Source organism: Atractosteus spatula, chromosome 22, assembly GCF_055471065.1.
Source record: "Atractosteus spatula isolate fAtrSpa1 chromosome 22, fAtrSpa1.hap1, whole genome shotgun sequence".
In the NCBI taxonomy this organism is placed as follows: Eukaryota; Metazoa; Chordata; class Actinopteri; order Semionotiformes; family Lepisosteidae; genus Atractosteus; species Atractosteus spatula.
In genome coordinates this window covers 11,924,755-12,501,470 of record NC_142727.1, presented here as the reverse complement: position 1 = coordinate 12,501,470, position 576,716 = coordinate 11,924,755, and the positions used below count along the sequence as shown (strand labels likewise).

General features: G+C 38.1%; 3 protein-coding genes and 1 long non-coding RNA gene across 13 annotated transcripts; 2 read left to right on the top strand and 2 right to left on the bottom strand.

Moving 5' to 3' along the window:
• Positions 1 to 113,184: 113,184 nt before the first annotated feature.
• LOC148816835 (uncharacterized) lies at positions 113,185 to 137,773 on the bottom strand. The gene is made up of 3 exons (XR_016094667.1): positions 137,662 to 137,773; positions 128,233 to 128,319; positions 113,185 to 113,270 (listed from the first exon to the last, which is right to left on the bottom strand). It is a non-coding gene; the product is annotated as an uncharacterized LOC148816835 (long non-coding RNA).
• A 10,485-nt stretch (positions 137,774 to 148,258) lies between these two features.
• LOC148816834 (neural cell adhesion molecule 1-like) lies at positions 148,259 to 394,313 on the top strand. Of its 9 annotated transcripts, XM_088939424.1 has the most exons (22): positions 148,277 to 148,513; positions 309,940 to 310,014; positions 312,655 to 312,864; positions 313,953 to 314,096; positions 315,900 to 316,037; positions 316,769 to 316,886; positions 320,796 to 320,828; positions 321,474 to 321,634; positions 322,172 to 322,314; positions 322,587 to 322,610; positions 334,355 to 334,384; positions 345,176 to 345,326; positions 347,699 to 347,883; positions 349,797 to 349,893; positions 352,084 to 352,254; positions 354,724 to 354,855; positions 371,965 to 372,089; positions 373,165 to 373,345; positions 381,478 to 381,685; positions 382,217 to 382,333; positions 384,741 to 385,418; positions 390,753 to 394,313. In XM_088939424.1, exons 1-22 carry the CDS (start codon positions 148,462 to 148,464, stop codon positions 390,871 to 390,873), a joined length of 3,294 nt encoding a protein of 1,097 aa, XP_088795550.1. In that variant the 5' UTR covers positions 148,277 to 148,461; the 3' UTR covers positions 390,874 to 394,313. The 9 variants fall into 9 exon arrangements, with proteins under 9 accessions (XP_088795555.1, XP_088795557.1, XP_088795551.1 ...); XM_088939426.1 differs by lacking the exon at positions 320,796 to 320,828; XM_088939430.1 differs by lacking the exon at positions 384,741 to 385,418.
• A 33,727-nt stretch (positions 394,314 to 428,040) lies between these two features.
• zbtb16a (zinc finger and BTB domain containing 16a) lies at positions 428,041 to 556,389 on the top strand. Of its 2 annotated transcripts, none has more exons than XM_088939541.1 (7): positions 428,041 to 428,376; positions 433,046 to 434,396; positions 483,640 to 483,737; positions 504,307 to 504,393; positions 541,846 to 542,016; positions 547,266 to 547,433; positions 551,207 to 556,389. In XM_088939541.1, the coding sequence occupies exons 2-7, from the start codon at positions 433,138 to 433,140 to the stop codon at positions 551,434 to 551,436; spliced, it is 2,013 nt and encodes a 670-aa protein (XP_088795667.1). In that variant the 5' UTR covers positions 428,041 to 428,376; positions 433,046 to 433,137; the 3' UTR covers positions 551,437 to 556,389. The 2 variants fall into 2 exon arrangements, with proteins under 2 accessions (XP_088795667.1, XP_088795668.1); XM_088939542.1 differs by lacking the exon at positions 428,041 to 428,376 and adding an exon at positions 428,988 to 429,228.
• An 11,269-nt stretch (positions 556,390 to 567,658) lies between these two features.
• htr3a (5-hydroxytryptamine (serotonin) receptor 3A) lies at positions 567,659 to 575,575 on the bottom strand. The gene is made up of 9 exons (XM_088939710.1): positions 575,150 to 575,575; positions 573,673 to 573,836; positions 572,891 to 572,935; positions 572,368 to 572,477; positions 571,982 to 572,151; positions 570,546 to 570,706; positions 569,596 to 569,806; positions 568,688 to 568,921; positions 567,659 to 568,431 (listed from the first exon to the last, which is right to left on the bottom strand). The coding sequence occupies exons 1-9, from the start codon at positions 575,265 to 575,267 to the stop codon at positions 568,148 to 568,150; spliced, it is 1,497 nt and encodes a 498-aa protein (XP_088795836.1). The 5' UTR covers positions 575,268 to 575,575; the 3' UTR covers positions 567,659 to 568,147.
• Positions 575,576 to 576,716: the final 1,141 nt, after the last annotated feature.

Below are 576,716 nucleotides of genomic sequence, written 5' to 3'. Positions count from 1 at the left end.
CTTCTACTCATTTCAGTGGAAAATATACTTCAGCGAATGAAAATAACAGTCAGAACTGACAAAGCAACCTACCCAAACCAAAGAGAAAGCATCGTCAATGCTTAAGTTCTAGTTTTTGTCAAGAATTCTGTTAATGGAAATCTCGTGTTGAATAGTGTCCGCAATGAGCATTGTTTTGAGCTTAACTAGGGCAAGAGTCAGGAATACCCATTAAATTCTCACTTTGTCTGATAAAATGCCTCTGGATTGAATGCCAAATCCAAGAGTTTCAAAGCTTTCTTCACTTTCTTTCAATCTTTTGCTTTTAGTGCAATTTGGACAACATTCCCTTGTATGGCAGGGCAGTGTATATACCAATACTGTATATGAAAGAAAAAAATGTGAAGCTAGCTGGGAAATACCACTTTTCCTACATTTCATTTCTCTCCTGAAACACAGCCATGCCATCAAGAAATGTCTACGTCTTAAGGAATCCTAACCCTAACCCTAGCTCAGGATTTTTTAGGTTAGGGTTCAGACCTCCTTCAAACAATCAATGCCACCTTCTGCTCATTTCAGTGGAAAATATACTTCAGCGAATTAAAATAACAGTCAGAACTGGCAAAGCAACCTACCCAAACCAAAGAGAAAGCATGGTCAATGCTTAAGTTCTAGTTTTTGTCAAGTATTCTGTTTATGGAAATCTCGTGTTGTATGGTGTCCTCGATGAGCATTGTTTTGAGCTTAACTAGGGCAAGAGTCAGGAATACCCATTAAATTCTCACTTTGTCTGTTAAAATGCCTCTGGATTGAATGCCAAATCCAAGAGTTTCAAAGCTTTCTTCACTTTCTTTCAAACTTTTGCTTTTAGTGCAATTTAGACAACATTCCCTTGTATGGCAGGGCAGTGTATATACCAATACTGTAGATGAAAGAAAAAAAATGTGAAGCTAGCTGGGAAATACCACTTTTCCTACATTTCATTTCTCTCCTGAAACACAGCCATGCCATCAAGAAATGTCTACGTCTTAAGGAATCCTAACCCTAACCCTAGCTCAGGATTTTTTAAGTTAGGGTTCAGACCTCCTTCAAACAGTCAATGCCACCTTCTCCTTATTTCAGTGGAAAATGTACTTCAGAAAATGAAAATAACAGTCAGAACTGACAAAGCAACCTACGCAAACCAAAGAGAAAGCATCGTCAATGCTTAAGTTCTAGTTTTTGTCAAGTATTTTGTTTATGGAAATCTCGTGTTGAATAGTGTCCGCAATGAGCATTGTTTTGAGCTTAACTAGGGCAAGAGTCAGGAATACCCATTAAATTCTCACTTTGTCTGTTAAAATGCCTCTGGATTGAATGCCAAATCCAAGAGTTTCACAGCTTTCTTCACTTTCTTTCAAACTTTTGCTTTTAGTGCAATTTGGACAACATTCCCTTGTATGGCAAGGCAGTGTATATACCAATATATGAAAGAAAAAAAATGTGAAGCTAGCTGGGAAATAGCACTTTTCCTACATTTCATTTCTCTCCTGAAACACAGCCATGCCATCAAGAAATGTCTACGTCTTGAGGGAATCCTAACCCTAACCCTAGCTCAGGATTTTTTAGGTTAGGGTTCAGACCACCTTCAAACAATCAATGCCACCTTCTGCTCATTTCAGTGGAAAATGTACTTCAGAGAATGAAAATAACAGTCAGAACTGACAAAGCAACCTACCCAAACCAAAGAGAAAGCATCATCAATGCTTCAGTTCTAGTTTTTGTCAAGAATTCTGTTAATGGAAATCTCGTGTTGTATGGTGTCCGCAATGAGCATTGTTTTGAGCTTAACTAGGGCAAGAGTCAGGAATACCCATTAAATTCTCACTTTGTCTGTTAAAATGCCTCTGGATTGAATGCCAAATCCAAGAGTTTCAAAGCTTTCTTCACTTTCTTTCAAACTTTTGCTTTTAGTGCAATTTGGACAACATTCCCTTGTATGGCAGGGCAGTGTACAGTATATACCAATACTGTATAAGAAAGAAAAAAAATGTGAAGCTAGCTGGGAAATACCACTTTTCCTACATTTCATTTCTCTCCTGAAACACAGCCATGCCATCAAGAAATGTCTATGTCTTAAGGAATCCTAACCCAAACCCTAGCTCAGGATTTTTTAGGTTAGGGTTCAGACCTCCTTCAAACAGTCAATGCCACCTTCTCCTCATTTCAGTGTAAAATGTACTTCAGAGAATAAAAATAACAGTCAGAACTGACAAAGCAACCTACCCAAACCAAAGAGAAAGCATCGTCAATGCTTAATTTCTAGTTTTTGTCAAGTATTCTGATTATGGAAATCTCGTGTTGAATAGTGTCCGCAATGAGCATTGTTTTGAGCTTAACTAGGGCAAGAGTCAGGATTACCAACTAAATTCTCACTTTGTCTGTTAATGTGCCTCTGGATTGAATGCCAAATGCAAGAGTTTCAAAGCTTTCTTCACTATCTTTCAATCTTTTGCTTTTAGTGCAATTTAGACAACATTCCCTTGTATGGCAATGCAGTGTATATACCAATACATATAAGAAAAAAAATGTGAAGCTAGCTGGGAAATACCACTTTTCCTACATTTCATTTCTCTCCTGAAACACAGCCATGCCATCAAGATATGTCTACGTCTTAAGGAATCCTAACCCTAACCCTAGCTCAAGATTTTTTAGGTTAGGGTTCAGACCTCCTTCAAACAGTCAATGCCACCTTCTGCTCATTTCAGTGGAAAATATACTTCAGAGAATGAAAATAACAGTCAGAACTGACAAACCAACCTACCCAAACCAAAGAAAAAGCATCGTCAATGCTTAAGTTCTAGTTGTTGTCAAGTATTCTGTTAATGGAAATCTCCTGTTGTATGGTGTCCGCGATGAGCATTGTTTTGAGCTTAACTAGGGCAAGAGTCAGGAATACCAATTAAATTCTCACTTTGTCTGTTAATATGCCTCTGGATAGAATGCCAACTGCAAGAGTTTCAAAGCTCTCTTCACTTTCTTTCAATCTTTTGCTTTTAGTGCAATTTAGACAACATTCCCTCTTATGGCAAGGCAGTGTATATACCAATATATGAAAGAAAAAAACTGTGAAGCTAGCTTGGAAATACCACTTTTCCTACATTTCATTTCTCTCCTGAAACACAGCCATGCCATCAAGAAATGTCTACGTCTTAAGGAATCCTAACCCTAACCCTAGCTCAGGACTTTTTAGGTTAGGGTTCAGACCACCTTCAAACAATAAATGCCACCTTCTCCTCATTTCAGTGGAAAATATACTTCAGCGAATGAAAATAACAGTCAGAACTGACAAAGCAACCTATCCAAAACAAAGAGAAAGCATCGTCAATGCTTAAGTTCTAGTTTTTGTCAAGAATTCTGTTAATGGAAATTTCGTGTTGAATAGTGTCCGCAATGAGCATTGTTTTGAGCTTAACTAGGGCAAGAGTCAGGAATACCCATTAAATTCTCAGTTTGTCTGTTAAAATGCGTCTGGATTGAATGCCAAATGCAAGAGTTTCAAAGCTTTCTTCACTATCTTTCAATCTTTTGCTTTTAGTGCAATTTAGACAACATTCCCTTGTATGGCAATGCAGTGTATATACCAATACATATAAGAAAAAAAAATGTGAAGCCAGCTGGGAAATACCACTTTTCCTACATTTCATTTCTCTCCTGAAACACAGCCATGCCATCAAGAAATGTCTACGTCTTAAGGAATCCTAACCCTAACCCTAGCTCAGGATTTTTTAGGTTAGGGTTCAGACCTCCTTCAAACAATCAATGCCACCTTCTGCTCATTTCAGTGGAAAATGTACTTCAGAAAATGAAAATAACAGTCAGAACTGACAAAGCAACCTACCCAAACCAAAGAGAAAGCATCGTCAATGCTTAAGTTCTAGTTTTTGTCAAGTATTCTGTTTATGGAAATCTCGTGTTGAATAGTGTACGCGATGAGCATTGTTTTGAGCTTAACTAGGGCAAGAGTCAGGAATACCCATTAAATTCTCACTTTGTCTGTTAAAATGCCTCTGGATTAAATGCCAAATGCAAGATTTTCAAAGCTTTCTTCACTATCTTTCAATCTTTTGCTTTTAGTGCAATTTAGACAACATTCCCTTGTATGGCAATGCAGTGTATATACCAATACATATAAGAAAAAAAATGTGAAGCTAGATGGGAAATACCACTTTTCCTACATTTCATTTCTCTCCTGAAACACAGCCATGCCATCAAGAAATGTCTACGTCTTAAGGAATCCTAACCCTAACCCTAGCTCAGGATTTTTTAGGTTAGGGTTCAGACCTCCTTCAAACAGTCAATGCCACCTTCTGCTCATTTCAGTGGAAAATATTCTTCTGCTAATAAAAATAACAGTCAGAACTGACAAAGCAACCTACCCAAACCAAAGAGAAAGCATCGTCAATGCTTAAGTTCTAGTTTTTGTCAAGAATTCTGTTAATGGAAATCTCGTGTTGTATGGTGTCCGCAATGAGCATTGTTTTGAGCTTAACTAGGGCAAGAGTCAGGAATACCCATTAAATTCTCACTTTGTCTATTAATATGCCTCTGGATTGAATGCCAAAGCCAAGAGTTTCAAAGCTTTCTTCACTTTCTTTCAAACTTTTGCTTTTAGTGCAATTTAGACAACATTCCCTTGTATGGCAGGGCAGTGTATATATCAATACTGTATAAGAAAGAAAAAAAATGTGAAGCTAGATGGGAAATACCACTTTTTCTACATTTCATTTCTCTCCTGAAACACAGCCATGCCATCAAGAAATGTCTACGTCTTAAGGAATCCTAACCCTAACCCTAGCTCAGGACTTTTTAGGTTAGGGTTCAGACCTCCTTCAAACAATCAATGCCACCTTCTGCTCATTTCAGTGGAAAATGTACTTCAGAGAATGAAAATAACAGTCAGAACTGACAAAACAACCTACCCAAACCAAAGAGAAAGCATCGTCAATGCTTAAGTTCTAGTTTTTGTCAAGAATTCTGTTAATGGAAATCTCGTGTTGTATGGTGTCCGCAATGAGCATTGTTTTGAGCTTAACTAGGGCAAGAGTCAGGAATACCCATTAAATTCTCACTTTGTCTGTTAAAATGCCTCTGGATTAAATGCCAAATCCAAGATTTTCAAAGCTTTCTTCACTATCTTTCAATCTTTTGCTTTTAGTGCAATTTAGACAACATTCCCTTGTATGGCAATGCAGTGTATATACCAATACATATAAGAAAAAAAATGTGAAGCTAGCTGGGAAATACCACTTTTCCTACATTTCATTTCTCTCCTGAAACACAGCCATGCCATCAAGAAATGTCTACGTCTTGACGGAATCCTAACCCTAACCCTAGCTCAGGATTTTTTAGGTTAGGGTTCAGACATCCTTCAAACAATCAATGCCACCTTCTACTCATTTCAGTGGAAAATATACTTCAGCGAATGAAAATAACAGTCAGAACTGACAAACCAACCTACCCAAACCAAACAGAAAGCATCGTCAATGCTTAAGTTCTAGTTTTTGTCAAATATTCTGTTAATGGAAATCTCCTTTTCTATGGTGTCCGCGATGAGCATTGTTTTGAGCTTAACTAGGGCAAGAGTCAGGAATACCCATTAAATTCTCACTTTGTCTGTTAATATGCCTCTGGATAGAATGCCAAATGCAAGAGTTTCAAAGCTCTCTTCACTTTCTTTCAATCTTTTGCTTTTAGTGCAATTTAGACAACATTCCCTCTTATGGCAAGGCAGTGTATATACCAATATATGAAAGAAAAAAAATGTGAAGCTAGCTGGGAAATACCACTTTTCCTACATTTCATTTCTCTCCTGAAACACAGCCATGCCATCAAGAAATGTCTACGTCTTGAGGGAATCCTAACCCTAACCCTAGCTCAGGATTTTTTAGGTTAGGGTTCAGACCACCTTCAAACAATCAATGCCACCTTCTACTCATTTCAGTGGAAAATATTCTTCAACGAATGAAAATAACAGTCAGAACTGACAAAGCAACCTACCCAAACCAAAGAGAAAGCATCATCAATGCTTAAGTTCTAGTTTTTGTCAAGTATTCTGTTAATGGAAATCTCGTGTTGAATGGTGTCCGCAATGAGCATTGTTTTGAGCTTAACTAGGGCAAGAGTCAGGAATACCCATTAAATTCTCAATTTGTCTGTTAAAATGCCTCTGGATTGAATGCCAAACGTAAGAGTTTCAAAGCTTTCTTCACTTTCTTTCAATCTTTTGCTTTTAGTGCAATTTAGACAACATTCCCTTGTATGGCAAGGCAGTGTATATACCAATATATGTAAGAAAAAAAATGTGAAGCTAGCTGGGAAATACCACTTTTCCTACATTTCATTTCTCTCCTGAAACACAGCCATGCCATCAAGAAATGTCTACGTCTTAAGGAATCCTAACCCTAACCCTAGCTCAGGATTTTTTAGGTTAGGGTTCAGACCTCCTTCAAACAATCAATGCCACCTTCTGCTCATTTCAGTGGAAAATATACTTCAGCGAATTAAAATAACAGTCAGAACTGGCAAAGCAACCTACCCAAACCAAAGAGAAAGCATGGTCAATGCTTAAGTTCTAGTTTTTGTCAAGTATTCTGTTTATGGAAATCTCGTGTTGTATGGTGTCCTCGATGAGCATTGTTTTGAGCTTAACTAGGGCAAGAGTCAGGAATACCCATTAAATTCTCACTTTGTCTGTTAAAATGCCTCTGGATTGAATGCCAAATCCAAGAGTTTCAAAGCTTTCTTCACTTTCTTTCAAACTTTTGCTTTTAGTGCAATTTAGACAACATTCCCTTGTATGGCAGGGCAGTGTATATACCAATACTGTAGATGAAAGAAAAAAAATGTGAAGCTAGCTGGGAAATACCACTTTTCCTACATTTCATTTCTCTCCTGAAACACAGCCATGCCATCAAGAAATGTCTACGTCTTAAGGAATCCTAACCCTAACCCTAGCTCAGGATTTTTTAGGATAGGGTTCAGACCTCCTTCAAACAGTCAATGCCACCTTCTCGTCATTTCAGTGGAAAATATACTTCAGCGAATGAAAATAACAGTCAGAACTGACAAAGCAACCTACCCAAACCAAAGAGAAAGCATCGTCAATGCTTAAGTTCTAATTTTTGTCAAGTATTCTGTTTATGGAAATGTTGTGTTGAATAGTGTCCGCAATGAGCATTGTTTTGAGATTAACTAGGGCAAGAGTCAGGAATACCCATTAAATTCTCACTTTGTCTGTTAAAATGCCTCTGGATTGAATGCCAAATGCAAGAGTTTCAAAGCTTTCTTCACTATCTTTCAATCTCTTGCTTTTAGTGCAATTTAGACAACATTCCCTTGTATGGCAATGCAGTGTATATACCAATACATATAAGAAAAAAAATGTGAAGCTAGCTGGGAAATACCACTTTTCCTACATTTCATTTCTCTCCTGAAACACAGCCATGCCATCAAGAAATGTCTACGTCTTAAGGAATCCTAACCCTAACCCTAGCTCAGGATTTTTTAGGTTAGGGTTCAGACCTCCTTCAAACAGTCAATGGCACCTTCTCCTCATTTCAGTGGAAAATGTACTTCAGAAAATGAAAATAACAGTCAGAACTGACACAGCAACCTACCCAAACCAAAGAGAAAGCATAGTCAATGCTTAACTTCTAGTTTTTGTCAAGTATTCTGTTTATGGAAATCTCGTGTAGAATAGTGTCCGCAATGAGCATTGTTTTGAGCTTAACTAGGGCAAGAGTCAGGAATACCCATTAAATTCTCAGTTTGTCTGTCAAAATGCCTCTGGATTGAATGCCAAATGCAAGAGTTTCAAAGCTTTCTTCACTATCTTTCAATCTTTTGATTTTAGTTCAATTTAGACAACATTCCCTTGTATGGCAATGCAGTGTATATACCAATATATATAAAAAAAAATGTGAAGCTAGCTGGGAAATACCACTTTTCCTACATTTCATTTCTCTCCTGAAACACAGCCATGCCATCAAGAAATGTCTACGTCTTGAGGGAATCCTAACCCTAACCCTAGCTCAGGATTTTTTAGGTTAGGGTTTAGACCTCCTTCAAACAATCAATGCCACCTTCTGCTCATTTCAGTGGAAAATATACTTCAGCGAATGAAAATAACAGTCAGAACTGACAATGCAACCTACCCAAACCAAAGAGAAAGCATCGTCAATGCTTAAGTTCTAGTTTTTGTCAAGTATTCTGTTTATGGAAATCTGCGTTGAATAGTGTCCGCAATGAGCATTGTTTTGAGATGAACTAGGGCAAGAGTCAGGAATACCCATTAAATTCTCACTTTGTCTGGTAAAATGCCTCTGGATTGAATGCCAAATCCAAGAGTTTCAAAGCTTTCTTCACTTTCTTTCAATCTTTTCCTTTTAGTGCAATTTGGACAACATTCCGTTGTATGGCAAGGCAGTGTATATACCAATACATATAAGAAAAAAAATGTGAAGCTAGCTGGGAAATACCACTTTTGCTACATTTCATTTCTCTCCTGAAACACAGCCATGCCATCAAGAAATGTCTACGTCTTAAGGAATCCTAACCCTAACCCTAGCTCAAGATTTTTTAGGTTAGGGTTCAGACCTCCTTCAAACAGTCAATGCCACCTTCTCCTCATTTCAGTGGAAAATGTACTTCAGAAAATGAAAATAACAGTCAGAACTGACAAAGCAACCTACCCAAACAAAAGAGAAAGCATCGTCAATGCTTAAGTTCTAGTTTTTGTCAAGAATTCTGTTAATGGAAATTTCGTGTTGAATAGTGTCCGCAATGAGCATTGTTTTGAGCTTAACTAGGGCAAGAGTCAGGAATACCCATTAAATTCTCAGTTTGTCTGTTAAAATGCCTCTGGATTGAATGCCAAATCCAAGAGTTTCAAAGCTTTCTTCACTTTCTTTCAAACTTTTGCTTTTAGTTCAATTTAGACAACATTCCCTTGTATGGCAGGGCAGTGTATATACCAATACTGTATATGAAAGAAAGAAAATGTGAAGCTAGCTGGGAAATACCACTTTTCCTACATTTCATTTCTCTCCTGAAACACAGCCATGCCATCAAGAAATGTCTACGTCTTAAGGAATCCTAACCCTAACCCTAGCTCAAGATTTTTTAGGTTAGGGTTCAGACCTCCTTCAAACAATCAATGCCACCTTCTACTCATTTCAGTGGAAAATATACTTCAGCGAATGAAAATAACAGTCAGAACTGACAAAGCAACCTACCCAAACCAAAGAGAAAGCATCGTCAATGCTTAAGTTCTAGTTTTTGTCAAGAATTCTGTTAATGGAAATCTCGTGTTGAATAGTGTCCGCAATGAGCATTGTTTTGAGCTTAACTAGGGCAAGAGTCAGGAATACCCATTAAATTCTCACTTTGTCTGATAAAATGCCTCTGGATTGAATGCCAAATCCAAGAGTTTCAAAGCTTTCTTCACTTTCTTTCAATCTTTTGCTTTTAGTGCAATTTGGACAACATTCCCTTGTATGGCAAGGCAGTGTATATACCAATATATGGAAGAAAAAAAAATGTGAAGCTAGCTGGGAAATAGCACTTTTCCTACATTTCAATTCTGTCCTGCAACACAGCCATGCCATCAAGAAATGTCTACGTCTTGAGGGAATCCTAACCCTAACCCTAGCTCAGGATTTTTTAGGTTAGGGTTCAGACCTCCTTTAAACAGTCAATGCCACCTTCTCCTCATTTCAGTGGAAAATATACTTCAGCGAATGAAAATAACAGTCAGAACTGACAAAGCAACCTACCCAAACCAAAGAGAAAGCATCGTCAATGCTTAAGTTCTAGTTTTTGTCAAGTATTCTGTTTATGGAAATCTCGTGTTGAATAGTGTCCGCAATGAGCATTGTTTTGAGCTTAACTAGGGCAAGAGTCAGGAATACCCATTAAATTCTCACTTTGTCTGTTAAAATGCCTCTGGATTGAATGCCAAATGCAAGAGTTTCAAAGCTTTCTTCACTTTCTTTCAAACTTTTGCTTTTAGTGCAATTTAGACAACATTCCCTTGTATGGCAGGGCAGTGTATATACCAATACTGTATATGAAAGAAAAAAATGTGAAGCTAGCTGGGAAATACCACTTTTCCTACATTTCATTTCTCTCCTGAAACACAGCCATGCCATCAGGAAATGTCTACGTCTTAAGGAATCCTAACCCTAACCCTAGTTCAGGATTTTTTAGGTTAGGGTTCAGACCTCCTTCAAACAGTCAATGCCACCTTCTCCTCATTTCAGTGGAAAATGTACTTCAGAAAATGAAAATAACAGTCAGAACTGACAAAGCAACCTACCCAAACAAAAGAGAATGCATCGTCAATGCTTAAGTTCTAGTTTTTGTCAAGAATTCTGTTAATGGAAATTTCGTGTTGAATAGTGTCCGCAATGAGCATTGTTTTGAGCTTAACTAGGGCAAGAGTCAGGAATACCCATTAAATTCTCACTTTGTCTGTTAAAATGCCTCTGGATTGAATGCCAAATCCAAGAGTTTCAAAGCTTTCTTCACTTTCTTTCAAACTTTTGCTTTTAGTTCAATTTAGACAACATTCCCTTGTATGGCAGGGCAGTGTATATACCAATACTGTATATGAAAGAAAGAAAATGTGAAGCTAGCTGGGAAATACCACTATTCCTACATTTCATTTCTCTCCTGAAACACAGCCATGCCATCAAGAAATGTCTACGTCTTAAGGAATCCTAACCCTAACCCTAGCTCAAGATTTTTTAGGTTAGGGTTCAGACCTCCTTCAAACAATCAATGCCACCTTCTACTCATTTCAGTGGAAAATATACTTCAGCGAATGAAAATAACAGTCAGAACTGACAAAGCAACCTACCCAAACCAAAGAGAAAGCATCGTCAATGCTTAAGTTCTAGTTTTTGTCAAGAATTCTGTTAATGGAAATCTCGTGTTGAATAGTGTCCGCAATGAGCATTGTTTTGAGCTTAACTAGGGCAAGAGTCAGGAATACCCATTAAATTCTCACTTTGTCTGATAAAATGCCTCTGGATTGAATGCCAAATCCAAGAGTTTCAAAGCTTTCTTCACTTTCTTTCAATCTTTTGCTTTTAGTGCAATTTGGACAACATTCCCTTGTATGGCAGGGCAGTGTATATACCAATACTGTATATGAAAGAAAAAAATGTGAAGCTAGCTGGGAAATACCACTTTTCCTACATTTCATTTCTCTCCTGAAACACAGCCATGCCATCAAGAAATGTCTACGTCTTAAGGAATCCTAACCCTAACCCTAGTTCAGGATTTTTTAGGTTAGGGTTCAGACCTCCTTCAAACAGTCAATGCCACCTTCTCCTCATTTCAGTGGAAAATGTACTTCAGAAAATGAAAATAACAGTCAGAACTGACAAAGCAACCTACCCAAACAAAAGAGAAAGCATCGTCAATGCTTAAGTTCTAGTTTTTGTCAAGAATTCTGTTAATGGAAATTTCGTGTTGAATAGTGTCCGCAATGAGCATTGTTTTGAGCTTAACTAGGGCAAGAGTCAGGAATACCCATTAAATTCTCACTTTGTCTGTTAAAATGCCTCTGGATTGAATGCCAAATCCAAGAGTTTCAAAGCTTTCTTCACTTTCTTTCAAACTTTTGCTTTTAGTTCAATTTAGACAACATTCCCTTGTATGGCAGGGCAGTGTATATACCAATACTGTATATGAAAGAAAGAAAATGTGAAGCTAGCTGGGAAATACCACTTTTCCTACATTTCATTTCTCTCCTGAAACACAGCCATGCCATCAAGAAATGTCTACGTCTTAAGGAATCCTAACCCTAACCCTAGCTCAAGATTTTTTAGGTTAGGGTTCAGACCTCCTTCAAACAATCAATGCCACCTTCTACTCATTTCAGTGGAAAATATACTTCAGCGAATGAAAATAACAGTCAGAACTGACAAAGCAACCTACCCAAACCAAAGAGAAAGCATCGTCAATGCTTAAGTTCTAGTTTTTGTCAAGTATTCTGTTTATGGAAATCTGCGTTGAATAGTGTCCGCAATGAGCATTGTTTTGAGATGAACTAGGGCAAGAGTCAGGAATACCCATTAAATTCTCACTTTGTCTGGTAAAATGCCTCTGGATTGAATGCCAAATCCAAGAGTTTCAAAGCTTTCTTCACTTTCTTTCAATCTTTTCCTTTTAGTGCAATTTGGACAACATTCCGTTGTATGGCAAGGCAGTGTATATACCAATACATATAAGAAAAAAAATGTGAAGCTAGCTGGGAAATACCACTTTTGCTACATTTCATTTCTCTCCTGAAACACAGCCATGCCATCAAGAAATGTCTACGTCTTAAGGAATCCTAACCCTAACCCTAGCTCAAGATTTTTTAGGTTAGGGTTCAGACCTCCTTCAAACAGTCAATGCCACCTTCTCCTCATTTCAGTGGAAAATGTACTTCAGAAAATGAAAATAACAGTCAGAACTGACAAAGCAACCTACCCAAACAAAAGAGAAAGCATCGTCAATGCTTAAGTTCTAGTTTTTGTCAAGAATTCTGTTAATGGAAATTTCGTGTTGAATAGTGTCCGCAATGAGCATTGTTTTGAGCTTAACTAGGGCAAGAGTCAGGAATACCCATTAAATTCTCAGTTTGTCTGTTAAAATGCCTCTGGATTGAATGCCAAATCCAAGAGTTTCAAAGCTTTCTTCACTTTCTTTCAAACTTTTGCTTTTAGTTCAATTTAGACAACATTCCCTTGTATGGCAGGGCAGTGTATATACCAATACTGTATATGAAAGAAAGAAAATGTGAAGCTAGCTGGGAAATACCACTTTTCCTACATTTCATTTCTCTCCTGAAACACAGCCATGCCATCAAGAAATGTCTACGTCTTAAGGAATCCTAACCCTAACCCTAGCTCAAGATTTTTTAGGTTAGGGTTCAGACCTCCTTCAAACAATCAATGCCACCTTCTACTCATTTCAGTGGAAAATATACTTCAGCGAATGAAAATAACAGTCAGAACTGACAAAGCAACCTACCCAAACCAAAGAGAAAGCATCGTCAATGCTTAAGTTCTAGTTTTTGTCAAGAATTCTGTTAATGGAAATCTCGTGTTGAATACTGTCCGCAATGAGCATTGTTTTGAGCTTAACTAGGGCAAGAGTCAGGAATACCCATTAAATTCTCACTTTGTCTGATAAAATTCCTCTGGATTGAATGCCAAATCCAAGAGTTTCAAAGCTTTCTTCACTTTCTTTCAATCTTTTGCTTTTAGTGCAATTTGGACAACATTCCCTTGTATGGCAAGGCAGTGTATATACCAATATATGTAAGAAAAAAAAATGTGAAGCTAGCTGGGAAATAGCACTTTTCCTACATTTCAATTCTGTCCTGCAACACAGCCATGCCATCAAGAAATGTCTACGTCTTGAGGGAATCCTAACCCTAACCCTAGCTCAGGATTTTTTAGGTTAGGGTTCAGACCTCCTTTAAACAGTCAATGCCACCTTCTCCTCATTTCAGTGGAAAATATACTTCAGCGAATGAAAATAACAGTCAGAACTGACAAAGCAACCTACCCAAACCAAAGAGAAAGCATCGTCAATGCTTAAGTTCTAGTTTTTGTCAAGTATTCTGTTTATGGAAATCTCGTGTTGAATAGTGTCCGCAATGAGCATTGTTTTGAGCTTAACTAGGGCAAGAGTCAGGAATACCCATTAAATTCTCACTTTGTCTGTTAAAATGCCTCTGGATTGAATGCCAAATGCAAGAGTTTCAAAGCTTTCTTCACTTTCTTTCAAACTTTTGCTTTTAGTGCAATTTAGACAACATTCCCTTGTATGGCAGGGCAGTGTATATACCAATACTGTATATGAAAGAAAAAAATGTGAAGCTAGCTGGGAAATACCACTTTTCCTACATTTCATTTCTCTCCTGAAACACAGCCATGCCATCAAGAAATGTCTACGTCTTAAGGAATCCTAACCCTAGTTCAGGATTTTTTAGGTTAGGGTTCAGACCTCCTTCAAACAGTCAATGCCACCTTCTCCTCATTTCAGTGGAAAATGTACTTCAGAAAATGAAAATAACAGTCAGAACTGACAAAGCAACCTACCCAAACAAAAGAGAAAGCATCGTCAATGCTTAAGTTCTAGTTTTTGTCAAGAATTCTGTTAATGGAAATTTCGTGTTGAATAGTGTCCGCAATGAGCATTGTTTTGAGCTTAACTAGGGCAAGAGTCAGGAATACCCATTAAATTCTCACTTTGTCTGTTAAAATGCCTCTGGATTGAATGCCAAATCCAAGAGTTTCAAAGCTTTCTTCACTTTCTTTCAAACTTTTGCTTTTAGTGCAATTTAGACAACATTCCCTTGTATGGCAGGGCAGTGTATATACCAATACTGTATATGAAAGAAAAAAATGTGAAGCTAGCTGGGAAATACCACTTTTCCTACATTTCATTTCTCTCCTGAAACACAGCCATGCCATCAAGAAATGTCTACGTCTTAAGGAATCCTAACCCTAACCCTAGCTCAGGATTTTTTAGGTTAGGGTTCAGACCTCCTTCAAACAGTCAATGCCACCTTCTCCTCATTTCAGTGGAAAATGTACTTCAGAGAATGAAAATAACAGTCAGAACTGACAAAGCAACCTACCCAAACCAAAGAGAAAGCATCGTCAATGCTTAAGTTCTAGTTTTTGTCAAGTATTCTGTTAATTGAAATCTCGTGTTGTATGGTGTCTACAGTGAGCATTGTTTTGAGCTTAACTAGGGCAAGGGTCAGGATTACCAACTAAATTCTCACTTTTTCTGTTAAAATGCCTCTGGATTGAGTTACAAATGCAAGAGTTTCAAAGCTTTCTTCACTATCTTTCAATCTTTTGCTTTTAGTGTAATTTTGGCAATATTCCCTTGTATGGCAATGCAGTGGGACTAGAAATGTGGGACTTTCTTTTTCCTCCATTTGATGGTCTCTCAGTTTCCATAGTTCCTGCACCTGTGCATTAGCCTTTTCAAAAAAGGACCAGATCTTATTGCAGTTTTCACGAATATTAAATAAAATGCTTTTAAAATAGATCTTTTCAATGTTTCAATATTATTGTCATTTCTCTGTATTAATCTCAAGTACATCAAAAATGCATGAAATCTAATAAATTAAATGCCTCTGCACCATACTGAGGAGGTTTAGCCAGCCACAGTAAGGCATTGCATTATTTCTTACTAAATAAGCCCCCTGCTATTCACCAGATGCAAACCAGTTCATCAAGGACAGTTTCTTGTATTTGAAAAGCTATTGAAATTTAAAGCTGTTGTGGGCTACTGTGCATAGATTAGATAGATAACCATAGATTACTATCTAATGTGGGGGTCATTAATCTTTGTTAATCTTCATGTGGCCATTGTTTTTTCAGAAAGTTTGAACAGTGCCAATTAATTGTGCATAAAAAAGGTGTTGTGGCTCTTTAAAATATTAGACAAACATCTTCATCTTTCATGTATTTTTACTACCTATTCTAAAAGTAAACATACAGCAGTATAGATCCATTATATATCTCTTTATGGTAACATCTGGATAATGGTAATTGTACAGACTAAGTGTCTGAAATAGTAATGAAATCTGGCCTGCTACGGATCCCAAAGAACTTTGCAGTACATTAAAAAAATTTTTTTTTCCATTTTTTACCTTAAATATTAATTTATCTTGTGAGATTACTTTTTACCACATCCATTACTTCTGGAGTTCAGACAGATTTTGTGCTAGAAACATGTACCCTATGATCCTAATATCCTGGTGCTGTTTTCAAAGAGAAACTTACAGTATAATCAAATTACCTGACCACAGTGGGAATTAAGGAAGTACCACCTAGCAAACAATAACAAGTTGCCATAATCGTTGCTGCTTTAAGTGCAGCCATCACGACCAGGGTAAGGATCTAGTCTTTCCTGAGCACTGACATCAAGCACAGAGGGAATTATATTACCAGAGATGACCGAATGGGGTTTTGGCTCTTAAAATGTCTTTAAAGATTCACTTTTCTCCAATGTGCCTTTAGTCTCTCATAAATGTACAGTGGGAATACGGAATGTAAACGAAGCTTGCAAGTATACCTGCTTGTAAATGTTACAGTATTAAATTCCATTTAAGAGAATAATCTTATTAAAATAACACCACAAGCTACCCACAAGCTACCGATGTCGGTGCTATGAGTACTTCATACCCTTTCTCTATTTTTTTTTTTACAGATTTGGCTGTTAAATTAAAGTGGGATATTAAACGAGATCACCTTCGTGCTTCAGAAGCACTCCAGCGGAAATAATACATTAGCTGGCGCTATACTATTCAAAGATTAACCTATTTTAAATGTATGGAAACCTGGGCTGGGATTTAATCATGTTGATAGCTCTAATGGAAGAGCAAAATATTTTATTAATGGTGATGTTTTAATAAGTTGGTTTTTTTTTCCTTCACTGTGTGACATGAAGGATTATTGGCATAGCCTAATGGACATTATTTTCCCCTTTTGCATTATTAAAATAGTGTCAGATAGTGGGAGAACTTTAATGTTGCCGAAGGCAGTCGTACAAATTGGCTCTGCTCATTTTTTAAGCTTTCTGTAAAACTGTCAATGAGCCGTCTACATCCACAATTTAATATAATCTATTCAGTGAAGAAGTAAGGAAGTCTGTATAATAAATGCTTTGTTTTTCTCTTATCATGGTCTTCCCTGTGGCATCTATCTCTTTCCGAACAAAAGGTGGAAAAGGAGAGTGACACAGAACTTGCGACGAGTTCACAATAACACAACTATTTTGTTTCATCAGAAAAAAAAATAATGCGTTTAATCTCTACCATTGAATTGTTTGTCTTATAGTACTTATACATATCGTTAATTACAAAAACAGGTACATCCCTGCATTTTATACCTGACATTCTTTTGTATTTACAGGAGACAGACCTTATGGTAAACAAAGTCATCAACATCTGATTAATAGAGACATTTGACATTATGTGCAAAGTACCCAGTTCTGGAAGAATCAACACAACAGACGTTTATTTATCCAGAGTATACTCACGATTTATAGCATCATTCATTAAACTCTGGAACTTTGTAAGTAGCCACTGGTAATGAAATTCTGTCCCTCTCCCACATCAGATGTGATAAACTCTGTATTTTTCATTAGGAAGTTTGTTTTATAACTGCAGAATGTGCTGTTTCCTGTCCCTTTGGTGACTGATTCACATTTGCCTGTCTTATATTTATGACGTGGATTTGGATGTGTTCAGGGGATGTAAACTACAAAATGCATTTTTGACTTGACTTCCCTTCTTCACAGCTGCAAAACCTATCAGGTTTTCTTGCAAATCCAAAATCACCTTTGTTTATGATTTGGGAGTTACAGTAAAAAGTCTGCTTGATCAGATTGTTATTAGTTATATATAAATTTTTTTATGTTAATATTATCTAATTCTTGAAATATACTAAGAAGAAGCTAGCAAACACAGCTTTGGGTCTAGCGCTTTAACAGCAGCTGGATTGGACTCTATGGTGTATCGTATTCTTATCTTTAAAATACCCACATCAGTGTCTGATGTTGAAAGGGAGAAACAAGAAGAGTGCAATTTAAAAAAATGTATTTCTATTGCAGAATTACATCTTCATTCTGTATCCTCTCTGATTTGAGGATCAGTATGCACTTCCACTGTTCACATAATAAGTGTGGTACTGTAGGCTGTCAAGCTCAGACCTACATGCTTGACTCTGTTAAAGTGATAGATGGATGTTAAAATGTGTTGAATTCAGAGGGCATATGTATACCGCTGAGATAATATTTGTTTCACTTGTGCCTTTGTTTGACTTCATGGTACATTCTTAGAGACTAAATACTTATTTTTTCAGATATCATAGCTGGTCTTTATACTTTAGGTTTAAGACCACAAACGTGCAATGTAAAGCTAAACCACTTATATGGGGGTTTTTTTCCCCCATTTTTTTAAATACTGTAAAATATTATTTTAAGTGCGATTACAGCCCAGAATAATGCCAACTTCTCCTATGCAACTTAATCAGCACATCATCCTCACCTGTTTCTACAAAAACCTGCCTCATTTATGAATTTCATTGTTTCACTTTTTAAATTAGAATGGCTTCAAATTGTTCCGTAAAACAATGTGTGTGGGGATATTTTACATATTTTTACCTAAAACATCAGCTATGTATGTGCGGGTGAACATATAAGTTGTCTAACCCGCCACCTGCACTGTCACTAACACTGTGCTTGCTATTCATTGTAGGAAGGTTTGCATTGATATTTTGAGATACAGTCCGTGTCAATTATGATGAGCACTCACTACCTACAGTGTGAGAGAATATACTGATCTGAGCTGAAAAGGTCATCAAGACATATGTGCAATAAAATTGTGGGTTCCTCAAAAAGTGAAACAAGGTCTATCTTAACGAAGTACCATATATTACTGATCCTACGTACAAGGCATTCTGTTATACTTTAGCAGGTTTACAAGACAGGTTTTAAAAGGTTACTTTTTTGCTCTAAGCCACTGAAAATATCATTGGTAAATGCAACGCGTTTTATGAAAACCTGATCTAAACCATGTGCTCTATTTGCTTTGGGCTTTGCGAATCTTCAGAGGCTATAAACAGGTGATGCAAGCCAAATATTGATTTAACTGTAAATCAGTGAAAGAATGTTCCTTAATTCATAACTTTGCATTAAGGCATTACCAAAAAATGTTAACAACAAGTATTAGCATTTTATTTCTATATTAATCTCTTTCTGAAAGTTTAAGTGTACTTTTAGCAATGAATGTTCTTTTCCAATGGAGTGAAAACCCAGACAATTTCTCACCACTCTTCTATTCTTAGTATTAAGATAGACTTATTTGCACATCTAGATTGTATTCTGAAAGGATGAAAATTAGCCTAGATTTACAGTATTTGCACCCTGGTGATTTATGCTGAGAGGGTGAATATTAGCTTACGAGAATTATATCCCTGGTATTCTATATTTAGATGTGAATATAAGCCTAGTCTCTTTATAGCATTGGTACAAATGTAATAAAAAATGCCATTTGTACAACTTGTTGAGCATCTCTCAGATGGATTAAAAAATAGTTTCTTAGTCTTTCCTCCTAGTACAAAAATATGGGCAATTTTCGTTCTTTTCAGCTTTTCCGAAATGTGACAGCAAACATACTGTATAAACACTTGTCCAGGAGACCAAGATAACTAATCGTGCAAAACTAATTTGGCTATTTTGAAGCACAGAAAACGTAGCCTGTGCAAATTTTATTTGCATGCCAATTGGGCAATTGAAGTGCCTGAATTGCTGAGGTTGTCACTATTAGTTGAAATGTAGTGTGACATTTGATTCTTTTTAGTCTGTCTGTGTAACCATGGAGACTGCCTTTGAGATCCCACTTGTCTGTGTAGTTTCCTACTTATTTTAGTCTGCCTACAGTGTGATTCTTTTTCCTTCATTTATTAATTTTCATCTAACAGTTGGCATAATCCTGTGAAAATGAGCTTGTGTGTTGAAGAGACAGACGTTGTAACATTCTCTGTTGCGTGAGGTCCCATGTACAGTATCTTAACATAAGGCTTTCTCATTTAATTTAGTATATATTAAAGGCTGTAATCCGACTCTTTGCAGAAACTCCTAAAGTATTTGTTTTCAGTGTCTTACAAAATGTAATTCCGGTTTCTTAACTCTTTTAATTCGTTTATCAATTTTGAAATTTTTATTAGGATTATTTTCATTTGAGAAAAATCCTTTTCACTCATATCTTAATTAGTTTTACTAATAATTGTCTCTTCATTATTATTACATTTGTTAATATTAAGTTCATTTATTAATTAGGGGCTTAAAATACAACTTCTGTAACAATTTAGTGGTTAAATACTTTTGCTGCTTTCAGAATCCATATTATTCATACAGTTATGTTTAGCTTAATTTTAAAGTAGAATGTGTAAACATAAAGTCCTCTTTAAAGGTGTTTTGATTGTAAGCTGATATAGCAACAAAATATGGGAAATGTGTAAGGCACGCTAAATAGCACCAGAGGTGATGGTAAGTGTTGTGATTCAGGATGAATTTGTACTGCCTGACATTTCTCCAGATTTTTGTTTTGACATTTAAAATGTTAGGTTTCCCAATAATTATTCTTAAACACACCAAATTCAGAGTAGACAGCACATCTCATTTCTATGAATTCCATAACCACACACATTCAAGCCATTTGTCTTTAAACATGTCACAGGCTGCAAGTGTTATCAAATGTGATATACTGTACAGTACAGTCTCTGAAAAGTAAAAAAACAGGCAACTTTCAGTTTCAGTGTTCAGCAACAGAATAGCAAAGTATGTTGTATCCAAAGTGCAGCCATGACATAACCTATAAACTTTCTTCCATTGCAGGATGAATTATTTACAGATGACTGGTGTTTTTGACATAATGTACAGTACATTGAAATTTTATGTTAATATTGCATACTAAAATACTAAAACTAGGTGTAGTAATAAAGATGACTCTAGTCAGTCTTTGTCTTCTTACATGTATTTCTACATATGAACTCTTCAAATGGACTGAGCTAATTTAATAGGTACCTTTTCTTCAAAAAACAACTCTACCATGGTATTAGACTCGGAATTTTCTAATTCAAACAAATGTTCTTCCAACAGTAATTCTACTTGGTGAGAACGGTGAGAGGATTAATTATCACGGCAGGCTTTAAATTAAACCGCTTTGACTTACAGTGCACAAATTCCAGTTTGACTTAGGAGGAATCTTATCACATTTCCAATGAAAAAGCAGCATGAAAGAGGGAATCAATCGTTATTTTGTTCTAGATGTTAAGTTGCTAATTGTAATTGGGAGGAATTGGTGAAGGAACAAACATCAGTCCAACCAATGCATCATGACCCAAGCTATGCTGTTTAAATCTCATAGAAGAAGAAGCATTTTGTTTTCATCTCGATGATGTATGGGCCACTAAACTGCTGGTAGCAACTGTCATGGTATGTTACTTGCATGCACCTCCAAAACCAAGGACCAATCTTCTGTAAGTTGGAAAAATGTGGTGTAGGATAATAAATAGCTGACTGCAAATCCAGTGCAGGGATTAAAAACAAAGAGAAGCAGTAAGAGTAAAGCAGAAATGATGGAGAGTACTGTGCATGTCCACACTCCAGGACTTTTCTCTCTGCTTCTGCTCTGTGCGTTCATCTTCATTCAGAATTTAAGGTTTGTGGACCTTTAAAAAACCTCAAAGTATTCCAGCACGTCAAAAGATTGAAAAAGACCTGTTTTTAGACCCATTAAATTGATTGTTTCATGTATGTACAATGTATGTGCATGTCTAGATTAGCCAGACAGAGTGGGGATAGGAGTAGTTAGAGCATGGGAGGTTACAGCCTCATACTCTTGGTTTTGTATATTTATACAGTACTTGCAGGTACAGTACAAACAAGTACAAACGGATCAAATGTAAAAGGTTAGCCTTAAATAATAAGCAATGTCTCTGTTACGTTTTATTGCGTATTGCGTATTATTGAGACAAGAAACCATAGAATATAGAACTTTAGATTTTCTTCATTAATGTTCTGTGAGGAGGGCATTTGTGATTTTTTTAAAGTTACTCTGCTGAAGGGAAGACTCGATGATCATTCTTTATACAGAAAACAAAGTTCAAACAAACTTCATTTGCTAATTTATCGAACTGCATTGCAATCGAAAAACCCACAGTAGCATGTTCCCTTAAGAAAGATGAAATTGTCCTGAATATTGTAAATATCAAGAAATATTTCAGGCTTACAGCCAAAGACGGCTGTATGTTTTATTTCATTTCATGTTTCAGTCACCTTTTTATGACTCTGCATGAATAAAATGTGTATTTTCATTTCATTCTCTAGTTAGAAGCAATTTAGTTTTCTCATTGGAGAAGACTTCAGCAGCATATAAAACAGTTTTGTGTTCTCTTTGCATTCTGCACTTTATTCTTTCATTTATTTAACCATTAAATTGACATAATCACATTACATTCAAGAAGGGGCACATCAATCTCTCAGCCATCTGTCATGAAGGCTTTGAAAATTTAGGGAAATTACCACTATAGATGTACTCACAGTGTATGAAGTCTGATTGCTGCTTTAGATATTGAGACAAATTATGCTGTTTTAGCAAAAAGCAAATGATTTCCAGAAAGAGCAATGAAAAAGAAGTAATTCAGCATTAAATAAATTTAATTTAAAAATTAAAGACACAGGTGGTTGTGCCCGCTCAGCTACAGCTTGCTCCTAAAATCCAAAAAGCAAATGTACAGACGGTAATTGAACATGTTTACATGAACTATATTTGCATGTATTTGCATGGATTATGGATAAGAAGTAACATTTCTGAAAATATAACCATTTTTGGTACATTATTCATATTTGTATGATCGTAAAGAATCAGTTCTGAAATTAGGACAGCATGCTGGTGCAATGGTTAGCATTGCTACAGTACCTTACTGGGTTCAATTCCTGAAGCGCTACGGTAGCTCTCTCTTCCTGAGAGACGTGGAGCCCATTTATGGAGTTATTTTGTGGACACTCATGGCAGCATAAGTGGCTCGGGTTTGATAAGCTTTAGTACCTGTACAAGAAAAAACTTGGCATGTATTCATGTGAGATCTGTTGGCAAACTGTTCTTTTACATTCATTATCATAAACGATAGCAGGAAATGAGCAGGAAAGTACGTATCAAAATTCAGAATCCTCGCATAGAATCAGTTGGAAGGGATGCTAAAAATTCACATTTCAGTATTTGAATGAGTTGTTCTTTTTCTGTAGGTTGATGTGGTATGGCCAGTTCAATAGAAAGAACAAAAACAGGTGTCTATGCAGGGCATTGTCCATGATGATGGAGAGAAAGAAATGTAAAAAAAGACCTAAAAAAAGAGCATACTGTAGACAACATAGGCGAAAATCTACAGTGAGTGGTGAGTGGCTGAATCATACAGGTATGTACTGCAGGATGACATAGAGTACTACTCAACAGCCTGGGGGCGATTTTAAGGCAGTATTTAATTGCTGAAAATGATGATAATGACAATTCCTTCATTATGATGTACAGTATATATGTATAGCATGAAAAATGTCTTTATTAAAAAGGTTTAATAGAAATGGCATCACTTTTGAAAAGCAAAAACGTATGGACCTTTTTGTTGATGGCTTTCTGCAGGACTGCCTGCTGTCTTGACATTGTTTCCCCTCGTTAGATGGCTGGATTTCTGCACAAGATTTGTGGAGCCTGTGCCTGTGGAGAACCATACTTAGATCTTTTTTTTTTCTATTTCAACCACAGCAGCAGCAGCAGCAAATAGTGATACGGGAATCTGGGGTTGAGTTCTTGAGCAAGCATTCAGTTTTAACTGCACTCCTAATCTTATGGTGTAAACAGTAGAAACTGCATAACCAAAAAAGGGGGGAAAAAGGATTAAAAGGATTCTCCCTGTAACCCAGGTAAATCATAGGTTTTTGTATCCCGAGACCTGTACAGTCTGGTTCAAAAGTGCACCCCTTAAGATTTTATGGTTTATAGAGCCATGTTTCCTCTTCAACCAGTTTGACAACCATTGTCAAAGTCCTTATAGTAGATAAAACTAACCCCATTAGACAAACAATACTTTTTTCTTTTTTTTTTTGCCTGATTTTGTCTTTTTTTTTATTCAAAACACATCAGCCAGCATTCAATATCTTTGTGCATAGCTTTAGCTCCACAATCTCGTCGGTGGTTTTATCTAATATTAAGTCTGAAGACTAGGTAAAGGTCAAATATTGTGAAGGAAAAAGTTAAACCATAAAAGTTTACTTTTTCACCGCACAGTATATAGAATCTCTGTGGCATAAGACCTATTGTTTTAACGTGTAATTCATCGTACACAACCATATGGATAAATATTTCATACAATTTAGTCCTTGTTTTTCCGGTGTGCAAACTCTGGGCATATTGCCCATCTTAATCACTTTATGTGCAATGGGCAGTTTGCCCACAGAGAAAATAACTAGCTTTTATTTTGTTTGTATTTGCCATTAAGAAAAGTATTGTCTGTTTTTCTTGCTGCTAACTGCACTGAAATACAGAATATAAAAACATTTCTTCACAACATTTACTTCAAAATAATATTTAAAGTTTGCTATAGACATAGTAAAATTTATTTGTCTCAAATGTTTTTTTTCTAGAAGATTGCATCATCATCTATTCTTAACGTACTGGACTGTTCATAAAGAGTCTTATTTCATTCTTTATTTTTTGTGCAAAAAATATACATCTATCAGTTTTAAATGAGCTTTTGTTGAAATGCTATTAAATTTCTGGAAATAGTTTTTATTTTATTTTTTTTAGTTCAGAAGATTAAAACGAATAATCAGGATTCTAAGCACAAAAATAATGAGAAACTATAATGCTTGTGATTCAGCAAATTAAAATTATTTATTTACAATGAAATTTTAATTTAATTTATGCTCCAAAGAAACATATGAGATATGAAGCTTTTTTCTGTCCAGAATTCATCCAAGGGTGATTGGGTTATATTACATTTGCTGCTTTTAAGTATTAGTTTCTGTGGCTACAATCAAAACCATTTTTGAAGCTGAAACAAACTTAAAAATCAAAGAACAAAACAGTGCCGATTATAACAGAGCTTTCATAAATGGTACAGAGGTGGTAATGCTACAGAGATGCAGTGCTTGTAATGACAGGATTCAAAGCCTTAAATCCAGTGAAAACTGCAAGAAATTAGAAGCCAGAAGCTATGGCAGGCCAATAGGTAACAAAATGATTGAACCAGGATTGTGGTTATTCACCCTCCAATTTCTAGCATGATTTCAGAAATAACAAGAAAAAATGGCCTTTCATTTTGTATACCTGGAAAAAAGAGACTAAACTATAGTGTGGAGGACTTTCTCTGGCCTGTAGATAATGTCTTTTTATGGCATTTAATGATAAGCAAAATGTCGTTAAAGCTAAATCGTTAAAGATTTCTGATCGAGGACTAAAGCTTTGCGTTGTCATGTGGAAGGTTGTTTTAAACCTTTTAAAAGCTTTTTGAAAGATTATTTTTTTAGTGGAGTGCTGTTATTTACTGGCATACCTTGCTATTTTGATGTACAAAAGCACACCTACAGTAAGTTTCCAGTTAATGTGGCATTTATCTCTAAACTTATTCTAAACTAATGTCTGACTTTCATCTCCTCTCCAGGACAAACATAATGACATTCACTTTTTATCCTTGCCTTGGATTGTTGGCTTTCCGTTATCTATGGATTACATTTCCACTTCTTATTTGAATATTTAATCTTTTACCGCCACCATACAGAATTGTCCATGTAGAATTCTTTATGTATAGAATATCGATGTTCCATCAATTTTATAAAAACAAATTCTGTTAAATTGCACTGATGATTATTAATACATTTTACAAATTATGAATCATTTGATTCTCAACCTGCTTGATCGGTGGCAAATGCTGTTTTAAAACTACGGCGCAAGAGATACTATGTACTGTACTGTATGTATATTTACATTCCCAGAAATCTGATCAAACTTACTGTACATCTCCAGCGTACTACATGCAAGTGTATTACATCCTAATCTGTATTGATTGAATATGCTTAATGATTTCTGATGGCAGTGAAATCCAATTGAGCACTGTTCTGGGATAAGACATGCAGATATTGTCTTCAAGATGATGTTCCGAGTATAATAAGACTTGGACAAAAACAAAAGGGATTTGATGTGAGAAATGTGCGCTGTCTGACATGTCCCGGCCAAGAAGAAGTGTTACTGTTGTGCTGTTCTCCCAGAATCCCTTAAAGTCTTTTCTGCTCCACTCAATTGCAGCAGTACTCGGGCACTTTTCTGACACAGCTGAGCACAAACAGTCTGCCAAACCACTGGTCATTATGCAGGATATTGCACCGGATTCCTAAATCTTTTTTTTTTTCTGTCTGGTGAGAATCATGACAAAGGGATTTAAAGTATTGGGAAAATGAAGGTCAGAATGCCTGTAAAGCAAAAGAAAAAAACATTATTGTACAGTACATAAAGTTAGAAACAGTTGATTTTAAAGTTGCTTAGTGTAATCACTTTCAGTAGAAAGTAGAGTACTTAGTTTTAATTGCCCGTCTTTCCATGAAAATCAAATGAAAGATATTCTTGTGGCACACACTTAAGTTCATTTTTACATTTTGGGCTTTTTAAATATTTTATAGTCATGTTCAACAATTTATTTGGCCTAAATTCTTTCCTTTTTGCATTTTCATGCACTGGCCGTACTGAGACGGAACTCACATTTGCTAAATGAAGGACCTATTTTGAGATTTGGTGGAAAGCACTTCATGCACTTTACACACATTTCCTATTGAGAAAAGACAGACTTTAGTGTCTTAGATTTCCAGTTAATCTCCACATTGTATGGGACAGAAAGAGTTGTGTGATAGCTACAGCATATAAAGTGCATGCAATAGTCTTTACATTTAATTAGGACTTTACTTTTTCAGCAACTGTGGAAATGGATTTGTGGCTCAGATGCATACACCAAAACATGCTGTAGCAATTTGAAAATGAGTGTGAAGAAATTATTTTGTTTTGTTGGCTCCAAAAAATGGAAGACAGATTTGGGACATTTCGATCTTTTGAAGCATCCCTTGGGTTTGGATACTTCACCAGGACTTCGAAATATGGAAATATGGTACTTTTATGGTCAGTGGAACGTCAGTGTGCGATGTCTTTGGTGCTGGAGCTTCAGTATATTTTGAACCATACTTTCAACATACAGTACATATATTTTATATACACTGTCTATGGAAAGAGGTACTGCCAAATATATTGTGCTAATGTACAAATTGTTTATAAAATATTCTCATTCATGAAATTTACATGATTGTCCCAATTTCCATTTTTTTGCCATTTGTATGAGTTCTTATGTGATTGTTTAATTTTCATTAATGCCTTGTTTCTTTAGTACTCTTTCCATTATTCTTTTGAATTTGTATGCATTTGTGTGCCCCCCAAAAGCCAGAGGTATAAGAAAAGTGTTTAATTCTGACCTTAATTCATTTAGAATTTGCAGCAAACAAAGACTGTCACACCTCACATAATCTTTGCCAAACGTACAGTATTAAACCTTTTTGGTTTTGTATTGTGTGCCTTGTTCTCTAATACCACAAAGCAGCTAAGCGATTAGGACTAATTGAAGGGCAAGCTTTTTCATTTAGACACAGCTCTACTTAATTAGACATGCCCTTGATACAGAAAGCTTAGGTGTAAATGATTAAGATCTTAATAAAATCTAATGTGGATTAAATTGCCATTCCATGGAAGCTGTAGTTAACACTGTATTACAGATTCCATATTTCAAGAAATATAAAAATGTTTATAATGAATAGAGAGCAATTTAAGCTCATATTTCCATTTTTTAGGCTTGCACAAGATTTTACAATCCACATTTAAATAGTTTAGTGGAGAATTTGACATAAATAAATTGATACTCATTTATCAAGATTCAGTAAGTGAAGAAAATGCAAACAACTTCCAAAAGTAATGAATTTCCAAAAACAGATAGTTGAAACTGTTTTTGCAAGATTATAAAGCCCCATTTCTGACCATTTGCAGCCTGCATATTCTTGAGAAGATGATACTGTCTGAGAATTTGATTAACATAATTGCATTTTTTTTAAATACATAGGAAAAATGCTAGAGTCATTTATTCTTTGTCTATCTAAAGAAGTTTTAATCCCATTTAACAAAAATGACTGGAGAACAGGTATTGCTCTCACTTCTTTTGTGTTTGAAATTTGTATTAAAACGCCAATCTGTAGGAAACATCCTGTAAAAAAGATGAATGAGGCCTTGCTATTTTGATGCACTTTAGATTTAAGTGGACCATTTCCCAAAGGTGAAAGGACTCTACGTTAAGGTCAAATGTATTAATCACATTCGCTGTAGTGTCAGAAGTTACACAGAGGCCACAGAAAAATCATTGTGCATTAAAAGACAGATTTGTACGAAAGATGTTGTGCTTGATAAAGTGCTACTGTTTGACAGATGATCTATTTACACTTTTCTTACTTATTAGAAGAACATGGGTTTCATATGAGTTTGTACAATTTGAAAAAAGGCTTTTATACTGTAACTGGATCATCGCTTTCAGTGTCTAGCCTGTGGTGGTCTGAAGTCATATATTTTTGTTAATAAGTATGATATTGCCTTTGAGAGAGATTGCAGTGCTCCCTCAGAATGCACATTAATGTTCATTGAGTTGAATTCCAGTTGAAGGTATTCATTGATTGTGGTGGTTGAGTATTCAGAGAATTAGAAAAGATGTTGAAATCTAAGGACAGAAAAGTAATCTTTGATCATGCCATCTGAGGACATTTTCAATTTGCAAGAAGAAATTGCGAATGAAAATCAGGGGGAATAAAATTAAGCAAAAAGCGTTTTTGGTACAGTACTGTATGTCCGCAAGCAGACTTAATGCCCAGGTTCTGGTCATCATTAACCATCCATCCATTCGAAGGTAATCTCTGCTCCATCATCCTATTGTATCAGTTTGTAATATGTGAAACGTATTTACCTGACAAAGATTTCTTAAACTAGGGCTACATCTGCTTTTTAACTTTTTTGGAATAGTTCTGATCTGAGCCATTAGCAACAATATTTCCAAGCACAGAATTAAAAGGAATTTAACCTCAATGTAACACTTTACCACCATGACTAATGTAAATGTTAATTTATTGGTATCTTTTTCTTGCAACTAACAATAGAACTACAGTATAGAAAGCAGCCTTACCACCTTGTTGTCTGATTTCATTGGATCTCAAAAGCTGAACAAGGCAGGATGTGATCACTACAGAGATGGGAGACTTCTAAGGAAAAAGCTGTAATTGGGGTTAGCAGTCTTCCAAATAGACTTGTAGGTGAAGGTTTTCAACTTAATTTTCTGTGTCCTGGATCTGCGGTGACAAAATGGCTGCCATGCATCACCCAGTTGGGTAGTGCACTTTAGTTGTGGATGAAAGTGAGGTACAAATATGAGGAAATAAATTCAGCAGCTAATAAGTAATCTCATGTACTGTATACAGTGCCTTGCAATAATATTCACACCCTACAAATTCTCTCTTATAGAAATTTTAAATGATTCCTACACATTTTCAAAATGAAAATGTTTTAATCAAAACTTGGTTAAATGTCAACAAAAACTGCAAAGAAAAAATAAGACCTGACATGTTAAGTGCTATGATGACTGTTGCCATGGTACAACGTGTTCAGCATAGATTTCAATAAGCCTTTCCAGTTTTCTGCTTTCAATTCAAATAAATTCAAATTGGCTTCTTACACTCCTTTATCACCTGTTCTGAAGCTGCTTTGCTCTTTCTAAAGTCTTTACACTAACTTCTTAGGTGGTTTCTTACAGGAAAAGAAAGCTGTTCCTTCAACATTTTGCAAGATGTAAAAGCTCTGGGCTTGACATTGCCAGTTTATGAAGATTCCCTTTTCCACAGTGCAACCCAAGCAGAATTTGACTGTTTTCATGTTTTCTAAATTGCATTTGTCTCCCTTAGCACAAATAAGTTTTACAAAACCTGAAACTTCAAACCTAACCACATATTTCTGCAATGGAACTTAAAAAATGGCTACTCCATTATCCTGTTATTTTGCTAGTCTCGGGATTTCCAATTCATTAAGCAAAAATGAAAACGTAAATGTTCTTAGATGGCTTTTTATTAACATCAAGTCAATATTATCTTTGTATCTATATGTATATTATTTAAGTAGGATGTTCATGTTATAGTTCACGTAGGTAGGTGCCTCAGCATGCGTAGGCTGCAAAGGAACAAGTTAGGTATATTCCATGCTGAAAAGAGAAGAAAGGAAACACAATGTTTCGGCTGTGGAGCCTTCTTTGGGTGACAAGACACCCGAAGAAGGCTCCACTGCCAAAACGTTGTGCCTTGATACCCAAAGAAGGCTCCACAGCCGAAACATTGTGTTTCCTTTCTTCTTTTTTTCAGCATGGAATAAACCTAACTTGTTCCTTTTCATGTTATATACTGTATGTTTTTATATAATTTCTGTATGCAGGACTTCAGTGTCCTAAATTTCATATTAGAGGGCTATGCAATACTGCTTGAAGCAGCTCATATATTTTTATATAGTGGGAACCATCTTCTTCGGCAATCCACTAACAACAATTAAAATATTTTCCAAAAGCAGACCTAATGGCTGTTATTTTTCATATAAAAACTGATAAAATAATTGCTATATAATAAAGTAACATCCAATATATTAATGACTTTAATACCAATATATTAAGGACAAGGTTTTTGTGTACTTACTATATACTATATTTTATGAACTAGCACAAAACCGTCAATGGAAAAAGCTTCATTTGCTTTGACAAGTAACACATTAGAAGTATTTGATTCTTCCTAAATTAGGAATGAAGTAAAATGGCACAATGTTGAGGTATTTATGCATACCTTTAAGCATATAATTATGTCCTTTGTTATTGATGTTGTGATCTTTCAACATAGCCAATTTTACTTTGAAACTCTACATTTAGTTTCTAAAATGTCTTGTATGTTTTCACACAAATTCAGATGAACACTTATTGACATATAGGAATTTACAGAAGAAGCAAGGAAAGGGTAAACCTTCTTTTCCAAGAAGTATCCATCCTGTAATCTTCGTATTATGGAAGTGGGTCGCAAAACGTCAGTCACATATGGAACACATTCTTGCATGACTGTGTATCTAACAATTTATTTTATCAGTGTAGCACTTCATCTGTAGCCAAGGCAGTGGTCAAAGATAAGGAAGGATGTGTAGTATTTTTTAGCTGTGTCATCTGCAGAATATATGTCTTACAGTGCAGTCAATGTAAGATTGAATTACTGCAGCCTGACATTACTGCTTGTCTGACAAAAGCAGGAAGACATTACACAAGACATTCTGTTCCATTTGCCAAAACCGAAGGGGTAGAAAAAGGTGTATTGTATTCTTCGCTATACAACAATTACTCAGATACTGCATATTCCAGCTTCTTCTATTCCTTCCTTTTCTATAAGTTTTTTAGTGCCATTCAGTGACAGCACAAGAAGAATTTGTTTTTCTTCAAAGGGTGATGTCTTAATATAACACACTACATTAAAAAATGCTGATTACACATAAATAAGCAGCTAGTCAACCAGCAAGTTAATCATTTTTCATTATGTTGCCCTGAACAAATACTTTCTCATGGCATTATTTTCATCTCACAGAGTCATGGGGCTCAAGCACTAATAAATGTCGTTTCGTCTACTCTTTACAAACCATTAACTCATTAAAAGAATTGTGTTAATGAGATACTTTGAATGATTAATGTCCCGCATGCAAAAGGAAATTAATATTGCCCAGCATAATCAGAACTGCAGTTGTATTTCTTCTCTGGCCCTTTTTCCCCTGCTCCTATTCATCAAGGAACAAAGTAGGTTTTTTTAGAAAGTTGTATTCAACTGATGCAGTGCTGATTGTTGTTTGTGAAGGATAGTAAGTACAGAGAGCCTGACATGAAGGTAAACTACAGACAAGGTACAGGGAGGCTTCTGTTAATGATTTCTCCTGTCAACTACTCTATGTATTATGCAGAATGAATCAGTGGATGTTGATCAGCGTTATGACTGGTTGACTAATCCCATGCTGTCCAGTACAAACTGCAAATTTAACCAATACTAATTTTTATCTAACAGTTGCCAAAACAATTAAATGTTCTTGAAATTTCTTGTCTTACAAAAAGCAATGATGCTGTCCTTACTCCTCCTTACTTGATACTTGCAAACTGCTCTGTACCTGCAGTAATCGACAATATCTATCTATTGACTTCATGGTTTGTTGGATTTCTGTGGACACTATCACTGAATAATTAAGATTTTAAACTCAGTAAAACAAACACCTTTCAACACAACTTAAATGATCTGCCACCTCTTTAATCCCTTTGAGAGAAATGAGCACTCTTGGCAGTAACTAAAAGTTTCAGCAATGAATTAATTTGGATGGGCTTCAATGTTCATTATCGTAGACAGAGGTTGCAAAAAGCTCTAAGTACGTTATGTCGGACTGTTGTGAAACAGGCAAACCTCAGTTCCTAATAGACTGCCACTTTTGCTTTTTGCTCAGCAGCCCAGACATTTAGTAACGGAAAAAAATGTTTCTCTTTTAAAATCCTCTCCACAATAAATAAAATGTGGCTGGTTTTGAACTTTCCTGCTCATCCTTCTGGGAAACCTGTTGACCCCTGTAAACACAAATACTGTCTTGCAGTTGTCACATTGGCAAATTCATATGGGCTCTCTAAAGTAAGCGTCACCTATTATAGACCTTTATGTTTGAAACTGTGCTCACTTGTTCCCAGCTGTCAAACACTTGAAGCAAATTATGGGAGAACTATGTCTCTGAAAATTGATTTTCAATCTTATTTTATTGTACTACATTACAGAGTGCAGACATTTGTAGTGTATTTTCACCAGATTTAACAAAAACTTTAAGGCATTCTTGACAAAAAGAAATTCACGTGTGGCTAATGTAGAAATGATCAGTTCTTTACATACTGTATTCAGAACATCAGATTCCCGAATGTACAGTGATTCAACCTTTTAAGGCCGTTATAGTCTTGTAATAGTGGTGGCGAAAAAAATGCAAAAAGACTACATTGCAGGATGCCACGATCTAATCTTTCAGGAGTCTTTCTCACACCTGAAGAAGGCTCCACGGCCAAAATGTTGTGTTTTCTTTCTTCTTTTTTCAGCATGGAATAAACCTATTACTTGTTCCCTCACATAATTATGTCAGTTTTCAATGAAAGGTTGTGCCAGACTTAAACCTGCACTATTTTCTTTCATACTGTATGTGCATGTTTGTGAAACAAAATACTATAGTCATCGGGGTGGTGCAATGCAATACCTGGTTTGATTTAAACATCAGATAGAGTTTCGATGTTCACCTCATGGTTACCTGGGTTTTCACCAGGTGTTTTAGTTTCCTTCTTAACTGCTTTCAGCTCCCTTCTTCCAAAGTCATGCTGGCTAGGTTAACTTGTGTCTTGACGTTGTCCTTGTGTGTCCAAGGTGCAGTACCTCCTTGCACTCTGTATCTGCAGGATATTTTCCAGATATCCACAACCCTTACCAGAAAAATGTGACTTTTTGATAACAGATACTAATGAAACAATTGCTAAAAACACTATTGTAACCAAAAATACTTTCCTTAGAAAATGTGTCACTGCAATCATGGTGAAACAGAGTACTAGCTAAATTAGAATTTTTGAAAGCAAGAGTCTATATTTTATAGTTAATCATTACATAAAAACTAACAGTTTAATTTTAGAGGTTTTTTTTGTTGTCTTTCACAAAAGTGCTAGGCATTTTGGAAGGAACACACTGCATTAAACTAGAATTGGATTCATTTCCCTGGATGCTGTCTGTGTGGAGTTTGTGTGTTGTTTTGCACATTCTCCCTGTGTTTGCATGGGTTTCCTCTGTGTGTTCCAGTTTCCTCCTAGGGTCCAAAGACATACTAGTAGGTTAATTGGCTTCTGTAAAATGGTACCTTCTGTGAGTGTGTATGTGTTTGTGGCTGTGTGTGCCCTGCGATGGACTGGCATCCCAGTCAGGGCGTATCCTGCCTTGTGTCCATTGCTTGCCAGGATAGGCTCCTGCTCCCCCTTGACCCTGTGTTGGACAATGGGTGGATGGATTCAAAGTCATTGACATCATCTTATCTTGTTCTGAGGGCCAACAGCTGCAGAAAAAATAAGGTGTGAAGGTTCAGTTGCAAATGTGACACGTACAAATGCGAAAATTAAAATCGTACAGCCTTCTGCTCTTGTGTTGAGAACAACAGCATGGGGCAAAGTATAAAAGGAACAGATCAAGATGGAACAAATTATATGAGCATAAAAAATAATTTCAAATTAATAAGGTTTCATACAAAACCCAAAGGCATTAGTAGAAATTAATGCTATTAGTCCTGATGGAGAAAAGTCTTTTCTTGATATGAGAAATGAACTGCAGTTGAAAGTGACTTTTCAAACTATTATGCTTCAACTCAGGTCTCCTGCTTTGTCCTCCAGTGCAGATTACTTAAATGTGGATAATTACAGTGCAGAAATGTGTAGCTGCTGTTTTATGCTTAAACAATATAGTTGATTTGGGATTTTCTTTCAAAGCAAAAACCAAACCAGGGTATCTTTTGTTATAACTAGTCCACAAAAACAAATTAAAAAGAAAACATACATCTAGGAGTTTTTCGCTGTTTTTTTTAACCAATGTTCCTTTTTTATGTCTGCATTTTTCTATCAACTATCTTCTGTCAACAGGAATTGAAAAAGGATTCCAATAGGTTTCTGTCCATGAATATCTAGCGTCTTCCTAAAAATAAACTGCTTTTCATAAAAGACTATGATTTTTTTTTATTTTAGATTTTTGATGTGGTGCTGGTTTTTAGATTTACTGACACAAAACACAAAAAAGCTGTGCCGCCGAAGTTTCTGTACTGTATGTACTGGAAAAGTGGGCCAACACTATGACTGAGGAAATTATTATTTGTCATTGTTCTATGTGATTATAAATGCTGCAAGACCCTTTAAAATCTATCTTGCAAGATATGAAGGTTTTCTGTTTAACATTTTGATCTCATTACTATAAATTAACATACTGCAGCCAGGCTTTGACAACATGCTCAAGATGGGTTTCTAACGCAGGTTCACTCAAAGACAGGAATGCCAAGGCTCCCATAGCTTGAGGTTTGCTCAGACTCTGTTGACAGCTCAGGATAGAGTTTTTTCCACAGGAAACTCAACTAAAGTGAGGTTGTATTCAACCACCCTCTGAGATTGTTTCAGGATTGTCTTTTTCCACTGCCTTTCATCAAAGTGCTACCGTCTGCATTCTGTGTTGAGAAGCACATGGCTTGATGATGCACTGTTGGATAACTTGGTTTGTTCTAATCTAAGATAATATCAATCCAAATCTACCAGAAAATCCTGACTCTACTACTGAATGAGTTTAGACAGAATTACACCTTCTTTTTTCAAAAGTCCCATTTGTTCTTTGGTGCTACTGTTTATCATTAATAAGCTAACATCCAAATACCTGCCAGCAATACCGTACCATGATGTTGATCCACTTTTTTATAAGCTGGGGTATTATCTTGAAAGGGTTAAGCTTCTTTTTGGAAGTGCCTAAAAGTCTTAGAGGTTTTGGAGTATTTAAGGGCACAGCAAGGCAAATACTGTATTATCATCTATTCCCATAAAATCGAAAAAAGTGGAGGTTATGCACTTCACTTCTGCCATCCATTAAAAGCAATCTAATTAATCTATTACAACCAACAGTTCCCCATAATTCAGAGTATCCAATGAGAATTCATAATTCTTAGTAGCCATTATGTTTAAGTGTTAAAATACTTATCCCCTCACCTCTCAATATGAGATGTAGTGCATAAGTTCTATTACAGCTCTGGAAAAGTCCCTAAATAGAAAATCAGTTTATTAAAACAAATGGTTATAGCTCCCTGTGCTTAGCTGTCCACATCCTATAGCGGTCCATTAAGCAAATGAAATAAAGGCATCGAAGTCATCTTTTTTTTCACTGCTGTTCGTGATTAAGAGCACAATAAAAATGATATTAGATGGACATAAATTGTGTAAGCTGCAAACTGAGTGCCAAAGCATTCAAACTGAAGCACCAAACAAAGGTCAGTTAATTCAATGGAACGCCTTAATATGAAATTGTTTAATATTATAAGTTGCTAAGTACAAATGATAACTTATTCTCCAGACAGTTTATTTTGATTAGTTTACATGGCAAAGATCAGATGAGCAACCCAGCCAAGGTTTTTTTTTTAATACAAATTTAATTTAAATTAAAAAAACATCCCATTATAAATGCACTCTTGTTATTAACTGTTGTAGTGTTTTGCGATCACACCACTATATGTGACAATTAATTCACAGCTCTCTGTCATGATTAGACTTGTTCAGAGCCATGAAAAAGATGATTGTGAGGTGTCAAAAAAAGAACTTTTTAAATGCAAATCAATGGTTGTCTTACACTTTTCTTTTTCTGTATTTCGATTAAATGCTAGTCCGTATAAGGATACACTGCAGTGCAAGTTGGAAGTGTTGATATAGTACGAGCAATAACACTGAAAAATGTCACAACAGTCATGTGCTCAATGAGGTGAAATATTGGAACTAGTATAAATAATACTGTTATCTCCTATGAAGGAATCCCTTACATATCTGATCTGGAAGGAATCGGTGTTCTCTTACAGTTACACAAAAAGCTGCCCTCTATACATTATGATCTCTCCACATTTGTGTTAACACTGAATATAAAATGTCCACTGCTACCTTGACTGCTAATAAACATTTAAGCTGATCACTGACCTTGTCTATTTGAATCTGAATTCACATACATTTCAGAAAAAGGGAATTTTGTCTCCTTCGAAATAATATTGCCTTTTTTTTCTTGTGTGACTGTCCAGTTCTGCTTCTAATAGGGTTATATGAGACAGCCATTTAAATGAAGCTGATCTCTTCTGCATATTCAACAAAAAAGTATTCTTAGAGATTTATAATATACTATTTAAATTATGAATCGACTCATTAAGATGGATTAATTTCACCATGCTGTGTTTATTACAGTAAAATTCTCAGCTCATGGGTGAGCTTTGTTTCCGTTCCAAAGTCTTCAGTTATTTGATTATAGTCATTTAAATTTTACAATGCCCAGATATTGAGTTTAAACACATGGCTTTGATGCTCTACTTTCCATTATGTTAAGTAGCAATGGAGCTTTGATATTCCAAAGATTTCAAGTTATGAATTAATATTTAAAATCAACACTACTTTTTCTTCTACAAGGGTAAACATTAAAGATCAATCTGGTCCATTTTGTATACGCAAATGTGTTAAATGAGAAATTGCACTTTTTTTATTATGTGAAAATAGTACTTGGCTTAACTAAAGGAATGCAATCAGTCTCTTGTTTACAGAAGTGAGTTCAGTTTCAGAAACCTGACAAGATCAGAAATCTGTATTGCTAACACTGCTGTCAGCAACCACATCATAGTAATTTTCTTGAACATATAAATGAACAGGATTTCAGCACATAGCATTACCTTAAAAAACATTTAATTGACTAGATGGTGACATTAAATTAGGGTCCTTCAAATTTAATATTTAATAGTTTAATTTACCTTTTTTTTTAAATAGCAGTTTTAAAATCATAGATGTTATTTCACTGAGGCTCACCAGAGCTGACCTAAGGATAGACCACTCTCTGGAAGGATGGTTCAACAGCTACTGATAACACCTAGTCTTGCTTGTGCACAGATAGTGATAGAATGACAGTTTGAAAATGCCGAAGGCATGTCTAAAGCATAGATACCAGATCTCCTTGACTCTTCAGAAACATCTATTCTGTGTCACTCCCGTAACATTTTTGCTCATTTTTTTCTTTCCCTGTATATCAAAACATTTAATTCTCCTAGCCATCTACTGTGTAAGATGCTTTTGCATGCATTTATTTTGAAAAGCAACTTCCACTGAGGTAAACAACTATATGCATTTCACAGACTGTACAGTAATATATATATATAGATTGCATATCATATGCTTTCAAATCATTACCACTTTCACTGATTTCAATAATCTATTTTACCTCTGTATAGTAACCCTCAAGCCACGCAGTTTGGTATCTGCAACAGGTGATAAGAAATGTATTTTCAATTATGCTTAAATAGTGTATTGAAAACAGAGTCTAAAACTGAAAGTCTAAAACACACCTTAGGGTGATGAAACAGATGCCACATTATTGCTCTTGATTCTCTTAGATGTTAAACAAATAAATCTGCTGTGGTAGTCAAATGTTATAATTGCATGCAAGCAGTGCACGGTACAGTATGTCGATGGGCGAATTCATATTAATGCTACTCAGACTCTCAATTTAATATAATGCATTCCTGGAACTGCAGTATAAATACACAAGTGGTAACACACTTTCCAATCAAGTTCATGCTGACTGCATGTTAAGAAAATGTAGAAATACGCTTCATTTGACACAAAATAACAATCAGCAGACCTTGATTTTAATCGTGGATCACTGGATCTCGGTAATATATCATTAAATTACAAGCATGAGCAAAACAGGAATTTCTTAAAATTCAATGTTACTTTTTTTATTATTACTGCCCATTTTTCCTTTCACATATCCAGGATTTCTTGCAAATAGTCACATGCCCAGGACAAACAAAATGTTGTCGTAAGGTCATATTAAATCCCAACCTTTTATTCATGCTGCAGTGACTGGAATAATTCTGAATATATGTTAGGTGTTAAAATGTTAGGACATTTTTGGGTCTTTGAGTAAACTCTTTAGGAATCTATCAGCTATGATACCAGTTAGCTGCTTGACAACACCTGATCCTATGGCCCTGGCTGCTATCCGAGAGGCAGGGGCTTTATGCCATTTTGTTAATGAGTTCACAGAGGTGAAGGTAGGTTTCAGAGTCATGATGAGCCTTGCAGTTCTCCAGTCACTACAGGTGCAATCCATCACTTTCTGCTGTCTTTCAGTACGTACAGCCCTTTTCAGGAAAAATAAAATGAAGCAGTCTTCTCCGTGATGTACTGTGATTCCAGGACAGGCTTAGTATCAAGTCGAGGTCAGCTGTCTCCCCCTTCAGTCCTCAGCTCCAGTAACCCAGGTCCTTGTTTGGCTTAGTGTAGGTCAGGAGCAAAAAGTCTCCACTTATCCCTAGTCAGACAACACAGCACAAATCATGGGCATTACACAAGTCACATAAGGTGTCATTAGACATAAAATGAAGAAAGAAAACATTACTTGACTGACAATCGCAAACGTACTATAATGTTTCATATTGTGCCATACTCAGGTGCAGGGTGCCAGAGCATTGATGCTTTAATTAGGCAGTTATCAGAAAACAAATACAGACACGGAGGATAAAAACAGTGTGTACAACGCAAGGAAGTAATGTACCAACAAAACAATCCCCTAGTTCTCTTTTAGGATCTGTATCTACACCTCTAAATGCCTTTATATAAGGAGTTGAGCAGCTGGGCAGCTTTTCAGCATCAACAAAAAAGTTTCCTCCAAACTCTGCTGCTTCAGATAAAACTCTTGCTTTACAGGCTCATCTTTGAGTTGGATCCATGCTCCATTCTCTCTCTGGTGCACCACAGAACAGAGGCTCTGCTCTCTTTAAAAAGAGCTCAGGTTGACAGTTTGCTGGAAGCCTCTGCTTCCTGGGTTTTTTAGAGCTGGCCAGGTTCTATTTCTCTCTGTGGAATGTGATACAGACAATCTTCAACTTACCCCCACAGTCTGCTACAGGACAATAATATCTGGGCTTGAATGGCTGTCTACAACTCTAGTAGTGAATTTAAATTATGGGTAAATTGAAAGAACAAAATTATACATTTTTCATTCCAAAGGGACATTTTTTTTTGTTTGTTTTTGTGAACTGTGTGTGAACAGCTTTATGTAGTGCACTCTATTTACTTGGCAACACTTTCTATCTCTTCGGAGACTTCCTACACTGCACAGGATAGCAAAACATGTTTCAAGTTATATGGTACAGTATGATGGTGCAATAACACTGGGTTCTGCTGAATTAATAGCAGGACCTGTAAGTAAATTAAAAATAATGTATTGAGTAAAAAAGTAGAAGAAGAATAGTTGACATAATCTCGAATTAAACACCTGCCTGCAGGAGTTGTCTACTGTATGTTCGTTTATTACACTGCTGATTCATTTTCAGGTCATACCTTACCTTTTCCTCCTTCCTGCTTAAACACCCAGATTCACAGTCACAGTTAAAATGTGATTTGCTTTTCCAAATAAAAAATCTGAATGTTTGAAAAATAAAATAAACCTCACTTTAATTGTAAAGCTGACTAAAGTGCTAAATCAAGGGGCTGTCATACAAGTCATAAAACTGTGCAGGAAATAAAATTGAGGTGCAAACCAGTCTCTATTTAATAAAGTGTACCATGAACAAAAATATTTGCAGTAGAAGGAGAAAAATGGAAAACACATTTTGAAAATAAAAAATCAAGCTGTGGTACAGCATTTAAACATGGTTAGATGATGAATACTGAATAACCTGTTCTAAATAAAGACTTTCTGCCACGCCATTAGTGCCAGATTAAATACCCTAGGCTCTGCCTCCAGTTTCTGTGCTGGACAAATAAGATTCTCTCTGAACCAGAGGTGAGTCAGAATCTGTAAAATGACATCAAAATTGTGGGACAAACAGGAGACCAGAAACATTAACCACATTAAAGAATTATTGAGGATCTACAGAAACATTAAATAATACATAAGAAATACTAAATAGAATAGAACAAAATAAATCATCCATTAAATAGCTTCAAGTAACAACAGTGATAATGAAGATGGGTGTACTACCAATTGTTCATTTCTTTATACTAGTTCCGGGTTGATGGATGACGATGGTGAACCTGGAGTCAATGACATGCAATGGGTGAGTAAACAATGCCCTTCAGCATTGAACCATCAAACATCCGTTATTTATTTAGGTGAAAACAGTGGAAAGGCAGATTTTAAAATAGATTTATAGCTAGCAACACAATGAGACAGCAAAAATAAATCTGTTTTATTTTTTGGATACTGAAAGACCCGGGACCCATCTTTCAAACACCAGACATTTTCATTTTTTCATTTCTATACAGAATTAGGTCGTTGAACAATAAATTTCTTCTGTATAAGAAGATGTCTTTTATGTCACAAAATAAGGATATGCAAATGCGATGTGTATTCACATATTAAGCAGCACTGATTACTGTAGGTGTTGTATTTTTTTTAGTTTAAAAGGGATATCCACTGGAGTATATCATAAAAATATTTAATTCCCATGCCAATAGGTCTGATAATTCAGAAAAAAAATTGTTACATTGTGTAAATGAAGTGTGATTATTCTGATTTGTTATGAATTTTCAGGAGTTTGGTTAATGCAGTGGGAATAAATGGCTTAAAATTCCTGTAAAATATTCCTTTTTAAAGTTAACATTTGAATTGGTCCTATTGTCAAATACTATTGTATATCATTTTTTGTTTCCAGTCCATGCTGACTCAAACAGCGATCTTATGCCATTCTCAAAACATCTATTTAAGCTTTGAACAAAAAAACAAAGTTATTTTATTGATCAGTGTCTTTCAAGTGTTACAGTAGTTTTTATTGGTTGATCTAAGTATACTTGAGGAATATTTTAATATGGATTCTGACATGGCAAAGAAAAGGTGCTCTGTATTCCTGAATTTGCAGCAGTATTGCTGCAGAATTGCTCCCAGAATGCTGCATTTCTTTGGTTGTTCTGCACTGTCTATGTGAAATATGTGTTTGAATAATATTCTTGTCAAGTATAGACTGAATCTATGCAAATGATTTGAATAGCCATGGCTTTCAAAAAACCATAAGTATCAATATGTTTCAGCAAAGGAAAAAAAATGTTTCTTCCATGTATGCAAACAGTTGAACACCACTCTCCCCTGGTTACTGGTTCTGAAATCTCTTGCAGAGTATATACAGTACATAATCACAGTGTGGAGGTAATGAAAAATACATAATGTCATGAAATATGCAATGGTTGGTTTGAACATGAACATTTGAGGGACCTTCTAAGATAGCAAATATGTTACAAGTCATTAACTGTCATGTGTTAGGAACTCTTAGGATTATGAGATATATTAATGAAATGATCGCTTTTTAAATTAAAACTGTTTCATTAAGCATATTGAACCAGTGATAATATAGGAGAATATAATGTTATTTTTTCCTCTGAAATTCCACCAGTCAGGTGTCACAAGAATGGTTAAAAACATGTCGGCCTATCTACAGTAGCTCATTTCTAAGTGCTCATTTATTCATTCTGGAAAGAATTCAGAGTATCAGCTTCAATAAAATGTCTCTACATAAAAATGTCACTTGTTCACAGTTTTAAATGCAGCTTCTAATTCTGTCCTCTGGTTTGTGGGTCACTGTTGATTCTGAAGACGTCAACTGGACTGATTTTGTCAAAACCTTTATAGGTTTTGAATAATTGAATCAGATTCCCTAACAGCTGTTTAGATCTTTTAGTCTGTTACTGTAGGAAAATGTCTTTAAGCCTGGGAATGTATCCTGTTGCTCTTCAATGGAATAATTCCAGAGAAGCAATATCCTTTTTTAAAATATGTACTGGACTACATTCCATGTTAAGTTCAGGATGCAGATAGTGCTATTAGAAAAATAAAATGGTCAGGTGTTTAACAATGATTTGCATTAATTAAAGCTAAGACATAGCCCTGCCTTTTAAATCCAATGGAAGTTACAATTCACTAGGTCTTTATAAAAGTCTTGAATTGCAAAGTGCAAAACCAGTTAGTATGTGTGTCAATAGTATATAAGAAGAATATAATTAGGAAAGTAGCCAGGCTTTTCTTATGTATCGACTTCTAGTTAAAAAAAAAGACCAATTTAGTCAGAACAGTGCAAAGATTTTAATCTCAGAGGCATTGCATGTGAACAAAATATTTAGAGTTGAGAGACATGAAGTCTGATACCTGATTTAAGCAGATCTCACTGGGGGCTGTTAAAAGCAGAGATTTACAGCTTTAACATTTATTGGCTTGTTTCAAAGGTGAGCCAAAGAATCTGGCTTTAGGCTCAATTGAAAAAGTCAGTATAATGATTTCATCTTTTTTTTTATCCTGCACAGCGCTTTTTAGATTACCTTTAGGACTCGGCTTCACTACCTTCAAACACTGTAACATAATATCGGTGGAATATTTAAAAAGAAACTTTAAAAATGTGTGTTTTACATGGATGATCAAAAAATATACAGGAGATGAATCTCATAACCAGCTCAATAACATCCTGGTCCGATGTTAAAATGAAAATATATGTAGTTCAAGTAGGGAGCTGCGTCAGCATGCGTAGGCTGCAAAGAAACAAAGTAAGGGTTTATTCCATGCTGAAAAGAGAAGAAAAGAAACACAATTTTTCGGCTGTGGAGCCTTCTTACAATATGTATGCATGTGTATTGAACACTACCATATCAAAATGAATAGTGTTGTGACAAAAAGAAAAAAAAACTGCAGCAATAAACTATGGTATCAGTTCAAAAAGTTATTTGTTTAATGGTCCTAAATGTAGATCAGGAAGAGCAGCAGTGGGCATAGAACAGATGCATGCAGTGCTTACATACATAAGATGAAGCCCCTTGAGATTCTGTTTTACTTAAACTAATACACTGTTTTCTTTTACATGTTTTTGATCCATATCATAAAAGATCTCTGATTTCAATCTGAGAATGAATGTTTTGTGGCAGACCTTATTAGAAATATACATTGCCCTCCAGATTTATTTGTACCCAGAGGAAATAGGGGCATGAATAAATCTGGAGAAGAAGGAGTTACAGACTGGATGTCTCACTTTAAAATTCTTATAATGTTATACAGTAATCATGATACACAGCCATATTTGTCAGAAATAATTGATTTACAGAACAGGACTAGATTTATTCATTCGGATAAGTATTCCTTTCCTAAAATTCGATACAAACAAGACTATAGCAACATTTGAGTCTTTGTAAGCAGAATGGAAGCCTTCAGAACTATATACTTTATATTTTTGTTAGTATATTTTAACATTACTGTACAGTATGTTAGTTTCCGTAACTTTACAATTCTATAGCTTTACTTCCATAACTTTTTTTTTCAAAAGAACTAAGACCAATGTGTCTATATTTTCTTTTTTCAACCCCCATCTTGTTATAAATTGATATAGTGAGTGCTACAATATCCGTGTCTTTGAATAGCATCTCTCATTTCTTTAAGTCTGAGTGGGAAAATGCCTTAACTCACTGGCAATTTATCAGTTTAAAGCTGACCTAGCTAAAATCACCCAATACTGACATGGCACCTTCTATAACATGAGGCATGTAAAAGATTAAGTTAATTTATCACATTAACTATTTCTTTTAATCATCCATTATTAATTCCCTATCATCTTGTAAATAATTTACATCTGGATTTACAGGTATTTACTGTTGCAGTATTGAAATAACATTTTGTTTGGCATTATTTTCAGACTTTGTTGCAATATTCTTTTCTGTCTCCCTTTGAAACTCAATTTTTTTTTCAGCTGTGCCAGTATCCCAGTTCATCACTCAGAACCTGCTCCAGAATGTCACACAGAAGGCTAATATTTACAATTTGGGTTGGGAAATTTGTCAGCTTCACCCTTTTACATGAACATTTTCAATTAAGTATGACAGGATTCTCCATAGACATACATATGAAGATAAGAAAAAAATAATTTATCACAGTAGGAAAAGTCAGAAAATGCAGATTTTGCAGGATGGATCTAAATTGTACAGCAATCTCTCACAGTGATATGAGCAAGGACAGAAACACATTTTAATAATCCAAGCAAACAACTGTTCTCTATTTTTATGCTGCTCTAATTTAAGGGTCAAGGGAAAAGTCTAATTCAGCTCTTGTCTAAGAACATTGATCAAATAAGATCACTTTATTAGCCATATACAATTTCTTGCATTAGGAATTCATCTTTTCACATACCCCAGCTTGCTTTCCATGAGACACACAGGCAGGGAGAGAAGCTTGGGGTCAGAGTGCAGGGTCAGCTATTGTACAACACCCCTGGAGCAGTTGGGGTAAAGGGCCTTGCTCAGGAGCTTAACAGAGTAGGATTCCTCTACCAGCCACAGGATTTGAACCAGCAACCTTCCAGCCACAGGCACAGATCCACAGCCACAGTGCCACCGCTCTGTTACCACTGTAACAGAATACTTACAAGCATAGAAAAACTTAACTCTGAGTAACTATGGAGTTGTTATTTAAGATTTCAAAATGTGACCAACATGGAGAAATACAGTACTTCATTCACTACATTTGCGACAATAATTGTCATTTTTTTCCATTAATCTTATTTGCAGTTTGCCAAAACTTTAATAATCCTCTATGTCAAAAGCAGCAGCAGAAAAATACACTACTTTGCAGTTTGACAGTGGAGAGTGAGGACTGAATGTTTGAATGCAGGAGAAAGAAAACTGCTTTTGAACCTGACTTTAGGGAATGTAAACACAAGACATTTTTTTTATGAAGTCTATGCACCGAAGGTTGACTTATGTAATCAGCTAACCTCTATGAATCACCTGGTAGCAGAAAAATATCAAGCAGCTTATATCATACTCTGTAAGCTTTATAAAAATACAAAAGACATATGTATAATGCAGTCAAAACCAGCTAGCTGAGAAGAAAATGGTTTACAGACCCCTTTTTGTTCAAAACTGCTGTTGAAGGAAAGCGTCACTCTGAATTGTGGCAGGCTAGTTTGAATTGTTAACTGTGTTAAAGTGCCATCTGCAATTAGAGATTGATTAAGCTTGAATATTACTGTTTTTGTTTTGGCAGTGAAAAGCGTAAAACGGCTTCAGGTATAATTGAGCCAATCGAAGTTCCCTTGTCTAATTGCATCTGAAGAAATGAACTGATTATTTAGACATACTGTACAGCTTGGTTATCAGTTTGCAGCCCTTCAGATACAGAGAGAGAAGGCAGGAATCTATTGATATAGACAGCAGTTCACTAATATAATGAATTCTCTGAAACCCTCTCAGTTTTAAGGAAGGAATGGACAATTTAAGTGATTGCACAATAATCATTGCAGTGGCAGTGACACAGACAGTGACAAACATTTTAACTGTGTGTGTCCCTGATGACTTAATTCGCTGCAAAATAAGATTGGTGAACTTGCCTTGTCAAAAACTGGATATCTAGTATCTGTATAATCTGGCATCCTGGCTAAATTTCCCATTATCCTTTACCAATAATGGCCACCTAATAAACCTCACCCTGTTCTCCTCCCCACTGATAGCTGGTGTGTGGTGAGCATACTTGCACACTATGGCTGCTGTCACATCATCCAGGTGGGGCTGCACATTGGTGGTGGAGAAGGGGAGTCCCCATTACCTGTAAAGCGCTTTGAGTGGAGTGTCCAGAAAAGTTCTATGTATATACAGATCGTGTAAGAAATAATCATCATTATCATCAAAGAACTGTTGTTTTTCTCTTGCAAAAGTCAAAACAAATAGTCTAACCTTATTGCGAGTGCTGGCGAGTTAGCTGAGATGTGGTAGTTCAAGCAGTACATTATTAGGTTTAAAGTATCTAACTTTTTTTGCGCTTTGGCATTAAAGGGTTTTCATAACCACAAGAAGAGTATGCAATATGAAGTTCAGGGAAAATCTAAATGCACCTAACAGTTTTTTACTCAAAATAATGGGTAAATAAGTACTTCTTACTGAGACCCTGCTTTGAAAAAATACATTCATTATAAAAACAGAATTGCACTGGATTCTAAGTGAGCATTCAAACTTCTATTTGTATGTATTTTGGGAGGATTTTTTGTTTTATTGATCTTTATTTTCAGGACATGCCTGAACTTAATTTGCTCTAGAACCGATTATGGAATGCTTCAATAGGAAAAGAAGAATAAATCTCTGCATATGTTTTAAATTGCCTTTTCTGAAAGTCTTTTCCTGAAAATATCAGCAGTTTTCATTACAAGCACCAATCCAGATGGATGTACATAGTTGTTTTGCACACAGCTGTGAGGAGATTATTTTAATTTAGTTCATTTTACTGTATGAGTGGGTGATTTTCTTTAATTTCTAGCACATTAGAGAACAATGCAAAGACAGATAAACATTCTGGAGTCAGGGATACTTTTACCTACAGTAGCTTCAGATTTATAAAGTTGATTTTAATTTGTTTCAGTAGTCTTATTTCGAAGTTATTCTGTAGTGAAAAAAAGAAAACAGATGGTCTACAGAACGGGTCAAAAGTATGAGTTGTATATGAAGTAAGAAACTACTAGCACAATAGCCTAAAGATTTCTTCATAATTATGGTTACATGATGGAGTAGAGCAACAGGACATCAGGGTCTTTAAATAATGATCTCTCCACCCCAGTGCTCAGATTTCCCTTTAAAATATTTGGGATGAGCTTAATAGAAATTTTGGATGATTCCAGTGCTGTGAGAATATATTATTGTGCTTAGAAATCCTTGCATTTGGAGAAGTTTGAAAATCTTATTAAAGAAATGTCTAAGTTTTAAATTTAACTGTTATCTTGTTGATCAATTGGAAGGCAACTGCATTGCATGCAGTTGTCTTGAATATGCAGATATACCGTACTTTTGCTCTAGTTTGGGATACAGTATTTACTGTATTGTTTCTCATTTCTGAATATTCTTAACCCACATTGTGAGATTGCATCTTGCTGACAGTACCACAAAATTACAAAGACCACAAAAGAATCAGCTGCAGAAAGGATACCGAAATTCACAATCTTGTTCAATAATGTTTCTTTTATACACTGCAAATGAAACAAGTATTACATCTGAAATACTCTGTAAGGAAACACAAAATTGTGTTCCCATAGAAACAAGATCTTCTTAGTGTCCATTTTTTAAATTTGTCCATGTAATTCATGCATTGCAGTACCATTATCGCAGCATATTTTCATGTCCCATCACTTATTCATGTTTCTGCAGTAAACAAGAACATTAACATTGCAAACTGGGAGGAAATTGAAATGGCATCCCTATGGCAACCATATACACCTTACAGAGCTCATTTACAAACTAAGATGTGAAGCAATGACATTAAAAATCAGTCAGAAATAAGGCAAGTTAAATAATATATTACATGTCATTGCATTTTTTTGCATTCATTGCACCCAGTCATTCACTTATAAACAGTATGAGCTGTGATAAAACGTGGGGGAGGGTGATATATTTTGGGCCAAGAGTTTTAAGAAACCTCTACTCACTATTAGCCTGCATGCTAAAGTTTGTAGTCCTACCTTTCAGGTAGGCAAAGAGAAACATAATCACCTCGTTTCCTGTGTGATGACACTCAGCTGTTTGTGATTTGTTTGCCTCTCTCAGAGTATAAAGCAGAGTGGCAAAGCCACTTGCTAGAAGTAGCTATGGAATACAGGGGGTCTTGTTTGTACAAGAGAAACCAGAGGAAGAATTTGAGAGGGAAAGAAGATTTTCTGGGGAAGAGTGAAATGTTTGAAGACACTGGCTTATCTAGCCAACCTGTTAGATACTGTAGCTTCAGATCTTGTGCTGTATGTGTAGCTAGGACTCCAAAAGTGGAGCTAGTTTTTCCCTTTTTTGTTTGGGTCTGGCAGTAGGCTGAAACCCTGCATGTTCTGGAAGTGCTTATAGAAATTAAGAAATTAAGGCTTCATTACCATTAGGCTTGGAAACAAGCTTCATTAGACAATACAGATGGAAGAACTCAGTGGTGACTTGCCACCCTCCAAATTGTCAGAGGGTTTATTTATTTAAGGACATAAAAGATTATTAATGAGAGGAAGACATCTGACCCCCTCTAGCTTGTGTGGTACAGTAGTTAATAGTTAATTGATTCAGAGACCTCGCTTCTTGAAAGAAACAAGGTGTGATTGGGCAAACTTTTCCTTGTTCAGGTTTTCCAGAGTAGAAAAGTTTCTCCTATGCTCAGTTATTCCATGCATAGATATTGGCTTATTTCTTTTTAAAATGAATTTGAACAAAAATACAAAATACAAAAAGCAGAACATTGATATAGGAATCCTTAGAGCGAAGACAAGTTATCGGTCACGAAAGTTGTTTTTCAAGTCTTTTTTTTTACACCACTATTGAGCAACTTTGTTTTTTCTTTCTGGTTTTGATTGAAGTTGGGAAATGTATGCTGAGTATTTTAAATCATAATAGCTGTGTGAATGAGCTATAAATGGAAAAGAACATTTATTTTGGATCCAGTAGTGGACAACTTGTTTGTTTTTGCACTGATGCTAAAGTAATACCATTGCAGTAACCATTTCTTATCTCTTTAGATTTGAATTTATAATTTCAGAAACCCATATTAGCTACTGGGGAAGAACACAATTTGAATACAGATGATTAGGGGAGGAATAAGCACTTCTTTTCAAGCAGATTGATCCATTATTTGAAGACTTTATCAAATGCACTGTAGCATTCTTTAACTTGCAAAAGTAGGTTCTGTTTAAATGTTGCCTTTAAAGTTTTTTATATCCATTTTGTAAATAAAGGAAGAATCTTAAGATAACCTAGGCAGTAGCATAGAGCAGTGGTTACTCCTTCAGACTCATGACTGGTACACTGTGGTTGCTCTATAAATGGATTTCCAGACTCACTGTAAGTCGGAATTTATTCTCAAGTGATATAATAAAAAATAATAACTTAGTCTGTAACCCATTTAATTAGGTTGGAAAAAGAAAGATTATCAGCGGCACATAAGCTTAATAAGTAATTTTTCAGCTGTGGATCTATGTCTGTATGCATTGCTAAATTGGCTTTTACATGTTTGCTATTCAACAGATGAAGGCGCAAGGAACAGTAGTGAAGGGAACTTGCAAATTACATAAACTGTTCCAATTTGAGAGTTTATTCCCTTTTTCTTCCCTAGTCAAAAATAAACATGTTTATTCACTTTGTAGGAGTGCACTGACATAAGTAGTCCATTGCCATTCTTCAAAGCACACAGTTTTTTTACTTAATGCGTGTATTAAATAAATTAGCAAAGTTAATTAATTTCAGAGTGGTGTTCAGTAAAAAATGAGTTAAATTAAAAATGCAAAAGCAGAATTTATTTTCCCGACTGTAACAATAACAATAGAAAGACTATACGAACATTCAAGTGCTGATGATAATCTGTGGTTCAGAAAAGTGCTAATAGTAGCCTACTAGTTTTGGACAGAACATTCTCCACAAATATACTAAAATAAAAGGCATTTCCAGTGCCAAAACACTTAATTAAGGACAGACCTTAGCATATGTGTAAACCAAAGACACAATCATTGCAGGTGTGTGTAATTTCATTATTGTAATGTGATTTTTCAATTTAAGGTTAGAAAGTGTTAACTATATTGCATTACTTATTCTTAAAATGGTGTGTAGTGTCTCTCAGCCTTCAGTAGTTTAAAGCTACTGTATAATCTTAAAGCAAACATTGCATGTGTTGATAATATTTATTGTAGTAGAATTTTCGAAGATCAAGGCTGCCTAGGCACAATGTTATTCTGGTTGGATCTTGTGGGTTAGCAAGTGAGAGACTTAAGGGGGTTAAAAAAAAATTAAAAAAAAATTAAAAAAAAAGATAGGAGAAATAATTACAGAGATGCTGTCTAAACTGCAAAGAAATGTGGGGAAGGTCAAATTGGAGACAGCATTTTGTTGTCTTCAACATGCCAGCCTAAAGGGTAGCAGTCAGTGACCACTCCTCCTAGAAGGATAAACTCTACACTTCTCAGTTTTAGGGGTTTTCACTTTTAAAACCTGAGTGTGCACACATAAAACACATTGACGTTTACGTGCATGATCTCGTGTAATCACATCACCACGCAGTGAAGTTAGGCTTTCATTTTCTGTTTTCATATGCTGTATTTTTGAGCTCCTTAAACATTTTGAATGCTCGAAAGATTGTTGTGAAGAAGGAATAATTTGTTTCAAAACGTTTACCATCAGCGTAAAAGTCAGCGTGATTTATTTGCAGATATAGAGCTGGGAATAGTTTATTATAAACTACTTACCTCGTTCAAAAGCCCTTAATTTAGCAAATTTCTCAACATGCTGTGAACAGATTATAAATAGAGGCCTATTTAGACAATATATTGTAATAAAACCACATTTGACAGATTGTAAACATGAAGTTCATACATTTCTACAGCAGTGCAACTAAATGCAACTACTGTACTCCGATTCTGAAAGACTATCTTTCAAATTATGTGGATTTGAGCCCAGTTCATCAGCATCAGCTGAATAGTACACAGTCCTTTTTTTCCAATTCAAACTATCAGACTTCCAGTAAAGGAACCCTGTGTCAAATAATGAGGTTTTTCTTCCATGTCTCTTCATGGATACAGAGCTTTGGAGGAAGCATAAAATGCAAATCATTTTCAGATTTTCAATACATTTTAATGAATTTTCTGTAGATTTGTTATTACTGGTCAGATATTTACTTTAGTTCATAGCATCTTGCAGAAATCAGGCTGTTCTGTGCTTCACACCAGCCTCCACCATTTCTTTATCAGCATTCATATCCTGTTTGCTTTATCATGTTTGGAAAGCAATTTTTAATGATAAAGAAATGTAGAATTTTCTGAAGCCTGAAAGGGCCCAATCGGATAACTGCTGGCTGCAGTTTTTAATTTATCCTCAACTTGATGCCACTCACAGGAATCTGTAAACAGTATTTTAACTTCATGCCAAAACAATTTTTCCTTTCTCTTTTTATATGATTTAGAACACTATACAAACGTTGGAGAGCTATTTCTAAAGTCATATTAATAAAAATTAGAATTGTTTTTGAGAACGAGACACTGTTTATAGGTAAATATCCTGTGATATCAGACTATACAGGTAGGATATACTACCTTTGAATACTTAAATCGGGACTCCCAGGCTTAATAATAATTCATATTTGTTAATGAAATGTTTAACTTTATTTCAAGTTTTATGTGCAAGATTGCCTTCGAGATTTACATAACATGATCTAACAGGGAGATCTGCTTCCTTTTAATTGAAGGGTCCTGGCAAGTTTGTTTTTTTGTTCTCTGTTGCCCAGGTGTTACAGTATCTGCCACATTTACTTCCAAACTTACTTGTGTTTTGTTTCACTTGAACTTTTCCAAGAATGCTGGCGTTTTTATCTGAACATATTATAAATGTTTGAGAAAACACGTTGCCTGCAGTACCTATCTGTAATTTAACTGCTATCATGCTTTCTAATACTTATCTCAAGTTATTGTTTTAACTCTTTTAAATGAGTCTGTGGTTTGAAGTATATTTATCTTCATGAGATTAAAAGTGATATCTTTTTCACTGAGCAATGTTATTTGAGTTAATACTGCCAGGAATTGAAAGTATATGGTGCTGCTTGTCATGTGAATTTGGTAGTTTAGACTATAAGGTAGCAAGAAAGTGACACAACTCAGTATGCCAACAAAGTCACAAATCTGCATGTGGTGTAATCATAATCTTTTCATTTCAATATATTTCTGTGCCTTTCATCTCATTTGTATTTTGTCATCACTCATCCCCATTTATGGTACTGAGGAAATCATAATGAGTGTTATAAGCACTTGTGTTTCATTGTTTTTAGTGTGATTTAAGACTGTTACTTTATCTTCCTGACAAGGTACAATATAAGGCTTTGAGAGTCAGCAGTAATGAGCAGTTCAATTAAAACTGCAGTCATTTAGATCGCAATTAAGACTTTACCTCTGCTGATCTTTGTCTGACTAATGACATGCCTAACCATCTCTAGGACAAACCAAATTCAGAACAGCTAAGCAAAAATAAAATCTGTTGTGTACTTGATGCCCCAAAACATGACATCATACAAACATACATTATATACTAACTGTTCGACTGACACATTCCTCTTCTGTACGGACGTTGTTTGGATGTCATTTATGTTGAAAAAGTGTAGAGGTATGTGTTTTTTTTAATGAATAGCATTTCAAAGCCATGCTAACAAACTTGAGAAGAAAAAAAAATAGACTTTCTTTATGGCCTATAGTTTTTTATGGATTGCTGTTACATGCCCATGCAAATTCTTTTCATCATACTAAATTTGGTGCACTTTTTGAAAAGCTACAATTATTTTAAAATGTCAGATTTATCATAAAATTTGCATTTGATAACTCTGGAGCCTCTTTTATAAATGGTAATTTAAATACACATTCAGCTCAAGGGCCTACTGGCAGGTAGTCATGTGTGCAAAGATTAGGATTGAATTTTACTTGTTTGAATCTCTTGTCCCTGACTGTTTGTATTACTACTCTACCACAAAACAAAGGTGACCAATCTCCTCAACATAAAGAAGTTAATTAAAATCCTGAATGCTGTGGACATTTTTATGTTTGTTTTTCTATCCAGCTCTAAAATCTAAAAAAAGTTTTAATTTCTTTAAAAAATTAACCATAGCCTATGGTTACGTTAGTAAATACTGTACTGTCAGGCCACTACAGTTCAGACATTTTATAAGATACAGTACTAAGAAAAGCAGGCTTTAATCCATTGGATTTGTTTGGTTTCCTGATTTTTTTAAAAAACAATACTGTCTACTTTTAACAATCATTGAGAAACCTGAAGAGGCATGAGACTTTAGGAGTTGTGAAACAGTATATTCCACAGTAATTCAGAATTTTTACTCACTGCCAATTGTACTTTACAAAAGGTATAGCTTTTTGTGCAGATTCTTTTGCTGAGTTTGTTGTGTACATTTCTGTGATATTATTTTTTTTAAATCTCTGTTTAACAACAACATATTCCTTTTGACTGTGTTTCAGACTGTCTAAATGCTGCGGTAAAATAGCCTTTGTTTAGTAAAAAAGCCTCAAAGTTGGGCCTGCTGATGTCACATCATTCTTTGTTTCTATGGCTACACAGGGCTCGTGCAGACAAGTCTTGTGTGATTTCCATCAGTAACATTGTATTGAACAGTGTTATTATGATTGATTTGTGACCTCTAGGGATTAAAACATTCGTCTCAGAGAACTGCAGCTTCTGTATGAGGAATTATTCAACTGCTCGTATTCTGCAGGGATTTTTTCAATGGAAGAATTTTTGCATCAGCCAAAACATTTAGAAAAATTATAGCAGGAATGTCCAGTTATACACAACTCAGTGTATGTTGTCTCTGTGCTACGTTTGGCAAACTAATTGGTATACATTTTAAGCCAGATCCTGTGCTTGTTGAATGATGATTATTCTGTTAATTTTACTTTAATCCTTCAGAAAAGTCTGCTTTTTGCTGGCTTCACAGCAGTAAAAAAAAAAACAATTCTATGCTCTGGATAAGCCCAGGCATTGGACCAGATAAATACTAGATACTCAGATTTCAGTATATTGCAGATTTAAAATATGCTGTACAACAGCTAGAATCAACAAGGCATATCCTAAAATGAATCAGTCTTGGGAAGGGATTTCCATAGTTACTAGAAATATTATTGTTTCTAATAGTAACAATCATATGAATAAGATATAGGACATATCCTATCCTAGTCCTATATCTGTAGTCATGTAATACTAGTGTAAAGCACACAGGCTTTGGATAAAAAGTACGGCTCTGTCGGTACTGCAGTCCTAAATGCAGTGTTGATGTTGGTTTTTATTTGTTTTTGTTTATTGATATGTTTAAAATCAGTAAAAATGTTGACTCAGAAGAAAAAGAAACTACAAAAGTACATGTACTCTGTACACTAAAACATGGGAGGCTCTCAGAAATGAGTAGCACTATACAGTATGCGTATATATTAATTGTTGTGTATATGCATGCATTAGTAGATATATCCGATAATGTATATTAAAAATTCATCTTCTCTTTTTATGCGTGTTTGCCAACCAAGGCACATGCTGCCAGTGAAAGTATGTCACTCTGTGGTCCTTTACTCCCCTCACTGAGCTGGTTGAAGCAATCTGAATTTCAGAGCAAAGAATTTCCCATGGCCACGACATACAGTAGGTTTGAAACATAGAGTTGAGCCCTTCAAATGCCAGTCTTACTAGAAGAGCTCAACCTAATGTTCTCTCAGATCCGGAGGGAAATGTCTGATGCACACCAGGAAAAATGAGTTTGTTTTTTTTAGATCACCGATGCCAAAAGGAAAGAACAGCAAGGAGGGAGGTGCGCATGTGTCTTTGTGAAGACTGGCTGCCTTCCCTGCTTGCTTGAATGATTAATTTTTAATTAATTCTGTTGTGTGTAATATAGAAAGAATGCCTGGTTTTCCCACAGTTGGAAATCTGGCCACAGTTTTTTTTCCTGTTGTGAATGTTAAAATTAGCAGCTGACGTTTTCCATTGGTGTAAACAACAGTTTAATATCACCAATAAGACATACAGAATATCTCCATGCATTTAACAGTCACACAACAATAAGCTTACATCACTTGGTCTAGTATATTTATAGAAAAGCGGATTAATGGATCAGTTGTTTAGATGATAAAGTAGTGTTATATAATGTATCTTTTTTCTGTATCCAATCAATAGCTTAGTGCCTTTTACCACTTATGTAAAACACTGTTTTGCTCATGTCCCAAGCTTCATTGTAAGATTTTTCTCTGAATAACATTTACAACAGTAGAAATACAGTATACATTTAGATAATCGCTGCTTGCACAATTCCCATTTTGAGTTCTAAAGATTTTTGTTCTCCTTTTGATTAATACAAATGTGTATAACCACATCTTAAGAGACATATCATCTGTCATAGGCTGCAAAGGAACAAGTAATAGGTTTATTCCATGCTGAAAAAAAGAAGAAAGAAAACACAACATTTTGGCCGTGGAGCCTTCTTCAGGTCTGTGAAAAAAAGCGATCTTACAATTAATCTACTGTAGATAAACACAAATGCACCCATCAGGTTCAAACCAGTGCTCTTCATTTTCAGAGCAGAAAAGACTCAAAACCAAATACCACAAAAGGAAAACCTAATCCTTTCTTTAAGATTCTTCAGTCCCACTTTAACACTAACCAGGCAGCTAAGCTTCTTACCAGTTTTCAGAACAATACCACCAAATTAAACTCCCATAAAATTCACACTTCAAGTCTTCAGCCTCGGTCATTGCTCAGACTGCCAGTGTCTCCATGCAGTGCAGTGGATTTGACCTCTGTCCTCAGATGGAATAATCCAAAAGCCTCCACTTCCTGTTTGTATCAATGTCAGATGATCGATTATCTCCCGACTGGTCAGGTATATAAAGATGGCAGCTCATTCCCCACTGCATTCTGGGGAATGTGGATTAGACAAGGATCTCCATCACAATTGTTCCTGACAAAAAACAACCTTTACTGTATATCAGTATTATTTCTGGTAGTAATTATTTATGGCTCCTCTTCTCTCTACTTTCAAACTTTTTCTCTAGAAAACAATGTGCAATGTAGTCTAAAGATCTGGCATTTTTGTGTTTTGAAATATAGACTGAAAAATCAAATTTTCTTAAAGTGAAAACCCAAGTGCATTATTTAAGATTAGTGCAGTGGGGTAAGACGTTGTCAGTGGAATGATACAGAAAGACCATTTATTTCATTAAAAATACAGTATATACTTTTCTCTTTGTGTGGCATGTTTAGAGAATATGCAATGTGGAGTCTTAGACAATTTTAACATGACTCTTGCCTCAGCGCCAAGTATTGTAATTTCTTTTTCTGAGAAAATAGAAGAATAAAGTTGCGTTAAAAAATAAACACATTTAGTGACAGGTTAGGGGTTGTATAGATACCCTGTCTAATCTTTGGAAATTAAAGGTCTTGCACTGCTATTTGATATATTTCATGTGCCTCATTCACAAATTCTAATATAAGCAGAGGCGTGTCAAAGTCAAAGATGACCGGAATGTAATGAAATGCTATATTCACAGTGGAGTTACAAAACAAAAACAAAAAACTCACCTTAAAGCTTTACACACCTTTACATGCACACATTTAAGTTGGGAGAAGTGCTAGATAGGCTAAAAGCATGCTAATGTATTCAAATAATGTAGAAGGAAGTAATGAAGATAATGATATTCACACAGTATTCAAAAAACCTTTTAACCTTAAGGCGCATCTAAATTAGTAGCACATCTTCACTGCTGCAGAGCAGGTGTAATGAGCTGAGATTCTTCTCAGAAAAGGATACTGTGCAACAGGAGTGGCTTATCTCAACATGCAGGCACTCCTTGCACACAGGGAAAGATGCTGTTTTCAAAGGCAAGAGAAACAAGAAAGGTCTAGAGCCCACAGGATACCGATACCCATACCCAGAAGCCAAACTTCTCAGAATGTCAGAGGTTAAAATCCTCCATACATGTGGATAAAGATTGAGCACAAGCATAGTGGACAACCACCTGGTCCACCAACAACTCCACTTTACATCTTTTCAAGTTCTGCCTTCTCTGAGTTTGCTGTATGCTGGGTTCTGACATTTCTTATAATTCAATTTTCTGATCTCCAGTTGCTTCCACATGCTGTCTCTTCAACACTTCTCCACATATTCCCAACCTCTGTCCCACCCTTGATAATCAGTGCTGCCAATGTACAAACGTCACGTACAGTAACACTGCTTATCTACAGGTGTACTGTAGAGAATGTATTTTACTTATTACTGTGTTTAAGTTACAGGTACAGTAAATGCAAATTATACACAAAGATGTGCAAATAATTTCCTTTGCACACTGAATGCAAATTGGCTTGTGGTTGTTACACCCACCTAATGGGATACCACTTACACTTGTCTTTTTTAGACATTTACTACATCTTTGTAAATGAGACCAAAGTGTGTTTAACATAGCATAAATGCATAGTAGAGGTTGATGCATCCTAGTGTGCTTAATGACCCATATCCTTGACAATTATATGAAAACGAACTCGAATGTTATTGCAATCTAGCTGCTTTTGGTACAAGGCTTTATAATGCGTGCACAGTTTTACCAATGAACTTGTTTTTTTAATTGTTCAGCTTTGTTTTTTTTATTTTCTGTCTTATTCCATTATGTTCTTGATATTGATTCATGTACAAAAAACTTCAGCCATATACTGAATATTGTTGTACAATTCAGCCTTGTACTAGAAGAGTCCAGCTTAGGAAGATTTGCTTATTATTTGGCATATCCTGTGAAACCTCAAGACCATAAAGTTGTGTTGTGTTGTTGGAAAGAATGTTATAGTAAACAGCCACACAACAGTCGTGATAGTTGGTCCTCATGCACTAGAGAATCCACATACAACTGAAACTCCCATTGAAACGGTGGTGTAACGTCTTGTTGACATAATCATAGCTGAAAGCCGACTGTCCTAATTTTAGATGTATTTTGTTCTTCTTTCTGAAGCACTTAAAAAATATAATGAAGAAGAGATCCAATCACTTGAATCTGCTGGATTTTGAAATGTGCTTAAAGATTTACCTTAGGCTGATTTAGGTCATTTTGTATTTTTCGGTCCTCCAGCAATAAGCAAGTATAGCGTGTGGAACTTCCAGAGGTCTGAGCTCGTTTTATTCATCATTTTATCTGCAGAGAACAGCCAGCTCACAATATTTAGACCATTATTCAATATGAAGAATTAATTTAGATCTGTCTTTGAACAAAGAAATCATGGGGATAAAAGTATTCTTAAGATGCGTAATGTTAGCTTGCATAAAACATACAATTTATTAGTTATATGAACAGTGAAACAATAAATATAGTGTTTATTTTTTGCTTGATGCTTTGTGAACAGCAGAGATGTGATCTCTACAACTATAATTTGCCAAATCAAATTGGCACAGAAAGGCTTGCCTTTTTGTTTCCCAAGGACCTCGACAATTTTATAATTAAGGAGTCTTTTTAAAAAAAAAACTTGCAGACAATAAAAAAATTGCAAGGCCTGGGTTTTTTTTAAAGCCTTTTATGAGACCAAAATAAATTCCCACTCTTCATCATTATACACTTCAGGGACTGTACACATACAGATAATAAATTGACCTGATTTTATGTCTTTTAATGGGTTTTAGAGAATTTTTGTGTACCAGTGTGTGTTCTAATTAAGAGTCCTTTTATCTGCTTGTACACATAAAAAGAATGCTTAAGGTGAAGATTGCTTCAAGTGAACTGCAGTGTCAGGATAACTCACAGATGTAGATGTTGATATTAAGCAGTAGTCCCAAAGCAGCCTCTGCTCCTTCTATCAAATATTTGCTATTCTGTCTTGGTTTATTATTTGTATTGTTTGTATGTATTATTTATTTGAAAGATATAGACATCAAAAGTGATACTTTTACTGTACATCTTTACACATACATTTTAATTTGATTTAGGTCTTGTGCCTGTTAAATATTATAGGATCAGACTATATGAGGCAATAAGTCATATGCTCTGTTAGCAAACAATTGTGCTAACAATTTTTTCAAGGATTGCAGAAACTACTAACAGCTGCTGTACAGTACAATGCTTAAATATAAAATAGCTACAAACAAAAGAAGAGTAAGATCTTGATACTGTAGTATGTGTTTGTTAAACTGGTTCAAAATATATATGATAAAAAATGCATGAATTCCATATACTGGAGCATAGTATCTCTGTTTCAATCTCAAAATCTCTAATCTTTAAAAACACATTAGTGTTAAACACAAAAGGTAATACTGTATATTGCAAGTGAAATGGTATCTTTCTAAAAGCAAATCATATTATGCTATAATGTGATATACCAAATTTTACAAATTATCCATTGACTTTGAACAGTGTAATTGTATTTGTTTTTGTCATCAGGAAACAGATGTTATAGCCACTCAAGCCAAATTCTCCAGCTGTTAATTTCCATTGATTTTTACTGTCACAATCCTCATAACTTTCTGGCTTCCCGATGTAATGCCTTTATTTAGTTGTGAGGTATTGGATTTTGTATTTGATACACATAATTTGAAGATAGTAAAAATCACTACTGTCCCAAAGTCCAGAAACAATATATACAGACCCCATGCAAAAAATACATTTACATGTTAAAATTAAAAGAAATTAATATTCACGAAGAGTTGGTACCTGGGTAGTTCTTTTAGTAAATGGTAGTCTTAAATGAAATCTATTTAACAAGCATTTCATGAGGCATATGGTTGGAAATGAAGGTTGAATGTTAGAATTCCTGTTATGTGAGATATGGATGTGTAAAATCTGAAAAAACATTCCATAAGTTCAAGTAGCCCATGCTATGAGACCAATCGTGAACTGATGGAGGAGACTCACTAGTATATAGTCTTGTGAAGCAGCTTGTTTCTAACATTTTTTGTACATTTTATTGAGGATAAGAGAGGCTGTGCGAGTGCTCTAGAAATGTATTGATCTTTACAATTTTCTTAAAAAAGGGGCAAAAACACTAAACACTTCTCAGGGATAAATGTGAGAAGTTCATTAAAGCTCTTTTTGGCTTAATAATTATTACACATAAAGGGAAGTAGCAGCCTGTAGAAATTGTGCTGTTGTAAACAGATATTCACTCGAGTTTAGAAAGAGAAAGATCTGCTAATTTCTTAACCATGACAGATGTTTCTAGCTAATGTTAAAGCTTCCAAGCTATATTTTAGGAGGCACTGACATACTGTCTGCTGGCAGTAATTACCAAGTGTAATAAAGTAAAAGACTTCTAGTGATTAAGGAGAAGTGCCAATAACAAATTTGTTTCAGTCCTGTTATTTTATTCTTGAATACATACTACAATTTAATTGACAAAATACATTTTATTTTCAGATTGCGGTAGAAATGATATTTTATTACTTATATGAAGAAGCCTAAAAATCCTGTTGTAGATTGAAATCCTGGGTGGCAAAGCAGTGCGGTTTGGGGAATGAACCCAGATTGCTGGCACTGCAGGTAACCTTGTTACTGCATCACTTGAAGACTGCCTGGCAAAGTGGTAATTGGCTGCTATGTGCAAGCACAGAACTGGGGCAGGAGGCATATACAGTATGTTATATTTCTTGTTAAAGCACATCCCTGCTCTGCCTCACACATTCAGGTGTTCAACCTATTTCAAACACCAGTGATATGCTGGAAGCAATTTGGGAACCCCTTTCACTAACGCTAAGACAAGCTAATAAGCCCATTACGCCATGCATGTCATGTTTTAAAAATAAAACAAATAATTCATGTATATGGACATGTAGGGAAGGATGCATGGTGTGCAATTTGCTTTTGTTTATATTATATTTAATATGATTATATTTAATTATGTATATGTAGAGTAAGCATTGTTTCCTTATTCAATACCCAATTTTTGCAAGGCTAATTCTCAGCTCATTTCAATGCTGCACTCACAGTATGACCTGAACAAACCTGGGCGTGAGCCAGCAGTTTCATCAAGTAAAGTCCGTCGAGAACTTCACAAAGAGGAATAGTACGGTCGGGTTGCAGTGTACAAACCCCTTATTACACCTAAAAGTGCACTTTTACAGGTATGTGGTGCAAAGAGCACAGGCAATGAACTGAGCAATGGAAAAAGGTCATATGGTCAGATGAGTCAAACTTCACTGTATTCTCAAAAGGCAGACGAGTACATTCGTGTGCACACCAAAAGAAGCATACAGGCTCAAGTGCTTGTTTCCCACATGAAGATGAAATGTTCTGGTGGCTCTGTTATGGTGTGTGGTGTGGTGCATTTTCCTGGCAGGCTTTAGGTCCATTCAACCCTTCAGAGGGCAAGTTAAATGGTAATAAATACAAAGCCATTCTGGTTGATCATGAAGCATGAATCATTTCTATCCTGATGGGAGTGGAATCCGATTCTGAATCTGAATGGATAATACCCCTATCTACAGGTGGGGTCGCTGAATGGTTTGTAAAGCATGAAAATGAAACAATGTAAACCATATGCCATGGCCATCCCTGTCACCAGATCTCAACTCCATTGAACACTTATGGGAGATTCTGGAGCGGTACATGAGACAGCATTTTCCTCCACCATCCCAAATGATGGGATCATTGAATGGCAGTGTTGCATCCCTCCAGTAGAGTTCCAGACACTTGTAGAATGCATTGAGGTCATTCTGTCTGCTCTTTGTGGCCCAACACCCTAAAATAACTCTTGATGTTGGTGTTTCCTTTATTTTGGCACCTATATACTGTATTTGTATATCCGTAAATATACCTATATATTTGGCACCCTTACCTGTATAATGGCTTGATGGGTTAAAATTTTTAAGTAATGTGTACACACTGTAACATTACCCAGTTTAAAAATTAAACTAATTTAAAATGTTTAGATATAATCAGTGATTTTCCTTTAAACTTCCCTGCAGCCATACATTACAGCATGCTATACTTCTCGCAAGTTTGTTTGATTCTGGGTTTTGATGCAGAATTTCTTTGTTAGGAAAAAACGTTTCCCTGTTTTCTGAACTCAGAGTCTTCAGTCAGAACTCAAGGTACACCAGGTGAAGATCTATCAATCATTCATAGAAGAAACGCACAATATCTTTATTCTGCAAGAATAACAAAGATTACAGGTTTTGTGTCAACAGTGTCAATTCCCCCCCAAAATGTGAGAATCAGATTTCTAGCTCCTGATGTGTACTGAAGACATATTTCTTCAGTACAGCATATTTCTATAATATATTGAATTCCAGTAAAGAAATTCAAAGTCTGAAAAATTTATAACTTGAAAATTTTAACAAATGAGTGTGTGGGGGTGTATTCCATTATGTAATAAATGTACAGTATGTGTACATGTATATGTTAATGATCTGTGAAGTAGTATAAAGTAACATCAAAGGTCTTCATTGAAGTGCAATTATTTTTTACTATCTTTGGTATGTTACAGAGGCATTGCTCTGTAATGGAACACTTGACTCTTAACATCTCCAAAAGGAAAGCGATTAATACTAAATCACCACATGGGTAAATAAAAAGATGTATAAATATGACAATATAAATTTTCCACTTGTTCAGCTATTTATTGGCTTTTTAAAACTGTTTTATAACCAAATATGCATTGCAATCATTTCCTTATTTTGTTCATCTTTTTTCAATTCAATTGCCCCAAAGAGCAAATTGATAAACTTGTTCTGAGTTCCGCTGGGTAACGAATTCCATGGGTGTCATCATGTGATTCTTTAAGACAAATCACAATCAGTTAATGCACAGTTAATAAGTTCACTCCCACTAATAATGGAAAAACAACCCCCTAGAATAATCTGGACCATGAGAGTGGCTATAATTGTGCTGCTGATTGCTTAGACATTACTGGACAGAGAATTTATAGATAGTTTTTACAGAAAGAAATACAGTGACGGTAATAGTTACCCATAAACATGTAGCCAGGGAAAAGAAAGACCATTAATTTTCATGATTCCTCCTACACTAAGACAGAACAGTAATAGTTGAAGCCCCGTATTATGGAATCTAATGTTGTGGCATAATTTCTCCTATCGATCTGTTCCAAACCCATTCTGTATGATTTATGGCAATAACTAGGAAGCAATGCACGCCGCAATGTAAAAAAAAGCACTCTCAAACTTTATGAAGCTTTGCTGGCCTTCAAGGTTAATAGACTTTAAATCACACCATGCAGAGGTGTTGATGCTTGCCAGTTGACAAATGACAGGGTGATATTAAACTGTCTGTCAATGGTGAAATAAGAGGATTTAGTCAACTAGCATCCAAACACAATAGGAAATAATTGCAAATTATGTTCCTTGGTCTGCTATTGGTAAACAAAACAATTTACACTGACTCTAAAGGGGTAACATTTGTTCAGTCAATAATTTATTTCTTTGTTCATTAGACATAAAATTAAACGTTTGTCTTTCACCTACTACGAATAAATGAACGGGAGTCTTTTACAGAAGATCATTGAAAACATGTTCCATTGATTTAACTTCTAAAATTCGAAAAATGTGTGCTTAAGAATCATAGTTTCAGTCCTGTTACTTGTGTCAGTCATTATGTCGTCTTTGTAAGGCTACTGTTCAGACAGTAGTTTTTTTCATAGGTCTCTGAGCATATTGTCTGTTGCCTAATAATTACATTCTTATTTGAAGGAAACTTCTCAATTATATCCAAAGTTTTACTGATCAATAAAGAAACATTTCTGTAAATCTTATTTTTTTTTAAAGAAGATAAACATCATTGAGAGGGCTACATATCAAAGTGGGCTCATTTGCATTTTTGAAATACAGGTTCTTAAATTTTTAAGCAAATTAACGATGCGCAGTACCCTAAGACGTGAAGCATCATACATGTCGAAGTATTCATTGCTGTTATACATCATCGCATTTGAGAAACGGCTATTGTTGAACTTAGCATGGAACATTGCAATATAAGCAAATTTCTTCAAGAGAGAACCAAATAAAACGTATATAATGTGACATGTCTGATTAAGAAATAGGAGGTAGAGAAAAATTAGTAGTACCTCTTAGGATATTTTGATTTCATCTGGTGTTTCTGCTTTACAAACTCCATGCAGATAATATTCCAGGTCCAAAACTGAACCCAGGTCTCTAGCACTGCAAGGCCACAATGCTAACTTCTGCACCACCATGTGCCCCCACAGTGCCTAATTACTTTTACAATTGTTCACTCAATTGTTTTGCATTATATAGTTGGGCACAACTACAGATACTGTTCTTTCCTGTGAAGACTCACTGGCCTCATATTTTCATCTTTAAACTATACTGATGGTCAGCTCATCTTTTAGATGGCCAGAAAGTTAGATGCACCACTTGATGTTGTACTTCCCAGATTATTCCTTTCTCTTAGCACAGTGCAAACAAATGTTGCCATGGTGCAGAAAAGTCTTTCCCAGCTGGCAGTCTGGATTCCCACTTTACCCAGCCAAGCCCAGATCAGACACCGGACTTGGAACTTTTTTCTCTGGCCCTTTTTTAATCTTTGTGGATAATCTTGTTATAGTGTGCTTCCATTCCTCTGCAAAAATGGATAATCTGCTTCAGTGAAACAGTGAACTGTCTGCTATTTAGGAGGTGGTGTTTAAACATTTATGTGATTCTTAGGGTGTTGTTCATATATATTATAACATGTTTTAGTGTGTCCTAGCTTAAACGTAAGCATTTTGGGCTGTGGGCAGGTGTATTACAGCTTGGCTCTAAACCATGGAAGTTGATATTTTAGTTTTTGATTTGGAAATAAGGGTAGAAGAATTATGGGATGTCATAGTGTTAATAACAGTTCTATTTTTCTTATACTGTATTACTATTTAATATTTAAAAGCTCTACAATTTATTATTGTGTGAAGTTTTAGCTTTTTTTCTTTTTCATATTTATGGTAGTTTACTAAATGCTGTTTACTTTTACTTAAAAAAGCTTGATTAATGTTTTGCAATTAAAAACTACAGTCTTACCGTTAGAAAAAGAAAACTTGTAACTTTTTGGAAAGTATGGCTAGTCTTATAATCACTGTGAAAAAATAATTTTAAAACCTTACTAGTGTAAGGAGCAACACATCTCCTTTGCAGGACAAGGAAGCTCTATTACAGACATGCTGAATACCCTAGTAGTTTGCTTGCCCTACGACTAAAGCAAAATAACCACTTTGCTTCTGCTGAGGTGGTCAAGCAGCAAAATGATGATGAACTTTTATACCCTAGAAGGTTAGTAAAGTTTTCCAAGAATTCTACTCACATCTCTATAAAGACAGTATAGACTTGACCAAGATCAAATAAATTTTAAACCGTCTGAAATTTCCTCAACTTCTGAACAAAAACAGAAATCTTCTGGCTTAAAGAGCATCCCAGCTGAGATCAGCAGTGTGAGATCAAGTCAGACATTAAATGTTAAATTCACTAAATATTTAATAGTTGTCAGTTTTCATGAGTATCAAAAATCATCTCTAATCTTGCTTCTTGTTAAAAAAGGCAAAGTCTGGAATAAGCCACTTATAGACACTTTTACACCATCATCAAACTCATACATAAAACTACTGTATTTGCAAAAGGTCCTCCTAAGCAGATGCTATCTAATTCATCAAAGTACTCTTGTGCCTTCTGGGTTTTTGATACAACTCAGATTTTAGTTAAAATTACTGAATATTAAATGCAACCACTTGCTTGATTTTAACAGTTTGAGCATTCAGGTTTCAGACGCCATGTATCTGTATTATTCCCAAGTCGTGGACCAAACACTCGAATTCTGCCTAGTCATTTACTGTAAAACAGTAATCATAAATGAGAGAAGTTCTGAATCCCATCTGGTACAGGGTTCATATGAATTGCCTACTATTTAGGAGCGAAAACGTACTTAGAAATACTTAAAATACTTAAACAATAGTCAAATTAAACATTCACTGAGCTTAGTTAAGAAAGCAATCAGTTGGAATAAGCAGTAGACACAGGTGTACTCCAGAATGAGGTCTTGGAAACATTGTAATACATCATAACCAGGCAGGTTTTTTAAAGGTTTAGTTTGCTTCTGATAATGTATGGCACCTCTTCCACATTCTAGACAAATCCTTCATCAGCTAGAAGCATTAATTGGGATAATTTGACTCCACGGTCTTTTATTTTCTGCTCCTAAGGGAATTTGAAGGCCAGAGGTAGACTTGCTTGCTTCCCTGATATATTTTATGTCACCATTCAACTTTCGTCAGGACACTGTTTTAACTTAATCTCTTATGCAGTAACTGTTCTATTTTTTTTAACACTCCCTAAAAGGGGTCTAGTCTATTCTCTAAATGACTTTCCTTTCTTGTGTAAATTAAGTTCTCTGAGCAATCTTCAATATGGGATACAGAAATAGACAAACTGGAGGATGGTCCTGATTGGGAAGTAGTCTGGGAAGATACTTTCTCTTTGTCTAAAGTACAGCAACTAATCCAATTTAAACTGTATACTGTACATTCTGGGTGTTCTAGATGAAGCTTTCAGATCCAACTGTGCCACTGAGCTGTCAGCTCCGGTCCTTGATAATTCCCAAATTACTGTCTGTCATCAAGCACCACATCTTTTGTTTGGCGATTTAACTGCAGCCAAAAATGTCCTTGAATTGCACTTTTATATGTAAAGTTCGTTGTTATGGAAAGAAGTATGGCCATATTACAATTTCCTAATGCAGGAATTGTATGAATGTGTTCAAGTGCCTTTTTGCTGTCTGAAGGGGTTGTCTAATTAATCCCCTTTTATTTGTGTTAAGTGTACCCTCCCTTTGGAAACCAGGTTTTAAAATATAAGACTTTAAAACAACTCTACTGTGATAGCCTACAAATTGGAAAATATAAAGGCTGGCACACAAAAAAAAATATTTAAAATACACTAAAACCAAAAAAAAAACCCACAAGGGGCTCTGCTGAAACGTTAATGTGCCAATAATTTGTTAATTCACTGTGCACTGCTCCGTGATATATCTGTGATGATAACACTGGCGCAAAGGGAATATGGAAGCAGGTTTCTATTATACTAATGGAAAAATTGTAGCAGCAGTTTTTTCCAGCATCATTTTCTGTGCCAATACCAACATTCAGCACTTTGTCAGCAAGATAAACCCTAGAGTGTACAGATATACACCAGCAAAAGCTTTGCCAGGCCCCTATTTCTGTTTCTGGAGCTAAGGCATATGTGATGTAAAATGAGGCTTGCACAACAGTCTGGATATTCTTACACTGTCTATAAACTGTTTTCTGCCACTCCAGACAAACCTGGCTGGTGTCTGCTTTGTCCCACCACTAATTTCATTTTTTTAGTCCTCAGATTTTTTAGTCCTCAGTCCTTTCAGATTTCCCAAACAATTTTATACCTGTTTTATAGTGCATTACAGTTATAATTTTAAACATGTCTTATCATACATTACAGTTATGTATCTTTCCTTCAAGCGATTTGTCCTACCAGAGGTTATATAGCCACTTAGCTAAAAAATTAGACATTAAATATCTCATTTTAAGTATCCGTGCCAGGTCTCCCATGATGAAATAGGAGGAAATATATTGGATAATGTGCTCTGTTGAAATTTCTTTTGAAAATATCATACCCTAACCTTAATAGTACTGCACAGAGAAAAGTTAGACATTACATTACATTCTCTATCGTGTTTTGCGTTAAGGTTCAATAAGAAAATGTATTTTTTTATGTAATCTGAAGGAGAAAATGTTTACTCACATAAAATAGCCTAAACCTGGGACAAACTATTCTGTGTTTTTTTTTTCCATTAATGGACTATGATCTTCCTTGCCGATCTACTTCTTAACACTCACATAATTGGAAAAAAAGCAGCTAATGGAAACTTGTTGAGGGCTAATCTTGCTTTCATAGAGTAGGTTGCCATGGAGATAATTACTGAGATGCTACTGACTTTTTTCATTATTGTTTGTTTTTTTAACATGTAGAGAAATATGTGACTCCTTATGCTGGCATTACCTTTTCTGTGTGAGGGCACTGTAGTTCAATTTAGAAAAAAATAATTTTGTGATCTAGAATCAAAATAGGAACTTTCCAAAGGCAATCATTTACTGTGACAACAGGGCTTTGTATGATACAAGATGGATGCTGAAGTCGTGGCTCGTTTTCACACGTCATCTCTTGTTCTTTGCCTGAAGAGAAACAAGAATGAGAACTCTTTTACAAGCATGGACTTATATATTCATATGTTGTCACATCACTCTTTTTCATGATAAACGACAAAGATATACTCCATTTTACATTTCCACAGTGTATGATGGAATCCCAACAATACTGTTTCAGATTCAGTTCTACCACACACATCATCTAGATACATTATGATGGACTACAGAACTTGTTAAAAAATGTCCTTTATATTGATGTTTCTCTACTGTACAGAATGTAGAATAATATCTATGTGGGCATTCTCATATGTCATTTTATTATTATTATTATTATTATTATTAGTTGGTGTTGGTGTTGTTGGTGTAGTTGAAGGTATTTTGATGTATTGAAAGACATAATCTCCTTCTTCTCAATCTTTTTGATTCAGTCTTAAAGATTTTGTGATTTTGTGATTCCCGAGACAAGACTTTTCAATTCCTTTTCACTCTGACAGCAGAGGAATGGTTTCATGAAAGACTGTATAGACAGCTATAGACATGAGAAGGACCAAATAAACCTGTCAGTAAAATTTCTGAAAGCTGCTATCTTCTGCCAGAGAAAGGAATTCTTAGGTTTAGCTCAGTAAATAGAAACTACCAACTATTTTGAAGGCGTCCAAACCTGTCTATTAATTTGTTGTAGTACTTTATGTATAGGACCAGTTTGTCTGACAGGCCAAAATGGTCCTATACATACTGCATATGAGGTGTGTAAGGCTCTATACATCTGAAACTGATATAAATATTGAAACCTAGCTCCAATACAGTTGGTACAGCGGTACCCAAGACATTATTCAAAATAAGCTGTCCGACAGACCCAAATCCCAAAGACCCAAATCACAACATTTAAATTGCAAATTGTAAAAAGAATACTTAGTGCCGCAGGAATTCTGTTTTGTGAAACTGCATCTGCATTAATTCATCAATTTTTTTCAAAAACAGCAGTCAGTGATAAGGGACACATTTCACAAATTTTGGGATGGAACACTGAAGCATGTTTAAGTAGTATGAAATCTGCCAAGTTGAAATTCAGTCAGTTTCAGTAGTTCTTAAGACCGCAGTAGTCTGAAGCCTGAGAACAAAATGGCCGTCAGGCAGCCATCTTACTTAAAGCAGGAACCCTATTTTTCACAATATTTGCATCCTGTTGCATGATGGGAAAAATGTATCAGAAAACAAGTTAATCATAGCAAAGGTTAAAACTGTTGCAGCAACCTTTGCAGTCCAAATTTGAGAAAACTTTGACTTGATTAGACCTACCAAGTTTCACTTCAATCAAGGAGTATCATAAAACAATAATGACATTTCCCAGTATAATAACAAGCATGGATCCTCCCAACACAAATAGATCTTTCGGAGAGTTATCATACTATCTGTGCTTTCTAGTTTGTTACCAGATATATTATGGAATAAATTGGAAAACATAATGAAAAAATACCTGATAATGATCATTAAGAAGTAAAACAGTATTGTAATAAAGGGAAAGCTTTGAATGTGTTCCTGGTTGGTAGTAGATCAGGGGAGAGTTTTATTTCACACTTAGATTTTAAATAAGGAAGTACTTTTTATCTTCATTATTAATGCTTGGCATGATGACAACTGTGGTACTTGTATGAAAACAACGTCTTGTACTCTAATCGATGGCATCCTTCTAATGCCTCCACTATAACTTTTTTCATAATTAATTCATAATTGGATTTAATAACAGAATGTTTTCTTAAAACAGCCATAATAACCAAATCATAGCCATAACCCATGCAACAACAGCACCCTTGGAGACCTGGAGTCAAATATCTACAGTAACAGTAAGAAAAAATATTGGAAAAAAGAACAAAATTTCAAAGGAGGAAAAGTTTCGCATACTTATTCCATGGAGATCTCACAGTTTTCTTTTATTTTTCTTACCTGAATTACTCTGATGAAGGTCTTCTGAGTGAAATGTATTATTTTTTGAGGGGGGCATTTCAGAAACATAATGCAGTGTGTGGGAGCACTTTTTCTGCACCTAGATTGAAGTCTCCCCATACAGATAACTTGTTTTCAGGCCTCATTTTGGCTGTAATGTGCAAGAATCACTCTGTGCTTTTTTTTCTGAACCATCTAGAAGTTATTTGTCCACTTGGTTTTGCTTGAGCATCCACAGAGGCAGGCTGAAAGACAAGACCCCCAAAGTCAGTGCTTCAAAGTGTCTTTGAGCATTTTCTCATCCTCATTAGCTTTAAGGCTTGGATGTCACATCCTGTCTAAAAAAAATCAATCCTGGTAATTGCTGGCATTGGAATCAGGTGGATTTCACACAAGAAGAATGTCTGTCAGCACTGGCTTTGATTCTTTCTTATCTCAAACAAGTAATGATCGCCTGAAAAACCTGTATTCTGAGAGACTCTTAAAAAACCTTGTTTACCAATCATGCAGTGAATTCAAGATTCCAGATTCCGTTTACATCGCTACAAAGTACAAAATAAGGCCTTCTATAATGATTTAAGTGGCAATAAATGAGTTAAAGACAAGGTGAAACAACCTTTTCATCAAAGAATTATTCATAGGCTTCCAGGAAAATGTATCAACAGCAAAATCATTGTGTATTTGCACCTATAAAGTTGTGGTGTTCATTTTTATGCCTGCAAGGGATCAGAAACGGTTTTGAGAGACAGGGTTGATCACACAAAGTACCCCTTCTCAAAAATCTTTTAGCCAATTAACCAAAGACTTCCAAGGTATAGAGTAATATTAGTTACATCTTATTAAATATATACTGTATATAAATATGAAAATGCCTATATAACCAAAGATGTCTGCCAGACCACTGTTTTATTTTTCCATGTTGTTATGAAATCCATAAACTTCCTGTTTGCAGTTTTCAAGTCTATAATTATGTTTCTAAAGAATATAGAAGCCATTTATGTGTTTTATGTTGTATTTTCAAATCTAACATTCTATAAATGTACGGTATATTTCCCTGGTACTATTTACAGTACAAAAGCACAATAAAAACCAATGGATAACTGAAAATAACAGAAACGTTTTTAAGGATCTTTATCTAGTTTTTATTCTGTTTTTCAATTTGTTACCAAAATTGATGCAGTCAAAGGTTTGGAGTTAGTGTAAATGCAATTCCTGTTTTGTTTTTTTTTGTCTGAGGAAAGGTTAAGTGTGTTCTGCAGTTGCTTTATTTGTTTCTACTTTGTGGGCAATTAACCTTTTATCTATAAAAATTTTAATTGTAAAGCACTTGATATGCAATTATGCTAATATTACTGATACAGGCACTACATTAAGCGTTGCATTAAGTAAGCTCCGTTACATTTGAAATCAAAAGCCAAATTCTGTTTTAAAAAATAAGGAAAAGGAAATACTGATATACAGTACATATGCTTACCTTCAATAGAGCTTCCTGTCTTGCAGAACACCACAATCAAATTTTAGTGACTTCTTGAACTTAAAATGTATACAAAACATGTATTAAAAATTTCTTGTGAGTTAAAAATATGCTGGAAGAAAAAAAATGCTTGTATGTACAGTAAAATACATTTTAAAAAAATAAAATTACATTAATGCACATATTTAGCAAAGTAAACATGAATAGGAAATGTTACTCTGAAATGTCCCTGAAAGGATGAGTAGCCAAAAGCAGGGCACGCTTTTTCTGGATCTTAGTGCTTAATTGCTAAATCATGAGGTATGAGAACTCAATATATACAAGAGAGAGTGGCAACAGAGCTACTGGAGCACTTAACTGTACCTTGGGTATAGTTCTTAACATCAACAGCTTGCTAGAATGTTTAGTTAAATACATTTTTAATTAGCAATTACAAATACATTAATCATATGCTATTAGGCCCACTCTTATTTTGAAAGCAGGTCCGCTCTGATGGAGCTAACTTCAAGTCCATTGGGTTTCAAAATCTTTCCGAATAGTCTACTCTATCTCGAGCCTACTGTTATCTTGATATAGCCCGTGGGTAAAGAGTTTGACACAAATATATCGTTTTATTTTCAGGGTTTTTTTTCCCAATATTTTAGTAAAGCCATGATTTTGACAGCTTTTTGGTTTAAAAAAGATACAGGCCCATGTAGGCTCATTGGTTATTAGCTAGACTTCAGGGGCACACTGTACAATCTTCTCAAACGATTTTCTCCTCATTTCTCTGGAAATGTGTAGTTGGATGTTGGAGCATGCAATATTAGAATGCAAAATCTGATCTGATTCATTTCCTGACAGTGTGGAAAGGCGTAGAATGCAGATGTTCTGTTTTTTTTTATCATCACGTTTTTAAGGTATTCACACATACTGAGAAAATAGGATTTTTTTGTGTTGTAGTAATTGAAGAGTGGGTGAGATTAAGCAGTGAGTGTCTTTAAAATATTATTTTTTTATTGCGAACATGCATGTTAAATTTTTCATGTTATAAAGAGTTGCCAGAGCTGGTTCTGGTACCAGGTCTGATCCCACAAACATCAGCACCAGGAAAGCAGCCAAGCAAACACGGAGGCACAGCAGTATACAGAGATCATGGAATTGTACAGGGAGGTGCATGGATCACCAGCTATCACCAGCTATCCAGAACACAGTTGTAACAGGGTGCAGACCTGACACAGTAAGACCCAGAGTCTCTTGTTCTATCCTCTCTCTATTCTCTCGGAGTATTGTTTTTTCTCATTTTGACCAGAACACACTCTGAAACAAACTCCTGCTCAGAGGGGTGAAAAAAGCATCTTTAAAAACAGTTGGTGGTCAGTTATTTTGCCTTCAAGAGAAACACATAAAAAGTAGTACAAATTATTCCGGGAAAGTGGCATGGGGCAGCTTCCAAGTGGATACACACACACTTGGAGAGTTATAGGTAGATGCTCAGTCACTTACCCATTGAGGAAAAGAAAGAGGAAGATAAGCTAACGTGCTAGCTCTCTAGCTCCTCCAGAGTAGTCAAACAGGGCATCAGATTCCTTAGTGACTTTTTGACAGCACGGAAGATTATGAAGATTCAACTCTCCCACCTTGTTGGCGGCAGCAATAACCCTTTGGCCAGTCTTTGAAATGAAAGAGAGCCTGCATTTTTAATATGTACAGTACATTAAAGAGAAGAAAGTGAAACCTCATAGGAAGGTGTCAATTTGGCAGTAAATCCCGGCCAGAGCGGTGTCAAAAATAGCCTCATCGTTCTGGTTCGGCCAGCAAAGGCTCTCTCTCCGAAAGCAGACTGAGGGTTGGGTTCCAGCTGTCGCAAGTTCAAGCCTGGGTCATGGCAGTCGCTTGCTGTGACTGGGATTCCCTAGGCAGCTGTGAAACATTGGCGGGGGGCAGGGTTGGGATCAGTCAGCCAAGGTTCTCTGAGCTTCCCTGCAAACAGCGGCTCATGTGGCTCCTGTGGTGCAAATAGCATGTCAAAAAGCTGATTGAATGACACCATGGACGGGGCGATTCAGAGAAAAGCATCCCTGCTTTGGAAGTAGTAATTCCAACTCTGGGGGTGCATTAGATAAAAAATCAAATAATGAGAATATGCAGAGCTTTAAAGGAAATTGCGGGTGATTTTAACGATTTAGCTTAACCCCTTTTATAACCTCAGTCTTTGCTGGTTTCAGAAACCCTGTCACTCCATTATTGATTTGCACTACTGGCATATAAAACGTTTTTATGTACTCGATGCGTAATGTTAGGTTAAATAGCTACACTGGATAATAGTTCTTGGATTTGTGCCTGGTAATTAGCTGACAGTAGGAGTAGTGCATTATCCTGGCAAGGTGGCCAGTCTCTGTCTTTTGTGAAGAGAAGTCTCAGAGGTGCATACCAGTAAAGGTAGATGAGCAGTGCAAATGTGTGAAGAAAATTAGCCTTAAAGATTTGTAGTCCTGCTCATAAGACTGAGCAAATACCTTGGGGACTTGTGTTACCTGTGTAATGAACAGGTCTCATAAATGAGTCAATGCCCCCTGTTCAATTGTACTGTGTTACAGGTTTTGTTATGAATTATTTCTCATAGGTACAAAATAATTACTGAGACAGGGGAGTTCAGGAAACTCATAGCAGTAGGTGTAAGCTTTTCCTTTTTACTAGTATTGTGTGTGGGAGGAAGGGGCACTACCTCAGGCTTTGTATCTCTTGTCAGTTTTTGGCAGGCAGGCTACAAGCAAAATTCATACATGATACATTTTGAACTCATGAGTGCCTCCTGTTAGACATTCAAGCAACTGCATGGTGGTGCCACGGTTTAACATCTGCAGGTGTTTGTCTCACATTGACTGTGGGAATTAAGCATTTTTCATGTTTTGTTCTCATAATTAATACCTAGTTAAAAACTGATTTTTGCCATTTACAATGAAGGCAGATTGCAACTTTTAGAGCCCCATTTCCAGGCAATATCGTGAAATGTTTTCCTTGATATAAGCTCATACTGGATGCTTGAGACTGGCCTCTCTTCCTTTGGATTTTATCTCCCCTTCTAAAACCTGAAAAACAATACTACAGTTTTGGGTACACAGGAGGTTCACAAGAATGTCAAGTCCTTGTTTGGCATTAGTGAGTATTCCAAAAGAGCATTCCAATAGTTGAAACATTTTGTAAACCCAGCACTAAATGTTATTGGACTTGGCCAGAACATGAGAACAGGCTCTGTAACTTCCGTATGTGGCATTGAACACTTTGAAAGTGTTGGATAGTATGCCAGATATGTACCTCAGATATATTTACTTTCACATTTATATGTACGAGAAGAAGAAAAAAGCTTGTCATCTTAAGAACTAAAATGTGGCGTGGTTTTAATATTTTATTATTGAGTAAGTAGCTACAGTATAACAACACTCTATTCCACTTCTCTGCAGATATTGGAAAGAACGAAAAAATAGCTTGAGCATTATGTTCCTTTGAGAAAGGTTCAGCTTTTCGTTACAGCTCACTTGCATCTCAGAGCTAAATAGAGGAAATGTTTGGGGTTACTGGGATAAATAGTTCATGCTGGTTAAGTGAAGTAAGTAAAACCTTATTTTTATAGCTGTTTTCTAAAACATAACAGTGTTTAATTGTATCTGCCCCAAAATAACCCCTTATTAAACCCAAATAACTCTATCTGTGCTGTGGTAATCTATAAACAATTCTTTTTAAATATTCACATATGTTGAATGAACTTCTAGCTTGTTTTGTTCCAAAACTGTATTTCACTTTTAAAGCGTGCTTAGTTATACTAACCACAGAGAGTGAGTATTATAAACACAAAGTTCACTTGCCCTGAAGAGATTTTTCTATTATTTCATTTTTTAGTTATAAACAGTTTTATTTGTTTTCTTATTGTCTTACTGTATGAATGTGTTCCTTGAGGCTGCAGTAGACTTTCACAACATTTTTCTTTATTTTTGGAGTACTTGTGAGATTTGTATTACAGGGCTCAAATAAACCTATCAATACAATGTTAAGCTAGTAAATGTATTTGTCAGAATGTTTAAATGCTTTAATTTATTTCTTTTCCAAATGTCCTTTTTGCATCGCTATTTTTAACAATATATAAATATAAATATTCACCTGTTCCCACAGTGAAAAACATTTGCTCATGCCAAAAGGATCATCACATTGTAGGATGTGACCATTGTTCAGCAGTGGAACAAATCTTAGAACAGGACTATTCAATTCCCAACCCATTCAAACCAGGAATTTCACACAATCAGCTCTTTAATTGCTGTAGTGCTCCTGCTGATTACCAGTAAAAAAAAATTAAGGAGCTGATTGTGGCAAAATTCTGGAATGGAGCAGATTGGAAGGACTGCAAGTTGAATAGCATTGCATTAGAAAATGAAGGCAAAAAAACTACATCACATTTGATCTAGCAGAAGATTGGTATAATCAGCTGAAATGCAATTGTCTGCAAAAACACCAAAACTGATTAGATCATTTAGGGATCTTGAAATATTAGTACAGATATTTTATATTGATATGTTTATATCAATACTTTTATAAAAGACAGGGTGATGTTAATACAAAGATATACAATAAATAACAAAAACATTTAATTTGCTTTTGAGATACAGTACCTGTGTTTAGCTTGAGTACATGGTGTGGCCACATTATCAATTGTACAGTATATAATACAGGACTTGTTTCCTAAGAGTGAGGTTTAGGTTCTTATTTTCTATATAATTGGAAATTATGTACTGCCTACAACACCTACAGTACAATACAATTTTTTTTTTTGCTGCATTGCAACATTTGCTTGACCATGCTACTGTTTTAAAAAAAACACTTTATATGCTTATAGTCCATTTTGTACCATGTACCATTTTAAAACCTAGTTTTAACTTAGTTTCAGACACTTACTACAGTAACTAGACCTTTGTTCTCAAACTTTAAAAAACACCCTGCAGTTATATTTTTCACAAGCAGCCAACATGAAAACAGAATCATCCCCTGCTTTCTGGCATAGCAAATATACCCTTTGTCAGGAAAACAGTTAGGTACCTATATTTGCTTAACAGATACCTTTATCCAGGGTAACACAGAGTGTATACCAAGTTTATATGAAGTATCAATACAAAGAAAAAAAAGTAAGATAACACCCAAGTACTTGTTTTTTAAGCATTCACACTCCCTATCCAATTAAAATTAGCATACAAATAAGTCATGGGAGGACATGTATGGGCACAGAGAGTAGGTTTAAAAAATAGAGAAGTGGGGAACAGCCCTGGGTGACACCCCCCCCCCTCCTCCAGGGCAGAGAAGTAAGTGGTAGGATCTGAACTGTACCAGGAGATATGATATTTGTAATCAAACACAGGAGGGGAACCAAGTTTTAACAGTGTCAGAAATTCCCATTCAGAATTCAGAAAGTCTCCAAGTGTTGACAGGAGAAAAGAGTAATCCACAGTGTTTAAGTCGGCAGAGAGATCAGAAAGGATTAAGAAGGAGAGGGAGGCACTATGCACCGAGTGAAGGGAATCTGCCACAAAGAGGAGAGCTGCTTCTGTCAAGTAAGCTGAGTGAAGGCCAGAAAAGCAGCACCTGAAAAGCAGCAGAAAAGTTACAAGCAAGAGGAAACCATCTAGACATTTTGGTAGTTAGCAACCAGGTATCTCACCCAGCCTTTTCTGGAAAGAAGCTAGACAGTTGGCTACATAGCTGGGTAGCTTCCTCCATAATCCTGCAGCCCTTAAACGCAAAGCAAAGAGATGGTGGTGTGCTGCTTGCTTAAGGGTTTGAGAGAAAAAGGAGAAGGGAGAAAAAATGACAATTGTGAAGGGATGAGGTGTATCAAGAATAGGTTTTTGGGAAAAGTGCAATGCAGGCATTTTTCAAAGCTCTAGAGCAGGGAGGTGTCAAGCAGGGAGCAGTTATTGGAAAGGAAATTGGGGAGATAGCCTGGAAGAGGTGAATAGGAAGAGACTTCTGAACGGAAGTGGTAGGTATATATTGTAGTCCTGGAAAGAGGATGACATGTCTGAGTGAGAGATAAGTGTGAAGGTTAAGAAAGTGGGAGAATCAGGGGGGTATGTAGGATAGGATCGAGAATGAGTACCCTGAGCAAGGAAAATAGTGAGTCAGGGGGCGATAAAGTGCTGACACGCTTGCAGATATTAACCCTATTCTCTATTTTCTTGATTTTTGGATATTTCCAGAGTAGTACACTTTCCAGATTTTGTGACATCATTCTACAAATTCTATTTATACAGTTACTCAGTGATTTTGCTAAGCAGTGTCTGTTTGTGCAGTTATAGAAAGGAATTTGCTCAATGCTGAATTCCGATGTTGAGTCTAATCCAGGACCAACTCAACAAAGCTGCATTAATAACATTATTACTTTTGGCAAGTTGTTGGCAGTATGTTTAGACAAAGAGTTGTGCCAAAGCACTGTATTCTTGTCCTTACAAAAATCCTTTTTCAACATTAGAAGCACTCTGAGCACCATTTGAGCTCTGCGGTCCAGAAATTACAAGTTCAGTTCTGGTTAATGTCTCATGCTGATTGTGACTAGGATTCCTAAAGTGGGGCATATATTTGGCACACTGCTGCTGAGATTAGCGTTGGGATTTGTCTGTTAAGGCTGTGTTGGCTGCTAGCTAAACATTATCTCCTACAGCTTTCTGGGTGCCTGCATGCTTCAGCAACATCAGCAAGAGATGTGCCACAGCCTCTCTTGTCAAAAGATTAATAGTTACGTGGGATGACCAGACTGGAGGAGAATGTCTGTCTGTCATTATCCTCTTTGTGCAGTTCAGGAATTGATACTGATACTTAAGACATAAAGAAACAATTGGTAGTTCCCAATAAATGGGGAAATATTGGGGATAAAAGAAAGATTGCTAAAACCATTGGCAGCAGTCACTTTCTCCCTTTTGACATCTTTCTTCTTAGAGTATCAGTGGGTGACACCATTGAAACTCTTTTTACATGCAGCTTCACTTTATCTATAGTTTATCAGCTAGTGATATTTGTGTTTACTGTTGCATTGAACTCCCATAGATGCTATCAGATGTTGATGCTCTCAGTTGTCCGCATTAGTCTCTTTGGCAGAGAAGGAAGCTTCTGCAGTATTAGTGCTGTTTGTCATTTGTTTTGAAAGAATGAGAATCCTAGTTTGTTTCTATTAGTCTTACCATGGGCACAATTGAAATCAGATGGATAAAGGGAGCATTGTTTAATATATTGGCCAATAGGGAGAGTCATTTAACATCATTTCTAAGCAGGCTGCTTATTCACTGCCTGTAGGTTCTGATTGCAATAGGAAAGATAAGAGCAAAAGTGTATTGTGTATATGCCAAAATTCCTTGTAGGACCCATAAAACCAAATATGTTCAAGACTTTAGGGACACATCTCTTGATAAATTCAAATGTTTTGTTTTGGGTATTACAAAGGGATTATGAATAAATTATTCAGGTTGTTATCTAGAAAAGCAACAACTATTCTGTATGTTTCTTCATTTGTTAATCGTAGAGATTCGTATCTCTTCTAGGCTGTTAATTATGTGCATTTGTTAATAATACACAAACTGGGCAAAATGTCATTCAAAATGTTTTGTTTTTTTAATGATGCATCGAGACTGCTAAAAACCTCTTGAGTAGGATGAATTAGGAGTCCATTCCTTGGATTCCTAATGGTCTGAGCAAGAAGAGTATATACTGTACAGAATTTTCTTCAGTAGCCTGGGATGAAAGAATGGATGTTAATAATTGTAAACAGATTTGTTGGTTTGTTTGCCATGTTGAAGCTATGGCTAAATTTCCAAGACCACAATGTAATTTTACTCAAGAATATTTTAAATGTCATGCTGCACAGTTATACAGTGAGTGGTTTTGACCCTAGAATAGCTAAAAGACTATAAACCATATTATTCGGACACAGGCGTCCACACATAATTGAACACAAAATATAATGCTATAAAAAGCATACAAAGTCACAACAGTGCATACCCCCAATATAAGAAACCTCGTACACTTCATAGTTAGCAGTCTTTGCCAAAATGTGTACTTCTTTTTTCAACTTTCCTGCTGTTCTCTTACACTAGATATTTGCAATGTTTGTTTGATCACTCTCTTCATACTTTGCTACGAAATTTACTCATAAATGCACATTCTTCTATAATTTGTGCAAATAAAGTCTAAATCTGGTTTTCCTATTTGACAAATGCATAAACACATAACTAGTTTAAGATGTTTTACCAATGTGATGATTAGTGGTTAGCAAAATGCTCTGTACTGTAATTCCTCTTTTGCCGAATTTTAATTTGTCATTTGTATAAGACATTAAATTGTGTTCATTGGGTTTTCCATTTTCTAACTGTCTGCTCTTGTGAGAAGAGCTAAAATGGAAAATTAGAATCACAATATAAATTGACATCTTCTTGACATGAATACACCTTCCGTTGATTTTTGTGGTCCCAAGAGCTTCACTGATTACAAGGTTAAAATTACAGCTACGACATCTACTCGCTGCACAACTGTGGCACATAATTAAGAAAAAACGCCTCAGCTTATGAAATCAGCTCAACCGAAGAATCCATAGAAGGTTAATGCAGTACAGCCTAAAATTAAATCAAGTTTTTAGCCTGTGACCCTTTTAGAGCCCCAGGAAATTAACCAATCACTGTGGTGATGTGATGATATCTGGACATGTGTCTAATCAATACTTGAAAGGGCCATAACTATATTAAAAACCATTAGTACTTATTGATCTTTAAATTGTGTTCTCTTCTTTGAACTTCCGACATTTTGGTCAGTAAAAACTACAGGAAAATAAGGATATGTTATTTATTCTTTTCACCATTAAATGTATCTGATCTCCCATGGCAGATTTTACACTCCTCATGTTCCCCTTTTAAAGTTTGACTTCCGTGCCATAAAGCTAATTGTTCTCTCTGGTTTTATTTTATTCCACAGACATAAATGAAGGTATTTCTGTTCTGCTTACTAAAAGAATGATTCAATAAGTTGAAATTGACCATTGTTGAGACTAATCTGTAATTATTGTTATTCTTGTCTAAATAAATGCCACTAAATGAGTTCTAGTTCATCCAATGAAAACAGTTTCCTATTCCTTAAAAAAAATCATTTTTAGAATCATGTTCCTTTATTTTTTATTAAGCAGTAAAATGCCTGCATTATATTATTATTATTATTATTATTATTATTATTATAAAAGTGTTATTATTATTATTATTATTAAGTTGTCTCACTTTAGGGATGTGATACAACTCAAGACATAGCTACTTATGTTGTAAAATCATTCAATTTATTTCAATTTAGACTCTCATGGTTTTAATTAATTTACTTTTATGAGTACAAGGCCTGTTAGTTTGATCTCATAATGAAGCTTGTCCACAAAAGTATATTTATGGGAATTAATTATTTCATTCAATTAATAGATGAGAAAAAAAAGTCTCTTAAGAAAACATTACTTAAATTTAGTCTTTTCAGTTAAATATCTAGAGGAAAAGTGCTAAATTGCAAAAGTTTAACAGTCCTTGACCAAGTATGACGGCCCTGTTTTCCAGGAATTGTCTCATCGTGTGTGGTTAAATGCAAACTGATGGACCTCCTCATTCAAAGTTTGGCAAAGTATACATACAGTACCAACAGACTATAAGCATAGCAAACCGTGTTTCTTTGCCCCCTAGTTCACTTCCAGTGATTCTAATCAGCTTGTGAAAATAACTTTAATAGGGTTTGGATTTATATCTGGCAACACCTCAGGCAACCACCTGTATCATAAATTGTTTTTTTTCTTTCTCTCGTTGGTGTTGCTCTGTCTGTAATGACCTGAAAAAGATCTCTCAGCACTGGCTAATGTGACATTTTCAGACTGTAGGTACAGCACCTGCAGTGACACACAAGTTAAATTAAACATAATGTGCAATGGATTCTATCTAATGGAAGCTCATCTACTGCATCAATCTAAAAATAGCCTTTTCTTGAATGAGAAATCCTAGGCTTAGTCCTGCTTTGTAAATATCATAAGCAGGGGTTTGCAATGGGTTTACTGGAGAATGGAATCCAGCAGTACAGTCATTTAAGTTCCATAATTTAGTGTCCCTTGTTCAATTTTGTTAAGTCCTATTTGAACATATTCATGTCAAAAATTATAATAAATCTCTAATACTGTATGTACATTTTATGTTTGTGCTCATTCCCTGAATACCAGTTGAACTGATTTTTATTATGTGTTCCGTTGATTTGAGTAGAATATATCTAGTAATAAGGTTTCATATCAATCAAAGCCTCCTTGATGATAAATTTCTCAGTCCCAAACTAAGCTGTGGAGTATTTTTTATTTTTTAAGTTTCCTTTCTTCTTAGAATCCCTGCTTTGTGTCTTGTACTGTATGTTACAGTATATGTGTGTGTGATGCGTTACTCCTCACACCAGACATTCACTTCCCAAAGATACTTTTGTTTTGTTTTTTTCGAATTGGATCAATTATGATAAGAAATAACCATGAATTTAAATCAGTTTAACCATATAAATGATAATCATTTTAATATTTCCAGTTTTGTTATCCTAAACTTTTGTTGGAGTTTAGGATAACAATAGTTTAGCATACAGTACAGCTATAGAACTAGAAGTTTATTAACCAGGTCATTGCAATATAACTTACTGTATTTTCATGAAGAAAAACAGGTGAAATTTTCAGGGCTTCTTTAAAAAGAGTATAATTGCTTGCTACTCATTTTTCTTCCCTGGAGCTATTATTTCACTAACAGACACTCAACACTTTATAATAAGCTACCTCTACCTTTAAGAGGCTGGGTTAATTAAGCTTTCAATCAAGCTGTTAATTTGTTTCACCTGCAATCTTTCCTACTGCTCAAAACAATTTAACCTGCTCTGCAGTGCTAATCTGCGTATGATTCATATGCCGCTGCTAATGGAGCAGGATTCTTCTTGATCTTGCTTCATTAGCATTAAAGCCTCTGTTACCTTCGCTCATCGCTCTGACTCTGCCTCGCTAACCCAATCAAAGTCTCAGCCACACTGGTATTGCCCCTTCTGTAGGTAAGACCTCTAGTTATTTTTTATCCAGTTTCCCTGAAACCCCAGATTTTGTCATTTTTTAATTTGTGAAAGGACCCACACAAGCTTTCAGTTCTCCACTGCCTTGTGCTCTTGCCTTGGTAAGACCACTGTGGTGCTCTACAGCCAGAGGAAAATGACTTATTTTATGGGGAAGGAATTAGCTTCTCTGGAAGCATTGCACCATTTCTATTCAAATGTACAAATTAAGAATGCTGTTCAATGGTCTTTTCAGAACATATTTTATTGAGACTAAACCTCCTGATTGGAATGCTGTGGGTTCAGGTCCTTTCTGCAGAAGCTGCTGCTGTATCATCATCTAACAAGGTACTTTACCCCAGTAGCTGGTGAAAAATCGGTACAGCATCAAGCACTAGAGTCCCATCCAGGGGGTAGTCCCTAAACTCAGAACTATAGAGTCCAGGACAAGTTCTGGTCTAATGCAAGCTTGGGGTTCACCTTAGACATTTTTGTATAAAACATCTCAAGAAATTACTTAGTACGTCAGATGTTTCTACTTGGCAAATTACTGTAAGTCTTTAGACAAACTTTCCCCCTCTCTTGGAAATGTGATGGTTTCAGTATGTGTAAGTCACATTATAGTAAATCCTATTTCTTCTCTGTCCCCACAACTTTAGTGTGAGTCAGGCACTTTCAGCTAACCTATCATATAGGCAGCTGTAAAACTGAAAAAACTCGTTAAGAGTTTTACCATTCCCGTCATGAGATTATTAGACTATTTTTGTGTTTGGACTATCTTTTTTTTCTCCAGCCAATGGAAGGACCTTGATTCATGGGCCTTTCTGCTTTTCCTAATAGACTCTACACAAAAAAATCCCATTGCCACATTGTTACAAAATGCCTCAGTGCATTTAATGTCATTATATTTTCTATCAGATTTGCATAGTCGAAATATATGCAAATTCCTCTCATTACACAATTTTAATAGGTTTAAGAGGGATGGAATAAATATCCTTTAAACTGAATATGCATTTGTTAAAGGAATAAATTCAGAATGAATGTGTCCAAAACATACTGTAAGCCAGCATTGCAGCTGATTTACATTTTGTAATGCATGAATTGAAAGTTCCACTGCTGTTTAATTTACTAGCATTTACAGTAGACACTGTGATGCAACAAATTGAATGGGGCTGTTTTCGTTTTAGTCCCAGAAAGAGCTCCCAGTCCCCAGACTAGAGCTTAAAAAATTGAAATATCCACAGAAAGTACCCAAGGGGCTTTGAAACATGGTTATATTAAGATAAACAATATATATATATATTTTTTTAAAAAGCTTTTGATTAGAAATCCCTGAAAATCCTTTTGTGTGCGTAACAAAAGGTTTTGAATTCAGAGCCATTGGAAATGGAGCTTTAAATTTGAAAATAAACCCTTTCATTTGGCAGGAGCTTGGAACATAAGCATCACTGGCAGTATACGTTCCTTTATAGGAAAACAGTATAATATAAAAACTTGCATACATTTTCTTTTATTTATGTAACCTGCTTTGGGTTTTCAAGAAAATATAGAGTACCTTTCAATAATGAGACAATGACAGAAAATCATTCTCTTTAATTGTCCATAATTTAGTCCACATAAATAAACAAATGCCTCTCACATACAATATCCACACACAGAAAGGAGCTGTAGATGAACACAAAGTGACAGACATGGGCAGTATCAAAATGACTGAGGTACAGATGTGAAATTTTTAGAAAAGTGAACCGCATTTTGCCAAGATGTTTGATAACTAGTTAATGGAAGATAAGTCCTGTAAATTAAATATTCAAACACCACTGCGAAGATTGTCAGATTTTCTACCAATGTATTCTAGCAGTAGGAAACTTACAATAAATGGAGCAAAAATAGGCATTAATTTGTTAATGTTATGGTTGTAAAAGTTAGCTTTTTTATAAGAAAGCACTTTATAAGAAAGGCATTGTACATATGCAGGCAAAGCAACACATTTTTGGAAATTGTAAACTGTTTCATCCAAGGAATTCTCTGGAGCACCAGTAAACAGATTCTCACAGTCAGCAGGTCTGTCAGTCTGCTAACAACAACATTTGGTAGCTTGATTATTATCATGGCAGCCATAAGGTTTTGTAATAATGAAAATTAAGAAGTTCTGCATCCTGTATTGCTTCAATACAGTATTCTACATCAGAATTCTTTTTATCAGAGATTTGTTATCTATAATAGTTTCTCTCCTTTGCTGTTTCCTGGAACTTTTTTTCAGTATAACAGAACTGGCAGAAGAAAACATTGGACTGTTGTTGCCCAAAAGATCATTGAGATAAATCTTAAAGTGAAAGTAAATCGCAGCTATCTGTCAAAATTGAACCACAACACTCTCAGCCTCTGAGCACTGAACTGCATTACACAGCAGTGTTGCTTGGACAGTCATTTGATCAAGAGGTCAAGGTTCAAATGTTGGTCACACCCAGCTGATGATCCTGGCCATGGTCTGACAGAAAAATAGATATTAGCACTTGTATTCCCAACCTCAGCAAACAGAATTGACTGGGTATGTTTTGCTTCACCAGATCATTGCAACTCCTGACTTAGCAAACTTTCAGGATTGTGAGATGAAAGCCAGTGAAGTTGTGCACTCTTTCCCCTTGTATAAGTTGTGCTTTGACAAAAGAAAAAAGAACCAGGCAAGGCAATTAGGTCAGGGTGACCTAATGGTGACCAGGGTCTTCAACAGTGGTGGAGTAAAGGCTAACACAAATATATTCATAGAAATGATAGTGAAAATATATTAAAATCTGAATTTGTCCCTAATTTGTAATATGTGTACACAGAAATGTCAGTTTCTGGTCTGTAAAACCTTAATTTGGTCCAGCATAAGAAGACGGCCATGGACCAAAAATAGTTTTGATGCCTGCTGCTCTCTGACTATCCTCAGAATTTTTTGGGGGCTCCCTTTCAAAAAACTCTCTAAAACCTGTTAGTAGGAGTGAAGCTCGTTTTCAGCCAGGTTCACCCAATCACAGGACAGAAGGACATTTCAGTATGTTGTGTATATGATCTACCATGCAGATCAGTTAACTGATCTGATTATGTAATAGGATGATATGATATGAGGTAGTTGACGTTGATTAAACAAATTGAAGCATCAATCTCTATTACTTATTGTTCTGCCTTTGTAATAAAAAATCGTTTATGTTATTATTATAATTATACTGATTATTATACTATATGATATTACTATGTTACTTTTTTAAAAGTGTGCTTGCCTGTGCTAGAATACAGATTTATGCATCACTTTTATAAAAAACATCTCAAGACTCTCAAAAAGAACACTTGTCACAATCCATTTTTTCACATTGGAATTCCTGAATTTTGTCAGGAATGGCTTCAATAGCAAAACTATAGTCCTGGCAAAATGTCTGTAATAGGATGGAAATGAGTCTTGATCTTAGTGTCTTTTTGTAAATGGGAAATTACAGTATTTGCTGAGGCCATATACAGAATGTTCTTTTTTTTTACCCACTGAGAAATACAAGTTAATCCATGTGGCTGTCATAAGCCTTTTTTACAGAAGCATTACCTGCCTCTCCATAACTTCCAGCGCCTAAGAATAAAATCTCTTACATAAAACCTTCTGAAGACAAGTATTACAACTGGACTTTTCATATTCTAAACGTTGCAGACTCTTTCTGTTTGAACAATGATTATGAAATGTCTTGAAACCAGTGACTTGTAACAGCTTAATATGGATTACCTGCCCAGTGATTTCTCATTTCTTCATGGTCGTACAGTGTTTTTGTCATGTTTTACAATGCTTAGAGTTTTTTAATACTGTTCAATTATTTCCAAGTGAATAGTACAGAGAAACAATACCTTTGAGAAATCCTCATCAAGATTTGAAATGCACAGTACATACATAAGTCACAAGAGATAGATATGCCACATACAAGTTGTGTCCAGGTTTGCCTAAGATAATATCTACCTATAATGAAAATAATGATACCTTCAGAATTACCTTCCAGAAAATTCCTTATGTCTTGAAAATAAATTGAGATTTTTATGATGAATTTTATGATGAAGATCTGCACGGATATTTTTCTTTAAACAAAGGATTTAAGCAGCATAAAAAAATGGTCAATTAAGCATTCTTACACCTTAAGACACAATAAAATACTAAAATCATAATTAAATGAATTGTTACCATTTTAACCATTTCTAGTGTTTATGGACATTGAAGTAAGCTGTTGGAAAAAAAAAACATTTTTACGGCCAAGAGAGAAGCACAACGTCTTCCAAAAGTTCTATGTTTTCTTGAGTAACCACTATGTACTGTATATATAAGTCCTTGTTATCCTTTCACATCTTTGAGATGCAGCTTGGTTTCATGAGTAATGCCAAATTGCAAGAAAGAAAATGTATGTTACGCAACCTAATTTTAAGGTCCAGTGGTGTTGAGGCAAAGATATTAGATTGCTTTCTACAGTATCAAGACAGCAGTACTTAGCAACCACTCTTAGTTGCACTTTTTTGTATTACAGTTGAAATACTTTTCAGTTTTTTCTTTGGGTTGAATAGACAAAAACACTTTCATTAAAACAGCAGGAATTAATTAACTTGCCATATTAAAAATCTCTTCGGATTAAATAAAAATTAATTGGGAGGTTGGCTGTTCTTCTTTCGAGTACTTTCCTCTTTCATTCTGTAGCACTAAATGTAATGGAGGTTGTCTGGTGCCTGACATGAATAGACCCACTGCTCTTTGTTCTTGTTGACAGCATGCCAGGAGATACATTTTCTAAGACACGTGCTTCAGAAAGAAAAAAAAAAGAGTTCTGGGTATTTACACTCTCAGCTGGCGTCTGCTGTTTTTTGTGTGACAGATACACAGTTCTGGCAGAAAATTTGTAGTTTTTCTCCAGGTCGACTACGAAAATCTGATAACTCGCAGCTTGGGTCTACTTAAGGAAATGGTAGAATATTGAAAACCATCCTTACCAAGCTTCTCGCGTTTCATTAAATTAATACTGGCATTTCACTGCAGTTGTGGATGGCACGGCGCGGGTGTTGGCTTTGGTGCCTTGCAGCACTGGGACCCTGAGTCAATTCAGCATCTACTGGGATTTTGGATCCTCCCCCCATGGTTTTTACACGGGTTTCCTTTGGGTGCTTTGCATAGTGGTAGATAGATTGGTTTCTGGGAAAATTGGCCCTGCTGTGAATGTGTATGAGTTTGTATCTGTGTGTGCCCTGCTATGGCCAACATCCCTTCCAGGGTGTGTCCTGTCTGTATCCTGTCACCAGTGCTTGCCAGGACAGGCCTCTGGCTGCCCTGTGACCCTGTACTGGATAAAGCACTTAGAAAATGGATGGATTCACCCCAGGAATTAAACCTAGGGCCCACAGACTACTGAAATAACCTTTTTGTTAACAATATGCTTCAGGATGTACAGTAAATGGAAATATCAGTTCAACTGAGGCTTGGATGTCCGATCAATGTAGATATTGATGGTTCTATCTATATTGTATTGAGCCAAACTGTCGTTGAGCATGTCTTTCCTAACTGTAAGGTTCATTCTCACACAATCAGTATTATACATGCCAATGTAAATACAAAGGGCTTTTGTTTATATTGTATTTATTTCTGTATTTGTTCACAGCTAGGTGAATGGTAAGACTTTTACAACAAACATTAAACAAAATAATATAATTTGATTAAAAGTTAAACCTTAAAAATCTGAAGAGAAGTATTTCCATTTACTCTTGTTGCACACAATTGTGGTAGTGAACTTAATTTTTTTTAGCAGTCCTCTTCTGTCTCCCCTGATCTTTACCCTGACATTTGTACGAATGTCTTACTGAGCATCACCAAATGCAATAAACAATGGTCTAAAATTGTAAATATGACCTTTGGCAAATTATGGGAATTTTGAATGCAGTCCGTCCATTCTTTTAATTTCTTAAGTCCATGAAAAGATCATGAATATGTCATAGGACTGGTGTCGAGAGATTTGATTTTTTATTTCTCTGAAATCACGAAAGACAGCATGATGCGAGTAACTTCACAGAATGAAAAAAAATATATAAATAAAATAACTGTGACATCTATATACAGAGGTACTGAGATTAGGACACCCCTGATCAATTATCACATCAAGAAGCTCTGTAATAATTGATATTTCAGTGGTCTCCACTGCTTTCATCCTACTTCATTATTCTCTTGCCAAAAGCTATGTCCTAACAAGGTACCAATTGTAATGAAGGTTATTTTAATAGGAATTCATTTCAGCTGGAACCATTCAAATGGCTTTATTGCAGAGAGACTGTGAGCTCAAACTGAGAGCCTCTTTCTTTAATGAGCAACAGTAAATGACACTCCCCAAAAAGCCATTAGGAGATAACCTAATTAGAGTCAAGAAGGAGCCCCACTAAGGGTCTAGCATGTAATTGATTCTCAGTCCTCAGTTGGCCTCAAAGCAGATCGTTTGTAACTCAGTGTAAAAGGTTTATATGAGGGCTCATCTGCACTCACCTTTTGTGCTCATTTTGGCTCTGACCACTCCTATGTTGACAGGTGTTACGCTCACAATCCCACACAATCACAATCACAGCAGGCTTGCAGAAATGCCCTCCATTCAGAGTATGCGCTGAACAAAAAAAAATTCTGCCCACTCGGCCATTCTTATATTGTAGGACTTCTCTAGGCTTGTCTTCCTGTGCAAATAGGAGAACAGAATCACTCTGGGCTAACTTTCAGAATAACAGGCCTACATCCATTCCTCTCTTTTTATTGTCATGAGGGTAGTCTGTGGCAAGCCATTTTTATGCAGCACAACACTGTGCACATAAAGATGCCAAGTTAGCGGGAAATAAGAAGTTGTGTGTCTTCCTAATCCTTCAAAGAAAGAAAAGAAAATGAACTGGTTATACCTGTGCTGTGTATAGCAAATGGGTAATGTGTTATAAATATGACAAAGCGGTATACAGTAAGGTGCAGGCATTAAGTATATTTCAAGCACAGTATTCGCAATTTACACATACTGAAGCTTTTTGCATTGTTGTTTTCCAATATGTGTGAAACAATTTTCTTTTTTAAATGAGTACTTACATCTGAATGATCCCCTATCCTCAGATACTGTATAGCTCTTCAGTCCTAAGTGAAAGGCATTTGCAGATACTGATTGATTGTTTCCAAACTCTCCCAGTGGTGAAACAGCATGTGGTGTGGTTAAAAATCCATCAGATCATTAAAGGACTAAAACAATCTGTATTTACAATACATATTAAGGGAAAGATAGGTATGAATATGTAATTGCCAGAGATTAATCAGAATTCCTTTTGCCTAGTATGTTCACTGAGCATATCCCGCTATTTTAATGTGAGCTAAAACTGTTTTGCTTTCATTGTACAGTAGATAGGCACAAACCGAAGAACTGTGATTTTTGGGTTTCCTCATATATTTTATTAGAAATAGCAGTAGGTTTAGGATTTTTTAATGTGATGTTATTTCTTTAAAATTGGGTGTAGGATTTTAACCTCTAAAGGATTAAAATGTAAATGTAAAGAGGTTGTAAATTCTACACCTCATATACTTTAAATATCTGCGTGAGCTTTCTGAACCTTTGTCTAGTCTTTCTTACTACATAATATTACTGTCATTAAGGATCAAGATACAATAACTTGACCATGTTAACCCCAACCAGGTTGTCTTTGTACAACTTTCTTATTATCTGTTCAGAAGAATGTGCTGGTTGTTTGGTATAATAGAAAATAATCACATTTAAAAATTAAAAATGAAGCAGCCAGTGGGCTAAAGTATGATTCCTTCTCAGGAAGAAATGTAAACTGATTAAATTTTCATAGTCGCTGTGGAAACATTTTAACATTTCAAATCTGTCCTGTTTTTGAAGAAAATAGATGTAAATAGATAACAGACAATAAATGATGGGATTTAAGCTTGCATCTGTTCAGTTGTTCCTCGAGGTTAGGAATGGAATGGACTACAATTAAATACTATTTGAAATCGCTGTTTGAAATCCTTATTGTTTTATCCCTCTAGGCTGCTGGATTCTCTGCACAGATAAAACTACATCCTTTTGGACTGATGCAAGAAAAATATACAGTAACATCTGATTATGCTGCATTTGATAGCTACTATAGTAAAGGTTAAGGCAAGATTGATCAACCTCTTTCAGAACAGAATCTTATCAATTTCCATTGACTGCAAATTTGGAAACCTTCATTTATGAATCCAACAGTGATTCAATAGTGGAAAATTCCTATTAATAAAGTCCTGAAAAGTCCCTCAGTCAACATGTTTGATACACTTTTATTAAACACCGCTTTAAAGTAAATCACTAGAATCAACTCTTTCTTTAAGCCCAAATCGTACTGTATATGAATTTAGCAAAATTCTAATACATTTGTGAAGAACAACTCCTTAAATTGTTTAAAGAAATTTGGTTGCAAAATGTATACAACACAATGACTTATGATAGAGTGTAATGTCTTTTATAACTGTAGTTATGACTCTAACCGTACAGTTATAATTTTAGTACTTTGTGATGCTTTCATCTGGTAAATCCTAATAATGTCTTTAAATCTTTGTATGCTTTTTAAAAATCTGAAACAACGTCATTTCTATCCACAATCGCTTGTCATGGTTGATGATTTTTTTGGCCTTTTGATTTCCTTATTTTTCTTTTACAATGTATTTTCACCGTGGTATAGGGGTATAGGGTTTTCTGAGGTGTTAGTAGGAAATATTTAAACAAGAGGTGCATTTAGTGTTTGAAACAATTCCTTAAAAACATAATTTTCACAGTACTGCAACATTCCTGCCAGTGTGACAGATAACATTATCCCTAGAAAGATCAATGACTTGTGATTTTATGCATGGCAAAGATACAAAACTATAATCACTTAGATCTGAATCTTTCGAATCTTTTTATCTTAGCTGTTAGATGATATACGATCTGAATAGTAAATGAAAAAGTACTGCTGAAATATTTATTGAGATTTAAAGACAAGTTAGCATATAAATACTGTATCAGTAAAGTGTTTAGACTGAATATGCTTACAAGTTTTTGCCATAAATTTTGTTTTCCTTTTTTCACTCATTGACAGCTTCACTTTTTTCTTTTCCAAAAGGTAATTTATTTATGAGATATTACATTATCTGTATATTGCACCAAGCTTCATAACCCACTTCATAAAAGTGGTGTCTCACATCAAATCGCCTCCTACTAGGAATATGACATTAATAGGCATTCTCCTTTAAATTAGCAAATATTTTTGTGTTTATGAGAATTTATTTTTAAATGCCATGGAACATTTGTCTTCTCACTTCTATAGATCTAACCTAGAAAACCTATATAGACAACAGAAACAATAGTTTTTATGTTATGTTATTATGTTCTTTGTGTCATTATATAACATATATCTAATTTGAAAGTCATTCGTGCTGTTTAGTTACTTGTATCTGTGCAGTTATATTAAAGGTCTGATTAAATAACTCTCCAGTTAAAATTTCTTTCAACATTCATTCATTCAGTACCTTGTACCATTGTTGAGATCAGTATTGTCATTGTTGGCTCAAAGAACTTAAGCTGCAAATTCCCAAGTTGAAAGGTCACAGTTTAAATTTAAATGTGAAATGTGAAAAAAATGTTTTAGTACTAGGTGTTACTTAATGATACTCCTGTTTTAAGATCTATGGAAATACACTTGTATAGAAGACTGTTTAAAAGTTCCAGAAGAGAAAATTGAAAACAGATGCTAAAAAACTCACAAAAAGACCTGATCTTGCAAATTTTGACAGCTGTTCTCTTCCAGCAAATGTTTTGCAAGCGTAAAGGAATTAAAACTAAGATCAAGAAAGCAATCCCATAACAAAAGCAATTACATATTTTTATTTAGGTGAAGAAGCCATTCGATATGTTAAGAATGCAAAATGCTGTTACTGTACGTCCAAACCCTTGTTTCCAAATTTATCAACTGTAAAATTGCTTTAACAGTTCTACTCTATTAAATCCTTAAATGTGGGTTTGTTAATTTCTTCCACTCTTTTTGCTTAGACTAAGGAAAATATCAAACAAACAGTTTATCATTTAGCATTTTTAATGCCATGTTACCACTAGGATTTTTTAATCCAGCAGCCATCTTAAATATCTAGGTTGTTTGTAATAGCCCTTGAGAACTCTTGTAATTAGATGAAGAGTTTGTTTTGTTTTATAGTGATTTGCTAACACTAACTCACCACTGGCAGACTATACTTTTATAAGCCCTTGTAGAGTCAGTGTAAACACACAGGGCTGGATCTTTTTGATTTTGCTTCTGTTTTCTGTTCTGAGGAACAAGGTAACCCAGATTCTTAGTAAAACAGTTTACAACATTTAATTAACACCAACAAATGGAACTTCAGTGCTTCAGTTGAAAGTCCTTTTTAAGGATATATTTTATTTCTTATTTTCCTGTTGCCTACTTTCTTGTAAACATAATTTGAATTGCAAGAGAATTGTCTGATATATATCACTACCAACCTGAGTCTAATCACAGTTTTTCAATTATTTATTTCATTATGTACAGTATGTGTGTACTTAATCACTTCTTTTCCTTCAGATATCTACTATATACCTTGTTGGGATGTTGATGCTTCAGAGATTTGAGAAGTTGAGCTATAACAGCACCAAAACAAAGGTTGCATAAGTGTGGTGATCAGAATTGAAAGGCAATACTATTATTTGTCCTTTAGATTAAATAAAAAACAGCTCTGGTTTTTGTTCTGGTTTTATCTCCCTATTTGGAAAACGGGTTATACATTAATTATTAATCTGTTGTTTCCCCAGCAATTATTGCTGTCAATAATATTCAACAGATTATTTCTACTGAAGAACGTGGCACATAATCCATATATTTCATCATGAAGTCCTATAAGTGGCTATCCTTTTACTATATTAATAGTTTCTGTATCAATCATGTGTCGAGCAGTGGTGGATAAATGAAATGTCATAAAAACAGACCTCGGTGTTCAGATTTCACACTGCAAAAAAATATCAACAACTAAAGACAGTTATCTGGATTTGTACGATAATGCAGAATACCCCATTGGAACTGAGTGGTCTTTTTTTTTTTCTTGCCAGTTGCACGTGAAAGTCTGAGCAGATTATGCAGTACTGAATAAGGGTGTCTTAGCAGCTGTCGTCCTCAAAATTACTCACTGGTGAAAGCAGCTAAAAGCAGTTAAATTCCCACTTTCCATGTATGAATGTATGAATAAATTCCTACTCAATAAAACAGCTGTAGCATGTTGAAGAAAATAAGATTTTGCAACATGCCCAATTCAGACACTTTAATAAGGCCTAACATCTATATAAAGAAAGAATGTCGTAACAACAGTTGCTTTCAGTTTGCTTTAGGCATGTATTATGTTGAGCATTTCTTTCCTTATGTGTCTTCAGAAACATCTGTTGTAGGTTAATACTATACATACAGTACACTACAGTGCAAATGTCTCAGATATTATACACTGCTCTTTACACTGCTGTTTCTGTTTTTAATGCAGAAATAGTTCTGACTGCTGGTGTTTTAGCTTTACTGTTTTAAGTACACGTTAGCTATCTAACTAACAATCCCAATAGGTCTGCATTTTTATGGCACTAAATGAAGCCTTTAGGTGTTATGGATATGAAGAAAAGAACAAATTAAGATTGCTTAATAGACATGTTTCTCACCCAAACCAAGCTGTATTAACAACTGTCAAAGTTTTTCATAGTAGAAAACGCTGGTGGAGATTCTGAGTAAATACTTGATGCTCATACACAGAATGTCACTGCGGATTGTGTCTAGGATGTCCAGGACTTTGGCATGTTTGTGCATGTTTCCTATATAAGGATCTCTGGAAAAGTTGGAAAGTAATTTATTCTTGGGTTTCTACGTTTTCCCTAACATTCTCATTCATGGTGGTTATCGCATCGCACACTTAAATATTCTGCTAAATACTGTACAGGGATGACTGTCTAACTTGGACCATGATGTCTGATGATGAATACTGAAACCAAGCGCTCAGAAGGGTTTAGAAGCCATCCACATTTTGTGCCCCCTCTCTGGGCTGTCGGTCTCTGCTTGACCGGTTGCTCATTTATCAGCAGGCTCTATTTCTCCCCCCCCCCCACCCCTCAGACTTTCGGCTCCAGTAGTTTTACCAATTACTGGAGAGCAGTGATTCAGATAAATGCAAATTTGACGGCAGAACTCGTGTTTTATATTTACAGATGCAGTAATCTAGAATGTGTAAAGTGTCAATCAGTATATCATGGTATTACGGACAGCAGCATGTCACTCTTTTTCTGAATAATCTGATACAGGACATCAGTACTCTATAAAACTGCCAGGTGGCGCAGTGAATCCTTAAAGTTCTGCATCTGTGTGTGGTTGCCAGACCATCAGTACATTATTAAATGGTTATTATGGTATATTATTATAGTAGGGCGGTGCGGTGGCTCTGTGGCTAAGGATCTGTGCCTGTGGCTGGAAGGTTGCTGGTTCAAATCCTGTGGCTGGCAGAGAAAGCCCCTGAGTAAGGCCCTTAACCCCAACTGCTCCAGGGGTGCTACAGGTATGTTAAATGAAGAACCATTTCAGTGAAATCTAACACAACACATGTGCACCCTATCGTTTGGTCAATGAAGGGCTGAATCCAGAATGCTGGCCAAGACTGTACCATGGTTTGCTTATTGCTACCATGAGTTTTGACACATACTCTTGATGGCTCCATCTGAAACCTATTCTTGTTCATTACAGTTGTAAGACTTTGTTGTACGGGAATTTAAAGGTCTACCAGTAGGATTAGTTTTGCCATTCTTTCTCTTTTATTTCCATAAATAGCATTTTTAGTGAAGTTCAGGAAAAAAGCTTTTCCAGTATATAATTTTAATTTCAGTATTAGACATTCTTTACAGAGAATAAACAAAGTTAATTATATAATGACTTACGCACCTAATTGCTTCTTATAATTACTTCCTTTGTGGTCACTAAGTCACAGTTATGATTGTTTAGCAATGTTATAATGGAATAATTGTTCATTCATTGTAACAAAAGAATTTCAGGCTACAGATGACTGAAGATTTGTGTTTGGCTGGTTGCTAAGGTTTTATTGATACAAGTATCTCATCCAGCTGTTTCTTGAAGTTTGCCAAAGGAATCAGCTTCAGCACGTTTTCAAGACTTGTTCCAGACACCCTTCATCCTTTGTGTAAAAAATGTTTTCTGTTCTTAATGCAAAAAAAACATGCATCTTGCAGGTGTCCCCTATGTTTTTGTTTTGCTGCTGAGAATTCCATATTCAGTTCCCAGATTTTGAATATGGATATCGAGTTGCCTTGTGATATTGTTAATGCAGGAAAGAACATTCAGTTCTTTTAAAAATATTCAAAAATCAAGAGCATCAGTATATTACAGTATATTAATAATACCCAGAATCCTCAAACTTGAAGGCTATTACCAATTTGCTTTTAATCTTAAGGTACAACTATTTACTATATAATAGCCTCTTTTCTTTTTGTTGTCCTGTTGCCAGTTTCCTTTATCTTGCCTTGATTTGTTTGTGTTATGTCTAACATTGTTACAGTACATCTTTTGATAATTGTAATTAAAAATATGTTTAAAACATAGAGAATTACTACATTCAGCTAATTGCATCTTATTCTTGTATTATGTGTTCTGCAAAATTAAAGTCAGTCATTTTTTCTTCACAACATGATGACAGCTGAATAGTTATAATGGGAGATAAAATATTACACTTAAGATTTCTGATGAGAAGAAAGCAAATAGCATGGTTAACATTTAATTACACTCTGATGGGGATCTGCAATTGTCGTTAATTTGTTCATCCTAGGATAAATGTCTTTCCCTGCTGCTTTTTGAATCAAAGAGCATGCTTTCAAATTTGATACGTCTCTTTTTTCTTTGTAGTTTTGGGACTGTCAGGTGTTTAAGGCCCAGCCTTATGGCAACAACAGTTCTACTGTTGTAGCATTCTCTCTACTGTATATCTGTACAGCCACCTGTTGCTCAAAAACTGAAAAGAGTAAGTTAGTGCCAACTGGAGAAGCAACATGCATGCCTGTCAATGTTGTCAGTGCCAGCTTGGAGTCACTGTATTTCCAAGGGCCACCCTAGTGTCATTCTGCCAGTTGTTCACTTCTGCCTCAGGGAATTCCGCCCACGTTTGCATAGAGACACAGCCTAAGCTCGATTTTATAATAAAGTGACACCTGTATCAAAAAGTTCAACCTTGTGCTAAGACGGAGTCTATTTGTGCCATCACTTATGGCACTTATTTCCTAAATCATAATGGAAGAAAAGTTAATTTCCTAGAACACAGAACATTCTCTTAACATAGTTGCAGTATGGTGAGTGTAAGTCAACATTTATTTAGTACTTCTGTTTCCTTTTGATGCCCTTGAGGGGCATTGGTAAAGCTGTAAACCTTTCTCAGCTGCTGTGGTGCTAGCTGCCGTGCCGTGTCACCACAAAATGTTGAACTGTTTGTGAAAAGCAGCTTGTGTGACAAAAATGAACTCGTCACAAAACCGGGGAAGCTGACAGCTTTCATCAAGTTCAATCAATATAATTCAGCTTGATATTTATTCCTGTGTTTTTAAAATGTGTGAGATGCCGTACAAAACTAAATGTTTTGAGCAAAGTGTTGCACCACCCGTTTGATAGATTTAGAAACTCTTAAAAAACACTCTGCTCTTCAAATGCCAGTTGCTCCTGATGCACTGTGATGCATATGTCGGCATCACAGAAGACATATAATAATTAAAGGCAGTAGCAGCATCCGTTCAAGTGAATACAAAACAAAGCATGTTAAAGTGAGACCTTGATATGAAAAGCCACTCAGGCAGTGCAAAAGGATTTGATCAAATATTTTGAGCATGGATGTAAGACAAAAATAAAGATGTAAGAATCATAAATGCTGAAAACAATAAAAAAAATTGAATTGGGTTTATCTTTTCTCCGTATTAACACACTCCTGACTCCTGATGGCTTATGTTTAGGCTTATTCAGCCTTTGAATAGACTACTGTGGAATATTCTGTCACCCTTCCTGGGCACTTGCATCTAACTGGTGAAGGCTGTCTGGTCACAGTTGTCGCATGTTGCTAATGTTGTCATAGAAGGAGAAATGGGTGACAGCAAGACTTTGTCATTATTTTAACAATACTTTGACATTATTTTGACATTATAATTTTACTTCTGTGGTCCTGCATTGTCCTACTGGAACACTATCTCTTCCAGATCAATGTATCCTCAAGCAGTAAGCTTGTCCTCAGTCTGCACCAAAGGCTATCTTGTCTTTAAGGAGATTGAAGGAAATGTATTGCCACATTTCCATAATCCCATTGCCTCTCTAGTTAACTTGAAAAAGAACACTGTCAGTGTAAAACTCACCACAGCATCTTCCATCATGTAGATCATTCATCCAGTCATTCTACTGATGTGCGGATTACTCTTTCCTGAAATTTCTTGTGCTGTAGCCTCTGTACTCTGAAAACAATTACACAGATCAATCATACCTCTGCCTAACAGAACATGGTCTATGGCTTACAGAGTTCCCTGGTTTCTCTGGCCTAATCTGCTGATTGGTGAAGCAGAATATCTCATTCTCTCACAGACAGACCACCTTCAATAATGTCAATAACAACTTGGCAATCTTCATTACTCAAGCAGGGAATGGTCATATCTTACACTGGTCTTCCATTAATTAAAATCATGTACTGTATTTTTGATGTATGGTGCTGCTCAGTATTTAAAATGTAAGTGTTATAAACTACAGTATGTACCCAAAAGGCACCATGTGCATGAGTACAGAACTCAACAAAGTAAATATTACCTAATGACATTTTAAATTTAATTAATGCAAAGTTAAAAGAAAAAGGCAAGCTGATAACTTCAGTTCCATAGAAAATTAATGCTTTTCATGCATTGAAATTGGAAAATGATTTTGGTGGCAGTGGTTAGCAGTCTCTGTTGATTTTTGAAGTGTTGATTATAGAAAAGACATCCAAAGCGTTCGGTATTTCTGATGTACGTTTATGAATCCACTGGTTGGAGCATGTCCCATGCGTGATGTTTTCAAAATGAAATTTAATATTTGTTCTAATGATTTCAGTCAAGCCTACATTTAACTAAAAATGATGATTGATGTTTTTTTAAAAGGTTTAAATTCTTTACAAATCCTTATAAGCATAATATTTGAAAATATGAAAGTTTCTTCTCGTTGCAAATCCTAAAGTCATTATAGGATTTACTGTATAGTGGGAAAAAATGTGGTTCTGTACATGTAGATACTGTTGAGAGTATTTTTATTTGGGTTTTTGAAATTGATTCTAATCCACATAAGTTATCTAAGGTATATCTGATATCGCTCCTTCACTTCTTTACTGACAGAAAGTAACATTCGGCTTTAAACTTATGAAAAGTGTGTCTACTGAATTTCTGCTAGGATGAGATAATGTTTTTTTTATACTCTAAAGCTTTTTCTGAGCAACACCCGACAATAAAAAAAAAATATTTAAGCCTTATTTTCTCTGTAAAAACTCAATTTTAACATGGTGGGTACTCTAGTATTAAAAAGGCTCAGATATCCTGAAAAATGTATTTAGTTATTGTAGTGAGTCAGAGTTTGAATAGTACTGATATCCACTGTCCTTATGTAATGAAAAAAAAATAATGATTAATTGAACAAAAATGTTTGATTGCAGCCAAGCAAAAGTTTAAATTATGTGAAATGTGTTTGTCAAAGTCGTGTTTCAACTATTAAACTAAACAAGTAGTTTAGAACCTGGAGAAATACCTGGATCTTGGGTAAGAAATTTGCCACATGCATTGTATAGATGTAGTATGCAAAATATATACTAATGGAAAAAAGAAACGCAATATTTCTGGAATGAGAATATTATAGTTATAGCTTACGTACTTTCACAAAAAGTTGTTAATTTGTTTTAAGCCCGCTGACCAGCAATACAGCCTGTGCAATGAGGCACTGCAACTTGTCAATCACACAAAAGCTGGTTAGGTGCACTTTTACCCAACAAGGTCCCGGTGGAACAATGCCTGATTAGGTCAACTGTAAAAAGGCCTTAATTCAAAGCTTAGGTCACTGCAAAAAAAGGGCCACACTTAGTCAGTTTTCTGTGCATTCCATAATGCCTCGAATGTCACCAGAAGCAAGGGAGAGGGCCAATGGCATGCTGCAGGCAGTCTTATCATTTGCCAGTGTTGCCAGACACTATGGAGTAAGCCGCTCCACTGTGTCCTGACTGCAGAGAAGGTTTCAGCAGACCGGCAGGACAGATGACCGTCCAAGATCCGGTCGCTCTCAAGTGAACACACCAGAGCAGGACTGACACATCAGACTGGTCCATCTAAGAGATCTTTTCAGATTTGCCCCCTGTACTGCTGCTGAAACTGCTGGCAGACACAATGCCCGCATCAGTGACAGGGCAGTGAGGCTCCATGCTGCTGGCCTTAGAGCATCATGATGGCAACCCATCAGAGGCCCTTCCTAGAAGTCACAACTGACTTGGGCCAGACAGAGGCTGCGATGGACTCGTCAGCAGTGGCGTCAAGTCCTCTTCACGGATGAGTCACTCTTCAGCATGTTCCATGCAGACAGGAGGGCCAGAGTGTGGAGGAGGAGGTGTTGCGTGTCTTTTTTAGTATACTAAATGCTTTTAACATTAAACATTTTAGTGTTTTTTTTTCTTTTTGCTTGTGCATTGAAAATAAAAAACACACTTTGAAGTGGTGTTCTTTTGTACTTTGCAGTATGTAAGGATAGAGTGATCATCCAAGCAAACTGCCTTTGTTGCTGTTTATTAAATCCTTTGCTTGCAGCAAGAGTAGAAGTGTTATATAGTGTTTCAGTTATGTAGATTTCCCTGAACTTTACTGCATTTTTGGGGCATGTTTACAGTTATTACGCTGAATTTTGTCACAGCCCCTCGAAACAGTTCATGTAAGTTCAGTATTGATTTGCAAGAAAGAAATAATTGTCTTCACACCATTGTGGCAGCAGGAATAGCATATACTGTATGTAAACTAGTTTAATACAGTACTCATAAGCATAGTACAAAGTACAATACAGTATATACAGTATATATTTTTACATAATAACAGTGATGAAACTGGTATCCAAAACTTTAAAGCGGTTTGCTACTTTTTAGTAAAAAATGATGTCAGAAAACAAGAAAGTTAAATAATGAGGAAATATGTGGGGCCTTGACGTGTCTGGTAAATGACTGGGAAATTCAAGATTAATGAAAAAGAAAGCATGCAGTTGGACTGTATCATGATGAACAGCAAAGTCACCCAGCCCATTTTTCACAAATGTATTACAGATATTAGCCAGCTTTATTCTGCACCTTGTCCCACTGATAGTAAGCATGTTACTTTATTTGGGTGAGTTTCAGTAGTGTTTAAAAGGTAAGGGATGCACTGTATTCTCAAAGGAGTCGCTTGGAAATTTGTTCTTCCCCACTTATTCTGTCAAGTCACAGTGCATCAGGCTGTTTCAAACTGCAGGTTACGTGTCAATTAATTAATAACTCGTTAAGTTACAAAGTGCTGAATGCAGTGAAATGAATCAAGCAACAAAACATATTTGCTGCATGACAACCTTAGATCATTTTTTTATGTTTATTAAATTATGTTGTTAATAAATTATACACGTCACCACTCTTTTGGTGCACTTTGAAAATAATTTTACCCATGCAAACTACTCACAAGAGTACCTTCTTATTTAGAGTGTTAGAGATGACTGCAGTGAATTATTTTATCTACAGTATGATTTGTCCACAATTCAGCCATAGTCAGTATATCATTATATTCATTCTGTACCTAATACTAAGATACATATTGATGAAATAGCAGATTTATTATTTTCAAACATTCTTAAGTATTGTTAAGTTTAAAATTTCTTTTGAAGTAATTTTCAAAACTATTTTTTTATTGGAAGTTAGAGACAATTGATAAAATGAAGACAGGATAGAATATGTGAAAGGAAAACGATTACAAAAGGAGGAGGCTATGCAGTTTATCTAGTTGCTATGATTGGTTTGCTGAAAGGACCTTATGTTGTATTGTACAGGGGGGTGGAATATCAGGGAGAGGGAAGTATACTCTTTGAGAACATTTTTCTTATCAGTTCAGATGAGAATTCCAGAAGATGTGGTTAAATTCTGCATCTGGGATTCTGTAAATTTTCAGATCTCTTCCCTTTCTCATGAATGTTTTGAAAAAGGAATTTTATAGAAGTCTAAACACAGTGTAAATGACAGAAATAGTCCTTCGATTGTTGCCTTAACAACTGTAACACCGAACTGCAGAAATTATACATGCAGAGGCGCGCACTTTGTAATGGGCACTTACAGTCACAGAATGTGTAGCTATTTAATCTTAATCATCTGGGATGTCAGGAAACACCTGCTGATTTTATTTCTGATGTAAAAGACGGCTAATATCTAAACATAGAAAAGGAGAAGGAAACAATTTGTATGTCACTTGATTTTAAGTGTTACTCAAATGTCTTTGAATTTTCAGTGGTGAACTAAAGAGTTATTTGCTGCCAAGGTTAGAGGCAGCACTAGCATTTCTCATAAGGCCTCAGAAGTTTTTGCTGTCGACAAATGTTATCTGAAACTCAGGTGTTTCCTGCAACCTACCTGCAAGTGTTCACTTTAGCAACCAAAAAATGGATTATGGTACATGGAAGGTCAACTTCCTTTTTTGGGAATGGGTGTTTGCTTTTACGTATTCGATGGGGCAAATTGAATCATGACAGAGTCTCACTGATGAGTAGGTAATTTTATTGTGACAAATTTAAATAATCACTTCTGACTATATCCTTTAAGGGTGTGTTAGTATATCCCTGCCAGGCAATAGTCAACCAGAAATTCCATCCTTCTTTGAAGGCACGTCAGTGCCAGTCTGCTCACCCCTGAACAAATTCATCCAGACAGTTCTCAATTGAGAACTGTCTCAACATTTAAAACCCAGTGGCCTTGATCTCCCCTCGCCTCCTGAGAACTACATCACACCGAGCAAGGGGGAGAGGTGTTGTGTCTTTAAAGCCTCTTTTTCAGAGCGAATGACCCAGAATGACTTCTGTAGCAGACCTTCAGTGATATGGCTCTTTTGGGCATCATGGACAGATGGCTTAGCTGGGGGCAGCACAGAGAAAATGAGAAGGGGAAAAAAAGTCAGTAGAGCTGTATAATGATGGCTCCCTTATTTGTAACTCATGTCATTTGGCCTGTTTCACACTCGTTCGGGCTTAGCCAAAATCAGAAACAAAGCATTGCAATTTGAATGTATTGTGTGAACCTTTAGCCTTGTGATGTTGCGTACATGTAAATTTTAAGGTACGTATAAACAATCTTTAATTGTTCTTAAAGGATTTTTTTCCCCTTCCATGAGATGCAGATGTAGGTACTGTACAATTGCTGTACTATATACTGTATATATTCTGAATCAGAGCCTGACATGGTGGTGCAGTGGTTAGCATTAGCACTGGGGCCCTGGGTTCAATTGTAGACCTGGGGTGCTATTTGCATGAAGTTTGTATGTTCTCCCCCTGTTCACTTGGGGATTTACCAGGTGCTCCAGTTTCTTCTCACAGCCAATAGACATACTGGTGGGCTAACTGGCTTCTGGGAAAACTGGTCCTGGTGTAAGTCTTTGTGTCTTTGTGACTGTGTGTGTGCCGTGCAGTGCAGTGGACTGGCCTCCTGTCCTGGGCGTATCCTGCCTTGTGCCCATTGCTTGCTAGGATAGACTCTGGCTCCCCTAGGATCCTCTACTGGATGAAGCGGCTAGAACATGGATGGATGTGGAATTTTCTGTTTAAGTTTTGAATGAAGAGAAATGCTGCTCCGGGATCGTGGTCTGCAATGCAAACCTGAAGAAGGTGTATCCGGCATCCCTAGTGCTGCTTTTTATTTCACGGGAAATTTATCCTAATGATAAATGATGTGCTATAATACAAATTGAAACTGTAGAGTACCTTATGATATGGACATATATTTAATGGGAAAATGTAATAGCTTACAGATTTAAAGTGTTCCTTTGCAGAATCCCAGAAGGGTTTAAAACAGAATGTTTTATGGGCACATAACAGGGGCACTGGTGATATTTAAACCTTCAGTTCGTTTATATATATATGTTCTCTAGACACCTTTACTATTTCTTTCCTTTCCAGTTTAGTATAAGAAGTAATATGTAAATTTCAGCTTGGAACCTCATCCTGTTAGATAATTATTTACCAGCAATTAAAATGCCGCAAAGTCCTGTGCATCTGACATGATTCAGTGGATAGTATGCTCATATTGAAGGAAGAGAGCAGTGCACTCAGGACTCTTCCTCTGAGAAACTGAATACAAATGTCTGTGGGGTTATAACTGCAGCATTTCTGTAGATGGTTTGTTCTCTGACTTCCAAGAAGCCACGACTTGAGAGACACACTATCGTCAACCCATTCAGCTCCACCCCAGCAACCTCAGGCACCACAACCAAACATACATCAAACATCCCCATCTATGAATTGGCTTCATTACTCTGCTCTCCTCCCCACTAATAGCTGATGTGTGGTGAGTGTTCTGGCGCACTATGGCTGCCGTCGCATCATCCAGGTGGATGCTGCACATTGGTGGTGGTGGAGGGGAGTCCCCATTACCTGTAAAGCACTTTGAGTGGAGTGTCCAGAAAAGCGCTATATAAGTGTAAGCAATTATTATTATTATACAGAATGCCAGTACTTGGGAGGAAGGATTCACACTGCTCTTATTGTTTGAGCCTGAAATTAATTGGTACAATATGAATGTATGGTATGGTATGCAATTGCTCTGCCAAAAACAGCTCCCCCCTAATTGTAGTATAAGGATATATGCATCGCAGAGTATACTACGTCTGGCAGTTCTACCAACATTCTGACACATAAATATGCCCAAAGCAATCAACCTTTAAAAAGGATTTTTTTGTTGTCTGTGGTTGACATTGCATCTGTAACGGTCACTCTGAAAAGCAGTGCATGAGGATCCATTAACTGAAATTCATTTCAAAATAATTTCCGCACGATAAGCTTTCCCAAATAATTCACACAGCTCAAACATCTTTTTACTTTTTGTTTTGATTGACCCCATCCCACACTGCAGGTGATATTTCACATTGTGATTTGTACATGTACTGTATGTCGAGTTATAATTCTATTTAGGTTGATTTGCCTCTTCCAAAGAGGCAAATATGCTATCAAGGCTATTTCTTCTTTTTTTTTATCCAATGAAACGTTAGCAAATTGTAAAAGCACAAAAAGGAGCAGTTAAAACTACATCCTTTTCAGAATGTAGAGATAAAGAAATCTCTTTAAAGCCTATTTCTTTTCAGCGCAAACCACTTTGTCCTTGAAAAGTAATTCCTTCTAAACTGCATCTAAACTGTTGGCAGTCGCGGTGATTAAAGTTATTTGAATCTTTAAGGATTTAGTAAAGCTGTAAACAAAATAATATAGTGTCAGTATGATTTATTATGCTTAGCTATTGTAGTGGCAGGTTTTTAAGTTAAATAAGAAAGCCACTAAAACATTTTTGGATCTGAACTGAAGTATCAATTTTTTTGTCTGCCTTTCCATCGATCTTTGGTCCTGATTTTGACCTTTTTACTGTAGCAGAGCAGCTATGATTCGCTAAGTGTCCTAAGTGAAGGGGGGGGCTGCAAGGAGATAAGAGTTTCTTGTGACACAGTGAGGAGCTGGAAGATGTCAATGCCCCAGTCAGGCTGGAATCGACAGAATCCCTCAGTCTCTTCACCTTGGCGGCAGTGTTTTGGCCCAGAGGGTAATCAGATGAAAACCCAGTGCTGTCTGCTGCCTGCTCTTAATCTGCCCTTTCACAAGCATCTGGGATATTACTCTGCCTGTCTTCTGCTATGAGACACAAATGGTAATCCCTTGTTCCACTGAACAGTTTTAAATCTGTACCACACTGCATTCCCTCTCTTTCTTTTTTTTCCTTTTTTTTGTGTTTCACCACATTCTCCTTCATACTATGTTGGTTGTTCTGCACAGCTCCACACGCTGTACATGCCACTCAGAGTGTTGGGTTAGGTTATTTGCACAATTCCAGGACATCATTGTTGGAGATACAGGTTCAAAATAATGAATATTCCTATTATTATCATCTCATAATCACCAGTGTTGGAATATGTTGAATCAATCATGTATACTGTACATATTGATTTCTTTGTACATATTGATTCCTCCTCTAGGACATATTTGGATTTGTATTCACATTTGGTGATTTATAATACAATTTTTTTTTAAAAAAATGTAATCAGCAATTTTGTTTTCTTTTGAATAAATGTATTTTTTGGTCAGAAAATGCTATAGTATAAATCTAAACAAATTACACTGGTTATTGTTAAAATCACATTTTTTTTATTTTGTATTGTATATACAAAGGAGAAGCGTTGACAAAAAATGACTTTAGATGCTCTTACACAGGAAAACCACCATTTTTTTTTCTAGCTGTCCCTTCTCCTGGTAAGGAAATACAGTAAAATTCAGAGCTATAAAAAGAAAGGTTCACACACCTCAAGAAGTAGAATTGTTGTGTTTATTGTTCTTTTATCTTATATTTTTAATGGGGAATGAACCTCTGCAAATTTTTAGCTCATATGCTGACTCATAACAGTGAGTAGCTAAATCAGCTCCAGGCTCTAATCTCTAAAACAGGTCAAATCAACCTGCAGTCCCTCAAAAGCGCTCCATTACAGAGTTAAATACTCTGCAAGACCAATATAGTCTAGCTTTGTCACATTAAAGCACAGTAGTGCTGGGAATTGGAGGGCCTGCAGGTATGCAAGCTATTATTATTATTGTTAATAAGAAGAGGAAGAAGAATCATGTGAAGGACAATTCCAAGAACAAGTAAAAGTGAAAGTGGCTCTTGACTCTATTAAAACAGAGTTGTTAGTATGTGTAATTTACGATCCAATCTATATTCTGTTTAAAAAGCAAAGTCATAATTTCAGTCTCACAGAAACAGAATATACATTTGTGGCTGTGAAACTAGCAGTTGATGCAGTTACTATATTATCTAAGAAAATCGTTCCCACCTTGTGCGTGTGATATAAAGGTTGATGGGGCTTTTTAGCTGAGATAAAGGGTTTTGTTTGGTGCTCCCTCTGGAGAAGTCTTACAGTGAAGGCTTCAGGCCATGGTGGGTACATCATAAAAATGCTGAAAGAGCACAAAAATGTTAGAAAGCTTTTATTTGTTTGGTCGCAAGTTTAAAATACATTCATATGGTAACACGCAATTCTCTGGTGAATTATCAGATTTTATGAACATATATTTTGATATTCTTATGTACTCTGCATTGTAACCTAGAATATATAGAGATGAGTAGAAACAATGTACGGTGTAGAGAAGTGTAGAGAAAAAGGAAGTACACCCCCTTAAGATTTTATGGTTGAACATTTTTAAACATTTTTGACCTTCACCTAGTCCTCACCAAGTCCTCATAGTAGATAAAATAATAAGGTTTTATTCGAATGTTTCCACATGATGCCTTCAAAATGGAATTGTGAAAATTCCTGTAGAAAGTTCCACTAGAAATCATGGTAAAACAAATGTCACGACCTTATATGGTAACAGTACTGTATGTAATTTGCACATGCTCATGTGAAGTATTATGTATGTGATTATAATGTCCAATGTAGCAGATATGAAAGTATTATGAAGCCATTATGCAGCCACATTTGATTGAAGCGTTACCGATAAAACTAACCTCATTTAACACAACACAAAAATTCTGCTGTTAATATTTTTTTAAAATTCATCCAGGATTCAATATCTTTGTGTGAAAAAGTGTACCCTTGATTGAGTAACTTGTGGCACCCCCTTCAACAGCAATAATGTGAATTAAACGTTTCCTGTAAGAGTTAATCAGTCTCTCACATTGCCTGGGAGGAATTCTGGTCCATTCTTCCTCTCAAAACCACTTTGTGATGTTTGAGGGCTTTCACTTGTATGCACAGCTCTCTTTTGGTCCCACCAGAACATTACTATGGGTTTTAGGTCTGGACTTTGTATAACTCATCATACAAATATTAATTCTTCTACCCATTTCACCAGAATAAAAAAGAACATAAAACAGAACATATAAAGAACTATTCTTTTAACCAATTATGTATCCTTCAGAAAGCCATTATGAACACATATGACAAAGAAATTTTCACTGATGCATTAAAAATTGAAGTTTTTTTCAATGTAATAGTAAAACTGCATGACAGTAATAGCTGTATGCTGTTTTTCTACATCAACCATGTGCAGACCACCAAATTATTCCACTAATAATGTTATATCCTTACATCAGCCTGCTCACTTCAATTATAATTAAGGGCCTGCATTGCAAACATGCTGTAGTAGTTCTTATCAGGAATTCCTGAAATTTCTGTGTCTTGGGTGGAACTTTTGTGCCTGGTTCGATCCACCTCACTTCAACACAAGAAAGCTCTTCCCGAGGCTGAAAAAAGATAGAATTATAAATGGTTTAAACCACACTTACTGATTGTAGCCCATAATTATTTTGGAATGGAAGTCTGACAGAAAGGGTAGGGATGTAATGAAGGTTACAAGAAGCTGCGGTAGCCAGTTTATAAATGATGTTATTTATAAGCTCTATCAGGGTGAATCTCTTCTGAATCGCACTGTTTGAAGTACCCTATCAATGGCACACAGCCCTGGGCTTGGTTGATGCACAGCAGGGTTCAAAAGTACAGAAGGAAGAATGGTATGGTGCACCATACATCTGCAATGCCTGTGCTGTGACTGGGGTTTTAATCAGTTCCTGAGACAAAGACCTTGATTAAGTGTCTTTTTCAATTTAGACTACATTATAGGAATATTTCCTTCCCCGTTAGCGCTGTACATATGGCGAATGTTCTAGCCTTCTGCCCACACATCCCTCTGTTTGATATAGCAGATGTAGGCCATCTCTGCTTTACTCACTATCTCCCCCAGCTACTGTATACTCCACTGAGCTCTGCAAAACACAAAGCCATCAGGATTTGTTCAGGCCTTGCAGCCGTGCAAGGCCATGTGTTCAAAAAAGATTTGAGGCTATTTTTGTTGAGTGACATTGTTTTGTAGGGATAACCTCATTTTCACCACAACCTAACCATTAGAAAAACATAGATAAAACTTAAAATCCTTTTTAATTACCCCTTTTTGCATGTATAGATTTCCATCATACTTTAAAGCTGGTCAGCTTATATTGTAGGGCAGCAAGTCCTGTGTTTCTAAAAGTTTTGTTTTAGGAGTTTTTTATAGAGTGAAATGGTTTGGTTTGGAAAGGATTACTTCTGAGTCAACAAGCCACAGAATAACTTATTTTCTTTTATATATTGAAGTTTTAACAAATAACTTTAACTGTCATAAAATTATAACGCGAGATTCCCATTTCAAACACAGAATTGGAGCTAGTCTACAAGTATTGTTTACTTGGAAGAAAGAAAAAAATAAATACACTGTAAAAACAAATCATTGATTGATCCCTCAGTACTTTCAAGAAAGCTGTTTTCATGTAGCACTTTCTATTTGTTGTACATTTTATCTGACTTTTGAGTGACAAAATGTAGGATAATCTAGCCATCATTTTAAAGTTTCTCACTTTATTATTTCTCACTTTTCTTGCTTTAATCATGTTTTATCAGTGTTTTCCCCTGGAAGGTATCAGGAATTTGAGAGAAGAGGTGAAACAGATATTGGGCAAAGTGTAACAGCTCAGTTGGTACTCTATGCTGCCCCAACCCTCTGGAAATAGAAATACATATGCCTGTGTACTGGCTCATATCATCACTCATGTGCCTTTCCAGATTTTTTCCCTTCCCATGTCTTTTTCATTTCCTGTGCGGCAGGGAGATGCCCAAGAAACAGTGGATCAGAAGCAGAACTACCCATGTTACACTGGTGTCATAATTCACATCAACAAAACTGACGCCTGTTATCCGCTGAGATTACTGTAGATAGAGGATATGGAACTGAGAGGGGCAATATAACAAGTCTTGCTCAGCATGGGCCTGTTATGGTGATGTACCTTTCTGTGGCATTAAAGGATCTGCACATCCTGGATCACACAACTGATCACTTGACACTTCTCTCCTAGCGGATTGTCGTACGTTGGTCAGGAGGTCTCTGAGAGACGGCAGATCAAATCCCAGTCAGGGGACAAAAGCCCTAGACCACTGTTAGATTTTATTTGAAAATGGACATAGGAAATGTAGTCCTCTTTTTTCCCTGCACTATTCTATCCTGGACAAAACTTGTACAATGCACAGTAAATTAGATAAAGCATCAACTCAGAGGTAAGGTTCTTCAGGAAAGGAGGGAAATTTATGCTTCTAAAATATCCCATTATAAGTCTGTTAGGTTAGTATAATACAGTGATTAAGATGGGTCATGCTACATTAGTAGAGTGCACTTCCTTAACTGCAGGTATGGAAAAAAAGACAGCGGAAATGTAAAAAGTAATGTTCTATGACAAGCATTTACAGACAGTGCTAAGGTAGAAGAATTAACATTTCCACAATCTTTTTTGTTCTTGAGTTTTAACTTATGAAATATGTCTAATGAATGTCCAGAACGTCAGCAATAATGATTTCAGCTGTAAAAATTAAGTTTTGGGGCTGAAGGTTAGACTATTAATAATATATTAATAATAATATAACCTGTAAATGGAAATTACATTACTTGGTTTTCTACATTTTTATTTCTGTGGACACCTTTCAGGATTTTGACACATGGTTTTTAGAATCACAGAGGGTGTGGCATTGTTTTCTTCATTTATTGTCTAATATTTTCATTCTTGCAACCAGCACTGCACAGTGTACTGTACGGTATGATTTTTTCAGAATATGAGGGGAATATGTTTCCAGTGCGGTACAACAATAACAGCTAGTGATGTTACAGTGGTAATGATAGAATGTCTCTCATGGGCATTGATGTCATTGTACTCCAAAATGGCTTGCTTTGTTTTTCATATGGAGTGCTGAGGGAATTGTAAAATGTTTATTTTAAACAACATCACATTGTCCTTGCAAATGACAGCCTGTGCTTTATTCTGATTAATTCTGTCATTTTGCGCATTTCATTATTTTGGGGAGTAGATGTCTAAATTAACACAAGGATGGTACTATTAGGAGACAAGAGTGGTGTTTTTTTTTTCAATGGGCAGAAAATGAACAGTTGCGACAGCAATGGGCATGATTCCAAACTCCATGTTGGCAGGATCTGCAAAGCCATGGGAAAAGCACGTCACATTCATACCACAATGGAAAAAAAATGATGCAAGCTATGCGGAATAACCTGAAATGAAGTTTAATATTAAATGTAAATCAGAACTTGGAAAGAAAAAAAACACAAATGAGACATTTCAGAATTAAATTTGAAATAAACTTTTAACCCTTTAAATATTACATTATCGCTGTTAAATCTTGCAGTCACTGCAAATAGTAGAAATCTTATTGTGTGACTAAAAATGGCAAATAATTATGTGCACTTTTTTTTCTTATTTGATATCACAATGTTTTTAAAGGAATCTTTTTCACCGTTTACAAAACACAGAATGTAGATGAAATATAACTGACGTCAAAGTCAATGAGCATTAGAAATGTCCTTTTGAGCAGGTTAGCATAACAGGTCTGTACTACTGACTTGTAACTATAAATTGCCCAATTGATAGTGTCAAGAGTCATCAAACACTTGAGTGTACCAAACCTCTAATAAGGCAGAGCATACTTTTTTGTATGAGAATGCTGTCTTGATTTTTAACACATTTTATTACTTCTGCTGTTCTTTACTTTTCTCTGTTTTTTTTATTCTTTATTTCAAAGGAGGCTGGTGATACTCCTATAAGTATGTAAGAATAGAAAATAAATGGTAATACTGTCTAATTATACCCAGCAATTTAAAGAAAATCAGTGTAGAGCAAGATACAGGTGGAAAAGCAGAAGCTTGTGTTTGCATGCAAAATCAACAAAGCAGAGACAATCAATACGAAAGCAGCTGTACACTGTGAGATATTAGCTGTCTAAATGTCAATACAGAAATTCAGACCTTCTATACATTTGTAATCGGAGGCAGAAAGTGCTGTTGAAATAAGATTAAGCTTGTATTTTACTGCTGTTAAAACAGCCCAGAGAATATTTGCCGCAGAAAAAATGTATAAAACATTATCTTTTCTACACTTCAGTACTTCAATCTGGATGACACAAAATGAATGTGTGTGATACTAAATTGGAGTCAAACCATGTAGTGCTGAGTTGAGAGAATTCATTTCTGTGCATTGCTTTTTTCTTCTCTGTAATATCAGAAAAAAAGACCTGATTTTAATTGCTAATGGCTAATTGAGGAGCTAGATACAGCCGTTGAGAGAAAATAAACAAACAAGTTAAAAACTAATCTGACCGCATCAGTTCAAAGAGTGTAAATACCTTATGTGGAAAAACCAAAAATACTTAAAAATACTTATAAACCAACAACCTGTGGCGTCAAGAATAATTATGTGTTATTGATCTGGAACTCCAGATGATGTAAATGTGTTGAGAAATACCTTTTAAAGTTGGCATCCATGCAATAACTTCATCCAGAGCAGGTTATAAAGAGAAATATAGAATGAGTAAGAGGTTTACATGGCTTGAATGGAGCTGGGTCCAAGAGTGAACTGCGAAAGCAACATGTAGAAGTTAGTTCCACACTGAAAAGCAGGAAGCAAAAAAAACACAATGTTCTGGCTGTGGATCCTCTTACTTGTGTGGAAACAGTGGAACAACTTGGCATATTTGACTTTTTGCTGTTCTTTGCTTTTTTATCCATTTATTATTTCTGGCTTGAATATTAAAAGTTCAGGGTTAATGAAAATTATTTCAATACATTTACATTAAAGATTATATTATCTATTACGGTGAGTGGTCTCCAAACTGGGTTCTGGAGAGCTTTAATTCATCAAGTCTTTTAGGTCACCTGTTTCTAAAGATTGGGAACACATTTAAATGAGTGATGAACTAATCAAGTAATATGCTGAATTAAGAGATCTTTGGTCCTTGTGTTCTAGGATTTTGGCCCTGAATAATTTCCACAGTATATTACTGAATTTAACAGGTAACTTGCTTAGTCACTTAATGAAACTGTTCCAAACTTAAATTATAAACTTAAAGTATAAATTGGTGATTTAATATGGACCTCCTCCAAAAACAGGCTGATTGCAGGTTGGACACCTAATTGCCTTTATTTTACTCTTTTACTTTAAGTGAAAACTACTGAGGCTAGACTACCGTTGTCATTATACATATTGTATTGCTGTCATCAACTATTGTAGCCATTAGATGTTATATAGAAAGATATCACCTGTCACATGTTGCACACCATAATCCTCATCGTTTATCTAGAAGCGATGTCATCTTTCAGGTCCATTTGTCTGAAAGTGCCAAACACTGGAAAAAGTTTCCCCTGTTGACCACAGGCTGTAAGAAATACAAGAAAAAAAGCTAATGTTGTATGCAGAGAACATCTTGTTCTTGGCCGCACAGGAAACAAATCAATTACTGAATTGATGTGTCTTGTACACTTACTCTCATAAATCTGAGGAAACCATATTAATTGGGACATAATCCAAAGTTCCTACATTCCTCTCTTAAGACAACCTTTCAACACCAATTATAAATAATGGCCCTAAGGGATTAAATAAAATTCAGAAGAACAAAGACGATGAAACGTCTTACAACTCTCATTTCTTATTTCTTAATAATTGCCATCAGGAAAGCCATCGAATTATGCAGATATTGCTTGATTCAGGACACGTTCCCACATGATTGAAAAGATATTATTGATGGAACACAAATTTTTATTGTATGTCAGATAAGCATTATGAATATTAGAATCATCTTTCGCATTTTTGATTGAGAGCAAGATTAAGGTGAATACTGGTTCAGTAGTGGTCAAGGAAGGCCAGCTAGATTATTAGACATTCGTGACATTGCAAAAGAAAAAAAAACACAAGTTACCAATGTGTTCCATATACTGTATTTGCTACAAATGACATAAATGCAGAATTTACCTCAGATTTTTCATTTCAAAACACGGGATGTCTCTAGCGTAATTTAAAAGGTGTAGTCACTGTTTCGCCAATTTCAAAAATGTGTAGAATTTCCAAAAAATGTAGAATCAACTGCTGTGTGTACCATACTGACAGTGGCCATGGTATTGAGGAGGTTAGAAAAACGCAAACGCTTTCCAGAAAGTAGTTAGCAGTTGGTGCTGTTCATAAAATATTGCCCTTTCAGCATGTGTGTTTGGTTGTGAAAGTGTATTGCTTCAGGAGAGGAAGTGATATATCTCAGGAGAGTTTCCTGACCCCAGCCAAACTCTCCCTTGATGTGGAATTTAAAGACTGGAGCTCCTTGTGACCAGCCGTTTCAAATACTGAGCTCAGCTTCTGATTGTGAAGCACGACCAGTTCATTCCTAGAAGTCAAGAGAATGATTTAGGATTTACAAGTTGTTTTAAAAATAGGATTTTTTTGTTGCATTTTACTGGTAAGCATGTCTACTACAGCACATTTCTATGTAACAAAAATGCCTAAGTAAAGAAACCTAAAGTTCCTTTAAAGCTGTAATGACCTTTCAGTATGAAAGTGTCTGTTTTAAGTGTTTTAAGAACACTTTCTTAAGAAAATGTTCTTAAGGATGTTAAAAGAGCTATACAATTAGATGAAGATCATTTTAATTGTGATTTATGGCAATAAGAGCTTTTAACATTAAATAAACAGGAGGCTTCAGCTTAAGATCTTGTTTTCAACGCTCATTAAGCTCTTATAACTTGCCCCCTTTCCATTACATGTCCTGGCAGCATTAATTAAGGCAAGTTTGGTCGTTGTAAAATCCCATCAATTTTGAGTCCGTGGCAGGAGAGTCTGTCTTCAGTGAAGAGCTGTGTTGTATCCCTGTGGGGGGACTGCAGTTCTCTCCCAATGCCAATCAAACAGGCTTTGCTGTTAACCAAAAGGAGAAGTCGGCAAACAGCAGCTGTGTGAGCAGGAGTGAGGTATTCAACAGCATTCACATTGATCATTTTCCCTTTAGAGGGTTAACCAGGGCCTCTGATGCCCCTGAATGTTCATCAAGCCTCATTAAGTAACGTTTATCTGGGAGCCTGAACTGTTGCCAGGATTGCTAAGGGTATGGTTTGTCTTCCCTGATGTTATTCTATACTATAATGAGCCTTTTAGGAGCTATCCTAATTTGATTTCTCAGGGTGGCACAGCATATGAGTGCGTAAAATGACCTGACCTTCTCCTGCGAAGAAGGGCTGCAACTCCACACAACTGGACCCTGAAACTAAAGCACCCGTAGCCATTCTGGGCTGATTCCAAGTGGTGCGGCTAATCTTTTAAAACGGCTTAACTAGGAATAAATCATTCTAGGTGTTGCACATAAATGACTATACCATCCTGAAGTGTGATGCTAAGTGCTGTAAATGTGACTTTGCTGTATATCAACATGATCACAACGGCTTTAAACATATGTTCCTGAGTACAAAGTGTAGAATCAATCCCCGAGTTTTTTAAACACCTATTAGTGCATGATTAAATGGTCATTTTCTATGTACTGTTGTTTATCTTACACAGTGGTGAACCATATACAACTGTGCCAATTACTGCAGAACTACAAAAATGCAGATATTCACTTTAATATGTGCTTAGAAAAGTATTCATATTGAACTCTTAACAGAAAGCATGGGGTAGCTGTACTTTTTGAGTCATTGATGTGCACGTCTGTAGTGGGATAAGGAGTAAACTAAGTTCACATACAGTATGACATGTTTTTTTAAAACGATTCCCAAACGCATGTGCAATATGGGTTCTGTTTTTGATGTGCAATGTAATTGAAGTAGAAATAGAACAGTGCTTAGGAAAATGCAACAATATTTGCAGATCTTCACTGGTAATGATTTAACGTAAAAGTAGTCTTTCCTCAGGAAAAAAAAATAGGGCTGTTAAAATGATTTTTTGTTGAAATGGCTATCATAAAGTACGCCACTTCCTCTGCTCTGTTATCCCAGCAGGCTTAGTCGAATGAGTCCCTGGTGTCTGTGAGACTCAACTGGACTGGTTTTGTGGTTACAGTGCACACTGATGGAGGAGACCCTGGGGGCAGGGAGATCTGGAACTTGAGACATGTGGAGGGGTTTGAGTGTCAATTCTCTTGTCTGAGCCCTGACAGTGTATTGACAGGTCCCAGCTGAGAGAAAACACAGAGGCATCTGAGATCAGTCCCTGCTGGACAGTCCCATTGCTAGACAGAGGAATGCTCCAGAATCCAAGAACTCACAGTGGTGTTGAGCATGGGAATAATTCATACATGTTTGCTGTGCTTCATTTATGAGATGAGAAGATGCTGTTGAAGATGTTGACAGCTTTTTTGGAACAGTCAGCATCTTCTCCTTTTATGTAGTGAAGATACATGTGGTTTTTACACTCTCAAATATGCTCTGAAGCTAGTATTCACTATTTTTCAAGGTTAAAATGTTTTGCTTTTAAATGTCACTTCTATGCGAATCTCAGATGTATACAACTAAGGCTCTTACAGTATGTACTAAAGGATTGCATCTGTTTTACCAGTTTAAAACCTGTCACAAATTAGTCAATAATGTAAGGTGATGTACTAAACACAAGTGATGCATATGCAAGGTTTTAAGGAACATTTTGCATAGGTAATTAGTCTTCTCAGCTAAGCCCTTGATGAATTCTTAAACAGGGTGGAGTTTGTGCAAATTAGGTTTCTTGAGTTTTAAAAGCAGCCAGCAGTTGCCATACTTAAAATCATGCCAATTTGTTAAGACCTTAAAAGCATGTCTTAAAGTGTCACAGTCAACAAATCATTAAAAAGCAAAGCAGGAAAAACGTCGCTCCCTGCATTTGCAGCAGGAAGGAGACATCATCTTTAGCAACAAGTGAACTGGAGAATGAGAAAAGAAAGGGTATTTCATATCCTCTCAACCTTCTTCCAATTACATGAAGACCAAATTAGAAACAGGTATTGGATGACCTAAATGATGACCTGGAGCCTCTCTCCCAGAGAAGACAAGCCATCCCTGCTGCAGTGAAAATATTATCCACCCTGCACATTCTTTTTCCAGCTTTTCCTTGCATTACCAATTTAACACTGTGACACAAATGAACAAATTCCTGTTTTCCCTAAAAGGAAATTTGATTATAAGATTTGAAAAGAAATGTCTTTTCCTCTCTGGTTTACCTGAAGTACTGGGAGCCACACACTGTGCGCATGTAGCCAAAAGCTCCATTTCATTCCAAGCATTTGTACACAAACAGGAAACATATCTGTTCTGTAAATGGCCATTTGGCATGTGATTCACACTAAACTACCACGATTGTTGTCAGGTATTGTGGTTTATTTCACAACTCTTTTATTCTTAAAAGCAGATGCAGTTTTTAACCGACTGAGGGTGGAGAAGCATGCTATATCCAACTTGTTGGAAAAAACATTTCCAACATTGCCATTTGCCAATAGTGCCAGATTTTAGTCCTGGTGAGACAGACTGGGACACTGATATTTTACTCATAAAGCTGTGGGAAAGATCATGCAATTCTTTATTTACAAAAGTGTTGCAACAGGTATTTCAAGCAGTATATTATGGCTTTTCTTAGTATGTCCAGCCCTAAACCTGTTTGATATAATCTGGTGACATGTCTGAATAATGAATGGAATCAAAGAAGTTTGCCTCCCTGTTTCTTGCAGAAAATAATTTAAAAGATTAAATAAATTTGATGATGTAGGGAATAAAAGACTTGTGTGAAGCTTGTACATACTGTAAGTGTAATTTTAATCCAAGTACTGTGACTTTTGTATATACTTTGATTTTGTATACTGTACATTTATTCTCTAAATGTTTACTGTAAACCACAGCCTCCACATCATTTTTAATGGAAAATAAACAGATCTGATGGGCTTATCTGGAAAAAATAAACATACACATAAGAAGCTTCATGCAAAATTTTGGATGAACACTGGATTGTATATATGATTATCACATAAACAGGTGCTTAAAGTTCACATTTTTTCATTATGTACTGCAAACATTATTGGAGTTTGCTTGCTTCAGGATGCTTCACATACAAGAAAAACAACTTTTACAACATTTCGTTTTACAGAACTGCAAAGGCTTGGCAGCCTTTTGTGATTTTTTTTCTGCATACAGCTTAAACTATCTGTCAAACTGTTCTTACTTTAATTTCCTGCACAGCTATTACTTGGGCAATGTAGACAACCCTGAACCAGTGACTCAGAGTTAATTTATGTATTATGCAAAATGTTCTTTTTCCCTTTCTTTTTAGCAGTTCCTAGTTGTCACATCTGAGTCTTTGATTCGTTCCTTTTTCAGTCATAGACCTGCAGTGTGCAATTTTTCTTATGGGGTTGACAGCCCTCTACATCCTTCTCATTTGCGGCCACATTAATCTCCTGTGTGACCACCGTAAATCAATACACTTGGTTTAAAAAATAACTAGCACCACCTTGAATTAGAAGTCTTTGGCTTATGATACGGTTCTACAGAAGCGCCTGAAACACCGCTGTGCAATGGTTTTCTACCCTTTCTTTTCTCTACTTTCAAGACATTTTTTTTAGTTATTTTCTTTGTTTAGTAGGCGGATTATCTGCACAGTATTTTCAGTCAGATGCTGGAATCTTGTCCCAGGTGCTCTTGAGACACCTGAAATGGAGAGAAACATAAATATCACTCATGACTACAATGCAGATGTTCCAATTAATGGAAATATTGGTCCTCAGAATGCAATGGGCTGTCAAAATTGAATATTTTTGTTAGAAATCTTGAATCATGATACTGTTTTAATTCCAAGCCTAATTGGGAGTCATGGTAACTCAGACGGCAGGGGTGTCTAGCTCCTGCCTGGAAGGTCCCGGGTTCAATCCCGAGTATGGGCAAGTGATGGAGCTAATTGTAATTCCTTCCAGATGGCTCTCAGGTCCACTCAGCCTGCTTTCCAAATGAGTACCGGGGGTTAATCCTTCCGGGGGTAATAGGCCAGCCGGAGTGTGATGCTGACCACAGCACCTCCACCTCCAGTGTTGGATGGTTGAGAAAAATGGTGACCCTTGCCCCCCATTCCCCTATGGGCCTTGATGGCCTGAAAAGGGACTTTGCAAGTAAATCCAAGTGTTACCAGCATAACAGGCAAAATCATGTCCACCATGGCCAATAATCTGACCAAACTGATGCAAGTAGAAGTCTCATCACAGAACCCCATGGAACAGACTGGGTAGATGGGACATCGTCATATTTAAAAACAGCCAAGATTTAGGAATTGATTCCTAGATAACCTTGTAATCCCTAAACAATTTCTACACTATTCTACACTATTTACAGTTGCTCTTAATGTCCAGAAAAGAATATTAAGTGAAAAGGGAGTCAGTCACCATCAGCAGGTAATTAATTTGCTGAAGAAGGTTTTAGTTCTCCTTCTTTGCCTAAAGCCTGACTGGAAACCTTCAGCCAGTTCATTAGATGCAAGATTTGCAGTTGACCTGCAATCAATTGTTCTGAAATTTATGGAAGAAAGGGGAAATTGGAAGTAAGACAGCAGGTATTTAGCATTTTGCGTTCCCGAGCAGCTGTTTTAAGTCTATCACAGTTGTGACAGCTGTGTATTTTAAGCCTACAGGTGTATGAGGTTAGTACAAATGAGCACAGAGCAGAGAAGCTAAATTTTAGTAAGATGTTCCACAAAGTCCAAGGCAGTTGTTCTCATTTTAGTTACCATTTTGGTCACATCAGTAACATCCACAGCACTAAAACAGCAAAACTTCAAACCTCTGAGGACAGAAGTGGGCAGAGATGACACGTTTGTAGAAGCTGAGGTCAACTGCTGACTAGCAATACTTAAATATTAGGTATCATACAGTATGCTGTACAATATGTGCTATTGTATATTCAATATGAATGAAAGTGTACTCTTTGTCAAAATATAAACAATAGAATGTGAGGGAAAAAATAAATTTGGAAACAAATGTGTACTGTAAATACACAGCCAGCTCCAAAATACAATGTGAAAACAGGTTTGTGAATATATAAATGATGATGGCAATTATATGGTTTCAGTTTGTGTTGATCACATATTATTTGGATAATCTGATGAGGCAAAACGGAATCACTTTACACAGCATGATAATTTAGCATATCACAACACTCATTTTTTAAATTTTTGTTTGTTTAAAAAGAGACACATATTGATGATAGCAGCTGTTTGTCAAGATGGAAAATACATAAAAGCAGAATAAGGGAGACCTATCAAAGGTCAAGCAATTATTATTTGCTGTTAGTGTTTTCCTCTGTTATCAGTTAAGTATTTTATGACCAGCTACCAACTAGTTCCATTCAGATTTCCTGATATACAGTATACATGTATCACAATCTGTAGTGTTAACCCCATTTTATGTGATCCGAAATTAATACCTTTTTCACCCCCAAAAAAAACACCACCTCATGATTATTCCAATAAAAATAGCCTAATAAATCTCCGCTAGAATTTATATGGGGTTAAACAAGCATGTTTTATTGCAACTATTAATGGTGAAACACCACAGGGCTGCATTTTCAAGATAAACTATCTCAATGTGTTCCTTTGTAATAATCGACTGGATTATTGTGTGACCAAATGGATGGAGGTTTCGTCTACATTATTTCCAGTGCTCTGAAGGCATCACTTGAGGAAGTTTACTGTGTAGCCTCAGGGTTAAATTAAATGATGAATTTGCCAAGGGTTTCCCTTGCATAGAGATACAGTGATTGTTTCTGCAATAAAAAGAAGTAAAAAGCACCCATTCTTGTAGTGCAGTTTGATTATACAAATTTTGATGGGAATTAGTCTCAAGTATGCAAATTATTTGACCATTAAGTACACTTTAGAATTTAAATATGAAATATGAATATTTGGTGGTATAAGCTAAATATTACAGATAGTTGAAACGAAAACAGTTTTTGGAACTCTTGTTCTATTATTGAAGCATTTTCTTATTGCTTACCCTGTAGCATAAGTCATTTTAAATATAAAATATTTAACTCAACAAATGCCGCAAACAAAGCTTGCTATAATAAGCATTGGGGTAGCCTGAAGTTGACCAGCAATGAAATAAACATAAAAATGTGTGCCCTCTGCAATTTTATGAATTAATCTCAGACATTTACTAAAGTTTTGAAAAACCCTCAGTGTACTGTCTACCCTACCTTAATCCTTTTTTCTTCTCTTTTGTGAACCAAGTTTCTGCATAGCTTATTCAGAGCCAGGCATATTGTTTTCACAAAATCTGACTATTTTGCAGGCCCTTTACTTTTTCATTTGGATGCTTCTTCTTCTGGTTAGATAGTCCTTATAATGGCACCATGCACTGACTCCATGAAGGGAAGATCTGTGTGTACGGTTTTCATTTTCAGTGAAAAGCTCTTCTTGTGAATGTTTTCTTTTTTATTTGTCCCATCTTGGCTGAACTATCAAAGGCTCCATCCTTAAAGTACACCCACATAAGCAAAAACAAAATTGCAATGGAAAGGTTATTTTGAATTGCATTAATGTAGCTCACAAAGATTTTCTTTTTGTGTCTTTTGGCAATGGATTAGTGAAAGGCTACATCTAGGAGACAACTTGTCTAATTTTGATTAATGTTCTCTTTGGAAAATTACAGATACAAGTCAGCATGCATCAAGAATTTGAAAGGTGTGATTTACGCTCTTTGTGTGTGTTTTTTGTATGTAGCGTATATTGTAAATGTGGCTAATATAAGGGATTTCTAAATGCTATTTCAAAAAATAAGTAAAAGGAGCAGAAATTGAGCAAATAAAAAGCAGCTTCCCTTCAAACATCTTTAAAATGCTTTTGGTAATTCATGCGTTTGGATGTTTATTTTACCATCATGAAATTCATTGATATCATTTTGAGTGTCCGATGAGAGTATAGTTAATTGGGAGAGGGATTCCAGAATGGGGTGTGATTGAAGTTGTGTTTGTGCGCTGGGAGTTGAGGATCATTGGTGCTAGAAGCTGCTGCCAACTCTTCCTGACACACATGGAAATGGAGAGGGAATTTCTATGTGGGAATGCTGTCAGATGCTTCTGATTTCACAGCCCGCTGAACAGGTGCTTGACTAACATGCGAGGGATCTGTTTCTGAACTTTGAAGTTCTTTCTCCTCTGGCTCCTCAAGCTTTCCTGTCCCCTTGTAATGAATAATAACATTCGCTCTAATTTATTTTAATTACCTGCCTGTCAGGGGTGGTTATTTTCAAGGATGTTGAAGTCTTATTACCCAGTGTCACTTTTCTGGTGCCGAGCTTGATGATAGTCCCTTAAACATTTCATTACAACCACATTAGAATTTAAATGTTCCCCTTTCTATTCCTTTATTTCTCTGGAAATTAGCTTGATCTGACAACTAATTAATATTTAAGCACATATTTGGAGGCATGTGTAGGATACTCACGATCTTACCCAAAATGCCTCTGTTGCTTTGAAAAAACCAGCACTGTAGTATCAGCGTGTCATATAGCAATTGCTGTCCTTAATATGACTGAACATATGAAACCCTGGCCTCTTTATCCAGCAATCAGAATCTGGCTCTGTGAGAATTTGTGACAGAAGCTCAAAGCACGTTCATGTCAGGAGAATATTATTTTGCTGAAGTTTAAAAAGCAAAATAAAATATTCACTTTATGACCACCGGATTTAAATGACACACTTGAATTAGTCACTCACGACAGATGGAAGTGACAGGCACACAAGGCTAAGAAAGAATCAAGCTGTCTTCCAATTTATTTGATATTTCTGCAATGGCCCTGTTCCTATACAATGGTGATGAACTGTTCTCTGAAAGAAGTCTGCCAAGTACTGTAGCATTACTATATAAAACAAGCTTCAGTCTCACCTCCAGTTTGTCTCTGAAGGGCAGACCGGAGGCATTTATTACCAGGCAGTACAGAGGACTCCACATTGCTGTCTTTAGTTTTGCAAATCATAAAAAATGGAAAAAAGACCTTAAGCTTCGTGTTTTCTTTTCATGTGTCTCAGTCCAAGAGGAGGAGGGTATGATGATGTGTGGAAACATTCTGCCAGCACTGATTCATTCTAAAAATACATTCTTGTTCTTTTGGTGTAATTAACACCAGCCAGAAGGCAGGTCAACAATGGATACCAGTGCTGTTTCTAGTTTAGAAAACCCAGCTTTAACAGTCTTCATGTCTCTGTCTTAGCATATATGAAAATCAAAGAAAATGAGCAATTCTAAGTCACAGAAATTCAATATTTACATGTCATTATTTCACCCCCAGAAACTGCATGTGTTCTCAAACAGTGCATTTACTGTATACTGTATAATTGCCAGAGTAATGCAAATCGTATGTTCTGTACTGAGCTATTTATGAGGACCTGCCAAGAGAGTTTTAGTTCTGCAAAGCACCTGCAACCCGCTTGAAGCCAGCATTTTTTAATCATAATGAGCCCCAGAAAAAAAAACAGTAATAGGTGCACAGGTGTTGCTCAGTCAGTGACATTCCCTCCATCCTAGGAGCAATCTGTGATTGTACACAGTGCCTACAGATTTCTGAAAATTAACTGGAATCACAGTGACACCTGCACAGCAGCAATACAGATATCCGCAGGACAAGATCTTCAGCATCTCTTCAGCATGCAGACAGGGCAACACTTATGCTGTATGCCTTATGCTTGATTAATGGGTAGAGAGGGAGACGTTTCAATTACTATAAATTACACATTTGTAGTAACAGTATTTGTTTTTTCTAAAAAATGTCTGCACAAACTGACTCTATTTATAGGCATTCTAATCTTCGAAATTGTTAAAAATTTAAGATAAGCAGAGCTGTTCATTTATTCTCTGAAAATGATGTGCAATCCAACTAAGATTAAGTGTAAAACTCCAGGTCTCACTTCTTTCTTAACTCCATCTCAGTCACCTTGTCTAATATTCTAAACAAAAAACACACATGAGCAGAATGTAAGAATAAAGAGGAAGGTTAGACACAAAATTGTTAATCACTTTGCTGCAACACCTTTTCCAAAGGCCATTTAGTCTATGAAGAAATGAAGCTTTCTGCTGAGCATAAACTAATCCTTCATAAAACAGTGCCTTTCCATTACAGTACATCACATCATTAGCATTGTCCTGGAAGCAGACCATTTCTACTGATGTATGACTTATTTGCAACTTTCTGATTCCCATTTAAAGCATTTTTTATTCTGCTTGCTGGACTGGAAGGCTTCTCAAAATCAATCAGTTCCCAAAAGAAATGAATAGTAGTAATTCAATATAGACTTTTTTCTAATAATCCTTTCTATAACATATTCTATAGCCATTGCCGTCATACTTGATTTTAAAATAGCCGTAAGTACTTAAGAACTTCCTGCACAAAACAAAATGTGTAAGCAGTTTATTTAACAGTTTAGGTGCATTTAAACATATGACTGAACGAAAAACATTTCCTCAGATTTTACCAATTCTGTGCCATATTTTATAGCCCCTTGAGATCAGTGTTTTTGTTGCATGAGGAAATATCATAGAAGTTATGAGGGATACCATGATCATGATGATCATACATTATTACAATTCCAGACTGAAAGACACATTTAAGATAGGAAAATGTCTCTTCTTCATTCTTAACAAAGTAGGTCATATTCAGGTGCTGCACAACATATTAATCTGTAAACTTCCATATATTATTTGAAGTAATAGATTTTCTGAGCCACAAGTACACTGAAGACTTAGATTTGGCACTACAATAACTGTGTCAAATCTGACAGTTTCACCATTTTCATAAATCAGGGTGGAGCAGTGGGTCTGTGGCTAAGGAACTGCGCCTGTGGCTGGAAGGTTGCTGGCTCAAATCCCACAGCTGACAGAGGATTCCTACTCCATTGGGCTCCTGAGCAAGGCCCTTAACCCCAACTGCTCCAGGGGTGCTGTACAATGGCAGACCCTGCACTCTGACCCCAGGCTCTCTCCTTGTCTGTGTATCTCATGGAGAGCAAGCTGGGGTATGCGAAAAGAAAATTCCTAATGCAAGAAATTGTAAAGGGTTAATAAGGTAATGTTATTTTCCTAGTTTTTACCTCAAGAATATTTTGAAGCTGTATAGCATATCCTCCCTGCAGTCAAGCTCAGGCCCTGTATCAGCACAAAGACAGACAACATGAGTTCTGTGACAATCACTGTGATTCTGACTGGCATGACAGACTAATCAACATTCTTTGAAGTTTGGAAGTCAGATTGACCTCAGCTTGCAAATGATCCACAGTTTGTGGTCTTGACTCAATCTGCACTGCAAAACAACCGCAAATTACGGCACCCTTCTGGACAAAAAAAAAGGTTTAAAGTAAAAGACACTCTTGGCAAGGAGTCAAGCATATTTTGGCAAGAGCATCAATGTTAGTAATGAGGTTGACTTGCAGAGAAAAAATGGAGACAGCTCTCTTGATGCGGTGGTGTTTCACTGTAGCTGGTGTCACTGTTCTTCCTTTCTAAACAGCACAACATAAACAAAAGGAATAAAAGCTCCTTTGCCCAAATGAAATAAAGGGCTCTCCAGTGTGGTCTTTTGACTGATTAACCATTTAGCTGGCTCCTTTTGTCACATTGGAGAAAAAAAGCATAGGAATTACCCAGCAACTAAATGAGAGTAAGAAAAGCCCTTATCAAGCAAGCAAACTTTATTCTTTTGCTAACAAAATAATTACAACTGGGTAAATGCAGCTTGAGTACCATTCCTTCTCAAGTTCTATAATATAAACAGGTTTGTGATGTTGGTCATATTGCACATTTTTCTTGGTAGTTGGATCAAGTATATCTACACATAGACCAGGAGCAGATAGACGTTCATGTTGTGGTTTCAAACGGTTGTGTTTACAATTGTCAATATGTTTTCAGCACTTTATTTCTAAGTAGTAAAATGAAAACATTTACAAGATTTCTTATAATCAGCTCTGTGTTTGAAGGAAAGAGCTTCTTCATTTGAAATGGATGGTCCTTAAAGGATTTTCACAGTAGCTTGCATATGATTTCACGGAATATTTTACGTTACAAATATTCTTCTGCTGAAATGGTCCCTGGCCTTAAATGTTGTTGATAACACAAAACCTGGAGTGTTTTTACACGTTTAAAATGCAATTTTAACAGTTTGTTGTAAAGTTTGTAATAATCGTATACAATTCTATATAACAAGAAATGGCTGTTCTATCTTGTGGTTTGTAACATGATGCTACAGTTTTCAAGGATTGCTGAAATAGTTTCATATTGTTTTAACAGTTTGATGTTCATAACAAACATGCAGAGAAGGCAGATCACTTTTACAAGTACACGCCAGCACAAACTCCCAATCAAAGGGTTTTTTCTGGTTCCTACAGTATGTGGTAGTGAATAAGTTCTCAAAATATTTTTTAAATCAGGCTGTTATTGAGAGTCCAGTGTTCCTATTGTAAAATGTTGGAAAAAAATAAATTCCTTTTTATCAAATGTTTTTTTTTTAATGAAGACCACCTATTGATCTTCTGCTTGCAATCATTATAAAAAAAATTCTGATGTAAGAAGGTTACACTGAGAAGGTTCTCCATAACAAATACACAAATACTGTATGAACATGAATTTCACATAATGTTCCATTTAGTAATGAGTCAAAAATTAGACCACATGCTGAGGATGGAAGCATAGTTTAAGCTTGAGGCAAAAGGTCTGTTTTTTTGTTTCAAAGCTTAAATATATTTGCTAATGCTGTGGATGTAATTATTTTAAAATTATGCTGTTTTTTATACCACTTGATGCGATGAGTCCAGTGGAAGGACATTCTGTGAACTCTTAGTAAATGACAGTCTTTGGATTTAAGTGAAGAAGTCATAGGGTATATTCTTAACACCGGTTACTGTTTAAAAAAGGCATGACGTTTTTGCATGGGATACATGGTGGTTAAAATTGAAAATTGAAATCTTTTGTTTTTCGTTCCCACGTTTTTCTTGCCAGTTTAGAAAGCTCATTTTTTCAAGTGACTGCACCAGTTCAAACCCGTTTTAGTCACCCTGTTGAATTAATCTACACAGGGTTATTGTACAGGATTTATTCTGAGTGCCACTATATAGAAATTATTAACTGAAGTTGGGGAGGGATAACAATGAGAAGTCAGTCTCACACAGCTGCACCTAATCACCATCATTATGAAGCCAGCTTCATAAACTGAACTCAAATGCCTCCCTTCACAGCATCTCTCCTCCACCCCATCTCCACCTTGGAGCTGCCCCTGGATTCTCTCAGTCTGAATGGGGTGTGAGGCTCTTTGTCTTGTGGCCAGGAGGCTGCCCCTTAACCAAGCAGGTTTAACCAAACTTTGTGAATCAAGTATTCCAGGTATTCACAAAGCATTCAATGAAATACCCGTTATAAGCACCTTGACTTTTTCTGTCACAAAGCCAGATTACATCCTTTTCCCTTTTGAATTTCTTCTTTATTATTTTGAACTATATTCAGTTCTCTTATAAATACAAAGCAAGCTAGTAGTGCTCTTTATTACAATAAAGTTGTTATTGTACATTGTCACTGCCACTGAATGTTTTCCTGTGAGTAACCAAGCAATTCATGTATACATCTCATCCATCTCATGAATTATTGACAGAGGCTGATATGATTTCCCAAGAAGGTAATCGCTCAGCTTTAAAATTATCTCGCAAGTTAAGTTTGCAACGTAATGGAAACTACGGGCTCAGTATGTTCTCAGAGGTTCGTTCTGTACACACTGATATCTGTAGAGCTGCTGACACACAAATCACTGGCTCACTGAACCCCAGATGAAGAACGTGATTATACAGTACAGTATGTGAAGAACATAAGAATGTTGAATTCTTTTCAAACCTTAGAGGTTAACCTCCAGGTAGCATTGTGGTTAAACATTTAAATATTTGTAAAAAAAAACAGATTTTGTTGAGTGAATTACAAGCTACTGTATGTTAGAAAACAAATGCATATGAGGTCTTTTATTTTTTAATGTCAGATTAAGATTTAAGTATGTATAAATGGGTGCAACAGGAAGGAAAATGTCACTGAAACTGCAGTATAATGAACTTACTAACTTAATAATAATAACTTAAATAAAACAAGCAATGTGAGACAGAACCTACGTACAATTGTTAATAACCATGATTGCTGTTTTTTTAGTGCAAAATTTCTTAGATTTTGACTCTTGTGACCACACTGACTTCAGTAATAGCCTACCTGTCCAGCTCCACCAGCATTGTTGTCTTAACACTGCCTTTATTCCGCAAGAGGAAAAAAACCCCAAGAGGAAAAACAGGGTTATCACTCTGCAACCTGTTGGCCAATGTGAGTAAACAAATGTAAAGGCTGACCTTTGCCACGGTTTGGAAGGAGTCATTAGTCACACTCACTATCAGCCTCTCAGTAGCATTGTCAGTGTATCTCCTCATGTCACGGCTCTGTTGACAAGAAACACATTAACAGTGATTTCAGAGCAAACAAACGGTGCCTCACCTCCACTCCTTCAGTTGTCATATTTATTTTCTGTAGAAAGACCTACAGAAGACATTTGAAGAAGCAAAAACACAACTAACTCTAGGTGCTGCATCTTTGCATCATCACAGAGGTGGCATTGCTCTGTTCTACTTGTTATTTTCCAAATGGTGACTCTGACTAAACGTCTTCAAACTTGTGGGTTTTTGTAGGCTCAGTCAATGTAACATTAAGACTAGCAAGAAGACCTGGCTTCTTCATTTTCTGTGAATCGACAATGTTACCAAGTTAAACTATTCTTAATCTTCACTGTGCAAACTGATGGGCTGGCATTTATTTACTTATCAAACCAGGGCACAGTTCTTTTCCCTGTTAATGAACTATTTAATTTATTAGGAATAGTTTTAGCATAGGTCTTTAAGGGTCTTTATAGTTTATCAGATTATAGAGGTTTGCCAATTGTGTACAAATACAGATGCAGCCATTTAAAGTGCACAGTACAAACCCATACTACACACAACTATCTGTCATTCTGCGGTACGTGATTGGCTGGCCAAAATGACCGACAGGGGCACTTGTGGAGCATTGGTCGGTAGTGAAAAGATTTAATCATTTAATCTCTTTACTGTGCACGTTTTAATCAGTTTAGTATTGAATATTTATATGGAATTTTACAACTAAAGGGAAATTTTAGTAGCTGAGCATAAAAAGAAGAGGAGCATAACGGTTGTGTCTGATGATCATAAACGATACTAATTTAGGAACATAAACATATCATGCAAACTGTACTGTATATGGCTGGTATTGGTAGTTTAAAGAAAAAATACACACCAGTATTCCACTTTCTCCCTAAACATTTTAAGCATCAAAGTCTTACATGTGGTTATTTTCGGAAACGTTTTTACGCGTTCCTTCTGACCATATTAAGTTTATATACTTTGTGAAAAGTGATAATGTTTTAACCTTTTCTGCGAATACGCTCGTTATTGAAGTAAACAAAAGCATGCTTTTAGAACTTGATGAATAGGGAATATAATATGGAATCGCATATCTAAAGAAATTAATAACGATATATATGAGAAACGTTTAAAAAATAAATGTTATTGATTTACTTAAATTATTAATTTTATTAAAAATCTATTGATTGCATACGACTTGTATTTTAGAAATACTGTACATGGGTGATACCATCTCTACCTAAAGCCTTCCTCCTATAGACGCTAAAAAAATACAAATTAAATCTTTAGCTGTTGAGCTGTCAATTAACAGTAAATAATTAATTAAACTTTGATATAAACTTATTTTTGAAGTGATTAAAAAGCTCATGAGGATGACAGAATTTTTTTTAACCGTTCTGTCCAGTCTGTGGTTTTTCTTTGTCTTTTTTTTTTGGACAGCACCTCTATTTTTAAAATACCTTTGCAAAAACTTGTTAAAAACAAGCCAAATGCAAACCTTCTCCTTGTGTTTGGTCTCCACCATGTTAGACAAATGGACACAGACAAAGTCATGCAGGTTAACTTATTTCACACAGTATGACAATAGTCACATCTCATCTCATACTGTACCTCCTACCTGCCTCATAATGCTGTACAGTATGTACAATACATTGACATACACATCATTACCAAGGTTATTACCACATCGTTACCAAGGCTCAACTCAGGGTTAACTCAGTCCTAGCATTCTTCATGGTGTGAACGTATTTAATATGGCTCTGAAAAGCATCCTCTGTAGATGATTTCCTACACTACAGAGCTCAATAAACAGTGAATACACATAGCTTCAGGGCTCCCGGAACAGGAATATAATTTTCTGTTCTACCTCTTTTAAATAAATCATAACAATCTCTTACAGAAAACCATTAAGTATGTTTGCAATTTAACAACAACTTCATGCATTTAGCAAATTAATCACCTAGAATGTTTCTGTTTTACACATCTGGGAGTATGAATTGCAGAGTGATGGTAGCGTTTAATTTTTTTAACTGCTCTGTACATGGTGCTGGGCTTGGCATTAATAGTGAAAGAAAAATCAGTGTAATATACTATACCAATAATGCTGTCTTTGTGAAATTATTTTCAAGCATCGTACTATGGACTGTTCTTGTAATACAGCAACAGCATCCTTTTTTTCTGAAAAATTCAGAATCCCCTTGTAAGGAATAAAATAACACTGAAACATGACCCTCCTGCAGAACGTGGGAGACATTTCCTAAGTCGAAACGAGAGATATGTGGGAGGTGCTTTCTTAAATGATATTACTGACCCTCTTTGGACTGCCATTCCACCCTCACTAACCTCTGTCTGCACAACAGACAAAACCCTCGACCTCTTCAGCACTTGTAATATGATATAGCAGCTAAAGAGACCACTAGAAGGTAATGAAAACTTCTCTTTTAGCACCCTCAAGAACCTAAAAGAACACCTTTCCTTTTGCAGCTACATTAGGGATAGTGCAATAGTAACCTTCAATGAGGTCTTTTCATTATGAAAAAGTAGGGATCACTTAATCAGTGACATACTGTATGTTATTGTAACGCATATTCATAAAGGTAAGGAAACAGTATGATCATAATTGAAATGACATTATTAAATTATGAATGCAGTTCAAAGCTTTAATAGTTCCGAGCGGCATCAGTTTTCCTTGCCGAAATGTGAGTTTTCAAACAACGACTACAAAAAGCATTTCTAAAATGGAGACAACAATTATGGGGAGCCCAGTGTTGCAGTGGTTAACATTGCAGCTTTGCCGCACTGGCATCTTGGGTTCAATTCCAGACCTGGGGTGCTACAGTATCTCCGTGAGGTTTGTATTTTCTCTTTGCGTTTGTGTGGCTTTCATCCAGCTGCTCTGGTTTCCTCCCACAATCCAGAAATACAGTAAACTGGTAGTTTAATTGGCTTCTGGGAAAACTGTCCCTGCTGTGAACGTGTGTCTGTCCTGAGATGGACTGAGGTCCTGTCCAGGGCTACCCTGCCTTGTACCATCCTGTATTCGATAAAGTAGTTTAAAAAGTGGATGAAGGGAAAGTAATTATTTTTCAGTTCAATTATTTTAGAAATAAAAGGGTCATTACATTACCATACCTGGTGTGTTTCTGTTGTATTTTATTAAGGACTTATTTAGTATTGACATACTAAATTGCACATTGGTATAAACAATAATGTGTAGTTGTTGTGTTTGAATCCAGTAAGACCGAGAAAAACAACTCAAACTGCAATCCATCTTTATGAAGGAAAGCATTTTGATCACATTTTGCAGTCTGGTTTGACTGTTCAGGTGAAAATATTTAGAGTTTAGGTAAGGCAGAGATCAAGAGAGAAGGGAGAGAGAACAAGATTATAATTATAGGAGACACAACAAGCAAGTGCTCACTGCATTTCTCCAGGACAACAATTGGTACACATCCTGTTTTTTTTTTTCATTTTAGTGCTAGATCGTGCCTAGTTAGGAATCTGAGAGATATGCACACCGCTGAGATATGGAACGATGCCATCCATCATTAACAGCTCCTCAACAGTACACCCAGCTGGCTCTGCTTTGAGACACACTCATAGCCCGCTGATCCAGAGAGTGAAAGTAGGCTGGGTGAAGCTTCTGTTTTCATAATGAGAGACAAGCTGGGGATTGCTGAGAGGCAGCTTCTGCTATACGGTATATGCACAGGAACCAACCGAAACATGCAATTTCAACCTGCTTACTAAATGCTAATATGGTTTGTGCATGTGTGTGACATCCTGCACATTCTGCAAACCATAATGAGGGGTGACATTCTGTATAACAGCTGTATATAAAATTACAGTTGTTATTTCAAGAAAAAAAAACAGGGGAGACCGTGCTCACAGATTTGTTACAGATTGTTATAAATTTGTTATAGACCACAGGTCATTCTTCTAAGGGATTACAGTTTGCACTGAGGCACATGAGATGATGGCAATGCAAAGCCTAAAGCATCTTTGTCTAGTGTTGATGTCTTCAATAGGTTTGCATAAGCCCATCACAAAAGAGAACTAAGAGGAAAATGAGTAATGTGCTCAGAGTATGAGCGATTGCTATCTTATTCTTGTTTTCTGTTTCTTTTCTTATTAAATTGAAAAAGCAATTAAATTTTGTTGGAAAAGGAGGAGATAATTTCCATGAGAATACATCATAATTTACTGGATTACATTCAAGGTTATTGTATTATTGTGGCAATGCAGAAATAGGCCACTTCAGTTTGCACACAAATGGATATGGTGAGAGCATTAACAAAAATTGTGGGAGATTTATTTTCATAGGAAGTTACCATTGCTAGAAAAAATGATCATCAGGGTCCTTTACCTTTGCTAACAACTAATGTAATAAAGAACCAGTAAATAAGCGAAGGTTTGCTTTCTGAGGAACTGAAAAAGACATAGGTGTGTGCACCTAAGGTATTTATCAGCTCCACAGAACTAAGAAGAGTCATTTAGTGATGACAGTTGTTCATTAAAGCTGTTCTCAAAAGCATTTTCACCATTTCAGAGAGAAACGTTAAAGTCTCTAAATATGTACATAGTCACTGCCATTGTGTTCCCAACTCATACACACACAGCATCGCAATGAAGATCCAGGACAGTTCATAAACAACCTCATCTTAACATAATGAAGAGTGCACTTGTTTTTGTTTTCAGTTTCTTTACTTGCATTAAGAAAAGGTTTAGAAATAAATAAAACATTCATGTCTCGTGTTTTTAATTCTGCGTCTTTCACTGTCAGGCAAGACTGAGCTCCAAGGTCAGTGTCCTATAATTTCAGTAAATACAGACAGGAAGGTGTTCCTCTAAAGAAATGAGAAACTTTAATTAAGAGATATTTTTATACAATCCCACACCTGATTACCTTGGTATCCTGTAACAGTGGATGTTGAGTGATTTACTCTTTGCAGCAGCTTCTAATCTTCTAATCTAATGCCTTGTATGGTACGTCCATAGCAACAAATGGGCTTCACGTGCAATTTTTATGTAGCTTGCAACAAATAATTTGGCATACACTTATCACATGTATAGTGTGAATTCATCATAAAATACATAAAAAATATTGATAGCCATTTCTCCACTGGCTTTGCTTGCTTGACTTCATTGTGGATCGGGGACAGAAATCTGGAGGTGTCTGCAAAGATCCAAGACAATCAGTTCCTTAAATGGCAGGAGTCCTTTAGCACAAGTATCAGAGAGAAGTTCTAGCAAGGGTGAAGTCAGGAAAGAAACTTGCAAATGACATTATTTATACTGGGCAGAGACGCTAAGGTTAATGCTGGAGTGACGAACCCAAGATGAAAGTTGTCCTACTTATGCTTGCTTCTATTTTTAAAACATTAAAATAAATCTCAATTATTCAGTATGAACAGCACATGAAAAAGGAATTACTATATCAGACCAGAGGAACAGGAGCTTAATTTAATCCTTCTGAGTACATCCAGCAGTAAGATTACTAAATTAAAAAGAATTCATCTTGGCATCTTCTCATTGTAACCTTTCTTTCTGTTCTAATGTCCTTTATGTTTTTTTTTTGCTGTTGCATCTTTTATAATTCATAAGTTACTGCTTCACTATAAGGAAATACATTATGCTTACGTAATAAAGGTTCTTTTAAAAAGTTGTTCATCTTTATTGTCTTCCAGTTGAAATAGAGTGTTTTGGTAACTTAAAATAGGACTGTCTGGAACTGGTGATCGTACAGTAAAATTCTTAACACTGTTACTCTGTGCTTGTGCATATTTAGTATCATACTGGATGCTTCCTTTTAACCAGGATTGTACAGTAGATATTTTATTCACCAGTTATTAAGCTGATAAAGATGACACGAAGATATACCAAATTCAAGTGTATACAATAACTTACGTTAAAGAAACACAAACATTTCTGTTTGTCCATGATGGAGCAGGGCTGTGTGAGAGGGCATGATTTGTTAAAGATAACACAGTATAGGGACCTTCAGATTTGTATTTTGTTTGCCAACAGAAGGTTATGCCTTCAGAGATGATTTATTACAATTAGTGTTGATGTGATATACAGTAGTGTAAAATTAACATTTTTCAATGCAGATCATTTGAGGGAGAGACCAAATCTACTTTATAATTGTCAGTAGTATGTAATTACATTTTACTGTGACGTTTCCACTTTAGTTGCCTCCAGTGGGCAATGGGTTTGGCAAGAGCCGGTTTTCTAAAGGAAAGACTATTTGATCATTTAGCACCATTAATTTCACAACTGTGTTCTAAGGTGGCTGACTCCACTGATTGAGACTGTTGATATATATTGTTATAAATTATTAAATGCATTGGTATTAGGTCTGTAGCACCTATTATTTCATATTCTGTCACTGCAACACCTTGTATATCATGCGTTTGCTGGCCACGCAGATGTAGGTATTAAGTAACTTATATACAATATATACTGATGGAAAAAACACTCTGGCCCTCCAATCTGCATGGAACAGGCTGAAGAGTGACTCATCCGTGAAGAGGACCTGATGCCACTGCTGACGAGTCCATCGCAGCCTCTGTCTGGTCCAAGCCAGTGTGACGTCTAGGAGGTGTGAGCAGAGGGCCTCTGACAGGTCGCATTGCTCTAAGGCCAGCAGCATGGAGCCTCACTGTCCTGTCACTGATGCGGGCATTGTGTCTGCCAGCAGTTTCAGCAGCAGTACGGGTGGCAGATCTGAAACGATCTCTCAGATGGACCAGCCTGATGTGTCAGTCCTGCTCTGGTGTGTTCACTCGAGGGCGACCGGATCTTGGACGGTTATCTGTCCTGCCGGTCTGCTGTAACCTTCTCTGTAGTCGGGAGACAGTGAAGCGGTTTACTCCATAGTGTCTGGCAAGCTGGCACATGACATGCCTGCCTGCAGCATGCCAATGGCCCTCTCCCTTGCTTCTGGTGACATTCGAGGCATTATGGAATGCACAGAAAAGTGACTAAGTGTGGCCTTTTTTTGCAGTGACCTAAGCTTTGAATTAAGGCCTTTTTACAGGTGACCTGATCAGGCATTGTTCCACCTGGACCTCGTTGGGTAAAAGTGCACCTAACAAGCTTTCATGTAATTTGCAAGTTACAATGCTTCACTGCACAAGCTGTATTGCTGGTCAGAGGGCTTAGAACAAATTGACAACTTTTTGTGAAAGCACATAAAGTATAGTATTCTAAGTCCAGAAAATGTTGTGTTTCTTTTTTCCATCGGTATATATTCTGAATCAGAGGGCTGCATGGTGGTACACGGGTTAGTATATGTTCTTCCCGTGTGTGCAAGACTTTCCTCTGGGTGCTCCGGTTTCATCCCATAACCCAAAGACATACTAGGAGGTAAATTGACTTATGTGAAAACGATGGTAACATTGCACTGATTGCTTGCCAGGATAGGCCTCACAACGATGTATTGCACAAAGTAGAAAAAGTCATGACTATAATCCGAGTTAAGTAAAAAGGTTTAAGAATTTTCACTTCTCTGTAAATATATTTTACATATATTTTCTTCAGCCTGTCTGGATCAGCTAAAGCACAAGAGAAGATAAAAGTACACAAATCCTCCAGTCAAAAAAGATGCAAACATTTGTTAGATTACATCACCTCACAAATGTTAGCGTGATGTTTTTCTTGTGTACAGAAGACCAAGGAGGTTGAATCATGTCCCTGTAGTCATCCAACCTAGATGTATGTTTCATCGTTTCTAATTTAATTAATATTCTTGCATTTTTTAGTCAAAAGGAAATCTTTCTTTTGGTTTCCAAATTAACAATAGTGTGGTCCCACATGTTTACCATTTCTGCAGTATTATCATACCGAACTTACTGTTTATAAGAATGTATATGTATCTATTGCTTTGAGCTTTTTCTTTACTGAAAGTTTTGGGAAGCATAATGAGTTTCAATTATACAGATTTTTTTTCTAAATCTCATTTTATTGTCTTGACTGAGATCCTGCAAGATTGAGGTCTTGACCGTTGTTCACCACCTTTTGTAAGGGAGGTAAGTTTGTGTGGGATTGAGTTTCCATAGTATTTCTTCACTACCGCTAATGAGCAGAGCTTTTATTGAACCAGGAAAAGGCTACAGGCAGCAAAGTTCTTGACAGTGTATACAGCGTTATGGTTTTCATGCAGGAAATAAAATAGGCTAGTCTCTGCAAGATTATCTACCAGCTCACAAGAAGCAACAACCCTCCAAATTATATGTATTAAAAAAGATTATTGAGTGTTTAGTCAAATTATGATTTGGTTTATCCTGACTGACCATAGGGCGAAGAGGTCCAGATGCAGAGAGAGAAGCTGGACCACTTTATTATTACTTTCCTTTAATGATTGGTTTTTTGGGAGATTAAGGTACACTGCATGTTCTGCAACTCCAATCTTCGGTCTGACAGAAAGGGCTTGTGTGTACACTGTACTGTACATAAACTGTTACTGCAATAACATGTAGTTAAAGAGGTAGCTTAACAAATTATTCGGAGTGCAGTAGCAATAATAAGACACTGAAATGTTTTTAGGCGAATGTCCAACAAGATCAAAGACAATGATGTGTTAACCAACAGTCAGAAGAAACAAAGATAAGGAAGTACTCCTCAGCAAGTTAATCCTGAAGACACACATCACTGGCTAAGGATCTGCTCATGTTGCCAAGTGCTCTTTTGAATTTCCTTAGGCTTGTTTAGCCAACACAGCAGACAAAAACTAGTAGAGTTTGCCCACAGCTATAGAATAACACATCTGTCAGTATCCGGCTTAAGTTCATTTGTGCTCTTTTCCCTCTTTTTCTTGTTTTTATTTGATTTATTTTTTCCTGTGACCAGGAATACCCTCCAGTTCATACCTCTACTTGAAATATGCCACAGGCCATGTTTTGTGATCCATGTTTTAACTAATACAATGGTTGTGCTTTCAGATTTTCACACATCATTTCTCAAGATATTGCCATGAAGTTAATTCTGCCAGTTTGGTAGTTTTTCAGCATGCTGCTGAAGGAAGGTTGAAATTTTGCATTCTTGCAGAGTACATCAGCCACAGCTGTGATAGCAGAATAATAGGTTTGGAAATGTTGTTTTTTTGTGGACTGAAAGAAACAGGAACAAATGTATGATGAATTTGGTCAGTGAAAGAAGTCTCACTCAACAGTAAGAAACCTTCAAAAATAATAACTTGCTGACAGTTTGTACTGCTTTTGCATTGCATTCTCAGTCTGGTATTTGGTCTTGTCAACGATTAAGAATTTTCTATTCAAATTTTAACTCAGAGTTAAAAAACTAACACCTTTTTGAGAAATTGATGTTTATTTTAAGAATATCACAACTTACTGATGTTTTGATGCGTGGTCTGTTCTTCAGGGGGTGCTATCTTGAATACCATGCTGACCAGAATTTAAAATGTGTGTCTGGACCAAAGTGCTGTGCATTTCCAGCGCTGTTATCGCTCAGGTACTGTGGTGGAACAAGACTCAGTATCATGCTGGTAAGTGCTAGGGTCTCAGCTCTCGCAGGCGGTTTGTGCAGTGTTGTCACAGCATGTTTATGTGATTGAAGATCTGTGCTCCTCCTGCATGAGTTGCTTTGTTGTGTTCTGTATGCCGTCACTGGCATTTACTGTACTCTGACCTGATCCCTAAGTTCGTGCTGGCAAGCCTGGCGGAAATCACAAGCCGCTGAGCAAAAGTCAAACTTTGGCATATATCGGAGGAATTGTCTTCCAGTTGCTTGCGGTGAATATTAATAAAGCTATACATCCAATTCCATAGATGCTCAATTTTCCAAAACAAAAACTATTCCCATCATAATAATTATATGCTTCTTATAGCTGTATACAAGCTGACACAATCTGCCAAGTCCTCCACTGGCAAAACAAATTAAGCTTTTGAATCATGTTCTGTAGGAGTAGTGCTTCTATCAAGGTATATCAATATGAATGTTACAGATCTGAGGTTTTTATTATTAATTCATGTTGTAGTCACAGACACAGACAGTCATAGACATGGCACGAGAAGTAGCAGCAATAGTTTCAACAGGGTGAACTCAGTATCACAATTGGACATGTGCTTATGGAAATGATCGTCTGTGATATTTTGTTTATTTACTGAGCGACCAACAAAATCCTCATGTGACAATGGTCAGCTGATTTGCCTGCACTGCAAAACACATCACAAAGCAGAGATATTATCATGAATTCACTGATGCATTGACCTGATTGTTTTTTTTTTGGTAATTACTATCAGGCTTGGATTTGTAAAGGGGTATTTCATCCAGTTAATCTATTACTGTCCTATGGGTGGGAAATTAAACTTCAAAATAGATTCAAACCTACTGTAATTGTCTCTAAAATACAATTTTATTATAATTCATTGGGATTTGGAAAACAGACAGGTATAAAAATATATAGACTATATGTGCCTGTGGCTGGAAGGTTGCTGGTTCAAATCCTGCAACTGGCAGAGGAATCCTACTCTGTTGGGCCCCTGAGCAAGGCCCTTAACTCTAACTGCTCCAGGGGCGCTGTACAATGGCCGACCCTGTGCTCTGACCCCAAGCTTCTCTCTCCCTGTCTGTGTCTTGTAGAGAGCAAGCTGGGGTATGTGAAAAGACGAATTCCTAATGCAAGAAATTGTACAGGGCTAATAAAGTGATGTTGTTATATAGTCCCCATGCAATGATTTTCACAGTTTCACAGTTTATTTTTGTAAAGAATACGGAATAAACTGGGAATAATGTTCAGGAAATGTAATTACTTTGATTCTTTGTATGGCAGTAATTCAGTGTGCTATTCTCTGCATTTTCTCTTTCGGTGTGTTTTGGTGCATGTTGGAATGTCAACATGAAATTGCATTCTTCACTTTACTCCTCAGAGTAAAGAGATTCACTGCCTTAGTACTGTGAGCATTTATAAACTGAAAGTTAAAACACGTGTTGCAAAATTTTAAAAAGTTTTATCGCTCCTTCACTTACTTGCTTATTTTATATTCTTCCATCTTCGCTGAACAAGTGAAAGGTCAGGCAATACTTAATTTCTGAGTTAAGGAAATCCATTGAGTTAACATAAAAAATGCATTCTCAAGTATGATAGAAGGGATTACAGACTTTCAAAAACTCAAAAAATAGTGTAATATCAAATGAAATAACTCAGGAATTCACAACATCAAACAGAAGCAACAAGCAATTTTGACTGATTCTCTGTTCCTTGAAAAACAAAAAACAAGCTTATTTAATGTGTTGTGAAGCATAGTTTAGTAGTAGGATAGCTTTATCAGTGGAAATCATCAATGCGGTTCTGTTAGCTAGAAGCCTTATGATGACCTCCCTGATTTTACTCCTTTATGACTTATTACCATGTAAGGTTTAGCTACTTTAATTTAAGGCTTAAAAGTGCAGTTTACTGTATGTAACAAGGCTCTCCATATTTATGCAATAATAAACATTAGCCTCCCTTCTTCAAAAGTGTCACTTTAAATTTACATACCAGCATTGAAATGCAGAACAGGTCGGTCTATTTCAGACATCTTCCTGGTAGGCATTCCTCTTTAGAGTTTGGTTATGCTCTGTCTTCTCCTACCGTTAAGATATAAGGCCAATCTCTTGTGTTCCAACACTTTGTTCATTTTTCAGTGTAGTACAATCTCTACTTACAAGATATATAGCATTTTGATTTGGGACAGTAGACAGGAACCAAAAATGCATCTAAATCTTATTGCAGAATAAAGGTGTGAGAGTCTGTGTGTGTTAGGGTTTATCATCCATAATCATATTTCAGTCTGACTCCTTGACAGAATGAATTGCAGTACAAAGAAGGAAATGTAAAATGGATTTCAAATGTTGTTGCCAAAGACACAAACGTGGTTTGGAAGTCTAATGCCTAGTATAATGAGACCAAACCTCTGCTGTATTTGGATCATGTTTTGTGATACTTCAAATAAAAAGTTTCCATTTAAGCCTTGCCAGGAATGAGCTCATTTTATGAGGGACTATAATGGAGGTCAGATGTTTCTGTACTGTGCCTATATCTCTCTGTGAAACACCTTACTTAAGTAAAGTTTTCCTTCTGGAAGTCTTCTTTCTGGCACCGAGGAACATGTAATGCATAGTATATGTTAAACGTAAAATATTTTGAGTTCTTGAGATACAGTATAAACACTTTAATTTACAATCTGTGAATGTTATTATTTCTTTAAAGGAGTGTATTCATGAAACAAAATGCCATTTGTGAGGGATTGTACCCTACTACTGTTGTTTTTTGTCATCGTTGGTGGTGTTGTAGTAATGAGAGCATTCATAATTTTGTCAGAGGGCCACTCATGGCAGAAGAATCAAAGGTGTTTAAATCAACATCCAAGTGAGTCTTTCCAGATCTGAGAGGAACACACAAGTGGCTGCGATCACAAAATGCTGTGTTTTGTGAGCACACCTTTAAACCAATTGAAGCTGTAGAGGAACGGCAGAAACTGTATGTCAGTATTCTAAAGCAAATCATCACACGTCACATAATCCTAATTGACATCATAATTCCTCAACAGCTGCTTCCAAAGAATTCTAAATATCTCGAACCCTGCTTCTGGGTCCACAAGTGAACCTAGCAACAAAGGAGCTGTTAGGCAGCAGTATGCACCACTATACCACTCTGCCAAAACATTTACCTGTTGCTTAAGATGACTGCACATGAAAGCTGAATGAAATCATTGAGAACAAATTTCAAACTTTTTCAAATATTAAGGAAAATTACATTTCTAAACTGCAGTATTGGTTTTACAAAGTAGTTCTAAACCCTATTTAAGTTTGGGGTGAAGCTAAATGTGTTTTGCAGACTACCTGTGAAGGTTCTTTGAGGATCAAAACTGGGAGTACTGTACCACAGGGAACTGTACTAGGACCACTACCTAATTTATATCAAAGATTAAAGATTCTAGTAAACTCGTCATGTTTGCAGATGATAGCAAATTAGGAAGATTAACAAACATTATAGACGCAGTAAATACAATTTATTGATTGACAGTACAGTTGAGTGCATAAGCAGACAGTAGGCAGGCAGGCTTGAAACTAACAATCTGAAAAACAGTCCAAAGTCTTAGCCAAACAAACAGTCCAAGCTGAAAAAGGTAAAAAGGTAAGTAATGTTTTAATTGCACACAGGTGGAGTTCGTTTTTTGGTTCCAGTCTTGTTGTCATGGCAAAAGTTGGATTGACAGGCTGAGTAGAAGCTGGTTGCCATGGTGCTTCAAGTGCACCCACCAGCATTCCCATATGATCAGGTATGATAGTCCCAACCTGTGACGCCCCTCTGTACAGCCGAAGATCTATTTTCCTTGAGCCTCTCTAGCTCCCCGAGTCCCACAGGCCTGAAAACCAGCCCAATCCGTTGCTACCTCTAGCACTCTCCCCCTGAGCTCCCACTCTCCCTCCTTCCAGGGCGGGTCTAGATACAGACTGAAACCCTTTTCCTCCCAACTTGGACCAAATTAATTAGCACTAGGGAGTGGTTAATTACATGCAGAGCTTGTCCTGACAGCTCCCTTCCCTCACATGGAACCTCACTTCCTCTGAGTGCTAATTACCTATTCAGTCCAGCTGGGCTCCATTCTGCAGTTTTGCTCAACTGACAGGTGGCTATATTGAACTGGACCTGACTTTCGACCAGAGATGGTAGCTTTCTCATAAAGCCACCTCTTATTCTTACATCACAGATCTAATTTAGAATATTGTGTGCAATTTTGGTGAGCATGTTATAGAAATAAGTCCCGAGAAGAGCAACATATACATTATAGAGGAATATCCTACACTGACAAACTGAAAAAGTGAACCTTTTTAATCTTGAACAGAGAACACTACCAAGGGACCAAAAAGCACTCTCCAAAATTGTCAATCACAAGAATACCCTAATTTGGAATTGGATAAGAGAAACAGATCAGACATATTGGTGTCTATAAATTGTCCATGTGTGTATCTGTAATATATTATGTAAAACCCATAATATATTGTCTGTATATAGTATATATAATCTGTTGGATGACCACAAAAAAATATGATTACGTTTGTTGACAGACTATATAGTGGCATTTTTCTCTTGCTTTGCTTTGTAACAGTATTTTTCGTTTCCCTGAGTAAAAATAAAGTATCCTGCATCACAGCATCACAGCATTTTTACTTTTTCTGTCACTTTGTTACTGTGTTTTGAAGCATAATAGTGCTACATGCAGAAACTCAAGACATGCTCCCATAGAAAAGAAACTTGAAGTTAGTCATTATGGTCAGTGTATTCAAATTTTCCTTCATCTGTTACAGAACCTGCTAGAAGACAGATGTGGAAACTTTTATAAGTCTTTTATTTTCCCTATATTTTAAGGAATTTAGTAAAAACACAAATCGAAGTTGAAATTGCTTCCAAAACATACAGCTACAGTATATACCTAGAATATATTGTATATAATGAATCGTAGGGCAGACTTTCGATTGTTGTTAGTATTTTTACACATCATTATCAGAGATTAGTAGCCAATAGCCAATGTGGACTAGAAGGACAAATGGAGCATTTTGCAACATATTGTGTGTCCTGTGTATAAGTACAATTTGCTTACACATATGCATTTTAATTCACATATTAGATATATTTTATAGTATTAAATACATAGTATCTAATACCATAAAACTATGTATTAGATGCAGTAGATACATTACAGTACAGTATAACAAATGTCTTTAGAGTTATGGTTCTGAGTGAAATACATTATGATCATAGCAATATTTATTATGAAGTTTAGTAACACCTAAACCTAAAATTTTAATATTTGTTTATGGTTATAGCTGGGTAGTTTTTAATTTCTTTCTTAAAATATCTTTGTAACATTGTCATGTGCTATATAAAACCCAGTGTGTCCTGACATTACAAAGCCATACACCAACAAAATAATAGACATAGTACATCATCTTGCTTCCTCTAAACATGTATGAAACCTTCAAAATACTGATGATATTTTTATATAGTCAGAATCATTTAAGAAACAAAGAATTTAACAATAAACACATCAAGATATGAAGTTAAAATATGATCTCACTCATCAGAACTTTTGCTATAGTTTTTATACAATTTAAAGATATTCTGGTTGGTAAGCCCTATCTCCTTAAAATAATTATATTAATGGACTACTATAGTAAAACCTTATGAACAGTTATACTGCAACACACACAGCATTGCATTTGTTATGTTCAAACAGTTTTTTCCCATATTTTCTAAGTCAACCAAAATTGAAGCAGAGTTCTATTTCCATATTTCTGTTTTTGCTGATATCACTTTGAGAGCTATCCCCAGGGTTTCTTCTGTGCTTATAGATGTCTTAAGGCTTCACTGTAAACTGTTAGTTTATGTAAAAAAGGGATTTTGTGGTTTTCTGAAATATGTTAAACCTGTCTTATTTATAGGAAAAGGAAATGTGCTTGAAACAATATTAAAGCTTTCAAAGAAAATGACAAAATGCAGGTAATTTCTGCTAGGAAAAAAACACAAGTGCAGTTCTACAGTCCTTGTGAGGAATGACACAACAGTGGAATTCACACTCTGTGCCCTTTGTGTTCAATTTGTTTATACTCAATTAATTATAAAAGGTTCTGCTTTAATGTTGTATCTCCACCTTGCAACTGGATTAGAAACATTTTGCAAAATATTACACAGCGTGTTACAGACCTCTGTCCATTCCCAAGCAATGAATCATTGAATCAATCAGTTGACCTCTATAGTTTTCCCAGTGCTCAATGCAAGCTTCCCCCACTCCACCCATTCGATGGATTCTAAACCCCTCTACTCTCTTCTGAAATGCTCAATGCTTTGTGAGATTTCTCATGGCACCGCTCATCTATTTCTTCTAGCCATTTTCTTGTTGGTTTTCTCCATTTCTGGATTTTTTCATTCTGCCAAGTGTCAATGTCACACAGACAACCCCTGGAGAACAACAAAGCCAGCTTGCTGGTATGACCTGGATTTCCACGTAACTCTCCAAGTTATTTTTTAGTGTAGGCCTAATTTTGTCTCCCTGTCTGCATCTCACATCACTGTAATAGTGGGCAGACCAACACCATTTTCTTTAGGAGTGATTGCCTTACTCCCAATGGCGGAGTTCCAACATAGCAGCTAGGGGTGTGACCACCACTGAAGACAAAGCCAGAAGCTGGCATGACAGCCTCTCTTCAGCTCTCCTCTTTCTCCCTGCTTCTAGGAAGGCCTACTACAGGTTTGGCTCCCATGGTGCTCCTGGAGACCAGACGTGGTCTGTAGATACTGTAGCTGGATAGCTAGTGTCACTAGTTTTCACCATTTCCCATGCTGATTGCTAGCACTGACATCTCCTTCTGGGAAGAAAGCTTTCCTCCTGTGTACGAGCTTCTGCATAGCTAAGGAGCCAATAACTCAACCACAACCATGGGCCCACTCTCCTCCTGTACGCAGGTCACTGCAAACTCCCCTGACTCATTTTCTGTTTTCCGACTTGAACACCAGTGGCAAAGTCAGGAATTCACTGGGGAACTTTTAAATATGAGGAGCCAAAGTAGTGCAGTAGTTCTCATTTCTTACGGCAAAGTCACAAAGCATGCATTGGCATTGTAGTTCTGCAAAATAAAGACACGATCCAAAACAAATGTATGCATAACATAATGGACCACACAGATTCAGTGTAGACCACGTCAAATTTAAAATAAGGAAATGGAAAGCAAAGGACTCAAGTTTTTAATTACTGAAAATAAGGCCCGCACATCAGATGTCCATTTAAAATTGTAATAATTAAAATGAAAGTAATTTCTGTTGGGATTATGGTTATTCATTTAAGTTAACATTTTATGTTCGAAGCACAGAAGAGCAAGCCATTTTAATTAATCTGAAAAATCCTGACTAATTTAATTAACTTACTGCTCAAATTAGGTTTAAAAAGGCCAAAGGCCTCTTTTCTGTCCTCTTATTCGTTTGACTGAAATATTATCATTTTTCTTAATTTTGTTTGTTTGAAAAACAACAGAACAATAGACAACCAACTGTATTACCATTCTTTAAATCAAGAAAACGTCAATACTGTCTGTTTCTTTTTACCTTGTCTAATGCAAATGTAGGATATATATGGCAATGCTAAGTTACCAACCTTATGATTACTACACATGTTTATACACCTACCTCTAATTTAGATTGTCACTAGAAGACTTCGAACTCAACAACACTACAATTGACTACATCTCATTATTGCTTTATTAACATATGTACCGAAAAATGTTTTTATATTAAAACTATATTTGACTACCTCTATTATACAATTCTGTGGCATACAAATAAGGTAAAATCTGCTGAAACATGTTTAGGTCACCAGGTTGCATATCCAATTGGAATGCAAAATAGATGTATATGAACAATCAGTAACGTTTAATCTCAGGCGACGCAATTTGATCTCTCTCTGTCTTGTTATGTTATACAATATTTTTTTGCCATCCACTTATACTGCATTACCATCAAAGGCATTTATTCTTTACTGTAATCAGTGATTCTTTACTTGTACTTGTTTTATAGGTTGATACAATACTGCACAAGCATTGCTTTTGTACCATGTTCCTGCTTCACTGTTATTTGTCACTTTTTATTTTTTACTTATTTTGTCTAATGTAGAAACATTTCTTTTTTATGTATCTTTATGTCATTTTGAGTATTTTGTACGTTACCCTACAGAAAGGCTTTTGCTGATCAAATAACTACCAAAAATTGCTGAACCACTCATAATTCATGGTAACTGGTCCAGTCACAAGCGTTTGTAATGTGCAATTTGGCAGACAATGTAGCTAGAAATCTGCCCACATTGGAGGTAAATGTGTTATGACACCACAGTGCTGCAAACCTGCAAGAATCCAGACAGTCACAAGGGTCACTGGGAGTCGGGAGTGCCCTGGCCGACATCACCCTAGTTGGCTGGGTGCTGTGTTCTGGGGGTTTTGCCAGTCATAGTCGGCTAGTGACATGAGCCAGACTTGAACCCAAGATCACAAAGCTCAGCCTGCGCTTGGGCGGACATCTTTACTACTTCTTCACTTGAGGCCTGAATCCATTTAGTTTCTGGCAAACACAGATGGCTGCTGCTGGATTGACTTTTTTTACTCAAATTTGAAGTATTAAAAGTCCGTCTTAAGCCAATCAGTGTTAGTTGAGTCGGTGTCATTTTGTGAGTATTTTGCATCTTTATTTTCTCAAAAATATTGCCGATTAGTAATTATCCTGACTCACTGCTCATGTATTTTCTAACTGTGCTACTGGCTTGGGAACTGTAAAACAGTTTGCAGTTCGAGAAGCAATTTTTATGGCAAAAACGTTATCCATATAATGGGGAAATTATTATTAGAAAATTATGGAAGAGGAGAAAATAAGGAAAATGAAGGAGTGATTGTTGTCTGTATTTTTAAGAGATTTTAAGATCTAAAGCTGAAGACAGGTCGTGCCTGGGATTCTCAGTGCAGTTTGGAATGTTTTAGATGAAAAGTGTTATTTTTCATGTTCCAGGCTGAGCTCTTTGCTATACTGTAGCAAGAGTGTTGACCTTCACAAAGTTAGGAAGATTAAAGACTGCTTACAGGTCTATAGGCACTTTTTCAAATCCAATAACCCTTTCTAGTTGTTCTCCCTGCATTAAGTTTTTTGTTAACTCGAAATCTCTGTTATTTTAAAACATGCTTTATACTCGTATATGTTTATTGTAATTTGTTGTGGGAATAGTGTGCTTCAGTTGTTATGATTGCAAATACCGGTGAACATTATTTCTTATTTAAACACCTGTTTTTTGTTAACGAATACATCACAATAAAAGTGTAAAAAATTAATTAAAATGAGAATGTTCTTTGAGATGGGTAGATAATGCTTTAGGGGTATCTAGAATTCATTTATCAGTGTGTGGCAGTCACTGATGTATTATAAAGTTTCCATTGCAATTCCATTTTATTCCATCTAATTTTCACTCAGTGTAAAAAAGGAAGCCTTTTGTTAGGAGCAGATAGGTTTCCTCTCGCATAACTGTGATATTATGAGGAAATCATCCTTGCAAAGTTGAATTTACCCATCAGAACTAAGTAAATATTTGTTAACACGGGTTAAATGGCCCAGGAAGGACCTTCCTGAAAACTGATCTCAGGCTGAGAATCATTGTTCTAAAGTGTGTCAACAAAAGCAACAACAAACAAAAAAAAAAGATTACTTTTATAGGAATTTAGAACTTAAAGGCCATATAAACAAAATACTTACGCTTAAGCACCCAAATGTTTTGAATACATTGTGCTCTTAATTACGGATTTGGATTTAAAGTAGGAAACAAGTGGACAACCTGTTATATACTTAATTGCTTCTAAAAGGATAATTCTGAAAGGATAAGTTAAAAAAAAACTATGAATATTGCAAAGGAGAGCAGGTCAGATGGTCCATCTAATCCTCCTGTTTTGTCATTAGCTAATTGAACTAAGAGTCTCATCCAGTAAGAACACGGCGTGTCGGCTACAACAGCGTGGATGGGCAGCTTGTTCCATATTTTTTTCGCATAAAATTCCGAAAAACACAGTCCAGGTCTGTTTGATTTCTCACTGTAAAACAGATTGCTTCTAAGGAGTGCATAACCCTGAAAAGCTTGGGTGGTTTAAGAAAAAGCAGAGCTGCAATGCACGACGTTTATTTATATCACGGATTTTGTGCCAGGGCTTCACTCCATTGAATCCTACTCCAAATTCTGGTAACGATCCATGCCAGGGTTTGCCTAATGCACCATCTGCTGTTTCTGAGGTGCAGCAGCAACGAGCTATGTACTTAGCCGCAGAAGGCTCAGCGCACTATTTGTCGAGCATGTGGAGGTATACCCAGTACCCCCCTCGAGTGAGAGTGAGTGATTTTGCCCAGGCGGATTAATTCATGTTGTGTGTGCTGAGGCTGCTTCTTGTCACTCATTCTCTTCGCAGCGTGCGAGCGTACCCAGAAAACAGCCAAGGAGCAGTGTGCACAAAAAAATATATTTAAAAAATTGAAATATAGGAGAAAAAAACTCACCTACCAAAAACCCTCAGCATCTTGTTACAGGAACATACCTTTATAAAGCAAGAAACATCACTTATCTAGCGATTGCAATGCTTCAAACCAGGGATCTCATCTGGGCATTGCTTTTCTTTGGCAGTGCAGGTAAGGTTGGCTTTTTAAGTGTTTTTTTTTCTTTGAAAAAGTACCCGCTTGCAATTAGTTTTCACTGTGGGTTGTGAGATATCCTGCTAGTTGCACTTGGCGTCCCTTCATCTCATAGACCAAGTTGCACTGTGTTCAGGAGCCAGATTTATTGTCAGACGGGAGCTGTCCTGACTGAATTTTCCAGGGCTCACCGAAACGTTATTCTCTTATAATTTCATTGAATGCGTGCTCTAGTGATGAACTGAGCTCGGTTAATTCCTGGTGCGTGCACTCAAAAACCGACTTTGCCGTTTTAATGTTGGTGTTATTTTTGTTTGTTTTGTTTTGTTTTGCATGTTTGGTAACATTGAAGTATATTTGTACAACAAATGTTGCGTCTCTGTCCGGTTTGGCTAGGTGGGAGCCGGGTCTTGGCAGCGAGCATTTGCACTGTTAATAAGGACTTGGCTCATGTGTGGGAGATTAATTGAAATTAAAATCAGAGCATGCATGGCGTGCAGTATATGTAGTCCGAAAAAGAAATCTATGGTTGAATTAGGTTTACGCATTTATCCTTAAGGCGCAAAAGATTAGGGCAAGAAAACATCCTGAAGTTTAAGTTCACAATGCGCTGGTATCGCTGAAGGGTGGTTTAAAATTAAGCAGTGGAGCATGTTGTATCTGAACTGATCCCCGGACAGATCAAATTCGTCTTTATTCAGTCTCGGTCTCTCCTTTTCTGTGCAACGCTCGATTTCGGTATAGCAGAGCAAATAAGTTGCAACAGACATTATTTTTTTTTTCTTCCTGCCCCCTTTTTAAAGCAGCTGTCTGTCTTTATATTTGCGAGTGTTTCTGTGAAGCGCAGTTTTTGAAAAGGAGACGCCGTGATTTCAGCTGCGGAATTACTGTACGTTGCGCGATTAGGGTCCGGTGGCGTCTCTCACATCTATCCAGTAGCATTCATCACTCCCCTAGCAATCCAGGAGGGGATCCCCTGTGTAATGGGACATTGATTTTAAGAAATTGTTATATTTATCTGTTGTGTAATTGGAAGGGGGGCTTGCGTTGCCACGTCAAATCGTGGGTACTGTTCCATGGTACCGTGCGCGTTATAAAAAGGTAAATAACCCAGACGTAATTCATAGAAATAGCATCTGGGGAGCTGAATTGCATTGTGCGATGAGGAAGGCGAAGTACTGTACTCCTGGAGGCGTGTGCGTGTGTAACCCAGCGGAGCAACTCCCCAAACTCTACAAATAATGTTTTAACACAGTTAGTAGGCGTAAATCGGGAATTTCACACGCAGAGAAAACGGCCATAAAATATCGGTTCAAAAGGGCTGCATCTGTGCTGTGTAGCTCATGGCAGTCGTGCGCATCTATGCCTTTCTAGAGTCGGTTGAAATGCTGAGCTATCCAATCGGAGTGCGGGGACCTTGGGCGGGAATTAGCCCGTTATTTTTTTATTATTCCAAGGCATCATTCGTTATCTCTTGTAGCCATTTCCAAAAAAAAAGAAACTAAAAACAAATTAAATGGCTGCAGAATATGCGAAGGGTGGTCTGCATATTATTATTGCGCTCTGTTAAGTTCATGTTGGCGAAGAGATGATTTTGTGTGTGTGTGGGTGGGGGGGGGTTGCCCCTGAAGACATGGTTTTGCAGTAGGATTCGTTGCGCGCAAAGCATTCTCGGATTAGGAACTTCTACGTTAAACCAGGCTCAATAATTTGCGGTTTAAGAGGATAAAAGCGAGGCTAAAAAATGCGTTGGGAGCGTGTTGCTTCGTGCTCATGTCAGTGCAGTTAGTAACCGACCTCATCCGGCGAGGGGAGAGGGGAGCCAGACCTACTACGCGCGTTTAAATTGTGTATTATACAGATTGCGCTGTCTGCGGGGCAGGACCTATTGAAGTACTACGGTGCAGTGCTACTATGGTAGTAGACGGGGGTGGGTGGAGGAAAGGGGCCGTGTTGCGTCTGTCTTCAGCTGGATAGAATTGCAGTTGCATGAAAACCAGTCAGGTTTTCGGACAGTGAGGGGGCGGGTGGCTCTGGGTCGGTGGGCTGTGAGTGAGTTGGGTGCCTAGAAGGAGCCCGGGAGTTGTAAAAGGAGGGAATGCGGTAAATAATGATAGAAAAAAAACCCCATCAGCTATGCAATGCAATCCATTAGCTATGCCGAAGACGCGTCCGGATTGCGCAGTGTGAAACGATAAACCCATCTGCCAAAATGAAAAAGGGAGAAACAATAGGGTCAGGGCTTCATTGTGGAGACAGGTAGGCGCGCTGCGCTCTAGGTGGGGTTCTTGAGGCAGCGCACAGGCTGAGTTTCCACGCGTAAAAATACTGCATTTCGCCTCTTTGGAAATTAAAAGATGGAAGTACTTGTTGAAATTAAAAGATTCCCTCAGATCCTATCCCATTCTGCACTAAAACAGTCACTTAAAACAGTAATAGCAAGAGGATAATATTTATTCAAACCTAATTTTGTTAACTAGCTGGTAGTTTTTATTTAAATTTTTACTAGCGAGATAAGGACTCGGCTGGTGTGAAATTAGCTTGGCTACCCCCCACCCCCCCGGAAAAAAAATAGGGAAACGCTGTAATGTCTGATGGAAGATGTCCGCTGTTCCTTACTTTGGGGGGGGGGGAGATGCACTTTTTTTGGGGATAAATTAGAAAAGATCTCTTTTTTTATCTGGGCGCAGGCTTTGGTGGGGTCGGTGCTGAAGGGTTGATTGATTGATAATGCTGCGCTTGAAGGGTTGCAGGGCGGGGACACACTACACCTGCTGCTCTCAATCTGCGCACAGCGTTCACGGGCCCCGGCCAAAACCTGGAAAAAAGCAGAGGGAAGTGATTAAACCGAAGAGGCGAGTTTTATCCAGACGTGCCGCGGCGTCTTCTCTTTGCCGAATGTGTGCAAGCAAGTACACGGTGTCGGCTGTGATGTGGCCACAGACACTGCGGGGTCTGTGCATAGGGGATTGAGACGCCAGAGCTTCACCGTGTGCACTGCGTAAACAGGTGTTGTGAGTGCACTAACACTAACAGCTCTGTGTGTTGTTGAACGGCGGAACCTGTTATTTAAAAGCCTGCTCTCAAGCAGGCACTCAAACAGGCTACGGTGTTGCACAAAATTCATTAAGTGATGTAGCTATTTATTGCCAGGTTAGGCGCAGTTCAGGCCATATAATGTTATTGATTCAGCAGGAAATGTCGGGATTAACGGGAGTTTGCGCCCAGTGTTGACGTGTTACTGTTGTAGCTGCCATTAGCCTACTCCTGCCTTTGGATGGATGGGCTCTAGTTGGCCAGTTGGCTGAGTATCATGCTGTTAAGGACACAATGGCACGGATCTTAGCTCTTTTCCCCCCCTGTGAGAAAGGCACTCAAACTTTAGCCTAATATACAGAGACCTGGAAAATATGCAGGTCTCTGTGTATTTCTGAGATTTTGAGACAATCGTACAGTTAAGTGCAGCTTGTAGACCCTGTCTGCAGCACTTATTGTTGTTAGTTGCTGCAGTACTCATATACTTAGTTTTTAGAAAGCATGATCGGGAACTGTTAGAACCATCACACAAATGTCAAGCTAACATTTTGAACTAATTTTGAACACATTTAAAATGCACAAGCTGGTTGTGAGAACATAGACCAGCTGTGTCATGTTACTTACTGTATGTAATTTCCACAGTCAGATGATGAGGACGGTATACAATGAAATGAATATGGTTTCCTTCATTAAAATAGTTTCCAAGGACACTTTTTTCACTTTTTTCACTTTTCTGTTTGAGACATTTTAGAGATTTCTACTTGTGAAGAGCTACAGAAGGCTTTGGCAGTGCTTTGCAAACAGATCCTTCTGTGTGCTAAGTGCAGTTTTGTTGGTTCACAGGGGGTGGCTACATTCACAAGGAGTCAACAGTGGAAATAAACAGGCAGGCTTAAGATGGATAACATCTGTGATTTTAAATTTTTGAAAGGTCAAGACAAGGATTTAAGAGGAACCCTGAAATTTGAGACCGAGGTGGAGACCACAAAAGCAATAGGAAAAAAGACTTGGAAACGGCAAAAGAATGCTGTTTTATTGTATAATGATACAGCTATTTAATATTTAGTGCTCATTTTTCTATATGCAGTATGTGCTACATCTGCATTTAATTTTCTTTTTGCTTCACAGGCATGTGTAGGTTTGAATTAATGGGCTTTCTCAAAGTTTGAAATATTGTTTACTCTGTGCACAATGACACCTCTGCTGCTGTTCACCTTGCTGATAAGGTGAAAAGTTTGCCCAGTGGAATACAGCCCTGCTTCTTTATTGTCATTCGTACTAGGGATGTCAGCTGTTAGCATATGATTTTGTTTTTCGAACTCTTTGTGCGTTGCACTGCAAAAGGGACATAAGTATAGGTGGGATTGAGTTCAGTACTGTAGAATAAAATGCTGTGTTTCCTGATTCATGGAGAATTTCTAAGAACTGATTTCACTAGCTCTAAGGGCTGTTTTTCATGGAATATGGGTTAAAGGGTCCCTTTGAACCAGCTGCTGAAAATAAATTAATGTATACAGTATTCTGTTTGTAGAATCTTTGCATATTTGATGATATGCTTACTTTGCAGTACTTACACAATGTTTCAGATGAACAAAGGGAAAGCTGAGGCCCTATCTGAATCCCTAATAGGAAAAACAGTATTCTTTGGAAGTAATAAACATCTTGGCATATTGTGTTGATTACTTTGTTCCTCAGTTTAACTGCAGTCCCCCTCCCAAGGAAAAATGAAAGTATGCAGTTTTAATTGCCCAGTTATTAATTAATTCAGTATAATTTAAACATTTTAATCTTTCATACAAAAGTAGAGTAAAATAATGTCTTTCGTTATGCCGTCAGCTACACATCAGTTGTCTTCTGGGTTCCTGCAACCAGACCTGCTCTTGATTAAATGTTGTGAAGTGTTCATCTTAGTCCCTGAAATGTCTTACCAGACTCTTCTTCGGAGAAAGGCGCAAGTTTGCCTAAGTGAGCCAAATTGATTTCTCGTCAGTGATATTTTTCAGCGGCACATGTTCTGTTGTTTTTTTTTGTTTTACTTATGGTGCCTTTGTGCTGAAGAGAAAGTAACAGTTCCAAGTGTGCCACGTCACAGTTGTGATGATCCTGAATAAAGGTGGCACTTCACTGTTTCCTGTGTGGGCTCCATTTTTAAAGCAGTATATTTGTGATATTTCTTTTCCGTTTGAAAACAACAGCGTGCCTTTTTTTTCCCCTGCGTATATACTTATAGTCATAATATAAAAAAAATGTGTTTGAAGAGGCCAGGGGGCGGTTTGGCCTTTTTTAATTTTATTTTGTATGTCGCCGTTAAATAAAGATGGGCTGTCTTTGCATATTAATCACTTTGTGAATGGAAACCGGCCTGGTCTACTTTGTGTAAACTCTGAAGGAGTCCCAGGGAGCCCCTGAGAAAAAAGGAGGGAACTGGGATTGTGCTGCTGAAAAGGCAGCCCTTCCCCTCACCTCTGAAAGGGATTTCTGTCCATTCAAGTGGAAGGCTGCTGAATGCTGGTGACCTAGAATGGTCGTCTTTGGTGGAGTAGTTCCATGACATGTGGGGGGGCTCTCTCTCTCTCTCTCTCCCCCCCCTCAGTGAGGAGCTGGGCAGGGGGAGGAGCTTGAGGCTGGCTGGCTTTTGTGCTGTCTCTGGGCTGGGGTGTGACTCATCACTCTGATGTAATCCCCAGCAATGGAGGTTATCTCATCCCTTGGTGTAATGCTCTCCTGTGCTAATTAGCGCTGCATGAGCAGAAAACGTGAAAACAGTCCCTCTTCTGGGGAGAGGTGATGGTGATGAAACAGTTTGGTCCAAAATGCAAATTTCTTTTTGTATAAACACTTAAAACCACTGGTTTGTGGAACGACTGTAGGCGGTTGCATTTGAATGGTTTTTAATCACGGGTGTTTTAAAATTGTATGAGCTGCTTGGAATAGTGGTTAGGGTCTTGCAATGGCCAAGTCATTTGTAACCCTTCTGTGGTCACTGCCGGTGTACCCTGGGGAAAAAGGTACTACATCTCCATTGCTCCAGTCCACTCAACTGTAAAACTTACTGGCATCTCATCCAAGGGGTGGTGCTGCATAATGTTTGCTAAGGAAACCATGATAAGCATAGGACTGATGGGCCTCTACATGTGGTAGATGCTACAAATGAAAATACCTTTGTAGTTTAAGTGCTCTAAAATCCTCAGTTGATGTTTTTTTGATTACTTTTCAAAACAGATGGGTGGTACTTAGAAATAAGTGGTTATTTATATATCAGTTCTTCTTAATCGAAGATGGGATGTTTTTTTGAAGGCATTGGGTGAAAGGCTCATGAGGTTGTCGGGGAACACAGTTTCTGCCTTGTTTTGAACCGCATTTACAGTGCTGTCGGAGACATGCTCTGGCATCAGCTCTTGAGTTCTGATTTCATGCCTGCTACTCTAGGTATAATAATCAGCCAACCTGGCCTGTTAGCGCATCCTTTGAGTGGGGCTCTCAAAGTAAACTAGCTTGTGAACAGTGGAATTGAGCTGATTAACAGTTGGTTAAACAGTAAAGATAATAGTTGTGCTTGACTGCTGCCAAGGGAAGGACTGATCTGTTGAGGAAGGCCGAGCTAATAGCATCCTTTTGTAAATTACTGCATGAACATTTATTACACAGCTTATTTTCCACTGCGGGCAGTGGTGACTAACTTAACGTAAACTTGGCAGAGCTGCTGGGCCACGTCCTGTCTTGTTTTAATGAACTGCGTATGGGCAGGGTAATGTTATGATTTCTAAGAAGCTGGCACTTCTCTTCTGGACGATGCGCAATGCACGAATAAGGAAAGCCTGTTAATTGTAATGAAATCCCTTTCTCTTTGTTCACCTACTGTACGCGAGGTATGTCATCTGTGCAGTTAAAATCCTAAGAAGTGAATAAGCAAGGAGATCATTTTTGCTGCTCACCAATGAAGTGCGCTTGGATTCGCAGAAATGTCTAGTTGACGCAATTGTGCGATTGAAACATTTTCAAGGTTGTTAAGATGTTTGTGAGACTTACACTGTAACCATTCTTTCCCCTTGTTTTTTGGGGGGGGTTTGCAGATGGCGCAGGAAAGATTTTTCTTTTACCTCACCTGAAAAAAAGAAGCTTTCTACCTTCCCCATCGAATCTGGTGTTGGAACAGTTTTCCTGCATTCATTACCAACCTTAAGACACATTTTCTCAATTTAGAATGATAACCTATATCTTATAATGCCTGTACTTTGTTATAGAACAGCCAAAAGACTTACGGGTGTTTGATTTGTGTTGTTAACTGTGTTTGAGGTCTTTTGCAGCACAGGATCACATATTGCTTTTGGAGGCCAGCTGACACTTTTAAGTGTAAGTGGAACATTGGTGTCATTCTAGGACAGTTATTTTCAGCATTCTCCATTACTGAAAACTCAGCTTCTATTCTGCTAGGATGTGCACCCATACCAAGAGTGCATTTAACTTTCATCTGCCTAGAAATGCAAAGTAGCGTATATTAATTTAAACCCTAAAGGATATGACGGAGCGAGAAGCTTTTGTTAATGTGCAATATACGCCTAAATGATTACAGTGCATCAAGTTATTCATTCAGGGGTAGAAACCCCTGCCAATATCTTCAACACTTAAAAGCAAAATCGCAATTAGCAAAGCTTCTTATTAAAGGAGACTGCGGTATTTCTTTTCAGAGAATGATAAATTGAAGTCAGATTTATTAGGAATTACATGCAGTTACCACAGTTACAATCCAGTGCGTTTAAGGTTTAGATTAATATCCATGTTTGATACCTGCAGTTGATATCAAGAGGTTATTAATTCAATATTGGCTTTGGCCTTCTGATACTTATTACAGAGTGGAGTGCATGGTCTTAAGTACAGAATTTGTTGAATACAAAAAAATGTGATTAAATTGTCTACCTGGAACCTTATTCCATTCACATTATATTGTTGCACAAACCCCAGCATACAGCATGGCTTTATTTTGAGAATCTGCTTCTTGTTGAAATAATGAGTATATTGTACAGAATGCTGGTATGCGTATTCAGACTGCAAAACCTGCTCTATTGTTTGGTGATTTGTGAGCAAAGCTGCTCATTGTTTGAGGGGCTGCGGGCTATGCTAAAAAACAGCGAAAGTATCTAGGGCTAATCTGTCAATTGCTAAATGAGATTTTCTGTTCAAACTGGCATTCATGACGTGGGGAAATATTAAATTGGGGTGGCAGCAGGGGCAGACAGTTTGGCGGTGTTGTATAATGCAGAAACAGAGAAGGGATGATTATTAGGTGGGGGTCTTGCTGACAGTACAAGCCAGCCCTACCTTCTTTTCTTCTGGAGCAGCTTGTGCAAAAAAATGTTAAGGTAATAGCAGCCGCAGGAACAACAGTAAAATTCCAGTGGAGTACCGTAATGGGGCACTTACATTGAACTGCCATGCAGTACAATTTAACGAGTTAACAATTGGAGAGGAGTTCTTAAATTTTATTTCCAGCTCCAAGGGTATCCACTCTTCAGTGCAGCTGGGTTAGAAGGTGATTTTACATCTTGCGCAGCATTGGTTAAGTGCTGTTCCTGAAATTTTCTGGCAGTACAGAATACACCACCAGCCACAGTGGAAGTGGCTTGTCGATCATTTATGCTCTTCTTCACACACAACCGGGCTTGGATGGCTGTGCGTTTCATGCATATGGATGGATTTTTTTTTTTTGCCTTTGGAAACGGAACAGCGTACACCGGAACTGGGATGAAGAAAGGAAAAAAGGCTGTGACTGAAGCAAAAAGCAAAACTGCTACTCGAGAAACCGACAAATAGAAAAGCAGCGAAAAATACATAAAAACAGCTGAGATGCTTTGAGGCCGCAGTACCCAAATAAGATCAATATTCAATATTTCTAATCTATAAAATTACTGAACATTATTAAATACATGCTGAAAATTTGGTATTAAAAAGTAGAATTAAATAACCTCCCCTCTGAGAGAGTCTGGGGAAAAACCGCCTAATTTTATCACAACACATGAACCTGCATTGAGGCCTGGGCCTCAGAGAGTGCTTGATTTATTGGGGTTAAGCATTTAAAACAATGGAAGAGGAGCACTTTGAATATACCCTGCTGGCTTCAGCCTTAATCTGTAGAAGGGGAGCAACCGAGAAGCAGACAAAGGGAGGGAGAAGGATGCTTTGTGGGGGAGGAGCTCAAGATGTTATGCATGCCTCTGTAGTAGCTTCAAAGCCATTGTTTTTTGGCTTCATCATGCAAAACACAGGAGTGAACAGTACAGGATGATGCATCTAAAGGGTCTCTATATAATGTGTAGGTTTTCGATAAAGTTCGGGAGTTGAAAACGGATAGCTCTGTTTAAATACAGGCGGTCTAATTTCAGAAACTCATTTCAATAAATGATAGGGCTGTTTCTGAACACATGGTTTCAGGTTTTAAGAGTGCTCTGTTGGAAGAGTTTCGATGCCTTTAAAGTTTAAGTGCAGTTTCTGTCAATGAGATACTAACAGCAGTAGTCGTGGAAGCAATAGAATCTAGTCAGCTGAGTGAAAGTTATCAGATGTTTCTATATATAAAAAATGTGGGTCAGGTTTTCTCCTATGAATTTAGCTCAAGAGACCCACACTTCCAGCTATATAGAACACATCAGTTTAAAGTGTGTATTTGTAACTGCAGATTTTTGGATGGTTTTTCATTCTTTTTTTAAAAATAAAAGACATGAATATTTTAACACAGTGGCTAATAGGATAAGTGCGTTAGGATTGTGTATTCCTGACTACAGACTTATGAATCGCATATATCACATAGCCTCACAGGACATAAAACTTCAATATTCTAGCAGCCTTTCACAAAATAAGTGGAATTATGACAATCTTGACATGTGATTTGCATAATTAAGAAGGCCAAAGCTATGCTGTGATTTTGCAGTTAAAATTAATAGGGACTCATTTGGAAGCCTGCTGTGTCATCTGCGAGATTACAAGTGCATGGAAGAAGGAAGATTTATGAGCTGTGAACTGCTTAGGTATCAGTTTCTTATCTGGACATTTTTATCATTATGACTTACCCCATCTCTGGCATATCGAGCTATATATGTTTTGAACGTTGCTAAAGTGCTTTCCTGTACAGGCTTTCAGCTCTGATGTTCGATGAGATTATGAAGTCTGATGGCTGCTGTTGTGCAGGAAGGAGTGAGCAATATTAGTCTCAGAGCAATGAAATTTGACAGGCAAAGACAGCATCATTGATCAGCGGAGACTGACGATGTGTTATAAGTATGTTAGTTGTGTTCTGGTGTGTAACTCCAAGGCATTCAGTTTCAGGTTTGGGGCTAACCACAGGTGACCAAGATCATTATTTTTGAAGACATTTCTTGAGATCTGTTCCATTAAGCCAAGACCACAGATAATCTTGCCCTGCAATCATTTGGCTTTGGGTTTTCTTTTATTTGAAAAAGAAAAAATGGTAGACGCTTAAACAGTGTCAATGAAACATATCAATAATTCTGAATGGCATTTTCATAGCTTTGAAGAGGAACTCCTCTGTAACCCTTATTCTTATATTCTTAATTCTTAAGTAGATATTTGTATTATGCCCTCCCTAAACAAATGACCAAAACTAATTGCAAATAAAAGTATGAGAAAGAGCATTCTCATATTTATGCCCTTATTATTATCTGTAAAAATCTCACAAATCCTCATGTTGTTTTCATTACATTTCGGTGTTACAGCATTTTGGGATTCTCTATGTTTTATTTCCTATTTGCAGTATGGGTATCTCCACAGCCTGCAGTACTTCTATAAGTTCCATATTCACGAACAGTGAATCTGTATTTGATTTTTGTGGTATGTTTTGTGGCTATGGATTTTTTTTTTTAATGTTGCACAGTCATCTGAATGTAACACTAGTTCCACATTCGCTGCCCATCTCAATTTAAGCAGGAGTCACGTGTATTCTTCTTAACTGACGAAGTTTTTCATTTCTCAGGCACAAATAAATGACACGTCTTTTATTTAATGTGCATAGGCAGCATAGCCGGGTGACATTTCCAAATCAAACACATTATCTGATTTCCTGCGTGTTGTGTATTTTCAGAGACTGCAAATATCTTCACTCTTGTGTGCCCCTGTTAACATTCCAGACAGCAGTCTTCTTGGGGCTATAGGGTATAAAAAAAGAAAATTCGAGAAGAAGCTGTGTGGTCTTAGCTTGCGATAGAATGGAAAATGTCCGTTTGTTGAGCAAACCATTATATGAAGTCCGAGACAAGATATAAGGTGAAAATGCGTAAGCGTTTCAAAGCTGTCAAAACAGTGGAGATTTGACTTACTTGCATACGTTCTTTTTAAAACATTTTTAGCTGATTAAAGCAGCCAAACTGAATTCAGGCTTGATGTTTGAAGCCTCCTTTTCCAAGCAGATTTTTTCCCCCCTCTTTCGTATGATAAAAGTATTATCGGAGAGGTTTTCATGTGCTGTAATGCTCCTGAGAAATGACTTTGACGCTTTCCTTCTATCCGAATCTCTAATACACCATTATAGCAATTCCGAACTCTGGCTCATTCCTCCTGGCTTTAACTCTACTCTCTGCATTAGCTCTGACATGTGGTGCCGCAGAGAACATCAATGGGAACCAACAAAGGCAGTCCCTTACAACTGACATCTGTTTACACGTGAAAGGAAACATCAATTTCAGTGCTATTCTCATCTGAATTCTTGGGGAAGTGTTTTCTTGCTTTTGTTGTTCCAGAAGGTATGTTTATGATTAATGGAACGTTCAGCAGTTTTAAGATTGCGGATGCGAGGTCCCAATTGCTCTTCTACTATAAAACCAAATTATAGCTCCGTTTCCTAAGCCCACATTCACAAGATAACACTCAAATCAAGCACTTTTAATGAAAAAGGTACATTGAAAAGTAGTTGTTCTTATTTATATTGATAAGCTAAGTATACCCTTTGTTGGTGAACTGTCAAAGGAGCGCTGTTTGCGCTAAAGCTTGTGAGTAATGCACTGTTGTTGCTGCTATAAATGTTTGCCGATTCTTCTGCTGTTGATTGTGTTAGACTTGCCACCCAGGTGGCACCTTTCCACCCCCATTCGGCATTCCTCGTGCGCGTTTGCTTCTGTTTAAGAGAAAATGGGTTTGGTGAGGAATGCATGAGCAACATTTCAGTATGTTTTAATACCATAAACAGTTTAGTGTAACACAGCCATCAGTGAAATACAGGGCTACCCCTGTATGTTGAAATTCAGAATTGCAGTCCTGTGCTAACCGAACTGTTCAGAGCACTCCTATATGCATGGGAACATGTGGTGTGAACCCCTGTTACGCCCCTCATAATGAGTGGGGCCCTGTATCAATGACACCTCTTTAGCTGTCAGTATATATCTTGCTGTCATATGAAATGGGATCTCCTCCACGGCCATGACTTTTGCCGCTATTTCAGAATATCAATTAAGTGTGCTGGGATATGTGACTGATTGAATATTGTCTTCATGGAAGTTATTTACGGCACGTCTCTGCCTCTCCCCCCCCCCCCCCCCCCCCCAAATAGAAACGAAAAACAGTTCAGCTGTTGTCTCTGCTCTACAATTTGGAATAGCAAACCAGATGGGGCTATACAGTTGCAGATAACAGAGCTCTTTGAGAACAAGTATGTTTTTTTTTTTAGAGTAAACCTATAGCCCATTTTATTGCCAGACCTTGGAATCTGGTTTAAAACAGATTTTCGTGGATTAAAGGACCATTTGGGGTGATGTTCCTCGGTGCCCTGGCTCTCATTTCACAAACAAAAAATCTAAATGTCTGTCTAACCCGAGGCAAAGCAGGAGACGCTTGTCTAATCCTTCGGTCTGGGGGTCCTCCTCCGGAGGTGCAGATGTGAGGGTGGAGATACTCAGAATGAGGGCCAGTCGAATTACAGAGCGATGAGCAGTGCTGCCGTGCTCATTTCCGAGGCCCTTAACAATGTAAGCAGATTAGAAACAAAAATAGCCTGTAATACTACTCTGCTGAAGGGTACAAACATTACGAATGGCATGAGGCAAAACATAGGGTGGATGTAGTGGCGTGCCTTTCATCTGATGGCTTTTTGCCTGCATATCTCTTTTTTTTTTTGTCACGTCTGTGTCCAGTAACCGAGTGCCATGGCAGTATTTCCTAATCCATTGTATCCTTAGATCTTCCCTCTTTTTATATTTGGGAAGCGACTTCTTGGTTGGTGGCATTTGGAAGTTGAGACAGCTGTTGACTTTTTCATTTTTAAGTGGTGACTTCCAGTCACTCTGGAAAAGATGAAGGATTCTTGGTTTTTTTTAAATGCAGTTTTAGAAACTATGAATTTAGTGTCGTTTGGCCTGGCTTCAACTCCACTGCCTTCACTCTGACACATGGCATCAATGAGGAGATTCAACAAAGACCTTTATATAAGACAGCTGTTTACATTTGTGTATCAAAAGGAATGCCCAGCTCCAGATGATTGATATAGTGTCTGCATTACGGAGAGCTGGTTGTGCAATCAAATGCAGTTAACTTCAGGGTCAAGGGGGGGTCACAGTATTGTAATTTTCTAGTGCAAGAAAAAAAGATGAAAGCCGTGTATGATGTGGTACTCTTAAGTAAAGAATAAAGTACTCTCGATAACTCGGTATTGAGCCCACTCAAATTCTTTGACAAAAAGAAGAAGCCTACATTAAAAGGATGATTCCGGATTTCACTTTCAATTTGGTCAAATTTAGAAAATACTGTGAGCTCTGTTCCCTTGGCATTGAACTTGCTGTGGTTGTTAGCCTCAACAGTGAATGGGGTGATAAAGGAATAGGCCATACATTAAGAGCTCTCAGGACATAGGGATGTCATTCTTAAAAGGAGAAGCATGTATCTGTGTTCCGTTGCACTCAGACACTTAGACAGGCCACATTAATCCATACTGGATGTTTGAAAGACAAATCATGCACCTGAGGAGTTTTAATATTGATTTCTGACAGCAGTTGTGCTTCTCGTTTTAGGAGTTGCTTCAGGATATAATAAACGTGAATGCAAAGGCTTTATTTTTCTTTTAATGCTTAGGATTAGTTTTAAAATCCTTTTCCTTAGGCCTAGAGGTATACCACTGGTATCTTTTTTGCAGTCCTCTCAAAGTACATTAGAAATGTGCATTAATTAGATAATATCTCCACGTAGTGTGGTGTTAATTCCTGGAAGGTAGCTTACCTTTCTCTGTTCATTATGTAATGCTTTTTTTGTACACTGGCCATAAATGTACACTAAAGCAACAGCATTGTATTTTTTTTCTAAAGCATCTTCAGTTTTCCAACTGCTTTATCTAATACAGGGTCACCGGGAAGTCAAAGACTATCCAGGTAAGCTATGGGTGAAAGGCAGGATACATCCTGGATGGGACGCCAGTCCATCACAGAGCAGACACAAACACACCAGGGCCATTTCTCCCAGAAGACAGTTTGTTTTTGAACCATGGAGGAAACTGTAAAAATATAATTTTCAAGCAAAAGTATTTAAATAGTATTATATCATATGCACTGTATAATAATTTAATAACTTTAAACTTAAGAAACCTGTAGTCCTCATGTTACATTGATTCAGTTAAAGCACTGTCTATTGTAAAAAGTTGTATTTTTTAATTTTTCGGTAATCAGACCTGTTTGATTTTGGCCCATTTAAGGTAATCAGTGAGCACTGATAAACGTTTGAAACAAAGCCCATGAATGGGGACAGGAAATCCCTAAGTATGTTGTTGGTAGCTTACATTTGTCATTTTCTGTTCTGTTTTTATTCTTATGGTGGCAGATGGTAGACAATTTTCTTGCACTATTTCACTGTGTTCTTTAGCATGAGATCATTGCTCTTCAGTTATCAGCTCAACTTAAAGCAGAGAAACCTGTGTGGTTCCCTTTGAAGTGTCTTTTACCTTAAGTACTAAATGCAAACATTGAATACAGGCAAAAAACTCCACCTTCTCTGTCAAGATCATGGGCAAGTGGGATTAAACAAACAGAAGGAACACTTTACTAAAGAGTAATGTTAAATAGAGTTAGCTTGTGCTGTGGGCTAAAATTACAAACTAAAAATTAAATTGGTGCTTTGTGCTTTCTTTGAAAAACAAACGAGTCCTTGGATTATTAGAAAAAATCAGTAAAAGTGCTTTTAACTTGAACGTCTTTATATTTGTTCACTGTAGAAAATGTCCTCAGAGTATCTTTGTCTTTAAAAGGACTGTTTCAAAGCAAATCAATATAAAGGACTGTAGAATTTGAGAGCTTTGCAGAAACATTTTTAAATGTGTTTTACGTATACGTTTTAAGACTTTGTTCCCCATTAAAAATACATATTATTCAATGAATTAAGATTTGAATAACCAGTAAACTAAATGGGTGTTTATCAGTAAAGCAAATTATTACTAGATGTAGGAGAATAATGCAGCGTGCTGTTGTAATACACATTGTGACAAATTAGCCTAGAAAACTACACAGTCTACTGGGATATTCTGCACGCCATAGAAACGGGAATGGAATTGCCCTGTTTTAGAGATAGTTCTCTTCTGGACAATGTGGAATATATACAGACATCATTAATCATTGTGACAGTAGACTAGAAGAAGATTGAAATTTAAAACACAATTAAAAAAAAAACTTCATTCTCGTGTGTGTGTGTGCCAGGATAAACTGTGTTCTGTCTTTTTAAAAAACTAAACGTGAATAAAGAAAGGTAAATAAACACAGAATGAGACTCAGTGAAAGTCACAGATGTCCTTATAAGGACCTTATAGAAACACACACGTGTGGGTGTGGGGGGGGGGGAGAGATGAAAGCACAGAGCAGCAGTTTCTTCTCTCGAGATCTTAGGGAAGAGACTGAAGCTTTGGAAGGCATTGACAGAAAGTGTGCAAACGTGGAGGGCTTTGTTCCAATTTCACATTTGAGCTTCCTCATTAGAAACTCGCTGCTATTGTCTGCTGGTCTTAATGAGCATCAGTGCTATCAATAAGGACACAAAGAAAATGAAGCATAACATGCAACGTAATGCTGGAATCCGTTTACACTGCAGTTCTGTGACTGCAGGGTGTGTTTTGTCTTCCTGAGAAATATGTCCTAGCGGCGAAGACTGATGGATATTAAGGGTGAACACTGGAACGAACTGATGTATCGGTGTGAAAAAATAGACAAAATGCAAACCCAAAAAGGAGAAAACATTAGGCAGGCTGCTTGCATATTTCTAAGTCATCGTTTATTACACCTGCACCCCTCTGCAAGACAGACACAGCCACTGTTTATTGCATTATGCGCAGCGATTCATGCTACAAAGAACAGTAAATGACATGGAAAGAAAAATACTGCAATTAGGGTTGTGAGGCGTGTCAAGGCGATGAAATTCCACTGAGAAAAGTTTGGCTTCATGGGGGCGTCTGGAGGATTCTGCATGATAAAACTCTGGAGGGCTTTTGTACATGATTTATTACTGTCTCATTGCTCATTAGCAGAATTCAAAAGCAAAGGGTCGCAGTTTCTAACTGAACATGGTTTTGTTGTGGGATGCATGTTGAGTGCTTAGACAAAAATCCCACATTCAAATTTTGAAACAGGTCAATGGATGTAGCTTTTCTTCCAGAATTTGTTTAAAATTTACGATGGATTTGCGGCTTCCTGACAGCGGCACATCAGCAGTGCTGTTCACTTGGAGTTTACTGAACAAAAAAGCGTTGAGTGGAACCTGTAAATCCTAATGCAACTGCTTATAAACACCCGTATCAGACTGTTCTGTAACTGTAAGTTGTCAATTCTAGATTCCATAGGATTAATAATACCTGACCATTTTTAAGTTTTTGAACTTAGTTTTTTGGAAGACATTAGTATAGGGAGGAATATTCATCCATTAATCCATTAAGTAGTACAACCCCTATCGCGTGCTACAGGGAAGTAGCATGCACAGTGACACTTTATTAATTTAAAAATAAAACATTGCTATTGAAGTGTGAAGTACATGGTACTCCATGTTTTTGTCACTAGCTATTGGTGTAGTATTAGTAAAAAATAAGAACAAAGACAATCACAGAGAAATGCTTTTCCATGCACATTGGAACATGTGTTGCTGTTCAGTACGACTCACCACAGCCTAAGCAATTGGAAAATTGTGTCATTAATCAATGTGTCAACCCAGGCAAATCACGTGCTGGCTGGTGCCTGTTCCCCACCCCCACCAGAGTGCGGAAGGAGTCCCTGGCCTGCCCTGGCTCAGGCACAAGCACCATGTGTCTGCATTCTGGGGGTGCTGAGAAGGACCCATGGTATCATCTTCAAAAAGAACAATGAAGTAAGCTGCCTGTCCTAATGGAGAGATGCAGTGCAAGGTTTATTGACACTGGCTATTGATCTGGTGGTGTTCCGCCCTCGCTGTCAGGACTCCTGAGGGGTTTGCTTTCACAGGATGCTCCAGTTTCGTTTCTCAGGCAGACTGTTGTTTGCTAAACAGGGACTACGGGGCTTTCTGAGTAGTTCAACCATTAAAAGCCCTCTATGATCACGGGTTCGAGTCTGGGTCATGTCACTAGCTGATTGTGATGGAGGTCCCCAAGCAGGGTGGTAGTCAGCCAGGCCTCTCTCGGCCTCTATGGAACCCCTGTGGCATTCTGGGCACATGAAGGCATGTGGTATTGGGACGTGCTTCTTCTCTGATCTGTGCTGAGCCTCCGGTATGGAGCTGTGTTGCCTGTAATATGTTAAAAGACGAGTTGCTCAAAGGCCAGCAGGTCAGAACAGTCTTCCTACACTTCCTCAATCTCCTGTGTGCGGTTGTAGGATTCATAGCTGCAAGCCAGGATACGAAAACTCCCAATCATATATTCCAAAATGGTGGATATAGCAAACGTAATTGGTGATTATGCATTTCTCCAATAAAAAGAAGCAATAGGGTTATATTATATATAATATATAAAGAAATGGGGCTGCTACATCTTACAGCACTAGGGCTGCCCTTCATATTGCAATGCTGGTAATTAAGGTTTGTGGCCTTTTAAATAGCAATCTAGTAGCCTGTCAAGCAACAGGAAATCAAATGATATCTTTAAAATTAGCCTCCAGTTTCCAAAAACCTCATTATAAGTCACAGAAACATGAGAATGTGGCTAGGTAACCGCAGTATGTGCTTCGCTTAGTGCTGAAAGGCAGAAGTCAAGATTAAAGTAAGCGAATGTCACACTGGAAGAAAATAAACACTGGCCGACCAGTTCACTGAAGCGCAGTGCTTGGAAATTATTGCAGAAATACGCTAACTCGGTCTTCAGAGAAGAAAAAAAGAAAACAAGGAAAATGCCATGGGGATTACGGCTCGCTGTTTGCTTCTAAACCCCCTACCTGAAAGAAATATGGCACCAGTTAATCCACGGAGAGTAGGAATGCAGTGCTGGTGTGTAGGACGCACTGGGGAATGAAGAGGGTAGTGCAAATGAAAATGTATATATGAACAAAGAAACAAAAAGAAGGGGGCGAGCAGACGCAGCCCTTAAAGATTGAGGGTAAGAGAGGAGACGTGGCCAGCTGGGGGCGTGCAGCTGGAGTGGAAACGAGACGCAGTAGTGTAAACTGGGCGTGAAGCAAAGCAGCGCAGGGCTGAGCTGGGAAGCCGTGCCCGCCGTTGCTGTGTGACTTTGACTTCGGCAGGGAGGTGGTGTGGAGACCGCAGTCACTGGGGCTTTTCCCGCAGGTGAGGGTAATGATAGCATGGTGGCAGATGGCCCTGGCGCCATCCAGTCCCGAGGACACCCTGTGGGAGCGCGGGGCTCTGTGCGTGTCGGGATCTGCAGCCGACGGCGAGCCTGGAAAATGATTCCCACGGGCGGCTGCCTTCTGCATGGCCTCCCCTATGACGCTGAGCCTAGCTGGCGTATTCAGGGCTGGAAGATTCTCGAGGTGATGCAGTGCCAGTGAAGAAAACAGCGCGTGCGCGCACACACACACACACAAACTGAATTCATTATTCTATTTAGAGCTTCCCAAACTGGTTGCCTTAGAGTCCATCGCTTTTTTGTTATCCAAGATATGACCTTTGATTGTTGAAAAAATAATATCTATACACAGCTAACAAACTCACATGGTGGAAAAAAAAAGTGTTCCTGTCTAGCAGGGAGTCTTGTAAGCAGGGAAGGAGTTTGTATCCTTGCAAAGGTGAAATTGCAGTTAAATCGCAGATACTCCTAAAGACGTCACCATCCAGAGCTCTGGTCTGTGATATCTGCAGAGGGGGTGGGAATGAAAAAGGAGTTTTTATGATACAAAAGGAACTTTGGAAAACGGTAATTAACCTGAACTGACAAGGCTGCTGTGGATGTCCTAAAATTTTAAGATAGTAAAACAGCCAGAACCAAACATACCTGTACTTTTTTACACAGTACTTGCACTGACTGCTCTAAGGGATGAGCAGCCTCTGCTTCTCTCTAGAGTGCAGAACAGTGCAGCTGCAAGCCCAGCCATGGCATTAGTAGGGTATACTGGGAAACCCATTCTGCCATTTGCAGTGACTGCAAAAGAGGTTGAAATTTTGGACATCCATTTTCATTTTCTGGAAACCGTCTGGGTAGAGGTTTGGAGGCCTGAAAATGATGACCTATCAAGGGGAAGTACCAACGTGTGGCAAACCTGAATCCCTTAACTGCCAATAAAAGTGTTCAGAGTGGAGAGGTTTTTACTGATTAACATTGGTTTTTAGAGTTTGTGTGAACCCTTGTCCAGAAGCTGCTGTGCAGTGCAGTTAATGGGTGTCCAGTGTAATTTGGAAAAAACAAGGGAAGTTTCAGCAGCACAATTAGTTCCCATGATGCATTATGAATGCCAGTACAATTTCATCAGCCATGTATTGTGCTTCTGGGCTCTGTTCGATCTGCTTGTCTGTTTTTACTGTTCAAGGTATCAGTTATCTATAGAGTGATGCCACAAATACGCCTTGAAGTTTCTGCTTTTGGCACAAAGTCACTTTGCTGTCTAACGTATTAAGTTTACCCCATGGCTATGTTTCTCACTAAACAAAAACATTAATTACCCTTCAAATAAAATATTATTGCTATTTATGCACTTGGAAAATTATTAGACTGTCTTCTGGGCAGCTGTGATAAAACAGAATTAGGGAAAGTCTTGAACCATGTAAATTATTAAAATTACCTAAGCATACCACACCACTTTGTAATTTTCTTTAGGAAAAACTGGAGACAACTCAACTAACTGCACATAGCTCAAGGGAATTATATACCAATTTCTTAGGAATAACAGTTTATTGCATCATTAGTGGTAGACAATAGATGTAATCTCTCTGAGCAGCTGGAACGTTTCAGATTGTTTTAACAGAAATCTCAACAGTATTTTGCAGAAATAAACAGTAACATACAGTCGTTGGAGAACGTGGGAGACGTGAACTGAGATGTATTAAGTCGGGTCAAATTTATCTTTAAATCTTATAATAAATCGGTAAATGTTAAGGAGACAAAGTGACTCTCAGGTGTGAGAGCCTTATCCATCCCATGTTCTATTTAGGTTATTCTGATATAATTTTAGTTTCCCTGGAGGGCAGAAATCTTGTCACCGAAGGGGGATGACAATCCAGTGTGCTTGTGATTGAAATCAGGACAAGTGCCTGGCCTGCAGTAGGATACAGTTCTTATCCTTGAAGCCTTCCAGTGCCACCTATTGATCTGTGTGTCTGGACATCCCATTGCTATCCCAGCTGTATGTCAGTTTGCTCCCGAGATCTTAAAATATAGCACAAAATAGAAGAAATTGTGTGCTGGGGTTGAAAAGCAAAATGAATCACCCATTTGACTTGAGTGAGGCTGAGCTCTTCTGACACGATCACTCATGTGCAAGCAGGGAACTGAAACAATAGCACATTGTTAATAATTTTTCTAGAATTTGTAAAGCCCTGAAATGGGCGTAGATTTTCTGGCTAGCAGTTTGCATAATTCATTTTTCCAGTACCATTTTGATTGTATGATAGTAGCTAATAGTTCACTATCTTCCAGCTTACCGCTGTGATGCCATGGTTCATCAGCTTGAGGAATATTCACTGCTGAGCATGTTATATAAAGACTACTGTTTCAGAGCTTTCTTTTGATATTTTTTCAAAATGGCCTTTTTATTCCTTCTTTATAGATGTACAAATTCTGTTCCCAGTGTGTAGACCACACAGAAAAAAAAGATGTTTACGGGTTGATGAGAGCCCTCCAGTCTCTCCATATTGTCTGTATCTCCTTTTATACCGAATTAATATCTCTAACGGCTGTTGCTCAGCTTTTGTGCACAGGAGGATGGAGCTCTTCCAGAGCAATATCCTGGCATCTTCTGGTACTTGCTCATTAGGGGTTTTTATTACATGGTTTTCGATCTCCAAACTACAGGATCTTAATGTTCTCTTAGGTGGTCCACAAGGACACTTTTGCCTTGCTGTTTAATCACACATGTTAAGGGATGTTAACAAGTCATGTTAATTTGGTTACACTGAGCTCTGTTTAAAGCCCTTTCTTTGTGTAATTACAGGGTATTGGAACAATATCCTCTTTCCTTTTTTAAGCAGTGTTTCAGTCTGTCATATAATCAGTAGGGTTACAGCAGTGCCACTGTGTAAGTCTGTTAAATATGGCCACATTCTTGTTCTGAACACTGTTCTTAAAACTGTTCTTAACCACTTTGTTGTTTCTTGTCATATCCAAGCAAAGTAATTGATGTGGATGAAGAGATCCATGAGGATAATAATGCCGTGATGCTAATCTAAGAGGTCTTTGGAATAGGAATTTTGTCCTCCCTTACAGACAACCCCATGGGTTGAGACTCGTTTGCGGAGTCATATTCCTAGTCAGATGTGCATGGTTTAGCTGTGTGTGCTCTTTGTACCGTTGTCTTTGTTGTTTGCTCTTGCAGCTCCAGGGAGAAGTTAAACTTCTGCTGAGCTACTACACATTGTGTCAAACTAACAGCTGTCCGTGGTATTTACATTCGCTCTGAGCATAGATAGGATTTCAGAGCTTGGATGACATGCCTGAAGTGCAGTTGTTCTGAGTGCGTGCAGCACGGATCAAGAGTCCAGTTAGATTCATTTTTTTCATAATTGAAAATTTATCCCTGGAAACTTCAGTCCTCAGATTATAGAGGGTTGCATTAGAAGAGAGCTTGGCAGAACATTGCATGTGAACTTGCTTGACCAACTCTGAATGTTTCCAGTGTTTCCTTCAGTTGTGTCAGATTACAAGACCATTCCAATATGAGTTATTAAACTGAATGAAACAGAAGGAGCTTTCGCTTTACTTTTCCAGTATTTGAAAGACATCATTTCTGAGACATTCCTGTTTTTTTCTGTTGATTCCTAATGGCATTACTGTAGCAGCGGGACACTAATTGTACTTGGTTGTCATCCTAGGTATATTTATAATGACATGTTTAACGACTCCATATTTTGGCTTTTGCCTGCCAGATGTATTTTTTATCTGCTTAGCAGTGGAGGTTCACCTCTTGGGTGCAAGAGGAGCCTTTTCACTATTGTCTTCAGCTGAAAGCATGCACAACTTTGACTTTTCACGCCTGTGAAGTGGAAATAATGCGGAAAGTAACTCATTTACTTCATCCGAGAATTGTATTGAATGCAAACAGTTTAATACTGGAAGAATCTGTGTAGGCTGTCACTGAGCTTATTGTAACCACCTTGTACTCAGCGGCTTCAAGCACACACAGTTGTGTTTCCCCAGCAGTTCGCTTGAACTTGCAACATCACCCCTCATGCACAACGGTAGAAGCAAAATGCCTCAGTCAGCTAGGTTGCAGTTTGCCAGCTCCCAGGCAGAATGCTTTTTGAGAGCTCTTTGGAAACTTCTGTGTGCTGCAGAAACACGAGTTGAACACTTACTAAAGAGGACCCCTGCAGTGCAGATGTATCAACTCTTTGGCCTTGTGACCACCTTCTAGTTGTTTTCAGTGACTTCTCTTTTATGGGATAGTTCAACATATCAAGTTGCTCCAGCCAAATGGTGTGTTAATGATTAAGTGTTTTAAGTGGTTTTTTTTTTTATTTGTATACATTTTCATTGTTGGTCACTTCACATGAAGTTTCCAGTTTCCCACATGGACCACTGGTCTGAGCCCTAGGAGGAGGCTGTGAGCTCCTAGATGCACAGAGATGCATTTTAGCTATTCAATGGGTATCAGATTTGCAAAAGATCATAGTTTATGACGGAGATCAGTTTCTAATACTCTAAATCAGAATATTTCAGGTGGTGCCTTCTGAATTGGCTTCTGTATCTGACATCATTTTGGACCTAGTCAGGGAATGCTAGTTGTAGTTTTTCTTCTGTGATTAAAAATGTAAAGACGTGTTCGCTCATTTCCAGGTCTCACAATCGCAATGCATCCCTCCAGGCTTTTCTTTCTTTTTGTGCTTACATATCCATTCTGCAGAGCTTGACTATGATGCCCCCTAGGGAAGCCAAAACAAAGGGATTGCCTGTTTTTTGATAACAGGCAGCAGTTATTATATGCAAAAATATTTGAATGTCACAGAGGAAGCTGTATCCTAGGACAAGTTTGAAATAATGTAAAATCTACCTCTGAAAATCTTTAATTATCTAGCGAATCCACCTACCTTTTCTTAACCAAGTGTATTTGACCACATGGGGATGATAATGTAGGATGCTTGGAGTGCTGCTGCTGATGCCCTTGTTGAATGAGGCTTCTGGTGATACAAGGGATTGGGAAAAATATAAATTTGTTCACCCCCCAAAAATAAACCATTGTAAGCTGACTGGCTTAATTTTGGCTCCAATGTTACTTAGGTTTGAGTGGGTAGATAGATCTGGGCTACTGGTAACCCCCCCTAACAGTATAATGTTGTGTGATGGGTTTGAGTAATGCTGAAAAGGGTAGATACTTAGTGTGTGGAGACATAATGGATTTTGCATTTTGGTCAGGTTTATACTCTCGGAGCTGTTCGTGATGTGAGTGTCATTGGTTGTCTTCTGGTTTAAGTACTATAGGAACTTCTTTCTTGCCATTTCACTCATGCCCTGAGCTCAGTGAAACCGCTCAAAGCTTGCAGTGCGTTTCCAAGGAGCACTCGAACTGTTGTAAACAGCCACTCCAGCTCCAAAATTTAAAAGAGCAAAGAACCCAGGAGCAGAGTGGTCTGTTTATTGTAGCCCGAAAGAGTATACATAGCTGAAGCTGAAAAAATGCCACTGGGCAGGCAGGGGGAAAAAGTGTTTTTGTTCAATTGGCTCGACCGACGGAGAGAAAGATGAGACTGACTCTCAGTTGGTGGTCCTCTTAAAAAATCTTTGAATTGGGGGACCGTGCTAAAATCCCCAGTACTAAATACAGGGGGAAGGGCTGGATTCCTCTAGTAATGGGGGCAGAAGAGGTTGGGTTGCATAGTAGAGGATAGCATTGATATGCATGTTTTTAACTAAGATGAAAGAAGGGTGAAAGGTGGCAGCAATAAAACACACAGGTATGGCCAATGGGGTCCTTAACATTAGAATGTGCTTGTTCCAGATATTTAACTTTTTAAATATTGCCTTCACCTCATGAATTATTGGAACCTGTAAATATTCTTTCCTACTATAAATCATTTCTGTTTTGTTTTAGTTGTAAAACTGCTTTGTAAAATGAACCCATGCCTAGTCCAGTAGTTGCTGTGGGGAATTGTTTTCGACCCTGTGGTTTTCTAGTATAAATGCCTTTCAGTGGATGGGATTCGTACAAACTTCATACACATGCATTGTCTCCGTGTGAACAAAGCTGCACTCACTGCCTGTTAGTTGATAAAGGCCTCAGCGTCTTCCCACACAATTAAATGCTCTGCAGTTCTGCCATGTCTTTGAGTCAGTTGTTCAATGGGTAGTGACAATGAAAATCTTAGTAACCTTCTAAGAATTCTACTGTACAGTAAATCCAGTTGAACACTTTGAAAGGGGTAGGCTAAATTGGGCAAAAAAATCATGTAAGACTACAAAGTACTGAATAAAATATTTATACTGTGCATATGGGAGAACATTTTATTTTTGTTCACCCATTTTGTTGGGGATGTACAGTCTTTTAGTGGGGAATTTATGCCTCATTCTTCATAGCCTGAGCCTACAAATGCTAATGACAATAGAGACTGCTGGGTGTTTTTTACCTCTCTCTGAAAGAGAGCATGTAAGAGTGGCAGGTATCTGTGTTGATAAAAGCAAAGCAAACGGTTTCAGCGAATTGCTTTTAAAATTGTAAAGCTGTTGAGACTTTTTTGGCTAAACCTCTGTTTCTTGATATAGCTACCGTCTCACATTTCCATTGGGAATGGATTACTGAAGTCTGGTTCTTGTGCATCTTCTCTGTTTATATTATTCATCAACAGCATTTAATATCCTCAGCTGTGTTGGCTGACCAAAGATAAAGAGAGAGTTGTTAGTCTCCGGGGAACTGAATATCAGAGTCAAAATTAAGTGCTATTCCTTGCCTGCTACAGTATGTATTAAAGCAAAGGCGTTTTGGAGTTTGGAGCATAAACCTCACATTTCCTGCCAAGACCAATTATTCATGAGAACATTCAAGTCTAATATAATGAAATGCATCTGGTATTTTAGCTGAAGAAGCCTAACCACCATACACACGCGCCCGATGCTTGCTGTCATTTCTTTAGAAAAATAGTTTGGTGAGTGTTTGCAATTTGGATTTTCTTTAATTTCATTTTTGGTGATTTGCTGTTTGTCATGCGGTATTCTTGGTAGAGGTTTTTGCTGCGGAAAAAAGGTGTGTAATGTCTAGGGTACATGCTGGCATTGCATGTTGCTAATGACATCCTTTGGAGTCCATTAATAGCAAATCTAATCATTCTGTCCAGAAGCAGATCTGTTTTGGGATGGTTAGTTGTTAGATGGAGCTTATGTATTGTATTTTCAAATGGACTGCAAAATTTCAAATCAGTTTATTGAAATGTGTACAGTACATCTGTTAACATTCCATTAAACATTGCGGAGTGAAACACTTCAGTGTGGCTTGTATAATAGTAAAGATGTTTAAACTAGATTTCAGCAAGTGGAGTGGTGCTGGAGAGTGAGACGAATGTCTTGCATACTCAGAAAAGCTGTCTGGTGTGTTAAGAGTTAAAATAACAGGCTGGCAAATTCAATTAACATATGTTTGATTAGGAGGGACATAAATATGCACACAATATGCAGTTATTGTTATGTGGTGCATTCACGGTTAGTTGTAGAGCGGGATTTATCTATAAATCACTGGCTAGGAATAATCATGAAACTAATCAGTAAATGGGATTACTGGCGTGCGTGTTAGCAGGCCAAATGGTCCTCTTGGAAACTCTCAACCCTTCTGTTTTTCTCTAGCACAATAAGAGTAAAATAGGCCTACTCAGCATTCTGGTGGCCAATGAGAAGCAGATGTTCTGCAGAGTGGAATAAAAAAAAACCCCGAAAACCACTGCAGATGAAGCAGAGTAACAAAGCTCGCTGAAACCCTAACCTCTTGCATTACCATGAAATTGATTGAATTTGAATTGTGCCACAAAGCAAACAAATGGCCTATGGCAAAGGAGCAGAAATAAAATATAAGGCGTTTTAACTCTTTTGCTCCATGATTGAAGGAACCAAAGGTTGCCCAGTGATGGATGTATTGAGTTAGGTGGGTTTATGTTTAACAGTCTAGGTGTGTAAAAACTGACAGATTGTGTCTCAATCTACAGTATTCTTCCTGGCATTGTTGCTTCCACTTAGTATGCAATGACTGAGCTGAATGTGAAACCGAATAGTTGTTGAAGGCTTTTTACTTATGAATTGCTGTTGGAGATTCAGAAAAGTCTCTTGCATTCTTGAATAAACTACCTGTTTTGAATTCAAATCAAAGTATTTTCAAATCAATTAACAGATGTTTCTCAAGCAGGATAGTTCTATGCAGTATGGCAATATGTCATTATTAATGGAAGATCAATGCAGGAGCAGGTCAACTGTAGGTGTTCAAGGCATTCGCAGTAAAGATTTTTTTTCCCTTCGCTTTGGGAAGTCATATTTAAAATTCCTGTCACCACTGCAGCCCACACACCAAAGGATGAAAGACTGATGATAAATGATTCTTTCCCCGATGCCTTCATCTGGTGATGAAACTAGTTCATGAAAGATGTCAGGCTGTCACTGCTTGCAGTCTGGACAAACCAGACTGCGCTGTAGCAAGGCGTGGAGTTACAGTGTGGGTTTAAGATAAGATCACTTTACTGGCCATATTCAATTTCTTGCATTAGGAATGTGTCTTTTCGCATACCCCAGCTTGCTCTCCATGAGACACACAGACGGGGAGAGAAGCTGGGGGTCAGAGTGCAGGGTCAGCCATTGTACAGCGCTCCTGGAGCAGTTGGGGTAAAGGGCCTTGCTCGGGGGCCCAACGGAGTAGGATTCCTCTGCCGGCCGCGGGATACAAACCGGCAACCTTCCAGCCATAGGCGCAGATCCTCAGCCGCAGAGCCACCGCTCCGTCCCTGAATCGGTTTGAATCAGTCACTTGGGAGTGCCACAGCAATACGATATGACAAACTCGCACCAGTGATGCATGACTTACCTTTTGCACCTTGTAAAGCAGTGGCTGCCAGTCCTGGTCATGGTGATCCACACACCTGCCGGTTTCCATTCCATCCCTCTTCGTTAGGCAATTGAAACCTTACTTGAGTTAAAGAGTTGCGTCCCTTTGATGTTTGCGTTTTGTTTCTGGTGACCAGTTTGGGATTTTCACTTCCAAACACAACAGTTAATGCTTCAACGTGTTTGTTCCACAGGTCTTAAACTTTAAATTATTAGTATTAATATTAGTATTAAAGTCAAGGAAGGGGTTGATTGTGTAACTGAGGGCTCTGCTGGAACAAAACCAAAAGCTATGTGGGTCACCAGGACCTGGACCCGGATTGGGAACCACTGTTGTTGAGTGTGCCAGGGTCAGTGACAGAGTGCACAGCGTTTTACGGTTTCACAGAGGAAACACCCTTGCTGTGGGTTTGAAATTCCCTCAGGTAAAATCTCTTTCCATCGTTGTTTGCGTGGCACAGTTGTTATTGTGTAGTGGAGTCCGACATGGCAACCTAGAATCCTTGAACCTTTGGTGGTGTCTCTAATTTTAAAAGGGATCATTGTCACTGAGGAGATCTTTGTGGCTATAATTAACAGTCTGTGGGTTGTCTAGGCAGAGCTGACTTTGGAGTAATCTTCTTTTTATCCTACACAGACATGGACTGACTTTCTCGCTCCTGATGGGAGTGCGAATGTGAAACCAGAGCCATTTGACCTCCCAGTCCTCTGCTCTGAATTTTTATTTACCTTGAACACGTCTAGAATCTATTGATGTTTCTTCCAGCCATTAATGGGGAAGCTTCTCAAGAGCACATTAGAGACTCAGAGGGCTGTCTCTGAGAATTACTTTTTCTGCATTTAATTTCAACAAGGCCAATGAGTGTTAAAGTAAAATGAGGATTTCTTAACTCTAATGGGATATGTTCTTGTAGGCTGATGTCAAACAAACCTGGATAACATCAGCTGTTAGCAATTTAAACTGTAGTGTAGTGTCAGGCTTTGTTGCTGAAATGATCTGCATCTGCCAAACGTTTCATTAAAAAAAAAACATTACCTTTTGTGATAGTTCTGTATTCCTGCCCCCCCCTTTTTTCTCTAGGTTTTGAAGGGCTTTCTGGCAAGAAACTACACACTTCTTACTAATTTAATGAGCTACAGTTAAACAGAGGTGGATTTCATCAATGCCCAAAACCTCTTACACATTAGCTCCTGACACTCTGCCCATTTGTCTTCAGTTTGGTTTAAGATTTGAAAGTTAGATGTGAGGTAAAAAAAAGTTTCTCAATATTAAAAAAAACAGAAAAAATTAACTCAGAGACTGTAATTGGTAAGTCATGTAGAGTACTGGTTTATCAGTCTGAATTTGTCAGCCTTCATATTGATTTTTGTATGGTGCTTACAAAATAGGCACCTGAAGAAGCAGTTCAGTCAGCTTTGTTAAAAAGTAGTGGCAGACTATGAGACTCCAGATGAGAAGTGGAGAAGATCAGGCATTTAAGCCCCAGGTTTTTCCACTTGTGCAACATCAGCTGCCTCTAATTAATTAGAGCAGGATTTTGCTTTGAGGTTTAGTCATCTCTCAATCAGTTTTTAGTAGTTCTCTCTCCCCTTTCCCCATTCTCAGCACTTTTATCTGGCCACATTGACATAGATACAGGATTTTTTGTTGTTGTTTAAAAAGTAATAAATGGGCCATACAGCAACACTAAAAGTGAATCCAGGCAAAACAGTTACACTGATCTGAAAAGAATTCCAGGCATTGCCCAGCACGCATTAAACATTTAAATGCCCACTTATCTTGAAAGAAAAGTTACTTTAATTGAGCACTTAATTTGCCAAGCTTAATAAAGAACAGAAATGCACTAACTCTTGTGTCGCATTAAGTCCTGTCTACCTAATTAATGGCTGCGTTTCCAGCTAGAATTGTAGCTGTTACAGAGATCAGAACTCGAAGGGGGGGTGCTTTTGTTTTTTCTTTCTGAAAGCCTGTGCTGGTGGTGCTTTGCACGCAGCCACACCTTTTCATTTCATGCCGGGGTTCCTAGCTAGTTCAGCTGTGCTTAAAAAGGCGAAGCGAAGGGTTTACTGGCCTCCGTACAACTGTCTGACCAATTTTCTGACTATGTGTTGCAGGATAAGGCATGACAGTTTCTTGTGTTTTTTTTTTTTAAATCCATTTATCCATTTTCTAACCCCCTTTATTGAATACAGGGTCGCAAGACAGAGTTGGAGTCTATCCTGGCAAGCAGCGAAAGCAAGGCAGTTACACCCTGGAAAGGCTGCTACTCTGTCTCTGGGCACACATTGACAACACATTAAGATCACTTCATTGGCCATATACAATTTCTTGTATTAGGAATTTGACTACAAACACAGACATGCACACACTGACACCAGGGCAAATTTTCCCAGATGCCCATTAACCTACTTTTGTCTTTGGGCTGTGACTTTTTGAGCATGGGTCATGCCGCTGTCTGACTGTGACTGTCCGACTGTGACCGAGGAGTGACTATATTAACTTCCTGGGCACCTCGGGGCTTGCCTGGATGTTGGTGAGTGATTTGCTCTCTCGGTTGTGAGACAGCTGTAGAGTTTTTAGTGTGCCAACATCACTGAAGGACAGAGGAGCTTGTTTGCCCATTTACTTTCTCCCTTTGCAGCGCAGGAGTGCTGACAATAAGCAGAGTGGCAATAGATGTTCTTCAGAGTATTGATGTTATCATTATGTCCTTATGGAAATGATTTATAATTAGAGAGCAACCTTTGGATGTAGTGTTCACATTTTCACATAGTCATTCTTTATTATTGAAATTGAGTTCATACTACTGCACTCTTATACTCTTAATACGAACCTGTATTTCAATTCAAAGTGAAAGATGGAGGTGGGAAAAGCTTGCAGACGGACTGGACGAGATAATGAGAAAGGTAGAGGAGTTGAGGAGCAGGATATATACCATTAATTCCTTAGCCTTTGGAGATGTGTGATTCACTGCAGATGTACTGCTACAAATGATTGGTTTTCAGGATTTCTGCATTTGGAACAAATGTAGCCTTAACATCTGCAAGACATTATATATTGTTTGATTATTATTATTAAACATCTTTTGGAAATATGCAAGTGTGAAATAAAAAGAACAGTACAACTGATTGCATTCTTCAGCTGTGAGGTACAGAAACATGCGGATGTATTATTGTAACATACTAGATATTTTTGTTGGCACAGTGAGCCAGGAATATTTAGAGGTAATCACAGAATCAGTAGTTTCTGTTTACCCTTTTGACACTGAATAGCCTACTTATTTACAATAATCTTGTAGAGGCATTTGATGAGGAGAACATCTGTAAGCTGTTGTCAATACCCAGAAAATTCCACGAAGCAGATTTACACACCTTCTATCCTTATCACTGGCACTAAAGCCTTGCACAGGAGAAGAGAGGGGAAGAATCTTCCCACATTCAAGAATTAATAACAAATTATATGTAAATCCAATTTAGGGTGAGTTATTAGCGATCCGTGGGTCGTGAGGAGAACCCAAGTGGAGGGAGGAATATTGAGTAGGCATAGGCAAGCGTGATAAGAACACAGTCAAAATTTGTACTGAGGAAAGTAGCAAGGTTCAAAGCTGGGTAACATGGAACGACGGCTCAAAAAGTGAATTCAAAAGTGGGATTGAGTCCAGCAAGCAAAGTTTGTGACCTAGTTAATCACAGTTTAGAGGAACGTGGGAAAATCCAGGAGAAAAGGTGAAAACTAAGCAGGATAAAGTATCCAAGGTACAGCACAAGGCAGAGAACCAGAGAGAACAAAGTAGGCTTGGGAGTGGTCGAACATTGTACACAGGTGGAACAGGCTTCCTGTCCTCCTGTCTGATCATGTAACCACGGCAGCCGGCTGACTGACAGGCAAGTAGAGGCGTGGCCAACGTGCGTGGTAACCCTAGCTTCCTCTGCTGCATTCTAGCAGGGGCGAGCATGACAAAGTACCTTCAAAATCATAAGCATTAATGCCATTGGGTCATCGCAAAACTGTTTTATTATGTAAAGGGTCAAGTTGAACAATACAGTTTTGCATTGTGGCAAGTTAAAACTGTTGTGTTGAGAAGCCCTCCCACTTTTCCAGTGTGTAAGGAAACAAGAATCACCTTTGAGAAGAACTGAAGCTTTATAAATACAAGGCAAGGAATGAGAGTCAGCGTTGTGTGCATTAAAAAAATTCTTCTGTTCCTGTTTTCTTTTTATTACTTTTTTAGGACCGAGAGTTCAAACCAGCCTAATGGATTCAAAAGGAGATAGCTTGTATTAAGAATGCATTTTATTATGAGGCCTTGTCAGCATAATCACAGTCAGTAGTTTTATATTATGACATGCTGTTTGTCTTACAACATCAGATTTCTCAAAACTGCCCTCTTTTGGCTTACTGGTGAGGTAGTAAGTTTTGCCAGGTAAAAGTTATGTGACGCTTCCTGCAGTAATGCTAAAATAGCTTTTCTGAACTACAGTTATGGCAGGATGATGGTGCTAAATCAGAATCAAGAAATTGCTGTAACCAGAAATTGCTTGTCTGCTGTGCTAACACCTTGTGAGACAACAAAGCATTTATCAGAGCAAACGGGTTATAACAGGAACTATAAAACTGCACTTTAAAAACAGTAGGAAAGTAAATCTGATACCTGTGTTTGAGAGGTGATGGTTTAGTATAAAGAGTCTGTTTTTTCTCTTTTTATTGTGCAGAATTTGACTGATGCAAAGACAGTGTTGCAAAGAATTTTTTATTGTACCAAGCTAAATAACGACCAGCATTCCAAAGGCAAGCAGACTAAGGAAGTTTGTGTCTTGTCCCTTTATGTGCACACCCTGCAGTTATCAGGTGCTCTGTCTATGGTATAGACCCAGTGTAAACCCTGTACGTTTTGGAGAAACTCTGGGGGTCCAAAGAATAAACAGCTTTCTGATGATGAATGAAAATACTTAGCTGCTAGGCTGAGTTTCACTTAGTAGTCAAGCTTAGGCATTCCTTGCGTGGGTTTTTATAACTCCATATTTCATTGTTTCCATTAGTTATATCTGGGTAAACCAATCTCTTTTGCAAAACAAACCAAAGAGTGGAAAAGAATCATAGCTCCCTTTCATCTGTCAGAGCAGCGACTCTTGAGGAAGGGTTTCATCTTTCCTTCTAAATATTTAGTAAATCTGAAACTTCTTTTATTTATTTTACTGCCCTCTCCCTGTGCACAATCCATTGCGGGATCCATAATATACCAAAGCTGTGAGATGTCACGGTTAAGTGAAGATTTGTGTTTTATTTTGTTGATTATTTAAATGCCTGATGGCTGAGGAGTCCTTGCAGAGGGACTTTTATAAATTGGTAGGGTTACCTTTTGAATTTTATTTTTTACATTTTGAAGGTTTACACACCTATGCCTGGATGTCTTTGGGTTTGTGTTTTAAAAAAGGCATCTTTGTCTTACTGGAAATAGATAAGTGACCTTATTATTTCACACTAGGGGGGTATCCTTACCCTATGCCACAGATAAAGTTTTCAGTGTAAACTAACAGCTGGAAATCCTTCATATGTGGCATAGGGTAAGGATACCCCCCCTAGTGTGAAATAATAAGGTCACTTATCTATCAATTACTCCAGGTGATTTTGGTTTCATTTTGAGAGCCTCTTAAGCTATTAAAAGCTACCTTCATTCTGAGAGAATTGCCTGTTGGAAAGTGTACAATAACCCATGTCATAGGCCTCAGCTTGGACTGTCTTAACCATTTTGTGTAGTAACAAAATCAGATATGGAACTAGAATGATAATGGTAATAATTAGGTGATAGTCATTTTTCTAAAAAAATGAAAAATAGCTGAAATAACAGATAGCCAAGAAGATATAGTGTCCTCATTAGCTGGCCGTCTGCAGCAAAAACCTGTATATGAAAGGCTTGGTGAAGGATGGAATATACTGTCATATTGATAACAGTAATTGCATTTCCATAATCTTTGAAAGGCTGGAGGTTCAGATTAACATGACTTCCTAATGGCCAACCATTTTTGAGACACTAAGATTAATGCAGATGTCTGTCACTTAGAGTTAAAGTTGATCTTTTCCAGGTATTGTATACAGTGTGTACTTTATGCCCTAAATGTTTACTATATCATTCAGAACTTTTTTTTCAGATACACAATATAATTGCGTACATCTATCTTGACCTCCTATGTCATAGATTATTATTTAGCATTTCTTATTACCAGAATCTTTTGGTTGACACAAATAAGGGTGTGCTATTGAAACATCAGGTCTTTTGCATTAAAAAAAACTGATGTCTTACTGGAGTATTAAAAGTGCATAATTGTGCAGAAAAAAGTGCTTCGTTATACTTACAATTAGTCATTCAATTACAGTAAAGGAAGCAGGATTATTTATGGATTTGATTCCTACACATTCATGACAGTACAGCAGATATACTCACTTATACTGCCAATCAAATAAGGGATTTTCATTGCACTGGAACAAAGACGGGCTAGAGTTTTAGACCATTCCTTTTCATGGCTGCTGGAATGAGACCCTGTGAAGTGGATAAACCCTCCATATTTTCTTTGCCTCACTCCAAGTCTGGCAGACTTACTTTCGTTTGGCTTTGAGACTTCATAAATTATTAATTCTTCAGGCTGCTTTGAGCAGTTAATATGAAAAGGAAATGCTCCGAATTCCGCTGTAAAACCTTTATGAAAAGGGCCTTTTTTTAAAGATATCTTGAACTGGAAATGACATTGAATATTGAAAATAAGGAGTGGAGAAGTGTAGTGACCTTGTTTCGCCCCAGAGACTGTTGCAAAGACGGATGGCTGGCACTGTAAGCCTTAGATGAGATAATACTGTTTTTTGCCAGGAAGGTGGTGTTAGATTTTTTTTCTTGTTGCTTTCTTTACCCTACATCAAGTTGTTTCCACTGTTTTAATTTCAACACAAGAAGCCTCCTGCCACACATTTCTGATTATAATGCTATATTGTTCCAAGCTTTTTCTGTACTTTTTTTGTCGCTGACTTAGATGATCAGTTCTTGCTGTACGGTAATTCATAAGCCCTGGTTGTTTTTTATTTTTTATTTTTCCATCTCTAGATTTTTTTTTTAAACGTTGCCGTTTATTTTTGTTGTACCCACCAGCCAGGTGTGTGTCACAGGAGCACCACCGGATACCAGAGTGTCAGTGCTGATTGGAGAGGAGACCGCCAGGGTTGCTGAGGGCCATGAAAACGCTGGCCGAACATACCCACCAGCCCTCGGCTCAGCACCGCCACTTGTCGAATCCCAGTCCCAGTCGTCTAGTAACACGAGCCAGGCTCGAACCCCGAGTCGGCTCGGACGAGGGCCTTTCTTGACTTAGCCGCTCAAAACACGGTAGAATAGCAAGCTGCTTATAATATCGTAGCCTACGATACAGGGGAGGGGATGAAGACCATGAATGTGGGTGCTCTTACCGTGCTCTGGCAGAATCTTCTCGGAGCACCTGAAAACGCCAGACATCTCGACGGAGGGCCGCGTGCAGTTCGCGCTGGTAACAAATCAACCTCACAAGAGCTCTGAAGACTCCAGCGCCGGTTTCTCTCAACACGGGATGCCATTTCTGACTGAGGTCCCACCCAGTGCTGGCGGTGCAAGGACGGCAGTTTGCGGCTGCTGTAGGAATCCCGTTCACTCGTGCCATAGCCCTGGGTTGTGGTCTTTTAGGCCTTCCATCTGAGTTCATGAATTATTATGGCCTGGCCCATGGTCCCACATGTTGATCTTGTAGAATGCCTTGTGGCAGGTGCATTTGATACGCATGTCTAATTATAGGTTTCCTTGCATTTGTGAGAGTGGTCTGATCCTTGTCAGCAAGTTAGATCAATGTTTAATTGCAGTGTTCAAGCTGTTAACGTGCATGCCTGCAACACATTGTATTTTCTTGTGCAGCTACTGTGTTCATACCCAGCCAGTGAGTTGCTGCTCTAGCTGAGCTTAGTATTTGTATCGGAGGCACTGGATCTGTGAGGGATGTTGTGTATTCTTTTTCAGAGAAATCTGAAAATGACATTACTACTTCATTATTACAGCATCAGGTTGCTGGTTGCTGAGTGTGACTCTGCTCTGTTTCTTGCTGGATTTATTATTATTTTTTCTGCAGTACCACACGGAATACAGTGTTGATAATTATAGGTGACTTTTTATGTAGGTTATGAGAAGGAGAAGGGATGAAATTAAATGGGGGAGAGAGGTTTGTTAGCAGAAGATGCCCATCAGGGGTGATTTATCAGCAGCCTGATAAACACTGTAATTTTCACTACAGGCTGTTTAGCGTGTGTTACAGTATATAAAAACAAACAGTTCAGGTGTTAATGGCTCCTAAAATGTGCTATTGCTATTTCCACTGTGAAATATATTCCAGTTGTGTAATAGATCTGTACCATTCATATTATGTGTATTATTAGGAGCAAGGTCTTGTTTGATTTAACTTTTCGGTATTTATAAGGTAATTGTTTTTTTTGTACTTTATCAAGTGCACATTTGAAGAGGTATCAAGTATGTAAAATTACACTTTTAAATCAAAATTAAAGGTTATTCATTTTCCATGAAAAAGAAGTCGTCTTTGTGGTATTCATTAAATAAACAGGTTAAGTACAATATGCAGGGCTGTAAAAAAAAAAAGCACTCTCTGAAGAGATGTGGGGTGGGTGTGATGGAAGGAATATGAATATGAGGATTTGTAAGATTTGCCAGTGAACCGTTATTATGTGCTCTGTTACATTAACAGCCATTCTTTCATAAACAGAATGCGAGAGCAAACCTCATTGTGAATCCACAGAGACAATATTTCCTGTCTTCTGCAGAGCTGGGGCTTGTGTTTATTAATTCTCCAAAGGCTCCTGTGGAGGTGTTGTTTTGAAGGTCAGTGTGTTTGCTATTGTTCTCCTGTGAGCACATCCAGACCGCACCTTATTTTCCTTTGTCACAGCAGCTCCGGCAGTAGAAGACTATGTTAATGATGCACAAGAACAGACTGAAACAATGGGAGGGTGGTTGATTTATGTAGAATGTGGTGGACAAGTTATTTCTTAAACAGCATTGCATGTCCTATACAGTATGTAATTTCTCCTGGAACCACAGGGATTTGCAGGAGGCACATACTGACTTGTCGCAAGTGAACAGACTGAGGATGTGCGCACAGCTTACAATACGTTGAGTAGACCACATGTTCGGTGTAACATATCTTTACAGTTCAGTAGAAGACTTTAATTGTATTGTTTTTATCACTGCTGCATGTCAAGTGGCTTTCCTTAAATCTTCTTGCATTTTCTGGAAAAGTGCTTCTTAAGATGTTCCTTTGTGGCACAAATACCAAAAAAGTGACATTTTCGAAATTTACCGAATGGTATAAAATTACATGTTGCTTCTTGGCACATCCAGTGTGTTTGTACTATTATTATTTCCAAGTTTTTGGCACGTCCGGAGCACATTTTCGCTCTCCATAAGTTCACTTCATCTCTGTAACTGCCTCACCGAAAGCGACTCATTTCTACTTCTACTTCCAGAAGATAAGTGAGCTGTGCTTGAGTTCCTGACATATTTTTAAAAAATAGCAGTTGTCAAAAAGTATCAGGCCCAGCTAAAGGCAAGTAGTTTTAAAATAGAGAGCGTAAATCACATCTTTAGAGCAGCTATTAGTTTTTACCCACCATTCATTTGAAAAAAGAAAGGTAGCACCAGTTCTTCAAAAACAGCTCTGTGCTTGATGGGTGAAGTGAATAAGCAGTACTTGAGAGGGGCTGTGCAGGTTAGAGTGTGGGTATCATTATACACAGGCAATAGAGATGCTCTCTGACATCTGCCGGGGTGAGTGTTTTTGAAAAGAGGATATACTGTAGACACCAAATCAGACAGCTGAAGAAACAAAATGATTTTGCCCGCATTTACCTCACTCCTGTCTGTGTCTGAAGTCTAGAATTTGTATCTGATTGAGTTTCACACATCTCTCGTCCTTGAGTTCAGGCAGGCTTCTATCACGTACCCCCCTATTCCGTGTAGAAATGCGATTTTTATTTGACTTTTTTTCCCTCCTGCTTCTTTGCCTCCGTCCTTTGCTGAAGGGAAAAGAACGAGAAGAGCAGCGCCTGACTCCGTGACCTCGGCTTCTGAAGAGCCCTCTCGTTCGTGCAGCAGCCAGAGCCTGGACGTGTTCTGACTCCCATTTCTTTGTTTTTAGCAGATAGTGAAAAGAGCAGTGCTGATGATAACTGACAAGCAGTGCATCTGCAAAGAACATGAGTTGAAATGCTTCACTGTTCTCCAACAGGGATCTACAGAGGAAGCAGTGAGGAAAAGCTGTGTGTAGTACTCATGTACTGAGGCACAGGGAGCTTTATCGTGAATACAGCAGTGGCCCCTGTAATATCTGTGCTTTTTACAATGTGAGGCCAGGAGAGAGGGCAGGCATGGAGATGTGTTGGTTAGCGCTGCTGCCTCACAGCTCTTGAGTGCAGGGTTGGATTCTGGATTGGGATGCTGTGTGTGTGTGGGGCTTGCATTTTCTCCCCATATTTGTGGAGGATTTTGCAGGATGCTTCGGTATTCCCCCAGCTCCTCTTCTCTGTATGCTTATGTGTTGTAAATGCCTTGCAGTTGACAGCCTACCCAGTTTTAGTCCCACCTGGTACCCTGTGCATTTTGGATAGGCTCTGGGTTGCTGCCACTCTTCCTAGGGGCATGTGTCTTTTTGACAATAGATGAATAGATCAATGGGTGCCAAGAAACCACACCTAATGCATGTTTTCAGCAATTCAAATCATAGGTTGTAAGTCCTGTGGTCTTCATACAGATGTACAAACACATGAGCAAAGGAAAGTGATGATTTTCATAGTTTGTCCTGTGATGTTTTATCCAGGTTTGCCTCATCATTGTTCTTTCAGCTCTCTCTCTCTGAACAGGTCTTGCGCGGAATTTACATCTGATGACCTGGTTATGAGTCTTTGTGAAAAGAGTCTAGCCAAGTCTCTGTGGGGCTTCTTCACTTTGTTTTTCCAGCTGCATTATTTTGGGAGCTGCAAAGTACAGTATTGAATGTGAAGTGTTCTGATCTTTTCTGGATGAATAGTTACCTTGTCATAAGCTTGGTATGTATGGAATGCATAGCCCAGATGATGACCCTCTATTTAATTTCTTCTGTGTGATATTAATAAAGGGGTGCTTCAGTATTTGCAAAGTGTGTCACCTGAGCAATGAGCAGAGAGGAAGGACAAAGCACTATTTCTAAAGCTTTAAAGCTGCTTGACCCTGATGTATTTCACAAAAATGCAAATAAGGACAAACTTTTAAAAGCTCTTAAATCTGGTAAAAAAAACTAAATAATGTAAGATTAATTTGACTTTGTGTATTATGCTAATGTATTGTTAAGTCCTGCAATATTTCTGCAATTTCCCTCACGGGATCAATAAAGTATCTATCTATCTATTTAGGCTAATAGAATACGTTTGTTTTGCATCTTATCTTTAGAGGTGTGGTGACATTGCATGATATATCAGCAGTACACTGTAAGGGGAGTGAATTAAGTTCTTTATATTACTTTCTTCTGCATAAAAAATTTTAATCTTAGTGCTTTCAGCATGGGGGATTCAGAACAATTTGGAAATGTAAAGCCCTCTTTTTACCGAGAGGGCAAATCTTTGCCTTTTGATACCCTTTTAAGGCCTTTGAGCATCATTACGAGTTGATTGGATCGATTACTCTGTGAAGGGATGCTTGGACTTGTAATTACTGGAGACTTCTGGGGCTCTTGCTTGGCTCCACCAGTGAAGCTCCTCATTTAAATGACTAGTGGAGATCTGTGGTCCAGATGCCCTAAGCAGTGGTTCACAGCTGACAGAGCACTGCCAGGATACGGTTGGGAACAGTTTGCCGGTGCGGTCTTGGCTTTCTGGTAAAACAGTTGGCTCCTGTTACTTACCAGGCTAACTAAGTGTCTGAGAAAGATGCACCACATCTCCAGTTCCAAGATACTCTCCTGCAAGGCGCTGTAGAACATACAGGGTGTCAAAGAGCAGTTGTTCGATAGTTGGGTGTTTTAGATCCTGGGGAGCAAGACCATGTTTTTGAGAGGCACTTAAGTCATTTCTGGAGAACGTTGCAAGGGGTTTTTACTATATTGCTGCTTTTTGGGCATTCAACAATTGATGGATCCCAAAGGGGTGGGCAGACAATAAAAAAGTCAGTTCCAAAAGTAAAATCTAAAATGAGAGATCTTTCTTTGACCATGAAGTGGGTATGGTGAATACCCTTACAGTTGTTTTCAGTTCAATTTGTCAGTAAGATATGCAATGCTTCTACCTGGCAGTTGGAAGCCTCTTCAGAGTTTGCAGAAGACAACTGAGTAACCAGTAAGAAAACAGTAACGGCTCAACTCCACGAACAAATTATATTCCATAATTGCAGAGCTTTTCTTTTGCAGGTTATGAACTTTGTCATATAAAAGGGTATTGTGTATCGAATTCAGGAGTTTAAAAAAGAAGAGTAACGTACTGTAAAGGGATTTTTAAAAGAAAGTATTTCATCTCTGAGATTTGAATTGTGCGAACCAAGAAGCAGGAGCATGAGGTCCCCTGAATTAATCTCCACTGAATATCAGGCATATAAAGGCCTTCTTACTTTTCTCCTTCCCCTTATTTTGGTAGCATGCTTTTGATGGATCAGGGCTTTTGACATATCATTTATATGTCTCCCCCTTTCTAAACAAACATGATGGATAAAGTCACTTGTGTGTTCTAGCATGTAATTCTACATTTATTCCTGATGCACAGGGCCAATACTGCCATTGTGCTACAGTATCAGAAGGATCAATATAAACCAATCATGTCGTAAAGTCGGAAAAGTCAGCCTCCCCCCACCACCAATTAAGATGAATGTAGAAATAAACTTGCTTTCATTGTTATCCATTCTGGTGCGTTTTGTGTTTTCAGTTCCTTAAGCATTTAAAGACTGAAATAATAGTGAATGCTGAACTAATTAACTCATTTTTTGCCTTCTGTCATGACATTAGAGATAAGACAAGCTGGCTTCAGCTTGTGTTCTGCAGAAAAGCAGAATCCAGTGGGTTAAAAGATGGGGTTAGTTTTTTACTGTGACAGCTCATCCTGCTGTGGCAAATTAACTGTCCTCCCACCATCTCAGATACATGGGGAATCCAGCCATTAACATTTAAGCAGATGACAAGATGGCTGGAAGCTTTTCTTGGATTTTGACAGGTAGTTGATTGTGTTTTCTGGATGTCTCTGGGTTTGTGATAGTTTCGTAGTACGAGATTTCTTTAGCAGACTTCTTCTTTCTTTGAGTTTCAGGGTTAATTTACTGTTTCTGTCCTCTGATAGGGACGGGCTATGGTCTACAGTAAATTCGCACTCGTCACATTGTGAAACAAACATCATTCTAGAAAGTACAATAAATACAACTGACATAACCATAGAAAATCTCTGGTTATATTGTATGCATATACTTAAGACGTTATATGCAGTTTTTGTAACAGCATTACTTCTCTATTTAAAGTTATGAAGGGTTGGTGGGTGTGTCATGACGGCACTGTGGTTAATACTGCTTTGTCACAGCTGTTGGGTTCCGAGTTTAACTCCGGACAGAGGTGTCTACTTTGTGGGGTTTATAGGGGTTTATATGTTCTCCTCTTGTTTGTGTTGGGTTTTTCGCCTGATGCTATGGTTTCCTCCTATCTTCCAAAGATGTGCCAGGTACCTGGTGTCTTTGCATTATCCCGTGGGCGTGTCCTGTGATGGGCTTACCTTGTTCCTACGTTTCTGCAATAGGCCTCAAGTTGCCTAGACAGTATCCAGGAATAAGCATCTTTCAGATGGATGGATGTAGAAGCAGTAAAGACCATACAGCCTTCCCTTGCTTCTAACCTATGAGGATAGTGTCGTTAGATTGAAATCAAATAATTAATGCAAATACAGTTGTCGGCATAGTACGGTATCTCAGATCCCCCCCAAATTAATAGCTTTATATCCAGATTTTCCAAAGACATAAGTTTAATGCTTCATTGACACGGAACCCTGAAATCAAGTTTAATTTAAATCTTGTAGTTTTAATCAGATTCATAAAAGATTAAATGAGACTGCTAATATACCAACTGTAGTGTGTATTTGAATGGAGCAATCATGATCACTTGATCTGAAATTACATCCGATGTGCTTATGTATTCATTTATTACTGTGCATTTAAGTCTAAAACAAGACGTAAGGCCACAGAAGTATTTAATGTGGTTTAATTTCGTTTAACATTCCAGTGCTGATGTTCAATAATGCTTTACTGTATTTGGCTGTTTTTTTTTTCCCAATAGCTTTCAGATTTGTTTCTCACATTGAACCCTCTCTGACACCCTGGCAGTTGTGAAATTTTAATTTCATTAGGGAGTGAATGAAGGAGTGTTCTGTGGCGATGCTGGAATTGTGGATGTTGGAGGCGCAGAAGAAAAAGAAACTGGCTTATATGCTTTGTCCTTAAGATGGGAGCCCTCTGCTCGGTCAGAAATCTCCTTCACAGAGGTTGTCACAAAGAGTAACTTGGGCCGGCAGCAGGGAGGAGGGAATAAAGAAACTGCTTAGTGGAGCTAAGCCTTCAGTAGACGGTTTAATACATCAATACTGTGCTTATTTTTAATGCTTGTTCTGCTGCAATTATGCTGTGACCTTAACTTGGAAAAGATGAGATATTGTGCGTAACCCAAGTACGATACTGTTAATCTTATAAGCCAATAAAAATTCAATTACCAAAAAGCAAACATGCCGCCAGCAGAGCTACTGTTAGATTAGCAGATTTGTAATGGCAAAGTCAGGCTAACACTCTCCAAACTTCTCCAGAGTATTTGATTTCTTTTTGCCGTTATGTAAGGTCAAAGCTGTGTTGGAGGCGAGGACTGGTGATCATTTTGTGTCAGAAGAGAATAGCGTGAAAAATTACCCTTCATTTAAAGGCCGAATCTGCTTTGTTCAGTAAAAACACGGTCTGTGTATTTTAAGTTACGTCAGCTCTTATTTTGGTTTTAATTATTGCGATGTTTGTTAGCAAGCTGATGACTGCAAGCTCAGCAGTATTAATGAAGCGTCAAAGTAAAGGTGTCAGATTTTGTGGGGTAATTAACCAGGTTGAGTTCATCACTTTTGATCATATTTTTAGCTAAATAGTTCGAAAGCCCCTCTCATCAGCTGAATAATGTGCTGAGCTGCTGACTGATGGCTAGTCCTGTTCTGTGAGAACAGAAACATGGCAAACTTCATCATGCCTTTTTATGGCAATTGTAATATCTTTGAAAGTTAAACTTTAATAAAAACAGTCTAATGCTGTATTAATGTTAATTACAGAGTCCATTTGGTTCCTTTGATTAGTTGTAATACATGACACAGCAGACCAACGTGCTGAGCTTGTAGGAAAGTTTTTGGACAAGACTAATGGATGTAGTTTCCTTTCATATTCACTTGGATTGATCTTATGTGGGAACACATATCTGGCAAATCCCCAATTATGCATAAATGAAATTGGAATCTGAAAATAAAGCAAGTATAGACGTAATGTAATCATATAATTGAATGTCATATCCAGTATGATGGCCTTATTTTAACCCTCTGCTATCCACATTATCATTGTACTTGCTTTAAGCTGTCAAGATTTCAGTGTATTTATGTAATTAGTTTTATTTTAAAAACATCTCCATTGTAGCTGAGTTTTTCCAAAAGGGATCCGAATGCAATTAAACTGGATTTAATAATAATAAAATGCAAACAGAATGCAAATTGTACAGTGCATTCAATCATTGCATAAAAAGTGCTTTGTCCATGTACTTGGAACCAAAAACTGCGACATTTAATAACTATCGAGCTTATTATATAAGACTGAGAAAAATACAAATTTAAGATATTCTGGACAGTGATACTTTCACTGGTTTAACAAAAAAATAGATACACATACTAGTTCATGCTTTAAAATGGGAGAGTCGCTAATTTTAATCTAATCTAATTTTATAAAACTCACTGCCTTAACGGTGATGGCTTGAGATGGTGGACTGTGTTATGAGGATAGAGTTAGGAGGGGCAAGTTGTAAATAAACACTTAATGAATAATTCATCATTAGTAAGACACATTCAGTTATTTTGTAGTTGGGGAATTTAAGCTGACTGTTGGCTAGATGGCAGTTCTGTAAAGATTTTCATCAGAAAGTAATGGCCATTAACAGGACATTTTCTGTTTTAGAATCCATTAGTCTTTCCATTATTGAATACTCTGCAAAAAAAAGCTTAATTTCCATAAATACAGTGACATTTACAAATCATTATTGTGGCAATAATTGATTCTTGGGAAACATTTAGTGTCTTCTTTTAGAAAGCAATAAATTAACTGTAATTTATTCCGTTTTTTTGCAGCACATCATTTAGTATTTGTCTGTCTGAGCCTGAAAGCTGCTTTTGAAACAAGGTCTTTTCTAAATATTGCACTGCACTTAGTATGATATGCCTTGGAAAATAAGCTTGTTGATCTTTGGGCTGTCTGCAATGGACTATTTTTTTATTAAGGATTTAATAATAATATCAGGCCTTTTTAAAATTAAGACAGTGACAAAGTACATTTAATCTCTGTAGATACAGAAGTGTCCATGGTGGTAAGAATGATGGACGGAATAAGTTGTTGTGCAGCAAGGAAGCATCTTTACATCCTTAAGAGATAGTCTGCGATGGACAGGCAGTAAGGCCAGATAGGCAATAATATGAGACCCTGTCATTCAGGGCGCACAGATACTGTAGCTGCTTTCTTCTAATTCAGATCATCTGAGAAAGTGGATTTCCCCCTGAAGATATTGTCTTGCCTCTGTGTCTGCAGTTTAAAGGTCTGTACTCAAATATTTACCACTCACTAGGTATTGTAAACCCTTTGTTGAAAAAGGGGTATGTCAAAAAGGAAAGTTAGAAAGCAATCAGTCAACGTTTATTTGGTCTATTTTATAATAAGTCGTTATAGTTTTTGTCGAGTCACCCCTTCCAGGCACTACTCAGAGGCCGATATATGTTTTGGGGGAAAAAAAAATGTAAAACCCTATTGAATTCAAATCACATTGATGTTGTGTTGAAATGGATAATTTTATGTTTAGGATGCTGAGTCAATGGGATTATGTAGGAAGAGTCTTGGATCATTGAGCTGCTGACAGTCAGATGACCAAGAGGGGCTGAAACCCCTTTGTTTATTAAACAGATATGTTGTTGAAAAACACTAGTGACTTGAATGCAGCCTAATCCATTTTTTTTCTTTTCTTTCTCTCACCTTCAAATTGCTGTTCCGAAATTAACTGTTGGAAATGGAAAATCTCTGGTGGGCAATTTGATCTTCTCAAGGTAAGAGTATTGCATTATCTATTATCATCAGCCACGGCTGACAGGATACCTGAACGTCTGTAGTGTTTCATGTTTTTAGGTGTTGTGCTTTGTATTACAAGGGCATTCATTTATTTCTGTGCTATTTCTGAAGTCTTAAATGTACCAAGAGGCATTAAAAATGCAACAAATGAGGACTGGGACTCTTTTCGTCTTTGTTGTGTTGTTAATGCCTCTTGGAATATATAGTACCAGCCTACCCTACATTTTCGTCTTTTTGGGTTCAGTAAGGTTTTATAGGAAGTTGCACAACTACAGATAAATCTCCCAAGGCTGCAGCGTTTTACAGAATTAAATTTCAGTTTTAAAAATAAAAGGATGGTAAAGTAGGTGAGTATCAAGGAAAATTCAGAAACAAATTTCTAAAGGGCCACAGTTGCCGCCAAACAAATTCATGATGGATTTAATAAGGACGCATTTTTTTTTCTGTAAGAATGGAAATTGCTTTTAGCTGAAATAGCTACGTTTCTCCATCGTAAACGACAACCTCCATAAATTCTCCTGTTATTTGAGATCGGACAGAAAAAAGTGTTTTTTTCTATTGAGCCCATAAATCACACACAAAAATACAGTGTAAAATCCTAATCATAAGGACCTGAAAGAGGTTACAGACATACATGCGCGCACCTAAGGCCAATCAGAATCTTCCAAGCACAGCGCTTCTTTTTATCTTTATGTTCTGAATCTGTCTCTCATTAAACTCGGAGACTGTTCTCTGAGGCTCTTTAGAGTGCTTTAATTTGCTGTTTGTGTTTTTACTGTCGCCTGTGTGCCTTTTGCTGCACTGTTCTGTGCGATTTATGACAAATGGTGACAGAATAAAAAAATTGAGAAGGGGCAGAAACTGCTGATAGAGCTGTAGTACATAGAAGTGATAATAGCGATTGTGCCTCAAAAATTGTGTAGTGCTATCCTTAAGTCCCCTTCTTATATGTAGTGAGACCCTAATGATTTTTCCTTCAGTGGTCTCTAGCTTAAGCCAGTCAGTGAAAACATAATGCCAATCATTCCTGCCTACAGCACTGTCAATATGGATAACACACAAGTATTTGTCTTGAAGGCTGCTGAAGAATAGAGGCTACAGTACATTTCAAAATTAACTTAGGGAAAAACAAGATGGGGTGGCTTAAGCAGGGCATTCTGACTAAATTTGCTTAAACAAATTTCATCTTTGTCCTCATATAAAGAGGAATGACTGTGCGACATTAGGAATCAGGTCGGTCCTCTGGCCTAGGAGACTCCAGTCTGTGCTTGAAGCGTGCTCAATTTATCAATAAGGAATCATGGCATTTTAACATCCTGCACTTTATAGCAAGCACACAAGTAAAGAAGTGAGCCACACTGCAGATGACAAGTTATCTAACACGCTCAGCTCTCAAGTCTTAATTAATTGCCCTGTTTAAAAAATGTTTATCCTGTGCTCGTGGGCTAATTCTTATCCCTGTGTTATTAGAGTAGTGTCTGGAAACACTGAGCAGGGGAAGAAACTTAATATTCTGAACTTCACCACTAGAACTGTGTCTACCTAGATACACAGAATTGTTTTGGCCACAGTGATGACAAAATAATGTGATACAAAGTAGATATGGTGGTTGTGTACCTTTTAAGTCAGTTATCAGAAACCATTATCAGAATGGTTTAATCTTAATTTTTCGAGGAAATAGTTTATAGAGGAATAGTGTGGTTCATTCAATCATTTTGAATGAATGTTGTCAGCCTCCTGAGGTTAAACTGTCTAGCTATCCACCAGGTGATGACTTGTGTTACATATTTTAATATTGTTATTGTGATGTGCTGCTTTTACAGACCAAGTACATGTTGCGGATGAGAGTGGCTGGATATTGAATATTCAGGGTGGCGCAGAGCCAGCGTGTTTTGACTGATCCCAGTGCCCTGTGTGATATTTGTTGACAGCGGAGAGTCGCAGAGAGCTGATTTGCACAATGTTCCCGAAAGGCAATCTGCTCGCTGAGTCAGGGGTACCCCACAGCAGCCTGCTGCGTCTGCTTACCCTTCTCGCCAAATATAGTCTGTCAGGGTAAACCCGAGTCCGATTGCTGAATAGCTTGTTGAGTGATGGATTAACTGGAACGTGATCTTCATGTTTCTGCCCTTACTATCACACTGCTTGTCTGTGGGGGAAAGCACTGAGTAGTTGGTAATTTTTGTGTTTGTGAAGCTTAATGAGTGGTCCTCATCTTTGACTCCTGACTTGAAGAGTTTTATGCCTCTCTTGGCCAGCTGAACTATCTGTTGTCTTTTCATTGGCTTATATGGAAGTCTCTCCACTGACTAGTCATTTTCTATGACCCATCACTCCCTAAGTGTGTTAAATTGTTCTTCAGATTTTAACCTAAACATAAATGAAACATTGAGACTGTTGTATGGTATCATTGTATCATTTTTCTTTCTGGTGCTGAAAGGAAAAAGAACAACTATGCAAAATGAAGGACAAAATGGTTTACTGTGGGAATAGATGCTCTAAGATGTACAGTAAGAGCTGCAGTAAATATTACATAACACAAATTGAAATGTTTTCCATAGTCGCACATTTTGCTGACAAAGCTTTTGTCTGACAAGGTGTGATGCTGTTTAGCTGGGGAGGTATTTTGAGAAATTGTGTGTTTATGTATTATCAATGCTCCTACTTGAAGCTTTCCTGTGCTTATGTGATCTAAATTGTGTGTACAAAGGAGTGGGCAGACCTGATTTGACATTGTTCTCTCTCTATGTGGTTAATTTAGTTTTTTAGTATACTGGGCATGAAAACAACCACAAATAAAAGGACTAAAACCCCAACAAAAGCAGAATTAACCTCTTTTAACAAGGGGGTGTGGTTATTTGTTTTGTGTTAAATTGAATAGTGAGATCATAATAAAACTGCAATAAACCATGATTTTCTACACTAGTGAACTACTGTAGGCCACATTCATGAATTGTATAGTGTTCAACATAAGGTGATGTTTTTTTTCAGTAAGAAGAAAAGAAAAGGGCTATTTTGTTATTGTTTGTAAGACTTTTCTACTACAGTGTTTTTTGTATTTTAGGTAATTTGTATTCCACTCTACTGTCAATCAGTGTACATGTGTTTGCCATGAAAATAAAGAAACATAAGTCTTATCAAATCAGGGAGTCCACATCTGCTCACAACTTTTCAGTCCTGCAAGGTGGTGTTTTCTTTTTTTCCTGCTGCCATTGTGTGGTGAAGCCTCTTGCATTGAGGTGCAGGTTGTGTGGGCTGTGAAGGATGAAACTGTTAATTTGAGCTGTATTCCCAGTTAACAGCAGAAAGTTGCGAAAAACTGGCGGCATTCTGTTTTTGACTCAAGAGCTGGGAAGACTGTTGTGGTTCTGCAACTCCTGGCTGTGACACATGCTTTGTTAGAGCACTCCTAAGCCATCTGTTTGAAAGGATAGGTTCTTCTGTAGTATAAAGTGACAACTTTTAGTTCAGCAGACATCGCTAAAACATTCTGAGAACATACAGAAACATGTTATATACAGTATGTGGTCCCAGACTTGGGTGGACCTTTGAAATCCTGGTAGGGTTCTGAAGACTCCAAACTCAGAAGCCTTTGAGATCAGTTTTGCAGGATGATGCATAGTCCTAGGTAGCTTTCTTGCCGTATGTATAAAATATACCTGCTGTAGTGAGTCGTACCCGAGGATAAAGGTCTTCTCAGTGAGGAAATAGGCCATGATGTTTCAGCACGCTGGCTAGGTGGGTTGGGACTGTACATTTGTGTGTCTGTTACAGAGCTTCTTTAAGTAAGATATTTGGTTTGGTAAGGTATTTGTGTCCCATGTGTATATACACTGTAGGTACTAAATGGTCTATATACTGACTCTTCATTTTTTACTTTTAAAAACATTTTTTTCTGAGTTTAATTAAGGTTATTCATGTTTGTTATTTGGAATGCACAAGATGTAAAGAAAGTACTCCTGGATGTTTTTTGACTGCTTTGCTCCCCAGAATTCTGGCCTCAAAAAAGTGAAAGGTTATAGCACAGGAAAGGCATTTTAACGAGGCCAATGCATGTGCTGTAAAAACAATCATACTGAATGTGGTATCTGGTTATCTAACCCTTTGATGTTGGATAGAGTGCAGGGCCCTGCTGTGCATATTTAATTGGATTCTGAAGCAGAGTATGGGGTACATTTGGCAAAAGCTAATTGTTTTACAAATGATACATTAATATCTTGGTCTCAGCTTTAATAGTTGATTATTTTAATTGCCTTGCTTTTGTAATTTGCTTAAGCTTTGTAAGCCTGTCTCTCTTGTTAACTATACTGTTTATTAAAACATATAATCACTAAGAAGTAGTTTTTGTTCTTTTGTGACCAAATTGAAACTGTTGTGATCTGGGCCATGCAAGGGTCTACCTCCTGTGACGTTTTGTAAACAATGTGCCAGCGATATGAGCAAAGGAATTGGGTCGGCTGCTACAGTTTACCAGCCACACACTTTTGCCGAACTGCTGTACATCAAAGAAATGACAGGAGTTGAGTTAAGATATGCAAGGCTTGAGTAAGAATCTGTTTCGGTCCTCACAAGCAAAATTTAATGTCTTCCCTTAATGGAATACAGCCTAGGTCCACACCACATAACTCAATTTAAATTACTCAGTGTGTTAACCCTACAGGGAAGGAATCGCTTCTTTATTTGTGGGGAAGAAACGTCTGGTGACTTTGCACTGTATGTGCGTATTGAGAGTTCTACTTTTTGTTATGTTTATTACTGTACTCTTAAAGCACAGTCCGTGCACGTTTTGGAACACTTAGATAAAAGCAAACGTCACCAAATAGCATGCTTTTCATCATCAAGAAATCCTATCTCACATATTGCAGAGATTTTGTTCCACTACAACAAGATTTGTGTTTGTTTTAGGAATTCTCCCTGTGATTTAAAATACAGCTATCTTTTGAATTAAGAGTGGTGTTTTTTTTTCCACCACTTATATCTGGGCAGAAACATTGCCTTAACGTTACAGAATGTTGGACTGTCTCTCCCCTTTGTTTACTACAAGACTTTGGATACATTGGAGACTACAGATCAGTAGCATTTTCCTTGTCCCCATTTATAATAACTGGGCCTGCCTGCCCTTTGCTGTCTCAGTGGCACAGATGATGGATAGGCTGCATCTTTTGTCCTTCTCAAACTCTAAAATATATCTTCAGGTACATCCAAACCATTTTCAGGTTTTCTTGGTAAAAAGGGGATCTAGAAGATGAGGTGATTATACTAACTAATTGATTACTACTAAATTATCCTGGTTACTTCATTCAAATGAGCTTTAATGTATTTTCTAGCAGGACATAAATATCCAGTCCAGGTGTAGAGTTCAGTGCTCGCCTGCAGACAAGTGCTGTTAATGTTCCTATTCCCTTGTAAGCAAAACTGGAGATGGTTTGTTTTTTCTAAGAGATCCTGTGCTGATGACTGTGTATGCAATCCATTTAATTGGGTTTAAGAAAATATCTTTCTAATGAAAAGCAGCTGCAGTGGTTTGAGCAGTCCAGATAGCTGACAGGCAGACAGCTGGCTGAAATTAAGTCCACCGTACCTGCTATGCTATGAAATACTAACTGCATACCTCAGTTTTAGCTTCCAGTAGTTGCTTCAAGGCACATGGCGACGGTCCAATGTCCATTCCACACAGTAATGAAGATGGCTAATTGCTTCTGAAAAATGTCAATGGCAAGATTGGCCGGAAAGAGGCGGCTTCTCCTCTATCAGGAGAGAGTTTTCCTTTTTTACAACATTCAGCGTATGATACCAACAAATTAATATTTTGTCATTGGGCTTGGAAACAAATGCTAGTAGAATGGTGTATGGTAAGTGTCCCCAATCAGGGAAAAATGGTTTGAGGTTCTTTCTTTCTTCCGAGTTTAAAATCTTGTATCGAAACTTAAATGGAGCCAGCTGCTGGCAAGATTGCCATCAGTCAAAATTGAATTTGCAATTTTAAATGAATATTGTCAAACAAGTTTACGCAAAATTATCCATTTGACATTAGCTGTTTCATCTTGACACTGCCTGCAAATTCCCAATAGGAGTGTCTTTTTTCTTACATCAATACATTTGAATGGTTAGCTAGATTTAGTAAAGAATTAATAAAGACGGGTCGATTTTCAATGTTGTATGTAACTGCCTTGATTAAGGCAGACGTGTTTAGTGGTTAGAGATTTGTTCCGTTTAGTTTTTCTTCAGTGTGTTTGAAGCTGCTTTTATGTACAGAAATCTCACCTGGTCACCTTCTTCATTGCTACAAAAGTTTGCTTTTTGAATAAGACTTTGAATAGTCTTTGAATAAGACTATTTTAATAATACAACTTTACTCATTGAAGTTGCTTTTGTTGGGTATAACAGCAAAATGTGGAGCAGCAGTACTTGTGTGTGTGTGTGTATACAGTACATTTTAAAATAGTTATAATTTCTATTATCTTAATTCCCCAAATTGAAGGTATGATGTGGCTGGCTGGAGTCTGGCTTGTCTTCCTCGGCTCCAGCAACTAGGACTTTCAAAAGAGCTATGAGATTGCAGCAATGTCATTAAAATACTTGCTGGTCCTACATTTGGTGTGAACTCTCCGGTGAGGCACTGTGAAGCTCATGGAGTGTCAGCTATAGAAAGGCTCTCGGGGGTATAGATGGAGGACAGTGAGTGTGCACAGGACTTTGTTGTCCGTGTGCATTACCCATTATTGGGGCTAAGCCAAGTTGACAAATCAGTGATTCCAAGTCCTGTTAGCATGGAAGAAGATGATTGGTAGCTCCACATTTTTATGGATGAAAGAATACTTGCAGTTTAGGATTGTGCTTATTTGCAGAGCTAGAATGCTAGAGGTGCATAAGTCTTTTCAGCTAGAAATGTGGCATCTGTGATAAATAATTAAACATTATAACAAAGGTACAGCCTTAAAGTGTTACTTAAAATTTAGGACAGGACAACATAGGCTTCATCAACGGGCTCCATGGAACTGGAACTGATTGGTTAGAGGCTTGTTAGACTTACGGCTCTGTCGGATTTGACTTAATGCTAGATCTGCAAAAAAAAAAAGGTTCACAAAAGATAAAGCAACTGCCAGCAAAGTTCTTCCAAAGCCCCACAGAATTCTGGGAACCTGATTTATAGATTAAGTGGTAGCAGAGACCATATGGTGCCACAAACCTAACTGTGAAGTTAAATGAGTCAGAGATGGTTTGTTACGCCATTTCTGTGTCCCCAAAGGGAACAGGGTGCGCCGGCTCCATCCATCACACAACCTTTGCCGCATCTAATCACATTTCGACTGAAGTGCTGCCGAAATTTGATTAAGGCTTTGACAGAGGCTTTTATTGGCTCTCTGGCACAGGCGGGGCAGTGTGTTCTCTGTCTCTTTATATTGTTCGTGTTGTCGTATTATTTTTTTTATGCATGCATTTCTTTGGACTTGCATTGATGCATTGAGAGGTTCCATTAGTGTGCTCCATCTCGTGGCCCACAGATGGGCCCGGCTTTTAAGTGTTCTCAGATGGTATTTGAAAAGTGTCTAGAAGCCATCCATTGCTTGCGGTAATTAAAAAAAGGACACGCACTAGGGTATCAGTGTGATGCTTTTGTTAATGAAGAATCCTCAATGAACTTTGAGGATTTATTTTATTTTCTACGTAAGACAATGTCTTGTTTTTTTGGGGTCTATTTTTGTTTCTCTTTGAACAAGGTTGATCAACTTTTTTGTTCTATATACTCACGCTCTTGGGGAATCTCCACAGTTCTGTGTTTTCATGCCTCAGCTCACAGCTACGAGACCCGTCACTGCTTCATGGGAGAAAGAGCGTATTTAGACACGCTCAGACCCGGCCACCTTCAAGCCAGCCATCTTTTCGCATGTCGCAGGCCACGTGCAGGTGCTTAACTATCAGCTGAAGGAGAGGTGGCTGTATGGCAAGAATGCCAGGGCCCAACCTTGACTCGGCAGCCCAGTGATACGGCCAAGCCTCGAACCCGTGACCCCAGGTTGTAAGGGCCTATATGGATGTGTGCAGCCTCGACCAGATCTTTAAACGAGTCTAAGACGGCGTGGTTTTGCTCTTGGAAGTGAACCACCCTTCATGGCCGAGGTGTCTGCCCTTAATGCCATGCACTGGGCTTTGAGAAAGAAGAGGTTGCGTTGACCAGTGAGAAGAAGGTGTGTTCTTACACAAGAGCAAAGCCTCTGGAAGGGCCTCAGGGCTGAGACCTGTGCTTTGAGCAGTTCATCCTGTCTCCAGGATTGTGTTTAATAGATGGTAGTGCTCTTCAGCTCCCCCTGCATGGCTCTGTTGCTACAGTCACAAGCACAGGTGTTCACATTGCCTGCTTGACCCTTCCAGTGGTTGCCTTGGTAACCAGCTAGCAGCACGGATCTTCAAATCACTGTTTTCAAACAGGATCGTCATTAACAAGTCATGGAAGTCTGAAGCACATGTTTACTGATTTTGGCAATCTGGGAAACACTAGCTTAACTCCTTAGCTACCAGATGGTCAGAAATCAAATTGGCGTCAGTTTTTGTTTTCCTGTGAAACTCCGATTGGTGCCTGTGACAGCAGGATGATTTTCAAAGCATTAAATAAGATCAGTTCACAAAATTAAAGATCAGCTGAACGAAGGAGCTGATGACTTGAAATTCTTCGCTCCCTGATTTTGATATTTTAACAGGAGATTTTTTTTTTCACTGCGGAAAATAAGAAGTGAATGGCCTAATTAAGTGCAAAGTGGTCCATGTGCTTTTTTTGGAAGGTTTAACAGAAGCTGATCAAAGGTTTTGTTTTTGGTAGTAAATAAAAATACTAAGTCATTTCAGTGCACAGTAGTAAGATGCTGCGATGACTATAATGAACATTAAATGGGTATTCAGAAAAAAACATTGGGACCAAAACTCCATAATGTTTTTCCTTTCATAGCATTATGTGTTTTTGAACCAGCTTTAAAATGATCAGTTCTGAATTGGTTAATCCTAAATATTAACTGACCTTCAAAATGTACAGTAGTAATACTGTAATCTCTATCCAGAATTGTTTCCACAGACAGTCCTTCAGAAGAATCCGTGGATTATAAAATTCACTGCGTTAAAATATTTTCCATTGCTGAATGACTTAAACAGGGGGAAATGTAATTTTTATTGACTTGCTGTCAGAAGTATATAGCAAGAATTACTGAGATGTTTCAGACCATTAGATAAGTTGAGCTTAGAGATACAGCATGAAGTCAGTGCTACATATACAGTATCTCTGGAGCAAAATGCATTCTGCCTGTTTAAATGTCATATGACTCCATATTTGGAGCTCTGGGGCTAAATTATGGTAAAAAGACAAAACAAATGAAACAGAAATATTGAAAGAAATTGCCGAGCTCATAATATTGCCACATTTGATTTGCGGTCTTGATTTATGAACACAAGTTGAAGGTGTACCTTTGTCTCAATTTAGTGCTTTTTTATTAAGCATTCAGGTTTAATTTCAAAAGGCTTTGGCTAACATGGCCAAGAATTCATATCTGTATTTCTGAATGTGATGTGAAGGTAAGTAAGGCCTATACATAGATTAACACTAAACAAGTTACAGTGGGTATATTTTATTTAATTTGCTTCACAGCTTCTGTTTCTGTTGTCATTTGAGTAGCTGTAAACAGCAGATGGGCATTTACAGCACGTGAAACTAGGAGCACATTTTCCTGGATTCAGAAACCATGTTTTTTTTTTTTAAATGTGTCATTCATTTCTGCTGAATCTGGCCAGATTGGCAACTAAATCTGTTTTAGAAGGTAAGGATCAAAGAACTTTCTGGTCTTGTTTTCAGGTCTGCCTTAAACCATTGGAGGTTTAAACAACTGCTCAGTGTGGTCAGCTGGTAACCCTTAGTAATCAAGGTTTACCTCTGAACAAACATCCAAAATGACTGCCTTTGTTTTTGCATTGCAGTTTAAGACAGGCTCATGTATTCTTCCAGACTGAACATTTCCAGAGTGTTTGATCAATGAAACTGTAAGGAGAAAAGGAAAGTGCCTGTGTTGTTGTTCCTGTAGAGACTGCAATATAAATGATTAAATATTCTTGACAAGCCAGTCCTAAATGGATGTGACATTGTGCTACAAACAAAGAATTAAGCAGGATTAAAATCTGTTTTTCGTTCAGAATTTGGAAAATGAGCAAGACTCAGTATGATTTCTTATATTTTTTCACTGATTATCCTAGACTGTTGCAGCCCCTAGGAACGTGTAAGAGAATGTAATACCAGGAAGGATCCTGTTTTGCCCATTTTGATAATTTGGTTCCTAGTTCTTAGGTTTTTGCTGAGCACCAGCAGTCTTTCAGAAGTGATGCTGAGGGATGTGTCACTCGTCCTGTGAGCGTTTACCTCCCTATAAGGCACGGTGGAGGTCCTTCTTGTATGATCCTTGGTTTTGCATTGCAATCTGCAGATTATTCTGTGGAGCCTATCCTATTTCCTTTCTTGTACAGTATATACTGGGACAAAACCTGAGGTATTTCTTTCCTGTCTCCTTCACTTCTTGAGCCTCTGGTTGCCATGATGGTTATTAGATGTTGTCTGGATTTGGTATACCTTAACGCAAGTTAATTATGTGAGCCGAGTCTTCTCTCCTTTTCTTCCATATTTCTATCTCGTTGCTCAACATTCTGTATATGTAGGAAAACATAACAGACAAACAGTAACTTCTTGCAGATACAGTCTTTAGTTATCATTTTAAAATCTTTTACTGTTGGAGATGTTTTTGTGTGACATTTTACTCATCAAACAGTTCCTTTTCAGTTTTTTTCATTTTTCATTTTCAACACGGGGTGTCCTGTTCTAATTGTTCAAAGACATCTCTGCAAAGCATCAACAATATCTGTAAACCTGAGTCCTCAAATATAGAAGACTGTCTTTCCAGATAAAATAGTTTTATGTTTATTAAGGTAAAAGTGTGGAAAACATTTTTAGTGTCTTACTGTACTTCACCTTGGTAGTAAGAGGCTTTAATTTGTGGACAGCAAAATCAGATTAAACTATTGCCGTGATGTTGAATAAGCCATGAAATCGGATTTGTAAACAAAAGGCAAAGCCTTGCTTATTATTTTTTTAACAAATTTAAAAAATTAAAATTAAAGAACAGGCAGATCGTGGAGAAGGCTGGTACTGTATATATATATGGATAGTGCTTAGTTCTTTTTTTGATAGCACAATTAAATATTCTACAAAAATAGAAAATGTCTCTTGATTTCCCAGCCAAATCCAACACGTTTAACACTTGAGGTATCGGTACCAAAGTTGGTGGGTCAGCATTTGTCATCTTTTGAGGAAGTAAGATTAGATTTTTTTTTTTGACAATTTATGTCAAAGACTCCAGTTTATTTCTGTTCTCTTTTGTTGCTTTTAGCCTCTGTCTTCAGCGGGGAAAAGTATTTTTGGAACGGGATTTCATTTCATGTGAGGTGCTGGGTTAGGTCATAATTAAATGATCAGGTGCACAACGCTACACGTGGGTGGGTTTGTTTTGGGGTGATTTTTAGTTTCCAAGGGAGGCAAGCCTAAGGATTGGACCCCTTTCTCCTCAACTGGGCCCCCATCGAGGCTGAGCCCCTTTGTACTTTGATTACTTGTGCACCCCTTGACGCCAGCCCCGGGTGTACATGTAATTACACTGCATTGATTTAGTTCCCCCCTCCTCCCATTTTCCTTCAGGACACATGTAGCTACTTACCGATTTGGCATGTCCTTTTTAATTTAAGTAAAAGATAGAATTTTTGAAGAAAAGCCACAGGCGTGCCCTCATGAAAGAGATTCATTGTGCAAGACAGTTTCATTTGAGGGTGGCCAGGCTTTAGCTTACAATAGGATTGAAGCCTGGACTCTTTTTTTTTTTTTTTTCCCTTCTTCCCAAGTGTGGAAAAAATACATAGAAAAAGAACTGTATTCGGTTTTAGAAGGACTGGCTTTTTACACAGCCGTATGGCAAACAACAGCTAGCCGAAAAAACTGGAGTTCAATCGAGCTCAGTTTTTCTCAGTCATTTCCATCACATGGCACACTTCCATAGATACAATTTATGATTTTGCGGCACACCACCCCAGTCCCCACGCATCACCAGCCCAAGCCCTTTTTTTTTCTTATTGATATTATAACAAAAAACTAATTACAATGTTTAATCTGAGTTTGTCTTAAAGTACCTTGTCACCTTAACCCGGCAGGACCTGGTGACAGCGAATCACAGAAGTCTCACGCATCAGCTCCCAGGCACTCTGTTTTTGTTTTATGTCTGTCATAGGTGAAAAACTTAATTCATGCTGCACAAGATTGTCATGTGTACAGTGTTTAGAGTGTGGCCTCTGTCCCATGAATATATTCCAAACATATTCCAAATGATGTTGTTCCACTGAGCTGATATATATATATATGAACAATATTCAATTATTGTTTATCCCTTTATTTTCCTCTTATGTTAATGTTCCAAAATTCCACAATGCACCAGTTAATTTAGGAAGGCACATCGCTGTTTCTGGATTAAGAACTCTGATACAGCTCACAGGTCATTAAGAGTGCTATTTTGTGTGTCCCGTCATAAAATACCCATGGCTTTTATATGCTTATAAAATCTTTTGGGGGTATTTATTGACAATGAAAAATGGGTTTAGCTGCTAATTAGCTAGACAGTCTTTTTACTTTTTCCTTGATGGACATTTGTTCCTGCGTAAAATTACTGGGAAATACTCGCCAGCTTTCATTTTATGGTATCAGATCCTGTTTGGCAGGTCTGCCGAGGGATTTAAAATGAAAAACTGTTTTTTTTTTTAAGCAAAAAGAGGTCCAGTCATGAGCACAGGCCTGTGGTGATGGTGATGTGCATTCTGGGAAAAATAAATTGCCTGTCTTCTTCCATCATGCTATTGCTTTTCTCCTGGATGCAGACCCACAGGTATCATTCAACTTAATTTAGTTTGTAGTTGCCTTTTGGTATACAGAGTCACCATTGATTTAATCCACCTGGAGTTTCAAGCTTTTGTTCTATAGAGAGCTAGCTCCTGAGGCTTGGAATGAGCATCTTCAACAGAATGGCAACACGAAGCTAACATTTTAAATCCTGAAGATTTCAGCTGTGAGAGATCTGTAGAGCTGAGAGAGAGAGGTCACTTGTCTTCAAACGATTCTGGCTGCATTCTTGGATGACTAGCAGGAATCAAACCATACATATTCCAATAGGTAACCACCCCCTCCTCCAAGAAAACTACAAATAACTTCTTTTGTAGCTTTATTGATGTGTTTACATGGTATTATACTGGATGTGAAATATCATAAAAGCCGGTGTCTGCTGGGGCATTCACTGATGTTCAGCTTTGTAGAGCTGGTATTGTCTGAGCAGCTGGTTTCCAAACCTCATCTCTGGCTGCTGTAGTTTTAAGGTAATGAAATTGGTCGAAGGTCTTGATCCCAGGAAGGCACTGTGGGGAAAAAAATGCACTTAAGAAAGGGCTTATTTTGATACAATAGCAAACAGCTGAAAAAGGTAAGTGCTTGATTATTGAGAAGAATAGCTATCTTCCAACCCCCAATCCATAAAATGGCTCCATCTCCTTTGTGTAATTGAATCAAACTTGAGACAAGCCTTCTATTGATCACTGACCACGGTCTTATCGAATCCCAGTCACTGCCCTGTGGATTAAACCTAACCTCCTTACCAGAACGATGTAATGGACTCTAAATGTAATATGTTTGAGATTAAGGGAAAAATTGTTAATGTGATCTTTCCCATTCTGAGTTGGATTGCGTAGGTGTCTCGGGATGCTTAAGCCCTTGAAATAAATTAAATTTTATCTGTCTAGTGTATTTTAATTCATTTCTTTTTCATGCACGGGCCAAGGGCAGGATTGCCAGCCTGTTATCAAATTTGTGCTCTGTGAACATTTGAGAGATAACAAAAATGTGGAATAAAGGAAGATATTAAATGGTTTTCCCATTGCCTCATTGCTGTTCCTGGATAAATGTGCTACTTCTACCTGCATTGCTTAGTAAAAGTTTCATACGCTCTTCCTAGCTATTATTGGTAGTTATTGGTATTTAGCAGGGTTTGGCTACAAAACACTTCTTTGGTTTTTCCATCATTTTATCCAAAACGAGAACTGAAAATGGACTCTTGACACACCAAGAAAGCTTTCAGAAGTTATTACTTAATTATTCCAGTGGAACATTGTGTTCTGTTAATGTAATTGCTTGATTTTGTTATTTGTGAAAAACGTAGAAAGACACCCGTAAATCAGAGTTTTAAACACAAACCTCCTTTGTATGTGCCTGTCATGTGCTGCCGTGGGAATGAAAAGGAGAAGATCAGTTTCATTCTTAGTCTGCACAAATGTCCTTCATCGACAAGAAGGGAGATGGTCATTGGAAAAAAAAAAAAGCCACGCTGAATTTTCATGCGACACCTTTAAATCCCTGAAACAAAAATGTCAACCATTTCATACTGTACACCGAGAACGTCCTTGTAAGATCTGGGTTTCTGCGTTATACTGTATGTTGTCTTTTGAACACGAGTGTTCATTGTTAAGCCAAGTAAATACTGTACATCTGGATATTAATACGTGCCAAAGTGCAGTCACGGGACTCAGACAACTGGCAGCTCCAGACGCTGGAGTTATCAGCAGGGTGCCTGAAGTTAAAAGCATCTCTTCTTGGCACTTGTCGTACGCTGATGCCTGCTTTAAATCCTTTAAATCCCTCTTGCCATCTCTTCCAGTCTTTCAAAGAGCAAGAAGCCATGAAGGGAAAGGTGGAATAAAACTAAACAAAACATAGTAATAATCCCCCAAAATGCCATTTTTGCCTCCTTTGGTAAATGTTATTTGAAGTAGATATCATTGGTGTAAGATTGAAGAAAGGTAATTGTACACATTGCATGTGTGGGTAAGGGATGCTGTGTAAAGAACGTCTTAACTAGATTTATTCAAAGCATGTACTGTATATGTATAGATGAGTATATATTGTGAGAAAATGTTTGTGAACCCTTAGGAATTATATCGGTTTCTGCATGAATGGCTCCTAAAATGTGATCTGATCTTAATCGAACTCCTAATAATAAATACAGTCTTATTTAACAAACAACACACACAACATTTTACATTGTCATATCTTTATTGAACAAATGGTTTAAACAATCAAGGTCATTGATGAGAAAAAGTTTGAGAACCCTTATATTTAGTAGCTAGTGGAACCTCCGTTATTGGCAGTAACCTCAACTGAACGCTTTCTGTAACTGCTGATCAGACCTGCGCAGCGGTTAGGAGGTATTTTTGCCCATTCCTCTATACAAAACCGTTTCAGTTCTTGTATATTTTTGGGATGACATGCTTGAATGGCCTGCTTCAGATCATGCCACAGCATCTTAATGGGATTGAGGTCAGAACTCTATTCTAAAATATGGAATTTTGAGCCTCTCTATTGATTTACTTCTGTGTTTTGGATCATTGTCATGTTGCACGACCCGACTTCTTTTGAGTTTTAGATCACAGACAGACGCCCTGACATTCTGCTGTAGAATTTCCCGAAACAACTTGGAATTCATTGGTCCCTCAGTGATTGCAAGCTGTCCAGGCCCTGAGGCAGCAAAGCAGCCCCACGCACTCCCTCCACCATGCTTCACAGCAGGGATGAGGTTTTGGTGTTGGTATGCAGTGTTTTGTTTTCTCCAAACATAACACTGTGTACATTTACCAGCAAGTTCAACTTTTGTCTCATCTGTCCACAGAACATTGTTCCAGAAGTGCTGTGGAACATCCAGGTGGTTTTTTAGCAAACTTGAGACAGGCAGTAATGTTTTTTTTGGAGCGCAGTGGTTTCCTCTGTGGTAACCTCCCCATGAACACCACTCTTGTTCAGTGTTTTTCTTATGGTAGACTCGTGAACACAGACGTTATCAAGTGCAAAATATGCATGCAGATCCTTAGCTGTCACCCTAGGGTTCTTTGTCACCCGTTTGAGGATTGTACAGCGTGCCCTTGCACTGGTCTTTGTAGGATGTCCACTCCTAGGGAGAGTAGCAACAGTGCTGAATTTCTTCCATTTGTAAACTATCTGCCTGACTGTGGACTGATGGTCTTTAGAAATCCTCTTGTAACCCTTTCCAGTCTTACGAGCTTGAACAAATCTTCTTCTGAGGTCCTCTGAAATCTCATTTAATCAGGCCATATTGCACTTCAACAGAATTCTGTTGTGAAGAGCAGGTAACCAAACTTGTGTGATTTTTTTTATACAGCAGGGCAGGACAAACCCACACCTGAACTGATTGGAACACCTGACTCCATTTTCCCTCTTTTCAAGATGTCATTATTCTAGAGGTTCACATACTTTTTCCATCAATGACCTTGATTGTTTAAACCATTTGTTCAATAAAGATTTAATTTAATTTTAACAATTTAAAATGTTATGTGTGTGTTGTTTGTTAAATTAGACTGTTTTAAATTATTATTATGACTTAGATGAAGATCAGATCACATTTTAGGAGCCATTCATGCAGAAATCCAGATAATTCCAAAGGGTTCACAAACTTTGGACTGTTTATACTATACAAGTAGCTCTTTCCTTGCCTTTGCTTTCTCTTCCCTTTCTGCCTCTTTGTCTAGACAGTGGTTTGTATCCAGGCCCGTCTTTGTCCTCTGCGTTAAGGACCTATATATAATACTGCCGAATGAAGACTTGGAGACAGGGCCAGCTGTCAGGTGCATTGTCTGTCAGTAGGTGAAATATTACAAGACGCCGAGCTGTTAGGAGGAAGGCTACTTTCAGTTGCCATTATCGACAGCAAAACGCTGTGCTGAGTTAAGACTGAAAGCGACACTGAAGGGTGCTTTCTTTGTAAACCATCTCAGTTCTGTTATTTCTTCATCTCTGTGCTTCTGTATTTTTGTTTAACTGGGGTGTTCTTTGTAATTTGCATAATCGTGATTTTTCAGGTACCGTTTGAACTGCAGGATTGCCTTGTTTTTGGTGTGGTTAATCTGTTATGTCCATTTTTTTGCAAATTTTCACACATTTACTGCAGTTTACTATGTATGACATATAAGAGTACTCACTGAGCCATTTTTTGCTTATCCATACTCCAGCTTGGCCTGTTACAGTGGGGGCTTTTTCGGGGGTTATTCAGAACAGGGGAACAAGGCAAGCAGCTCATTGTTCAGCCTCACTCACTGCATATGCTGGGCTGTCGACCTCTCAGTGAACTGACAGGTTAGGCACAAAACCCAGAATACAAGATTTCCAGTTATGAAGAAGCATTTCTCCTGAATTAATGTCCAAATGATTCAGAAGTTAGGAGTTGGGCATTGACTAGAAGCCATAAAGATATCTAGTAGGCCGATCTGAAAAGCTAGCAGGCAGACTGGCATTTCTAAGTCATTCGGTTGCTGCAGTTTACAATGCAAAGAGGAACATGGAATTTAGGCACAAGTGGATTTTAAGAATGAATACGATGGGCGGTCACTTAATAAGGCTGGCATTACAGGATTTAAAGATTGCAGAAAGCGAGGGATGCGATTGGTACCAGAGCTGTTAATCTTGCGGCATCGATCGCATACCGGAATACTTTAAGAAGGCGTTTATGGCAATGGATCTATTTATTTTATGGGTCCCTAGAGGGACTTTTAAATTCTTTATGGACCCATTGTCAAAAGCTTGTGAGCAACCAAGCCTTGAGACGGACACCATCTCCTCAGGGTGATTGAGTTCCACATTGTCATCCTATTGTACATCTGCAGCCTGACCAGTCATTTTCCTGCATTGGAAAAGCAAACGATGTGTTAAAGAAGGTAGAAAAAAACCCAACTTTTAGTAACCAACAATAAAACTGCAGTAAATAAAACTGTAACTAAATAGTTTTATATTTTACTTATTTTAAAAAAAAGTGTAAAGGGGCTATACCATTTTTTTTCTTCTAGTTTAGCCACCCAGTTTGGAATTGACATTTGTTTTTGAGTGTCAGCTCTCCTGCAGTTGACTCCTGTCCACGCTCGGGAGCTGCTTGAGAAATCCTGCTCGTGGCCAGCTAGCGATATGTTCCAGGCATCGACTAGCAAAGTCGGGAAGACGGAGCATGGCCTGTGCTCTGAGAGAATGCCTTTATTGGTTAGACCACTGAAGATCCCACCATATTGTCAGTTTAAACTGACAATAACGATACTATTTGCTTTCATTATTATATTATGTTTGTTACTGTACCAGTGAGTTCCCCATACTTTGCAGTCTGATTTTCAGTTAATTCCAACATTCATGTTTTTTATCACCTTCCCCTTATAAATTAACATTTCCAGTTTCTTCCTTTGAGGGCTTTGGTAATCTGGCTCCTTTTGTCCTTGTTTAAAACCTAGGCCGAATTCTTAGTTTTTTCACCGCCGTCCCAATTTCTCAGACCGGGTTTTAAATCTTGGTAATAAGATAAATTCACTGACGTTATAAAAAAAAATTACAAATTTCGAATTAGGCACAAAATCGTGAACCTTGTTGAAGTACTGTAAGTTGCCAAGGCATCGCAAACTCGCATTCCTCTCCAACAAATTGCAGTGTTATGAGGCCCTTCCTGCTCACTAGTCTCCGTAATGACTTATGTGATGTACATTGTGAGTGAATAAAAACAGGCTGTGCAGCAGGTATTTCACCGCAGAAATGTTCCAACGTGATCTGCATGCAGAGTTAACAAGTAAGTAGTATTTGTCAGTACAACCATGTTTAAATCAAAAGCAATATTTCTATTGGATTAAAAGGTTTATTATTATTTATAAGCCTGCTTGTTTACAGTGTCATAGGGCCGTGACACGTCACCGGAGAGTTTTATTGCTTCATTCTGAATCGCAGAACATGGCACTGCGCATACCTGGACATTTAATCTATTTTGTGAGTTTTTACAAGTTACTGTGTACATTTTAGTTTTATTGTGGTTTGAAATGCACTCATCAATGCTGATTCTTTCTAACCCCGAAATATGATCATAGCATTTCAGTTCCACTTTAATGCAAACATTGCTTTTAGGAGAGCTGATTTTTTCCCCCCCAAACCTGATAAATATCAAAGTTGTGTTTAGTTATAATTAAAATCCCTGACACTAACAATTAGTTAAACTCAAGTACTCTCAGCAACCTGCCTTGCCATCAGTAATAATTATAACAAAAATGAAACACTTGCTTGAATTGGTAATTTTGATTATAGTGGATCCCAACCTTGATAAACATAAGAGCAGCTGTGTCTTTTTGTTTGAAAGAGTTGCCAGATGACAACAATGCACAGAGTAATGGGTTTAATCAATGCAGGAAAAAGGTTGAAAGCATTTACTGTACTCCAAAGGCTGGATATGAAAGTGTTCGTCTGATATGGTTGCAAGCATTTGTAATGGTGTCATGGAAACGAGATTGTTTATTCCTGAGTTTGCACTTGTTCTGGATGCATTGTGTTCTAATTTCACACAACAACAAGTCGAAAATGTGGACGAATACTGTCTGCAGCGACTAAAGTAAATGCTTCTGCTCTCTTTTCCACTCCGTAGTATATATATAGATTTATTATGTTAATATCCTGTTATGAAGACTAGACTCTTTTAGTTTTGCCTTTTTTTTAGCAGTGACATTTTAATACAGATTCATCATAGTGAAGGTTATTTTCATCTACATCTACATCTAGTTAGGATTCAGAAGTGGAAAATTACACGGAAGCGTTGTTCTGCCACCCTCAAATTGGGCATCACTGATAAATGACATCATTCCACAGGGCCGACAGTTTCTCTGGGCCATTACACTCAGTGCACACTACTGTTACTGCTTACATTTGTACACACGAGTGGTAAGACAAGCGCTTTTCTGCTGTGAATAAGTAAGATTTCAAGTCGAGCAACCTGGTATTGCACGTCCACAAGGAAATTGTTTTTATTCCCTCATACTGTATGTTATAGCATTTATGGTCAAATTTTAATTTTTAAATCATTTGTGCTCTTTTAGTGAATACATATATTATATATGACATCTGTTATTAATAAAAGGGGTTATTGTATTTGAATGATACATCACTGGCATATTTAAATGTCACTTTTTTGTTTTGGGATAATGTGGATAGCTCGTGCCGCACAGCTGAACGGGCTTGACTCGGAGTATGACATCATCAGGAAAAACTATTTTTAAAGGGCAATTGAAATAAATTAATAAGGATTGTAATAATCTGATGTCTTGAACAGATGAAGAGGGAAAGTGCATGTTACTGATCTTGGCTTGGTAACTTTGAGCACAGGTTTTGTAATCATTTCTCCAGTGCTCTCGGAGTGATGTTGGGGAATTATCCCAGGGCACAGCAGTGACAGCCCTGGTCTCTTGCCATTTGCATTTAGACTAAGCTCAGAGGCTTCATAAAAAAATATAAATTGGCACTGAGTGAGCAGAGCACTGTGCTGTACAGGACAGTCTCTTGAGAACAAGTGTGTTACAACTTCTGTCTAGACGGAATTAAAATTGCAGGGTAACGTACATGCATAATACAGAAAGGCAACTGGAAATGATTTACTCAGTTTGATTTAATTGAACTTTATGATATCAAGTTATACAACAATTAAAAAAAACAAATGTTAGAAGTGTTGGCATCAGTGCCTGATCCATAAAAAGGGTACAGACTTGGTAACCCCATGCCTGACTGCAGCCCTGTGAATGTCTGTGTGGAACTGAGAACCTTATACAGTATCTGTGTCAGTCTGTGATGAACTTGAAGCATTTTAAATTGAGTTTTGCCTGTGATTTTGCAGGAATATCTTGTACACCTCAAGCTGTCCTGATCTAACTTATCAGCCTTTTTTGTATTTAAATCCTTTCTAGCAAAATTGACCAAAATTATGTACTACCTCTGGAATTTGGAATTGCATATCTCAATGGTTTTGTATCTTATTTTCTGTAAAATACAGGTTACAGTTGTAGTTTAACAGTACTTCAAAATGTCATCATGAATGCTCTTTTAATCTCCAAGACCACTTTTTTCCTTTTTTTTTTTTAAGATGAGAAATTTATATTTCAGTAAGATACTACAGATATAGGAGGTACGTAGATACTGTAGACCTTGACTAAAATGGTCCCTAGCTCATTTGAAAACAGAGTAGCAAATACAGATGGAGCACACGGTCCTAATCTCTTGGTTCTGGCGGCTGAACTTCAGCAGCAGCGTTAAACTGCCCCTGCGGCAAATTTTGAGAAGTTTTCCTTCCTTAAGCCGTTATGGAATGATAACAAATAAGATATCAGAGAAGTTAAAGGGTTCCCAGGGGCATTTAGGCACCGTCACGCTTAACCTTTCACCCTTCCAATTTACCGCCAGAGTGCAGAAAATGAAAACAATCTGTGGTGGTTCTGTTCCCCCTGCAGTCAGTGTTTTATACTCTTTTGTCTTTCTTGTCTGAAAAACAATGGCCGTCCAAAAAAGGCCTCAGAGTGATCACTCCAGAAGGGGCGGGAGTGGTGGAGGGACTCTCAAGGAGGTCGACAAAGGAGCTTCTGTTGACAGACCAATTTGCTTTTGCACCTGAAGTCCCAGAAAGCTTGGGGGTCCAGTTTTTTTGTCACAGAAGTTCACTGAAATTAGAAGATTGCTGAGTGATGCTTCAGCTTTAAAATGATTCTACAGTATCTCCTGATTTTGTGATCTTATTGAAGCACCATTTTTACAAAAAAAGAGTCAAATAAAAACCCATATTAATGTGCTGATTTGTCTGTATGGACAGAATGAGCAGTTAGGGCTTCAGATATGAAACATCTCTGTAAAATGCTTTTGTAACACATGGAATGACCCAACAAGCTGGTTTCGACAAAATACAATACAGTGTTTCAGGTTTGGTCTGCTGTCAAGGTTAGATATATATACTGTATAAAAAAAGATGAGCTGCTGTCCAGAATACTTAGCTTAGCCCCTTTTCAGATTTTCTTATTAATAGTTTTTTCACACTTTGCTGCATACTTAATGTATAAGAAGAAATGAAAGTGTTGCAAAGACCATAATTTGGGTTACAGCATCCAAGAAACATTGTTTACGAGCAGTACAGTTCATTACACTAATGGTCGCAATTTGGGAAGAGTGGCCTTTTTTTCCTTAGAGGGCTGTTTAATATTAATAAGGTGCTTCTGAACAAGCTCCTGTCAGCGATACTTTGTGGATATGAGGCTAAAACATTTATTGGGGGGGAAAAAAGGGCTTGAAGGAATCCATTACTTATGACATGCATTTTACAGTACTGACAAGGTGCTTTTTTTGTCACAAAGAATGACTGTATCACGACCATTGACATTCATGACAAGCCTTGCATTCCATTTACTGTATGTGGAGCATTTCTGAATGAATGTAATTTAATAGAAAGTGCATGTGCTGGGGGCTGGGGTGGGGGATCTTTCAGAATAAATTGGCCAAGCTCCTTTTAGAAGGCAGTACCTGTCACATGGCAGAACACAGGATGGGAGGCCATTTCACTTATTAGTGTTAAGGGTCCAGGCTAGGAGCAGTTCTAAGCTCACAGGAGGTGTGTCTTGTTATATAATAGCTCATAAACTGTGACTCATTAAAATCTTGGTAACGTGTTAATATAATTGTGAATATTATATCTCACTGGTACAGTGGTTGTAACATTTCAGGAGAGTATAAAAATGGATAAGTTAAATGCATAACACCTTTGCACTATGAGGGAAATTTTATCTCTTGATCTGCAAGAACGCAGTGCCCTCAGTGCACTTAGTGTATTACTGTACAGTGCCCTCCAAAATGCATTTGAGCATTACTATCATTGGATGGCAAAAGTACAGTAGTTTACTTTGTTCAGGTAAGCAAGTACTTACAGACACTAAGGAATATTTAAGAACTTGCTAGTAACAAAGCGAAGTACTAATTAGTTCAGGGCTTTCATATGCTTTATATGCTTGAATTTATGTCGTGCCATGTCTGATATTTTTTTATTAAAAACTGTTCCCACCTGGTGAGCATTTGAGGCTAGTATCCTGTCCCTCTTAGTATGGTAGAATCCTAATTGGACCCAATGGTCTTTGATACATAATGCTTTTGCAACATAGTAATTAATTATATATTACATTGGTGCAGTTTAAAAATCTGAAATAACTGGGACATTGTTAGTTTCAAGATACACTAATACTCATCTGGTGAATTCTTCGAAGGCATTCAGGAAAATGCAAGGTGTTCATGTGTTCTCAAAATAGGGTCTTTGATGAATGAAAATAACTGAGGACTACTTGAACTCAGAACTGGCTATATTTGTTTCTGACCCAGTGACTCACTGACTAAATAGCTTCAAAACAGTTGAAAAGACTTTCATTTTTAATGAGAACTGTATTTAGTAGTAATATTTACGATAACACAGCATATGTCCACTAATCTTGCTTAGTTTGCAAGGTATTTTCACTTGTCATTCTTTAAATTATCTGATCATTTAAGAGCCACTCTAAGATGGATCTTTCTCCTGTTAGTTGCTATAAAATGAATGTTACATTAAATTCTTCACCAGTTCGCTATCAAAATGGTAATGCAGTGATGAAATGATCTCACAATCCCACAGGACTACAGCCCTCGTTTGGAAAATTGCAATGAATATGTAATGAGTAAGTAGCAATACAATCAGCTGTTATCAGACTTGAGCATGAAAAAAGAGATATGGCGCATTTTCCTTTTTTGTGCAACATGATTTCTCAGAGTTGCATAGGGATTTGATGAGGCCTGTGCTGGGCAAAAAAACTATTTCCCTTTTCCAAAGGCTTGATATTTATCATGAAGTAAGTCTTGAGCCCATCATGATTTCTATCAGTCCCCATGACCTCCTCCTGTATTACACATGAATTGACTTCGCCCTGCTGCTTTATAAATTGGAATGTTGGCCTATAAATGATGTATTGTGGCAGATATGAATGCTGTATTTTAGCAATTGTTGTTGGCAAATTTGGATTATGTAGTTTATTATTTAGTATCAGTATCAGTGACATGTATAAATGGACTCAAGAACAATACATCTTTTGTGACAGGGAGGTTTTGGATGGCTGAGCAATAATACAGGTCACTTTTCTGTAGAGCCTGTACCAAAGCCACTCATTCCTAATAAAAGTGTGGACCTTCTGCAACACATATAGTCTAATCCAAGGCGTTCTTAACCCCTTTGGTCTTACAAATCTGTTCAGTGACCTCATACACTAGCAGGCTGACAACGTATTGTGAGCAAAATAGGAACAAATTGTTTTTACTCTAGCTTTTCTGGAAGTATTGCAGTTCTATATATTCAAAAGTAAGAAACACAAAAATGGCCAAATCATATATAACTCTGAATTAATAGAATAGCTTTCATTAATGGCTTTGCTTAGTTTTGTCAGGAGCTGTAGCTCGTTGAATGTTTTTAATGAACAGTACAGGGAAAGGAAGTGTTCTGATTTAAATCAAGCTGAATGACCCTTGGATACCCTTTAATATTACCTAAGGGGTTGCTTATTTTAGGCCAAAAAAAACTCCATTTGTGAGTGTTTTGGAAGAGAAATGTAGCAGTATTGCTTCAGATATCAATAATAGTTGGTAATAACAGGGCAAGACCTTTAATTACTTTAAAACTGGGACCTACATACTGTAATGAACTTTAAATGCCTTCATTTTGTATTGCCATCCCATAAATCCTGATAGGAGAATGTTGACAGTTGAGATTAATTTCTCAGTGTTCAGAATTTAACCCGATTACTAATGAAATCTGAAATTAAATGGATGTGAAACAAAGATGGAGGAATTTCTACACATAACTTCTTATTATCTTTCATTTAATTAGGCTAGAAATTTCAGCTCAGATTTTCTTTCCAAACCCTTGAACGTGATTTATTTTTAAATTTTGTGGTTCCCTGTCAACAGTTTCTTATTATCGCATAAGCATGAATGGATTATGCATAAAGCTCAGCTTTGGGAATTGAAGAGAAAAGCAGAGCTACTTTCAGGACCAATTATAAAATTGCTCTCAGAAACTATCTTAGGAGCTTTGCTAATTTTTAGGCCAGACGTGTTATAGTTTCCAAAGATCACTCTTGGTACTCCGGGAAATTAAGATGCTTACAGCATTGAGCCCCTGAGATCCAAGACAGAATTTTTCAATTTGTGAAGGAGACACTAAGTTGGGCCACAGTCTGATTATTAGGAAGGTAATTAGCCTATGTTTTAGATTGATCTGGGATGGGGAAAGAAAAGACAAAAAAAAATACATTTAAAACTTTGCAGGTCATATTCTAATTACATTCTCCATGGGATGGCACATTACTGTTAGTTGAGGGTTCTGCTCATTCATATTTGTATTACCGTCTTCGTCGCTGTGATTTGGTTTTGTAATTCATTTCTGAGTTTGATAGGCATGGTTCAATGCCCACATTGTGAGTTTTGAGAAAAGCTTTAATCTTATTCTTCATTGTCCTTGGGATATTTAATTAATTGTGTGTATAATTTACTGTTAACTGTTTTGGGAATATATAATAAATTTAAAAATAGGGTGTTTATTTTTCCTAGGTCCAAACCCCCATCTTCAACTGACGGTGATAGGTCTTATTTTCCATGTTCTGTCATGTTGCACTGTTTTTGCACTGACTTCATTTTGTCAGCTGTCCATCATAATGAGTTGATGCAGAAAACACAGAGTTTGAACTATCAGAACACCTTTTACTCATTTCTTTAGTCTGTGCGCTGCAGAAGGCCTCAGAAGAAAGCTGGACTTTGCTGACTGACTTCTGCTGCTCAAGTCAAGCAAGCTGGAGCTAGTGAAACATCATAATTTAGAACCTGGCAACTTCCTTTGCAGTGGATTTAATGCATTTAGTCACCCTAAAGCCTATAATATATTTCCATTATTCAGAAATGCTGATTAATTTAAACAGGGAAGGGAAGTGCTTTGATGTAAAAAAATCACTGTGTTAATAAATATACCGGAGCTTTTGAGCAAGTGCTGAGTTAGCGTTTCTTTTTTTTTTGCAGTTTGTAATTCCCTGCTAAAAGTATTAAAGCTTACATGTAGAAAACCAAGACCTGCCTCTACAAACTGGATTATGGAGTTTAAAGAGGGTTAGGGAATGGGGAGGAACATGGGGCAGGAGTTTTGTTTTTTGTTCAATCAGCATTTGAGTTTACCGGCACCTTCCCTAGCATTGACCTGCCATGAGTTGTCAAGCTGACTCAACAGTGGCGGGTGTGCTCGGTGTAACATTGAACTCAATCTGTGACTGCTGGTTCTCAGATCCTTTGATGGAGAAAGATGGAAACGTTTTGAATAGTGACAGCTGCAAAGATCTGATCCTTATGTACAGGGGAAATGAGGTATGCAGCTACTGTGGAGTTCTGTGCTACTTTAGAATCTCTCCCTACAATCTCGAATAGTTTTAGCTGCATTCACTGCACTGTGCATAACCAGATTTGTGCGTATGTCCAGGCATTGCCACCCAAAAGTAACAGCTTGGGTTTCCCTTGTTTTGTGAGAAACAAATGGCCCGTGCACACTCTGACGTCCTCGAGCCCAGAGAGACCCATTGCTGAGAAATCCTGAAATGTGGTCTTCAAAGAAATAGATTTCTTTACATGTATGTGTGTGTCACTGCATGCGAGTGTGTGTGTGTGTACATCATTTGTCTTGGGCACAGCGGTGCTAATTCAGTTTGTTCACCTCATCTTTATTTTTTTTTTGTGGCCCCGTCTTGAAAAGGAGGGTAATGGACTTCACGTTTTAAAGGATGTGGGAATGCCCGCCTTTTTTTTTCTTTTCTCCTCCCTTTTATGTTCCTGTCTTTGATGGTGCAGTTGTGAAAATCAGAGCCGGTTGGTTCTTCCCCCTCAGAAGGCCTGTTCTCCCTCTTTCTCTCTCATTTGCATAAAAGGCCACCCTCTCGGCTGTCTGTCAGGCATCCTGATTTACCGCAGATGGCTCCGAGAGCTTCGGCACTCCCTTTTTTGGGGTTTTTCAGATCTTTTTTGGAGTATTTTTTTTTGCCAAGAGCCGCAGATGTAAAAGCGGACGTGCTCCGTCAAGTCAGTTGGGCAGTGTGTGGAAGAGAGGAGGCACTGTTACTGAGGGATGAGGGCAACGCAAGAGGAGAGGGAGAATATCTCCACTGGTCATCCTAAGAAACAAAAGCCTCCCTCGTTCTGCCGTCTGCCCTGCTGCTGGGAGAGGTTGTTCCTCACCCATTTCATTCCTCGATGGCACTTTCTTAATAGATTGGCTCACGTGCTGGTTTCAGAGGGAGTCCCTTGTGGACACGGGGGCTGTGAACTCTTCCAGACAGATTTCCCACCTTATTTTTGTGTCCTGCTGTGTTTTTTATTTAGGTGAAAGGCTGCTGCTTAGCTCTGGGTGTTATGATTGTATTATGGGTGTTTGTCCATAATGGATGTTTATTGTCTCAGACTCTCCATCATGAGATTTTTGCAAAGTGTACTGAAACTGAATGTCTTGTTAGCGAGGCTCGTGAGGAACGTTAATCTGTCGCACACATTACAGCAGCTGTTACCTTGATTTTCAAGGCATCAGCCGTCTGGGTGAGAAAAATAGTGTGCATGGGATGACAAGTATATCCTTGACATCCTTCTCCTGAAACTGAGCGAACATTGCTAGAGAGCTAGGGCATTTTTATATGATAACCTGATACTAAGGAGCAAAGAGTGGCTGTGATGTGAAGGAGAAATGGGTGAAGAGCTCAGGTTGGGTTGTAAGGGTGTAGAGTTTGCCCACAGTTGAAGTGTGGAGTGATAACTTTGCTGCAGTAGATCTGCAAAAGCACCCACCTGTGTGGAAAGCTTTGCTGAATGGGAAAATTGACCACAGCTGAGTGACGTTTAACCCCTGCATCTGATAACATTCATTACACCTGCTTCCTTTTTTTTTCTCCACTGGTACAAGGCAGCTGTTTATACTGCAGATGTTTCTATCTCTCAGTGGTCTTTAAAATCTTTGACAAAGTTTGCACAGAAATGATTGACATTAAAGGCCGTTTTGTAATGATTAGAATGTTTATACAGTACTTGGCCTTTTTTTGGTAGCACAAATGAAAAGCAGTAAATAACTGTGGGAATGTAGTTTTCTTGCCTTTAAAGCACAGGGCTGTCATACATGCATATACTGTATGTACATCTGTAAATGCAGGATTTGCGTTAAAGAAATCCAGTGCTTAAAATTTCAGGAATCGTTTCTACAAGGCATTAATAATTTAGAACTGGCTTGGGAGTCCTATTAATTTACTGGTACATTAACACTTCGTATATATGACCCAATGTACTGTGACACTGCACATTTGGGTATTTTTGTAAAGTTAATTAAAGCATTGGTCTCCACATTTTTAATTCCACCCCCCTCGATAACCTTGGTAAGGTGATCCTCAATGAGCTGTACAATGTATATTATATCCCTGCTTTAGGTGCAATACAATAGGCTATTTTCTGTTTTACTTAGCATAAAGATGTCCTAATAGCAGTTAATAATAAAAAAACGTTAATTTTAATTTAATTAGATCATGTGAAGTCCTGTGGGGGGCGGGGGTTGGATTGATGCAGGGAAACATTGGTCTAAAAGACAAAGAAAAGACTGTCCCTGTACACTGGAGGATCGGGGCAGAAACACTGGCTCCGGCAGTCATGCCTCTAGTCTTGCTAATTTCATGCTTGATTGACTTGACTGTGAACAGTTTGTAAAATAAGGCCTAATCCCCACAATTCAATGTCATGTATCGAGGAGTATGTATGTACTCGGGGGAAAAAAAAGCTGCAGCATTGCTTTGTGCTAAGCTGTTTTCCCCCCATTTCCACACCGAGTACGACAATGCAATTTTATGTAACCTCATTAGTGATAAAGCACAAGTGCGCTTACATAACATCACTAGTATTCAGAGACAGTTTTTGTAAGAGCATTTATATTTTATTATGTTTATTTTGTCAACACCACCAGCAGACAAAATGTTAAGTGCCCTAAAGCACAGATGCAGTGCCTCCTAAAAAAAAAACCTAGTCACCTAGTTATTTCTGAAAAAAAGATGTATCAAAACTCTAAAAAAAACAATTCTGTTGAGTGTTAAATAAACATAAATTTGGTAAAGTAGAAACTAAAGTGTGCTTAGGATGGTGCACTGGAACCATAATGCTTCTTTTTTCATTACAAGGCAGGCTGTGAGCCACAACAGCAATTAAGGAACTCTTTATTTTACTGTTTTCTTTTTGATTACAAAACACACTAAAAGCATTTTCTCTTTTTCTCTTTCTGTTTCCCTGAACCTGAATGGAATCTAATGGACTTTTCTCCAATTGTGTTCAAATAAAGGTAAGACCACAGTATTTTCTAAAAAAAAAAAGCTTTGAAAATAATGCAGGATATTTGAGAAGCCACCTTTAAAGGTGCTATATAAAATAACGTTTTTTATTATTATTATATAACTCAGTCTTCTGCTTTTTCATGCATTTGGGAACTTAACGGGGCCACAATTCTACAATGTTTTGCATTATTGAGAAGGTGGCTCCAAAGTCTTTGCATAGAAAGTGAAGGCTGTCCCTTCACTTTCCTTATATTAACCTTTGAATTTAAAAAGACGCACGTATTGTAGCTCGTATGAGAACATTCATTCTTTGGGAGAGGTAAGAGTAGGATTTTTTTGCATTGTAAAATGCTTTTATAAAAAAAGGCTTTCAGTGATTTGTTGAATCTGTCTCGCAGTGTCTTTTCAGCAACAGATATCCCATTGTTTTTGTAATTGCTGTGTAGATAATTTTGTACCTGCTGCTTACAAACTTTGGCAAGGTACCAGAAATGATCAAAAATGTCAGAAGTAAGTGTTCTGCGACAAGCCCAGAAAAAACATGATCCTAATTTTAATTTTCTTTAAATGCACCTGTAACTCCTTCCTAAGAAATCTGAGTCTAAATGGTTTTGGGATTGTGTGATGTGCAGGTGACTCTCCTGCTTTGATGTGACCTAAAGAATTTGCTCATTCTTTTTTCATTTCAACATACAGTGCGCGTGCTTGACTTCAGTTGCACTTGGTCTGTCTGGACTTATCAGAGCCTGGGAGAGAGATGGCGTTAATTGAATCCGAAATTTACATCTCCGAATCACCTGTCTGAATAACTTACCGGTGCGATTGGGTGGAAAGAAGCAGTTAATTTTCATGTGGTTTGCACTGCAAGTGACAGGTCGATCCTGAAGGGCGATTTAAATGGCTTGAGTTATGATGGGCTGGAGACCTGTGATGTGCAGGAACTCTTAATTGTGGCTTTTTCAGTGCTGTAAATTCCCCAGGCTAGGATTTCTGAGTGTGATGTCATGACACTCCCTGTTTATGTTTGTGGTGGTAACATGGAAGAATGGGATAATTCAGCTTGCACAGTGGCTGTCCTGTGACAGCCATGTTAGTTTCTAGCACAAAAGAAATCCATTTCCACAATTCTGAAATGGGGCTTTTTCGTTTTACTTCTGAAAACAGTTAAGAAAGCTGACATGTGGTGGAGATTTCATGAGAGTTTGACCATACTTGAAAAAGTTTATTTGTAAAACCTCTTATGGAAAAATATAGATGAAATACAGTGGGGATTACCAGATTAAGGTAATTAAACACACATTTGTGTCGTCTTTGAATGCATATATCAACATGATCTTCTGAGACCAGACTGATCTAGAAATTTGGAATACTTAACCCCTTTCAATGTTTTCCAGCATATTCAGTGTGTGTTGTCCTTCGTGTGGAGTCCAGTTGAAATTGTAATTGTTTTTTTTTGAGACTGAGATTTCCTTCACATTGTTTTTACTTTTTTAGATGAAGAAAAGGTGTTACTGCATGCCTGTAGGTCCATATGCTAGTAGTTTAACTTCAGACAGTCACTGGCTACTCTGTAAAGCTTCTGGTGCTGATGTGTTCATTCTTTTGCAGGAAGATTTGTTTTCAGAATAATAAATACTGTTAAACATTGTAAAAAGCAGATTTGCGGAATTTTGAAAATGTTTTGATACCACTGCAAATTTGAACTTGCAAGAAGCCTAACACTCGCAATTCTTCAAAAAAAAACTTAGTAAACTCTGGTTGCCTTCCAGCATGACGAAAAACATTATTGCACCTGTTTATTTAGATCATGCCTTGAAATGAATGCATGATCTAAACTTTTCTAAAAAATGTCCTTTTCTCTGTCTTTCTTGGCCTCAAGAGTGTTAGCCATAATTCTGTCTCGTTGGTCGATGATGATACAAAACACGAGCCTTCAGCATTGCAGAGCCAAAAACTTAAAATGCAAATTGCCGCTTGGATGTTATTCTGCCAAATAACACAGAACCAGCCAGGCAGATTGTGAACCCAGAGCAACTAAGTACCGAGCTGTGCTTTGAAAACTGCGGCAGGCATATGTTGTAGTGCATTCATGCAGTCTGATTAAAGTACATCCCATGCAGATTTGTTACTTGGAGGTACGTTTACGAAGTATTAAGCAGTTGGGTTTGTCTTAGCCAATATTTTATTCAGAAATAGAAGTTGCTGTCCTTTACTTTCCACTTTGTCTTGAAGGTGTGGAGTGTTGGGTTTGTACACGTGTTGTTCAAGTTGATGCCAAATGGATGTGAAGCAAAAACAAATATTATGGCATACTGTTGACCATCTTGATTAAAAACATGTTGTGTTGTCGTGCTTGTGGAATTTTGAATAACACATTTAGTGAACCTAGAAACGTTAAGTGTGAAATTGTGATCAGCTTGTACGTTGCAGTCCTGGTGTGTAGTGTGTAGATGTCTAAGATTTTTTATTTGCTTTTTAAATGGGGGGGGACTTTACTTCCAAACTTGAAATTTCTCGACCGTTCTTCTCTTGAAATTTTGGTTTCCACGGTTTCCAAATAGCCAAGCTGCAGCTTGAAATGGTAATCGTTGACTCAAAATGAGCCATTTTGTGATGTGACAGAGGTGGCAACATTCTTCTGTGGCAGTGAGGTCTCTGTTATTAAGACTCAACACTTATTCAGTTGAACAGCTGTGTGAAGGCATGCTAATGAATACAGTTTTTCACACTAAATTTCTGAATTGAAATATTGTGAATTTGCCATTCATGTTTTCTAAATAGGAGGATATAGGCTATTCAATTGTTTATGATTAAAACTGATCTCTAATTAAGTGTAGTCTGTCTGAAACAGGAGAAACTCAAATATTTTTATTTTAGCTTGAAAATGTCTTACAAATTAAAGAAAATTGCTCATCTAAGCTTCCTTGTGTTTTAGATAAATATAGGTAATTTTTCAGATTTTCAGTTGATTTTGTAGCCTTTGACTTAAGTTTTGTGTATACTGTACAGTGTCGTTTCAAAATGAAATTGTATGGAATTTTGTTTGTAACTTGTCCATGAATAATGCAGGAAAATATCGAATATAGATGAGATACTTTGTTGTATCAGCTAATATTTCTCTCTTACCGTGAACTTCTGTTGGGTGTTATGATCATTGTTTTACATCGAGAGCTACTAGTGCTGTTTAGTTTATGCTAAATTAAACAGTCATTAGGTCTCACACTAAACTTATCTCTGCATAACTAAAATAAGATTAATTTCATACATCAAGTTAATTGTGTGTAACCATTTTAACATGTCTAATTAAAGTTTGAAATGATAGATTGGGTTACATTCCGTTCCTTAATCTGACTTTTGAACCATTTTAAAATTATTTTTGTCCTATATTCTTATTTTATAACTTGTTTCCATTGGCTACCAGTCCTCTGTAATAACTCTAGTTAGCAGCAGTTTTTTCAATCCCTTTTTTAAATCTGAACCCTGAAGTTGAATACTGTCCACAGGGAAAACATTCCTGGCCTCCATTTATCATAATTTACGATTTATTAAGGTCCTTTTTTTAGCTTTTTTTCCTATCATTATAACAATTTTCCCATAGTACAGAATTCACACGGGTGCAGGCAAGGTGAATCAGTGTCTTGGATGTGATGTCAATTTAGGTAGATTATTCTGTGGATTCTGAATCTATTGTGTCTTCCACAAAGTTTCCGTTCCAGAAAACACCAGCTACTGGCACTGCTTACCTCTTTTGTACATTGTCAACAGCAATTACCAGAGAAGAGCATTTCCATGTTTCTCATTCTTTCTGAATGATAAAGTCTTAAAGAAGCTTGAAGTGCTTAAGGAACATTATACCTTGGGGAAAGAGGCTCAAGGAAGGTCTGGAAGATGGGATGCGCTGAGATAAGGGTAGTGGTGGGAGAGTTTACACTGCAGTGAGGTGCATAAATGCATAGAGTTTGCATAATCTTGTTTGGACTTTGTAGAGGTTATTTCTAAAAATGTGTAATTGTTAAAATAAAATAGATTTGTGAGCTACGATTTTGAAACCAATGCCATACCTCAGCCTGTGACAGATATACTGTAGTAAAAGCTTTGTGAAAAAAGTAATCTTACACTTCTGCTTTACATATCTACGTTATGCAAGAACAGAGTGAAATCTATTACAAGGAAATAAAAAAAAAACTTTTCAGAATTAAAAGATTCTGTAAAAGATCCCTAGAAATGAAATCATCAGGAGTCAGTGAACTGTAGCCTTTGGCGGTTTTCTGAGCGCACTAAGTATAGTTGCAATGCTCCAGGATAAAAAAAAGATGCCAAGACGCAGACTTGAATGTCACAGAAACAGACACTGTCATCTCATGATAAGGCAAGGAACACTGTGATACAAATGATCTGAAGAAAGTGCCTCTTTTTCAGTGTCATCCCAATGGGCTGAAGAGGCTGACTTGCAGATGTTGCTTGTTTCATTATTAAACGCTGCCTTCTGGTTTTAAATGGTGTAAAGTGTGTAAACGAGGTCGGATGAGACCTACTGTAGGGAATGGGCAAGCAAGAGTACCCATGTACAGTAGCTGAACAAGAGACGCTGCCTGTTAAATGTGGGGACCCCATCCAAAATGAGAGAGAGCAGCCTCATGAGATGACCGGCTGTTTCTTGGGCCCAGAAAGCGATGTCATGGCATATTCCCTGAGCAGAGAAAATGAAACCAATCACAGGTGATGCTGTAACTAACGCACCACGATTAAACTGCCAGGAGACGTTTGTGAACTGATGCTAGCAAATTAAAATTTGATATAGCAGGACCCCCCCATACCGCACATAATCAGTCTCCTGCAGAGGCCAATTCATTTTTTAAATGAAGCTAAATTGTAATTGAGCTTACAGACCATTTTGAGCTGATTTTGTTTCACTAAACAGCATTTATGGGACGCCAATAATTTGAGCATAGAGTGCTTGTTATGTTGGTAAAATATTAACATACAAGTAGAAAAAAAGCAGTATTTCATTGCATTTACCAACACAGAAATACTTGTCCCATCTGTCAACCACGTATTTTGCCTACCCAGCATGTGATTCAGAAGTTATGCAATACATTGTTACCAAGAATAGAAAGCCTTCTCATGAAATATCATAAAGACCAGTCTTTTACCTGCCCTGTCAACAATGGTGTTATCAGGTTGTACATTCTGCAACACTATTCATAAAAATATTTCAAACAGACTGCCTGGTTCTTTGCAAAAAAACATGGTGCTTTTTTCAATACATTTGCATTCTATTTCATTTATAGATGGTCTGTTTATTTTCATTTTTGAAAAGCATTGGCATAGCTGTTGTATTTGGATTAATTTCAGTACTGTATTGTATTTATCATATTAACAGAATTATTTCTGTTTGCTCATTAGCAAGTAAGAAATTAGCATTTCAATCTGTCATACATATATATCCGATCATGATAAAGAAAGTTTTTACAGTGGTTGATTAAGGCTTTTTTTTACATCCAGGATGACAACAGCAGCTGGCTTCATTTTGCACATTTTCTGAAGACAAAATCAACATTTCAGCTAATAAACCATCTACAGAATGTCCTTGTCATAAGATGAAAGCAGTCACTTCAGTTTCTGAAAGACTCTACGTCCCATATTATCTTTCCTTTGAAGCTGCTGATAAAGTTTTGAGGCAAAAAACTTTTTTTCAGCGTAGATTAGATCCAGTCATGGGTGGAATGACTTGCATGAAAATTTGACTTAAAGAATGAAAATATCAAGGCAAATATTGAGCCAAAACAGGTTGAAGCTCCATAAGGACATTAAAAGACAGGTTTACTTTTTGCAGCAAATGTTGACTTTTATGTGAAATTCTTCTAAAATGGAAAGCATGTATTAAAAAAAACAAGAAATAATTAAGGTGCTAAATAAACATAAGATTATTGATCACATAGGTTAGATGCCAAGAGAATGGCTCTGTCAAACTCCTAGTCCAAATGTGTATTTTTTTTCAAGACCTGCCCTTTCTCTTTGCTCCATGTTGTCAGCTGCAACAATTTATTATTTCACGTACTGCATGTGTTCATATGGTAGAGTCATAGATCACTGATGTTTCTCACCTTTCCCAGCACACCTGGGCTTGAGGAGTGAAGTCAGTGAATTGGAGATCAAAACCCTGACCATGTTACAGTTTGGAAAAGAAATTAGGAGGAATAAAACAGACTTGAGCATTTCTGTGCAGGAGTGATGAATGCCAGCAGTCAGTTTGAAAGCCATTAGCACAGGCAGGACTGATGTTTATAAACAGTCACCACCGGACAGTAATGGAGCTGAATGAAAATGGATGATCATGAGAAATGTTAAGCAGAATTAATTACCAGTGTCCTGCAACCCTGGCAGGTCTCTGACTACATGCATATTGTTGGAGAGTTTTGAGGAGCCAACATCACATACAACATAGGAGCAAATAAGTATGCTTTCCCTGTTTTGTGCATTTGAATTCTGCACAGAAAAAGGTGCTTGTTGCATTGTAAGAGGAGGGGCACATGTTTTAAAGATGATAATGTTTTAGGTAAAATCAAAATTGATCTTGTAAATAGATCCAGGCTTTTGATGAACCTTTCTCCTGAAATGATCCACCCCTTTGAATCTTTCATTAAAAAGTATTTTCTGACAAACATTGTGTTAGAGAGATCACGGAGAAAGCTCTGGTTGACCAATGTTTGGGTTAAAAGATAAATATACCATCTTGTGCTGGTATTTTAATCCCCATCAAGAAATGAAAATGCATTTCAATTCATTTGACAAGCAAATCACCAATGGATGGAAATGGCTGCCCCATTGAATGCACTGCGCCCTTGACATGCAGAAATGAAAATGTAAGATCAGAAGAAGCTCATGAGTTTCTCAAAGTGACACAGTGTAAAACCCTTCTTATTATCCAGTATCTGCCTAATTTTTTAAAGTTTTCGATTGCTTTCTTACAACTTAATGTACATCATTTTATCAACGTGTGAATGAATACCCAGCACAAATGTCTTACTATGATAGTACTGCCAGCATTGTAAACTGCATGCTGTTGTCAGTGGGAAAAGCCAAATTCATAAACTGTTTTGATGTACTGTGTGGTGGCCTGAAATTTTTTAATTGAGCGAATGTGTTTGTCTTCAGAGGTGATAAGGGAATGGGACCCTGGTGACAAGACAGTTCCATACTTCATTTTGTTAAAAGGCTTGTTAAATAAGATATATGCTTTGTGCAGGAAGAGGCTTCCAGGAAATATTCTGCTCCTCTTTCACTCTGCATGCAGATGTAGACTAATCCTACAGAAGAGCTTTAGGAGGGAGTTGAAATGTGCATATTGGGGGGGTGGGACAGCAAAACATTTAATGATTTTTTTTAAGAAGGAGATGACAAATGCGGCATTCATTAGTACTTTTTTATTTTTATTTATTTAGTATTAGTTTTCGGAAGTGGGGGATGGGTTTCCATACATTTTCATGGTAGTAATTGCATGGATAAATAAGCTGAAACGCCAAAATACCGGAATACTAAAGCAAAATATTCACTCGGTTCATACACAGCTGAAGACAGGAAAACTGAATTTCTGAGTTGTTGCCAGTGCTTTGTTTTTCTTCATTCGTAATAAATTTTACACCCCCCACCTTTCATGTGTACATGAAACCATCCTGATTGCTCTCCTGCCTTATCTGCGTATGCACAATGCATTTTCTCTGTCATGAGCTTTTTTTTTTCCTTCACACATGTGAGGGAAGACCTTTTATTGTGTGTCTCTTGGCAGAACTGCTTAACTCCAATGACTGCATTTTCAACACTGCGTAATAAGTGAAAAATCTGGCCTCCTTCTGCTACCTTTAGGACAACAGTTGAGTAGTGGAATTTCTCTGTTAAATCCATTTTGCTGTTGTCATCAGTCTAAGACATAACCCAGAATATGAATAAAAGTTTGACTTCATTATTCTGTGGGGCATGAAATGTGAGAGTGATAGTGTTTAAATCAGCTGCTGAGGTTTTGGTTCAGGAATGTCTTCATTGTGGATCATGCTTTCCTTTCCACTTCAAAGATCTTGGGATGAGACCAGTTTCCCAGGAAGAAAGATGCCCGTGCAGAAATGACTTGCCTTTGCACAGTGTATTTTTAAACTTAAGAAAAGAATTGTGGCACAAAATAAAAAATGATATGACCCGAAGATATTTTCAAACAATCCCTGAAATTGTCACCTTGCAAATTTAATTTTTAATGTGGTCTTCTGGGGAAATACGCTGTATGTGTGCCATTGTGAAAATTGAGGTTCACATCATACTTGTTACAAGAAGACATGCAGACCGGTAATTCATAGTAAATGGAAGCCAAGCGATCTGCCTCAAAATCCTATTAACCTAAGTGTTACCTGATGTTGTCTTCGTTATGTCTTCCGATTCAGAGGTCCAGAGGGTTATTAACCTGTCCCATCTGCTTTGAGCTTCATGTACAGTGCAGTAGTTCTGGCATCCGTAGGCTTTCAGGTGATGAATCTGTGTTCTGCTCCTTTTTGTCTTCATTATGTACATTGTTTCAAAGCCACAAAGATTTAGCACTCCTCCCCCTAAATGGTATTAATCTTTATGGTGGAGGATCAGCTCAGGCGTTTCATAGTCAAATGAAAAAAGCTGTAACGTAAGAGGTCTGTAAATTAATTTTTCCCTGTAACCACTTAATATATCATAATTGATTGCTGTTGAATTGTAATAAAATATAGGATGCTGTTGGAAAGAGTTGTGCAGGAGTTCTGTAAAACAAGCCAACAGCTTGTCTCTTTATTTTGATTCAGAAAGATTGGAGACCTGAACCTTAATATGTCCAAATTTACAAAATGTTGTGTTTTGGGTGATCTAATCTGGAAGCCATATGGACCTGAGTTGGTATCATGATCGTGTAGCTTTATTTTTCTGATCTAGGAACTCATGGGGCTTTAACTACTTTTCACTCCAAAACAGAAATACAGAACTATTTGTATAGTATCCGGCGTACCTCTTGAATTATTACCAATGTCCTGTTATAATAGTCTGTGCTAAAAAAAAAAGATAACCCAAGAGATTTAGACAAAACGTAAAATATAAGGTCTTGGTCCTCTTTCTGTGCATTCTGAAGTGAACCATTGTTATTCACTCGGTCTGTTCACAGCTCTTGACTGCAGAATGTGTCGCCATGGCAACTGGGAGGCCTCCTGTTGCTGATGTTGCTCAAGACACATCTCTGTGTGCATGAGGGGAGGACTGACAAGCCAGTCAAATCAGTGGGAGGGACATTAGAACTTCTTTGATTGTCGGCTATCGGCGGTGACTGATGTCTTCACTAACGTAAAGGACATGTGGGAAGTTCAACAAATGGTGTTTGGAAACACCATTTGTTGATCCAAATGGAAAAATTGAAGAGCCACACGAGATGTAAGGTCTTCTCTTGCCACCCATACATTAGCACCAGGGATAAAGGTCCTAATAGAGGCAGCTGCAACCTAGAGTTCACCCTGGCTGCAGAGGGCACAAGGCTGAACTCCACCTTTTCTGGGATGCCAGTCCACCGCCATTAATGGACACACATTTTGCAGACTAGCTAATAATGTAGCTACCTGTTATTGAAAAGCACCTGGAGAAAACTCACGTTGCCATAGGAAGACATACAGACTCCACACAGATGGTTCTTAGCCTGGATTCAAACTCGGTACTCAAGAGCTGTGGCATGCCATCTTGCCGCCCCTCTTTGGTTCTCAATTTAAGAAGGAAAAGGACAGCTGAAGTATGATTGATGCTAAAACCAAGTTCTGTTTCATAAGAATCTGCTGGTTCAATTTTACAGGTACTGGTGCTGTCTAGTATTAAAACTGTGCTCCTAAAAACACAAACCCTCAATCCTAACTCAGGCCAACTTGGAAAGAGTGATTTGATCAGGTGACTTATGGCTGTCTTACAAATGCAGCAACCTAGTTTTAAAACCAGGGACGACATCAGTTATACAAACTCATCATTTTTTTCATTTTCGTTGTGGTTCTTCTTGAAATGTCCCTAATGCTCATCAACATTTACCCTCTTTAGTGCATTGTCACAAAATAGAGCTTCACATCTCTGTTTTTCCTTTTTGGATGTGGTTGATGATTTATTAATAATAGTGATTTTACCATGTTTCAGCTTATTTTTTTCTGCTAAAAAACTCTGCGCTCCACCTGAAAGTGTACTGGGCAAGACACTCTAAAAACATTTTTTAATTGGTTAAGGACTCCAGCTACTTCTATATATTTTAGATTTACTAGAAGGTTGTACGCTGGCGAGCATGTGAGACTGAAAAAACGTGAGTGGCATTGCAAATTGAGACTGTTTTTTTTTTCTTTAAAGGCTTAATTTGTTAACTTTGCACACATTAGAACTGACAAATAGAAATATCGCTCCTGAAATAAGTCCAGATCTGTACATGATTTATATCATTAGACACCAATGAAACCTTAAGACTTTCAGCGCTAGTCTGGGAGAATTCAAAACAGATTTCTCTATTTAGCACTCTGTGTGGCCTTGTTTCTCCAGTCCAAGGGCTGCTATTAATCTAATCTATTTACCACTAATGCCCTGTAGAGATGTTTTATCACTAGCAGGAACAATTTCCCCACCAGCATTATAAATTTAAACAAATGCTCCCTGAGAACAAAGTGTTCAAAAACTGAGTTGGATAATCAAAATCAGGTAGTTTTTTGTGCCCAAGAATGTACACTAGGATAACTTAACACTGGTGTTACTAGAATCGTCTATTGTAGTTAGTTTTACCTATTCAGAATGTTGCTGATTTCCAGTGAAGTAATATTTTTGGTTTGTGATTTGAGTAATGAAAGTGTTTTTAAAAAAAGGGTTGAATGGCTATGTGATCCACTGTTTCATAATGCGTCTTTTTTTCTTGGATTTTTTTTGTTGTAGTCTTGTTGGATGATTTTAATTGTCTCAGGTTTTGTAAAGGTGAGGTTTCGCAGCGTTTGCCTGTACTGGTGTGTGTGTGTGTGTGTGAGAGTGAGTGAGAGGAACTAGATAAGGATTGGTCAGGGGGAGCGTCCTGGGTTTCTATATCCCAGGCCTGCTCATTCATTCCTGGCCACCTGAGTGAGCTCAAATCTTGAGTGAATTGTGGACGGCGCAGCCCTTCACTGCTTCAGAACTCTGACCTCAAGAGAGCTATTGCAGAAATGTCTCAAAATTCTACTGAAAGAATATTGAATCCTACACGGTGCAGTAAACCACAGCTCAGCATCGCGAGGACAGCACGAGTAGTTGAAAAAGCACAGAATACACATTAGGACTGCTCTGCAAGTCCTGCCTGCAATTCACCACTGCAATTGAATTTTGGCTCTGGCTTCACAGGTGCGGAAATACAGCACATATCTCATCACGGATACCAGGATGTTCACGAAGCATATTTCTGTTCATTAGGGCTCTGTTTATCCACTCATTTCCTCAGCTGTCAGTGTCTTCCATGCCAACTGTTTGCTGTAGGCGGGCAAAGCTGTGCAAAACCTGAGATTGAAGATATTCTCAGAATAGTTCTGGTTTTCTAGCAAATCACCCAGGGAGCATTAAGGCAGAGTAAAGCAATCAGAACAAAATGATGGTTCGCTGTGGCTCAGAGCAGGTTGCAGTGCTCTTTGGGAGATATTGTTTCTGATAATTGCTTAAATTATTAAAAAAAAAAGCTTTAGCTGTACAACAACATCAGCATGCTGCAGTTGACACCCTTGAACTTCAGAAGTGTTGTGCTGAGAGGAAGCCTGTGCTGCCTTACAGTCTAGAATAAAATGGGAAATAGGCTTCATAGGTCACCCCTCTTTTCTCTGGTGTACAATACAGTGCAGGGACTCCATTTCTCTGGCTAATGGATTGTATAGAGTAAGAGCAGAGTGGATTGAAAGTGCTGCAGAGAGCACTAAAATCCCTGGGCGTCATAAACTGACCTGTGAAACAAAGAGGAATATCAGTGACACCATCTGCTTGTCATATAGTGATCAATCATATTCCAGGAAAACAGTATAAATCAGTGTTGCAAGGAGGGGGTATTTATTTTCTTCAAAGAATTTGAGCGGTGACTTCTTATTTAAAGAAGCAGATCCTGTTTGCTGCTGAACCTGGACAGAGGAGGCTGTGTAATAACTTCGACGGAATCTGAGTTTCTGATTCAAGCCGGGGATGTTGTGGAATTAAAGATGAAATTAATGAAAAATTGGTAGGTAAAAAAAAAAGGTTACAACACCAGAAGGTGATATGAAGGTAAAGATCTCTGGAGCTCTAGACTTTAATGGTACGAATGAAAGGCTGGGTTGTATTCATTGAATAAATGTTGTTTTCGGGGAAAATATTACTGTGTCTGTTTTGTTCTTATTTCATCCTTTAATAAACCTCGTATGTCAATTGAGATCAAATTCCAGTACACAGTGCTGACTAGGCCAAGCCTTTTCACCAGTGTAACACAGGAAATAGAACAAGGAGAGAACAAAAATGCTAATAACATAATGAAACATGATAATATGAACAAGCATGAGAAGTGATCTACCCAAGCGATTTTTAATGCCCTCAGATACTTGTTGGCCATTTCAGTTTGCCCTGCAGATTATTCTGGTCATAAGTAGTGGCAAAATTAAGTGATGTGTTGCTCAAAAAACAGTAGATGCTCAATCAGATAAAAGTACTAGAGCTTAAATTTCAAGATGGCACAAACGACTTAAAAAAATATTTCAAATTATTTCCAGATAAAGAACTATATATTGCCTTCAAGCAACAATGCATGTATCTAGTATACAATATTATAGGGGGTATTCTGACGCTGAGGTGCTCAGTCATAATCCCAAACTGTTTGCACTTCACCACTACTTCCTCAGACAAGCACAGTCACTAAATGTCTGGAACCTGCACTTTGTCAAATACTGAGCAGGATTACTATTGTCACAACAGGGGGCGCTAGTGATGAAATAGCAGAATGGTACAAGCACCAGATTTCCCAGAAGAGCTACAGAGACCCTTCTGTAAAGAACATCACAATAACCCAGGTTGAGGGAGTATGGAAGTTGATGTTGTGTATAACTGGAGAAGTATATAAAACAAGATTTGTTTTAGACCAAGTCTGCTCTTGGCATTTCCTTGTAATTTCTTAATGGGTTTAGAAACTTAACGAGCCAGATCCTTCGGTATTTATAAAACTTTAACTTTTTTTTTCCCCCCCGTGAAGTAAAAAAAAAATCTGAAACTTGTTAAAGTTGAAGATGTAAATACGTTTTGCCGCTGGAGTTTCATTCTTTCTTTTTCCCCAAGCTCATTAAAAAAAAACCCAGACTCAGGGTTGCTGTTGTGTTGTGGGAGGTAGTGTGGGGTAATGTAAATTCACGCTTTTGAGAGTAGCAAATGTTTTTTTTACTGGAAAGGTTACCCCTGTATCGATCAAGCCACTCTATTGTACTTGTCTAGCCATCTGAAAAGCTTAGCCAACTATGACAATCCGATAGCAAAGGGGAACTCAAGCCATGCAGAAAATGTAGAGCAGTCTACCATGGCATTAGTTCATTTAAAAAAAAAACACATTCCACAGTGGGTTTAGGGCAAGCTTCAAGGTCATAACCTGATGGCAGATAAAAAGTAACATCCCCCTGAATATCCAGATATTTACAACATTGTTCCTCAAGAACTCACATGATGATTTTTTTTTTTTGCCTGTGGAGTTGTGCAGAAGAAAGACAGGGCCTGTGTTCTGCTTCACTGACATGTCCTGAAGGAAGGCGGTATGAACGGCTGTTCTGAATCAAGGTCACTTTACTGCCTGAGCACCCCAGTTGTGGTTCTAAGAGGTTAATTTTTGTGTATACAAAACATCTGTGATCTTGGAGTAAATGTAACTTTTTTGGGGGAGGATAAGAGATGCAACACGTTCAGTTTCAAGAAGGATCCTAACAAATGAAAAAAAAGAGTTAATCTACCTCCTCCGAAAATGATTTTTCAGGCAGTTACAGCAAAGGCATTTGATGGAATAAGGTCGATTACAGATCACGTTGTTCTTCAAAAGAAACTTGAAAGGCCACTCCACTTTGTCATGGGCCACATTGAGGCCGAGATCCAGCATATCACGCTATTACAAGCACACATCTCTGTGGTCCGTTACGGTTATTGACTTTGCAGGAGCCAGGAGGGGTTCCGAGTGTGCTCGTAGACCCAGTAGGATTTCGGAAGTTCATTCTTAATGGAATAGAGTGCCAAGAAGCCCACACAGTCCCGAGTTCAGTCAGAGGTTCCATTGGCACAGTCACTCCAGTTCCTCTTCCACTTAGTGTCCTAAACTTCAGACTGAATGCCAGGAGACACAGAATGGGTGTATTCCCCTTTAAGGCTTTTAAAGATCTCTCCATTAAGAGAAGGAAATCGCTAAACTTCCCTGGAATACCAACATGCATAACCTGGCTTTTTCTTTCTCTGGTTCCACATCTCCTCAGAGACCTTCTGGTGTACATTACCTGACTTAGTCCTTTTACTCCCAGATTCCAACAAAACTACACTAATCAGCTTGCTCTCAGAGACTCAGGAGAGTTAAAAATGAATTTAACAAGGCTGCTGCTAGCAAGTTAAATAACCCTCTACATCCTTCTGTCACCAATAAAACTAATGAAGGAAAAAAAAAGCCTTGCAAGTCTTTCTTTTAACCTCTCCATGTTGAAAACCATCCTAGGTACTGGGACCATCCACTGACAGGCAAATCAAAATAGTTATAATTCCTCCTGTGGTAGCTAGTTCTGCCACAATACTCACTTCAAGCTATAAGATCCTAAACAAAGACTCTCAGCCTAGGCCCACCTGGCTACTAATATGCCCTAAATGAATCCTGTGGAATGTGGTATCACCAGCTGGACCAATCAAATCAGTTGTTTTTTCCTCCAGTGACATTTGAGTCACACAGGATACTAATTAGGCAATTAAGCCAGGTGTGTCCTATTTAAACCATCAGTGGAGGCCCTGGTCAAGGTCTTGTCTTGTACCATCACAGAGGGACTGGAGGCTATATTTTGTTTGATTTATAATCTAGCATTTATGTTAATCAAGCCCTGGTGAATGTTGCTCAAACTCTCTTCCTAGACCTCTTTAGAAATTGATATTTTGGTCAAACATCTATTCCAAGGAAAATGAAACTGCTTGTCTTTTCATATCCAGCAGTATTTCTTTTTGGACATGCTGCTTTGTCTTTTTACATACTTGTCTTACCCAAGTGTGTAATTAAACTATACATTGTATAGTCTACAGAAGACTTTTAAACTAAATGGCTGTATTTTATGGGAAGATGTATTGATTTATGTTTGGATCAGCAAGCTACAGTATAATAGTCATTGAGGTAGCTTTGGACAGATGATAATCCTGAGGTTTTACAGTGTGCACTTCACAGGATTACTGAATAAGTACTATGTATCTCTTTCTCTTGGCCTTTGCTGTTTAATTTCCCTATAGTGTCATTACTAATTTCCAAGGCTCCAACATGAATTATTTGGGTAATAACCCATAATGTCACCATCGCCTTTTTTATTTTATATGTCAAAAGTGCGTGCAATAAACATGCCATAAGATTAGCTGTTGAAATTGCCTTTAATGAAAATTTAGATTTCAGCTAGCCTGGAGAATTAAAGATGACAGACTCAAGGTGGCCCAGGCATTGCACGGTTTATGAAAAACGGACCGCGTGTGTCAGAAAAAGCAGCCGATTACATTAATCCTGCTCGCCTTTGTATTGGTGCAGCAATGGAAGTACTTTGCATGGTGCAGAGCTGCAAGCGAATGGTTGCAGTGGTACTGTAAAGTGTCTAAAGGCAGACTTCAAGAATGCCTGATCTCTTTGATGGCTCGAATGGTTTTACTTGGTCATCTCGTAGGGTTCCCGTTCAAGCTATGCCAGTCACCTCTTAAAACCTCGTGGTGAGCCTCCCTGCCGTTCTGCTGCTCCTGTTTTGTCCTAGCCCTTTTTTTTATTTTACTCCTTTTTTTGAAGGGAGAGAAACCTGGATCAATAATTTCCATTAGCATCGACGTTTGGAGTGTGTGAAGAGGTCGCTGATAGAGGGGAAGGGGTCTCGACATCCTATTGGATTTTCTTTAGCAGTTTTATTCTTTTGTAACTGTGGGCCAAAAGACCCTCGGAGTCCATTAGAGGATTTTATTTATTCATTTATTTTTGGCTCTCTTTCCTACGGGCAGAGAATACTTAAAGAGTTATGAAGGGAAACTTGCTTGTGGGGTCTTTCTCTTTGAGCACGGTGCCAGGCATTGTTGCCATTTTCACAGTCCTCTCTTCTGCTTTGAATGAGCGTTTGCAGCTATTGCTAAGTCATTGTGCCTTAGTACACAGCTTCAGCAAAGCAAGAAAGTGATTTAGAGTAGCCTTGGGCTAGACTGGACGCTGTCCCCTAGCTCTGGCCCATGGATTCAGTTTCCCTGCTCCCTGTAGCAATCTGGCAGCAGTTTTGTTGACTATGCTCCAATCAGCTTTGAGCTCCCACAAAAACGTGCTAGTTAATACTGCTGGACTCGTAACAAAATCTTCACTGAATATGCCAAGTCCCTTATTGAGTTCATATCGCTAGTCTCTTTTTTTTTCTCTTAGCTTATCTTCATGTATCCAGACAGTAGTGAGACTTGAGAGTACAGGACCACACAGCTGTATTCGTTTTTTTAAGGTATAGGGATACATCCTGTTGGTACAGGTCAAGTCTTAGAAAAAAAAACTCTTTTGCCTGCTTGTCAGTGATTTCAGTATGGCAGTTCCCCTGCATTTTGTGGCCTCAGCAGTCTCATTTTCAAAACCGTTTCTGGTTTAAGAGGAATTATTAAAAGGTATCACCTGACCCATTCCATAAACATTGACCTGGAATGCTTATGAGAGAATTTCAGACCAGCTTTAGATTTTATCAGTTAGGGTAGTCATTGTTGATTAGGCTTGATTCAGACTTGTATGGGTGTATTTCATTGTGAGCTGTTTGATACATCAACCACAATATTGTGTTCCCTCTTCCAGAAAAACTCTGCAGTCAAGGTTTGACTAATGTTCATTCCAGTACTTGCAGGCAGTGTAACGCAATTTCTGAATTCACAAGCTATCACTGATTATTTTATTTATGTGTTTGTTTATGCATTATGTTTTGTATTTTGCTTTGAATAAGAGAAAATTCAGCTTGGTTGCATTATAAATCATAAATCCCTATTTAACGACTAAACTTTTGCTCTGAACACTTCCAAATCTAGTTGTATTTTAAATTATTTTTTTTGGAAATAGACATCATAAGGTTTTTATGCTTTAGTTTCAGGCTGCTGGGAGTTTGTCAGGATTGAATCCAGCATGAGCTTCAATTCTTGTGCATGACAAAATCGAAATAACACTTGTTTCCAGATAAGCACTGTTGGACATGGAAAAAAATACAGATGATTTAAAATTGTCACAAAATCAGGCCATTAGAAGTGAAAGAAAGACTTACAATTTTAGCTAGATGGTTACATGAATAAATTATAATAATTATAATGTTAGTAACAGAACCTTTTTGAACATTATTAAAACTGATTAGAACTTGGGAGCTGGAAAAAATGACTTTTGTGTTTGTGCTTCTTTCAATTTAATGCAATACTGTATATCAAGTGGATTGTGTGGGGAGCTGGTCAGTGTTGGGACTACACAGGGACAAGTAGAGGTTATTGAGAAGCAGAGAGAAAAAAACAAACATTTTCCAGGTTTGTCACATGCTTTCACGCACCTGAAAGAATTTTTTTTTTTCTGCTGCTTTTCATTGTGAAATTAGCCTCTGCTTGTTCATATTGAGCGAATAACATATGAAAGGTGAGGTGACATCATGCATAATGGAACAGAATTTCCATGCTTCTAGATTAGTAGCAGGCCAACAAACACTGAAAGTGGGGCAGTAAAAGAATATATATATTTTTTTTTTCTTCTTTATAACTGATGAACTATATACTGATTCAGTTTGATCAGTACTTTTGTTAATTAATACTGCCTGCACAAACAATGAGAAGCTGGACCACTGGGCTTTGGTCTGATGAAAGAGTAACTACTGGTGAATTGGCTTGCCAAAAGCAGGGTTCATATTAGGTTATGTCAATGCTTCATTGTGGAGAATGGAGGGAAAAGACAATGAGTCATTAAAACTTCTAAATTGGGAAATAATGAATGGTTCAGTGTTCTCGTTGATAGCCAGTATGCCAATGTTAAGTGGTTAACTGTAGCTAGTTCTGTAGTGGGGCATTCTTCATCTTCTGTCTAATGTAAAATGAAAACAAAAACTATATGTTTTCTGCTGAAATTCAATAGTGAGAATACAACATCAAATAAGTATAAAAGTCCATGTTTAAAAATTTACACTTATCAGTGTGCTTTGAAATAGAATGGAGTGCGAAGGGTGCAGAAATGTACACACCTTAAAATGCATTTCTTCCTGCTACATGTGATACACTTAAGACACCTCACAGCTACCTTTCTTTTCCCCAGCCTGTGTCCTAGCAGATCAGCCTCTGCCTCTGTTCCTATTACAGTTCACCAGAGATCTTAATCTGTGGTTCTGAACAGCCCTAATCCTTCAGGTTTATACCTGAAAGACGTAGGTTTATGCCTTTTCAGTCAGTCTACCGTGTCTAAATATGTCTGTATTTTTTACAGTTAAGACTTTGAGATTATCTGGAATAGAAAGGGCAACGATAGGTTTTCCATTGTACCCCAGACCCAGCTGCGTGTCATTACTCTGATGGCTTTGATGAGGGGAGACAAACCCTCATTAAAATGGCTCCCTGTCTGTGACCATTGACAAGACTGAAGATCATAAAGTGAAAACCTTAGTATCACCACTTAATTTTTAATATTGTACCTGTTGTCAGCATGTTTCTTCTGTTAACATCATTGCAGCCTTTGTTAGGCGAAACTAATAATTAGCAGGTATCTTGGTAGCTTTCATTTTAAAATATTTAATTATTTAAATTAAGTAACTTTAATTACTAAAAATTAAAATTATTATATGACAGAAGACTGAAGAACAGATTTGGTAATGCATGTCTTTCCTGTGTTTACCATTTTTGGATGAAATTCCACATTCATAGTGCATACATCTGTTTGCATGTATTAAAACCAAATTCCATGCGTTGCTCAATAACACAAACATAATTCAGAAGGAAAAGAGAACCGAACTCCTGAAGCAAAGGTGGCAGCGTATTTTTATTTAATTCTTTTTTTAAGTCTGTGTTGCAGTAAAGGCGGTTTTGTTTCCATTTTGAGGTAGAACACATGTGAGATATCAGGTTTCTCAACACATCTGGAGGAGTGGGTTATTTTTATCATAGGTTTTTATATGTAACTTGTAGTTCTCATAAGTCTTGCAGTAGTGTGTACATTATTGACCGTTTACGTGAGCGGCGAACATTTATGAAGGATATTAAATTCAGAAAATACAATTCCTTGTGCTTCATGTTGAACAGTGTTTTACAGGCTTGCCTTGGGCTTCATTATGAGTAACATCCTGAGCCGTGTAATTCCGGAGATAAACAGTAAGATATGTTCACAGAACACACTGTAAAGCTGAAATGATCAGAAAGCTGACATCACTGAATCTCGTGTTGTAACTAAACCTGCTCAGTATTGATACAATTAATCGCCTGACTCCAGTTAGAATAATTTTGAGACTCATCTCTCTGCACTGAGCTGCTATGATGCTGTTGTGAATTAACCCCAAGCTTTGACTTTTGTCACTTATAACTCTTCTGTTGAGAGAAAATGCCAAAAGTGTCTATTCTGGGGAACCTCGGAGGCTTCTCGGGACAGTGTGACCCTGAGAGTGAAGACAACAGAGACCACATTGGCTGAAACATACCCTTTAGTCATGTACCTACTCATATTCTTGCAATCTGATGTTTTTAGGCTGATGAGAATCCTGTTAATGTGTCAGAAATCTTACAGTTCATATAATCCTTGTAAGTGCTGCGTTTTTAAACTGTATCACAGCCCGGTACAGTTTGTTGTCTGTAATATTTTCTGCCAAGTATCAGGTTGAGCCTTCCACTGGGGGATGTAACACAGACTTGAAAAGAAACCAGTTGCAGTGCCTCTGAGTTTTTTTTAATAGTTGCACATCTGTCTTGTTAATGTAGTGAAGTTGTTGCACTCAAGCTAGAATTTACGGTGGCCTCACACCTCCCCGCTAAAGAAATCCTCTCCCTTTTATAAACAAATAAAAGCAATTAAAACTTCGGTCACGGCAGTGTGGAAGGATGTAACCTGATGAGGTTGATTCACAGAAAGACCTGGGGAAATGTGATGCCCTCAACCTCTAAGAGCTTGAAAGTGGACGAAGCAGTAATTTTTCTACACTCAAATCTTGGGAGCCCTCAAATGGGATTTTGTTTCTAATAAAGGAAATGGCCTCATCTAAAAGGGATTTGGCTAGGGTACGCTTCTGTTTCACTTAAAATTGAAAGCAGATCCTTACTCCCTTGCTACTATAAATATTACCCCTGTTAATTGGGGCGCAGGACTATGCATGAGACTGTATTCAGTGTTTTTCATGGTTGACTTATTTGGCTGTGGTCTATGTGGTGGAGTTAAAACATTAAAAAAATATATTTTTGTAATTGATGGTGGAAGAATGCTATTCACCGATTTCAGAATAAGCCATTTTTAAATGGCAGTTAGTGGTCATTATAGAAGCATTATTAGAGCATCCATTAGTGGATTTTTCTAAGTGAAGAGAAATTCGTTCAAGAGCCAAAAAGTCTAGGGTTGTTAATCTAGTGTTTTGAGTTTTCCAAAGGATTATTAATCCAGATTAAGTTAGGTAACCAGTTAATGTCAGCTTGATTAGGATGTTGAAGCGTTTGGTGTGATAAAGGCCTGGTGGTGGTGTAGAAAAGAATTTGGACAGGAATGAAAAATTCTGCGTTAGAAAACCATTTCAGTTAATGTTTGTCGTATCAGTCCCATGTCCGGTTTAGGTTTTTCCAGTGAGTGTAGAACTCATTTATTTGAATGAGCATTGTACTTCACAGTGGCATGTGAATAACTCGGATATTTTGGGATTTTATTCATGTTTGAATACAGAAGTGCTATATAGCATCTTACTTTGTGTAGCTCGTGGTCATGTGGGGGGTATTTCCAGCATTCTTCCCTGTGATTGTTGAGTTTATCCGGAGAAGAGAACAAATGTAGGACTGGCTGCTAATAAGAAGGGATTGAATAACAATCCTAAGGATATTAGACTGTCAGGCTTCAAAAAGCCTCTGAATCCCAGCTGTAAGTTTTCTTTGGTGTAGTGATAGAACACCAGCATTTTTGAGTCTTTCTTATTTTGCATCTTTATCTGCCTGTTTACTTTATTTAATGTGTATCTCAACAATTAATCACTGTTGTCTACTGACTGAGCCCTGCTTGAATCCAGTATGTGAAAATAAGATTGTGGTTAGGTATGGTATTATCAATTAATCCATGCTCTAATTTAAGCATTCAAAAATACTGTAAACCACAGGATCAATATGGTGTTTAGACTGTCTCAAAGTACATTCATCCAGTGTTGTATTGAATAACCTTTGTCAGCCACTTCAGTCTTCATCTGAACAAAGTGCATACTTATGCTGTACTGTTTTCTTTATTCATTAATATTGCATTTTTCATTTTAACATGATAAACTGAAAGCTTTGAAGAAATAAAAAATACAAGCACGCCTGTGCCAACAGAGACTTGTCAGAGGAGAGAAATGTGGCCGGGCTGAGAAACAGGATCCAGGAATAACATTTGTCAGTCAGCCGTTATTAATTCACAAGAAAACTCTGATCGGTTGGCTGGCAGGTTGCACAGGAGGAACAATGGGGCTGTTTGAAGGGGAGATGCTGTAAAAATAAATTCCGCTCAATCGAAAGTGATTGAAAATCATGTTGATTTACCACATGTCCCCCACAAGAGGAGATTTATAAGGTTTGAACCTGGGCAGGCTTTTGTAGGGGGGAAGGCATGTTCACAGAGCTCCAGGGAAAGCAAAAGCATAAGTATAAAAGCAGATGGTCAAAATGACTTTTATTTTCTTTTTGCTCTGCCTCACAAATCAGCCTCATCCCATCTCTCCATGAAAATCTTTGGAACTGTATTGTTACCAGCTATACACTTATATTACCTAGTGTGGCAGCCAGCAAGCTCTGCCCTCTTAATCCACAGACGTAAAACAATAAAGAGTTTGTTTGGCCTGTCAAAAGAAAATGCCCTTCTATAATGTGTTGTGTATCAGTTAGGCTTTCTTACACTTTTAGGCACACAGTCTTCCATCATTAATTTGGCTGTCAAGTTAAATTCTTTTTTTCTCTTTTTTTTCATGATGCTGCTGACGTTTTTTGCTGTCCTTTCCTCCTTTGTGTCATTTGTGCCCTGCTGTTGGCAATACGTCAAAAGGTAAGAGACTTGTTTTCCAAGTTGGTTTGTTATCCCCTGTTTCAGGAAAAAAAAAACTTCAGACTATTAGTGCTGGCCTATCACTCGCTTCAGAGTACAATTTAGAATTGTGGTAAATGCATCTCAGTTTTTATGTCGTTTAGGCTTTCTGCCAGTATTTATACAACCTTAGCTAGCTAATGTACTGTATTTAACTACTGTGTGTGTGTAAAATGTGTTTTGAACCATGCCAGCTTTCATTGCAACATTTGTTGACCTTGCTTTTCATATTTTACTTACAGTATATGCCTTTTAGTAATGTCTGTTTTAGTCAAAAGAATCATTTCAGAAGTACAGCCAAATTTAACATTCTTGGCCTGACAGTGACCTCACCCTTCTTTTCATTAATGATTGAGGCTGGTGTCGAGGCCAATGAAACTGTTCCACAGTTTCTGAAAGCCCTAACATTTTTTTTATATCTATACAGTATATACAAAAGGAAAGGAAGTCTTGTCAGCTTTTATTGTATGGAACAGAAATTGTTTTGCAGTTGATTTTAAATATTTACATCAGTGTTTGATTTGTCTGTTTGCATTTCTGAACCAAATGATCGTTTGCCAGAGTGGCTTCCTCCTCCCCCAATCCCCTGGTTTCCAAAATTCAGGGAATGTTTTTCAGTTTTTTGCTTTTGTTCTCGTATGTCTACTGACCGAGCCCAACGGTCGTTCAGTAAAGAGGATGGCTCAGGAGAACGTTATTAACAAGGGCTAAAGCTCGCCTCCGTCCTCTTGTAAATGAAAAACTTGTGCCTGACAGTGAGTGCTTTTACAGTCCTGTCTGTGTCAATAACGAAATAGGAGCTGTGAAGGGCAGTGCTCCATTACTCTGGCAGGAGGCACAACAGGGGTCTTCACAGTATAACACAGCGCAGTGCTGTGATTTGTTCTCCAGATCTGTTTTTAAACCCCTACTTCACAAGTTAAAAATGCTCTTTACTGCATTGAGGTTGGTTAAATGGGTGAAAATTACACAAAAGCTATTCAATGGTTAACCTGCATGAGGAATCGCTCCCAGTCTCTTATGTGTGTCAGTCTTATTTGTTTTCCAGCAATTTATTTGCCTTGTTCTTTTTAACTGTATGCTGTATGGAGTTGCGTGTCTCGTGTAAAAAGAATTTCCAGTCCTACTGGGCTTGCCTTACAGAGCAACGTTCAAGTGTTAGTGTTAGAGTGACTTGTTTAAAAAACAAGTCTGAATTTGGAAGAGGTTTTGTTTGTATCCCTTAAATCTGTGTATTTTTACTCATTATTTTTTTAGGTTCTCCAGTTACACACACACATGTTAAGATCAAATGTATTAACAAATGCTTTTGCCATTTGGATAGGCTCCCAACCCTTTCTCATTCAGTGTTAGAAGATATGTGTTTAATAAATCACCAGTTTAGAATCTCTCTGGAGTTCTAATAGTGGTAGTATTTTTTTTAAAAAGACAGTTTTAATATAGATTTTTCATTTATTGAATGCAAGCACTATTAGAAAGGCACTGCGATTATTAGATTGCATATTCTGTACATGAAGGGCAGTGTGTTCGCTTTAACACTGTCCCTAATTTCATCAATATAATTAACTCTGTTGCCATGGCGCATTGTGAGGCACTGCTGTTGTGACCGAATATGGACGATGACTTCAGCTCTTGCTGTGTCCCAGAGGGACCTACGTCCAATGAAAGGCCTTTGTTTCCCAGTGTTCATTAACGCAGTAGGCGACACTCCTTAATCCCCGAAGAATTGACGCCATTGCTGCCGTGACAAATAAATTAATGGACCTGATGCGGTGTGTAGTATTGAAACTGTGAAACGAGAAAGAAATAACACACGCACAGGGATGAGACCTCAGTTGTTGCAAAACTAACTGTAATAATTACAGGGTAAATTTGCTACATTTGAGCTGACTGAAAATGACCAGAATTATTAATGCTGTGCATTTACATACTTTAATGAGAATAAAAATGTGAAACAGACATCTAAAATTGCAATAGAGCTTTGTGTTGTCCTGTTGTGTTGAGACCTGTGGCCAGATTAAATGTCGATTTGAAAACACGCCACCTTGGTGTCTATCGAGAACTAAGAAAATTTGACAGTATTTTTGCTAAAACTGTGAGGTAACAATAAAATAGCCATTAAGGCTGACATAGTAGTACATTTGGTGCTACTTTGTTGTTCAGCATGACAAAGGAAAAGCTGTCACTTTCTTGACTGCCCCAAGTATTCAAAATGGACTGTCCTGACACTAGGCTTCTGTGGAAATTTTTCGTCTGTTTTCAGCTGCTTTTCTGTGAAGACAATGAGGAGAGGGAGATGGGAGTGAGGGAGGGGAAAAATAGAAATGCAGATGACCAGAGAAGTGGTCTTTGTGTGTCCCTTGAGACGACACAGGGCAGCTAACTGGGTAGACCCAAACCCTGAGACAGCTTTGGCCTTTGTGTGAAACTTTTCCATGTGAATCATGCAGAAGCTCCAGACACAAGGGCAGCAGCTTGGACAAAAAAAGTCAAACATTTTGGAAGTGTGCAGCATAGTGCTCTTTTATGCGTTCTCTATAAATTAGCCCCATCTGAATGCAGATTAATACTGGCGAAAATCTGGTGTGAGATAGACCCAGCTGTACTGCGGTTTCATTTGAGTATTGAAACGAGGGACCAAGGAGTGGAAGCAAGCAAGAGGAACACAATCTGTGTTACTGGATCATGTGTGACGAAAAAGCAAGGCAGCCTTGAAGGATTTATGTCCATATCGTCTCCATGTCTAATGCGGATGGAAATAAAATAACACTTCCAAAGAATGGTGTTTTGAGCATTGTGAGGTTAAAAAGACACAGATGAGGTTAGTTAGGAGCACAATGCCTCTGGATTTAGGGGTAGCATAAAGAAAATAGTAGTGCTTGGAAAGTCTCAGACAGCTCACCACTGGGAGTATTTTTTTACCACCCCTGAAAGCCGTTGTAATGTCTCTCAAATACGTCCTTTTATGTCTTACTTTAAAAAAAAAACTTTTTAACAAACGGTAATAAACTGCTCCATTTCTAATATGATCCAGGAAACTATAAGTATTCTAAAACTCCAGGGAAGCTTTAAAAATAGCTGAAAATGGGGAATTATGTGCTCTGGATCTAGCTTTTCATTGCAGTATAAAATTACAAGTTCTCTGGACAAAGGCTGCAGCAAGCCTTATTGCGTTTTGCAGATCACTTTGTTTAAACTTCTGTTCTCCCTGGTGATGTTAGCAAATGGGGTGTTCTCTTCTGCAAATAAATACGCGTACCAAGTGTTAATTTTCTGTTTGTGCTGGAATTAGTTATGAGTCCTTGTGAAACTTCCACCTCCTCTCCAATAACGAATGAGAGGGAACATGTCCCCTCTGCTGTCGGCAAGCTGACATGCAGATGCCTTCAGGAAAGGACATTGACATGTATACTTGTACACTGTTCAATTAGAAACTAGGCAGAGGCCTCTCTCACATTCTGCTTGGAACGGCTCTAATTAAAAGGAGCGTGTTATACCTCCTTTCATCAGCAGAGAAAGCCACTTATTCCTGGTAAGGGACCTGACAACCCAAAGCCTATCCTGAAAGGTAGGGATTATACTCTGGATGGGAAGTCACTGTATGGCATAAGAACACAGGGATAATTCAGAGGCACCATTCCAACTAGCCCGCAGAGCCTGGAAGCCTAGGTGCTTAATGGAGGCTCCCATGAACATGGGGAGAGCGTACACACACCACACAGAAGGTACACCAGTCAGGAATTCAGTGTAAGGACCCAAGATATGTGAAGCTGCAGTGCTAACTAACATGACATTATGCTGCCCTATTGCATGTTTTTGTTTCTTCTTTAAGGTACCTGTACTTTGAAAGCTAATCATGGAATTGGAGGTATAATAGACATGCTTGACATTTAGGATGAAGTGTATTATGCTGTAACATTCTCTGCTGCCCATTTGCAGCACTCCCTATTTGATTATTGCTGTGCACTTGTGCTGGCATCAATAACTGTGGCTGCTGTGGGCTGCAGTTCTTCAATCAGGGATGCTGCGGCAATGTACTGGACACATTTTAATGTTCATCTATACTGCTGTAAAGGAAGCATGTAAAAATAACTCTGAGTGGAACTAATGAAGGGGTAAGGAAATGGATTTTAAAGCCACAGGGACTGTGTTTTTGATATTGGCTTCCACTCATCAGATCATTTTAATGCCTGATTTACATATAATTGACTTGCTGTTGTCAGCATTCATTACTGTGATGCCGGGTGCTGCAGTCGTCTGTCAGGTCCTGGAAATACAGCAAACTTCAGTTGGTAAGACAACCTAAAACTACAAAATGATATGAGTGCAGCAGAACTACACCATAAAATACAGAATACAATTCTTTTTTTTTTTACTCTATCCTTAATGTCAAACTTCCAGGAGCCTTCCTTCCATTATATGTCTTTGACAACTTTCATACTTTCACTTTGCCTGTGAAAGAAGACATGATCCGTCCACGATGATTCCAGCAAGGAGAGCAGGCATGGGCTTAGCAGGACGTCAGTGCTGTTACCCTTCATTCCCTTGTTGGCTCAGTATGGTGCTGGGCACCGCTGCTTGTCATGTCTCTGAACTTAATTTGAAATAACTAGGAGCACAAGAAAGGAGGCCGTTGGCTCATATGGTTCCAGCATGAGGAATCTCATCCAGCTTTGTCTTGTAGGAGGTCAGGGGTAACAGCTGCAACGTTGCAGCTGGGAGGCTTGTAGCAGACTCCCTGAACTCTCGAGTGTTTATTTCTTAAAAACAACAGTCAATCTCCTCTTCTACTGAGAATGCAAAACGTTCCTTCAGTTTGTTCTCTTGATTCATCTCCTTAAGCCTTGGAATTAGTCTTGTTGATCTTCTCCACTAGGGTTTCGTGTAAAACAGTGCTGAGTAACAGTTTTTTTCTGTTTTTCTTTGCAGTGAGGGTCAGGCAAGAACATAATCAAATTCTTCTTCTAGGAGTCTTATCCAAGAATTACAAGGAATTTTTCCTTTACAATAGGAATAAAATATTTCATTTTCTAAATAGTGGGCAGCAGCTGTCATTTTAATATTTTAATGCACCTCAACAAACATGGTTAAACATCTGCTACTCTATACATTGTACTGCAGGATTAATTCTTTTAATTTTGCAGCACATTCTTTAAATATTTCATTTGTCTGTGCTACAGAACAACATCATAGGGGCTCTGTGTCTAAAGCATATTGTTATAGCTGTTTTCTGACATTTTTGAGGGCCTGTCAAAAGTGTGTTTGCCATGGTTGTAGGAACTCTTAGTGGTATCGTGTGGCTGTAATTGCCTTTGTCCAGGAACTACATGAGCTGTAATTCTCAAGCACAAAAGTGTATTAAGATATTGACAATGCTACAACTTGCCACATCCAGTGCTGATCAAAGGGGGGAGACTTGTTTAGAAAGGTGTTTAGAAACAAGGCATTACTTTATGAGGACACCTACAGTATAAAGCTGCTTTAGCAGGAGAAAAAAAAACAGAACACTCACAAGAGGCAGTGCAGCTTATTACTGCTAATGCAGGAAAGTGAAATGGTGTGAAAGAGCAAATAAAAAAGAGCACTGTAATCAGCACTTTGATGCGAGAGGGAAACCAGCAGCATATGTCCCTGATCAAAATAATTGAAGAAAACAAGGTTTTGCATTCCGCGCAGTGTTATAGAAAGAAAACAATTAGTTGCGTTCATGTAGTGCTTTTCATCTCAGATGATCCCAAAGTGTTGTACAAATAGGAGGGTTATTTTTATTTATCTTCATCTACCGCTGAAGTACAGCACCCCTCACCTGGTAGGTGATACCAGATACCGCACTATGCCTCACAGCCGATCATGTGGAGTAGTGAGAAACTGAGGAAGAACTTTAGGGACGCCAGATTCTACAAGGCCAGAGCTGCTCTTAAGACCAGTGCCATGACATCTTTAAGGACTAAGGCGTCAGGATCTCGGTTTAAAATCCCTTCCGAAGGATGACAACGTCATTATTAGGATGGAGCAGTGTTCTTGGAAATCCTGGTCCAGGGAGAAGAGTGACAATTAGCACCACATTAAGCTGCAACCTCATTTTTCTAAGAAGTCTCCCTTCCAGCGCTGACCAGTCCCACCTTTGCTTAGCTTCTGAAATCTGACAAGATCAGGATGTAAATTGATAACACTATCGTGGAATAGAGCAACCAGAAAGAAAGGGACTGATGGCAAACTCTAGCATTCCTCTTTATCATTTAGATAAATGGCGACCACTCATTTCACATTCTGAAACCGACGATGACCAGCTTGCCTTGCATCTGCTTGGCTGGAGCATATAACCCATGGAGGCACAGAAATGGGAGGAGTGTGAAGGATCCTCAGAGGAGGTGCAGAATGACAGGTTACACTGAACGCAGTTGACAACTTGCAGTTATCAGATCCTCGCAGACATATTCACAGTTGCTTGGAAGGGTCGTAGGTTATAAACATGCAATGTGGATGTGCACGCTTTTTGTTAGTGTTTTAGTCCCCAGCCACCCACTGCATTGCTCTCTGAGATCATTTGAGCTTAGGGATGGACTTTACTGACAGAAGGTCAGGTAACAAGAGGATATCACATGCAATGTGAAGTGCCCACGACTTTTAATGAGAAACAGCAGAGCTTGGCTCTGTTTCTCTGTTAACCATGAGTCAGTAATCCAGAGCACAAGTAAAGTTAATAACATGAGCAGGCCTTTCACAAAGGTTTGTGTGGAGACTAGGACAAGCTACCCAGTTGAAAAAGCTTGTACAGTGGCTTTTCAGGTAACAGTTAAATGATATCCTGCAAAGACATGGCGAATGAGATGAGATAAATAGCCAGTGTCCAAAGTTGCCATCTTCATGTACACTAAGCAATTATGATACAGCATGAACATTTTGAAAATGTCAACTGAATCTCTTAGCTATCTGTGACTGCAATTCAAAATGTTACTTTAACCTTTCCTCATACGCCCAAGCCTTGTTGCTGTTTGCCACTAAAATTTCATCTAATAGATAGATTTTCCAGCCACCTCTTTTTCTTTGCCTGACGTTTTGTGAAGATTAAAAATTATGTGAAGCGTCAAAGTATCACCGAGTTGACTCTGAGAAAGCTCCTGCCTTCATAACTGAACTTTCTCCTGAGGAAGAAGAATTGAGAGGTTGTTTTTTTTGCATTTTGGTATTATGAAAAATACAAGTTAAGCTTTTTAAAACTAACAGAATATTTATAGTAAATGTTTTGATTGCCATTTAAAAGATAAGATCAATATCAGCTGCACAGTCAGGTTACTGTTTAGCTTGTAATTGCAATTTTTTAAATCACTTTTCAGAATTTTTAGATTGTTTGTTGCACACTTCATATAATTAGTAATGCAATTTTTTCCAGCACAGAAGGAACCTGTACCTAAGTGCTTTTAGTAGGCAAAAAAAAAGCTTACTCTCCTTTAATTTAAGTGACAGAATAAAGTCAATCACAGAATGGTAAAAATATACAGGTGGACAGTGTGGTAGCCCTCAAAAATCCCTTCTAAAGAAAATGTACATACACATACAGTACATGGGTAACATTGCAGACAGTTAATGCATCTGAATTGGACACATCAAACAAAATGAAGTCAGAAGTATCAAAATTCTGTGTAATTTATTTAGAGCAACATTCTAGAAAGCAAGGATTTTAGCGATTTGCGAAATGACGGGTAAAACAATGTGAGCTGATTATTTATGTGAGTTAAAATGCATTAAATTAGGCAATGGAAATGATGCTTCACTTATTGTAGCTTAAAAACAGTATGCATGAGATAAAAAATTAATTGCTTACATGTGCATTTACTTTGCTGTTTCCAGGCAGCTTGATCGAGCTGTTTAATTATCGCTTTGACAGGTGCGCTTAACATCAGGAGACTGTATAGTTGAAAAAGAAAATGAACTTGATTATTTTCATAAAGTTTGACCCACAGCATGCTTTTGCCTGCTTTCTTTTGCTCTATGGTAAGTTCGCAGAATATTTCTGAAACACGGTTCTGGTCTGTTAGGACATTTCTCACTGTGTGCTGTTTTCAAATATGGTCTCATTCCATGCAAGGAGTGTGCGTTATTTTCTGCTTCGGAATTGTGCGTCTTCTCTTTTTCACTTGAGTGCAGTTGTCAGTCAGCTGTACAGCTGGAGCACATGGTGATGAGTACTTATCAAGCACACTGACTAAATATGGTTAGGAGTCCTCTGCTTTAGGCACATACCAGAACTTAATTGCTCATTGAATTGGAAGAAATACTGAGATTTCCCATGAATTCAGGATCCCACACGTTTGAATTCAACTTGAAAAACTTTCTGTGGGAAAAAAAATTTAATCATTTTTAAATTGTGACAGGCCCTGGTCTTCCATCTATTACTACTGAGATTCTGAAAGCAAAGAAAAATCTTTAGACATTGCTCTATGACTTAAATAATTTTCATTTTTTTTCAAATGAATTTTTAAGTGGCCATTTTGAGTACTGGTGTATGTGGAGGAGGTTAAATATAGGTAAAAACTGTGAAAGGATATAAAAAGTGCAATTTGGAAAAGAAACTCCAGAACTTGGAATTGTTTCATTTTAATATTTTAAAAGGGCATTACTGCTGAGAAGTGAGACTGAATAATGCGATGCATTATTACTTTAAAGTTAAAATATCCCAAGAAAGAGTGCTACTTAAATTATTAAATTGACTCTTCGTCAAATCTGTAATGTGTCAGGGCTGTTATTTCATTGAAATACTATCAGACGAAAGTGCCAGTTCACACTCTGTCTCTGGGCTTCAAAATGCTTTGGGGGGAAAAAGGTGAATAAATGGAAATGAAAACGTGTTGAATACAAATGCAGTATGTTACATTACATTACAGCCTGTTAAAAGCCACAGAAAACTTTGCTCTTATTTAGAATAGAATAAAATTAGATGGGTATGAAGATTCATAATCTGCATGTGCCAGAATATCATGGGAATATCAGATGTGGAATACCAGATATAACTATTTCTAGGCACATAGGCAAAAAGTAAATAAAAAATCTCTCATAGCCGGCAATGTTTGCCCTTACAGCTCTGAATAAAAATGCAAAAGAAATTAAGCATACTAAAATGCCCTTTGGGCTTACATTTGGCACATCTTCTTAGAATGCAGGATGTCCCTTGTTATCTTGAGGTTGTGTGTATCTGTTCTGTGGCACCAGCCAGCCTGCTGTTGTCTATAGTTCTTGTGCGTTAGTACTGACTGAGTTTTTGCCAGGAAAGGTGGGCTGGAGTTAACTGGATAATCATCAGTTCACTCCACGTCCTTATCTGCAGTCACTGGTCTTATGTTGGTGTGAGCTAGTGGTGTCATTCCAAGCTGCTCATGTGTTGTTAGTTACAGATATGGCACTCTGGGCAGTCAGTGGATGAAATGAAGTGGGTGGTGTTATGGTAGATTTAGAAAGATGCACACAGATTGACTTCATCTTAGAGGCTGGGGGCTGTGGTTGTAAACGTGAGCCTCTTTGAATTGTGGCTGTGCGGTTCCTAATTATTGGGTGGGAACGAGGAAAAATATCAGCCAGTTTTCAAATTAGAAGGAACCCCCTTCCCGCTATGGTTTCACTCAGTAAGAAAAGCAAAACTGGGTCTGTTTAAATTTTACCTTCTTCGTGTTCTCGTGTTTCACGTGCGGGTTAGGGAGGTGAATTGTATGTAATCCCACAGGAATCAAATCAATCCTTTTGCCCTCATTCTGACACGTACAGCATACTGAGGCACTTTTCACCAGCTCTTCGCTAAACACCCTGTGTTAACGTGTATAGTGGATATTTTACACTTCAAGGGAAGTACCGTGTGCTGTTCATCCAAATGTGGTGGACATTTCTCTCATCGGCTGTAGTATTTATAAGATGAAGTGATACACACACTTGCCCACACTCAGATACGGTTAACATTTCTGTGTGATTTCGCTGATAGGAGTCTAAAATTGAGGACAAGACTCGCTAAGCATCCCTGGAGCCTTTTGTTGTTTTTAGGCAAGTTAACAAAAGTAGAATGTGGATAGACCTCCAAAAACAAAAGCGTTATTACTGTCAGCAGCATTTAATAAAACTCAAAGAGCATTCTGTGCTTGGAAGGCGAATGGGCAGCCAGTGTCAAAACGATTGCTGTTTAGATGAGATGAGCTCAGACATGCATAAGTAAATAAGGATAAAAAGCCTGGGGCAGCTTGGTTCACAACAACACAGTAATAACTTTCTTCCTCTTGTTTCTGTAGCTTAAAATGGAAGGATCAGGAAGCTTAGAAAATAGCTTTGAATTCTTTATTTTCCCCAATGTCTTATTTTCCACCCAAGAAGGCATTTTCTATATACTAAATTACTCATCATTTATGGATTTGTCCTGTATGTGTGAAAACCTGTCCATTTTAATGAGTTTATCTTTACAGCCTTCTTTGTTTGCTTATTTTAAGTCCAGAGCAGTAAGGACTGATGTTTTGATGAGTTGATACTCGGCAGTATCTTGAGAGAGGATATTCTTAATTCTCAGTGATTCTGTTCGGTCTGTGGTGCCAAATCACATAATGGTAGCTTGGATTACACAATTTGCTCCATGTTTTTCCCCAACTAGCGTTTACCAAGCTTAAGCCGCTCCTGATTCTTTCAGGGTTCTGGGGTGAATTTTGTTTATTCTAGTCCAGTTCTGGAATTTCCAGTATTCTACAATTCCAGATTCTATTCAATCTCGTCCATTTGTTATATGATTATATGATACAGGAATTACACAACAGTCGTTCTAGATCAATCAAATATAGTTGCGCTTCCAAGAGCTTTAACTGCTAAGTTATTGAACAGTATTTGAATGGTTATTACCTAATTACTTTTTTGTGCTTGCTATCGATTACAAAACTGCTTAGTTTGTGTTAAAACAGTAGAGATGGTAGCTCATTTCTTGTTGAATAAAAAAAAAGACCAGGGGAATTTATTTCGCTAGGTTATGGAGGTCACAGACGATGTTGCCTGAGGGTGGGATTAACCTGTATAGTGTGTGAAATCTAAGACTTTGCAAGAAGGGATGAAAACTGTACAAAGCAAATGACGGATAATAACGTACGGTAGCATTGTTTGCGTTTTATTTTTCTCTTAACTTTTATTTCGTGAAAGATGGTACAATTCTTTGTTTTAGGTAATAAGCAGATGGAAAAGAGTACGGATACATTTCGGTAGAAACATCTGCAGTAGTAACTGTGTGGAGCCTGAATAACGGCACGTCTTCTGCCAGCTTTTAAATTGTTTTTGTGTTGAGACTGTTTCTGAGTGTAGAGATTAGATTGCAGGATAGGAACATCCAAACATGGCTTTTGGTCTACAGCCCGCACAGTCTCTGTTACAGTCCTCTGCAACACACAGCAAGAAGACTGATCAGCCGCTAAGTGAAGAGGGAGCTACTGTAAGAAGAGTGAAGGTGTGTTCATCTTTGTTTGGAGGATGAAGTCCATTAAACATTGCTGTTGGTCTGGTTCAGCGCTGCTGAGCATAAGGCAGATTGTTGCTTTCTTTCATTAATAGCCGCTGAAAAAATGGTAACTCAAACACATACATTACTGCAGGTGCAGAGTAATGTATTAAGTAATGTAGAGTGCCATGAGCATTTTTACAAGTGAGATCCTCATGACCCAACAGAGTGGGGGTAATGAGATGATTAAATGTTGACTATGATGCTTCTTATTATTATGACTTATTGTCGAGCTAGGCAAAGGACAGTTGAATTAAGACGACTCTGCTGAAGCCTCCTGAAAGGAAATTCCAGGGATAGTCACAGAAGTCGTAAAAACCCTGAAAGAAAGATTGTGCAGAAGGTGTTTGTTTACTGGTCCTGCGCTGTGCCACTAAACAGTTTACATAAGGGGCATAAAAAGACATCCAGCAACAGTTAGATACAGTCTCCCAGGTGACGTTCCCTCCTGCATTTCCAAAGATTTAGCAGCACACAGGCAAGGTACAATACTGTACACAAACGTACAGAAAGACTATAACTTAATACACCTTGGGAACCGGCATAAATACTCTAAGATTCACCCCTGGCTCCAATTGATGGACAGGAAGCCTCCATTTAATCCTGGGGTGGGATGGATTCTGTAATCCTCACACAACATGGTGGAACAAACAAATAAGAACATGGCCAGAACTGGGGGTCCACAACAGGTAAGACAGACACAGAACCAATACATAGATTAACAGTACACAATAATTCCACCAATATAAAAAGACAAAGAAAGAGCCTTTGTTTTAACAAACTATGAATGAGCGAGTGCTTAAAAGTTGGTGATTAGACCTCTGAGGTCATGCGCACTAGCCCTTCATCACAACAATCATACTTGACAAAGCTGAGATTGTGTTGAACCGATATCTTCCGACATAAAAGGGAAAATATCTCGATGGCCAAGCAGATGTACACTGACAGTGGCAAAACCTGCCAACAGCTGAGATCTCGTTACTGCAATGGAGGTGAGCTACGAATGCATAAAATGGGTGAAATAAAGATTGTCTTTTTTCTTGCCTGTGAATATACCAAGCTTTAAACACTTTAAGGCATTTAAAACCACTAACCGCATTGTGAGTGCATGAACATCTATGTCTGACTGCATGCATGTGACCAGCGAAGCCGTCATTTTCTGATGTAATGGATGATGATCACAGAACCAACGGCCAGTGATACCAGAGCACAATTGCTTGTGCCCCCCGTACCTGCCCCCCACTGAGTCTCAGCACGCTCAATGATAGTGCACCGCTGGGCTCCCATGGGCTGGGATGTGTGCACTTCAGCAAGAAGAAATCCCTTGAATGTTCAGTATTGCAAACACAGAGGCAAAGTGGATGTGCTGAGTCTTTTAAGAAAATAGAAGGAGAAGTTCCAAGAAAATCTGTCAAACCTAAAATAGAATTAGACCTACACAGTAGATCTGTATAGGTATACCGTGTGTCTTAAAAAACGAAACTACTTTCTCCGCTCTGAAATCTGATCAGTATTCAGCAGCGAATGTCCTCTGTGCCTAGTACTACTGTTCAAATAATTAAATGTATCAGTTTTCAAATTTGGAGGAAATGACTTCCAGGCTAATGTGATTGTATTCTTTCCTTTTTGTACTGGATTTACTTTGTTCCTCTTTTTCTGGCATGATTCAAACACCCTGTTTATCCTACCCTTTCTTCTATTATGATATAAAGGTGTGAGATATTTTTGTCAGTTACGCTGTGCTGATCACAGGCATACCAGTGTTTTTGGTGTCCATATGACTGCAACTGTAAGAACCTTACTCATGAACAGAATGTGTTTCAGAAATGTGAACAAAAGATTTCATTAAATAGCATTCTGATTTTAATTATGTTGTATCAGCTTTTGTCTTTGAAAAGTAGTGTAGCAGAACTCAAAATTGAAATGCAGCCTTTCAAATGTACATTTTATCATATAATTTGAGTAGTAGCCAATGAAAGCTTCAGGTCAGTTGCTACACATCTGATAATGTTAGGCTTTCTATTTTCTGCAAAATAAAAAAGGCGCCGGTTTATTGCAAAACAAAATAACATTCCTTAAAGCTAGTTGTAAAGGGAACTGAAAATATTCCTCTGAGAATAAATTTTGTGAAGCATGGTAACGTTTTAACATTTTGTACTTTGTATGTAGCAAACGTCTTTGAGTTAAGTAGGTGATGGTGTCAGTACAGCATCTAATTCTGTTCTTGGTTTAAATCTACAATTTATGATCAACTATGGGCGGACTACATAGATAATACTATTAATAAAAGAAAATGTACTTTTCAACTTTTAATTAAAATTACCTGCTCTCTGATTTAATGAGATTTAATGGCAACTGTAAAGCTCTTCCCCACTTGCCTATCACTAGTTAGAAAAAAAGTTTGCTGGTGAAAATAGTAGGGCTATTAGTTTTATTGTCCTGCCCCCACAGCATTAAAAGGCCGTTACTGTGCAACGGAGGAATACCACTAAGGAATGATATAAAGTAATGACGCTGTCTGTAGGGAGTGACAACTGCCTGACAGGTTGTAACAGTGTTCCCCATTGAAGATGGAAGCTATTGCTTAATTCAAATGGCAAACTGCCACACTGCTTAGTGTATAGCATACTCACAGTGGCATCGAGGAAGTCACGTCCTCGATGGCTTTATTTGTTTTGTCTCTGTTTTGTTGTGAAATGTGGAATTTAAACTGAAGTGACCATAAAGGTTATAACCAATTGGACCGTTCAGCACATTATGTTGCCTGAAGCTGATTGATCCAGCGACTTCTTCAAGCATCCCAGGTATCACCGTCAACAACAGGGCCGAGAAGCTCTTTCCTGACATACTCCTCCTCCTGTGAGCATTTGGAAGGAAAACTGTCAGCTTTTAACTTAACACCTGTAGCAGTTCACTGTACTGTATCTATCTGGTCTTCTTGTTTCTTTTAATGTAATAAAACATATTATATCAAATCATAATAATGGGCCTTATTCGGTGGTCAGAAATAGCACATGCATCACACTGCAGGATAGTTGTGATGAGTTTTTCAAGGCACATCAAATTTACCAGATCATACTGCTTCCCTTAGGATTATACAGTATACAGTACAGTAATTCTGCATGAACTATGTTCTACATTCTTTCTTTAATGTTTTAGTTCTTTAAATTTATCTAAGCTGCCATTAATTTTAAGTTGTGTGAAGCTTAAAAGTTCGGAATTTCCTTTTGACATTAGTCCAGGGCATACATTAAAAGGACATTAAGGGTGCCAAGCTTTCAAACCCACAATGTTAAAATGGGAGAGTAATCATAACAGGAAATACGAACCTTAAGCTTTTTTTCGTTTATCCATTATAATTGTGGTTCCTCCAGTGAATAGTATAGGATGTGGCCACTGTAAAATAATACAAGAATGGTTACAAATGGAGTATCTAGCCTGTTTGGCAGTCAGTAGCAATTTGAACCAAAGGTCTCATTTAGCTGTATCTTGAAAGGCACCAAGATATTGGATAAAACAACATACAGTAGCCGGGTAGGTTGTTGCATACTCCTGCAACCCTTTGCATAAAGAAGTACCTCCTGACCCCACTGTGTTGGAACATGAGGGTTCCAAACTAATAACTGTTTGTGTGAATAAAAGCATAGGCTTTCATAAAAAAAAAACACTTTGCTCCAATACTTATTTGTTGCAATTTTAATAAAACCTCTTAGTACTGTACAGTATATGTTATTCGTATTATATACTGTTGTGTAAAGTCTTATGTTTCTTAGACTGGGAGATGCTCAGTTGATAAGTGCACATGTACACGTACACCAAAAGTAAAAATAGCTCTTAATCTCTTAAGTCCAACATGCAATATTGTGGAAACATATTTGATTGTTTTTTTATAACAGAGAGCTGATGGCATTAGTGAAGGGAATAATTAAACACTAATTGAACCTTTCTGGAAAGGGATACAAAAGTCCAGTCTCATAGTCCCCCCCAAGGTTACATTTATAATACTGCATTTTATTTTTCAAGGTTGTGTTCAGTACCTCTGACCAGAAGAGGTTTTTTAGTAATCTGTCATTCCTTTTCCATAAAAAAAACCTACTGTCCCCCCTCCTCTCCCCCGCCCTCCAGATTTGTATTTTGATGCGTCGGGAGATTTTTTTTTTTCTTTCGACAAAATTGTCGTGCGCTCTAATGGGGCCTCATGAGAATGCGACATGCTCCAGTTCACTGCCTCCGCCTTTCACCATGTTAAGCTGTTCTTCCCTAAAGCTGTGCACTTGCATCCTATTCATAGCAGGATTACTATGGAGGAGTGGGGGTAGGGGGGTTCCATAGCAACCAGCCAAGGAAGCAGAATGGCAGGATCAGCAGTAGCATCGGCAGGCTGGCAAAAACCAAAAGTCCCATCTTACAGTACAAAGCTCCGGTAGCATCACACATTGTGGATGTTCGTAATTCTTAAAGGTTGTATATTGTGTGGCGGCTAATCTGATCAGCTAAACTTGCAATTTATGGAGTATTTAATTTAAATACGGACCGTGGAGGGATTATGAGTAAGAAGGGGCTTCAACTTATTTTGTATTGCAGCTATTGTTTCGTTTACGAATGTCTTGTTTTAATTACAACTGGTAATGTATTGTATCTGTACTAAACCTTTCTACATAGGCTAAACCCCTTGGTCAAGACCAATTGTAATTAGACTCTTAATTATAAGGTATAAGTGATTGAAATATGCGTTTTTGGGAAGGACACCAGTACACAAAATAAATGAACCTGCTATATTTTGGATTTTTTATTGTCGGCTGTCATTCAATCAGTGCTTTAGAGCTATAAACATACTATTATTGTAAAAATAAGCAATTAAATAAACTATTTCTGTATATTATAATACACTTGAAGCTGATAATGCAACTGTGGACCTTTAAGAACATGTCTGCACTGTCAGATAATATATATTTTTTTACACATAAGTAAAATTTAATTTGCTGTCCCTCCGCAATGCAGCTTTAGCACATTGTGGATGTGATTGACTCTTGGCAATTCAATTGTCATTGTTTTCAGAAACATTCTCTGTATGCTTGTTAGAAAATGTGAAATCTGCAAACTCATCCTGGAATTTGAAGGGCTCACATGTTTGTTTTTTGTTCCTGTGGCAGACTACTGTACAATACATACTTAATGCAGTAGATAAGACGTTTTTCAGTTTTACCCAAATGCAGATATTGGCCCACAAATTATACTACATGACTTTTCCGGGCATATCTTTTTCTGTGTTTTTCTGTGTTAATGTGCTGTCTTCTGTGATGTATTGTGTAAATGTTATTATTTTCTCCTTTATTGCAAAGGAAGCCACATCTGCCATCTGACGTGTAGCTTCTTATACTGCAAAACAGGGAAAAAATGTGCAGATTCAGACTGTATTCTGTGCAACCTCTGAAATGCGTCTTTATTTTCAGATAAAGGGCATTCGAGATTGAAGTATCCTTAGAAAACAAACTACCAAAACAATCCATTATAGTTTAACCTAGAGGTCAGAACCTGCCTCTCTATTATAACCTATAAGAAAGCATCTATTGTTTAAATGGTCTTGCCAAGAAAACAATCTCATTTCACAACTTGATTTCTTTTTCTGTTTGTTTTATTTCGTAGGCCCTGTTTGCGCTTTGTTTTTTTTTTTGTTGTTGTTGCTGTTGATAGACAGCTAGTCAAATTCAATCTTCTGCTGCGTGTTGAAAAACGCCAGCAACTGTAAGCATACTTAGATAAGCATCTTAGACTTCCAGAGCCTGCCTGCCATGTTAGGCACTGCGCATATCAGGGACACAAGACAAAAGCAATCTGGAATTTAATTTAGGATTCCTTTTTTCCTTTCACTTTGAGAGCGGGCGATATGATTCTTGTTATTTTATTATTCGTTTTCATAACTTTTACAAGACAAAGGCAATGTAAAAAATACTGGCATTGCTGTGTAGATAAGCAACGTTTTCCTGTATTGAGTTTGCACAGTAACCCTTTGCTGAGCCACAAATATCTGAAATGTCAGCACGGCTGGGTTTGTGGTCTTGACTAATTCCAAAGCAAAACTGACAGAGAATTCAGCACACTTGGCAGGCTTCCTCTGGAAGAAGTCCAGGCTGTCAGGTCACTTCTGAGGTACAACACAGATGTAAAAGTACAGTAGTTTACACACTCAATGGACTTACTTGTGGTTTGCCATTTTTTTCTGTACTGTGTTCCTCACACTTCCAAGATACAACAAGTCCACCTTACGTCAGCTTTATATAAGGCCCACAAGTTTCATGGGAGGTGATAGGGGATACTGCGCGTGAACACAGCAGAGTCGTGTTTTGCCATTTTGGTTTTGTAGTGCATTTCTTAAAGGTCATTGCAGATGCGAATACACAGATGGTCTTGGATTATGCTTCCACTGCTGACTTATAAATCAAAAGCTGGACATAAATAATACGCCAAACTGCTCTGCAGCTTTCCCTATCAACTGTTATCCCAGTCATGGTTTCCATGCTTAATTTTCATCGTTAACTATTGTATATGGGTAATAACAAAATGTTCCTTAAATAACATGTAAACTTCAATTAATTGCCTACAGTGCCCTCCAAATATGCTAATGCCCCAGTTGAAACAGGGACAAAAATCTATAACAGAAAGATCTAAAAAAATCTATGAAAGATCTAAAAAAATCTGGGGACGGGATAATGTTTCTTAAAACAATTCTTTTAAATGTCATATTGTGTTGATGCATGGCGGAGAACATTGCATAAAGTCATATTTGTCATATTTTTGAAATTCCAAATAGCAATAAGGTTTACATGTATTCACATGTATGTGTTGTTATTCACCTATACTGCAGTTTTGTGTAATAAATCCATTAGACTTTCATGATTCTTCTTTTGTGGATTAGAATAGATCGATTGATTCGGGAAATACATATTATAGTGTGCACTCCATGCAGCCTGTGCTGAAATTGTGGTTGGGGTTGAATTGTGGTTTTCTGTTTTTTAGATATGTGTATGAAAACACCTTACTACGAGGTACTCTCTTGTGTATCGTCTTTCTGCACTGCAGCACAGTGAAACATACAATAGGTCGGAGCATGCCTGTGATCCAGCTAGCTAATTCCACATGGAAAATGATGTATCCGAAATATTGCTCCTTTTAACAAACCTTGGTGTTGCTGTCGATGGGTTCCTATTTAAATTATTTTTAAATAAAATAAGTAAATATTATTTTTATATCAGATGCCTCAGAAAACATTAAGAACAGTATGGTAATCCTGTGTTCTGATGAACTGTACTTAAACCTGTTGTGATATTGCAGACGATACTTCCTACCTGGTTCTGTACTCCCAACGAATGAGCTAACCTGTGATTTTTTTTTTGTGAAAGTGTAGCTTAAAATGCATCACTTGAAAACATAGCCATCGTTGGACTTCATAACATGTTTCATAACATGACCCAGAAATTATTCATATTTTCAGTGGTAAACTACAGCATAGCTAGAAGTGGAAGCAATGCATTTTGCATGTATGCCCTCAGTAGTATTAACGTTCATAATGAACAGATCATGTACAGCAGACTTTCTTTTTAATGGCAATTGCTCTTTCCTTTGGAAGACATTTTGGCACGTATATAAAGCTTTGGATTGGAACATCCTAAAAACATGTAAAAACATGAGCAGTATTTACAACGGACAGTGTCTTTGAAAATGTATAGCATCATTACTAGGGCACTGCAACCCAGGGAATACTGTTTGCCAATGGAAAATTTATCTTTCTTGTTTTAAATTTATACATATTTAATTGGAGGAGAGTGTTGCCGTGGCAACAGGCCCGACCTGGAGTAATTCCTGACAGCAGTGAGGTGAATTAATGGCTTGGGGAATTGGGGAGTGTTCCACATATTGGAGGAAGGAGTAAATTTAGCACATAGGAGGACATGCAGGGAATGAAGGTGGTGGGGGGGTATGGCTGTTACAGAATGACAGGAACAAAAAAGGGAGAAAGATTCTCAGTGAAAAGGTTTGCACTTTATTTACAGATTTAATTAACACTCCAAGGAGCAATAAAGATAAAGATAGTCCTTCTGTAATGTGGATACAGTCAAAGTCCAAACTGAGTCGCTTCTGGGTGCCTATTTTTTTTTCTGAAAATAATTTTACATGGGCCTTGACACTGGGACAGTTAAAAATGACATTCCGTGTTTTAAAAAAACTATTTTTAGATTAGAACTTCATATCGGCCGCAGGAATGTCTTCTGAATGCCCTGTGTATGGCTTATCTTTAAAAAAACAAGAATACTGTATATCTCAGTCTGAGTTGAGGTTGACAGACTACTTCTGGAAGAAGTTGTAAATGTTTTGAGCATTTAGCTCAAAACTGATTTCCCAGATCGCAACCTCCCCTCTTAAAAAAAATTAAAGGGGTTAAAGGGGTACAGGAATGCTATTTTTATATTTTGGGGTTAGAAAAATCAGTAGTGATGAGTGCACTACAAACCACAGTAAAAGTAAAATGTACGCAGTAACGTGGAAACCCTCCTATTTTCATCACAGATGACAATACCAAGTTATATACTGTACAGCCATATTCTGTGATTCAGAAGGAGGGAACAAAACTTCCTGTGCCGAGAAGAGGCCCTATTTCGTTGTATTCAGGCAGGCTTGTGAATACATCTCTTTTAATCCAGTAGATACACTGTAGTGCTCCTCGAGATGGATTTGCCGACAAATACTTCTTGTTAACTCTGCGCGCAGATCACTTTGGAACACTTCTGCAGTGGAACGTCTGCGGCACAACCTGTACTTATTGGCTCATACATTTGGGTTACTAGTGAGCAGGATGGGCCACATTACGTCACAATCTGTGGGAAGTCTCGCTCTTGCCCGTGGTGAGACCAGTGGTTTAAAAAAAACAAACAAGGCGGCTTACTTTCACAAAGTTCACGACTATATGCTTGATTCGGAATTTGTAATTTTTTCTATACCATCAATGAATTTGTTTTGTTACCAGGATTTTTCTCGTAAAAAAGTGGGACTGCAGTTCCTCTTTAAGCCTTTTTTATTTTATTGTGGTTATCTTTGTAATGTCCCAGGCAGCACACTAAGTGACAATCTGTCTGGGGCCGATCCAGTACTAGAGTAACACTCAAAGCAGTCATTGCTTATTAGCTCATGGTTACCAAAACCCTCTCCCACAGAGAAACTGCTGTAGCAAAGAGTTTCTATTATAGCAGAAAGCAGGGTGTTCATAGTCTATGGAGAATTATGAGCTGCAGTTTGAGACCAGCATTTTTCATTATTTTGAGCTTTTGTGTCTTCAAACAGTGACAAAGAGTTTGGGCATTTTGGAAAACAATTTACATATGCCTGTTTTGTTTGTAAACCTGCCTGTATGTGCACACTGTTAGTACACAGAGACATACTGTAAGTGTTTTTTTTTTTTAAATCCTCCTGAGAGTAAGAAACTCACGGAAGAAAGAAATGGCAGGCTCTAGTCTTGGGCATAGTCATGGATAAGGTGCAGTCTCAAAAGGAAGTATTTTGGGACAGGGCAGGAAGCTTCAGTCTGTCAAGAGAAGATGCTTACCACGATTTCACTTATACACAAACTTCGAGTGGTACTCTAAACCTGGTACCACTTTATCTTTTGTAGATGAGTATCTGATTACTTATCTCACTATTTGCGGTCAGTGTGCAATGTTTTTTTTTCTTGTAGCTATATTTCTGCTTTTTGTAAGTATCCCCCTCCAAATTTAAGTCAATTTTTTATTGGATCTAGCTATTGGGGAGGGGGTGAACTGAACAAACTGAAAAAAGTGCATTTTGATACAGTTTGATTTTTTTCCCCCTGAAACAGCGTGATAAGATCTTCTTGTGTTTTAAATCTCGGGGGTTCACAATCCTGGTCCTAGAAGACCACACCTGCTGGTTTTTATTCCACTCGAGCTTAATTACCTAATTGAAGTCTTAATTGAAATAACAAGCAGATTGAAATATTTCCTGATTCAAAGCTTTTTTTGTCTGCTCCAAAGATTGAGATTTTGTTTTCGTTACGATATGCAGTAGTTGAAAGGCAACTTCCTACGAGTTTAAGAGCAGAAAACAACTGAAGAGTTGAAATTATTAACTCAGATGAGGGTTTGATTGTGTAACTGGTAGCTTGGCAATAGCCAGGAGGTGTGGGGGCCCCAAGACCAGGATTGAGAATCTCTGTTCTAAATCATGAAGGGTTTAAGTGAATAGGTGGGGTGAGTACAAAAATGCAACTAGTCATAGAGACCAAAAACCAAAATAGCTCCAAAATATTTTGCATCGCACATACTGTAAGCACTGGTTTAGTCTCCTGCTAGAAGAGGCAAAATTGAAAACATAGCACTGCATACATAATAGCTCCATACATGGAGCTCTAAGTAGCTTCTTTTTGTTTCCTGCTCACTTATTGGGCAGCTACCTTGCTTGCAGACTATACAAACACAATAAACACTGTTCCCTGTTAGATCACTTTGTTACCCTTTTCTCTTTACTTTTAGTTTTCCTCTCAGCTCCCTGTCCTTGGTGTGTGTGTTTAGTCCTCCTCTGTCTGACTCTGCAGTCGGATACTGTAGCCCGCTCCATCCCTACATGGTTACAGAGCTGTTTTCTTTCTTACCTTATACTTATCCCATGATCCTCCACACTAGGCACAATGTCAGCTGTTAGAGAAGGATTCTGGGTCTTGTTTCTCACCAGCTCTCCCATTGTACGAGTAACTGCAGTCTTCCTCTAAGCCTCTCATGGTGCTACAGTTTTAATGACTGAACAGCTTCCCTGGTACTTGCCATGCGTATTTGACACAGTCTTTCCTGGGGGCAGGAAAGGGTTACAATAGGATCTTTTATCCCTACTTTTATTTTTTTTTAATACCAGTAAGAAACTGTTTTCAATAGACAGTACTGAAGGGAGAGAGGCACAAACCACAGATATTTTGCAGAGACCAATTATAGAGAAAACATTTTGTACTTAAGTGGTTTTTCAAAATCTCAGAGTAGAAGCAGATGCCAAAAGAACATTTGTCTGATATATTTTTTGATGAACAGAAATGGAAGTCTGCACTTAAATAAGAGAGGGCAATGTAATATTTTGTTGCCAAGGAGTTTACTATACATTTTATAACTAAAATATGTTTTTATTTAGGATAAAATTTCTGCGTCGCGTCCTTTAGTGTGGAGCAACCACGTTTGTCATATGCATATCTTTCACATTCCTTGCTGAACTAAGATAAAAAAATAAAAGAAAGAGAAACTTGTGGTTGAGTTTGAGAGAGAGTTTACTCTGCTTTCTCTCTCTTGCTTTCCTTTCAGCAGTAATTGCCCGATTGTCTGAGATGACAAAGTCTTGAAGTCTTATAGTCCCCCATTCTCCTTTCTTCTGGAGATTTCAGGTGATTTCCTTGAAAGACATTTCTTTGTCGTCAGCCATTCTCTTTTCTGTTTTATTACTGTCTTGTTTTTCTTCAGTATCTGTGTTGAGCTGTGGTTTGCAGTTTGCTTAAAAGGAATTGTAGAAAAAGTCCTATGGGGTAAGTGGCTAAAAGATTGTGCAAACTTAGGAAAACACTAACACAGATATCAGGCAACTCACTTTTTAATGGATCTCAACAATCTGGAAGTAATTATAGCTTCTGGCTTCCCCCTGGTAATCTTTAGTCAGTTCCCTTTTGGTGTCAGCATCTTGACAGACATGCTTAATCTCAACTGCTGCATTTTTCCACCCCTGTGCTCCAGAAGTACAAGATAAGCTGCTCCCGATTCTCTGAAAAGAAATTATACTTCAGCATGTGAAAGTTTGTGCACAGTCACCTGTGTTTGGCTTGTTGTCTGTTAGGTATATCTTCGTTGTTAACATGTATAAGTCAGGGGAAAAATATTCGCTCTTTTTGTTGAAGTTGTATCTTAGCAGCATTAATGATACAGTAGATGTAACTGTAATAACTCTTAAAAATTCTAAAAGTATATTAACAGGAAGTAGCATCATTTTTATTTGTCAATGGTCTAGATGAATGCCAGCAGAAACTACCAGAAATCTCCTTTTGTTTATTTCTTCATTGATCTAAAGATTTTCCTAAGCTGCTGAACCTTGTGATGAGACTGTTTTTGACCTTCTATGGAAAGGTGATTGCCTGACTGTCACGTCAGGTCCCCTGAATGTCATCTATGTCTGGGCTGCTGCTTGTTTGTCCATTGGAAACAATATAGAGGTTTACAGGTTTTAAAAAAATGCAATTTGTTTTGGCCTCTGTACCAATTTCAGGATCTCCTAGGTGTGAGATATTCCTTTTTTTAGATTATACCACACTGTTCTGGACTGTGACTTTTCAAGAGCTTATTTTTTTGCTTTTATAGGAAAGTGTCCTGAAATTGTTGTGGGTAAAAACATTCTTCCTTTTTTCCCAGTTGTGCCTCATTTGACGTAGTCGACACCCCAAGCTTGTTTGCTTTTTCATTTCACCACTCTGTTAACATTGAAGCTCTTTCCACTGTAAGGTCTTGGCTTCTTATTGTTGAAGCGTTGCCATTTTGACCTTGTTGTGATTACGATTGCATTGTCTGTTATACACTGCCATGCTCTTCACCTTAAAGCCCCATGAGAACATCTGGAATTGTAGCACAACCTCTGCTTTTGTGAGAAGGACCAAACATAGAAGGAGTTAGGGCATGGCAGACTCTTAATATACAGAGCAGTGCCTTTTTCAAATCTCGTGCCTTGTTTCATTGTGGCATCTACTGTTACCTTCAAAGGATTGTGCCTGTTTTAGTAATTATCCCCTGGGGCTTTTTTTTCTTCTTAATGCAATAGTCAGTCTGGAAGTTGCATGTACAAATAAAACCTAGAATAAGTAGTACGCTAGCTTGTATTGTTGGCCCTTTTATTTTAACAAGTGGTAATATTCCTTAAGGAGCTTTGTAGTTTTGGTTTAAAATGTTATTGCTTTTCTCACTTCTGTATTTATCATCCTCCCAGGAGCGCCCAAGAACCTCCTTAAATGTTTATACTTAAAGCTGCAGAGCACAGTGACACGGATCTGAAAGAAAAAAGAAACCAAGAAAAATGGAAGCAGGCTCTGCCACTTATTCATTTCCAAACAGGCAGAACAACAGATGCGAGCTCCTGTATCATTACTTCATCTTTTTGCCATTTTATAGTAACTGTTGCTATCAGAAAAACAAAAAAAAAACAAAAAAACTGTGCGCTCTGCACAGTGAGGACGAGAGAATCTTCTTTTAAAAAGGGCAAAACAATTATCCCAGGCTTGTTCGTGTGGTGGAAAAGGTCTCTCTGAAACATGCAGCTTTCAGGTCTCTGCCTGAACTTAATGATCTTGAGGCTTTGGTACCCTTTAGAATCACGATCTTTAGTTGGAGAGCAGGGAGACTAAATGCTTGGTCACTCTGGGACTCCAGCCGAGTTAGTGAGCTGTTCTAACAAGCTCAGAGGCGATGGCCCAGCTGAGCAGTACAGTAGGAGGGGTGAACAGTGTGAAAATTGGCACTGAAAATGGCAGGATTCAGCAGGAGGACCAGCTTTCTTCCTGGAAGTGATGAAACACTTAATAACCGAGTGAGTGCTGAAGCTTACCCTTGAAGGATTTTTTATTTTTCTTCCTCAAGGTCCTGCCTGCTCATAAACAACCGAGTGAAAGTGACCACCGTTCATAGCCCAATGAGTTGGTATAGCCCAGAATCTACCACAGGCTCTTTATTCATTGTGCATTATTGCCTAGACCTGTTAATTACTAATTATTAATACTAATAAACCTGTTAATGGCTAATTACATATAATATAAAAACACAGCCAGTGTTGGGGTGGTAGTTTTATAGTATAATATTCTTCCAACCTGTGTATTAATCCTGACTTAAAAACAGTTTTCTTGCAAACACAGTTGGTGGGGGAAGGTAGTTTTATTTTAGTATTTGGTGCTCAAATGTGCAGGCTGTCAGGAATAATGCACCTAGTCATCTTTACTATAAACTATTGCTGAGGAGGTTTCAGAAAGAAAAAGAGATGCTATATTTCTAAAACTGCCTACGTGTTATGTGAAGAAGCTTTCCCAGCTTTCCCAGAAATATATATATATATCTATATTTGTTCTCTGATAGATGTTCAAAAGAAATGGAAACAACTTGGAAATCACTTAAACCACCTCACTGTTCTGTGAATAAGAAGATACTAGTACAGTAGCTCCAGAAATTTGGTTACCTGGAGTAACCAAAGTTTCAAATGATAATGTGGGCGTTGAAAAAGTTAAATTGTTCATATAAAGCAGGAGTAAAGTAAACAAAAGATATTAGGTCTTTTTAAGACGTGTATCTTACTGTATGAAGAATGGAAAAAAAGCTGTCAGGTGCTGAACATCAGAGGGTGTGTAGCAGATGTGACTTTACCTCGACCCAGCTTGGAATGGAGATTTAGAGGCAGAGCAGAGACCATGGATACTTCTCCCCCAGAAAGCACAAAGTGTGAGGGGGCTGCAGTAACAATTTGTACCATTGGCACAAGTAAAAGTACTGCCATCTCTACAATGGAAGTTACAGTTTTAAATAGGTCTCATCCAGTGTAGGCTATTGCCCAAGAGCAGGCTGACCTCTAATCAAAGTTTCACGCCTGAGTCATATCACTGGCTGAATCTTGTCAAGCACAGTTTCTGAAGTAGTGGTGCACATCTGGCTGAGGACATTAGTCATTCAGGGCTTTCAGCACCATAGTGACTTCTGTGACTTCCCAGCATGCAGTGCTGTTGGAAGGGGACATGCCTGTCATTCAGTGAGATCTGGACATTGGGAGTGTTGCAGGAGTCATCTCCTGTGTGCAGTCGCAGGGTTTGTAGCTGTGAGACATGAAAAATCTCCATCGTACATCTGATTCTGATTCTGATTCCAATTGGGTCGGTAGAAAACAAAAAAAAATGTTGAAATAAAAAATAAATTAAAAAAAGTAAGACACAATTACTGGGACCAGATTAGACTTAATGATAGTTTGTGTTTGAAGGGCTTCAGTTTCCAAACCACCGTCGGGATAGCTTTAGGTTTGGTTGAGATGGACATAAACATACAGGCAATGAATCTTTATTTGGAATTAGAGAATAAAATATAACTACAGTATGCACTAAGGTAAGATCTGTATATGAAATTGTGATTTATGTTTTAATGTACTGGCCTAGCACTAAATGCTCTCTTCATCTTAAGGGATATAGTATATACAGTAAGCAGCCCTCACAATGCCCTGTCCTGCCCTCTAAAACCTCTTGTTTTACAGTATATCGAGGCCTGTGAAACATTATTCGCTCTTGTGTGCAAGAGTATTTTCATTGTGAGTCACTGTGAAGGCCTGCCAGGAACTGTGCACACTGCTAAACATCACTCCTTTGATAGGAAGAAGGCTTTGGCCACTGGACTACACCATCAGCTATCTGATTATAATCATATCCTCATATCTTGAGGCTCTTGAAGATCTAAGATAATTGCAGCTGTCCTTGGGTAGTTCATGCCCTCAAGAGAGAGCAAATTTAATGCCACTGTTTTTGTTCAAACGCAGGACAGCACACCATTTAAATAAAAATAATGAAATTTAGAACTTAATGCTGGAGTTCTGCACTTGAATTAAGATAGGAAACAAGTTTATTTTTTTATGCCTAAAGGGCAATTTCTGACTCATTACTGGTGAAAAAGTTGAATGCATAATTAAGCTAATGTTTTTTAGCAAATAATTCTGCAGTGATTCTTACCTGAGCTAGAAAGCATACACATTTTTATTGTGGGATACAAAGCACATAACAGTCTGCAAGAACAGATAGTACAGTTTATACCACCAGGGAATTAATTAAATTTAAAAATAAATAAATAAATCTCTGTCAACACTGGCAACATGCATTTAGCCTAGGTAATAACAATTTGTGTCTTTTAATTAGCATTCAGAGTGTTTCTTTCTTCTTGGCCATTTGAAAACAAATGTCTTCAGCCTACCATTATAGGTTTTTCGGCATTTGTTTTTAAGTTTCTATAACTCCAAAAACATTTTCTGATATTTAAAATGTACTCTTACCTCTGTGGTATAAAAAAAAAAAATCTTGGTCTCCAATTCGAGCAGGTTCCTTGCATTGTAATTTAAGGTTTACAATTTAAGGTTCTGTCACATTCCTGATTGCAATAGTGGTCATTTTTTTATTTCTGTGGGTTTATTATTGATCTCAATTTTCTTGCTTTGTTAATGTAATCTTTTGGGTCCTGTTATTTCTTAAGCACTTTGGTGGTATTGGAACAACACAGTACTATCACATGCAAAAATAAGACATCTTGGAAGAAATATATTTTTAGAAAGATCCACAAGAAAGCAGCGTAGTTTATTATTCATAGGAATTTGCTGGGGAATGTCTGGAGGAGCCATTAATTCCACTATGTGCAGTGCTTATCACATGTGTGACATATACTTTCATTTTCACCTTCAAGCCAGCAGTCAGTAAGCTGAGATAAGATTAAAGGCATTTGTAATTTATTTCTCCTGACCATTCGGGATGTATATTTATATTTGAGCTTTTTAGGATTCATTTAGAAGCCTTGGAAAACTTGCAATTATGTAATGTTAAATATTTAAAAACATATTTACAAGTGTGGAGTTTTAGGTTAGTGGAGTTAAGATTTTAGACTAAATTAGGAATTAAAATCAAAATTGTATGAATAAATATTTGTTATGGATATATTCAAAAAGTGGAAGACTAAGGGGATATGCGAATGAGTCCCATCACCTTTCTTGAACAAAACACATTGGGTCATGAAATGCCTCCTGTTTTAACTGCACTTCAAATGTAGTTTTCACAAGTGCCCTGTGGTTTGTGTTTCACTGTCCAGTCTGATGTGAAATACAACCCAGAGGGCACTAGTAGAAACTGTTTCCGTATCTGTTGTATATGTTGATATATATTTACTGCATCTGTTCAATGTGCTCAAAAGTCTTAATTTAAACATGTTATCATGTAATCAATTATACTGAAACTTATAGAGTGATGTCTTTGGCTGTCAATGAGCCAGTGTTGATTTCTTTCATCAGCTTATTCTTATTTTCACATTCCTCCAGTTGCTTTATTATCTATCGCCTTCTACTGTGTTTTTCCCGTAACTGAGTGAACTCTCTTGGCAGCATCCCGAACTATCAAAAGACATCAGCAAAAGTCTGCAAGGCAGGTAGAACCAGAAATATCCCCGGATACCAAAGTCTGATTTTAATTGGCTGAAGGAGAAAGTGCCTGTTTGTTGAGAGCGTTCTGGTTAAGAAAAGGCTGGATCGTACAGCTGGTACCGTCAAAGCGAAACTCAAATTCCCGGGGATAGGGAGCTGTGACGACATCAGTGGAGTGCAGGAGTAAGATGTTTTGTTATTAGATGGAAATCAGAGCAATGTGGAAGTATAATGGAAGGAGAGTAGTGTTTCAAGTAGGAAAAATGGCTTTAACCCCTACCACTGTCGTTGATAGTGACTGAAAATGTGATTGTGGACATCACACGGAGGTTTGCTGCTTCAGCATCAAGTGGGTTGGCACCTCAGAAATCCCTATTGGTGAAACCCGGACATGCCTTTCCAAGACTTAAAGTGTGCTGGCATCTCATAAAAATTGCATCAATTATAGCAACATAGTGCAACACACATGTGCTGTCCTAAGGGAGCACTTTTTTCTAGCCCAGTTTCAGGAATTGCCTGTTATGATCTTGCCTGAAGACGTTTCTTGAATGAGTACATGCACATCTAGGTTAAAGCTTTTTTTTTTTCCAGCAATAAAAATGTAACCAGTCCTGATAAGAAAGGTCTGCCTGTCCAACCTAAACAATGTTCCAAGATACTCCTGAAAGGGCCTTCTACAGCTCTTTCTGCTGTATCTGTAATTTTCACCTCAGCAATACATTTTTAGCTATGACAGTTACATTTTATGTTGATGTTTTAATGGGTAGGGCTGCTGAAATAGCTCCAGCTAAATGTCTTTATCCTATGGAGATCACCTACAGGATCTTACCATGGAGCTTTGGGGAGGTCAGCAGTCACCCAGTAGGGACCACCATGAGAAACAGGTTTGTCAGTTTAATCAGAGAGGTACAGCCTCTGTAAGTACAGTACATTATGCATTAAGTTGTGATATAATTGTGGCGTGCTTGGGAAATTATTTGAATCCTTCCTCTGTACTGTTAAATTAGCATCTTCAGCTGTTGTTTCCTTTATTTTCTGTAATTTTTTTCCTGTTATTCCTGACATTTTTTACCGTAAATCTGCTTTATATGTTTTTAATTGTACATTTGCAGAACAACAGGTGTTCTCAGGTAAAATGGCAGCAATTGTTAAAGGTACTAACGTATCATTTTTGTAATCGTGCAAGTAACCTCTCCCTGATTTGCTTTTCATTTTGAATAAATTTAAAGATCTTCTGAATTCAGGTTTTGAAGTAGCAGAGCAGGGCTGATGTGAGCACCCTTGGGAGCTTATCAAATTCTAAATTCTACAAAAAAGGAACATTTTGTAACATTTTCATCATTTTTTTCCCAAATACAGGTAAATTACATTTTACTAGTGACTAAATCCAGACTGCAAGCTCATTACTAAATGATGCCTCATCCAATGTATTCAACTATTAAGACACTTTTAATAGAAAACATGAAAAACAAAGTTTTGTACGTGTATTTAGCAAATTTAGCCAATGAAGAATCAAAACTGATGCTACTCCTTTCCAGCAGAAGACAGACATAAGAAGAATAATGTTTTAATTTAAAAAATGCTTCCTAGAAGTCTGGTTTAGACTGTACAGTACGTAATAAAACAAACTCAGATCACTTGAATTAGGGGAAGAAAAGGAATTGAATGATTCTGAATTCATGAGCTTTCACCTGATGCTACTGTTGATTGCTCACTGCTTCAGCAATGGTCTATTGCCCTGCTGCTTAATCCAGCAGCTATATCACCTAGCTGCCTAGTGCTTGGTCCAGCAGCTGTATTATCTAGCTGTCTAGTGCTTGGTCCAGCAGCTGTATTGTCTAGCTGCCTAGTGCTTGGTCCAGCAGCTGTATTATCTAGCTGTCTAGTGCTTGGTCCAGCAGCTGTATTGTCTAGCTGCCTAGTGCTTGGTCCAGCAGCTGTATTGTCTAGCTGTCTAGTGCTTGGTCCAGCAGCTGTATTGTCTAGCTGCCTAGTGCTTGGTCCAGCAGCTGTATTATCTACCTGACAAGTGCTTGGTCCAGCAGCTGTATTGTCTAGCTGCCTAGTGCTTGGTCCAGCAGCTGTATTGTCTAGCTGCCTAGTGCTTGGTCCAGCAGCTGTATTGTCTAGCTGCCTAGTGCTTGGTCCAGCAGCTGTATTGTCTAGCTGTCCAGTGCTTGTCCTGCAGCTGTATTATCTAGCTGCCTAGTGCTTGGTCCAGCAGCTGTATTATCTACCTGACAAGTGCTTGGTCCAGCAGCTGTATTGTCTAGCTGCCTAGTCTATGGTCCAGCAGCTGCAATATCTGTTGTCCTGAGGGCCAGTTCGACCCTGGCATTTGCCAGAGCTTCCATGTTGCCAATACAAACCTGGGTTTAACTGACTGCTGATGGTAAAAAGAAAAAAAAATAATCCTGAAGAATTTGATTGCTTTATGAGACCCACACCATCCACTACAGGGTTGTTGTAGTTGTAGTCGTTATGTGCTATCAAGGAAGACATTTTTCAGCTTTCTACCTGAAGTGCTGAGCAGTGAAATTGCTTTACCAATGGAATTAAGGTAGATCTTTTAGGAAAGCCAGATCATAGCCTTATTAGTATCCCTGGAGATTTTCCATCACAGTATTGACCAGGTCTAGACTTGCTTAGCCTCTGAGATCTGACAGAATTAGGTTGTAGGGCTGTAGCTCTGCTGGCTAAATCATTCCACTTGGGTTTATCCTGTATGCAAGGGGATGGCCTCCCCACGTCATTAACCAAACCGTGGGTGCACAGGCTTGGGAGCTTCGCTCTCATATGCTCTGCATGTCAATATGGAACTACGCAAACAGAGCAGCTGCTCGGCATGTCTAGAAGTACTGTTTATAATACAAAGCACTAGGCTTGTTCGCTGGAGTGAGACCCGAGGGTTCTCAGTTGTAGGTTTTCTTTCAATGGCACCCTGCCGCCCGAGATGCTAGTTCAAGTACGGATGATGGTTTTCCTACAGCATCTACATTTTCCTCTCCAGCACATAGTAAAACCCCATTGTGTAAACCATTGATCCCTGCACATGTAAATCCCAATCATATTATCTTCCTGAAAAGCAGAACTGTGTTACCACCTTATCAATAACATGCTTTCTCACAAACAAGGTCGATGATGGAGTATGAATCTGGGGGGTGTTGTTTGCATGTCAGAGAGGGAGTATTCCTGCCTTGATTTCCCCATAATGCTCCTTATGTCTGCCAACCATAATTAACTGGATTTTAAAGTATATGTAATTTCCCTGTAGAGATCAAGTGCCTGAAGTTGCTGACAGTGGAGGAGATGTGATTAGTTAATAAAATAGATTTCATCTAAATGCATTGTTTGTATATTCACATACACGTTTTCACTGTATACTTAAATAATATAAATAAATGCATCTTTGGAAGCACAAGAACTGAGCTACATGGTTTTATTTGGAAATCTGCAGAGCTGTCTGATTCTGATGTCCATTGTTTTCTGAAGTCTTGTCAATTGTTTGTTTCTGAGAGTTGCTGTTCCACTACAAGAAGGGCTTGTTCTGCCTGAATCCATCCTCAGGCCTCTTATGAAAGACTTGATTGCGAAACTCAATAGGTTTCTTGACCGAGGAATATATTAGTCCATCGAACTGAAGTGCCTGTGTGGCACTGGAATCTATTGTTCTTGTGGAGCACTCATTGTAGAAACAACACCATTGTTTCTAACACCTTATAAGGCACAGTAGACACCTACTGTACTAGGACTAGGACTGTGATATACAAACAATGGACCGTGTAATTTCATTGTTTGCGGTAGTTTCTGGCTATTTTTGGTTAATTATCCTTGTGTTGTGCATAAAGTGGCAGTTTCATTGTGGAAACTAGTTTGTTTAACAGTAGTTGAGCTGTAATTTTCTGGTACATCAAATAAATCTCTGTTGACGACAGCCAGAGAATCCGGAAAAGGAAGCTGACCACTTTTTTAAAGAACTACAGGTTGGGTTTTTTACTTGTTTTCTTGTGTATCCTTTACAGTGACAGCTGGCTTTAATTCCCACCCGGTGATTTTACTACCTGGGAACAAGACTATAGAATATCAGTTTTTTTCAAAGCTGTTTTTTATTCAATAGCAAGGATGCAACAGAATCAGGTCCCAGGACCATTTACTGCAATGTAGTGAATTGTAATGTACCAGTTAAGATGTTTTGGGTTGCTTATGGAAGATACCAGATTTGACTTTCTAAAATCACTACAGTATAATGCTGGCTTCTTTAGTGCCTTAATGACTTGGACTTCCGCCAATTGCTTGTTTCCTAAATCCATAGACACTGAATGATGACATCTGGGCATGAGTGGTTTAGGCAATCACTTTGAAAAACAACCCAACAGATCAACCTAAAAATCATGATGTGTGATGTATACAGGGGTATCAGAGACTAACAGTTTATCAAACAAACTGTGTATCGGTTTGGGGGAAAAATGAAAGCTGTCTGAAATATTTGTATAGCCTGCCAATGCCTTCTGAGCCTACTAAAAATATTATTGCTGCTGCACATTTATTCAGCCGATGCATCTATCCAAATCTGTGCAAAGGTTTTACATTGTGGGGTAGTGTAATAGGTGGTTTACCATTCAGTATAACGTAACTTTATACTAAATGAGTATGAGTATGTGAACTATATTATGTATACCAAACAAGATATAGCAGTTATTATAAAAAAAACAGGGATGGGTTATTGGATATACAGGCACACTGTGAATAAGGAAGAACTGAAGAAGCATCAGAAAGGCATCAGAGATGGTAGAGGTCTATGCTATATGTTCCTAAATATCTCATTCCACAGTGAAGTACTGTAATTAGTACAGCTAGTACAAACAGATGTTATGGTTTTCCATGGAATTTATTGAAAATATATTATTGGAAACCGATAAACTATAACAATAAGTGATAAATTCATCCTTCTTAAAATAGGTGTCGCATTTTCTGTTTGCATTAAATGCTGCTGTCATGCTTTCTGTACTAAATAATATTTTTAGTTCATATACAAACATCCACCTTTTTTGAGATCTATCCAGTTAATGTTAACAAGCTTACATTATTAAGCCTTTGTAAATCATTAGAGTTAATTTCCCCCAAGGGTTTAATTATTGTTTGTTATGTTATTGGTTTATGCTATTGGCTGGTGCAGTTGCTGTGCAGTGGAATTCTCAATGAATAAATAAAAATTGTTTATGTAATTCTCTTGAATATTTGATATAAGGGTGCCTGAACGTTCAAAGTGATTTGTTGATTTAAGTTTAAAAGGAAATAATTAGTGTAAAGCTTCTAATGCATAAATTAGGTTTAAAAGAAATGAAAAGGAGGCATCAGAGATTTCATTAATTTGGGTAAACTTTGAACAGAAGAGCTAATGTTGAATTTATTGAAATAGGTTTCCTTGATGTCACTCGATATAGACAAGAACTAGAAGGAACTGGAAGAAAAGTAAAAGACATCATGTGTGTGTAAACGTGGGTGAGGCCAGATCAGTAGTTCTGAGCTTGTGCTGCACAAAGTGATCTGATTGAGTAAATCCGTTTATCGATCACCTTTAAAAGACGAACGCTGCAGAAACACCTTGTTCTTAACAGGTGTTCGCATTTCTTTTCTTGGAGGCTGACAGCCTGCCTTTTGTGTGTGTTTAGCCTGTGTATGTGTTTGCAGCTGGTTGATTTCCTGTGTAGTGTTTGTAATATGTTATTTTCCGTCTCTTTTTCCATCCCATCATCAAAAATGAAAAAAAAACGTTAATATTTGTCACTTTTATTTAGCGTTCATCTTCTATATCAGTCTTCATCGTCTTTGCCTTTTCTCCATTCTTCTCTTTTAAATATAAAAATATAATTTCACCTAGAAAGTCCCCTTTACACGTAGAAGGAGAACCACTTTATCCATCGCTGAATTACAGCATCCACTGGGTATAAGCATCCCCACTAACCAGTGTCAGGTTAATAAAATTCACCAGCTTAATTACTATGACAATTAGAACAGTACACCCTGCAGTACAGGTACAGTACCATACTTTGGTGTAGTTCTGGTCCAGACGGATTGTCACCTACTGGTTCAACAACATCACTTACTGTATGCAGTGAGTGCATACCATGCATACCACCCCTGGTAAATGTCTGAAATCTGTTGTGATCATTTACGCTGTTTTTAGCTTCACTGAGGAGAGTTTTGTACATTAATAATCAGCCACAAGGCACTCTTAAGCCATACAGCTGAAAACAACACTACGGGGAAGACTCTCTCTCTTGGTAGGTTTGATTTTTTTAAAAGAGAAATACAGATACAGTATATGTCACAATTGTCAGTAGGTATTAAACTCATTTGAGTATGAATGTGTACTTTTCAATTAAGATTTAACTCTTTGTGAGAAGATTCTTTGCTGGGTCTTATTCCAGTCTGAAAAGCTTGGCTCTTAAAGTACCTGCATTGTTCTGTGAACACACTAGTTTGAAAGTTAATTGTAATTTGAAGTGTTTGATGCTAAAATAACAAACTGAACACAGAAATAAGAAAATGTGTGACAAATTAGGGTTTGTGGTTGCAAACGGGTTCATTTGCACCAACATCGACACTTCCAAAAATGCTTTTCCTACATCAGCAGTAGCATTTAATCCTTTGTTTAAATGGATATGTCATTTGACAGCAAATTCTCAATTACAATGACAAGTCTGAGAAGCACCTAGCAAAAGGCAGGGATTTTGCAGGTGTAGCATGCACTACTTTGTTTTAGTATACATCAGCACGTCACTCCCTTTGGATAGGAGTCGAATGCACTACTCCAGACAAGTGTGTTCAGTCTGTCAAAGCAGCCTGTCTCCAGTAACACTAAAGTGCGTTTTGTGTAGAAAATGAATTGTTAATCACTTTAGCTTTTATCAGGGTATAACTGGTAATGTCACTAGATGAGTGTCGTGCTCATTTTTATTCTTTTCATGCATTTTCTTCCGCTTTGTAATTCTGTTCAATTTATATTTTATGCTTTTTTTTTTCACTGCATGGCAAAGCTTTTTAGTTTGAAGCGGAAAAGATCATTTGGCACTGACTGTCTGGAGTGCATTTAACCTGGAGGCAAACGGGAAGAGTTCACACATGGTCCACTGTGGTAGAGCTTCGGTTTAGCTACCTTTCGCGCGCCTCGGTTGTCAGCAGTGCCATTTTGCACCGCCGTTGTCTCCCACAGTTCCCACTTGTCTTCTTTCATCAACGTTGGCTTTTAGCTGTGTCATTTGTGCTCACTTGAAAGTTGTGTTTTAAGGTTAAAAAAAAGTTGAGGTACCTAAGGTGATTGGTAGCAGTTTACCAGTTGTCTACGTGCAATGCGTGCCGTATTTTTAAACTAGTTCATTGGTGAGATTGGTTTGAAAGAAAAGGTTTTGTTTAATGTATTTTCCCTGCTACAAGGAGTTGCTGTCCATTTCGTGGCAGAGAAAGAGAATAAAATATATGGTTCTATTTATATTTGGTATGTTCTGACTGGCAGTCAGAGAGACAAAATGGGATTTGTTTCTGTCCTAATTCAGGAAAATTATTTTTATTATTCTTTTGTTCAGAGACTGAGGGAGACATTTTCTAAGCAGACGTTCTTGGTTTTGTCTCCAGTGTGTGTTTGCCATCACGTCAAATAAATTGGCTTGTTTTCTGGGAGTGAGAGAGGGATTACAAATTTATTGGACTTCTGAGGAATATGCTGTATGGTTCTGTAAGGAAGGTGATATTGAGATGGTGTTAAATTCCACTAAGAATATCTTTATACACGCAGTTGTGGACCATTTTGGCTTGTCAAAAAAGCAACACTGTGCTGCTGCTCTATGGGAAGTTATAAAGCAGTAGTTTTCATTCGTATTTTAGTATAGTAAAAATTTCAAGACTTTTACATCGTCCTTATTTCCATTTTAATACTGTATGGAATCAAAAACACAAATGAGCCCAAACACAACTTCAGAAATATACCAAAATAATTTTTCCACATGGTACTGCTTTCAGTGTCATCTCTCGCAAAAGATGCTTCAAATTGAAGGGGGTTTTATTAAGGTAAATGGAGTCTGCTAGTTTTTCCTTTGTCATTGTTTAGGAATGTGATATATTTATATATCAGGATGGATTTGCTAAGGAGGTGCTAAAATTATTTTCCAAAGTATTTTTTTGGTTTGTAGCAGTTAGTGTACTCCTTTAGAAAAGATGGCAGTGTGTACCATTTTTTGGTGCAAAAATCACTGATGTGCTGGAAAGAGACGGAGACTGGATAGAAAAAAGGAGAGACAGAAGCCTTATTTCATTATTGGCCAGATCCATTCATTAGATTTCACTGATTTCCTAGACCAAAACTGGGCCTGGGTTGGGGTGCTGCTTGCGGATCTCTTGAATGAGGGAACTTGGTGGTGGGGTGGCCAGTAGATATTTTTTAACATAACTACTCAAGTATATCATTTGTTTTTAATTCAGTTGTCTGCTTTGGAGAAAGTGCTGGACTAAAATGCTGAGGATAGTAATATCTGAACCTTGGAAGGTACTTCTCACTATGTTGTACGTGGCTGCAGCTAATAACAGTGAACCTTTTAGAAATATGATGAGAGTAGTTATAAAATGTAAAGATTAGTGCATTTATTTGACCTTGTCTCTACAATGTGTGTTACTGCAATTATAAATAAAATCTGTCCACATAGTTTTACAATAGCATCTCGAAAGAGCAAAATAATAGGAACTGTATAAAGTTAGGTTTTACTCAGTTATCTACAGTGTGATGAAAAAAAAACTGCATGATAGAAGTAGAGCTTCAAACAACCTGGTCATTTGTCTTTAGGTTGTTTATTAGGTGGCATGTATCATGTTTTTATATCTAGGTGTTTCTAAATCTGGGAACATTATATGCTTTTTTAATTCTTTAGATTAAAAATATGCATGTACAAGTACAGTATGTGAAGCACAAACAGTTTTCAATCTGTATTGCTCCCACTGTCACATAATGTACAGACATCATAGTTTTAAAAGTTGTGAACAGGCTAAGGATCAGCAGCGTTGCACCGCCTTTATAAATTAGCTTGTTTAATGGAGCTAAAATGTGAATTCCTTCAGAAGACATCCTTCAAGTCTTGCAGTCATTCAGAACAGTATGCACTGTGTACTTGTTAAATCACAGCAGTGCAATCTACCCAAGTTATTTGGCAGGAATAAGCTCGACCATTCTCGTGTTACAAAAAACATTTTGCTGCTCTGGAATCAGTCCAGAGAAGAGCAACCAGATACATTCATGGGCTTAAAGAAATGTGCGTCACTGACAGGGTAAAAGTACTGAACCGTCTTAGTCTCTAACAGAAAAGACTTCTGTGGGACCTGACACAAGTATTCATAATCCTCAAAGGTACTAATAAAGTCAACCCCATGGTCAACAGTGAAACATGACCTCAAGGACCTAAGTGGAAGAACTGTACATTTAACACTGAAAGTTTTCAAACTGTGAATTGGTCAGGGGTCTGGAACAAACTACCGAGCCATGTAGTTTGAAGCTGATACTCTGGCTTCTTTCAAGAAACAGCTAAATGATAGATCCTCGAATCAGTTAGCTACCGTTAGATCAGTTAGATAGGCCAAACTGATTTGGCTTGTTTGAAACCATTCTTACAGTATGTATTTTTGTAATGCCTTGGAAGGCAGAGCTGCATTTTAAATGTGGTGAAATCAAATACAGAGAAGTCTTCATCTCTTGTGCTTTTTATAGAGGGAATTAGATTTAAAATATTACTGAACATTATATGGTCACTCGTTGTGATGCAAAAAAAGCTTCCTTTTAAAATGACTACTCTGCTGTTTGTCTCCAGTCACGCCTGCCGCCGCATGGTGCCCACATCTTCACTGGCTTTGTGTTTATTAAACCCTTCAAGTATCCTCTGTACCTCAGAGGAGATGGACACCATCATCAATATCTGCCTCTAAGAACTCAGAAAACACAGACCCTGCTGTACAGTACGGCATGTTGCTAGGCAACAGAGAAAAGATAAAATGACTGTAGAGTTGAAAGGTCTACTTTTTAAGAGAATTCTGTCCAATAAGAATGAGAATGTATTGGATTGGTAATGGAGAAATCTTTACTACCTGAAGGGTTTAATGCACCTGACTGGGAAAGAAAAAGAAGGACCAGGTATACAAAAAAGAAGGATTGGGGAAAAGATTGCTTTTTTTCCTTTAAAATCATTTTAAACAGTACTGTTTTGAAGTTCATCCATGACCCTAAATTTCACAGTTTTGTCTTACGCAAACTATTTTCAGCTCCGTCACTGATCAACTGTTTTGCTCAGCACCTCAGTAAAACCAAGGGCAGAGCTCACGCTGCAGGTGAGGATTTCTGTGGCACTCGATTCTGAATGGCAGTCTTCCAGGTTTCTGGAAAATGGTATTGAACCTTGGTACCATGAGCCAGCTTGATGTTTGCAGAAGGGTCCTTTTGTTTAACAGAAGATAAAATACATCTGTCTTGTACCTACAGACTTGCTCTTTTTTCTGGCCCAGTTTACTGTCAAATTAATAGTTTGCAATTCTGCATTGGAACAATTTTGATACAGGATTGCGAAGATACAGTATATTTGTTTTTGTACTTACTGCAACTATTCAGGCAATGTTTTGTGTGTTAAGACAAAGTTACTCTCTACCATGATCTGCAAGAATACCTGCCCGGTTTTGTGCATCCCATTGACAGGTACTGTATCCCCAACTCCTCATGATCCCTACTCCAGCGGGTTTTATGGTTAGCTACTAAATCATCAGTTTCTAAAGGCCGGGAACAATTAACTGTGATGAATCAAGCAGGTGATTTATTACATTTAGAGATTATTTGGAACAAATGAGCAGAGCCCTAAAAATCCCAAAATTAATAAGTCCTAAAAGGATAGAGTTCCCTTAACAGAAGACATTTATTTTTTAATTGATCAGTAACTTTCAAATGTTTTTTTTAATTAAACGAACAGACTATTTAATATGACTTCTAAGAATCACTGGATCAGGGGTCTCAGGTATTCCTGGAGACCCCTATTTTGCACTGAAGCTCAGTGGGTTTGCAGAAGTCCAGGTCTCCCCCTGGTGGTATTTCACTGCACCGGAATGAGTGAAAAAATTGTATAAATATCTTTGCCTCCAGTCCAGCATTGACTAATTATACGCACGCAGAAACCATAACATTTAATATTCAGCCACAGTCTTGTGCTACATAATATTAATCTTAAGCTATAGAGCGTACACCATCATTAAGAAATGCATGCATAGTTTATAGAATAATTAGTCTCCAGGAAACGTGAGTGGATTTCCTTAAAGCCCTTTTAACACCTGTTAAGTTTGCTTCTCAGTATAAATTTGGTCTGGGGGAGACGTTTTGGTGGGGCTGGAGACTGATGTTTTGACACACAGTGCTTCAACCAACGTTGTCCTCTTGGCAAGTTTGCTCTTCCAAAAACATGTTTAAAGATTGCTTTCATTTAGAGGATTTTTGCTAATTGGTTGTTTAAGGTCTGCCTAGATGTGGTCACTGAATGTGTGTCTCTGGTGATGTTTTACTTAAAAACTGAAACACCATTTCTGAGTCTCTCACAGCCAAAAATAAAGCAGTGGCCTTAAAGCTCTTAATAGGATCACACTGTTCTATTGTGGCAGATCTCAGTGGCAGCTCAGGTTAGGTACACACAGCAGGATTAGGTTATTAAACTACTTTCCTTTGAAGGTGCTTGCTTGATACATCTGATTTGGGTCTTAGAAAAAAAAGAGGTTTCTCATTTGTTGGAGCTAAGTGGTTTGAAAAATCCAAGATTATATCTGGAACTGACTTGGGTAAAGGACTGCTTTGGTCTGTTATTCAATACAACAGCATGATGGGACTTGCAGGGCTTTGGATGGCAGGGCAGTGTTATATCTGAATTTTAATCCTGAATCTAAAAAAAAAATGTTTGTGTGTGTAAGGGAGAGAAAGAACTGAAATTTCAATGCAGTTTATAATCCGATGTGGAGATAGGATAGAAGAAGCAACTCAAAAGTCTTATCCTTATATTTTGGGTATTTCTGTTAAAGTTTCCATATCTCTCATGGAAGGGCTCTCCCTGCACTCCCTGCACTAGTCCTTTATGTAACCAAGAATTGTGAAAAACCAAAGTATGATTTGGCAGTTTATTACAAATTATATATTTATATTTTTTCAGGTTCAGAAGAACTCCGTGCTATTAGGTCATCAAATGCTGTGATATTAGTTGCGGCCTATGAAATAATTTCTGTTTTTTTCATTGTAAAATGAAGTAACATTAAATGCCTTGGATTCTATGCTGTATGTAGCATTTTCTTTCTACCTTTTTTGTGAACCAGAAGCTTAAGAGTACAGAGTAGATAAAGGATGTTTTTTTTTCTGCTTTTATTTCATTATATCCCACACTGTTAAAATTTGTATTCCAGCTGTTCAGGAGCAGCACTTTATCATTATCATTAGTTAAATTAAGCAATGCTGTACTGGAGGCTTGTCGCAGCCCACTCTTTTTCTTCTCAGTAACCAAGAGCAAGTATGAGATGGAAAGCAGATGCTTAAACCTAGGATGAACGCATGAGACCGCGCTCTCTCTGTACCACAAACTCTCATTGCACTGTGAACAACCTGTCATTTCTTGAAAACTAAAAAGAAAAAAAAAGACCTCACCACATTTCATTTTGTTGAAATTGGTAAGAAAGTTTTTTTCAGATGTTTCGTGCTCTTAATGAGAAAGAGTATGGAGGATTTTCTGCACATGAGCTCAGGGCATTTTGTTTTTTCTGTTCTGTTCTGCCCTTTGTAATCAATCGTGGTAACCTCAAGAACTCCCATTGTACTAGAATACAACCAGCATGTGATTTCATGTGAAATTCCTGTTAATTCCAACTATTTCTTTGCCCTTTTTTTGTCACCTGGTAACCTTGAATGAAGTGATCTTAAATCTGTTATGAAGACAAAAAGATCGTGTAGAATCGCCTCTCTCCCCAGGTATGTCTGAGACCAGTTTCTGGGGCGCCTTCCACTGTCCTGGCCTGTGATGCACAAGAGAGCTGAATGTTATCTGAGGCAGGCGGATGGAGAGGTTTGAAAGGATTTAGAGAGTGTGGTGATCCCACACTGCAGAATGCAAAACACTGACAGAGTGTAATTGCTCAGCATCTCTGCAGCTCCCTAAAAGTTCATGGTGCTGATTTTGTAAGTCCCCAAATTGCTCTCCTTTTGCTTTTGTTTCTAGTGACTGGTATTTCTTCTACCTCCTGGTTTGCTTGCTAATTTGAAATCAGCTTAAACTGCATGTGGCCACTTCAGCAAAAGAGCATTGGTCCTGAGCTGTGGGCAGCCAGTGTAGAGTGAGGGAGCCAGAACCTTTGTTTGATGCCGACTGCACTGAATGCTAATGCTTTGTCTTTGCATTTCTGCATCAGAAAACTCTCGGCTGTCAGCGCAGTGGAATGTTATAAACTCTCAATGTCAATCCCTCCATCCATTTTCCAACCACTTTATCCAATTCAGGGATAAATGCGAGCTTTTCCTGGCAAGTCATGGGCGCAAGACAGTGTACTGCCTGGACGGAATGCCAGTCCATCGCAAACACTCAGCGTCCTTAAAACAAAAAGAATGCTGCCTGTTCTCAATGCACCTGCATTGTCCTGCGTGATTATTTAACACATGCGTGAGAATACTGTAGGTGTATGTTATTATGCAGACAAACAAAACTACAAAATTGGAGACCAAAAATGTTGGCAATTCTCACCAAATTCCTCTCTACACTATAAAAAAAAAACAGCGAGACATGACATTTCTGGAGCTCCTATGAAATACTGTGACCTTCTTTGTTCATAGAATTGGGATGAGCTGAATTGAATGTAACCATTAATGTATATATGGGATGTTCCATAAAGGCTATTCTTTTCTAGACACATCTGTCAAATGTTCATAAATTCTTATAACCATCTTGTGTTCATCATAACGTTAGCCAGTCATTACTTGTTTAATAGGCCTTTGTGAATATGTAGCTCACAGACAAGAGACATATATCATTTTACAGGAGACATATATCTTCTTACAATATAACCCATGTGCTCCTTTAATCTGATATTCTTATTGCCGCTTCTGTATATGTTTTAATCCCTAGATTCTTTCCATATTTTTTAATAGGCTGGTAAAAGTAATCATAATAACCTTATGACAGACTGCTTTAAATGGATGCAAATGTTTCTACTTTTTTCCTTATCGTGTTTTGCTGGTGTAGTCACTGCCTGTATTGGCTGTCAGAGTGCATGTCTTGTACAGCGGACACTTCAAAAGATTTCAACCTGAAAAAACTGTATTGTATTTGAAAAATCATAACTTTTTATCTACAGCAAAAAAACATATCAATTAAATATGAATATTTCAAGTGCAATCTACTTCTCTCTCTTTCCCTTTTGTGTGAATAGTGGACATAAGAGTTTTTTACTCATAAATAGCATATTTGCTGTCTGACTTCATTTTAGTGCTGTTCAAAACATTAAGAAAGCCTTCAGATCTCATGCTTTGGTATATTTGATTATCTGAAGTTTTGTTCATCACTTGACAATACAGTACATTTATGTAATTGGAAAAAAATAACTGCATGCAAATGAGAAAAACAATACAGAAGTAAGAATACATCATTTACAGAGACTCCCTAGTGTGGTTAAATGAATATTTTGAAGACATGTTCATTGCAACGCTTGTTTTTAAAGTTGATTTTTTCAGTTGGTGCTATTTTCAGAAGCAGACAGTTGGGGGGAGTCAGATTTTCTTATTAAGTAGTGATGCTTTTCACACAATGTAGATAATTTATGCTTAAAAAACATTTGGGCCTCCCACACACCGAGAAAGCCTTCATTTGTCATAATGTAGTTGCCTTGCCCTTTTATGTTAGTTATTTAAGAAAGTAAAAAAAGAAAATGTTGTGTTGTCATGTTTGATTTAGGTTGAAATCACTGAAGCTGTGACAGCTGCTTTGATATGCAAACAGGGTCTAACCTCGAAACAAAACACATTCAAAAACTTGTGAATGAATAACTGAGGAGGTAAGAATGTGCCAGATCTTTGCTCCTTGATAGTTTTCATTTTCTGCTGGCTCTGGTTTTCATACTGTCAAGCCAGTCATTTTGAATAATAATCATCACATATCACATCACTTTCAATAACTGCTTATCTAATTCAGGGCCACAGTGGCCTGGAGTCTTCCCTGGAAGCATTGGGCGGGATACACCCTGGATGGGACACCAGTCCATCAGATGGCACACACAGAGATAATAATAATAATAATGATAATGTTTCTTTATTAGCCCTATACAATTTCTTGCATTAGGAATTTGTCTTTTCGCATACCCCAGCTTTTCTCCATGAGACACAGACACACAGACAAGGAGAGAAGCTTGGGGTCAGAGCACAGGGTCAGCCATTGTATGGCACCCCTGGAGCAGTTGGGGTTAAGGGCCTTGCTCAGGGGCCCAACGGAGTAGGATTCCTCTGCCGGCTGCGGGATTTGAACCGGCAACCTTCCGGGCACAGGCGCAGATCCTTAGCCACAGAGCTACCGCTCCGAGATACACATACTGTACACTCACACCAGGCCCATTTTTCCCAGGAGCCATTTCATCTACCAGTACGTCTTGGAAATGTAATAGGGAATCAGCTGAATATTAAGTGAAGCATCCAAGTGCAGACAGCACTCCAGGAATCAGGCCCAGAGCCCCAGTGCTGTGAGGCAGCAATGCTTGCCACTAATGGAATGACACCCATTTTGAATAATGAAGTTCTTAAATGTTAATTTTTAAAGAGGTGTTGCAAAAATATACAGTACCATGCTAAAGTAGCAATCTTCATTCAGAAGGCGTTGCTCATCAACTGGAATGGTCTACATTTTAATGTTTACTACAGTACATGATACACTGTACATCATTTAATAGCTACTGTATTTTTTGTTTATAAAGGAATTTATCATCTTTAATACAGTTGAATTAATTAAAAAGTTCTCAGAGCGTTATTATAGTTCTTATTTTGAGGATGGTACAAAACTTGCCTTTAGTCTGTGCAGTTTATATAAAAGGCACTGGGTTTCTGACGCGGTTTCCTGCAAGCTGGCAGCCACACTAGTGAGAGTTCAGAGAGCAATAGGACATGCCAGAATCAGTCAATAGCACAGGCAAGAGGAGATAATCAGTCCCGTAACAGAGGGAAACAGAATGTCTTATATTTTTTTAAGGCAGAACAGAATAGGGAAGATTTGCATAGGGAAGATTTGGAAAATAGGTCTGAATTTCAAATTTAAACAAGACATAGGATATACTGTATACTCACCTGAAGCTTTCTATGTATTGATCAGAATATGTTCTAAAGAAAAGTTATTTCAGATAAATATTTCCTTGTGTGTTAAATAATAATACTACACCCCTTTTGGCAAAAGATTTGAAGTGTTCATTTAGTGTCTCATCTTCTGATTTAGTCAACAAGAGGACATTTGTTTTATTCCTTAAGATTAGGGGATTGCTTGGCAGTCACAGCATCTCTAAGTACAAGGTGCGTTTAAGACAATTTGAATTTTGTAATGGGGGGAAAAAAACGTTTATATTTTATTTTCGGTAAAATCCTATGACTTCTTTCACAGTTGTCTTCAGCGATTTAGATCCAGTGCCTTCGTGGGATTAGCAATGAGTTCAAGCAAGCTTGAACGTCTGAGCTTTAGAAACGAAACGGTGTGAAAAACAGGCCATGGGAATGAAACCAACAGGCTGCATTCCCGTTTACATACCCTGCCAGAGATCGTGCCACGCTGAGTAGGAAAATGAGGCCTTCCTATGAGCAGCAGATGGTACTGCCAAGCTGTTTACTAGAGCTCCCCATGTCATATTCCACTCATTCCCAGCATTAGGTCTTACTTGACGTGGAAGAAGCAAAACAAAAAAAAATACTATGACAATCACTCTTATATGACCTGCTTGGAATATTCTGAGCTTGGCCTTTTGAGAGGTTTTGATCTGTGAGGGAACTGTGCAATGTCTGTGTTTGCTCAGCTGCAAAAGCTTTTGTCTCCGAGCCAGAAGGCTGCAGGTTTTCCACCTACTTAAGAAGCAAATTTACATACTGTATGTATTCTGTCAGCTCTTCAGCTGTGAGGTCACTGAATTCTCGCATTTCCCTTCGTGTCCTTGCTGAACACAGGACGTTGCTTTTCCTCTCTGGGATGAATCAAGACTCAAGCCAGTGAAAGAAGGAATTACAGTATGTCGTGATGATCATTTTATCAGTCAGTATGGATTGATATGTTTTATTTTTCTGTGGACTGTCTGTTTTGAAGACGTACAGCAGGAAGCTGTCAAAGACTTAGACAACCTTGTTGTTGGCTCTGTTTTGGATTTACAGTAATGACTGTCAGCAGTTGTTGCTACCTTGATTTTTTTTTACTTTGCATTAAAAACTCTGCATTAAATTTGAATTAATGATGGCATTGAAATATTGTCTTCCTTGTAGCAAACTTTAGGGATCTTTTTTTAAAAAAAGTATATAAAAATCTTTACTTATAAAAAATAAAGTACTTAAGATTTATTCAGCAATGAGAGATGTATGCTGCATTCTGCAAAGAGGATAAGATCATACAAACGTCAAAGCACAAAACAATTTGTTACTCTACATCTGTATGGACAGTATGTTTTTAATACATATAGCATACATATTTTGGAACATGGGGTGCATGTTTTTGTAGTTATTTTGATTAATTGATCAGAGAAGACTGGCTGTGGTTGAAGAAACACTAAATCACTCTAGTAGAAAGAGAGCTGATTAACAGGTGATGAGGCTGTTGAATGAAAAGATGAGGCTGCCGAAAAGCAAAGAGGGAGAACACAGGAAGGAGCCAGTGTACTCTGTTATCAAGAGAAGGATGCCTTAGTGCCGTTGGGATGCCTGAGGCTGAAATAAGTCATTGCTTCTCCAGGGTGTTTGCAGCTATCAATTTCAAACATGGAAGGTCATTACTGTCAAACAGTCGAAAAATAGCAGGGCACGGTCTGGGCGACCATGAGTCCCCAACACCTTGCCAAGATGAAACGGAGAGGCGCAGGTGTGATGGTCTCGGCAGGAGTGCCCACTCCCTAGAGAACTCCGCTGGAACGGCAACCTCACTTCGAAGCTCTTCTGCCCGTCCTGCGGGCTCATTCTGACATGACGTCATTCCAGCAGGAGGATGTACGTCCTCATGCTGCTCGTGATTTCCTTGCGAGATGACAAAGAGACCGTTTGGCACCAGATTAGCTACTCGCCAGACTTCTTTCAGTACAGTGCAAGATCTGGTGTAAGTTTATGTATTAAGGGCAGATTCATTTTAGTGTTTTATATGTTTCACGATCAATTTGTATGTACTGTAGCTGCAGGCAGATGCTTTCAGATGCATTCTGCCTGCATGGTCTCAGCTAAGTATGGATGTCTTGTTTATTGACGAGACGGCAGAGTGCAGGGTTTTGTGGAATTTAAAGTTGCTAAGACGTTTTAGATTTTAACTCCTGTGAGCTTATGCATGCATTTTGCGTGCTTCCAGTGTGCAGTGTGCTTCCTGGGTATGCAAAGAAGATTTTAAACAAATTTGCACATATAATAGCTCAAAAGCATTGCATTTTTCTGCTAAAGTGACTGAATCACTTTTTTCAGGATTTTAAAATTGTTACCTGATGAGTATTTAACAGAACTGATTTAGATCTAAAAATATGAAAAAATATTAATCAGAGTTGTACAAGTACTATCCAAATGTGTTTCACTGTACACCATGCAGGTATGGTAGGAATCCCTTGTATTTATTTAGGAAAAACTGACAATACAAGGCAAAATTATACTCCAAAATTGTTTCGAATTGATGCGTGACTTCATTTTAATGGGATAGATTGAAAGGTGAATTGCTGATAAGGAATCATCTAAGAGAAGTTTGGGGAGGAAAATCAATACTCCTGAGCGCCTTTGGTGGTTTGTGATATCAGAGAGTACTGTGTGTAATGTAGTGATAAACTGGCCTAAATATTAAAACGCGTAATCTTGTGCAGTGTGGGGAACAAGTGTATTCCTTAAGGTATAGCATCCTTACCACAGTCCCTAGACTTGGCCTTTATGTTTGTTAGAATGGTTAATTAAACTTCAGTTGATAATCAGATAGGTTTCTATCAGGGCATTGTAGATGAAACATGAACTGCAGTGAAATGGAGTTTTTAGAGACTTAAAAAGTCCCACGGATGCCAAAAAAAGTAATAAATTATTGATGTAGCTTTCTTTTATTTATACTAAGCCACTAAGCCGTAATGAATTTGTTAAATGCTCACTGATGTGTTTTTATATTTGAAAGATTCCCATGCTGTGTTGAAAATATTATGCAAGTAAGTTTTACTGTCAATACATGCTAAATGATAATATTGTCCTGAAGTTGTTTCAGTGTTACAGTAAGGTTTACTTTTTCTTTTAATTGAAAAAACTCATCTACTGTGTATATTATTGTTTTTTAGCCTTGCATTTATGCAAAAATGGGTACCTAGTTAAATGTACTGTTGAATATTATGATCTCTTCATTGATGTCTCGCACGTTGAAGAAATTATTTTGACCTTGGACTTGACACCAGTATTAAAGACGTCGAGCTTGTTCTTAACAATGCAATGTGTGTTATACAGGAGGCTTTGAAGGTTTCATAAAACAAACCTGATGCTCTTTAACTGTAGCTATTAAAAATGACTTCTGTAATGTCTTTGAACCTGAGTCATTAATCACATTATTTTTCTTTGTTGCTAATAGAAGCTGTAGGTGCACAAAAATAATGTGATAGTCTTTCGCCAGCAGGAGACTTAAGTCTCTTGTAATGAGATACAGACCAAATGGTCTGATAGGCAGAAAGGACACTGTATATAAAAATGGGATTGTGTTTTCTTCTTATCTTCCCTTTGTTTTTGATAGATTAGATCATAGTGAAAGATGTACCGGCAGTACAGTACCAGGAACAATTTTCCTAGAAGCCAATTAACTTACCATGTCGTTGGACTGTGGGAGAAAACCAGAGCACCCAGAAAAAACCCACATGAACAGACAAACTCCATGCAGACAGAACCTTAGAAATTGAACCTACTGTAGGGCCCCAGTGCTGTGGGGCACAAAAGCTAACCACTGTATCACCGTGCTGCCCATGCCCATTTAGTGGAACACGCAATGAACATTGCTCAAATCCTTCCAAAACTCGAAGCTATACACATACTGAAAACGAAAAATTGCATTTTCCTTTCTCATGCCCATGTTCCTTTTGACAAGGGTTAAGGATTTAAAAGTGAATTTGTCTGGCATCCTTTTTACATTTTTTGATAAATCATGCTTTTTTGCCTTTCCTTTTAAAATGAATCTGAACTGATGATTTTTTGTCTTGGCTTTGTCACTAAACAGCTGTTGGAACTTCTTTACATCTACTCTGTAACCCGACAGGGCGTTGACTATGCTACTGTAACTGTAATAACAGTCCTTAGAAACTGTTTCTCGTACTGTTTATTTTTAACAAGTGTCTTATTTTTTTTTTCCTATTTCTTTTTACTAATAACAAATCTTTAGTCCAAGGTAAAGTTGGTTGTTTCAGAGCCTTGGAACAAACATAGGGCATCCATTGTTCAGTGCTGCATCTATTTGTCAGACTGTCAGTTCTTTGTCACGCTGATTGTGGTACCTCAGACATAAGCCGGTGTAACTCCTGTGTCCTTCAGCTGTTCCCAACTGGGCTTTGTGTGGATTGTAAGGTGTGCAATTCATCTGGCTCCTGCCATAAATTGTCACTGGCAGCATGCAGAGAGACTCTCTGAGGATAATTCACTGGATGGGGCATGAATTAAGAAGTAAGCTTAATGACTTTGTAGCTCTCAATTGGTGCTTTCTATTCAGTGACAATCTGGCCCAAGCTTGGAGTCAGACTAATGCCAAGTGTGGACTTCTGTGTAGATAGGATACTGTAGGCTCAGTTTAAAAAAAATGCTCAAGATATGATTCCTGCTTGCTGATGTTTCAATTGTCTTGACTGTACCAGTGAAACAAAAAGGTATCATTCACTGTACCATGAGCAGCAGATAGGATCCAGATCTAGTCTTTCCCCTCCATAGTTTTATAAAACAATCTATTTTTATATGACGTTCAAGTATATTGGCAGTTTTCTAATGATGATCTTTGTCTAAGGCGGTCTAGGCCAGAAGTATTTTTTTTACTCTTTTTTAGTTTGCTTTTTTTTTAATTTCTCAGTTTTATTTTCTAGCGACCCGCGTCAAAGTTTGTGAGTCAAATCAGTATATAAAAAATGGGATGCGAATGCTCTGTGCCAATGTGTATATCTAGTTAAAATAATAAAAAAAAAACTCATTTACACCCAGAACAATGCTAATAAGCTATATCTTGTGAAGATCAAAGGCCTCTTCTCCAATGGGGACACTTTTCTGTTCTCGGGTACTTTGCATTGAAAGCTTTTAAATTAAATTTTAGATTAAGGAGCAAAGTAGCTGTAATGTAGACTGCCAAGCGTTACAAGTTTAAAATTGCTCAGGGAAAAAACACATTATCTTATGTGTCTCCAGGGAAGGCCAAGTACAGCAGATTTTGAACCTCTTCCTCGTGCTGTTTCCCCAGATCAGGCACCAGTTCTGGAAACTCCTTATTTCAAGTCAGTTGACTCCTGTTTAGTTTAGTTTCTTGCCTGCAGTGCGCAGCCCCTTCTGGTGCAGGGGCCTACCTCATTAATCAGCTACACCCATCTCTTAGCATCTCCATGCTCCGTCCCTGAACATCTCAATACTTTTTCCACACAGACAGCTCCAGCACCGGCCAAGCAAGACACCTTCCAGTTCATATGTGTCATTTCAACATTTCTGTGGCTACTGACTTCTTCCTTTAGATTTCAGTACGTGCTTTTGCTTCCAGACTTACAGTGTATAGCCTATGTATTTCATCATGTAGATTTGATGAAGATTGTTTGGTGGGCGGCACAGTAGTTAGCATTGCTGCCTCTCAGCCCTGGGCCCAGGGGTGCTGTCTGCGTGGAGTTTGTATGTTCTCCCCACCTTTGAGTGGGTTTCCTCCTTTTGTGCTCCCATTTCCTCCCGCAGTCCAAAGACACACTGGTAGGTGAATTCTGCCTTCTGGGAAAATGGACCCTGGTGTGAGTGTGTGCATGTCTGTGTTTGCTCTGCGATGGACTGATGTCCTGCCCAGAGAGTATCCTACCCTGCACCTGTAATGGATTAGAATGCAGTTTAGAAGATGGATGGATGCAAGATTATTTAGCGTGGCATCTATTCCCAAAAAACCTACGGTTGTCCCTTTTCCTCAACCTTCATGACCACATCCAGATTACTACACAGTAGCCACGTGACATTGATTAGCTAAAGGAAGCTTATACATCTAACTGAATAAGTATGGTATGTAGTAGGAAGAAAGCTGTGCTGCATTGTTATTATAAAAGCGTAGTAATAATAACATTAAGTCATCACAATATAACAACATCCCAATTAGAGAGGGAGCATATGCTGAAATCTGGAGAGCATATGTTGTTTTGGTAGCCTATAACATTTGCTGCCAGCTCAAGGACAATTCTTCTGTATTCAAAGTGGGAATGATAGATGTAAATAAGTGCCTAGGAAGAAAAGGACTAATGCAATTAACAGCCAGGAGTAGCAACTGCAGCCTTATTCCTGTTTTAATAAAATTACTACAGGGCAGTGTTCAGGCACTGTTTCATGAGAGCTAACCTAGGTTACATATGGGTGGGTGATTTGGAGGGTGAGAGCTATACAGGCTGTTTTGTTTATGTTTTGTTAATTATTTTTTCCCAGGGGTGGGGTTGTTTCAAGGGCTTCGCACCGATACAGTACGTGTGCAGATATTAGCAGGTTGTGAGGCTTGCAGGTGGCACTGCCAGTAAAGGTCTTTGCTCAGAGCGCTGGTTGAGCTCTCCAGTGTTGCAGGTTCGACCTTGGATTTGTTTCACTTGCTGGCCGAGGCAAACAGTGGGATGATTTTAACATTATGACTTACATTGTACTTTTACATGTTCGATTTACATTTTAAAACAAGAAGAGGAGGCACTTCTTTACCCAAATGGTTACGGGAGTATGGAACAAGCTTCCCAGCCTTGCTTTTGAGGTCAATACCCTGGCTTCTTTCAAGATTTGGCTGGATGAGATCCTTGGATCAGTTAACTACTATTACATGAGCTAAGTGAGATGAATGGCCCAGCACAACTGGCTGGATATGTCTTCAGTAAAGCCCTCTGTATGCCTGCAGGTACCTGCCAGATACCTGCAGGCTTGCCATCCATGACAGCACCTCCAGTCAGTTCCACCTCTCCAGTGGAGCTCACAGTGGAGCTGGATGGCTGTGTCCTTGTGTCTTGTTCTCTCCCAAGTGGGTGTGTGTGTTGCTGCCAGCAAGTTAAGTCTTTGAGCATTTGGCATATCTAAAATGGGAGGATATTTGTGACCCATTGAGAGACAACAAGCCTGTCAAGCGTCAAGAGTTTGCCCTTCGCAGTCTGGGCCCGAGCAGTACAATGTGGAGTATTTTCTGTTGTTCTCTGGGACCAGTCAGTGGGTGTGATCGTGAGTTGGATTGAATGACAGTTGGAGCCCAGCCAGAAAATTGGCCTATTAAAAAAGAAAAATTAATCATACTTTAAATTGCAAAAAAATTAAATAAATATGGCTTGTTGACATAAATAAAACTTGTAGGTGTTCCTTTTTTTGTGTGGAACAAATGGTAACAGACACTTGAAAGTTACACTGTTGCCTTCTGATTATAAATGTTTGGGGAAAAAATAGTTTAGACTGAGAAAGATGAATAAGAAGACTGTTAAGATGCTATTTTAAGTTTCTCATTAGGATTTTGTTTGTGGATTTTTTTTTTCTGTGGATCCCTTCCATATGTCTGTAGGTCTCTCTTAATAGGCTGTATTTAGAGCTGTACCTCTGCTGTCTTTATCTCTGTGAAACTGAAATGTGGCGGAAAGCATATCTCCGACATGTGAGAAGAGGTTTTGGACTTGCAGGGCATTATCTAATGCTTGCTGATGCACAAATACAGAATCTACTGCACAGGCTCCCTAAGGCTAGTGTGTGGTATTTTAGTTAGCAAAGCACATTTGTCTGGAGTCTCTGGTGTATTGCAGCTCCCAGATGGAAAACAAATAAAATCAATATTTTATCACTGAAAATAATCTTGGCCTTACATTTTAGAATCCCTTTTTTCACCCTTAAAAAACCTAATTGGGGTACATGATGTAAAACTTGTTTTATTAACTTATTTCTACCTACAGTACATTTTACCCTTCTGAATGAACTCTTCCTTTCAGAATGCATTTTATTAGATCGCATGCTTTTTCTAGCCTGAATGTCTCACGTTTGTTAATAAAACGTAAAGCTCATCTGTCAAATACTTGATCCTAAATAATAATGGTGATTTAAATATAAACAGGGGCATTGATATGAAGCTTATCAGATTCTGTAATAATGGGAAATGGAAAATAAATGGAAAGAAAAAAAATGCTACCTTTTTAGAAACCTTTTTTTGTAATACCTTTTCCTTCACTCTTATCTACTTAAATCTGAGCTGCACAATGAATGCCAATGAACTTTATGATATTACCCAGGTTTCAATTTTCATGCTTTTTCATCAGCCTGAAAAATGTTGGAAACAGTGCTTTAGTGGTTGACATTTCACTTCTCATGAAGAGAAGTGGGAAACTGCTCACTCCTGCGAGCTGAAAGGAAGTAAAGAGTAATTGGGGAAAGATATGGAACAAAAAACATGTACAAAAAGACACTGTAGCCATTTAACCACATCCTTGTAGCACAGTAGATTGAACCTTTGGCAGAGGTTTGAGGGTCTTGGTGTTTCTGGATTTACGTCAAGATGTGCCATAACAAGGACATGATAGCTCATTCCAACAGGGTGCTGTCTCCTGGGCTCCTTTAATGGAGTCAAGATGGACAACCTGCAGCTTCACCCAGTATGATTGTCTGCTTCTATTCCCTGAATGTTATGATCTGAAAAGATGTTATAGCCTCTGAATCACATCCCCTGTAGTACAGTAGGTTTAAGCTTGCCAGAGGTTTGAAGCCCTGTGGCAGAAATTAGGTTGGTGAGGGAGTTTTGGCAGAGCTGAAGTTACCCCCCAAGTGTGCCATAGCCTTCTGTGAAAAAACTCTGCATTTTTACTTCTGTTTTTCCGACACGGTGATGGGCAGTAAGTACCGCATACGTTATTGGTCTTGGCATGTGCATCTGACTTCCTCAAGCTGAAAATAAATAATGATCATTTTGAGTACTATGTCAGAATGACCTGTGGTTTTCTGCAGCAGGAAGCCAGCTTCCACGAACGACAGCAAGCCAGAATATTTGGTTATCCTGTTGCTGGGTATATCTTTACTCTTTTCTTTTGCCAGGGCAACAAAGGTAAAACACATTGCAGAGCTCCTGTTGTTAAAGCTAGCTCACTTTCTAAATGCCATGTGTGCTTGTACTGTATGGAGTGTGTAGCCCCCTCTCTGCTCTGTGGAGCCCACGCCGGGTCCCCTACAGATGGATTAATGCATTTGTCATTTTCTGTTTAATTTGGAAAGTCTGTTCCTTGGCGGCCCTCTTTTTTCCCTCCTCTCCCGCCATGATTTCCATGCGTTTTCCAGCTCTGTATTATGCTGCCCACCGTTCTGACAGATCGAAGTTAATTTAAATATTTTATTTTGTATTTTTACATCCTTCTCCTCTGGTGCAATTAATCACATTGGAATAGATTAGAAAGTGGTGTGTAGGGTACTAAGGTAACCCACAGAGATGAGGTGGCAGTTTGCGTTTTGCTGGTGGAAGGCTACAGCAGCCCCCTTTTCTATATCCCTTCCTATTAGATTAGGGGAAACAACAGGAGTAACCATCCTTTATTGTCGTTCAGCACAGTGTGCTGCATGGCTTGAGCTTAGCAATTACCCTGCAGGCAGATATTAGGTACTGCACAGCTCATTTAGGGTTTGACCTTAATATCTGCTCTCTTTATCAAATGTCATCAGCCAACCCGATTGCTCAAAATTTCTAGTCCGTAACCTTTACTGCCTCACATTATTACATTTTTATCCTCTTTTTATTTTTATGTTTTTTCCCCCTGCTTGGTGACGTTTTTTTTTGCCATTTTACTTGTACAGAGAAAAACCTTCATACTGTCTGCCTGCGTAGTTATCTAAACGTGAAACCGCTGCCCGGCTGTGTTTCTAACTTCACACATGACTGCTCACGCCGCACGGTGCCATTCTGCTTTCTTGGACCGGTTTTGTTGGTCTGGGGACCCTACACACTGTGATTATTGAGGACTGCATTGCCCACTGGTTATTAAATACATCCTTTTGGCCTGCCAGGTGTCTGGATTGTAACCTGCAAGGAACCTGATGGCTCTGCCAGGCTTGTGTCTGCCTCTTTGGCCTCTCTTTACTGCAGTGGTTCCCAGTCCTGCTCCTGGTGATCCACACACCTGCTGGTTTTCAATCCGTTCCACCTTCATTAGATAATTGAAGCCTTAATTGATCTAAGAAGCTGCTTCACTGGAATATTTGTGTTTTGTTTCTAGTCCCAAGTTTGGCATTTGATGTCACTTATAAGACACAATGGGAAAAAGCTCCAATATGTTTAAGAGATGAGGACAAACAATGAATCTTCTTCTTATTAAGTCAACGAAGGTTTTGATTATATAACTTGGGGCTCGGCTGGAATAAAAAAAACCAACAGGTGTGTGGATTACCAGGCCCAGGATGGAGAACGGCTGATATACTTGTCGGTAAAGAACCTTTATTGGCAGTTTCAATCAGTGCAGTTGTCCACTTCTACTTCTTGTGTGTTAGGGGGTTCAGCATTCTCCAATCTGCAACCGGGCTGGATGCATGACCTCTGTCACCATTGTGTCCGACTGCTCACCCTTCTGGGTGGTGCAACAGCAGAAAAATCTTCCATGTCCCTGAAAAGCCAAGAAGTGGTTACCCTCATGGGTCACACCCACTCGGTCTTGGAAGGGAATTGTTAGTCAAAAAATGTCCATCAGCTTTCCCTTATTAGCTGGGCCTTACGAGGATACAGGAGGAGCCAGCTGACAAGTCGTGGTCCAGTTGGACAGAGGCACAAATACTGCACTTTTGAAGAGAGAATTAAACAACACAGAAATCTTTTTGCATACTCAGTCCTTTTGCTTATTTGCATCTTCTCCTTATTTTTATCTTCTTCTGATATTCTGCTTACTTGCATCTTCCAAACTCCCCTGTAGTTTTCTTGGTATTTCACTGTGCTTCACCTAGCTTAAGTTCATTGTAATAAGTGTAACACCACCTAATTGGGAGCAGGAAGGGCTATAAGGTGAGCTAGGAATGATTTTAGACTTTTTCAGCTTTTTCTGCAAGTTTGAAGCAGTAAAACTCATTTTATACTCCTACAAAAAAAAAACAGACCCTGTCTCACGGGGACAAACCGGGGCTTTGGGGATGCAGACCTTGTTTCATTAGAAAAGGCGCATCCTACATGGTTGGTTTGAGAGAAAGAGAAGAAAAACAGAATGAAAATGTTATTGTCTGGCCTTGTACAAAGGAACTGATTTAATGTAGAATTTTTCCATGGCTTGATGCTTGATGCTTTGTGCGGCTGTCATTATCAATCTAGTCAGTGGATTGAGAGAGCACTGCTGTTAATGAGGGCATACTCACCCTTCCACCCTTCTGGCAGACAGAGCCTATCAGCTCATTTGAATTTTTATAAAATCTACCTCAAGGTTGTTGTTTTTTCAGTTTTCATAAGCTCTTGCCAGCTCCCTCGCATCATGACATGCAGTTTTTCTTACACTGTGTTCAAGCTTAGCTGGTTGTCTCCTCTTGCACACAGTGGGACCCACTACCATGGAACATGATTGAAAAATTCAGCTACAGCTTACACAGAACCACCACTGTTATTCTTTTTAAATCTGTTTCTTGTAAAAAAAAAGTATTTTTATTAATGTTGTTTACCAGTAACTGAAATGAGAGATTCATAGTTAAAAAAAGAGAAGAAAACAGCAATTATGTTTTACTATACCTCATTAGAGCAGATTGGTGAAAAACACTATAATCCGAACCATTGGAGTAAAACCCTTTATTAACTAGGAGTTTGCGTTCAGCAGAGTCAATCAGAATAAGAACGTGGGTTTGTGTTCTGACTAACCTGTAATGCTTTATGTAATTAAACTTTTTATTATATTGCATTCAGGAAGAAATGTATTTTTTTTTATCTGCATCTCAGAAGTACCAGTCTGTCATTTTATTTGTGTGTTTTTTCCCATTTCTTTAAAAGTTGTTTTATGATTGCTCTCAGCTCCCGCCTATCACTTATGTGTTGTAAGTTTAATTTTAAAGAGAAACATGACTTGCGTCACAGCTATAAGCAGCAGCATAAATACATGTTCTCAGAACATTAAGATTAAAGCATTGCAATTAACGTCAGCCTAGAACTGTCCGTTTTGAAGAAAATCTTTACGAGGTGTGTTTTTTTTGGGCATATGGAAATGACGGCATATAGCTTTGTTTTATATTATTACTTGCTACAATTCCTGTTAATAATGATTCTTAAAACCGATAGGCATAGATTTGAAAAAAAAATTAAAAATAGTAAATAAAACATTTCATATTAGTTTAGCTCACATAAAGACACTACTTGTGTAAACACTAGAGTAAAGTGCTTTGAATACGAGGTTCCTCAAAAATGAATTCCACAGCAAAGATGCCATTTGTTGCCTTGAGGTACAGTGAGATTTGCTACTCTGATAAGGGATGGGGAAAAATCTCATTTCTGTAAATCTCTGTAACATACTGTGAGGGCAGATATATGGCTTTGATGTCATGCCTTTGATATCATACTTGAAAGCTAGACAGGGGCTGAATAAAACATTTGAAACGTGAGTTGTTAAAAAAAATTAAATAGCCATGGTCCCATAGGTTCTCGAGTATGAAGATGCGGGTTTTAACTAGGTCTGGGGAAAGTGCACTTTTCACAGTCTAATGGGGACAGTGAGCAACGTTTAGCCATAATTAATGAAGATTAACAATTCAGATAAGTACGACAGCAGTCCATTTAATTTCAAGTGCTCCAGGGAGATATTGATATGTAAAATTAAAATCTGTTTGATTTTGCATATTTCAGAATCTTATTGCAAATTTTACACCCATTTTATCGAAGCTCATCAGACTGGTGGGGGTGCCTTATGGGAGAAGCTATGCAGAGTTTAGCTAACCTACTGTACCAACATCACCGGCAGCCAGCGGAAGTTAAGTGCCGAGCAGCAGGATTCTATTAGGGGGAAGTGTGAGTAGTAAGAATTCAATAAAAAAATCATGTTGGCACATGTTTCTTGGGAAGGTTGCGGGTATATCTCCTTTACTTACTGAAAATAAACTGCTGGTGAAGGGAGCTCAGGTGTTTTAGAAATATATTAAGAGTGAGTTGACACAACCGCAGTGCTTTTAGGTTCTTTGATCACCCAGCAAGCTCTGTCCAGAGATGGAATCAAAGCACTTAATGCTCTTACATGAACATTTCCACAAAGTCACAGAATCCTGAAAAAAGATGCAGGAAGGTGGGGTGGGGGGGGAGAGTTTGTATCTGGGGCAGTCAACTTGGAATCTGACTTTGAAAGATCTAAGCTTCTGCCAAAAGTGAAACACTAGGTGTCAGATAACTGCCAGGGCAGTGACTCAGTAGCTTATTACAAACTAAATATCCCAAATTTTCCAAGTACAGTAGGCAACATTCTGCTCCTCCCCTTGATTAGACAAATTTGCTGCTTTACATGCCATGATCTCTCCTTCTGGTACCCCAAATGACCTACAGTGTGACTTTCAACAGTCTGACTGAAGTTCTTTTTAATCTATTTTAGATTTTTTTATCTACTTTAGAATCATTTGGACTGTATCTGTTTTAGGTATGGATAGCTGTATATTCCATTTTATACCGCACAAAGCATACATATGTACTAAAAATCTTAATTAATTAGCATTGCACATTTGTGAGGGATCAGCCCATTTCTAGTGTCAGCTCTTTCTTTTTCAAAGTGTTCTCAGTCTCAGGTGTTAAGAAAACAACAACAGTTTGAAATTTAAATATGTGTATTTATTATGTGGCAGAAAGTACCTCTGTCTTGCACAGCTAAGAAATTCAGATTTAAAATGTAGGTTGCCAAACCAAGCTCTGAAAGAAGATAATGGGTTCTACAGTTGATGTATTGATGGAAGTTTTGCAGGTTTAGTGAATTCACAAGTCTAAAACAGCCTCAGTTCATTTGCTCTTCGAGATTAATTTGACCATTTAGAATGAAAAATAGGACTTCTGGTGCATGTGGGGACATTACAGAAGACATATGATCCAAGGATATTTTGTCGGCAGATTTTATTCAATCTCAACACATCATTATATGCAATCCATATATCAAATATAAAATAGTTTTGAACTAGCAGCTGCTGTATAAATTAAATCTGATACTTGTCGCATGTGATGCTGCAAAATCAATTTATCTTTCAAAAACATGGGAAAAAAAGACTCGTAAGTGTATTGTGAAAATTAGCAGATTAATTTCTAACTATCAAAAAGATGCATCACATAAAATATACGAAGAATGAAGTGTTTTGTTTCTGTGACAATTACCGGGAGTAGGGTTTGGGTGTTATGATGAATATCATATATCATTCTGTTTTTCTTGATATATTAATCTTGATATATATATATATATCTTGGAGGGAAATATCACAATATAGTTCATGATGTCACCAGTGTTGATTTTAATATATAATCCCATTTTATATTTGTTTCTCATATTACTAAATGACACATTTTTGATTGCTAAAGATCCGTCAATTCTTTCAATCCGTTATTTTCAATTAAGACCTTCACCCAACACTACAGTATTAGTATTGCATCCTTGCCATGACAACAGCATTTTGAGAATAAAATGTTCGACCTAAAGCTGGAATTCTGAAATAGATGCAAGCAAACACATTTTCCGTCCTTTTTAATGCTGTTCTTTCATAATGTTTATCTTTCCTTTTGAAAGGACTGTGTATTTATGACTTTTGCATTCTGCTGTCTTTATAACAAACTCCATCTCGCCACCAGTGTCAATGCCCATCCTACACTTTATCAGTATTTTGAGATAATTTTATCCATTTGCCAAAAATGGTAAATGCTCTTAGCACTCAGTCGCAACAATATTGCAATGACGAATAAAGTGGACCATGACCAGAAAGATACAATATCGCTAAATATTTTCTGTAATTTTCTAAAATATTATGAATATTTTGTTTTGAGGTGCATTGCCCACCCTTAATTCCTTCTGTATGACCTGGGAGACAAAAGGGTTAAAAAGATCAACTAGCTGTATTTGGTTAATTTCAAAGTGACATAACATAGTGTTTATAATGTACAGTAGTTTAATCAACTCTGTGTTAAAACTACTTACACACTGAACAGAGAACAAAACAAAATCTTTGGGCAGTGGAAGGAGGGATTAAAAGAGAAATCGGTGCTATGTTTTCCTCCTTCAAGGAAGACGAGAAAAATACTGTTTACTGATGAAAACTGATTAAATTCCAGATTTGCTGTGTTGAGAACTTCATACTGTATTAACTCCCCTGTGGACGTTTTTGCCAATAAACAAGTAAACAATGGAGTAAAACTGCAGCCGCTCAGAACATTCTGCACTCTCCTCCCAGATGAGGAGTCGGCTGCCGGCAGCAATCCCTGGTGCCACATATTCATTAATGTTTTTGCTCATCAGAAGAGCAGATTCATGATCAATGTCGTAGTTAGCGCTCATTAGACTGCAAAAAAACAAGATTAATTGGAATGTTGACTTCCAAGACAACAAAAGGATCCGAATAGTCTGCTTTAGGTCAAATGGCTTTTCAGCAAAAGGTGATTTTTTGTCCATCCATTTTTTAAAGACATTAACATGTTTCAGATACATTTCCTGAAAGAAATGTCAGTATTATATACAATACAAAGAGAGGCTAGGTTCCTGGGCTCCATGTTAAGACTCTAGAGAATATCTCACTTTCTTCTTTTAAAAAAAAACTGCCTTGTGTTTCGATTATTTATTTAAAAACATACTGTTATTTGAATTGGCTTTGATTTCACGACTGACATTAAATAAAATGAGGAAAAAGAGGATGCAGGGATACATACAGTAGATCGCAAGAGACAGGAAAAGCGATGTGTGCTGAACAGCTGTTTCCATGGTTTTTATAGATCACTTTCCCTGTTACTGATCCTAGATGTAGTAATTCAAAGTGTTTAGAGTCCATGAACACATCCTCCTTTCATCTTTTTATTACTTTTATTTTAAATCTGTAATACCTTACATCTTAGATTTCAGTAAGCCTCTACATGTTAATCTCAGGTATCGTATCTGGAATTATTGGCCTCTGGAGATTCAAACCTCCTAAGAATCAGCATTAGTGTCATTGATGTCTTATTTTGGAAACTGGGATGAGTTTCTGGGGGTGTCTAGCCATGCTCCTTAACTGGTGGAGAAAAAAAAAACTTTCTGTGATTGTTAGATAAAATAAGAGAGAGAAGATCAGATCACTTTATTGACCACATACAATTTCTTGTATTAGGAATTTGTCTTTTCGCATACTGTACAGTATGTTACCATGGCTGTTATCAAGAAAAAGTTCCTGACTAACCTGAATTGTGTATTTGCCTAGGCTTTACACAATCTACCAGAAAGCGTGCTGATCAAAAAGGTCTTTTTATTTAGTGTTCTGGGAGTTTTGCAGATGCTCGGTTTGGCCAGAGCTCTATCAGTGGGAGTAGAACCCTGACTGGATTTATTTCTCTCTAAAAACCCCGGAGACTCTGAGGAGCGATAGACACTAGATTATGATCCAGCGCATAAGTCAAGGCTGTGCTTAGCTGGTGAAGTTCCGTGAAAGAATGAGCTGAAAGGGAACTTCTGCTGCCACTTATTTTCGGGAATTTAGTTTGTTCACACTTAACTCTGTCTAGTGCCTCAAATTCTGTGTTTCACAAATCCTTAGATCTGCATTAGAGAAAATGGTAACAAAAGAGAAATCCTGTAGGTTTAACTAACCACTTGTTCACCGTGGCTTAAAACCTCTGTATACAGTTTAATGGTGGCGTCTTGTACCATTTTGCTTTTAGTCTTTTGACAGGTAGGAAGCTGAGAAACGTTTTTCTGGCAAAAAAAAGATTCCATTAAACTTTGTAGAAGCAATATGGCTTCTGTAGTTTTAGCTATAGTCACTTTTGAGTTTCAAGGTTTTATGTTCTCAAGCAGTGATAGCATAGGGAGATCCTGAAGAGAGCTGGAATGAGAGCTTGAAATGAAAAGCAGGCAAGACTAGCAAACAGAGACATTTTTAACTAGATAGGTAGATAACAAAACAGAAAACATTTGAGAACGTCTTGAGCCACGAACCCAGGTGGAAAACAGAAACACTTGATTGAATACCAAATTAAGAAGAAAGATTTTTATTATTAAATTATAATAATTTCTGAATGATGAAAATGCTCATGACAGGGTGATAAATGACAAAATCATGACTTAAATAGAACACTCCGTCTTTTTTGTTAGTTAGATTTCCTTTACTCCATCAGTAGTGTGCAAGTGAATAATTGAAAACATCAGTCTGTATCAGTCGGTCACTCTCCCTATTTTGTCAGGACAGAAATGTATGAGATTTGTCTGGAAAAACGAAATTAACTTGATTTATGGTTATGAGCTTTTTTTTTTTGGTTGATTTTGAACATGCAGAAAAAATAATAATTCGCCTTGCTTATCACTGTCACGACGTGCACAGGTAGGTTTCATGAAAGTAATTCGAAAAGTGAAGTGAGAGGTAATTATGAAATGTCACTGAACACAGAGGCCTTTAGGTCAATGTTAGTGGAAATGAAGTTTACAAGAGGCTGATGGTTTGGTAATTGGTGCCCCATCTTTTAAGTGTAGAGCCTTAATTGCCACATTTAGACAGGGGATCAACCTTCCCTTGCAGTGTTGTTGGATTAAGTAGTCTGAAGTGTTGTTCTGACTGCACTACAGGTTTCCATGGCAACAAGTTGCTCTGGTACTTGGAATGCAGGATGGACTCAAGGCTTTTTTTTTTTCGGCTGCAATTGATGTTTTTCTTCTTTTTCTTATTATCTTACGAGGATGTTTTATTCTTCTACCTAACACCGTCATTATCCGTGATAATTTTTTTTTGTGTGAGTTTCTAAAAGCCCCGTACTCTGCTTAGGCTCTTTATGAGCAAGCATTCAAGATGGCAGACGTCACCGGTTCTCATCTCACGACTCACGAGTTTTGAAATGTGTCTGTACCCATTGTACCCTGGGAGGGTTATTTCATGAAGTACGCATTCAAGCCATGTTGCTTGGTTTGAAAATGTACAGTAGGACTTTTAAGAGTTGGGTGGTATTTGAACACCTGTAGGACGTCAGCCGACATACTTGACTGTATTATAGACGCATATTATAGGAAGTGGTATGTCAGCTGTAAAAATAACAATTATTGTTCTTCATTCAAATAAGAGCAAAAGACATAACCTTCAAAGAAAGTCTCCTTTTCCCTCATTAAACCACAGAAACAATAACAAACTCCCTTCTGCATATTACAAGTAAAATGAAGGAACTGAGAAGAAAATATGAAAAGAGCAATGAAGGAAGTCATATTGAACAGAAACAATTCATAAACCAGTTACCGGCTGTTGTCTTAACAGTAGTAACTGCAAGTAAACATTGTTCATCAGTTCTCTTGGTAATATTCCTTATTTTACCAAAAAATGTTTGCATTTGGTTGTGATCCTCTTGTCAGCTTAATTTCTTGTGGACATACTTGGTTAGTCTATCTGGATGCATGGGTACCTCATTACGTAGCACTGTTAATACTCAATGACCTTTTAAACCATTCAAAGGAAGTGATCTTCTATTTGGAACAAATTTCCTGCTTTTAAATTAGCTGTTTAAAATGAATGCAAATCAAGCATACCATTATGAATGCACACGCGCCCGGGCAGCCAGTGCTATCCATAAAATGCACACTGGCTTTAATCACAAATAGAGAGTGCTTTAAAATAAATAAGGTACAGAGACTAAACAGTTTGCAAAACAAGTGGATGATGAAGCCAGTTGCTGGAAATTAAACCACTTAATGTGTCAAGAAGTTGCTCTCTCTGCCTTTTCTCTTCATCTTTATACTCATAAATAAACATTTTAATTTGGTGCAGCCCAGTTCAGAGGATTTTGAAGTATTAGATGGTCAGAAGGAAACGTTTAAAACATTTACAAGATTGACAATCCTAATATTGTGCAGTATTGGTCATTGTTTAGCCCCCACATCTGATGTAGAGGGCATAACACATTGTAAACATACTGTACAACACTTAAGTATACATTTAAAATCTGAAGTCACACATTTCCCACTTAATTTATTAATATTGCTTCTTTCCTTAAAAGTGCACAAGAAAAACACCTGTAGAGAGATCTGGCATGGAACATTGCAGACCTTTTCTATCAAAAGTCAGACTCACAATCTGGTAAACTCAGAACTTTGTGTTTTCTGAAAACTGTGCAGAAATCCAGTTGGTGTTTAGTCACATAACGGTAAGGTCTTGATCATACCTATCATACCTATCAAATGGATGTGTCTCTAATCTCCGATCTTTCTTTTGTTTTTCAGCTTCTCTGCAAGTGAACATCATTCCGGCACAAGGGGAGATCAGTGTGGGAGAATCCAAGTTCTTTCTCTGTGCAGGTAGGCTCCTTGTCACAGCAAAGTAAAGAAAGCTTGTAAAGAAAGCATTTGGCCAATGGATTTGAACCACTGTTGCAGGTGCTGCTCCCAGCATGCGATCTCTATACTTTATATACTGTAGTTCAGGATTCAAGAGACCCGCAGACACACTGGCCATCCAGGAACACTGAAACTTTTGCTGCTTTCTGAATATTTTAGTCATGCGTACGTTTTCATATATCTTCCCTGTGTTTTTGAACTGTCAAACATTTTCTACTTTTAGAATAATAACTACCAAGAAGAACCAGAGGAAAAAACACCCTGTAGAGATAAAGGCCATGTTTGAATACCAAAATGGAAGGTTTATCTCTTGATATTCCATCTGTTCAAGTCATTATAAATTTAATTTCTGATTTCAGATTTCAATTTTTACAATTCATAAAGGCCATGAGAAAGTGTCTTCCTTAAGGGTTTCTGCTCTTTGGGAGTAAAAATTGTCCTTTTTATTCCCCTAGTTACTGCTGGTCACTCACCGATCTTAAACTGTATAGCTAATGTCCTAAATTTCCACTTTGTAGAGCTTTAAAAAGAACCTGTAGCTCTAGGTTTAATTAGATTCTCCGCAAGACACATTACAGGACTGTTAGTGCACTGCAGATTTTTTTTGGATGAGTCATGAAAAAGCATGACAATAAAAGACCTAATGATAAACGTAAATTACTCAGTATTGCTCTGTATGGCAGTAATGACATATTTCCATGGTAATGCCATTACTGCACCCGATTTTGTATTCTTATTGCCCGAATAAGCTGTGCTTGCTTTCTTCAGTTGTTCTGAAGCTGCTGAAAAAGAATCACCATTTATTTCATTATCAAAATGGAAACAAGCTTCAATATATAGCTGGAAAGAGCTTGTTCCGATAAATTTACCTTAAATCACTCTGTGGGTTTTCAGCTGAGTTTAGAAAGCCTTTAAAATTAAAGTGATAATGCCTGCAGCTTTGTAGACATCCAAAGGACCCAGGCCTGCTTACAAAACCCTGATTCTCTTCAAAAATAAAACAACCAACAAAAAAGCCACAAAAAGCCTCCATAAAGTTAATGTGCAATTCAGTTCTTATCATTTTTTTTTTTAATGTTGTTTTTATTTTGCTATGAAGGCGTGGAGGCTTTCAGCCAAAATGATATCAATATAAATGACTTTGCTATAACATTATAAAAACCATAAAGGAGCCTGCTATTTAAAGCCTTTTTTGTATACACACATGTACAGTATTTTTCACATCTGACAGCTCAAGAAAAATGTTTCTGTAACACCACTTTCTTACCTCTTACCTCTCAAAGTCAGCACATAGTACAAATATCTGGATGCTTGGAAATATAACCTTCAGGGTTCAGTTAGATGTTTTAAAAGACATTAGGAAAAAAATACAGTCTTTCCTCCCAAAAGAACAGGAAATGACTACTGTGTTCCTTTTTCTGTTGTGTTTGTACTTAGTGTTTAGGTCTATGCAAACATACGGTAGTGATAAATACAGTAGTATAAGAAAAAGATTTGGATTAACTCTTGAAGCCAGGAGCAAAGGAGTAAGGCATAGTTCTTAAAGACTATCTGTGACCCAATGTATTGTTGAGTCCATTTTCTCAATGGCCTAACATGGCATTGAGTATTATTGGACATTCTTGAAAAAAAATGACAGTAATTTATTTTAACTTAAAAAATAACATATTAAATTGTCTAACAATCTATCTTTAAAAAGATAGTTTGGTAGCACGCACGTTACTTAAATAGATCTCAAAGGGATTTATATTCCCAGTATTCACAAACTGTGGTACTTAGTAAGAGACATACAGTATGAAAAATTTGCCCCTAAGCCATTTTAAAATCTTGCCGTAAAAGGAGGGCTTTGTTTTCATAGGATGTGTAAGCTTCCCAGTGAAACATATTGAAATGCAATATGGACTTGCTCTTGAAAGCTAATGTTTAACTGAGTTATTATAAATCATTTCCAAGGCACCAAAACTTTCTTTTTCAGCTTTCAATGTACCCGGAGGGAGTTTACGTCTAGCGGTGTTATGATAAAATATTTGATTAAAAAAAGGAAAGGAATGTAGAAGAATATTACTGATGCATGGAGAAGCACTGCACTCTTGTCAGTGGTGTTGTAACAAATGTACTGTTCCCATGCAGACAAAATGCATACCTCTGTGTTCTAGGAGTTATTAGGCGCATTAACATATGTGGTCTATAGCGTGAGCAAAAAAATATACTAGTTATGCTGTTTTGTTTTATCATTGGAAAGAACACATATTCTGAATAAAAAAAGCACATATGTTTCCATACATACTGTGTGCTGTTATACCGTATATTGGTTCAGAACCTAGAAGAGCATTTGACATGACTTCTAGATCTCTTTAGAGAAAGTCCAGAGGATTACCAGAGAAACAAGGAGAATTTTCATAACCCATCCATTTCTCTCAAGTTTGCCTTTAAACACAAAAAAGGGTATGGTCCTGCAGTTGTAACAGTTTTAACATTTTATAATTAGCAGCAGAATCATTTGTCAAATTCTACTCTTCCAGATAAAATGGCCACCTGATGTCATCAAGTGTCCTACTTTCATCAATTCACCCCTCCCCTTGTTCTGTTGCTGTTTTTCAGTCACTGGTGAGGTAACAAATATCGACTGGTACGCGCCCAGCGGGGAAAAGATTCTACCAAACAGACAGGATATCTCAGTGTCTCGCAACGATGAGGCCTCGTCCACGCTCACGCTCTACAACGCCGACATCGACGACGCCGGAGTCTACAAGTGTGTGGCGAGCCATGGCGAAACCGAGGCCGAGGCCACCGTCAACATGAAAATCTTCCGTAAGTGTTCGTGCGGCACGCTGTTTCGGTTTGGGTTGTGCCTGGGTCTGCCGCTGGTGGGTTTCTGGGCCAGAAGCAGGAGTCATTACCGATTTTCCCAAATTGTATTAGTTTGCAAAGCCTAAACTAGTTGCTTAGGTTTAGAAATACTGACTTAAAGAAAACACGTCTTTCTAATCGCATGAGCGTTCCTTCTGAAAACTATAAAAAAGTATTTTACACGAGAACAAAGGTCCTTGAAAGCTGTCCCTTTCTCTCGTTTTAAGACCCGAATTAAATCTACCGTTGTGACTCGCGGCTTCTGTGGCGCGCAGAGAAAAATCTGTTTCGGTGATTAAGAGGAGTCTGTTTAATACTTGTCAGGCATTTACCAAGAGATTCTTGGTAAAAACCCCAGAGTAGTCTCTGATTCTTTCCAGTTTCTAAAACGCTAAGAATCTAAAACTCTTTCTTGTGCAACAGAAATAAAATTTCTGTAAAAAAAAATATTAGCTACAGTTCCTGAACGTGTGGATGCTGATATAAGAGAACCATCTCTTTGGAAGATTCTAACATATACAGTAATGCTGTATTCACCGTGTTCCCAAAATATCTCTCACTGGCGCAACATTGCAAAAGAGTTTCTTGTCAGACATACAAACATTGCATAGGTAATGTTAACTGAATTAACTAGATTTTCAGTATTGGTGTTTGTGGTTGAGAGAACCTTACGTCTTTAGCATGCCAGTTGATGAATTTTGTCATCTTGTGTTTGCCATTGTGAGATTTTTTTACACTATACTGTATGTCTGTGATGATTTATGATCAGGTCCTTGAATTTACAAATGCATAGCAGCCCAACAGTGCCTAATGAACCCTTCTGTTTTTGGAGATAATGAGTTCTTTTTTAATATCCCTTTATGCTTTCTGAGCAATTACAGACCTTGAATATGTTATAAAGAACCTGTCAGGGATGCATATAGCAGAATGAGGAGATTTTAGGTAGCAAGGACACCTGCGTGGATATAAATAAAGGAAGAATGGGGGGGAGTTCACTTTTGTATTATTTTGTCTGAAAATAACAATGCTTGTTTTTTTTTTTCTTTCAGAAAAGCTAACCTTCAAAAACTCACCATCCCCCCAGGAGTTCAAAGAAGGAGACGATGCCATTATCGTTTGTGATGTTGTCAGCTCACCTCCTCCCACTATAATCTGGAAGCACAAAGGTGTGAAGATTCAGGTCGAGAAAGATGGTAAGACATCAAAACCTGGATCCCAGAGTAAAGGGTGAACTTTAAGGTGATTCTCCTGAGCTGTGCAAGACATCATCTCTTTAATTAGTTCATGTCAGCTTCTTGTTTGTTTGCAGTCTGTCATTTCAAGCAAGTCTCCCATGTATCTTAAAGCATGGTCACATAATCCAGTAATTTAAAGCTTTTGACGCAACCTGCAATGCAATGGGTGTTTGAACACGAAACTAGAGTGGTGAAAATGTACAGTAAGTAGACCTCCTTAACATTTTATGGTTTAACATGTTTACATGTATTTATCCTTTACCTTGTCCCCACCGAGTCCTAATAGTAGATAAAACTAACCTCATTTGACAGCTAACAAACATTCTACTTTGTCATTATTTAAAAAAAAATCAACAGGCATTCAATGTCTTGTGAAATCGTGTGAAAAAATAATAGTACCCCTTAATTGAGATGGAGAGATCAGGGTTCACATAAAGATATTAAATGCTGGCTGATTTTAAAAAATAATGACAAAGTAGGCTTTTGTATGTTATTTGTCAATTGAGGTTAGTTTTATGTACTATTAGGACTGGGTGAGGACTAGGTGAAGATCAAATATGTTAAATTATAAAATCTTAAGGAGGTGTACTTCACCTCACTGTATGATGTGGGTCTTTTGCAGTCTTGCTGTTTTTTTTTTCTCCAAATAGATCATTTTCTGATATTGTTTTAGGGGTGTGTAATTTTTGGCTGTATTTTATTTGTCTTATAATGTCCGTCTGATGACTCAACATTTTTGGCACTTGTTCTCTAAAAAAATTAAATAATGTGGTCTGTACTATTCTGACTTTAAAGCCTTTATTCTTATACACTGGTGGTTTCTTGACCACTGGAAAATACAAAATCACTACGCTGTGCTGGAGTGTGGGATGTATGGACACTCCCTCTGTAGATGCATTTTTCACTGGAAAACAAGATTTACCAGCAAAACCCCAAATTATAGCAGTGTCTTAAACCAAAGGCTGTTTATGTAAAAGTCCGTTTTTGACACAGCTTTTTGCTCTTTTAAAAACAGTTTGCTGAACTTGAGTACAACTATACAAATGAAAAAAAAGCAGACTTTTCCGCTAGCATCAGCATATTGTGACTAGAACAGTGATAGATAACTCCAGTCATAGGGAACTACAGGGGCATTCTGGTTTGTATTCCATCTTAGCTCTCAGTTAGACAGTTGAACTAATTGTTAACATTCAGTAGTGTATTGAATGTCTTTATTAAGGAAAGATTTAAAGACAGACTGCTGGAGAGTGGTCCTTCAGAATTACCAGTGTTTTAGTTGGCAAAGGCTAAAAGGAATCTTGAAACTGACAGGCAGTATTGGTTCTTATTTTTCCTGTAGGCAAACTGAATTCTTACAGTAGTATTAAGTGACCTTCATGGACTGTTTGTCCACTGGTAATTGGGACAGTTAATTTTTTTTTTACTCCTGGTTTTTGCAGTACAAGCAGGTTGTCTTTTCTTAATTTCTAGACAAGTATTCTGGTTGTCACTGTCTCCCTATAGTTAGATATATGAAGGATTTGAAGGTCCATTTCCATCTCTCAAGAAACAGTTGGATCAGGTCCCTCAGATTGGTTAGCTTTCCGATGTGAGAGACGAGCCAAGTGGCCTCCTTTAATTTATAACTTTTCTGAGGTTCTCCAGCTTTAACTCTCAACTTTTACCTCAGCATTTGAACTCGGTGAGGCACACTCCACTCGTGATTGCATGCGTGTTGTTCTAAATTCCCTTTCAAGACGGAATTCTCCCTTCCTCACTAAGTTCGTTTCAGAATCCTGGGCAACAACCACCTACAGATCCGGGGAATCAAGAAAACGGATGAGGGCTCGTACACTTGTGAGGGTCGGATCATGGCCCGCGGCGAGATTGACTTCAGGATCATCCGGGTGATTGTCAATGGTGAGCACTGTGAATCACGCCCCTTTGTTTCTTTCTGGCCTTTTTTCATGTTCAGCGCAGTGGAGTGCCTCTTTCATTCTGGGCACGTGGCATCTTCGGTGTCCACCACATCCGCAGATAACTGGCAGTTCACAAGGCGAGACATGGTGTCCAAGGGGATTTCCAAATAATTCTTCCCTCTTAACTCATTTTAAACTGGAAGCTATCAATGAACATAGAGAGAAACCTAATAAAAAACAAAACTTGATAAGACAAGATGAGATTATCTGCTTTTATAGTAACTGGAAATCTATGTGTTGTTTTTAGTCATGGTCACTGAAGGGAGGAAAGTGACTTCTGACAAATACAAACTTTGACTGATCGGAAAGAAAGCTGTCACTGTTAGTTTTCACTGAATGTGATTGATTATCTGTGCTGATTTTGTACAGCACAGTTGTACTGTGGCTGTAGGAGCCAAATCTATGTCTGAGTTTTCCGGCTCCTTTTTTCCAAATGCTCAGTTAACACAATTTCTCATAAGTCCACTGGAAAAAAGAATACCCGTTTTTTCACTACTACGAAGGCATCTGTAGCTTTGTACATTCCCAGCCATCACTCCCACAGCTACTGTAGTTGCTGTCTTTGTGCTGTATTGTTTGTTGCCTACTGTACTCTGAGTATTACTCATGTTTGCGAATTTGATCTCACAGTAGCTTGCCCTTCATCATGAGAGTGTTGTTGTTTTTTTCCAGTTCTCCCTACGATCAGAACCAGGCAGCCTGAACTTAATGCAACAGCTGACATTGGACAGTCTGTGGTGCTGGCCTGCGATGCTGATGGCTACCCAGAACCTACCGTTACTTGGGCAAGGTAAACTGAGGAAGAAATGAGAAATCCCAAACTTCACACGTACAGTGGGAAAGCAGCAGTCTGTGATGTTTGCAGTGCGAAGTTTTGCATCATTAGCACATTGGGAACAGTCCGATTATTCATTTGTTAAATACTGAGAAGAAGAGAAGGTTTTTGGATTGACGATGATTTAACGCAAGGTGCGCGGTGTTTAACATTTACAGTTAAACACCTGAGCAGGGGTCCTGGCTTCAGTCCAGGACTGGGGGTGTCTTCTATACGGGATGGGCCTGTTTTCCTGATGTTTGCATTGCTTTGTGCTTGTATCCCATGCTTCTGCTCCTTAACCAGCAACAACAGGCTTTCGTAGATGGCCAAAATTCCCAAAATTAGTTCAGCAAGAATCTATTAAAAATGACATGGTTTTTAATCAGTGGGAAAATAGCAAAAGTTAAGACCATACCCCAGTTGAGCATGATGAACAGCAGCTTTTCCGTGACGGTGAATGAGTTGTTCCGCTTCTAGCAATCAAAAGAGAAATTCCAAGAGTTCCCAGTGAACATTTATTTTGTGTGAAAACGACCTGAATGCCCAGAGGTGTTTCAGGGAAAACGTTGACCACTTGGAGATGATATGTCCATTACCTGCAGACCACACGTATTAATAATAATGCAAAAGAAACTAAATGAAATGGTTCTTTGATATCAAAATGGAAAAGAAACCTAATCCCTTCCCAAACCCCGCCAGATCAAAACAATAATTTCACAGGATAAAGACAAGATTCTCTTCCTGCAATAAACAAATCACATACAGTACTTCTTACACCATAACAGGTCCGAAATCTCTCTGGAATTTACACGTCTGTCACAGTAATAGTACTCAGCATTCATCCTGTATTTCACCTGGGATTTGAAAACAGTTGGCAGTGTTCTTAACTTCCTGATATATCATCACTGTTGTCTTTCCAAGAAAAAAGTGAACTACTGCAAAGTATAAACAATGCTCCGTCCCTTTGTGCATAAAAAAACAACTGTAAACAATACTGCTTTAAAAGTCATGTTAAAATACATATATAGCTTGTATTAAGTATGTACAGTATACTGCAGAAGTATCATTCAGCACAGAAAGAAGTGGGTTACCATTCAGTGAAACAGTGTTAAATAGTTTCTCTAAAAGGACAGGAAGGGCATTTGTCAGTCAATGTGGGATTTAAACCAGACACAAAAGAATTCACTGTGAAAACAGCAGCCTCCACTGCAGATCTCCAGCTCTTTTGTTCGGTGGTGTTTTGCGCAGGGATCTCCGGGCAGGCTACAAATCCTTCCTCGCCCCCACTCTGCTTCTCTGTGGCTTGTCGGAGGGCTGCTGGAGCTGGGTTTTCAGAAGTGCTGTGTGAAGTGTCTTTCCTGCCACTGCAGTATCCATCCAGGCCCTTAGGGCACCAGTCAGCGTGAGAGCAGAATTAAATAGCATTGTGGCATTGCTCTGCATCGATTAGAAGATCCTTCCTACGCCTCTTGCCGAAAAACTAGGGGTGGGGCAGGTGGCGCACTCAGATTAGTTGTACTTGATGTGTACCAGCTCTGGGAAGTGTTACAACACTGTTGTTAGCCACAGTGAAGTGGGCCGAAGGCTGTGCTTTTTTTCCTAATGGGTGAGGGAAGAGGGGCTGTGCTGGACCTGCTGGACCTAAGTGGATGCACCAGGCCAGGCCAGTGATTGCAAGAACTTGCCCCGAATCTGGACGGAGAATTGAAGGGCGTGAGAGAGCAGTTGGACCACTGGCAGCAGCTGTTTACTCTGCAGTCCCAGCAGGCAAGGACCTGCATCACCAATAATCCGGGGGCTCCAGCACTGTGACATGAGCTGGCATGTTTGGTGCCACCATTGAAACTGCACTTTCTGGGACGGACGGCTCTGGCTGCCTCAGTGCGTGCAGTCCCAGTGTGCCAGGCACCGATTCACATTCCTGGCCGAGCCGCTGCTGTCTGCCTGCTGTCCATCCAGTGGCGGCTGTACAGACCAGACAGGCTGTTGTGTGGGCCCCAGGCCTGGCACCCTGCTGCTGAGAGTAGGAGCACTGAGCACGGACCTCTGTCTGTTTCAGCTGCCCTTGTGCCGCAGTCTGCTGTGGGCCTTGCGAAGGTCGCAGGTTCAGAAAGACAGAAAATGGGGTATAAAGAGAAGGGGATCGCCTGTGAGCTGGTGATACACAACCCCAATGGCAGTTGCTCTTCTGCTTTTCTCTATCTGGTGTTCTGTGCTTCAGTTACCTGACCTGGACCTGGTGGGGGGGATATTATTATCACTGCACTGACTACTGTATGTGCAGTTTGCCCTGCTGAGGGAGCTGTTTTGAGGGCTTTCTGAATCGCAGCCCCTTTCTGAGGGCCAGAGAACAGATGAGGACACAGTAGAGATACAGACAAAGCACCACCAATTCACCAAAGAGTGCCATTTTGCCCTTAACAGATCAGATAGAAAACAACATATATGGAGACTGAGTGTATTTGTGCTTCAGTGTTTTTACAAGCAAAGTGTTAAAAAAGCCTTTTCCAAGCGCCTTATTATGAAACCAGTTTCTCATCTGGTGAAACTATAAGGAAATGACCTTACTTTATAATTAAACAATCAGTCATAAATTTATATCTGTTGTTTTCAGGAGAGGAAAGATAAATTACAGTTTATCTTAAATTCATAAAGACTGTACTACTGATCTGTTGTTTTCAGGTGAGGAAAGATAAATTACAGTATAAATGGAAAAAAAATGTTGAATTTAGGTATTGTCACCAGTTTTTTGGGTCTGTTTCCTTGCATATTTAACATTCCTGTGTTTTTTTCTGGTGCTGATAACATTGAGTTGGAATAGAATGAGATACTAAGGCCAATGGAATGAAATCTCAAATCGTTTGCAGATGCATTGAGATTCTTCCTGCTCTCATCCCACCTTAAGAGCCTGTACACTGACAGCACTTAGCGGTGTTTTGAGCTCGGTATTGACAAAGAGGTTGTGATATGACTTTTGCTCTGAGAAGGAGGAGGGACGGTGATCGACCTTCCTCAGTTTAAGACCGGGATTACAAGGAGATCAGAAGGTGTCTCCATCGTGGCTTAGGGCCAAGGAAGCAGAAGGCAGTCCCACTCAGCAATTTATCATTTGTCTTTAGGGTCAGAGACAGCTCTGTCACACTTCCTAGCTCTCGCTGTCAATGGTGTGAATATACCTTCAGTGCCAGTATAAGATAAGCACCACCCTCTTTGTACCTCTAAAGTTAAAGTGCTGGGGTAGCTGAGTCACTGTGCTGTCGGGAGTCTCCACAGAGCACATTGCCTGGAGGTGAAATGTTATCAGACTTCTCTGTGCAGAATTCCCACAAGAGGCAAACAGGTTTCTTTTGGAGCTTTGGGTTTGCAGCACAAACCTCTCCGCTGTGTCCCCTTCGGAATAAAACCTGGCATAAACCACGAAGGCAAATTATGAGCCATCTATTTACTTCAGACTTAAGTGAGCCTCAAGGGAGTTACATTTGCCCAGGTAAAACTGAAATGCAGAGTTCAGATAATATGGTGTTTTCAGAAAAAAAGAAACTGGCCTGAACTATGCTGGAAGTGAAATAAATTTGGTTAATTATGGGTGACATGGTGATTTGGTTGTAAGGACTATTGCCTGCTAGCGCTTAGATCGTGGGTTGGTTTCTGTCTTAGGTTACTTTCAGTAAGGAGTTTGCATGTTCTCCCTGTGACTGCCATTCTGTCTTGGTGTCCTGTGTGCATGTCTTGCAATGGACTGGTATCCTATCTATGTTGTGTTCTTCCTTATTGTCTTCTGGGCTAGAATCAGGCAAAATATATGTATGGATGGATTCGGTGTCTTTACGCAGCCCACTTTCTTGGTTTTAATTTATTTTCCTTTATATTTGCCGCATTGAGTTTACTACAGTCAGCTTTCTTACACTTCAAAAGGTTTGTAAATTAAGATTGCATTTCATCTTTTTTTTTTTAATTGCACACCTGGTCCTTCTTATTGTGTGGGTTTTACATGTGTTCATTTTGCGTCCTTCATCTTTTAAATGTAGGAGGATGAGCAATATCTTTTATTTTTATTTTAATAAAATCAGTGCTTAAGCTACCTTATGAAAGTTCTGCTTCATGGGCGCAACTGCTTAATGAATTTCACTTAATCAGAGGAATCTGGAATGCTGAAGAAACTTATAAAATATGTTGCTTTGGTGTTCTCATTTACTGCTCAGTTCCTTATATTGACGACTGCATGTTGTTAACCTAATTTCCTCATTCTTCACTCTTGTTAGTCACAGTTTCTTCACACTTCATTTAGTGAGTCTTTTTAATTTTAAAGATCAAATCTTCTTCTTGGGACTTCTATGCCTGCTGTTTTCATATGAGCCCTGTAAGTTTTTATTTGTTTCTTAGATCTTCTAATTTCCTGTGTTATCATTGGATATAGATAAAAAAGGATGTTTTGTGTGATTTTAGCGTTTAAAAGAAGATTATATCAAAGGTCCAGAGAAGCAAAACAAAAAGGAATTACTTTTTGAAAGGTTAGGGAAGAAGTGTCATTTGTCTTTCTTTGCCTCTCTCTTTTACCAGGGATAATATCATTCTGGAAGCGGGCAGTAAGTACAGCTTCAACGAAGACGGATCTGAGATGACAATAAAGGATGTGAAGAAAGTGGATCAGGGAGATTACAAGTGCATTGCCAGGAACAAGGCTGGAGAGAAGGAACAGGAGATTAGCCTGAATGTTTTTGGTAAAAAAAATTAAGAAACCCAATCCTGGTTGTCATAAAACTGTATTCTAGAGCTCTAACTTTTAATTCTCCTTTAGTTATGATTGTTTTATTCTTTTTAAAGTTAGGCAAATTAAAAATGAATATTTCTAGCGTAACATTGTAGGAATGATGAAAGTATTAGAGTAATGATATTTTTATAACCCAAAGAATATGACTAGTACTAATGGCACCCCAGCAAATTACAAGAAAGCCAAAATATCCATTCATAAGACACTAGTCTGTACAGTATTTTTATTGTCACTCCTTTCTGTTTTTAAAAGCCCCCGCTTTATATAACTGCTCTTTCTGTATTTTTCAAAATGTGTTGGGTCTGTTACGGATTTTCCAAAAGTAAAAGGATGGGAAAAAGCACAATAGGTACTTTCATACAGAAAGGAGCATAGTGTGATGAGGCCTGTTCTCAAAAGCACTGGAATTGTTTTCACCACATGCCACGTCCTTTATGTTAATGGAACATATTTTTTATGCAGTGCATGTTTTGCATTCTTCCAATAGTGAAACCCAAAATCACCTACACTGAGAATAAGACAGCTTTGGAACTAGAAGAACAGATCAGTCTCACCTGCGAAGCCAGCGGAGATCCCACACCTAATATTGTCTGGAGTTTCGGCAGGCGTGTTTTCACAGAAGGAGAGCAGGTATGTGCTCAGTGCTGGAAGAGGATGTGAGCTACAGTAGACAGCAGGTATGACAGAAATTGCTTGAGAGCCTCTCGAAGTTTATATGTCTGTGTGTGTGTGTAAGACTCAAAGCCAGTCTGCCAGCTTCCGTTCTATAAGTATTTGCCCTTGAAAGTTTGAGGAGACTGTGCCAATAAGCGCTCAGCATGCTAGCCAGCAGAATGCCTTTACCAAAACAGTGAGGGTGGATTTACTCTCGTTATTTCATACCTTGGTTTCTCCCTCTGCAGGAGCCCATTAACAGGATATATCAGGTATGAAATCGTACTGGCAGGTACTGTAATAAAAACAATCAATTAATGACTTAAAACCCTGATGGATCAGAAAAATAATTGACAGTGTTTTAATTGCATTATATACCCAATAGAAATGTTTCTTCAGAAACAAATCAAAAAGAAAATTTGATATTATTCCTACTGTAGGTTAATTCAATGCATCGATCCATTGATGTTTTTTGTTTGATGACATTCAGCTGTCGGAAATGTGAGGAGGTAGTTTGTTTTCTTTGTAAAGCTTGTAAGAAAGGGACTTTTGGATTGAGTTTTCTTGTTTTCCAGTTTCTTCCCTTTGTTCTTCTAGAATTACAGATCATACCGTTGCATTAGCTGTGTGAGCACACAGTACATCAGCTGTGCCTTTTCACTCTTTTGCTGCAGCAAAGTGGCTTCAAATGTCCTGAGCTAAATGTTGTTAAGATGCCTATGGCCAGTGAATGATTGTACTGGCATCACAGCACACATTGTATCTAACAATCGCAAAAGAAAAGTATACAAACTATTTTTAATGTACAAGACAGGCCTTGGACAACTTCAGAACTTCGATGTGCACGGGTATCATTTTCATGCAAGTGAAAGCACCAAGGCCATTAAGCATACTATTCCATTTTGAATTATTATTTACCACTATTATTGGTTTAAAATGTATTTGCCGTTTGTAAGTAGGTTTTCTACCTAATACAAATGAGTACAAATTTACACAGATGTAAATTAATGCAGCAGGAGATTAAGTCCGTATTTAGCCTATACGGTATAAACAAAAAATTGGAGTTACATGGTGAAATTTTGTTGTCCTTTAGTAATTCTGCGCTTCTCGAACATCGATTTATCGATGCATTGCTTTTTTGGAAGCTAGATGTGCTGATGGGGAAAAAAATGACCATCCTCTCTTAGCCTAGTCATGTACAAATGTCTCTGAACTCCAAAATTCAGGATCTTATCAGGGTTCATGGGTTTGATGGAATATACGGCAGAAATGTTGCATGATCACTATGTAGCTGTAGATCCCTCCAACCCCCTAGTTTACATGTGGATGGGAAATTACATATTAAAAAACAAACAAACTTTGAGTTTTCTTTGCATCCATAATAGGGGATAAAAGAAGCTACAAATGCATCAAAAGGGTTTGTCATGCTTTAGATTATCATACCATGATCATTGTACGTTTCCAACTGAAGGCTAATTCAGGAGACTGGAATAGCCCTTGGGATGCAGAAATCACTGAAATGTAATGTCCCATTGCTCTGAAATTGGTCATCACACCATACTGTATGTGTTAAAAAAGATAACAGCAGCATTTGCATTCTGCATTATTATGCATGCCTGAGTTGTTCACCCTTATTCAGACAAAAATAATTAGCAGTTAAGGAGCCGCTTGGTTTCATTGCCACCTCATCAGGAAAAGCCAAGCAAAAGAGCACAGGCAGCAACTGTTTAAGAGCTTTCTACATTGTGCCACCTACTGCAGTCCTTTTGAGCGCTGGTTAGGGTTATGTCAGCAAAAGAGAAGCTGCTTCTTTCATTAACAGGCAGTTCCAAAGAAGAAACATTAACCACTGCTAATTATTTTTACATCTTTCACTTTTTGTTTGGTCTCAGTGTCTTGCTAACAGAACGTGTGCTAATCCCCACAGTTTGGGCTGAAATTGGGGTAGAGGTGGGGAGAAGGAAGGGGACTAAGTAACTGATGTAACCAGCAACTCTCTTTAAAAATATGTATTTTTGGAGTTTTACAAATCTGTGAAATTTAAGGTATACTTTTATATCATAGTCAGTTCCCTGTTTTTACTAGTTTGCCCTTCTGACCCTGTCTCCCATATGGTTATGTTTTTTTTTCCTATTCTCGACTTGCTTTTTTATTTTCTTTAAGATTTATCACACCGGCATGAACCAGTGCATGGAAAATCCATATTTCTGAATGGTGAACTTCAAAACAGATTTCTGGTCTACAGCAACAGTTTGCAAAACAAAGAGTAAAATTAGGAGGGTAAAAACCATAGTCCTTTGCTCATAATCTTTGTGTACTGAATACATACCTCGCATGATGATTTAAACAGATGGTGTCTTTTTTTGTAGTATTTTTCCCTTTTAATTCCCTTGTTCCCCACCTGGTTGTCTGGAACTACTGTATATCTGCCATCAGGACCAACAGGGCAATGAGTATATCTGGAGAATATGACGTTAAGTTAGTGCTGTAGGAGTAAGACACTAGTATTTACATTACCTCCCTGGAGAAGTAACTGAGGTCAGTTTAATATGAGACAGAAATCCTGTTCTACTGATCCATTCAGTTTTCCCAATGTTATCATCATAATAGGACCAACCATGTTGTTAAGAATTCTTCCAGAGACAGAGATACTATATAATGCATGCTACAGATTCATACATTTTCAGAGAATGAAACTTCCAAGTTTCATTCACTTTAATACAGATTCAGCATTTTTATGTGGTGCAGCTGCAGTCCTCTTCTGTTTCAACTTGTCCTTGAAACCCAGCACATGTTTAATGCAGAGCTGCTTTTCTTAAATCCCAGGAATAAGGTTTGGACAGCACAGTTCCTGTTAAGGAAATCTTTATACAGTCAACAAAAAATAATGGCTGGGTGCATGTGGCCCCTTTAGAGAATTTTGCACATGATATACAGTATGGAAGAGTCTCGCTGCAAGGAATTAGAGGATGTGTTTAAATTGGTAAAAACATTTTTTCCGACAATAAGTCAGTCTGATACATCAGCAATGAATAGACCTTAGGCAGCAATGCAGCCTGTATGGATGAAAAAAATCCTCCTTTATTTAAAATATTAAGCTTTTTTGTACAGTTTTTAATTAATCAAATAAGGAGCTTTCATTTTTTGTATGGATTCATTTGTTGAGGTAAATGGGGCTGGAGAAGTAGAGGGCTTGTCTAATCTTGTGTCACACATATTGACCTTCAGCACTGCATATCAGGGGAATATTAAAATAAACACCAAACAGGGGCTGCTACAGTACGCCTTTCAGAAAGGTTGAAAACTACAGTAGCAGCGCTTGCTGAAATAAAAACAAAGGAGATAAGGGCTGCCTGAGCTGGGAAGGGTGATGTAAGAAAGCAGTATAATTAGGACCCAGACCTAGTGGGTCTTTAAACTTTTGCCTTATTTGTTGGAAGCTGTGTGTTTTTTCGTCTCAGGCTCTCAGGCAGTGGGAGAGAGCTCTGTCCTCCTGTGCCACACAGAGCTCCACTGTGTTCATGAGCTTCCGGTGGATCAGTGCCAGACCTCCAGATTCATTTGTGCCTCCAAAGACACCAGCAAGTGAATGGCAGACTGTCTTCAGTTAGCACAGGACAAAATTAGTATGGGGAACAAGATATTTATTTCGAGATGAGTTGCTATGGAGAGTGGTCTGATGGCAGAGAGAAATGGTCAAGTTCTGATTTTCTTTTTTATTCTTTTGTTACGCTCTACAAGAAGCCCCCCTACCATGACCCTTCTGTCTCTGATAGGCCAGGGCATGTCATACTTCGTTTTTAGCGTGGAGATTGTAAGAAAATGGTTATCTAAATTACTGCTGACTAAAGGGCTTGCAAACAATGGAAATGGCGTCTTTTCCTTATCATTGTTCTTTTTTGGGGGGGAGTTTATTTCATTGTCACCTTTTGGTGGTGTTGTTTCTATGTCTCTGGTACATCGTGTGTGCATACAGCTCCACATTTTTTTTTATTGTTTTATCCTTTATACTGTATAACCAGATGTGCCAATTGGGAATACATTTTCATTTGCGATAACAACCTGGAGAGTTACCCATGTATACAGCATGGCATCTTATTGGAGCGCCTTGCTCAAGGGCATTTCGACAGTGCCCACTCGGGATTTGAACTCCTGACCCACCAGTCCAGATCTCCAGAGTTCAGAGCCCTAAACACTACTGCTCACTGTTGCTATATAGGCTTTTTTTCCACCTTGAAATTGAGGATTTGGGCACTGTTCAGAGTAAAGAAGTGGAATTTAAAAAATATGTGCACAGCAGAACATGCTGGCAGAACCACAGCTATGAAACATTTTTTTTATATACCAGAATGCAGATGCAAACTGCTGAAGTGAGAAAAACTCTTTTGCCTAATTGACCAGTTCAGGTTAGCGTTGTCCCCAAGCAAATGAAACCGACAGTATTGCTCACTGTGTGACAATCATTTATACCTTAGTGCCTAAAAGTTGTGCTGTTTTAGTCTTGTATTGGGGGATGGATAGATACAAAATGGCATTACAATTGAGTAGCATCTCCATCTGTGAGTAGGCACCAAGGCAGCTTAAAGCAGCAACAGAGAATGCAATCTCTTTTAATTTGTGTTGAAACTTACTACTTAAGTGTCACAATCTGAAAAAAATACTTGAAAGCTGATCTCTCTCCAAAGTTGCTTGTCTTTTTTTCCCCACTGAAAATTCATTACACAAGATGAACCAAAATTCATTCATGCCTGCTATACCGCAACTGTACATGCCCTCATATTTTGTTTGTTTTTTGTGTCTTTGTTGTTCCTGTTAATTTAGTTTTTATGAATCTCTGTGACAGTGTACAGAAAAAACAAAATCAGGTTTGGAATGAATGCAGGATGGAGGTGGGGAGACTACAGGAACTTGGCATAAAAACTATCCTTTTCTCAAAAATCAAGGCAATGATAACATGTCAAACCAAACTGACAAAATATAAATTCTGAGTTGGACAAAGTTGAAGAGAAATGAAGGCATGCTTATATATTTATAAAATAATGGATGTGTGTGTTTCAACAGTTAAGCCACTGGTGCCTCATACACTAATCAGATGAGTACATTTTCATATGAAGAAAAAGATAATAATTCTAACAAAAGTGTATGCACAGTTGCCTACACATTCTTTAAAGAGTTCAGCTTTTGCTAGTTTACAATAACAATCTTGTGTTTTGCAGTACTGTGTACCATATTTTTCCCTGTAGTGGCGTAATCTGGCCTGTAAAATAATTCTGTTGTGCTTGACTAGAGGTCTCACTTGTCTGAAGTACACTGAAAATATCTTGTCTCTAACACACTGAAAGTCTCTTTGGAGTGAGAGACATTTACTTAAGACTGCTCATTTACTTCAATGAAATCTCTGAGCTACACTACTGGTCTTTTACTGGACCTTGCATTTTTGTGAAACTGACATATTTCTTGACCAGTGGCAGGAATTTCTCTACAGTTGACAGCTAAAAGAGTAAGTTCTGTAAGATGCCAAGAGCAAAATGGAGAGAGAAAATGGAAAGAAAAAAATTGACCCTATTGTTTTGCTCTACAAGTAATCCATCTTGAAATGATAGATACTTTTTTTCTCATAGAGAATAAAATACTTTCTCTGACAGTATCTCACGTGAGTTCCCATGTTCTGTATCACACATTTTGTTCATTCATCATCCAACCGTGGCCTATCCAGCTCGAAAATAATGCAGTTTCTGGAAAAGCTGGATTCACGCCCAGATCAGCATTAAAATTCAGTGGTAAATTACTGACTTGGTGCTTGGGCTGTTTCTGCAGTATGGATGTCTTCATTCACCTTGCCACAGAGCATTGGGTTGGAATTGCCAGCTAGCAGCCAGATTGAAGTTTTGATTAAATTAACACTCAATATATAATTAGTTACGTATCAAGTATAATGGGTAGTCGTTTTGGTCAAATTCCATTTAATTGATTAAAGAGGAAAAATAATTGACAGACAAATTTCACTGAAAGACTAGGAATTGCTTTTAACTACGATGTATTAGGCTTGGATATGTTGCTTTAATTTCCCTAAAAACAGTTTAAGGGGAGTGCTTTTTGACACTTGTGCAAATCAATTACAATAATTGCAACTTTAAAAAACTGACTTTTTGTGAAGTGAAGTTTAGGAGTTTGAACAACTACAGTCTTACTAACATTCTCACAGATACTAACTTCACTTTCTGTGAACCTGGATATTATATAGATGCTGATAGTGAAACAGGGTGTTGTTTCATAGCATTGATAAATGTTATTTCTTTCTGTTAGGTATAGGCATAATAGTGTGAAAATGGCTGCAGAAAAGCATTTACCATATGAATTTGAAATAATCTGTTTTGGCATGGCAGAAAAAACTGTCACAGTATATGTTCCATATTCATAGCATCGTTTATCACTGGCACATTTTCATTGTCATCTGCTTTTTATGTCTTTCTTATTTATCAGTGTTGTGGGTATTTTTAATGTCAGCAGTATTTTTAATATAATCATGCACATTAACATGTATATTCATGATACCTGGAAAAGACTTATAGGCAATATTATTTAATATTTAAAGAAAATGAGCCATGAATGTAACAACCTATTAGTGTTATTGCTATCCCCCTATCATTTTAACCAGCCTATTTTAAAATAATCGATTGGAAAAATGGGGAGCACAGACATGCCAATCAGATAATGGTAGGGATAGACCTTGGTACTGCATCTGAATCACCTAAACAAATAAAATGGAAAGTGAGACAATTCAATTTTAATGGAAGTTACAATTTTTACAGAATGATTTTTAGGAGCAGGTGAGTTGTTAAATAATAAGCATTTTGCCATTGAAATTAAATTGAGATGAGTAATAATTTAAACCACAATTTAAAATGTGATCTATATTAAGAATACAGATTTTTAATGCTTATCGAGATTGCTGAGAGCATTATATGAGTCAGTGATTTGTTGGCTTGCTTAAGGTTAAGTGTAATTGAATCATTTATAATTAGCTGAAAGGCACTTTTTTGTAAGAAACAACACGCAGAGTCTGCTGTTCTTACATAAAAGGCATCTAATCTTTAATGCTAAATTATTAAATTGTTCCCACCATACATAAAAAATGGAAAGACATTTGAATGTTTTGATCAGTTGTCAGCTTGCATTTTAGTCTGGGTGGCAGATCATTTATCTGTGCTGAAGTCTGTAAGGCAGCTGTGTTTGGAAAGTCACCTACCTCATTTTAACTCATCCTCTAAAAAGCTTGAAATGAACTCCAGCTATTGCTTTTCTTCTCATTTCAATTAATCACATCCTATCCTTCTTTAAATATGTCATGCTACATCTTACATTTAATAGCACTCACTTTATGAAAGCGCTTAAGAGTATACTGTATGCTATTATCTATGTCCTCTCAATATCTAGTCCCCAGATTACTGGACTTCGTACTGTGCAGCAAAAATCAAGATTTGTCCAATTGGAAGTGCCTGTAGTTGTTGTGGCTTAAGAGCAGTGTCAGTTTTATTTTTGTGAAGATATATCTCATGAAGTTGAATTAAAAAAAACCTGAGTGGTAATGTCTTTTTCTTTCCTAAAATGTACCAAAGTACATTTTGCATTTGCTACAACTTCCACAGCCTCAGCTCTTACTTGTAATGGTACAGTAACTGCTCAAATTTCATCCGCCATTATCAATATAACACGAGAAGAAAAGAAGCTGCCGTCTTTGTTTGTCAGTGGACTAGCGTCCCATCCAGGATGTAGTAATGCCTGGTGCGCTTTGCTGCCGAGATGGGCTCTGAGTTAAATTGTCCCCTCCCAGGAGTGAGCGGTATTCTGATAACAGCTAGATGTGAGAGACAGTTGTCTTCAAGACTGATAAGAATCTCAAGGATTTATCAGACTTTCCAATGCTGCTGTCGAGGACTTCGGCATTAATCTGTTTGGGAACTGCCACACCTTCCTGACTGCACACATAGATTGTGGAAACAACATCTCTAAACCTGACATCAGCCCAGTGAAGTGTCCCAGGCTCCTACAAGCAATAACGTAGTTCAATACCTGAATTTCAGAACTTTGCCAGATGCACTTTTATGTATAATAATACAGTAATCCTTTGACAACCACAAGGGATACATTCCTGAAACCCTCACGGCAGGTAAATTTGCAGTTGGTAAACTTAAAAACAGAAACTGGAACCGAATTCACAAATCAGCCTATGAAAGATCTTATTCTTTTTTTCACCTTCCATAATTGAATAAAAAACCCCAGAATAAAGTGACATGTAATGGATCTCAACAAAAAAACACACACACACATACTTTCAATATCATATCCTAAAAATAAATTGTGAAAAAAAAGACAAATATTTTTTAATATTCTTATCAATCAGGCTTACGCTTCTTAAAAAGGCCTTTAGCCAGTTTCATTAGCACTGAAGACCTGATCAGTTAAATCGCCTTTTTCATCAATCAGCTTCTTTAGTTTGGCAGGAAACTTGGATGCTGCCTCCCCTGCTAACTTCAACTTAGGTAGTCTGTAATGCTTTTTAAAGTCATCGAACCACCCTTTGGTGGCATCAAGCTTTTCAGTCTCCCTGTCCTGGACTTTACACACAGTGCTTGTGAATTTTCTTATCCCTATCACATGTGATACTCAGAGGCATTTTTGCAATGCTCAGATCACGTGGTACAAAACAACATTGTTCTGATAGCTGCCTTCTTTTTCTTAACTGTGCGAACTGTGTGTTCATTAACAATAAATCTGCAAACAGCGCTATTGCTTTGACCTTCTCACCACTTATCAAGACTTGTATTTTAACCTTTTATTTCATCTAGAGATATTGCTGATCTTGAGCACTTAGCAATGCCAGGTTCTTCACCTTTTCTCATAAGCTTAGGAGCCATTCTAACTGCTTATTTAACTATTGTATGCAACAGATACGCAGCCTATCAAGCACTTTTTTTCTTCTAAGCTCATCACAGATCTAGATCGCTTAGCAACACTGGACTCTTCTGAGGATGCTGTCAGACCCACTCCCACCAGAGCTGGAGGTCATGCTAGAGTCGTCACAGCAACCAGCAGAGCTTCAGCTAGGCCTGTCAATCAAACGGTTGCTGTGGCTACGTGCTCTAGCTGGAGATCTGTTCCACCTACACACTATTAACCTCCATACCTGTCTCATGGGGAGCAGGTTATTTAAGATCAGGCTTCGCATCACACCAGTGCTCAGTCTTACTTTTCCATTCTCAAACCTTGGTGTTCTCAACTTTGTTTTACCTCTGGATTTGACCACACTTCTCTTTAAAAGTTTGAATTTCCCCATTGTGTTTTCTCAATGGAAATTGCAACTGAAAATTGCAGTGCAAAACTGCAGGTTACGCCATGGCACAGGTGCAGCAGGCTTTTCCTACGCTCCGCATGTCCTTCAGTTTCTGCTCCCATGGTAGCCCACCCCACCTAGCTATAGCACTGAAGAGCTTCAGATTCGCCCTCCTCACCTCTTTTCTGGTGTTATTTCATGTAGTCGTGGCTTTCACACCCAGTGCGATATTGTTTTATTTTTTTCTATGCAACCATCGTCTTTTTCTGCTGGCCGGGAAATGTGGCGTACATAATCTCTTCGCTTAGTGGGGAAGCCTTGATCTGGGTTCAGTTTCGGACATGTGGGTGGAAAAATGAAGAGGCCTGCAGAGATTTGAAGTCACTGATCAGTCTTGCCACTGGACTGGACATTTGTCTCTGTGAGAGACGGTGTGAGAAATGTCACAACACCTCCGTTGAGCCTGTGACTGCCATCGTGACTCCCCCTGCTGGCAGCTGGCCTCGAATTCCTCCTACAGCTGGGGCCTTTGGTGAGAAGGAGCCAATGCAGACTGGCCAGGCCAGACTCACTTTCCAGACAGAATCTCCAGTCACTCCCTGGGGTTGTGCATCTATGATGGAGGCAAGGGACACCTCTGCAACAACTGCCCAGAGCTCCGGGTAAAACGCCCCAGCTTGGTAAGGAGGGGGTCGCATCCTCTCCACTTTCTCCTGAGCACTTTATTGTCCTGGTCCTTTTGTCTGGAATTCGCATCACACTCACGTGCATGCTTTTGTCGACTCTGGAGAAGCTGGGAATTTCGTTGACATTGGATTAGCAAACCACTTGGGAATACAATTGGACTTGTGTCCTAATCATTCTAACGTGCAAGTCCTGGACAGCCAGCCTATCAGCGCTGGAGTAATTAAAAAAAACTGACCATTTCTTTCTGCCTCACCATCGGTCATGTCATCTTGAATCATCTCCCTCTTATTTGGGACTCCTGCTCTTCTGGGGTTTCATTGGCTGTTGTGAAGCCACACTCACATTGACTAGAACATTGGCTTTAACAAAACTCACCACTTGGAGTCCTGCTTGCCACGAAGAGGGCATCCCAACTCCTCTTACAGTAGCTGCAACCGAAATCACCCCAGGTCAGCTGCCAGCCATTCAACTAGACCTGTCAATCAGACGGTTGCTATGACTATGTGTTCTGGCAGGAGATCCCTTCCACCTACACACTATTAACCTCCACCTTAAATAACCTGTCTCATGGGGAGCTGGTTCTTTGAGATTAGGTTCTGCATCATGTTGGCGCTCAGTCTAAGAGTGCCTTTCTCAAGCCTGTTTTACTTCCAGATTTGACCTTGCTTGGCTTTGACTTACTACCACTTACTTCCCTCTCCTGCCTGTCTGCTTGCTTACCACGCCAGCCTGCCTGTCTGCTTGCTAACCACGCCAGCCTGCCTGTCTGCTGGCTAACCACGCCCGCCTGCCTGTCTGCTTGCTTGCTTGCCTCCTTGTCCACCTGCATTTAGGTTCTTTTCGTGGCCCTGGCTTACTGCTCAACTCAGGTATGAGCAGTGCTTACAAGGGCTTGATCAGTTGCGTGAGGGGCTAAGCAGTAGTGCCGTTGTTTAGTGTAAATGAATCCACAGTTCATGCAATAAAGGAAAGCAGGGAAGTTATCAGAGTGACTGCAAAAATTGGAACAGCAATGTCGCTGCTCCGCAAGGCCTCGCGCTGTACATGCCACGTGACCTGATCTACGTTTGAGTGATAATGGTAAGAATTATGTTAGAAAGTTATTTAAAAACCGTCCACTAGCATTTCCAAAATATATTGTGGGTAAAAAAATATATTATAGGTGAAAAAATGATTAAATGATGTTAATAGGTTGAATCATGACTTCGGTTCCCCTAACCCTCTTTTTCCCCATAAGGTTTTAAGTTTACCAACCACAAATATATCACCCCCAAGGGTTTTCTGGAGCTACAATTGGCAAGGGATTACCATGTATTTACATAATTGGATATTTAATCAGCTATTATCATTGCAAACTGGGGCATGGTGCATCAGCATAATGATGAAATACATCTGTAAATCAAAAAAAGTCAAACTGAAATGTTTAGTAAAAGTAATGCACACTGATCTCCGAAATACAGCAAAGCACCCTTAAACTGAATTGTACTGGAGCAATCACAGCTGCATATCTGTAGTTTTCGCATTGGATGTTTCGGAAAGAATGCATTCAGGTTCGTAAAATTTGCTATTGCTGTGATGACCTGGACTCAGGCATATCAAAGTGTTTTCCACTATGTGAAATGTCAGTGTAAAATGCAAGCAGGTGGCTACTGTTGCTATGAAGAGCATATACAGTACATAGAGCACATATTTCATCTGAATGAGACCTTGTCAAAATGTAACAATTTTTAATTACAACTTTTAAAAATGTAAATGTTTGAATATGCTAATTAACATGTTTCTTTTTGTAATTAAAACACATGCATCTTTTTTAACATAAGCTCATTTCACTGGACTAGAACAGGTAAAACGTAAATTGTAAGTGCAGAATTGTGCATGTGCATCCTGTTGCAATGCATGACTTTAAACTGTCTGACCGAGGATTTGTTTTCTTAAGGATTCTTTTTTTTTTTGCCTTTTTTCTTTTGTGTTTTGTTTCTGTGTCTGTTTTCCCAGGCTTCATGGACTCGGCTCGAGAAACACGAGGTATGGCTACTAAACACGTAGCCAGACTCTATACAGTAGATACTAATATTAGAATGGAGCGGGGCCTATGTTACAATGGAATATGGTGTTGGCTTCTGGAGAACTGCTGTGCAAGACTGAGGACTGGCCAAGTTCAGCAGTAATAAATAAAACAGAAGGGGCGACATTTTAGAGTACCTCCCCCATTTCTGCCTTATGTTCCTTAACTGTAACTCGTGTTATTTGTTATTTGCTTCAAACCTTGTCACTCTAGGGTGAGTCCCAGTTGACTGTAGGAAAAGACAGGGTCGCTCTCTGTCCTTTTTCTGGCTATGGTGCTGGGAACACCCCTCACCTCTTTAACGGGAGTAAGCCACCACTTCATTCTGCTGTAACTATGGCCACAGTGCTCTAGAACTGCTTAGCTAAGGACTAACTGAATTAACCAGCTCGACATCACACTTCTGGGAAGTTGTTCAAGGACCTGTTTTTTGTATTAACAACAACAAACTGCATTAACAAGTTTCGTTTTTTGCGAAGAGGAGCAAATGAGGTTTTTTTTTTTAAAAAAAACAAATTGCATTTAAAGGCAATCATTTACAACATGTGAAAATCATAAGGTTTTTACAATTAGGGAGTTGACAGCACATGATCTTTTTTGAGGAACGGTTCTGTCTTCCATAACTTGTCAATACCTAAGAGATATGTTGCAACAGCAGACAATTGTTGCTCCACACGTTTTGGAGTATAACAGTAATGTACTGTATAACTGTTCTCAAAGCAGATTGGAACTGCTGTGTTTTAAACTACATATGCTAGGTAGGGAATGTTGGTTTTTTTCTTACTAGAAGAATAAAAGATCAATTGAGAAACTGGGTTCAGATCTGCAGTACTCTAGGTACTGATTTCTGGACGTTCTTGTGCTTGTTTTTCAATGGGAAGATTTGGATGTTTTACATTTTGTAGTCATATAAACCATACAGACTGAGAGTTTTATTTATTGAGCTGCTTTTGCTCACCAAGGGCTAGTAAGCTAATGTAATTTGCTTTTGTATTAATTATTCTTTTGTATTATTATCTATTTTACTTTGTAGTTCAGCAACATCCCATTGAGTTCACATTAATAATGTTTTTTCTCCTTTTGCTCATGTCGCCAGAAACAGATTAAAAGAAAATGCTTCCAATTAATTAAGCAGTACTTCTTAAACATAAAGCTTTGATTGCCTCATTCTTGTCTGGGATTCACAAATACATTACGTATTCAGGGTCTCACCTGCGTGTCAGTGGGAAGCCAAAATATGGATGAAAAAGAAGTCTTTTCAAGGATGACAAATCTTGAAATGCTTTACTACTAATTATTTGCTTTGGGGTTCAATAAAATGCCACGTAGCTCACTAGTTCTGCACTGCTTTTCAGTATTTTTCTGAGACATTCATTATTGTACTTTTTGAAGATAGTGTAGAATAGCAGGGAGAAACTGATGTGATAAAATTGCCCTATTTGTGTTAAAACAAAAGCAACTGAAAAAAGCTTTTTCCCTAGTGATGGCCTCTGATAAAACATTAAATTTAAATTAAATTAAAGGAATGTGGGGGGACTGCACTAGCTTTTATTCCTACGTGATAAATCTTACAATACCCGTAGAAGTAGTGACTTCGGATTTCTTAACATTCTGAAGGCTGCAGCAACTCAACAGTAATTGGATAAGTGTAATGCTGAATCTTAATTTATTTGTTGTTTTTGTCCTCTGTTGATTGCTAGGTTTGCATATCAATTGCGATGAAAGAAAATGTGAAAATAGCTCGGAAATAAAGAACATTTCAGACGAGCAGAGAATTTTTACAGCTGCAGTCTTCCCAGGTTATCATTCACAGTTCAAAAAAGTCGACATATATCAGTCGCAAATGGCTGATCTCATGCAAAAAATAAAAGCCTTAAAATTTATCCTGAGTGGAAATTCTGTGCTTTCACGAAAGCACGTATTGTTGTTGATACAGCAAGGACACATGACAAAGTGACAAGGACGAAGGCAGGTTTTCAGCGGATGTTTTTTTTTTTTCGTATTTCACCATTTCTCGTAACTTACCAAAATTAACTCGCGTGATTTTGTTTTTGAATAAGTTCCAACAGTGTAATGAATGCTGGGTGTTTAAGGCAAGAAAGGAGAGAAGGGTGATTTACGTGGGGGAGGTTTACAAGTATAGCTTTTTGTTGCCACGCTGCACTTTGTGAAAAATAGATTTTCTCCCCCTCAGGAAAATAACGGACGTAACAAAAAAGGTTGCGTTTCTGCTCCATAATGGGATAATTGCTGTTTTTCCAAACTGACACCGTAATCTTACTTCATTTTGTGTAATGGCTTTTAATCTAAGCTCCCTTACTAATGCACATCACAGCTGACTGTTAGTGCAGTTGGATCCAGAGCACCCTGACTTGGGTAACATTACTGGACGTTGCCTTTTCAAAGGGTGTTGGACAACCTGTTGAAATGATAGGATGTGTCACTGAGATTGTGTGTTAAAATATAAACTATAAAGTTTTCTTACATGGATAAATCTTGTATGGATAGCCTAATGTATTGTTTCCTTAGGCTTTTTATGAGCAAAATGTTCATGCTGAAAATGTTTGATAGGATTCACTAGGTGTGAGGATAATGGAGGAACAAAAAAAATGTTAGCAAAATTTTGAATGAAGACGTCCGAGTTACATTGAAACAAAAATATTCAGAACTTGTGTCCAACTGTAAAGTAAACCCATATTCAGTGCCAACTAACTTAAATGGCATAAAATGTATCTCAGGTTTTTTTTTTTGCCAGACGATCATTGATAACGCTCCTGTACAACTCTGAGATGAACATGCCCAATTTTTAATTACAAATTTGATTGTTGCCAAAAGGGTTTTGTCATATTGTTCTGCTAAGCAAACCTTTTAGATAGGTACTAGTCTCTTCCAATTTGTAATGTTGTGACTTAACTTGATTTACATAATGAATATAGCAGTGACATAATTTATGACACTGAGCCTCTGGGATCTAGCATGTGGTTTTGTACATATATGCGCTGAAACTCTGTAGTCCAGTGACAGGATTTCCATAGGTTTAAGTGATGGTATAATTCCACACCATTTAATCCTTGATTCTGTAACGTGGACCTGTTGAAAGAGAACGGTCTGCCTGTAATAGGAAGGCATTATTAATCTTTCCATGTGACACTGGGATCATGCAATGTTTTTGTTATTTTCTCCAACTCAGTGAATCCTTCCTTCCTAGTAATGAGGACAAATTGGAAAAAGGTGGCAGAAGAGGAATCAGCTGTTTCTTATTTAAACTTGCAACTTTAAAAAGCCCTGCTGTAGAATGAGTTTCTTTGTGTGTGTATGTGGCCACACTTGCTCTTTAGGTTTTTTTTTATTTTGTAACATTAGAAGGCAAATACTCAATTTGTGTGACATTTGCATGTTCTTAGTTTTCAAGGGGAATGGGGAGTGGGGATTGGTCCTTATACCTACTGTACTAATGGGCAACGGGACTAGAGAGAAACAGAACTGAGCTCGATGGGCCAAATGACTTAATCTTATCTGTGGCCTTCCTGATATTTTTCTTTTCACTTGTTAGCAATCCGTGTATGAAAGCATTTGGCAGAGACTGCTTTGTGACATACCGACATGTTTGTGGATTGAAATTTCTCGGTTAGGTGGTGATTTGTGGTCCAAACCCCCTGACAGTGTTACTCCCCACAGTTCAGTAGGTTGTGACTCTGCTTAAACTAAGTTTAAAAAATTGAATTGATTTTGTGTCAAGCATTCGCTATATTCTTCTTTTCAATAAACAGGGTTCCATTTGACCAACGTAGTTTTGAGAGAGAACTAGAATGCTTAGCCTCAACACAGATGCCTTTTCACAAGCTGAGAATGGGTCCAAGTTTCGACTTTATATTTACATGATCAGGGGGTCATTTTCTGGTCATTTGACAAAAGCTGTAGAGTTAACCTCTTAAAACTGGGAACTGTTGTAGTGTAGAGTGAAGGTCAGTTTCGCAGCTGGCTCTGATGAAGAAATTGATTTGTGCATAACACTAGACAATAAGAGAAGGCTGGCAGCTATACCAAATGAAAAAAAAAGATGTAATTTCAGTGTTGTCACAGAAGTAAATGAATGACGGTCATTTCAACAGATCGTGCTTTGTCAAATAGGAATAAAGTGTGCCAACGGTATTTAGGATTCGGAAGCGATGAATATCTGGCCTTACACACTACATATATATTTTCTGATTATTTAAATGTCATGGCAGAAGGCCATTTTTAAAATAGCTGTATCTCATGGCACCATTAGTCTTTATCGTGTTTTATTAATACGTTTTGTAGTAGTGAACACTCAACAAAAGGCTTTGATTTTTTTATACCTCAGAAGGTGATACTGTAGCCAGAACATTAACCCTCTATTTCCTGAAGATAATTTGACTTTACCGATAATGTTAGTAAGCTAGGGGATTTAGGTGGACCGTTCCTGTTTATAATATATTAGAAATGGTAGTTCTGTGTTTTTTCATTGCAGTAGCACCAAAGTGTTCTGATGCGTCTACTTTTAATTATATGGAAAATAATATTTTTTGTTACAATCCAGTCCATTTGTTTCCTTCTAACTGCAATGTTTGTTCTTTCTCTAAAGAGTTGAAATGGAGAACATTTTTTTTTTTACTCCATAAACACTATTTAGTATAAGACACCATGGCTTAGTACATGTGGAGTTATGTAATTAGAATTCAACTCTAGTCTGTTAACTTCTTCATAGCTGCCATTTCTGTTTTGCTTCAGGCATAATGTTTTAAGAACACAGCTTGTGATTTAATTCAAATATAAAATAATGAGAGTAACCGTGGAAGGATTCATGGGCTGTGTCTTAGAAAAGCGGTACACTGTGAACATGAATGGCATTAATAACAGTGTTGATGGTTGATGTTTGACTGCTTGCTTATAATGCTAGCGAGGAACCTTGGAGTTCATTTCCATAGCACTTTAGGCAAGAGAAGTTGTAGACTAATTTGTTCTTGAATCTGGTCGTACCATCACACAAATCAATATCTCCTCAGGGACTTCCAAAAACGATCTGCACCATCAGAACCTGTTAAAAGATGCCAGTCTTGTCAAGTTGAGAAGGTTGAGAGTTTCTAAAATACTGATTAAAAGGAAAAGAAGCAAGAGTGCAGTCCCATACGGTGTCATTAAAAATATATTTTCAGTTTTCCGTTGTTTTTGCGGTAGCTTCACCTCAAGAACTTAAGGAAGTGACGATCAGTGTTGGTGAAAGTCATGTCTCTGGAAGAGCTCAGAGAGGCACAGCCGGGTCAAACCCCGCTGCTGAGAGGCATGAAAAACAAGCACAGGACAAGAGAAGGGGTGGGGTCACTGTAGCGTATGGGATGGAGCTCAGTGAGTAAAGCAGGAGTTCAGAAGATCGGCCCTTTTTTCAGAGCAGGCAAGGGCTTGTGTTATTCCACCGAGCGATTGATTGATTGATCGATTGATTGATTGAGCGAATGCTGTCTAAAATGACTCCATTTTCCAGTTTTTTTTATGGCTTGTACTGCTGGAAACCATAACACGGCAAATGGTAGGGTGTTAAAGCAGAGTCTGACTCGCAGGTTGCTGCTTCACTAACAGTCTTTTCTTCTAAATTTATTTCTTCTGCCGTGAACACTGTAAACATTTGTCACCTGAGATGGCCATTTCGCTTTACGGACTTGTTTTGCTCTACCATACATTCTGTACTTTTCTAAATTTACGGCTTGCCACCGAGGGATGGAAACTGTGTGTAGGTCCATCATCTTCTTCGTTACTCTTTTTTAATTATTACAGTAATGTAGTATGGACTAACTGGATTGGCAAACATCCCAAAGTAAACATTTACTTAAGATAGCAGTGTGTGACACTGTGTTTGTTTAACAATGTTTTTAGTGGGTAAGCATGTTTGTCTTCTCTGTGTGCTCAGCAGGTCAGATCTTTTGTTTATAGTCAAAGGAATGATTTATTGCATGAAATACCTAGCAAATTGTCGGAGGAGTCCACTGCTCCTCTCCGTTTGGCCTTTCTGAGTGCAGTGCAGCTTGGTTATGGTCATTTCATACTTGAATTAATTGTTTTTAACCAGAAAAGTCATTTAGAAGCAATCCTCCACATCTCCTTGTTTGCAGGCAGTTTAGTGACAGTTTAAGTGTCTCATTAACAGTTTTATGGTGATGTGCTAATTTTGTTTGTATGTGTGGTTTTATACATATACAGTATGTCTTTGGGAGAGTATTTTTCCTGAATTAATAGAAACCCGTCACAATATGAAGTATAGTGCCTTATCAGGAAAAGTACAAGGAAGCAGCAAAAAGCAAAACAAATAAGGGAGCTATAAAAATAATGTAAATAAGTGTAAAAAAAGTTATTTCCAATTTGAGAGCTTTCGCACACAGCTTTTGGGTGTAAATCTTTGTGTAAGTGTGATTAATTCATTCGCAGATATCCAGCTGAGATTTAAAAAAAAAAGTCAAGTCTCCATTCAGCCCTGCAAAATTGACTTTTTTTCAGCTGCCATAAGATCCCCATGCAAAAAACGCAAATGATAATTGACAGAAATCAGGGAATACTTATTGAGTGGGAGCTGTCTTAAGGCTTCTTTGTATAGTTTCACTTCAGTCATGTATACCAAAAAAGACTCCACTGCAGGGCACGAACACATGTAGAGGCTCCCTGAGGATGTCTGTAACAGAGTCAGGAGCACTCTCCATCTGGAACCATCTGTGTGGTTTCGCATAGATTCTCAGCGCAAGCAGCGTAAAGTGCCAGTACATGCCACTTTTTTAGTGGTCGGTCCTTTTATGTATCTTGCATGCTTTTCACATTGATGTAGAAAACTGGAGATTTTCTTCATCTACTGCAAAACAAGTCTTTAGTCATCATGAATGATTTTCAGGACACAGACAGAAAGCATACTGTAGATGAAAGTTATAGGTGAAGATGTGTCAGATGTGTCACTACAGACCCTAAATGTATCCTGAATGCACTTAAACATATTTGAATGGGAAGGAGAGGGTAGAAGACAGAGTTACTGTAGGTCGCATATAACATATAGCAGCCATATCGCCCTGCAACTCATAATTGGCAACCCAGGTGAAGCTCAGCGGGTGTGAGCCTGGCCAGTACCTGGATCAGAGTCCTGCTGGGAAAAACTGAAGTTGCTGTTGGGAGAGGTGTTAGTGGGGCAAGTAGGGGACGCTCACCCTGAGGTCTGCATGGGTCCAAATGCCAGTATAGTGACCAGTATCCTTTGGATGAGACATAAAACCGAGGTCCTGACTCTCTGGCTGGGCGTTTCTTGAAAAGTGCCCCACACTTACCCTGCTGTCCTGGCCAAATTTCCCATTGGCCTTTACCAATCATGGCCTCCTAATAATCCCCATCTATGAATTGGCTTCATCACTCTGTTCTCCTCCCCACTAATAGCTGGTGTGTGGTGGGAGTACTGGTGCATTATGGCTGCTGTTGTGTCATCCAGGTGGGGGTTATACATTGGTGGTGGAGGAGGGGAGACCCCATTACCTGTAAAGCACTTTGAGTGGAGTGTCCAGAAAAGTGCTATATACTGTAAGTGTAAGGAATTATTATTATTATTACTTATTACTATAACAAGGAGGGTGGCAATGCAGAGTAGTCCCTAGGGCTCTGGAATTGCAGCTCCACGGGTGTGGGTCCAGATCCTAAGTGATGTGCTTCTGCTGTACCCTTTCATAAAGTGCTTTGCACAGACTGAGCCCGTAAAATGCCCAGCTCTATAAATGGGTTTTAAATTAAAGCATTAACCAATTCAATTGTAATAAAATAGTAACACCCACAGACCTGACACCCATGCTTCATAATGAGGACTGCCAACAAACTTTTTTACTAATTTTACTAAATTGAAAACATAAGGAATAGAAAAGAAGGAAGGGATAGAATAAAGAATACAGGGATGGACAATTTCTCTTGTGGCTGTTTGACGCAATATAAATATGTCCCATGCGCCCGTCGTGACATGTTCGGTCTCAGCCTGTCAGGACAACACATCCTGTGACCTTGTCAGCATTCAAACTGGCCTGATACCCACCTGACACCTGCGACATCCTCCAGGATTACAGATCTTAGATCTTAGTTCTTCTGTTAGTCTCCTTCCAGGGAAGATCTCCAGATAACCTTCCTTCTCCAGGTCTTTCCCTTTTTCACTTCTCTCGCCCCCACAGCTCCCACGACCTCAGAGTGTTGTCTCAGGTATGGAGTGTTCTCAGAAATTTACTCCACAAAGCCGACACCACCTCTCACACTATTGCTCACGGCATTTTCTCTCTTTTCCTTGTCAACGGCATGGATTTTATAGTTTTCTGCATTTTCAGATTCCCAAGTGAAAGAACTGACTGAATTGCTTTCTTTTTTTTGTTGTTGTTTTGCAGTTACTCAGTGTCAGCAATATCCTATTCTGTTTATAATGGCTGTGTTAACATCAATTAATTTCTTTCCCAAAACTGTAAATCGTTTTCTACTCTTTTTGGAAGTAGAAAGTATTATGGCAGAGAGTAAGTACATGACTGCTGTAAACGATGTAAAACAGAAATACATGAATAAAAACAGAATAAAACCTTTTGTCATAGGTTTCCAAAGTTTTTTTAATCCTCTGTTGTACACAAAAGATTTAAAATGCTAGTGAAAAAAAACATTGATAGATACTAGAAAAGCAAGCTGAAATATGTGGGCAGTTACTGTATGATGAATTGTTTGAAGAAACCCTTTGAAGTATCAAAGTGTTCATCCACTGTAAGACAGGCCTTCAGTTCTGCTTGATGAACTAATTTGGAGCTACTTTGATTACTTAACCGGAGGCAGAAGTATAGAGGAGAATTATATGAAATTTGCGGTTTATGGAAACCACAGGTTTTTTTTGGGGATCAAATCCAATACAAAGATTTGAGTGAAAAGGTACAGAATGAAAATGAAAAGAGTTAGGTTAGGTCTAGTGCCCAGTAACATTTTAAAATGGAAAGTATTTTTTCTGTTTTTTTCTTCAAAGAGTAGAACCAGTACTCATTAAAAGTCCGTTTATTATACCATCCCATCTGTTTGTGAGACAATAACTTTAATTAAGACTAAATTGCATTTGAAAAAATATATATATTCGCTTTCAAGATACTATTGTGTTTATAAATATAACCAGAATTGAGAACAATTCAGCTGCGCATTTGCATGTTATTCATGACAGTGTTTACTGTGCAGTTGGTTATTATAGTAATTATAGTTTAATTGTTCGTATGACAAAACCAAAAAGAAAGATGCCAAAAAGGAGCTAAAAAAATGTAAAGAGTTCTTTTTGTCTTGGTAGGGGGCATATTTGTGAGCTTACTGTTTCTGCATTTAATGTGAAAATAGAATGTGCACTTAAAAATGACTTTTTGTTGACACATTAGCTTTTGAACTGAATCAAGATTAAAGTTCTACCTCTCTTCTTTGAAGCATTTTATAATCCCAAAACTCTTGTGTAGGTTCTCACACTACATAGCAACTCAGTAGGTATCAAGAACACAGCCTCTGAAGCATCCTTTTGAAAGACAGAGTAGGTCTTTCTTGAGTAAGTGCATCAGATAGTACAACTCTTAGAGCTGGAATGCAGCTGGTGTACTGTTCCAATTTGTGTCCATATGTGACGTAATGTGTAGTTATGCTGTGTTAAAATATGACCAAGTGAGATGCTGAATTAATAAAAAAGCCCTTTTATCTCTGTAGATCATGTGAATGCCAAGCATTAGGTTTCCTAAATTGCAAGAAAGGCATGTAGTATTCTGCTCACAAACCAGATAAGAGCTGTACAAAAACACAATTTTGCTGAGTTGTACTGATTGCATTTGCAGCTGGATGGAATACATTGTAAAAATCCATTTTGTTGCCCCCAATAAGGTTCCCGTCCATTTTGTGCTGCTCACCTATGATTCAGACTTTAATTCATGTCACAACAGCTCTTAGACTTCAACACAGAAACGCTCATTGTGGCGCATAATGTTGCTTTTTGTAGAATCATGGCTTTGAGCTACACATCTGTGTCACTGTGAAGGACTACAGGTTGAAGGAGTGTGCCGAATAGAATAGGATATCTCAATCAAACATAGTAAAAGCTTTTCATGATTTCAAAGAAAAATTCTAACCTCGCAAATCAGTAAATGAAACTTGCTTTTGTGTAGAGGTACATTTTCCAGCTTCCCAACCCAGGAACATCAACTTAAATGCAGCCTCCATAGAGGGACATGATTATAATACAGAGAGATCAGATTGTTTTTTATCAGCAGGAAATAGAAAATGCTTTTTGCATGTGAATAAAATAATAAAAAAGTATTTGGCGTGGTAGGAATTTTTATCAATTTGAAGCTACAAATAACAACATTGTATATCGTGACTGTTTTTGTTTCTTGAAAACATTCATGTTTTTTGTTCGTTGAATACAGCAGCTGATTTCTGTGAAACTATTAAATCTCAATCAAAATTGGTAAAGAGGGAGTTTTTTTTTCTAAAACTGACATAGCTTTATTTAACCTCACAACAGTGCATGTAACCTCACAACCGTTTAGATCTCTGGGAAACAGACTCAAGGATATAATTGTATTTTAGGGGGCAAAGAATCAGGAATGTAATCTTATTTTAAAGTGTAAATGGTCATGTTTTTTTTTTGTAACCAGCTAGATAACAAGAACTGACTGAGCTAAGAGGATGGACAACCGCTAAACTCATTTTATTCTCTTCCTCTTTCCTGGCAGAGTTTGGATCGAAATATAGAGGTGCGGAGCGATGCCAGGGTGTCTTCGCTCACCCTGAAGTACGTCCAGTTCACAGACGCGGGACAGTACCTGTGCACAGCCAGGAACTCCATTGGCCAAGATTCCCAGTTCATGTACCTCGAAGTTCACTGTAAGACTGCTGGTTTGGTTTTTAGTTTTGTTTTTTCTAAGTTTCTCAATCGCTGATGTAGATTTAGCTCAGAAACAGAAACAGGTCTGCAGCCTCTTGGCGTTTGGGACTGTGTATCCGCGGATTTAGGCTGCTGCCATCATTGCTGCACACGGATTTGTCTTCATATCAGCTGCCTGAGTTTTTTTTTTGTTGTTGTTTTGAGCCGGAGCTTTTCTCGTTGTTTTGTTACCATCATTTTTTTTCAACTTTGGCATGCTAGTTAAAACCTGCTTCGCTACAGTGCAGCGGATGTTTTTTTAGCTGTGCGAACTACAGATCTGCTCAAATAAACTAAGACTTTCAGGATCTGCACTCATAAAAACTAGTACCGTGTCCAGTGCTTATGTTTGTTGTAGAGATTAAAAGATAGTACTGGTCGGTAGCTGTGTCAGCATGCGTAGTCTGCAAAGGAACAAGTAATACAGTAGGCTTATTCCATGCTGAAAAGAGAAGAGAGAAAAACACAAAGTTTCGGCTGTGAAGCCTTCTTCAGGTGTGATTAAAAGATAAGAAACATGTTGCACCATCAAGCCATCCTGTTCAGTCATCTTTTATTTTTAAATTCTGTAAGATCATACAAAGGAAATAAAACTCAGCAGGTACTTTAATTCACAAACACCTCCACAGAGCATCAGGTTGTAGCCCAATATTCAGATCTAGCCATGTAAACATTCGAAAAATATTTACTGTACATGGCAAGAAAGCAAAGATCTGATTATTGGGCTACAAACTGATTTATTTTTTGTCTTTATACATGTAGCACATTTTTAGCTATACCCTTTCCTGGCTCTTAAATAGAAAATGGATTTCATTTTCTAAGTGACAGAATACAATACAGTAGATGATGAAAAACCCAGATTCATCTGAAAACTGTTTTACCATGTGGTAGTCAAGGGCAAGCAGATATTTTTTTTTAATTTGCATTAATATAGACATATGGCATTTTTAGAGCTTATAGATTTCATTTGATCTTATTAGAAGATTTTAAATAAGTGAAAGAATGAATAAAAATATTCCCAGCAATGAATGTGTAATTGGATTAACTTCCTTAGCCCTGAAACAAAAGTTATCTTTGCTGTTGTACTTGATAGCATCATAATACGCAATTCCCAAAATTGTTTTGAGCTGTAATTGGACCATGTCAAAGATCACAGTAATCTAGTTTTGGAAAGAGTGAGTAATTAGTGATAAAAGGTGTTTTGTTACAATTGAAACTGAAGGTCCACAATTGACAGATGAAATCATTCTGTTCTGCTGCTTGTAGATTAGAGGCAGCATTTAAGCTTGTTTTGTTCTGAGAGATAGAGAAACAAATTGACTATGGATTTCTTTGTGAATAGATGGCACTGCTGAACATTTTTGACAATAGCAGTGTATTTCTGGGAATGGTAAAACATGTAGCTAACTATTGAACTGTTTTGTCTTATAGCTGATGGAGCTCTATGCACTATTGAACTGTTCCTCTGCCTTACAGCTAATTACATATCACATTTTTTGTAAATGTTTGCTTCACTCAGAAAGCAACTGTTTGCTTCATAGGATAAGTTCCAAGAACCTAAATCTACTAGAAGCATAGTCTGTCCACTTTCCCAGAACTGACAGAATATCAATTTTAAATCTGATTCAAAGAGCTAGATGTCTCATTGTACAACAGGCTCATTGTACATGCTGACTACAACAATCTAGTCTCTTCAGCACTTGGATCGTTCGAGAAATGTAGCTCAACTATAAAGAAAAATTGTAAATGATATCTTCATTAGATAGTAATCCTTGTTATTTAGTATGTGAATATCTGGAAATGCTGGATTCTAAATGTCAAGAGAAAAAATGTCCACATGGGAAAGGAAATGCAAAACACGCTGAAAAGTGTCCTCCCATCAATTCAGCTGTGCTAGATTCTAAAGCAAATAGAGAGGAAAAGGCCTTATGGAGCCTTATGTTTTGTAGTTTTTACCATTTTTGTTTAATATTGTAGTTTCATTGAAAAGCAGCCTGTACTCGAAGCCGAGGAGAGAAAAAAAAAAGAAAAACAAAGACGACAAAGGAAAAACTGCTGATAAAATAGCATTGCTTTTTGTTCAAAACTGTATTGCCGGCATCCAGGGAATGAAATGTTTCTTTTTTTTTCTCTTCAGATTTGTTTTATCTCTCTGCATAGAAGAATAGTCTGTTTTAGAAGGAATGCTGACGCGGTTTAAAAGATAAATCAATGCTACGCTATACTTAGTGTCTAACGTGCTAACAAGAAACGACAGGGGTTTAGAAAGATACACGCCATGGCGGTACAGGGAAATTAAATTACACGGTGCACGCGTGCGTGTGATTCACAGATGCGCCGAAGATCCAAGGCCCTGTCACCTCGTACACGTGGGAGGGGAATCCCGCCAACATCACCTGTGATGTCATCGCCCACCCCAGTGCCTCGGTTGTGTGGTTCAGAGACGGACAGCAGCTCCCCAGTTCTAACGCAAGCAACATCAAGATCTACAACACCCCCTCCACCAGCTTCCTGGAGGTACAGTATTTGTTTCGCTCTCGCCCTTTGCAAAGGATACAGTTGTACATTTCCTGTTCAGACCCAGTGGCCAAAACATTTTTGTTCCTTTTGTGGAAACAATTCTGTGGCGATTTAATTAAACTTTTAGCCAGTTTAATATTGATAGGCTAATCCCAATTAGATCTGTATTTTGTCTTCCTAAAAATAGTCTTTTGGCATCATGGCGTTGTAGAGAGTAACAAATAATGTTGATAAAGACAGCGAGTTATTGGTAAATGTGACGGATTAGCTACTGCAACACTTCATATGGGCTGCCCATTTAGTTTACCATGAGTTGTTGTGTTCGAGCTATGATTAATGTGAATTAAAGATGGCTAAATCTTCACAGTGACACAAATAACAAGTTGAGTTTCTTCTTTTCCAAACACTAATAACTGTCAAGGTTATTAGTGTTGTAGAAGGCAGTAGTGGGAACTTTGGTAAGTTGCTGACACTCATATACTGTAGTAGCTCCTGACTGTACCTATGATTTACAGGATTTTGGTCATGTTTAACCATTTACTGTACATGACCAACTCTATTACTCTAGATATATAAAAATAATTTATCTAAAAAGGTTTTATATCAAATGCTGCAAGATTTTGGAGTTGGAGAAATAATTTGGACCTCTGTTCCTTTAAACTGTATATAGTATGTGTACTCTGTTATTGCATTTCTTTGATATAAACCTCCATAAACTGCTTTTAATAGCCACAATGCTGAAAGACCTCCAGTTGTTGCTTCTTGAAAGACCAAGAGCATTGTTCTGATGTGCACTTAAATCACAGTTGCTAAGTGTTTCTTAAGTGTTCAGACCGCAGTCTACAGCTTATCTCATCTGGGCAGTATCAGAGTGATATTTTTAAGAGTGCTGCCTTTCAGCACCAAGTCCCAAGTACCTACTGTTTAAATAAAATAAGCCAACATGTCCAAATGTCATCTTAAAATACAGTTTTCGTTTTCTGTGTTTTCCCCAAAAGCACCTGTTATCCCCGGCACTAACAAAGTATTATCGTTCATTTTGTTTTTCCTTTGCCTCAAAGGCAATGTGACTGGCCGAAAGTCATGAACAGCTCTTATTTTGACAGGAAACAAAATGTCAGGTTGTCTCGTTGTGCGAATTGCATTGGGGAGTGGCTTTTTACGAAACGTTATATTTCTGACGGTCCGAAGGTCCAGCTGTGGATTAGCATTTGCAGGCTGGCAGGTAGTAAAGGCTAAATGCCAAGAGGAGTTCATTTTGATTTGTCCACTGGTGCCCATTCAGGCTGTGCACTGTAACTCCCCAGCTTTAACAGAGACGCCCTACAGCAATGCTAGATTGGACTCGGCTAGGGAACACTTGTCTTGCCAGTCATATGCAGGCTTTATGGTGCAAATGCAAGCCTTATCTTTTCCCTTGTTGTCATTTAAACTCAGTCTTGCCTGTTGGGATTTGCAGTGACAGGCAGTTTGGTGACTAAGGAGAGGAATGAGCACTTAGCTTTGACGTCTCCAGGGAAGCATCCTTGTTTCTTCCAGACTGGTGGAAGGACAAAACTAGATGGTTCAATAATAAAAAAATATATTTTTTAAAAATGTAATGCTTGTAAAAAAATTAATGCTTATGTGCATGTTTTATTAACACTGTAGTGCAAATGTCCTAGACATCTTGCATTATTATACTCTTTTCACAAAGTGTTTTTGCTTCTTTTCGCAAGAACACAATTCCTTGGTAATCTTATACTGAACTTTTAGCCATTTTGGTTGTAAGTGACCAGTTAATTCTGACGTGTCTCTCTTTTGTTGTTAAGGTACCTACTGTAAGACGTTTGCACTGAAACTATTGTAATTATAATGAAAGAAGAGTCGAGTTGTAATTTACAACTCTTTTTGCCTCTATTTTATTGAAGGTTACTCCAGAGTCTCAGAGTGACTTTGGCAGCTACAACTGCACAGCCACCAACCGTATTGGCACCGAGTCAAGAGAATTCCTCCTCATTCAAGCAGGTCAGTACCAGTGCCGCCGGGTGCACAGGATGACAGGGCAGCACCCGGTGCAGAATCGTCACTACTGCTGATGCCATTCATGTATTCACACCTCTATCATTCCTTCAATTACAATTCAGCAGAAACAAATCTGCAGTTACATTGCTTTCTTTAGAAGTGCAGAGGATGTCTTCAGACCTGTATTGAGGCCTCCAAAGGTTAACTGTTTTCTCTGGGTTATAAAGGATGATAATGCATGGAAAACATTAGTAGTAGCATGCATTGTGATGGTCATGGTTATAGTGGTTATGGTCAGATAGCCTATTGGAGACTGTAAGTAAAAGATCCTTGTTCTCTGCAAGTAATGGAGATGGGAATAAAAGAATACACTAAAGTCTGAATCGAGCACTTTGCACTGTAGTGTGCATTATTAGGATAATTAAAGCCGGCTAATACAGTGGCCACTCTGCCAGGAAGAGGAGGCCAGTGCCTCCTGTTACTGAGGGCTATGAGACAGGGGGCGTGGGAGACCACTGGAAAACGAAGGCGACTGGAGATCTCCAGCTCACACTGGCATCTTCGGGGTGCAAAGAGTCCTATGCTGTTCAGATTCTCTTGCACTGGTGTGGTTTTCACAGCTGGACTGAAAGGAGGCAGCGTCTTCTGAAGGCCAACCATAAAACAAAGCAGTTTTGAAGACAAGGGGGTGTAAATAAATGTGACCCTCGCGTTTCTGGACCTAAGTGAATCTTTTATGATTATATATATGAGAAATATGACTTCCTTTATATTATATTGTTCTCTGAAAAGCTTTTTATTGTTCCTACTTCACGAGGGGTATGATTGACGTTTAGGGACACTGTAAATAAGAGGTTACTGAAACATTCAATCAGATTATTTCTATATACCTGTAAAGTTTAAGCAGTCAGGAAACTTTAGTAAGGCACGGTGAAGTAGCCATAGGAACAACAATTTTCTCGCTTTCAGTGTGTTGCAGTTTTGAATAAATTGCATTCAATAAGAAATTGCAGTTATTAAAAGAAAATATAATTATTCTTTTGCTTTATTAACAAAGGCAGGCTAGAATAAAGTGTAAGTAATTGACATATCATATTTGCAGTGCTCATTACTTGATATTGTTACACGTACTGCACAACCTTAATTTGAAATTGAAATTCTTGACACTTGCTAGATAATGTAAGAACTGCACTATTTATATGGTGTTAACTTTTAAAGTAGTATAAAGTCTTCCTAATTAGGGTGAACATCAGCAAAATATTAAACATGAATTAATATACAGTATTTGTATGTTCTTTTGAAATTGTTTTTTTTTTCAAATTCTACAGCAGTAAGCAAACCTCAATTTGTATAAAATTCAAAGACATTTATAAATTATCAAGTGTGTGTGAGCAATTAAAGTATACATTGGTGATGTTGAAGATTCACATTAATGTTGTTGAGAGACTCCATTCTTACTTAGCATAGAATCCCACGTAAAGATTTGTAGGTCTTTAGTAATTGAGTTTAAAATGAAATCAAAAAAGGAAGGAGAAATAAATGTGAAGGGATCAAATTCGGTGTCTTACTTAGACAGACAGGTCTGACACAAGTTATACATATTTTGAGGATGTCTGTCTATTCCAATCCGTGTGATTCTGTCCACAAATTGCATTAAGTTCCCAGTCAACAATTCCCATTCCTAACAAAATCCCGGAATCAATTGTGCTTTCGTCCTTCATATTTACAAATGCTGTCTGGGTTCATTCCGATGATGTCAATCAGCTCTCCATTGCTGTCAACTGCAGTTAGTGTTCATATTGATTGTATTGGCATATTATGTTGCCTAATTTTTTTGCGCATTCCCTTATGAGCATTTTTGCACTGTAATTTGATTTCTGTGGTTTTCACATGCTTGTATCCTGTGCTTGCTTTGCTTTGCAATGGTGTCTCACTGTTAGCAATGGGATTTGTAGAATGTACTACAAAATCTACTACATTCCTAACAAAAACTACTACTACTTTACTAGTAAAAATGACTCCGCTTTGACCAAGTTTTCATTTTGCTTCACTACATCATTCTGCTTTTACTTTACTCTGATGCCACTCAGACTAATTACCTTTACGTTGCATTTACCATGGTATTACAATGTCAATGTTTTCAAGGGTCTGTTCTGCCTGCCAAGCCTTCTCCACAACATTTTTCCCTTTTAGAGGTTCCGTCTGCCCCCGTGATCAATGAAGTAGACCCTTACTCCAGCTCAGCGCATATAGATTTTGACGAGCCCGACGCCAGTGGTGGCGTCCCCATTCTCAAGTACAAGGCCGAATGGAGAGTGGTGGGCCTGAGCGAGTGGATGCATAAAGAGTACGAAGCCAAAGATGGTGAGTTCCTTCAAGTTGGGATTGTGGGAAATACAGGTAGGGTCACGTAACCTGTTGTTGGATCGGCTGAGAACTGGAATGCTGGGCTGAATTGCGATTTCATGCTTGTTCTTTCTTGAATGTTTTATTTTACAGTCAAATTGAAGTTTAATACATACTTTCGGGAGATAAACCAACCCTTAAACCTGCTGTACAGCTAGACAGATCATTAATCCTTCCTTCCTGATCTTAATTACACTGAGGCCCTCTTGCACCCCACTCCGCAGGGGAGTTTATGTAACTGCTTGTCTTCATGGCCTGATTGCCGCGCCTCAGCTTAGCAGGTTAACAGAATGCTGTAATCCGATTGCATAACCATGAGAGTGCTTTTGTGGTGTGATTTCTCTCTTCAGAATTGTACACTTTCGAGGAATTTTGTACTTATTTTGTACTGTTGGTCCTGTATGTTCACTCAGACAAAAGTATGTCCTTGAGTCGATGGTTAAATTTAATCAATCACAGCCCAATAAGAATATGAGCAGTTACAGTAAGTGCTCTGTACCCTCCTTCCTTAATCTGCGTAAGACATTGCCTAAATCCATTAGAGATCCTGTGACTGTCAACATTCAACATTTTGAAAACAAATTTAAATGAAAACTAAAAAAAATCCAACTTTGAAAACTAAATACAACTGTTGGTATTATAGAGATCTTGTAAATTCCAGATGTTTTTCATATAAAATCATAGAGTTGTTGGACTAATAGAGAGTGTTGGTTGGGGGGATGTAATTGAATATAGTGATTAATGATGTGAACACAATGAAGTTTCATTACTTCTCTACTAAATAAAAAGACTTGAAAATAAATAACAGGTCTTCAGTTACTGCCTTGCTCCAAGTACTGTGTGTCTCACGTCACTGTAACTCTGACACTTGGCCCTGTCAGATCGACAGGAGTGTGTGTCACTCTGTGCCCCAAGGCTGTGTTTCAGAGAAGAGCATTTTGCAGCAGCCTACTACAGTGGGGTCTGTAATCTCAAATCGTATCATCTGCCTGCCTGTCAGAAAGGGTCCCAAAATATCTGCTTTGTCTGCGATGTAATCAAAATAATAGGCAGCTCTCATCTGCTGTTTCCGCCCCCAGCTACTGTACGTCAACATCTTTCTCAAAGAGCTGTTTGCATGCTCCACTTTTCCATCAAAGGATAGTTGGAGCAGATAAAAGTTATTTTACAGTTCTGCACCACTGAGTGCAGTTGATGCTGTGGATTCATGTGGAGAGATGCTGGATCTAGAGATCAAGCTGGAATTGTTATCATGGGGGCAAGAAAGAAAAGGATTACTGGCTTTACTAGCCAGGCAGTCAGCAAAGCAGAAATTTGTTTAGAGGATTGTAGATCTATACTTGTAAGTGTTACAGATCCTAAAAAAAGCTAACTGCTCTTACTGTGAGCATCCATTTACTGAAGGACATTCATTGTGCTGGAAAGTTCTGTATGCATGTATTAAAAGGACAGTACGATGGTACTGTGGTTGGCATAGCTGCCTTGCAGCGCTGGGGCCCTGGGTTCAATTCTGGGCCCGGGGTGCTATCTGTGTGGAGATTCTCCTCGTGTTCTCTGGGGTTAACTCCAGGTGCTCCTGTTTCCTCCCACAGTCCAAAACGACACTGGTAGGTTAATTGGCTTCTGGGAAAAAGTGGCCCGAGGTATGATTGTGTGTTTGTCCGTGTCTGTGTGTCTGCCCTGCAATGGACTGGAATCCCATCCCTGGTGTATCGTACCTAGCGCCTGTTGCTTGCTGGCCGCCCCGCGACCCTGAATTGGAAGAGAGGGTCAGACGGTCAAACAGGGTCAGGGTTAAACCAGAAAATCCAGAAAGACTTAGAATTCAAGCCTGGGTAAAGACCTGGTAAATGACGTTTAATTTAGACATTACATTCAGGTAGCAAAAACAAACTATAAATACCAAGTTGGAATCACTGAACCTAAAAAAGCTCATTTGAAAACTGACAGTAAGTGTTTATGTTGACATATAATTTACATCTTCTAGACTCTTGTGGAAGACAGAAAGGCACTTTCTTTACACTTTCTTTAGTCGCAGAGAAGTTAATAAGCTGGATGAGATCCTCAGATAAATTATCTACTCGCCGTTAAACAGGCTTTATGGGCTAGATTGTAATCTTTCATGTGTTCTAAGGCTGGATTGAGTCATAATTCGTCATTTTGCTCCCAGCTCACCTTACCACTATGACCAGCTTTAATCAAAAAAGCAGACAAAAACTAATGTTGTAACAAAATCCAATTTTATAAAAAAAGAAGGAAAAAGGCCTTTTTTAGCTTTGCGTCTATGCGAGTGCCTTGTGAGCTCTCGTCGATTTAAATTTCTATTAATTATTCAGGACCATCCACTTTTGAAGTTCAATATGAATTCAATTTGGACTTTTTCGCCTCCGTGATTTGTCTGCTGAAGACTCCTTTCGTCTTCCGCAGGTTACAATGACAACACGATCGTCATCTCGGGGCTCAAACCCGAAACGAGCTACGAAGTGAGGATGTCGGCGATCAACGGCAAGGGAGAGGGCGACAAGAGCCAGCCCACTGTCTTCAAGACTCAGCCAGTCCGTAAGTACAGCGCGATCTCCAGAGTCTCACTGCTGCCTCGGACACCCCAGGCAGATTAAGATGCCCTCCCTGCAGCACAGCAGCCCAACCTTCAGTGCTGAGAACGCATCCCCTGGTGCGTCAGCCGACTTTGCGAAACGCATTGAAGTGTCCCTGTGTGCGAATCAACGTGACGAAGCGAGAGCTGGTTGGGAGGGCTTGTTCTGATCGCTGGAACCCTTCCGGGTGGAAAGGGGTTTCGGCAGCTGGGACTGGTTAATAAAAATCATCCCCACAGCTGGTTTTGCGGCCCCTTTGATGTGAAATACGCGCTGGGTGCCTGTCCCTTTCGTTTTCTGCATTAACGCTAATAGTTTGCTTTGTAGCTGGACAGCGAGGCAAATCAGACTCCTAAGGTGGCCATGCAGGACCCTTTGCATAACCTTGGGAGTGGATCGTATTCGATTGGCTGTTCCAAACAACGGTTTTATCTCTGTCAGCACTTCCACTCTTAACTGCTGCTCTGTGAGGTCCATGCAAGTACAGGTGAACATGGTAGTACGGGCACATGTGGCTTTCCAAGGTAGTTTAAATGATGTGGTCTCCGGTGTGGTGTGTTTTGGCTGCTTGAAATTGGATTAAGAAGGCTGACAGGTCAAAGACTAAGAACTAGGAAATCCTCCCATGTTTTTGAAGTTGTGTAAGGTTGGGGGCAGGGTTTCGTCTTATGAAGCAGGGGATCTTTTTGAAGTGTGCGAGCACTGGAAATTCCACGCAAGGCTTGTTTTGCGCTGTGAATTTCCAGGGTATAATAAAACCTGTACTTTTTACAAGCTATAATTATCTGTATCTTGTCACTGCATTACAAGATGGGTTGTTCAGCAGTAGGCTCATGGACAGCATTTCCACCCAGTGTATACTTTAAAGTTTATTCTGTGCTAGCCTAAAGCTGCACTGTAATAAAAACACTTTTATTTCACTCAGAGAGTCAAATATACTGTACATTGAGGGAGTCGTTTATACTGAACATTGCCAGACTTCACCTAAATTTAGTTGTTTTCTTTTAGCTGAGTGTTTCAACTCATAATGCCATGACTTTCTTTAAACTCTAAAGGGCAAAGATGCCACAGCTGGTATTGTAATGACAAGGGCTTTTGTGCTCATTACAGTTCTGTGATTTCCCTTGGTGGTGGCAAGTGGTTCTACATTTAAGCACATTTCTTTTGCCTTTCAGAAAGGCAGCATACGTGACTTTATTGCACTGTATTGGCATGACCACTGTATACTGTATATTGCACTGTATGACCATTGGCATACTGTAGTATTTATTACAGTTTACAGACTTTCTCCTAAATATTGGATGTTAAAAAAAAACATTTACTGTGGAATGCTGTCCAATAACTAGGTGGTACTTGTGGGACAGATCAGCCACCCTCGATAAAACTGCCTGCAGCGGGGCTTTTAATTTAAGCTGTATGAAGCCTTCAAGCATAAGAGTGAGGGAGTGTGGGGAGCACAGCCGATCTCATTTGAATCTGTGCCCCCACCAACACAGCCGGTGGAGAAGTAACTATTATAGAGAAACCTGTCATTACTTCTCTTTTAGCATGCTAATTATGAGCCGGTGTGTGCTGCTGTTTAGATCCTCTCTCTCAGGGCGTTTTGTGAGTGATCTTTCAAAGAAGAGAGCCCCACAGATAAGTCACGTGGAAAAATCGGAAGCGCCTGCAGAAATGCTGCTTTTTCTACGGGTGCATTTATTTCTTTGCTTGCCTTTTTTGTAGCATTTCCTCCAAAACTTCTGAGAGGTGTGCCAACTAGGATTGCCCAGGTCCATAAAGGCGTGCAATACATTTGTTGTGCTATTAGGATGTTTCCACTTTTTTTCCTCCTTTCTCCTCTTAAAATACTCCAAACGTCAGTCTTAAGACTGGGCATGTAGGTTTGGGATCTCACTGATGAAAGCAGGCTAGCACCCATTCATCTGTACTGCTTTAAAAAGAAATTTACTATATGTTTATTTGAAACCCGTCCTTTCTTTTCTCTCATTTCCACATTTCAGTTCTCACCTTTTCTGTTTCTTCTTTTCTGTTTTTACTTTTCCCCCATCTGTCTTTGTTCCATTGGACAACTCAGACTATCCTTATTCAAGTAAGTGCCTCCTTTGTACCCTGTCTGTTTTTTGTTAATTTCATTCATCCTATTAACATTCTCTCAAACATTTCCATGGATTCTGTTAACTTGCCCTTCATGAAATCTATTAACTCGTACTAGTCTAGCAATGAGAACTAATTTTCAAAGCACCTTTGGAACTTTCTGACTTTTAAGGCTGTATTTCCTGACTGAAAAGTGGTTTTAAATTGCTTTTAGTCTTCTATTTTAATTTCTTCAGTGATTTGCACATGACTCAAACTGTTGGATTCCATTCTGAAAAAATTGCTTTATTAAACTGAAAGGACATATACTTCGAAGAACTGCAGAAAAAAACTGTTGCTCGAGTCAAACCTTAAGTTATAATAAAGTAGATCTATACTTTTAAGCTTTCATCTTATTTTAAAATGAAACCACCTAGTGTTTTATAGGTCAGATCTTTTTTTTTTTAATTTTGCAAGAAGCCACTTTCTTCTGATAAAAGGAAATGTGTCATCACACAGTTGGTTTCTAATTTGCAATTAGCTGATAAGCCAAAGTTCCAGACTGGTCAGAAGATCAGGATGCAGAGTAGTTTTCTCAATAAGAAAATGAAGAAAGAAATAATTAACTGCATTTTTAGTATTTCCTTTCTCATGTGTCTTCTAGCTGACATTTTTCACAATCTTTTGGAATATACAGGTTGGTTAAAGCTATATTTTTAGATCATTGCCAATGGTAGAACAGATTTCAGATGTGAGCTTTGCTGTAGCTGACCCTTGATGTTAGTACCTACTTACTATAAATATGAACTGTTTGGCTGTGTCTGTGTGCATTTAGAAGGTGTTGTCTAAATATAGCTGAGACTATAATGAATCTCATCCCAGATACTGATGCGGCTTGTGTACTCTATAGCCATGTTATAGTTATAATGTTCTACTTGATATTGTTACTATTATTATGCTGGTTGTTTAACAATATACTGGACTAAAAACTCTTAAGGGACAGGAATGTAGCACAGGAATTTATCAAAACAGTAAATGTGATAGCTTTCTTTTCTGTTAATGAGTAATCAATCTCTAGTCTATGTCTTTACTTGAACAGAATGTTACAGTACCCCTCTGACTTACAGAAGGTCATCATAAACATCAAAATGCTGGGCACAGTGAAATGAACTTGGTGTTGAAACTTTACTGTTGAGGTGATATAACAGCTCCTAATTTGCGAAGCTGCCTTCTTTTTTACTCAGTAACTTATCACGTCTATTTCTGACATCAACAAAATGTGCTCTACAACTCCCTTCTATTGCCAAAACAATTACAGTAAAAGATGCTCCTTCTTAGAACAAAAGGCAAATCCAGAAAGCCTACTCAAGTGCAAGATGTCCTTTGTTATAATTATACTTAAATATCAGAGAAGGGACATTTCCTTGAAGAGACAGACTGCAAATTACACGTTATATTATTCATCCAGAGGTTGTTGGTACAAATGAGGCCGATGATTGGGAGAACAATGATCCAGAGTGTTCAAACATTAATCATGGAAAACTCACTTAAAGTTTTTTTGGGAGATGTGGAAATGAATGCAAGGCAATCAGGGAATATTGAAACAGAAAACCATGGATTTATAATTCATAATTCAGGATGGATTTAGATTTTATGTATAGGAGCACTCAGGACATATAGTACATTACAGCTTTAGAGTGTTTTTTATTTTGGGCAAAGATAATTTAGATTTAGATTGTTTCTGACATTTTTATTTTAGTTCGAGATTCCAAGCTGAATGTTTTCAGATTCTTGAAAGGAACTGCTGACATAATCAGTGAAGTCTGATTTCATTTACATCTTTTAGGCTTGTTTTCTTTCTTTTAAGTGGCCAGCCAAAAATAGCTTGGTGAGAGCACATAAAGTCAGAGAAAACATGCCAAACATCAGGTGGAGACTTTCAAAGCACGTTTTGTTTTTTAAATGATTAAATATGATGGAAACCGGGGGGTGAAAGAGGGCATCACAGTCTTGAAAGCAGATTGAAGGAAGACGTGGCTCACAGTGACAGCTGAGAATAGAGCTGCCTGCAAATGTTTAAAAACATCTTCATGTCATGCTGTTGTCCTATGCAGTGACCGCCGAATCACCGTTGATTGAGGAGAGAGGACATGTCTTTCTTTTGAAGTATAACTACCCTAAAGCCAGGCAGTTTAGAAAGAAATCCAAAGCCCATCACCTGACGTACTTGAGTAGAGACCACGCCGTCTTTGGTGCCCGACTGTTACTGTCAGTCAACGGCGAAGAAAGTGAAGAAGACCTGCATGATGGATTTCGCAGTCCAACAGCCAGCTCAATTCAAATGCCAAGCGCCGTTGAGAAGGACGGAACGACTGCTGCGGATTCATCTGAAGAGACCGCACCGGAGACATACGATGGCTCTGTAGACCTCACTGGAACACCTGAAGAGATGCCAAGCAATTCTCACTTCTCAATTCTGGTGACGACGGAAGATTTCCCAACCACACCTGTACCTTCAACAGCTGATGAAGCAGGTGGTGCATCAGAACCTTCCGAGCCACCGTCTGAAAGAGATGCTTTAGCGGAGATCCGTTCAACCACTGCGTTCCTCACGGTTCCTCCTGCCGAGGACATTTCCGTTGCTGAATTTGTAGAAGAAGGAGAAACAACTGAAGCACCCAGTGAAGGCACTGTCAAGGGAGCAACTGTTTTTTCGGAACCCGAGCGATCACATGATGTTACTGAGGTGCCTCTTGCTGCACCACCAACAACAATGGCTGAGAATAGAACAACCGTGGCAGCACATGCAGCAGTTACAGAAGAGACAGGTGCTCCTGTTGAAGAGGCTACAGGCTCAACTCTAACCACAGCAGCACTGTACGAAACCGAAACTACAGAACACCAGACCGCAACTGGAGGAATTCAGACAATGCACAGCACAGAGGTAGCCAACGACATCTTTGATTTGGCCACAACCATTCCTTCATTTGACAACCAAGAGGAGACTACTGAAGATGGTGATGTGGTTTTTGATGATGACCAAGACAATCTGACTTATGTGGTTGTAGTGCCTCTCAAGGCGGAAGAAGAAGATGTTGAGCCACTTGTTTTAGATGAGGAGAATGGCATAGCTACACTGGGACCGCTAGGAGTGAAGTATCTTACCGAAGCAACAGAAATAGGAGATAAAGTAGGATATGAGAAGGCATCCACTCAAGCTGTAGAAGGAGTCATTGAGACATTGACACCATCCCAGGAAAAAGGGGAATTGCATACAACATTATCTCAGGAATTTATTTCTCAGAAGGAATCTGGGTTATTGAATTTTGCCATGCAGGAGGCCACCACGTATCCAACTAGTCAGCCAGTAACACTGCCGGAGGTCGTCTCAGTAGACATCAAACCCAAGTCAAAAGAGACTGCGACCACTGATGAGACCACAGTTGCAACCCCCACAGTTCCTGGCTTTGAGAATGTAGACAGTGAGTAAGGATTTGCAGGAATGATGATACTTCCGAAAGTATGGTTTGCTTTTTTTAATGTGTGGCGTTTTATATGTTGTTTTTACAACAACATACAGCAAAGCAACACTGCTACACCAACATGAATGTCTTTGTCATTGCTTGCAAAAAATAAGAAAATACATTTGCGTTTTAGAAACAGGCACTGTTTGCTTTGCACTGAGTATTTGCAAGTGTGATGGGAAACTGTTGAGGTTCTTTGCATTAATGATGTGATGATCTGCCAAGCAGAGCTGAACAGAAACAGCAACAGCTCAGAGAGCTTATCCTACATTGCCCGAGAGCTTACGTTAAGTCACATATTCTAAGCAAAACAGTACATCTTCTATGGATGGCTGTTAGCACCGGGTTTCGATGTACTTTTTGGAAGATAGATGAGATATGGTACTTTTAATTTTTTTCAACTTTTCAATGTCTTTCCTCCATCAGCACAAAGGGTCCACCCCAGGGCTCATTATAAAAAGTAATCATTTCCCTAGGATGCCATTAACACAGCTTGTGATGGACAAGGAAGATAAAATGTTTTTCTAGGCTTTTGTTTTAGGCAAAACAAGACTTAGTGTCACTTGCAAGTGACTTAATTGCACTTTTTAAAAAATATGCATTCCTTTCAAACAATAATAGATCAGACTGCATATATGGAAGCTTCATATCAAGATAAAACTTACTGAAGTTTTATCATTCAGCTTCTTTTTTTAGAATATGCTATGGCTACAAAAAGCAAACCAGCTGCTTTTTTGCCATACCAAGTTTTGAATGCTTTTTATGCTTTATGAATGGCTTTAAGGCACATTGTTCCTGTTGAATCACGTTTTAGAATCAAGGTTCCCACAGGACGTCTGTTGTATAATTCTGGTGGACTTCAGCAGAGTTGGCACAGTTTGCTTGTATTGTTCGGCTAAGTTAAAAATACAAACTGACCCCTTTCTCAGCTGTTATTGCTGTGTTTAGGCTGGCCGTGACATTGAAGCACTGCACATCATTGGAGTTGGTATCGACAGCTTTGCCAAAGTGTTGTGTGCCTTTTTTCTTACAAAATATCCCTGTTGTGCTGTTAATTTACTTTACCTCTCAGCAGCAGCATCCATGACCACTGAAATTCTTTTAACAAACTCGGTGCTTCCAGAAACTGACTCCTCAATTAGTGATGCTGTCACTAAAACACATATAGAACCTGGTAAGTTAGCTTTGCTTCCCATTTCCTTTTGGTTAATTAACAGCCTCTACAGATTGAAGTACTGTACTGTAGGTGCAGCTAATCAGTATGTTGTGTTGTCTGTAATTGCAGCCATGAATAGAGTTGCTGTTATTATTTTCAGTACCTTATTTTATTAATAAAACAATTCAATTTTAAATTCTGAAATTGAATTTTTTCTTATGAGTGATTCTGAGTTCGTTGTTTTCCTCTGTGGTTGGCGTTGCTGGTTTGTGTTGTTGCTTGCTTAATTATCCGAGTCTGACAGCTCTTTCACATTTCCAGTCCTGTGTTTGAGTTGCTTTGGGGCAGTATTTTATGGGTAGGCCTGAGTATTGTGAGACCGAATATTTCAGACCCACCACCTTTTTCATGGGCATTTTGCATGCACCTGCATGTTAAGAGTCCACAGGAGACTACGTTGTAAGGTTCATGAGAGTGGAGTGAGAAAACTTCACCAAGGATAGACATTAAGAACTAGATCCTGAGATTCCTTGACAGTACTTCTCAGATTCCACAGTCCTTTAATTTCAAGCTCCATATTGCTTTTCTTTTTAGGAATTCTTCAGCTCCCGTATGTAGTGTAAAATAAAAATTAAAAAATAAGAATGCATTTAAATCATGTAGACCTTTTACTGCTTGCCAGGAACAAATGGTAGACATTACATTCTCCATAGCCAGGTGAGGTAACAGCTGTCCAATTGGCCTCATATCTGAGACAAAATGTAGGAGAGCATTTCTTTCATTGAAGCAGATGCTGTGTTGTTATTTAACATGTCAGTAAAGACAGCAGGGTGCATTACCCAATTCTTTGGAAATGTTAAAAAAAATTTGCAGAGCCTGCTGTTGCTTTTTTTGTGTGGAACACACTGTAGGAGGTAAATGGTTATGGCAGTATCTGAACTTTTGGGAAGGAAAAAAATCTTACCTTATGTTCAGCCTTTTCAGCTTCTATAATTTGGAGGATGACGTGATAAAAACGGAGCTTTCATCTGTTGCCTCTGTGGAGCTTCCTGTGAAGTATCAGAAGTAATTTACGTTTTCAAAAACATACGCTTGATTGCCAAAGGTGCACCAACTCTTCTGCCCATCTGTGACATTGAGTGTTTGTCCAGTATAGTAGCCAAGCGTTTTTTTACATACTTGCTTCACTTATATTTTCTTCTGTTGACAGATTTATGTTAGCGGATGTGGTAGTTTTGCAGCCCTCTAATGCAAAATGAGCAGCATGAAGTGTCTAGTATGCCATCTAAACAATTTATCTGTTTTGAAGATGAAGCAGAAAAAAAGCACATCTTGCGAAATCTGCATTTCATGAGTTAATGAAGTTCTGCACTTCAATAAGGAAAAGCACTTGGAAATATTACTATTTACAGTATTTTATAAAAACCTGCTTTGCATGCAGCTTCTACCATGAATGCGGTTTTAACCCAGTATGAATAATGTTCAGGTTTCCATCTATCACAGCTCAGTGGGCTAAAGCATTGCTTACAGTGGGTGTTTTGCTGTGGTTGAATTTCCATAACTGAGTTCCCATTTCTTTCATAATCATGTCTTTACCATCTTCCAGTTCCTTCAGTGACACCAACCCCCATTCCTCCAAGCAGCACTGTCCTTAGCGCAGATAGTGAGTATGCCTTTGGCGTGGTTGGCGTGTGGCGTGTGGCGTGTTCTTGCTGAGCTTGCCTGCTTTACAACACGGAGCTGATTCCTGCTTGACGTTGTTCCCTAACACTGGCTGCCAATTTCAGAAACGAAATCCAAAGTTCGCAAACCTGCTTTGGCTCATCTGAGGGTGGGAGATTGAGGCACAAAGACCCTTCCTTTCCCATTATCCCACCCTGCTTTGCTGCATACTCCCGACGGACCATGCTTTCCATGATGGTTCTCCTCTTTTGTTTGGTGCGTTGCCAATCACCTGGCATGACGCTAAGCTGTAATAAAGGCGTTCCGTGAGATGCACAGAACTAAACAAAGGTCATCAGGCAATAAACCTTTCTCTTAATTTGTGTCTTCATCCTCCACGTTTGGCTTCTTCCTTCTTGGTGACAAGATCTGATTAGTCCTGTTATTATTAATTATGAACAAAATATAGCAGATATTAATGACGGAAAATATATATATATATCTGTTTTAGACCAATATGATGCTCTGTACGTTAATGTTTAAGAGCACAAAACACACTGTAAGTATGGATGATTTGAACAGAAACATTTTTACCAGGGCTGCACTGCAACCTCATTTCCTCACCCTCTAAGGCTTTCATCATTATTATAGCATGGCCTGTGAAAATCCGAAGCAGAGTTTGCCATCAGCACTAACTCTAAATAAATGACATTAACACAGTGGCCTGTTTTGCTTTGAGCCATCAGTTTTTAAGAGAGCTTCACTTACAGGATTACTTCAGATAATAAAGCCCACAGAACGTCTTATTGGTTTGTTGTTGTTTTTTTTTGTAGTGATAAAAAAAGTGAACTCATTAATGATAGTATTTAGGCTTCTGGCTGTTTTTTTAACACTTCTGTTAAACCGGTCATATTTTTCGGCAATGGTTTTACCTACAGTAGGAAAAAAAATGGTCTCATGTTCTCTACCGTTTATCTTCTGGCTTTCCTTTCCTGTCTTGTTTTTCATCCCTTGATCTTAGTTACCTTTACTCTCTGTTCATTTGGTTACCATAGCAACACTGATTCCCCTGCACTTCTGTGACAGAGGTAACTGCCTTGTGTGCGTCTTCATATCGGGAGGCTGGGAGATTTTCCACCCAGCTACTGAACGCAAAGATATCTGCTCCTTTTTTTTTTTAAACAAGATGACACAAGGTGTCAGCAAATTCTAATCTCTTTTTCAGCTGCTTAGCAATCTTTTAAGGCAAGGCGGGCCCTAAATAATCATACAAATTGAAGTATTTATAGACTGCCAAGAAAAAAATATTCTACTTAATAATTTTACATTATAATTGATATTAGCTGTGGGGGGGAGATGGGGGAAGCTCTAGGCATGGCTCTGGTGATATATTGAGAGCTTCATTTTCATTTGGGCAAGAATAAATAACAATCCAGAAGCCTATGAAGCTTAGAATAATAGATATTTCACTTCAGAGGTGTTGTCAGTTCTGCTTTGGCAAAGATCCGGTACGGTGTTTCCTTGAGAACTGATGACACTGTGAGAAAGACCTCTAAATGGTTTACAGCCAAAGCTTTAGTAATGGGGTCGGAAAACCGCTATATTGTCTAATAACTCCTTAACTATATCTGACAAGGTTGAGCTCTATCAGTGTTAAGTGTGTCTGTTCTGCTGATTCAGGGTGTCCGTTTAAATATATAGGTCCTCTGACAAAAATTCCTGATCACAGATTTTAACAGAAGGAACAAATAACTGCAATTTCCTTGTTTTCAAAGCTTGGATGAGCATGCTTAGTGTGGAGAGTTTGCATTAATAAGCTTTGTATGTTTTTGTCCCCACAATTAATCATATATACGAGAGTTTCATTTTGTTTGTTGGTGTAGAAATACAGTAGATACATGGCATCTGTTTCTAATGTACGGATTTTAGTTAAAAGTGTTATAGAGGTTTTATGTTCACAAGCAAAATCTACTCACTGTGTGAATAAACAGAAATCTAGACTGTTTCAGAGTCATCCCTTATAGTTTAGTTCCTGCTCATTCTCCACTGATTAAATCCGGATTAGTGAGTGTGTGTTGTGAGTGCTGTTGTTTTAAATAATAATCCTTTTGTAGCAGAATTGCAAATTATCGATTGAGTGCCTGGATTGCTATTATGGGAAACGCCATTGTTTCTGGCTCACACCTTTGAAGAGAAAGACTGTTGTTAAGGTTTAAAACTAATTGCGACTAATTAAAAAAAAACTGCCACAAAGTGTGAGCTGATGGATTCCAGAGCAGTCAGATCTGGCTGCGACACAGTGTGAGCACAGCATAGCCACAGTCGGGAAATATCCAAGCTGAGAGCATGTGGCCAGCAAAGCTCATTGTCTTTTCTTTTTCTTTCAATTTGCTGTTCATAAAGAACAGGATATTACAAGAAAATGAGTGGAAAGTAGGCCCCATACCTCAGAAGCTAATTAGAAGCCATTAACCCCTTTCCTTAATTGAAACCACTGCTGAACTCCTGCTAGAAAGGTACTTTTTTTAAAAGCGTGTTTTGAAGCCTCTATAAAAGGCTTTACAAAAAAATTATATTCTGTTCACTCTAGTGTCTTGATTTCTTCTTGGCTTCTGTTTAGGATTGTCTGGCTGCTATTATTATTAAAATCACTTTTACCCGTATGTTTGGTCAGTTTTACAAGTGTGGGCTTCTTAAACTCCAAGTCTTTGGGAAGATTCCAATCTCTTGCACTTGCCTGATGTCCGGTGCCTAAAATGTTTTGAAGAAACAGTTGAGAAAGGATAATTCTAAGTGAAACAGTTGATGAAAAAAGCAAACATCATAATAATCTTTTTATACAGCACTTTGCATGACACATCATCTCAAGACATTTTAGAATAAGGTTTTTAGTATATTTTGTGGTGGACATTGTGAAATACAAAACTGTATTTGGGGGGTATATACTGTACTGTGCAGTCATATATTATTATACACTGTCTTGACACTTACCTCAGTTTCTGGAATCTTGGAAAAATACTGTAGTAATAAAAGACATTTTGCTGTAGAACTCTTCAAAGTCCTTTTACGGAAGAGGAATACCATTATCTTCTGTATTTGTATTTAATCCTTTTTAGCGGAGTGTGCAGAGCATTTTCATGTATTGTAACAGTCACAACTTAATTCCTGCTTATACGAAAAACTAATTTGTGTATGTACTACAGTATACACAATGTACTGTACATACAGTTTTATACAAACACTTAATGTTTTCCTTTTTGCAGTGAAAAAAGGAGTAAGTATGATTTTTCCTCATTTTATACCAACATGGCATGTAGAAATGATAATCACATCTTCGTACTCTTGTGCTTTCAGAGAGGACTGTATTTATTAGCTGCATGCAGTAACTGACCCTGAAGATTAATTATATGTTGCAGACAGTGTTAAGAAGAAGTGTCTTTTTGCCGTTTAAATTTTTGACTTTCTTCAATTTGTCATGGCAAGAATTTCATGAAAGTAGGCTTGATGGAAACTGCTGCTGTATAGAAATTAAAATGATTTACTGTATATCGCTGCAGATTGGAGTACATATATTAATGCTGATATATATACTTTTTTTTATTGGATGTCATTAGCGCATGGCTGGTACTGTAGGTGGAAATTTAAAAATTAAAAAGATAAATCTCTAATGAAAAGGCAAGGGAAAACAATTGTATAAATGTGTTTATTGCAATGGTCTTTAGCGATACTGTATGTAATGAAACAAGTAGACATTAATTCCATGCTCACGCAACCGTTACAGATGTGCTAGTCTCTTAAGTTAATCCTGACAATCCCTGATATTTTTATCCTTTGCTATCAAATGAGCATTAACTATGCACGAAATGTTCCACAGCTCTCAAACTTTTAAACTCCATACAGACACAGATCTAATGCCACAGTTGAAATGAATTTCCCCAAAGTGAAATCCCTTATTGACATTGTGTCCTTTTACTCCCCTGTTCCTGAATAATGATCCCATACAAGTAGCTGAAACAGGATGATACTGGGACAGTTATTAAGCACCACAGATAAAAATCCAGTCCTGTTTGGAAACATTCCAGTCACTGATCATTTTAATATGTTACACTGTGCCCACACAGTATGTGACATACTGTACACAGCAATTTAAAGAAACAAAAACATTTTTAAAATTCATTGTTTCATTTGAGCCTTCTTTCATCACAGACTTGCCTGTTTCACACACCAAAGGATTTTTTACATGCCATGTTAAGTACTTGCGCATGTGTGATTATTGTAGTTGGGTTGTCGTCAATCAGTATTTTTTAATACTGCAGAGTTTCCTCTGATTTTTGTTTTTTTTTTCCCTTCTGTTTCATTACAGACTGTTACAAATATACCCATAATGCGAAATATATTGTCGAAAGAGCTTTTGTTCTGGTCATCTCTGTGTGCTTGTAACAAAAACTTGCTTGTAACACTTTGATATTCTTATCGATTTCAGCCAGAGGAAATGCTGTTTCAGTGTCCCTGTTGTTTCATATGTTTTAAATGTTTAATTTTTTATGTTGTGAAATTGCTTTTCATTTTGTTTTTATTCCCTTTGTTTTTTGTATAATTTGGTCTTAACTTCTTATGTTCTCCTTGCCCATGTTTACATAATTTTTTTAATTTTTTGTGTTTTCCATGTGACCTCCTCCACTTTCCTTTTAACCAATCATGTGCGTGCGTATCATGTGACTTTGTCATGTGGCTTGCATGGTGCTGATGATGTCGTCCACGCTGGTGAGCAGAAGGTAAAATCTTTGTTCTGATTGGTCCAGTTCACAATAGAGAAGCATTTTTTTAACAGATCAACCTTTAGTAGAGTTTTTCATTTTTTACATGAAAACACATGTCACCAAACCATCAATTATTATTTTTGTTGCTGGTTTACCTAACGATCATTGCATGTTAGATATATCATGTAAAAAAAACATCCTTGTTTATTTTAAAATAGAATAATCTAATTGGAGAAATAAAAAATATTTTTAAGATCAACCATTTTGCGCGTATTTGTTTTTATTTTTTTTGTAAAAATGAAACGGAGGTGTTAATGCCTGTTTTAATACCATAGCTGAGAGCAGCCTTGAAAGCATCTTGCAGTTTAAGTTAAATTGTAACAGTCACGAAAAAGGAGATAAATGCAAAGTTTCACATCAATAGACTAGCTTAACCTTCTTGAGCACAAGCAGATTTTTCAACAGCATGTTCAATGACGTCTGCAAGTCATTCCTATACCCAGAAGTTCTCGTTTAGTCTGCATTTTTACAAAGTAAAATTAATTATATTGTCTGCTAATTAGCTGCTGTTGATTTCATCTCCAAACACTAGCTTGGAGGTGCAAGCTTCACTGCTACAGGATTAGATAAAAGGCAGGTTAGCAAGTAACTGAGCTGTAATAGGGAAGTCATTAAAAAAGAGCAGCATTGCAAAAAAAGCAAATGGTTGACCTGAACATCAGATTTTCTTTTTCTCATTTTTTAAAGAGAATCCATTTAAACCAAATTCTTCATCTTTAACACCTAACCCAGCCACAGTTTGCCTGTTAGTTCCGAGCATTGCTTTTCATTAATCCCTGCTACCCTAACATTTCCAAAACTATAACAATTGACAAGCCTTGTGAAGCCACTGACCTGCCAAAAAGCATTGCACTTTATGATTTTATTTTTGTTTTACAGTCTTATGTTTTAGTGTCACCTGTTTTTTTTTTTAAGAAAACACATTATTACAGTGTTCCTGGCCACTGTTCGAAATGAACTAACAACGACAATCACCAAACATTGCTGCATGCATGCAAGTTAGAGTTCCTTTGTTTCTCTTATTCCTTCCTCTCCTGTTTATAGATACCTTTTCCAGCTCTGTCTGGACTGAAACGTTTGCTTCTTTCTGCATGTCAGTTTTGTGTTGTCCTGCGAATGTACCTTTTCCTCACCCTGTGTGTTATTCACATGTATTGATCTGTGCTTCAAATCCAGCCAAAGCGTGCTGTTGTCGAAGTGGAGTCCCATTTACACTTCCTACGTGTTAACTTCTTAAGGGGTTTAATCTAGCTTCTAGTGCAGAAGTAGTTAAACCTAATGCCAAAAAAATTAAGTGAGTGCACTTTATTTTTAACCTTCTCTTGCTGTGTTCAAATCAGTATTAAAAGTTTAATGTTGCATAGTGATACTGTTCATTTCTGCAGTAAAGTGTTGATCCTATCCTTGTTATATTCAGTCACAGTATATAAGTTCCTTTCCCAAAATAATGAGTTCAAGAGTTTTAAAATAAGCCCGTGAGTTTCACAAGGAGAACTTGACCTTTTCAGTGTAAATATGGTGTGACAACTCATGGGGAGTTTTCTGTAGCACTGATCCTTAAAAAAGAAGGATCTCCTGCCGCAGACACACACAGAAATGGGAAACGGTCAAAACAGTGCAGATAGTACAGCACCATCTTAAAAGGTGTCTGCTTTTGAATCCTTGTTCAGCTCATACTACCTACAGTCAAAGATTGCCTACTCTGTCGCTTCTTCTCGCCCGGCTGCTGTGCAGTCTAGTGGATCTGCCCTCCATCTCCAGATAGCAGTTCTAGGGCACAGGATGCTTCTTCATTCACCCATCCAGTCGGTTTCCTCAGAAAAGGTGGCAGGACTTTCCCGCAGCCTTCTGGGAGATGTAGGCGAGGCAGTGGCCTTTATTTTGCCCCGTCTGCCATGCTGCCATAATATTTATGCAAAATTTTCAGCGTGGCTTCAGTACTTCAAGAACTGAAGTACTTCAACACTAGTCTTATGGTGATATATTTGACATTTAGGGTTGTACATCAAAGTATGAATAAAAATAATTCTAATAATAATAATAATATCCATGTATACAGCTGGGTGTTTTAATTCCACAGTTTGAAGTACCTTGCTGTAGAGTGTTCTACCCAGGATTCAGGTCAGGATCCAGAAAGTGGTCACTTCCAGTCTTGACCCCTACTGCACACATGGTCTTACAGGGCAGGCTAATTGGGTGTAAATGGGACTCAGCAGCCAATACCAAAGATTCGGTTGATCTTTACTTACACACAAGGAGTGTGAAAATAGGCAATATCATTACATTTTGAATAATTACTGTGGGTGCATGGTTTTTGCATGGTTTTTGTTAGTGTTACTCATTTATGTATAACCCTAATGGCTTTTTCTCCCTCTTAGCATCTGAGAAACCTTCACCTAACTGTGGAAATGATGCGTTGTACTGGACTAAAAAAATATTGTCACCTTTATTTAATAAGTTGCCTTCTCTGTCACTAACTATTTTTGTTTTATTTCCAGCATTTATTAGTAGGAATAGGAGTAGTATCTAAAGAGGAGATCTTTAAAATAATATATATGTTAACTTAGTCTTTCTTGAACAATAAAGTACCTGTCCACAGTAACAATTGTGATAGAATAGTAATTTTTAAGTGTTTTGAGATTAAAAATAATAAATACTGTTAACATATTATTACAATTAAGCGAATAACACTTAAGTATTCATTCAATGTATTCATGTAAATATGTATTTGAGTAGTACTTGAGATTGATATTAACAGCTTACCAGTTATAGGGGGTTTCCAATACTGTTTTTTTCAGACATTTTTTTCTTTAGAAGGGGAATCGTTCAGTAACACGGTTAATTGCCGGCCTTTTTAAACAACGAGAAAAGACAAACACTTAAGTAGAGCCATGAGACCTGCATCATGTGTGTTTGTACGACAAAACACTGAACAGATAGCATAGCTGCAGGTCAGCTGCAGAAAAAGTACAGAACTGGGCAAATTGGCCACATTGTTAAGAAAGAATTGCCTGAATTACACCAGCTGAGTTGTCATCAGTCAAGGTCTTATATTCTTCCAGGGAATGAAGGGAAAAGTCCAGTGGCGGGTCATCACAGTAAATGGCTGTAAGAGAAAGGAAGTGCTTAATTATTATGCAAATTCTTTATGTAGCCATGAATGTATTAACTGTGTACCTAACATGCACATGGCTCTCCTCACCCTAGATAACATAATTATGAACTATATGTTATAGCTAAGTAAGGTTACTATATGTCTTGTCAGTGGACTGCTAGAATCTAACATAAAAAAGCCCTTTGCTAGGGCTGCATTCTGATGAGAATACTGTTTGAATGCCCACACAGTCTCGCTGTTCAGAAAGGCGTAGCGCTCAGCAAATATGAATACTTTTTTTTTTCCCACTTTCTTGAAAGTTAGATTGTTATTGATATTTAGTTCCTTCCAGGGTTTTGTGCTCTCCTGGGTTAAGCACTGCAGAAAACATGAAAGTGAAATCAAATCAAAATATCGGACTTCTTCGGGCAGAGTTTATTTTACTAATTACGTTACCATTTCCAAAATATTTCCGAATGCAAGGTTTTGAACCAGGCCTCCTGAGGAAAAGCAGATAAAAATGAGAATATTGTCCCCAGATATGCTTTAGGGACAACATAGGGGAGAAATACATGAGCTCAGGTGTCCAAATAGAGCAGACCAGACACATGGGACCGGTAGGTAATACATAATTCACAAGGGCTGGAAGGAATGTTGTCACTGTGCTGTTCTGAGCTCCAGACAGTGGTACAGGTCTGTACAGTCACTAACTGCACTGTCACTGGTATGTCCTCCCTAGGGGAACCCAGCCCTCCGAAACTGGACGGTAGAGTGATGGAAACAGGGAACAGTATGAAAGTCAACTGGATCAAGCAGGACGATGGCGGCTCCCCAATCCGACACTACTTAGTGAGATACAAACCTGTGAGTATAAGATAAGATCAGGTCACTTTACTGGCCATAGACAATTTCTTGTATATGAATATGTTCAGGACATTATCAATTGAAAGACATGACGTGTATCAAAATTATCAGACAAAATGCATTGCCCCAATAACAACTTAAGATAAAGATCAAAACCAGGATACAAAAAGTATAAACATTTTTGGAGCCAAGAGTTTAAGAATGACTGAAATCTGCCAAACAATAACCAATCAAACGTAAAAGAAAATACTGTAATACAAGATAAATATTGCAACTTAAAGATGAGATAAGATCACTTTATTGGCCATATACAATTTCTTGCATTAGGAATTTGTCTTTTTGCATACCCCAGCTTGCTCTCCATGAGACACAGACAGGGAGAGAAGCTTGGGGTCAGAGCGCAGGGTCAGCCATTTATACGGCGCCCTTGGAGCAGTTGGGGTTAAGGGCCTCGCTCAGGAGCCCAACGAAGTAGGATTCCTCTGCCGGCTGCGGGATTTGAACCGGCAACCGTCCAGCCACAGGCGCAGATCCTGAGCCACAGAGCCACCGCTCCGGCCCTAACTCTGTATGACAGAGTTTTAGATGAACCTTAATTTCTGTTATGTCATAAAGCATTCTGAATAGTTTCAGACTTCATTCCTTAAACCTGCAAAAAAAAATAGACCATCTGCATTATCCCATGATTCCAGTATCGCCTAAACGTTTTTAATGTTTTTGTTTTAAATATTAAACTTAATATTCATTATTCTTTACCGCACAATGTCCCCCTTTTTCCCTGGCACAGCGCCTTGGTTTTTTCACTAAACCATTATGGAAACTTTATTTTAGAAATAAAAAACCGTTGCGGCAGTAATATTGACAGGTTAAAAAATACAGCAGAATTTGAAGGGGAAAGAGTAAAATGAAATGGAGGGTTGTGTCTTAAAGGGATTCATATTTTTAAAGAGGGTATGGTAAAATTCGAAATGGAAAGAACTAGTAGAATTAACACTCCCATGTCAGCGGTTTTTACTGTAGTAAATGAGCCCCTTGACAGTGTTTGTCTGGCTTTCTTCAAACTTCCGGTTTTTAGAAGCACATGCCAGACTGGAAGCCTGAGATCAGACTGCCGTCTGACAGTGAGTATGCCGTCCTCTCGGCCCTGGACTGGAATACCGAATACGAAGTGTACGTGGTGGCCGAGAACCAGCAAGGAAAATCGCAGCCTGGCATCTACTACTTCAGAACCCCCCCAGAGCCCACTGCCATCCCAGGTACCAGAAACATTGCTTACTATACGAAGCCACTGCCAATTGATGCTGGGTCACAGTGTCATGCCTCATTTGCCTTTAAATCAAGGGTATTCCCTTTCTGTGTGAATTTAACACCATCTGTCCGCACGCATTGTCTGCTCTCTTTTTTTCCCCCCCATCACTGCCCCTTTAGCCCTATTTGAGCCGCAGTTTTCTTGTTGTAAATTGTTAGTCGCTTTCCCGGGCCTGAGTTATCCCAGTGCTCCCATACAGTTGTTTTCCGCCTCTAGCTGAACATGCTTCATGAAGCCTACAGTAAAACCACCTCCAGTTAGCGCACATTTAGTGCGAGTGCCTCGTTAGCAAAAGAGGGCTGGCTGCCAAGCAACTGAAATCCTAAAAACCCAAAACGTTACAAAAGCGGACAGAAAATACTCACCGCCCTGTTGTGCTGATTTATGTGGAAACATGCCTTCAGCAACACAGGAGAAACTTTACCCCACCCCCGTGAGCTTAGTCACGGCTAAACTTCATTAGAGGCACTGGAGAATTAACAGGTCGAGGTGTGAATGATTTATCTCCGTTTCAAAAAAAGAGCAGAACATAGCTTGCAGCTGACATCTTTTTCTCTCATAATTTCTGCTTGACTAGTATGTCTCATCTGATGGGACTCCAGGCCTTGTCGCCCCCATTCTTCCCATTTCAAATTGTCACGGTTGCCCTGTACTGAATTGACAGTGCTCTTCTCAGACTTGTTTGCATTTTCGCACTTTTGACTGGGCTGCCTCCCCTTTGAAATAGACTAGGCCTTTCTGTCTACTGCTTCTCTCTTATAAGTCTCTCAGGTTTTGCCATTCTTGGATCTACTCTTTGTCACTCTTGATAGATCTCAAACCCGTGAATTTACATCTTTGATTTTGATTAAGACTAAGGAAAGATTACGAAATAATAAGCTGGTGAAACTCAACATTTCTTTGTAGAGATCATATTTATGGTTGAGACTACTTGTAAAAAATCATCAAAGACTTTGATCATCTAACACAGAAAGCCCCTATGAAACAAGGCCTATATGTACAAAGACCATTCAGTTCTTAAAACATAATTATCCTCCAACACAACATCAGGTTAAGTCTTGCTTAGCGTAATGAATGTGTGCACTGATGTAAGCCATGTCCAAAATTCCTTTTCAATATTGCCATTTAAAAAAAGTAGAATGAATGTTTGTCAATATCACTAGAAGATTATGGCCCCTTTCTGTGTTTTGTGGTAGTAAATATGTGATGGCAAGTAATTGATCATACAAAAGGCTTGAAACTTTACAGACAGTATTGAAATCTGTTTTGATTTATAAGTCATTCAGGTAGACCGAATTTATTGAAGACGAACATCAGCTCGATTCTTGGGATGTTTGTTTCTCACTGGGGATGCAGCCCTTTGACCTTGCATGGTGATGCTTTAATGGGATTAATCTGAAATTGCTTAACTGAGTTGTTAACTGGCAGTTGCCAAAGCATGGCACAGGGACTTGCTTTGTCTTGTGCTTGGGTTGGTCCCACCACTTAGCGATGGGAGGTTTGGATAGTGACATCCCATTAGTAACACCCCAGGTTTAGTTGGATGACCGTGTATCTGTTTTGTTGTCTACTTTCGTGTCCACGTCTTGACTGCTGTATTTCACTGTATGTCATTTGACTTGACAAGTAAACAGTTTAACAAGCGTTGGCAAATTGGGGAAAAAGCACCATGTTTGGGCTTTGTAAACCCTGCCCAGATGTTTAGCATATCTGCCTTGTCAGTTTTCACAGCTTAAACGAAGCTTCTGTTGAATCCGCAGTTTGTTAAACAGGGAATGGGTGGCTGGATGAGATATTTAAAAGAAAGTTCGAGATTTTCATAAAGCATGTACACACAAGTAAGCGCACGTAGGTGACACAGGTGCGTACGTCTTGAGAGTGCTGATGCCTTATGAAAATAAGCTATTTCTTCTAACACCAGAAAGGAATGGTGTTCACCATTTGTAAAGTCCACTTAGGAGAGCGGTGTTGAACTGTACTGATGGTGAAACTAAAACTCAGTTGCATCATCCAAATCTCCCAAGCTTAGGCTGACTAAGAACAGACGCTACAGGTGCTCCTTCTAAAAATTTGCCACTTGAAGCAGAGTTTTTAACACCAACAATAACACATTGATGATGATCATAAGAACACCCTCATTATTTTAACATGTTTTTGCCATTACTTCTTTGTTTTTCATGGACAGCCTTCCCTGTGTGAGACTTTTTATACATTAACTGTCTACTTTAAATAGTTAATCACCATGAATAAGATGGTTATCAGGATGGTTTATAGTATCCGTTCGTCCTCATGAGTTTTTACCTTATATTTGGTTTGATAGTTGTTTTAATTCATGCTTAATTATTTTCTTATTTAAACGCAAACTACTGTAGTACCCGTGGCTCAGTATTTGGATATCATGCCAAATATCATGTACTATTATACAGTGTTAATGTACAGTAAATTGCTCGCTGTCAGGGAGGTTGTCCTGTTCTTGTTATTAGATTTTTTTGTCACTTGTCTGCCACTTCCTGTGTGGTTCATAACTCCTCTGCATCTTCACCTTTTTCCTGACCTTCTAACTTTGACATTCGGCCTGCTTCACTGCCCCGTGTCATCTGCTGAGCTTTCTTACTTGCTGTGTTTTCTTTTTGTCTTTTTCTTAAAAAATATACCTTTTCTCTTAACTTGTGTGGATTTTTTTTTATTTTAGTTTGTTTCAATTTACCTTCCAATCTTACGTTTCTGTATTTATGACCTATTTTTCTATCTTTCTCTTTTTCTCTCTCTTTTTCCCCTCCCTCTCCCCCTGTTTTTCTCCCTCTCCCCTTTTATCTCCCTTTCCTTGTCTGTCTTCATACGTGGTCGTGGACACCTATGGATCATCACATTATCATGTGCACGGATTTGTTTAATTTTTTCCTACACTTTTTTTATACAAATATTTCGCTGTGTAATTCTTGCTCTCTGGAAACTATGGTTTTTTTTTTGTCTTGTTACTTTGTGTCATCAGCAACCTTGGGCTCTTCCTCAGTGACCTATACACTGATCTCACTCGTCTCCTCCATACTGACTGTGTTCTTACTCTCATAGACTTTGTCTCAGTAAAGTTGAAGACTGCCTGCCATTTCATATCAAGGCTGGCTGATTGTTTTGTATGCCTTTTCAATCCTTGCGCTGAAAAAGAGCGAAATATCAGCTTAATGTTGAGGATGGCGGTGGGCAGCAGGAAGAGGTCGTTCCTTGGTACTTCTGTTATTCAAAACCTTTCCTCCCCCCCCCCTTTGTTACGTAAAGTAGAACAAAAAAGTTCAGCAAGGCAACAGACTCTATCTTCAAGTTAACAATAACCCAGTGTCCCTTTTTCCTTTCCATTATCCCATTTAAGAATGCGTGGAAACGCCACCGCAAACGCTGTGCCTGACTGTGCAGACACATGCTCTAGTGGTCATTCTATGTACATTTGAAAAAGTAACATTAATAAAAAAAAAACATTGAAATGGGCACAATAAGTGAATCATTTTCAAATCCGTTCCCGTCTGTCACTGTCTGATATGGCTCCTAATCCATGAATTTGTCACACCTCTGTCATCATAAAACTTCTTTATGGTGAGAAGCAGAAGACACCAATTTCCATAAGAATTTAAAAGATGAAATATACCCCTTTTTAGATTAGAACAAGTGGTGCCCATGAAATGATTTCTTGTTTTGAAAGATTTTTCTAGGTTTACTGGAATTATCTGGAATTATCAAAAATTGATTACTAGAACTCATATGTTGTATTAACTAATATGGCTGATGCTTTTATCCAAAACAACCTACATTTTAAACCCTTTTATACAGTTGGGCATGGGACTAGAACAGTCTGATTGAAGTACCTTGCTCAAGGGCACAACTGCTGTGTCTGACCTGGGATTTGAACCCATAAGCTGTAAAGTTTTCCTTTTTTTTCCATTGATATTCATAGATTGTGATTTGTTCCTAGTTAACTCTCCTTTTTAATACATGAAACTGATGTGCACCCATGTAGTAAATGTGTGTTTTTAAACTTACATATACTGTACATTGCTTTTGGAGGAATGGCTAGAATCATTCTGAATATTTACGTTATGCATTGAAGTGCTTGAAAGCAAGTGTTTTGTGTTGCAGTTTTGTATGAATTAGATGATGCTTTCATTTGAGCTTTTCTAACTGTCCAGCAGAGAGAAGTGTGTTTGGATCTAGGATGATTTCCTGTTTTATGGCTATAGAAAACTAGATGGCTAAAAATGAATTATTTATCGAAGAGAGCCAAAAAGCAGATACAGTGGTTATTTCTCACTTTCATTGTTCGGAAAATGTTTGTGATTGTATAATATGATTTCGAAGTTTGAGGAAAATTGTTTTAAGGCAGGGATGTGTAGTGTAGTAAGTGTAACCATTCTGTAGGTTCTGGATCAAGACCTTATGGACTACAAATAATAGTTGTAATCAAGCTCAGACTGAAGCAAATATTTTCATACATTTTGCTCCACACCTTACCTCAGTCACCACAAAATGGTACAGAGGTGAGGTACAGTAAATGGAATTTGTGTGCCAATCGTACTGTTTGATTTTCTGATTCATGACTCTCAGTGCGTTTTTTGCACAACTGGGGGGATATTTCCCTTTCCAAAATGGTGACAAATATGAAAATGACAAAGAGTACTGTAAAAGGGCTGAAGAGCGTTTAAAAAATAAATTTTCTGTCGACTGTTTAGCTCTAAAAACTGCAATTTTAGGGACACAATGGGTGTGTTAACTGTGTTCTGTGGTTCACTTGCATAAGTGTTTGATTCATTTTTTGGGTTTCATTTTAACACAGGGCCTCTGTTAATGTTTTTTCTGTGATTCAGAATAAATAACAAGCCCGGGCTATCATTTTTTTCATATGTGCAAAGGATGTGCAAAGGATCACTGTGGCTCTGCTTTTCCTGTAGTGGAGCACCACCTGGAAGGTTAGCAGACTTTGAAGTTGCGTGTGACCACTGCTGAATCAGTGTAAAACAATAGCCTCAATGAATTGTTAACTTTTAGATTTGTGTTGAAGGTCCTGTGCTACAGTAGATTGTAAGGTTAATCTTAAAAGAGATCCATACTTTTTTAACTGAAAGTTAATTCCATTACTAAAGATCCATTGTTGTTTACTGTGTACAGTATGAGCTATAATCAATTTCTGCACAGGAATACTGCTTGGAAGTCACTAATCAACAAATTATTAATCTTTGCACTAGATGAAAACTTGATTCTTGGTTGGATCAACATTTATTGAAGCCTCATTTTATGTCTATAGGGATAGATATGTAATTTTATTTCAGAAAATGGGTAAATGAAAGCCTTAGTCTTTTTGCGATTATTTACAGGCTCAGTAAAAGGCAGTAAAATAACAGTTGACAAGATTTGCACCTGTAAGAACTGACAAAGACAGTATTTTGTTTTGTGGTTTGTGTGCATGTACTGTAACTGAAGTAATCATACCCCCTAGGTGCAAGTCTTACTGATATGTTCTCAGATTTCCCCTTTATGTTCATATTAAATGCAAACTACTGATCAAATGGGCTTTTACCATTTCTAGCCCTTTACAAAAAAAGGAAGGAGAACCTATGAATAATTAAGTGTTTTACTGACTCAAGATGAGAAAATGTAGTTGCTGGAAGGCATTCTTGAAGATCAACTTAACTGTTTAGCAGCAATTGCATTAAAATAATTGTATGGGTAGCTTGTACAGACAGAATACCGTTGCCTGTAGGCTCAGTGGACCGTTTATTAGCAGTCATTTGCATATTTTGTCTTTCGTAAGCACCTTTATGTTTTACTAAATTCAGCCAGAACAAAAGGCACTGATACTGTGTTCAACAATGAATTGAAAATGAGACTTGAATGTATGATGTTCACACGTTGCTAATGCACACTGCAACAATGGATGAGAAACATGTCATGATTCACATTCACCTGATGAAATATAAACTGTTGAATTATTTTTGTAACATGTAGATTAACTAGAATAAAAGAAATGCTTCCCTTCTAATTTTAGGCAATTAGATGATTAAATCTTGATACAAATGGAGCTTTCTTGCAAACATTTAAGAGCTGTAACACCCAAGAAATAGTTTGCGCACAATTAACAAATTTACTAGTTGAAATTACTTATACAAACATCATTCTAATTGACTTTTTGTTCTTTTATGCCAAGTTACAATTTTGTTCATTGGATTAGACAAATGTGGACAGTGCAAAGCACTTTAATAGCGGTAATGAGTAGATTTGTGGTTTTTAAAATACATTCTGCTTACCTGTCTTTGAACAAGAGCTTGTACTGTACGTTGTTTTCTTCAGGAGACTGAGATGAGAACTGAAGTGGGTCTTTTTAGCACAACTGCAAGGGGAAACTTGTGCTGTCTTTCAGCACTGCTCCTATCTCTCATAAACGTTCCTTAAGTGTAGCATGTGGGAACGTATGGTCCTAAAATAGGAGGAACATTTCCTCTGGTTGAAATATTCATGCAGAATCACACTTCAATAAAAGCAAAAAATAATACAAATTGGCCACAAAAGGCAATCGTATCATCATTTTGCTGTGGATATATTTTGTTCAGAGAGGACATCTAATGTGCACATTTAAGTGTCATGTACAAGCGTCTTCAAAATGCAGTAAGTCAGTTTTTTCAATTCCCAACCTTCTCTCACTCCACATCCTGGTGATTAGAACTCTTGGTCACTGTGGCTCCGTGCGGAGACAGATGCATGTGTGTGAACAGGGAATGCCGAAATTCAATATTGTGTATTCGAGAAACACAAAAAACTGTTAGAAATTTAATAACCCAAAATGATTTTAAAAAAAGATGAATAAAAAAAGGAGAAAGTTCGACTTGGATGACAGTTTGTGTTTATTTTGTCTGGGGTTTTCACCTTACTCTTGTCTTCCTTGTATTTTTTTGTTTCTGATGTTGTAAACATAAAAATTAATGCACACACTGAGGGACCTTTGCAGGATATAACTAATAATAGTCTTGTAATTTTTGACAGTGTTTCTTTGGGATATGAAAGGACACCAACAAAATTGAATGGATTTGCACTGAGTAGTTACACTGAGTGGAATATGCTTGATGTGTCAAGTGTCAGTATCACACTATGCGTAACACACACATTCTTTAAGCACACTTCTGGCTGGAAATGGTGCAAAACCTCTACAGTAACTGGTTAAAACTGCTCAGTTGTTTGGTTATATAATCCTTACATACTGTAATTCTTTGCCCACATGGATAGCAAGTCCTGCGTTAAAAGTAAGAAAGGGTAACATTCAAATCACAAAAGAGTGGTTCTTTCTCACCTAGTGATTATACTATTGTTTTTTTATTCAAACATGCATTTCTCAGGAATGCAAATGCACATTGTTGTGTGCATTACTTATGAGCATTAAATGCATGTAGTGTAGCAAGGTTTTTTTTAACAAGCATTAATTAAACTTTTGGTATTCATTTGCGGTAAGTATTTTGTATTTTCCTTCACTTCAAATATGAACACCTTTTTATGTTTCTTGCTAAGTTACTGTCACTTGCAGATTGTTATAGCACATATTCTTCCAAGAGGTTATAACACATCAGTGTTCTTTCTTTATGACAGGAATGTTCAATAGTACAGAAAAAAAAAACACATTCAAGTCAAATGCAGATACAAAAGACAAGACGCTCAGTTTGGAAATCACAAATCCGTTTCAGCTGTTTGAAATCTAGTTGGTTACAGAGGGTTGCTAAATTCTAAACTAAAATATTTAATTTTGTAATGTTACAGTTAATTAAACTGGTATAGACAGTAGCATATAGAATCTTGCCTGATTTTCACATATTGAGTAACAAGTATCAGAGGCAGACTGAAAATATTGTATCTATTCTTGTATATTTCTAAGGAAGCAAGCCTCATTTGTTACCAAGTTAATATTTTGTGTATGGACTTGCATGTCTCCAGATCTGGTTTGGTTAGATTAATTAACATTTGAGGAGTTTATCTCGGACGGGATTACGGGATTTGTTGTTGCTTACTGAAAATCATGTTTCTCTGTTTTTTTTTTCTTTCACCCTGAAGATTCTGTGGCTAGTGGGTCAGGGCTGAGCACAGGAGCCATCGTGGGAATCCTAATTGTCGTGTTTGTCATCTTGTTGGTGGTCGTGGACGTCACCTGCTACTTCCTGAACAAGTGCGGCCTGCTCATGTGCATCGCTGTCAACTTCTGTGGGAAGTCGGGACCCGGAGCTAAGGGCAAGGACATTGAGGAAGGGAAGGCGGCTTTCTCGTGAGTTACCGGCTCCGCTGTGTTTTTTCAGCGTCTTCGGAAAAAGCTCGCTTTTTGTGTGCCGCAAAAGAAACGTTGCAGAAACAGTGTCAAACTTTCGTTCTGAGCACTCACCAGGAAGCACTGCCATCCTTCAAATCTCATCCAGCGGAAAGATAATGTTAACAGGCATTTTCCTCTTTTATCTCCTTTCCTGGCGCAAGTCCCTTTTTCCTCTTGTGTGCAAAGATACAGTACATTTCAGAGTTTGAATATATGTTAGAAACCCCCAATGTGACTGTAACTAATGGTTTATCGAAATCAAAGGGAATCTTATGTTCTATCTTATGTTCTGCATAATAGTCAATTGTATTTACTTTGTTTTTGAGGTGATTCTTTATCAGTTGAACTAGTAAAGCTAAATTCCTAAATTACTGACCCTGTGACTTTTTTGTTTGTCCTAATTATAAATGTTTCTTGTACCCTGGAGCTTTTAGTGAATGTGTTTACAAAGCAAAATTCCTACACGTACTGTATACTGTTTGCTTGCAGGAAAGATGAATCCAAGGAGCCTATTGTGGAGGTGCGAACAGAGGAAGAGCGCACCCCAAACCATGATGGAGGGGGACAGACAGAGCCCAATGAGACCACCCCGCTGACTGAACCTGAGTAAGCACCATACCTCGCTCTTCACTACCTCAGTTACTCGACAGTACCTTCCAGGGATCATCTCTCATACACCTTTGCCACTGGTACCCAACCCAAGCCAGTGCCAAACGTGTAAATCTCCGCAGATGTCCAGTGCAGGTTGGGAATCTTTCCAGTGCACTAACCAAAGTGCAAGGCCTGATTATAAGAGAGAAAAGTAGGAAAGAGCACCAGCTTCCATCTTCCCAGAAGTGGCAGAAATGTTTTTTTTTGCTGCCAAGTGCCCTTTACTTGTGAAATCCAAATGCATTCGGTCAAACACCATTTTCTGAATTCTGAAACCTTCTAGATGAAGAGCCTCCACTTCTTCAGCAGCCCAAGACTGTTCCTCAAATCCACTCAGTACCTCCCCTCTTTTTTTCTAGAAGCAACATGCTGCTAACAGCAGTCATCGCTGCCCCCTGGCTTTGTGACTCAGCAGTACCCAGGTGGCTGGGCTGGAGTTTCAGAGGCTGGTACACACTTGGCTGACACCGAAACAGCCAGTGGAAAACTCACCTGGAGCTGTACCACTGCGGGCTTGCGTGGCTTAGGCGTGCCAGTGGAAAAGGGCTATTAGAAATCTAGAGAAAAACAGGACGGCTTCCAAGGACGTTGTTGTTCTTGTGGTCTTGTTGTTCCTGGAAATCTTGTGATTTCCTGTGGAGTTAGTCAAGTGGCTCACAACCACTGGACATTATCGGCATTCTGCACATCATCACGAGGTTTAACCTGCCCACTGCAATATAATCAGATTTAATTTGTAGGTTTCAAATGAAAGTGTAAGGTCGTCTTTTTCATCCAGAAATAGGGAAGATGAGATAGAATTTAAGGGTGCAGGGGGTAAGAGGCCTGTCGAATGCTCAGTCCTGTTAATGTGAGCCCATTAATAAGGACAGAGCAATATCAAAAGCCACTCCTGAGGGGCTCAGCCAGTAAAGGCGCTTGTGTGAGCACAGGTGGAGCTGTAAAATCACAGGTTCGATTCTGCGTCGCGTCACTGACTGTGACTGGGATTCCCCCAAGGTGGCGCTGTCGAGGGATGGGTGCGATAAATCACCCAGCGCTCTCTCAGCTCTCAGCGAACACCCCTTTCCAGGCACAGAGTGCTGTTGCTGAAAGACGCACCTCTCCTCCGGCTGACAACGAGCCCCCAGGGTGGGGCTGTGTTACTTGTGGCGCGTCTAAGAAAAAAAACATCTTGAAAGTGGGCACGTCTGCTGTCCTCCCTTGGATGGCAGGGATCTTAGCCGCGAGCTAAGACTGAAGAAATACACAGTTGTTGATTCTAAATTGAGCAAACTGAACAAAATATTATGATTAGAGATGCTAAATTAAAGCAAAAACTGCTGGTAAGTGAAGAGGGGTTAATATTTTGTTCCACCAGGCGAAAGCCATACCAGGAAATTACAGCTGAATGTTGGCAGTAATACTGAGTTGCCTGTGATGCTACCGAGTGCCTTGGCACCTGTAGTTCCTCGTTTTCCTTTGTTGTTCATTTGTGGGTTTTGATTCTTTGTGAAGCGGCTATAATATCATGAGTGTCACCCACCCTTGTCCCTTATCAACATACCTATCAGTGTGTAGCCCACAGAGCAACTGTCATCTCGGAAGTTAACAGTCACAGACTGTTACATAGACTGTCAACAGACACATGAATTCAAAAACCTCAACTTGTGATGCTGTCTTAGTAGGAAGGAGAAATATCACCCTTTTTTTTACAGAAATAGAATAGCAGCTGCCATCAGACAACAGAAATCGAAGTATTACCTTCCATCTAAGGAATCTCATTCCATCTTGTTTTTCAAAAACAAGTATATAATGAGAAACGGCAAAATAGAGTGGGAGTTTTGAGAGTTAAATGAGTCTTTTATTTCATCCTGGAGAAGTGAGAAAGGTCCCTTAAGCTGCGATATCTAGAGGAAGAAAGATTCCCCTTCAGTTCCAGGATGCAATTTCACTTCTTCATTCTGTTGGAAGCATTGCAAATCGTAGCAAGGAATCGCTTTGTCAATAATCATACACAAGAGATATTTAGTGAAGTAGCAACATAAGGATTGCTACGTTTGCCATAAAAGAAAGAGAAATGCCCAGTTTGCGTTGGCAGTTTGTTTGTGGCTGTACCTAACCCTGTTTATTTCTGCTCCCTGGATCTAAGCAAGCAAAACCCCCTTGCTCTGCCTTTGCGATCATTTTATTTCTACAGCCGTTGACCGAAAACTCGGTTGGCTCACCTTCTCGGGCTTTACTTCTGTGCTTTTATAACTGCATGCTGCACTCCCTCACCATGTATGCTCGTGCCTTTGAAACACTCCTTCTCTTTTTATTTCCTCCTGTCACTGCTGCTATATTGTCTTTTTTTTTTCTCTTCTACTCCTTATCCTCACAGGCACCCCGCTGATACCACAGCTACTGTCGAGGACATGCTCCCTTCTGTTGCCACTAACTCTGACACTGTCACTGAAACCTTCGCCACGGCCCAAAACAGCCCCACTAGTGAGACCACCACCCTCACCTCCAGCACAACCGCCCCAGCCTCAGACCCCAAACCTGCCCCCGTCCAGCAGGCAAGCACGCCCAAAGCGGGCGTCGCCACCCCCGCCCCGCCCCCCGCCGCCTCCGCCTCCGATGCTGCCCCCCAGGTGGCCCCTCTGGTCGACCTCAGTGACGCCCCCACGCCGGGCGGCCCTGGCAGCGCTGCGGACGCTCCTAAAGCTCCCAGCGTGCCCACCGCCCCGGCCGCCCCGCCCCCCGCCTCCGAGCCTCCGCAGCCCGAAGCGGCAAAGGGCCCTGGGAACGAGGGGGCGCAGACCAGCGCGGCGAAGAGCCCCGCCGAGGCCGTCGCAAACCCCGCAAGCCCGAAGAGTCCCGCTGTCACGGACAGCGCGGCAAACCAGGACTTTCAAATTGACGGAGGACCCTTCAAGACCTCGGGCATTGATCTTGCGAAGGATGTTTTCGCTGCTCTGGGCTCTGCTTCTCCTCCCGCTGTGGCTGGCAAGCAGACTGCTGAGCCTGCTGCAGCCCCTGCAGACTCCGCTGTACCGCCTGCTCCGGCCCAGGACGAGTATGGCTTCTCTTAGACTTTCGTTGTGTGTGGGTTGTGCCTTTTGTGGCGTCGTTTAGCGTTGCCTTGCTTGGTGTCTTGTCCACTCTGGTGTGTGTGTGTGTGTGTGTGTGTGTGTATGTGTGTGTGTGTGTGTCCTAGGTTGTGACCGCGCTTTCTTCCACTAACACCTCTGCTTGAGCATGAAAACTAGTCCCAGGGCCGAGGGAGTCTCTCATACTCGAGTAACGGCGATGCGACGCACCAGCAGCTGTTTGTTTCCCCTGATACTACAGTAATAACTACATCCTAAACATCCTCTATTCCTTATGACCAAACAAAAATCACAAAGATGAAATATGTTATTCCAGACTACATTCTGTACCACTTTGAAAGTCCCGTGTGAGTTTGTTCTTTTTTTTTGGAAGATCTGCCTAAGGAAGTTTGTGGTTTGCACTTCTAAGTTGCCCTTTATTTTTTCTATCTGAAATATTGCATTTAAAAAGTGAATAGCTTGGCACCCCACCATATAAATCTTACATATTTATTTCTCTGTGGGTAGCGGTGCAAAATGTAGTGGCTAGTGATAGCTTGCCGGTGTAGTAAACAGCTGGCTTTGTGCTCACAGAAAAGCCATCCAGAGCACAACAACGCAGCCTGGGGTACAGCTGTAAAGAAGCAAGCACAAGTTCGTTCCAAGCTGAAAAGTAAAATGGAATTAGAAATAAGTCATTTCAGTTGTGAAGTCTCTGTACAGGGGTGTGTGCATGCGTGAGAAGAGAACTCCACTGCTTAAATGTTTACCATTTTCCTAATTTTCTTTTATTTTTTACCTGGGAATTAAGCTTACAGTATTTCTTGGCATCACACAGGTTAACATTGCCCCCCAGAGTTAGTCAATGGGCTCCTACAACCCTATGTGTAAAGATGTGCTTTTTTTCTCGAATTAAAATTCACTCCCCCTTAGTTTTCATATCCACTACGCTGTTGATGTGTAAGAAGTCCATTGAGTTATCAAGTATTTTTAAAAACATATTTGAAACATTTTTTTTACAGTTTTCTTTGCTCAGACTAAAGAGCTCCTTTAACTTTGAGGACAAGAATTAATTAGGTTGCTCTTCTTGTAATGCAACTTTAAAGTTTCCCAAAATGCTCTTATAACAAGATTATCTTTAATTTTTAATTGGTGTGTGTCTAAACAATCACATTTGTCTGTAAATGTTCATTTTTCCCATTTTTTCTAAGTGTTGTATCCCTTGAGCTACTATTCATTCAATCTTGTTTCCAAGTTACTTTTTTTTTCCACCAAAAAACAGAGATTTAGATAGAAGATATGCCTGGAAGCAGGCATTACCGTTTAATGTTTTCATTCCAAAAAAAAAAACAGATAAATATTTTCTCAGCGTGACTAAATAAAATATCAAGGCATTAGAAATCCTTTTTACTGAAATGTATTCTAAGAAGCATCAAATGGATTTTTGAAGTGTTATCACAGATACTGACACCGCCCCGAGACTGATAGAAAACATTATAAAAGGGATTTCCTCACGCACATCCGTGCTTAATGAATCAAATTATGTTCTCTGTCTTGCAATGTAGTTGGCACATTCAGCAATGATCCAAACAAAAAGAGGAAATGAACTCGGCTTTGGACGTGACCAGATTTCAGTGGATGATAATGTGACATTATTAATATTACTTGGCAAAACAATATTGGATACAGAGATTCCTGGCAGAGAGTGCAGTAGAACTTGACAGTTCTGACAAAGACTGTGCTAAGGATTTACAGCTTTGATGAATTCCTTTTTGATTGATCTTAGCATTCAGCCATTTAGCCACCCTTTGTTACCGTTCTCTGAAACCCAGGGAAACAAGAAGTAATTTTTATTTTTTTATACTGTAGCTTGTGCAAAATAGTAATTACATTTCACCAGCATTCAAATATAAATGAAAGTATAAGCCGTGTGTGTGTTCCCCGTTTTGTAACACCCACCAAAAAAGCATGATAAAAATATGTATCGAACAGCTTTGCAATAGTGCCAATGTTAAAGCAGAGCAGAACTGACTTAGGGGGAGAGAAAAATGTGACAGTAACCTCTCCTAGTATTTTTTGCAGACAATATAATTTGACGTTTATTTCAAAGTGCTGTTTGTAAGAATCAACCACACCACACAGACCAACCTTCTGCACACACATCAGATTTCATATACAGTATATACTGTAGGTATTCTAGCCTCCTGACGTGTTTCATACTTTGCCAAAATGCTGTGGCTTACACTTTAGGTAAAAAAAATGCACAAAATACTAGATACACAGGATTTACTACAATACCGTACAGTGAAATAAGGATTTATTTTTTTTAGGGGAACAAAGGGACTGCAGTCAAAATGTTTTGGGGAGGCATACAGTAATATTGCCATTTATTGCTGATTAGGCAGGAAAGGCTTGTAAAACATTGGAAGTCAAAATATAGAGAAGACGAGAAAGGAAACCAAAGATGATTCTGAAGGGAAGTAAATCAGCTTTGAAATGTTGCATAAGCTTGATACATTTACTGTAAGTGTCTCTACCAGGCACTGATGGCTGTGTTGGTGAGGACTGGTAATTACTAGAGCCAGTTTTATCAGGCCCTAGGACATTTTAGTTCAGCTTTCGATGGAAGAACAAGGCCTTCTTTTATGTATTTGCAAAAGACGTATTGTTTCCCTCTCTTTTCTGCAAGTAAATGGATTGTACTGCAGTGCCTCCTTTTCTGCAGTCATTGTCTTCCTGTTACGTCTCACATCAAGCACCTTGGCTCTTGTGCTTCTTTCCCTGCGTGGAAAGTGAATCCTATCACCAAGAGAATGGGATCCTGGTGAAGTACTGTGCTGCATCCCCTTTAATCATCGACACCAAGGCAACAGCCCTTTTCTTTGTCGAGTGCTTTTGTTTCCATTTTATTTCTGCCAGCAGAAGACACCATGATAGAGCCTCCAAAAGGATAATTACATAATGGCTAAAATGAGTACTCAACAGCTTTATAAAGTTCACTGTGGACAGATTTTATGAGGTCGCACTAACAGATAGGAGAACTAAAAGAGGTGTGTAGCGTTGATTGTCGGGTATTTTTTTTTAGACACGCCAGCCAGCTTTTCTGAATAGTATAACCTCTTTCATTGAAGAAGTAATGCTGTTCGGCCACGTTGAGGAGATTCCAGTAATGAACAGTATGACAAAAGTGAGAATCTCGTTAGGAAATAAAGAAGACCACTTCTTCTTCACCCGAAAAGTAATTCAAATAAGATGAAGGGGGAGATCCCCCAGCATGCTATCAAAGCAGAGTTGAACAAGCTGTCTCATGTGAGATGTATCGTAAGACATTTGTACTGTATGGCACCGCTTCAGCTTATCAGCTGTTTGCTTCCATATCAGCATCCTTCATCAGCCAAGCAATTTAGATCTCTGAAATTCAGGCATAAGAACAGGCGATGCAGAGATCACTAAGACATAACATTTTTCTGCAGAGGATCAAGGTCAGCATTTTACTGATGTGTTTATCCTTCATCTTTGATAGACTTCCTACTGTTGTGATTACTATCTGCCATTGTGATTACCTGTGAAGTTAGCAGGGTTTTATTAGGCATTTCCTCATAAAACACAGGTGCTCAGGTTCCATGGCACTTTTCCACCATTTCCTCAGGTCTTAAATTCAGAAAGCCTTGGCTATGGTCATACAGTAAACGAGTTGAAGTGTCTCATAAAATGGAATGATAGGAGGATGAATCGAATGAAAACTGTGAGCATGGAGCCTAGACACTTCCAAGACGCTACTAATGAGAAAAAACCTGATTTTGCAAGTATCGTGGTGTACGGAGCAGAAACAAAACGTGGCCTTTCTGAGCACATGACGTCTTTTGGTTCTTCATAGGATCTGCGGTTAGGAAAATCCGCATCTCTCTGAAGGAGCACTGCAGGGTTGCAAAATGACTTGCAGCCTTCTCCTTTAGAGCTGTGTTTATAGATATCCTAAAATCTCACGTCGGAACATGGAAGTGGATCCACAAGAAAGTAGGATCTCCAATGAGATATTTCTACATCAGTTACACTATTTCAGATTTTTTGGAAATGGGTCTAAAAAGTATTTTAGTGCTACCCATCCTCAGCTATGGTTAGTGATCCAGGTATTGCCTTTACCTCTATTTTTTAATCACAGAAAATAAATGCCTCAGACTCTCAAATGAGTCCGTGAACTAAATATAGGGTGCCACACAAGTATTATCATTTAGCAGTTTCATCAGTCAAAACTGTTCCATCTGATTACCATGCCTTAAGTCAGGACTTTAGATCTTACAAAGAGGTGCAATATTTAAAGAAAAAAATGCTTTGTTATTGCTCTCTCCTTTTTAACCTTTTGTTACTTTAAGACCGAATGTGATGCGTCATGTACTGTAGTTTGTGTGTGTTTCAATGCACAACACACTACAGTCCTTCCTCTGTTACTGTAGAACTCTGTGAACATAGTCTGCCCTTTAAGAACGACACAGACCCCTGAAAAAGTCTAGAAATGGGCAGGTAGCAATTTAATCATTTTTGATTTTAATAACAAAAGGTCAGGAGAGGGATAGTACTCCAGCTTCTACTAATCACTTGCCCACTTAGGTATAAAAACAGAACTGTTTTCCCTCCTAGCATTCTTTGCTCAGACGGCCCTCCACCGGCCCCATTGCTATTGCAACTACCCACTATATAAGAATCTAAGACTCTTTACAAATGAGAGGAGGCTTTTAGGCCCATCTGACCCATTTAGTAGTAGGTAATTGATCCAAGGGTCTCAAGCAGACATTTTTTTTTAAAGAAACAAGTATATTAGTTTCAATAACATAGCTGGGTGTCTTGTTCCCTATTTCCACAATGCTTTGGAGCATGAAATGCCTGTTGTTCTGATTTTTTACAAGTACTTCCATGTACTGTAGCTTCCACTTATGCCCCGATTGGTGTATCATTGTTTATTTTTGAGAAATTTGCAGGTCCTCTCATAGTCTTCTCTGTCCAAGCCTATCAGCATAGATTAGGTGTAGGATGTCAGTAAAGGCGTGTCTTGAATATACCTTACTTTTATGTCATTTAACATAAATCCATTAGTTGTGTGAATGTTGTTTTTTTACATCCTAATTTGCTTTTAATTTCTTGGTGATCAATTATAGGCAAACATTTCACTGCAGAGTGTTAAATTTTGTGGTAGAGATTGTTTTCTTTTTTGGATGCAACATGCATTCAGCATACACTTTTAGATGTGTTATAAGACTGTCACAGTATTCAGGATTCAGACTGCTTACAAACCCTTGTTTCTGTATGAATTTGTCTCTTAACAGGAAGGTCCCTGTAGATGACAAAAGTAAACCGGAGGAAACAGAGGTGAAGAAGACTGGGTCAGAAGTGAAGACGGTGCCTAACGAAGCCACGCAAACGAACGCAAATGAGAGTAAAGCATGATCTAATAAACAGGAAAACGCCACAGTCACAGACCTACAAAATGTCACAAGAGCATCCAAGAAAAAATAAAAAAAGGTTTTCTTCAGTGTCTTTTATTATTTTTCAGAACAAGAAACATGCTCCTGTTCGTAGAATTGTAGAAAGAAATCAACTCATGTGCACTTGCAATTTCTTTTTTCCCCCCACTCATTCTCCCGAGTTTAGAAAGAAAGGAAAAGTGACTTATCCTTCAACTGGTACTGTACACTGTGTAGCTGTAGGGTACTGAGATGGTACAAATGGCTTGGTTTTAAACAGTGCTTCTGGTAGAATTTTCGCTTAAGAAAGAAAAGCACTGGAATGATAGTCTTTCAAATGAAAACGTACAGTATGTCACCTCATTAGCTGGATCAGATACAGTAACTATGGGAAATTCTGGTTTATAAAGAAACAGTCGTTATTTGTTGTGCACAGACTCCATTACTCTAGGCGTAGAATTTTATTGTTACTCATTGTTTCTGATGATCATTAAATGAAGGATTGGACAAAGTTTGGTTTGTTATATATTACATACTGTATACATACATATATATGTGTGTATCAATTTGCAGTGTTCATTTTTTCATGCAGGTTTTTTTTGCCATTTTTTTATTTCCAATGTTAATGGGTTATGGGTATGTTTGTTTTAACCCTTTTTTCTTGTGTTTAAAAATGTGTAAAAGTAACTGCCTTCTATTTTATTATTTTTTTATCATAATGTTCTTCGGGTTTAGCATTAGAGCTTAGATCATTAGCATGCTTGCTTTGCAAAGGGTTTTATTTTTAGTTTTGAAATACAGTATGTTTACAGTTTTATTCTCTGCTAGCTCCCATTTATGAACACCTTGCCAGGCTCTTATGTAAAAAAGGGATAGACGAGTTGTCAAGAAGAAAGAGGGGAAAGGGGTTCATTTTAAACAATTAAAAATTACTTAAAACGGACCATTAGGCTGCATTTTGACAGGTGTCATTATATATATATTCTGCCATTTGTCCATCTCTCTCCATGTTTTTCCATTTTGTGTCTTATGCTGATATTTTGCCTGTAATTCAGGAGGGTCCAAGGAGGTTTTACATGTATTCAGCCTACCATAAAAACGCTCTCGAAGAGCAGAAGGACACTAAATATAACAGCTGTGACAGAAAAGTCAACTGAAAAAGTGCTTTCACACTTCTGTTTCCATCTTAGTGCTGTAGACAGGAGCAGTATTGGTGCAGTACAAACCTTCAAGGTATTAGTGTCCGTTATCTTTAATGGCAGTAGCTTTGGTGTCAGTGAGATGCAGGTAGGATCCAAAAAAAATAATATTAAGCCAGGCTTTAAACTTTGCGGAGAATAGACCCCTTAACAATGATTGAGGAAAGGAAAAACACAGGTGGCCTTTGTTTACAGTAAGGGTAAAAATACACCATTAAGGCCTGTTTAAAAAAACAAGTTGATCTGATATTTGAAAAGCTTATTTATTAAAAGAAAATAGCGCCCATTTTAATCTTGCTGAATATCCATTATTACAGCTTTATCTGCTATTGTTTAACTCAATCAAAGATGCAATCTGAAAATAGACATTTTTGTCTCTTTTTATGCATATGAGAAAGAATACCAGATTTAATTCATTATTTAAACCATAACATTCTGCTGTGGAATAGGGGTTTCCAAGTTAAAATTGTAGACCAACCCTATTTTGTTTTGTACAGTACACTTCTGAGAACTTTTTTTCTTCATTTAGACTGCAAGCTTGTGCACTGTGAATGCGTGAATATCCTAGTGTGAATAAAATGTGTTCTCTGTCATAGTATTTAAAAAAGAAAAAAAAATCGACATAGTTTGGTTGTGAAAGGTTTAGAGAATAGTTAAGAAAAAAATTGTTCCTTAAGAAAACAAAAGACATCAAAAACACTAAAAGGGGGAAACAAGGAAGAAAATGCCTTCGAAATTGTTCTTGTTGCGGCATGCATTCCACTTTCTTCAGTGTTTGCCTGTAATGGAGAAACAGATGGTCCAAGACTGCAGCCCAATGTTCTGATATATTGACCTGTGTAGGGCCTTTTCACTTCAGTGTCTATGTGTGCAGTCAAGGTAACGATAACTGATGGTGTCGCTAGTTTGTAAGTTCAAACTGTGAAAATACTGGTCTTGTCATTTTGCTCAATGTGTTTTTGCATATATTAGGCTCTGGGGATGAAAATGGAGGTAATCGACTTCAGTAACTTGTTCTTTTCATTAAAGGGCTTGCTGTCTATGCCTACTTGTCACACAGACTGAAGCTTTTTCACAGAGTAACATTTCCAAGGTCTAGAGAAGTCATCTCCGGCTTGCTGTTAATTAGTTAAATTTGTGAGAAGTCACAAGTAAAAGCATTCGAAAAAGCTAGACCTGGAAAGAGCTGCACTTGGAGAAATTAAGAGTTGAAAAAGACTTAACACCATGGTGAATTGGAGTGCTTATTTTAACCCTTTGTGCTTGAACTAATTTTCTGGCAGCTACAGTATATGCTCTTACATCTCTGGAGTACTGCAGAGGATAGTGATTATACAGTAGATCACCTAGATCAGTCCTCGTAAGAAGATCTGTTAAAAATATGTGCTCTTACTGACTCCACTATATGACTGGGGTCTGATTCCTGGATTAAAATCTGCAGCACTTTGAGATTGAGACTTTATAATGCTCCAAGATAAAAAGGCCTTTGAAGCTTGTCTTGTTAGCCATCAGTTTTTTGAAATGTTACTTGCTGTAGCCTCTTGCATACATTTTTACATAAGAGGCATCATGCACTTCAACTCAGCAATGCAGGCTTACTTTGCTATAAAATGGGCGACGGTGAGGAAAGGTCTTCTGATTTCTTTTGATATGATTCCATACCATTCCTAACGATCCAGAATCCAAATCTCTCTATATACTGTATATATACAAGCGTATTTCATTACATCAGTTGAGTTCTGTATTCATGTGAGCCAGAAGTTATTTCTCATGTTTTGTTCAAATGCCATTAATATGGGACCAAGTTTTTGCGAGTTTACACAAGCCTTTGAACTTGCATATTGTGCCATGAATTTGTTGACTGGCAAAATTGAAGTCTATGAATTTGAAGGAATAAAATCTAAATCTCATAATGGAAAGCCAAATGTTAGTCTTAACAATTAGTCTGAGTCTTTTTTATGTATAAATATATAGAAAAGGACAGGTGCCTCATCCCTTTAAGAGGACCGTGTCACATTTTCAAAAAACCTCCATTGTCATTCCTACCCAGCATTCCCTGCTTTTGGGGCCTTCTCTCTTGTATACAACTTTTTACTGAGTGAAACATTGGTACCACCTTTCTTTCCACTGTCACTGGTGTAAATACTGAGTACTAACCGAAAAATTTTGACTTTGCATTCTGTCAGAAATACTTGTGTTCAATAAAAGTTACAAAATAAAAAAAGGTTTAAGTGTTTTCTTTTACCTATTTAGCAGTACTGTATTCTAGAGATACTGCAGTATTTTGGTTAAATCTAGTATGAATTTCAGAACAACTGTAGGATTGCACATTTAAAAGACCTGTTTTAGAGTATCATGAGTTGCTAAGTCCGAAATTACAAACATTTCTTGGAGCATGACCTTCCAGATATTGTAGGAATTAAAAAAAAAGTATGCATTCTCAATTTAAATGCTAATTTAGTTTGCAACTGATTGTTAGGGCTTGGAATTCCCCTGAAGAGCCTAATCTAGCAAGCAAAAGGAGAGAGACTGCAGAGAAGAAAAGTTATCTTTGATCAGACACTCCGGTCAAGACGTTTTCTCACAGTTTCAAAGCTGAATGAAAGTTATTCAGTCGTACGGAAGGGCGGGTAATACTGTGGATTTCTAGAAAGTTATGTCATTCTTGGCTTGATTAAGGCCCATAAAACTATATAATCCCTTTACCTCGGATCTTTATTCTGATCAGTCAATCCATATACTCTTATCAGTCACTGTGAGATTGTAGCCAACCATTGAAATGCATTCGTTTAATAAATACACATCTGTTTTACTGGTAGGTTAGGTGGCTTCCAAGAAAAGTGGCTCTGGTGCGAGTGTGAGCGTGTGCGTGTCCATCTGTGTGTGCTCTGTCATGGACTGGCGTCCCATTCAGATTCTTTCCTGTCTTGTGCCCCATTGCCTGCTGGGATTGCTGCTCCCCCACAACGCTGAATTGGATGTAGTGGTAAGGGAATGGATGGGTGGCAGCACATTCAGCAGATCTTTTCAGCACGGAATAAACCTATTGCTTGTGCCTTTGCAACCTACCAGTATGTCTGGACTGTGGGAGGAAACCCACGTGAACACATGGAGAGCATACAAACTCCATGCAGTTACAGTAGCACCCCAGGTCCGGGAATTGAACCCAGGGCCACAGAGCTGCTGCCGGAACGTGTCACCTTTCCAAGAAACAAATTCAAGTTTTTCCCATTACTGGGAGGGGAAACAGCCAAGGAAAATGTTGCTGTCGTTGTGTTTATTAAGACGCGCAGTTACTAACAATGGTCCACCATTGCAATGCATTAGATTAATAAATACAAATTTGTTTTGCATAGAAAATCCTGAATGTTAAAACGTTTAGATCTGTGAAAATGGTTTATCTGTGGATATTCTAATTGAATCAGTACAAGATTATTTGATTTTATCCTTTGTTTAACCAGATAAGTGGATTAAGCACAAATGTTCTTACAGCAACGATTCTTATTTACAGCAACAATGTAGGCAGTAAATACCTATTTATACAGCAGTGCATTTACTTAAGCAGTCTGAGAGAAATAGAAATTTGAACCTAGAGTTCTAATCAATACTGTATGCAGCTGCCCTTAGATTTTTTAAATGTATTGCATACAGCACAACAAATAAGAACTTTCTAAATATAACCTGAAGTTAAGAGTCATTGGACCGAATGAACCATGCAATATGAATCTTATCCTGTTCTAGTATACCCCTAATGCATTGTATTTTCAATGGAGATGCATTAATACATTATACCAGTAGGCGGTGATTTTCTGCTTGTCTGAAAAGACACTTGAAGGCGGTGGAGAGCACAGCGGAGACGTGGAACTTACAGTAAGTGCTTTGAGTGCAATATGTTAACAGGAAATGTTTTCACGTGATTCGATTTTAAAGGTTAAAAATGGTGAATTATTGCATTTATTCCATTTTTCCATGGCAACGAAAAACTGCTCGCAGCTTGGTTATTAACAAATCATGTATTATCTGTGGGACGCACAAACGCACGTTATTTCAATTAAACCATGAGATTACCCTCTTTTTTATTTTGTAAAAGGACAAAACGATAACACGTTAATGTTCTTTCTGTATTGGTTTAAAGCAAAACAAAAAACTTCTGTATATTGTTTGTGCGTGGAATATTATTCCTATAATGATAGCCAAGCTTTAATTACCTGTATATATGCATTTAAATACCGTTGTGTCCGAAATATCTGTTATCTGTTAAACATTCGCCAAAATCCTTTTAAGTACTATTTTGTATTAAGTTTCTTTTTATTATTTCATGGTTTTCTTTTGTATAAACGTTTATATAAGTTGATTTCAAATATAATACTTTGTTCTTAACATAAAATGCATAATTTGATCAGAATATCGAACATTTCACCTCATGTGATAACAAAAGTCGTTAGTGTGTTTTGTTAAACTACAGCTCTAGTAAATGTGAGGGGAAAGGCACATAGAACCCCTAACAACAGCTTTCAGAAAGGTACATAATTTATACCATTATTTTTCCATTCAATGTTTATACAATTATAAGTGTATATAGTAAGCATCAAAAGAAGCTCATAACTGCAACCAATTAAGTCATTTTCAGAAAAATGTCCTGACATTGTGTTTATGGGCTGCAATGTTGTCAGGTCAGGATGAACCCACAGGGAGGGTAGTGAGGTCCAGTACTAGATCAATGCAGCACCGGGCAGCGTTGTAGCGACAAGACATTCCTGCCCAGACGGAGCATCATGCTTGTGCTTCACATGGATTGAACTCTTGTAAACAACAAGTAGTTCTGCACGCCTGTGCCTCACTTGCCGATATCCAGCGGGCTGGTCTACACAAAAACATGATCCATCGCTCAAAAAGACCTTGCTTCACAGCCGTCAAGCCCACCTCATTCCTTCCTCCAATATACCACTGCCACTACCACTACCAATATACCACAAAGGTGTTCTCTTAATAAGAGGGACACTGTATTTCTCTTTCTATTCTCTGTTCATAATCTATTAATCTAATTAATCAGAAGAAAATGTATTAGTCAAAACATTGCTGGGAACATTAATTTCCAAGATCTTGGTACTTAAAAAAACATTTATCAATGCAAAGAGTAATATGTTTCTTTGGCTAGCCTGCACTGTGTGCTTTATGTTATACTGTATATCCTTTAATATTTCATTTTTTGTCAGCTAAAGTGTTTTTCACACCAAGAAATGCACTCAAAACCGAGAGTAAAATACACCTGGTGCAGGAGGTCTGAATGGTACAGTATATATGCTGTAATGTACAGTACTGTAAAAAAATCATAGTGCCTCATAGTTCAGGATAATCAACTAAAATAATCCACCCACCCTGGTCATTACCCAGCGGTGCCAGGGAGTTTCTTTTGAATTCCCTCCTGCTGCCTGCAATTACTGTATTCTAACATATTGCCTTCACCTTTACATTCCAAATTATTGTTCTGTGTATTTGTTTAAAGAGATATCCAATGTTCTAGGAAGCAGACATGCAAAATGACTACTCCTGTCACTTGAGGTGCAGCCTGGCTGGGTCCCACTGGAGTATGCTGTGCCAGTGTGCCCATCTCTGAGCTTTTCCAGTAATCAGGAGCCTGTAACACAAATGTAAAGATATAGGTCAGATTTTCTTCCTTGTTTTAAATACAGTTTATTTAAATGGAAATTGTGCATAGCTGAGCAGACAGAAGTAATAATTATGGTAGAACATGAGATACATTAAGGGCAGTTCGGTGGTTAGCATTGCTGCCCCACAGCTCTGCGGTCCTGGGTTCAATTCTGGGCCTAGGGTGCAGTCTGCAAGGAGTTTGTACGGTATGTGTTGCTTGGGTTTCCTCTGGGTGCTCCAGTTTCCTCCCACAGTCCAAAGACATACTGGTAGGTTAATCATCTTCTGGGAAACTTGTGTGTGAGTGTGTCCTGCAGTGGACTGGCATCTCATCCAGGGTGTATCGGGCCTTTCAACTGCTGCTTACTGTGTTAGGCTCCATCTCCCCAGAACCCTCTATTGGATAAAGCAGTTAGATGATGGATGGAGTTGTAATGTACTGTATTATTGTTTGCCTTTAAGCAGCCATCAGTAGTTTCTGTTATCCTTGATTTGAAATATACCAGGCAGTTTTAACAGAAAGCAATGAGACACATTAGCTTTAGACCTATGGGGACTTATTATTGTTCTCTAACAAAAAACACTCATATGCTGTCGGCCTATTATATATATTTTTTTCATTTTTCCCCTCATAATAGATGTTTAATGAACTATTGCAGAACTAATACATTGAAACAAACTAAATATGAAGCATTGGCTAACATTGGAAACTAACGTACTGAATATATGGATATAATGCATTTCAGTCTGTATAACCAAGAGCCATAGTGTTAAATGAGACAGATCAATGCCTCCTTCCCTTGTTGCAAACACTGCATTGTGCTATACATCTTAAAACTTCACCTTGCATCCTATACCTTACTTTACCTTGCTTGCTCCAAGATTTCAGAATTTTACTTTGTGAACCCTTCAGTACAGTAAACCAATACTGTACATCCTGACGGTTTATGCTTACACAACCTGACATTAACCTGGCAGTAACCAATCTGTCTGTATTAAACCTTCTCTCAGTGCTGTGTTAATGTCCTGTAGTTAGTTTGTCTCCCTCACCCCTGTCATTGAGTGTCATGTTAATCTACTGCCACACCCAACCAGTGTATACTGTATTAAAATTAATATTTATATATTCATTTACATTATGTGCTGTAGTGTCCAGTCTGGACGTAGTCCAGTCTGTTGAATGATGTTATGCAGTGTCCAGTCATTGTATCTGTATTAACCCGTCTGTTCTAGTGCAGTATGGACATCCTGCAGGGCCAGTGAGTGTCTGTATTAACCTCTTCCTCAGTAAATGTTAATGTGCTGTAGTGACCAGTCTGGATACAGTCCATTCTGTTGAATATAGAAAAGCTGGAAAAGACAAGAGGATGAGAAAGAATGATGGAAACAAGTGCAATAAGTGTGAACCACTGTTATTGCATACAAAAACAAACAGAGGCCACATACCTGTAGATATTTTGGTGGCTCATTAAGGTAATTTAGATTAATTTAGATTTGCCACAGCAAAGGGTTTGAATGCTAATGCAACTGTTGACTTTTCCCTTTTTTATATTACTGTACTTCTGTCTTGTTATTTTTTGCCTTGAATTTATGGAGGTTAGGTACATCAAAAATAAAAACTATTACTTCAAGGTGTCAGCAAACTTTAAAGCAGCAAAACGTGGGAAGGATCTGAATACATTTTCAAGGCACTGGATAAAGGAAGACATGTTTAGCACTTATTTAAACCATTACCTCTGTAAAAATATTTAAATATTTGAACTAAAGTGTCTGGAAAAACAAACATTTTTAAGAATTTTTCATTCTAATTAAAGCACAGTCTCGTTCTGTGTATCTAGGCCTTGAGAAATATTACTTATACTTTATGACATTTATATATACAGCAGAGCATACATGGAAATCAAGATTTACCTTCCTAATTATATGTCACATACTGTATGTACAGTGTAACGTAGCAAGGTTCTTTCATGCAGATTTACAGAGGGTGAAAATGATCCATGAAGCACATCATACAAGAAAAAACAAATGGCTCATGATCGTAACAGTAGTAGTAATAATAACAAACTTTATTTTTTATAGTGCCTTTAAAGTGGGTTCTCAATAAGCTGGACTATGGACTGCAGGGTTTTAGAGAAAAATTTATCATTTTTAAAGAACATAATAACATGGGAAAAGATATAGTACAAGAAGGCATTTGGTCTTTCTTGCACATTAGGTTGTGAAGTATGCTGAAAACTATACAGGGGATCCTCACAGTAACAGTCTCACATACTGCACAAGACCTTACCCAAGAATCCAATTCCACGGGCTGCTTTTTTTCTACCTACAGTGGACATACATTTATCATCATTGCTTTATGACAGGAAAATGAGCTAAGAACACATACACCATCTCCTTGTTCCGGTTGGAGAGGAGGAGCTGTCCAGGGTGCTGAAAACAACCCAGTGCTGCAGTTTGAGTGTAATATTTCTAACGTTAAGCTTTCATTTGGAAATCCAGTTTTTACACAACTCTTAGTTCTAGCAAGACAGTGTACAGCTTAGATTCTTATAATAAGGCACTCTCCTTCTTAAAAATAAAAAAATACTGAGATAGAGAGACAAAGAGAGGTACATTATGCAGCCTTATTATTCAAGGTTAACATTCGTTAACTCATGAATGCTGTGTTGTTTGGAAATGGAGAATGTGTAGTGCCTGAGGACATTCTCCTACATTGCTTTTTGCCACTGTTCTAGCTCTTTTTTTCCCCATATCAACAAGTTTAAGGCATTGATTTTCTTCAGCAGTTTGTTCCTATAGTCTTGAGACAAACATCACAAGGTTAATGTCGTCAGCCATGAGTGAAATGTTGTGTTTTGCAAGGTATAATGGATTTCAGGGGCTATGAGTTGAAATTCTTTTCATAGCAGTTAGTAGAGAGAGAGCTGGTTTATTGTGTGTTTACACTGAGTTCAATGGAACTGAAACACCGTACCACATACTGTATATGTTTATCTTGTGTTTGCTTTGCTTTCATGTGTAGTTTTGTCATCCTTATTTTATTGTGGTGTGCTCTGTGTTGTTATTTTTCGCCCCAGTGTTCCACATGAGTATGGACGTTGTATAGAATAACTGGACAGTACCAGTGCATTTGAGGAACTTGACCTTACCTCATGTCGACATAAACTAGGGCCGTTACGTTTGTAGAGCACATTTTGTAAGATGTAAGTGATCTGGTGCTGGCTGAACAAAAACATTTGAGGGATTACAGTAGCCTTGTGCCGAAACTCTGATTTAAATAAAAAACCTTCCATGTGCATTACTAGCAATTTGCAAACATCCACTCCTCAAATGATTACCTGGCCTTCACAGCTGTTACAACCGATTCTCTCCACCTCCTCTGGCATGTTGCATTTTGGATATCCACAATGGAAATAGAAGAGCCAGATGATAAGCTGTCCCATGAAAGAAACCTACACATTTAGTAGACATAAAAGCATTGGAGAAATCTGTAGGCACTATGAGCTCTGTGGTGCAACAGAAGGTATACAATGAAATAGATCCAAGCAAACAGCAGATGAGCGAGATCAAGAGAGAAACGAGTTATACTGTGGTCAGTAATCTTCAGTTCCTGGTCCTGGTCCTCCCTGCTTTTCCGTGATGGATCATTTCTCCCTTTTTTAATATGATTTTGTTTTAAATCCGACTTGTGTTTTTGAGTAATTTCACCAGTATCCTGCAATTTATACAAATCTGTGTAGGTGATGTGTAAATGGGGCAGATACAGTAGCATGCTTTCTGCATAGAGTTTGTCAAGTTCTTGCTGGGCTCACTTGTGCTTTCTCTGGGTCTTCTGCTTTCCTCTCACCTACCTGAGACAGGCTGGGTTGGTTAACTGCTGTGTCATTATTGCCCCTGCGTGTGTACACACTCTGTGATGCACTGACATGCCATTCAGAGCATAGTGCTTATGCTGCTGGGATAGGCTTGCTAGGAATAGGGGCTTTGTGATAATGTAGGAGATTTAAAATATGTCCACTACTATGTTATTGAACAATAAGAATAGCCCGAGATTTTGGCTTGTTGGTAATGTACAATACATGAGTCCTGGCTTCTTGACATGAGAAAACAGTTTGTGATGTGCTCTTCCTAACAAGCATGCAATGAAATAAGTTAGGATTAATTTGAAAATGAAGAAATGATTAAGATTTGATGCCTACACCTATGTGATTGGTGCCAGAGTGGAGTGGCTTCAGTGGGGAGCTAGCATTTTCTTCCACACCTCATGGGTTAGCATTCCTTCCATTAACCTGAGCACCAGGAGTTATCCTGCAGTCATAAGACACAGAGGAAATGCTAATTGGCAGCTCTAAATTGGGGTGTAGTAATGCCTATCAAGTAATGCTCTGGATGGAAAGATTTTGGCCACACAAACCATTTACATTAATCTACCAGTCTAATAGATAATGCAAAAGTGATTATTTCATGAATAATGCAGTGCTCCTTGCCTGAGTGCTCATGTTATATGGATTTTGCTTATATTAGAAATTACATTGTCTGTAAACCAATAAATTAATGCAAGATTAGGGAACAAACCCTGGGCTTACAAAAGTCCAGTTTCCCAATTTAAAATGGTCACGAGCCTACACATTTAAAAAAGGAACAGACGAGACACTCCAACCTCTATAGGAGACATTTCAGGCAGCTCGATGCAGGTATTTAAAGTCCCAGAGTTTTGAGCAGGTAGTTCCAAGCATATACCTGTGCTGCTGCAATCAGTTCCCTGCTGTCATTGAACAAAAGGCTGGACAAGATCCTTTGCTCAATTTGTTCATATTAAAATCAATGAGATTCAGGCTGCTTCCTCTGGTTACTTGTAAAAAGATGATCCTAGACCCAGTAGGTCTTAGGTGTTTTCTGCCCCCCAACCATCCAAACATTAAATTGATCGCAGAGACAGAAAACCATATGGCTCTACCCAATTGGATTCCTCCGCAAACCAGCAAAAACTTCACACTCAGCTCATTGCAAATAACTTATTGTGCTGAGGAAGGGATCCAGCAGTTTCTCACACGTTTCCAGGGAATTTGCCTTGACGGATCTTGGCAGCTTTGTCCATGCCATCTGTGTAAAAAAACAACTCCTGTTCTCGATCCTAAATGCTCTAGCTTAGTAACTGTCTGTTATATCTTGGTTTTTCTACCGAGTAAAAGGGATTGATGAGTTTACTTTGTCAACAACAATTGCAGGTTTAAGAACACAACATGATCAAACATCTTTGATGACCAATAAACATATTTAGCCCTCTTAGTCTTGTATGCAATTTTTAGAAACATATAGCTGTTCTTTGAACTCTTCCAAATTCTTTTTATCATGCTGCAGCTGTACTGTACATGGTAACCCTAACACCGTTAGAAATTCTACACATAACTCTATTCCTTAGAGTATGCAAGTATAATTACTCTATACCAAAAGAGTAAGGGCATTGCAGTAAATCACTATGGTGTTCCATTTCTTTATACGGAAAGCATAAATGCTATATTTAAAAGAGATCTTATGTTAAAAAAATTGTCTGTACACAAATCTGGATAGGAATATGCAATTGGCACGACTCTCCACGTCTGCCCCATGTTTGAGCCCCGATTTTTAAATTTTAGAAGTAGGCTGAGTATTGTGCAAAACTGAAGATAAGCAGAAAATAGGAACCTTTTCTTCAATATCAACCACCTGGTGAAGTACCTCATGTAGTTTATTCAACAAATTGAGTTACAAAATGGTTATTAACTGGGTTATTAAATGGTTATTAACTTATTAAGTTGGGGAGGGATAACAATGACAAGTCAGTCTCACACAGCTGCACCTAATCACCGGCATTATGAACCCAGCTACATAAACTGAACTCGGACTCCTCCCTTCCCATTTGTCTCGAGCATCTCTCCTCCACCCCATCTCCACCTTGGAGCTGCCCGTGGGTTCACTCAGTCTCAATGGGGGGTGAGCCTTCTTGTCCTGTGGCCAGGAGACTACCAAGTATTCCAGGTATTCACAAAGCATTCAGTCCTTGGATGTTGTTGTCCCTCGTGAAATAACACTTAAATTATTTATTTAGTTAGATTGCACAGACCTCCCAGTCCAATACCTCAAATGTATTTAAACAAAATTACTTTTTAATAAATAGTTTAAAAGGCAAAGTAACTACCTTGATCACACTGTCTAAATTGTGGGATGCGGTCCACTAAGGCCAGGAGTGAATATTACTAATTTGGTTTATAATTTCAGGGCTGATTTAGTTTCGAGTAATCTTACAGGATGTTACAAAACTGAAAAACTGAAATGTCCATACTTGCTAAGTCTCCTGGTGCCATATAGAAAGTATCCGTATATAGTATGTCTCTGCCACTCAGATTTTATTAGTATAACTATAAATAATGTTCTGGACGTCTAATTATTCTTGATTATTATATAGTAATTTTACAAAATGCAATTGCTGTAATTAATATGATGCGTTTTTGGTTTATCCTGGACTAAACTTTTAATGTGAGATGATGCAGTACTTTAAAAAAGTGCCTGTACACATGGGTCCACTAGAGGGCAGCAATTAGAAATCATGGTACTGTGTCTTGCTCAGACAAAAAACTACTAGGTAATTGATGAAGGTATAAAGAGGTAAAAGTCTGGATCAGTTTTTTTTTGGCCTTTATTTAACCCGTCTCTGGTGGTATCATGATACTGCGTGGTAGATTTTGGTCACTCTAAATACTTTTGACACCGTTGGTCAATATTAATGAAAAAGAATAATTCAATGTTATTTAATGTAGTTTACTGATGTTTGACATTTGAATTTATAGTATGAAAACTGTGCCTTGAGGGAAAGTAGCACTTCATGAACAAATTATATCGTGGGGAAAATGCCGCAGTGGAAATCTATGCAGCACAGGTAGCCCCATTTACCTTTGTCAGGTGTGATACCCCTGGGAATGAACTGCACTCCCTGTGCTGGAAAATCATTCAGCGTCATTAAGGACCACATTATATTTCTACCAGTTGTGCATATAGAAAATTGTACCTATGGATCAAAGTATATTACTCTACAGGTAATCTGGTGCAATTTCTGAAAAAGCCCAGATGATATCATATGCATAATGTCCCAATAGATGATAACTAGTATACTTTTTCACTGTTAAAGAACTTATGGTCCTGTATGTGCTAAGAAACAGCTGTTTTCAAAGTCGCACCTAGACATGTTGCGTCCTTCGTAGACATATCTTGAGATTCTGTTGACACAGTGTGTAAACCCGCTGCTGTCTGGTTTCTGTTACTGCCTTCACCTGTTTGTTCAGTTTATAAAATACCACAAGATGGCAGGAGAGTGCTGTTCTGTATGTTGTATGAATAGCTGTGGGAAAATATGGCATTTCACTGCAGAAAATTGATGGGTCCGAGAAAACAACTTTGACGGAGCTGCGACATTTTAGTTGTTGTATCTGAAAGAGAAAATATAGTAATGATTTTCAACTCCAACTTGTGTATTTCTTTAATTTGAGACCTTAATTTTCTCATTTAAAGCACGGTATGATTGTTAGCAGGCAAACCTGCACAATGTCCTATTCATGTCTGTTTCAAACTGCCATACTATACAGCTCTGAAATGAATAAATCCACATGCAAATAAATTCTTAAGGGTGAGGATGGTGAGGCTGAAAAGCATTAACAGTGAAAAGGGACTTAACATCACTTTTTCTGCAGTTAAGCACAGGTGGGGCACTACATTCATGCTCCCCTGCAGTCATAAAACACGAAAGAAAACATCCAGCTGTAGTCTCCGTGTGTGGCTCCAATAAATATTTCCACTCCAGGTGTGCACTAAGCTCAGTTGGAACTTCAGTCAGTTAGACAACGTAGCCTTTTTTCGTTTTCACAATTTATTGTATTGTTGTTCATTCCTTTGCTCCTCGTGATACAGCTGATCGGTACAAGAGCCCCAATCCTAAAACTGTAATTTCAGTGAAAATAAGACCAAACCAAGGCCACCCCATGTCACATCACAGAGCAGTGAACTTCAATGCTGATGCCAATATCTTGTATATGTAGGATGTAAGGTAAGAGCATATACTGTATTGTTAAATCGTTTATAAATCTGTCGGATGTAAGATAAGGTATTCAATTAGGTGTCAGGTCATTTTCCGAACATTCAAACATGAGATGAACTTCCATTGAACACTTTCAATTACAATTCTGGAGACTGAATGTTTTTTAATCCTTTATTCTGTTAAACATTGGAAAAAAAAACAATGAAGGGAGAATTTTGTAATTTAACCTAACCAAATTGTAAAGCTTTATTAAGCTTTATTGCATACTGCTCAAATGCATTTTTTTTTCAATTATAGCACCCAGTTTCCTTTAACATTTCTCAATTTGTGTGAATTGACTGCTGTTATAGTTAGCTTCCACGAGGTGGCATGAGCGATGATTCTTTTCACCCAAGTACAGCAGCTTTAATTAAGTCAATTTCGCAATTTACACATAAGCTGTCTATTTGCAGTCTAAATGTCACATAAAATGTGTAAATGCATTAGAATGACTTTGGTAACCTTTCTTTTTAGTTAATTTACTTAATAAAAGTCTCAGAATATACAGTAATGAACTTCATTAAGTCGTGTTATTACAGTACATGTCAAATGGAAAATGTTAAGAGTAACACAGTGTTAGAGAATATGTTATATTTGCTATTTTGATTTGGGTTACAGTATATCGTAAATATGTACAGTAACTTTTAAGATGCAAAGGAGCTCAATTTCACACAGGAGACTAATACACATTGTAGCAGTATTCATCTAAATACTTGATTGGTTAATATTGGTTAGTTCAGTGACTATTTCATTCAGCTTAGCATGAGGCTAAGAAGTACTAGTGATGGTGGAATACAAATTGACATAGTGAAAAGTTCTTCCTTTACCCAAAAAAAAGGAAACAAAATCATGATATTTTTGATCATTATATTTATTGATTATTTTTTGTAGAGTCATTTTGCTGCTTATTTTGATCCTTCAAGCTGGTCACGATGGAGTTTTATTTTTGAAGGGCTTTTATTTTAAAAATATAATTTATAACTAGTAGCTGCACTCTGCATGCACACACAGAGCTTTTGAGAAAAAACTACAGGTACCTCTGTATCCCTGCTTGTCCATGTCATGAATGCTTTGAGTGTCATCTGTACGCCTGCTCTACATTGGGTGCAGGCCAAGTCTCCGGACAGGATCTACATCACTAGAATGGATTCAGCTCACACACAACATCCTGCAATGGTGGATGTGAAGTACTATACAGTGCATTGCCCAGAAATCGTTTTGTTTCATTGCTTTATAAGGTAGTCTCTATGTACAGACTAATGTGTAAGAACCTGTTAACACACAGCAGCAGCAGCTTCTTGTTTCTTGAAAACACCAGGTTTTGTTTTAATAAAAATCTGCACTTCAGGACTTCAGTGGGCCCTTAGGCACTGTCCCCATTACAAACTTTCATGGTTCAGAAAGTATAAAAGTATAGAAGTGCTGTAGGATATACAGGTGACATTTACTGCAGCAGTACATTTTTAAGTCATTTTTTTTTTAGTTGAACAAATCTTGATAAATGTTAATCTGTTTTCATTTAATTTTTGTTGAATTATTTTATTGATAAATGCTGTACACTTGACTCTAACCTCTCAGTGCTCAGGATGGAAAGAATTAAAACCCTGTTTTTATTACTTTAATGACTTACTGTATTTTTATTGAAGGCCTGAAGTCTGAATTTGAGAAATTACCTTTTGTTGCACATACTGTAGGTGATTTTTAAATAGCAGCGCAGAAATACATTATGAAGGTAAAACAGTATGTTCCAGCTGGATTTTGTAGTTTTTACTGTTGACTGTGTCAGTACTGTACTGTATATATTACATCTCATAGGTCTAAATTATCAGAGTGACACATTTAATTGAAGCTTTAGTACTCTCCAATAAAATTTTAATGAACAACAAGGTGCACAGAAGCATCATCTTGACATTTCGTATCATAAATATATGTAAGAATTTTTTCAAAGCACATCATTCAATATGTCCACTGGTACTATCAGAATCCACCTTCCTACATGAAAACAAGGAGAAGTTTGTGCAAATTAACACAGTTTAAAATTCACTGCAGTTCTTATTTAAAAGACCCAATTTCAGAAAGCATCACGGTTTATTTACCAGTCAGGCAAACATTTTAATCTCATTATCAGATATTTTGATTCCCACAATCCAAAGCACTCTTGCGATAGATTTATGAAGGATTATTTCCCGAAAGGCGAAAACAAGTAAAAGATAAGAGATGCAGCTCTGGAATCAGTCTAGAGTCTAACGGCCCAGGCTGACATGCTGAAAGAACCTTTTTTAGTCTTGAACAGAGTAGGAGGGACATTACTGAAGCACTGACAAAGTTAAACTAACATATCTCTCTTGAATCAGCAGTGACACACGAACCAGAAGAAACAAGAGGAAAGTAAATGGAAATGCATCTAAAATTGAGAACAGAAGGCACTTCTTGACACAAAGTAGTGTGGCATTATGGTACAAGCTACCCAGTCCTGTTGTTGAAGCCAATACCTTGGCTTCTTTGAAGAAACAGCTGAATGAGATCCTTGGATCAATTAGATACAAACAACCAATTGGGTAGATGGGACAAATAGCTTCGGCTTATAAGTAACTGTTCTTTTATTCTCATGAAATTCCATTAAATAATTTTTAGGTTATGTCTGCTTTTTTCAGAAGATGTCTGTTTTAATTATTAACTTCCTCCCATTAAATTGCAAACTTATTGTGACCACTTTGTTCTGCGCTGTATTAGAGTGATATTTGCTAGCAAGTGTGGAAAACCCATTAATTCATAGACCTAGCCAGGAACGTGTCTTGGAAGTTCAAGATGTTCCCGGTCTCAAATGTTCCTTTTATCCATACATGTAGCCAGAGAGTAAGCAGATGCCCTATTTATCAAGATTGTATTTTGATTCAGATTCAGCATTTTGCCTTACTGCATAAATCTTGTCCCATCAAAAGTTTTACAAAATCCTCTTAAAAAAAACCTGGGCTCTGAATCTGGATCGGAAGTTTTTTGGGAAAGAATTCCAAGAAAATTAAAAGAAAATAAAAAATAGGGAAGCGGTGACTATCAAGACACAGTTACAACACAACAGGACTTCTCAGTTGTCTTGATCCCTATTTATTCCAACTTAATGATTTTCAGAGCATTGTTGAACATGAGTCTGAAACAAATAATGCACTATTTGATTAGGTGGTTTTGTGGTTTTAAACGCCATGTGAGACTAGACACTCTTTTAGGGGGCATAGAATGAGAGAAGGTTTGGAAGAATATATTTAGGTTCCAAGTTGCTTGGCTCAGTGATGGACTTTGGAGAAGGACAACGGTCAAGCTGTTTCTTCCTTAATCTTCTCAGAAGGCCCACAAACTCCCCTAAATCCAGTAAATCCATCTGAGCCTCTGACAGGCATTTCTGTCACCTCTGCTGTCAAGTTCCACCAACAAGAAAAAACAACAAACACATACCAGCAGATTAGAGCCTTTCTCCCTACCACACCCCAGCCCTAAGCCGCAACAACGCACAGAGGCAGACTTGACAAGTCAGGGTATAGGGATAGATGGGAAAATGGCTTCCAGACCTGGATAATGTAATATTTACAACTGTCCTCAGCAGAAAGTCAAGGAGCTTTGGCAGCTGTCAGTGAGATCAGCAGAAGTGCTTGCTTCCTTTATTTTTTCCCTCCAAAATTAAACATAAATAAGATATACTGAATAATATGCGCACTGTCTGTATGCCCCTTTAAGACGTTGAATGAGTTTGAAGAAGTGGCTAAAAACATTTGTCAGAGAATCACTTGATTTATATAGCACTTTATCTCAGTTACTGTGCAGTGTTGTTCCTTGTGCTTTCTTTAAAAGAAAGAAAAATTCAGAAGCCCCTGCGGCAGCCTTAAATACGTGATGAAGAAAATGGCAAAAAAATACAATAAGGAGTAAACAAAAAAAGTACTGTCCTTTACAGAGTATGAAACCATAGAACTGTCTCTAAACATGCATTGTGGTCTTTCTTTTACTGTGCGTTTGCTTGACTGCCTGTTTGTTTTTCTTCCAAATCCCTCCAGAAAGTTCAGAAGACGCTTGTCAGCATTCCAATTCCTGTGGAAAACTGGTGCATGGGATTCATTTGCTTAATAGAATCGAAATCTTGTTTACTTTCACAAGCTTAGCAGATCTAGCATTTACATAACGATATATAAACATGATTTTAGAAGTCAGTCTTTATATTTACACTATTTCTTGTGTGGGCTGATGTATGAGGGAAGATATGCTTGCAGTGATTCATAAAGACTCCTACAATACTGTGATTTTTAATTCACCCTGAATATCCACAGTTTAGAGTGCAGTCATTCTGAAAACTGCAATGCTTTCTTGGATATACTCCTTTTACAACCACAGCAGACGTGCTATTGCCTTTCCTGTCTGTGTATATTCCATGTTTGCACTGTGGTTATTTGAATCAATGTTGCACTACAATTCCACATTGGTTGTAAGGGAATGTGTCTGGTGAGAGAGACCCAGTATATTTTGTGTTCATACTGTATGTACCGATTGAATGACAAATCAGACACCAGACACAGGCTCCCCAGTGGTACAATATTCCTGAGAAACAGGGTACACATTGTGCTGGCATCACAACATTCCTGACAGAATTGTTTGTTTAGTAATGCCAAACCATTAGTCAGCCAGATCTTGGAGTTTAAGAAAAAAGAGAAATCTTGTCCTCAACCCTTGTAGGTCTGAAAGAGAAATTTGAAACAAGAAAATCATTAATCAAAGGGTGTGCAAAGTATACCATCTGCTACCAGATTCTGTTAAATAAAATATGATAATGGTAATAAAAAGCGTATCACAAAAGCACAAGAACTGATTCATTATGCTTATTATTTTGTATTTGTTAATTTTCCATGATTTTGGTCTCATATTTTGCTAAACGATCCTTAGACAATATGTCTAATATTTGGACTGGATTTCAGCTGGTTCCCCTGAAGGGGCTTATGATCTCTTCCTCACAGGATGTCCTTCTTCCAGCTTCTTGTACAGAAACTCAAAGGTGGCTGGTGTAGGAAGAGGATGGGCTAAGAAGCGGGAACCCATTCATTGACTTTCAAGCAGGAATAGAAAAGTACAAAGGCATATCTGTCACTAGCTGAATTGTGAAGTGAAAAATCATCACACCGCTGTTTTCAAACCCCATTGTTCTCTCGTGTTTTCTCTCACGTGAATCTGCTGAACAATGCAACCAGGCTAAAGCAGTGCCTTTTGCACATTGGTATTTGGGAAGCTCCTGCTCACAATTAGTATACACCACAGAAGGGCTTACTGTGAATTAGTGGGTAATGTATCTAGAAGAGATCTACAGTACGTCACATTGATTTAGTACAACACCATTACCAAATCACATCATGGCATGCGTAATTAAACACATGTTAAAGACATTTATCAAGGTGTTTTTTTTATCTTAACTCTGGTAATTCTTCAGATACAATTTGTCAGTTCTTGGTTTACGTAGTTTTAAATCATAACTGCGGCCACCATCAGTATGATCATGCTCCAGAAATGATTGTGCCATTTATTATGTCTTTATTTGAAAAAGAAGAGTGTTTTACTTGGCAAAAATATTTACAGTACAACCTACAGTAGGCACTGGTGTATTGTTCCAACAGAGTTTGGCCTGCTGTAGTCCTGTATATTTTTCCTTTCTTTTCTTGAAACCTTTGATGCCGTGTGAAGAGTAAAAAAAAACAATAAAAGACTCTTGCAAAAAAGCCGGCTTTTACAACTGCTGGTGGTATACAAAATGGCGCACAAGGGCGTCATCTAATGGCTCCCCACTGTTATACAGCTGAGGCCTGCTGTTGAAACTTCAAAGGAGAAGGGGAGTGCACATGGTGGTCACCAGGACAGAAATGGTTAACCTGGCCGGTGCTTAGTCTGTCAGGGCTAGTTGCATTGTCCCTCGGTGGATTTGCATTGCATTTCTGGAAGGCGAAGTTATTTCTTTAAGGCGAGGTCAAAACTGTCATGAGCCCTGGTTGTCCGTGGTAACTAAAATATAAATGGGGACACACTCTTATTATAAACTGTAGGGTAGCCTCGGGGGAAAAAAACCTTTATCATTCTTAAATAAAATGCACAAATGTACAGTAACCCTTAAAATTGTGGTGCGTACTGGAGACACATTTGAGGGTGTTTGAGGACAGACTGTATCCCGCTATATTGCTCACTGAAGTGTTGAATGAATGGTGGCTATTGGTTGACTATATGTAATGAGTGCATTTACAGGTTGTGTGAAAAGTGGTCTTCTCAGGAAAAACTGGAAAGTGGTCCAGTTAACGTGCAATGTCCTAAACTTGTGGTTTTTTAAAACCATGAAGACATAATGCTACTTTTTGTACATGCCATGTTGTTCCATGCGGTCAGAGATCCCTTAAGAGCAAACGACACATTTGCTTGAACACAAAACCTAAGACTTACTTCTCAGTGTCTTGGCTCATTTTAATATTGAGTTTTTCACGCCCACAGTAGACAATAAGATAATAAATGTTTAGCTATTCCAGGATCCAGATTAAAAAAAATTCAACTGGATTCAATGGTCAACTGCCCAAATTTCAGTCACAAGACTGTGATTTATAAATATTATTGAAACAAAGAAAGCTGAAGGATACTTTAAGTGAATTCAGCAATAAGAAATACAGTAATCTGCTTCAATGAAAAACAATGTGTCTCTGGAAGCCAAAAATCGGAGCCTTGCTGGAAACACTTGAGGGTATTTAAGAGTGCTTCTTACAGGGTGCGGATTATCGAGGATGTTATACATACAAATGAATAAATCCTATTCAGCAGAGAGTGGAAGATTGCTCTCACTAATCAATAGACAGCGTATTGCATCCTGCAACAAGAGAGCTTGTGATATGGGTAACATGATAGAAGGCAGAGATTTCTGATTCCTTTGTGTTGGAAAAAGCTCATTTGTTTGAAATAAAATTTGATGATCTGAAGGCTGATACACAGCAGTTCTGCATCCATTTTCTGTCCAATGGCATTGTCAGTTCTACAGCATTTTCAATACACTATAGATCCTTTCAGCTGTTTTTGAACAACAGATATCTTTCTATATCTCAGTCCCTGCTTTAGTTAATTTGTCTAATAGTGACTCCTTAATAATTTCCTTCTATTAAAACAATTGCAATTTTATTTTGGAAAAAATCCCAAGGGCCTACTCCTACTGTAGTTATATAAATATATTATAATAAATTAGCTATATTAAATAAAGTTTAAGATACTGAGATGTAAATTGAAGGTATTGTTTTTGTCAATGCAATATTCACAATGTTGTAACATCCAAAAGGGAGAGCTATGGGCTGTAAATATTTTATATTTACCCATAGCACTGTATACAACAAAACAAGAAAACATACAATGAACAGGTACATGAAACCAATGAAAAGCAATGGAAAATGTTTTTTTTCTCATTAAAATGTTCTCCTACTCGTAAGAAAAAGGCATTTTTGTTTGATCCATTAACAAGAATAACTTCAAAGCCCAACACCAGAGCTTTACTTAGTCACTCATGCATGAAGTACATTTCAGAACAAAAACCCTTAATATTTGTGGAGGGGAAGTAATCAATATCCCAGTGTACATGTATCTGTGTATCTATCTTTGAATTTGTCATTGTGAAAGATTTAAATTTGCATAAGCTAAAGCAACAGCAACAAACCCCCAAAAAAACGATACAACAAACTTCAAAAAACACTTTAGCCACTGTTGGGCTAATGGTGGGTTTTTATATTACAGACACTGATACTTTAATTAGACATGCATCTGAATGTTAAGAAGAGCTTGGAATGTATTGGTTTATAACCAGCATGTGTCAAGCACTCTGCCTTTTGCAAAGAGAGGCTAGAGAGGCAGAGAGTCCTCTATTAAAATTGATAGATACTGTAAAATGGACACTATAGATTTTACTGGCTTTGTGAGGGGAAAGGGGGAGATTCTTCATGTATATTTGATAAGCAACAAGCTCATTTTAATACCAGTGGACAAGGTTCAGGCGTGGTAAATCTACACGCTTGCCCGACTAATGTCTTTAATTAGGGGTTGATTTATCACCGCTTTTGAATTATTTATAAAAATGCAATTGCATTTGCTGCTGAAGGAATAAGGAAAATGAGATTCCATGGAACGTGATAGTGATAGTAAAAAGACAGAAAATAAATGTACTTAAAGGACAGCTTTCCTTGTGGAACTGCACTCAATATTTCTTCTACTATGCTCCATGTCTCCCTAAATATAGTAATTTCCACTTTGTGTGATTCTAACTGGAGAAAGAAAGTTGCAACATATGTTTACATCCACATTGTGACGGCCCTTATTTTCTCACATATGACATGAAATATCAGCTATAGCCTTTATTTGCAGATGTTACTGTTCTGTAGATTTAAATGCAATAGCTCTGAACTTTGAAGTACCAAAAATAAAAACCAACCTTCGTTTCCTGTTCATTTTTATAATCACTTTGCACCTCAGTAAAGAAAAAAACAAACAAAAACATTCCAAGGTCTCTGAAGGATTTACACAGGAGATAGCCTGTGGATATCTGTCCCTTTTCTCAGAGACACTGTAATATGATTACTCTGTTGTTTGTGATCAGTCCACTGGTTAAACACTATGGGGAAGTGGGCTTGTCTCCTTCCAAGGTGAACAATAGTTCGAAAGAAATTCAGAGGGAATTTTGGAATTCTGCTCCAGTGAGGACAGCTGGAATCTTACACTTAAAAAAAAACTATTCATTTTCTTTCTCATGTCTCAAAAGATCCCAGCTGTGCATTGTAACACAATAGGTATGGTACAGGTTGGAAAACAAGATGGTGCATTAATCTTGAATTTCAGTGGGCCACTGTATGTAAAACGTCACTTGATGTGCAAAAAGTTAACATATTTAAAGATTAAACCCAAACTGAATATTGCTTATTTCTATTAACAAGGTTTGCTTTCATGGAATTTGTTTGTGAGTGCCTGTTCCATAAAACTATTTTCCTCTGGAGTGAGACTTATTTATGTTATTTTGAAATGAAATTAAATATTAGTTCCTATCTGCTTTCTAAGACATGCTTAATTTCAGTGGTTCCAAATTTTGTACAGTTTGTTTGCAATGTCCCTAGCTCCAGGGACATTAGATTCAAGAGTAAAGCCACCATATTTAAGATGCGTTAGAAAAAAAAACAAGCTTAGTTTTCTTTACATCTTGTTATATCTGTGTCTAAATCTGAACTAACTGTAAATGCAAATGACAGAAAAGTATAGTACCGTATCAGGAACTATTTTACACTATTGAACCTGTGGTATGCACTGGCTGTGTTTTCTTTATACACTCAAGCCTTTTGGATTTATTTCGTTTAACTAGGGTTTAGAAAGTCTGTTTTGTCTGAAAAGGTTTGGCAAGTTGGGACACTAGATAAAGCAACACTATTGAGAGCTTTTTGTATTTGTGCAGAAAGTTCTTTAGTATTTTGTGTTATTCTTTGCTGTACTCCAAAACCTCAATTTTTACTCGTGTAGACATGAAAACAACATATTTAACCTGCCTCCTGTAAGCTTTATAGGGCCTGTAGCCTTTGTTTGTCCAAATGTTGTTCTTGAAGTGCAGGAGCTCAAGTTAAAGAAATGCACTCAACAGCACTAATGTGATTACCCTGTTGTTTATCATCATTGCTATTGTTTTTACTGTATTGAATCATCTAGACCCTGTTCACTACGGGAACAATGGCCACTTCAAGCTGGGAAACACGTGAAAGAAAGTTTATAAAATTTTGCCTCAATGGGAGCAGCAGGGTGCTGGCTTAAAAGGTTTAGTATTCATTATAAACCTCTCCAGCCCACAGACCTGCAGTGCTTTTTGAAAAGCAGCCAACCTTCCAAATCGCAGGACCAAAGCTGCCTCATTAGTCGATGATGCGCCTAGAGATGAATTCATGACTTTGCTGGGAGCCAGGGGTTTTGGTGGGTGTAAGTTAATGTTTATGGACGGCAATGCAATACCTGTGACAGAGTGGAGTGAAAAAGTGTTTGTGAAAGCCCCTTGGCACATTGATAGGCTAAACAGATAAATGGAGCAGGCTTCTCTGAAAATGAGTTCACCTCTTCTTCTGAAACACGCCATACCGTAGTCTAAGCTTTATTTCCTTCCATTTATTTCCTTCGGTTTAAATCAGTGATTCTAGCACTGTAGCGAAATTTCTGCACCTAAAAGTCTTACCCTGCTGGATTTAAAAAATTTGTAATTATGTTTTGTGAAAATCTTTTGGCCTCACACTCCCCAGAAAACTACAGAATTATTAAAGAGACGTGTTTCTTCTGGTTTGAGGGATTTTTTTTCTTCTGTTTACAGTTGACTGCACAGGAACCTGTTTTCTGATTTCTATGAACAAGGCTGTTGTAGAAGATATGTACTGTTTTACTGTCTGGACATGTTTCTTATTTCTACAAATATACAGTATAGTACAGTATATGCAAGCATCTATTCTAAACTTTAAAAGTGTATGTTCTATTTACTTTTGTATTTGGCTAAATGTAGAAGGAATAATGAATCATATTTAATTTTTTTTGATAAGTTGAAAATTTGCAATGTTGAATTATTTGTAGCCCTATGGCAATTATTAAGGTTGTGTTATGGCTTCACAGTAATTACGGATAATTATATTATTTGAGCAAATGTGGACAAACAAGTAGGTTCTTGATGCAGCTTTTATCAACAAAAAATATTAACCTTTTTCCCATTTTACTTCCTAGCAGCTACTTACTTGTAGCTAAGAACCCTGTGACCGCACACAGGGGAGAACGAGGCAGTATATTTAGACTCCTCTCACCCACCCACCTTCGAGCTTTCATCTAACCTCACAAACTGTTCCGGCCTGAACCCCACTGTCGCTGACAACACGGATGGCAAACACCCAGGAGGCCGGAGGGGTCACTCTGTCATCAAGAGCCGAGAAAACCTTGCCTGCTTGATCCCTCCCTACCCTTGGTGGCACTTGGCTAATTGTGTAGTACTATTGGAGGAATCCCAGTCACAGTCAGCTAGTGACACGACCCAGTCTCGAACCAGTGATCATAGAGATCAGCCTGCACATCAACCAGGCAAATACCTTTACGGGTTGAGGTACTCAGTAGGTCCCCAACGTTGTGTTTTCCTTCCTGAGCAATAAGCAAAAAGAACACACTGCTGAGCCCTTTTGTCCCTCAAGATTAATTTTGAATCCCTGAGAACTCGGATGGATGTTTTATCTGTAAATATGGGCTTAAACCATACTCTTACTGTGCTTTTGTTGTTTTTATACTCTCCAGAATCACACCTTCAGAAAAAAAACTCCCTTTCTTACACCCACTGGTACAAGAGCACTTTATATCAGAACTATGCAATTCTGATACAAGACAAGCAGACTGCTCCAAGTGTCACACTGGCTCTGCCTTCAAATGTTTTCTCATTTTAACAGGCACATGCCCAGCTGCAGGCTGTTGTGAAATGTTTCCACCAGCGTTTGATTCAGCATGACAAATGGTACAGTATGACCTGCTCGTCTTCCAAAGCTTATGTACTATTTGTAAGGTAAAGTGCAATTTTCTTTTTTCTCCGAAGCACTGTAAAACACAAATGGAAAAATGGCTTGTGTAAGTCTTGAGTAATTTACAAGGACAGAAAACAGGGTTTAGGCTTTATACTGTATCTTGTTGATCAAGGATAGAATAAGACACAAGAGGAGCTGGTGGTATTGTAAACTCTCTGCTGTTTCACAAGGAAGCAGTGACCTTAAAGCTTCTGAATTCATCACTTCTCTCGTGTGCCTGTGTATCCGCTGTAGAGAGAAGCCGGGTCAAGCCCCCAGGACGTGCACGGACTCAAGGTGATCGCTCTCTCCCCCCCCCACTCTTTCACAGCCTCACCGATGCCCCGCGGACTGCAAGCGCACTGGCTCGTCAGCGCCGGGGAAGATGGACTTTTATTGAAACCCAATGAAACAGTTCTCTTGCGCGGTGGAGCTGTCGACTTTGGCAGGCTGTCAGCCGAGTCTCCTCAGTTGTGGTGAAATGAAACGGATGCCCCTACGGCGAGAGAGAGAGCTTTCTGCAGAGCACCTGCTGTTTTTTATGATAACATAGAAAATCACTCCTAACTGCAACACTTGTTGCCACCCTGCCTGCACACACTCCATATAACAGGTAGGAATGCTTTTATGGAATCACTAGATCTGATTGAGTTTGTGTATGTGTGCGTGTGCGTGAGAAAGTGTGGGTTATAAGGCTCAGGGGAGCTTTTGTTTATCCTCATGGTTAGGGTCTTCATTTAAACACCAGCATCGAGAATCACGACGGTTTGAAAATGCCAGTCCAAAAAGATTTGTTGTTCTTATGCTTGAGGTCTGTACTCAACTGAGCAGGTTCAGAAGAACATTTAGGGCATGAAAATCTATCGGATAACTTAGAGGCATGTATTATTAAGCCACATATTGCATTCTTTTGAAGCTCTGTTTTGATGTGGTTTCTACAGCATGTTCTATTTATTCACAAGAGGTTAACAGCATGATAAACATTTTTATGGGTTAAGCAAGTAAGTAGAAACCCCCTCAGCATTACACTGGGAAACAGTGCTGAAACTCTTTAAGACAAGTCTTTAAGTCACTTCATGAATGTCTGTAAAGTGAGGCTTCCTCTGTTCTATATATGGATTTACCAGAATCATTTCTTTACCATGTGGCCTGTCTCTGTGTAATGTTTATTTATCAGTAGTAGGGCTATGACAATGTACTTACTGTACTCACAGACGGGCCTGCATGTACTGTATCTCTGTGTCTTCTGGCCATCACATTATTTTGTAATTCTAAAGTATCTCCTGGTCATTTTTTAAATAAAACAATGGTTCTTATTCACAAAGCATGTCTTTCAGGATGATCGTTTTCTCCATTTTAATTTTTGTAAGCACCGCGAATACAATTTCTAATGGCAGTTCTTTCAGAGAAGACAATCAAATAGACTTGGAATGCCTGTCAAAAGGAAAATGGAGTCACATTAATTTTTCCTGTGCTGTGTTTCAGATCTCTCACTTCACTTTAGCTCTGTCAGTATTGGCTGCATTCTTTTCTGTGTCTTGCAGCTAGTTTGCAGGGACTCGACAAACAAAACATTGCATTTGTTGTTACAATACAAGTCCCGGCGGGCATGCTTGGAATCTGTGCGATTGCTGCCCACAGGCATAGCAGAATCAGAAGGCTTTATTAGCACAGTGGTGGATCTCAGCGTTCCCTGTAAGGAAGTTCCAGACAAGTCTTTAAGTTACTGTGACTAACACTTTTAGTGGATGTCTTTGTCGAGATATCAAATGGGAAACAGGGTCTACTTGAACTTTGTTTCTAGAAACTGTACTCCTTGCGTGAACTATTTAAAGATGAGAAGTGTTTTGATGTCATCTTATACAGTACCTGCCATCTTCATGGAATTAATCGTGGCATAATTCTGAGCATCTGACTGCTGATTTCTGCTTCTTCCGTTAGTTGTTACAGCTTTATTCTCAGAGCCAAGGTTGTTGTTTTTTCAGTGCACTGAAAATGATATTTCTTAGGGCAATGCTTACTTGGCCCTCTTCATTTGTTAGTATTGTTTTTTAATAGTAAATACCTTTGTTTCAGTATCAAAATGGTTTGCAATAATTAACATATTATTATTTTTTGTTATCGTGTTATTTATAAGGGTAATTACAAATGTGGCATCTGCATATTTTTCTGTACCTTTCCTTTTCCGTACCCTTTTTTCTGTACCCCCTGCATATTTTCTCCTTTAATATGTACATCGCAGTTTGATTCTTTATCACAGCATTTCCGTACATGATCTGTTTGTCCAGTTTGTAGACATTTGTAAGGATTGTAAGACTGCATACAATATCTGACTGACTTTAATACGACATTGATTCGATAATCAAATTAAAGTTCACCATTCAGTGATAATGAAACTGGAATAATAACAACCATTATTGTGCTCTGAGTCGATAGGCAGCCTGGGGCCACCTCAGAATTATTTTTACTCTCTAGACCATATTTCATCACACCTAAAATCCAGAAGGCATAACTGGCATAAACGCATAAAAAAACTCTCCTCTTCAGCTGTCAGTACAAGACAATTAGTGTTCTTTAATATTATAATTCATATTGGTTTATATGATGATATTGCAACTGAACATTCTGTCATGCATTGATTGATGTTGTATTAGATGTAATCATTATGACATAATTGATTTTAGCATTTTTTAAAATCTAAGCTCTGCTTATCTTGGTAAAGTAATTGACCTTATTTGTAACCCAGAGAAAAGAGAATATGTTTTCTTAGTTGATGAAATTTAGTCTAGTCGATGAGTAGGCTAATAAGGCAGAGTTTAGCTTTAATGAACCTTTATGACATTGTTCATGATAAATGGAATAATAATTAAATCGAAATCTTTATGTTGGTCAGATATTCCATGATATGCTGGATAGAAGATACCAGATATTGTAACTGGTCTACACTTCCTTTTCATATTGTCATACCATACAATGATTCAACATACAGGATAATAAGATTTAATTTCAGTGTGATTTCAAAGAGGTGCTAAAAAGCTGAAGCAGAAAGATTATTTCCTGATAAAAGACCCAATTCTCATCACCTGGAAGGAATTGGAGGTACGGTTCACAGGAAATTAAGCCTTACCACTGTAATACACAGTGTATGTGCAAGATGTCACAAATTTTTAAAAGCAATGTCTCACTTTTTAAATTTGAAGGTGATGTACTTATATTGTAATTACAAGAAATATCTTGCCTTAGCTCGGAGCAGTTTTTCTTTTGAAAAGTAGATTTGCTGTTATAATACTGATATACATGAACAATAAAACTGTAGTAAGGTTTAGCCAGAAGTCAAAGCTGTCAAACGAAAACAAGTATCAGTAAATATTTTTCAATTATAATAATTTCACATACTGTGGGAAGCGAGGATCATTAAACATGTTTAGATAAAAATGTGATAGAGCATAAAACATGAAACTGACAGTAAATGACAAAGGGGGGAAACTACCAGTTTCGACATTCCATTAAAAAAAGGGTTTCAGTGGTTTCCATGACATTCCTTGTGGTGGAGTTACATGTAACCTAAAACCCACAACAGAGCTGGCACAGTTACTATTCATTGGTCAAAGAAAGCAACACTTGCATTGATTAAAACGGCATGCCAACAGGATCATTCTGTCACCTGCCTCAACAGGTGTGTGCCCTGGGCTTTTTGGGAAAAACATACCTTCCACTATCCCCTCATTTTCCTACAACAGAAACCCATTCATTAAAAAAGACAGTTAATCCGGGGAAGGATATTTTAGCATACAGAAGAGTATAAGTATCCCAGTTAGCATAAAATCAACTACCGTGGTCAACTGTTGTGACCTGTGACACAACACAATCCAGATTGTCCTTGACAAAAAATACTATTGTTTATGGTGCTTCTTAAGAATTTCTGTTGAATTGTGATCATTCCTTTAGGCTTCCCATCTGATTTTTTATTCCAAGAGACTCTCTTCTCTCCACATAAGCAATACTTTATATTATTATGGACTAAGCGATTGATAAAGCAGAAGTGTTCCAAATGAGAGTAGGCCATTCAGCATGTTTAGCCTGAGTAGCATTCCCATAGCTAGAATATACCGCTGGTTTCTCTTAAAGCTGACCTTTTAGGCTTTTGGAGGAGTACCCAAAAGCATTACTATGTGTATTGTCTGCTTCTGCCTCTGTGAATTCTAAATTTTAAACACTGCAAACTTTAAATTACAATTCATTCTATCAAATGTGACTTTTTCTATCCTAATTACCAGCTGTGTCTAGGAAAAAAAACAGTATCCCCACAGGAAAAACAAAATGTTTTTTTGGTAACCAACACTGAGCTAAGATCCTATTTAAAATCCCAAGGAACTATTTGGAACAGCTTTCAAATAATAGGAGTATATTGCAGCCCAAGACTAAAGACTGAGGGATCCCTGTAATAAACATTCAGTTTCAGATCATAAGGTTGATACAAGATGTAAAAATAGAACAAAGATAACAAAAGTTCTCTGGCAAGAACTATATTTGTGTGTTTTTCTTTTCTGTCTCTGAGATTAAAAAAAGGTTTCCCTCGCACTTTCCCTTGAGAATGATTATCGCACTGTAAACAAAAACATTGAAGGACTTCCTTCATAGAAACTCCAGGACCTGGCACTTCTCCAGAGAGTGAAAATGAATTTCCTTAAAATGTAAAGCGCAAAAACTTCTCTCAGAAATCAGGAAAATATAAAGAGAATGCTCAGTATGGTTAGTTCTGAAGGTCCATTCATTTCCATTTTATCAGTTGACACTGCAGTGTGATACTCAATGAAGACTGTTGTATGTGCAAAGTATACTATAAAGTCTGACTGTAATTTTAGCACATTTTCTTGGAAGAGTATGTGACATATAGTATAACCTGGCCAGTTGCCAACCAGTTCCACAGCGTAGTGGAAATCCCTCTAGAATCTGGGAATCCTCTCACAGTCCTGGTTGGGTTCTCCTAGGGAGTAAATAGTCTGCCATTTCAGTCTGCCTCTTTTGCCAGTTGTGCCCGGTCTTGAGGTGCTGTTTGATCTTAAATTATAGCTAGTTGGTAGTAGGTTACATTTCAGTTTTGATCGAGGTTTGAACTTTGACATTCAATAGCTCAAGGTTTAAAATGCTTTTTAACGAGCCGTATCATCTAACCAAATATCATGGTCTTCCAGTGCTGAAATTGAGTGACAATATTTTCTAGCAATTCGAAGCATTGAATACTGTACACATTAATGTATTGTAATGCACTGTCTATCTAAACACATAGATAGACCATTTTGTCAGTTACAATGCTATTTCAATAAATCGGTCAGATTTGTCTATTTTATTTAAAAAAAACTACCATTTATTCCTGCTGTATGACTTAATTCCTTAACTGTAGTACATGCCTGGCAATGGAGGTCAAAATAATAGATTTATTGTACCAGGAAACCAGAGCAGTATGACCAATTAAGGACATAAAAGTTCAAGAAAAGCTTTGTTAGTTAACAGAGGATTGTGTTGTTTGCAGGCCAGAATCCACTCAAGGTCAAAGGTAGGGGTGAGAGTGCGATAACAGCAACCTGTCACACAAGATGCCCCAAGGAGCATAACAGGTGAAAAGGCCCCATTCAGCCCAGCTCCGAAAAGGATATTCACACAGTTGTGCTGCTGGCTCCCGCATACCCAAGTCCCTTATTACACACCCATCTGAAAGCGGAGACAAGAATGCTCATCATGTTGCTATTCACCTGAGACAGGACTCTGGAAGAGATAAAAGACAACAAGCCAGGGTTTTTACAGACCATTGCTTACTGCAAAAAGATATTGGTTCCAGTTTATAGAACCCATACATGAAAACACATATGTTTATTGTAAATATTTAGTGAAAAGATGGGGGATTTTATTTATTTGAAAGGTGCAGTGTCCTGATGCTTTACCTTGTTTTAAAAATTAGAGGTTGGAAGTCTGGTGTGAAAAGCCATTGTTTCCCTTTCAATAGTATTAAGTATTTAAGACTGTAAGTGACACTATGAAAAAGCCTCTGTTTTTTTAGTGAATAGGTAGGTTGATAAAGGCTACAAACAGCTGTATTAAACAACTTTATACTTACTATACAGCAGCCTTCTGATTTATTTATAGTCTGCTAAAATAGAGACATCAAATAACAGAATGATCTATGGATTGGACAATGTGTAATGTGTGATCTTAATAGCACTGCACAGAACAAAGTCATATTTATCATAAATAATTTAGATTCATATTTATTCACACATCACTAGTTAGTACTAAATAAATCCTCTGGCATAGCTTATATTGACACAATGCCTCCTGTAATGTGATTCAGAAGAGGTTTTGGCATTTCTGAAGGGATTTGTGATCATTCCTCCAGGCAGAATTGCTCTAGGTACTTCAGACCCTTTGCTTTCCATTTCTGAACTGCCTTCAGGAGTATGAAATAGACAGTCAAGAACATTCATTCTCATGTGCACTTACAAGTTCTTTGTAGATCTGGATGTACTGTATGCTTTGGCATTGTTATGCTGTTCTGTTTTTGGCTAAGCTTGAGCTTTGTGGCAGAGAAAGTTATGTGTTTGTCTAAAATGTCCTGGTATGTGCTGGTGTTCACGATTCCCTCTGATCCCATGATGGTAGCCTTAAGTTTTTTTTTATAATGGATGCTACATGGAAAGAGATTGCTTTCTTTAAATTATTTTATAGTTGTTCCCCAGCTTGTGGAATTCAATGATCAATTGTCTGCAGATATCAGAGAGCTCTCTGATCTTAACCACCATGATGCATGCTACTGCTGACTGTTTTCCAGGTATTACCTCCTTTTAAACTCTAGGGAAGCAGAAAAACTTCAGAGGTCCCTGTATAGTTGATTTATATTGATTACAGTGTCGAATTCATAACTCTTTTATATGATGCTTTTTGTTCCTATTGCTTTGTACTGTATATACAAAGGTATATAGAGTTAAAGTACATACCAGACTATAGACTATAGATAAGTACTATAGACTCAAGGTGTCCACTGTAGTCAAGGTGAGTCAAGGGTCTGATCAAAGCTTTTCTCTGTTACCATCTCACCATTTGGTCTGGGATCACATGTATTAGTCAGCAATCCACAGTTGTATAGGTAAATTGATTTTCTGTGCAAGTGCTTACCAGTCTCAGTTTGTAATGGATTGTGGAAAGCAGAGTTTCTGCATAATACAAAAGAACTGAAAGCTGGGATATGTACAATACAGATTTTCTTCTCTGTGTGTAATACGAGTCCCAGTACCATCTCCCATAACTTTTACTTTGCAATCCTGCACCTCATTGTCATTAATAAATGGATAAATGTTTTACAGTGTTATCAGAGCACTTGCTTTCAGATCAGTGGCTTCAGCTGTGTACAGCAGGTGTTATCTTGCAGCTCCTCATTCTGACTCTGAATCAGAGTGGCCCATAGTCTGTGTCAAAGGCTGGCAAACTGCCGAAAAAGCCCGGCCTCCCTCTCTCACCTTACTCGTCCTAAACTCAGGCATTAATCTCACTTTAACGGCATTAACCACCCCGAGGCTTCAAAGCAGGGCCTGAGAAAACAGAAAGGAAGATTTCTCCACAATGAATATTCGTGGTTGTTCCTCGCTGGTGAGTGTTGTTTCAAGACGCCAATCCCCTTTCTCTCAGTGAAACATGGATTAATTGAAGATTAAGGCCTTTCCTTTTTTCTGTATCCAGAAGTAAGCCTCAGGAAACCAAAGCACAGAGGTTAAAAAGTACCTTGTGACCACAGTCTGAATGACCCTGAAATTTTAATCGTGGTGGAGTACGTTTTGCCTTTTTATTTGGAGAATAAAGATTATAACATTTCCATCAATGCCATATGTATATTAAATACTTCTTTTTACAATCTGTGGTAGTCAAAAATAATCAACAGTTGGTATTTGTAACATATAGAATACTGGTTAGTATTTTATTCACTGTATGGTTTAATGAATAGTCACGTTCTTAAAGCAAGCAACAAGGCTTTCAGTCTGAGTCCATAGTTTATTTTTTTATGAGCATTGTGGTTCTGGGTTTAGAAGCTCTGAAGACAATATACTCTTGAGTTGATGTTTTTTAGGGCTATGTCTGCACATACAATAAATTAAGGAAGACCTGGTGCACACAAATCTACATTCAAGTACTAATAAAGATGTGACCAAAAATGAGTTAGTTCATATAGTTCAATAATGATAATAATAATAATATGCCACTGTATCTTCATAAATCAGGTCAATAAAGTATTGTTCTTTCTTACAAAAATCTGTACCCTTTGAAGAAACTGCTCTACTGCTCACTTCATTTTCACATCTAAAGTTCCATTGAATGAAAGGTGCATTTTTGCATCACTAACACTTGCTCAAGGCCATCATTTCCAATCTGACATCTTATGTATATTTTCAGAATCCTAGGAAATATGATGATGAAATGATTTTCTATCACAACAGTGCATATTGTGTGTGTTTAAAAATGCATACGGGGTTATTTATCTTGTGATTATCGAAACAGATTTCACACAATACACAGAGCACCTTCACCAGGTTTACAAATATATGACACAATCTATACCACCTTTATGAACACCCAAATAACACAGTTCTAAACTTAACATTGCGCAGTAATGCAGCTAGCTAAAGGAAATTATTTAGAAAAGCAATTAACAGACTGTAAAACCAATGCAAATGCAAACTATAATCTAAATACCATAGTTTAGGTGTACTAATGCCATTACTACTTCCAATAATTATGATGACGATAGTAATATTGCTTCGTTATTAAGGCCAGTATCCTGCACTTCAGCTTTTACATTTCAAGTGTACATTTATGGGTACAGTGCATGTATATCATTCAAAAGAAAAAAAATACAATTGAGTCGTGGGTAATGTTGCAATGTAGAAAGTTTAATGGTAAATACAGTATACAGTATATGTGCTTTAAAACAGAGACTTACTGTACAAGGAAGCAGAACTAGCATCTTATACACTAGCCTTAACTGTAGCTATTTTAGACAGGGAAAACCACCTCAGGAAAGCATTTCAAATTGTTAAAACAATGAGTATATAACATGAGTCTATCAGCTGTTACTTTCATGTTACTTTTCATAGCTTGAAGAACCCACTAGTCATATGAATGGACTGGTTATTTTAAAAAGTCATCGGCACAATGTGTCCTTTTCTCGAAGTGTAATTTTGAAACTTAAAGAATTGTTAAGAATAAAATGTAACCTACTGGTGGGAACATTTTTATGATGCATAAAAATACAGTAACCTGCAAAAGTGGTGTGTTTTTTATGCATTCTGTTACCCTACTATTTTTTTTTATGACGGGTACCTGCAGGTCAAGTTTAAAGACAAATTATGTCACTTTTTTTAGGAATTATGAGGACGGCGCAGTGTATTGTTTCATCTTTCAAGTACAAAACGTTCAATGCATCGGAGTAATCTGAGTAATCAACTAAGCAGTTGCGTCTTCCTGTGTCTGTCGCGGGATACAGTGTAGAGCAAACTGCTGTAGTACTTGTTGAACAATACCTGTAGCTTCAGAAAAACTGATAACTCAGCGAGGATACTATTGACTACAGTATGTTAATGGGGGCTTTGCATGTGCGCTGTATCTTTAAAATGTGTAGATCATCGACTCCATATTTGATGCTGGCAGAAGCGATGCTTTAGAGCTGTCCAGCACTTGTTTTAGACCTGGTTAATCAGATACTACCCATAGTTACATTGTTACATGTTACAGTGCTGCCTAATTAAATTAAATCTAGGCGCTACAAGTGACCTGCAAAACGCAACTGCTCGAGCAAAAGAACGTGTCCATGACAGCGGGGTACTGTCAGGAATTCACTTACAATTATGAAGTTGCGGATCACATGCGTGATGTTGAAATACAGTTTTTGCTCACCACGACGCACGGAGTATTGACTTCTATTGACAGGATCTGTACATCATTTGAGACATCTGATTAAGGTCCGCTAAATGTGCTGCACTGAATCTAACAGGCGCAACATATGACTTAAATCTTGCATATAAATCGGGGTTTTTTTGCAGCGTGTGTGTTATATACATGGCAGTTATAATGCTTGTTAATGATCTGCAAAAACAAACGTTGTTCACCTGTTTATTTGGCGTCAGTGAGAATTATTTATTTATAGGCTTCTTACACGATGTTTTAACAAATTGAGTGTTATGCACAACGCGACCCCACGCGTTTTGTACTTAAAAGTCCATAGTCATTCATATTTTTTTTTAAATGTATCATTTCAGGACGACAGTTTACACGTTTTTGTATTCAAGTCTCACAAACATTTTTCATTAAACGTTATTTCACCGTCTAGACAGTGCTATTTAAAAAAAAACCTGAGGCTGATGGCATTTTACTGTATGGCATAATTAGTTCCTAAACACGTCCTTCCAGAATTAGTACGCAATTCCCTTCCATCATTTTTCTGTCAGTAGAATGATTTTAGCCTGTTACAGTACATTACTCTTTTACAGCCCCGTAATCCGTCATTTGTAGCGCACGTTATTTAAAGAGTATTTCCACACATGCCAGATTTAAAACTCCGGTTGAAAAAAACAAAAAAGGCGAAGCACACGGAAACTAATCATGGCGCTTCTGTAATTTACTGTATCTACACACGCTCGAAAATACTTTCTCCGTAGTTTTTTTTTAAGCCAGCATTAAAGATGGCAGCCCCCTAGGTGTCTCACTTTCGCAGCGTTTTGTGGTGCTAAAGAAAGAAAAAGAGTGAGTCAGTGCGGTGACGTCACCACTGTGTTGATTTGCTAACCCTAAAGCAGAGAGGAGCTAGTGCGTGTGAGAGCGGGTACTGTGAACTGTTGCGTTACTATGCTGCTGCCCCAATAACAACACATTCGGAAATTTAACGTGCAACCTAGGTAAGTACACATATCTTACGGGCTAGCAGCTTCTACACAAATGCATAGCAAACAGTCCCGTCACTCTGCATGCTTATCTGTTTTTGCTCTGCTGTTGGTACAGTAAAAGTGTATAGGACCAACTCGTCGGTAATGTTACGCTTAACAAACCCCCAGAAGTTACACTGTCTCCAATACCGTGTCGCTAAATCCGAGGTCTTCATGACTGCTTTCAGGAGGGGGAGGCTGTTTTCGCATTTTGCGAAATACACTGCAAAAGTAATGACACATTACTGTATGATATTTGGAAATCCAAAGTTGTTTCCATTTGAGAGATTTATAATCATATATATATAAACGAATTCTAATGTTGACGCTGCTCGCTGTTTTAGTATTCTGGAGATCGCAACAAGAGAAACGTGAGGTCTGACTGTACAGTTGACTGCTCAGCAGACAGTGCCTACCTTGTGGATAGCTTTATCATAGGAGGAGATACTCATGTTCTAAATCTGCGGAAGACCGTATACAAACATATTATCATCATAACCATTGTACAGGGTCATTTTATGTGTAAATATTTGTGAAGTAGCTGTAACAAATGCAGTGGCTTCATGCACTTGATGCGTTTACAGACAGTGCTCGCGGAGCCGTGGTGTGAAATTATTACCAACACCGGTGTGGGTTAGGAAGCTGAACATTTATTGGGCACAGAGATCAGACGGAATGATACTGCACATCATACAGACGAGAAAGTGTTGGATTGGTAGCTAAGGGCTAATAAATCGCTAGATTTTGAAGCCACCAATTTTCTGCAGGCAAGCCTTTGCGGGCAAAGAATTATTTTTAAGGTCTTCTGTACAGTGAACGTGCAAGGTAGGATTTTACTACTTAGGTGCCTTTTAAAAGAATCAAATACTCCAGCATGGAATTAACATGTCAAATGTTCCTTATTCTAGCATTATGAGAAATTACTATAAGCGATTCACGTGGGTTAATCAGTGGCTTCTCTGAAGTCACCAATTAAAAGCGTGATTCAATCAATTGGAGTTGGGAGAGATTTTTTCGGGTAGTGGATTATTTTTTTCCGAAATCTCGGAGAAGCAGCGATGTTCAGTAAGTAATTGTGACGGTGTTGTTCTGTTACTGTTATAAATGTGTATTAGCGTTTCCATAACATGTTTTCTTTCACGTTCTTTCTTTTTCGCGTTATTTTGGTCTGTTTCTCGGTACGCATTCTGTGTTTAACGATACAGTCTACGTTGAAGCCCGGAGTACAGTGGATAATTAGGCAGGGGTAGCATTAATTAAAAATTGCTGTTGTAAAAGTGTGGTGTTTTGTTTCTTGAAACCACAATGTATCGACTTTTTGTGGGTAATATAGAACCGTGCTTCAAAACATTTATAGTAAAATATAGCCTGCTATAACTGTTTACTCCTGAAGAAATATTAGTTAAAACACGAAGCACTTTTGCTTATGCGCTCTGGAAAGTGCCATGATGGTAAATCTTGTGCGCTTTGTATTTTAACACAGTTGATATTTTTGTGGAATATTTTATAAACTACTTAATATGTTCAGAAGTTTGTGCTTTTCTCCATGTGTGTTACTATTCTACTAATACTTTTTAATTTTTTCGCGCAGCGGTTAATAATGACGTTTCGTGTCTTATAAATAACACAGTAAGTGGAAATTCAATTGAAGTCGTAATCCGACGTCAAATAGCATGTAAATCAAGTCAGTATATGTGCAGTAGACGTGCTTCTTTCGCATGATGACCCTAACCCCACATTCAGATGTCATACAGTATATTGTATATCGATTGAGTTTAAATTATATCGTTACAGAATGCGTTACAGATTTAAATGTATCATTGAAAGCATTACGAATTGTATTATGTTTGGCAAGAAAACACAAAATGGGCTGTTTCTGATTTTATTCGGAAAAAGCGATGTAAAAGGTGCTCCCAAGTAGTTTTGCATGTTTAAAATACTTAGGGGATATTATGTGCCATGTAATTTATTTTTGTTTATAATGCGCGAAGGTCCATAACGTGTTAAATCTTTTCCCTCGATTTATAGATGAACGTCTTGTTAAGACGTTTAAAATAAAACTATGAAACAAAAATAAGTTTTTTTCTGTAGTAGCAACTGAACTGTCTTATTTCGTGCGTTGGATGAGTTGCATTACACTTAAGAGTTTGAAAAATGTTTTCTGGTAGGCTTGAACAAAATTCCCAGTCTAAAGTGAAGTGAAGCCTCAGATGATAAAGATGATAAAATATTAAAGATGTTTGTGTACACACATTCATGTACCTTTGTGGTGTTTGTTTACATAATATGTGGTGTTACATTTGCTCAAAACCCAAAGTAGGCAAGTAACTCTTAACATGTATTTTCACAATTTAAAGAAAAATCCAGTTTATGTACAGCACTGTATGCTTACTACAAGAATGCTTCGTGTTGAAATCCCCTCCCTGTTGTGAATGCAGCCGTTTGATTAACTAGTCACATTCCCTTGTATCTGTACAGTCTGCTGATTTACTAGCAATGATTAGGTTTAATCTGTGTTTTGAATGCACTTATAAGCCTTTTTCGATGAAAGTATTATGCACCAGAAAGTTGCTGTATTTATTTTTGTTAGGTAATGCACTTTACTCACCATTAATGTGTAAACTATTCGTTTGCTACGCTTGTAATACCTGGTAGGATCGATAAAAAGTAAAACGTCTTTCTTTTAAATGCGAAAAAGTTTTTGTTGATATGAAAATGGAAATATGGAATCTCGATCAAAGTTAGACCTTGGCTTGACAGATATCGTCTAATGCTGCTCTTTTTGTTTAAAAAATGTAAAGGATTTTATGCGTCTAAAAATTTGCACATTCGTGATTAAGTTTTCTTTTTGTGACTTCACAGAGGTCTAAACCATTAGAAATAGATTCATCCTTAAATTTATTTCTTGCAAAAAAAACTATTTTCCATTTTAGGTGGATTGCCAAATACCAGCAGAACTAAATGTAATTACCGTAGTCCTAACGTAAATCTGGCTGTTGTTGATTGGAGTGTTATTATTAGGCCATTTATTATTAACATCACAAACATTTTCTTCAGAACAGGGATTCTTAAAATTTGCAAAGCGCACACATTCTTGTAGGGGTATAGAAATGACAGTTTCTCTGATATTATAAAGATGCTAACGAATACTGCTTTTCTGAACACTCAGTTTTATTTGGTGATCATCTTTCCTAGCTAAGCGTCCTTTTTGAATGCAGAAACCTCCCAGCCTTCACTGTAACCTCACTTTTAGTCTCCAGCACTATTCCTGCTGCTGTGTTTGCTTTATTCTCCATGCTCTGTTCTTTATTCCTCTCTGTGATGAGAATACTGAATAAGATGCCATTTCATTTCAAAATGGGTGTTGATGGTCTTTGTGAACAGAGCACTGCCACATGTTCTAACAAAGCCAACAGAACTGCCAGGTTTTTCATTGGCACTGGTGAAGAGGGGCAGGTTTTAGAGTTTACAGTGGCTTTCTTTCCGGTGTCTAGACGGTTGTCCCCAAAATGGGTTATTTTATTAAGAACCTCAATGTGCTGTGGTGTGTTTTGGTACTAAATTGTGCAGTCCATGCAGAGCTCCTTAATGTGGCATGCAGTCTTTTTTTTTCAACTGCTTTCTTTCTTGAATGGATTTCTATTGGCCTTTTTTCCTTTATCACATATGTTAGGGTGGCAGGGTGGTGCAGTGGTTAGCATTGCTGCCTCGCAGAGCTGAGACTCTGGATTCAATTCCTGGGGTTGCTATCTGTGTGGAGTTTGTCTGTCCTCCCCATGTCAGCCTGTTTTTTTCTGTGGTGCTCTGGTTTCCTCTTACAGTCTAAAAGCATACTGATAGGTCAATTGGCTTCTGGGAAAATTGTCCCTGGTGTGAGTGTGTGTGTTTTGTGTCTGTGTCTTGTGGACTGGTGTCCAATCCAGCGTGTATCCTGCCTTGTGCCCGTTGCTTGCTGGGATAGGCTCCATGCTCATCCGCACCCCTGTACTGGATAAAACGATTAGAAAATGGATGGATGGATATTCACATTTGGAGAATGAGATAAAGAAATTGTAAGAATCTCGTGTTCTTATACTGTAGCTGTCACTGGTTACTGCATGTCATCTAATGGGGTTTAAGTTTTGCCATTCACATCAGTGCTTGTACACTCCACCCAACATTACTGCAGTGAAAAACTACGTGCCAGTGTGAACTGGATTTCTCTGTTGGTATTTTCATGTACTTGGAAGTAGTCCAGGACATTCATATATCAATCTGTCTTACATAATGTAATTCATTTGCCATGGGCTAAGTTTACAACACCAAGTCAATGAACTCCAGTCTGGAACACTTTTTTTTACATTCATTATCTTTGTAAGTATGAATTGTTTTTTTTTTATGCTGTTAAACATCATCAGTCGATAAACAGATATCCAATCGCTGTGAATCTAAAAAGACCGTTAATTTTGCAGTCAGCCCAAGTTCAGTAATGGTAATCGAAGGTGCAATTAATACAAATTAAGACTCCAAGGATAAAAGCAAGCTTTTCAAATGGCAGTCCAAGCTGAGTTTTAATGAAGATGAATGCTGTGTGTTTTTTCCCCTAAAAATGATCCATCTCCACTGTTTAATAGTCGGCTTTATGTGCTTTCTCTCTCCACAGATTTACCGCATCTTGTTTACAAAGATAACTCAAGAAGACAACGGGGGGTAAAGACAGACTCATGAGTTGGTCCAGTGGATGTCAGGGACGTTATGGATTTGACTAAAATGGGTATGATACAACTGCAGAACCCCAGCCATCCCACAGCACTACTGCAGAAAGCCAACCAGATGCGCTTGGCTGGGACATTGTGTGATGTGGTTATCATGGTAGACAGCCAGGAATTTCATGCCCATCGGACAGTGTTGGCTTGCACTAGCAAAATGTTCGAGATCCTATTCCACCGCAACAGCCAGCATTACACGTTGGACTTCCTCTCACCAAAGACCTTCCAGCAGATTCTGGAGTATGCCTACACCGCCACACTCCAAGCAAGAGTGGAAGATTTGGATGACCTGCTGTACGCGGCAGAGATCTTAGAGATAGAATACTTAGAAGAGCAATGCCTAAAGATCCTGGAAACCATCCAGTCCTCGGATGAGAACGACACAGAGGTCAACATGGCTGAAGGCGGTGCCGAGGACGACGAAGACCGCAAGGCGAGGCATGTCAAGAACATGTTGATCTCAAAGAAGCATTCCATGGAGGAAAGTGGCTACGCCTCCTCTGCCCTTCAAGGTCTGACTGTCGGCACGATGGTCGACCAGAGTCCCTCGGTTTCAACCTCTTTTGGTCTCTCTACCATGAGCCCCACCAAGGCTGCCGTGGACAGTTTAATGAGCATTGGGCAGTCCCTATTGCAGGGCTCCATGCAGCAGAACCCCGGCGAGCAGCTGATGGGCCTGAGCATCTCGCCCCAGGTGAAGACCGAGGTGAAGACGGAGATGATGCAGGTGGATGAGGCCTCGGGGCACGAGAGCCCCAGGACGGCAGAATCCAGCTCGTCAGGCGGCGGGGAGAAGAGCGGAGAGTCGGACAAGAGCAGGGAAGGCCCGGGAACTCCGACCCGGAGCAGCGTGATCACGAGCGCCCGTGAACTGCACTACGTCCGTGAAGAAAGTATCTCCGATCAGCCGGGCGACGGGAGCCATGCAGCGTTGGAAAGCATGGCTTCCCTAACCGAGAAGCAACTCGCTTCTTTGTACTCTGTGCCTCCTAACCATAAAAACGAGACTCTGCTGTCTATGCCAGCCTCTGTCGCATCTGCCCTGCACATGCAGCCAGCCCTGGCTATGTCCATGGACTTCAGTGCGTATGGGGGGCTGCTTCCCCAGAGCTTCATCCAGAGGGAGTTCTTCAACAAGCTGGGGGAGCTCGCCGCTGGCATTAAGACCGAAAACCGAAGCCAGAACGAGCGGTGCAATGTGTGTGGTGCCGAGCTGCCTGACAATGACGCTGTGGAGCAACACAGGTAATATCATCGCAGTCAGGTGCATCGCTGGAGGGGTTGGTTAGGTACAGATTCACTCAAGTCCTGCCCCTTCTTGCAAGTGAACGAGAGATGTCACTGTGCAGACGTCACAAAGTTCTAGTATAATCGTAAAAGAGCCGTCGATTCCTCTCTAGTTCTTAATAAATATCTAAAATCCCAATTTATCAAGGCAGTTGAAGCCGTTAGTTGTTTCTAACGGATGTTGTGAATGGATGGGCTATGGGCTTTGGGTAATATTGTGCCGCAGCACCCAAAAGCAAAGCAATTGCAGTATAAAATAGAAATTTGGAAAGGCTGCATTTAATTACAGCAATACTGTTCATGTCTTTCTTCCGTCATTGTTCTGAGACAATTTAGGGTTTCCTTGTTTCAGACAAGAATAGTCACACAAGTAAAACCTCACACCAAATGTTTTTCCCTACCAAGATGAATATCTTATGTTTTGTAGCTGACAGCCTGAAATTTATAGACAGTATAAAAACCCCTAGGGATTTAAGCTATAGTACCACAACAAATGTCATTGAATGTTTTAAGGGAGTTTCCAGTTCATGTTCAGGAGCAGGCAAACCCTTCAATATATTCAATCACCTGCTCCCTCCTCCATATAAATCAGAACATAAAAACGGTGGCAAATGATAAAAGACCATTCGGCCAGTCTAGCCTGTTTGGTTGCTAGTAGCTAATTGATCTTGGGAGCCTTCAAGCTGTTTCTCGAAAGAAGATAGGCTATTGGCTACAGCAACGTGGCTGGAAAGCTTGTTCCATACTCCCACAACCCTTTGTGTGAAATGCCGAACCTGTTCTCCATTTTAGAAGCACTTCTGTATAGTTTCCACCTGTGCCCTCTGGCTTGTGGTTCACTGTTGATTCTGTTGAAGTGCACTGCATCGATTTTGTTTATACCTTTTGAAGATTGTTATTACTTGAATCTGCCCCCTCCTCCCCCTCCTAGTTTTCTGTTTTCAAACCTAGTAAGGTAGATCTTTCCTGTAAGCAGAGCATGTTATTGCTACTCTCTGGAGTGATATCCAGATATTATTTTGTGTAACATGGTGACCCAAATTGTACAGAATATTTTAAATAAGATCTTGCTGGCATATTGTAGAAATTTTAACAAAACATCTCCTGTTCTAAGAATCAGTGTTTTTAACCACCTATACTGACATCTCTTCCTTACATTTTCGAGGGAATTTGAATGATGTATTAATGTGAACACCTGTCTGACCATTGTTTACTTCATTTGTGTGCTACGCTCAAGAACTCTCTACCACTCCATCTGCACTGCCCTTGCAACAGCCCTTTTGGCCATCTTGCACAGGGGAGGTTGGATCTACCTTTTCCGTAAGGCTGGGTCTATTGCCAAGCAGGTTAAAAGCCAAAGTAATTCTCCGAGTGTCCTCAATCCTGCAGTAGTCCATATCTCCTGATGTTCAGTGCTGCAAAACTTTGTTTTAAGTAGGATATGGTCTGGAGCACTGCATTACAGTAACTGTGGTGTTTGGCTAGCTTACTATATACTCTTATCGATTGCCAACGTTTTAGCACCAGTAAAGTAAGCTCAGCTTCTGTTGTGACATTTTTATTGTTAGATTTCACAGACAATATTCCATAATATCTTTCATGGACTTGAAGTCTGTAGAGTTTGGAGCTCATTTTCCTGTGTCTTACATTTTGGGGCTTTACAGATAATTTAATGTAATGGACTCTTATTTCTGTGTCAGGAATATGCATAATTAACAATGATACAGGTACATAATGTCTGTGAGCCAACAGAACACTTCCAGAGTCCATGATGAAAAAGAGGCGTCCCCATTTCTTAGTTAATTTCTCTTTGGTGTGTTTTCTGATGTATTGCATAGTGCATTAAGAATCCACAAGCCATTCATTTAAAACCAGATAAGTTAAAGTATGATATTTTCATGGTAACTATTTTTAAGGAACTGGACTTGGATTAGAGCACTGTTTATTAGAATAAGGGGAGATAGAGAAACACTCTCAAGTGTGTGAAGACAATATAAATATCGGCATCCAGATAAGACTTACTCTTTCCATTGAGTAATGAAAACCTTGTTTTCTAATCATGTTTGAATTCTAATCATGTTTGAATACAGTTTACGATTTTTAATTCCAAGCTGAAGTATTTATGTTAAATTAAGTGGCTACATGCCCAATAGCTGGACTATAAATTTGAAATTTGAGATGGTTGTTATAGCCAACAGTGTTTGCTGTCCATTTCATGGTACTGACAAATCCTGCAATAATTTATTTCCCTAAAGCACAGCCGAATCCCACCCTCCCCCTAGATAAGTACAGTAGCTGAAAGAAAAATTAACATTTATATGTAAATTCTCAGAAGCTTATATAGTATTGACATGCTATGCAAATAAGTGATGTGTAACTAGATCTTTTGACTCCCTTTTATTAAAATTTCAAATCAGGCAGGAGCCAGCTCTAGGTTGCTCAGTAGCTTTTCGTTCATCAATGAGAGTCGGGATGATGTGTTTTTTTCTGGGCTTTGGCGTTTCAGCACGTGAAACGAGCAATTGCCAAAATTTGCTTTGCAAAGAGGTGTGACATAACTTACGACTTCTCGCCATCTCGTGGTACAAGAGCCTCCAGAGATGATCATTTCCAGATCTACCGCGATAGCTTCTGAGCGGTCCCCTCTGTTGCTGGCGTGGCGGACCCCATTAGTGGCACCTGGAGAAGGGGCTGGCTAATAGAAAGCAGCTCTTCCTCCCCCACTGCGTGGCCCGTGACGAGCTGTCCTGACAGGGCCCCAGCAGTCTAGTGCAAGGAAGTCCTTATTAGCTTTATGAGCAGAAGAGGCTGCCCTCCTCAGGAAATGAGAGCTGCAGAGAGGACCCAAGCCCTGACCTCGATCGTGTAACCTCTGGGCGCTGGAGAAGACCTCTGTCAGCGTGCACCGCGCTGGCCACTCTCCTCTGGTTCTTGTCATGAGCACAAGGTGAATAAATACACCCCGGGCTGATGGGAGCCCTTGAACTCTCTTAATTCACTCCTCCGGGAGTTTGCCGTTCAGCGAGCGGAGGCGACTGTTTCTTCCTCTCCTTGGTGTGCAGCCCCGGGTCCCTGAAAGTTTGTATATCACGGCGACTAACAAAAAGCCAAGTGTTAAAAGCTGCATAGCCAAGTCAGGAATTCTGTAGGTACGGGGGAACACTGGGCTCATGTCTCAGAATGAATACAATAAACAAAAACGCTTGTTCTTTTTTTATTTAAATTGCTTCTTCAGTTAGACCCCCACATTAATCCCTAATGCCCAATAAAACTGAGTAAGCCAGTGAAAAACAGGGGGGAAACTAGGCTTTTACTAGGCCCCTAAAGAGCTGCCAGTCAGGATGATTGACAACTTTATTTCTCATTGGTAACAAATAACAGGCCAAACAAAGAGGGTCCTGGTGAATGAAAACAGGAGGTCACAATATGGAGTTGTAAACCGTTTTAATTTCAAAATTTTCAAGCTGTGGGGAAGAGAAAGTGGCAATGATTAATCATTCTAAAGAGATCTAAATGACTGCCGCGGTCCCATATGCCCCGATAAACACGATGTAGTCACTGTGGGCTGTCATTCAAGGCACTGAAAGGCTTCTTGTTTTGATTAAAATGCTAAATTCATAAACCACTCCAAATTGTACATGGTGGTTCTGCTGCTTAAAGCATTTAGTTAAAGGAGGACATCCGGAGGGGCTGTGTGTCTGCCCATTTTAAAATGAGTTTGCTTTAATGCCGTTATAGCTTATAAGTTGAAATGTCAGAATAAGTGAGCAAAAAGTTAAATGTGACAGAAAATTGTTGCTGTTTGTTCTAAGTCAGTTGAGTTGCCACGTTTTGAAAGATTTCTGCAGATGCAGTTTCCACCTCTGCGAGCTGTTTTCCTATAGTGACCACCCCATAAAGTTTTGCATAGCCTGGTTACTTTCACAAATTGCTGAAACCCTAAATGGTATAGAGTCCCACTGATTATAGGTTCATAGCCTTTGGCGTTTTGACATTTAGCGTTTCATTTGTCCTAATCTGCAGGAATGCACAACGGTTAAAGTTCATATCAGGATTCATTTGATTTGCTCTCCAACTGTCACTGCAGTGTGTAGGAAGAAGCTGATTTAATAAACGTCTCCTAATTTAAAGGTTGAAGCAGAGTGACTGTCTCCATTTGTACTCTATTTTCTTTAAACATATTTAAGCACTTCAAAAGAAAGAACAGAGTGACTGTAACTTGCTCATTTTCAAAATCTGCTTAGGTTTATACTTGAGCAGCATGGCTTTAAAATGTCTTTCAATGAGACCTTTGTGTGGCATTTCCTTTCATTTTAGAGTTAAGATTACTATTGCAATTGCAGTCTTTATGTATATGGCATGTGTTATGATTTAATGTGTATTACAGAATGTTTTAAATAAATCATTTTTGTATTTTTCTAATTTGTTATTTATGGTTTACAGTGATTTCCTTTTGTGAAGGAGAATCACTGGTTACGTCTGGAAACTGATGATCTTTTCCTAAGTAATGTTTGGACTGTTTTTTTAAGTCTTTATTAAATCGTCAGTGGGATTTGGGAACTCCCCTTAAAATGCATCATGTGGATCTACGAGTGTTCTTTCTTAGAGGCGTGTCAGGGTCATTTCTGCTACTGGATTTAAACTGTAGAGTTTCGCAGCAAGTACTTCAATGACGTTTCTGCCTGGTACACAAAATACAAACTGAGTGACACCTCCTAATAGTGTGGCAGTGGTTAGCATTGTGGCCTCGCAGTGCCGGCGCCTTGGGTTCAATTCCTGGGATGCTGTCTGTGTGGAGTTTGCATGTTCTCCCTGTCTTTGCAGGGGTTTCCTCCAGGTATTTTGTTTTCCTCTCGCAGGCCAAATACATACCGGTAGGTTACGTGGGTACTGGGAAAATTAGTCCTGGTGTCTGTTTGTCTGTGTCTGTGTGCGCCCTGTGATGGACTAGTACCCCATCCAGGGTATTACCTGCCTTGCGCCTGTTGCTTGCTGGGATGGTCACCCTGGATCTGGTGCCTTTGTAATGGATTAAGTGGGTAGAAAATGGATGGATAAATACAGCTTAATAAGGTCATATTGAATAGTGCCTTCTTAGTGAAATCTCACTGTATTGAACATAACTAATAAAGAGATTGAATGAAAGTAGAGAAAGTGGACTATCAAAGATAATCAGCAAGAATTTGGCCAAGAAAGGCAACACAACTATGGTCTATAGTTTACCACACAACACTTTTGACCTCCAAGAATGGCCTGTTTGCAGTGATAAGGACAATGGGGTCAGTCTCTTTTTTATATCCATTTACTGTATGTTGAGATTCAAAGGAATTTAACTTTAGAAATAAAACTGAAGTGAATTTACAGTGGGGTCAATGACTTTGAGAGCTGATCAGTCTGCTGAGTTACTGTATATATTGAAGAGGTTGCAGCGTAGAGCAGCGTCAATGTGCAAGCACATAATTCCATTCTGCACTGGAAAGCAGAAATATATAAAGAACTGTTTTGTTGTTTCAGCTAAGTTTCTGAAAGAGACTCCGTAGTTGAAATGTTGTGTTATTTTCATCTTTCTACTTTTCATCTAATATGTAGAATTAACCTCTACATACTGTACAGTATATACATACTGTAGACCTATGAAATTCCACTTAGGCCTGATATTGATGTAGAGCATTGATGACGCAACCTTTTTATTAAGGACTTCAAAATTCTTCATTATGTTCTTTATTGCCCATAAATTATATTTAATCTGAAAATGTGGATTGTAGTATGTTTTCCATGAGAGATTTGGTTCATATATTTATGGCAACAGTGTCTAAAAACTTAAAAAATGTTGTCTTAAAGACTGTTTTATGATGTTGAGAGCCTTAATTATGCATATTTAATGGGGTTAGTAAGTCAGAGGAACTCCTCAAAATTGATTTTCAGTTGCTTTAGGCCTGTTGTACTAATCTTTGGCTATCACCATTCTCGTCTTTCTTAAGGTTGTTTTGCTCTATAGATAACGTTGAGTGTAATGTTGAGCAAATAGAATGCACACTTTATCAAAATGTGCATGTAGGAATGAAGTTTATCAGTCGCCAGCTTGTCTGTTTTTATTTTATTTTCTGTGTTAAAGACACATTTCACTGTTTTGGTGTTTGCTTCGGTTATGTGGAGCAAAATGTTTATTTTTTAGTGAGAAAAGAGCATTAATGACAGTAGGTTTAAAAAACACATTTTTGGTGAGAATAAAAAATCAGGCAGTACTGGAAATCTTTTTAGCAAGGTAGAGCATAGGATTTCCTTTTATTTGTAAATTGTGTTCATTGTAGGCTTTTTATTTCCATGCTGTTTCTGAGACTTAAAGCTCTCAGGTTATTTCTTATGTGTGCATACTTACATTTTACATTTTAACGTCAGCATTTATACATCTTAATGATCTTAATAGCAATGATGGTAGTGAAGAAAAACTGCAAATTGCAGGACTCTGGAAACCCAATTTGGTGGTTTTATAGACTTCTCTGAACTCTAGCTTTGACAGCTCATAGCAACATAGGGAGATGTTTCTTGTGACTAATTACTAAATATTTCCCGGCAGCCATACATGAGGCCTTGCCATCTCCTGTTACAAATGTGAAAAATATTTCTGTTTGGAGTTAATTTTGGTGGCAGGCAGATCAGGTTAACTGGCTGTAATTGCTTCCAGAAATGGCACAGGTTTTTTTGTGTTAGAATGAATGCATTGGTAAGTGCCTGCTTCCTGTGTAAATTTAGCCTATTCCATTCATTCCACTGTGCCCTGGGTTATGTCATAAAGCTCTGAGCAGCTCAATTGGTTGTGGATTGGCTCTGGAGGAGGGGAGCTCTCCCTTGATGTTGCCCCCGAGAATAATATATTGATAACTCCAGGAGATTTATTATTGAGATATTCATAAATGAAAGGGTTTGTTTGTTTTCTGATTGCCCAAGGTTTCCAGGAGAGTTTAAATCAAAGCTCTGTCTCACCCGAACAGCTACTCTTAACTTAAGACATGTTTGGGGACAAGCTTAGATTTATTTCTTTAAGGAAGTTTCTATTCCAGCAGAGTGACTTCAGGGAGGTGGGATTAAAGTGATGTTTTAGTAACCCCTTAACAGGAAAATAATCAGTTGGCAAAAGAGACCAATTAGTGATAAATAAGTGATGCTCCTGTGATTATATATTGTATGGCCTCTTGATTATTGTTCCAGTCACATTTCCAGATTATTATTTCTTACGTTTTGTTATTCATTATATTTTAGAATTTACTTCAAGTCTGTATATATATAGCAGGTACAAACATTTCTAATCAATTCTTCAAATATTTATGATATTTTTCTTTATTAGTTAAAAAAATATTTGGATAATGTGGTAGTTGAATAATCAGTCTTGTGATTTGTTTTAGAAAAGCCTATGTACTCAAATTTGAAAAAAAAAAGTGATACATATTTGTTTTCGAGTGACCGTATAAAGTGCCAGCTGTAATGGAGTAGTATGAACGTGCATATTATTGATATGGGTATATTATATTATTGGTCATGGGTAATGACCACTTGTGAAAGTTGCATTTTGTTCACATTTTTGATTCTACAGGACACAGATTTTTAAAGACATACTGTATACCGCAGAATTTGATGTAAGGTCAGTTTTAAGTAGGACAATTGTTGTGCCCTTATTTTAATTAAGACAGTTGTTGTGCATTTATTTCCCAACAGCAAGAGCAAGCCAGTGCTGGAGTAGGGAAGTGTCAGCTTGTAGGAGCCAGGAGTTAATACCTGAGTTCTTGTGTTTAAACAGGAGGTACTCTGTTATCTCTGCATATCAGTATAACTGATAACCCTGTGGTCTTTTCTTCAGTATATGAAGAGCAGATTTGCTGATAATGCAGCATATTCTCCTGTGGGGTAGAAGATAAAGTGCCTGAGCAGTGAGGTGAAAGGAGCTTTTAAGTTGCCAACAAGGTAAAGCACACCTGATGTCTGAAGCAACTGATTCTTGCTGTAGGTACAAAACCCTAACTCTAACGGCTCACCCAGTGCAGATGAGTGCCTGCATTGAAAGCCCCACCCCCTGTCTGACTCCTCCAGGTATGTGGTGAGGTTATCAGGGAGGTATGGTTATCAGTGATCAGCAAAAGGTAGAGAAACTCAAGGCAGTTAGCGAACTTGGCACTTTTTAAAAAACAGGTGATGGTATTTGTGCGAGCTCTATTTTCAACATCTTTCACCAAATCGAAGACTTCCGTCATGCTTTGCTCTTCAGCGAGTCGTTTTTTTTTCTGAGACGGCTACATTCCAGCTACTTCAGCACACAGTAATCTTCCACTTTACTTAGTCATTCTTCATTTCGTATCGATTTCAGTTATCTAACTTATCACTGCCCTCTGTCCAGGCAGCAGCGTGTTTGTTGATTTATTTTTTTTTACACCGTGACGTGATCAATGCGTTTCAGAATTGGTTTGTTAATTGTCAGACCCACCCTGAGATTGTTCGACAAAGCTACAAGACATGGGAGATTTGGAAACCTAAGGCATGTCTCACATGCTGACTGTAGTCTCGTGTTACACTCTACATTTGTGGTAACACTGCCTATTGTTGGCAATGTGTAAAAAAAGCCCATAGAAGTTTGCTCTGGTGTATTTAACTCCTGATCTAATATGAAGCTCCCATGAGCTGAAGTAACCCAAGCAGCTCATTAACCTCAGCACCTCATAGCTGCGTGATAGTTAGTGCCATACTGTTCAACATGCCTGGTCTACCTCTTCATTGTGTTTTGTGTGACCACTGGGGCACTTGTTCACTCTCACCCTTCCTCCACCAGCTATACACGATTAAACTTAACAGGCAGTATTACCGCTGTGTAAAATGCGCCTTGAAGTCTCAAGCACCTATAAAAGATGTCGCTGCTTAGTCATTTGGCAGTCTGTAAAGTTTTCAATGTTTTGAGGAAGACCAAGAAAATTTCCATCCTGGCGCTTGCAGCCAGTCCAGAGTTTGATCTTTACGGGGGGGAAGACTTGCGTGCAGTCTGGTAAAAAAGATGATAAGTGAAACTTATTCCTTTTCTAGGTTCCCAAAAGCTTCGTTTCATGAGAGGAAATGGCCAAAGAATTTCGTAGCTGTTGTCGAACCAGCTTTGAGCACATTTTCAATAAATAAACCAACCAAGAGCCTGTTTTCACTGCCACAATGTGTGGTAAGTTAAAGGAAGGCAAAAAAACCAAGAAGCTAAAGAATACATTTAAAACACTGTCAAAGACAGACTGTGGCTAAAGCATACTGTATATAATGCTTTGTCAAATGTACTGTAAGTGTGTTTTTTTCCATTAGAATGCATCACTGTGATTTTTTTTAATAGAAAAAAACCACACTTCTCTCAAAGTGTTTGAATGCTGTAGTAGTCCTTAATGTAAAGGTGATATGTTAGAATATTCAGAGATGCATAATGGCATTCAGTTCGTTGCAAAAATAGAGGTCCTGCTAAATTTCTATTCTATAATTGGACTTTTCGTGTATACAGCATAATAGCGGCTTCAGTGACAGACAGCTGAAATGTAAACTGTTGCATTTAATTGGCTTACAGAAGTTAAGCCTAGATTTTATCTCGGCTTTTCTATGCTGGAACAGTGGTACCTGCATGGTAACAGACATGATGAGGTGTTGCTAGTATTTTCTGGTAATTAATGGGATATTTTCCCCTTTCTGGAAAACCGTAAAGTGCAGTACGTTGCTGTGCGAGAATTGTTTTCAGCATTGGTATCTCAGTTTGAAAAGCATTTTGATTTTGAATGCATTTATCGTGGAAATAGTAGTTAAATGATATGCAATAACTCAGTTCATTTGCATGAGATTTCTGCTATGCTACAGTGTTTTTCTCATGGAAAGTGCGGGCAGGATTCTGTTCAGACCAGAACCAGTTTGATAAAAATCCCTTTTTCCTGCAAACACTTGCTTCTTTGAGAGCTGAAGCCATATTACCATTGTGTCACAGTTAGGAAGCAGAATGAAGAAGCGGTCAGTGCTGTGGACTGCAGACAAGTGGGTCATGGGACAGTACTGTTTTTCCTGAGCTGGTTACTTCACTTCATTTGCTCCAGGATGTTCCCTGCTGCTCATCATTGCAAATGGAATTCATTGTCAATTGATTTACCTAGTATAACGAGGGAATAAAACAGGTTAGCTGTGAACCAGAAGCTTGTCTAGTGCTTTGTTTGGTATACTCTACCACTTAGCTTTTCTCCAGCCTACAAAAATGTTGGCTACAAAATGTACAGTAGGCCTCAACATTAACTGCATGTCCTTTTCTTAAATAGAAATACTCTGCAGGCCTTCTGTTGCAAATAGCTAAAGAGCATTCCTGTTAGCCAAGGGCTTCTTTTCAGTATGTTTGTAATGCTTGTGTATGTTTTTTGTGGGTTTCATTTATGGAAGTATAAAAGGGGCAGGATCCATTTGAATCCCAGTTGTGCAAAAGGTCCTTGTTATAGACAACCATTAAAACCCCTTGCTGAATGATAAAGATTTACAACGCCATGCCTCTGATCATAGATTTGCACTACCTCTCCACTGTCAGAGCCAAGACATATTGATTAAATACTTGACACCAGGTTACACATTTTGAAAAGAACTCAATACCTTGACTAAGCTGCCAGATTATTGTCAAAACATTCCTACCTAAATGCCATAGAATAACTGAACACCTGATTTAAGGTGGATCTGGAGAATCAATTTGTGAACATTTTTAGCTTATTTGACAATATTAATCTTACTCTTACTCCTATGCAGCCTGAGGGAAGTAGAGCATAACAAAAATGTAAGGTATGATTCTGAAGTATTATCAATGTAGCTGCACTTTTTTTTTTTTACGGGTATGAAACAGACAGAAAGTGTTAAGTAAACCCACAGTTGGATTTTTTTTTATCAGTCGGTTTTATTTCTAGCCTGCTTTATGTGCAAGTCTGACAATAAACTGAACAATCTTCAGGTGGACGCTGTCAGAATCTTTAGGTGGCTAGATTACAGGTGGAGATGAGGGAATAGTCTGTTTAGTGCCAGCTGGCTCGCTATCTACTGTCAAAGAACTGAGGCCCTTTTTATTTTCAAAGCCATCTAAAATTAGGTAGATGTGGCTTCCAAGCCCTATGCAATACATGTAAACTGACTTTAAGTGGGAGAGATAAGCCTGGGGCCATTGTGTAATACCTGTTCCTTGTTTCGTGAAGCAACTGAAAACCCCCTCCTCTTTCTGTAGCCTTGGACAGTGGTTGTTGACCTCAAGTGAAGGACTGGTTTCTTGTTGACTTACAGGCTGTTATGAAATGTGCTCTCGGAGGCCCTTTCTGCACTCTGCTTGAAGAGTTGTGGGCAGGAGAAGGAAGCTGGAGGTAGATCTGTGCTCGAGCAGAAACAGCAGATGAACATCTGTTAAACTTTCAGGTGGCGGGGAAAAAAAGCCAGTGGACATCAGTTGTGACCAGTAATCAAGTGGTTTGGAAATTTTCAATGCTTTACCGATTGCAACCCTAACACTTAGAGGTGATGTTATCACACACTGAGAAAACATGATAAGACATTTGTTACCCAATTTTTTTAGTTTATTTCCCCCTTTTGTTGTTGAATTATTGGCCCGGTGTGGTAAAAAACAGGTACAAAAAAAGGTCATTTTTGTTTTTGTTTAGCACCCAGCCTGTACAGAGCTTTTCTTTGTTCACCAGTCTCTCAGTTCTGGTTTCATTTCATCCTAGGCATGTATTATCTTTCCAAAGCAAAAAAAAAAAGATTTCATAACTCATCCTCATTTCACAATCTTGGCAGTCTGTATCATTAGCACTTTAGAATATGTTAAAAGAAATATCTCATACAAAATAGTGTACGTGTTCTACATGGATATACCACAATATATCCGGTCACATTCCAGACACCTACAACTCTTTGTGTAAAAAGTGTTTCTTTTCCTTTGACCCTATTGGTTTCCGGTTATGAGTCTGTTTTTTCGTTTTACCATTGAGTTAATAGAAGTCCCCTGAATTAATCCTGTCGGCCCTATCAGGATTTTATATTCTCAAATCTCCGTCTCCTTTGATGTAGACTGAATAGATTTTGCTCCTTCAACCTGTCTCTATACGACTATCCTCCGAGACCAGGGATCATTCATGTTGTTCTTGGAGCACTTTCTAAGGGCTGTAATATCCTTTTTGTAGTATTGAGACCAAAACTGAACCGACTGTTGTAGAGGAGGTCTTACTACTGTATTGTAAAACTTCGAGTTGTGCAGTCCACTTGATTTAAGTCCCACACATTGTGCTATGTTCCCAAGCATTCAGTTAGGTTTTTTTTTATTGCTTCCCAACATTGTCTTGATGAGGACATTGAATTATCGACATAAACGGCAAGAACCCCTTTCAGACGTAGCTTCCTGCAGCTCAGTATCGTGCAAGTGTTATACCAGTACATGTGGACTGCAGAACCGGTACCGCAGAGACAGAACCTTTCCCTTTTGGTATTGTTTGGCTATAAAGCTCATTTAGAACGCAGGTAAAAAAATCGACTCCCAACATGTCATTTCCAAAACATAACACGTTTATTTGCTTTTTTTTTATTTATCCCAGATTCACGATTTTAATCCTGCTGCTATCCCATTAGCATCCCATTTCTTGCCGAGCGGCATGAAAGAAGATGTGTACGTTCCCCATCATCGGCTTTAACACACTGCCGATGTGCTTACATGATAATGGGCCGGAGCAAAGTGCCAAACCAAGCGTGCGGAGGGGGGGGGGGGCTGTCTGAATAGAAACCATGGCCTTGGAATACAGGGAAGTATCAAATCAGGACCTTCTCTGGGCTTCTAAGAGTGTGGGGTTCTAATTAGTCCTTTTGTTGCAGGGTGAATAGGTTGTGAGTGAGTGGCAGGGGCCCTGTTGGAGTGATACATATGTGCAAAGAAGGGGTCATAAAATAGCAATCACTGCAGTCTGCAGGTATGACTGTACTAGTTGAGCTGGGAAACTTGTGTTTACTTAACTACACTGCAAATGCCAGGTAGCTGTAGGGCCAAGGATGAGGCCTAAAAGGCCAGCCCTTTTGTTTCCCCCTTAATTCCTTTGTCCTGGGAGCAAGAATTCGGTTTCGGTTTCAGGCAATAATTTTGTTTGATAAGCACTGTTCCTGAACAGTGATACGGAAAGGGTGCAGTTATCTGGGTTTTGGGCGATTTACTTTAATCCAGCCTGACTGGGCACGGCACAGTAATGCGCCTTTTCTCGCTAAAGTAATTTATATTGAATGCAAAAGGTTTCTGCTTCCGGTTTTGCCTGCTTTTGTATTTCACCAAAGCTTCTTTGCTCGCTGTTTCTGATATGTCAGAATTTAAACTGAAGGGTTAAAGCTAAAAGTCTGAGAAAAGAGCCTGTCTTGATCGGAGCAATCACATGGGCAGCTGATTTTTTTAACCTGTAAGTCGTTCACAGACACACACACACACAAAAATCCAGCTGAAACTGATACTCAGCAGTGCCTGGTTATTCTAGAAAAAACAAAATAAAATCTGTGCTTCTGCAGAATTTGCTTAGTTGTATAGCATCAACAGACTTCTTTTAAGTTCCTGATGGGGAAAAATTGAACAAATTACATTTAAGTGCAAAATCCTTTATTAATCTTGAAGGGCCCTGAGGAACAATTTTGGAGTTTTGTGGCTTGTTGCCAATTGGGCAAGTCTGCTGTTTCAAAGCTGGCTTGTCGCTTGTTGTGCTGTATTCCTCCAAGCCGGCAGGATGGTGAACATTGCTTTGTAGTCCCTATGAGTTGGCAGTGCCTGTTTCTAATTTTTCCTGCAGTGAATTTTTTGCGAAACAGATCATTGCCATTTAGATGGGATGTTTTTTTTAAGAGGAATTACTGTCGGACAGTAGTGCTAGACCCGCACTTTCTAAGCTATGTTGTAATCCTGTGGGATCAGTTGGGTAAATCTTGGAATAAAGCTTAAAACCGTAATTGATTTATGTATTTGTTGACAAAAAACCCCAAAGGGATTAACAGTTGCTTGGGATGAATGATAGTGTACTACTGACAACACAGCCTTGCAATAAACTGTACTGCCACAGTTATGTGTTTCAAACCTGAAGATGCATGTCTTTTGTTGGCACATTATATTGTTGTAAACTCCTTTTTACAGCCAAAGAAGGAATAGTCATTTCAATCATATATGTTTATTTCCAAAGAAGCATTTAAAGGTAATTCCAAATTGTATTTTTGCTGTTTGTGTAGCCTTACCATCTGGAATTGGGGAAAAAAAAACATTTTAATATTATTTTTCATGGTAGATTACTGTTAGCTGCGATTTCAGTTGCAGCCTGATGATCAGAAAAAAAAATATCTGGCAGTTTTCATTATGGCTTAAATGAAAAATAACATGGTTTTCTCAATATAGCTATCTTTATTTTGTAATTTTGATCTGGATATGTAGATGCACGTATACTGTGTATGTATACAGATATGCTTTAACCATGACAAGGTAAATATCTTAAATGTCATTATACATTTTTGAAGATGAAGGAGCCATTTCTTGCTATCCTGACACCTCATGAGTCAAATAGCCACTTCATGTCTGCTGCTCCTTCCCATAGCAACAGGATACTGATGACAGTGTCAAGATCAGTTGTAGATCATTGAGCAAAATTGAAATTACAAATGTGGGATTGCATTTTTTTCCCCCGGGGGGGGGCTTATGATTTTAGCAAGTAGGTTTGCAACATGGCCTTCTTGAACACGGTAACACAACTGTTGTTTTTTTTAAGGCGGCTTGGGTGTCCAGCATGTAATTTCATGAAGGTTTTTCAGTTTATTCTTCTAGTACCCCCGTTACAAACATTACAGAGACTGGAGTTCCCAACAGGTGTTTGTGTTCTTATCACTGCACTTTGGCTTATCTTTTAAGTTCAGCTTCCTGCATCCTTGCAAAAGCTTCATGGTGAGGAAATATTTCACTTAGCCTCTGACCCCTTCTGCACTTCGGACAGTCTTTAGAACAGGAGAAATGGCTTTATTTTTTTTTTTGCTATGGAAAAACCTATGGACTCTGTGCCCTATATGTTGACACCATGCTCTTGTTCTGTGAATTTTCTGTTTTGCACAAAATTAGAAGAGGAAAACCCAATAGTGTCTTTTATTTCCATAGTAATATATCTGTATTTTAAGGAACAAGTCGAGGTGAAATAGAGGTGCCCACGTGAACCTCTGTATTTTAAGGCTTAGCTTGGCCAACTGCGCTCCACCATTTTGCTGGAGATCGAGGGTTCCTTAGTATTGCTGACGGCATATCAGAGATTCAACTTTTTAAAGCACAGAGCCATCTGTTAGACATGTGCTTTTCAGCCCGACTTCGCAGTTTGAGCGAAGACAACAGGAAGGAGAGAAAAAAAAAGAGGAGAGTGTCTCTTTAAAAAAGGCCTTACCCCCCTCAGAGTCAGGGTTGAGAATCTGACAGTGGTTTTTTAATCCTGCCTCAGTGGGTGTAGCGCTTAAGAGGCAGAGGTTAGGGGAGCCATGAGAGCCTCCATTGTGGAAAGCCAGCTCTGTTACAGTAGAGTGGATGCAGGGGTCTTGCCACAGACAAAGGCAGGGTCAAACAGGCCCCCATTATTTACAGTAGTCCCTTTCATTGCCCGAGTGAAACAGGAGCCTCCAGGGGCCTCATGGGAAGGATTTTGCTCAGTCAGGCCTTTAGAAAGGTCAAAGAGTGCAGTGGGAGGGGAGGAGGGGATCCAGTGGACTTAATCAGGCTTCATGGACTTTTTATTTTCTTGGTCCGCAAAGAATTGTGTTACACGAGTAAACTTTTTTTTAAAAAATTCAAACATTCTCTAAAAGTAACTACAAAGCAAAAGAGACACTTGGCACTTAGGGAAATTACGCTGGGCATCATCAGATATGTTGCCTTGGGTTAACACAGGTCCTTTTTTTCTGTTTTGCCAAAACAGTCTAAAAAAAAAACTTGGATGTGATTGAAGAAGACTTGAGCCTTTGTTATTTTTTTGTTCTGATCTTATTAGAAGCTCAGATTACTGCAGTTCAAAAAACATCATTTTAAACCCTTGTACCACCCTGACCTGCTTTTAAAAAGCAAAAGAAGTCTTAAGAAAAGTATTGATCGAAAAACTTGACCTGACTGATTCTTAATAGATGCTCAAAAAAAGAGCCTTTATGTTATGAAACTTAAAGATGCACTAGAAATGTGGTATAATATACTTGCCTATCTAAATTTACTTTGATTTAGTTATACCGATTATGACATTGTTTAATGTTGAGCATGGTCCCCATGTTGAATGACATCTGAAATCAATCTTTAAATTAGCGCACAATCCCCTTTTGTTTTTTCCAAAGAGGTAGCTAGAAATAAAATGTAGAAAGAGCATCGAAGATGAATCTGTTCCAGTAACATTTGGCTACCAAATGCTCGCCTTCTTTTCCTGTCCTGTGAACATATGTGCGTATATACATACTTATTTAATTGCGGCTCAAGATATCTACATTATTTGCTACTTCTTTGGCTCCAATTAGAGGAGCCTTTAAAAATCAGGTCTGTTTGTTTTCTTTCATTAAAGAAAATGAAGGAAGAAAAGGCAGCAGTGAAACCAAGAGAGCACAGTTCAAAACAGCTCCATCTGCCATGGGAATCCTGCATAATCTTAACGTAATCTATCTATAAACGCTATGGGTATGGGAATGGCCACAGGAGAAAGAAAGGGCCTACATGCACTATGAATGTCTCAATAGCCCAGCGTAACAGTTTTTATTCTTATTGAAAACAAAGATCGCAGTGTCAAAGTTCACATTGAAGAGAGCCCTGCTCTGAAGGAAGCAGTCCTGGGGTCCAGTGTGACCCTAACCTCTTGGACTATTCTCCCGTTTCACACAAAGACTTGGGCATCCTCACACCAGGCCTGTGGTGGACTATGTTTGACAGAGTTTTTCAATTTTTCTGACAGCCTAGCGATAATATTAGTATTGTTGATTGTTAGCATTATAGTTTTTGTTGTCAATAGAACAAGAGTAGTTTTATCTTCGAGAAAACGTAAGAATTAAAACCTTGCACATGGAAAAAAAAATTGTTTCGAATTCTATAGATTTCTCTCTGCATCCGCATTTCTCTGTGTTCTGCTGCAAATTGTATCAGTAAGGGAAATTGATGTGCCTTTCAGATTTTAGTCCGCTCTTCAGATTTAGGCAATGCGTTTGTATTATCTCAGTGGTTGGGAGATGCAGAAATAGATACAGCCGGTCATAAATCATTGCGTACGCCATTAATATTATAAAAAGAGACGGTCAATTTCAAGGGTAAAAGCATCCCATTCTTCTGTTTCCTGCACTGCAGCTGTTAAGAGTAAATGTAAAAATAAAAGCAAACATTGCGTTGTGAATTTGAGCACTTTTGCAAATATAGCTTTGAGGTGGTATTTTTGCAATGATCTGCCACTTTCTTGTGTAGTAATAGACGCCGGGTTTTATTGAGTGGAGTACATCAGTCACAACATCTACACAAAATGCAGTGTTGGTACTTACTTGGTACTTCATTTAGGATCTCATCCATCCGTTTCTTAAAAGAAATCAGAGTGCTAGTTTCAACAACATGGCTGGATAGCTTGTTCCATACTCCCACAACCCTTTGGGTAATGAAGTGCCTCCTGTTCTCACAAATGCATTATCAAAGGCAAACCCTGTGCTTTTGTAGCTCACGGCTTGTGTTTTTTTCCTCTTCTTCCCTTATCCTGCTTGTGATGGATTAGTATGTCTTTCATTCAAGAGCTGTCACCTTTGGTCTGTCATCGAATGTATAGAATGGTTAAAAATAAACCTTCATGTACACTTGGGGGAGCACATGGCAAGTGCTTACATCATCTGTGTAAGTTAGTGATTAACACTGTAACAGCAATCAAGCACAAACTAAATACATTGAGTAAAAAAGGAAAAGACAAAAAAAGAAAGTCATGCAGTACGGTACGTGTTCATGATCTGGATGTACAGAGAGGTTATGCAGTATAAACTGCTTTGAGCCTACAGGACATGTCCAAATAATTTTCTATATACTGAACCAACGTCTCTACAATATGTGATGGTCGTGATGATGTGTTTTATCCCGAGAACAAGCTCCAGTGTACATTTAGACTTATGAGCTCTACTTCAGTCATGTCTTCGTATTTAAGGTAGATGAAAACTGCACATTTGCTGCCGTTCCATCGATGTGCACCGTGAGCCGAACTGGAATTAAAAAAGGCTGAGCCAGCCTAACTACTCACATAATGTAACTACTTTCTTATGAAAACATGCAGACGGGAGGGAATATAGTGACGTACTGTAAATTAACCCCAGGGAAGTAAACCTGCTTTAGAAATGAAACCCAAGTACAGTATGTGTATCGTCATATGGCTTGGAAAAAAGGGTATTTTTCTTATTTTCCTGGCGTATGCTCATAAATTAATTAATTTATTATTTATAAACCGTAGGTACAAGGACAAAACTATTTTTTCAGTCTTTATTGAAGTCGTTACTGGCGCAAATGCTTGGAATGCGCCAAAGAATGGTCATGAATGGAGTCCTTCCAGCACAATCACTGCATCTCCAGGCTGAAACGCAGATGAACGTCGGATTTAGCCGTGCACGTATGTCCTGCTTCTCTGAGCGTGGAACACGATTTCTGTGTCCGGAGCCCTGTCTCTCTGAAATTGTTCAAACAAGGCTGAAAAGAGCCACAGGCGGAAAACAAAAAGCCGAGGGATTGTCGTGACGCTGTTCTGTATTTGTTACTGTTTGGGATTCCATGCAATTCGATATACTGACATTTTCATACAACAGAACCATAACAAAGGCAGAAAGGATGGCCTCTGCAGCCAAAGGCTAGTAACACTAAGGCTGCAAAACTATTGAAACTTTAAAGCAAGATAGGGCGGCATTCACATGGCCAGATTCTTCCCCAGGCTTCAAGGTCTTGACCTCATCCTTTGTTAAATGTGTTCGCTTTTCCTTACGAAGAAGAGGAGCCATTGAGTGCCCTTACCCCCTTCTGTGCCTTCCACTTCAGGACATTTATAGTGGCACTGGAACTAATTGTAAACCTTAGATGTTTTGAGACCAAGATTGTCTCCCTAAATAAAGCAAATCTGGAGATGTGTGCTCCGTATTTATGTGGCTAATAAGTGTGTGTCTATCATGTGAATTCCTTATGTCTTCTAAGCTTAATTTTTGTGAGTATGTTCGATTTCACCTCCTTGGACAGAAGCAGTTAACGATATGATATTATTTTATCTTTCATCAAATCCCAGCAACTTACTGCGTGCCCCGCCTCTCTTGCAAAAAGAGCAAAAACGAAACGTTATCAGGATTCATTACTTTTAAAGGGGGTGATGATATGCAAGTGCATTCCAAAGTCCTAGGAAGTAGTTTCTAAGAGGATCTGGTGTGTTACTGTATGTGGTTCCTCATCTGCTTGTCTTAAGTACAGTACAGATATTGCACACAGAACTGCTTCAGAGCTGCATTGCATTGTCGTCTTCATTGTATTGTCTTTACAAACATTTCCACGGGCCTGTAAAGTTTATTTTAAGTGACAGGCGGACAGCTTGTTGTACTGTAGATTGAAGTGCTATGTTACACAGTAAAGATATGTGCAAAGATGCAGAGCCCACTGGCTGTTAGTAAGGTACTCTTTAGTATTGTTCTAAATTTCTTTGATTCTTCTTTGACTCTCTCAGACATCCCGACGCAAAGTGGTGTGGGGGTTAGAGTTTTATTATTTTATGGGATCAATGGTGCTTGCCTTACAATCTGGGGAACAAAGTCTTGTTTCTCTTTTATGGTTTTGGGGATACTTCTGTGTGCATGTGCTGGCTAGGACAGCTTAAGATTAAACTTTGAGGTCTTTCTCAAAGCTTCATGTTTGGTGCCATTTATTTGGAAATGGTATGAAGCTGCAAGGCAAAAAGACTACATTTTTGACTACAGCAGTGTGTAATTCAAATAGACAAGGCTGGCTGACCTGCTTGGACATGGTTTGCATACATATGTACTGTATATAGACATACGTAACTGCTTATCAGTGTAAGTTTGCAGTGGGAGTCCAGATCTGGAATCCGTTTTTAACAACATGCATGATTGGAGACATCAGAAGAAAAACTCGTGCTTCCTCTGAAGTTAGCATGTTTCTGTTAGCATTTGGTGTGAATAAACTATGTAGTCTAGGCAGCAAAAGTTCTGCGTTTCACATGCCCAAAGGGTGAAATTAAAAATGCAGCATCTGTAGACAAAATGTGTTGAGAGAGGAGGTCAATATTAGATTTACCACTCCTGAAACATTTGGAGAGTCTATCTGGAGGGCTTACTTCTGTTCAGTTTCGCTAAAAATAAATGCTCACAAGAAGCACACTCAGATGTGTCTACATCTGTACAAAAAAAAAGGTGTGCGTGTGGGGGTAATTTACATTTACTGTGGGCAGTATATGTATTGCTGTCCTTAATGTTGTCCTGTAAAATTTTGGATCGTTTTATCACCAATGCAAAGGGGTACTTTCCTTCCTCAGGCTTTAATTAGTGTCTTGCTTTGAATTGGCTTGGGATTGGATTTAAATAAGATAAGAATCAAATTACTAGTATTTATCTTGTGAATTCGAAGGGATTTATTTAACTGTGAGGGATAAAAGATTGATTTTTTTTAAAGCAGCAGTGCAAGGGTGCAGGTTTAGAAGCAATCGACAACAGAATAATAATATTATTGAGTTTAATTGTACATACCAGTTATGCTTAAGGTGATGCCCTTGCTGCTCCTTAGCATTTGCTTAATTCATTTAGCATTAATATCATTCTTTATTGTTTCAAAATAGTGTGTTATGTGATTTGTTTTGTAAGAAAAATAGACAGCTGTACACTGAAATATCTTATAACAGAAAAAGTGGAATGGATATAACAATTAATAATGAGGGGAACTTCTCATTTTATTTGTTGTCTTTTACTATTATTTATTTTACCTGTTTGAATCTACATACAGTGGCAGTTTTGTCACTGAAGACATGGTCATTGGACCTTGACCCTAAAAAGCAAGTGGCTGAATCAATATGGTCTCTGTGATTTTGTCAACTGTCGAAAATTTACAGCGAACCTCTTTGAAAAGATCAAATTCCAATCACAGCATGGACAGGGACGGTTTGTGTGCAGTTTATTATGAAAAGCAAAAATGTAGTAAGGTATGCCAGGGGGCATCTTTACAACAGAAACCAGACTTTATTTTAAACTGATCTCTGCAGCGGGAGGTTAGGGTTAGGGTGTGCCACTTGAATTATGGTTATGAACCCTCCCAGTGGCCCCATCTCTTCATTTAATAGTGTAGGGCACAGTCAACATGCAGAAGAACACAAAAAAGTATTCCATTCAGACGAGCAAATGAAATTCATTGTTAGTGAAAAAACAGAAGGAGAAAAATAAACAGCACTGTTCTCATATTAAAACTTTCTTTTGTTTGCTTTGGAAATAGTGAATTGGTTTGAGCATTTCTTTTCCATCAAGTGACTAGAATGTTTGCTTCGATTGGATTGCCTGATCAAGCCTTTATATCAACATCCATTCTAGCTGCTGTTACAGTCTGTTGCTGACTAGTCTCTACTCATCACTAAAAACTCTTAACAATGCAGTATGAGCAGTATGATTCATCATTGTCTGTCACTCCAGGGTTCTCTGTTTTTTTACTCAGAGTGGAAATAGGTCTGAAAAGTCCCGCTAGGATTGTGTGAAATGAGGTGTTTGTATTCATTCATAAAGTATTGAATGGGGTCCTTCTTTGACTAGTTACTTTCTATTTTTCACCTACGGCAGTCATACGTTTACTTACTAATCATGACAGAAAATTGCCAAACACTTATTGAAAACCTTTTTCATCTGTGTTTTACTTATGACAAAAGCCCCATGTACAATAACAGGGGCAAATGTTTTAGTGCTCAATTTTAGACTCAATTGTTCAAAAGGACGTTCACACGTGGAGTTGGAAATGTGCAGTAATATAGTCTAGATACAGTATAAAACTACAGTAGGATACATCTGGTGTTTTGCTTTTTAGATCCCATTACACCTATGTGATGAAATTACAGTTCTGACGAGTCTGGTATTTGGCAGAATATGGCATTTAAGATTTGTATTTTGAAAGATTATGCAGTGCTCTTCAAAGGGTGTATAGGTTATTACCTAACATCTCTATTATGCTAGTAAATGGTAGTAAATGCTAGTAAATGCTAGTATTCTACAGTATTCTACAGAATAACATTTTTCTTAGCTTAGGTTTCAGGATGCAAAGAATCTCTTTTAGCAAACCTTTGTTTTGTTAGTGATGAATAATATAAAAGGTTGATTAACATTAAATGTTTCATTTTATTTAATGACCTGATTAAATTCAAATGCCAGTATTATCCAGGTGCTATCTGATTGGATTGAAAATGATTGTTACATCATGTATTGAATTCAGTAACTATAGTGGGTGCAGGTTACTACAGCTTGTCTGGTTGTCAAGTGAATTAGGGTAAAACACATTCTCATGGTTTCATTTCATTTAACATTTCATTAACAATTTAATGTGATCATACTTTATTTTATAAATCGCTTTTTGTAACAAAAAATATCTGTCCATGTATAGTACACAATAAGGATCCGATATGTGTAGGAATGCTAGTCTGTACAGTAAGTACAAGTGGTAAGGTGACATTGGAAAACAGACAAGATATTCAGAATCCCTGATCCATAGGGAAGAGTATTTCAAGCCCACGTTCATGACAGGAGATTGCTTGATCACCACAGTGTGTGTTATTCATCATTTGCAAATGCATCCTTAGAAAGTCAGGATATGTGCAAGAACAGATTTGCAGCAAATGAAAGACTTAATCTTGAGGATTAACCCCAAAATGCCAAATGTTTGGATGAGTAGATTACAATGAATTCTAATCATAGTTATTTCAGGAATATATGACCAAATCACCTAGCATCTTGGCCATCATTCAGTTAACAAGTTATGGAGGGATGAAAAAATAAAATCATAAAATGATGCAAATATAAAATTATCATTTTATGATAGAAGAGTACTGGTTGTGACCAGAAACTTCAATAACTGCTGTCCTTTGAGAGTCTGTATTCTGTACTGGGATACCTGCGAGAGTGGAGTGAATGGAAATTAATATCACCAGGAACTGATTAGTCATTAATCTTCTATGAGACTGAGTGGAAAGGAAAAGTAATAGCTGCAATATATTCCAATCTTGTGCCAAATCTGTTTTCTCGTCTTGGAGTTTGAAGTTTATGTCAGATAGAAGTTCCTCTGTGCTTTCTAGGCTGTTTTTGTCTTAGGTACAGTCTTAAAAGGAGTTCAATGTTTTGTGACCAGAACTGCTTTTTTAAAAGAGAAAAACATTGGTTCACCATGAATTAATTGTATAATGTCATTGAGGGGGAAAAGCACCTTTAGAAATCATGGAACCTGGACATACATCACTTTATGGCACTTCATTGTAATTTAGTTTTATTAAAAAATAGCATTGTTCTTTTTTGATAACCTCCTTGCAACAAGAATCAGAAAAATACTCAGTGGATCTGTTTATGGAGTTTCTCAGTATAAAATCAGATCCTTTGAAGGCATATTCCCCTTCCCTCTTTTTTAAAATTATTTAACAGGAAAAGAAGCCTTGTTTTTCCCAAATCCAATAACGCAATCCCAAGTATTCACACAATCACAATACATCATAGGAACTGTTGTCATTCACTTACTGTACATATTATAATCGCCTCTTAAAAAACCTGTTGCATCTTAAAGCAACCAGTATTTTTCAAAAACATTTTAGCTACGCGCAGTTGGGCTTGTCTTTAGAATACATGGAGAAAAAAATTGCAAAAGGCTTGTGACTTAGTGAACAACTCCACCCTATCACCGACCCTGTTTTTGAAAATTGAAGCCATGAAATTGCCAGTATAAAAATTCTGATATGTAGTGAGTGCTTGGGCAATGCACCAAAGATAACATCTGCAGTTGGGATTTCATTTATTGAAAAGCTTTGTGTTGTGTTGCTCCGCGGCTTTTTTTTAACGTTAGTCTTTTATAGGTTTGCTTTAGCAGTTTCCATAAATTTAATCCTCCCCTTGTGCTCATCCACATAGAAAAGACTTGACTACCCCCGTACCTCTTAAAATATGCTTTATGTGCTTAACATATCACAGATGATCCCCCTCCACACCTTATATTAATTGGCTACACTGTTGCTGTTTTTTATTTTGCTGTAATCATGGGAACAAAGAATCCTGAAATTACACTGGGCAGGTAATCTTAAGTCTGGAAGTAATTTAAATACATTATCCCTGGCTTCTAAGTTTAGTCAGGTGCGAAGTGCAGATGAATGCACATGTGGACTCGAGGTAAGGTTTTTTTTTAGGGTTTCTCTTTGGAAGGTGCTGAGATTAAGCTGGTGAAATCACCTCTGCCCCCTTCAATGAGAAATCAAACACGCATTACTTGTTTATGTCACTAGAATATTAACAAAGAGTTTTCTCTTACTAAAAGCAGACGTTCTTGGATGAAAACAGATCTGAAATGTTCCTCTGTTGCCTCGAAACGTTTGCGTTTTTCATATACTGTCATTCTATAAGAGCTCATCTGCAGAGTCTAAAAGGTCCTGAAACATCAGCATAACAATTTCTTTCCTTTGGCATCCTTACACTATGAAACCTTGTGGAGTGTAAAAGAGAAAATTACAATACAGCTACTTTATCGTATGAAGTAGATGGTGTGTTATTGTCATCGCTGTGTTAGTCATATACATTAGTGAATTTGCATTCCGTTCTGAAAATATCAAACCAACTTCAATGTTTTTAAAGCACAGTTGATATACTGTAGACTGTGCTGTGGTTTTCAAAACAGAAAATTTTGGCATGTGTGTGAAAGGGTTTTATCATTTGTTTCACTCATTGAACAGTCTGGCCTAGTGTGCACATAATTGTACCAATTTAATTTAGGGGACGCAAATTTAATTTTATTAATGTATGCTAACCATGCTGTTAACACTCAGTGATACTTTAACTGACATGTTGGTACACAGGAATGATTTGCATCGCAGTTGAACTCAATTGAATGCCTGCCATACGTAGGTGTTAAAAATCTGAACCGAGTTCTTGCCCAAGAATCTGTCACTGTGCTCAGCCTTGTGTTTGTGTGAACCATTTTGATCTGAGTGGCTTGGCTGTTCCCTCGGAGCTGAAATATGTTGAAATCAGTGATTTCCTAAAGCCATTAAAAAGATTTTTCCGAATCTGTACAAACTTTTTGGGAAATACAGATCTGATTTTAGTTCAGTTTGCAAAAGATGAACATATCGGCCTTGTACATATGTTTTCTCTCATTGTTGAAACAATGTTTGAGTTTTTCCCAAATTAAAGTGATCCTGTGGGGAAGATTATCTCATTAAAATTGTTTTTGATTTTTTTTTTGTAAACCTTAATATGCGTCTCAGAACAAGTTTCCTACACATGGGGGGGCTCGTTTACAGACACGTTGTAGTTCTGCTAATTGTAATTTGACGTTGAATAGTAAATAGCTCTTCTCAATTGTATTGCCGTCAGAGCTTCATTGTACTCTACTGTAGCCAGGATTTCCAAAAAAGCTGCATCTGCTACCTCTATTAACACTGTAAATGTGTGACACACTAGTCCGGATCCCTGCCTTGCAGTAAATTACATATTTCAGTAGCCTGGTAACTGAGTATTGGTTGCTGAGTGATAGGCCCAGAAAATCAATATATTTGCCACACGGCTGCCGGCTGCTTATGGAGGCTCACTCTTCTGAAGCAAACGGGCTCTGAAAGCTTATGATTGTGACAGGGCTGTGGATCGAAATGTGCGTTTGTGTTGCCGTGTGTTTTGTTTCACTATCGGCTCATAGCTGTGGCCAAGAGTTTTTCCCGATCGTGAAGGTGGCCCACGTGCAGGGGTTCTGTCGAACACAGAATTGAATCGGATCAAGCGCCGCCCTCCTTGAAATACTGCTTTCAACCACCACGGTGATGCTTTTAAAAAACTGAAACCTTTCGCTGTGCCAAGTCTCTCAACCTGTCTGGTCACTAATAATCGGTCTCAATGGGAATAATAAAAGACAAGCAAGCCAGAAGTCAGGAAAAAAAACACTGAGAGTACATTTTTTTCAGTAAAATCTGTTTATATAGTGTTTGGTCATGGTTACCGTGGATCTCACAACCATAATGTGGATCTCTGGGTTATTTTCTTTAAAGTTTTAAAGCAGTTGAGTGGCATCTTTAAATGCTATAAAATGCATTTCAAATGGAAATGCCAGATCCTGGGGTCGATTCCATAGATCTGAATAGTAGTAGGTCAGAATACCTCCAGTGTTTTAGTAATTAAAGTGGGGTCTCTTGTGTGCCAGTATAATGAAAATGAAAGTCTCATTGTATATTCTGGACTCTTTGGTGTATTTTCCTGTTTAAAATCATTTATAGTTCCAGAAAGGGTCATATTTTAATGATAGTGGCATTTAGGTCCTCTGTTTCGATCGGCAGGGATAAATCCGCTGTCTGCAAACAGTTTTACTAAGGAAATGAAAGTAGAGTCTTATTGTCTTTTCAATGGGACTGACGGCACTGCATGTAGAAGACTGAACATTGCAATATGAAAAGAAGGCAGAGGTTTGCTAGCATAGCCATGAGACTTCATGCACGGCAAGCAAAACGGCTTTCTCGTGCTTTTGTTGAGATAAAACATTTTTTTTCCCCCACATACTCCTTTGAGTTGTCACCATTAAAGGAAAGGAGGCTGTTTGTTCAGATGTTGTTTGTTTATAGAATTTAATTTCTTTCTCCATTGCTTATGCTTTAGAATGGAGGGTTTGGAAATGTGCATGAGGGAGAATGTTGATGACAGGCTATTATGGACCATTAAACCCCTACCTTAACAACAACAACAAAAAGCCACAATTAGGACTAAAGCAAGCGAAATTTGGGTATTGTTTTAATTTTAAAATACCAGCTGTGATTATGCCTTCAAATGCTTTTGTTAGCAGCTCTAGATGATGCCAAAAGGACCCTCTGCCAGCAGTCTTGAAAGAATCCCATTTTCATGGCTCTAAAGATGTCGGAATAATTATTGCTGCATGTGTCATTATAACATAGAGGCAACTGAACAGCAAATAGAATTAAAAATTATGGAATGCTCTTTGTGATTCATTTAGGCTGCGTCCCTTTATATTGATATGAATAATAATAATACACCCAAATTATGCGTTTTGTGCTTCAAATGATTTATAATGAATGGGTAAAAGAATGGAAGACTGTCAGAATTCATTAAAAAATCAGTCTTGGACTAGCTCCCTGGTACTGTATTTTATGGATTTCATACCTTCGGAAACTGCACGTGTAGACCAAGGAAGTACTTCATGTCAAGTTAAAAGAATATTCTTTCACAGGTCTTGTTGAATTTGTGTGCAAAGAACTGGCTTATTACTTTTACCTTTTGTTTTGTTTGACAAAAAAGTCAATGTAGCACCCCCCCCACCCTCTCCCCCACCCCCTTTGCTTTAGAAAATTGAAATAAAAAAAGCAGAGAAAAAGCCCGAGCACAGGAAGGAACAACTTCTAAAATAAAAACCCTAGTGTGCGCACATGTGTGGTTGTGTGTGCCGGTTCGTGTGACTAACCACTTCCTTCGCCAGTGGAGAAAGGGCAGTACAGAATGTAAGAGTAACTGCTGACATGCTTTTACATCAAGATAAAAATAGGGAAGGGTACTGAAAGAAAGGAAGGCAAACTGGAACGGTGATTGTGACAGCGTTGAAGCTCTGCTCTCGCTTGTTTATAATAAGGAAGTTTAAATAATAACTTGCATAATTGCAAAGTGACAATATTGATTTCCAACAAAGGAGAAGAAAAAGGCCCCCAATAACTAAATGTTTACACATTTCAAAATGAAACAAAATGGGCACAGCACAGAGTATTTTCTGTGGCTGGGGGAAAATGTGTTGAAACTTTAGAAGTTGTGGATTTAGCTTGGCTTTTGAGTGTGCGTAGTCGTGTAAAGGCATTTTTAAAAAGATCATTGTTTTATTTAGCATGGCTAGCAAAACTTCCTAGGTACTTTCTATTTCATGTACTCTTAGAAGCCTTAAATTGCAACAGATGCTAATGGTTCCTATAGATACTTAATCCTGATTCGTATATACATACACATCTTCTGTATTTGTGTATGTGTATGTGTATATCATTGACAAACTAGAGCAGGACTGATTTATAATGTGCCCTTGGTATATTTCTGTGAAGCAATCACTCAGTCAATAGACAAACAGTAGGTTTAAGCACCTTTCTTTTACTGGTGTGTGACGAAACAACCCATTGACCTTTTATTGAGATATAATTGACATTTCTAGAATTGATGTGCCTGAAAAAAAAGTTGCATTGTCAAGCTGTTATTTTGTTGCAAAGGTCACTTAATAGGTACTTACAAAAAACAATTAACAATGATTAATTATTATCCTATACCTGAGTGAGTGCTCTCTGACCCTGTCATTCCGGTAGTCTCTACCCTTCCTCTAGCTGGGGATGTCTCAGGTGTGCTGAAAAGTTCAGGATTCCAGTTGGCCAAAAGCTTACAGTATCTGTTTGCCCAAGGCCTTGTATGTGTTCCACTCAGGATGTTTTCCGGGCTTATCAGTGCTTTTAAAGCAAACTGTTGAGTACTAGTTCTGACCTCTGACCCTTTTCCTTTTGTGAAGCCTTTCTTGTGCTTCTCTGCTGAAACCACTCTTCTGTGTCCAAGCTTATTAGAGATGCAATTGTACTGCAAATGAATAGATTTTCAGTACTTTCAGCACTTTAGTACTCTCTCTGCATTTCTGTTCCTAGAAAGTTTCTTTTCTTATTTACAGGTTACATATTTCATTACATATTGAAACCATACTAGACCGCTCAAATCTCATTCACCTTGGAACAGATAAGAAAAGTCTTTGGGGGAAAAAAAAAGGATACAGCAAAGGTGCTTCTGCATATGGATTTCAAGGTATTTGTCTTGTCAAACTGTAGCCACTTCAGATTGGAAGTGCTCAAAGTGGTGGTTCCGATGAATGAAAATTGGGTGCATTTTGTCTGTAGTGAAACTCACTTTATTTGATTTACTTCAATAAATATAACTTTCCAGGCTACTTGGTGCTAGCTTCTTCTAGCCTCCTCCATGGGAAATCCTACCCCAAATCCTGATCCTGTCCTTTGTTTAACTCAACAGCTGCCTGTAGCAGGTCTCAGCGTCATCCTAGAGGGCAGTGCAAGCTCCATACCTCATCCTCATTTCTTAAATCTTCTTAACTCTCTGTACTTCTTTAACTGTACTGGATCAGAGCTAGTCTGAGGCTGCACCTCCCTCTCTGCCATTAGAAAAATGAGTTTCATGGTATTGTAAAGAAAACAATCCAAGAATGTAGAAATAAAATGAATGGTTAGTAATGAAAGTCATTAATAGAAGCTTTCAGGCCCCACTGAGGCTGAATTTTCCAAATACGTTGGTCACTGTCCCAAGCAATATGAACACCACACTATTCTCTCACCGGTGTTCAGATTATTTGCGGGAAACGTTTGCCTAAATACTCAACTGAATTACTGTGCAGAAGTTAATAAAAAATATTCCTCTTCAGGTTTGAGAAAAGTACATATATATTCTTAACTGTCTGATTGTTTCCTCAGTTGTTATCATTTGAAGTTTATTTTAATGATGTATTTTAAATTCTTTTTGCAAATTGCAATGTGTGTTATGTGTTATCGGTCACTCATAAGAAAATACTTTTTATTTTGCTCTGTGCACTTATAAGGCCTTCAATGTCCCTCTGTCTGTCAGAGGTTTGGCTAATGCATTGTGGGTTCAAATGGTGCTTATTTGAACCCTGACTATTAAACCTTAACTGACTATTAAACCTTAACCCACAGTTTAGGAAAATGCTGTTAATTTTTTCAAAAAAGGTTTTTCCAGTGCTGGATTTTTAATTTCATAGATGCGAGTGTGTGAGAAAAAAGTTAAATGTCAGGATATTCATCTATGCAAAACTACCCATAGTTGCAATATGTCATGGAAACATCTGTGGGCCATGTGCCTGCTAAGTAGCGAGTTTAACTGTTATTGTCCAAATTAGTGACATTTCAATTAGTGTTCAAACGAATGGCAGTCCCACACTAGTTAATATCTCACTCAAGCCAGAAGCGAATGACCTGGCACTCTCCTCACAATTAACCTTTTTTCTCTCAGATTCTCGAAGCATGTCCAGTATGGAACCTCCTGATTATTTTGCAACTGCTATGGCTGTCAGCCTCTTCGTATGATAACATGACAAGCTATCATCTTCTTAGTGCTTTCACAGTGCACTACAGTAGTAGGTAAAGTGGTGCCTGGCTGGAGGGTACATTTAAAGATGCACTCTTTCACCATGTGTGCTTCCATTCAGTTATCAGCTTGTTGACGTTGTCACAGACCACTTGTAATTATGGGACTGGGATTTAACCAGCCACAGACACAGGCACCAGGGTAGTTTGGGAAGTTTTGTGTTTTTTCAGTCTCTGTGTATGATAGCATATTTATCCTTTTTTCCAAATTTCTCGAAACTGGCTATGGGAATGGTATATTTCCTGTAATTGTAACTTCAAAAACTGACGTTATCAGTAGACATTTTGTATAAATATGGATACTGCCATTCCAAAATAAACTTGCTTACTGATATCGATCTCGCCAGCTACCAAAAGAGACAAATAGTGTCCTTGCTGGTGGCCTTTCTCATGTTTTTATGTTCTTTTAGTCTCATGGTGGGTTATGGCTTACGTTGAAGAAGTACCTTCTTGGGCAGCTAGATTTCGGAAACACTTACAGGAGAAGCACACAGTTGCAAATAAAGAAGATTCAAACTCATGCAGTCTTGGGTCAGGTGCAAAATAGCCTGTACATGCTGTTCTTGAGGAAGTCGTTTTCCCTCATAAAATCTTCATAATACCATCTCAGAATCCGTGGGCGTTTCCTGTAAAAGGTTATTAGTTTCTGAAAAACACAAATTGGGAAAAAACGGTAATCCCCTTTCTTTGATTTTTTTTGGGTTCTTTTTACATTCTGAGATGCGCTGAAAAAATCAAGAGATCCTTTCAGACGTTGCCGTAGATAAGGTGAAACGCCGATAAGGTGTGCGACATACTCTGAGAAAGTGCAAGAAGGCAGATGTCATCAGAATATCATCTTTATCAACAGTAGTGGTTCCGCAACGCCCACGAGGCGATGAATGACCCCTCTCGTGGAAGGTTTCCTATTAGTCCACTTAATAGGAAATAATGTCTTTTTCAACAGCAGACTGAAATAATAATTCCTGATGGGGTGAAATGGAAATGGAAATGCAAGCGTAGAGTGTAGGAGGCATTCCAGATGCCTATGACTTCATTATTCATTCATCCTGCAGTAGTGACTGCTTGAAAATAGGAGCAGGCTTCAGCTGGTTGGCTGCACATTCTGACAGAGAGGAATGGAGAGGTGTGTGCGCATCTAGGAGAGCGTGTTAGTAGTATGATGAGGTCCGGGAAGAGGGGGTGTCCGCTGAGGGGGGGTGTTTCAGATTTGCGGCAAGAGGAGGGAATAACAACAGTGGGGGGAAAAAAAACTACACTTGACTGCGCTTGACAATTCTGTCTTTGAAATGCACATTGATTAATTAATTAGGATCCCCCTAATTAGCAAATTGAGTGTCAGGGCTGATTATCAAATTCAGCTTCTTCATTCGAGATCATCCAGTTCTGTTCTGTGGCATTTCAGTTCTCCCGAGTTTAGGTTTCCTCTTCCAAGTACAGTACAATCACTGAAAATCTTTGAATTGTAACTGTTTGATATTCAGCAGCATGCATAGTATCAATACTATAAGTTACTGGAGTGCAAGCCTAGTTGATGAGTTTGCCTAGTCAAGAGGGCATTAAATGAAATTGAGTTCCTTCCTGGATTGTCATGACACCCCCAAACACTAACACTACATCCCCAGACACTGCTAACCTAAGTATGCTGAGACATTGTTCATAAATGTGTTAAGAGACTGCTGTATGGTTTATTACTGTTCGAATACTTCGTCATATGTACAAACTTTATAATTCTGCTGTGAATAATAAGTAGACAGAAATGTCTGAGTTTTATCCCTTAGTACTGCCACAAAACTACCCAGTTGGTGAACCTCAGTGTGATATTTTTTTCTCAGTGATTCAAATAGAAATTTTGTGAGCTCTACTTTGCTACGCTGTTAGGCTTTTAAATGATCATCTTATTTCTGTGCATTGAATTCATTTTACCACCTTCAGTCCATCAGGCAACCTTGTGTTTGTGAAAAAGCTATAGTTGCAAGACATGAGAGTGATTTCTCAGATTAACTTAAAGGTTTAGTTTTCTAGATGCCTCGTTAAAACTTCAATTGACCATTTATGAAGTTTATTTCAGCAATGGATTTTTCTTACTGTCCCAAATCAGTTGTTCTGATGCAATACAAACAATATGGAATTAGTAAATAAATGTAGAATATACATTCTTTTTGGTCACTTTATGTTTAGTGTGCTTTGGCGTTGAGGTATTTTTCACAATTGTTTTTTTTTGGGGGGGTTATTTGTAATGTGAGTGACACTTAAATACTAGAGAATGAATTAAAAGTGACTGACATTACTTCTTGTATTTTTAGGAGAAACATTTTTGTTCTTTGGGTATACATTATTCTGGAAGGGGTCACCTACATCTTAAAGAGTCTCCAGGGCACAGCAAATAAGGAATAAACAGGGAATACACTGTGAACAGGGGGGAGGGAGCTTGGGTAAAGTTGAAAATTATCGATGACCCCTCTGAGTAGATGGCTATCAAGGCCTGGGGTATTGAATGAAAGCGTTCAGTGAGGAAAGAACTGCCAACAATCTGCTCAGTGTATAGGGGCATTGTGGTCAGTGGCTTTGTCCAGATGGTTTGCATACCTTTTGCCATCACTTTGGTCAGGAATGCATTCCCTTAGGAAGGGTTACAGCCTGGAAATGAGTCTAACATAAACATCCTTTCTTCCGTGTCCCCCCATCCTAACCCTTCCAATAATCTAATCGAGGTGCAGCAAGCGCCAAAAAAAAAAGTTAATTCTACAAAAAGGTTCAAGACATTCAAAGGTGTGCATGGAGGTCTTTGAATGCCTTTTTTTTTCTCTTGCTTGCATTAGTTGTCGTAAATGTAGACATCTGTAACATTTCCCATTCCTCCCTTCTGGCTATGTGTCTGTGGCTGAGCTGTTTAACCTTATTTTTCAGCCTGTGTATTTCTTATGTTCTTCTCGAAAAGTACAAGGCGACAACACCGATGAAGAGCTTCTGTGGGTCGCGCACATCGTCAAGCCTCCTCGTCGGGCTTTTGAAATCCCTTGTGGGCGTTCCACACGCACACACATGGAAATTATCACTTGCACTTTCTTTTGGGAGATAAGAATCTCAGTCGCTTCTTTTAAAGTGATATTTTAGTGAATAGGAAATAGAAGAACAATGGTGTGGTTGCATGGTTTGTGCAACGAAGGCCTTTTGTTGAAATTTAAGAGTTTTATTTTTAGTTGAGGTGGTTCACTTCATTACTTTCTAGACACTGTACATCAAGGCAACTTACACAGCACTGCTGTGCTGCAAAACCACTATTTGATACATAAAAATGCTTATATCAGGGGTCACAGATTTTATGAATTCAGTGCAGACTTCAACCATGCTTTTTAGTAAGATGTAACAGCTTCTTTTACAGTACCATTTGGTTATTTTGTTTATTCTCTTGATTTGTAGACTCAAGCTCTTTTGCTTTTTTTATTCCTGAGACAGTCAGATTTAAAAGGGCACCATTTAACAAATGGTGAAATAATATACAGATCCAGTCTGATTTTTTTTGTAGTATGTTGTGACCATAAAGGAGAAGCTGACTAACACAGGGATTTCTGTTCAAACAGAGATCAGTTACTGTTTGTTTTTTCATCATAGCCTAATGACCATGTTTGTCACCTGTGTTTCTTTACAAACCTTGGCTCACTGAAAAAGTCCAAATTTCTCATTATGTTGAAAGCTGTGGTAAGAAAACCACAAAGCAAATTGTTATGTTAAGCAAAAGAAAATGTTATGCAAATATTAGGCTGCCATTGTCCATCTGAAGAACTAAGCTGCATTTATTAGATAAGGTAGACAATTAAAGGTGATTTTAAAATCTGCTACAGTTTTTGTAGACTTGTAGACTGTGACTTTCCATTGTTTTTGTGTGTAATTTAAGAGTAACACAATTTTGCATAACCTAAATAGAGTTTTTGTTAATGTATTACTAATAAGCGAAATATTAAACAAATTCCATTTTGAAACTTGTTGACATTTGAGCAGCAAAACAGATTTTAATCTTTGCTTATCTCGCCATTTCCAAATGGAGATGCCGAGACTTGGCAGTTGAACAACTTAACACAGTGTTCTTCCACTCTAACCTTAGTATTGTTGGGCATGTTTTAGCACTGGGTAAACAACAACTTTTTCCAGAATGTTTTGAATGAACAGGCTTGTTTGGGTCTGCACAGAATGTTTTTTGAGGTTTGGGCCTTCTGCCAAGCCAAACCTTTGAAAAGAGATTGAGAGCAAATGGATGTAGATATATATATATAAAAAAAGTGAAATATATTCAAATTAGCCATGGTTCAACATAAATAACTGTAGGATCTAAGTTGTACCTTACTCAAACCACTTTTTTTATTTATAAACACATCAGAAATCAATTCCAAAATTCCTTTACAGTTCCACAAAGAAACTGGTCGCGAGGCATTTTGAATTGCTTAGAAGAGCAGTAAGTTGGGTTAATTAGCATTGCAAGTGTGACTATAGCCATGTATAAAAACAATATTTAATGAGATTAACTTGCTGTATTTCATCACTTCAGCGTGACATTTTTTATTATTTTGCATTTTAAGAGCAAAACAACCCTTGTTAATTTTGTTGGATCTTGCATGCCTCCTGTTGTATTAACTCCCCATTAGGATGGTGTAGCGTTAACACCTTTAGGGCTCCAATAAAGATCTAAGGCAACTTGTAATGAAGGGGCCTGCAGAAGAGGTATATTAATGAAACATTAATGTCTTTATTTAATATGGTGTTTTAAGGTTGTGGTTAGATATTTACTCCTTACAGGGGATACAAATCCAGCAGGAAAAAGACACAGAACTTATTTTTTATCACTCTCAAGTGAGTAATCCTGAATTATGAATAACTTGACTCAGTGTAAAAAAGTGCTGGCAAATGTTTAATTTAGTAGTTGTGACACCAGTACTGTTATTTATTAAATTCAGTGCAACGTCCAAAAAAAGTCTTTGTTTTTATACATTGGTCCCTAAGCTCAGTTAGAAAGCACTTAGCTTTTTTTGTAGCAAGTTACAGACAACTGTGAAAAAGTTTTCAAGATGGCATTTAGCATTTAGGCAATGCATGACATGCTGTACCTTTGCTGTATTTTTAAACTACTGATTCATTTACCTTTGCACAATGGCAGGTAAATATCTTTGGATTTGTTCTTTTCTCCTTAATTTGGCTCTGGTCTCACATCTGTCTGCGAGCATCTTCTCTTCAATCGGTCTTTCAGTAGGAAGGTTCCCTAACAGCTCAGTATCGCTATTCCATTAATCAAAGACACTTCCAGTGTCCCATTACAGAAACACAACTACTCGCCCTGTCTCTAGCAGACAGCTTACCAATTCATCTTCTGGAGAAAAAAGGGTACTGGAGCCTACCTGTTCCACAGAGATGTTTAAACTACAGGAAGACCCTTTTAAAATTGTTTTTTCTAGGTCAAGAAAACACACAAAAAAAGGCAAATTACATGTCTGAAGAGCTGGGGGGGGGGGATATTTTGTTGGGGAATAATACACTGAAGTGTTTGGTAAATTGTTTGCTTATTTAAATGTGGTTGTAGTTATCCGCTGTAATGAAAGCTTCCACAGCCTTTGTCATGTTCCGTGAATTAAAGTTTACCTAGAAGAAGGAAGGACGTCCTTTAATAGGTGGCTACCTTATAAAAACCAATTTAAAATGTCTTTTCTACTCAAGTATCTTGCATTTAAAAAACTGCAAACTTTGTATAAGCTTCTTATTTGTTTGATATTTATTATTAGAGGTAAGATAAACCCATGCTGAATGCATCGGTTATCATGAAGTACCTGCGGGTAGCCAGTTTCAACAACAAAATATCTGGCTGTGCTAAGTAATAAGAAGGCAGCCATTTAAAACGTGTGTGCAATGTAATTTTAAAAAGAAGCCCGTTCTTAACTTTTTATAAGAGAAGTATTTGCTGTTCACGTAGATTTAAATATGACAAATTTCATGTAACTGGATAAATATAGGATCAGGGTAAAGAAAAAAGTTCAAAAGTACAAGTTTAAAATATTATGAAATGAACAAGCAGGATGTGACTGTAAATCTGAGTTAAGTGGTTAATTTACTATTTTTTAACAGTATGTTTATGGTTCCTATTAGGCTGCATCCTTGGACTTGCGCTGGATTAAAAAAAAAATATATAGCCTCCCGTGCTGGTGACCTGCACTGTTTGTGAACGATGTATAAAAGCTGCTCGTTTGATTCTCGTAATTAGAAAAACATCGCCTGCAGAAACCTGATCGTGCTCCACTGTATGAAAAACCGAAGGGTAAAATGAAGACATATTGAAGTCTGGGTGCGAGAGATCCATGTGCTTGCCCGTATGCTATTAATTAATCTTTTTTGTGGTGTGGCATCTGCTAAAAAACATGACACTTATTAGGGGCAGAGCTCCAAATTGAATTGGCCTCAGCAGTACTCTTCTTAGACCCCAGGTGTGTTCTCCTTTCCCACTTATTGGATCCATTGCATATATGATTGATTCAAGCTATGAACAGAACCTTACAATAGCAATGGTGCAAAAGTCTTCCAGCTGGCTGTATTATCCTTTACAGGACTAAATGAAGCATCCCCTGAGTGTGTGTGTGTGAGAGAGAGATAAAAGAAACAGACATACAGTAGATCCAGCCAAAAATTAGGCTGAGCCACCAAGTATTCAGTACTTAACATTTTCGTATCTTTTTATCTATTTTACTATTAAAAATGAAGGTACTGTATCTCCTTTATCCCTGTTCATTTCTTATTGCAATAAGAGGCTGATTCCTTTGAAAATATTGGCCATAAGTACAGTAACTACAACGTGCTCCTCTTATCTGTGCGTAAAACCACTTTGTGGAAAAAAAACTCAAAACATATACATTTTGTAATTTAAATGCATTTCACTTTAAGTAAAATACAGATTTCCTGCTACAAATAAAATGCCGAAAGAAATGGATGTAGAAATTGCTTCCTACTCTTCATTTCTCTGTTTAATATTCTTCTCATTTGAGTAAAAAGTATATTAAACCAAGAAATGAATTGCAATTGTCCGCAATTCCAAATGCATCGGATACATTTTCAGCAAAGACACAAAATGGTGTACTTTAGGTATTCTCGTTGTTCTTCCCCCAGAAAACATAAACCAAACAAAAGCTTAATCTAAAAAGTCAGTCTCTCTTTATGAACCTCATAATGTGTTGTTCAGTGTAAATTTAAATAACTTGTTGGGAAATGGTGTTTTAAGTTCACAGTTTACATTCTGCACTCTTGATAAAAAGGCTTTGTTGCCCAATCACTATTGTTTTTCTTTCGGTACCTGTCTGCCTAAAAAGTGTTCATGTAAAATCTCACAAAAAACTAAATTTTTCGAATCTGAACCTTTGTTTTATTTTTGAGTACGTCCCTATGTTTCTTCTGGTTGAGCATGTTTGACTGTTTTCCATTTTCGGAATGAGTTTTTCAGCACGGTTGTGGAGGACTGCAGCGTGGAATTTCTCACTTGTGTTGTGTGTAGATGCAATGACAGTTAATGTGGCCATATTACGTTTTGCAGTTAAACTTGTGATACAGGTGGCTCAGTGTAACGCTGGTAACCGTATTCCCATTTCAGTTCCTCAGACTAGTGTATTATTTTATTTACACAGTTTAACTTGTCTAAACTAGTTTTGGGATTGTACTGATGGAGTAGGAGGGACACAGTTTGTTTTCTAGCAAATTAATGGTAAACAAGAAGGACCAAATGAATTTGAACTGTTTGGCAGGATGAGCTGAGAAGCAATAGTCATAGTAGTTCCTTTATTTGGCAGCCAAAACTGACGCGTAGTACCTGGATTGTGAACAATTCTGGGAAGGAGCAGCAGAAAGCTGGATAGATAATGTAAAAAAATATAATCAATGGAAATTCAGCAGTGAATTCAACCAAAAATCAAAAGAAATATTTGGCATTACGAAACCAAAAACCACTCTACACACACAAAAAAAAAATCATAACTGTTCAGTCAAATCTGTCTGCAATTTTCCTCTGCTAAAGATATTTTTTGGCCTCTGGCAAGACGTTGCCAGAATCTTGGCCTTGGTGTCACGACTACAACGTGATCCTTGGCATTGCCCCATTCCTCAGGGCAAAAGCCTAGTGTTTTGTCTTCGTGACAGAAATGTTCCATGTCCTGTCAGTAGCGTTACCTCATGCTAAACGAGAGCATGTCTTTTTCTGCCTGTTTAAACATCAGTTGGTGTTTCTTTTTTTTAAACGTACAGACTAGCATATGAACCGAAGGGCCCCAAGCCAATACAAATAAAGAAAAAAAATACCAACAGCCCATACTCCACCGAGTAGTGGCCAGTAACTACAATCGTCAGGTGAAGAAAAAGAGAGATCTTACTAACTGCCTGTCTTTCTCATGGTAAACTTCCAGGTCCAATAATAGCACTGACAGTGAACTTTCTGAGAGAAACATGTTTAGAATGACTCTGCATATAGCAGTCATCCACTGTTCTATTCTAGTTATCTGGCAGGGCGTGTTTGTGCCAGTGGAGAGAGGCTGGTAATAGCCTTGTTTATATGAGACGGTGCACTACAGCCAGGCTATTTTAAACTGCTCTGTTTTGGAGGGAAGTACTGGGGGGGATGACTCTGCAGATGCTTTGCATTTGCAAGCTGAATCTAAAGCAGAACCCCATGACTAGTGGGCACAGTAACAAGTGCAAAACATCTTCTTACGCACTAGAGCACTGATAAGAGATTAATGTAATTTTGTTTTCCCCGATTTTATTTTTATGTTGAAAATACATCAAGACCATTATTGTTCAAGCTTTCTTGTGCTTTGAGCTGTACTGTATTGAATTAGATTTTTGAGAATGTCAATGCCCTGTGCTGAAAAATGCCTATATTGTTATTTTGAAGCAATTCTCTTGAGGCTTTACGAGCTCAGGATTGTTTGAGGCAGCCCAGCCTTTTGCTATATATATTTATATTCTGTATTTATATATTTGCACCCAGGTGAAAGAAACAAAATCACAATTAGTGGTGAACAAAAAATCCAATGAAAGGGACAACATTTATTAAAAAAACAGAAGCATCTCAATACTGTCTTCTAAATCTGCATGTCCCTAGTCTACGAAACACTTTGCTGTAAAGCTGTGTGACACTGTATGTTTGAGAATGACTTCCTTCTATATTGATATATCCCCCCTAAATCTACGGACTGCCCTTTCTTGACATGTCTTGTGCCAGAAGTTGCAAAGAAGAAATAAAAAGAGTGTTCCTGAAGTATGAAGATTTTTTTCTTTTAACACTCTTTGCTGTGCAGCGAAAAAATAAATTTCTTGATTAAAACACACCGAGGCTTAGCTGAGTTGTAAAGTTAAGCTGTAGTGCTGAACAAACTAAAAGGCATTTTTTTCACCTTACAATACAGTATGTTGAGCTGCTTGCTTGTTATGATTTTGTGATAAGGCTCTGGGTGACAGACGCCTGACTTTAAAAGACAAAACCTCTTGAAAGTTCTATTTTCTTTGCAGAAACAATTCTGTTAAGACTATGCTACTCAATTTATTGTTTTCTCTTCTCTACAGTTATTATTAAATGACATTTGTTGTGAAATAAAGTAATTATTGCATTGCTAGTGAAGGACATCTCTCCTGTTCCTTGTTCTCATTCAAACTTCCACTAAAAATCACTGTTTCTAGTTTGTCGCATCTGAAATGTGATGAAATTATACAAGACACAGAGGAATAGTGCAGTTTTTTTTTCAAATAGCACTCTAAGGCAAGATACTGTATCCTTGATGTTTTGTTGCTTGGCTAAAGGTGATGAGCGTGAATAATTTATAGGTTAGAAAGCACTTGTCTCTACCTTTTTATAGTGCAACCACTCATAAATGTGGTAACTTTCCTGATCTGAGGATAGAAAATCCATATGAACAGAAAAAAATGGAACCCGAATGAAAATGAATATTGTTTCTGGATCCAGAAACAGCTTGCTATCTGATAGGTGTACGTAGAGAGAGGAAACTGTGCCGAAGGGGATCTACAGATCACAGTGCAGTATCTTCTAACCTGTATTATAAATTCTGGTGTTTTTTTTTATTTTTACTTTTGTGTTTTTAATAGTGGAGGGTCCAAACACTCAGACAGCAGGGATGTTATTGCATGTTGTTGAATTTGGAAGCTCTAATGAAATTAGCTCAGCCTTTTGACATATGATTTAATATTCGTTTTTAATCAGCAGAACACTCTTAAAGGGAGAAATGCTCTGAGGCTAATGGTGGCTGATACTGTCATTTATACAGAGACCTGTAAGTCAAAGGTGCTTGGTTTGAGATTTTAAAATTGTACTATAGATTGCAGTCACATACTGTAACTGATAATTTCCAGAGTTACTGAGCTATTGATTTAAAGATGATTCCTCTCACTCAATCTGATCATGTCCGAAACTGTGGAACCCCTAAATTTCTCACATGTATGTCATGTTAAATATTTCACATTGCTGAAGACATTGGCTTAGTTCTCTTGAAACCTTTATGTACGTACAGTAGGTTAGGGAAGGGGTCCTATGCTTAAGTATCACAATTAGGAGTCCCGACTCAAGACATGATCCTGACAAACTGCATGCAAGACACTAATATGCACCAATTCTGCTTGCTGACTCCAAATAAAAGATACTTTGGGAGTCATAAGAAAGAGAGTGCTATGTCATTTCTCACAACAACGTAATTGGGCTATATTACACAATGCAGCTCCTGATTTTTAGTTTTGCAATGGGATTGGAAGAAATTCTGGCGACTGATAAAACACCTATTAAAATTGTGGTCAATAAAAATGAAACATAGATTGGAATTGTGACACGAAAACTTTACAGGTTATTACAGCACTTTAAAGGAAAATACACTTCTCACTGTCTGGGCACACCTTGGCATGAGATTTTAAAAAATAAGGAGAACCTTGGAGAGTTCTTAGTAATTCTAATACTAATAATAGAAAGGTATTGTTTCTGCTTTAAAAAACCAGAAACGATGACTCAAATAGAAAATTACTGCCGAAGAACACAGTCTAAAGCAAAGCTGTTTTAAAAGTACATTTGGATTTAGATTTTTTTTTGGTGGCTGTCTGCATCTTGGCTTATCTGTATGCCTTCAGGCAAATTGAGGTGGTAATTTTTCAATATAATAAATAACAGCTACATTGCAGAATAAAGGTTAAAGCTCTTTCCTCCCTGCTACTCATATATGCTTAGCACGAGCTTGCAGCATTTGTGAGCATGTGGCTAGAATTCATATGAAATGCTTTGCTGCAGGGGGAAAGGGGCGAGTCATTGATATGTGCTGGATGACACTCTGATAAACAGCCTGCGCTGCCGCTGCGAGGAATTTCAGGAGCATTTTCTACGTTTTAATTAAAAAAATTATCAGGAACAAAAGGATAGGCAAACACGGGGCTCGGACGAAATGGACAGAGATGATTTTCTCTGCATTATCTCTTTTCCAGCAGAAGCGAGCTCTGCCTCTGTGACGAAGAGGCTGAAGCAGGTGTACAGGAAAGGGATGGGGGGAAAAAAAGGCATGTGTCTGTCGGCACACTGTATCTATCTCACTTTCTTCTTTAATTCCGAATACGTGCCTGTGCTTTAATAAAATGCTCTGTTTGTGATGCTGCCTCGTCCTTAACCCCTTGTCTCGCTGTCAGTGTGGATGGCGAATTTGTAATAGGCATGATAAGAGTGTGTCCATTAAATGGGTTTTTATGAATGCCCGTTGATGGGTTGCAGCACACAGTGTCTGAAATGATGGGAAATCCATTTTGTGTGCCTTTTTTTTTGTCTCCATTTTTATTTCTGTTTGTGCTATCTGATTTACTGTTCTTAAGCCCTCTGGCTTTTAGCGGACAGGAACCTGCTCTTTAAGAGATTCCACATTGCTCTGTGAAGGTAATATAAAAACAAACATTTGGCACTTTTCAGTTAAGAGGGAATGTTTGACGACTGTAAATAAAAAAAAGGATGGATTTTGTTTAGAGTAGCCTTTTTTCCTTGGTCTTTCAGAAACTGAGGACTGTGGAATTTTTGGAATCCCTGGTGTGTTTTAGGTTGAGTGAGGGACACTGGGTTGGAAGACCTCATTTAATAAAATCTAATCCACTGTAGGTTCACTGACTCCGCTGACACTGCTTTAAGACCTGCACGAAGATTCAATTGATCAGATAAAACAGCATAGAACAGCAATCAGGAATAATCATTCACAATCAAGCATATAACTGAAAAAATAAGAGGGAGCACAGAGGGTAGCTGTTGTAGTCAGAACTGTGAAATGCCAAATTATGAAATAGTGTGACAACTGTAAATCTAATAAATAAATATGCTTTTCTGATCCCACCACACAAAGCATTTTAGTGGTACCAAAACTGAAACATGATTTTGAATGTCTTGAATTGATAGTGCAATTGACCACATCTGTATCAAGAGTCTAGATGCATTACTAAGCAGCTGTAGACTAAATTTACAACATAGATGTTTATTATAAGTATCTTCTAAGGAGCGTACCGTTTCTGAAAAGGAAAGTGATTTCTGAGTTTATTCAATATGATCTAAAGGGAATTCTGCTTCAGTGAAACAGAAATGAAATGAATGTGTTTTTTTACTTCACTGGAAAACTATTTCATGAATTTAAAACACTTTGCACATTTCTAGAAATCTCATGTCCATTAGCCAAATAAACTAGAAAACCATAAGTATGAATACAATTTTGGATCATGACTGAAATATTTATGCTGGGCTTCAGAATAGATAGACAGATGGATTGTTTTCCCTGTCTCTGCTCTCTTCCCTGTTGTTGGGTATTTTTGACAAATACCTTAATCTAAATATGCACATGGGACATGATGATTTGAAAGCACTGTTTGGAACCTACCAAAGGCAAATTAATGGGGCATGCACCACAGTGCTTTTCAGTAGTTTAATTCCCAAGCACATTCAACTTGCTATCTTCAATTAGATGTTATTTTATGTAAATGGTGGTACAATGTGTACATACCTCCTTGTTCCTGTCTTAAATGGAGATCAGCTACACCTTTGCATTTCACGGTTTTTTTTTATGGATGTTTCAGCAGGTCTGTTAAGGACAGGAAAATGACTTAAACCATACTTTCACACTCGGAGAGAGAGTGTCTTATTTTAGGAAAAAGGGTGAATTTGTTGATGTCATCGCATCATCGCCTTAAATTGCAGCAGTTAGACATGATTTGACGAATGAAGGATAGAAATTTGTCTTGATTTTTTTTAAAGTGAGAAAAAGGACTCAACTCCAGTTTGACCATAGAGAAGGTTTTATACAGTAGTGTGAATAAAGATAAAAACAAGTAATCCTACATATTTTATTTGTCCTATTTTTATTTTCAATGGCTAATTTATGTCATTATGCAGTACTGCTGATGTATTTTTTAATAAAAATATGTTGTGAACACCGTGATGGACTGGCGTCCTGTCTAGGGTGTGTTCTACCTTGCACCTATTGCTTGCTGGGATAGGCTTTGGCTAACCTGCGACCCTGTACTGGATAGAGAGGTATTAGAAAATGTATGGATGTTGCAGACATATACTTTAAATCACTTCAATCAAACAACAGCTTTCGTTAAGTGTTTATTTGTTAAATGTGTTGCATGTTTATTAAAAATGCACTTTTCACAGATAATGCATAATTTCGGTGATATCAACAACAGATGCTCTCAAGTTGAAAATATTACCTTGTCTCTTGTACCTTGTACCTTTTTTATGTTACATGAATTGCTCATGTGTAAAATTTAATCTTTTGATGAATACACTTGAAAGACATGTGTGTAACACTTTTGTTAAAAAGGTTCTATACGACTTTTCAAAGCTCTTTAAAAGTGCTGTTCATTAAAAAATCGAAATTCAGCGGTTCTGAAAAAATACTGCAATTACATATCTATTTTCTTAGAAACAAATTACTAGGTTTTTAGTTTTGGCAAAGGACATGAAAAAGTTTGGGTGTCTTGATGAAAACATGTACATAGCCTGTAATGACAGGGAAACTCCTCCAATATGATGTATTGCAGAAGGTCCTGCCTGAAGTTAAAAAGTTCAGATTTATATGGCCCTAGCTGTAACAGCTCAATAACGCAGGCCTGTAATCTACTCTCATTTCAAACAGAGGCCTGATTTACGAGGCACTGCGCCACTCCAGCTCTGAAATGAGGTGTTCAACATATGCTTTGTTGACATAAATTTGAAATTTATTGCTGTTGTCAAAACTGACTGTTGGACAAAGTCGCTTATTAACTGAGTAAATGGCTCGAGAGAGTTTTATGTCAGCTTCCTTAATGACTACAGTCAGTCTGCTTAAAGTGAGTAGCCTATCTACTGTTTCAGCAGCAAAGCAAGCTGGCGAAAGAAGTGAAAAAAATAGGGGCTGCCACAGTTCACACAAATGAGAGTCTTATTTGCAATTACATCTGGGAGAGGTCACCGCTATTTGGTCAGAAAATATTCCCAGTAATGATTACTTGGCTGTATCGGTTTTCCTCCCAGGTTGTCCAACTCTTTATCCAGTGAAATAGGCCTGTCACTAGTATACTAAAAAATCTAAAAGCCACACTCAGAGCAAAGATCAACAATATAAGTTCTGTGCTGAGTAGATTCACCTCAACTAGATTACTTTTGAAAATATTGCCTGTTTGTGTTTTGTACAGTATGTATATACAAGCGGAAAGATTTACACTTTTGAAAAAGTGCAGTCATGTTTTGTATCGCACTAAAATATTTGTTACTATTGTATATAATATTGTACATGGATATGTTAATTGATTTTCAATTACTGAAAGAAACCAAATACTTTTTTTTAAGCAGTCACTTTTGTTTTTTGTAGTAAGGCTCTACAGCATTGCGTTACAGTGAAGTTAAATATTATGGCCTATTATTATTATTCGCCGGTTTCTAAGAAGTGTTTCACTGTAATGGCGATGACACAGATGTCAAAATATTTTTAATGGAGGCTTCTGCTATGTATTTCCTTAATCCGGTATGACTGGGTTACATTACAGAAGTAAACAAATTCTCTGGCAGAATGAAATGTTCCTTATAACTTACACAATACCGACATTCGAGTTCTCCTCATTACCGACTGTGACTAAATGTTTGAAGTTATAAAGGGGCTTTCAGTTTCGTAAATATTTGTCAGCTTTTCAACTCAAACCTCCTAGGTCCAGATGTTGATCAGGGATGTCTTAGTGCTGTAAACTTTGTTTGGAAATGACTTCTGAGGAGGCAAGCTGAGACTGGGCTGATGTGTTGTCATTTTGACCTCATGCTGTATGAGGATTTAAAAGGTTCCCTTTATACCATTGTCTTTCCTTTTTCTTTCTTTGTTTTTTTTTAATTTTTATTTTTTTTTAAATATACTGTATACTGCCTTTTGGCATGCTGCTTTTTGCACTCTGAAAATTTACCAGTAGTATGTGCTGTTCTTGTTGTTCAATTGTTGTTGAAGTTTCTGTTTCTCTGAAAAATGAGAAAAGCTTTGCTTTGCCGTTTGTTGCATTTTGTAACAGTCGTTGTCCCAGAGGTGTGTATTCCTCTGCCAGTCTCCAGCTTGGCTGTTGGTGTCCTTTTGAAGTGGCTTTTATTTTGTGTGGCGTTTACGGGTCCCTCTAATTACTTACAGCTTGCCAAAGGGCCCCACTTCTTCATTCTTCATCTTGTTTGTTCTCTGCAAATTCCAGCAAGAAAACCGCCAATAATATTATTAGGTATTCCGAGGACAAGCCTGTGAGATGTCGTTTTTTTCCCCCATTTTGATACCAAAACAGTATCATTTTCTATTATCTTTATGATTATCATTTTTACGTTTGGTATGTCCAACCTCCTGTGTGTAATGTGTTCCTTGGTTGACATGCTAACACTAGTTGAAATGGTCTTTTGACAAGAGAAAACAAACTCTTTTGAACATCTATTCAAAATTGTACTCATAAGACTATTGTCATGCTTTTTAAAATTATTTTTTCTTAATAGCAGATTTTCACATTATACAGCAAATAAATATGTCTGTATATGTACTGGGATATAAAACCAGGCATCTTAACAAGAAACTACTTCTCTTAAGACATTTAAACATTTGGAACAATGGGCTAAAAAAGTTTTCAAGAAAAAGTACAAAATTCTGTAAGCCAGCTAATAAAAGGAAATTTAGTTTACAGCTTTAAACAAATTACCAGCATTTCTTGTTTGTCATTGCATTGCTTGCTAAGCTCCAGCAAAGCAAAGAAACCCATAAAATAATAAAAAGGGTTTACCTGCTGAGATTTAATGTTAGATGGTCTTTATGGTGGTCAGTAGGTTAGGATTATCACAAACATGGTTTTAACTCTTAATCAGTGTGTTGTCTGAAGTCCTCTGTATGGGTTGTTGCAATACATTGTAGTCATTCATTCACAGGCTGCTTATCTGTCCCTTGAAGACTTGGTGATAATTTGGAGTGTAAAAGTAAGCACTAGACACTGCAAGAATAAAGTAAAGCCGTTCTGTGATGGTTTTACCACCATCAACCAGGGCATGTGAACTAGATGCACTCTTTTTAGAAGGTGAAAAGCTAAAGGCTTTCATGTGTACCACTTTGTGTGGGATTAGATAGTTCTGAGGTTTAGCCAGAATGCACTATATAGACTGTCAACTTATACCAGTGAAATGCAAAACAGGTTACAGTTGAAACAACCTGGATTTTTCATTTGACAATTTTACTTCATAAAATTGCATAAAGCAGCTATGGTAAGGAGAAAATGCCAGTTGTAGTAAACATGGAGATGGAAGTCAAAGAAAATTAGATGATCGTCATGTAGCCTTCTATGACTTTTGCTTATTTATTTGGCTGATGCTTTTATTCAAAGAGACTTACATTTCTATCCATTTTTGCAGATGTATATTGTACTAGATTGCACATCTCATTGTGTGAATATTGCAGTTGCCACATGCCACTTTTTTGGGGGGTGAAAGACCAACAGGAGCTCAACCAGTGTCCAGTATCCTGTAGGTCTGGAGTGAGGAGGTAAAATCGAACCATGTTTCCTCAATCAGCCTTGGAAACTGGTCGAGAATGGTAGAGATCAGTGCCCTCATTCATGCCATGTGACCGAGTTCAGTGGATCAGTAGACTTGGGTCATTGAGTTTGACGGCAAAGGCCATAGACTGATCATCACACTTCTCTTTGGTGAAAATTAGGAGTCTGTATTGCACAGTTAAAGTAATAAGGTTCAATTCAGCACAGGACAGAAAGAGCAGTCTCATCTTGGAGGGTGTTTCGTTAAATAACTGAGCTGAAAACCCACTGGTTCTGTTGGTATAATACATTTATTACATTTAAAAAGGAAAGCTATTAAATCATTCATCTAATCATTTTTAAACATTAACTAGTATTTCCTTTACTAGTTTTTGTTACTCAGGTCAAAACCTGCTGCTTTACAATGGTTGAATGAGACTGTAGGCTTGCTAACCTTCAACATGTAAACACTCTGTTCACAGCTGGAAACTGTCTTTATTAAGTATTTCTATGTTTCTGCGGTCTGTTTATTTAATCGGACAAATAGTTATCTTCCCAAAGGATAAAAATAAATAAACATGTAATTTGCCCTGACAACTAATGCATACACAAACATATACATTAACATGTATTTAACCTCTAAAGAAAAAAGTGTTTGACAGTCATGTAATGAATGCCTTCTTGCGTATTAGCTGACCGGTAAAAAAAACTATACTGCAGTCATAAATAAGATGACATTATTTTAAAAGTTACGGTAGCATATTAATTCAGACATCACCAGTTAGGCATGGCATTTGGCTGATTAAAAGATTTGAGGGATTGATATGTTCTGATGATTTACTTTGTATTAACTTTGATTGAAACAGCATTGACTTCTTCAGAGAAATTTCAAAAATTGTTTTATGCTGCATAGTTACTGTACATGTGCAGGTTTTGAAAAAGTACATTCTTATCTTTTAACACCCCTGTGACATTTATACTGTATTTTGATTCTTATCATGTCAGCAAGAGAACATTCACCTTACTAAGTGAAATATTTTGACATTTTCAGTTCTGTTTTGACAAAAAGATTAAAAATAACCATTTGCAAATTGTTAGGTGACATTTCAAATGTGTAACTGTTGTATGTTGGCACTTAAGATATTACTGTCCTGTGTACTTGCCCCTCATTGTAAATTATTAGAGCCCATTCACTGGATGTTTGGACAGATTTGTAACCCTCGGACAGAGTCATAGTAAATGATGAATAGTAGGTCATATGTAAAGCAACAAAGGTTTCCGTTTCTGGATACTGAAAGTTGATGTAGAGCAAAAGTAGAGTGCGGGTCTCAGGATTGCCATTCGCCCTTGGGACATAATCCTTTTGAGTACGTAACCAGTGTAAACATGACTAGAATGAGTTATGAAATCTTGTGATTTTCAGCTAGTGGAATCAAGAACAACGTCTTTGTGACGAAATCGACAGAGCTCTGGTGAAATACCAAAGATATCTAATCTGGTGGTGTCAGTGCAACTTTTACATTCTATTTTTTTCTGTGTAAATTGTTAATGAGTATATTGAATCCAGCTGTAATAGTTTTGGTTTACTTTGTGTGGCACTGAGCAAGTTAGCATCTGTTTCAAAGTACTAACATTGAAAGGCCTGCATAAAGTTGTAGAGTCCAATATTGTGGAGTCCACGATACTGAATGTCTTCCATTGTTTCTTTTCATTTCTTCCAGGAACCTGCACAGCGGAATGAAAATCTATGGCTGTGAGCTCTGTGGGAAGCGTTTCCTCGATAGTTTACGGCTTAGGATGCATTTGCTGTCTCACTCAGGTAACAGGAAGAGTCACTCTGGGTCATGGCTAAGGTGCTGTTGCTCGGTCCGCCATTGTTTTTGGCTGTTAAGGTCTTAAATATAGAGTAAATCTGACCTTTTGCAAAAAAATGTTTCACATTTTCTGCCTCCATGTGCTTATGAGATAAAATGTTACTATACTGCAAATCCTAGGTCCTATCCAAATCCTGTGCTGTGAATTCTGAACATACTCTCTGAGACCAGTGTGCTGTAAATGCTTCATTCTGGATTCAATGCAATTGCATGCGGGTTATAAAGTTAAGGATTAGCTGTCAAAGGCTTCAGAGCACCCTTTCAGCCATTATAGAAGTAATGTGAAGGAATGGTTGCAAAGAGGAAATGCCTCAAGACTTAAGTTACAGATTCGACTTGGATTGTGCAAGCCGATATAGTGTACTTGGCGGTTCCATTCTGCAATCTGATCTCATCAGGTTTTGGAAGTTTAAGCTAGGCTTGACCTGGTCAGTACTATGGTAGGAGACCTCCAAGGAAAAACAAGGGTAATGCTGTAATGGTGCTGGTGGACCAGTAGGTGGCACTCTTTCTTCTAGTCCGTTTTCCAGTCTTATTCCCCAGTATGGTCAGCAGGGTCCTTCAAATGTGACGTTAAACCAAGGTCTTGATTACTTGGTGATCACAGAACCTCTGGCACTGTTCTTGAGAGTAGGCCGTTGTTCTGGCTTAATTCCTCTCTGGCCTTCCACAACCTGCCCATCTTAGAGTCCCCCCTTAATTTAATTGCTGAAGCAATTTATCACTTCAGCACCTGATCCTGCTGTGTAGTTGGTCTGCTGGCACATAATGGCTGCCATTCGTTATTCAGGTGAGTGCAGCACTCCAGTGGTGGGTGAAGTGGTTCTCTCATGTATACAATATGAAGAAGGTAGGGAGCCTTTAGGATGAAAAGTGCAGTATGAAAATAAAAAATCATTCATGGATATTTTTATTCAATTAATGCTAGTGTATTTTTTTCTACAATACAGTGAGTGATATGAGTCATTGTGTGCATTTGAGACTTGTAGCAAATTCAGGCTGCATTACTCATATGCACTACAAGATTTATGTGTTATTTAGGGGTATAACATTCTTAGCTGTTATTGTAATGATTGTGGTGGAGTGATTAAAAGTGTTTCACACTGTGCTGTTGAATATACGTTTGTAACATGCAAGGTTTTCAAATCAAAGCTTATTTGAAGGCGTTTGTTTTACGACAGTTTGAGTTTAGAGACGTTTTTGTTGCTGGCTGTTTTGAGCTTTTTATACATGCAGTTTCTGTAGTAGTCTAAGCAAATATAAAACTGCCAAGGTAAACTCGCACCACAAAATATCAATTGCAGCTAAGCCAACATAAAACAATATACACAAATAAATCAATCTCACGTCCTTTTAGGACATTTACCTTTATTAACAGGTTAAAAATAAATCTTTGTTAACTGATGTTTGAAATATTGGGGGTGTTTTGCTCACCTTAAAGATCTGCCAGACCCGACAGTATATTCCGGATGTCCACCAAGATGGGCCTCTGCCCTTTCAAGGTCGTTGTGGTCTTCGGGAAAGAAGAGACATGTTTATTGACATTTATCGAAGGCCTCAGTCAAGCGAGGCCGCTGGGCCTGTGAGGGGACTTTTTTTTTTGTGCTCAACTAAGACCTGCCAGAAGGATTCTTCACGCAATCAAAGCCAGACCAAGGAATGAATCACCATGAAGTAAGGAAACCCAACGGGTCAGTGGCGTCTTCAGCGTGGAGAAAATGAGACAAGGCCTCGGCAGACCTTCATACAGCTCTCTTAGTATTCTGGTCTTTTGAAATCGATCAGACATACAGTAGGTACTGTAGATCAGGAGCCTGACCTGTCTTCATTTAGCTTCTCATCACTCTTTGCAGCTTCAGACAGGTTTGAGGTCAGTCGGGCTCTGGATCTTCTTTGCCATTTTTCATCTTCAGCGTTAGCAGCTGTTTGTTTGAAGAGCGCTTCTTGCGGGGACAGCAATGGTGGGGTGCTCATCAAGATGAAGCGATTTGCACTTATTCAGTTTCAGACCCCGTATAAGGTTTGTTCTGTGTTTATTTCTTGTATAGTGTTGGTTGGTTTACCCTTTGTTGGTGGCTTAGCTGTGAATAACAGATCATGATTCGGTGGTATTATCTTTTCTTTTTCCGTTTTTAGGATCTGGACTTAATGTAACCATGATGGATCATTTCCCTCTTCATAGGGGGTACTTGTCGAAGACCTGTGGTTGTTCATTTTGAAAGATTAGCCGACAAAATTTGCTTTGCTTTCAGTTTTCTAAATTACTAGATGCACCTTGACTTGTAGTGCTTTATCAAAGGGCTGTGCATAAGAATTGATGCATTTTTCGCAAGTATCAGAAGTATCCAGTTCAGATGATGTAATATATAGAGTTTTACATCTAGCAGCTAGCACACAAATCAGACAGGGAAGTGGTTGATCGTGCTCAAGTTTCCAAAGAGGTGCGTTATGAGATCTGACTGTTTCAGGTCTAGCTCTGCACACTGAAGAGCAGAGCAGAAATTGACGTTATCGTTCTGTCTCTTCGCTTTGGCGATATTGCACACTTTCCTTTTTTTTTTCCTCCGTTCTGTGCTGCTGATATGTTTGATTCTAATCACAGTTTGTAGTTCCAGCAGCATGTTTGCGACTGAGGTACCTATCCACCTCACCGCCGAAGAAAGAAAGGCAGAAGGCGAGAGAAGAATGCACTTTGGTATGCAGTGTGTATTGCGGTGTACCATTTCAGTGCTCCTCTCCTCCCCACCCCCCCTCTGCTTCTGCCGGCAGTCACTGTGTTTATTTTATTGTGGAATTGGCAGCTGGCCAGTCTGGGCTGACTGCCAGTGCTATGGGTACAGTATGTACAGTGAGTCTTGCGCCAGTTTTTTTTGCATTGTCTGGGGGTAGAGGTTTTCGTAGCGGGCAGGGGGGGGGGCCGTTCACAGGAAGGTGGAGTTAGTACGTGTCTGCTGGTGTAAACAAAAGCATGAGAAAGGGAGCGGATTACCGTTCGGGGTTTGAGTAGACGTTTTCTTTTTCTCCTCGGATTTGTGAAGAGTGTTGCAGCTGGCAAGCTCAACAGTACAGTAGGTTGATTCCCTTTGGCAACGTACCAGACTGGACTGACTCAGCCCAGGTCTGAATTCTTATTACAGGTAAATCCTCCTGTTGGCTGTAAGGACCTATTGACATAAATTAAGACACACAGCCACCATGTCACGATAGATACACCTGGGTCCTGTGTAGTGACACAACCCAAACTAGTTTCGAAATCCTACAGACAATGCTCATAAATACTGTTTAATGTATTTTATGAACAGTTAAATGTGGATTCACTCCTATGGCAAGAAGACAAATGACAGATGAAAGCCGATCATGAATTGTTTTTCGAAACTGACCAGTTTTTCTGTCATGATAAAACCTTGAGGACAGCTTGGAAAGTGAAAAGTTACAGAGATAACTAGAGTACTAGAGGTCTTCTCCTAACAGTTTACCACTCACAATCATATTTTAGTTTCAAAGCATAGATAAATGTTTCTAAGGAAATCATTTGAAAAGAAGTGAACTTACAGTGGAGGTTCTCCAAAAACCATCAACTTGCTTGTACAGGCATTTATTTTGCCATGCCAATGCCCTGTATAAACAAAAGGCAGCGTACAAATCTCAGTTATACTGAGTTACACCGAGTTTGTTTAGTTTTCCAATAATAAACCTGTGGTGAACCAGAAAAAGACAGAATTTTGCCAGTATTTTGTTTCTAAAACTCAAATAGTGCTATCGTATTTTGTCCTCTTAATATTGCTTCCAGAACTCCTTATGAATATCAGAGGGTTGTGCAATGACTACATTTCAAAAGAGCTGCTGGTCATTAAAGTAACGTTTTACAGTGAAAACGCTGAACAGGCAGTGCTGCTTCCAGGTGAGAAACATCTCAGTTTGGACAGCAAACAAAACATCCGACCAATCGTCCTTATGTTCCCCCCCCGTTACCCATGGAAAAGGCCTCCTCATGGTGTATTGTGCATTGCTTAAGGCAAACAGCGAAGCACAGAAGCCCCCAGTTAAGAATGCTTTCATTACACATTCTGAGTCAGAGTTCTATCCTGGATGATTAAGTCTGTGAACTGTTTTCAGGAGTAGCAAGGAAATAGACCTTTCTTGGTTTCATGAACTCAGTGGTTCTAGGGTGAGGATCTCAAGTTGACTGAATCATGTCGTAAAATTTGGGATGTTTCACGCAGGGAGATAGCGGGCAGCACTTTAATCTTCAGTATTTAAATGATGACTTTTAAAAAAAATGCTCATGCTTTGAACTACAAGTTGATCAACACAGGAATATTTCTCTGTTACCACCATCTTAAATATCAGTTAGTGCTTCTGATCTTCACTTTTTTTTTTTAGTACTGTTTTGCTCCATGAAACAGTGTCTCTGTAGATGTACATATAGTTTTTGTAGCTTTTGTGATGTTGCAGACTTTGACAGGTCTCTGTGGGAAAGAGAATTGCCGTGAGCTGTTTCGAGTACTGTGAAAAAGCTCCAAGTTGCACTTTTGTTAGTGATGAAGGGAATGAGTTGTGCAATAAACCAGGCTTACAGTACAAAGACCCTTTGACTCTTTAAGTCAAGTTACATGTAGGCAATAAAATGTTGCTTGTTTCTATGTCAGGAAGGAGTTTTGGATGCCTAATTATGTGTAGCTGACTTTTTTTGAGTTGTACTTGTATTTGATCCATTTTTTTCTACACCATCATGCAGTCCTGTAGTCTAGGGAACATCTTACACATCTATCCCCTGTGCTGTAACTTAAAAGTACAAACAGTCCTGCCTTTGATCTCGTGCAGCGTTGCTCATTGGTACAAGAACAAAGTCAAAGTACAGCATTCAGATATTGTGTAAGTAAATCGACTTGAATGAATTTCAATCTAAAGTGCTTTCCAAAGTACTCAGCTGTGTACAAGTCTTTTAAGACCCGATTACCCTTATTAGGCCGCAGTTCAGATGTTAACATTTTTTGTCGCAGGGCCTGAGCCGATTTTTAAAAAAAAAGTTTAGCCATGACTTATTCCAATTTCAGAAACGCCGGCTGCTGTAACTATAGATGGTAAAAGTGCATGTACAGTATACGGTGGGTTGAACTGTACCACTGTGGAAAGTGGGAAACATTTAAAAGAAAGGGGCTAAATCCTCTCACTTGTTATCCGTCTCTTTAGTTGCGCGCTGTGTTCTTACAGCTTGGCGAACGTCCAGCTCTTCCCTTAGAGTGATGACATCATCGGCTGCCGGCAGGTCTGGATGTTCTGCCAGCATTCCAGAGCGTTTATGATCGCTCGCAGATGTGCGTCCAGGAACATACTGTACCCAAACCAGAAATTAATGAAACTTGACTGCTTTCCAAGCCGCATATTCTGAAATAGCGAGCAAAAGAGAGGCAGAGAGCAAAAAAAGGAGGAGGACGGGGACCGGGGGGGGAGAGAGAGCGTGTGGATGGGGGGCTCTAAATGAAACCAGAACGGCACTGAAAAAGAAAAACATTTCTGCAGTGCCATTTATAAATTTTACACCAGCTGATGAAAAATGCATCTCTTCCCCCAGACCTCCCCCCCCCTCGTCTTCTTTTCTCCCTCAAGAGCATTAGCCGAGGATGATGGACAGAGGATATAAATCGGCCCTGAGCTTCTGTTTGGCGGCATGCCCTAACTTCTCTCCTCTGACTTAAACCCATAATACTTTCTCTGACCTGTTGATGTACATTAAGCTCTTGTTTAAAACAACATTTAAAATTATGCCAGGCATAAATCTTCTCATTAATAAGGTGCAGAAGAGATGATTAGGCCACTGGAAATGGCTTTGTAATTGACCGGTGCATTTTCTTGTCATCGAACGGCTATCACTTTTTTCCCTCCTCTGTGAGGGTTACGGTATGCTAATTCTGGAATGAGAGACGACTTGTTAAAGTGGCTTTAATGTTTTAATAGCATCACTCTGGCACATCTTTCAAAGATCTGTGGAAATCCAGACAATATGGTGGTATTAATTGATGCTTAACTGTATCTGGGTATAAGATCCATTTTCTGAATCAAGCTGATAATTTAATGGCACATTTTACGTCCTTTTGATGACCCTGTTTGCTAGATATGAATCATACTCTCAAACGTTTCCATTAAAGACAGAAGCACATGATTAATAGCTGCCATAGTAGTTGCGCTTTTCATTTTTGGAACAATAACTTTGAAGCAACTGGACATGAACCAAGAAATTTTGAGCAGCACCTGACTTGTGAGCCACCATTACTCGCGGGAGCTACGACTGCAGTCGAGATTGTATTTGGCAGCCGAATGTCATCATTCCTTCAGAAAAAAGGAATGCGTCTCCTGAAACTAGGATAACCGAGGGTCCGAATTCTTTTGGCTTTGATGCATAATATTTGGACTGGAAAAATGATCAAGTGCTACTCTTGATTAACTAAAGTTACTCAATTTTGGCAATTAGAGTGGAAATTTAAAATGAAAATAAAAAACATCCAGTGTTCCTTCAATTTAAGAGCTGTGAACTGCAGCCAGTAACCTTCCAGGTCATGGCAAGAGTTACAGTTTTTGCCAGTCAATAAGAGTTTGACTGGGGAAAAAAAGGTGCACTGTACTTCATTGTAGTTCATTGATCGCAGCATGTGCATTGCTAAGCTAAATGTTTGTTTTTTGTGTAAAGTTATAGGTTAAACATGGCATATACATGAATACTGTACATCTTCCAATTATCATCAGATTTTTTACTTTCAATTATCTGGGCCATTCTGTATGGGGAAAAAAAACGTGTTGACAGAACGTACTCATTGCCTTTGTGATTTTTCAGCCGGACTGCCATCACGAGTTGAAAGTCACGATTGTTGATGAAGATTTCGTGCCATCTCAGCCCCTCCCACTGCAGCATTTCCTTGCAAAGAATTTGAAATCTTGATTTTATGTTGTGTTGGTATGATCTGCATGTACCGTCAGCAGTTTCAGATAATTTTGGCAGATTATTGCAAAAATGGCATTTTGAAACATTTCACATGAGATATGAGGTTGATAGCTGAATGCAACGTACATTAAGTTCAATTTTCTTTAAAATGCCCATGCTTTCAACAATCTTGTATTTAGATTGCTTTTTTTAGTGCAGAATAATCTCATAAAGTGCCTGATCTCCTTTCATGTGGAATATTATTAACCAAACATATCAGATAAGGAATAAGAAAGGCAGGACAGCATTTCCTTTGCAAAGGAAATTATGTGATCTGAATGTACAGAGAACTTTCGAGGATTATTGCAAAGGTGCTGTTTTGAACCATTTTCACATACAGTAGGATATACAGTGGATGGCTGTAGGCAACTCACAGCAATTTAGAAATGTGCATGCTTTTCAGCATGTATTTACAGTCGGTTACTTTTTTTCAGTGCAGATTTATTTATAAAGCTTCTGATCTTCTTTCATCTGAAACATTATTAGCCAAACATATCAGATAAGATCAGATATGAGGAATAAGAAAAGCAAGGCAAAAAGCAACTCCTTTCCTTGTGTTTTTTTTTTCCACAAAGCTCAGATCCTGCAATGGTGACCTTGTGTGTTAACCTAAGGCTTCCTTTTCTTCAGACCCTATAAACTAACAGCCACCCTCAATTATGGTTTCTCTTTGCTGATAAAGGCATAGCTGGCAGTATTTTAAAGCCGTTTACTCCCCTCCATTCACATTTGGAGCCTTTTTGAACACCTCTCCCTGTCACAGTGGAACTAAATTACAGTTTTATGACCTGGGTCTCTATAGATGTCTTAAGATGTAAGCATGAGAGTCTTGTTCCTTAAATGAAGTTAATTCACTACATTTTTCTAATTACAACATGCTTGAATGAACGAGTGTTCAATAATTTTAGAAAAAACACCCTTGACAAATAAAAATAGTCATTCAATATTAATTGCGCTGCATAAATATACGGAACAACCTTGTTTCTCATAAAATCGCTAGTACTTAGTTCAACTTTAGGTACCCATATTTGTATATATGGAATCTACAAAATGCAGTGTGTAATTGTTGTTTACTTACACATTATGTATTTATCAACACTTTAAGCTTTTACGTTTCATGTCAATGCACAAATAAATAAAATCTTGTCCTGTTTAAAATATGTTTCATTATAGCTCTAAATCATGAAATGGAGGACACCTAAGTCAGGTTCCAGCGGATTGATTTTTAATGATTTATGATTCCTGCTTTCACTTCAGAAATAACGCATTGAGCACAGTCTGGAAGAGGGGTTATTTTGGGACACCAACCTAATTGTTTCATTTTTTTTAACATCATCTTGCTACTGTTTTCAATTAAAACAAAAAGCTAAAGCCAGCCATAATACCCTGTAAAAGATCTTGATCTTATTTCTTTGTCGTTGGGTATTGCGGCTTTAAATCCCTTTCGTTGCTAAGTAGCAAGTGCCCTGTGCTCTAATGGGCTGATTTGGTATTCAGCTCAACGCTGGATCTTATTTTTGTATGCGAGACAAAGTGTTTTGATGGAGGGTGATTGCAGCAGCGTCTGGAGGCTGTTTTGGAGTTTTATGGGCTGTACAGTACACTGTGTGCTTTCTAAAACAGAACACAGGCGATTGAATTTTGGATTTACTTCATCATTTTTCTCCTCTGAGCAGATCCTGTCAAAAGGGAGCGTTGCTGGAAGGGTGCGGATTAATTTGTTCTGCTGGAAATAAAAGCGATACATCAAAACATAACTTCCATGCAAAATAATGAAATAGCACAGAAAGCACACCTAAAGAGGAGTCCAGATTTCTTTTGTTAGAAAAAAAATGCAGCTTTCCTTCCCAGCAATGGTAAACATTCAAGAGGTTATATAAGGACCTGGAGAAATGTACTGTGTATCCATAATGCATTGTTTGGCACTTATGGGTTAAAGGTATTTCAGAGCTCACAGCAGGACTCCCAAGATAGTTACAATATTTGTCTCATAGGTATTTAGAGTTTGATAGGGATTAGAATGACAATTGATTATATCATAGTGAAGGCAAGGATCATGCCATACATATTTGGGAAACAAATTTTAAAGCCTGTTATTAGCTTGTGTGTTTACTCTGCTTAATAGAATCATAATTTAGAAAAAGAAACATGCTCAATCGATTGAGCTAATTTCTTTAGAATATTTCTAATTGTTTTCCTTAGTCTGATCCCCTGACCAAAAGGCAAGGTAAGGTGTAAAAACAAAAACAGATTGTGAACCTACTGAAAATATGCAAATATTCTCATACTTCAAACCACATCTTTCATATGGTACTTATAAGTAAACATCCCACATCACAAATCCTTAGATGTATTTGTGTCTCGGATCTTCTGCTTAAATTAAGACCTTATTGACGCAAAGAAATTCATTATACAGTTTCCTTTTTTATTTTTAATGTCAGTTTAAATGTTTATACACAGATAGTTATATCTAGATAGATATTTATATCTATTTAACAGTTGTCAAAATGTTGAAATGCGTTGCCTGGTCCTTACCGACTGCATAACATTCAGATATTTTAGATTATTTTGTCAGAAAACCAGCTGAAAAGACCAACCCGAGCCCATTGATGCATGACTGTAAAGTAGCACTGACTACTGTGAGCCTGAAGAGTTACTGTTCTACATCATTTAGTGTATGCTTTAATTTCATAATAAAGATACTGGAGCAGAAAATATTAAACACAGTACAAGGACCATCTTTGAGACTTCGTAATAGAAAACATAGAATAGTTTATTAAGGATTCAGTCTTTATCATCCTTTTAATAAGAATTCTTATATTTATAATTATTCCTATTTGAAATTGATGTTTGGATAATCACATAAGCCTAGACTGTTTAAAATAGTTGGACTGGAAGTATACAGTATAAATACAATTTAATATCCCAGATCATTGCAATATGTCAGCACTTTATAAAGCCTGAGTTCTTTGCCCCGGAATATTAAAATATCCCATTAAAATCTTATAACTGCTTTTCATAAATGAATTTTAAGCGGTCCACAATTTCTCAACATCATCATATGTGGCACATCTGTGAATTTTTCAAGGTGCTGAAGGGGACAAGCAAGCATGGTATTTATCAACTTGACGTAATGCCACTGTAAAAAAACGTTTACATGTCTCCTTTTGGGTATATTGTGAGACTGGTAAAAATCGCTTGTTTTTCGGGTGAATCCGATCAGCTGGTAAGTTGTATGTACAGTAAGTTTCCCCCTTTTCCTGCCTCCAGGTTTTTGTTACCCTGCAAGAAGTGCTTTCTTGTCCCTCTCTCCATCTGTTGTCAAGTTCAATGTACATGTTGGCAAGATTGAGGAGGTTGTCAGCATAGAAATGCATGTCAGAATTGTTTTGATTTGGAAGAGCTGTATCTTTCTTCAGGGATCCTTTCTGCTGGGAAGGGATCCAGTGTGTTGTGCGTTTCCTTCTGCTGAAGTGGTCTGGAAAGCAGAAGACAAATAGCGGACTGGTTTCGGTCTTAGAAAGCCGATGTTAAATGTTTGGGCTAGTCCTGCATTGTTTAAATGTACAGTATCATTCATTCGTTTCTTTCCTTCCCAAAACAAAACCAAAGATAACAGCTCAACCCCACCCCACACCCCAGTGAGAAACTTTTACAGAAGAGGTAAAATTTTTCTGCTGATGATTGAAAAGGCGTACCTCGGAGATAATATTTAGAAACACAATGGGGGTTGAATATATCCTGAATCACTCTGTCTCCGTGGATTAGCCAAAAGGCCCAGTCCCGGATGTAGACTTGGTAAGTTAATGAATATATGGATGTTTAAAAGGAAAATGTGTCATAAAACTGAGGGCTTTTTTCAAGAGGCTTTGTATGGGCGTTGGGTTGTCGTTTGAAATCAGACTTGGTCACCAAACCACACAGTGTAAAATAAGATAAAATTCTGTTCTTATGGGGTTCCTTTTTTTTAAATGAGGTAATTACTGTTAATTAACCCTCATTTTGAAATGAGATTCCCCGACCCACATACCCGAAGAGTTTTGGCTTTGTTTGTTGGTGCGTGTTTGTTTACACGGGGGGGGGGGGGATCTGAAATGAAAAGCAGCTTTGAGTTTGCCGTCAGACGGCTCTGTGGTGTTTTGCGGTGGTGGAAGGGGAAAGGAAGAGGGGGCAGCAATAAAAAGCGTGGAGAGAAGGGGGGGGAGGGGTGAAAGAGGCTAAATTTAAATTGTAATTGGCCGACTTCCACAGGCTTGCGGGCGTTTTAATGAGTCATAATAACTTCATTTAAAACCAGCTGAGCAGAAAATAGATTGGAGAGGAGCCCCGGGCCAGTATGGATTTGTGTCTTTGACAAGCCCACTCTTTTTCGGCGGCCAGGAAGCCACATTTACAACAGGGGCCGTGCAGCTTTCCCTCAGCCCGAGTCGGTGGGCTGCTGAAAAGAGGTCTCACCCGGAAACCTCCACTCTCTCCCGACTGCCGCTTCTGTTGCTGTTCTCGAAAGCGATTGGAAACAGAAGCCCGAAGGTATTATTTTTAGCAAGAGTTTGGTATTGTTCTTTTAAATGCATCCAACTTGTAGTGTCAAACTGAGGTTTAAGAGAAAAGCTGACTGATGAAGTAATTAAGTCACATTTGCCACCGGCCTTCAGATTGTGCTTTTTTTTTTTTGTCTTTTTAAAAGTTCCTAGCTGGGATTTTGTAGGCAAGTTGAAAGCAAACTCCGAGGACCCCAAATCTTTCTTTCCTTGTATAAACGTGCACTTCTAGAAGTGTGTGGCTCTCCACTGAAAAACAGCTATAGCATAAACCACTGTAAAATATCCCCAGACCCCCCATAAAGGATATCCACTGATTTCTGAGCAATATCTGAGGTTTTTGTTTGGCAATGTTGGACGAACTCTGAAGTACACAGAAGGTGCTAGTGGAGGACCTTTATCAAATGTAAAGGTGTAAAGACATACTTCGGGAATTCCCAAAAAGAACAATATAGCCAGATTGCACAGTCGTGGTAGAGTCCTGCCCCCACTTACTTGCATTTTCTCGGGATAAGGCCTCACTACAATTGCACTACCAATCTCAGTAGTTCATGTGGGAACAATATGAAGAGAAGGAGGTGAAGTAAAAACAAATACGATTATGCAGTGTAAACAAACTCGACACAATTCCAGAAAGAGCACTTAAAACTAGCTCCATCTCAAATTTAGCATTTTCAGAAAGGTGAGTGATCATTGAACTTCAGATGGAAATGATAATAAAAGTGAGATTTGGAACCTTATTTCTCATTAAAATACCAAATGGCCTGAATGTTTTTTTTCTCTTTTCTTCCTTGTGAATATAAGTTGTTTGTCCAATAAACAATATAATTGAGGAGATAGTGTAAGAAAATTGAGTGGACTTGCTGTACTGCACCTTTACTATAGACCAATTGTAACAGGAAGATCAGCATTCACCAGAAGTTACTGTATTTGCCACATCTTTTTTGGAAGTGTGTTTTACGAATCATTTTTATAGCAATTTAATGGGAACCACCTACCGTACAAATATACAGGAATTTAAATAAAAATCCTTAACCAGGATGTTAAAAATAGGCTATATTCTAGTATTATAATCATCTGGCAAAAACGTTTCATCAGATCTGCCAACTATGTAATACATACTGTATTGTATATACTCAGAAAACCTCAAGGATATTTCCTGTGAATTATGGGAAGAAAAATATATTAATTTAATCCCTTTGTTGGCATTTGAGTTAAACTTGCAAGGGAGCCCATTTTTTTAAACAAACTGAAAGTTGAACTTGAATTGTCTATTTTCACGCCAAAAATATCAATGTCAGCCATTTTTAGTCCCATATGGGGTTTCCTGGGGTAGAATGAGGTACTCTTCTGTACTGTCTGTCATCTGGGAAAGCAGGAAAGCTGTATTGTGTATACTGTATATTACTCTATCCATATACCGTATGTGTTTGTACTCCCGAAGTTGCATAATTAATAATAATAATATAATAATAATAATAATAATTTACCCCCCCCAGACCTTGTATTTCTTCACAGCTAAGACTGCAGTAAGCAGTCAAGTATTCATGTTCTTTAGAGCAGTGAACAAATGATTTTTAGTTTTTAAACCAAGGCATTTTGTTCCACAAGACGCAGACTCGTCGAGTTTTAGGACGTTTTAGAACAAAGTCCTCTCACAGATTATCGAGCTCGAAAGCCATTATGGAAGACCCCCCTTTTCCAGATCCCCCTCAGATTTTCTACATCTCCTTGCGGTATATTTTATGTATGATACAGGAAATGGTATGCAAAGACTGGCTAGTGGCGTTTTAATGTGAGGTTAAAAAAAGATGAAAACAAGTCCTAATGCTATTTGGAAATAGCCAGTGCATGCAGGATAACTGTTATACTAGTAATGCCATAGGGATGTGAGTAGTGAGAGAATCAGTGGGCATTGTGGCATTACCCTGGTGAACAAGTAAAGTGCTTCAGAATGTTTATTTCGCAGAGTAGTGAGCGCCTTTTTATTACACAGAATGTTAGTCTTGGATATTCACAGGATCCTAATGGAGAGCGTAATTAAAGCTTAATGGACAACTCCTGCCAAGCCCTGGGCTTTAAGAAAAAGTGTGAATTGTGTCAATGGGATTTTCCTGGGATGCCTGAAAAAATTAAAGCAGCATCTTATCTCGGGAGAGTAACAGAGGTGAGGCGAAGGAGAGACCAGGAGTACAGGCTAGACTGGAATGTGTCAGGTCATTGTTAAATGTGTTAGTGGCGAAGTTAATGAGCCATTGCACTGTCCACTTTTGTAAGGAAAGGAAGTTTATGGAAGTAACTTTCTGTCGTCGTCGTCCCCCACCTCGCCTCTCTCTCCTTCTGTTTTGTGTTTTAAGTGCTGGAGCAAAGAAAGAGAAAGGCTAACCTTTCTCAGAACAACACATGACATAATGGAAAAAAACAAGGCGGATGGTGTTTGTGTCATCTGGCAGATTCCATGCGTTTTTGCCTTCCATTTTCTGGCAGACTGTCACTCACAGTTGAAGAGAAAGGCTTGTGTAAGCGTTGATATCTGATTGGCTGCAGCTCCAGTATTTCAATTTATTTGTGTTGCCTTTTACCCACTGCATTAGTAACAATAATAAATCACAGCACCTGAGTTCATCTTAACTGTATTATTTGACGTCTGAATTTCCTCTTATCCTATTATTTATTTCTCCAAGTAACTCAATATTTCAGTTTCTAAATTGATATCTCCAGTGAGAAGAGATGGCAGAGAAATATGATGATGTTCTAACTTCAGAAACTAGTACTTCAAAAATTGCCTCGTCGCGCGCATCTAGATAGCTGATCCTTCAATATCTCTTCCGCCTCTGCTCGTATAGGCTTTTTTTGTGTGGAAAAGTTAGTAAGACTAATTGAGAATTGCTAACAGACGTGCAAACCTGACAGGATATTGTACCATGAAAGAAACATTGCGGTAGGCACAATATCATGCTTGTGAGCTCATTTTTTTTAAGATGTTATTTTATTGGAAAGGATTCTCTCGATTTTTGTTTGTTTGTCTTAGAGGTCAGTCTTTTAACTCATTTCCCCTCCCGTGGCTTGTAGAGCTGACGCTTAGTAAACCAGGAAGTGTCTTTGACAATGTGAGATTTTAAAATGGGGAATAATGGGCCCTAAATACTAAATCTTTACAGGTTATTGACTTGTGGAGAAGAAAGTATACGTGCAGGCCTCAGTATAATTTGTGTAGTGGTCTCTTGCTGAAAACGAGGATTCTGTGTTTATATTGGCTTTATAAGACAAGCTTTTTGATCGCCTCTCGGTATACAGTTGCGGGAGCTCATATTTCAAGCCCTGTGGAGCTTTTCTAAAACACACACGCCGATTGCTATACTACGGGTGCTATAAATATCCTGCCAAATTTTGAACTAGCACAAGTCCCTTAAAGGGCCATCATACAGTACAGTGCTGCAAGTTGCTCATTATTGGCCCTTGGCTCCAGACAGTCAACAAACACCTTAGGGGGTGGACAGCATAAAATTAAACAGCCGTCTTTCTCCAGTGCATAACCCCTTAAGAACTGCAGCATCAAAAAGGAAAGCAACTCTCTCACCCTCCCTTGTCAGCCATAAAGCCGTTTACAGCACAGTAAAGAACTGTCAGTTGTCATTTCTGTGGCATGTTGTGGAAGGGAACAATGCTAGGTTTAGGAGTCCTCAGGTTGTTAGAAGAAGCTATTTTGGTCACTATATGACAACCCCATCAGTAATTGATCCAGTGCGGGTGTTGGAAGAGATATTGATATTCAAGTACAGTCTGTGGCCCACTTTACCACTTGTAACTGTGATTCCCCTGTCCATCGCAGTTGGCTGTGAATTAACTGGGGCTGATGCCACTTTTTGAATGTTTTATGGAGTCAGATCTATCAGGAAGTCCCCCTTTGGCTCATTTCATCCTTCGTGACCTCCAAATATCCAGGTCTGGCAAATAAACTGCCCTTTTTTATATCAGAAAGGGCTGTTTCCTCACACAAAAAAATAAAAGATTTATTCTGTATGAATGTTTATATTGAGTTCAACAACATGTGTACAACAACCAATATGCTTACTCCGGGTAAAGTCAAATATTTCTTAGGCTTCTCGATTGCCTGCATTTCTGAACTAATGCAGTGGCCAGCCAAATGTTTTTCTTACTATTTTTCATCCTTTTAGTGACACGCTATAAACCAGCTGGTGTTTGAGACAATAGGGAGTTTGAAGTTGAACAAATTTGAAAGAGTAATATCATTTAAAGGAACAAGTAAAGATTTATTTCATGCTGAAAAGAGAAGAAAAGAAACACAACATTTCGGCTGTGGAGCCTTCTTCGGGTGTCACATCCGAAGAACCCTCCACAACTGAAACGTTGTGTTTCTTTTCTTCTCTTTTCAGCATGGAATAAACCTTTACTTGTTCTTTGCAGGATACACATGCTGATGCAGGTACCTACTTGTAATATAATGTATATCTCTTAAAGCAAAGGGGTTGTGTGAGAGGTTTAACGCACAGTTTTCGGCTAAAGCTCAGTCCTAATTTCCTGCCGTATTTGAACCAGAGCATCCCAGAACTTCCTCAGAGGAGCTGCTCGAGCTCCTGTTTCCCCAGTGTATTCAAACCATTATACAAATAAAGCTGAACCGATCAGAGGAAGCTCATTGCATGTTATGAGTGAAAGATCAAGGAAAAAAGGTTGGAAATGGAGCAGGATAGCACATGGAACCTTTCACCTTTCAAGAGGGTGTTTGCACCCATCTCTGCTGGACATAGATTGAAAGATTTTTTTTTTAGCTCCTTTTGTGTGTGCGTGCCTTTTTGTTTTGTAAGGATGCTAAATTGTGTAATGGTAAGTTAAGGATTTAGAAGGCAGATGTCCTTGTTGCCAAACAGCTATTGCTGTCAGCTCCATCTTGCAGCTTTGGCAGTGGTGCAGACTCCAAAGCCTGAATGAGCAAGGAGACCAAACTGCCCCCTGCTCCATTTTTCCGAGTCTACCCAGGGCAGAACTAATGAATCAGAGGCATTGTGTGGGGAAACTATTCCTTCTGCTGTGGTGGATAGAGAAAGTGGATTGCAGGCAAATGGATTAAGCACAGTGGGGGGAACAGACTGAAGAACAATTGAGCTTCAACGTGTTCATTTCAAGAATTTTCCTTGAGAAAACAAAACCAAAAAAAAATGCCTATAAAATGGTCTTTTTGCTAACTTATTACTGATGGTTTTTCTGTCCTTAAACAATCCCCTCTCTCCTTCCTTCCCTCTTGGAGAGTCTCGTAAGGGTAAATGTATATATTTATTTTACCTTAGCTTGCCATATTACATAGTTTGTAATATCAATGTAAATTTGTTCGTTGACATTTCCTGGCTGGCTTTCATAGTAAAAATAACCTTGTTATCTATTTACATATTCAATCACTGTATTTCTCTGTGTGAATGTGTTTGTTAAAGGAATGCTGGCAGCTTTCCAGGTTTTTTTTGTTTTGGTTGATAAAAAAATTTGCTGCCTGTGGTACACATCTACTTGAGAGAGAACACACAGTACTGGGCTGGCCTTTGAAATTGGCAGTCTGCGTACTGTTCTCTGACTGATAAGAGGGTACTGTAAATAAAACTGTACAGCACAGCTCGTTATTGCTAAAAGAGAAAAAAAAGTGTGATGTCTGTACTCATTGTTCTGACGGCACTGTTTTTATGGATTTTTCTGTTTTTGGTACTACGCGTACTTTCTTATATAACTCATTCTGTGTAGCCCCGCAAAGAGTAAGGATACATTTTTTTTTTCATCCTCAAGGCATCTTTGCAAAGAAGACAGTTGAAGCCACTAATACAAATTTGTGCACACTTTGTGCGTAACTTGATGTCATGTTGTTCTTAAAATACAATTGCTCCATTTGGTGCACTGCAATGTTTTGAAGCCTTTGGTCAGTTAAACTAGCAGGAACCCCTGGGTATCAGGTTATATGTGATTCCCTTTTCCCTGGAACAATGATGGTGGACCATTTGTGTGGTCCTATACAATAATTAGAATGTTACCCACCATTGTGGTTTCCTTTGGGATTCCACAAATGCAAGTTTAGTGGTTCTAAATTAAACACTGTTACTGTACGTTGTCGATTTGAACGCTCGCTTTCACATGGTTGCGCAAAAAGGAAGTGAAAACGGAATCTTTCCGAATGGCACGTGGCAGCTCTCTTCGCTTGTTTGAAGCGATGGTTGTGTAAGGTTCCTCTTGCCAGCATGTTCATCTCAAAGGAAAGCAGTGCTTTTTTTTTCCTGTATTTTCTCTTTCGTCAAACTGTGTGTTTGCTGGGGGGGGCATTGAGTTCTGCAAAGGAGTGAAATGTATCACTTTTAATTCATTACTCTAGCTGGGGAGATGGTTGTCACTCCTACGGATACTGAATAAGGAGCAAGATGCCGTTCGTGTGGTGAAAAAAATCCTCTTGGCCTTTTCTTATCTGAGTTTATTGCTCCAATCTGCTCCAGGTCAGGCTGTTTTAGTTTTGGATTTGGGGTGTGAAGGAATAGCTGGAAAGGGGTCTGTTCACGTGAGGTAAGACATGAGTATGTCGAAGGTGCCACAGTGGCACCGTAGCGCAGTGGGTAGCACTGTCGTTTTACAGGCCTAAGGTCCCTTGTTTTTGTTTGTGGAGTTTCTTCCCATGCTCAGGGGGTTTTCTCCCAGTACTCCTGTTTCATCCCACAGTCCGATGACCTGCTGTCCATGCTAGCTGAAAATCTCTGAATTGCCCTCTGTATACATCTCTGAGTAAACACATATTTGTGTGTGCCCTCCTGCCCTTCACTCTGTGCCTTTGAGGCTACACTCTGGCTCACCGTGGTCCTCGAAAAAGGGTAAATTGCTTACTAAATGGGCAAGTTGACTCTTGTGTTTTGGTTCGAAGTTTTGAGTGAGATTCTGACTTTGAACTTGTGAATAATTGATGGTCTTCTTGACTAAAAATTATTCAGAAGTAGACACAAGTGGTAAAGAAAGAATGTCCTTTGAAACCAAGGAGTGACGAATTGCCTAGACTTAATTTAGTACATCTTTACTAATGTTTTATTGACTGGTTTTGAAGTTTCTCCTGACCTCCTGTGTTTTATCTAAAAAGGTACCGCAGTATCTATTATACAAGACAGATTCTCGTTTTAAAGAGGTAATATAAAGCATATTTATTTCAAGTTGCAATAATTAAATCCTTTTACACCACTTCATAGTGATTAGATAGAATTTCAACTATTACTTGAGTATGGTCTTTAAGGAGAGAAATGTTTAGCAAACTAAAACTGTTAATTATTTAAAAACTATAAAAAGTGTTGCATTTTGATATCCAGGGAGGGGGGATGTTATGATACACAAGGTTCATTTAGAGAGTTTTGCTGAAACTTTTTAATAACCAACATGAAATGATAGTTGAAAGAACTTGTTTGAGTTGGTTAAGTTGCAGAACATTTGAAAACTCACATTTTGATTGCAGCCGTCTCCAGATTTGATCAATTAAATATTTTAACAAACACGGCCATAATTCTGTGAGGAAAACATTTTTTGCCTGTCATATCAAATGAGAAGCTCCACACAATTTTCTGTGCCTATTGTTTGAATCTTTGCTACAGCATTAATAGGGAATTGGTGGTTAATTTGAACAAATTATAACCAAATGTGATCATGAAGAAGGGATTAAATTAATACCAGGGGTGTGCTTTTCCCATTACGATCAGTACTGGCTTTGGGACCACAGAGAAACAGAAAAGGTGAAAATTCTAGTGATGCTTTCCTGGTCTTTATTAACATTCTTCTTCTGAAAAAAAGGTGCATATTTTTTTAGATTGACTTTTTTCTGTGCTTTTGTTTTAAGTAAAAGCAATTAAGACTAGGATATTCATGGTAAACTTGCATGTCATTTTAGTTTTGCATATTCTTTTTCAATCTGACAGTCATTGCGACATCGGTTCCGTTCTGCTTGATCTATGACTTTTATCAGATAGACAACTTCCTGTTTTGCTTGCTAAGTTATTGGAGTCTTTAGAAACAATACTGAGAACACGTCAAGATTGGTTTTCAAAGAACACCTACAAATACCACACCTGTTTGATATTGAGGTAGTAAAGTGACTTTGTATGTGTGGAGCTGTAGTCATCACACTTGAGCCATTGTCTGTGCCTGTTTCCCGTAGTACTGTACTGACAATAGCTTCTAGGTATGCCTTAACACACTTTTTATATGAAGGTTTTTTATCTTTTTTTTTGGTCAGAAAGTGCATTTCACTTGGATGGTAATTAAATGTTTGTATGTACTTTAACTACTATTTCAATTTGAGTAATATTCAGTGTTTTATAGTGGTTTCCTCCTGTCCTTAAATAATTATGGTTTATATGTATCATTAACATTTATTTGTTAGTTTACATTCACATGCTTAACTTAAGATTAGTCTTTTTCTTTCTTTTCTTTCATATGAAAAATGTTCCATGAAAAATCATCAGTTTTGTTTATTTCTTTTAGATAGAATTTTAGCGATTTGTGTATCAACAAAAATTACTTCTGACCTTCCTGCAAAATATATATATATTTTTGTTTAATTACAGGTCAGTGAGGGTGTTGCTTTGGAAAATGTATGAAAACTTAATAAATACTGGGGGAAAAAATCAATTGTGAGAATAATGTGAGCTCATTTCTGTGGATGATTACCTTGAAACAGCTGCTGAAGTTCGTTATCGACCAACTTGATTTAAGGATCTTCTGCAAACACTATGGAAAAAATCAGAATGTGCCATATTTCAAGCTCATTGTAATGCGGAATTGCATTTTCTGGTAAAACTTTTTGTTATATGCATTAACTTTAATTGGTTTAGATATGTTTCTTTTCATTTTGCACAATATTTCCATTGTGCGATTTAGGATGAAAAGGGTATGAAAAGGGTATACCGAGTCTGAAAATGCAGGTGAAAAGTTAATTCCAAGCCAATTTCTTTTTCTGTATTCTTTTTCTAGCGGGGGCTAAAGTCTTTGTTTGCGATCAGTGTGGAGCACAGTTTTCAACAGAGGACGCCCTTGAAGCACACAGACAGACGCACACAGGTAAGATAGTCTTGGCACCACTAATGTGGACTGGGACCTGCAAAACCACACTTTCTTTCCTCATATGCCTTGAAGATCAGAGTTTGTATCATCATTACAAAAGGAAAATGAAGAAATACATTGATACAGAGATGTACGAGGGTATACTGAACCTCTGCAGGAGTTTTGCCTCTTTCTACACTCGCGCGTGCACTATGTAGTTTCACGCCATGAAAGTATATATTATCTGCACCTACTCTGGAGTACAAAGCCATCCATGTTCTGGGTTTCAGTTGTAAAACCTTTGCTTGAAGAATGATGTTCTGTGGCAGTTCTTGACCACTCTATGCTGAGACCTGGTCCAGGAAAAGAAGGCTTTTAAGTTCCTTTGTCCTCATCCCTACTGGTTTGCATGCAGTTTGTGTAAGCCGTTTTTTCTCTTATTCTTGTAAAAAAAATAAAAATAAAATAAGAGTGCCAACAGGCGCCTCTAAAATGCCTGTGAGAAAAGGCACAAGATGAGTAAGTTTAGCATTGCACATCACATTCAGGAGTCCTCCAGCACAGTAAAATAAATCACCCTCGCAGGTTGTTGCCCACACCGCGGTTGAAAGGTGCTTTCAGAAGCTATTTTGGCTGGAATAGCACAAAGGCGTGGCAGAACAAAAGCAAAGAAGCAAATCTGCGCAAAAATAACAAATAATCTTCTGACTGGCACGTGATAGGAAATGGAGTGAGTGGGGAGGGAAAGGGCAGATGAGCCATTCAGATGCTTTGACATACTTGAGTAGAAGCTGAGGAGGGTAATGGCTATAACAAGACCTGACCTGGAGAGGCCTGGTTGTTTACCAGCGTTTGTGGTGTAAGAGTGGCGTTCCCGGGAGTGCAAACTTCACCTCATTTAAAAGCCATGTACGCAAGAAACCCCTTCTTAATTTAGAAGGGAGGTGAGGGGGAGTTCTCAGATTACACAGGATAAAGTTGCAGGGCATCCCATCGCACTAGTCGGGGTACGTCACCGTTATAGCTTTTAATACATTAGGAAATTTGCCATGTTACAGCCTGTCCACATTGTAAGAGATAACTAGCTATGCACTAGTACATACAGCATACACAGATAATAAGCAAAAAAAAAAGACAGTAGTTTTCGAAGGAACAAGTAATAGGTTTATTCCGTGCTGAAAAGAGAAGAAAGAAGACACAACGGAAGGCTCCATGGCCGAAACGTTGCGTTTTCTTTCTTCTTTTTTCAGCAGGGAATAAACCTACTGTATTACTTGTTCCTTTGCAGCCTACGCCTGCTGACGCAGCTCCCCACCTGAACTAAGACAGTAGTTTTGTTGTCAGTCCTTTACGAAGGCAATGAAACACAGGTAATACATGAATTTACAAGGCCTAGAACAATCTGAGACGCGCTCTTAGAATGCTAATGAACATCAACATGCGACAGTCGAAACGCTGGCTAAATTTAGAAGTCCAAAGCAACGAGGTTCTTGTCTTCCTTCCAGGGGCTTAAGCAGCGAATACCAGCTACCCTGTCTTTCAAGCTTATGTTTTAAAATACACCCTAACGCATGGTTAGTAAATATGCTAGATTTTCTTCACTGTGGTCGCCCCAATGCTGAACTTTCCAAGCAATATTGGATTTCTAGATGGTCTTATATATATATCACATACAGCACATATTTCTGTATCTCAGAGTTGGTGGTTGGTGGCTGAAAGGATGGCATGACTCTCATCCTTACATCAAAGATGCAGATAAACTGTACATGTCCAGCAAAGCAGTGGGTCCAGAATAACGGGTTAAAAAACCTGATCAAGATCACCTGGGGAGTGGCAGCAAGTACACATTCAAACACGTCTCGGATACCAGGCGAGGACAGCCCACTGTCTTGTCAGTCAGGATGATCTGGGCAAGACTGAGCAAGGCGGTTCTTCAGAATACACTCACAGTTCTGAAACCCTTTCAGTTAGCTTTCAGCTTCAGCTCCATTTGAGCAAGTGTGCATAGAACACACTATATTTGACCGGTCACTCTGTTGAAGGCCCCTTAATTGATCACTTCAACTTCCTTCAATTTGGGTTAAATTACATGTTCCTAAAACATATAAGTCAGTGTGCATGTATTTTTTTTTCCTTCTACGGCAGTAATGCCGTTGGAGCATTTTTACTAAATGTTTTTTTTTTTTAGAAAACCACAGCATTCAAAAGTGTGATGATTTTTTATGTACCTTTCACAGTTCGGTCATGAGATGGTTTTTTTTAACCTATCCATTATTAAAAAAAAACGTTCAGAGAGATGCAGTGTCTTTCCCTGTACGGTGAATTTCACAGAATAAGAAACAGGATACTCGGGACAGGAACTGTCATCAAATGGAGCTGCAACTCTGTGTGGCACACACAACATAAATAGTTAATGCCTGTCGACATAGAGGTGGTGTTTATAATGCCCAGAATTTTCGACCTTGTCTCCTGGAGTTGTAAACATCCAGTTCTCAGTTTCCCTTTGGCAGGGTGTTCAGCGAAAGGGTACAGGAGGGTGGAAAGTACTGGTTGCTTCCTGTTCTTCTGCAGATATCAAATCTTGCCTTCAGTAGCATAAATATTTTACGGTAACTGAAGACTTCCAGAAATTCCTCAAGAAGGAGTCTGGGAAGTGCAACGCTTATAATTTGCAGCCACAAAAATACAAGGATTACACCCACCTTGGATATTATTTTATCACCCCCCTCCAATAATTGATGATTAGGTTATTTTGTAATAGTCTGCTTGTGATGTCCAGACTTATCTGTACAAAGGACACAGTTTGACTCTCAGGTGTTTTGACAGATACACTCCAGATATGTTTAGGATTTTGCACTTTGGTGGGTCAGGAAATGCCAGCCAGAGCATTGAATTTTAAGAAGAATGGTTGCAAATGAAGGTCTAATGCAAATCTGAAGGAATCTGGACTGAACAAATGCTTTTCACAAACCCATTAAGCTGTTCTTTAGTCCACTAATGGATGCCCACAAGTATATAGTGCATTGCCTGTATGTCCTGCCCTACTTTTTAACTGTGCAATTCAGAAACTTAAATGCCCATTGTTGAGACGGCTAGCTCAGTCTGCGACAATAGGAGTAGTGGAAATTAGCAGTTTAGCTGTGGCCTTTGAAATTATAATTTGGGGGAATTGTAGTGCAAGGTTTGCAATCACTCTTTTACTTTTTCATTAATTATTTTTCTGTTTTATCTTGGAAAATTTTATGGGATTGGGTCACTGAGCCTAGGCAATTTTAAATAATTCAATTTACTGAGTGAACATAGTCCCCATACATTTTTATCGCCATGAAATATGACTAGAAGCCAATGTAATTCTCCTTTGGCAGACATCAACATTTGATTGTGCTGTATTAATAATCCCGAGCAGCCAGTTTGAAGCCATCAGGTCTGTCCAAGTTTGAGAAGCAAATTATCCCACATGAGAAAGATGTTCTTACATTATAAGCAGACTGTAATTACAGCAATCATCCTATAATATAATCATATTTGGCTAGGAAAAAATGTCAAAGGTGAATTGTATAATATTGCAGTCAAGGTATTGACATAAAGAGAAGAGAGAGTTTTGTTAGGGCATGGGACTGGTTGGTAGCATTTGGTGCCAGGATTTTCAGAAAAACAACATCATGTGCTGTTGTTTATCCACTGCTACAGTGTGCTGTCATAGCCTTGGCTCTGACCTAGTTTAAGGGCAACAAACTGAAAGGATATAAATGTTTCTGGATCACATCTTTCAATGTAGGTGTCTGTAATTAAAGGAAGGCTTTTTATGTGTTTGTGCATTGTAATATTAGACTCTCAGGTGTTGGAGCATGCTGTAAGATGAAAGGGTGCATGTATTATTGTATTCACAGCATATACATATATAAATACAAGCATAACCATACATAAATATCTCCGTATATTGCACTGCACTACATGTTGCAATGAAGAGTTACATTTACCCCATGACATGTACTGTAGAGCTCTGGTTCTGAATCGCAGCCATAAACTGTCCACAAGCTATAATCAAGCCATGTGTCAAAAGGAAAGTAGCTGTAGTTTTCCCAGCTGTATAGAATCACAAAGAACCGAGAGGGTTTAATAGAAATGAAATGTACATATCGCTTTCCACAAGATAGGTGCTCTTGTCAGGACATTATAAATTGTTTTGGTCTCCCTGAAATCACTGTTGACAATGCTATAATGAAGCAGAGGAAAGAAGGTTGACCATCAGGCCCTTTCTGCCTGTAAAAATGACTTAATGAGAAAAGCCCACCCAGAGATGAATTTGCAAAGGGAAGAGACCCACACATGAGATTACAAAGGCATTTACTGGGGTAACTATCTGCATTCCCTTTGTTAGCTCCTCAATTCCAGAGCCTTCTGTGTGTGTGTACACAGTTCGCAATTGCCTGAACATGCTAAGTGTCTGTCCTGGCCCTCAACGGCATAGGATCAACAAAATGCCAAAAATAATGGCTTAGCACAAAAAACAAGGCAGTAGTCTAAAAAATAAAAACACATATTCTAAGAACAGTTGCTGCCTTCAAAATACTTGCTAAATGAATTATTTTGTTTGTTATTATTTCTTTGGATCTGTTAATAAAATCAGTGGTGTCTAACTGTCTTAGATGTTGCAGTGCTGGAAGACACAGTAAATGCAGAGGTGACAGCTGTATGAAGACTGATTTGCTGCAATGCGTCTTGCACTGTATTGCATTTAGTGTAATGGATCAAGAATGAAAAGACTCAAGTTACATGTTTTTGTGACTGAATTTAAAATGCCAGTATTATATTAACACTTGCATTCATCAGTTATTCAATTGAGTGATTCAACATCTTTCTAGTGAAAAAATAAGACAGCGGTGCTTCTTTTGTAAAAAGAATAACACTTCTCCACTCAGTGTTTTCCTAATAAGCACATGCTAGGCTGGTGATTTGAAGTCTATGATTATATAAAATTAAGTCAGTCTGGACTATAACACTGTACATCATTGTAGCTGGTCTGCCTTTTGTGTTTTCACCAACAAAATACTGTAACTTCAGTAAGGAAAGTAATGTAAATGAGCGAAGAATGAAGTTTGCCTTCTTAAATGTCTCAATGAAAAGACAGAGCCTTCTGCTGGAGACAAAATATGCCAAAGATTTTGGAAATGGAACACTGGATTTTCTTGCTGGGAACACAGCGTAACTCCAGCTAACCAGGTTGTAAACAGTTGTTTTCTTGACCCAGAAATAGTTTTGACAGTGAGATAAGGGGAGTACAAAACTGTACTGTTGAGTGGGCAAAAAAAAAGAAAACCCTGAGGCTTGCTCTGCCACATTCTGAACATTTCAGATTGCTGGTTTCAGGTTAATTTTGCTTGTGTTTTTTTTCCCTCTTCCTCTCAATGAAGGCACTGCCAGTACACATAGGTAATGTCAGAAGTGTTGGTTATTTCAATCACATTAGATGCACTGAAAGCATCTGTTAGATATTTCATTAATTGTGGCATCATTAAGCTGTCTCAAATTTTTAAAGCTTGCAAACAAAATGTGAAGGTGTGTCGGGCAGAATATCAGTTTGTCCTTGGTGTTTGTTTTCTGCTTTTGAATTGTATCTTAAGTGTATGAATGACTCGACTTCAGTTTGTTGTATGTGTTATAATGAGTCAAAACAAAAAGAAGGAACATTTTCAAAGAAATACTGCCTATTCACTTTGTCTGCACATGGCTTATATATAGAGAAGAATACTTTTATTAAGGTTATTAGTACATACAAAGATGCTCTGTGTTCATCTTGAATTACAGTAGTCAGAGTTTTGTAGCCTTCATGGGTTGAAGTTTAGGTCTACAAAAGATCGTGTACACTTCTGGAATGCAAAAGAAGAAAAAACTGCTGGTTTCAAACCATTAAATTGATGAATTGTATTGTCAAATGTGGGTAGCTTATCTCTTTCTGTGTTTATTATTTACCTTGCCATCCTTTACTCAGATGGCAGATCCTGCAGATGAATAGCATGTTTTCAGGTTCCTAAGTAAAGAGAAGTAATTAGTGCATTTCATTACATGCGGTACAGTACCAGTGTGTCTCTGTGAGTGCTGTTGCTTGATGGCTCAACTGTCTGCAGGATAAACAGGTTCTGGCTGTCTTCAGACCTTTGAAGTCAATCAGTCAATCAGTGTGTCAGGCTGGAGTCCCACAGGTGCAGGACAGATATCTGTGAATACATTGCAAATATTCTAAGACTCTTGTTCCTTGGCAACAGTCTTTGCTTAAGCCAGGTCAGTGTGTGTCCACCAACACCACCCCCCTGCAAAAGTTTCCTTCAAAACCCAGATGGTTTACAGTTCAAAAAGCACAGCATGGAGAAAGGCACAAACAAAACATATGCATTCTAAGGTTTTTCTTTTTCTTATTGAAGCATTAGTTCTCGTAGGGAGGCATCGCTTCAGAAAACATTTTTATTTTCTTGGAAAAAAATCTATTATATAGTCCCACATGTGAAGGAGAGTGAAAAATTCAATTTTTTGAATCGGGTTGTTGGGGATACACCTTTAAAAAGACTGGAAAGTTAATAATGTCGCTTGTTCTGATTGTTCTCTTATGCCTGCCTTAAAATGTGCAAATTACTAAAGGTAACAAGGTGAACAAGCAAAATCTTTGATAAACCTTAACAGTAGCTTCACACCATTAAAATGTGTGTTCTGTTCTCCTAGAGAGCCAGATTCTTTGACTTAGAAGATCTAAGCATGTCCAAGTACAACAACATTATGCAGACACTTTAAATGCAGAAACTGCTGAAACATATTAATGTTTACAGCACAGAAACTATGGAATTGTCGTATTCTGGATTATGTTTTGAGTTCTGGTGTATGTCACTGTAAAGATTCATAGTTCATTAATTCCGCTGACTGGCTTTCACTCACAAGAAATATATTTCACAATGTGTAAAAGTGTATGAATTTCAAGGGAGCCCTTTCAAGTTTTGTTTTCTTTGTTATACAAGCATTTGTGGTTCACGGGCATTGTTTCTGAGATTGTTTTGGTAAGTGACACATGCTATGACCATTTGATATAACACTTTTGGGGTTTATAAGGCAGAGCTTAACAGGTGGTATTAGCTTGTCTTTGAAATTGAACCCCTCTCTTCCCCAGTTAAAATAGCCTAGTGTGTCTCTGTAATTAACATTTGGCATAGGTGGCATGTGAACATTTCAAGTTCAATTCAGGAGTCAGTGGTTTCATTGGGATTTTTTTTATTGCCTGATTTGACCTCTGAACCCTTAAAGTGTAAGACTTTGGACAAATTTAAGCTTTGAAGTCCCCCCATAACAGAATTGCCACGTTAATTTCACCTAAACCTGTGATTGCGAGAATGCGCAGTATTCAAGTTGATGGAATCCATATCGGTGGCCTTATCTGACTGGAGCGGAGAACAGATTCATTTCTATTTTTTTTTTCACAGCACGAGTGAATGAGTCCCGCAATAAACAGGCATTTGACTGGACAACAGAAAAATATGAGCTAATCTTTTAATTTTAGGACTTTTTAGTCATAATTACAAGTCCACGCTTTTACCTCTATTAGTAAAAGTAACACTTCTATTTGTGTTCTTTAGTTTTCTATATTATAAGTTTTTATGAGGTTAATTAAGCGCCTGCAGCATTTCAGGTGTTTTGTAAATTCCATGTTGGTGCAGTAAAAATATCCCTGATAAAAAAAAAATACAGCAGAAGGTTGTGTCCAATTACAACAGATTTCATTTATTTTTTGCCAGGTCTCACTCTAAATGATTAAATCTAAATCCATTTTGCACACCAGTTGGTGAGAATCTAGCAGTGCGGCTCGCTTTGAAGCCCATTATAAAGGAGACAGCAACACATGTCAGGGAAAAAAGTTTTGTGGCGAGATTATGGACTCCTGTAGACCATGTTATTCATGTCCTATGAAGAGGCCAGCAGGAATCTTAGAATTTGGCCACAAAACTCTCTCCAAAATGTGTTGCTTGATCCTTTACAGTGCATTGCGTACTACCAGTCTAGTGTTAAACAAGCATTAGCTACCAGGTTTAAATCTCTTAGGAGTTCTCGGCATGCAAGCCCTGTGGTTTGCACCAGGAATAAGAAGAAAATAAAGGGAAACTACCTTCACTTCACCAACATCCTCCTATGTTAAAATTATATTATCTTGTGAAATGCTTTTTTGATTTGATAACTTCACATAGCCTCCTGGAAAACAACCCCCCAATACATTAACCTTGAGGGTGTGATGAAGAAAAAAACCACATTGCAGCATGTCAAATAGAAAAGCTCTGCAATGGAAGAGGTCCCTTTGTCCAAAAGCAAGTGAAGTAAATCACCCTCAGTAATTAGATTTCTGAGTTGTTTGCCTAGATCTTAAAAGAGATCGGTATGAAACATAGATTGCGTGTCCCTTCTTTAATTTACAGTGCAAACACTTTTTGATTTGTAATGATGGAGCCCTTTTTGTTTGGCTGCAGAAAGGGGGGAAAAAAATCTTTCTTGTAACTTAATTGTGAACGCAGGGATTAGCGTGAACGCTTCTGACCTTTCACCCCAAACAAAGGCATTATCAAATCTGGTTGCCTAGTGACACGCTTTTAGCCCTTGCCAATTTAGCAGAATTGTTAACTGGCTGCCTTTATATGTGGTGTGTGAATGAATGATGTTTTAAAAATCTTACATACCGTAAGATTTCAGTTGCAAGGTTTTATTCAGCTGTCAAGAACTGTGTACTTAAATAGTGCGGCACAACCTCCTTCCCCCCCGCCATCTTTGTATGTATGTGCTGTGTTTTTGTACATAAATGTTTCAGAATATTATTTTTACAGAAGAAATAAAAATGCAGTGAGTCTTTATTGGTGTATCGTAGACCTTCGAAACTATATTTCAGTCTTCAGAACCAGTTATTGTTGGAATCAGGTACTCGGGGAATATCACTGCAGTAATTTTAATGTTAAACCTTCACAAAAAATATGGCGGCCATCATTCAAAACTCATTTACTTGGCCCAGTGAGAGGAATGTTATGTACACATGATATGAACAGAAGCATGAAGTGGCAATGTACTAAAAAGATTATTAAAAAAATACTTCAGTCTGTCACTATGGACTTATTTTTGATAAGCCAAACTAACCTATGGTAAAAGGGAGGGTTCAAAATGTTCCTAGATCGGTCTTCCTCCATGTTTTTCAGGAACAAGATCCTCTTATCCTTCTTTTAGTACTCTCCAATGCCAAGATTAAGTAGCTCAGGAGGTTTGCAAGAAACAGCTAAATCATGCAAATGACACTAGAAGTTACTATACAGGAGCTAGGGTTTTTATCTTGACATCATGTAATATTTTCATGGTACTGTATGTGTAATTTATTATTTTGGAACTATACTATACAGTTAGATCTTCTGTGGTAGTATCTAAGCTATTTTTTTCGTTGGCAGTGCTATAAGATACAGTATTACATTTTATTATGAAAATCGACTACTGAAGAAATTAAGGAAACCAAATTAATCTTTTTTAAAGAAGATGTTATTAGTTTATACGATAGTTTTTAAAAAAAAAAAATCTTTTTATCTCTAAATTTGGAGTTGGGCTTTTCGAGAGAATCACAATTCCACACCAAGGACCAAGCCAAAACTGGTCAGATTCTCTCCTATGAGAGACAAATTCCCGTACTCTTAAAAAGAAATCGAATATCCAACAGCTCCTTCTTTAACAGTGCACTCATCTCTGTTGATAACAACAAGATACATACAATCAAAATGATAATAAAACAATTAGAAGCGGATGGAAAATTGTAGTCATGGAATCAGTGATAATTTGGAAAATTAGGTTCTGTTTATGACTTCACAGCTGGTAAAACATTCCTGTACCTGGAATAGAAAGCACTCATCAAGCAGTTATCTTCTGTATCTCTGCAGTCCTTTAGTTTGTGTAACAATAGAGCTGCTGTCTGGGATCTGGTGTTTGCAAGTATTTGATGACTGTACTTTTGTGCTTTACATTGTATTAACTAGTTAATTGTGCAGGAAGACCTTACTCAAGTAAGTTTGAAGACAGAGATTTGAAAGTGTGGACTTGTAGGATTGAACACTGGCCATAATAACACTGCCTAGTTCCAAAACAAGAAGCAGTCTGTTCAATAAGTTTTCTGCCTCCTCCAGGGAAGGCCTGACTTTCTTTCAGCAACAGATAACGACTTTTAAGAACTGCAAAACCCAGGTGGAACCTATTACAGCTTGGACTCTTATCAGTTAATAGCAGGTTTTGAAGGAGCCAGATTATTCTGATAGAAGGCACCTGGCCATTTTTTTGTCAAAACATAAAAGGAAATACAATAAATACAGAAATGAAATTAATCAGATAAGGTATCTCTTTAATAAAAAAAAATACATCTGTACAGTGTGATGACTTGAATATTTCCCCCCTTCTCTTGGTGTTACTAGTAAATGACCTCCAAATATGACAGAGGGTAGGATGAAATTCAGGTTGCCCTGAGGTCATCTTAAATATTGCCTGCTTTATGCTTGGCTATAGCTGGTTTTTCATATGGTGTTGTGCTTTCTGACCATTTAGTGCTTACATGGTGAAAGCTGTCTGTCATTCACCAGTGTAATACATATTCATATTAAACTAATGTCCAAGCAACTACTGTATATTGAATGAATCTTTTTTTTTATTTTTCTCATAATGGTGTGCACATTTCCCGGGCAATTCTTGAGTGTAAGATTTTGAGTGTAAACTGTACAGCAACATATAAATCTTCGTCTTGCTTGAAGTGTGCTTATCCTCTAGTTAAAGGCACAAGAAACCCAGGTCACTCTCGTCCTCTACTGGAAAGTGCACAGACACCAGTATAATGTGGAATACAGTACATTGATTTTTTTATTTATTATTTTTGAAGCCCAGCTGTGAGATACAAGCCCAGTATACATTAATGCAAGATTCGTGTTCAGAGAAAAGTGCAAGGCAGGCTTTTATATTCAGTTGTGAGCTTCAGTGATAAGTAGATGTCCACTCTGGCCTTGGCCAGCAGTAAAATTCCCTCCGTGATCCTGGAATGCTGAAGGGGATGAGGGGCCCCCCTTTAAGATCCTGGTGTCCATTTACAGTGTACCTCTATGAGCCTCGGACACTGGGCCAGTGGACCAGCCCTCATGGAATGTGATTGATTATGTGGTATTTATGCCATTGAGGACTTTTCAGCAGCTTGGGGTCAGGGGGTCATCTCATGTGTCTTAACTGCAAATCCGCTTCCTTTTGTACAGTGAGGGCCTGGAGAGGAGACCACAAAAACAGCTTTTTCTCTTTACCCTGGGAAAAATGGGGGAGGGGGGGATGTCAATTAAAAAAAACTTTTTTCTCCCTCTCCCCTTTCCCTTCTCTCCTCTCCTTTTTTTCCCCCCCTCTGTACTGAGTGGCTTTTAATGCAAAAGATCTTTTAATTAGAAACAAAAGAAGGAAAAAGTTAAGAACGTTTCATGCAAGCCAGCGGTTTCTGAGCATTAAATGGTTTGTTGGCAGAAACGGTTGCAACTTATTTCTTGATTGTTTTTTATTTATTTTTCCATTGAAGTGCTCACTGTTCACTGACACGCAAATACAAACCTTTATTTGCGGCTCAGATTTAGATTCATGGCATTTTTAGGAATGACTTTCTTTTAGAGCAAATAAGTGAAGGAATTTAAAATCTCTAAAGAGGCTGCATGTACATGAAAAACGTGCCTGCCAGGGTCACGATAAGACTTTTTTTTTTGTTATATTGCAATCAGGCCCTTGTGTTTGAAATGACAACTGCTCTATCAAGACCAGAAATTCACTCACAGCTTTCAGCTTGTCTCTCTTCCTAAGTGAAATGAATTTACCATTCTAGACATAATCCTTTGATGTGTAGCCTGCGCTCGAAACGACAGTGCAATTCAAAAAATGTGCCAAGCCTTTGCCCTCAGGGGTTTAGGACACTGTGTTCCTGGTCATAGGACCTGGATTATGTTTTAACCTCAAGGGGGTCCTTGTTGGCCTGGGTGAAAGGGCATTTTTTCTTCTTGATTACTTCTAGGTTTTATCGTCTAAACATATCATGCTAAAAACTACATTCTGAAACGGAATTATTTCACTGCTTTTAGACATCTATGGCCCGGTGTCACCCACAAAGTTCAAGTCATTACTGATTAACCTTGTAACTGGAACAAAATAAAACAGAAGTTCAAAAGTAATAAGAATCCTAAAGTAAGTGCAATAAAACCAACATCTGTAGCTGGACCGTAAGTTGGTTAAAAGTGTAATGATGAAAGATTTAATTACAACACTCTGTGAGGTTTGAAAAGCTAATATAAGATATTGTTGTTTTTTTTCCACATGTGTGTGTCCTCATTAAAACATTGTAATGTCTTGCTTGAGCACATTCTGCATCTGAATAAGAGCAGCTCAAGCCTTGTTAATTCCAACCTGACAAACTGATAAGGGCCTTTAGAATTACTGCCACTAGCCAGGCTGGGGAGGGTGTGTGTGTTGTGTGAAAGAGGTTCTGTGTGAGTGCAAGGAGGGAGAGAAACTAACAAAATGACCACAAGAATTGTAACAAGCAGGCTCGCCAGATGTCACAATTTATAGTGCACTTTGTACAGTGATACCAGACTCCCTCTTCTCCACGCTTTAATTTCCTGGGGTCTGTCGAGATTGATATATGGGAAAGGGAAAAGAGCAAGCTGCAGGGAAGGTGCACAGATAGCAGCCTCGAGTGTGTCTGGTCTTGGAAGGCTGTGGAGCTGGACAAGCAGTTAGGTGTTTATCTGTCCCCAGTGTTTCCTGTAGTGTACAATATAGCAGAAGGAACTTAACGGAAATACTGACAAACAAATAGATGTGATTTCACACCATTGCAAATTATTTTATGAAAGACCAGAATTTCCTTTGAGAGAAATAAGGTAAATATTTGTAAAAGGTCTTGTGCTTTTTGTCTGGCCAACAGAAAAGGTGTTCTGTTTCCTTCTCCTCTGTGTTTCAAATATTTACTAAAACTTTTGCATGTGTTCTGGTCCACTGAGGTTCACTGACTTTTTTTTTATTTCATCCAGTACACTAATGTGGTAAGTAAAAAAAACCCACTGCACAGATCGGCGCAGCCCTTCCAGCGTGGATACTGACATTTCCCACCAATTCACTCAAGTCCAGAAATGTTTTATAACCTACTCAAAAGCAAAAAGCTTAAACCTGAAAGTTTACCTTCAGATCTGTTGTTAATATTGAGCCGCCTAAAGAGGAGCTTGTCTTCAACTGTGTGAGACACAAATCGATTTTTAATTTTGTTCAGCGTGGTCAGGAATGGGAAACGCAGTTGTTGTTGTTTTTTTTCGTTGGATTTCGAAAGTATATGAATCCTTTCCTGTTGACTCCATAGCCCACTGCTGCCGTTACAGAATGAGCTAAGGCAGCTTTGAAAATAATATTTTCAGTGGTTTGCTGTCGTGTGTTTAGGATTGCCCAGGGTGTGCCCCTGTGGTACAGAGCCATGTAGCAGTGCCCATATGCATTAGTGCTTGAGAAACTGTAGTTAAACTAGAAGCAATGTTATACTTTTAGTCAGTCTTCAACAGTCCTACAGCATTGCCTATTAAAAGTTATATGCTCTAGGTGTGGTGTATACCTTTTAACAGAATTCATTGTTTCCTTGGAAATAGAAACATTCACCTCCATGCCTCAGGAATTGTAAGGTTTTTGAAAGTTGGGACCACTCCCTCTGCTGGCAGTTACAGTGGGTTGATGAGCCCATGCTTATTTTCAAAGACAATGCAGAATTCATTCCGCCCGCAACCTCTGGCTTTTATATTCGCTTTGCTCTGTCAGCAGTATGCAGGCACAACACAATAAACAAATACAGTGCACGACATGAACTTTAATAAGCAATGATTTATTGCCGCATCTTCATTAGCTTGAGCTCAAACGTTAAAATGAGGGACAAAAAGAGAAACCACCTTGGCAGTTCATAGACTTAAAAAGATTGTGCGTCAGTTAGGGTCAGGCGTACGGTAAATGTCATTCAGGGTGTCTTTTACATCGGCTGAGGGTTTAGAACAAAGAATGTTCATAAGGATGTAATAAAATGCATCTAGTGTTTTTAATTACATAAAGTGCTAACATTTATTTTTATTTTTCCAATTTAGTTTTTGAGACATGAAGCCAGCTGTAACCCTCGCAGGGGATTTACAGTTCGGAAATCACTTGATTAGTAGATTTCCATTTAATTTCCCTGTGGCTTGTCAGTGAATTCAGCACTGACTGCCTTTTTTTTATTGAAAATCGCTAATTAAACTGTATCGGATTAAAAAAAAATGAATTATGATTTATTTCCCAATAGATTAATATGCATTTAGGTAAGTACTCGTCATCCTGTTTGAAAATAGCTTAACCGTAAATGCATTTTATATATGATTCCTGTCAAAAAACTTTTGTGTGTCATATTTGTAATACACTTGTGTTGCCTTTAATCCTCACATTTCCATTCATTTATATTTTATTCCGTGTTGTGACACATATTTTGGACAAATATTACAAGTCCATTGTGCTAGTTAAAATTGCACCCGACCTTATTTCAGTAATTATAATACAATTAAATTGATCAGCGATTTGTAGTTGTCTTTCTCACACCTGAAGAAAGCTCCACGGCCAAAACCTATTACTTATTCCTTTACAATTAATAATGCTGCTTAGAGTAACACTGCAAAAACGTCCAGTCATGAACAAGTTGAACAAGGAAGTCTTCAGTGAGAAGTGATGTGTTTTTACCTGTAGTTATTACCAAAATGTGAAAGGTAGCTTTTTGTTATTCTCGCTCAAGAGGCAGAAATATGACTTCTGCCTTCTCCTGCCACAGCACTGTTGCCCACCAGACAACAGCACACATTTTTACCGTACATGTCCTCAGAACATTTTCCTGTACATTGGATTATTACAATTTACAACTGTTCAGTGTACTACGAAGCCTGACCAAGGTGTATTGCAAGGTAACATCTTTTTTTGGCAGTTATTCCTAGATGCATTTAATTTAGGACATTGTCATTTCTGACATGGTTTGTTTAAACACATGAAATAGATACTAGTTTTTGAAGCTACAGAGGTCTGTGCTGCTGTATTCAGACTGTGCTGCTATAACTGATGGCAGAGAACAGATCATCCGTTTACAACTAACATGTGCAAGCTTCTAGGAAGTTTTATCACCATATCAAACCTGAAGATGCCATATTGATAAAAAATCACTTACATAAGCATTTTACTTCTTCTAAAATACACATACGCACATAAGAATGGTTTCCAATGACAGGAGGGCATTCAGCCCATCTAGCTTATGTACAGTAGCAGTAGCTTATTGATCCTAGGATATCCGTTTCTTGACGTTAGAGTATCGGTTTCAACAGCATGACTGGGTGACTTAGTCCATGCTCCCATAAGCCTTTTCCTAAAACATTCTTTCTGTTTTCCATTTTATATTTGGTTAGTGTTCCTGTAATTTCCACTCTTGTCCTCTGGTTTGATGGTTTGTCTGGAAGAAATGCATTCAGTGTGCGAACTAAACATTTATGCGCTAAAAAAACCTGCAATTTCAAATGAAATTTTAAATCCCACAAATTGCCAAATACAATACAAAACTAAAAAACTTTAAATCAAGACAAATGCTGCGTAGATAAGCCTTTAAAACAAGCATTCAAAATGTGGGCTCACTCTTAGCTACCCATTTACTAATAACTCATTAAAAACTATGTTTCCAATACTTGCAATACTTTTTGAGATATAATTGTTAAAGATACATCCTTATTAACTGTCCTTATACAAGATTGCGTTCCACTTATTGTCTGTTAAAATAATCATAGAAAGTAGAAATATAACCCAACAGTAGCTTAATCCAATAAACTTGAATTATTTATTAGACATTTAAAAGCAGGCATTTAGGAGAAACACCAGTTTCTTTGCTGTAAAACGTGCAATTAAGTTCATTATTTTAATTTGTAGTGTGATTGTTTCTGTAGTTTGTTTTCTTTTATTTGGATCATGGTCAGTAGATACAACATTTAAATCGATAACCTACTTTTTTATTCAAGTATATACTGTAAAAGTGATTTTGTTCTTATACATTCATGCATGAGGAAGCAAGTTGTGAGTGTGCTATGAGATAAAATAATTTGCAAATAGAAAAAAATATTGCACCATACATCTTTAATATTTGTCATTTATCTCGTAAGAGACAGCTCCTATATATCTGCAACACATCATTTTTTCAGATTTTTCCATTTTGTCAAATGACAGCTATGTTACTGCAATGTTTATACTAAAGACTGTTACTAGACTTAATTATAGTGTTTGTATGCTGCTCCCACATGTCCGATAACAGGAATGATCCAAATGCAGTTTAAAACGGTAGTATGGGTATTGACAGGACTGCATTATAATCTGTATACCTTTTTACTGCAAAAAATGTATTCTAAAATTATTTGGCGAAAGGCATAGGAAATAGTGCTGCTGTCTCACAGGTCTTGGATCCTGGGTTCGATTCTGAAACAGGGGACCTGCTGTGTGGAGCTTCTTCCCAAGCCCAAAACGGACTTTCAACAGGTGCTTCAATTTCTTCCAAGTCCAAAAAAAGGCTGTCTGGGCTAATTGGTGTCCCGGAATTGACCTTCGAAACTGTGTGTGTACCTGGCAACCTTCCCAGGGTGAAAGTCCTGCCTTGTGCCATGTCTCTCTGGGTTAGGGGCCATCTCGCCATGACCATCTAAAGATAAAGGAGTTACTGGCAATGGATTGCTGGATGGCAGTATGAAACATTTCAGTTAAGTTTCTTTGTTCCGTCTCCTTGCTGCCCCCCCCCCCCACCTTTTATAAAAGCCCATCAACCACACGGAGCCTCACAACGGATCATCCCTGCCATATCTTGACCTTCACCATCCTTTCTTTTTTTAGTTTTTTCCTCTTTCACTGCTGGTCCAAAACTGTAGGGATTTAGACAACAATGTCTTCTCCTCGTGGGCTTCCCCAACGACATCTTCGGCATCAAAAGGATTGTTTCAAAATGTCGTTAACACCCCAGCGATATCTACAGCCAGGAATTTGTGTTTCACATGTGATAGGCATTGTACCCTGTTCGTTTCCAGTACACGATTATTAGAGCTTTAGAATTATTTCTGGTTTGGGGGCTTATTAAAATCCAGTACCATGATGAAAGTGATCTGGATTGCAAGCCAAAAAATGTTTTTTGTGTGGGAAAAATGTATATTTTTTGTGAATGTGTCCTTAACGTTGTGTTCTTGCTTAGAGACATGTTATATGAATCAAATGTGTTCATGGATCTAACGTAATTTATGACTTTGTTGAAATGTACAGTAAGCATAAGGATAAGAAATTCAGAACACGTTTGTATGGATTGTAGATTAATTAATACAAATAAGAAATTACTCAATTAATATTTACAGGGAATCACTCTGCATGTCAGTTACAGTCTAGACAATTGCGATTCCCTATCACTGAAAAATATCAGTCTTTATGAGCAAAAAAAACCCATAAGATTATCTTATCTCACGGCTCTACCAATTACCATGAAGTAGAAATATTCCTGTTGATTTTGTTTGTTTTATAATCTCCTGATTAAGTAGAACAATTAAATTGCTTAGCAAAAGCTGTTCCAAATGCCCTGAAATAAAGGATTTTAATTGGTGTTAATAAGTACATAAATGTATCAGTAGCAGCTTAATTTTAATCCCTTGTGGAAGCAGTACTGTGCAGTTAACAGAACTTCACCAAAGGGCTTTGAAAACAGTTTATAGTAAACTAGTGAATTGGATTGAACGCGAAAGATTATTACAGAGACTCTGAGCAGGTTCAACATAATTCTTTCATTTCACACTGAAATGTATTCATTCATGTCCGTTTTAACGCTTTTTTGACAGCTGAGAAGCCTCTTGCCCAAACTAATAAAACTGATTAATTCCTTTTTTTTACAGAACATGGAAGCTTTTCTCTTTCTTAAACTGTACTTTCTGTCAACCAAGCAAAACGCACTCTTCATGAATCTATCTCTTTGTTGGTTAATCCATTTTTTTTTTGCTTGCACACACCCATATCATCTGTATTTATTCAGTCACATCAGATAAGGTACATGCTTGCATACCCAAGCAAAACTTAATGCATCAAAAACAATAACACGAAAGACAAAGCCTTTCAGCAAGGGGAAGGATTTTTATTTAATCGGAATAAACATATATTTGCAATGTAAGAATGGGATCCTAAAAAAATCCTTTGTTTCATTTTACTTTGGGTGTAAGGGGTTCAACAGTGAAAACTATTAGGGGACCCGATTCAAGTATTGAGAGTTCCCAAAGATACTGACAAAGTCACTCCCAGTAGACTTCCTGAGAATCAACAATGAAGCACAAACAAGAGAACGCAAATGTAAACTACAGGGAAATGCATTCAAAATGGAGAACAGGCATTGTTTTTTACACAGCAGTTTGCGGGAGTCTGGAATGAGCCACCTACCTATAGTATGTTGTCAATACCTGACCTTCTTTCAAGTAGCAGCTGGATGAGAACGTTGGATCAGCTAGCAACTACCAACCAAACGCTCTAGACAGGCAGAATGTTATCTTGGGTAATATTTGAAATCCCTGACTTCATGGAGATTTCTTTTTTTGTGTCTTTATCAACAGTGGGGGGAAAAAAGTGCCAAAATTCAGAATCAATCCTAAACCTTTGAGTTAATTCAGCTGAAAGGATGGTATAGGAGGGTGAAGATGAGATCTTGTCTTGGGAATCTCCTTTCCTGATCATGGATTCATTTCAGGCTGAATGCCTGTCACTGCAATATATTTTATATGCATAGCATACTGTACATAACATTCTTAGAAAGCAGCTCTGAAGGGTGCACAATGTTTTTTTTAATCCATTGATTATGGATTGGCCTTTTGATAAATCCCCTTTCTCAACTAACAATGGTAAAGAAGAAAAATGTGCTGCAATAACATCTAACAGGCACAAGTCCCATAGCGTGCAAGTTACTGACATACATTTTCAAGGAATTAGTGTATCAACAAATAAAGTATCAAAATAAATATCATTTATGTAGACCCTTAAGTGCATTTAATATAGCCATTTCTCCTTACGCTGTAGAATGTCTCTCTTTTTCAGTGCCTGACTCAAGCACATGCTGGATAAATATTTTTATTTTAATTTTGATATACAGTACAGTCCCGTTTCAGTAGTTAATCCAACTTAATATTTGTTTCTTGACAGGAACATAGAATAAAATAAACTTCATTTACTTTTGTGGCAGGGCAGGAGAAGAGAGAATACAATTTCTTGAAGAACTTTGAGGCGTGATCCATTAAAATATAGAGGATGATATTAAGTTAATACACGTTATTTAAGTGTATTTGTTGAAAAGTCAAAAGAGCTTCTTTCTAACCCAGAATGCTAAACTGCTGTAATGCTATATTTCAGATGAAGGCTAGGCGCTCCAAGCCATGTGTAAGAGGCATTGCTGAAAGTGTTTTCTTCTTCTTTTGAGTTTCAGTGTAGAACTCTTGCTAGGTGTGTGTACAGATACTCATATATGTGTTGAGGTGTGTATTTTTTTGAGAAGTATATACATTGTGTTACTGTTCTGTTGTTGCAAAGTTAAATCAATACCCCTTATAATGGAATTAAACTAGGTTGGAGTGATTGAAGAGGAACTGTACATTAGCTGCTTAGAAACAGCTCCCTTAGGCTTCCCTCTTGGGCTCAGATGCTGCTGTGATTGACATACAGCCGATCTATAAATAAAGTCTTTTCTTCCCTCATAAAGACTTTGTGGTTTACTGTTTGCCTTCAAGGTCACAAGCAGACCTTCCTAAATAAACATGTATTAAAGATCATTAGGAAAATGACACAGTTAAATTGAGACAGTAACTTCTGTCAACTATTGGGAGTTAAAGGTTTGTTTTTTTTCTATTTCGGGGCTAAGTTATAACCACATTGGATTTTAGTATTTTGGCCTGCGGCTGTAACATCTGTTGGTGCTTAGTGACCATAAGAAAATGTCACCAATGGTTGGTTTTAATGAAGAGAGGAAAATGTAGCTGTGTTCACCTACTTGCTCTCTATCTTAAAAGAGCTTTTTTTTTTTCTTTTTCCATTTTTTTGTTTGAACAACAGTGCAAAACAATTTCGGCATGAGCTGACCCTCTTCTGCACAATAGCTATGGATTTATCTGCACTGAAGTGCGGACTGTTTGAGCATTTACTACATCAAACCGCCCTAACAGATTAAAACGGCGCCTTGTTTTCAATTAAACAGTGCATTCTTGAAACTTAACGGACATTTTATCCTGTATTGTTTTTGATTTTGTTTGCTTCTAAAACGTTACTGTGAAGAACAGAGTGTTCTGCTGTACTGTAAATGACTGGTTTGTTTAATAGGTCCATTATGCTGGGGTTGCACATGAAGGTTAGCATTTCCATAAATCTTTTTTTTTTCCTGTCATGGCAGCAGTTTGACTTCTGCTGTTGTACTCTTTGTGCAGGTCCATTCCTTGAATCCAGTGCTAAAAATGTGCATCTCCTTAACAGAACACAACAAAGCAAACTTGTAACAGTGTTTCAGAAAACTGATTCTGTAGGCTGCAAGCTTGTTCTTTACCATCATTTCCTCTAGTAGCTCCACAAAAGCACACAATAAGCTGGAAAAAGGCATGCCATACCCATTATAGTTAATACCTTTTATTTGTACGTAATTTGGCTATGCTTTTTTTATGCATTCAGATATGATTAGCCTTACTTTTTGGCCCGAATCAAGCCCCATGTTTTTACAGCCAGGCAGCTTTAGAATCTCTGAGCAGTCTCACAGTCTCAGAAAACAATACAAACTGCAGATCCTGTCAGATGTGACTGGGGGGACAGCAGAGAGGCTCTGAAAGCCTTTTGTAAGCTGGGAAAAAAAACGTGTCAGCGCAGAGTGAGAAAAGGTCCGGTCATTTGGCCGCAGTAAAAGACCAAAAGTGTAAAGATTAGGGACGTAAGGGGTCGAACTAAGAGGCTATGACTAATGTGCCCGGTCATTCAGAGACGAAGCCACATTGTCTCTCAACTGTCCAGATGGCCACTCAAATAAATCATTGCGAGGGTACAATGAATTCCAGCACTGGAACTTTAGCCAGATTATAGTGTGTCAGCACCTCTTTTTAATCTGTGCAAAAGGACTTGGAACTGTCCTCCAGATTGCATTTGAAAATAATTACTTATAGGACGTTTTCTCGATTTTGCTATTTTCATCTCCATATAAATCCATTTTAGCCGTGAAACCGTTCTTGCTGTCTGAAACCCGGACCTGTGAAAGATATTCTGATGTTGAGTATAGGATCTGTTTGGAAAAAACCCCAGAAAAAAACAGGATGGCAGCATGGGTTATTGAAGACATTTAGACATCTTTGTCATTTTAAGGTGCGAACACCCAAAAATTATGGTTGATGGGAAATAAATGACAACACGTGAAAAATTCATACTATTGTGTTATTTTAGTCCACCAAATTGCACTATTGCACTAGAATAAGGGTCCCAGGTGATTCAATTAAAACTGACCTTGCACATCTGACAAGATATTTGCTAATTGTAATTTCGTCTGAAGCAAGGACACAATGCGAAGATTATATATTTTTTGCATTTCTGTTCTTGAAGCATTGACAGGATTTTTGACCATAGTTTTAAACAGTCCTTGGCAATCCACAATATACCATCTTAAGGGCACAATTGGTGTGCTTCTGAAGACAGTGCGGTTAGGCGCAGTATATACCTACTGTATGCGCACTATGCACATACTTGCACATACTTTGTTTTACAGTGACTCTTAGCATATTTTGCACACCCCTAACTCTATTTATTTTACTTTGTATTGCTGTACGTATTTTAATTTTTAGTCTATTCTGATGTCCGTTTTTGCGTGTACTGGGCTGGGCTGCTGTAACACCTCAATTTCCCTTTGGGATCAATAAAGTCTTATCTATCTATCTACTGCTTGCAAACAAGGGTCATTAAAACTGCACGTAGGTGGGGTGACACAGGGGCTCAGGAAAGAATAGGAGAATGTCTGAGACAGTGAGCCGTGCTTTGACATAAGTATGTGTGATGTTTCTCAGTGAGGTGGTGTAGCAGAACCTCACACTTTCATGTACAGAACCGGACAAAGTCAGTAGCGCTTGAACTGAAGTGATAAATCTGTCGCCTGCTGTTAAGTATGTGATATCTTATTCTTGTTATCTGAGTGGGCTATTGAAAGGTGCTGAAATATGGACCATTCTGTGACCCTCTTTTTTTTTACCACTTTGTGAAACTGAACATCAAGTATTTTGGAAGAGGCCTTTGAGGCCGTGTAAAATAATGAACAGAGATTAGAAATGCTTCTCAGTCAAACTTCGTATTGTTTGAAATCAAGTTTTGTTTCTGATTAAGTTACGCACATGGGATTATTTTCGTTTTTTTCTACCTCTGCCAAGCGTAAATCAGAAACACTGTTTTACAGAAAAATAATTGTAGTCATGTTTTTCCATTAGTACTGCTTCAAGGGAGTATTAGGTCCAACTTATATCCTATTGTTTTCTCAAAGCACGTAGTGTTTTGATTTTCAAATTAGATAATAGAGATTTTTACCTTCCTGGGAATTTTCTGATGTTATGACATTCTCAACAACTATGTCATTCACCATTAGAAAATTAAATCATTTTCATTTAGTTATGGAGAGCAACAGATATTGTCTGAATTTGTTTTATCTTTAAATTATTACATTTTTAAATGGAAACAGTGCAGTAGATCTAGCACACACATGAAAAGATTAAACATTTTTTAATATATTTATTTATATATTTAATAAATTTATCCTGTGGAGGATACTGTACTGTACCTGAAGCAAAAACTGCATCTCAAAACAAGGACCAACCCCACATGGTTACAAATCCAATGCTAATTTTTAAATTATTTGCTATAATTTGTTTTTTTTTCCCCAAAAATAATTGAAACAAGACCTAAGTCAATCAGTATTGTATCAAATCTTTTGGAAACAAAATGATAATGTTACTGAAATAATGAATTAAAATTATTTTGTTAAGTATGTGAATGTTCTCCTTTTGGTCTTGGGAATATGCATCATGTGCAGTAAATAAAGATTTTAGTGCTATTAGAATAAACGCCTTTCATAATCCTAGTACAAAGGCCAAGGTTTAGCTAGCTAAATACAAGCAAATAAGATCTGCAGCAATTCCGATTGATTAAATAGGCCCCATAACCATTTTAAAAGATTAAATGGATGTAAAAAACAAGAAATATCTTGAAGCATCATCTGTAAACAAACAGCGCTGTGTTTTGAAGTCAACTAGACTCGGCAAATTACTTTTCAGCGAAAATCTTTTTCATTGTGGCAGTTTGTCATGTGGGGAAACAGCACAATTTATTTTCATTTTCCTAATGTTTTTTTCAATAATGAGCTTGCCTGGAGAGCACTTCTGCATATTCTCATAAGAGAACAGGGAAAAACTTAAAAAAAAACAAACACAGAATGATATTATAGTGTGTAAATGCAAACAGAATAACATTTGTCAAAAAAACTAAAGTATTTAACAAGAAAGCAACTGAATTTTTTTCACATTTTCCACCTGCTACATTGCATGTACAGTACAGCCTGTTATTCTGGTAGCCTGGAATATGATGCAGTAATTATATCTGTGCACGATGAACGATATCTTTTACTTGGTTCTTGTACAGTACCTGGACATATGCTGGCATTTGTCCTTCCCCAGTAGATTGTGGTTTCTGCTTTGTTTATTTCTGCTCATGTCCCTGCTTGAAATCTAAAACCCGTTTATTTATTAATGCTTAAACAGTGTAGTGATGTGGTAGTTAGCGCAGATGCCTCACAGGTTGTGGGTGCTGGGTTCATGTGGCACCTTCTGTGTGGAGTTTCTAGGTTTTCTGTGGGTCCTCTGCTTTCCTCCTTCCCAAAGACATACCAGCCAGGGGTCTCTACATTGTCCCTGGACAAGTGTCCTGACCAAGGTGTATGTAGTCCTACTTTATGCTGTATGCCTCCATAATAGGCTCAGGGTTGCTGTGACCCTCATCAGGAATAAAAAACTTGGAGATAATGGGTAGGCACACCGACCAGCTAAAAAACATTATTGAGCTAATTTAAAACACCCTGTATACATGGGTGGTAAGCTGTGTAGCTCATCCCAAATTATTTGGTTCTCATTTATAATGTACCTATATAGCGTGACCTGTAAAAAAATGTTCATATTTATTCTTGCGTTGGGATACACATTTTTGGCCAGCTCCTTTTTATTAAACTGAAATCATATCAATATTTGTTTTAAAAAGACAAATTGATCTAATCTGTATGTATGAAAATGTATGAATTTTAATGAACTGAAGTGGGTTCTAAACAAATGCTATTGGTTCTAATACTCTTAATAGTGTGCTGTAGTAGATTTTTATTGGGTAATTTATTAACTTGGCTTAGGTACTGTACTGTATATTTTCAGTTCTTTCATTCTCTCTCTTTTGAAACAAGGCTCTTAGAAATATCACTTTATTTCTAGGAAGCAAAAGTGTATATTTCAGTTTCTTTTCTTTTTTCATTAAAGCTCTATTTGAAGATTTGGTGCACCACAGTGATCCTCCTGCATCTTATCACTTGCGTGTCTCCACCTTTTTCTTTTTAAAATAAATCGCAAATACAGTTCCACATTTTTTTTCGACCTTTCTTTCAGTGTTTCATTTGTAGAAGGCTGTATGGTAGAAAAGAAAAAAAACATCTGAAATGCAATTTTTCTGCAAGCATTTTGAAATACACATCTTTGAAAATGTATTTGATTTTCAACAACTAAAGTCGATTAACCATACATGCAAACCAAATGAAGTGTTCGGTTTCAGAAACATGTTTGAACTCATTTTTTTCCCTGTCTGTTCTGAATGAAAGCATCTACAGTATAACAAACAAGTAAACTGAACTTTTCTCCTGCTACAAGTATGTGTAGCACAGAGTCTATGTAGCATAGCATGATCACACACAAAAAAAATATTTTCTGAAAGTGAAAAAAATATTTCTTAGCTGAAGTCCCCTTGTTTGACGCTAGTGAGTTTTCTGTTTAACTGCCTTTGCCAAATACCCAAGTGAGCTTGTACAACCACACCACTTGAAAATGGCAAATTGTTTGCATCAGAATTAAATATTTGTCTTCCTGCCTGCTGTAGTCCAGTATTTCCAAACTCTGTTACACTTCTCTCGCTTTTTAGTAGGTTTTCTTGAAATGTAAAATCACATCTGTCATTGACTCCAAGAGCTTTTCCATTAGTTTTGGGTCCCCAGTGTGCTATACAGTATAAATATATATTTCCCATGAAAGTTCAGAGGTTCAACACAGTGGAGTGAAATAAAAGGAATTTACATTAACAAAAGGAAGATGCAAGTGGTAAGAACTTCACATGCACATTCCTTCACCATAGGAGAAGATGCTGTACCTTCTTAATGAAAAGAGAGCCAAATAAAAGCAGGAAAAAAGGTGGAGGTTAGCAAGAGAACGGAATTATTCACAAATTAAATATTAGAAACTGTAAACTTGATTGAACTTCACGTCGTCTTCCAGACAGTTTTCCTCCTTGGTATGAATCCTCCGTATCTCATTCTGTGCACTAATTCCAATTTAATTGCCAGTGGCCTAAAGCCTCTTCAATAGGAGTAACAAATGGTTTGATTTTGTAGACTTCATCAGACTGCATTTTAAATGCGACACACTAACCCCGCTCGAATGCCAATGAAGCACTGAAGTAGCTCTCTGTTTACTAATTATCCTTTTTTTTACTCCGAGCCACACTGGTAGAGTTGTCTGATTAAATCGGATTTGTGGGATAGGGCACAGCAAGTAGGGTTTCTCCATTGTAAATGATCTCAAACTCTGGCTGGCTGGCTGCACACTGTAAATTATATTCTCTTAAAGGCACATCACATTATTTTATTTCGTGTGTTACTGATAAATAGTAATGAAATTGCATGTTATACTAAGCCCAGCAGCATGTTTGTTTTTTTTTAATTTTGGTTGTTTTTGTTTTCTGTTTTCTATCTGGATAATTCACTTTTTTTAAAATAATTAGTTTGGGTTGCAAAGATGGCTCGGGCTTGAATTGTGTTTTTCCTCCTCTTAGACCAGGTGTAAATAAAAATCCTTTGATCTAAGGAGAGGAGAAATTCTAAATGTACTGATGACATTATGTAATCAAATGTTAACTTGGTTCTGATGCCATCCTCACGAAACTTGAACTGGAGTGTTTGAGATATTTATACCTTTAATACTTATCTGAATGTCATTATTTTGTTAAGACAGCAAAACTAAACAGGGGTCATACTCATACCTTAGAGAGAAGGCTGCTCTCTCAGTCCTATAAACCTGTGTGTTAAGAATATAGCTATTCAATGCTGAAAATAGAAGAGATTATTAAAACATTTCACAGTGCAGTTTATACACAGAGGAGAACCATATGGTTCCATTACATCACTCTGGAGTAATTAACAGGGCAACTTCATGGGCAGCTGGCAGCATCAATCTATTTGAAAACAGTACATCTCGTAATATCTACACCAGAATTGTGGAGTTTTGCGCTTTGTTTGTTTTTTTGGAGAGGGGGATTACAAACCTAAATTTTAACTATAATTAAATCTAAAGGCACAGACAGGCATTGGTCTTGACAGGGGCCTATCAGCCTTTTGGACAAAACCATCTCCTAACTGATAAAATAACAGTTGTTTATTTTATGTGTGTGTGTGATTTGGTCCTACAGAACAGCAGTGCTGAGGCACGACAGACCGCAATTAAACTTTGAAATGGAACTGCAGGAAGATATGCATTCCTCCAGTAATAGACATGAAGATGGAACATTATTATTATATACTAAATAAGCTCTGCAGCCTTGCGATTGTGGAGAGCATGCTTCCCAGGCCACCAGCCAATTTTTACACAACTTTATTATCATGCAACAAGAATTACTACTGATTGAGCTGATATGAGAGCAGATGCTTAATGTAGCAAAATTCAGCTACACGGCATTTATGAGGCCACATCTCACTCTGTGTAGTAATGGAAGTAGTTCCACTCTTTGAATTACTGTGGTCCAAATAAGCAATGGTCCTAAACAGAATGTAGATGCATTTGACATATACATGAAGATGCAGTAGATATAAATATCACTGAAACATTACTGAAGTGCAAGCTGAGATTCAAGATTGAATTGACTAAAGCACGTTTTGGATGTGGAATGGGTTTTTCATTTGTGATTACATTCTGGACGAGGAAAGGTCAAGTGTCCTGTGCAGTGTTGGTCAAGTTGTCCAGATATCCAGTCAATACTGGCACCACACTCTAGCAGTCAGCCATGCTATTCACACATTGTGAGCACAGTCAGACCTTGACTTGCAGAGATGTTGCCCATAAAGGGCAAGGTTTCTTGCTCCTTTAGCAACATCACCAGCTGGTGTTGGATGCTGACCTGCACGCCTACCAAACCCACCCCATGCAAGCTCAGGTCTGGTGCCAATGCATGATGTCGACAGAAGAGGAAAGGCCCGAGTGACTCTCGCCATATGCTTGTGGAAAGGTTAAGAGGCTGCATTGATGCAGGTGCAGCTGAAACAATGGGTAGAAAACAGGTCTCAAGATGTGGGTGCTAGCAGCTTTGAATTATATGAAGACTGTAATTGAGTCTTCCATGATGGACAGTGCTGTACATTACAGACAGTTGGACCAAACTATAGGCTTTTATACATGCAGATGTTACCTCACCTCTGTGCTGGACATGAATTTAATGTGTGCATTTATTGACTTTAAAGCATTTATTTTGAATGGACTGCCAGCTTTTATGGACTGTTTTTCCATCTTTACCATTTAAAATTGAAAGCATGTGGTACTGTAATAGAAGTGTTTGCTTGGGAGTAAAAGACTGTGCTTTTTAGGTCTTGACCTTGATACAGAAACTGAGTATATGCTAATGAAAATGCAACTGGCGTTGTTGCACTGCTCAGAATAAATACATTCCGACTAAATATTCCATATTCTGTCTATCAGCATGTGGATGTAAAGAGCTTCCATGAATGGTAGCATGCTTGGATAAAGTATAATTTAAACTTGGAATTGAGCTAGATGTAGCTACATGGCACTGTGTCGCACAAAATGAGGTTGAGGGGGCAGCCGAGAATTAGCCTGCAATTCTTATCTAACTCCAAGAACTAACCCTTCTTCTTTCTCCTACATCTCACCGATTTGCGCTGCATTCTTAATTGCTGACTGCCTTGGGCCGTGAAGAAAGAGAGGGAAGGTGGATATTGAGCACCAAGTAATGGAACTGTGCTTAAACCCCCACTGTTGCAAAGACTTTAATTCCACAGGCTTGACCTGTCCTGCCCTCTATCTAGGTCTCTATCTATGCGGCATGAGCTTTTATATTTTAATTTGCTTTTGCACGTCCTGCAAAATTAATGGCATAGTGGTGGTTGTTTTTTTCCTCTTCTTTCTTTCTCATTGAGTGAGGTACAGTACAGGAAGGACCCCTTGGTGTTTTCTTTTCTTCTATAGCCTGGTTACCGTGGAAATGAATAGTCTTGCACTGCTTTTGGATAGCCGCAACTGTGCCCTTAAAATTGCTTACAATGTAGAAAGAGAAAAGGCGAGAGCCCCAGTTAATTTATAAATGCTGTTTAGTACCTTATGAGTCATGTTTGTGGTGAGGGATAAGATGTTTTTATGTGCAACATACAATTTTCTGGTAAACGGATTTGATACAGTGTAATTTCTTTTTTCTTTTTTGACACAAAAGCGTTCTCTTCTCTTCTGATTTGTGAAAGTTTCTTTGAACGCGTAAGGGCTCCGTTTGATGATGTCCGTTTACAAGCCAATAACGTAAAGTGGGAAAATTACACTACCTTCAAAGAGAGCGCCATGAAATCACTTTTTTTTGACACGGTATGTGTTTACACTGTTTTGATGGCTGGATCTCTTGACCTTATGAATTAAACAACCTACTGTGCATCCAGCCCCCCTCTCTTCTTTGTTTGCTTTACTGGGTGTCTTGTGATTTTACTGTATTAATGTCCGTTGAATGTTTTAACTCTGCCGAAGCCCCTACTACAGTTTACTACTATCGTAGTGGTATCACTACATACATTGGAAGGCATCAGTCAGATTTAGGTGCATGCAGGTTTGCGTGGATGCCTTTTCATTTGCATCAGCACCTATTTCTTTCCCCCTGACAACGAAGCCCCCTGGTGTGCAAGGGGTAACTCGTTGCGAGTCGTATCCAGTGAGGAAAGGGGGTCAGACCGCATCGTCCCCCCCTCCCGCTCCCCTGCTTGGCTGCACTGTCCCTGGGCCCAGCAGGGGCGGCCTCTGTCCCCCTCTGCCAGCCTTCCATCTCGCCAGCTCCTCACCCCCGCTCCACAGCTGCCTGAGGGGCTGAGGGCCCCCGGCTTCGCTGACCTCTCACCCTTCCTGCTGTCGCTCCACAAGCCCTCCTTCAACGGGGGCACATACCTCGCAGGATTTACGGTTTATCGCTGCTTCTTAATTTGCATCGTAGCTTTATTCATTTTAATAATTGGCAGATGTTAGGAGACGAATTAGTTTTCTTGCAGTAAGAATCGTTTTCGTTATTATCACCGCTACAGCTATCATAATAATTAGAAAGCCTATTGCTGTGAATAGGGCGTGAGTGATCGATTGACAGCTGGGAACTAGTCATTTCTTTGAAAGAGAAACAGAATGTGTGCAAAAGGAGAAATGAGGAGTTGAAGTACAACATTTAAAACCATGAAAAAGGAGTCTGTGTGCTGTGTGGGAGCGTGTGTGCTGACATAGATACTAAATATCCCAATGATGTCGAATAAATAAATGGCTAGTTTTATCAGAATTCAGAGCTCTCTGCATCATCACCCACTCATTTTCATAAGTTGTTAAAATGGACTTCCATAGTTCATTACCTAGTTGGAATCTATTTAACCAGACTTCATTCTACCACAGCAGACATTTCCCAGTACTCTTGTGTCTCAGAGAGCCTCTTGAGCTGGGCCACTACTTGTTACTTTAACTTACATTTTATACATCTGTTTATATGAAAAATCTTAAAAACCATGACGCATACGCAACTTAATTCCAATTTATTACCCTTCAGTTTGGCTCAAGAAAGCCCTCATTGGGACTTTTTTTTAATTTACATGATCGTAAATGACATGACACTATTGAATTATACTGTACTATTTTATGCAGTGATTCCTCTATATACTTGCACATCTGATTGTGCAATTGTTGCAGTGGAGTCTATATGATCTAGCCTGCTTATTTCCATGCATTTGCTTTCCAAACATGTTACATTCTAAGGGGGAATTTGTAAAGCCTCATCCTAAAACCTGCCTGTCTGGTTTAGCAGCTGCTCTCTAAAACATGAGCAGTTTTGATTTACAGCCCAGTCCGCATAAGACTGTAAGTGGAGCTTGAAACGTTATTTCCTAAACTGTAGCTCCTGTTTGAAGGCGATCTGAATCTGTTAAAAGAAATAATCGTCTTATAAACCAGACTCTTAAATGGTCGCCATGCTGTTAAACACACTGCAGCAGCAGAACTACTGGTGTGATGGAGCTGGTGTTACGCTATAAACACTTCTGCAAACAAATCAGTGTGTGTCACCATGTGTGGAACATAACAAGGACTGACTAGGTCAGACTTTTTTAAAGCTCCTCCCCGATTGCTGCACAGGCAGCTTGAGTTCATGATTGAAATCAGAAGTTCTAAGTGATTTTTTTCTCTCCCGCTTCTACGCGTACTGTAGTTTCCTAGCCTGATAAAGAATTTCCATTGATTCTAATACAGAGTAGATTACTCTTCCCAGTTTTGGTTATTTCTGTCTCACAGTATATTGTTTTTTTTTTGTTGGAATCGAGGGTGGGGGTTGGGAAATAAAGCAAATATTGACATAGTAATAATAATAAGTAGTTCCGGTGAGTACCTGCGTCAGCATTTGTAGGCTGCAAAGGAACGAGTAATAGGTTTATTCCATGCTAAAAAGAGAAGAAAGAAAACGCAACGTTTTTGGCTGTGGAGCCTTCTTCAGGTGTGAGCATTATAATAATAATCACGTGGATTGGAGCGCCAATCCAGAAAAGGCCAAATAAGTCATTCTTCTTCTGTTTGCAGATGAATTCGGTTCATCCCATCTGACCATTACACATAACCTCACAAGAAAATGCAGTATTTCAATACTTGTTTTTGAGGTTATGTCTGCAAAGTATGAAGCCAGTGCTTCAGGTGTTCCAAAACCAAATCAAAAAAGGAAGGTATTTTTCCTGGATATAGTACTTGAAGTTAAAGCATTGGGAAAAAGGTGAGCAGTTGAACAAGCTCATCCCATTACAGCGTTGAAAGCTTTTACATGTACAGTACGTTAATGGGAATTCAATTTACCTTAAGTGAAATTTTGCGTTGCAAACAGTTTTTGAGGATCTAATTGCCTTTGTAAACTGAGTGATTGGTGTGCTCTTTTTAAACAGTGGCCATAGGACTGAAATGTGAGCTATACACCCTCGAGGATTAGTGAATTCATATCACCTGTAAACTCTGCTTGAGGGACTGATAACATTCAGCACCTCAGATGCAACATGAAAATTACCTTGACTTATTTCATATTTAGCAAAGGTTTAATTATTTTAACTGTGAATCATAATCAGTAATAGGATCTCACATGACAAAAAGTAAACACCTAAAATGTGGTACACTATTTGCTAGATATGAGTGATGTAAAAATGTCACAGATTCACTTCAGCAACTACTGCTATTGCTCTTCGGTAACAGCTGCCTATTGTACATAAAGTATCAAGCATGTCTGCTTTCAATTCACTGTTATGAAGAAATATTCTCTAATCTTAAACACATGACAATGTTTATTTTTTTTGTTAAATAACATAATTACAAGACTCTTATTACTGTATTAAAAAATCTTAAAAGATAAGAAAAACCACTAGGTACAGTTTCAGTAAGACCAGTGGTGGTTCAGTCACTGAGCTTGCTCTGGAGTCTGGAGGAGAAGTTTGAAAAGCGTGTGCAGGTATTGGGGTGTCTGTTTTTTCCACCACTATTTTCTTGCAAGAATACGCATGTCCTTTTCAGGCTAGATCAGTGACATCATAAAAAAGAACAATGTGTTTGCATAGAAGTAGAGTACCCTAGAGAGCGGGTGTTTCTGAGATTGATACAGTCAAATTACCACAGGTGCCATTGTACAGGTTTCCATTGTGGGTTACCCAGTTTATGGTTCTGACCGCTACTGCCACATAGGCTGAACAAATGGACTTGGCCACCATGGGTTCTAAAAACAAAGCAACAAATAAAAGCCAAACTTTGAAAAATGGCTGTTCTCACTGTTTAGAGGCATGTTTGCTTTTTGTCAGCAGGTGCGTATCGGGTAAAAGACTAATTACAATGAGATTCTTTGTTATTTCATATGGAGTAGAAACTTAATTCAAAGATGCTCTCGTTGTTCGTGGCCAAACAATATTATTCTTTTCAAATTTGTCATCATTTACCAGTAAAACCAATCCCAGTTCGTGTTTTCTTTGCTTGAAGGCTGTATTTTAACTTAATGATGTTTTGCACTCCTTGAATTATAAATAGAACATGCTTTTTGCTTGATCTTTCCATTGTCTAAAGTTAGTAGCTGACTTGAGGAAATGATTCATTTGTGAGGTTTATAAAGTCTGACTATCTAGAGAATCTAGAAAAAGTCTGTCTTTATAGTGTTGTTTAAGAGTGTTAATTGTTTTTCAGAACAGAGGAATAGAGTTCTTTGTTTCTACAGAGTTAAATAATGAATACACTCCATGCTGAGGTATAGACACAATTGTAGGCGATAGTTTAAATGGAAATTATATAACTGTGTAATTCTGTGTTACGAAAGAAAAAAAAGGCACTTGATAAGATGGCCTGTAAGATGGAACCTAGCCCTTTCCTTTAGCACTGGTACCTTGAGTTCAGTTCCAAGTTATTACGCTGAAGATTTCAGGCAGATGAAAGTAAAGGATTGTGCAGCACTGTCACTTCCTCCTTGAAAGAAGTTCTTTCCATTAACCCCCCTATTCAGCACTGTTAAATACCACTGGCAGCCACTTCAATACCATTAAATTAATGTTGTAAGTATAAAGGAGAGGCTTGGTGCTTGCAGATGACGTTGTAAATAGATGGAAGAGCAGAGGTAAATCATCCTAAGAGACAGGAGTGGGAGTGAGGCTAAACAGTTCTTTTTGCCCTTTATTTTTAATTTATTTTGATTTTATTTAACACTTGTATCTACCCACGACATCTGTTTTACCCCTCTCATTTCATCTTTGTATATCTTACAGCCATTGGTCCTTGGAACAAGCTATCTGCTGTACAGTGCACGTGACACTTGGCTTTGTACTTCTCAATGGAAGAACGCTTATCAACTCTGTTCTGCATGTTCTGTCTAAACCTCCCTGCTTCTACCTCATACTCAAGGTGTATATTCCTTCTTGTAAATAATCATTCATGCAGAACAGTTCACACCCTCTGGGGTTTGTTTTTCAAAGGCAGTTGAATCTTAAAGCAGTATCCACACAAACCTATCATAGCTTGAACTTTCACCTAGGTCAAAAACCCCTTTGGAAAACTAATACTAAAGAGTTCATATTCCTGTGTTATTATCCATAGAATGCACTCCATTAATAACCCCTTTAAAGAAATACAAATTTCACAATTTTCCAAGAAGAAAGATTGGAAGTCAGCACTCATACCTTTCAGACTTTTAATAAAAGCTTGTTATTTTATACTTGTCCAATTTTTCAAAATTCATATGATCTACATCACTGCAGCTATTATTAACAGTATAAAAACGTAGATATTGGCAACCTGCTTGTGCGGCACATTTAACTGTTCTTCCTAAAACGTATTTCTCCGTTCAATCTTTAAGAAGTGCATCCTGGATTTCACAATGATATGAAAGGCTGCACATTTCTCAAATATCTGAACCACATCAATGCAAACTACATGCGCTGACAAAGAATAAATGGTTTATTGTTTTACAGCAGAATTACAGGATGTGTAAAGGTGGTGAAGGTGAAAGGTCAGTGTGCTAGCTACTGAACCATCTGGGCTGTCAGAAATCATTAATATGAACTCTTTTACTTCTATTTCAAGTCACGTTGCTGAAGAGGAAATCTGCTGTAGTATTACCTCTCTTTTGTTGTTTGGTCATTTAGCAGAACTTCATGTAGATATAGCATTTATAGAATTAATATGAGGTTTGATAATTTCATTGATCTGTAAATGTATTCATGTCATGTTAATTTAAGTTGGGATGCTAAAAAACATGATTCATTGATTTAAAACTGAACTTGACAGGACGGGTCCCTGGGTGGTGTAGTAGCGTTGCACAAAGCTGTGCTGCCTTTTAGCTCTTGGATCCTGGGTCCAGTTATAGACTGCAGTGCTATCAGCGCAGATTTTGCCTGTTTGTTTGGGTTTTCCATGGGTGCTCTGGTTTGCTCTCTCTTTCCAAAGACGTACTGGGCAGATAAGTTGGTGTCTCTGGACTACTGTAGTAGTTCTACTAGTGTTTGCCTTGTGATGGACTAGTGTCCCATCCAGGGTGTAGACTCAGCCTTTGACCTGTGCTTCCAGAGTACGTCCTGTGTTGCCTCAACCCTAGCATGGAAGAAGTGGTTTCCTGCTAATGAATACATGAAAAACTGTCTCTGTGCAATAATACTGTAGTTCAAATGTGCAGGTTATCAAACCATACTTAGCCAACTTAGCTCTACTTAACTCTGTAAACTGAATTTATCAACAGGTACTACTTCAAACTAGACGTGAGTGTCATTAATTTTAAATGTTTCACTGTGGGCAGACCATGTTCTGAAGCTGTCCTTCTCCCCATCTTTGCACTTACCAAAATAACTGTCTTTGTCTTCCTTAGGTATTATTAAAGTATAAATGTTGCTTATGTAGGTAATGGAGAATCAAGATATTAATTAGCCTTTCTTTTAATTCAAGGACAGTAGGACAAATAGTTATTGCGTTTATTACTGGATTGTTTTACAATCACAGAGAAAAAAACAGCACAAATCCATGAGTTAAAAGGGGGATAAAAGCCTTTAACAGTGCTCTCTAAGCCCCAAGTTTAAGACTTATTGTTTGCACTTCTCAAAGAGTTGAGAGCCGCGACGTTACGCTCTTGAAAATGCAGCTTTACTGATATGTTGAAATAAACCAAAACTACAAAGGAAAACCACGGCAGATATGTGTTAGGACGTCATGAAAGGACAGCTGTTTTCATGAAAATGGGAAAAGAACAAATGTAAATCTCCACATGTGACACAAGTTTGCCAGAAGATGAAAGATTTTGTTTATCCTCGATTGGAGGTGTCTTACTCTGGGGACCCCCTAAGCCTGGATCCCCCAAGAATTTTCAACCCTGAAGCAGGCTGATGGCTGATTTTGTTTTTTGTTTGCCTTGTTTCTCCCCTCATTCTATTTTTTTTTGTTACTGTGGTGGACAGCTTTGAAGAGGATGAGCGATCATCAGTTTAAAACCTTAAGCGCCGCACTATCCAGTGTTACATCAAAACACCATGGGCCTGTCACTCAAAACCAGTTAAATACCTCAGTTCCTTAGGGGATTCCTGGAACAATTGGTTGAATCAATGCCCCCTTTTCATTGATAAAAAAGAAGCAGGGAAAAAAAAGACCTGAGATGAGAAATCAAAAGAGAGTGTTGTCAGTATGTGTTTGCACACATCTTGCATTACTGACTCACAGTCTGTGATTTACAGCCAGGTCTGTTTGGTTGTTTGTTGTTGTTTGTTTGTTTTTGCATGTTTTTCCCCCTTTTCTGCACTTTAGTCAGATGCTGATTGATTTGGAGGGAAGCCGGTTTATGAACATGCAGCCAGGGCTCTTCATAGATTTTTAAATTAGTGGCAGCTTTGCTAGAAAGATGCGTTATTGACTAGTGAAATAGAAGCTGGATTCTAAACACTCAGGTTTCCCCTGAGTTTTCCACAGAGATGTAATTGAAAAAGTGTGAATCCGTGTGTGTTTGTCTCTCTGTGAGAGTGAAGGAAAAGGTCCTGTGATGTCCTATGCTTTCAGGGCATTTATTGGAAGGAAAACGATAAGAGCTTTCCGCAGGAAATAATTACATCAGTTTCTCAAGGTCTTTTTGCTGTTTTTCATAAAATTATAAGTTTCGCTTTGATAATTGAAAATTTGATTTCTTCATTTGTCCTTTGTGATGGATTTGATCTGGTTGCTGTCGCCCTGTGAAATGAATTAGCAACTACAGCCCATAAACGTAATCCTTTTTGCATGTATACAGCATGGGCTTCAAACAATGTAATCTGATAAACTGTGCAATCTACAAATATGGTGTTGGTGTGTACATTTACAGCTCTGAAACAGGGCCAATAATTAGAAGACTCATTAAAACAATGTTGTTTTCATTCCAGGCTCCACTGTATTTGCAGTCATTTTTCGCAGTTGATTGTGCTGAGACATTTAATTTCCACATTGTTCTGTTTTATTACTATCGACATATATTGCTGTGGTTACCTGAACAGGCTCACAAAAGGCTTGAGGTAAAATAAGTGGAATATGCGTTTTGTGCCTTTATTGAACACTTCTCATACATAACGTAATGCCACTCTATCATACGCTTTGCTAATCATTATATCTTGATAATGTACAATTTTAGAGCACTATGCAAATGTAGGAACAAAAGCCTACTACACAGCACTGTGCAGTCAGTGTCAGAATATTTTGGGTTTTTGAGAATTTCTCATTGTTATTTTGAAGTTTTAAGTGAAGTTGGACTCTTGGTAATATGACATCATAGTGGAAACAGAGAAAAAACAATGTTTTTTCACCAATGTTTTCTGAGTGTCATTGATCTTGCCGCAGAGTCACCAGAGCCCTGCAAATGCTGCAGAAATTGTTGAAAATCTGAAAGCATTTTTAATTATGCCGCACCCCTCTCAGTTCTGTATGAGGACTGTGAGAGCGAGGAGGTTAAAAAATGCTTGTCTTAAACTCTACTTATGGGTCTTCAAATACGGTGAGCGCGTTATTAACACTTGCTCGTTCGCAAAATTATGGGGGTTGCATGTTTCCATTTCATAAATGTTATGTGGAAACTGCATTCAACTCTGAATGTTGAGGTGGTGGTAGGAAAACAGAAGTGTTATTATTAGGATGTTTTAGCAGCTTTTATTCCCGTGGAATCTGATCATCTCAAGTTAGTAGCGGAAACTGCTCAACAGCAGCGACATGAACATGGGTGTTGGTCAGGTCCATCTTCCCAGGCAGCTTTCTGACCTCCCTCTCCGTGTTGCTTCCTCAGGTGCAGACATGGCCATCTTCTGCCTGCTGTGTGGCAAGCGATTCCAGACCCAGACAGCTCTGCAGCAGCACATGGAAGTCCACGCTGGGGTTCGGAGCTACATCTGCAGCGAATGCAATCGCACCTTCCCGAGCCACACTGCACTCAAGCGCCACCTGCGTTCACATACAGGTAGGGCGCCGGTGCTCTTCACACAAGTGGCCTCGCCTTTTTCTAAACAGCGGCTTCAGCGAGCTACTGTAAGTGGCCATTTCCTGAGCCTTCTGTTTCTCTAAAACCCTTTGTACCATATCTTCACTTGTGCCTTATCCCTGCTAAAATGGGATTAAAGACAAGGTGGACACCCTCCTGTAAAGGAACACAGTAGAAAAGTACACCTCCTCATGTGAAATAAAACTGTAGGAGAGCCAGCCGACTCCTCACCATGTCTTTGGGAAATGGCAGGGTAGCAAAGCACATTAGAGTATATCTCCACAGATACTGTATGGGGAATCATCTGAACGTCACAGAGAAAGTGCCCCTGACCAAAATTGAACTCCAAAACTGCGGGGTTACGCTAACCAATACAGAATGGTGCCACCCATAAAATATAATATATATAATATGCCACCAATAAATATAAAAGTGTTTGTAATGTGTTTGTTAATTAAGTCAGATGTGGTTTGGAATAAGACCATGTTTTATAACATTTAGGACATTTTTCTTGGCTGTACTATTTCTGACACCCATGACACAGAGTCTGATGAAAATGTGTTTAACTCATGCTTTAAGACAATGGGTTACTTTAATATATTGTGGTTCTTAAAAATGATTTTATCTTTCGCTTTTTATCATGTGAACCATGTGGAATCAAAACAGTACGTACACGTCTCTTAGCACCCTGGAATAACCATATTATATTGAAGCATACTTTGAAATAGCCCGGAACTTGGCCAGTAATCTGGCTTTTCACCTTTACTTGTAAAGTTTAAACCCAAATCAGGTCACAGCTGAAATGAGCTGAGGTTATCCCCCACTGGGTGCTGGTCTGCATCACAAAAACACCATGCTTTTCTGTTCAGTTTGACACAATTCAGCTTTCTAACTTTGGCAGAGACCCAGGGCTAAATGGCAGAAGGTATTCAGGTCAGGACCGAGTTTTGCTTACAGAGCTAAGAGAGGAAGCAATTGCAGGAGTCCTGTGACACTTATGACTAGAGCTGTTGCTACCCGGCTATATGTGTCTCATAAGCTGCAGATTTCAGCACTGAAAACTTCAGTATGACCTCCCACAAATGATGGGAGAGAAATACTTTTAAAAAGACTGAACAAGGCTCAGGTTTATAACTAAATGTCTCCATATCATACTTTTTTTTACTGATATAAATCCATATATTTATATATATTTATACATAACACATAGGTGTTATGTGTTCTAAAACACTGCACTAAAACAAGAAAGCATTGTGTTGTGATGAGAGAAGATAATAGCGAAAAATCTTAGCAAAAGTGAATTCAAATAAGTTTTAAAAATGTGTTATTTCTTCAAGGACGTGCTTAACCACCTCATCCCATCATTTTAACTGTGGGATAGATTTATTAAATATTAAAAACAGTAGAAAAGTTGCATATCTACTTCTGTCAATACCTTCTGTAGTAGTAGTCTGTGTTTTCTGAGACGTCATGTTGGCTTATAGAGGGTAATTATTAAAAACAGTAATAAAGGCAAAGAAGGAAACTGGTTTTTCATAGTGAAGTAAAACTAGAATACTTCTGAAAGAATCACCCTCATATTTAGGGATACTACTTTCGCTGTCTGTGACCTTAAACAACACATAGTCAAAGCCGGTTTCGATCCCAGCTCAGAACATAAATATTTGAAAGCGCTGATTTGCATGAACCGTGGGTCCCCAGTTACAGAGAGAGACAGGATATTGTTGAGTGTCTGTTGAGGAAAGCAACCATACTGTACACAGCAGTCCTTGCTCAGAGCAAGAGGATAGTCTCCTGTTCTTAGCTGCATGCCTAAATATCTTAAAGGAGTACGAGATGCTCCACTGAAGAGTACAAAGCTGTCACCAGGTAGGTTTATTGAACACCAACTGAGATTTCTCCCAGCCCATATGGTACAGCCACATTCTGTCTGTACTGCTCAACTCTCTTCTCCTCTATGTGAGTACTTAACTAAATGACATTATACTGTACGTCCAGAATTCAGGTCTAAGCTTTAATATTTTTTGAGAGATGCCACTTGTATTTTTTTGTCTCTCCCCCCACCACACCCCATGTTAGGACCCACACCATTAATATGGAACAAATTTCCCCCTTCCAGTGCCATCCTTCTATTCAGCCAATGTTCACACAGGAGTTTGTGATGTTGTTTTCAAGAGGATAGGGCATGCTTTACTCGCCCTTACATTTTTTAGGCTTTTCCATTTTTCACCCTATCCCCCCCCCCCCCCCCCAAAGTCTTTTGTTTTAAAAAATTTCGAAAGGGAGGACTGACACATCCACACACAGACACAGGGGCACGCAAAACCAAGACGGCCGCGCATCAGCACAAAACACAGGCATACATTAGGTTCTCATAATCGTTGATGCCCGTCAGTTTCCCCATTCTCCATTCTACAGACGGAGCGTCGCCTCGTTAATATTCCGTTGTTGTTCCCTCCTTGTGTTTTATTCGGAGCCTATTTGCCGTCTGTGGCGGGTGTTTTGTGTTCGCAGCTGTGTTTGATAGCACAGGCCAGCCGAGGCTTTGGCAGTGATGGATCCCTGATTTACACTGCTTATCGCATAATGAACCCCTCCACTGTGCGCAAAAGGGCTTTTTTTTTTAAAGCCCACCCTGTGTCAGCTGCCCATGGTTTTACAGACGCCACGACAGGTAAAAAAAAACCGCCAGGCAGGCAGGCAGGGAAAGCACAGGTGGGAGTGCCCAGCCCGTGAGGAGAAGGGGGAGATGTATCCAGTTGGACCGTCTCACTGAAATCTTTTATTTTGTGTCGGGGTTCTTTATCTGTTCAGTGCAACAATTAACATGCTCTAGGGAGGCTGTTTATCTATTCATGCAGATGAGAAGCGTTCTGTTGGGGTGGCGGGCAGATTGGCTGCCAGTGCTTGCGTTTCTAGAACTGTATCTTATTTAATGAAACGCGTCTTCTGACTTTAAAGTGTAAATCTTTTTTGTTTTTACAAAAAGAGCTCATTCAAAATGTCATTTGAATATGGGGATCCCTTTCATGTCAAAAGACTCTTCCCTTCATAAATGTCAAACACCACATTGAAACCGCAAAGGAGGCTTGCACAGTATCAAAAATCTTGGGTTCAGTTAATAAAAGTGAAGTGTGACTGTGCCATTAAGTATATGACTTTATATCCAAAATTGATTTACGTATGACAGTAAAACACTGACAGGAAACCTTTAGACTATATATACAAAGAATAATTTTGCTATCACTGCAAAATACTATGACAAATAACCTAAATGGTACTAATACCTTGCATATTTCTGGCCTTAACAATAAGGCAGTCTTTGTTACATTATTTGACACTAAATGTTTGCAGTATTTATCTTCTCTGTCTTCTAAAGGTATTTTAATTGCCTTTTCCTAATTTTAGGCAGGTGAAGTTTGTAAGATTATTATTCCCCTGGTGTACAGTGGCGCGGCGCAGTTCGTGATGGATTGTGATCTGGGCAGTTGGGGAAGATGTAGAAAGTGTAGGATCTCTTACAGGAGGAGCTGCTGATAACTTCATGCTGACAAATAAAGACTGTCAGTTTTATTGATTTTTCCCTGCTTTTTCTTTCTTATTTTTTTTCTCCGGCTCACTTCCACCCGAAGAAGCCAAATCACTGTTGTCGCAAGCCAGCTGTACATTTAAATGTGAACAACATTTAGGTGCATCTATAAATGTGCCCAAGGAAATTGACACTGTCTCTTTACAGGGAAAGTGGGAGTCTGAGCATGACAGTACATAACGAGAAATGCAATTTATTCCCAAGCACGAATGCAGTTTGGACAGCGGGATAATGAAACGCGTAGGTCATTGCTGATGACTTAAACCTTCAGCACCGGAGTAAAATGCATTAAATATCGAGAACATTACACGCCTGGCAGCGTCTCACATCTGTACTGGGAGAAAATGATATATGGGCAGCTTCAGTCAGACACAGGAAAGCAATTAGGAGCAGGCACAAGAGAGAAGATCCACATATCATAATATCACAGATTATTGACATTTGAATATCCATTACTTGCCTTCCAGGTCTGTAAGGGTGCAGTATTCCTACTTGACCTGCATAGCAGTGGATGTTGTTCATACAAAACCTCAAAAAAGGAGCTTCACAATGATCTATTACCTTTAGCAGTGATAGGTAACCTTGCCACTTCCAAAGGCCAGAGGAGCTGTTCTGCAGTGCAACAGTTGCCTGCAATTCATATTACAGCTGTGAAAATGAAACCTGGGTTCATATTCTTTCAAGAGATTCTTTGATCTCAGTTTTTGCTCCTCATCTTAAAATTGACTGACCCCGTAGTACTCATTTGTCTGTGTACATTTGGGTTTTTGAATGATTAAATGTACTAATTTTCTGATAGAAAAGACTAGTATTGATGCCTTCCTGAGTAATTTGTACCGAGAGTGCAGGGCTGTTAATTGGATGTCAGACAGTAGTGGGACTGTGACTCTGACTGTCTGCTCTTCTGTCATAAAAAAGAAAAAAGCATGATTTGTTCAGTTCATTTTCTGTTTTTGCCGTGTTACTTCACTGCGTCGGTGAGGAATAAAAAGGTTGATTCTGAGGTCAATGGGCTTAACTACCATGGTGAGTGAATACGTTGGTTTACGACAGAAATTAACCTTGGTTCTGTCATTGGAGATTGGACAGTTCAACCCAGCAGAGGCAAAACATTGATATACACAGCCTCCATCTACTTTTCCCACCAGGGGTTAGAATAAATTTCACTTATGACAAAAAGCACTGCAAAAGCACCCATTATGTGACAGCAGAGCAATAAAGAAATGCAAGTTGCTGAGAGCAGGAGGGAGAGGGGGTTGTCATCTAAGCATTACATTTCAAGCATCAGATTTACAAATCCAAACGCTGATTTTAGCAAATTTGTGTTACACGTATCACATACGGTTGCAGGGACACACCTTCTGTCTCTTTTAATCAAGGTCTTTTTCACTTTTCACAACAGAAAATAATGTATTTTTCTATGCATCACACATAATGTTGCCCTTAAACACTGGGACACACTACTCATTTTGTGTAGTCAAGGTCAAGCCTTCAAAAACAGTACAGACCGATGCCACTTATTGCTGTTGACTTAAAAACAGTTGCTGGTGACTCAGAAACACATAATCTTGTATCCGTTCATGGAGATGTTTCTTAGCCATGTCCTGACACTGATGTGTGTGCCCCCCCACACCTGCAGGTGATCACCCCTTTGAATGCGAGTTCTGCGGGAGCTGCTTCCGGGATGAGAGCACGCTGAAGGGCCACAAGCGGATCCACACGGGCGAGAAGCCATACGAGTGCAACGGCTGTGGGAAGAAGTTCAGCCTCAAGCACCAGCTGGAGACTCACTACCGCGTACACACAGGTGAGAGCCAGACATGCAGCCCTGCCTGGCTGTTGAACAAAATGAGCCAAGTGACCTGTTTTCGGGAACCCTTCCTACATTCCGATGCGACAGTAGGAAAGAATCCAGAAAGAACATAAGAGCAGCTGTAAACAAGAAGAGGTTATTCAGCCCATCTAGGCCAGTTGATATTTAGTAGCTAGTTGTCACAAGGATCTCTTCCAACCATTTCCTGAAAGGAACCAAGGTATCGGCTTTAACAACATGGCTCGGCAGTTTATTCTTTCCTCCCACCACCCTTTGGCTAAAGAAGCACCACCTGTGCCCAGCTTCGCGTTTCACTGTTCAACTGGGAAGAAATCCACTAGATTGACTTTATCAGTGCCTTTGAGGATTTTGATTGTTTCTGTCAGGCCCCCCGGTACTCTTCTCTGTTCCAGGATAAAAAGGTTCAGTCCCCTCAGCCTGTCGGTGTAGGCGCGTTGCCAGTGCACTCTCAAGTCCCACAAGTGTAATGAGTAACAATGTTTCAGCAGTTCACACAATGCAGTTGATGCAGTGTGGGAGAAACCAAATGAAGTGTGTTGGAGACATTTTTCCCCACTTCCTCTTAAAAGACAGTCAAGAGTCCATCTTAGAAGTTAAAAGAAGTTTTTATTTCATGTGCATGGGAGCGAAACACACAGAAATGCTGTGGTGTGTTTTTCTCCAGGAAATTTAACTGGAACAGTCCTTAAATATTTTTTCTGTTATCCATCGCGCTCCCCTGTGCTTACAAGATTGGCTGTGTTCTAAAATCACGCACATCTTCTTATCTCCCTATTTGCTAAAGATAACTTCTTTTAATACAGTTGGTTACTTACATTCATTGCATTCATTCATTACACAGTACCCCTTGTGTCCAGCATTCTTCCCATCCAGTTCAAACCAGTTCTTAACGTCCACCTTATAAAATATTGCATCTTCTGCAGGAAAAATGTGTACAAAGTTCACAGAGACCCTCTCAACAAGTGCAACACATATAATCAGTGTGCTGCAAAATGGGACAGCAGTATGGTAGAGCAACATAGTAGCCAAATGGCAAGTGAGTGAGGTGCAGATTAGGCCGTGCAAAATGCATTTGGAGCAGGTGAGATCTGAGGAGGCAAGAGAAGGCAGTGAGTGATGGAGTAGAAACCGGTTCCTCCATAGATCCACAATGCTGTTTTTTTTTTGTGACCAGATTTTGATTTCCAAATCTTTAGGGTGGCCGGTGAATCACATCCAAGTAAAGTTCCAGATTTCTTATTTCTTTTTAAATGTGATTTCATCTGCGTAATTTGTCCCACAAGCAAAGCCTTTCGGAAGGCTCTGAATAAAAACCATGTAAAAGCTCTGAGCTCTGGGATCTTCCAAATTTGTTTTCGAGGGTTAATGGTCCAAACCCATGCCTGAATCTAAAATGGACTCCACTGGAGCTCCTCTGGGTGAAGAATTGCTCATTTTGTTTAATAGGGTCTTATTTTTCTGTGGTTATGGGTGGAGAGGTGTTTTCCAAATTTACTCTCTTAGTCTACATGTACAGTACTAAGTATATGTATGTTCAAAAGTAAGTATAAGTACATCCATAAATGTACTGTATTTTATAAATAGGGGGGTAAGTGCCAGTTGATGAATGCTGTGTATAAAAATCACCTGTGGTGGATGTTGCACACCTGTCAATTCCATAAGGCAGCTGTTAACCATGCTGTCAAGGAAGTCTGTCAAATAATTGGCTCCTTTTTGTTGCACGGGCCTCTGTGGTGAGCTGACTGCATGTAGATAACAAGTACAGTGACAAGGTTGCAGTCAAAGGCCACCTCAGAGTAAAGGAGCAAGCTGATGAATCATTGACATCAGCAGCCCACTGTCAATGCTGGATCAATATTTGGGTTGCATTTGCAATTCATTATTGCTTCGTTATCTGCACCTCCTGTTTACAGTGAAGTTATTGTGTGTTTATTGTCTGCGCTGCTTGGGCAGTGCTGCTAGAATGATGGATAGTAGGCGGAGGGGAGCCATTGTGAGTATAGCTAGGATTTGCATGCAAGGGTAAACACGATGTTCACGCAGCATGGACCTAGAAGGCAGAGCTGATTGGAAACGGAGGCAGCCCCAGCTTTACAAGGCAGGCAGAGGAAGTACATAGGAATTTATCACAGTATTTTTTCTCTGTTTTTTTTTTGGAGAAGAAACAGCAGGAAGCCCTTTTAAATTTGATTTTTTTTAAATTCTCTTGAATTTTACATTTTGCCTCTATAGCCTGTGATCACTATTGCACCAGATACATGCATATCATTTTGTTCATTTCAAATTATTAAGCATTTTATTTTATACCCTGCCCAAATTGAACACTGTCAGTGTAAGCTTGACAGTGCCGTACAGCAGAGCTATCTCTCACTGGAGGATAATCTTTACTGACATGACTGCAGGTTCGGAGATATCCAGCAAGTCCCAGGATCTGCTGCTGCTTTGCAAGTGAAGGTGCCCTGCACAATTCATGGGCACCCAGATTCAGTGCTATTTGCCTATGTCACTGCATAAGAACTCCTATGGCTTATGACAGTGCCAAGTTCAAATAGGCAATATCTGGACCGTAGTGTGCAATAAACTCTGTATTTCTCTTCACTTAACCCTGTTCCTCTTAGGAACATTCTCCCTCTTTCTCTTAATAGCTGTAAATACTTAGCATATACACATGTAGCAAAAGAGAAGCATTCACACAGTCATATTCATTTCTAGAGGTGGAGGTCCCTCATTCCAAAATCGTGTCTGAAAGCTTCTTTTAATACTGGGTTGTAAAGGACTCTCGGTGCCTTGAGCTTAATAAGGAACCAGATGAAGGTGTGTCTGTGAAACCTGCAGCAGTAAGAAAACTCAAGATTGCTGACACATACTGGACCAATAATAATGGTGTCTGCCAGGAGGTTTTTCATAAGCAAGCCAACCAATATATTTGTATCTGTCTGCAAACTAATGAGGGAATTTGCAGCTTAAACATGACTCAAAACAGATGGAGTATTAATGTAGCACCTGGTTTGCACCTTGTAGTGTTTCCTGTCTAATGCCAGGGAACTAGGAGATGCAACACATCCAGGATGTTCTTCCTTGTCTGATCAGATCCTCACAGCAAGATACAAAGGGGATCATCTGCTCAGGAAAACAGAAATGTCTTTCCCCCTTAGTGTATTCGTTTGTGCCTGCCTGAAAAGGAGCTTTACAATGGCTTATCTTCATTTTTGTGAAACTACAGTGGGAGGCAGAATTAGTTTGACTTTGTTTCAAACCCATTCTTTTTAGCTTCAAATCCAGCATCTTAAAAGTCTTAAATTTTGTAATCCGTGTACCCATAAGTTATTTGATTTGTTATTTTTAAAGAGAAAATTTTGCTTGGCCATGAAGAACCAGCTTGAATGTACTCTAGGTGTGGATCTTAATAGTAGAACGCTAGAAGAGTAGGTGACTAATTCACAGTTTTATAGTCTGTCTGTTGCATTGTGTAAAAACACACTAACGTTATTTCCAACCACAAATCCATAAGGCTAATGAACAAAACTTTTTTATGCTGACAAATAGAAAAAGAATACTTGCCAGACCTGTCCTTATATGCTGGTGTATTTCTTAGGTTCTTAGTACAGTTTAACATGGTGTAAAAGCTGTTAGAGGTTAGAAGTTATACGTTACAAAAAATGGAACAGAGTGGTCAGATGCTGAAGGCCCCTTTTTGAAATAAAAAATCCTTCTCATCTGCATTGTGCTTCTTTTTTTTTCCACAGGTGAGAAGCCCTTCGAATGCAAGCTGTGCCACCAGCGGTCTAGGGATTATTCAGCGATGATCAAGCACCTGCGGACCCATAATGGGGCTTCTCCCTACCAATGTACCATCTGCCTGGAGTACTGCCCAAGCCTGTCCGCCATGCAGAAACACATGAAGGGCCACAAGCCAGAGGACATTCCACCAGACTGGAGGATAGAGAAGACCTATTTGTATCTGTGCTATGTCTGAGCGTGGAAAACAAAACAAAAAAAGTTAAGCCGTTTAAAAAGGAACACAATTACACACAGTCAGAATGAAAGAAAATAAAGAAGATGGGGAACAGAATTATACAGTACAAGTGAAAGGGCTGGGCATGGCGAGAGAAAGGAGGAAGGAGGGGAGCGAGGTTTTCAGAGAAAAGGTTAGGGCTGCCTGCTCTGAAGCACGTGTAGCTTTTTTGTTTGTTTGTCTCCGGGCAGATCAGCGTATATAAAATGTAAAAAATAAAAAGCGAATGCTTTCCCACACTCTTGAGACAGCTGCTCCGTCACATTTCTGTCACATCCTTAGAGGCCACAAGAAGCTCAGACAGATCCATCTCTATGTTCTACCGGGTTCCGTTGCTTTTCTCCTTTTTCCCAGAGCCTGGGTCCCAATCCATCAGCCCTCTGATCCTCCTGTCTGTCGAACTTGCAAACCGACACCCTTAGCAGAAGCTTAGCCCTAGTTTGCAAAGTTCCACTTGCTGCTAAGAGAGGAAGACCTTTTTATGCCTTATTATTGGCTGTGACAATAAGAATTTTAAAGGAGTTTTGATTTACTTTTACTTTCTTACTTTTTCAGCAAAGGAAAAGCAGTGTGCCTTCCACTCTTCCATGACTGACAGAGCAAAACTCAGATTTGAAGGACAGTTCCTTTTTGACTGCTCCCTCTGATAACTGAATCATCTTTCTTCGCCTTTTGGCAGAATTTGATTTCTTCTCTGTCTGCCCAGGCTCTGGTCAATGCACTGTGGTGTCGCCTTGAATGAGGCTCGCCATACTGTACCTGATGTAGATAAATACATAGAGCACTTAAATTTTCAATGCTGGTGTTCCTTCAGCTATGAATCTGATTTGTAGCCAGTGTGGCCCAAGACATTAGTGGCAGGTCCAGTATTGCAGCATAGAGTAAAATGAATGTGGTTTTCATGTTATTCTGTCATTATCCGTTCATTTACTCAGATGTCCTGGCCTTTTGTGAGTAAGATGTGATGTTTAAGGGATGTGCTCACATGGGAATTCAAAGAGTAGCCCTCCTAGGCTGACATTATCAGTTGATTTCCGCACCTAAACCTACCTTCTTAAGGGCTTATCAAGAAAACAATTTAACCAGGGGCTGGTGCAGTTCTGCGTGTCATGACAAGATCTGTACTGAATCTGTAACTGCCATGTCAAAATCATATCTTTGCAAGCTTTGGTCAGATGCACAGCTCGGCCATATCGCATTGACAGTGTGTTTCAGCTTCTGAAACCCTGATTTCTGAAATAGCCTTGGATTCTTTCAGGCAGGAGCCCTGCTCAATTACCCATTGAATAGTATTTCCAGGAAACGATCATCAGTATATGCATTTGGTTATTCCTTGGCACACACAATTACACATACAGTACCTGAACAGTGCTGCACACTACTATTATCCTTATGCCAATACAGTAGAGACCAAAAGGACAAATGTGGTTGTATTACATTTGCCAAGTAACGTTTTGGTCCTTAAAAATGCAGTATGTTTGAGAGCATATCTAAATAAACACTGTTAGTAAAAGTCTCACAGCTGTGATGTAAGGCATCAGCCTGAATAGTATAATTGCCCAGCCCTGGTGGCTTGTCATTTAAGAAGGAAAAAAAAAAGGAAACTATATATATTTTTGTTTTGCTTTGTCTTCTTTTTTTTACCATGGTGTATTTCAGCACATTGTACTTGAATTACCTCGTTTTTGTGACCTCATAAGCTTGTATTTTTATTTTATTATTATTTTTTTAATTACTCTTCTTTTTTTGTGTGTTTGAAAGCTGTGTCACAGTAAAGTGACGTGGAAAAGAGGTGTATACTTGGGAATTAAGGAGTACTTAAGTGCCGCAGTGAAAATAGCAATTATTTTACATTTTATTGTATTTTGTGTATTATTGTTACCAAAATTGGTATTTTTTATTAGCCCATCTTATTAAGAGAGCTGGGTCTGAGGGTTTCTTTTTTTTGGTCATAAAAGCTACCTCTTAAGTTGTTGTTTTGTTGTTGTTTATTCAGTTGCAAAAAGCACATTTTGTAGTACTTGTGTTTTGCATTGTGACATCGTTGATACTTCATCTCATGCTTTATCTTCAAGTGTTTTTTTTGTGTCAATATGTGTACCTTAGCAACAATTACATAAAGGGTTAGAAAGATAGTTGTGGATAGGGATAAAGGGAAAAAGCTTCCCCCCCCCCTATTTGTCCCCTCCACTCCTTCAATTTCTTGGTGGAAAAAAAAAAAAGATTTTTGAAGCCTTAAGAATGGGTAAGAGTTTGAAGTGGGAAGCATTTCTGGATTAGTAAAAGCATAGTACTTTAAAGTGAGTTAAAAAAAAGTGTTAAACTTGAAATATGTGAATAGAATTGTAGTTTTGTAATAATGTGAAAAAAGAGGGGTTCATTGATCCTGAACCACTAAGAGCAGGTCAAATATGCATTGATGCAGTGTGCGTTGGACAATTGGGACTGCAAGTGGTAATCAAAGAACAGAAAAAAAGAAAAAAATACTGTTGGTCGACAGGCCTTTAAAGAACTGAGGCGAGTGTGTTCCTGAATAAGAACCAACAGAGCTGGTTTGATATATAAAATTGTGATATTTTTGTATTAAGTGTTAAGTCCCTTTCCATTTGTCAGGCTTTCAGTAGGGCAAATGTTTTTATTTTTTCAACTTGGGTTTCAACTTTTCTTGGGTTCATTTTTTTTTTCCTTGCCCTACGCCTCTTCTGTAATGTTGAACATAAATGTGTGTGACAATGTAGTATTAAGTGTTGCTTTCTGGATGTCACTGAATTGTTGGAGAAGTACTAAATCTAACTGCCACAAAGCCACTCATTATAGCAGACCTAACAAATTGGAGTCGAGCGCTGCCGATTATTAGGAATTTTTATGCTTTCTTCGCTTGTATTTTTATTATTACTTGAAATGACCAAAAGGGGGAGAATGAATTTCATTACGAAGCATTTCTATAGCAGTAAAAAGTGCAGTACTTTACCTTTTAGGTTTTCAAATTCTTCCAAACACTGTGAACTAAGGGGTTTTTTCCTAAAATTTCTAAGAGAACCTGGCAAAAGTATTCCTCTGGTTTGCATACCTGCTACAGATCTGTACATTAGGAAAGTCACACTAAAAACCAAGACAAGATCAAGATCCTGGCAACACATTTCTGAAAGGTTATGGACATTTATGTGTGTGTGGTTGTGTGTGTGAGAGAGAATGTCCGTGTCAATTATAAGTGCACTAAATGGACACAAACACAAGCAGCATTCTAAGCCCCTTTTATCAAAATGCATTTTCCAAAAGGATTTGGCATTGATTTAGTTCTTCCCACAAATGTAACTCTGGAATTGGCTTTAGCTGTTTCTGTAATCTTTGTGCCTAAAATGAAAATGTTCAACGAAATGTCCGTTTATATCTGCTTAGTTTTTGTACTTTCAAAAAAAAAAAGTGTTTAACCTACTGGGGATGTCATGATAGGATGACAGGATTTTTTTGAGGTATTTTGTTTTTTGTTACTATTGAGGAAACGAAATTTGTTAGGCAGTTCTGGGAGAAGGCCGTGTTAGATTTTGTGTGTCTTCTGTTTCAAATCCGACAGCTGTTCAAAAACAAATCTTCCAACTGCCATATCATGAGCGTCAGCAAAATGACATTAATGTCATGGTATGACTCTTTGAGAGGAAGTTGTAACTTACTAAATGACTACAATAGAACGAAATTGTGCCATACCTTGTAGAAACAGTCAAAATGAAGACATGCATTCTCTGGTAGAGGATCTAAAAAGAAGGAAATGCTACAGTTTATTAAAATTAAAATCAGCCCAAAATGGGAGGGGGATGGGGTGAGAATGATTGATGGAGTATGATATATTTCAGTCATTTTAAGCACTGTGGCAACGTCGTCAAATATACTATATGGATTATTATCCAGCCTTAAGTTTCGGAGTGACCGGTGAAAATGGAAAGCACCCTTTGCTCATTAACTGAACTTCCAGGTTTATGATTATGGGATACTTTCAGTTTTGTGGTTCGGATGTCCACAGGAAATATACTTTATACTATATCAAGATTATTTTTTGGGGAAATTCTGCTCAGAATATCATGCCATCCCAACTCTTCAATCACTGTGTTCCAGTGTGGTGTTCTAGAATGAGTAGCCATTTCACACAGTGATGTCATTGCACGTGCCATTTACCTAACTGCTCAAGTAATGAAGCACCAAGACATTGTCTTTTTTATATAAAAGCACTGAGGACCAATTGCCCTGTCGGACCAAGTGTAACAAAGCTTTTTTTTTCCCTTTCTTTTTTGGGCTTGTCTGTGATTTTTTTTTCTTTTTTTGTGACAGCACAAGTGCCAGTCAATTTGCTCTGTATTAAAAACAATAGTGTTTTTTTTTATTATTATTTTGAATTGATGTTATAGTTACGTCTACCTCAGCACCTCTTCTTAGCCTAATCTTAGAAGGTGCCCGATTATTATTTTTTTTCTTCTTTTTGTCATTTGTATAAACTTTATTTGCATTAGTGCTTTGCAAGGTCCTTTGTCTTTTCCAGTAAAGAAAAAATAAAAGACATGCTGTTTTTGAGGCGCTGTTTTACATAGTGGCTGCAGATACCAGCATTGGTTTCTTTAATTTTTTTTTTCTTTCAGTGTAGGTTCAGACACATCTCTTTGTAACTTTTCAGTGTTTTCTGATGGAGTGTGGAAAATAAATAAATAAAAGAGATTTAATGCTGCAGGTTTTCTTCTCCATGTTGTCACTAAGTGAAGTTTGTGCCTTCAATAGCGAAAGAGAATATTTTTTACATCCTACTAACAGTAGATTGTTTTGTAGTGGACATTTTTTGTATTTTTATTTATAAGTCTCATAAAGAAATAACAATGTTCAGTTGTATACCTTAAATCTGCAGTTAGAAAAAAAATAAACAAAATGGACTGAAGTTTGTCTGACTTTTTCTATTTCTTTTTCCTGTTTCTTTAATATTTATAAGGTTTAAGGATTCAGGCTTGACAAACCGGGGCTCGTTATCTGTAAATGTTTTCGGGTTTCTATATAAAATACGTGCACACGTCTGTTCTACAGCTTAGTCACTTAATTCTCTTAAATACCAATCCCAGCCAAGAGTGTCAGCTCCTGTTATTTTTTAAAGTGGTTAAATTGTCCTGCAGTGAAAGAATTGTGGGTTTTTTTTTCCTTTTGAACTGCAGTGAGTACCTGGGGTGTCATCTTCAAAAACCAAGTCTGTAACTAAAGGCAACAACCATGAAGTTGCTCTGAGGAGAGGTCTTCAGGCTGGTAAATGAAGATACATAGAGTGCATCCTCCACGATATCAAATCCCTCACAGCTTGCAAGTTTCTTGCCTCAACTGAACCTGGCCTGCCCCAAGTTTAGTTCTTTGTACTGTTCTACACTCGGACCTAAATTCCTTTTCAACGTCACAGTAATCCAACGCTCACCATTTTCTTAATCAAACGTGCCTCCTCTCCTCCTTTCATCTGAAAAAAAAATCATCAAAGACACTGACATACATTTAGAACTTCTCCCAGTTTCTGCCCATTGTAGATGATTTTCTGTAAAACAGGGTTTTATGAATAAACCTAGAGTTATAAGAGTTTATTGTCCAAATCGTGTCTACTCAGTGTTCCGTGTTTTAATAATTGAATTTTTATGGCCCCAGTTATTTTACGAGTTGCAATAGCTCTGCAAGTCCATTATCTTCTACTCCTTTTAACACTGGTCAATCGAATATTGAACTCCTTGGATATGTTCTTTTGTCTTTTTCAAGTATGGCCAGTTTCTGAATTTCCTCATTTTTCAAGGCTGAGTCCTCAAATACAAAAAAAAAGTAATTTCTAGCATGTGCATAAAATCACATTCCTTTTCTGAGGGTTAGGAAAGAAAATGTTGCAGGGTAGCTTTGTACCAATGCAGCAGTGTGACATTCATAAATTTTGAAACAGCTATCGGAAGGAACGACAAGACATGAATTATTGCCTTAAACAGCACAGATTGCCAATCATGCTAAAGAAATAGAGAAATTCATTTGTGTGTGGTGCAGTGTTGCAAAACAATGTCTATGAATCACACAGATTGTGCACATTTTTTAAAAAGCCATCACAGATAAGAGCACAGCAGTGTCCTGTGAACACAGTGTGTTGACACTTAGCACCACCTGCTGTTTGGAGATGAGTTCTCTTATGTGCAAATTCAGAGGTGTGGACTGCATTAGGCATCTATATCCTGAAGAAGAAAAATATTTATGTTTTTTGTGTAGTCTGTAAAGCAATAGTTAAAAAAGGTAAGTAAATACAAGTGTGTCTGCTCCTGTAGGACGTTTGACAGATTCTGTGAGGGCTCAATGGTTATTTAAATGTACTGTTTAGATTGCAAGACAAGTAAAGATGACTGAAATATTGCACCATGTTATTAGTATTCTTCAGAACTGAGTTGAAATCACATAGGAGTATCACATCTTTGGAGACACCATTGAATATGATGGCTTTCAGTGGAACACTGGTTTAGACTGGTTTAGACTGTCAAATTAAAATAAATAATATTTTTTTTAAAGGAAAAGGAAATTAAAGGAAAAAAGGTATGAAAGCAAGTTCTTATTTTCTTCACAATGGAAATCAGTGTGGACACAGGGAGGTGAATACGGATTTTGTCAATTCAGTTTTGAGTAACATCTTGCAATCAAAATGTTGAGGCAATAAATATATAATTTTGCCAGACAAACCTTGTATGACATTCTGGCCTGTGTATGTAAAGTAAAATTACTTTCCTGAGAAGAATACGCTGAAAGGCAGGTTATGCTTTGAGGCCGATTGTGCTGCACAGCTCAGAGATAAGTAAGTTTGCAAACTCCAGTGTCAAACTACAGCTGTATCCTACTCTAGGGCTTAACCTTTGACCCTCATCTGAATTCTTTAATTCTGTTCGCCAGCCAAATAAATTGTTGTTTAATCTCAAGGCAACTTCACTGAATCTGTCAAAACAATTTAAGAAGCTCTTTTTTTTAGAGAAAAGAAGAATAAAAAGGTGTAGCACATTCACAACAAGAGCCAGTTGCATTTCTAAATCAGACAGGTAAGCTTTTTCAGCTAAGCCTTTTTAAATAAGCCTAAGCAGATTTATTCATTGAAATTAATCCTGTCTATTGTTAGTTTAAAGTAAATTTTAAAATATACCTGTCTGCTTTCCGCAAACAAAAAGCCTTCCAGTTCAGCTCTCTTGCATGACTGACCTTAATATTCCTTGGTTTTCCAAGTTTAGTACAATTGCAATTTAAACACAAATATGTGGTTTGGCTACAAAAATCCTCAAAATAGCTTCCTAAGAAGTGAAAGGCTGTTAGGACAGTGAAAAAATTCCTTACCATTAATGGTTTAGCTTTCAAATATTAATAGTAATAATATATACTGTATAAAGACACACACATGAGCACATATACAGCAGTACATAAATTGCTAACTGAGCTCAGCGTTCCCCATGCGCCATCAGAGACACAAGAAGCACAATTCTTGCAAATAATCTTCCAATCCTGTGTTCTGTGTTCTGTTCTTGAATAGGGCACTGTCTGCCACAGCACTTAAATAAATCTTTTTTATAACATGTAGTGTACAGTATGTCTGCATTGTCATTACTGAAGACTGAGAAGTGCTCTTTTGAAAGAAAATTTATTTCCAGGTAACACATGCCTCTAGAAAAAGGCAAGACCAGAACTTGTTCAGTTTAGGAACATGGGTCTATGGGGACATTTCACTCAGCAGTTAGGTTCCCTTTACTTTACATTTCTGCACCACAAGATGAAGGATGAACACTGTCGGCTTTCAGGGGCAAGAATTGATAATCTGCCTTACATATAACATCAAATCAAGACTCCGGAAGAAAAAAAACAGTTCCACATTTTATACAGTAGATGACCCTAAAATGTGCTGTCAGTGTGAAGACGTGAGGGGAAGCTTATTTGTTTTTTTTCTCTCTCTTTTTTTTAGGGTGTTGTTGACAGCTGTGAGTGGCGGAAAAAAAAAGCCCGGAATGAGGTGGGAGGACATGGGGAGAGAGAGAGGGAAAAAATGAACGGCACTGGTTTTGCCCCCTTCGGACATCTTAAGGTTTGTTCTTTTATTGAAAACTTCAAATGGTGGACTTAGGCGCTCCAGCGCTGCATGGATCATGTGACTCCCTGGCGATGGATGAGAGGAGGTGGGTGAATGGTGACTGGCCCTGAATAGGCTTTGTGTGACAGCCGGGGGTCCCATCTTTATGTGCTCTTTGACCCAGATATGATCTAATGGATAGGAAAGGGCTCTGACAATGGCGCCGTGAATAGAGAAACGGTCTTCTCCAAATCCCTGCAATTGTATGCGCTGCCAAGCATTGATTGTGGAGCTTATCACGCCTGAAGAACTGACCCTGAACATTTTTGCCATGTCCCTCCAAGTGATGTAACATATGTTACTTTACCTAGACACAACCCAGCCTTTCCTTTTGTGATGTTCTGCAAGAAAGCAGGCATTTCTGATTGCATGTACAATATGTACGCACTGCATGTGTTTTTTTTTTTACAGTTTCAGTTTTTTTACAGCACTCAATTTGGGCACCTCATCTGAGCAGCTGCATTCCATCTTGATGCTGAATGGCCTCCTGTCATGGGGTTATGTGTTTTGCTCCATAGTGAAATTTGTGTTTCACGTTTTAATGTATCGAATACTGTATTTCAGTTTCAGTCACTGTATTCATTTAATTATTCCACAAAGCTTTCCTTTTACGGGCTGTAGCTCTGGGCACTGAAGTTCAGAATTCTCCAAGAACATCTGTCAGTATGTTTCCATAAAAATAAAAGCTAGTTTAGCTTAAAGTTTGTTTAGAGGTTGACAGCACCTGTTCCTGATGGTCATAGTGCCTTCTGGTTCCCCTTCTGCCTGGGCCTTTGATTTAATAATCAGCTTTCATGGAGCAGAGTTGTGGATCACCACTGTTGTAGGGGGACGTCTTGCTTTAGATACATTAATTAACCTCGACAGCGCGTCATTGGATTGTGAGAGGGGAAAAAAAATCGGTGTGACCACATGGGGAAAACATGCAGTCTCCACACATAAGGCTCCCCAGGCATCAACATAACCTAGGACCCAAGAAATTTAAAGCAGGTGCGCAAACGTGCGTAAAAACAGTCCTCGAAGCTCTGTGGTGATGGCGTTTATGCACCACTCAGCCGTGTTAATTTCAATGCGGAAAAAGCATTCGCAGTATTATATTGTTTGGGCCGAACGCTTTCAAAAAAAGCAGTTTCATGCTTTCACATTGCAGTGCTTTCCTCACGTGATCGCTGGAAAAGAGGAATTTTGCCGTCTGCATAATTGATGAGCGATCGATTGGGCTCGTCTGGAAAGGTAGGGGAACGGTTTTTTTTTTTTATTAACACCGGGTGTTTGTGGTTTTTCAATCTCGAAAATGTGCTTTTATATTTCAGTCTTAACCGTGAATATCCGATTCTCAAAACTGCTAAGAAAGTTTCATGTGGCTTTTGTGTTTTTACCAACAGATATTTTAGGAAGCGAGAGAGGCAGTCTGTGAGTTTAGCGTTTAACTCATTAGACAACAGAACTCTTCCAAACGGTCAACAATACCGGACTTCTGCGTCTTAACGCATGTCTCGTCTTTTCCCCTCTCCAAAATGTGATGTTCGGTTCTTAAAATAACTACAGTCTATTGTAGTTAAAAATACTACAGTAGACAGCAATGCTTACACCCCAGCCTCTATTATCGCAGCTTGTGTCCGTTAATTCCAAACTTATTTAAAACCCAGCTCTCGGGGGTTGGTGCCCATGCGGCATATTCTGGTATTTCTCAAAGTTGATTTTTTAATCGCAAAGCCACTTTCATTGAATATTGTTAATGACTGATATCCCAGGAATGAATGTAAGGTGAGGTGATAATTAGGAATCCATTGTGTTGTGTCAACAATACGAACCTGGTACCAAGCGACAATCTGCACCTCCTACCGGGGTGTGGGATCATCACAGGTGCTGCTACCCTCATTTCCTGTATTGAAAATCAGATAAATATGTTAGATGTGCTCAGTGCTTAGAATGTCTCACACATCCAAATATACAGTAACAATAAAAGTCTGGATGTGATCCAACCATCCCCAACTATAAGACCAAAGCATGAACAAATGGTAACAAACATATTTGAATATAAAGTATATTAAAGTACATCCCTAGGCTGTCAGTGGTGATTAGTGTAAGCTCCTTTGATCAAAAAAGGGTTTAGCTTTTCATGTTATGAAAATATGAAATCAATAAGTGCACAAATTAAACTGTCCTTGTTGTTTATTTGTTAGCAACATAGCACTTCTCTTGTGAAGCTTGTTTATCATTGTATCATGCCCTGATATGCTGTCCTAAGAAATTAATACCTCAAAATCTGTTAGTGACACAACCACACACATACATAGTTCTACATATCAATTAATCAAAGCAATTTTATTTTATAGATGACCTTGTTTGTACTGAATTGTGGCAATACACATGGTCAGGGGCTGTAGCTCTTAGCTGATCCCTTTCTTTTGTGAGTTTTAGCTGATCTAAAGTTCCCAATGCCAGCTAAAGCTTTGGACAGGAATTAAAAAAGACAAAATTCTGTTTTTACCCTTCCAAACTATTGCATCTAAAAATAGTCCTTTTTTTAACAAAGAATTAGTCTGTTTATTAAATTGATGGAGCCTTTCACTGATATGATGAATACACAAATACACTACAGCAGATGAGTTACTGAGTTACTCCTTTTTTGTTGGAAAACGTCAGATCTGAATATAATACAGGTGGTGACCGTTGCAACGAATGACAAAATCCATGTTAGGAGTTGCATAAAAGGCAGAATGTGAGTAAACAAAACAAGACTCTCTTTCTCTTGGGTAGATGTTTGATTGACACATGGACTTTTCTCGGTTTCTGAGAGAAATGTTTCCCCCTTGTGGTGTGTGAATGGTAAAGCTCATTTCATTTTATTGGATTTGGAGGAGGAAAGTAAATGAAGGACAACTGTGTAAAAACAGTACAAGATACAGACTTCGAGAAACACTCACTGAAAGGAGGTAACATTTTCTGTACCAAAGGGGGAATGATGTTACATTTTTTAAAGTATTAGTTGAGTGATGTTGACTGAGGTTGGAGCACTAGTGACTAGATTGCTCCACATCCCTTTCCAAAAGAAGCGAAAAATATGCTTTTAATCTAAGGTGGTGGGGCATAGTGGCACAATAGAGCAGGGGCCCTGGGTTTAATTTCTATGGTGCTATCTGCATGTAGGTTGTATGTTCTCCCCATGTTCATGTGGGTTTCCTCCAGGTGCTACAGTTTCCTCTCACAGTACAAAGACATACTGGTAGGTCAGGTGGCTTTTGGGAAAAAGCCTGGGCCTGGTGTGAGTCTGTGTGTGTGTCTGCCCTGCGATGGACAGGTGTCCCATCCAGGGTGTACCCTGCCTTGCTCCCGTTGCTAGTAGGATAGGATCCAGACCACTGTGACCCTGAACTGGAGAAGAGGATGGGTGGATGACACTAAAGTGAGGTGAAATTAGCAATACAGTTTGAAACCAGAAATGGAACTGGCTGAAACATGTCAGATGGAAATCCTGACATTTCCAAAGGATGGTCTGACTTCTTCCCAGCTTCCAAAGGCATGCTGGGTCGGTTAACTGGCATCTGTGTGCTTCTGTGCACTTGACTATACAGGGGGTATGTGCGGAGTGCAGTGGACAGAGGTCCCATCCTGTGCTTGTGTGATAGGATGGGAGTTACTTTGGTTGTTGGCTTTCTGAGGAGGGAGGAAGGATTAGCTTTTTTCTTTCAAAGTGAGAATAACAGTCTTCTTGAAATATGCTATATACTTATATAATATAAATATGCTGTATACTTTCAGAACATTTCTGTCACTGCAGGAAGCAATGGCATATTTAAACAATGTTAATGTGATATTTTGCCCGTGTATATGTTACATTTTAAACAGTTCAAGTAGGTAGCTGTGTCAGTATTCATAGACTGCAAAGGAACAAGTAAAGGTTTGTTCCATGCTGAAAAGAGAAGAAAAGAAAAATAAACACAACGTTTCGGCTGTGGAGCCTTCTTCGGGTGTGTCTTGTATTTTATATATACATTTATGTATTTAGTCAATTGCAGGAAAGGACAGTCCGATCTGTAGGCATGTTAGTGCAGCATCGCTGTCATATGATGTTGATGTACTATGCTTTGGGTACACCAGTTTGCTGTCAAGAGTGCTTAATGTCTTTAGAATATCAAGGTAGCTACTGTATAAGGAAGGTTCTTACTTGATGAAAATAAAACAGATTTTGCTGACGTACATACAAATTCTAAGACACTTGACCTGTTCTAAAGCATCTAATGGTTTATGTTCATGGTAGATGCTAAATGTTCTGTAAATTCGTACAATGGATTTCCAGTAATGTAGTGCTTCTACTGAGCCCTGTCCAGGTGTCTAGCGACTGCAAGAATTCAAAGACTACATAGCTACAAACGAGATTAAAACAAACCACTGTAACATAAATCAAATAAAAAATATTTATTTGAAAGTTCGTTCTGGAATTTGTCAACCTGTAGTAAAAACCAAGCTTCTGAAGATCTGCACTTTGAACTCCTCTCTGAAACTTCATAAGGACATTCCAGGCACACTGCACTATGAGCTGGTGTCAATAGGAAAGGCTTATGGATAAGAAAGGGTTACTGTACTAAAAGGCAGGCATGTTATGTGTTCGTATATGCCACTGAGACAAAAAAAGAAGCTTGAAAAAAGCAGCAACAAACCATTAATTTTCCGTTATCTGCTTGAGACACTGTTGGCATAGTAATACTGCAATTTGCATCTTTTATCTTGAAGAAAAGACAGTATCTGTATCTGAAATGAGGACATTCCTAATTAAGATAATCTCTGTCGCTCTATGAATTAATACATTTAAATGAGCATTTGAAACATGGAAAGGGATTACTGCTCCACTCCTCTTTCACAGACCAAAGTGTTAAGTGTGACTGAGGTCAGATGCTCGCTTCTTGGCCTGTAGCATCAGATTCAACAGGCACATTGTATAGGATCACTCTCGAGAATGTTTTAAAACAGAACTGGATTTCAATGCCTGGTGAAATATAAAAATATCCAACTCTGCACATGATATTTACTTAGTGATATTTTCTGTTCACTAGGTATAACAGTACCCAAGAATTAAGCGTACTGAAAAGATTATGGAGTGTTTAATTAAAATTTTTTAACCCACTCGGCTGAGGGCTGACCTCCTGGCCAGGGGACGAGGAACTTGGGACCCCATGCAGAGTGAGGAGTGACCTAGGGGCAGCTGCAGAGGTGGAGATGGGATACAGAAAGATGTACGCGAGGGAAAGTATATATAATGTTTTAGGAGTGGAAGTGACGTCAGGAGTGATTGCTAATTACTGACAGCTGTGTCTGATTGAATTTGGTTGTTGTCATCTCTCCCGAACTTTCATTATAAACTCCATTTAACTGAAGACTTAACTTAAAGGCATCACTACAGTTGTCCAAAAACAGCAGCCCAGCCACTTTAGGTTAATGATCTTTGACGTCTTGTTCCTTTAACTTCTGTCAGCTTCCTGTTTTTCCAGTTTATTTCAATGTTTCTTGTAGTTTGTTTTTTATATGTGTATAATATATAGTCTATCAGTGCACCAAAGCTTTGAAAAATATTTAAAAATGTATTGGCTGCTAAATATACTGTGGCAGTATTTGAAGTGTTAGTTTACTCTTTCAAGTATTTTGAGCAAAATACAGTTGTTTATTTAGTGTACTCAAATAAAAACATAATCTCCTGCTGACACATATTTACTTGATTTTGATCATGCTTTTCTTCAGTTGTTTAATTTGAGGGAAAAAATAGATACAGCATATTGCAAAGCAATCCAGAAAAAACATTTGAAAAGTAAATTTTTCAAGTTTGTCAATGGCAGCTTTAAGGAAATCAATGTACATGTATGCAAAAGTAGTTTACACAGTTGATTTCACTGAACAATGTATACAGCTAATAGGTGAAACTTCAAAGTGTGATACTGGTACATTCAGTTAGCGGTTGCATACTGTACATTAAAATTACCTGAAGTAAATTTCAGCCCCTGCAGCTCTGTTGACGGGGTTGGTTGTTATTATTCTTTTAACTGTATTGTGAAGAACACTTCATATTTATCAACGAGGGACTAAGTCATATTCTTAGATCAATGAATATAGTCTAGTTTGGGAGTTACTTGACAAGAAATGGGCCTTTTCAGGTCTTTCCAGCTTTTGGAAAGGATCTGATTGTGAAGTTGCATTGATTGAACTGGAATCAATGGTCCCATTTACTGTCTTACCGATTTTTTTTTAATTATGCACATTGTCAATAGCATTTATTTAATCATTGCATGCCCACTGAGTGCATTTTCAGCAAGCTAAAATCATTACATGTAGTACATTAGTGTCAATCATGAAACAAGAACAATCAAAGCAGTGATAAATACCTTGCTGGTGTTTGCACGTTCTGCAGAGTGTAGTATATTAGGCTGAATTTGCAGGTGCGTGGTTCGTTGTGCTGAACAATTAACTCCTTTTCTCTCTCGTAAACATGATAAATCCTACCTCATTCACTTTGTTCATTTTGTAAGGGGAAAAAAGTTCTTCAAAAGTATGTGTTTTAATCTGTCCATCATTCCTTAATTTACTTGACACAGTTTCAAAGTGTTTAAAAGCCATTTTGAACAAGAGCCAGACAGTAATCCAGATGCTTAAATGATATTCTTTCTTTTAAAAAGTTTTCTATTAAATAACAAAGAGCTGTTCTGTCAGTAGGTTAGCGTTAAGTTGATATATGAAGTTGGTCTATGTGCAACTGATTTTTTTTATTTTAATTGAGTCTTACAGTTCAGTCGTGTTTACAAAGCAGTTTATTTTTTTGTGCAAAAACAGTGTGTACAGTATCGGTTTCCAATATTCTGTAGCAGAACAATCTAATGTGCTGCTGAAGGTAGCATTAACCTTTTTGTAAAAAAAAAAGGTGTGTATTATCCTTTTTTGGTCCACATGGACAGGAATAATGAGGATGTTCACAAATGTTGAAACTGAAGAATAAAAACAACACAGCTGAAGACTTAGAGTAAAATGAAATTTTATTCCCATATAATAAGAAACAGTGTTATATGACATATACAATGGTCCTAAAAATAAAACTGTCATAATTTAACTCAGATTATTTCAGGTCAGAGGCCATCAATTGCTTCAATTTTTCCATTGTATCTGTGGCAGTGTTAGAAATGCAGCACAGGTGTGTAATGCAAAGCTAACTGGTTCTGAAGAATACAGATTATCAAGTCTGGAGTACATTGCCTGAAGTTACTACTGTATATACAAGCTGAATGTAAAAGCTATAAATTAAATACACTTCATAATAACATTTGCCTGTAGAAGGCATTTTCGAGAATAAAAAGACTTTTTGCATGGAGAATACATTAATACCCTGCATATACATGGGAGAATCCACAGGAGAAAGCAATAAAATATTTTAAAAGTCCACTGTGGTTTCATCCACCAGTAAAATTAATTCCACACACAGCCATTCAATTATATATTGACATCTTGTCAACACATGTTGACACACCTGCACTTTTATTTTCGGCTGGCTTTTATAACATTCCAAAAGTGTGTTTTTCTTTTCTCTTGTGATTGCTCAGCTGCTTCACAGGGTTTGCAAATGATAAATAATTGACTTCCATTCTCCCTTTCCTTATTAAAACAGCAATGAGATGCACTATTGTATGAAATGATTTAATGATTTTGTCCAATGAACTAAAATAGCCGTTCAGACAACTTTATATTCTTACTAAAGTTGTGTCTAAATTTCTAAAGCCATAGAAGTGTTTGGAATCAATGTTTTGTTATTGTAGAAAATCACAACTACAGTCTAACATAACACAGAGAAAAGGCAGGAGACAAAGATTTTCCCACATACAGTACATTCACATGTATTCCAAATGTCACAAACCAGAATATGAATATGACTAGAAGCTTTTGTTGTAGAGATGGGCCATTCTCACTACACAGCTACTGAGGTTTATTTTATAAAGGCTTTCACGTGAAAATCTACACCAAAGCACACTATCATTGTCTATACAAAAGCACAAGCCACCTCTCTTTTTTTTGCATGTACAGTATTCGTTTTATTGTTTTAATCTGATGTGATTCTAATTGTGTTCTTTCACAAGATATGTCTAAATGAAGAGCAGGCTGACCCTGTGGAGAGCAGCTGTTGCGCGGCGCAAAGGAAAAATCTAATGTCGGCTTCTCGACAATCTCGTCCGGTTTTTAGCAGTAAAGCCCTTCTCTAAAACAGTCACAGTTTTTTTTTTTTGTTGACCTTGTGAGTTTATTAGCCAACGTTGCGGAGTATTATGAACGAGAAAAATGAAACACTTGTTTTCCCCTCCTTACAGTGCGTTGTGTGAGACCTCTTTCAGTGGTAGACAAAAGACGGAGGATTTTTTTCACTTCCTGTGAAGAGGGAGTGGGGAGAGGCAGCCCTTATTAAGGTAAGAATCAAGGTATTCAAGGCCACCCTCAGCCAAATCAGATTGGTTATCTTTACGTGAGGCCCACACGCTGGTTTTTCCAAAGCTCTCAAGCTCAGGCATATTGCCACACTGACCAGAGAGTCCCGAGTGTGATGCTGTACGCCAGCACAGCCACTAAATAAACGCGGAACAGCAGCACATCCAGGACATACCCCACCTGCAGCCACTCCTTGGCAATTTCTCTGTACTGCTCTCGCCTCTCCAGGAAGTGGCGGATGGACGAAATCTCCTGGAGGATGTTGTCCACCACTGGGGCATTGTCTCTCAGAGGTGGGGCCATGCCTATGGACTTCTCACAGTCTCTGGTATTCTCACAAGTGCGGTGATTGAATTTGCCTGCAAGGTTTAACGGTGATAAAAGCCTATGTCAACCTAACAAACGCATTGTCCTGCAAAAGCATGCTGCCTTTTATTAATATGCTACAACAGCATTATCTAGCATGCATCCTACATATCTGGGATGCACCCTGCATCCACAATTAATAAAAATGTCAGCAGGAAGTATTTCTCTGCTGCAATAGAGCTGGCGCTGAAAAAAAGCTGAAGAGGTTTGGTGCCTCTAAAATAAAAACTGTACCACTCGAGAACCCACCTGTATTCATGTTATTCTCCTTGAATCGGGACATGTCACATCCCCTTGAAGGAATGGGGCCAAATCTTTCCTTGTTGCGAATGCAGAGAAGCACGGTGGCTTTCTCTAACACAAGGTGCTTCACCCACTCTGGGACATGGGACTGGAGGTCCTGTTTGTGCACCAAGCGTACGATCAGGATGGTCTCCGTAAGACTAATCACCAGGAGGGCCATGCACACCACAAAGTAGACACCTGTAGTCCAAAAAACAAAAGTATCGGCCCAAAATTCACCTTTGTTAAGGCACAGCTCCATTATTACAACACTGACTTGCTGAGCTAAAATATTCTCAGTACTTTAATTGCATCAGCTTTTTGCATACACAGAGTTTTCAAGAAAAAAAGTTGGATTATTTTACTTCAGCTACTTTTTTAGCTTCCAAAAGCTTCATGGGGTGACTTTTTCGCAAAATTAATGTTCGTGCACCAGAAGGTATCACCTTTACACAGTGCTGTGGATATGACAACAGGAACAAAATGATCTGCCCTTTCTTAAAGTCCCGGTATATAAGCAGTGCATATTTCAAATAACTTTAAAATGCAGAAACAAAAAGAGATTTCAAAATGTAAGTGATGGCACTTTAAAGCTGTTCGGAATGTACACAAATAATAACCTTTTTGTAAATTCTTCCAGAGCTTTAGATTTTAATTTGGTTTATTAGGTAAGCATGCGGAAAGGTAAAACTGAAATAAAATAAGCAGAGAAAGCTTTTCCAATGCCTGCCTTGGATTTCATTTGGAGCCGCCTGTTCCTCAGACGAAGGGCTAGAGAAGCTCAATAATAGAGCGCAGCACTGCGGCAGGAAACTTAATCTCACGATCTAAAGCTCCTAATCGTGTCCCAGATGACTCCCGCCCTTTCCCCCTACCTATCAGAGGCGTCCCGATGGCAGTAGCAGGCAAAGTGTCGGACACAATGATGAGAAAGACAGAATATCCCAGCAGCAGGGTGATCTTAAAGGACACCCGCTCTCCACTATCAGGCGGCAGATAAAATCCCACAATGTCCATCAACATCAGGAACACGCTGGGCAGCAGGAGGCTGACAGTGTAGAACAAGGGCCTTCGTCGGATCACGACCTGGAAGACACGGGGGTCGTTAGCCCTGGGTCTGGACCGGAATTATTCTGACCCGTGGGTGGAGTCCTGCCATGAGCATTTTTGCCGTTTTTCAGCACAGTTGCAGATTAAACGGGGAAGATTTCCTTCTTCTTGTGTGCACTGAATATTGGATGAGCGCTGTTGTGTTTTCAAAACTCCCAAAACACAGATTCAAAGATTATTCAGTCGTGATGATTTTAAATTTAGAATTGCCCATTTTTCTTAATCCTATAAACACTTTACTTGAAATCACAAGCTGTGTCTGTACAGGCTGGCTCACGGAGATGACCCTCTGTACCTACACTGGGAGAAGGAGGAAATGCAGATGTCTGAAGCACTGACGTGACAGTCAGGAGATGCAGTGCTGTTTGTTGGAGAGGTACGTCCCTCAGGAATGTTTAACTGTGAACTGAGACAGCCCTGGATTCTTAATCCCAGTCCTATCCCCAATGGCACTATGCTAAATGTGCCTCACTTTTTTTGAGAATTCCACTTTCTAAGAGACATTTTGATTTAATCATTTAAAATAGATATTTTAGCCCCCTCAGCAACTGAAATTCCTTTCTTTTGACTCATCAGTTCATAGTGACCTAAGATTTAAGTTGCAGTAACTGAAGGGTTATTCTTTTTAAAACTTTGTCCGTCACTTGATTCCTGGTGTATACAGTACAGTTCTTGGGCCTGGGTAACACAAATGTAAAGGAGTAGGGTTGCTTACAAAGAACTTCATTTCGGCATAGTGGTCGGTACCGTCAATGCTGAAGTCTATGTACTGAGACAGGACATAAAGCAGCTCCCATTCCCCCTGGTTCATGAAGACATTCTTGTCAAACATCACCTCTTCAGGGGTTCTCATCAAGGAGATGTTAATGTCAGCAGCTGCAGAGCATGAAAGTTAAACTTTAGTTCTGCCTTTCTCATAATTAACCATAATCTTGCATGACTTCAAACTACACAGCTAAGAGTTGTTATCTCAGTTCAGCCTGTGTGTCACATCCTGGCAAAACAGTTAGGGAGGATCTTATTATCGGTCTCGTTCTGTCAAGCTAGCAGTAAGGCTTTCTATCCAGGACAGCCAACAGTCAAATGACACGAAAATGCTTTTTCAGTGCTTTTCATTTTTTACCGGACAAAATAATCTAGATATTATGTACAACAGTTTATAATGAACCAAAAATCTAACATTTGAAGAAGAACAACTGACACCCAGAAATGACAGCAGCCGTACCACCACCGCATAGCCTAATATCACGAGATCTCAGAAGCTAAACAAGGCTGAGCCTGGTCAGTCCAGGAATGGAAGACCACTGAGCAAAACCAGATTGTTGCTGCAAGTGGTTTTTGGTTGAGTAAACTGTGCTCTTTCCTCTTGTCCCGAATTTCCGGTCGCTGCCCCAGTATGCTGCCAGAGAAGACTGTTGTTTAGGTGGTGCTGTTCTGCAGATGAGATGATAAGCCGAAGTTCTGATTTCCTGATTTTTCCAAATACTGTGACACTGTTTTTGAGACTGGGTATGTGCTGGCTAAATTCTGCCCTGTGCGTTCATAATATGGTCTACCTAAAGTGCCCCCCCCCCCCCCCCCCCAGTTCAGTGTTTGAAGTGATTTCTTGCTTCTTCACCAGCTCCGCTGTGCAGAGGGGCTGCTAATCAGCAGTGTAAAGAGGGGGTCTCCTTCAACATTTGAAGCACTTTGGTGCTTTTCAGGATGAAAAGGACTATATAAATGTGAAGAACTATTGTAATACAGTAGTTCTTTTACTCTTGGTTTGGGGTGGTGCGGTGGCTCAGTGGATAAGGATCTGCACCTGTGGCTGGAAGGGGCAGAGGCCCCCGAGCAAGGCCCTTAACCCCAACTCCTCCAGGGGCGCCATATAAATGGCTGACCCTGCGCTGTGACCCCAAGCTTCTCTCCCTGTCTGTGTGTCTCACGGCGAGCAAGCTGGGGTCTGCGAAAAGTCAAATATCCCTAATACAAGAAATTGTACATGGCCAATAAATTGATCTTAATTCACAATCAGCAACTCAGCATATTCCAGTAGTTGCTCGTTGCAAATTAGAAATATGTTAAACTTAAGATTTAAACTTGACTTATCAAAGGGAGTCTAACAAGACAGTTGCTTGACAGACGTGTGAAACAACAGCGGTTGCTTACTCGTGTGAAGCCAGCTGGTGAAGGTCAGGGTGCAATTCTGGATATCGAAGGGGAAGTTGTAGATATCCAGGCTGCATGCTGTCACCACCTGGATGGGTTTGTAGTTTTGCACTTTTCCGTCATAACCCACGTACACGTAAGGGATATCTGGGGATTTTCCCACATCCACGCTGCGGAAACAGGCATTGGGGTTAGAGATTCTCAATCCAGCTGCCAATTCCAGCTGCCAGACCAGTCTCAGAGATAGGCGATCTTAAAAAAAAAAAATAGCATTGGTACGTCTCTGATTCTAAATTCCGCCCAATTAACCTGGTTCCATTTTTCCAGAACAATCTGCATATTTTGTAAGCTTAAGCCCCCTTAGCATTTTGAGCCAGTGCACTTACAACTCGTTGATGAGAATGTCTGGCACCCAAATATTGCTTGTAGGGATGGAGACTTGCTTGATATCGTCAAAATCCTCGGGATTCCATACAAGGAATTCGTCCACCCATTTCTTTGCAGTAAAGAGATACAAGACGTTTTTAAGGCAGGGTCAAATGAAAAGGCAAACATCTTTTGTTTTTAAACGAACAGTAATCTTGCCTGATTACTTTCCCTTGTCAATGATTATTAAAAGGTGATAATAACACATGCAGAAATATGTACATATACAGTACATACACACATTGATTATACAAATATATATTACAAGCTACTGTACTTTCCCACTCTGCAAGGACTTTCACAGCAGCTGCAGTCTGTCTTTATTTCAGAAGCCAGTAAGGTATCTGCAAGTGCTGCAGAGAGGAAGCCTTTACCACAACTGCATAAAGCAATTATTTGTCAACCAAATCGGATCATGTGAAGAGGCAGAAATTCTATACAGTTCAAGTTCAAGTCTGAAACCCCCACTGACGTCTCCCTTACCTGTCTGTACCAGATGTACGTTGTTAGAACCTGGTTCTTCTCATCCTGTAAGGGAGGGTGGGAAGGGGTGAAGGTATATACTTGTGTTAGCAGATACAGTATGTGTGTTTTTTTACTTTTGTATTACAACAACAATGTTGTCCACAACTCAGTAAGGTTCCTGGATTTTTTTTGGCCAATTACATTCTCTCTGAACATATTACACCACAGTCTGCAGTCCAGATTTAAGACCTATAAATAATAACCTACAAAATGAATGGATACATTAATTTCCTAATTTAGTTGGTACAGTATGTGTACAGTGAATACTAATTTTATGTGACTATATACTATAGTTTCATGAATGCAACATGCTGTATTCTTAAAATCTGCAGCCTTTGCTGCTTCTTACATTCATAAAAACTGACCTTTGCTATTTTCTTCATTAAATTCTTGTTTTCAAGTACGCTATATCCAACTAAGGCATTTTGTATAGCAAGTATGTTTGCAGGTTTGCATATTTTTTCTAGCATTCTGATGAGTTAATCTTATGATACTAAAAATTATTGTGAAAAATCATCTCAGCAAATGATTATTTCGATTATTCTTTATATAATCGTAAGGGTATACATAAGGGTATTTGTACAGGAATGTGCATTTTTGTGGAAGTGTGGCTTCCTTTGCTGTGAATTGAGAGCACATTTCAGAGACAAGAAAAATCTTTTCACCATCTCCTTCCTCTCCATGTCTATTCTGTCTTTAGGAATCAACCAACGAAAAAAAAAAAGTATTATTCCACCCACCACGCTCAGAATGGCGTACACCATGAAGTCAATGGCCACCATCGTGGAGTTGCGCCAGTCTCTCACAGGACGGACACCTTTCTTGTAGCCGGTCATCAGATAGTCAGAGAGTCGAACTAAGGTTGCGTTGGCAAATCGCCCAGGGTTGTTGCCTATTCGTCTCCCTAAGGTAAGGATGCACACAACAAACAACAAATGTGCTACATGTAAAATAGTATTTGTTCCTGTAGTGTTTTGCTTAATTTGCGATGCGTTAAATGACCCGCTTTTATGTTAATTAGCTACTCCTAGTAGTTGCAATGGTAGTACTGCGGGTGGTATTGGCAGAAGTTGGCGATAAAAAGCAAATAATAAAAGTGTTTTAAGCCCATTGATGCACATGCACACTATAGGTAACATTTTTTCCTGTCGTTATGGTAAGCTCACAATACATTTCTCAAGCAGCAATAATACATTCTTTACTGACTTGGCCACGTTTTTCACTGAAAAACTGTTATGATTACAAATGTGCTTTGATCTCACACAACTCTCCTCTGCTTTTTCCAGTTTTACAGTCCCTCCTGCTGAAGTTTTCGCCGACTTTAGTAAGAGCCAAGTCCTCTAGATTAGTAACATAGTATTGATTTTATCCCTGCGCAAATGCAATTGCTCTCGGTTACTTCTTTCTGTTTCAAGATGAAAACATTTATTATAGTATCAACTTAAATCAGTTCTAGGAAATGTGTTTTGAGCTACAGTCCCATAATGGAATCCCACACTCACAGTTTTTATTCGCTGAAATAATAAAACAATCGTATTAGTGATATATTAATATTACTCAACCAAGTCGAATGCGATATTCTCTTCCATTTTTAGAAAACCGTCAAGAAAAGCTGTAGAAGTTTATCTTCTGCTTTTATTGAAGGGAAGACATGTTGCTGCAGCAAATACTGTATTTCTTTAACATAAAATCAATCTTCCGCTCTTCTAACAAAAATCGACAAAAATCTTTATTTTAATATATTAATCTAATGAAAAGAGATAATAGAAAATGTTGAATTTGCGCTCGACCAGATGTGATGCGGAAAGTATCAGCAGTTTATACTGTGCGACTACAATAACTGTAAAGTAACTTGCGCTTTTATTTTTTAACATCTTCTCTTAACATGTCATGTCCTTGTAATGTAATAGTTATCACGACAACTGAAACAACGACGCTTACAAAGTAGCAATGATTCTTTCAACTGGATATCAAAAAGTAAAAGGGAAACGCCCTGAAAGTAAAATAAAGACAATATATGATACCGTAATTTGACATCGTTCGGTCTCTATTTACTGACCCAGCATTTATCTAAGTACTTTTGGTTTAATTTAATATATTTTGTGAACTATCGTCAAATGATTTCATATTTACGTTTTTTTCATAGTATTTGATTTACTCGATGAAAATAAGATTTTTTTTTCTTGAATTCCAAATAGTGAACTTGCCATGAATTACCTGAGCGAGCCGACTGTGCGCAGAGCAGAAGCAGAGCAAGTGTTGTCCATAATGCAGGATATCTCATTTTGCATTGGAGGATTTTTGCGAGCAGGATACGTCCAAAGTCCTGGCTCATGTTAACGCATTCTGTTGTGCAGTAAGCTCAACAGCCTGTCTCCGCCCGACTGTCTTCATTAAAGTGCCCCAAAACAACACTACTCTTTAGGCTCCGCTCGTCCTGCAGTTTACAGTTTTAAAACAATTAATCAATCTCGTAATCAGGCCTTGTTAGTCTCATGTTTCAAGCCAGGAGGCTGATGTCACGTTGAACACTGTAGGTGTATGGTTTGCTCAGGCCAGCGTCCTGTCATCTATTGATCTAGTGTGCACTTTACTTATGGGAAAAATCCGATGCTTGTTTGCTTGAATGATAGCTGTAAAGTAGTGAAGATGTCAACAGGAAGAACGTTAGCAGTCGCTTGGGCAGTAATGTAATTTATAGATGTGACTGCAGATAACACTGCTTCTTCATAGCTAAATTGTCTGGGTTTCCTCATTTTGTTTATCTTCTATCAGTGCTGGAGAGACTGAGTGAGGGTTTGGCTTGTTTAACCAAGTGCAACATTCACAGTCTGCAACCAAAAGGCAATAAATTGCTAAAACCTACAAACGTTTTAGGATGAATTTGTGTTAAATCAATGCAAATATATCTCTTTTTATGCCACCCCCTAAAAAAGGCAGACAGGGCGCATAAGTTATTGGATTTTCAATTTTATTCATGAATTTCCCATCTGAACAAAATTATGTTTGTATTTATTATGTAAACTGGCAGAGAGTGCATGCCTTTGGAGTGAGTCTGAATTCTATGATTGTGCCTATGTAGGCAGAATGTTTAGATGACTGCAATTACGAGCAATAGAAAACCCTTTTTAGTATAAAATGCCTTTGATTCAGAAATGGCTCAAGTACTGAAATCCCCTCTTTGTCTGTTGCATCCTAAAAAATTTTTTTTGTTGTTTTTCCTCGAGTGGTAGTATTATCTGGAACACAGGGACATTTATACAGATGTATAAGGCACACATCCATGATATACTTAAACACATTTTTAAAAGAAAAAATAATCTGATTTTTACAGGCAAAGTTACGTGTCTGGTACTGGTACCATCTCTTGTCTGTTGAGAATGGGTCATTCAACATAAATATTTTCCCTTCTAGTCACAAGAGAGACCAATGATGAGATTTAAAGAGCCTGTTTGTACATGGGGAATATTTATCACATAGTTTTCCCTTAGTCTGTGGAGCTTTAGGACCATTCTTACAAATGTTGACACAATTGAAAACCCCAATAACTGAAGCCCGGTTTATTTCCTATAATCTCTAATAAAATTAACTGACAGAACGTCCGGTGTGCGCCAGTGGAGTTCTGTGGGAGTTAGCCTGTCACTTGATTAAGTTGATCGAGGACTGCAAATTATTAACCAGTTTTTGGAGTTTACTGGTCGACTGGAAGTCTCCTTGGCTTTAAGGGCGAAGCAAAGAAAAATATTGTATATCTGACTTGCAATAGCAAAGAGTTTCTGTAGTG

Coding starts and splice junctions, on each gene's coding strand:
- htr3a (XM_088939710.1), bottom strand. CDS start 575,267: ATGAGCCAGGACTTTGGACGTATCCTGCTCGCAAAAATCCTCCAATGC. Junction 572,478..572,890: donor CGTACATCTGGTACAGACAG/GTAAGGGAGACG, acceptor TTTACTGCAAAG/AAATGGGTGGACGAATTCCT. Junction 568,432..568,687: donor GGAGAATAACATGAATACAG/GTGGGTTCTCGA, acceptor TAAACCTTGCAG/GCAAATTCAATCACCGCACT.
- LOC148816834 (XM_088939423.1), top strand. CDS start 148,462: ATGCTTCAAACCAGGGATCTCATCTGGGCATTGCTTTTCTTTGGCAGT. Junction 316,887..321,473: donor CCTACCGTTACTTGGGCAAG/GTAAACTGAGGA, acceptor CTCTTTTACCAG/GGATAATATCATTCTGGAAG. Junction 352,255..354,723: donor AGAGTACGAAGCCAAAGATG/GTGAGTTCCTTC, acceptor CGTCTTCCGCAG/GTTACAATGACAACACGATC.
- zbtb16a (XM_088939541.1), top strand. CDS start 433,138: ATGGATTTGACTAAAATGGGTATGATACAACTGCAGAACCCCAGCCAT. Junction 483,738..504,306: donor GCATTTGCTGTCTCACTCAG/GTAACAGGAAGA, acceptor TTCTTTTTCTAG/CGGGGGCTAAAGTCTTTGTT. Junction 547,434..551,206: donor TCACTACCGCGTACACACAG/GTGAGAGCCAGA, acceptor TTTTTTCCACAG/GTGAGAAGCCCTTCGAATGC.